Genomic DNA, 450,000 nt, shown 5'->3' with positions numbered 1-450,000 from the left:
TAACAGTCTATATATAGAGAGAGAATATAGTAACAGTCTATATATAGAGAGAGAATATAGTAACAGTCTATATATATAGAGAGAGGATATAGTAACAGTCTATATATAGAGAGAGGATATAGTAACAGTCTATATATAGAGAGAGGATATAGCAACAGTCTATATATAGAGAGAGAATATAGTAACAGTCTGTATATAGAGAGAGGATATAGTAGCAGTCTGTATATAGAGAGAGGATATAGTAACAGTCTATATATAGAGAGAGGATATAGTAACAGTCTGTATATAGAGAGAGGATATAGTAACAGTCTATATATAGAGAGAGTTGATATAGTGACAGTCTATATATAGAGAGAGGATATAGTAACAGTCTATATATAGAAAGAGGATATAGTAACAGTCTATATATAGAGGATATAGTAACAGTCTATATATATATATATATATATATAGAGAGAGAGAGGATACAGTAACAGTCTATATAGAAATAGAGGATATAGTAACAGTCTATATATATATAGAGAGAGAGAGGATATAGTAACAGTCTATATATAGATAGAGGATATAGTAACAGTCTATGTATAGAGAGAGGATATAGTAACATTCTATATATAGAGAGAGGATATAGTAACAGTCTATATATAGAGAGAGGATATAGTAACAGTCTATATATAGAGAGAGGATATAGCAACAGTCTATATATAGAGAGAGAATATAGTAACAGTCTGTATATAGAGAGAGGATATAGTAACAGTCTGTATATAGAGAGAGGATATAGTAACAGTCTATATATAGAGAGAGGATATAGTAACAGTCTGTATATAGAGAGAGGATATAGTAACAGTCTATATATAGAGAGAGTTGATATAGTGACAGTCTATATATAGAGAGAGGATATAGTAACAGTCTATATATAGAAAGAGGATATAGTAACAGTCTATATATAGAGGATATAGTAACAGTCTATATATATATATAGAGAGAGAGAGAGAGGATACAGTAACAGTCTATATATAGAGAGAGGATGTAGTAAGTCTATATATATAGAGGATATAGTAACAGTCTATATATATATAGAGAGAGAGAGAGAGAGAGGATACAGTAACAGTCTATATATAGAGAGAGGATATAGTAACAGTCTATATAGAAATAGAGGATATAGTAACAGTCTATATATAGAGAGAGGATATAGTAACAGTCTATATAGAGAGAGGATATAGTAACAGTCTATATGTAGAGAGAGGATATAGTAACAGTCTATATATATATAGAGAGAGAGAGGATATAGTAACAGTCTATATATAGATAGAGGATATAGTAACAGTCTATGTATAGAGAGAGGATATAGTAACATTCTATATATAGAGAGAGGATATAGTAACAGTCTGTATATAGAGAGAGGATATAGTAACAGTCTATATATAGAGAGAGGATATAGTAACAGTCTATATATAGATAGAGGATATAGTAACAGTCTGTATATAGAGAGAGGATATAGTAACAGTCTATATATAGAGAGAGGATATAGTAACAGTCTATATATAGAGAGAGTTGATATAGTAACAGTCTATATATATATATATAGAGAGGATATAGTAACAGTCTATATATAGAGAGAGGATATAGTAACAGTCTGTATATAAATAGAGGATATAGTAACAGTCTATATATATATAGAGAGGATATAGTAACAGTCTATATATAGAGAGAGTTGATATAGTGACAGTCTATATATAGAGAGAGGATATAGTAACAGTCTATATATAGAAAGAGGATATAGTAACAGTCTATATATAGAGGATATAGTAACAGTCTATATATATATATATATAGAGAGAGAGAGAGGATACAGTAACAGTCTATATATAGAGAGAGGATATAGTAAGTCTATATATATAGAGGATATAGTAACAGTCTATATATATATAGAGAGAGAGAGAGATAGAGAGAGGATACAGTAACAGTCTATATAGAAATAGAGGATATAGTAACAGTCTATATATAGAGAGAGGATATAGTAACAGTCTATATAGAAATAGAGGATATAGTAACAGTCTATATATAGAGAGAGGATATAGTAACAGTCTATATAGAGAGAGGATATAGTAACAGTCTATATGTAGAGAGAGGATATAGTAACAGTCTATATATATAGAGAGAGAGAGAGGATATAGTAACAGTCTATATATAGATAGAGGATATAGTAACAGTCTATGTATAGAGAGAGGATATAGTAACATTCTATATATAGAGAGAGGATATAGTAACAGTCTGTATATAGAGAGAGGATATAGTAACAGTCTATATATAGAGAGAGGATATAGTAACAGTCTATATATAGAGAGAGGATATAGTAACAGTCTATATATAGAGAGAGGATATAGTAACAGTCTATATATAGAGAGAGGATATAGTAACAGTCTATATATAGAGAGAGGATATAGTAACAGTCTGTATATAGAGAGAGGATATAGTAACAGTCTATATATAGATAGAGGATATAGTAACATTCTATATATAGAGAGAGGATATAGTAACAGTCTGTATATAGAGAGAGGATATAGTAACAGTCTGTATATAGAGAGAGGATATAGTAACAGTCTATATATAGAGAGAGGATATAGTAACAGTCTATATATAGAGAGGATATAGTAACAGTCTATATATAGAGAGGATATAGTAACAGTCTATATATAGAGAGAGGATATAGTAACAGTCTATATAGAGAGGATATAGTAACAGTCTATATATAGAGAGAGGATATAGTAATAGTCTATATATAGAGAGGATATAGTAACATTCTATATATAGAGAGGATATAGTAACAGTTTATATATAAATAGAGCATATAGTAACAGTCTATATATAGAGAGAGGATATTGTAACAGTCTATATATAGAGAGAGGATATAGTAACAGTCTATATATAGAGAGAGGATATAGTAACAGTCTATATAGAGAGGATATAGTAACAGTCTATATATAGAGAGAAGATATAGTAACAGTCTATATATATAGAGAGAGAGAGAGAGGATATAGTAACAGTCTATATATAAATAGAGCATATAGTAACAGTCTATATATAGAGAGAGGATATAGTAACAGTCTATATATAGAGAGAGGATATAGTAACAGCCTGTATATAGAGAGAGGATATAGTAACAGTCTATATATAGAGAGAGGATATAGTAACAGTCTGTATATAAATAGAGGATATAGTAACAGTCTATATATAGAGAGAGTTGATATAGTAACAGTCTATATATATATAGAGAGAGGATATAGTAACAGTCTATATATAGAGAGAGGATATAGTAACAGTCTGTATATAATTAGAGGATATAGTAACAGTCTATATATATAGAGAGAGGATATAGTAACAGTCTATATATAGAGAGAGTTGATATAGTAACAGTCTATATATAGAGAGAGGATATAGTAACAGTCTATATATAGAGAGAGAGGAAATAGTAACAGTCTATATATAGAGAGAGGATATAGTAACAGTCTATATATAGAGAGAGGATATAGTAACATTCTATATATAGAGAGAGGATATAGTAACAGTCTATATATAGAGAGAGGATATAGTAACAGTCTATATATAGAGAGAGGATATAGTAACAGTCTATATATAGAGAGAGGATATAGTAACAGTCTATGTATAGAGAGAGGATATAGTAACATTCTATATATAGAGAGAGGATATAGTAACAGTCTGTATATAGAGAGAGGATATAGTAACAGTCTGTATATAGAGAGAGGATATAGTAACAGTCTATATATAGATAGAGGATATAGTAACAGTCTGTATATAAATAGAGGATATAGTAACAGTCTATATATAGAGAGAGTTGATATAGTAACAGTCTATATATATATAGAGAGAGGATATAGTAACAGTCTATATATATATAGAGAGGATATAGTAACAGTCTATATATAGAGAGAGAATATAGTAACAGTCTATATATATAGAGAGAGGATATAGTAACAGTCTATATAGAGAGGATATAGTAACAGTCTATATATAGAGATAGAGGATATAGTAACAGTCTATATATATAGAGAGAGGATATAGTAACAGTCTATATATAGAGAGAGAGGATATAGTAACAGTCTATATATATAGAGAGAGGATATAGTAACAGTCTATATATAGAGAGAGGATATAGTAACAGTCTATATATAGAGAGAGAGGATATAGTAACAGTCTATATATATAGAGAGAGGATATAGTAACAGTCTATATATAGAGAGAGGATATAGTAACAGGCTATATATAGAGAGAGGATATAGTAATAGTCTGTATATAGAGAGAGGATATAGTAACAGTCTATATATAGAGAGAGAGGATATAGTAACAGTCTATATATAGAGAGAGGATATAGTAACAGTCTATATATAGAGAGAGGATATAGTAACAGTCTATATATAGAGGATATAGTAACAGTCTGTATATAGAGAGAGGATATAGTAACAGTCTATATATAGAGAGAGAGGATATAGTAACAATCTATATATAGAGGATATAGTAACAGTCTGTATATAGAGAGAGGATATAGTAACAGTCTATATATAGAGAGAGAGGATATAGTAACAATCTATATATAGAGAGAGGATATAGTAACAGTCTATATATAGAGAGAGGATATAGTAACAGTCTATATATAGAGAGAGGATATAGGGGGCGGGATGTACTAAGGTTGGGGTGACCATTCCGCCAGTCACCGCAATCTTACTAATCGCATATTATGTACTAACATTTGCCATTAGTATCACAAAGGACAGCTGTTTCGATAAGAGCTGCCCTTTACGAAGCAGCCAACGCCGAGTGACGGGGTCTCCGTGGTACCCCACCGCCTCCGAGCCCCGGGTGCTTCCTGCTGGTCACATGTGCAGGAAGCCCCGGGCCCAGGAGGAGCTCGGCCGGCGACCATGGAGAGTCACGTGAGTGGGGGCTAGTGCTGGGCGTCTGCGCGGCGGCGAAGCATCGGGTGCAGGGAACGGTAAGAAGCCCATAGGCTTCTAAAGGGTAATGCAAGGTTTTTCTGGCGTTACCCGCCGCACCGATAATTGGGTGGCCGGGGCTTAGTACATACGAAAATTCTGTAAAAACCCTGAAAACTGGGTTTTTACAGCATTTTTTCTTTAGTACATCCCGCCCATAGTAACAGTCTATAGTGTTCACTCTAGCTCCGGCGGCAGGCAGGGCGCCGGAGCTAGAGAGGGCAACCTTGTGCGCGTGCCGAAGGCGTGTGCGCGCTCAAAAAGGGGGCTTGGTCATGAAAAGGGGTGTGTTTATAAGATGCGTCCCCTTTTCGTCATACTTGGGGACGTACCCGGCACTTACGGACACGCCGGGCAGCCCCCAAGCGCTGCAGACAGGGAGAATAGATGCTGGGCGCATGCGCCCGGCGTCTATTCTCCGGCGGTGACCGGGTCACCACACATTTCTCCACCCCCGGGACACTGCGTCCCGCTGGTGAAGACGGCACCCGCAGGCTGTGAGGGCAGGGTGCTTTTTGCCCTCTAGAAGGAGGGCAGGGCGCCGCGCCCCGCTAAAACAGCCTAGTGGGAACGCTAAGTCTATATATAGAGAGAGGATATAGGGGTCTATTTACTAAGCAGTGTTAGGAGACAGAGTGAAAAGTGATAAGGTATCAGCCAAACAGCTCCCAACTGTTATTTTTCAAACACAGCCTGTGAGATGACAGTTGGGAGCTGATTGGCTGGTACCTTATCACTTTTCACTCTGTCTCCTAACACTGCTTAGTAACTAGACCCCTAAGTTACAGCAGGGGCGTATTTATAATGAGTGCAGGGCCTGCATCCATAAAACTTACCTCTGCGGAGTCCCACGTCAGCTCCGGTGTCTGCGCCTGTAAAAAAACGGTGGGAAAATGGTTGCCGCGAAAATGTACAGTCTATAGAGATAGATTTATTAGTATATTTTCTATGCAATATATATTTATTCAGACTAGAATATGACTAGCCATAATGTAAATATAATATTTAGACATATAGCATACATAAATAACAACAAATACCGCATATAAAATACATACAACCAATAAAACAACTATAATGATCACAATAACTCTATGGAGATCTCCAAGTCTAATATGTGAATGACACTGCGCTTTTAAAAGGACTCAGGGCCTGATTCAGAGCCGCTTGCTGCTGGCGCGCGCCCGCTCTGAATCAGCAGGCGTTCCTAAGGGAACGCCTGCATTTGTGCAGCCACCCCCCCCCCTCCCCGCCTACAAAACGGGGTGAGGTTTTCTCACCTTCGACAGCTGTCCCGTCTTGTAGCGAGTCCCGGAGCGACTGAACTTCAATCCATATATGCATAAGATATCGCTCCTGGTTTTAAGCCACAGAAGAAAATACAAATGGAAACATGAAAACTTGTGTAATATATATATTTGAAAAAGCTCCCTCTATAGAGGAGCGAAACCGGTTAGAGGATCCAAAGCCCTATGCGAATGCAGGACTGGACAATCGTTATCTTAGTGCATTCGCCCCTTTGCCATCGCTGGGACTGGTTGCCATACACTTTCCATTGTTGTTGCCGTCCACTTGGGGAATCCTCCATAACATCCGGAATATAGAGACTACTGACGACCACTTCCAGCGTCAGCATCTGTGGCCCAGGCGGCCTCCCGCAGGTGGATATACGGGCGGCGTGCAACCGCTGCACCTCTCTATACAGCACAGGAGATATTCAAGACTGCCTATTACCGCACAGCACGGGGGAGTCAGGACTGCCTATTACCGCACAGCACGGGGGAGTCAGGACTGCCTATTCCCGCACAGCACGGGGGGAGTCAGGACTGCCTAATCCCGCACAGCACGAGGGGGGTCAGGACTGCCTAATCCCGCACAGCACAGGGAGAGTCAGGACTGCCTAATCCCGCACAGCACGGGGGGAGTCAGGACTGCCTATTCCCGCACAGCACGGGGGGGAGTCAGGACTGCCTATTCCCGCACAGCACGGGGGGAGTCAGGACTGCCTATTCCCGCACAGCACGGGGGAGTCAGGACTGCCTATTACCTCACAGCACGGGGGGGGGTCAGGACTGCCTAATCCCGCACAGCACGGGGGGAGTCAGGACTGCCTAATCCCGCACAGCACGGGGGGAGTCAGGACTGCCTATTCCCGCACAGCACGGGGGGGGGTCAGGACTGCCTATTCCCGCACAGCACGGGGGGAGTCAGGACTGCCCAATCCCGCACAGCACGGGGGGAGTCAGTACTGCCTATTCCCGCACAGCACGGGGGGAGTCAGTGCTGCCTATTCCCGCACAGCACGGGGGGAGTCAGGACTGCCTATTGCCGCACAGCATGGGGGAAGTCAGGACTGCCTATTCCCGCACAGCACGGTGGGAGTCAGGGCTGCCTATTCCCGCACAGCACGGGGGGGGGGTCAGGACTGCCTATTCCCGCACAGCACGGGGGGAGTCAGGACTGCACAGCACGGGGGGAGTCAGGACTGCCTATTCCCGCACAGCACGGGGGGAGTCAGGACTGCCTATTCCCGCACAGCATACTGAGTGCTGACTACTAACATTAGTGGAGAGTGGTGACTATACAAGTTTTCATGTTTCCATTTGTATTTTCATGTGTGGCTTAAAACTGGGAGCGACATCTTATGCATATATGGACTGAGGCCCTGATTGAGAGCCGGTCGCTATTTGCGGTCGTTCGTTCTTGAAAAAGGGGTGGCTATTCAAATGAACCGTTCGCTCTTTGCGGTCTGTTCACGCCTCTAAGTCTGAACGAGCGAGCAAAACTTGCGGTCGTAATTTTGAAAAAGATGCCCCCTGGCCGCTCGCACCATACGTCATGTCCGCTATTTATTAGATTAATCGAGTACATCGATCAGCGTATGAACTGCTCGCTATTCTTGTGGTTGGTTTTTCCTACCACTATATTGCGAGCAGTTCTGACTATAAAATAACCAAGTGTCGTGGTCAATGACGCTGTTGTTTTAATTATGCACACCCTTAAAACGCCCGTTTTGACCTTTTAAGCACGCCTGCGTTCTGAATTCCACTCCCCGTTTTCAAGCACCTTCCCCTGTTACCACCCACATACGCCTCCTTCTGTCACTCAAAATAGCAGGCATTCGCTATATAGCGAACAAACGATTTTCGGCCGAACAGACTGGTTCGCGCATGCGTTTTACAACCCGTATGCATGCGCAGATGTGCGAACATCGGTCAGAACGAACGAGCGGCCGCTTACGAGCGGCTCTGAATCAGGCCCTGAGTCCTTTTAAAAGCGCAGTGTTATTCACATATTAGACTTGGAGATCTCCACAGAGTTATTGTGATCATTATAGTTGTATGTATTTTTATATGCAGAATTTGTTGGTATTTATGTATGTGTTATATGTCTAAATATAAATGTTTACATTACAGCTAGTCATATCCTAGTCTGAATATATATACATTACATAGAAAATATGCTAATATATATATATATATATTTTAGTGAACATCAGACCCCCTGATTATTTTTATTTAATAATAAATGGTGTCTTATTAGCGCACCTAGACCTTTCTCTTTTTATGTCTCTGTTACACCATAGTATGTGAGAGTGTTTAGGTGTGTATTCACAAGCACACATGTCATTTTGCTGCTATTAATTAAAACATTTTTTGTCATTTGACTGCAAAAATATAGTTATATACATATATATTTATTATTAGCACCTAATCTCTTGTTTTTGTAACCTACAGAGATAGATGACAGTAATTCCTGTATTATGTATATAATTTATTCCATTTTTCGTCTCAGGTTACGCCACAAAGATGAAAAGTAACGGTACAGAGAGCGGCCCCCGGGCAGCCCCTAAGGGAGAGCAGGGAAGGTGGGTGACGGCAGAACAGGCCGCTCTCCGGCATCTATTCACTGTACAGGCTGTGTTTGAAAAATGACAGTTAGGAGCTGATTGGCTGGGACTTCTCTTTCTCCACTTTATCGCTCTCCAAGGCTTAGTGAATAGACCATTTGTTGCCGTATTGTGGAGACAAGTAACGTCGGACAGTCTTTGCGGCAAGTGGTGCGGTGTCTCTTGTGCCTATTGTGCACTGACTGGGATTATAAAACAACACAATGTGTATCTGTCACTAACGGAGGCCATTTTGTGGGCTGATCCAATATTTAGCCGATCAATTCCCTAGGAACGACTAACATTACTGAAGCATGAGGCCCGAGGTATCCCATACCTCACTGGTGTCACTGGTTCCTGGTAAATTGACAGGCTGCATTTTCATGAATAGCGGCTCTGCAAACAAAATGGCTGCCTTCTATTCTATGGGGACCAGACACTGTTACTTATTTTTACCACCGCTAACCAGCAGTCCTGGTGACTCTGGCTCGGTGATGATCACTTAGTGCATCCCCTGAATGGTTTCCGTTGTTGTGAGAATCATGTAGCAGTGGAACTGAGAGCCAATATGTGATCTGGTGGTGGATATAATGTATAAGCCCCTCGCCAGTTCATTCTACAGCAAACACAGTTATTTATTTCAAGTTTTATGCTGAGATGGCGTTATCACAACAGGGATCTGCTAGCATACAGTATGCTTCTAGCCATTACCCTTACCCCATCCTTACAGTGTAATACACAGCAGTACCAGTTACATTCACACTACTGATACCCTGTGTCCCCTCCTCAGCAAGCCCCAGCATGGTTACTCTCAGGCTGCCAATGCTGATACCAGTCTCCGCATACAACTGGCAGAGAAAGAACAGGCACTGATGGCATCCCAAGAAGCCAACCAGGTGAGGAGAACTCCCAGAGGCCTCTGGGCCACCTCTTTTAGTCACATGATCTTAGTATTCTATAGGGGCTCTATCTATATATTCTATTTACTGTACGTCTTTGTATTGGCATAATGCAGATATTAAGAGATAATGTATACAGCTAGAATTGTGATAGGACTCACTATTTAGTATTCAGTCATTGAGGCCGATTCAGTTCAGTGCGACATGGTGGGAATTTGGCTGCGCAAAATGAAATTACGGGTAAAAGTAATCTGTGCGTTTTTTATGTAATTCAATCCCAAACTCCCCGATAATTGTCAGAGCAAAATTGTATTTGTTTTCTTGCTCCCCCCTGAGCAGGGGAAAGTTCTTATTTTAAGGTACAAATGTAGGTACAGAGCCGCTCGCTCTGAATCAGGGCCGGGCTTTTTTTTTTTTCGGGAGCGGCCTCTTGGTCGCTCGCATAGCTGTGGGTGATTACCCACAGCTATAGCGAGCGGCCATGATGATGGTCGCGATGGTCAAGACCATCGCGACCATCGGGCTTGCCACGAGACCCTTGTGGTAGGGTCTCGTGGCCGCAAGCCCCAGAGAGATTTCGCCTCGAACAGAGCCGGAATCTCTCCACAGACATCACTTGTGATGTCAGTGGGGCCGCCTCCAAACGGAGGCGTTCACATGGGAACGCCTCCGTTTGGGCAGCCACTCCCCCGGCCCGCCCACCAGAGGGGGCGTGCTGTTACTCAACATCGACAGCACACCCCTTTTGGTGTGAGACCCGGAGCGAAGGTTTGCCCATCGCTATCCGGGTCTCGCGCATGCGCACGACGGAGCCGGCTCCGTCGTGCGCATGCGCTCTGGGCCACCATCAACCCGGTTGCGAGCGCTCAGCGCTTGCGACCGGGTCTGAATCAGGCCCAGAGTGCAGAACCTGTGGTGCACCCCTTCCAATGACTGATCCTGCACTCGGAGGGGCATAAATAGCACAAAATACCAATAATGAAATGTCCGTTTTTAGGTCATTTTCTGTAAAAAGCTCAATAATGGGTTACGTGATGTAGGACATGCAAGCTGAGGTGTATATGACGTGGGACATGTATGTGGAGTTGTTGTATTGACGGGAAATTGTTTTTGACCTACAGATGGAAGGTCAGGGACCTATTTTGAGATGTGCGCTAATGCTGGTGCTGCAACTTTCTACGCAGCAGCTGTGTGAAAATATGTAAAAAAAACCTCCCCCGTTACCTCCCATAGGCTCTCCGTCACACTGTGCGTAAAAAGATGCTGCAAGTGACGACTCTAATGTACCATGACCAGAGGTGTAGCTAGGAGCCATGGTGCCCGGAGCAATGGTGTATTTCGGCGCCCCCCTCACCTGTACTGAATTGGGGGCGTGGCCAACATATGAGCATTTGAAAGAAAAAAAAATCCTAAATCTATGACAGAGCCTGTTCTGCTGTATAATTTGTAAATACAATACATATAGTTAATGAGATGTTGTAGTCATAATGAAAAAAGCTAAAAAACTAAAATAAAAATATATATATATAAACCCCGCCTCCCGGCGACATCACCCATCAGTCTCTGTGAAGACAGGGAGAGTGCTGTATAGCTGGAGAGGCACAGCGTCACTCCAAGGGGGCATGGCTCACGGCGGGCGCGATAGCATCCTGTCCTCAGATGTATTGAAAACAAATCCGTCGGGACCTGAGTACACTGAGTCAGACTTTCACCCTCTGAACTTCCGCCGGAGCCACCCTCACTATACCTCTGACCATGACGCATGCACAGTGCGTCTTACTTGCCGATAAGCGCCGAACTGCGTAAATATCGGCATAGCGTACAGCTCTGATTCCAGCCCCAAAAGTGTTTTCCCGTCATTTTACAGTCTTGTATAAAATCTGAAAAAGCACTTTAGAGACATTTTCCGTACCCTTACTATACCGGACAGACTTCCATGTGCTGACTGATGGCTATAACTATTCTACCATTTATACATAGAGAAAATGTAACCATTGACACCTGCTAAATACGCTGAATACTTTGCTTGTAGCCCCTGTCAGCCTAATGCTGTTCTGCCATTGCTGGGGGTACAGGGTGATTATCGCACTCTTCCATGCACTTCTCCCAGGTCGCACACTATAGATTTAACGTGCGACATCGCCAAAAGCCACGTGAATTGCTGGTAACAAAGAGTCGCGAGATCGTGTTTCGTGGTATTTAGTCGCATTGTGAACTTTTTTTAAGGTGCCAATTTGCGCATCCAAACTCCCGCAGAATTGAATTGGCCCCATTATTTCCCCATAAACCCTTTACACCTTCCCCTGAGCCCCCCTTATAATATCCTGGGGCCTGGCCAATCAGCAAAGTGTTTGTGTGACATCATCGGGGGCAGGGTATGGATTTTTTTCATATTTATACCTATTTCATACTCAGCTGGCCCAACAATATGTTATACATAAATTGCCTTATTGCCGCAAATGAATAGGCCCAAATATAATCTAACCAATGGCTCCCTATGGGCCTGACTACACGTGTTGCAAAGCCAGTGGTAAGACAGTGTAATACAGGGGGCCGGCCCGTAGGGGCAGCGTTGCACAATATTCAGCTGATCGGAATCACCAGTTACTGAGGTGAATAATGTTCTTAATTATATAATATATACCAAGAATTTGTTCTCGGCCAGGAGAAGGTTCAGTCATTTCCACATTACAGGTGACCTTAGCCCTTTCCTGTGCTTAACTGCAGCTAGCCCAGGGGACTGTATACCCCACAGACAGTACCCCCTGGCATCACTCACCAGCGGTCACACGTGGCCCGTGTAACCACAGCCTTACTCAGAACAGCAGAGGCACCTACATGTAACAAACATGAATACACCGTTCACACCTTTTCTTGGAGAGTGCAGGCAATGGCACCATCAGGGGGGTACAGCCGGGCCAGGGCTCAGTGGCTGTGGGCCCCCCTGTCACGCCTGACGTCTTGCGGGATGCGGGCAGCCAGGCGTACTCCCGCGTGTACTGGACGATATGTGCACCTGCAGTTACATCCTCCTTTATTGAAAGCAATGAGATTCCCGGTACTTGAACCCACAACTTTACACATTGCAGTCAGGCACCTAACTCATGGACTCTAGGAGCTATTTGCTCCTGCGTAGGAAGCCTGGCAATTCTAACTAATATATGAAGCTTCTTGTAATTGTCATGATACAACCATTGCAGATAAGTAGGTTTATGTAGTGTGCATCCACACACGACATAGATCCGCTCAGCTGCAATGGTTCATACTGACAATTACAAGTAGCTTTAAATAGTTTGGGGTATATTTACTAAAGGTCGATTGTTATTCAATAAAAATCGATCAACATCGATGTTGTGTTTCTGGGGCTGAATCACACGTATACTAATACTTTAGGAAATTTGTGAGCCCCAGAAACGCAACATCCATTAATTTTTATCGATTTTAATATAAATATAAGTATATATATATATATATATATATATAAAAGCATGTGCTGGCTCTAGGTGCCAGGCCTTGATAGAACTCTGCGTCCAACGGGCAAGTAATTGTGGGCATTGTCTGCCTCATCTGTACTGGGCCCCACAATGTCTGATGGCAGCGCTGGGTGTATATATACATCACAGATCTCCTCTATGATAGTACACAGGAATTGGTGGGCTAATATGGGAGTTCCGGGATGGGTAATCACCAGATTCAGTCATGGAGACCCCACTTCTCCCATGACGCTGGTCACAGGGGTGCTCTGTGCATAAAGAATGAGGTTAATGTATAATCACAGGATGACGGACTAATTATCAGCATGTCAGATTTTACAGGCAAAGATGAAGCGTATGGAGCATCTGCTTCACCTGAAGAACGTCCGGATAGACGACCTGACCCGGCGCCTGCAGGAGGCCGAGACCAAATGATCCCTCCGGTCTACGACCCAGATCCCTACAGTCACAGCTGGCAACCAAATGTGTCCCGATCTGCATTCCTCCCCCGTGCCCCTCTCTGCATTCCTCCCCTGTGCCCCTCTGTGCAGTCCTCCCCTGTGGCCCTCTCTGCAATCCTCCCCTGTGTCCCGATCTGCAGTCCTCCCCTGTGTCCCTCTCTGCAATCCTCCCCTGTATCCCGATCTGCAGTCCTCCCCTGTGATCCTCTGTGCAGTCCTCCCCTGTGACCCTCTGTGAAGTCCTCCCCTGTGACCCTCTGTGCATTCCTCCCCTGTGACCCTCTCTGCAATCCTCCCCTGTGACCCTCTGTGCATTCCTCCCCTGTGACCCTCTGTGCATTCCTCCCGTGTCCCGATCTGCATTCCTCCCCTGTGACCCTCTCTGCAGTCCTCCCCTGTGACCCTCTGTGCAGTCCTCCCGTGTCCCTCTGTGCAGTCCTCCCCTGTGTCTCTCTCTGTAATCCTCCCCTGTGTCCCTCTGTGCAGTCCTCCCCTGTGTCCCTCTGTGTAATCCTCCCCTGTGACCCTCTCTGCAGTCCTCCCCTGTGACCCTCTCTGCAGTCCTCCCCTGTGTCCCTCTGTGCAGTCCTCCCGTGACCCTCTGTGCAGTCCTCCCCTGTGACCCTCTGTGCAATCCTCCCCTGTGACCCTCTGTGCAGTCCTCCCCTGTGTCCCTCTCTGCAGTCCTCCCCTGTGACCCTCTGTGCATTCCTCCCCTGTGACCCTCTCTGCAGTCCTCCCCTGTGTCCCTCTGTGCAGTCCTCCCCTGTGACCCTCTGTGCATTCCTCCCCTGTGTCCCTCTGTGCAGTCCTCCCCTGTGTCCCTCTGTGCAGTCCTCCCATGTCCCGATCTGCATTCCTCCCCTGTGACCCTCTCTGCAGTCCTCCCCTGTGACCCTCTGTGCATTCCTCACGTGTCCCGATCTGCAGTCCTCCCCTGTGACCCTCTCTGCAGTCCTCCCCTGTGACCCTCTCTGCAGTCCTCCCCTGTGTCCCTCTGTGCAGTCCTCCCCTGTGTCCCTCTGTGCAGTCCTCCCATGTCCCGATCTGCATTCCTCCCCTGTGACCCTCTCTGCAGTCCTCCCCTGTGACCCTCTGTGCATTCCTCACGTGTCCCGATCTGCATTCCTCCCCTGTGTCCCTCTCTGCAGTCCTCCCCTGTGACCCTCTCTGCAATCCTCCCCTGTGTCCCGATCTGCATTCCTCCCCTGTGTCCCGATCTGCATTCCTCCCCTGTGTCCCGATCTGCATTCCTCCCGTGTCCCGATCTGCATTCCTCCCCTGTGTCCCGATCTGCATTCCTCCCGTGTCCCGATCTGCATTCCTCCCCTGTGACCCTCTGTGCAGTCCTCCCCTGTGACCCTCTCTGCAATCCTCCCATGTCCCTCTGTGCAGTCCTCCCCTGTGTCTCTCTCTGTAATCCTCCCGTGTCCCTCTGTGCAGTCCTCCCCTGTGTCCCTCTGTATAATCCTCCCCTGTGACCCTCTCTGCAGTCCTCCCCTGTGACCCTCTCTGCAGTCCTCCCCTGTGTCCCTCTGTGCAGTCCTCCCCTGTGACCCTCTGTACAATCCTCCCCTGTGACCCTCTGTGCAGTCCTCCCCTGTGTCCCTCTCTGCAGTCCTCCCCTGTGTCCCTCTGTGCAGTCCTCCCCTGTGTCCCTCTGTGCAGTCCTCCCCTGTGACCCTCTCTGCAGTCCTCCCCTGTGACCCTCTGTGCATTCCTCCCCTGTGACCCTCTCTGCAGTCCTCCCCTGTGACCCTCTCTGCAGTCCTCCCCTGTGTCCCTCTGTGCACTCCTCCCCTGTGCCCCTCTGTACAATCCTCCCGTGACCCTCTGTGCAGTCCTCCCCTGTGACCCTCTCTGCAGTCCTCCCCTGTGTCCCTCTCTGCAGTCCTCCCCTGTGCCCCTCTGTACAATCCTCCCCTGTGCCCCTCTGTGCAGTCCTCCCCTGTGCCCCTCTGTGCAGTCCTCCCCTGTGACCCTCTGTACAATCCTCGCCTGTGACCCTCTCTGCAGTCCTCCCCTGTGACCCTCTCTGCAGTCCTCCCCTGTGTCCCTCTGTGCAGTCCTCCCCTGTGACCCTCTGTACAATCCTCCCCTGTGACCCTCTGTGCAGTCCTCCCCTGTGTCCCTCTCTGCAGTCCTCCCCTGTGTCCCTCTCTGCAGTCCTCCCCTGTGTCCCTCTCTGCAGTCCTCCCGTGTGTCCCTCTGTGCAGTCCTCCCCTGTGTCCCTCTGTGCATTCCTCCCCTGTGTCCCGATCTGCAGTCCTCCCGTGTCCCTCTGTGCAGTCCTCCCCTGTGACCCTCTCTGCAGTCCTCCCCTGTGCCCCTCTGTGCAGTCCTCCCCTGTGTCCCTCTGTGCATTCCTCCCCTGGGTCCCTCTGTGCAGTCCTCCCCTGTGTCCCTCTGTGCAGTCCTCCCCTGTGTCCCTCTGTGCAGTCCTCCCCTGTGTCCCTCTCTGCAGTCCTCCCCTGTGTCCCTCTCTGCAGTCCTCCCCTGTGTCCCTCTGTGCAGTCCTCCCCTGTGTCCCTCTGTGCATTCCTCCCCTGGGTCCCTCTGTGCAGTCCTCCCCTGTGTCCCTCTGTGCAGTCCTCCCCTGTGTCCCTCTGTGCAGTCCTCCCCTGTGTCCCTCTCTGCAGTCCTCCCCTGTGTCCCTCTCTGCAGTCCTCCCCTGTGTCCCTCTGTGCAGTCCTCCCCTGTGTCCCTCTGTGCATTCCTCCCCTGTGTCCCTCTGTGCAGTCCTCCCCTGTGTCCCTCTGTGCATTCCTCCCCTGTGTCCCGATCTGCATTTCTAGCTACAATATTATATTGATGACATTTATACATTTGCCAAAACTCTCTCTTATTTACACAACCTGAGCTCACTCTCTGGGACAACAAGACATTGCTTATGGCGTGGCTAATATTAACAAGAGGAATATGTCTCCCACATTATTTATTCCAATCTGCCTGGAAGTGACCTCGCCACAAAGATCCTCCGAATATAAATCCAGAGATCAGGTGAATGATTTGTACACACAATATGGTCATAGAGAGAGCGATGGGGAAGGGAGAGGAAGGATGGAGGTGTGCGGAGGAGATGAGGTCAGCATGTTCATGGGCAGTATAATGACGACAGTTATGGTGTCGACATTGTGGGAATTTCAACAGCTAACACGTCGACATTTGCAAAAGGTCGACATGTTCACAATATCAACATTGTAAATATCCATAAGTGAAATCCTGACATTTTGCAAAATGCCGACATTAGTTGAAGGCTTAGGGACATACTCACCGCCACAACCTGTGACTAAAGCCGCCAGCGCTGGAATATTAGACACAGCCACGAGCTATGGCTCAGGGTACTTCCCTCTGCAACCGCCGGAACAGCCACATGACCGATTGCCAACATGTCGACATTTCATACATACAGACCCCCGGGGTGAGGAGGAGAGCGTGGCTAGAGAGGGACAGAAATGTAGAGAGAGAGAGGGACAGTAATTATGGAGAGAGGGAGATAAAAGGGAGAGTGACAGAGCGAGGGAGGAAAGTAATAAAACTGCTGCGTGTATTTATATATTTTGATTTATTTGCAAATTTACTCATAAGATTATTTTCAAACGAGCGCAAATTACATTAGATCCATTAAACCCTAACAATAAAATGTTGCTGAACATGAATCTACAATAAAAGCTATTTGGTTTGTTATGCTCTTGTACCGCGTCTTTCTGATTGCAGAGCGAAACGCGTTTCTTATTCTCTCCTGGCATCAGACGCTTCGTTCTGCCCACTAACACACGGTAACAGGAATTATCACAAAGGTAGCAGGCGTTTGGTCATCTTACATATTATTGTATGTGGTAAGTATGCCTGGTGGCACGGAGCAATGTAAGGGTTTCTACCTCGTAAGCTAGCAGTGACTCCTTGAGCAATAGTCCTCTTTGTGTCTAAGCACCGGGACTCGTTGGGCGATAGCCATGTGTGTGTATAAGTGAACACCCGAGCGGGTGGACTCGGATTCCATCGCTCGGAGCGGTTCCACAGAATCCGAGCCGCTCATCCCTACTTATTATTATTATCCCTTATTTATATAACACCACAAGGGCTTCACAGTGACTTACAAAGTACATAAAGGGGATCAGTATAAGAACACACACAAACAAAAAAAGACTTACAGCACAGGACATTGGAGAACATGGACATGGTATATAAACATTGCTGCATCAGCTGTCATAATACCCAAATAAGCAGCGGGGCACAGAACTCAAAGGTTTGATACCGTAGTGAGAAAGAGATGATAGTATAAGTGAGGAATGATAAAGTACATGAGGGAAGAGGGCCCTGCTCGTGAGAGCCCACATTTTAACTAGGGATGTGCAGGCTCGGATAGGTTCGAGTTTGCACGTGGAGTTCGGATTTTTCCCTCCAAAAAAACGGAACTCAGAACGAGGCAAAACATCATCTTACATGGACGAACATCATCATTCCTTGTCTTTTGTCCAGGAATGATGATGTTCGTCCATGTAAGATGACGTTTTGCCTCGTTCTGAGTTCCGTTTTTTTGGAGGGAAAAATCCGAACTCCACGTGCAAACTCGAACCTATCCGAGCCTGCACATCCCTAATTTTAACCTGGGTGGTCTCAGGCACAGAGGAGTGACCGTTTTTCATTAGGGAAACTGTTAAATGTGTGCAGGCACAGCTTGATGGGTTAAGGGACCCAGGGCGGGCTTATTCTTTGTGGTACTGTGTGTTATCCCGATGCCTATCTTTATCCCGACGACGAAATCCCGACAGCCAGCATCCCAAACGAAGGTAAGCGGGGCTCGTTAGGTCTTAGCCGCTTTTGATTAGGAACCCTCGGGGGGAGATTAGAGTTAGTCACCCCCCGGGGAGGGTTAGGCTATGGGGAGGGAGGGTTAGGCGCCACCGGGGGGGTTAGGCACCCCCAGGGAGGGTTAGATTTAGGTTGCGGGAAAGGAGGGTCAGGGTTAGGCACCACCAGGGGGAGGTTAGGGTCAGCCGCCGGTATTTCATACCCAACCCCTATCTAACTAGCACTTTCTAAAATCGACATAACTATAATGTATCAAACACTCTGAAGAAGCAGCCCTTCCTGGGAGGCTTGTACGTTGGCAACCCGGGTTGCATTTGGGTTTTTGTGTGCACAAGTTGGGGTCGAGGCTTTGCAGGGCTGTTAAACACTATTCTCAAAGGCTGCAAAACTGGTAACTTGTAATAATGGGAACAAAATGGTTTTATCTCACCCAGAGCAGGACTTGGCACAGGTGAAGCTTCTCCTCTCTTCCTGCAATCACTGGAACACTTGGGATGGTTTGTGGCTCCAAAAGTCTCAGGCCTGCTGGCCTTCTCCAGCTTGTGTTACCAGGCTGGCAGCAGCATGTATATGTCACAGAATAAGGCAGCGCTTGTAGCATAAGAAAATTTTTATTAAATATATTGAATATAAATCTTTATAAAAGACTGAATGAGCAATAATCACAATAAAATGTATATATATAAATACAAAAAAATACAAGATAATTCAAAACCAATTTAAAATAATAAATACCTAGAAAAATTCATAACAAAATTAGGTAGGTAACTGGAGGGTATATAAATATATACCAGATCATATATAAACTGGTTGTAATCCAGAAGTATTCCAGTGTGCTATAACGTTTCCTGTGTTATCCACCAATCAATAAGACTAATTGTTGTAAAGTCAAAAAAATGAAATATGCTTCAAAGAGTCTTATGTAATACATTAACAAGCATCAGCGCCGTAAAAATCCCCTGTGTAGTACGGGCTGAGCAGTCCCATATGTATATACTGTGGTATGACGAAGCTGTGTTTTACCGGGAAATGCGTTAGCCATTCCTTACTGGAGGTCACTCTTACAAAGGAATTAACTGCATCTACTGTGTTCCACCTTGGAATCCTGTGCTATATTTGTTCAGTGGCTCGTGTCAGTCGGGCAGCCCCATCACGGCGCCCGATATCGCCTAACTTCACCTACAGGAGATCGGCGGTCTGGATCTAGGAGAGTCGCTATTACCTTCCATCAGGGCGTTCATTATCCGCAGACTGCAGCTGCCGATAACCGCCGTGCACCTGTCGCTTGCCTGTGTGCCCCTAGGACGTATTCATCTGGTTGGAGTGAGCATTACCTCTCCACGGGGACACAGAGCTTACCTACGGGGTTTGTCTCAAACCAACAGAGACCCATCCATTCACCTATACGATTACACAGGATTCCTACTGCAATTTCCCCGTAAAATACCAAAGGAATTAAGGTACTGTCATACCACAGTATATACATATGGGACTGCTCAGCCCGTACTACACAGGGGATTTTTACGGCGCTGATGCTTGTTAATGTATTACATAAGACTCTTTGAAGCATATTTCATTTTTTTGACTTTACAACAATTAGTCTTATTGATTGGTGGATAACACAGGAAACGTTATAACACACTGGAATACTTCTGGATTACAACCAGTTTATATGTGTTCTGGTATATATTTATATACCCTCCAGTTACCTACCTAATTTTGTTATGAATTTTTCTAGGTATTTATTATTTTAAATTGGTTTTGAATTATCTTGTCTTATTTGTATTTATATATATACATTTTATTGTGATTATTGCTCATTCAGTCTTTTATAAAGATTTATATTCAATATATTTAATAAAAATTTTCTTATGCTACAAGCGCTGCCTTATTCTGTGACATATACCGTTGTATTACACCAGGACACTACCTGGCTCTTTTTACCGCAGCAGCTGTAACATTTATTGATAAGGAATATTTGTTCCTATATAAAGAGGACTCTATATAGCGCTACATACCTTTGTCTTTATTTACTCTTGGCAGCAGCATGTCTCTGGGAGGCTGAGATTGTCTTGTCTCTGGAGGGTTGTGCTTGTCTTCAAAGGGTTCTTCGCTGCCCGCAGGCTGGCATCTAAGTGGTCTAAACAGGTTACAGGTGCTATTAACACCTTGGCATTACAAGTGGCAATACTCTGTCACCCTCAGGCTGCTGAACAGCTAGAATGTGGCTTGAGCTTCCTCCGCTCTGCCAGCTGGTCCATTCTTCCCCCTTGCATGGCGTCTCTGCCCTCACCAACTATGTCCTCACTCGCAGTATTGGGCTCTCTCTTTGTCTATTGCAGTCAAACTCCATCGCTCCTCTCCAAAGGTCCTCTCTCACCAGAAGTGTGCCTCCCTCCTTTTCTCCGGCTCCCAGGTTGGGACAAAGACTTTGGGCCATATTCAATTAGGCTGCGAAAAGTTGCCGATGATGTCATTTTTGCAGGTTTGACTTATCCCCGTATCACCTATGAAAAGGTGGTGAAAAAAAAGGGCAGAATTTCGGTTTTGGGGTGCAGACTTCCCAAAAACACCCTGCACCCCTTGGACAGTCCCCCAAAGGTTATCTGTGTCAAAAAATTTGTAAAAAAAGTACCACAGGACACCCCAAAAAAGGTACTTTCATTTTGGGGGCGAATAAGAAAGTTTGGGGACAAACTTTTAAACTAGCGAAATAGACTCTAGGGGGTCCCCAGGTATTCCCCAGGTGTTTTTTTTATTGCAGCTGCTTGGGGCAGGTGGATTTTTCACTATTTTGAAATCTTCACGTTAGCAAGTTTAATATATGCTAGTACCCATTTTCATGTACCCCAAATTTGATGGGAATACTCACCTTTAAAAAAAAAGATGCTAAATGCAATTCTTCACCACTTTACCAAAGACGCTAAATAGCACCTATTGAGACCATTTAAAGACCCCAAATACCTTTAGCAGGGCTATACGGGGGTGCCCATAGTTAACCCCCATGTCAGAGCATCTTTTGGGGGGTGTCAGGCTGATTTCCCCAAAAATAACAGGACTTTTCGCTGATTTCCTTTTCGCCGGGTCCCGTTTTAGCCGATTTGAAATTGAAGATGGGGAATCGCGGGGACGAGCGCAATACTTTATCGCAGCCAAAACCTCCGATGACGGCGAAAAGTCCGGCAATGGACTTTTCGCTAGAAATTGAATATGCCCCCATGAGGCAGAACCCAGTGACCAGTGTGGGGCAATTACTGGCTGAGTCTGGGGTCAGGCAGATGTGACTGGGGGTAGTAGCTAATGCAGGGAGTTGGGGACAGGGTTAGGGGCACTAGCCCAGGCTGATGGGGTTATGTTAGGTCACTGGGCGGTGCCCTCCTGTCTCTAGCAATGGATAGACTGATGGCTGGTGCAGCCCAAAAAATGGCGGCCCCCAATACAGGCGACACAATATTGAGCGGACTCCTCCGACACCCACACGCCAATCACCTAATGGCGTCGGTAACGTCACTCGCGCAAGTCGAAAAGGGCGTGGCTCAGGAAATTAGTGTGGCGGGGACCAATAGCAGCTGCCAGAGAAGTGTTGGCAAAGACAAGGCGCGGATTGGCAATGGCCAATGAGCAGGCGCAGTTCTGTCAGAGGGCGTGGTCAGGGAGACGGTTGCAGACTGTAGTGAGAGAGATGCAGCTGGCGGGCTCAGTCCGTGGTAGGAGACGGACAGTGCGAGAGGCCGAGTGCGGCTTCCCGGGGATCCCACTTCCTGAGCCAGGTACGGGGAGGAAGCGACTGTGGGTCCTCTTATCCGCGTTATCGTCACTATGGGCTATATATTATATGGGGCTGTGTGAGGGGTTATTTATTATATGCGGGCTGCGTGAGGGGCTATGTATTATATGGGGCTGCGTGAGGGGCTATGTATTGTGAGGGGGATATCTATTATATGGGGCTGTGTGAGGGGGATATCTATTATATGGGGCTGCGCGAGGGGGATATCTATTATATGGGGCTGCGCGAGGGGGATATCTATTATATGGGGCTGCGCGAGGGGGATATCTATTATATGGGGCTGCGTGAGGGGGATATCTATTATATGGGGCTGCGCGAGGGGAGGCACATATTATATGGGGCTGCGCGAGGGGAGGCACATATTATATGGGGCTGCGCGAGGGGAGGCACATATTATATGGGGCTGCGCGAGGGGAGGCACATTATATGGGGCTGCGCGAGGGGAGGCACTATATATAGCCCTGTATAAAATATATCATTTTCCCTCACACAACCCCATATAAGATATAATCTCAGCATATGGGGTGGTATGTGTCAGATGGCGGTGTTAGTGTATGGGGCTGTGTGATGTATGAGAAGGTGGAAGTTAGCATATGGCTATGTACAATGCCTGATACATTGTTGCATATAAGCTAGGTACATACTGGTACAATTGCACTGAAGATTTAATTTATGTTCAGAAGTCCCGATCACAAAGCCGATATGTTCTCTTACACCTACACCAGTGGTTCCCAAACTGTTTTTGAATCACGGCGCCCTAGAGTGTCAGCATTGTGTTCACGGCGCCCCCTAAGCCAAAATTGCGCTGCCTGTCATCCATAGGGGCAGTTATGTGGTGGGGACAGGATTGAGCTCCTGTACATTACATTGACCGTAAATATTTTTATTTGGTGCTGGAGCGCTATCCTGAGGCACCCCTGCAAGTGTCCCAAGGCACCCCAGGGTGCTACCGCGGACAGCTTGGGAACCACTGACCTACACAATATAACCTGCTAACTTCGACCACTATCTGTGTAAAACATCGGATGGAAAGGCAGCAGAGGCAGACCGCTGGGCGGCAGCAGAGGCAGACCGCTGGGCGGCAGCAGAGGCAGACCGCTGGGCGGCAGCAGAGGCAGACCGCTGGGCGGCAGCAGAGGCAGACCGCTGGGCGGCAGCAGAGGCAGACCGCTGGGCGGCAGCAGAGGCAGACCGCTGGGCGGCAGCAGAGGCAGACCGCTGGGCGGCAGCAGAGGCAGACCGCTGGGCGGCAGCAGAGGCAGACCGTTCCGCAGGGCGTACACGCTTCATTTTGCTCTGATATCAAACTATCAAATAGGATGAAAATTAAACTGCACATAAAACCTGATCTTTTGATGCTACCTGTTTTTTTTTTTTTCATACAAAACATGGTCGGAGGTGAGTAACAATCTTAAGTTATTGCAGGAACGGGTCAGGAATCAAAAAGAACGTCCCGGCCATTGTACACGTGTGTACCCAGCCTTACAGTGGTGATGGTCTCTCCGCTGTTACTCTCATCTTCCTCTCTCTATAGGCCTTGCTGTCCTTTCTCTAGATCAGTGGTTCTCAAACGTTTTTGAATCACGGTGCCCTAGAGCAGTGGTTCTCAAACTGGGTCCTCAGGACCCCACACAGGTCATGTTTTCCAGGTCACCCAGCAGGTGCACAGGTGTAGTCATTACTCACGGACACGTTTTTAAAGATCCACAGGTGCAGCTAATTATTTCACTAGTAATTATGTGAGGAGACCTGTAAAACATGCATTGTTTGGGGTCCTGAGAACCTGTGCCCTAGAGTATCAACATTGTTTTCACGGTACCCCTTAGCCAAAAGTTTTTTTTTTAGTTGTTTTTTTATTAAGAAATTAAAATAAATGCTGAAGTAATTAGTACTTACCTGTCTTGCTGAGGTTATGTGGTGGTAGATGCGCACACCTGTCCATTTGTCCACATATATACATTACATTGACCATAACAAAAAAAAATTGGATTTGGTGCTGCACCCCTGCAGTGTCCTGAGGCACCCCTGCAGTGTCCTGAGGCACCCCTGCAGTGTCCTGAGGCACCCCTGCAGTGTCCTGAGGCACCCCTGCAGTGTCCTGAGGCACCCCTGCAGTGTCCTGAGGCACCCCTGCAGTGTCCTGAGGCACCCCTGCAGTGTCCTGAGGCACCCCTGCAGTGTCCTGAGGCACCCCTGCAGTGTCCTGAGGCACCCCTGCAGTGTCCTGAGGCACCCCTGCAGTGTCCTGAGGCACCCCTGCAGTGTCCTGAGGCACCACTGGGTGCCACGGCATACACTTTGGGAACCATTACTCCAGAGTGTTATTAACCTCTCTATATAAACTGTTGGTATCTCTCTGTGTGTCAAAAGTTTTAGAACCTCCCCATTTTTTATAGTGTTATTGAAATGTAAGCCATTACATTCCTATGTACCTGCAGTGGTACAAAGGTAAGTAGTAATCTGCTAGAGGCTAAAAGGTTGCAAAAACTGTAAAAATGTTCTAGAAAAAAAGGCTGCAAGTAATGGGTCCAGGGCTTGCAGCAGTGATAGAGACTTGTCTGGGCTATGAAGTACCGCTAGTGGGCTACTGAGTCAGTCTTGTTGACTGATGATTGAAAACAGTCGGCGATCGCACTACAGGCAGTGAGGGACTCGGGTTTTAGAAATGAGCGGGTCCTGCAGGATGCGCTGTCACTGACTTGTGTACACTGCCGCAGCCAATAGCTGTCCTCAGCGTCTCCCCAACAAATCGCATCCTGCAGCTCCTCCTCATCCAATCGCCGCCCAGCCACACGGAGCCTCGGCAGGGACGAACGCAGGGTTTTCTGGGGGGTTCTAATAAATAAAAAGCATATATATTATACACACACACCTGTACAGTGTATACACATAAACACATACATATACAATAACACAGTATACACACACTAACACATATACGAATTAACACTTACGTGCACATATATACATACCAACACATCCACAGCATGCACACTAACACCTACACATACAGCAGTGTTCACTCTAGCTCTGGCGGCAGGCAGGGCGCCGGAGCTAGAGAGGGCAACGTTGTGCGCGCGCCCAAAAAGGTGGCGTGGCCATGAAAAGGGGGCATGTCTATAAGACGAGTCCCCTGTTCGTCATACTTGGGGGGGTGCCCGGCACTTACGGACACGCCGGGCAGCCCCCAAGCGCTGCAGATAGGGAGAATAGATGCCGGGTGCATGCGCCCGGCGTCTATTCTCCGGCAGTGACCGGGTCACCGCACATTTCTCCACCCGCAGGACACTGCGTCCCGCGGGTGAAGACGGCACCCGCAGGCTGTGAGGGCAGGGTGCTTTTTGCCCTCCAGAAGGAGGGCAGGCCGCCGCGCCCCGCTAAAACAGCCTAGCGGGAACGCTATACAGTATATACACACACACGCATACATATTCATATATACACCAATACACAACACTTACATTTTTATACAACAGCTCAGCGCGATTACTGAAAACTTGAAGTATTTGGTTCATCACGCAGGGTGTTTGCACAGTAGCATGTGAAACGCTGGTTCCTCAGTTTGTGGGGTTTATTTACTAAGCAGTGGCCTGTAAGAGCCTCCGTTTCCTGGAGCACCCGGAGCTATTCAATTCAGTGCGCTGTTAGGTCGGAGAATGCTCGTTCTCGTGCCTTAAACAGGGTGCATAGTCGCGATAACGGCGTTCTCCAACTAAACTTTCTGGCGCGATGCTGTTTACTCAGCGCTAAGGGCCCGTACTCTTGTCGGATTGCTGCTCACATCCCAGGAGGGATGCGAGAAGTGATCCTTAGTCGGGCTTAGCAGCGCGCTGAATTGAATAGCTCCGGGAGCTCCTTCCCGTATTGATTTGAGCTCAATGTATACTAAGCACAGCTAGATAATGACACAAAACATGTGGGATGAACCCTGCCTGTGCCTCCAGGGTATGTCAGAACTACTTTTGAGGAAAATAATGCTGGGCACACACTGGACAACATATTGGGCGGTCAATTTATCGGCAAATATATATGCCTGCCGTCGGCCAGTGTGTACAGATGATATGTCTGTGAACCGCGTCGTTCAGACATATCGCATTGCCTGTGCTGCACAGCTGATGGACAGATATGTCTGCAGACATATGTGTCCATCTGCAAGTGTGTACGGACACACACACACACACACACACGGAGGGGGGCTGACATGCCCTCGACCTGCCCCACTGCCAGTGGGACCCGCAGCTGCCGGCTAGATGATGGCCGTTCAGTGTGTATGAACGACCATCCTCTAAAGATATATCTGCAGATCACTCGCTCTGCAGATATCTTTCAGGTGTGTTCCCACCTGAGGACTGTAGCCTCAAATCATGGAATGGACACAGTCTGCAGATTTATACCCCATCCAGCTGGTTTGGGAAGAACTGGATAGAACGGTGACAGCAAAGCAACCAAGCGATACACGTTTATAACTTCTGCATCGGTGCTGGGAAGAACGTCACACACAATATCTAGTTTCCATTGTAGGAGGAATGACACCTGTGTGTTTAGTTACATTTCCCATCGGTGGCTAAACATTTAGATAACATTTTGTTACACTACATAATCCCATGGTTTGTTTTTTTTTATCTCTCCAATTATTTGTTTTATGCTTTATTTTCAGATTACATTGATGCATGAAACTGAGTGCATATAATTAAACTGGAGGTGGAGATTTTTTTAAAACTTTTGCTATGTAAGGTGTGTGTGTGTGTGTGTGTGTGTTATAGCATGAAAAGATTTGGAGAGTCAGTAGGGGGGTGAGTTCAATAGGTGGGGAGCTGTGTTGGAGACTTGAGATGGGAGGGGGAGAAGGCTTTTAGAGGGGAACAGAGGCAAGGTCAAGGGCAGAGTGGAGTAGGTTAAGCTGGGAAGTATCTGATGATGGTGACAGAAGTGGAGGAGGGGGCGCATTGTTATGGAGCACCTTTAAATAGATATCTGGAAGCAATTGAGTCAGAGAAGCGAGTTATGGAGCTGGGCACTGGTGTGGAGAAAGGGAATATTGTGACCGTGGCATTTAGGTGAGCGAGGCGGAAGCCAGTGCCGAGAGATTATAGTTGCCAATGTGGGAAATAATGAGCAATGGTCCAGGCTTATTTGCTGAGTGAGGAACGGTGCTTTTTGGCAATGTTGCAGATGTGGAGGCTGTAGGACAATGAGGGGGGATGGATGGGAGGAAGGACTAAAGAATGATGCTAAGGCGGGGGTAGGTGTGAGGAGGGGAGAGGCAGATAAAGGAAGGATAGATGGAGTGGGGGAAGTGACGCTCTGGTTTGGGCATGGTAAGTGGGTGGCGCGCAAGAGTCAGAAGTAGAGAAACTAACAGATTGTCATGAGAGGCAGGAGGAGAACCAGGAGAATAGAGGCGCAGGTAAATGGAGTGAGGTGTATCAGGGAAATTGGTGATCTGCAGTGTAGATGGTGGTGTCATGGTGTATGAGACGGGAGAAGCTGCCCTGTCACTTAGCTAAGAGTGGGCTGATTGGATGTGCCATGTCCAGTCATGAGTTAGCTCTGTCCCTGCTCTGGTGCCCGTGTACAGTGTCTAACCTCTGTGTATGTCGGTATGGGTGACGTCTGCATTGTGCTAGTGGCGGTGGTCCCCCTACCAATGTATTGGCTCTGTGAGGGAGAGGAGGTACGGCTGTGTGTGACAGTACTTACATTTGCTGTAACTGACCCCATACACCACGCGCAGTACTCTGCGGATATGAGCGTGGCGCGCTGAGTGCGTTCATAAGAGGCAGCCATTTTGGGGATTAGTAGAAATGATAAAGCAGCCTATTTCCATATCTTTTATGTACCTCTGACATTACCAGTGTTCGCAAATACGTGCTATAGCGCATATTTTACCCGCTATCGGGCACTGGGGACCCACTTTTTTAAAGTAGCCGGGTCCCCGGGGACGCGCTGTGCTGTGGCCAATCCCTGACAGCTGGCTGCAGCACAGCGCGTCCCTCTGCAGAGACAGACCCAACGCCGTCTGTTAGAGCAGCCAATGAGAGTCAGATAGACTCTCATTGGCTGCTGCTGTGGAAAGCCGTGCTGGGATCAAGTGTCTGATCCCAGCATCTGCACAGCGTCCGTGCCCGGCGCTGGGACAGTTTGTTCCCAGCATCGGGTAAGCCACGGCGGCGAGTACCTGGTGAAGGGACCGCCTGGTCCCTTCCACCAGTGGCGGCGAGAGAAGCTTGGCTCTGGGCGCGAGCTAAGCGGAGCTCGCTGCCCGGAAGCCAAGTAGCGGCAGCGGTTGTTTGGCACTGGCCGCTAGCCTTTGGCTCGCGGTCCAGCAGCCAATAGGAGGCAGATGCGACGAGCCGAACGCAGCTCGCCGCATCATAGCTTGCCCATTCGCGGTGTCGTGAATAGACGCCGCTGAGTGGTAACGTTCAGTCCATCGGTGGAGGGGATGAGTGAAGACCCCACGAAGAGAAGAGCGACGCGGCAACAGTTCCGGCGGCCGCGCAAGAGGCCAGAAGACGGCGTGATCAAGAAGGAAGAGGCGGTGCTGCTGGCCAGGACGGGCCAGCGGCAGAAGACTGAAGCTGAGGACCGAAGAGGACTGCGGGGGAGGAAAGCAAAAGAGCTAACGAAGCTCCCCCCCGCAGCCTCTTCCACCGTACCGGTAGGCGGCCTTGGGCCACCGGTATTTTACTCCTTCCTAGACCACCAGGGTTGTCGGGCACTAGGCCCGTGGGATAAATTCAGGCAATAGGCCTGTGCGTCTATAGGAGGGCACAAGGCCCGGGCAACATAGGGGGCATTAGGCCCAATTGAAGGTATATGCCCCCAAATAGGTGTGTGACTTGGGCATTAGGCCCAGGTCACTAGAGGGCCCACCTATTTGCCTAATGCCCAGGTCACTCACACCTATCAGGGGGGCAGATACCTTAATTGGACTGCATAGGTGGTCTGACAGGCATATGGGGGGCACTGCACAGGGGGACTGCTGCTGCTGGGGGCACTGCACAGGGGGACTGCTGCTGCTGCTGGGGGCACTGCACAGGGGGACTGCTGCTGGGGGCACTGCACAGGGGTACTACTGCTGCTGCTGCTGGCACTGCACAGGGGGCACTGCACATGAGTGGCGCCCATTGCCGGAGGAGGGATCTGGGAGATCCCTCCGCCGGCTGACATGCGGGAAGTCCCTATAGGCTACAGCGGCTAACGCTATCTTCAGTTGGCGTTAGCTGCTGAGGCTAATATCGGGAATGCGAAGCATTCCCGATATTGATACATTTGGCAGCATCGCATCCCCCATAGAAACCTATGGGGGAGGCGGCTGCCAGCAGTAATGGAGGGATCGCAGCCGGTATCAGAGATAGGTGTTTTCGGGGAATTTACCTCAAATTCCCTTTGATAAATGGGCCCCTATATATTTTTCTGGGAATGAAGGGAGATCGGAATGTCCTTTGCAAATAGTCTAGGGCAGTGGTAGCCAACCCTGGTCCTCAAGAGCTACCAACGGTGCATGTTTTGCAGGTCTCCTCACAGAATCACAAGTGATATAATTAGCTCCACCTGCGGATCTTTTCAAATGTGTTAGTTAGTAATGAATACACCTGTGCACCTGCTGGGTGGTCTGGAAAACATGAACTGTTGGTAGCTCACGAGGACTGAGGTTGGCTACCCCTGGTCTAGTGTGTACCCAGTTTAAGCCTCTGTCACTGGATTATCCTCTCACCAAACCTCTAGAACATTATAATAAACCTAATAGCAGCCATTATTCTGGATTTGTTCCTGACTTGTGTACTAAGAAACCTCCTCCCCTGTACTTGTTTTGTACCAGTGCTTCTGTGCTGTGAATACGTGTGCGTGGACCAGGCACCATACATGTCTGTGCAGGGTAGTCTGGCTGTATTGGATGTAGGGGGTGATGGTTGTTGCTGGGGGAGCGTCCTGTCTGGAGCGTTGGCCATGGATTGGTAGAGTGATTCGGTGACTGTCAGACTGGCTCCTGGGATTTTTACAGCCCGATGTTATTTTTTTTCCATTACTTATTTTACTATTTGCTATTCTGTTATACAGCAGGGTAAACATTTCCCAACATAATCAAGATTTTCTTATAGAGGATCTGTCCTATTGTCTTAAGAAACTAATGTAAAGTTTTGTTTAGTGTATGGGTTAATAAAATGGGTTGTGAGAGTAATATTGTGATCCACAATGAGACAGCCGGACACGATCCTTTTATTTGGCGGTCTCACCGCCACGGGCATTAGGGGGGAGCTGTCCAGTCAGGAGATGGATGAGAGATCAATAAAACATTCTGTTCAGTGGGATTGGAAAGTGCTGATGCTGGTGCGTCCCTCCTTCATTTTCATGCCTCTGGTTATTGGATCAATATTGACGCTGAGGAAGGAGCTAGATAGAGAATATTACCCGGCTTTGCCTTAGATGGGTCCTCTCAATGCTTCTGGCTGAGGTACAGGCTCTGGGATGTGTAACCGTTCTGTCTGCATGGTGGCTGCTCGCCCGGCTGTTTCTGCCCCTGGCAATCACAGCTGGGCACTGCGTTCAGCTGATCCATTCTCCCAGCTTTTCACACCATTGGGATAATGTTCTCTATTAACCCTTTTTCTGCTGTCATCAGTGTAGAGGCGTATCTATGGCACTACCACTGACGAGGGCGTCCACACCCTCACTCCCCTGACAAGCAGAGTGCTCTTCATCCCATTTTGTGGTAAACACCTTGACTGTAATATTGTGCTCCAGGTCAATGATATGGGGGGGGGGGGATAAAAGGGACAAAACTAGGGGCTGTCGGATCTTGCATATTGTTTTACTGCGCATAGCTAGTGTATGAGAGTATGCAACCGTGGGAGTTCCCTAGTCGTACACCTCTGGCGACCGAATGTGCGTAACCAGGGTGGTATCTTGAGTCCCCTCCCTGAAACTGTATCGAAGATTGGGGATGTATTAATCCTGGTCGGCAAACATGACCTGATGGGACCTGTAAGTGCTCTTTTTCCTACGATATCTCCGGTGATTTGCTTATTTACGTGATGTTGGCAGTAAAGTCCCTGGAAACGTTAGCAGGGTCGCACCCAGCATGCCCAGTTACACGGGTGATCCGCTGTGGTACCAAGCATCACCTGTATGCCTTATCCATAGTCACCTGGTGGGGGAGAGAGTCTCCATACAAATTTTCTACTTCAGGGTCCATAGGGTATCCACAGGATACCTTGGGGTATAGGTGTGACGTCAGTCGCAGGGCACCAAAGAGTTAAGCTTTCAGCCTCCCAGGATGCACTAGGTCCCCCTCCTATACCCCGCCCCCGGGCCAAGGCACCTCAGTTTAGTTTGGTGCCCGGCCGGAGTCGGGTGCACCTGTTGGAGTGGGGGCTAGAAGAGCCCCTGAAGCTTATTCTTCATGCAGCTGTGGCTGCACAACTGGATGAACAGCATGGACAGTCAGTCCTGACGTCCATGCTGTCTTCCCTACACCCCGCCGGTACCAGAACGCCGGTACTGATCCGGGGATGCTGGTGGGCGTCTGGGGTCACAGCTAGCGGTGACCCCAGATGCTCCGGACCATGGCCGGATTCAAGGGGGACAGAGGTAAGCAGCGGGGTCCCGCGGTGGGTCCCCGCTGATCACATGGTCCTAAGTCCCCAGGCAGGGGGCTCCCTGGGGACTGGCTGCAGCGTGGAGCCAGGCGACCAACCTGCGCTTCCACTACCCCCTGGGACAGCGGACCGCAGCAGAGCGGTAGCGCTGCGGCGTCCCAGGGGTTAAATGCATGCCAGGGGAGCGCGCCTTCCCTGTCTCACAGCCGGCGCCTCCCCCGCTGCACACAGCCCTCTCTGCATGCTGCCGACTGGTCCTGTGGCAGCGCTCCTCCCCCAGGCCAGCCTCCTCTCTGCTCCTCGGCGGCCATCTTCTCCAGAACGCATGGTGAACGCTGCTGGAAGCGCTGGACGGAAGCATCGTGGTCTGGGTCCCCCCGCATACCTCTCCTCCGCTGTGGTCAGGTCTGTGTATGCAGCGCTGTGTCCTACCAGGCCCTGTGTCTGTGTAGTTGAGTGATCAGCACTGTTAGTGCAGGAATTGTTATTTTTCTGCATTGTATGTGACTGTGCTAGCGCTGCTGCCTGTAATCTTTTCTTCTCTAAACTGTCAGCTTTATTACTGTCCCTGTTCTTTCTGCTAAAGCCCTTGCGGTGCGGTGCTGCAGGGTGGTCTCTCGCCTATTTAATACTTAATTGGTGAGAGAGGTCACATACGTGGTGCCATCATGTCTGAAAGTGATTTTCCCCTCCGGCTACAGTGTACCACGTGCAAAGTACCGTTAGCGGAGGGGGAGGGTAGCGCGGAGGGCCTTTGCCGGCAGTGTTTGTCCATGGCGCGGCCTATTACGGTTACAGCACCGGTACAGGAGCCGCCCTGGGCTTGTTTCGCTCAGGCGTTAACAGCTTTAGTGGGCCAGTTAGCTCCGCAGCCCGCGTTTACTCAGATGGGTTTGTCCCAGCAGTCTGTGGTGTCGTCACCCATGCAGGGGTTCCCACGACAATTGGTGGTACCCCACAGTCTCCCTATTTCCCCGCTCCCGGGTTCTCAGGAGCCAGCGTGGGTTAACTCCCTGACGAGTTCTGTACAGCACTTGTCGGATGTGTTGCAAGGGGAGTCTGTGATGTGGTCTCATAAAAGGCCGGTGGCGTCTCTGTCCGCTCCTTATGAGGATGACGAAGGGACGTCTGATGATGGGGAGATTCTAGATCCTTACGATCAGGAACCTCTCCATACTAAGGACGCTGATGCTAAGTCCAAAGTATATATTCCTGGACTTATTCGGGCGGTCCGCACAGCCTTGGTGATTGAGGACGAAGTTCCCCCAGCGGCTAAATCTAAGTATGCCTTTTTCAAAGATGTGAAGGGCGATGCCACAGTCTTTCCTCTTTCGGGTCAGTTGGTGGACCATTTAGAGGAGGCGTGGGAACAACCTGGCAAAAGATACCAGCCGCAGAGACGCCTGGCGGTGGCTTATCCGTTCGCGGATAATTATTTTGCGAAGTGGGAATCCCCTCCACAGGTGGATTCTCACGTGACCCGTCTTGTCCGTAGTGCCACATTGCCGATGCCATCCATGTCCTCCCTTAAGGATGCTACGGACCGCAAGGTAGAAATCTGCCTGAAGTCCGCTTATTCCCTTGCAGGGGGGGCAGCACGGCCGGCTATGGCCATTTGCTGGGTTGCCAGAGCGATGGAGCGCTGGGCGGATTCATTAGAGGCTTCTTTTGAATCCGACTGTCCGGCCGATCAGGCAGAGTTGATTGGAAATCTCCGTGATTCGGCCACCTACATCAACGAGGCGGCTCTAGACATTAGTACTCTGGTGTCTAGAATTTCTTCAGCAGCGGTAGCTGCTCGTCGCACCTTGTGGCTGCGATCCTGGAAGGCGGACGCAGATTCCAAGAAAGGTCTGGAAGCGTTGCCGTTTACCGGAGAAGTTCTCTTCGGTCCGGATCTGGATAAGATTGTGGCCACGCTGGCGGCAGCCAAATCTGCCTGTCTCCCGTCGGCCGCTGCTCCTTCTGGTTCGGGACCATCGTCCTTTCGGTCATCTAGGGCCCAGGGCAGGCCCAAACCACAGTCGTTTCCTCGACAGGCTGGCCCTAAGAAATCGGTCAAGCCCCGGAAGCAGGCATGGAGTACCAGACGTCCGGCCCCCAAGCCAGATGACAAGCCTGCGGCCTGACGGTCCGGGCCTCCCTTTGGGGGATCCCAGGGTGGGAGGCCGCCTGCTACAGTTCGCCCAGTGTTGGTCGACCACTACGACAGACACTTGGGTTCTGGAGGTGGTTTCCCACGGATACGCCCTCTCCTTCCGGCACAGACCCCCGGCTCGCTTCTTCACCACGGGTCTCCCATCAGACCGGAACAAGGCTAGGGAGCTGCGGAAGGTATTGCACACTATGCTCCAGGCTGGAGTTATAGTGGCGGTTCCATTCTCCCAGAGGGGCCAGGGTTTCTATTCAAATCTATTTTTGGTACAGAAACCCAATGGGTCATATCGTCCGATTCTCAACCTCAAAGCACTCAACAAGTCTTTGCGGGTCCCGAAGTTTCGGATGGAGACCATACGGTCCATCATTCTGGCGCTGGAACCTGGGGACTACTTGGTGTCATTGGACATACAGGACGCTTACCTGCATGTCCCTATTCTTTGGCGCCATCAACAGTTCCTCAGGTTTGCAATCAGCAGCGACCACTTCCAGTTTCGGGCGTTACCTTTTGGCCTGGCAACAGCACCACGTGTTTTCACCAAGGTGATGGCGGTCATGGCGGCTTCTCTGCGGCTGCAGGGAGTCCGCATGTTGCCGTATTTGGACGACCTGTTATTGGTGGCAGGATCTCCAGAGCTCCTGTTACGCCACTTGGACCTGACCATTGCACTGCTGCAACGGCACGGCTGGCTAATCAACTGGCAGAAGTCCACTCTAATCCCGTCTCGGAGGATTCTGCATCTTGGAGCCTTATTGGACTCGGGACAGCAAAGGATCTTCGTGACGGAGGACAAGATCTCTGCTTTACAGTCAAGGGTGCGCAGTTGTCTGCACAGCCGCCGGGTGTCCTTACACTCGGCGATGAGGTTACTGGGCTCCATGGTGTCGGTGTTCGACATGGTGGAATACGCCCAGTTTCACTCCAGACCTCTGCAGCACCTGATCCTGTCCAAGTGGAACGGGCTGACTCAGTCTCTGAAGTCCCAGACGATTGTGCTCACCCAGGAGGTTCGCCTGTCCCTTACGTGGTGGTTACAGACGACCCACCTCAACAAGGGACGTCCGTTCTGGGTTCCAAATTGGGTCCTGTTGACAACGGACGCCAGTCTTCGGGGCTGGGGAGCAGTTTCGGGTCCACACTTGTTCCAGGGCAGGTGGACGCCGACAGAAGCGGAGCTTCCAATAAATATCTTGGAACTCCGTGCGGTCTTCAATGCTCTCCAGCAGGCACAGCGGTTTCTCCAGGGTCGCCCGGTGCAGGTCCAGTCGGACAATGCTACCACCGTGGCCTACATAAACAGGCAAGGAGGAACTCGCAGTCGGGCGGCTCTCGTAGAGGTCTCTCGGATCCTGGTTTGGGCGGAGCGCAATCTTCCGGCCATATCAGCGGTCTTCATCCCGGGAGTGCTCAATTGGGAGGCGGACTTTCTAAGTCGCCAGGACGTTCATCCGGGGGAATGGTCCCTGCACCCGGACGTTTTTCAACTACTGGTGGACAGGTGGGGTCTTCCAGAAATCGACCTCATGGCGTCCCGGCACAACAACAAGTTGCCGGTGTACGGGTCTCGCACAAGAGACGAAGGGGCGTCTCTGGTGGATGCTCTGTCCGTCCGGTGGACGTTCCGGTTCGCATACCTGTTCCCTCCGGTCTCCCTTCCACGGGTAATCCGGAAATTCAAACAGGAAGGAGGGACGCTCCTGTTGATAGCTCCCGCGTGGCCCAGACGGCACTGGTTCTCAGACCTTCAGGGTCTGTCCGTGGACATTCCTCTGCGGTTGCCGCTACGACCGGACCTTCTGTCTCAGGGTCCTTGCCTTCACCCGGACCTGACTCGGCTGTCTTTGACGGCGTGGCTGTTGAGACGGCCATGCTGAGGTCCTGGGGGTTTTCCAGCTCTGTGGTGCGTACCATGTTACGAGCTCGGAAACCGTCTTCCGCGAGGATATACCATCGCGTGTGGCATACGTTCTTCCAGTGGTGTCGACCGAGAGGTTATGCACCGCGGGAGTTTCGTCTGTCTCGGATTCTCGCCTTCCTGCAAGCGGGACTAGATCATGGGCTTCGCCTTGCTTCTTTGAAGGTACAGGTTTCGGCCCTATCTGTCTGGTTTCACCGTAGGATTGCTACAATCCCGGATGTGCGCACCTTTATGCAGGGTGTTCTCCGCATTCAGCCGCCCTTTGTTCCACCTGTGGCGCCTTGGGATTTGGCTGTGGTCCTGAGGGCTCTCCAAGGACCGCCGTTTGAACCACTGGGCTCAGTGGATCTTAAATGGCTAACAGCTAAGACTGTTTTCCTTCTGGCCATTGCTTCGGCCAGACGTGTTTCTGAGTTAGGGGCTCTTTCTTGTAGACCCCCTTTCTTGGTTTTTTATGGGAACAGGGCAGTGCTCCGCACTCGGCCCGAGTTTCTTCCCAAAGTTGTTTCCCAGTTTCATATTAACGAGGAAATAGTTGTTCCGGCCTTTAACTCACCGGGTCTTTCCGTGGGTGAGGCCTCTTTGGATGTTGTGCGGGCCTTAAGGACTTATGTTGACCGCACTTCTTCGTTTAGGAAGTCGGACGCTTTGTTTGTCCTCTTTGGCTTCCGTAAAAAGGGTTGGCCTGCTTCAAAGCAAACTTTGGCAGCCTGGATCCGTATGGCTATTTCTGAAGCTTATCTTCATGAAGGCCTACCGGTCCCTCCTTCTCTGAAGGCTCATTCCACTAGGTCTGTGGGTCCTTCGTGGGCAGCTCGACGTGGTGCCTCGGCAGTTCAGATCTGCAAGGCTGCTACGTGGTCTTCTGTCCATACCTTTGTGAGGTATTACAGGTTTGACACCTTCGCCTCTCAGGATGCTTCCTTCGGGCGGCGGATTCTCCTTTCTGCACAGGAGCGTCCCCACCCTTAAAGGATACTGCTTTGGGACATCCCCAAGGTATCCTGTGGATACCCTATGGACCCTGAAGTAGAAAATAAGAGATATGGTAAGAACTTACCCTTGTTATCTCTATTTCTACGAAGTCCATAGGGTTCCACAGGACTCCCGCCCTGTCGCACCTGTGCTGCAGATGGGCTTTGCTCTGGTCACCGGTTTTCCGTCTCCCTCTGGTGAGAATGTGATTCTTGTATGTGTCCAGATCTTTGTTCTCTCTCTTCCTTCTCCTCCTCCGGCCTATGGCTTGGTAACTAACTGAGGTGCCTTGGCCCGGGGGCGGGGTATAGGAGGGGGACCTAGTGCATCCTGGGAGGCTGAAAGCTTAACTCTTTGGTGCCCTGCGACTGACGTCACACCTATACCCCAAGGTATCCTGTGGAACCCTATGGACTTCGTAGAAATAGAGATAACAAGGGTAAGTTCTTACCATATCTCATATTATATATACGTCAGGGCACGACAAATCCCAGGGGCCAGGTCGCCATGGCTACCAGATTTTGAAGTGAGGGAGGGAGCAGATCCTAATCAGCTCTGGCGGAGATTCGTGCCTATAGCAGAGGTGGACCAAAGTCCGCCATTACAGTCCACGTTTTAGGGATATCCAAGCTTGAGTCCAGATGGTTAAATCAAATGAATTGAGATACTAATTAAGTCACCTGTGCTCAAGCATGGATATCCCTAAAACGTGGACTGTAATGGCGGACTTTGGGAACCTCTGGCCTATAGCATTGCGGTGTTCATATCGTGCATGTGCTGAGTGTCTCCTGCGGTGACTGCTGTGCCTCTGTCCGTCCCGGTCTGCTCTGACCCATGCTGTCTGTCCCAGTCTATGCTGATCCTACTGTACGTCCCGGCTGTCTGTCTCCTATCTGCTGCATAGAGTTCTCGGGTAGTAGGGTCTATGCGTGGCCAGGGATTGCGGAGCGGCTTCAGAGGGATAGTGGTGTGACCACGAGGGGAGGGGGGGGGTGTTGTTGTACTTTCTGGCACTTATTTTATGTGAAATGTGGTCCATTATTACTGGAGGGTGGGGGGAGGAGCAGGGGAGCTGTGCAGAGCAGTGAGGGGGCTGTCATGTTACTATATCCAGTGATCTGTGACCATGTTGTGGACTAGTATAGTGTGTGTAACACACAGAGCTGCACTCCTCACTCCTGTCATTTGTTTTGGGGGGACGGTGGTCTGTCTTGTACACTTTCATCCTGGCTCCTAGATTTTAGAATAATTTGTCCAGCCCTGATATACGTACAGTAATGTATACACCCGGCTGCAGTACATGGATTCTATGTGTGTAAACCATGCATCAGTGTTATGGGTATTGTCTGGCTTGTGTCTAAGGCCGTCTCTATGCAGCAATGACCTTTCTCTGACCAATGTTTGAGCTTACAATCTAGGTGTCAATGACTGAAACTGGACCTGGTCCTCTAATAAGTTTCTGTCCTTGTCACCTTAAAGGGGTCCTACCACCAAAACCTAAGCTGCTATGTGATTATTATAGGCCTGTATAACACACGTGCGCACAGGTTAGACCTCCTAGTGCTGCGTCCCTTGTATAGACCTGTGCATGTCCCAGCTAGTTGTGGCCGTCTCTCGCCTCATGTTTTCAGTCTCTCGTGCCCTGGAGCAAAGTTTTCACTTCCAGGCCTCCGGAGATCAGTCACAGAAAGTCCAGGAATAATGTTGTTCACTTGTAGATGTGAGTTTTTCAGTGATAAAGGACAGGGGACCGATCAGAGAACTGGCCAAGATCTGCGATTATACAATCTGATACAGCAGAGGAGAAGATTGTGAAACCCTGCCATGCCCTATGGTGGTTATTATTACTCCCTATGGGGACTGATGTGAGTGACAAGTATTCTCTTTAGGGCTCTGCATAATTGTTGGTGTTGTATAACATAATAGCGGTAATATAATACTACAAATACACACTACGGTACATTACACTCAGCAGTTTCTAAGCTTCTACTGTGAGTGTGGGAGGAAATCTGAGTACACGGAGGAAACACACGCAGAGTCGGGGGAATATAGAAACTCCAGACAGGGCCCTTGTGGGGATCGGACTCATGACCCCAGCGCTATGAGGCACTGGCAGCGAGCTGGTATTGGGAAGACTACAGACATGTGGGGAGAGATGACGTAGCTTTCAAATAGACAGTCGCTGACCTGTAGCATCGCCCGTAAGATTGGATCACTTCTTGGCGAAGAGGGTTTTTGTTTTTTTTAATCAGGAACAATTTTCATGAAACCGGAAAGCGCTGATCGTCCAATTTGCTGGAATTAATGCTGCGCTTGTAATAAAGACTCCTGAGCTGGTCACGTACTGGCGGAGATTATTAGGGAATATTAATGCCAGCCTTCCTCTGAGACTGATACATACTGGCGGAGATTATTAGGGAATATTAATGCCAGCCTTCCTCTGAGACTGATACATACTGGCGGAGATTATTAGGGAATATTAATGCCAGCCTTCCTCTGAGACTGATACTCTGACTGAGCTTAAAGGATTAGTGCTGAACAGGGGAATGTTGTGCAAGAAAACCTGCGTGGTTCTGTCACCGTTCAGGTCCTGATAACACTGTGTGAGGAGTTGCCTGTGAGTAGTGAGTATCTCTGCATTCAGTGTTACTAGTCATTATACAGAGCGCACTGCACATTATTGCAGAGCTCATTTCAGAGGGCTGGAGCGTTAGTTGGGCATTGTACGTTAATCCATGTGAGCGGAGTGTGGCGGTCAATCCTGGGATACCTGAGATTTGCCTGGTTTCAAATTTCTTTTTAAAGTCCCCCTGTCCAGCCCCCACAGTGACTTACTGCAGGGCCATGTAGAGGGGTGCATACTCCAGCCGGGGCAGGGCTGCGCAGCGTGACCTCTGTACTCGCGTAAAGCTGCGCAGTGCGCACAACCGGGGGAAGCGGGGGGCCGGGCAGCGTCTGAGCACTCTGCTGAAGGTGCTCAGTGCTGCCCGGCATTAAAAAAAAATAAATAATAATTTATGGCCAATGTTGGGATTGGAGGCGTCCAATCCCGGGGTTCAATCCCAGGAACCTGCCGATACCTATGCCGGGATTGGCCTCCCTACTGGCAACGTGGAACTGGTATGCTGTTCTCAATGCCAAAGCCTGTATAATCCCATAGCAGAGTGCACCCTCTGGTGGACATTTGCAGTACTTTATTCTGCATTCATCAGGCTGTACCCAGGAGCCTTTTCAGCAATTTGTTTTGTGGGCAAAATATTATTCTGTGTAGTGATTAATTAGATATAGCACTAACTGCTACACTGGCTTTACGGCAGGGGGGGCTGGTTGTAGGTTTGAGACACTGGGATGGGAGACTCCACTAAGGCTTCGGCCAACCTATTGAATAACTGTAATAATCTGTAAAATAATGTGGTGATAACCAATACGATGATCTGAGGTTGCCTCAAATAACATAGTTTCTCCTTCATCCACTAGGGGACACTGGAGTTCAAGACAGTGGGGTATAGACGGTGGTAGAGTAGAGCCTGGCACTTTAAAAAAAATCTAGAAGTCTGACTGGCTCCTCCCCCTCTATGCCCCATCAGCCCCAGTTTTTAGAATGTGCCCGAGAGAGCCGGTAGCACATCAGGCTGTCTCCAGCCTTTTTAATATACATTTTTTTTTTTTTTTTTTTAGAGCATTTTATTTAAAGCATTGAGGACAGGCAGACTGTTTACTGTGGCAGTCTGTCTGCTACGTGGGAGCCGCCGGGAGGGCACCGCCACGGCTACTGCAGCCTGTCTGGTGACCCTGAGGGGGACTGTAAACAGAGTCATCGGACTTCATGAGGACCCGCCACAACTGAAACCGGTTCGTGTCCGGGTTTCCTCATTTGCCCCCCAGCCCAGCAACTCGGCCGCAGCAGTTTGTAAGTATATCCCACCACTCCTGGCTAGCTGGAGCGGTGGGCCAAAACGCTGGGCTTAGGGACAGCGTGTGCTGCGCGGCTGTAACACACAGCTCCTTCCAACCTGCCACGTGGTGGTGTAGGAGCTGCTGACGAGACCCGCCGCTGCACTCGGCAGTCAGGGTCTCTGGCTTATTCCTAGCTATCCCCCTCCTAATTTAAGGAGGGGATGGAGCGTGGCCCCTGCAACAGGTTGGTGTTAGTAGCTCACACAGTAATGACAGACGCCGCACTGCTGCTCATTAAACGGTACAGCGCTGACAGGCGAGGTCCCGCCATCTGCCATAAGCAGTGTAAGGTGCCGGCTTCAGGAAGCCAGACGAGTCCCTTTACATGAGGCAGTGCAGCGCTGACAAGCAGCGCGGTCCTTGGCCCCTACGCAGAGTAGGCTGCTCTTGTTGAGAACAAGGGCTCAGCCTTATAAATGTGTTATGCTGGTGGGGGCTTATGCCGATGACTCCCCGTACCCTGCTCAGAAGGGCCGGGGGGGGGGGGGGGGGGGGAAGGTTGTCCAGGTCTACCTTACATACGCCCAGCTCACTTTTTACTATAAGTGGGCAGTGGTGAGCCTTACAGTGCGCACGCGCGTGTATATAAGCTGGTATTATGAAAGGGGCGCGTCATGCATGTTAGCAGCGCCATCTATAGTCGGGCTCGTGCTCTCCCTAATCTGAGAGCAGCGCGGTTCTACCAGTGCTGGTGTCAGCAGATAGGTTAGCTCTATAGCAAAAGGGCTTTAATGTTATAAATATTAGGGCTCCCCAAAGCCATTACTAGCAGCTCTCCTCTAATCTGTTCTCTTCAGCGTCTGGGCTGACAAACGGAGCTGTGTCACCCCACAGCCCCGGACGGGCACTTAGTACTTCAGCAGCGGCGTGGCTTCCTCCACTAACGTGTAGCAGCCTGTCTTTGGGGGTGTTTTCCTGTTAGCACAGACATTCTCTGCATTAGTCCCCCCGCGAAGGGGCCCCCGGACGGAGTGCTGTGCGGATAAGCCGACTGCATGAGGGAAAGCACAGACAGTGTAGTGGTTATCATTACTGTCTCACAGCACTGAGGTTATGGGTTCCGTTCCCACTATGGCCCTAACTGTGTGGAGTTTGTATATTCTCCCTGTACTTGCGTGGGTTTCCTCCGGGTACTCCGGTTTCCTCCCACACTCCAGCGGCTGCCTCCCGTTTTCCCTCTTTCGGGCTGCCCTAACAGCAGGGATTATTAGCGTGGGTCTCCTACGCGCCACCCTCCCCCTCCTACGCTGGGAATGCTGAAGCGCAAAAGGTCCCAGGGGATGCCTGTCACTATGTCAGTAGATAGCTGGTTGCTGGCAGTATGGGAACTAGCCCAATCCCCTTTTTGCACTATAACACCGCATTATGCGGTTATGAAAGTAAATGACTGGTATTACCCCCTGTCAGGCTTCCCCTTGGCTCTATACAAAGGGTGCATAGCTTAATCTAATTGCTTGTGAAGGCTACCTCAGGGTGCACTAGCTACCCTGCCTAAATGGGGTTATAGTCACTGTTCTGGTGTTGCTGCCAGAATTTATGGTTCTAGCATACCCTTAACCCAGGGTAAGCAGATTATTGCGTCCCATCCCCAGGTTTATGCCTCACATTGGCTCACCTTATAGAGGGGCAGTACTCTACCCATGCATATATGTGGCAGCACATATACTAACTTATAGGCTGGTTTTTAAAAAAAACTTCTAGTTCTCACCAGCCTTCTGTGTTTATCTTAGAAGGTATGTATTTGTGCATCTATATAGATTATATTTTAGGTGCTCCCTTCGGCAACACATACAAGAGGAAGTTAATTACTGCCGGTGGGGGGGTTGGCATTGCTGCCTCACAGCACGGAGGTTGTCTTTTTGATTCCCGCTTTAAAAAAGCGGGTGCATCTGGAGCTCCAATGGCACACCTGATCAGGCGAGTACGCCAGTAACAGAAGGGTCCCAGGATAGTCTGCGACAGCACGCTGCTAAAATATCCTGCTTCCTATGCCATAGCAGAATGACGACCACATGCGGCACATGAGCAGTCCCCTTGCGTGGAGCTAAGCCACATGTATGTATGTATGTGTATTTTATACTAAGCCCTGCTTTAGAATATATACATGTCTGGAGTGAATTTTGTCCTGGGGCTCAATTCCTTCCATAGCTCTACTATTGCTCATGTTCTATTTTCAAAATATTATCATTACCTACTAATCTTGTATGTAGGTATGCATGCTTGGGTGTGTGTATATATGTGTGTATATGTATATGATATATATATATATAATATATATATATATATTCGCTTCTTATCCTTACCATAAAGGCAGAGGTAGGAACTGTTATTAGTTTTATGTCTGGTACCTAGCATATTTTAAAAGAAAGGTTCTGCGATTGGAGGCTGGGCGCTTCTGATGCGGTAGTTAATACAATAACTCCACTTTACACCATCTGTCCCTACCATGTCCTTGTCCTATTTTTTTTACTGTAAGTCAGTTGTCAAATTATTTGTTTATGTACTGTGTAAGGCTCTGCGGAACACTTGTGGCGCCATATAAATAAAGGATAATAATAATAAGGATGTATGTGGTATGCTGATCTCCTGGGGAAGGACATATATAGATATAGCATGCTGATCTCCGGTGCAGGAGTCTGACAAGTAAACTTGCTGTGTAGGCACTACTCTCCCTTTCAAAGAGATTGCCTTCTCATGCAACTATGTTGTCTGTGTGTATATATACTGATATATTCCCATTCCTTGTATGAATATTTTCTAATAATTGGAAAAACCTGGTTTTTAACCCTATTGGGGTTATCACTACAAATATATCCCTTCTTTTCGGGGGATAACTAACGCACTCTATGTACAGGTACCCTTCTCAGTATAGATTCCGGTACTCCATATTATTGTCTTGTCACATACAGTATCTCAATAACATGAGTCTCTAAGGGCCCCTAGGTACACTCTATCTGTACATAGAGCATCCAGGTTCTATTCCGTCCTCAGGGCTTAATTTGTTAAATTACATGAAGGCCTAGGGCCATCCGCCGATATAGGCAGGGTCAGGCCTGGATTGTATTAGATTTGTGGGCGTAATACACACTTCACCATTATAAGTGTTAATGTACTGATACACGAGCAGACTGTTTTGTGTTATATGTAAAGTTTCTATATGGATACACATCCCTAATATAGTGTTAACTCTAGCTCCGGCGGCAGGCAGGGCGCCGGAGCTAGAGAGGGCAACCTTATGCGCCCGAAAAGGGGGCGTGGTCATGAAAAGGGGGCGTGTCTATAAGACTCGTCCCCTTTTCGTCATACTTGGGGGCGTGCCCGGCGCTTACGGACATGCCGGGCAGCCCCCAAGCGCTGCAGAAAGGGAGAATAGATGCCGGGCGGTGACAGCGTCGTCGCCGCGACACCGCATGTTTCTCCACCCGCGGGACACTGCGTCCCGCAGGTGAGAACGGCACCCACAGGCTGTGAGGGCAGGGCGCTTTTTGCCCTCCTCCTGGAGGGCAGGGCGCTTTTTGCCCTCCTCCTGGAGGGCAGGGCGCTTTTTGCCCTCCTCCTGGAGGGCAGGGCGCTTTTTGCCCTCCTCCTGGAGGGCAGGGCGCTTTTTGCCCTCCTCCTGGAGGGCAGGGCGCTTTTTGCCCTCCTCCTGGAGGGCAGGGCGCTTTTTGCCCTCCTCCTGGAGGGCAGGGCGCTTTTTGCCCTCCTCCTGGAGGGCAGGGCGCTTTTTGCCCTCCTCCTGGAGGGCAGGGCGCTTTTTGCCCTCCTCCTGGAGGGCAGGGCGCTTTTTGCCCTCCTCCTGGAGGGCAGGGCGCTTTTTGCCCTCCTCCTGGAGGGCAGGGCGCCTTTTGCCCTCCTCCTGGAGGGCAGGGCGCTTTTTGCCCTCCTCCTGGAGGGCAGGGCGCCTTTTGCCCTCCTCCTGGAGGGCAGGGCGCCTTTTGCCCTCCTCCTGGAGGGCAGGGCGCCTTTTGCCCTCCTCCTGGAGGGCAGGGCGCCTTTTGCCCTCCTCCTGGAGGGCAGGGCGCCTTTTGCCCTCCTCCTGGAGGGCAGGGCGCCTTTTGCCCTCCTCCTGGAGGGCAGGGCGCCTTTTGCCCTCCTCCTGGAGGGCAGGGCGCCTTTTGCCCTCCTCCTGGAGGGCAGGGCGCCTTTTGCCCTCCTCCTGGAGGGCAGGGCGCCTTTTGCCCTCCTCCTGGAGGGCAGGGCGCCTTTTGCCCTCCTCCTGGAGGGCAGGGCGCCTTTTGCCCTCCTCCTGGAGGGCAGGGCGCCTTTTGCCCTCCTCCTGGAGGGCAGGGCGCCTTTTGCCCTCCTCCTGGAGGGCAGGGCGCCTTTTGCCCTCCTCCTGGAGGGCAGGGCGCCTTTTGCCCCGCTAAAACAGCCTAGCGGGAACGCTACTAATATAACAAGCTCAGGTACAGAGTACTGTTGTACGACCTTCTTGTCTCCACTAACATTTTGCTAGTTTATACAGTGTTTTCTACGGCAACATCTCCGGACTGAAGTCCGTGCTGTAGAGCATTGGGGCTTAGCCCACTGAAGCTACTCCCTATACCTGATGGGGCAGGTTGCAGTGAGATGGAAAAGGTCAGTGACTTTCTACATAGCGTCCAAAGGGCTTCTGGACGCTCACAGGTAAGCGGGCTTACCCCACTAATGCCCAGCCTGACATTGCATAGCCGTTATTCTCCCTTATGCACCCTAGTGGTGGTCCTAGCAGCCATCCGCTCTGTTAATCAGTTGGCTCTGCACTTTAGAGCTTCCCTGTTGCATAGTTTCAACATTGAGATTAGTGACACTATCCTACTAGAATATGTTGACTGGTACCTGACTGGTACTTTCATGGTTGTCCTAGTGCTGCCTCGGTCTTATTCCCAATGTGTTCTCCACTCGTGGGAGACTTCTATGGTCTCTTCCTTCTGCTGGTTTACAACTTTGTAGTAGTTGGACCTCCAGAATGGTTCATGGTGACTGTTCGGCCTTGACTTTTACCTCCTTGCATACTCTGTTAGGAGTCTGTGGACAGGATCAGCTCTGTTTCTGTAGATTGGGATCGTTATACTTATATCTATATGATTATGTCCAACAGTGCTGGTTTTCTACTAGCTGCGACTGTTGCAGTTTCCTGTTTCCGAATCTGGTACGGTTTTCGCTAAGTTTGTTCTCGGGTTACTGCCCTTCTCATATGGATTCGGGTTGGAGTTCTCTGCTCCCAACAGTCCGGCTTGGTCTGTTTTTAGCTGAGTTTATAGTGTTCTGATGCTTCTCACCTGAGGGTGTTTACTCGCAGCCGCTTATTCCATTCTATTTACGCTGTAAGTTGTGGAATTTCTGTGTCTGTTCCGCATGGAGTCCTGATTGTCTCCTGTCTCACGACACTTGATCCTCCGCTCTTGCCTTCCGTTGAACCTCCTGGTTCTTGGCTTTCCCTGTTTCGGTTGGCCAATGGGTCGGCATGTTCTCCGCGCTTCCCACCCGGGAGGTTTGCTTTGGGACGTCCCCACTGTCTTGAAGTCCAGTGTCCCCTAGTGGATGAAGGAGAAAACAGGATTTTGGTACTTACCGATAAATCCCTTTCTCCGATTCCACAGGGGACACTGGATGCCCGCCCAGCGCTGCGTACCTGCCAGTAGTTTGGTTCCTTCTATGGTTGTGTGACTGCATGATTCCCTGCAGTGGTTTCCTCTGTTCTCCTTCAGTCGGTCTTGTTCCGTTCTGCGATCTTCTCCTTCTCTTTGTTTTCCTGTTGTCCTCCGTCTCCTCTCGGGCTCAGTTCTTAAACTGGGGCTGATGGGGCATAGAGGGGGAGGAGCCAGTCACACTTCTAGATTTTTTTAAAGTGCCAGGCTCTACTCTACCACGGTCTATACCCCACTGTCTTGAACTCCAGTGTCCCCTGTGGAATCGGAGAAAGGGATTTATCGGTAAGTACCAAAATCCTGTTTTTCATCATATGACGGGTTCATGTATTTTAATGTATGCTTCTGAGGCCTGTTTTGTCACCTGCCTTTATTTGTTTATGCTGAGAAACCTTGTGGTACAGAAAAGTATGTGTTTTTTTTTTTTTTCTGCTTTACTAATGGCTTTTTATTTTATATTTCCTTTTATCAATTTATCCCCATTTATATTCGATAAACTTCATTTTGTCATTTAAAGTAGATTTAATAAGCTGTCTTTGTGTTCTTAAATAGTTCAAGCATTGGGCTTGCTCAATATAAAGCTACATTTATCCAAGGAATTGTTTTGTTTTACTATAACTGATTTAGGTTGTGATTTGCATTTTGGGATAAGTAAAGGCTCCTACACACTATACGATATATTTAATTATTTATTCTGACACATCTGAACGACAAATCGTTAAAAATGTGTAGTGTTTATGCACTACATCGTGTAGTGCGCGCTCCCGTGGGGTCGTCAGCCTCATCGCCTGATCTTATGTACTGACCATTCCATGCAGCTCTATGCAGGGGGGGACGCATGTCGGGCACTAGATCGCCCAGTGTGTACGGACCGTCCGATATGTCGGTGCTGGGATCGTTGGTGACATCGCTGCGTACACACTTCTCTTAGTGTGTACCCAGCTTAAAATGTCATGAAGACTTCGAGTGACAAATCTCAGTGGTGGCGGAACGTGCACAGCCTGAGTGTGTAATCTGATGGAATCTGTATTTTTATTATTTACTGCAGTGAACGTCTTCCTTTATTATATAGATGGATAAAGATGTTTCCAGAGCCGTAAGTCTCCGGGAACAACAGGTTCAGAAAAGAGCCTATAGATGTGGCTTATTGACCAGATGTGTGATCTGTGTATCACTGCACGGTATACAGTATATTCATTGTGTCTCCCTCTAGCCAAGCAACATTGTTTATATTGAAGCGGGTTACTTCCCTAGTAGTATCCTCCGTGTATGTAACTGATGCAGTTACTCTTGTTTCTCTTGTACCGGATTTAGGGACCTATTAAGTGTTTTTTTTTTTTTTTTCAGAATTATGTAGAAACTGCACTTTCTGCTTAATTTATTGAATTGTGTACTAATAACCTAATGCAGTAAATTTCACAGAAATCTCATTAACGCTGCTTTTCATAGTCTGGCCCCATTAGTATATACCATCTTTAAGCTTATGGAGGAGACAGAGCCTCCAATCCCTCTGCTGCAGCCTCCGGCCGGCTCTGGGTACTGACGCTGTGCGTATGCGTAGTGTCTGATTCCCCCGGAGGCGTCTTTCACAAATCTGAAGACAACTCCTCCTATATGTCAGGGATGTTACTTGCAGGGAGAGCGGTTATCGCTGCCGCTGTCACTCCTATGTACAGTTTAGTACATAGTGGGGATATTTCCATTCAAAATAAGACTATCTGCTGCGATTATTAATACATAGGCCCCTTAGTTTGGTATTGTCCACAAGTAAAATGTAGACCTATAATGGATTAATGTTACCTCTTCCTGTGCGGTCTGGTTTCTGACCGTAGGACTTGTGACTGGAAGGTGGAAAAATTAGGGGGTGAGTAAATTGTATGTGATCTTAGTTCCCATCTATAGTGCCCGGGAGCCATCCACTTGTTTGTGCGACCAGCCCCCCGAGTCTGTACTAATTGGTTTTTATGCTTGCACCCACCTGAGGACACTGCAATGCGCCCGGCACCTAGCAGGAGAGAACCGGCGTAATGTGGCTAATACCGTGCTTTCCCACGCGAGAATCCCGACCAACAATTGAATCACCCCCTTAGGGCGTATACGGAGACACCACGTATTGTTCAGTGTTACCCATCTTTCCTACTCTGCGACACATCCGCTGCCACCTCCTTGGAGGGATTCAGTGCGGGATCCAGACGGTCGGGATGCTGGCGGTCACAATACAGACGGCAGTATCCCCACACCATTATGTAAGTACGCTAACCTCTGTGCCTAACCCTCCCCCTGATGCTTACCTTCTGGATGCCGACTGTCAGGAGCTGGTAATTTGACCGCTGGCATCTCGTCTGCCGACTACATCCCCCTTGGGGCACCGTCCTAAAAGACTCTGATACAGGTATTTTCCAGTAACCAGCCGAGTGGCATACATATACACTATAGCAAGGCGACTCACACCGTGTTATTTGCCCCCCAAAAATATCCATTTTCGGCCATATACACACAGGATCCATGATAAGTTCACGGATCCTATATGTTAGCGCCAACGCCTGCCTAAAACAGAGTTCTCTGGCATTTTTATTTTTTTATTTGGAGCCTGCTGAGCTCCTGTAAGTAAATGCTGGATAGGCAGCGGCGCTGGAGGGGGGAGGAGGAATTTCCCGGGCTTGTCGGAGGCGCCCGGGACCGTCGCTGCCGTCTGCCGCACGTAGTGGGACTGTATTCAGATCTCTTACCTGGTATTTGGACTTTAGTTAGTAGGGGACCTCACAGACAAGCTAAGAACGTCTGAAGTGAATGCCTCATTGGCTTTTTCATACATAGCTGTGCTCTGAAGCTGGGACTCCTATTCTATGTTGTCCGTTCCTTTTATAGAACATGTAGAATAGCTGAGCGCTGATGACATTTGTACAGGTGGAGTTTCCCATATACAGATATTCCGAAATACGTAATATATTGAGCATGACTGAGATAGTGACACCTTTTTTTTCTGATGGTTCAATGTACACAAACTTTGTTTAAAGCACAAAATTATTAAAAATATAGTATAGAATAACATTCAGGCTGTCTGTATAAGGTGTATATATAACATAAATGCATTCTGTGTTTAGATTTGGGTCCCATTCCCAAGAAATTTCATTATTGTATGCAATTATTCCAAAATACCGAATATTCCGGTATCCAAAAGCATTTTGGATATGGGAGACTCAACCTATATAGTGAGGGCTTTTTGTGGGGAGTCACAGGTAGGTTCTATAGGGGGGAGATACCTCAGTCTGGTGAATGGTGTCTTGTCTAAACCCGTTACATATTTAATAATGATGAAAGCCCCTCACCATAGCTGCTGCTAAACGAACACTTTAAAAAAATTAAAAAAAGTTTAATTCTTCCACTTTATTAATAGGCTTCTGAGTAACCTCTGCGCCCGGGAACGCCATGCAAGTGACGTGTTCCCTTACTACTTGTGTAATGTAGCTTGCAGGTCAGTGTCACACTAGATCTGTGCGGAGGTACGGCTGACCGATCGTTATCTGCAAATAAAATAACAATGTGTTTTGAGACAAGTTGACAGCTGTATTATGTCCCATTGATTGTCTCAGGGCCTTTTACCCTTTCCAAAAAACACTAATTGTCTTCTCTGTATGTATTGTAGTCTTTCCTCTCTGGCTACACTTCTCCCACCCCAGGGGACTGTCTGTCTGCAGTGAAACGCTCCCCCTGGTAGACTGCTGGACATATTGGGGGGGGGGGGAGCGCAATGTTGAATAGTGCCGGGAATTAGTTCAGAGCTATTCAGTTGTCCCCATCGTGCAAATGCAGATTACGACAATTTAAGCTGTGTGTTTAGTCACGGTAACCTGCGTTGTCGGCCGCGATGCTGTTAGCGCATGCGCTAACCTGTAAACCAGAGTTGTGGCACTAAATTAACAGGATCTTTGCTCATACCTCCGGCGGTTGCGAGGGTTAGCAGCTTGACCAATTGAATAGCTCCAGGAACTCATTCCTGGTGCTATTCAACATCGTATGTAATTGAATTCCCCCATTGATAACACTCCCTCCCCCTGTATCTGCTGATATAATGTGCAGTGTTTTTTAGAGCAAAATTCGAGACCTGCAGTCAGGCTTTGTCCTGCAATTGTGAAGGCTGCATTCTAAAGATATAACTTGGAATCCTTTTAATGATAATTTGTGTTCAAACTTGATTTGGATAGGCGCTTGCCCCACTCTAATATCACATCTACATCAAGTTCTCGAGCATTACGGCTATTTCACACACAGCGGACCAGAATGTTTTTTTCCGTTTCATTTTAGTGTAAGTTACAAATACATTAGGGCTTTCACACTTCACAAACCCTGCGCGGTTGCCGTGTAACAGCCGTGATAACCACAGACTAGGGCGGCTGCCATCCACTGTCTTCAGTTTTAAAGATTGAAAATGCATGGCATTAACATGTGCCATGGTTACACCAGGAGAGGACAGTAGTGTATGTGCCTGGGTTACACCAGGAGAGAACAGTAGTATATGTGCCTGGGTTACACCAGGAGAGAATAGTAGTGTATGTGCCTGGGTTACACCAGGAGAGAACAGTAATGTATGTGCCTGGGTTACACGAGGAGAAAACAGTAGTGTATGTGCCTGGGTTACACCAGGAGAGAACAGTAGTGTATGTGCCTGGGTAACACCAGGAGAGAACAGTAGTGTATGTGCCTGGGTAACACCAGGAGATAACAGTAGTGTATGTGCCTGGGTAACACCAGGAGAGAATAGTAGTGTATGTGCCTGGGTAACACCAGGAGAGAATAGTAGTGTATGTGCCTGGGTAACGCCAGGAGAGAATAGTAGTGTATGTGCCTGGGTTACACCAGGAGAGAACAGTAGTGTATGTGCCTGGGTTACACCAGGAGAGAACAGTAGTGTATGTGCCTGGGTTACACCAGGAGAGAACAGTAGTGTATGCGCCTGGGTTACACCAGGAGAGAACAGTAGTGTATGCGCCTGGGTTACACCAGGAGAGAACAGTAGTGTATGTGCCTGGGTTACACCAGGAGAGAACAGTAGTGTATGCGCCTGGGTTACACCAGGAGAGAACAGTAGTATACAGTATGTGCCTGGGTTACACCAGGAGAGAACAGTAGTGTATGTGCCTGGGTTACACCAGGAGAGAACAGTAGTATACAGTATGTGCCTGGGTTACACCAGGAGAGAGCAGTAGTGTATGTGCCTGGGTTACACCAGGAGAGAACAGTAGTATATGTGCCTGGGTTACACCAGGAGAGAATAGTAGTGTATGTGCCTGGGTTACACCAGGAGAGGACAGTAGTGTATGTGCCTGGGTTACACCAGGAGAGAACAGTAGTATACAGTATGTGCCTGGGTAACACCAGGAGATAACAGTAGTGTATGTGCCTGGGTAACACCAGGAGATAACAGTAGTGTATGTGCCTGGGTAACACCAGGAGAGAACAGTAGTGTATGTGCCTGGGTAACACCAGGAGAGAATAGTAGTGTATGTGCCTGGGTAACACCAGGAGAGAATAGTAGTGTATGTGCCTGGGTTACACCAGGAGAGAATAGTAGTGTATGTGCCTGGGTTACACCAGGAGAGAACAGTAGTGTATGTGCCTGGGTTACACCAGGAGAGAACAGTAGTATATGCGCCTGGGTTACACCAGGAGAGAACAGTAGTATACAGTATGTGCCTGGGTTACACCAGGAGAGAACAGTAGTGTATGTGCCTGGGTTACACCAGGAGAGAACAGTAGTATACAGTATGTGCCTGGGTTACACCAGGAGAGAACAGTAGTGTATGTGCCTGGGTTACACCAGGAGAGAACAGTAGTATATGTGCCTGGGTTACACCAGGAGAGAATAGTAGTGTATGTGCCTGGGTTACACCAGGAGAGAACAGTAATGTATGTGCCTGGGTTACACCAGGAGAGGACAGTAGTGTATGTGCCTGGGTTACACCAGGAGAGAACAGTAGTGTATGTGCCTGGGTAACACCAGGAGAGAACAGTAGTGTATGTGCCTGGGTTACACCAGGAGAGAACAGTAGTGTATGTGCCTGGGTTACACCAGGAGAGAACAGTAGTGTATGCGCCTGGGTAACACCAGGAGAGAACAGTAGTGTATGTGCCTGGGTAACACCAGGAGAGAACAGTAGTGTATGTGCCTGGGTTACATCAGGAGAGAACAGTAGTGTATGTGCCTGGGTTACACCAGGAGAGAACAGTAGTGTATGCGCCTGGGTTACACCAGGAGAGAACAGTAGTATACAGTATGTGCCTGGGTTACACCAGGAGAGAACAGTAGTATACAGTATGTGCCTGGGTTACACCAGGAGAGAACAGTAGTGTATGTGCCTGGGTTACACCAGGAGAGAACAGTAGTATATGCGCCTGGGTTACACCAGGAGAGAACAGTAGTATACAGTATGTGCCTGGGTTACACCAGGAGAGAACAGTAGTGTATGTGCCTGGGTTACACCAGGAGAGAACAGTAGTATACAGTATGTGCCTGGGTTACACCAGGAGAGAGCAGTAGTGTATGTGCCTGGGTTACACCAGGAGAGAACAGTAGTATATGTGCCTGGGTTACACCAGGAGAGAATAGTAGTGTATGTGCCTGGGTTACACCAGGAGAGAACAGTAATGTATGTGCCTGGGTTACACGAGGAGAAAACAGTAGTGTATGTGCCTGGGTTACACCAGGAGAGGACAGTAGTGTATGTGCCTGGGTAACACCAGGAGATAACAGTAGTGTATGTGCCTGGGTAACACCAGGAGAGAACAGTAGTGTATGTGCCTGGGTAACACCAGGAGAGAACAGTAGTGTATGTGCCTGGGTTACACCAGGAGAGAACAGTAGTGTATGTGCCTGGGTTACACCAGGAGAGAACAGTAGTGTATGCGCCTGGGTAACACCAGGAGAGAACAGTAGTGTATGTGCCTGGGTTACATCAGGAGAGAACAGTAGTGTATGTGCCTGGGTTACACCAGGAGAGAACAGTAGTGTATGCGCCTGGGTTACACCAGGAGAGAACAGTAGTGTATGTGCCTGGGTTACACCAGGAGAGAACAGTAGTATACAGTATGTGCCTGGGTTACACCAGGAGAGAACAGTAGTATATGCACCTGGGTTACACCAGGAGAGAACAGTAGTATACAGTATGTGCCTGGGTTACACCAGGAGAGAACAGTAGTGTATGTGCCTGGGTTACACCAGGAGAGAACAGTAGTATATACGCCTGGGTTACACCAGGAGAGAACAGTAGTATATACACCTGGGTTACACCAGGAGAGAACAGTAGTGTATACGCCTGGGTTACACCAGGAGAGAACAGTAGTGTATGTGCCTGGGTTACACCAGGAGAGAACAGTAGTATAGGTACCTGGGTTACACCAGGAGAGAACAGTAGTATAGGTACCTGGGTTACACCAGGAGAGAACAGTAGTGTATGTGCCTGGGTTACACCAGGAGAGAACAGTAGTGTATGTGCCTGGGTTACACCAGGAGAGAACAGTAATGTATGTGCCTGGGTTACACCAGGAGAGAACAGTAGTATATACACCTGGGTTACACCAGGAGAGAACAGTAGTATATGAGCCTGGGTTACACCTGGAGAGAACAGTAGTATATGTGCCTGGGTTACACTAGGAGAGAACAGTAGTATATACGCCTGGGTTACACCAGGAGAGAACAGTAATGTATGTGCCTGGGTTACACCAGGAGAGAACAGTAGTATATACACCTGGGTTACACCAGGAGAGAACAGTAGTGTATGTGCCTGGGTTACACCAGGAGAGAACAGTAGTGTATGTGCCTGGGTTACACCAGGAGAGAACAGTAGTGTATGCGCCTGGGTAACACCAGGAGAGAACAGTAGTGTATGTGCCTGGGTTACATCAGGAGAGAACAGTAGTGTATGTGCCTGGGTTACACCAGGAGAGAACAGTAGTGTATGCGCCTGGGTTACACCAGGAGAGAACAGTAGTGTATGTGCCTGGGTTACACCAGGAGAGAACAGTAGTATATACGCCTGGGTTACACCAGGAGAGAACAGTAATGTATGTGCCTGGGTTACACCAGGAGAGAACAGTAGTGTATGTGCCTGGGTTACACCAGGAGAGAACAGTAGTGTATGTGCCTGGGTTACACCAGGAGAGAACAGTAGTGTATGTGCCTGGGTTACACCAGGAGAGAACAGTAGTATACAGTATGTGCCTGGGTTACACCAGGAGAGAGCAGTAGTGTATGTGCCTGGGTTACATCAGGAGAGAACAGTAGTGTATGTGCCTGGGTTACACCAGGAGAGAACAGTAGTATACAGTATGTGCCTGGGTTACACCAGGAGAGAGCAGTAGTGTATGTGCCTGGGTTACATCAGGAGAGAACAGTAGTATATACACCTGGGTTACACCAGGAGAGAACAGTAGTATATACACCTGGGTTACACCAGGAGAGAACAGTAGTGTATACGCCTGGGTTACACCAGGAGAGAACAGTAGTGTATGTGCCTGGGTTACACCAGGAGAGAACAGTAGTATAGGTACCTGGGTTACACCAGGAGAGAACAGTAGTATAGGTACCTGGGTTACACCAGGAGAGAACAGTAGTGTATGTGCCTGGGTTACACCAGGAGAGAACAGTAGTGTATGTGCCTGGGTTACACCAGGAGAGAACAGTAATGTATGTGCCTGGGTTACACCAGGAGAGAACAGTAGTATATACACCTGGGTTACACCAGGAGAGAACAGTAGTATATGAGCCTGGGTTACACCTGGAGAGAACAGTAGTATATGTGCCTGGGTTACACTAGGAGAGAACAGTAGTATATACGCCTGGGTTACACTAGGAGAGAACAGTAGTGTATGTGCCTTTACAGATCATGTAAAAAATTGACAAATTGTGAGTTTCTACTCTTGATCACGATGCCGATGCGTGTCCCCGCTCGTCGTACATCGCATCTGCAGATCTGCCGTGCTGTAGGGCAGATTAGCCAATCTGGAATACAATGCACTGGCTGCAAGATAGATCTTATGTCAGATTGGACATTTTTAACTCCAAATCGTGACCAAGACTGCCTGGGGAGCTGCCTGGGGAGAGTTCAGGGGAAATCGTGTACATCGGCTGATTGGGAGCGAGTCGGTATGTGCGTGGGCACCTTAAGAGCGAAGAAAAGACCACAGTGAGAAGTGTGGTTACATCAGGACCGTGAGTGCCTTCACATGAAGCATGCATAAATGTTGCACATATCTTTTCTGCTCTGATACATTGTGACAGAGACTATTAACCGCTGTGCGGTCTTTACTAAATTAGGAGTGGCTGAAACATTAAAACAGCCTATGCTCCGGATAAGTAAGAACTAAGCCCTGATCTAAGGGGGTTTTCACACATCTTTATGTGAATGGAATTGGACACAAGCAGTCCTTACTTATAACCAAGAACGTGTTACTTATTACAGGCAAAAAGGATATATACCGTGCTATATCAACAGCATTCCCTTGGAACTATATGAGATGTAATAATTATCATGTTTTATGGACTATTCAAGAGAAGCGTCTTTTAATAGTATATTTGGTATTGTGCATATGTTAAGCCATTGCAACATTAAGTACTGATGTACTGTTAACCACTCGTTTATTTTTAGGTATTTGGATGTATTTTTAAGGGTCGTACTGTGCAACATTAGTCCTTTATTCATATGTTGCTTTATGTGCATTGATTGATATTCCACATCCCCTTTAGTCCCATATTGGTTCATCACATCATTTTTTCATTGTATTAGGTTTTTAGTATCATTGCTCTTTATTACCCATTCATTTTAATTTCAACATTCTATTTTTATGTTGTTTCTATTAAACATTTGTTATTAGCGCCTGTCATTGTGTCTAACACAGCCTTGATGACTGACCTGGCAAGCAGCTGCCCTGTGCTCTGATTAAGCGGCCAGCGCTGTCGCCATAGAGGGTATGTTGCTTCTATCTATGACCACAAATGTTGGCTTTCATTTATTGTGGAGACAGATGAAAATATCGATGACGTGTAGGTGACATTCCTCCACCCAGCTGGTCCATCACCATCTTTTTTCATGCCAAGGGAAGCCGGATGTTTTTTGAGTTCCTATGGTAGGTTCTGTGCGAGGTGAATCCGCTATCTCCGGCAGGTGCAATGTGCGCCCTTTCTGAAAAGGAAATACTAAATTAAATGAAGCCTTTAGCCAGTTCCTAACCATCCAGTATTACCATCCACCCAGAGCAGCAGCAAATGGTAATGATCTGTAGTAAGCTTTCTTACAGTATGTGAGACCTAAAATTATCACAAGTCTCTTAAATATTTTAGTATTATCATACTGTGGGGCCTATTCATTAAACCTAAAAATTCTCTAGAGATAATTAGGTTTAGAACTCTCATGGAGTTCTAGCTAATTATAGGTGGGATTCATCATTCCACCTCTCCATAAGTATCTATTCCGGTACCTGTCATTTTTGCGATGACAGCTTTTCGGGAAATAGATACTTTTCCTGCCTACACTACCTTATCGCATCTGGAAACAGTGCTGCGCATGCGCTGTTACATCTGTAAAACCAGCACATGCGCAGCACTGCCTACAGAGGCGTTAAGTATGTGTACCCTCCCTCCGCTCACCTACCCCCCCCCCCCCCGACTTACCTGTCCGCGCAGCAGCCTCCGGCTCCGTCCTGCTGGTCTGTCATGTGGTTTCCCAGCAGACCACATGACAGATTAGAAAAAAAAAAAAGAAAAACTTTTTTTTTTCTTTTTCTAAACTTTCTTGTGCTCTGCTGGGGAGCACACATGACCGACCAGCCTCCGGAGCCTGAGGACGGAGCAGAGCGCCGGATGGACTCGTCGGGGGACCTGCACACGCGGATACAGGTAAGTCGATTCTGCTATTCGCCACCTCACAGTGGCGAATAGTAACTGCATCAAATTCCGAAAATTGATAATTTTCGGAATTTGATGAATACCACAATTTCCACATCCCCATACTAATGTATGGGGAGTGTGGAAATTAACGCAGGGGAACTTAGCAAGGAGAGATCTGTGATATCTCCTGTGCTAAGTGGCTACATGAATACCAAAATAACGTTATTTAAGGAAAATGTCCTTAAAAACGTTATTTTAGTGTTGATGAATAGGCCCCTGTGTCTGTACATAATATACATCAAAGGGATTGTTTAAGGAGATAGATTTAAAAGTAATGAACAGGCCTAGATAGTTCTCATTTTCATTATTTTAACTAACAGTCCAAAGTGAAACCTGTAGCAGATGATCCCATCATGATCACAAAATAAAACTTTGGGGATTTATTAAGAGTATGAACAGATTTATTATTTATTTATTTGTTTAAATATTTGAATAAACGGCTTTTTGAGAATCTAAATTTTTATTTTGAAAATGTACAATTTTTCTGTTTAATTTATACATACTACTGTGATATCATATGAAAGATCATTACATGAGGTTTAAAATGAAAACTTGAACTACTCGATCTCAATTAGGTGAGCTGCAAAAGCAATTTAATAAACTGTTAATAGCAAACTTTTTTTTCATTAAAACATTGCACCTCTAAAGGCAACTTCAAAACCAGTGTACTTATCAGGCTAAGATTTTGAATTTATCTTCATACCCAATGCATCAATTCATATGCCAAATATTTAATTACAATCAGAAATGGTCAGGTTGAAACCCTGTGTCTATTTGGTGTGGAAAAACCCTTACCCCAGTATCTCTGCCCACTTTCCCCTACTGTACCATCCCACCCCTTTCCCAATCCCACTTACCCAGTATCTCTGCCCACTTTCCCCTACTGTACCATCCCACCCCTTTCCCAATCCCACTTACCCAGTATCTCTGCCCACTTTTCCCTACTGTACCAACCCACCCCTTTCCCAATCCCATTTACTCAGTATCTCCGCCCACTTTCCCCTACTGTACCATCCCTCCCCTTCCCCCAATCCCACTTACCAAGTATCTCCGCCCACTTTCCCCTACTGTACCATCCCATCCCAATCCCATTTACCCAGTATCTCCGCCCACTTTCCCCTACTGTACCATCCCATCCCAATCCCACTTACCCAGTATCTCCGCCCACTTTCCCCTACTGTACCATCCCACCCCTTTCCCAATCCCACTTACCAAGTATCTCCGCCCACTTTCCCCTACTGTACCATCCCTTCCCAATCCCATTTACCCAGTATCTCCGCCCACTTTCCCCTACTGTACCATCCCACCCCTTTCCCAATCCCACTTACCCAGTATCTCCGCCCACTTTCCCCTACTGTACCATCCCTTCCCAATCCCACTTACCCAGTATCTCCGCCCACTTTCCCCTACTGTACCATCCCTCCCCTTCCCCAATCCCACTTACCCAGTATCTCTGCCCACTTTCCTCTACTACACTTTTTTTCTCTGTACTTCCACACCCTCCAACTATACCGTTTTAGCCTGTACAGTACTATATCTATATTATATTATAATATATATATATATATATATATATATGGGCTGTACCGTTTTGTATCGGGCGGGTACAATCTCCTGACTTCTTTAGCAGCGCTGCTGGCACACAGGACTCCCGCAGCGCTGCTGAGTGACTGACTGGTGGCTCCGTGCTTCTCTGCAGTCTGCACTGATGCTGTCATAATGACATCACGCTAGCGCCAGTGTACAGATGGGCAAGGCAGTGTACAGTACCCGAGGACACTCCTTTATCGATGGCCACACCCCTGTACTGTTTTTTTTTTTTTTTTAACTGAGAAATGCTGGAGGATACGTACTCAAACCCCCCCGGCTGCACCAGGTATATTTTTAAAAGTAAACTTTTATGACACACAAATATATGTGCACCCATATTATTGTACCCTAATTTTACTGCAGCATTTATTTATCTAAAAAAAATTGATAATTTTACCACTATTACACAAAACTGCATATAATAGCCATTTGACACAATTTAAGAACCCAAAAGACTTTTATTAGATCCACTAGTACACTTCTAAAGTGATTTCCTATGTCCGTTAGCCTTTTCGAGGGTACAGACAGATTTCCCCCAAATCTGCTGTACTTTTCACAGGTTACACAATGGACCGTTTTCAGGCGAATGCTGCGTAGTTTCTTTTGTAGTCTGTTCGGGTGGAAAACGGAAGCGAGCTTAGACAAGACGCAAACATTTTGCACCAAAAGCTCTGAGGTATGCGCAAAGTTCAGACGTTAAAGCGAAAAGTTATCTGTCTAATTGTAGAAGACCCTTAGTTGGGTACAGATTAGCTGGCTTTGACGATATGACGGCCCGATCCGTCGGATCGGGAGAAATATTGTCTAAAGTGTACCCAGTGTTAGGGTGGTGTAATCATGAAGCAGCTGTGACTGGTAACCACAGGAAGGAGATGTAGATAAAGACCAGTTATATATGTACATCATGTAACGGCTGTGGCTGTTGTGGTTTATGTGCTGGAAGGGCGGCTTCTCTCTCTGAATGAGGAGCTGACCCCCCCGATGCCCTGCTGGGTGAGAAGATATAATGTGACACTTATAGTATAGGGAAGTGTGTTCTGCATGGAGGGAATCCTCACTATATTGGGGGCAGATGGGTCTCCTTGTACCAGAGTTGGTTCCCTGGGTCTCACTGTGCGTTCTGTGTTGTGAAGGGCTCTGCGCAGACCAGGATGGGCGACCATTTCTGACGGAGGAGAAGACTCTGGCTGGTGCGATAAATGGCTGCGGCTAAGAAAGGTAAAATCCTATTCTCTGTCAGGTGTTATATATGTGTGTGATGTAATAAACAGTAACCAGTGAGTATATTTCTCATATCAGCCCTTTGAGACAATGGGCTCTATTCAGAGGCGGCCATACGGTCTACGACCGCACGGTCGCCTCGATGTTTGTCTAGTGCGCATGTGCACGAGGGAGCCGGCTCCCTCGTGCGTGAGACCCGCTACGACCGACAGCACCGGTCGTAGCGGGTCTCTTTCCAAAGGGGGCGAGCTGTCGATGTTGATTGACAGCTCGCCCCGTTTGGAAGGCGGGCCGGGGGGGTGGCAGCCCAAATGGAGGCGTTCCCATGGGAACGCCTACCGTTTGGGGGAGGCCCCACTGACATCACTAGTGATGTCAGTGGAGAGCTTCCGGCTCAGACAGAGCCAGAAGCTCTCCGGGGCTTACGACAAGTCAGACCCTACCCTAGGGTCTCGTCGTAAGCCCCGATGGTCTCTGACCATCGCGACCATCACCCGAGCGGTCGTTAGAGCTGTGGGTGTTAACCCACAGCCTAACGACCGCAACAGAGGCGGGCGGTCAGGATGCAAGTGGCCGCCCAGTTTCTGAGTGACCGCTTGCATCCTCCGACCGCCTCTGAATGAGGCCCAATGTTTCAGCCAAAGAGGCATACAGAGGGTGACAAGTGCTGAGATAGATCTTTCTCGCTCTGTGCGCGCAGCATCCATTGCACTCGTCCATTTGATACATGAACGCAACTGTTGTCTGTGCCTTTACTGAGCACTTCATATTTGTATTATCTAGCACAATTAAAACCAGTCCACGTTTTGTCCAAAAAAAATAACCCTCTAGGACCCTCCTATCTTACATTACTTACACTGGCACACGTGCCCTTGCCCAGGATGCCAGTCTGTTGTCAGCCAAAGTATAGTCTCCATGCGCCTGCTTGTTATTTTGCCAGGAGACTTTTCATACTACAGATGTGTCCACATACATCTATTCTCGGTGCGCTACAAGTTGCGCCAGACAATGCGGGAGCTCCGTGTAACTTGGAGAACAGATGGCACAAGCAGCTTCTGCTGAGTAAAATGATATGCAGCATGCCTATGTTCTGTGTGCATGTGTTAGTGTTGCTGCCGCTGACACTGTAACTCAGCGTTTCGCATGCACCCGCTCACAGACAATGGGCATGCTGCATATCATTTTACTCAGCAGAAGCGGCTTCTGCTATCTGTTCGCAATGCTTTGCAAATAAGACGCACTTGAAGGCAAAAAGTCACACAATACGCCCGGCGCAACCGAGTCACGGCACAGCATGGCGCGACTAGAATGGCTGTTTAACGCGCAAGTCAGCTAGATGTATAAGGATCCACCTGTATACTACTACACACGCCAGAATCTGTGTGCTGTGCATTATTGTTTATATAATCCTCTTCTGATCAGCGTCTGCACATTTACAATGTATCTGTATTTTCCCCCCGAGAAGCAGTAATGTGTTCCAGTTCTAGCCTCTGTTTATATGTCCCGTGTGGTCTGCACGCTGCCTTGCGCACCAATGTTCTGCGTCCCGTTCCTGCAGGCTCTGCCTTTTAGTGACCACGATTACGTTAGTCACTTAGGCGGTGGCTATGCGAGCAGACAATAACCTAATTATCTTCAGCCTCTGTAATGTGAGCGTGGCGAGACCCCCGAGGAGGCGTCTGACCTTACACACTAAACCACAGCTAAAGAGTGCAGAGACCTGGGCACCTGCTGTAATGTGCGGCGAACGCTGCGGCTCACACTGGCTTCACATCAGCTGGCAGCATGACTGAGCCTTGGACCGGTCTAACCAGTCTGCCTCTATCTCTGTGTTATCATTTTAGGCTTGTACTCTCTCCCTTGTGCACGTCTTCAGGTAGGTGACATTACAAGTCCCCCAAGCGTGGCATGCCTGCAGCGTGTGTGATGTATGTTCTGGACTAAATGACATCTATGCCTGTTGCTGACCTATGTACGCGTAATAAAGTAACAGTATGGGAGCGGCACCCGTCGGCGTAACAGTATGGGAGCGGCACCCGTCGGCGTAACAGTATGGGAGCGGCACCCGTCGGCGTAACAGTATGGGAGCGGCACCCGTCGGCGTAACAGTATGGGAGCTGCACCCGCCGGTGTAACAGTATGGGAGCGGCACCCACCGGCGTAACAGTATGGAAGCCGCAATCGCCGGCGTAACAGTATGGGAGCAGCACCCGCCGGTGTAACAGTATGGGAGCAGCACTTGCTCAGTCTGTGTAGCCAGTCACAGTCCTGTCTTCACCTGATGTGATCGGCAATGTATACTGATTAAAGGTCTTGGTTGGTTTATTCCCCTGTTTTATATTTGGAATCACAATCCAAGCAGATATTTTAGGAAGGGGTGTACTAAGAAAGATCTACACCTGCTATAATGCCGTGTAGTGTTCCTACGTCAGCCAACGGAGATCCTAGCCTCTCCACGCCCCCCTCAACTGCGGCCACACGTCTCCGTTTTGGGAAACTGAGGCAGTCTGTCTGCTCCCCACCCAGAAACTGCAATCACTGACAGTGTGCCGCCTGACTGTGTGCGGGATCCCAGATCCGTGCTGCACATGTGCAGTACAGGTCAGGCGCACGCGAAGATTCCTGATCGGGAATTTGTGTGATCCCTGTCACTGCATCCCGCAGCTGAATCACCCCCTGAAATCACTGCAGACCAATATTGAAGACCATGTCTAGCAGGGCTGCCATCGGGGGGGGTAATGCCGGGACTGGAGTCCCATTCCTGGACAGAAGGGTGCCCGCCCGTAGTGACACTGTGTGGCTGTGATCAATCTCACCTGCTGTTTGTAATCTCCATATGCTAAGCTTTGCCAGGATTGTGGAATGATTATGCTGTCTGCCACAGTCTGAATGTATCAAGTGCTGAGCTGCTCATGAGCCTGCCAGAGTGTGACTCTGTATGAAGCTAGCACCTCAGCCCCAGAACCTGTGTAATTTAAGTGTCCTGGATTTCTGGGATTTTGTGACAGTGTGTGACCCTGACTAAATACAAGCCAAGGACAAACACCGATGCACGCACGCACTCACTCACTCTCTCACACGCTTTCTCGCTTATTATATACAGTCAGGTGCATAAATATTGGGACAGTGACAGAATTTTCATATTTGGCCTCTATTCACCACCACAATGGCTTTGAAATGAATTAAACAAGATGTGCTTTACCTGCAGACTTTCAGATTTAATTTGAGGGTAATTACATCCAAATCAGGTGAACGGTGTAGGAATCTACAGTGCTATAGCTCCTTCCGGTGTATGATCGGTAATGGTGCCAATGAGGGGTAGTAGTCTGTGATGTACTGGCAGACAGTGGGGAGCGTTAGGCTGCCATTACACCACCATGAGATACCAGATTCCCATTCGGTTCCTGGTCTCTCTATCGTGCACATTGTCACATTATTCCCCTCCTTTGTAACTTGTCGTTTTTCCTCTGCAGGTACAAAGCCGAAAGTGGCCGGCGTCCGATTCGCTGCTGGCTTCCCCGAGGAGGGCGCTCACAGCCATGTGCACTTTGATGAGAAGCTACATGACTCGGTGGTTATGGTCTCTCAGGAAGAAGATGGACTATTTTTAGTGAAGGTAAATGCATTAGTGTGGTTATTGAGAGAAATGGAATATTGTAGTGTCCAGTCTGCAGAGTATTAACCCTCAATAATGATCTCTGTGTGCTGGGCCTCCGCCATAGTCAGGGAGAAGGTGCTGGGTGTGTGATGTATAGATTAGCTGGCCTTCCTCCATAACCCCTCAGCCAGGGAGAAGGTGCTGGGTGTGTGATGTATAGATTAGCTGGCCTTCCTCCATAACCCATCAGCCAGGGAGAAGGTGCTGGGTGTGTGATGTATAGATTAGCTGGCTTCCTCCATAACCCCTCAGCCAGGGAGAAGGCGCTGGGTGTGCGATGTATAGATTAGCTGGGCTGGCTTCCGCCATAACCCCTCAGCCAGGGAGAAGGTGCTGGGTGTGCGATGTATAGATTAGCTGGGCTGGCTCCATAACCCATCAGCCAGGGAGAAGGTGCTGGGTGTCCGATGTATAGATTAGCTGGCCTTCCTCCATAACCCCTCAGCCAGGGAGAAGGTGCTGGGTGTGTGATGTATAGATTAGGTGGGCTGGCTCCATAACCCCTCAGCCAGGGAGAAGGTGCTGGGTGTGCGATGTATAGATTAGGTGGGCTGGCTCCATAACCCCTCAGCCAGGGAGAAGGTGCTGGGTGTGTGATGTATAGATTAGCTGGCCTTCCACCATAACCCCTCAGCCAGGGAGAAGGTGCTGGGTGTGTGATGTATAGATTAGCTGGCTTCCTCCATAACCCCTCAGCCAGGGAGAAGGCGCTGGGTGTGCGATGTATAGATTAGCTGGGCTGGCTTCCGCCATAACCCCTCAGCCAGGGAGAAGGTGCTGGGTGTGCGATGTATAGATTAGCTGGGCTGGCTCCATAACCCCTCAGCCAGGGAGAAGGTGCTGGGTGTGTGATGTATAGATTAGCTGGGCTGGCCTTCCTCCATAACCCCTCAGCCAGGGAGAAGGTGCTGGGTGTGTGATGTATAGATTAGCTTGGCTGGCCTTCCTCCATAACCCCTCAGCCAGGGAGAAGGTGCTGGGTGTCCGATGTATAGATTAGCTGGCCTTCCTCCATAACCCCTCAGCCAGGGAGAAGGTGCTGGGTGTGTGATGTTTAGATTAGCTGGCCTTCCTCCATAACCCCTCAGCCAGGGAGAAGGTGCTGGGTGTGTGATGTATAGATTAGCTGGTCTTCCTCCATAACCCCTCAGCCAGGGAGAAGGTGCTGGGTGTGTGATGTTTAGATTAGCTGGCCTTCCACCATAACCCCTCAGCCAGGGAGAAGGTGCTGGGTGTGTGATGTATAGATTAGCTGGCCTTCCACCATAACCCCTCAGCCAGGGAGAAGGTGCTGGGTGTGTGATGTATAGATTAGCTGGCTTCCTCCATAACCCCTCAGCCAGGGAGAAGGTGCTGGGTGTGTGATGTATAGATTAGCTGGCCTTCCTCCATAACCCCTCAGCCAGGGAGAAGGTGCTGGGTGTGTGATGTATAGATTAGCTGGCTTCCTCCATAACCCCTCAGCCAGGGAGAAGGTGCTGGGTGTGTGATGTATAGATTAGCTGGCCTTCCTCCATAACCCCTCAGCCAGGGAGAAGGTGCTGGGTGTGTGATGTATAGATTAGCTGGGCTGGCTTCCTCCATAACCCCTCAGCCAGGGAGAAGGTGCTGGGTGTGTGATGTTTAGATTAGCTGGCCTTCCTCCATAACCCCTCAGCCAGGGAGAAGGTGCTGGGTGTGTGATGTTTAGATTAGCTGGCCTTCCACCATAACCCCTCAGCCAGGGAGAAGGTGCTGGGTGTGTGATGTATAGATTAGCTGGCCTTCCACCATAACCCCTCAGCCAGGGAGAAGGTGCTGGGTGTGTGATGTATAGATTAGCTGGCTTCCTCCATAACCCCTCAGCCAGGGAGAAGGTGCTGGGTGTGTGATGTATAGATTAGCTGGCCTTCCTCCATAACCCCTCAGCCAGGGAGAAGGTGCTGGGTGTGTGATGTATAGATTAGCTGGCTTCCTCCATAACCCCTCAGCCAGGGAGAAGGTGCTGGGTGTGTGATGTATAGATTAGCTGGCCTTCCTCCATAACCCCTCAGCCAGGGAGAAGGTGCTGGGTGTGTGATGTATAGATTAGCTGGGCTGGCTTCCTCCATAACCCCTCAGCCAGGGAGAAGGTGCTGGGTGTGTGATGTTTAGATTAGCTGGCCTTCCTCCATAACCCCTCAGCCAGGGAGAAGGTGCTGGGTGTGTGATGTATAGATTAGCTGGGCTGGCTTCCTCCATAACCCCTCAGCCAGGGAGAAGGTGCTGGGTGTGTGATGTATAGATTAGCTGGCCTTCCACCATAAACCCTCAGCCAGGGAGAAGGTGCTGGGTGTGTGATGTATAGATTAGCTGGGCTCGCTTCCTCCATAACCCCTCAGCCAGGGAGAAGGTGCTGGGTGTGTGATGTTTAGATTAGCTGTCCTTCCTCCATAACCCCTCAGCCAGGGAGAAGGTGCTGGGTGTGTGATGTATAGATTAGCTGGCCTTCCTCCATAACCCCTCAGCCAGGGAGAAGGTGCTGGGTGTGTGATGTATAGATTAGCTGGCCTTCCTCCATAACCCCTCAGCCAGGGAGAAGGTGCTGGGTGTGTGATGTATAGATTAGCTGGGCTGGCTTCCACCATAACCCCTCAGCCAGGGAGAAGGTGCTGGGTGTGATGTATAGATTACGGAGGAGTTAGGTTGCATTTGCATGAATATTGGGGCAGCCCACGAATGGCTGTCAGCTCTTGCTGCGTCAGATGTCGCTAGCTCTTCATGAATAGATGGGAATAATGTTCTGTGGGCATCCCAAGTAAACTATTGGAGAAAATTCAACCCTGAACAGATGCTGCTGCTCCTGGACATGTTTGTTCTGTAGTGTGGCATGGGTGCCTGTATAGTTGCCCCCATCCGGCGGTATATGTTACGCCTGTGTGGAATATTTGTTGTCCTCGCAGACACCTTGCACCATTTAGTTCTTGTACTTCTGCTTGTCTCCCGTATTAATTTCCTGTAAAGGGCACATTTTATGTTGCGTGTGATGTCCTGTGCGCTCTGTAGTTGCTATGGCCACAGAGAGGAGACGGCTGAACCTTGATTTTGATAACTAGAAAACACTTTCTACTTCTAAGCTCCCACATGAAGTCTGACATCTCTACATGTTAGGGGTTTTTTCTTATTTTTTTTGTTAGCCGCAGATAATTTAGTCTCCCTTGTAGTGGGCAAAGCAAATCTCCAGCATTGTGTAACAGGATACAATGGGCTGAGGCAGCGTGCGCACTACGCCAGCTCGTGTGACTTATCTTGCGTAATTTCACACTGTGATTGATCAGACTGTGAATGCTCACCTACGTCTATGCAGATCCGCACAGATCAGTCTGACGATGGGAGCGGGTATACGTGTAGGAAGGGGATTCCGCAGCAAGCCCAGCTCATCTAGACCAGCAATTGTGCTGCCAACGCTGCACGATACAGTATATCTGTGTCTGTGTTGGCAGGTCTATGTATGTAGGGTGGAATATGGGAGCAGGCTCATGGTGGGATGAGGGTGATATATGGGGGAGAGTGGTGGATAGAATATGGGAGCAGGCTCATGGTGGGATGAGGGTGGTATATGGGGGAGAGTTGTGGATAGAATATAGGAGCAGGCTCATGTTGGGATGAGGGTGGTATATGGGGGAGAGTGGTGGATAGAATATAGGAGCAGGTACATGGTGGGATGAGGGTGGTATATGGGGGAGAGTGGTGGATAGAATATGGGAGCAGGCTTATGGTGGGATGAGGGTGCTATATGGGGGAGTGGTGGATAGAATATGGGAGCAGGCTCATGGTGGGATGAGGGTGGTATATGGGGGAGAGTGGTGGATAGAATATGGGAGCAGGTACATGGTGGGATGAGGGTGGTATATGGGGGAGAGTGGTGGATAGAATATGGGAGCAGGTGCATGGTGGGATGAGGGTGGTATATGGGGGAGAGTGGTGGATAGAATATGGGAGCAGGCTTATGGTGGGATGAGGGTGCTATATGGGGGAGTGGTGGATAGAATATGGGAGCAGGCTCATGGTGGGATGAGGGTGGTATATGGGGGAGAGTGGTGGATAAGAATATGGGAGCAGGTACATGGGGGGATGAGGGTGGTATATGGGGGAGAGTGGTGGATAGAATATGGGAGCAGGCTCATGGTGGGATGAGGGTGGTATATGGGGGAGAGAGGTGGATAGAATATGGGAGCAGGCTCATGTTGGGATGAGGGTGGTATATGGGAGCAGGCTCATGGTGGGATGAGGGTGGTATATGGGGGAGAGTGGTGGATAGAATATGGGAGCAGGCTTATGGTGGGATGATGGTGGTATATGGGGGAGAGTGGTGGATAGAATATGGGAGCAGGCTTATGGTGGGATGAGGGTGCTATATGGGGGAGTGGTGGATAGAATATGGGAGCAGGCTCATGGTGGGATGAGGGTGGTATATGAGGGAGAGTGGTGGATAGAATATGGGAGCAGGTACATGGGGGGATGAGGGTGGTATATGGGGGAGAGTGGTGGATAAGAATATGGGAGCAGGTACATGGGGGGATGAGGGTGGTATATGGGGGAGAGTGGTGGATAGAATATGGGAGCAGGCTCATGGTGGGATGAGGGTGGTATATGGGGGAGAGAGGTGGATAGAATATGGGAGCAGGCTCATGTTGGGATGAGGGTGGTATATGGGAGCAGGCTCATGGTGGGATGAGGGTGGTATATGGGGGAGAGTGGTGGATAGAATATGGGAGCAGGCTTATGGTGGGATGATGGTGGTATATGGGGAAAGTGGTGGATAGAATATGGGAGCAGGCTCATGGTGGGATGAGGCTGGGATTTGGGGGAGAGTGGTGGATAGAATATAGGAGCAGGCTCTGGTGGGATGAGGGTGGTATATGGGGGAGAGTGGTGGATAGAATATGGGAGCAGGCTTATGGTGGGATGATGGTGGTATATGGGGGAGAGTGGTGGATAGAATATGGGAGCAGGCTCATGGTGGGATGAGGGTGGTATATGGGGGAGAGTGGTGGATAGAATATGGGAGCAGGCTCATGGGGGGGTTGAGAGGTGTATATGGGGGAAGGGGGTTGGATGGATTATGGTTTCAGGCGCATACTGAGATAAGTGTTATATAGGGGTGGGGGTGGTGTATGGGCAGGGGGGGGGGGTTGCAGATATATGCCATGTCTTCTCTTGTCCTAAATTTCTTTAGCAGGAAATATTATTCTGTGACAAGCAGGGACATTAGTCAGCACTGTGCATTAAGGGGCTCATGGCACAAATTACAATGACCTAAAACGAAGGTTAATGATGCACGTTAGTCACATTATACATGATACAACCACTATATTTAGACCACAGCCGCCAAAGGACCCCCCACATCGGAATCGGCCTCACTGAGAGGCCCAGCACTGGTGCGCTGATGCTGGAAGTGTTGGATGGGGACCAGGAGGTCCATTAGTGTAGTATTGGAGCTGAGCTCACCTGGAAGGAATCCTCTCCTCTCTGCCTGCTGTAATGATCTCTTGTACTGGAAGGATGAGTGACTGGTGCTCTACATTATACATTGGGGCTACTGCGGCAAGGAGCCGGCAATCCATTGTGATCAGCGAAGTTAAGGCTCCAGCGCAGGTGACAGTGGTTGGTGTTGCTGGCTGGCAGCTCTAGAGCCTTGAGTTTAATGCTGGCCAGGGTGCTATCTACGTGCAGTTTGTATGTACAATGTCACGTGGTTGTCCTCACACAGCTGGCGTAATTGTTCATGCTAAGCTGCCCCTAATACGTGTGTCACTGTAATAGGGATGTGGATGAATAAACTGTCTGTGCAGCGCTATGGTATATGGTAGTGCTGCATAGGGGGAGAATAGACCCTATTAGGAGGAGCCTTCCCTGTGAGGAACGTAGAGTGCGTCCGCTCCGAGGCTGCGTCAGAACATCCTTATATCACCTATATAATACAGCATGGCTTCTGCTGGGTGATATTGTGTTAGTTGCACTCAGGAACCTTATAAGGGTCCTTCTGACTAACTTATCCAGCTAATGTAATGCACTCACATTGTCTGACGGCTCTGGGGAATGAGGACATTGCTCTCTGTGTATCCCCTGCTTTTAGCTGGACATTTGTAAATGATAATGTCTTGGCCTGGCTTGCACTGATGCGTAGACATACATGGACCTGCCGAGCAGTGTTGTATACTGTGCCCCTACAAGTCTATAGCTGCATACACACAACGATTTTATGAACGATTTACGATTTTTGCATATTCCCTTAATGAAAATCGTTCAGTTGACAAGTCTTGTATTGGTAAACACTTGTATTGGTTTATATCCCTGGAACTCTCCCTGAATATTTATTATTATTAATTATCCTTATATGGCGCCACAAGGGTTCCGCAGCGCCTTACAAAGTACAGAAACAAATGAGCACACAAGACAACAGTTAATAGTACAGACAATGCAGGACAAGTACATGATTTATAAACAATGCTGTATAACGCCTAAATAATTCATCCTCTTCTCCTCGCGCTGTATATGGCAGCGCAGGTTTACACGCTGGTCACTCTCCGTGTGCTCTAAGCCACCTCCCTGTCATTGCCCAGGAACTCCCACATTTTCCATACTCTTCTGTGCATTCTTCTGACAGTAGAAAACAATTGCTCCACTACTTAGGCAGTGCGTCCACCGATGGATCCGTCCCTTAGTGATGCAGGGCAGAGAAGCAATCAGATGTATAAAGGTGATGGGCCGTGATCTCTGTAGCCACGCCGGATTATATTGTGTAACCTGCATGATGGGGGGAGAGGGGGTATTGGTCAGTGCATGGCGTGGCCTTCTGATTATACTGTGTGACCTGCCTGATGGGGGAGAGGGGGTATTGGTCAGTGCATGGCGTGGCCTCCTGATTATACCGTGTGACCTGCCTGATGGGGGAGAGGGGGTATTGGTCAGTGCATGGCGTGGCCTTCTGATTATACCGTGTGACCTGCCTGATATGGGGGGGGGGGGGGGTGGTATTGGTCAGTGCATGGCGTGGCCTCCTGATTATACTGTGTGACCTGACCTGCCTGATGGGGGGGAGTATTGGTCAGTGCATGGCGTGGCCTCCTGATTATACTGTGTGACCTGCCTGATGGGGGAGAGACGGTATTGGTCAGTGCATGGCGTGGCCTCCTGATTATACTGTGTGACCTGCCTGATGGGGGGGGGGGGTGTATTGGTCAGTGCATGGTGTGGCCTCCTGATTATACTGTGTGACCTGCCTGATGGGGGAGAGGGGGTATTGGTCAGTGCATGGCGTGGCCTCCTGATTATACTGTGTGACCTGCCTGATGGGGGAGAGGGGGTATTGGTCAGTGCATGGCGTGGTTTCCTGATTATACTGTGTGACCTGCCTGATGGGGGAGAGGGGGAATTGGTCAGTGCATGGCGTGGCCTCCTGATTATACTGTGTGACCTGCCTGATGGGTGAGAGGGGGAATTGGTCAGTGCATGGCGTGGCCTCCTGATTGTTGTGGCACTTTAATGTTTCCCAATATTATTTTTATGTATTACTATTTATTTAGTTTTTTTGATCAGGAATAAGGATGTTATAAGACCTGTGTAAACACTGCAGGTATTCATGTAGGTGCAGCTCAGGATCGTTCAGTCTCTGATCTATCTCTGACTTATGGGGCTCGTACATCTGCGTCTTTTCTTTCACCCCCTGATTTAACAATTCTTCCATTGCACCAATATGCGCCCATACATTGCCGATATGTACCAGCGATTTACACCTCATTTTCACCAAAGAACGGATCTGCCTATTGTGAAAGGCTCGTCTTACTAGTAACGGTCTGTAATATGGCTGATCGGTACCATACACTGGTAATCTACAGCCCCGATTGGTCCACGAAACATGTTGGACCACTTAATTCAAAGATTTTGGTCACTTTCTTTTTGGTGGGATTTGGCAATCTGAACCCCATACATTGGTCTTTTTTTTTTTTTTTTTTGCCCTACACAACTGCAAAACGCAGAATTGCCCCAATTGTTTGCTGTATAGGCCCAATTTACTCTGCAATAAAGACTTATTGGGAGTAGTATACATAGTGTGTTCTGTCTGGAGCCTCTCCTCTAGGGGGCGCTGCGTGTCTGTTGCGCTGTAATGTTCATTCTCTGTCATCCTAATAAAGACACAATGCAGCCATTTATCACCATTCTGTATTTACAGGTCGGGTTCCTGAAGATCTTGCACAAGTATGAAATTTCCTTTACTTTGCCTTCAATGCAGCGACTTGGAAAGAACATTTCCGTGGTTCCTCTGCCTAACCTGAACCTTAGAACAACCAAGATCACGGCACTGCCAGAAGGTGAGGCTGGCCTCCTTTTGCAGCGTTCATGTGACCACAACCAAACAGTGCGTTCACCTTCTGACACCCTCCTGTCTCACTGTGGCTGGGGACTCTGCCCGTTGTGTGCTGCTGTACGGGATGTGACTGCCGGTAGAAAGTGATTCCTCGGGAAACTTGTCAGATGGGCGCCCTCTTGCTGTGGGCATCTCACAGCTTGGTGATAGGGAATGGGCTGTGTAAGCTGTGCTATGTTAAATTGTTTTGTTTTTTTTTTCATCTGTTTCGAGCTCTGGCAACAACCCCATCAGTCTGGCATCGCCTGGCCTAAGTGCTGGACCTCCCGGGGTAAGGCAGGATGCGAGGATCCTCGTAGGGCAGGCCAGATAAATATATATAAGCAGAAGTATATGAGCAGCTTCTGGTGATAATTTATTACTTGGATTTGTGTCCTCCTGCATCCAATAATCATTTAACCATATGGATCACATTAATCCCTCACCCTATGTAGAGCCAATGCAGGGCGCGCCAAGGCGGTCTACCAAATCTGTCTCCGTCCTGTTGTGCTGGGCAGTTGTTTAGTAACTAATTTCATCTTCTGAATGAGTTACCATCTACTCCAGGCTGGGAGACTCTGTGTCTCTGTGTCGACTACAAGTCCCTGACTCTTAATGTTTGGAGGAATTGTGGTGTTTGTTCCTGATGGGATTGTGACACACAGAACTGAAGGTGCATGGGTCTGTTTTCCCACATCTGGCTGCCGGCATTGCAGGAATGCAGTGATATGCTAGGCTGCCTTCCCTACAACTGTAATATTCCCCCCGGGGGAGCTCCCGATAACCTTTCCTGATCTGCACTGATCCCTACTCCCAGGTTCCTGCTATGTCCCCCAGGGGGAGCTCCAGACCATTCCTGATCTGTACTGATCCCTACTCCCAGGTTCCCGCTATATCCTGCAGAGGGAGCTCCAGATAACCATTCCTGGTCTGTACTGATCCCTACTCCCAGGTTACTGCTATGTCCCCCAGGCGGAGCTTGGGGGTACCCATTCCTGATACGCACTGATCCCTACTCAATGTAAAAGGGCATGTTACCGCCTGCTTGTCTTGTCTGCATGGGACATAACAACCGTAAAATAATTTGGTGCAATTTTGGCAAGAAATGAAATAAAACACGATCTCCCAACACCAGACTTTTTTCTTTTTTTTTAATATATATATATATAATTATTTACGTCAGGGGCCACTATCCTCCACTTCCAGTCCTCCAAAAATGTTACTGTCCATTCAAGTTGAGGATTCTACCACCGACCTAACATTTACTTGTTTCCTGGTAAATGAGAGGGAAGAAGGCAACATGGGGCCGCTGGTTGTGTGGGGGGCCGCTGGTTGTGTGGGGGGCAGCTGTACTTGGGGCATTAAGAACAGGCCCCGAGGTGGTAAAAGCCAGGGATAAGACCTCTATAGTGGGATGATCAGTACAATAGGGTCTTCTATATTGCTGGACAAGTGGCTCAGGGGTTCACTCTGGGATCATGTGTTCATTTCCCACCTGGGCCCTATGTGTGTGGAGTAATGTGTGATATAATGTATGCTGCGAGTCATTACATGTGAGTGGAGTAATGTGTGATATAATGTATGCTGGGAGTCATTACATGTGACTGGAGTAATTGTGATATAATGTATGCTGGGAGTGGAGTACTGTGTGATATAATGTATGCTGGGAGTCATTACATGTGAATGGAGTAATGTGTGATAAAATGTATGCTGGGAGTAATTACATGTGAGTGGAGTAATTGTGATATAATGTATGCTAGGAGTCATTACATGTGACTGGAGTAATGTGTGATATAGTGTATGCTGGGAGTCATTACATGTGTGTGGAGTACTGTGTGATATAATGTATGCTGGGAGTCATTACATGTGAATGGAGTAATGTGTGATATAATGTATGCTGGGAGTCATTACATGTGTGTGGAGTAATGTGTGATATAATGTATGCTGGGAGTCATTACATGTGTGTGGAGTAATGTGTGATATAATGTATGCTGGGAGTCATTACATGTGTGTGGAGTAATGTGTGATATAATGTATGCTGGGAGTCATTACATGTGAATGGAGTACTGTGTGATATAATGTATGCTGGGAGTCATTACATGTGAGTGGAGTAATGTGTGATATAATGTATGCTGCGAGTCATTACATGTGAGTGGAGTAATGTGTGATATAATGTATGCTGGGAGTGGAGTAATGTGTGATATAATGTATGCTGGGAGTCATTACATGTGAATGGAGTACTGTGTGATATAATGTATGCTGGGAGTCATTACATGTGAATGGAGTACTGTGTGATATAATGTATGCTGGGAGTCATTACATGTGACTGGAGTAATGTGTGATATAATGTATGCTGGGAGTCATTACATGTGACTGGAGTAATGTGTGATATAATGTATGCTGGGAGTCATTACATGTGACTGGAGTAATGTGTGATATAATGTATGCTGGGAGTCATTACATGTGACTGGAGTAATGTGTGATATAATGTATGCTGGGAGTCATTACATGTGAGTGGAGTAATGTGTGATATAATGTATGCTGGGAGTCAGTACGTGTGAATGGAGTACTGTGTGATATAATGTGTGCTGGGAGTCAGTACGTGTGAATGGAGTACTGTGTGATATAATGTATGCTGGGAGTCATTACATGTGACTGGAGTACTGTGTGATATAATGTATGCTGGGAGTCATTACGTGTGTGTGTGTGTGTGTGGAGTAATGTGTGATATAATGTATGCTGGGAGTCATTACATGTGAATGGAGTAATGTGTGATATAATGTATGCTGGGAGTCATTACATGTGACTGGAGTAATGTGTGATATAATGTATGCTGGGAGTGGAGTAATGTGTGATATAATGTATGCTGGGAGTCATTACATGTGAATGGAGTAATGTGTGATATAATGTATGCTTGGAGTCATTACATGTGACTGGAGTAATGTGTGATATAATGTATGCTGGGAGTCATTACATGTGAGTGGAGTAATGTGTGATATAATGTATGCTGGGAGTAATGACATGTGAGTGGAGTAATGTGTGATATAATGTATGCTGGGAGTCATTACATGTGAAGGGAGTAATGTGTGATATAATGTATGCTGGGAGTCATTACATGTGACTGGAGTAATGTGTGATATAATGTATGCTGGGAGTCATTACATGTGACTGGAGTAATGTGTGATATAATGTATGCTGGGAGTCAGTACATGTGACTGGAGTAATGTGTGATATAATGTATGCTGGGAGTCATTACATGTGACTAGAGTAATGTGTGCTGGGAGTCATTACATGTGAACGGAGTAATGTGTTATATAATGTATACTGGGAGTGGAGTTATGTGTGATATGTTTGCTGGGAGTCATTACATGTGACTGGAGTGGAGTAATGTGTGATATAGTGGATACTGGGAGTGGAGTAATGTGCGCTGCGAGTTATTACATGACAGCATTGTTACTCTATGGAGATACATAAGGCGGCTCTGACATTCTCCACAAACAGGAATCCCTGCTGGGAAATGTGATCTGTGGTGGGAATACAGAATATAGCAGCAGATGGGATCAGTCTATATTAGGGGATGAGGCTTCTCCAGCCTTTGCCCTGTGTGGTTTAGCCGTCTGTTGTGTGTTTACATTACATTACATTGTTTTTGGCTATAAAGTGGAAGCAAAACATTTTATATTAGAGAATGGTGCACAGTATATTGTCACAGTATATTGTCTTTTCCCAAATGCCCAGCGTATAACTCGGAGGTTGCTTAATTATTGCTGCCATATTAGTGCGAGAACCTGGTGAGCTATAAGCTCCCCTCTGGTCACTATCCCATATCTGGTTATATTAGGGATTTGTTCTTGTAAACGTGACGTTTTAACCTATTTATGACCTGACCCTGTAATGACAAGACTGCAGTCTTTTTATAAATATGGTGCACGGAGCGGTAGCCGTTGTGATGCGGTCAGACACCGCCCAGGCATGGTGATATGTTGTCTGTATACTGCACAGTGTGAGTCTGTAAGCTGAGGTAGGGGCAGTAGTGTGGTATGTAAGAGGGATTGGGGCGGCAGTGTGAGTCTGTAAGCTGAGGTAGGGGCAGTAGTGTGGTATGTAAGAGGGATTGGGGAGGCAGTGTGAGTCTGTGTAATATGAGGTAGGGGCAGTAGTGTGGTATGTAAGAGGGATTGGGGAGGCAGTGTGAGTCTGTAATATGAGGTAGGGGCAGTAGTGTGGTATGTAAGAGGGATTGGGGAGGCAGTGTGAGTCTGTAATATGAGGTAGGGGCAGTAGTGTGGTATGTAAGAGGGGTTGGGGTGGCAATGTGAGTCTGTAATATGAGGTAGGGGCAGTAGTGTAGTATGTAAGAGGGATTGGGGAGGCAGTGTGAGTCTGTAATATGAGGTAGGGTCAGTAGTGTGGTATGTAAGAGGGATTGGGGCAGTGGTAGGGACAGTAGTGTGTTATGTAAGAGGGATTGGGGTGGCCGTGTGAGTCTGTAATATGAGGTAGGGACAGTAGTGTGTTATGTAAGAGGGATTGGGGTGGCAGTGTGAGTCTGTAATATGAGGTAGGGGCGGTAGTGTGGTATGTAAGAGGGATTGGGGCAGTGGTAGGGGCAGTAGTGTGGTATGTAAGAGGGATTGGGGCAGTGGTAGGGGCAGTAGTGTGGTATGTAAGAGGGATTGGGGCGGCAGTGTGAGTCTGTAATATGAGGTAGGGGCAGTAGTGTGGTATGTAAGAGGGATTGGGGCAGTGGTAGGGGCAGTAGTGTGGTATGTAAGAGTGATTGGGGCGGCAGTGTGAGTCTGTAATATGAGGTAGGGTCAGTAGTGTGGTATGTAAGAGGGATTGGGGCAGTGGTAGGGGCAGTAGTGTGGTATGTAAGAGGGATTGGGGTGGCAGTGTGAGTCTCAGTGTAAAATGAGGTAGGGGCAGTAGTGTGTTATGTAAGAGGTATTGGGGCGGCAGTGTGAGTCTGTAATATGAGGTAGGGGCAGTAGTGTGGTATGGAAGAGGGATTGGGGCAGTAGTGTGGTATGTAAGAGGGATTGGGGCAGTGGTAGGGGCAGTAGTGTGGTATGTAAGAGGGATTGGGGCTGCAGTGTGAGTCTGTGTAATATGAGGTAGGGGCAGTAGTGTGGTATGTAAGAGGGATTGGGGAGGCAGTGTGAGTCTGTAATATGAGGTAGGGGCAGTAGTGTGATATGTAAGAGGTATTGGGGCGGCAGTGTGAGTCTGTAATATGAGGTAGGGGCAGTAGTGTGGTATGGAAGAGGGATTGGGGCAGTAGTGTGGTATGGAAGAGGGATTGGGGCAGTGGTAGGGGCAGTAGTGTGGTATGTAAGAGGGATTGGGGCGGCAGTGTGAGTCTGTAATATGAGGTAGGGGCAGTAGTGTGGTATGTAAGAGTGATTGGGGCAGTGGTAGGGGCAGTAGTGTGGTATGTAAGAGGGATTGGGGCAGTGGTAGGGGCAGTAGTGTGGTATGTAAGAGGGATTGGGGCGGCAGGGTGAGTCTAATATGATGTAGGGGCAGCAGTGTGGTATGTAAGGGATTGGGGCAGTGGTAGGGGCAGTAGTGTGGTATGTAAGAGGGATTGGGGCGGCAGTGTGAGTCTGTGTAATATGAGGTAGGGGCGGTAGTGTGGTATATAAGAGGGATTGGGGAGGCAGTGTGAGTCTGTAAGCTGAGGTAGGGGCAGTAGTGTGGTATGTAAGAGGGATTGGGGCGCCAGTGTGAGTCTTAGTGGTAGGGGCAGTAGTGTGGTATGTAAGAGGGATTGGGGTGGCAGTGTGAGTCTGTAAGCTGAGGTAGGGGCAGTAGTGTGGTATGGAAGAGGGATTGGTGCAGTGGTAGGGGCAGTAGTGTGGTATGGAAGAGGGATTCTGGAGGCAGTGTGAGTCTGTAATATGAGGTAGGGGCAGTAGTGTGGTATGTAAGAGGGATTGGGGCGGCAGTGTGAGTCTATAAAATGAGGTAGGGACAGTAGTGTGGTATGGAAGAGGGATAGGGGCAGTAGTTTGGTATGTAAGAGTGTTGGTGTGTGTGGATGGCTGTCTGTGGTGTTGGGGGGTGTGTGTGGTATGTAAGAGGGATTGGGGCAGTGGTAGGGGCAGTAGTGTGGTATGTAAGAGTGATTGGGGCGGCAGTGTGAGTCTGTAATATGAGGTAGGGTCAGTAGTGTGGTATGTAAGAGGGATTGGGGCAGTGGTAGGGGCAGTAGTGTGGTATGTAAGAGGGATTGGGGTGGCAGTGTGAGTCTCAGTGTAAAATGAGGTAGGGGCAGTAGTGTGTTATGTAAGAGGTATTGGGGCGGCAGTGTGAGTCTGTAATATGAGGTAGGGGCAGTAGTGTGGTATGGAAGAGGGATTGGGGCAGTAGTGTGGTATGTAAGAGGGATTGGGGCAGTGGTAGGGGCAGTAGTGTGGTATGTAAGAGGGATTGGGGCTGCAGTGTGAGTCTGTGTAATATGAGGTAGGGGCAGTAGTGTGGTATGTAAGAGGGATTGGGGAGGCAGTGTGAGTCTGTAATATGAGGTAGGGGCAGTAGTGTGATATGTAAGAGGTATTGGGGCGGCAGTGTGAGTCTGTAATATGAGGTAGGGGCAGTAGTGTGGTATGGAAGAGGGATAGGGGCAGTAGTTTGGTATGTAAGAGGGATTGGGGTGGCAGTGTGAGTCTGTAAGCTGAGGTAGGGGCAGTAGTGTGGTATGGAAGAGGGATTGGTGCAGTGGTAGGGGCAGTAGTGTGGTATGGAAGAGGGATTCTGGAGGCAGTGTGAGTCTGTAATATGAGGTAGGGGCAGTAGTGTGGTATGTAAGAGGGATTGGGGCGGCAGTGTGAGTCTATAAAATGAGGTAGGGACAGTAGTGTGGTATGGAAGAGGGATAGGGGCAGTAGTTTGGTATGTAAGAGTGTTGGTGTGTGTGGATGTATGTCTGGTGTTGGGGGGTGTGTGGATGGATGTCTGTGGTGTTGGGGTGTGTGGATGGATGTCTGTGTTGGGGGATGTGTGTGGATGGCTGTCTGTTGGGGGATGTGTGTGGATGGCTGTCTGTGGTGTTGGGGGGGGTGTGTGGATGGATGTCTGTGGTGTTGGGGGATGTGTGTGGATGGATGTCTGTGGTGTTGGGGGATGTGTGTGGATGGATGTCTGTGGTGGGGGTGTGTGGATGCATGTCTGTGGTGGTGGGGGGGTGTGGATGCATGTCTGTCGTGTTGGGGGATGTGTGTGGATGGCTGTCTGTGGTGTTGGGGGGTGTGTGTGGATGGCTGTCTGTGGTGTTGGGGGGTGTGTGTGGATGGCTGTCTGTGGTGTTGGGGGGTGTGTGGATGGCTGTCTGTGGTGTTGGGGGGTGTGTGGATGGCTGTCTGTGGTGTTGGGGGGTGTGTGTGGATGGCTGTCTGTGGTGTTGGGGGATGTGTGTGGATGGCTGTCTGTGGTGTTGGGGTGTGTGTGTGGATGGCTGTGGTGTTGGGGGGTGTGTGTGGATGGCTGTCTGTGGTGTTGGGGGGTGTGTGGATGGCTGTCTGTGGTGTTGGGGGATGTGTGTGGATGGATGTCTGTGGTGTTGGGGGATGTGTGTGGATGGATGTCTGTGGTGTTGGGGGATGTGTGTGGATGGATGTCTGTGGTGTTGGGGGATGTGTGTGGATGGATGTCTGTGGTGTTGGGGGATGTGTGTGGATGGATGTCTGTGGTGTTGGGGGATGTGTGTGGATGGATGTCTGTGGTGTTGGGGGATGTGTGTGGATGGATGTCTGTGGTGTTGGGGGATGTGTGTGGATGGATGTCTGTGGTGTTGGGGGATGTGTGTGGATGGATGTCTGTGGTGTTGGGGGATGTGTGTGGATGGATGTCTGTGGTGTTGGGGGATGTGTGTGGATGGACGGATGTCTGTGGTGTTGGGGGATGTGTGTGGATGGACGGATGTCTGTGGTGTTGGGGGGGGGGGGGGGGGTGTGCATGGATGTCTGGTGTTGGGGGGTGTGTGGATGGATGTATGTCTGTGGTGTTGGGGGGGGGGTGTGGATGGATGTCTGGTGTTGGGGGGTGTGTGTGGATGGCTGTCTGTGTTGGGGGGTGTGTGTGGATGGCTGTCTGTGGTGTTGGGGGGTGGGTGTGGATGGCTGTCTGTGGTGTTGGGGGGTGGGTGTGGATGGATGTCTGTGGTGTTGGGGGGTGTGTGTGGATGGATGTCTGTGGTGTTGGGGGGTGTGTGTGGATGGATGTCTGTGGTGTTGGGGGGTGTGTGTGGATGGATGTCTGTGGTGTTGGGGGATGTGTGTGGATGGATGTCTGTGGTGTTGGGGTGTGTGGATGTATGTAATGCCCCCAGAGCATGGTGTAGCTGGAGGGTGGGGATTGGAGTATATAACTGATATATAAATATTGATCATATGATAAAATTGCTGCCTTTCCCTCCCTATAGATACAGAACCTTCTCCCTGCAGTCTGTGTAACGTTATAGCGGATATATAAATGCTGTGATTACAGCCTCCGCCTCCCGTAGTGTTAGACAGCTATTACTCTGTAATACGAGCAGTGAATCATACAGATGTTCTATCTTAATAAGTAAGAGCGCACTAATAGATACCTGCCCTCTGAGGCACGATCGCCCATTACTGAAATTATCCTGGGCCCAGGGAAAATTGGTTTAAGATTTGCAAACTGATTAGGAGAATTAAAGCTTTCTACAAATAGCAATGTAATGTCATTTCCTCGGCAGCAGAGCTGAGAGCTTGGAGGCTGGGAATGGCCACTGACGTCTGCATGCAGGCACCAGGTTTTCAGAACAGACGGTCTCCAGTTTAATGTGGTTCCTGTGCCTGCCTTCAGACCCCCACTAACCTGACATCCCCCTTATGTTATCTGCGTCCGAGCACTCTGGGAGCGGCCACGGCTGTGATGTTATAGGATAAAACTATTAACATGCCAGCGTGACCTCTGTCAGGCCCCATATATAGGTGACTGCAGAGGAGCAGCTATCCCCTATATCACAGCCCATGTATCGAGGTGTCTGGCAGAGGAGCAACTGTCCCCTATATCACAGCCCATGTATAGAGGTGTCTGGCAGAGGAGCAGCTGTCCCCTATATCACAGCCCGTATATAGAGGTGACGGGCAGAGGAGCAGCTGTCCCCTATATCACAGCCCATATATAGAGGTGTCGGGCAGAGGAGCAGCTGTCCCCTATATCACGGCCCGTATATAGAGGTGTCGGGGAGGAGCAACTGTCCCCTATATCACAGCCCATATATAGAGGTGTCGGGCGCAGGAGCAGCTGTCCCCTATAGCACATATATAGAGGTGTCGGGCAGGGGAGCAGCTGTCCCCTATATCACAGCCCATATATAGAATTGATAGGCAGAGGAGCAGCTGTCCCCTATATCACGGCCCGTATATATAGAGGTGTCGGGGAGGAGCAGCTGTCCCCTATATCACGGTCCGTATATAGAGGTGGCAGGCAGAGGAGCAGCTGTCCCCTAAAGCACGGCCCCTATATAGAATTGACGGGCAGAGGAGCAGCTGTCCCCTATATCACGGCCCGTATATAGAGGTGTCTGGCAGAGGAGCAACTGTCCCCTATACCACAGCCCATATATTGAGGTGTCTGGCAGAGGAGCAGCTGTCCCCTATATCACGGCCTGTATATAGAGGTGTCTGGCAGAGGAGCAACTGTCCCCTATATCACGGTCCCTATATAGAATTGACGGGCAGAGGAGCAGCTGTCCCTTATATCACAGCCCGTATATAGAGGTGTCTGGCAGAGGAGCAACTGTCCCCTATATCACGGCCCATATATAGAGGTGTCTGGCAGAGGAGCAGCTGTCCCCTATATCACGGCCCGTATATAGAGGTGTCGGGGAGGAGCAGCTGTCCCCTATATCACGGCCCGTATATTGAGGCGGCGGGCAGAGGAGCAACTGTCCCCTATATCACAGCCCATATATAGAGGTGTCTGGCAGAGGAGCAGCTGTCCCCTATATCACGGCCCGTATATAGAGGTGGCGGGCAGAAGAGCAGCTGTCCCCTATATCACAGCCGTATATAGAGGTGTCTGAGAGAGGAGCAGCTTTCCCCTATATCACAGCCCGTATATAGAGGTGTCTGGCAGAGGAGCAGCTGTCCTCTATATCACAGCCCGTATATAGAGGTGGCGGGCAGAAGAGCAGCTGTCCCCTATATCCTGGCCCGTATATAGAGGTGTCTGGCAGAGGAGCAACTGTCCCCTATATCACAGCCCATATATAGAGGTGTCGGGCAGAGGAGCAGCTGTCCCCTATATCACGGCCGTATATAGAGGTGACGGGCAGAGGAGTCGCTGTCCCCTATATCACAGCTGTATATAGAGGTGTCGGGCAGAGGAGTAGCTGTCCTCTATATCACAGCCCATATATAGAGTTGTCGGGCAGAGGTGCAGCTGTCCCCTATATCACGGCCGTATATAGAGGTGACGGGCAGAGGAGTCGCTGTCCCCTATATCACAGCCGTATATAGAGGTGTCTGGCAGAGGAGCAACTGTCCCCTATATCACAGCCCATATATAGAGGTGTCGGGCAGAGGAGCAGCTGTCCCCTATATCACGGCCGTATATAGAGGTGACGGGCAGAGGAGTCGCTGTCCCCTATATCACAGCTGTATATAGAGGTGTCGGGCAGAGGAGTAGCTGTCCTCTATATCACAGCCCATATATAGAGGTGTCGGGCAGAGGAGCAGCTGTCCCCTATATCACGGCCGTATATAGAGGTGACGGGCAGAGGAGTCGCTGTCCCCTATATCACAGCCGTATATAGAGGTGTCGGGCAGAGGAGTAGCTGTCCTCTATATCACAGCCCGTATATAGAGGTGTCTGGCAGAGGAGCAGCTGTCCCCTATATCACGGCCCGTATATAGAGGTGTCGGGGAGGAGCAGCTGTCCCCTATATCACGGCCCATATATAGAGGTGTCTGGAGAGGAGCAGCTGTCCCCTATATCACGGCCCGTATATAGAGGTGGCGGGCAGAGGAGCAGCTGTCCCTTATATCACATCCCGTATATAGAGGTGGCGGGCAGAGGAGCAGCTGTCCCCTATATCACGTCCCATATATAGAGGTGGCGGGCAGAGGAGCAGCTGTCCCCTATATCACGTCCCGTATATAGAGGTCGCGGGGAGACAAGTTAATTACAGAATGGGGAGAGCAGGATGGAGAACCTGTAGGGAGGGGGCAGCTTTTTATTCAGACCCTCTGTGGGGGACTGAGGGAGGGTGTGCGCCCTGTGTAGTTATTGGGTATCATTATGAGACAGCCGCTGCGTTATCCAGCTATGTAACCAGGTGACCCACAGACAGATCCTCTCGCCTGTGTATGAGTGATCACATGTAAGGTTAGATGTTTATATGCTTGCGTGTTCTCTCTCTGCAGGACATGGCATCACCTGCGAGTACACGGCACATAAGGAAGGCGTGCTAAAGGAAGAGATGATCCTGGCCAGTGAGGCGAATGACAAGACTTTCATCAAGGTGATGGTGCAGGCGCGAGTTCTGGGTAAGGGATTATATATCTGTGTAGCGTAACGTCTGGAGCTCTCCTGTCATTGGTCCCACAGTCCGGGGGAGGTTCTGTTTATCTTCCGCGGCATCTCCAGGATTCATCCTTTCCTCACCCCAGATGCAGTGGAGACCTCATCTTGACATTTATAACCTTCTCCTGTCTGTCCTCCCTCTACGCTGCCTCTCATCTTGCTAATGTATCCTTACCGCTGCTGCTCTCCTCGTTCCCTTCTCTCGCTGCACAGCATCTGCGTCCCCCCTTCAGCCTGTTTCACTGGCTACCTCTCCCCCCTCAGTCACTCCTCTTCTAGGTCCACACTCCCTCCTGCCCTCTCCTCCTCACCCCTACTCTTGTCACTGGCTGCCTCTCCCCCCTCAGTCACTCCTCTTCAAGGTCCTCACTCCCTCCTGCCCTCTCCTCTCCTCCTCACCCCTACTCTTGTCACTGGCTGCCTCTCCCCCCTCAGTCACTCCTCTTCTAGGTCCACACTCCCTCCTGCCCTCTCCTCCTCACCCCTACTCTTGTCACTTCCTGCCATCTCCACCTCCGCAATTTCTCCCGGTGCGCCCCCTGCCCCTTTCCCTGGCACACCCTCCCTGGCTTTCTTCCTCTCTCCCAAGCTTCCCTGGAGAGACACCTGTTCACTAAAGCCTACCAGCCGACCTCTTACCTCCTCACACTGTCTTTCCTAGTTCACCCTCCAGCAGTTACCCTCCCCAACCTTCTCTTACATCCACCTTCCCTTGTAGGCTCCCAGGCAGGGCCCTCTCACCTCTTGCTCCTATTCCTGCACTGTCCTTCTCACCAGTGCTCCTTGTCCGTCTGCTTTTCCACCTCTGCTACTCTGACACTGCTCGCCCATGGGATGGGTAGAGGATCAGGGAGTCCCCTGCAACTCTCTACAGCGGTATCTGTGGCTTTACTGCACTGTTTGTATTTATGCCTTGTACTCACTGTTATGTCCTTGTTGTTAGATGCTGGACTATAGATCTACATGAAAAAGCTCGACAATGTCTAGATAGGCACCAGATGTTAGACAATAGGTCGATACTTTTATTTTTTTTTGTTTTGTTAGGGTTAGGCACTTACCGGAGCGTTAGGTTTAGGCACCAGAAGGCACCTACCCTGACGGTTAGGGTTAGGCACCAGGTGGGAGGGTTAGGGTGAAGATTAGGGTTACAAACCAGAAAAAACATGTCGACCATTCTCACGTCGAACTGTTGACCATTTGTACCCGTGGACCATCTTCCATGTCGACCTTTAGTGTGTCAACTTTTTGTCCCTGTTGACCTTTTCTGTCTAACATCTGGGGCCAAATGTAATAGGGTGAGAGTTTAGCGGCAGCCTCTCACATTGCTCCAGTTTTATCTTCAAAATGGGAAAAAAAAATCTCTGGATGAGAGTTTAAATCATGAGGTTTTTTTTTTTTTTGTAGTCTAAAAACAGGTGAGTTTGCACATTGGGCGACTTTAAAAAGTCAGAGTTTACTGCTGAACTCTCTCTCTATTACATTTGGCCTCTGGTGTCTATCTGGTCATTGTCGACCTTTTTCATGTAGATCTATTATACCACACCCGGCACAGAGTAAAGCAATATAGTCATTTCCATCTATTATATATATATATATATATATATAAAAAAACCACCAATGTCCCGGCACTCACTTGTAAATAACAAATGCTTGCGCTGGTGCCCTCCTAGGAACAAGGCTGTTCCAATACAAAGACTGATAGGCGGCACTCAACGTCTTTTAAAAAAGAGTAACTTTTAATCCAACGGCGTCACACACACACACACCCCCCCCGCCCCCCTTTCTTATCAATGAACTAGTTCAACACAGGTGACGGCTATCAAACATTACCAGTGAAATCCAGGAACAGAGCATTGTGTCCCTCCTGGAGAGGGTCATGTTGGGAGGTATGGTGTATGATTATTATGTACAGTAGCTGTGTGTACAGTGTTAGAGGCCTTTGTGGTAGTGGCACTTTGTGCTGTAACATTCGTCAGAGCTGTGAGTCGGATCCAGTATTCGTCCCCAGTGTGTGTCTGTTACCCTCAGCCCGTTTTGTTATTCCGGGGGTGTACCGAGACGCGATCTCCGCTGGTTACAGATGGAAGCATTTCATAAACAGCTCAGCATTTTAAATGGAAATGTTCAGCGTTGGCTTAAAAGGTTTTATAAAGTGCCTGCGGTATAATTATACATTTCCTTTTCCCCGCTACAGCTGTAATGCTGGATTTCCTGTCGTTCTTCAGATCCAGCCTGAATTGGGAGACTTTAATCTCTCGTCATTTTGTATTTATGTAAAGTAATCAGCCATAACTGACAGTAATATGGACATTTCACAAAAAGCCCAAACCTAGATCCTATTGACGTATGTCTGTGTGGGTGGATAGGGCTTATTTCATCCAGTATATGGGAGCGTGGGGCCGGTCTGCCTAGGGGCAAAGCAGAGTCCAATGGAGTTACCTGCATCCTCTCCAGGATGGGCTGGGTATGGGATGCCACCAGTCAATATACAGACAGCAGCATCCTGACAGTCAGGACCCCCAACACTACCAGGTAAGTACCCTTACCCCTAACCCTTCCTCCCCTAGTGCCTAACCCTTCCTCCCCTAGTGCCTAACCCTTCCTCCCCTAGTGCCTAACCCTTCCTCCCCTAGTGCCTAACCCTTCCTCCCCTAGTGCCTAACCCTTCCTCCCCTAGTGCCTAACCCTTCCTCCCCTTAGTGCCTAACCCTTCCTCCCCTTAGTGCCTAACCCTTCCTCCCCTTAGTGCCTAACCCTTCCTCCCCTTAGTGCCTAACCCTTCCTCCCCTTAGTGCCTAACCCTTCCTCCCCTTAGTGCCTAACCCTTCCTCCCCTTAGTGCCTAACCCTTCCTCCCCTTAGTGCCTAACCCTTCCTCCCCTTAGTGCCTAACCCTTCCTCCCCTTAGTGCCTAACCCTTCCTCCCCTTAGTGCCTAACCCTTCCTCCCCTTAGTGCCTAACCCTTCCTCCCCTTAGTGCCTAACCCTTCCCCCCCCTCCCCCCTTAGTGCCTAACCCTTCCCCCCCCTCCCCCCTTAGTGCCTAACCCTTCCCCCCCCTCCCCCCTTAGTGCCTAACCCTTCCCCCCCCTCCCCCCTTAGTGCCTAAACCCTCCCCCTCAATACTTGCGTTCATGATGGCGGCGGTTGGGATACTGGAGCCGGGAATTCCGGTGCTGGTATTTTGACCTTTGGCATCCCGCACACCGGCATGCTGACTACATCCCCTCCAGACTTTCTATACTGACTTTATTGTGTTTCAGTGACGGCGGATGATCGGAGGTCTGTGAGATTGTGTGAATGGAAACCAGAATGGGTTACCCGGGCCCTTGGGGAATGTTTAGGTGATAGTTAATGGTGTAGTTTGGCTCGTGCACCCATGTGATCAATTGCACTCGTACCATGTGATCAGTGATGGGAGATGGGGCAGAAAGACCCATCCAAAATGTGCTGAGCTCGTCATACAGGTACATTTGTTGTATACGTTTTTTTTTTCACTTTAATAAAAATAGCGCCCCCCCCCCCCCCCCCCCCCCCCCAACCATCTCCTTTCCTCACCCCGTCCCATGCCAAGGACAGCCAGCTTTTGGGTGATATCACCCCGGTGATTGGCCAGAGGGAGTTGCCCTGCTGGTGATGCATCTACGCTGCTCATTACAGCTGGCTGTTGGGACGTCACCCGTGGACTGACGGGGGCCATGGCATAGTGCTTGCGTTACCCTGTTGGTTGGGAGAAGGGTGCACAGCACAGATTAGATGTACAGATCGCTGCCGGCCATTCTGAGATCTCTATACCGTGCTGTATGTGTAGGAAGATTGGATAGAGGATAACGGGTGGTACTGTGCCTGCAGCATCCTCTTCCTAACCAGGTCCTGGGAGGGAGTTTGTGACATCGTAGCTTCATCCTATGTACCGAGAGCCCTTCATTTAGTGACTCTTCTATAATAGCTGGATGTTTCTGTGATAATGAGCCGCTGTCCTTTCTCTCCTATTACACGTCACGCGGTCTGGTGCGGAATCTGCCTTCTGTGGGGCATGCTCCTAGATGTGACCGGCGCTGGGTCCATTAGCTGCGCTCGTGTCACATCACACTAGTATGTACAGCTTGTTCAGGGTAGCGGGTGGGGGGAGCGGGGGCTTTGGGGTGTAGATGCTGCAGCTATTAGGGGATGAAAACCATTTCTGGATATTGACATACTTTATCCTGTCACGGTCTCTTCCTGTCCTGTGTGCACATCTTTCATTCAGGGAAACATTATACTGATGATCATTAGAACTGAATGATCCACTAAATACTGTGATACTTCCACTATGAGACCAGTCGTTCAACAAAAACTGCGCTGCCCGTGTCCTTGATAACCATTATAAGTGTCATTTTCTCAGGCGTCCCCTGTGCGGAGTATCTGGGCCCTTGTGCGGTGCGAGGCACCCAATGCCTCACACAAGCCTTTGTCCACCTTTATGATGGCAATAGCATGGGGGAGGGGGGAAAAGTAAATGTGGTCCTCACCTGGATGCCTGGCTGGGGCTGATAGAGATGGGATGTGGGGACGTGCAGAGAGCGAGTAGATGGATAATGAGAGGGGCTTATTGGCAGTATAAGTTAGCATGGTTATTTCAGAGCGTCCTCAGATCGCGTTAAGCACACGGTGACGCTACTGGCCTGAACCCTAATGTAGGACCTGGATGCAGTCACTTTGCTGTGTGGGATTTTCCTCGTCTCCTATGTTGCGTGTTATAGATACAGCAGCGTTCTATGGCGATGCTGACCTAGCGCCGGTCGTTGTGTGTCTGGCAGTCGTCGTGTATTGAGCGTACACCATTATATTGGATTCCTGTAGTTAATCCAGGAGAAACCTTCCGCAGCAGTGACACGAGGGTCTGCCCTGGCCGATGCAGAGGGGGTGTCTGGTCATTGGAGTGATTATTCAGGTAGTGCTGATCTCCCTCTCATTTATGTTAGTACGTGTTGGACCATATTGGGTGCTGAAGGGAAGTAATTGTATGGTTCCCTCTCCCTCCCATAGAAAATGTCTATGTGCAAACTTCGGGACGGAAGATATCCGAGGGTGTGCGGATTGTGGGGGAATCTCTCTAATGCTCATACACACGGAAAGATTTTCTAGCCAACTAGTTGATTGGTTGGAATGAGAATCTGGTAACGTATGGGAGTAACTGATGATCAGCAATTTGCTCCTAAATGCCAGAAAACAGATGAAAATGGCGTCAGACAAGTTTGAACAAATTGTTCAGATCAAACATTTAACAAACAGATTTTGTCCATTTTCCGGTGTTTGGGAGCAAATTGCTGAATGTCATTTGCTTTCATATTATACCAGATTTTCATTCCAACCAATCAACTAGTTGGACAGAAAATCTTTGTATGTACCCAGCCTTAGACTGGACTTGGCTGCATAGTAAATGGAAAGTCTAATACCTCAGCTCTGTCACGGTGGGGAGACTTCTCCATGTATATATTTTATATAAAGTGACTTTTGATGTAGGCTCAGTGGCCCTCTCTGTGTGGCAGGTAGTATACGCCTAAATCCACACTATGGGCCCCTCGGCTCCCATATCACGTCCCTGCGCTGGTAGCGGGAGCTGAGCGCGCCGTCTCTGCCCCTTTACTGACAGCTGAACGAAGGCATTATAATACTGAGTAGTGCAAATTCCCAGCACACAGAGCTCCTGCAGCAGAGACTGAGGCGCTGAACTCTAATTGGCCGTTATCAGAAGCGTCCATCGCCAGAACAAGCTGGTAATGGTGACAAGGCGCAGTGATGTACAACTTGTTCAGTACTTTCAGTGAGATCATATATTATATGTATATATGTTTATGTATGGCTGTACAGATTTCTTTATGTCCAACTCATTCGTAAACCAAACCGAGAAATATTCTGCATATCGCCTTGTAATGAGCTCGTTAATGTGACGCTGATGAGGAATTGTATAGAACGTTGTGGCCGTCTCAGGTGTTCTGTCATAAATATTTATTCCTCTCTTGCAGACCGCCACCATGGTACGCCGATGCTGCTGGACGGAGTGCGGTGTATCGGCGCAGAGCTGGAGTACGACTCGGAGCAGAGTGACTGGCACGGCTTCGACTGACGGACGTTCACCTTATGGCGCAGCTCTTCTTCAGGCGTAAACCTAAGAAATAACCATGAGAACTGTAGGGATTGCAAGGGAGCGGTGGGGTCTCCGTACGTTTCAGTGCTGGTAGGGGGGCACTTTGGCTGAGCGTTCTCAGCCTGTGTCTTGAGTATATGCAGGGTGTGAGCTCTTCAGCCCGTGCTCTGTGTAACTGTATCCCCATATATCAGCCTCTGCCTATACCCCAGTGTTGTGTCTGCACCCTGCTTCCATGTACATCCTGCATTATACAACTGCCAGCAGGAGACGTTCCCAGTGCCCCCCATAACCTCCACCCAGTGATGCCCGCTTTATCTATTCCAGTACTCCGTCAGATGCAGTGATACATGACAGCTGGGGGACTGCACCCATGAGGAGACTGCGCAGTGTCCACACCCGTGTGACATTAACTGGCATAAAGAATAAATCTTGTAGTGAAGTTGGCCGCATATAGCAATGTACATTCTTGGCCACTGCTTGTCTGTCTTGTTATGGAGATAATTATTGTGTTCCGGTATGAAGTTTATATTTCCCATCAGATGAATCTCTGTATCCTCTCTTCCTGTATCTGTATTGTGATGGACGGCTGGGTTACTCCATCCGTGTTACCGCTCCGCCCCGAGCTCTCCTGTGAAGGATAATAATGATGTGTAATGAGGACGTGCGCACCAGTGTCAGGGGAACTGTCCGCATACTTCTCACTGCATTGTGGGAAATTAATCTTTATCTGTCGCTGCTTCCTAAACTTTGGCCTTTCGTGTACAACTCCCCAGAGAGGGGTCAGCAATCACATGAATATAATCTGTACTTCTGAACGCAAATTGATTGGTCGAAACTCTGAAGCTGAAGTTTTCACGACGGTTCCCTGGTGTAGGGAGACTATGCATGAGCTAAAGTGTCCTGGAAGACGCTGATGTGCTCTGGGGAAGGCTGCTGCTACATTCATCATGGAGAATATAAAGTCACACGCTACATGTGAATCTTGTCTGGTTGACCTGTGTGGCTGCACTGGAAACATACATTCTCATAATGTCTAATATACACCCAGTTATATGGCTCATTCATGATTTCTGACATGTTACCTGGTGCATCCTAGTACCGGTCTCCTACTATGAATGTCAGACATATTAGGTGGATGGATACATCCTGTGCTATACCCAGTGCTGGTATCTCTGGATTTAGGAAGTGAATTACCATTGGTCAATATACAAACAAATTGTGTGTGTTTATGCCCTAAATGTTCGTTTGGTACAGCATTAAACCTAAACACAAGGGAAGGTGGCCATTTTGTTGAAGACATAGTGTTACATCCATCATTGGGCTTTAGCTGCACAGTATCTAGGAGGGAGAGGGGGCTATTTACAAAGTGTCACAATGTGCAGCGACTTCTAGCAATGAGGCAGCAGTTAGCTTCCCCGGCTGGTGTGTGATTGCTGCCTAGTGGTCATTGTGTTAGGGAATGACCCCCCCCCCCCCCAGCGCGCGATCGTGCGCACAGACGCTGAGGGGAGAGTGGTCTGGTTCCTGCAGTGCTGTTATCAGTGAGAATGTGCCGCCATCTGTGTCCTGTTGTCAGCACATGGTTCTACTGTGAAATAGATTATATATATATATATTTCGTACACATTACACACAATGTACAGAGCAGCTGCAGGATCTCATGTCCCAAATTGTCATCTCAAGCAGGTAGAGCCTCTGTACTATCTGTCATTTCCCCAATTATCTACTATCCATGATGTGTAACGTATATAGACCTAACTGCAGTGTACAATCCAGAGCCTCTGCACTACCTGTCCTTTCCCCAGTGATACCCTGATATCCGGTGTGTGTAATGTATAACGTCACGACTGCAGTGTACAATCCAGAGCCTCTGCACTACCTGTCATTTCCCCAGTGATACCCTGATATCCGGTGTGTGTAATGTATAACGTCACGACGGCTGTGTACAATCCAGAGCCTCTGCACTACCTGTCCTTTCCCCAGTGATACCCTGATATCCGGTGTGTGTAATGTATAACGTCACGACTGCAGTGTACAATCCAGAGCCTCTGCACTACCTGTCATTTCCCCAGTGATACCCTGATATCCGGTGTGTGTAATGTATAACGTCACGACTGCAGTGTACAATCCAGAGCCTCTGCACTACCTGTCATTTCCCCAGTGATACCCTGATATCCGGGGTGTGTAATGTATGACGTCACGATGGCCGTGTACAATCCAGAGCTTCTGCACCGTCTCACACTTTCCTGTTCCCCGACTTCATTTTCCATATTTTATTACTACCTTGTGTCACCAGAATGTTTGGACTATAGAAAGTGAGGCAGGCACGGTGCCTCGTGCCTCTCTATAGTGTTATTATTTCCTATTGTAGTGTATGGTCAATCATAATCCAAAGACTCAACGTGCTACGAGAGGTGGACGCCCTCATTAGTGGCAGCTGGAAACAATCTCTATACTGTATACCCCTCCCGTAGTCCTCATCCAGGAGACGTTATTACATACCCTCTGCTGTTTTACAGCCGGTACAGCATCTTTATATAATAGCAAGTGGCTACAGTGTGGCGTGACCCCGTGTCTAAAGAGTAACTGTACTGCGCTAAGATGGCCTGCTGTAATGGGCCTATAAGGTGGCCTGCTGTAATGGGCCTATAAGGTGGCCTGCTGTAATGGGCCTATAAATATAGTTTGCACAACAATCTACTTTAAAAACTGGTTCATGGATGGTTGTTGAGCCGCCAGGTACACATTTCCCCGACCATTGGCAATCTTGCCGATGGTCGGGGAAATTACTCTTCACCCTGGACCATGTACTGGGACACGCTAGATGATTTAATGAAAGATGGAATGATCACTCCTTCCATCCTTCATTAATATGCACCGCATGCGATATCGTGTGATGGGGTGTGCTGCACGCCTCATCGCGTGACTTCCCTGACAACATGCGGCAGTGCGCAATAGTGAGTACACACTAAACGATGTGGAGGATTTGTTGTTCCAATTAATCTAAAAACTTCAAATTGTCCATTTTATAGTCTAGTGTGTACCCGGCTTCAGTCAATCTGATTCTGCCATGTTTTCGGGAATACTAGAAAAATGACAAACATCCGGCACCTGTGTAATTATAAGTTATAAAGCAGTGCAGCCTCCCTCACCCTTCCTTACAGGCCTTTGCTTTGCCCACAGTATATGCTGTAGAGACTCTATACCACCAGCTCTCTGTGTACAGGGCGCCCGGAGGCCATGCTGGGACTTGGGACCCGATTCAGAGCCGTTTGCTAAGGCGCGATTGCTCGCAGCTGCTTCGAGCGAGTAAATGCAAAACGAGCGATTGCTTGCAACGCACAGATTTATCTTTACCCAACTTTGTATGTTCAATTATATATTCTATCTATTAAAATGAAAATATATATATGAGAGAGAGAGAGACACTTTATTACTATTTAACTAATTGAATATCTTAACATATAATAAAAACACAACACTTTTTTTATTTATTTAAAGTGCATTTTGAATGCAGGTAATGGCCTCCAGGATTTGCGGCACATCTGTGCCAATGAGCGTAAGCTCCCTCCTTAGCAAGTTCTGCACTGGCTCCTCTTTCTTCAACTGAAATATAAATTTAAAAAAAATAAAAAAATTATGAAGTATTTGTTAGTAAATCATAAGTTTAAATAAAAAACACCCACCTGTAATCAATAATATTTAATAACAAAGTTGACATGAATTAGTATACATTTCTGAATCTTGTGGAAATATATTTGTCTCTGTGTTTTTGTGTTTGTTTAACCCCATCTAAAGCCTGACTCGGGGTGTGCAGAATTCCACATGCTTTTTGCCACATCATATCCAAATCTCCCAGGTTTAGCAGAGCAAAGGCATGAGCAAGGTCCAGGTTTTTTTGTTTTGTTTTTCTCTCTCCCTCTCCCCTTCCCCCTCCCCCTCTCCATGTCTACAACAGTTAAGCTACTTTTTAAATCACAGTAGTTTATTTAGGACTTCAAAATTGTTTGCAGCCATTTTAAAAGACAAAACAAAATGGCTGCAGACCTTAATATGAAATCAACAAACAGGCCATTAAAAACAAAAAATGTTACACACACACACAAAGCATACACCACGCAATGAATATAAAACGCATTACTTTAGCGGTTTCCCGCACGCAGTTGATCTAGGAGGACCGTGGTCCGCCTCCGGAGATCCGACCATCTCCCTTCTAGCTGGACAATCGTCCTGTGGAATCCCATGCAGTGAAGCCACCTCCGCATATGCCTGCATTTTTATGCGGTTAGGCACATGCGGGCCCCAGGCGACGGTCCATGACATCCGTGAGGACGCACAGCTCAGCCTGCAAAAGCTGGAGGATCTCATGATGGCAATGACAAAAATTACAGTGTGCAAACTTTATATCGCCTATGGCGCAGTCTGATTTGTTGGCCATTCAGTAAGTGGCGGATAGACCCAGGACATTTGTTGATTTACTACATCTATATCAACACACTACTTATCATACAGCATGTGACTCACCTCATCCCACAGCTAGGATATGCCTGTGCGGCCAGTATTACACTCCCAACACTCTGCAGCTCCTTGTGTAAGTGATTTGAAGTTGGAGGGACAGTTTTAAAGGGTGTGTTGGCCGCTTGTGCATTGCGTAGTGCACTGCGTGGGAGTGGCGCACAGTAGCAGCCGCGTACGCATATGGCTATAAATAGCAAGGCCTGGGTTTTGGAAATTTGCAGGCCTGGATTGTGAGGTGGCCAGTGTAGAGGACTGCATGATTGGCATACACTATTTTCTGGACGAATTTGGATTGGGAATAGCATCAGAAATTGAAGTTGTGGGGACACAGATGTGGGTGAGGAACGTGTGGCTGTGCCGCCACCAGAAGATCTTCCTCCAAACACATCACCTCCAAATGTGGCTGGCCCGTCAGATGGCACGATACAAGGTCAAGATATTCCTTGTAGGGTTACGGATACCCTCATCCAGGAGGCACTAGGCAGATTCACTTATTTGAATACAACATTCCACTTTAACATCGAAAAAAAATCTGGGTGAAGATTTCCAAGAACATCAATCGAAAGCACCCCACTCATCTTGATGCTTATTTTTGTGCGTAAAAAGTAAGTTATTTAAATATTTTTGCAAAAAAAAAAAAAAACATTTCAAAGTCCAATGGTCAATATATACACTGCTCAAAAAAATACAGGGAACACTTAAACAACACAATGTAACTCCAAGTCATTCACACTTCTGTGAAATCAAACTGTCCACTTAGGAGGCACCATTGATTGACAATCAATTTCACATGCTGTTGTGCAAATGGAATAGACAACAGGTGGAGATTATAGGCAATTAGCAAGACACCCCCAATAAAGGAGTGGTTCTGCAGGTGGTGACCACAGACCACTTCTCAGTTCTTATGCTTTTTGGCTGATGTTTTGGTCACTTGAATGCTGGCGGTGCTTTCACTCTAGTGGTAGCATGAGACGGAGTCTACAACCCACACAAGTGGCTCAGGTAGTGCAACTCATCCAGGATGGCACATCAATGGGAGCTGTGGCAAGAAGGTTTGCTGTGTCTGTCAGCGTAGTGTCCAGAGCATGGAGGCGCTACCAAGAGACAGGCCAGTACATCAGGAGACGTGGATGAGGCCGTAGGAGGGCAACAACCCAGCAGCAGGACCTCTGCCTCTGTGCAAGGAAGAGCACTGCCAGAGCCCTGCAAAATGACCTCCAGCAGGCCACAAATGTGCATGTGTCTGCTCAAACAGTCAGAAACAGACTCCATGAGGGTGGTATGAGGGCCTGACGTCCACTGGTGGGGGTTGTGCTTACAGCCCAACACCGTGAGGACGTTTGGCATTTGCCAGAGAACACCAAGATTGGCAAATTCGCCACTGGCACCCTGTGCTCTTCACAAATGACACTGAGCACGTGACAGTCTGGAGACGTCAAGGAGAACATTCTGCCTGCAACATCCTCCAGCATGACCGGTTTGGCAGTGGGTCAGTAATGGTGTGGGGTGGCATTTCTTTGGGGGGCCGCACAGCCCTCCATGTGCTCGCTAGAGGTAGCCTGACTGCCATTAGGTACCAAGATGAGATCCTCAGACCCCTTGTGAGACCATATGCTGGTGCGGTTGGCCCTGGGTTCCTCCTAATGCAAGACAATGCTAGACCTCATGTGGCTCGAGTGTGTGAGCAGTTCCTGCAAGACGAAGGCACTGATGCTATGGACTGGCCCGCCCGTTCACCAGACCTGAATCTAATTGAGCTCATCTGGGACGTCATGTCTCGCTCCATCCACCAATGCCACGTTGCACCACAGACTGTCCAGGAGTTGGCAGATGCTTTTGTCCAGGTCTGGGAGGAGATCCCTCAGGAGTCCATCCGCCACCTCATCAGGAGCATGCCCAGGCTTTGTAGGGAGGTCATACAGGCACGTGGAGGCCACACACACTACTGAGCCTCAGTTTGACTTGTTTTAAGGACATTACATCAAAGTTGGAGCAGCCTGTAGTGTGTTTTTCCACTTTAATTTTGAGTGTGGCTCCAAAACCAGACCTCCATGGGTTAATAAATTTGATTTCCAATCATAATTTTTGTGTGATTTTGGTGTCAGCACATTGAACTATGTAAAGAACAAAGTATTTAATAAGAATATTTCATTCATTCAGATCTAGGATGTGTTATTTTAGTCTTCCCTTTATTTTTTTGAGCAGTGTATTTTGTGTCATATCAAGACATTTTGGTTATAAAATAATTGAAGCTAAATTTTTCAATAGGTGGGGTGACCTTTGCAGCCGACTCAAGACAAAGCTGAATTTGCGGATCAAACACCTTAATGGTCCAGGGGGTCCCCTCCCTGACAGCTTGGCTTTGACCCAAAGGTAACAACAGATGTTTGGGGCCTTAGATTGGAGGTTAGTGTAGGAGGCCCAATTAGTCCATCAGGAGCCTCCACAAGATGACCAACATGCTGAGTCTGGTAATTATTTGTATAAACCTGTCTCTGTATCTATTTTTGTGTATTATAAAAAAAAAAAAAAATTTATTTTTTATTTCTTCTATTTTAAAGGACCTTCCATGGATGAAAGGCTGCCGATGGATGGGGTGACGGCACAATCTACATCAATTCTGCCTCCCCCATCCAATGGCACCCTTGCCTAAGTCCGGGATGGGCTTAGGGTGGCAGTGTTATGGCAAACAGCTGCCATTGAGGCAGTCCAGGCCAGCATGGGTGGAGCAAAACTCCTTTCTAAGGTCCATAAGCCAAGATGACAGGGAGATGAAACAACAACTGACTGGCCCAAGAGAAGGTGAGGTGGACCAGTGCCTTGCTGTAGCTGGACCGAGCTCCCAGCAGGGTCCACTACTGTCCACCCGAATCCGTAAATTCAGCTTTCCGGAGTTTTCTGCAAAGAAAAATAAAAGATTGATCTTGGATTATTTCCACCCAGAACTTTCGGAATGTTTATGTCCAAAAATGTAATCTGGTTAGTGCCCCTGGAAACCCCACAAGGAATATCTTGACATTGTATCGTGCCATCTGATGATCTAGCCACATTTGGAGGTGATTTGTCTGTGGGAGGTGGAGGAGGATCATCTGGTGGCGGAACAGGCACACTTTCCTCACCCACGTCTGTAAGTGTGTCCACCTCTTCATTTTCTAATGCTATTCCCAAACCAAATTCGCCCAGAAAATCGTGTATTTTTTTGTTATAACATTTTTTTGTAGTTTTGAAAAATTACTTATTTTTCAATAAGGAAAAAAAAAATGTTATGCCAAAAATGTTTTGGATTATGAAATAAAAACACCCAAAAATTAAAGTCTGTCATTTGTCTTTTTAAAATGCTCTTTTATCCTTCTTCAAAAAAATACAAACCACTAGCTATACTATGGAACTACAAATCCTGGTCTGGCACAGTATTTCTAATAAGGCATGTATTTACTCTGGAATGGCATGCTGGGATGTGCAGTTCCACACCAGTTTGAAAGGAGTTTCCAAAAAAAACCTATTACACTTTAAATGCTACAAAAATCAATTTCATGTATTTGTTTATAAAAAAAAATATAGGGGCAATTGTTAGGGAAGTAAAAGGTTTTTGGTATCTGTAAAAAATATCACAATCAAACAGAGTAACCAGAAATAAAAAAAAAAAAAAATATTGTAAATAACGCATCTACCACTCCCCCGTTCATAAGCACCTTCCCCTGTTACCACCTACAAACGTCACTATCTGTCACTCAAAGTAGCGGGAAGTCTGTACTACGAGCGCACAATTCCCCATCGCTGTGACAGGCTTGTGCACTGCGAATTATACGCATGCGCACTGATCAACAATCGCCCGGCAGCGAGCGATCGCACCTTAGCGATCGCCTCTGAATCAGGTCCTTAGTCCCTAATATCGCTCATCATTCTAATGTTTTTTACATTTGGTTGTTGGTTTGTATTGTATTAAATGTTATTTTTATCTTCACCTGTAACTTGTTCTGTACATAACCCTTTATTTTGATTTGGGGAGGGATTTGGGGGATGTGTGCGGGGCTGCCATTTGTGACTATTTTTCCTATAATAAAATATAATTTCCAAGCTGATGTGTTGCTGTCCTCTGTGTAGCGCACGTCCCCTGTGTATACAGCTGATTATAAATCACCAGGGTTACTCCCAGCTCAGAGGGGCACTTTCTCCATAAGAAAGGTGTCAGCGCCCTGCTGCCCTCCTGTGTCCCTATCTCTGTCCCTCAGTCCATCTCCAGTGTATGGAACAGAGGTCCTCCAGCTATTACAGAGAGAATAATTGGGCAGATGTCTCACTGCCCGTATAGTACAGATTTTACCCAGCTGTAAGTAAAAAAATCTATATTCAATGTTTTAAAAGAAACTGATTTTCCCTCCGCAGTGAAGACAGAGAGGACGCCAGTGTTCCTGGTGAGTGTTGGTAAGCTTCTCTTCCCCTGGCACTTCCTAGATGGAGCAGGTGCCCGATGTGTCCTAGATGGGCAACAGTTGGGATTCCGCCCATCGGCTTCCCGACTGTATAATCCCGGCAAGGGTTAAATGACAGGCGTCGAAATCCTGACTCCTGTTATTTTACCTACACCGGGAGCGCGACACCTGGCTTACCGGTCGAATGTAAGCCGAGTGCGGACAGCCGCGGGTTGGGTTTAGGCACTCCCCCCCCCCCCCCCCCCTGCCTAACCTCCCTCCTAAGGGCCTAAACCTAAGGGAGGGTTAGGGGGTAGAATAGGTTAGTGAGTACTTACCTTTCGACGTTCTGGATTTTCACTGCTGCCGGGATAAACGTCACCTTATTATCCCGCCCAGATGATTACTTCTACTGTAGGTGCTGCGCTAGCCAAACCTGTGGTTTCCAACACCAGTCCTCCAGTATCCCCAACAGGGCATGTTTTGTGGATTTCTTCAATCATAACCAAGGAAATAATCTATTTTACTGGGTGAGTAATTATCCCACCTGCTTCCACAGACAAATCCTGAGACATGACCCGTTGGGAAGAGTTGAGGTTGAGATACACAGCTCTATTGTATTGTGCGTCTCTCACTACAGACAGACGACTCCGCCGGTGGCATGGGGCGAGATTGTGTGGCTGAGCCAGCAGTAATTGGGTCTGTGGGCAGCTCCGATGATAAACTGCTCCAATCTTCTCAGCTTACTGCACCCCTGGGCCCTATTGCTCTGCGGGGTCACATTCAGCGCTGGAGATGATCTCATGTAACGCGCAGTTTCCAGCCTGAACTGACCAATTTCTCAATAATGCGTCTGTAGATGCAGCGTGAGCCTGGGGGAGATGTGTGACGTCCTGTATTAGTTCTGTTATCACTTCAGTATGTTACAGGAGCGCTGTGTATACCTGGCCACACATCTAACAATAATCTTTCCAGCCAACGGCAGTAGTTCTGCTCATGTGTGGGAGCAACATCACAATTAGCCATTAGCTGACACAGGCCGGAAAACGAACCTAAACCGTCCGTGTTACAGAACTTGTGGGCAAATGGTAGATTGTAATTTGCTCCCGTACATGGCCAGATGTTAGATGTGTGGCCGGCGTAACAATGCATACACAATTCTCAGTGCAGAAAAGAGTAATTGCTAATGATTGCTATTAATTGACCTGTTACGTTGTAATTAAGCACCTGCTACGGACGTTTTTCACAGCTGAAGCCAGATGTGAATGACCCTCACACCTGCCCCAATCTGCACTGTTGCCCTTATTCTGAGTCGCACGCTATGTCGATGTCAAACGTAGTTATGCAAATTTTTAACTGCACCTGCGTCTGTAAACCTGGCCACACACCTAAAGATTATCTGGCCAACCAGCCAACTAGTTGATTGGTTGGAATGAAAATCTGGTTTGGTATGAAAGCAAATGACAATCAGCAATTTGCTCCCAAACGCTGGAAAATGGATAAAAATTGTTGTTTGAACAAATTGTTTAGATCAAACATTTAACAAACTTGTCTGACGCCATTTTCATCTGTTTTCTGGCATTTAGGAGCAAATTGCTGATCATCAGTTACTCCCATACGTTACCAGATTTTCATTCCAACCAATCAACTAGTTGGCTGGTTGGACAGATAATCTTTAGGTGTGTGGCCAGCTTTAGTCACTGCAATATGGTTACCGATTTGTGTTCGTATAGAGTCGCAGTTGCAATTTCAGATGCATACACGGAGAAGTACATTCAGCCGGGCACACATCAGCTTTCATTAACTGGGTCCTCCCTACCTATTGTTTTCATGTCTGTATGTCATGTGTATCTGATAACTTCTGTGGCTCATTTATTACAACAGGAACGGGCTGATGGTGATGATAGTGGGGAATCACTAGGACTTTGGGACTGAGTGTGATGATAATGGGGAATCACCAGGACTTTGGGACTGAATGGAATGTGGGGACTGAGTGTGATGATAGAGGGGAATCACTAGGACTTTGGGACTGAATTGAATGTGGGGACTGAGTGTGATGATAGAGGGGAATCACTAGGACTTTGGGACTGAATGGAATGTAGGGACTGAGTGTGATGATAGTGGGGAATCACTAGGACTTTGGGACTGAGTGTGATGATAATGGGGAATCACTAGGACTTTGGGACTGAATGGAATGTGGGGACTGAGTGTGATGATAGAGGGGAATCACTAGGACTTTGGGACTGAATGGAATGTAGGGACTGAGTGTGATGATAGAGGGGAATCACTAGGACTTTGGGACTGAATGGAATGTAGGGACTGAATGTGATGATAGTGGGGAATCACTAGGACTTTGGGACTGAATGGAATGTGGGGACTGAGTGTGATGATAGAGGGGAATCATTAGGACTTTGGGACTGAATGGAATGTGGGGACTGAGTGTGATGATAGAGGGGAATCACTAGGACTTTGGGACTGAATGGAATGTAGGGACTGAGTGTGATGATAGAGGGGAATCACTAGGACTTTGGGACTGAATGGAATGTAGGGACTGAATGTGATGATAGTGGGGAATCATTAGGACTTTGGGACTGAATGGAATGTGGGGACTGAGTGTGATGATAGAGGGGAATCACTAGGACTTTGGGACTGAATGGAATGTAGGGACTGAGTGTGATGATAGTGGGGAATCACTAGGACTTTGGGACTGAATGGAATGTAGGGACTGAGTGTGATGATAGTGGGGAATCACTAGGACTTTGGGACTGAGTGTGATGATAATGGGGATTCACTAGGACTTTGGGACTGAGTGTGATGCTAATGGGGAATCACTAGGACTTTGGGACTGAATGGAATGTGGGGACTGAGTGTGATGATAGAGGGGAATCACTAGGACTTTGGGACTGAAAGGAATGTAGGGACTGAGTGTGATGATAGAGGGGAATCACTAGGACTTTGGGACTGAATGGAATGTGGGGACTGAATGTGATGATAGTGGGGAATCACTAGGACTTTGGGACTGAATGGAATGTGGGGACTGAGTGTGATGATAGTGGGGAATCACTAGGACTTTGGGACTGAATGGAATGTAGGGACTGAGTGTGATGATAGTGGGGAATCACTAGGACTTTGGGACTGAGTGTGATGATAATGGGGATTCACTAGGACTTTGGGACTGAGTGTGATGCTAATGGGGAATCACTAGGACTTTGGGACTGAATGGAATGTGGGGACTGAGTGTGATGATAGAGGGGAATCACTAGGACTTTGGGACTGAATGGAATGTAGGGACTGAGTGTGATGATAGAGGGGAATCACTAGGACTTTGGGACTGAATGGAAAGTAGGGACTGAATGTGATGATAGTGGGGAATCACTAGGACTTTGGGACTGAATGGAATGTGGGGACTGAGTGTGATAGAGGGGAATCACTAGGACTTTGGGACTGAATGGAATGTAGGGACTGAGTGTGATGATAGTGGGGAATCACTAGGACTTTGGGACTGAGTGTGATGATAATGGGGATTCACTAGGACTTTGGGACTGAGTGTGATGCTAATGGGGAATCACTAGGACTTTGGGACTGAATGGAATGTGGGGACTGAGTGTGATGATAGAGGGGAATCACTAGGACTTTGGGACTGAATGGAATGTAGGGACTGAGTGTGATGATAGAGGGGAATCACTAGGACTTTGGGACTGAATGGAAAGTAGGGACTGAATGTGATGATAGTGGGGAATCACTAGGACTTTGGGACTGAATGGAATGTGGGGACTGAGTGTGATGAGAGAGGGGAATCACTAGGATTTGGGAAGTGAGTGTGATGATAAATGGGGACTGAATGGGATGATTGTAGGCACTGCAGGTTGATAGTGGGCACTGACTAGAATGGGGGATTCAGTTTTATGGTAATAGGGGCTGACTCTGATTTAAGGACAGAGTGGGGTGATAGTGGGGACTCTTGGATGGGAGGGAAATGACTGCGCCAGCTGGAGATATTTATGTAATCATTACATAAATTATTAGTTATCTTCAGAATATTATTTGTACATAATTCCTATAGTGACTGAATGGTTATCTGGACCAAAATACAAACCTCTCAATAACAGAAAGAGGAGACCGAGAGGCTACAACTAGTGGTTGCCAACGTTAATGGGGGTGTGAACTACTTGAGAAAAATGAAACCTTCTGAAAAGCTGCTAAAATTGTAGAAAAATATAATCTGGCTAATAACTGAGCACTTAAAGTTCATTTAATGAAAATGACAAATATTTCATAGTAAACGACATTGCATTTAATTATTACAGTGAGATTGTTGTAGTTGGTAAATACAGTTTAAGCACAGGCACATTTCACTGTTACTTACCGGATCCATACAGGGACGTGCAGTAGAGGGGCAAAAGATATCGGTAGGGCTGGGGGAGAGTCCCTCGCTCCGCCGTGGCGTAGATGTCATGGCTGGAACCATGAGGAAGCACAGTCTGCGGTAAATGCCTTAAGTGCATGCCTGTGGTTCCACGTTGACGCCATGGGGGAAGCGAGCGTCGGAGGTCTCTTCCTCCCAGTTGATTCTGCAGTACTGCAGCTAGGTGAGCTACCAAAATGAAGGCCGGGAGCTACGGGTTGGAGACCACTGTCCTAACCCTAAGTAATACGGACCTTTTGTTTGTACTATTACAATAGTAATTCATGTTTTTCCTCTGGCTATAATGATAAACTGAGCGGATGAGATTCCTAAACTTAGGGCCTGATTGGGGGATGGACGATATTCTCGTCGCTGCTCCATATTTCGACCCAGAAATTATGCAAAAATATTCTAATGCTGCAGGAGGCGTCTCTGGACAAAAGGCGCCCCCTGACCGCATCGCCGATCTGAGCGCTGCATCTGGAGACCCAGCATTGGATCACTGTTGCGACAGTCACAGCCATCGGCTTAGACTTACTCAGTATGAACGCTGGGGTCAGGAAATCTGTCGTAAGACGCAGATCCTGGCCTCGCCATTCCCAAAGAGGAGGGGGGCACATGCTCACGTTATGGGAAACGGCCGGCCTCGGCCATTTCCCGCCCCCAGACGGCAGCAGCATGTCAATCACTGGAGGAAACCTCAACATTCACTGTTAATCATCTGATATCCGCTTTACCCAACCTGAGAGCCACTACAGAAGCCAGGGGCACGGGGAATAGGTCCTCACAGACGGCCGCAGCAGTTACACTTTTCCTGCAAAATCAGTGAGCGCACTCGCAGATCTCTAACAATCGGACAGGGTTTGCATACAAGTTTGAATATGGCTCATAATAATGGTAATGATGCAGGGCGACTGCATTGCCCAGATTTGCCGTAGGTGCTTGCCTCTATCCAACAAGTGTTTATACTGTACACTGTAAACCAGCCTGGACCAGCTTCCTGGTACCTTTGGAATTTCGTTTGGGAATTATCCTGTGTATACACTTTGGACCTAACCATCCAATCCACACCATGAACTTCTGAGGGCTCCGAGTGCAGCGTATGGACAATATGCCAATAGGATCATCCCTCTATTGGTGACAGGACTTGGTAAATATCGCAGGAATTACTATACCTACAATATATTTTTTCCAACTGAGACTGCCAATATCTGGTATCTACCATCCGAAGGCGTATACAGGAACAGGCACTTATTATATTAATTGTTGGAAGAGGCTTAATGCTTATTCATTGCTCACCTAATTCAATATATTTTTTATTGCTCATATTTGGTGTATATCTATGTGATTTGTAATAATAATCATGTTTAAATGTATGTCTATTAAATAGTTTTAATTAATATACACAAGTTTCAGCGCTACTATCTTGTTATATGTTTATATTGCCGTAGATAAACCATGTTATTCATCCCACAAACTCTCCAGTTACTTTTGATGTTACTATGCTGATGGAAATTTGCAATTGACCTAAAAGTCACCATACAATCCGTGTAAATGACTACAAATTAGGGTTGACCATTAACTTCAACTTTTACCTTGGTTGGTGCTTCTGGTGCACACAACAATACATGAGGGTATTGCCAGGGAAGTCTCCTGCCTGCCAGGCATCTAACTGGGATCCCCTGTGGTGGTAATACCTGCAGCTGATGGGTGGGACATTATTACAGATTACTGTAACTGCTGTCTCATTGTATGGTCCCATCACCAGAGGAAACCTCAACATTCATCAGCTGATACCAGCTTTCCCCAACCCGAGAGCGACCCACAGAAGCCGGGTCCACAGGTGACAGGTTCCTGCAGATGACCGCAGAAGTCACACTTGTTTTTAGCTATACTATGTTTTTCTTTTACTCTGGGACCATATTATAATATTTCTGCATTATGCTGGGATGAGCGGCTTTATGTTACCTTGTACGTGCTCTAATCATAAGATATATATTTTTACAGTTCCAGAATCCAAACTTCACATTGCAGGCAATTCAATATAACCAGCATATTAAAGGCTGACAGCAGCTGCCATTAGCTCACGGCTGAGGAAGACCCCCGGGGTGTTGCAGGTTTTTGAAGATGTGTTGGGCTGAAGATCAATAAATATGTGACAATAAAAGTCTCCTCTACGTCTCTCTCGCACCTCACGTCTGACATTTGCCGGCACTCTCCTGGGAAAAGCTCTTGTAAGTTGCTTTTAATAAGTGCGAATATTGTTGGGAAAAACATCTGTACAGCAGGAAAATGGAATGAAATAGAAGAGATTAAAGACGCTGCTGTCCTCATTCTTTGTATACTGTACTATGGAGCTGTACAGAAAGACCCTAATTATAATGAGCACCTAACTGTAATGTTTCCAACACAGTCTGTAACGTGACAGGAGAGGATTGGTTGGTAATTTATTGCCAAGGCTTAGTACATAGAACCCTCATAGTCACTATCCATTACATAGCGCTCACATATCGCACAGCGCTGTATAGGGAACATTTACCTGCTCACATCAGTCCCCGCTACACACAGGTGGTTTTTTTTGCCAGTTGTCCTGCCAGTATGTTTTTGGATTGTGAAGAGAACATACAAACTCTGCTTAGAATGAACCCATGACCCCGGCGCTGTGAGTACATCGGAAGCCCGGCATCGAATGTGTCTGGTTGCGGCCTAGGATAGGCCTTTACTCACCTCAGCACTAGCTTCCCCTGACCTCTCGAGTGATTAGATGCCAGGTGCGGCGGCGAGCGATGCGCTGAGGATTATGCCTGCGGTCTGCTAGGACATCCATGTGTTGCTCCGTGATTTGGTTCCTGCGGTTACCATCATGGACGCAGCCATGACAGTCTACATCACCTGATTAGCCCTTCACCCAATGGTAGCATTGGTTGCTGTAAGCTGACACTATCCTCCGATGGACTACTACCTTAGGATATTTAGCTGGGCTCTAGATAACAGGAAGTTCATGTACAACGTCACTACTTCCAGTGAATACTTTCTGTTGCAACGTTCCAGGTTCCACACTCCTTTCTGATATATTCCTAGTGTTAATCCACAGTGTGTGTACTCCGTACATCATCTGAGTACAATCTCCTAAGTGTCATCATCCTGTTCCAGTGCTGCGTCTGAAGCCACAGTGTGTGTACTCAGTACGTCATCCGAGTACTGACTCCTAGTGCTTTTCTTCTGTGCTTTCCCTGCAATTGTGTTCCTCTGTTTCCCACTTGTGCCGGGTACCTGACCAAAGGGCCGCTACCTGCTTGCTGGGTGATCCCAATTGGAGGGATCACTGGTGAACACCTCCCAGTAGGTTAGACTCCACGCCTTTGGTCAGGTCTAGTCAACATCCTGTACTTGTGGATGAGGAGGACATATATCCAGGCCCCTGGCCTCCAATTCTTTTCCCAACCTGGGACCCCGACTTCCAATCCTTCAGCACAAGATCTCCTTCGCCCAAATGTGACAGTTTGTACAGGCCCAATGGAAACCGCAGGATCTCAGGGTACAGGGGCGTTACAAGATCTCGATTCTCGCATGGAGAATCAGGAGGCAGCAGAACACCAGGTGGCTCAGTATCTCCAGGAACTCCCCAGTCAATTACTCTCCATCCAGTCGACTCTGGCCATTATACATCCTGCTCCCTCCATATCTGCTAGTATAAACACTCCAGTAGCGGTCACACAAGTCTCATCTGCAGTTGGCCTCTCCTGAGCGTTTTGATGGAAACCCCACGCGCTGCTGGGGATTTGTGAACCAGTGCAAGATACAGATTGAGTATCTGCCCCAGAATTTCCCCACATCGAGGTCAAAAGTGGCATACATTATCTCCTTGCTTTCAGGAACCGCCTTAGATTGGGTCTCACCGTTATGGGAGCGGGCTGACCCTCTAGTCTCTAATTACAAGAATTTTATTAGTTCTTTCAAGAGAATTTTTGATGAGCCAGGCTGGTCTGCTTCGGCCTCTTCAGACCTCCTTTAGAGTTTGACAAGGGACCCGTACTGTGGGTCAGTACGTGGTTCAATTTCAAACAATTGCTTCTAAATTAAAATGGAACAACGAGGCGCTTAAGGCAGCATTTCTTCATGGGTTATCCGAGAAAATAAAGGCTGAAGTAGCCTCTCGAGATGTTCCTGAGTCTCTTCCTGAAGTAATTTCTTTTGTGTATCAAGATTGATCTGCCCCACAGAGAACGGCTGGCTAGTAGGGGGCGTGAAGAACGCTTTAAGGACCGATTTTCGACAGCTGCACTTTCTTCCTCTCTTGTGCCAGTTAAAGAGGACCCCATGCAGGTTAACCATTCACGCTTAACCTCGGCTGAGCGGACTCGCCGATTCCAGAACAAGCTCTACAGCACCCCTTTTAGGACTACAGCCTTTTTGGGACAACAGCACTGCACAACACAGCCCAGACAGCCAGCCCCTATGGACTTTGGACACAGCCCCTATGGGCAACAGCACAGCAAACCCCACCCTCTTCACTTTCCACAGCCGGAGTGAAAAATGGCGCCGATGCGGAGACCTTTTATAGAATCCAAAACCCGCGAGAATCCGACAGCGGGATGATTATTTCAGATCCAAGCCAGCCGGGAAAACCCGAGCCGGACTCTGTTCCCGGCTCGGATGGGGGGGGGGGGGGTTCGGTTTTCAGAAATGCGAACCTGCTCATCCCTAACCGTATCGCTTTCTTAAAGTTATCAATCTGGTGGTGTATAAACTGGAGCTACCTCCTCAGTTGATAATTTCCAACACATTCATGTTTCTCTTCTACCACCTCAAATTCACACTCAACTGGGAGTCGAATTTGAAATAGAGAAGATACTTGAGACTCGACACCAGTTGAATCATCTTCAGTATCTCATTGATTGGAAGGGGGACGGACCTGAAGAACGGCATGGATAAAGGCATCTGATGTCCATGCTCCACAGCTTGTTTGAGCTTTTTGCAAGAAATTTCCTGATAAACCTTGTAGGTGTCTGGAGTCCACCCCGAAAGGGGAAGGGGGGGGTACTGTCAGGTTGCGGCCTAGGATTAGCCGTTACTCACCTCAGCGCCAGCTTCCCCTGGCCACTCGAGTGGTCAGATGCCAAATGCGGCGGCAAGTGACGCGCTGAGGATTATGCCTGGGGTCTGCTAGGACATCCATGTGTTGCTCCGTGATTTTGTTTCCTGCGGTTACCATCATGGACGCAGCCATGACGGTCTCCATCACCTGATTAGCACTTTACCCAATGGTAGCATTGGTTGCTGTCAGCTGACACTATCCTCCAATGGACTGCTACCTTAGGGTATTTGGTCGGGCTCTGGAAAACAGGAAGTTGCCTGTACAACCTCGCTACTTCCAGTGAATATTTGTTGTTGCAGCATTCCAGGTTCCACGCTCCTTTCTTCTAGTGATTTATTCCTAGTGTTAATCCACGGTGTGTGTACTCCGTACGTCATCCGAGTACTGACTCCTAGTGTCATCCTCCTGTGCTTTCCCTGTGATTGGTCAGGTATCCGGAAACAGGAACACAAAGGGCCGCGACCTGCTTGCTGGGTGCAGCTAAATCCAAAATCCCAATTGGAGGGGTCACTGGTGAACTGGTGCAAGAAACAATTTTTACCATACTTGCCTTTTCTCTTGGAATGACCGGGAGACTCCTGAATCTCAGAAGGCTCTCCCAGAAGAGCTGGCTAGTCTCTCGGGGGCTGCCCGCCGCCAACTTCCTAAGTGAAGTTGGCAGTCCGAATGGCCAATGATGGGTAATTGGGACACTCTTTAAAGGGGCCTGCTTACATTTATTCTGTAGTAATATTGTTATTATAGGTAGATTGTTCATAACATTGTTTATAAATCATTTACAGTTATAGCTGGGATACTCCAATAGATTTATAGCCTCACTATATCAAACTATTGCTATTTACTAAGTTTCATTTTTTTTAATGATCCTATTATAGTGATAAAGGTGCTGATATCCCCCAATAGTAACCAGCCTTATAATAAGAGAGCAGACTATAAATGACATTCCCCAGCAAGCTATAACACATCTATCGTGGCTCATTAACTCATTGCGGGCGGCTCATTAGTAATTACATTTGTCTTTAATATAACTCATTAGTTGTAGATTCAAGAATTAGAGGATGGATCATGTAATCAGTGAATCGTTAGTTATAACTTGGAAAGTACATTGTAGATTTATAATTACTGTGTGTGGGAAGAGCTGATTGAGAGGGGGAGGGGTGTGTGATTATTTAATTAAATGTGCCAGCTTGGTAGATAATTGATTTATACTGTGTCACTTGGTGGCTGTGGTGCAATGAACTGAATTAATTCTCTGTATAGTTCTATGTAATATGCAGGATAAATAATGGTTATTTACTAAATAAAGTGCAGGGAGGCTGCAAACCCAGTTTTTCCAAGACCGTCACAGGTCACCCAGCAGTAGCCATCACATTGTTCAAACTGTGTGCCCTGATTGTCCTAGTTTTACATCAGGGACTATGAATATGGCTATTAATGTAACCCCAGCTTTCCTCTAGTAGTAGTAATAATGTCATCCTCAGTCTGATATACATGGGAGACGATCCTCATGCTGATATACATGGGAGACGATCCTCAGTCTGATATACATGGGAGACGATCCTCAGGCTGATATACATGGGTGGGCAACCTCAGGCTGATATACATGGGTGGGCAACCTCAGGCTGATATACATGGGTGGGCACCATCAGATTGTTATACATGGAATAGGATCCTCAGGCTGATATACAGTACATGGGAGAGGATCCTCAGGCTGATATACTTGAGTGGCCATCCTCTATCTGATACACATGGGTGACGATCCTCTGGCTGATATACATGGGAGAGGATTCTCAGGCTGATATACATGGGTGGGTACCCTCAGGCTGATATACCTGGTTATCATCCTTAGGCTGATATACATGGGTAATAATAATCCTCAGGACGTATATATAAATGGGTGACCATCCTCAGGCTGAGATACGTTGGTCATCATCTTCAGGCTGATATACATGGGTGATCATCCTCAGGCTGATATACATGGGTGATCACCCTCAGGCTGATATACATGGGTGATCATCCTCAGGCTGATATACATGGGTGATCATCCTCAGGCTGATATACATGGGTGAGGATCCTCAGGCTGATATACATGGGTGATCATCCTCAGGCTGATATACATGGGTGATCATCCTCAGGCTGATATACATGGGTGATCACCCTTCGGTGGATATACATGGGTGATCATCCTCAGTCTGATATACATGGGAGATGATCCTCAGGCTGATATACATGGGAGACGATCCTCAGGCTGATATACATGGGTGGGCAACCTCAGGCTGATATACATGGGTGGGCACCATCAGATTTTTATACATGGAATAGGATCCTCAGGCTGATATACAGTATATGGGAGAGGATCCTCAGGCTGATATACATGAGTGACCATCCTCTGGATGATACACATGGGTGACGATCCTCTGGCTGATATACATGGGTGATCATCCTCAGGCTGATATACATGGGTGAGGATCCTCAGGCTGATATACATGGGTGAGGATCCTCAGGCTGATATACATGGGTGAGGATCCTCAGGCTGATATACATGGGTGATCATCCTCAGGCTGATATACATGGGTGATCATCCTCAGGCTGATATACATGGGTGATCATCCTCAGGCTGATATACATGAGTACTAATCCTCAGGCTGATATACATGAGTACTAATCCTCAGGCTGATATACATGGGTGATCATCCTCAGGCTGATATACATATGTGATCATCTTCAGGCTGATATACGTGGGTGATCATCCTCAGGCTGATATACGTGGGTGATCATCCTCAGGCATATATATATACGTGGGTAATCATCCTCAGGCTGATATACATGGGTGAGGATTCTCAGGCTGATATACATGGGTGAGGATTCTCAGGCTGATATACATGGGTGAGGATTCTCAGGCTGATATACATGGGTGAGGATCCTCAGGCTGATATACATGGGTGATCATCCTCAGGCTGATATACGTGGGTGATCATCCTCAGGCTGATATACGTGGGTGATCATCCTCAGGCATATATATATACATGGGTGATCATCCTCAGGCTGATATACATGGGTGATCATCCTCAGGCTGATATACATGGGTGAGGATTCTCAGGCTGATATACATGGATGATCATCCTCAAACTGAGGCAACAACCGTCTATGGTCGATGTGACATCCCAAGCAAGCATACCTCCAGATCAGTCATCCTGTACAGACGGGGTGGGGGAGGGTTTGAGTAATTTTCTGCAGACTGTACATTAATCAGATGTGGATGTTCTAATATATGATACAGAGTAATTAGACACAACACAAATAGAGATGTGAAGGTGGGGACAGAATGTTCTCTGCAGAGCTGTCAGTGTGAGGGAATTATTTATCACTTGTGCAAGCTCTTTCCTCAAATTAAAGGTATAACCAAGTTTCCTTTGCAGCAAATAGTCTGTCATTTATAATTTTAATTTATTTTCATTTTAAATTTAAATTTAATTGTAACTGAACTTTCTAATGTTTGATTAGATTTGTAAAATCACCTTATATTTGCTATTATGTAGTGATTCAATAAGGGCCACACCAAGGCACATAGGGGAGATGACTTGTATACAGGTCACCATGCAATGCACTATGTATTATATACTGGTCACCATGCAATGCACTATGTATTATATACTGGTCACCATGCACTGCACTATGTATTATATACTGGTCACCATGCAATGCACTATGTATTATATACTGGTCACTATGCAATGCACTATGTATTATATACTGGTCACCATGCACTGCACTATGTATTATATACTGGTCACCATGCAATGCACTATGTATTATATACTGGTCACCATGCAATGCACTATGTATTATATACTGGTCACCATGCACTGCACTATGTATTATATACTGGTCACCATGCAATGCACTATGTATTATATACTGGTCACCATGCACTGCACTATGTATTATATACTGGTCACCATGCAATGCACTATGTATTATATACTGGTCACCATGCAATGCACTATGTATTATATACTGGTCACCATGCAATGCACTATGTATTATATACTGGTCACCATGCACTGCACTATGTATTATATACTGGTCACTATGCAATGCACTATGTATTATATACTGGTCACCATGCACTGCACTATGTATTATATACTGGTCACCATGCAATGCACTATGTATTATATACTGGTCACCATGCAATGCACTATGTATTATATACTGGTCACCATGCACTGCACTATGTATTATATACTGGTCACCAAGCACTGCACTATGTATTATATACAGGTTACCATGCAATGCACTATGTATTATATACTGGTCACCATGCAATGCACTATGTATTATATACTGGTCACCATGCAATGCACTATGTATTATATACTGGTCACCATGCACTGCACTATGTATTATATACTGGTCACCATGCAATGCACTATGTATTATATACTGGTCACCATGCACTGCACTATGTATTATATACTGGTCACCATGCAATGCACTATGTATTATATACTGGTCACCATGCAATGCACTATGTATTATATACTGGTCACTATGCAATGCACTATGTATTATATACTGGTCACCATGCACTGCACTATGTATTATATACTGGTCACCATGCACTGCACTATGTATTATATACTGGTCACCATGCAATGCACTATGTATTATATACTGGTCACCATGCAATGCACTATGTATTATATACTGGTCACCATGCAATGCACTATGTATTATATACTGGTCACCAAGCACTGCACTATGTATTATATACTGGTCACCATGCAATGCACTTTGTATTATATACTGGTCACCATGCAATGCACTATGTATTATATACTGGTCACCATGCAATGCACTACGTAATATATACTGGTCACCATGCAATGCACTATGGCCCTCATTCAGAGCCGCTCGCTATTTGCGGTCGTTCGTTCTAAAACAAGGGGTGGCTATTCAAATGAACCGTTCGCTCATTGCGGTCTGTTCACGCCTCTAAGTCTGAACGAGCGAGCAAAACTTGCGGTTGTAATTTTGAAAAATACGCCCCCTTGCCGCTCGCACCATACGTCATGTTCGCTATTTATTTGATTAATCGAATACATCGAACAGCGTATGAACTACTCGCTATTCTTGTGGCTGGTTTTTTCAACCGCTATTTTGCGAGCAGTTCTGAGTAAAAAAAAAACAAGTGACGTGGTCAATGACGCTGCTGTATTAATTATGCACTCCCTTAAAACGCCCGTTTTGACCTTTAAGCACGCCTGCGTTCTAATTCCACTCCCCGTTTTCAAGCACCTTCCCCTGTTACCACCCACAAACGTTTCCTCCTGTCACTCAAAATAGCAGGCATTCGCTATATTGCGAACAAACGATTTTCGGCCGCACTGACTGGTTCGCGCATGCGTATTACAATCCGTACGCATGCACAGATGAGCAAACATCGGTCAGAACGAACGAGCGGCCGCTTACGAGCGGCTCTGAATCAGGCCCTATGTATTATATACTGGTCACCATGCAATGCACTATGTATTATATACTGGTCACCATGCAATACACTATGTATTATATACTGGTCACCATGCACTGCACTATGTATTATATACTGGTCACCATGCAATGCACTATGTATTATATACTGGTCACCATGCAATGCACTACGTAATATATACTGGTCACCATGCACTGCACTATGTATTATATACTGGTCACCAGTAATATGCTGTCAATTATACACTAGTCACTATGCAAAGCACTCTGTATTACGTTTGCCACTAGCAATATATGCTCTGTATTATATGCAGAGGTGTATCTATAATGGGTGCAGGCTGTGCGGGGCATACGGGCCCCTGGGTCCAGGGGGACCCGCACCGCACACCCTGCACTCATAGTTCTACTTACCTCTCCGGAGTCCCACGTCAGCCCGGGGTCCGGCGCTGTAAAAACGATTGGAAAATGGCTGCCGTGACCATTTTCACGTCATTTGCGCATGCGCAGTACAGGGAACATGGCCGCCGTGGTCATTTTCCCGGTGACCTGCGCATACTTTATAGACTCTAGGCACACTGTAGAGCCCAGAGTCTATAACCCTGGCGCTGGCCGCGCTCAGCTCAGTGCGCTGCCGGCCGCCGGATAGAGAGGAGGGGGCCCGTGTTGGAGACTGCACACGGGCCCCCTCCTCTCTAGAAACGCCCCTGATTATATGTACTGTATATTAGTCACCAGCAATGTGCTCTGTATTATATACTACTCACCTGCAAATGCGCTCTGTATTATATACTACTCTCCTGACAATGCGGTCTATATTATAAACTACTCACCCGACAATGCGTTCTGTATTATCTACTACTCACCCGACAATGCGCTCTGTATTATATACTACTCACCCGACAATGCGCTCTGTATTATGTGCTACTCAGCTGACAATGCGCTCTGTATTATGTGCTACTCACCCGACAATGCGCTCTGTATTATATACTACTCACCCGACAATGCGCTCTGTATTATGTACTACTCACCCGACAATGCGCTCTGTATTATATACTACTCACCCGACAATGCGCTCTGTATTATGTGCTACTCACCCGACAATGCGCTCTGTATTATGTGCTACTCACCCGACAATGCGCTCTGTATTATGTGCTACTCACCCGACAATGCGCTCTGTATTATGTGCTACTCACCGGACAATGCGCTCTATATTATGTGCTACTCACCGGACAATGCGCTCTGTATTATGTACTACTCACCCGACAATGCGCTCTGTATTATGTGCTACTCACCCGACAATGCGCTCTGTATTATGTACTACTCACCGGACAATGCATTCTGTATTATGTACTACTCACCCGACAATGCGTTCTGTATTATGCGCTACTCACCCGACAATGCGCTCTGTATTATGCGCTACTCACCGGAAAATGCGCTCTGTATTATGTGCTACTCACCCAACAATGCGCTCTGTATTATGTGCTACTCACCCGACAATGCGCTCTGTATTATGTGCTACTCACCCGACAATGCGCTCTGTATTATGTGCTACTCACCCGACAATGCGCTCTGTATTATGTGCTACTCATCGGACAATGCGCTCGGTATTATGTGCTACTCACCCAACAATGCGCTCTGTAGTATGTGCTACTCACCCGACAATGCGCTCTGTAGTATGTGCTACTCACCCGACAATGCGCTCTGTAGTATGTGCTACTCACCCGACAATGCGCTCTGTAGTATGTGCTACTCACCCGACAATGCGCTCTGTATTATGTGCTACTCACCCGACAGTGCGCTCTGTATTATGTGCTACTCACCCGACAATGCGCTCTGTATTATGTGCTACTCATCGGACAATGCGCTCTGTATTATGTGCTACTCACCGGACAATGCGCTCTGTATTATGTACTACTCACCGGACAATGTATATAATACATAAATACATTCTGTGTGTAAGGTGTATGTGAAATATAAATGCACCCGGCAATGTGCTCTGTATTATATACTAGTCACTCGGCAGTGTGCTCTGTATTATATACTAGTCGCCCGGCAGTGTGCTCAGTATTATATACTAGTCACCCGCCAGTGTGCTCTGTATTATATACTAGTTACCCGCCAGTGTGCTCTGTATTATATACTAGTTACCCGCAGAGATTACCTTGAATCCGGACCGCTCTAAGGCCTTCATTCAGAGCCGTACGCTCTGAGCAGAGCGCACGCTCTGAATGAGGGCCGGGCTCCATTTTCATGGAGCGTCCTCCTGGACGCTCGTATAGCTGTGGGTCACCACCCACAGGCTATACGAGCGTGCATTGTGATGGTCGCGATGGTCGAGACCATCGCGACCATCGAATTTGCGAGCCGGAGCCTGCGGTTGAGGTTTTCAACCGCAAGCTCCGGAGTGATTTTGGCTCTATCAGAGCCAAAATCACTCCCACTGACATCACTAGTGATGTCAGTGGGCCGGCTTCTGACGGGAGGCGTTCCCGTGGGAACGCCCCCGTCAGGGAGGCATGCCCCCGGCATGCCCACCAAAGGGGGTGTGCTGTCAATCAACATTGACAGCACGCCCCCTTTGATCGGACACAACGAGCGAAGGACTTTCCTTCGCTCGTCGCGTCTGGTGCATGCGCACGACGGAGCTCCCTCCGTCGTGCGCATGCTCAGTCCATAACATCGACCCACTTGCGAGCGGACAGCCGCTCGCGAGTGGGTCTGAATCAGGCCCTAAATTTCTTAATACAAGTCACATCTGAGTCCTGGCTCAGGGTTTTCTGCCAGGCTCGGATGTCACATTGAAGCCGAATGTCATCCTCTGGGCGTCGGATTCTCGCGGGTTTTGGATTCCATATAAGGAGCCGTGGCCGGGACTTGGTGCAATTCACTCCAGTCCAGTCCAGTCACACTGCATGCTGCGCTCTGCTCTGCCATGTCCTAGTGGGGCTGTGTCCATCTCTAAGGGGCTGTGCTGTTGTGTGTCCATCTCTAAGGGGCTGTGTCCATCTCTAAGGAACTGTGCTGTTGGGGCTGTGTCCATGTCTAAGGGGCTGTGCTGTTGGGGCTGTGTCCATGTCTAAGGGGCTGTGCGTCCATCTCTAAGGGGCTGTGCTGTTGGGGCTGTGTCCATCTCTAAGGGGCTGTACTGCTGTGTGTCCATCTCTAAGGGGCTGTGTCCATCTCTAAGGGGCTGTGCTGCTGTGTGTCCATTTCTAAGGGTCTGTGCTGCTGTGTGTCCATCTCTAAGGGCCTGTGCTGCTGTGTGTCCATCTCTAAGGGTCTGTGCTGCTGGGGCTGTGTCCATCTCTAAGGGTCTGTGCTGCTGGGGCTGTGTCCATCTCTAAGGGGCCGTACTGCTGGGGCTGTGTCCATCTCTAAGGGGCCGTACTGCTGGGGCTGTGTCCATCTCTAAGGTGCTGTGCTGCTGGGGCTGTGTCCATCTCTAAGAAGCCGTGTTGTTGGGGCTGTGTCCATCTCTAAGGGGCTGTGCGTCCATGTCTAAGGGGCTGTGCTGCTGGGGCTGTGTCCATCTCTAAGGGGCCGTGTTGTTGGGGCTGTGTCCATCTCTAAGGGGCTGTGCGTCCATGTCTAAGGGGCTGTGTCCATCTCTAAGGGGCTGTACTGCTGTGTGTCTATTTCTGAGGGTCTGTGCTGCTGTGTGTCCATCTCTAAGGGGCTGTGCTGCTGTGTGTCCATCTCTAAGGGGCTGTGCTGCTGGGGCTGTGTCCAGTCCCCTTAGTATAATTAAATCACAGTGTTGCTGCACTGAGGGCCTGATTCAGAGCTGAACGCTCTGAGCAGAGCGCTCGCTCTGAATCAGGGCCCTCCTACCTGTTTTTGGAGCGTCCTCATGGACGCTCACATAGCTGTGGGTCACCACCTACAGCTCAGTCGTGCGAGCGGGTCTGAATGACCCCCTGACTCCGCAGGCTCCACCCACTGCGTTCATAATGTGGCTTTATATATGTCGGCTAAAAAAACTGAAATAGTAAAGAAAGGTAAAAAATAAAATAAAAATTGTTGTATTTGTACTGTTCTGTGCACTGCACCCCAGTACGGTGTATTACCCCAGAGTGTGTGCATAAAAGCGTTCTGACCCTACACAGTGTGAGCCAAACTGCCCCCACTTGGACTCTCAAATATTATGGAAAGCATTACAGCTGAGTGAATTCCAACACATCCCCTGCCTTGCTCACACGATCAACTTGGTGGTACAGGGTTTTTATTTTAAATGACAGGGGCGGGCAGGAGATGCTGTCTGTGGCCCTAAAAATGTCAGGACAATTTCGCCTTTCAGACACAGTATGCAGGAGATTGCAGCAGCTGCAAAAACAGTTGAATTTGCCACCAACTTAGCAAGAAGTGATAACCAGGTGGAAATCCACCCCTTTATATGCTTAAACTGATGGGTGAACAGCAAAACGCCATGCACAGCTATACAACAAGCCATGACATTGGGAGAGGAGGGGGAGTGTTACTTAGTCCAGCATAGTGGAGAATGCTTTCCGTCTTGTGCAAGGTGCTCAAAAGCTTCGATGTAGCCACCTGTGAAGTGAGTTCAGACACTGCTAGCTTGAGTCAGGTGATTCCCCTAATTAGGCTTTTGAAAAATCAGCTTGTGAACTTGAAGGAGAAGATTAAACAAAGCGATTCTGCTAAATATGTCGGACTTGTAGATCAAGTCCTTTGTTTGCTTCGCCAGGATCTTGAAATCAGATCACTACATTCTGGTAACCATGCTTGATGCTAGGTTTAAGTCATATGTTGTGTCTTTCTTTCCAACTGACCCAGATCTTAAGAGATGCAAAGAGCTCCTGGTGAGCAAGTTGGCAGCTCAAGTGGTACACGACATGATGACATCTCCTCCTTCAGTTTCTCCAGCAGCTGCAAGGAAAAAACGTAGCTTTCCCAAAAGACCCAATGGTGATGCAGAGGAGTCAATTTGTGACATCTGGTCGGGTCTAAAAGAATTGCTGAAAATTCATTACACAGCTACCGCATCTCCATCTGATAGGGTTACCATCCAAAGAATGGTGGAGTACTCTTTCATGACACCACACAAATAGGCATGTCACAGAGTCCCTTTGACTAATGGAAAGACAAAAAGGCAATTTGGAGGACCTTGTACAGACTGGCTTTGCATTACGCTAGTTGCTCACCCTCCAGTGTGAGTTTTAGCACAGCCGGGAACCTTATCAGCGATTGGCGTAGGAGGCTACTTCCTCAAAATGTGGAAAAGATGATGTTGATAAATTTCCACAAGACAGACCTTTACCGCCATTATGTAAAAAAAATACAGAGGTCCTTGTAATGGTGGATTCCAGTGGGAATTAATTAAGATTGTGTGAGGATGATGTACACACTGATGAGGATGGCAAATGACGATGACATCTTGCCACAGTAAAGCTGTTAGCTTTGCTGCCTTAAGCCCATTGGTAGTTTGTTTTGTGGGGGCCCAAACAAACCATGCACTTCAGCCACAAAAGTGGCAGACCGTGTTGCTGAAGTGCTTGGTTTGTCAAACTGTGCATGTCCTTTTTAATATCCAACATAAAGGTGATTCGGAGGGCCCAAGGACAATTCCATGTTGCACCACTTTTCTTTTCTGCTGTGTGGCAATGTTTCATAGATACTGTATGTATAAACTGCCATGTGTTTGTTCTGCTGCTCTATCCCTTAGTAACCAGCCAGCTCGCTGCAGCCTTTGGCCAATATTTGATAAAAACAATATTGTGAGGTGGTCAAAATTGACTGGAAATGACTGGAAATTAATGTTATTGAGGTTAATAATACTCTAGGAACAAAAAAAGGCCCAAATTATGAGATTTTTAGCTTTTTTTTGTAAATTTTTTTTAAAAAAAATGCAAATCCAAATCCAATATTAGTGGTTTGGCAAATCCAAATCCAAAACCAGATGACGAATCAGAGCCAAATACAAATCCAGCACAAATGGTCCGGTGCACGCCTCTAGTTATAAGCAATATTCTCTGTATTATATACTAGTCATCCTGCAATGCCTATCTTAATCCTAACGCCGGAATCCAGGAGGACGCATGACTGAACGAAGTTAATCCATGGTGCCTATAGTGTTAGCCGCAGGGGAGGGGAATGGGGGGGATATAGGTTTAGGTCAGTTAGCGGGGTTAGCATTAGATTTTGGGGGGGAGGTTAGGGTTAAGCATCCCTAGGGGGGAAAGGTAGGGTCAGGCAGTACTGGGGGGGGGGTTAGGTTTAGGCACTAAGGGGGAGGGTTAGGCACGAAGGGGGGAGACTAAAGGCCCCCATACATGGTGCGATATAGCAGCCGATCCATTGGATTGGTATGATATCGCTGCTCTATCGTACCATGTGTGGGCATGATAACGGCCTGTGGGCCTAATTCAGACCCGCTCGTGAGTGCTGAGTGCTCGCAAGCGGGTCGATGTTGGGCCAGTGTGCATGCATGAGACCCGAATAACGCCGACCAAGCCGACGTTATGGGTCTCGCACCAAAGGGGGCGTGCTGTCGATGTTTGAGTGACAGCACGCACCCTTTGGTGGGCGTGCCGGGTGCGTTGCTGCCCAGACGGAGGCGTTCCCATGGGAACGCCTACCGTCTGGGGCCGGTCCCACTGACATCACTAGTGATGTCAGTGGGAGTGCTTTTGGCTCTGATAGAGCCAAAAGCACTCCAGGGCTTGCGGCAATGAGACCCTACCGCAAGGGTCTCGTTGCAAGCCCGATGGTCGCGCTGGTCTCACTATGCGAGCGTCCAAGAGGCCGCTACCAAAAAACAAACAAAAAAGCCCTGATTCAGAGCGGGCACTCGTTCAGAGCGTCCGGCTCTGAATCAGGCCCTGTGCGCGCTCCCGTGAGGTGGCACATCGCACCTCCAGATCTTACTGCATGTTCACTTGATCTGGGGATGCGATGTACGGTCCCATGTAGCGCTATGTGGGTGGGGGAGGAGGGTGCCGGCATATCGGGCTGTCGTCCACCCGATCGCTCCATGTGTGGGGACCACCCGATATTTCGGCCTTCAGATCGCAAGTCACATCGCAAGGTGCATATCACATCTTTAGGTTTAGGAACTAACAAAGAGGGTAATAGGCTACAAGACGGGAGGGTTAGGGGGAGGGTAAATATACTTGGCCGCCCCCTGTCGGGATACCAACCATCGGTATGCCGCTGTCGGTACTGTGAGAGGAGGCACCCCGCCAGCCGGCATTACATACCCATTCCTGACGTTACAGATGACACCACAGTGTGTACCATGAACCCTCCTTTGTAGACAACATGAAGTATAATAGAGGTTTATTTCATTCAGGGAATACATTCCGTACATAGTACAAAGAACCAATAATACAAAACATCTGACAGGTAAATATTTGGTTACAAGTAAAAAAATAAACTTTGAGTACATTTTCCTATTAGATATCCCCAGTAATACACTGGCATGGGCAGGGGTTGGTTAGGGATGGTTATACGCAGACTGAATGTGCCTGGGGTTAGGTAGAAGAGAGTAACGAATGAGCGGTTACAGGGGGCGACAAGCGCGAATCTTGGACGTTTGTGAGATGTGCACGGACCTCAGTAGTTTATATAACCATTGTAGAAAGTTATTTCTACATTATAAGTGATACGGGTACAGTGTGTGGAATCCTAGAAAGCGGAGAACGTGTGAAGTGTACAGAAACATTTCCGAGGATAAAAAGTGGCAAATTGGAGGTATCAAATATTTACACCAAATAATTCACAGAAAATTGTGCTTGTGAATTTGCCTTCGTTGGTCTAATATATGGAATGTATATAAAAGTACAAAGGGGCTGTGCATGGGAATGGTCATTAATTGCAGGACAACCGGCGTCCTTCAGCCGATATTAACCAGTTATTGAGGCCACTTGTTAAGAAACACGATTCATTTTGGGGTCTTGTGCAAGTTACGAGCTGAGTCCAGGTAGGACACAAGCCAATCAAGTGGCACACGTAGCCATGGACCGTTCACCCCCATGGGACGCAAGTTGAGTATTAATGTACTGGCAGGGGGTGAAGAATGGATTCAGCTCAACGCATTTTACACTCTCTAGGTATGCCCTATTCTGTAAATTAAAGTTAATAAAGACACTAAAATATAACAGTGACAAAGCAATAAAGACTCTTCCTCAATCCCTCGCTTTCATGTCTCACGGTTCCAATGTGCAGAAATATTTGGAAAGAATTAAAAAAAAAAAATAGACGTTGGAGTTTGAGTGAAAGTTTTCTATTTTCCCATCAATGCACACCGCTTCCATCTACACTGAGAATCCCACAAATCATTGCACAGTGCCATGAACCTTGCGAGGCAGGAAAGCAGGCGCCATTCTCCAAACTGAAATGCGTTGTGCGCAGTTGTGTGCTCAGGTTAGTCAAAGAACCGCGCCATTTTTATCTCATAAGACAAACTACTGACTTCTATACTGAAGTAACACACAAGGTCAGCAATATAGTCCTGAGAAACATTTTTGATGCCCGACTTGAGGATTAAAGCTATATTACCATTGCACACGTATTGTCTCCACCTTGTAAAAACGTGCAAAACTTCATTTATTGTAACAGCGTTTACTACACGTGTGTTGAGGTGGGGTTGCGGGAATTGAGCAATATATTAGGGTGACAGTAATAGCTATGTGTCGCCTTGGATGGGTTAGTAATATTAATATTACTTAATGAGATGTAAGTCTGTGTGTCAGACGCACTGCCGGATTCCAGCAGCCAGCGATATGTCAGTTGTCCTCAAGTGCTGCAAGTTCCGTCTCAGGTGAGATTGGCCGTCAGTTGGAAAGGAAATCAATGGCAGCTCGGACAGTCTTTGAGGTTTTGACATCCATGGCGGTTACTTTGATCTCCGTGTCTCCAAACTGCATGCTGGCCTTAATCTCTCGGCGAAGCGTCTTCCCGTTGGTCTCGTTGATGTCGGGCAAGTCCAGGTTTATGGTCCCACACTTTCTGACCCCGGGATCGGTAATGTGCACCACGTCATCTGTAGAAGAACAGTAAATGTTGATGATGATTTTGCGTTGCCCAAGTCGGGCTGGGCAGTAGCTTCGCTGGACGATGTCTCCGAGGGCCACCGACTGGTCCACAGACACAAACTTGTCGAAGATATCTGTGCACCAGTTCTTTCCCTCCTTTACAAGGAGTTTTTCTTTCGGGTGCTTTCCTTCCACAAACTTGTTAAGGACGCCGACACCGTAGGTCAGGGGTGAGCGCCTCACTCTCACGATAGTGGGGTCCAGGCCAAACAGAACCGCTCCTTTGAGTATAGTTAAACCAACATCTTGAGGGATGATGACCCGGCAGACCTCACTGAAAGCTGACTGGACGGCATTCTGCAACACCGGAGACTCGGCAAACCCACCCACCAAGAACAGGTACTTGATGCCTTTCACCTCGGGTTTATTCATGAGGTCCTCTACAAACAGGAAGATAAAACCAGTGCTGCCGTTAGTCACAAATGCAAGCTACTCAATACATACAAACAAGTAGACTTTTTCCAAGACTCGTCCTCCCTTAGTTCACTATTTATCAAAAATAGTGGTGTAGCCTCAAAAACAAACTTTCCATATCGCCTCATATCACTGTGATTTGGGATTTTATCTGTGGCTATTTATTAAGAGGCAGTCACCAGGACGCAGGCACAGAAGAGGGCCCATCTCAGGGATAAGTAAATACTGAGATGGGCATCACGAACAGCTCCAGCTTAGGGAGAAGGGAGGGGGGGGGGGGAGAAACTATGATTTCCGTATTTTTGATGTCAATCTCCTAATCAGCAATGGGATAATGGAGGAGATAAGGCAATTATCTCCTCCATTAATTCCCATCTGGCAGAGTACAGCACTGTAGGGATCAGCCATTGATCCCTACAGTGCTTTAACGCTTTTCGCTGTTCAGCAAAAGAAAAACTGTAAAATTACTCAAAAAATCATTACTTTATATAACGTCATCTCAGAATAGCGTCATATGAAGAAATTACATTAAATTCCCCGAAAAGTGCAGGGACAGAGGGAAGTTTTCCCATAAGTCCCTGCAGCATCGTGTAACTCCGCCCAGTCTCTGTCCCTGCTTCCCGGTGACCGCCGCCAGGTAAGTCCAATTACAGCATGTCACACCTGCCTAAATAGATTGACATGTGTATCCAGGCTTTATATTAGTATATACAGTATTTATATTTATGTGCTTTTATATTTAACATGTATATATACATTTTAAATATAAGAGCACATAAATATACAAGTATACAGACTAGTATAAAGCCTGTATACATGTCAATCTATTTGGACAGGCTGGAGTTGCACTTACCCGTCCGCGGTCACCGCAAAGCAGGGACGGAGACTGATCCCGAGCGCATTACTGAGCACGTGCAGGAGCAGAGACAGAAGGGATTGTTTTTGGAAACAGATAACAATGGCTTCTGGGACATCGCAGGGACGGCGTGTTACCGCGACCGCAGTCTCTGTAGGAAGTATTGCTGAATAGCAGCCATAAGTTTTAACAATTGATAAAAAATCGTGATGATGTTGCCTGGTAATATTCTGGGTAACATCATCACTATTGACCAGAGCGCTCGCTCTGAATCAGTGCCCTCCTACCTTAAAATGGAGCGTCCTCCTGGCCGCTCGCATAGCTGTGGGTGACCACCCACAGCATATGCGAGCGGCCAAAAAGATGGTCGCGATGGTCAAGACCATCGCGACCATGGGGCTTGCGACGAGACCCTTGTGGTAGGGTCTCGTTGCCGCAAGCCCTGGAGTGATTTTGGCTCTAGTGATGTCAGTGGGGCCGGACTCAGACGGTAGGCGTTCCCATGGGAACCCCTCCGTCTGGCAACCACGCCCCCGGCACGCCCACCATCGACAGCACGCCCCCTTTAGTGCGAGACCCATAATGACGGCTTGGCCGTCGTTATTCGGGTCTCGCGCATGCGCATGACGGAGCTCCGTCATGCGCATTGGGGGAACATCGACCCGCTTGCGAGCATCCTGCGCTCGCGAGCGGGTCTGAATGACCCCCAGAGCCCTTAGGGGTCTATTCAACATCAATTAATGTGTACAAAAGCAGGCGCAAACTAACATATTCACCTACATTTGTAGAAATTAAGTATCAAGGCCACTCATTATAAAGGTAACATTACTGATATCTCCTGCTTACTTTCCATGCCCGACGTGACCCAGTGTCCCCATACACTGGTATGGGAACCAAATTCATCAAGCTGCGAAAATACAATTTTTTCGGAACTTGAATGCGGGAGCATTCGCCAACTTTAGATGGCGTTTGTTCCTGCACCCCAGAGTAGCGAAGATCTGCCCCGCCTGCGTGAAGCCCACTCTAAAGGTGCCCATCCACTAGAAGACAGGCAGTAGACTGCACAATTATGACATTGTAATCGTGCAGACGTTTGTCAGTCTGTGATGAGCCTACGAGCAGTCACTCAGTGCTGGCACAATCAAACATCTCCTAACATGCTCAGCCTGATGTTATCGTCAGGTTGTCCAGCATGTTTGCCCAATGAGAGATGTCTAAATGAACAGTGGGAGTGCGCATCGCTGGTCGTTTCAGACATTTTTGCAAATGATTTAAAAACTATTTATGAACGATTACATTATCGTACAATCGCTCAACTTAATCGTCTAGTGCAGGGGTGGGGAACCTTTTTTCTGCCGAGGGCCAATTTGATATATATATAATATTATTTGTGGGCCCGGTGCAGGCCACACCCCCTCCGTGTGACATCACACGGGGCAGGGCCACAATCACCGGTGATTACAGCAATGCCTGGATCATCCTGAGGATGCTCCGGGGAGCTGTAAGGGCAGCGGTGTGACCATCACCTCTACATAGATTCTGGCTGCAGGGCACCATTCTAGGCACCCTGTTAGCCAGATGAGGCTAGCAAAAAAAAAAGCTCAGAGGGCCAGACCAAATGATTCCGCGGGCCTGATACGGCCCCCGGGCCTGAGGTTCCCCATCCCTGGTCTAGTGGACAGACCTTAACTTTTACTGCTATTGAAGTATCAGTGAAGGGTCATGGACAGAGATGATTTTGGGATCGGCTGTTTCTGCAGCGAGTTTGTTACTTATTTCTCCATGCTGGCCTCAGCCATTGGCACCGCTGTTACCGCCCAGCCTGTCTGCAAAAGTCAGACTGCGGGAAGCCGACCTGGAGATTTATCTAACTTGGTGAGAGATAAAGTGGAGAAGTTGCTCATAGCAACTGATCAGCTTCTAACTGTCATGGAGAAGTTGTTTATAGCAACTGATCAGCTTCATAACTGTCATTCCATAGACTGTGCTAGATAACTGTCATTCCATAGACTGTGCTAAATAACTGTCATTCCATAGACTGTGCTAGATAACTGTCATTCCATAGACTGTGCTAGATAACTGTCATTCCATGGACTGTGCTAGATAACTGTTCATTCCATAGACTGTGCTAGATAACTGTTCATTCCATAGACTGTGCTAGATAACTGTCATTCCATAGACTGTGCTAGATAACTGTCATTCCATAGACTGTGCTAGATAACTGTCATTCCATAGACTGTGCTAGATAACTGTCATTCCATGGACTGTGCTAGATAACTGTTCATTCCATAGACTGTGCTAGATAACTGTTCATTCCATAGACTGCGCTATATAACTGTCATTCCATAGACTGTGCTAGATAACTGACCGTGAGAAGCTGACTGGTAGCTCTGGGCAACTTTTCCACTTTATCTCTCACCAAGGCTTGGTACATCTCCCCCAGAGAATTGTCAGTTGGCTGATTAAAGTACATTGGGCCTGATTCACTACCAGGGCCGGCACCAGGGGTAGCCGCGCCCTGTGCAGCATGGGTAGTTGTCGCCCCCTAGCCGCGTGCGACCGAAAATGGGGGCATGACCTCATTAGCATAGGCTACGCCTCCTACATGACATTATTTGGGGGCGTGCCCGCATGTCACGCCTCCCGTGTAACGTCAGGCTGGGGGCAAGCCCAGCACTCTGTCACTAGCTGGGCTTCCCCCAGTCCTCTCCCGGCACTGAATCGATGCTGCGCACATGCACGCAGCATACATTCAGCTACTCCGGGGTCCGGCACCGCCACACAGCTGCGGTGGTGGGGGTGCCCAACCTCCCGACTAAACCACCCGCGGGACACTTCGGCCCAATCGAGATGTTGTGAGGGGTGCGCCTTCTACAGGGTGGCGCCCCTGTTCGACTGCACTGGTCGAAAATGCTTCGAGCCTGCCCTGTTCACTACAGATTGCAACTGCGATCACAGGATTACGCACGCAGTCTGGCTGCGAAGATATGCTAATCCATTGCGATCACTATATCATCGCAGCACTACATGAGGACGCCCACCGTACCTTACACACATCCGTAATGTTTAGCAAGACTGCAAAACCATTGGTAACAGTGAGTACCATCGCAGCCTCACCCACACCGGCTCTGACCTCAGGAATTAGTAACCTCAGCGCACGCAGTGAGCACTCGGGCTGCGTACCACATCGCAGAGGATAATTCACCTCCCACAAACGGCATTTCCTGTCAATAACTCTGCGATGGGTCTGCATAGTCTCCGCCATCGCGCTCCCGATCGCAGTAACCAGGTCACGCACTGCTATGCATGCGCAGAACACAACAATCGCCTGATCCGTAACGAATCAGGCCCATTATTAATAACGTGCCAGCCTGCATAAGGTCGCCGGCCTATAATTACATAAAGCGGTGACTGTAGCAGCTGCTGTCTCACTGCTCTGGGATATAAAAGCGCACCTGGGTGGTGGAGGTATATCGGGGGTTTGTACGGTATATTTCCTCCTCTGCACACGGGGAGCAAACTGCACAGACCACATAAGAGACACAGATATTCGTTTCTCCTTCCAGGTAACATGTACGTGGCCTCCAGTCTGGAACCTTCTGACCCGGCCGTCAGTGTATATTTATGTGTGGAAGTTATTGCTTTGAATAAACTTAGAGCCTCTCAGTTCTGTAAATGTTCCAATTACTTTGTCTTATTACCTGTAAATCCTCTCTAAATCTTTACACGCCCCTCGCCCAGCGCCCTGGCACAGAAAACCCATTTACGTCTCACCCGCCTGCCCAGCGGGCACTACAGGGAAATCATTCGGCATAAATTCCTATTGTAGCTCTGTGTATAATTCCTGCAGCCTCACTGCTGGGGCCCCGGATTTATTATTAATGATGCAGAGCCCGCTGGAAGAAGTGGCTGTACTGGAGCCTTCAATTATCTGTATCTGATACATCTCCTATGGGGACAGAAGGCTGAGCGAGGAATCACTCTGCGATCTCACCGGGGGCTCCGCAGCAAAATACAGTTCACCTTCCCCACAGTCGGCTTATTCACGAAGAGTCGGGAGTAGGGAGAACTGAAGTCATTTATTTATTTAATATCCCCAATTAATAATCTACTGATTTATGGGTTCAATTCAGAGCTCACGAGTGCTGTTTTGTTGCTGCTTCTCTTTGCATGAAGCAGGATCCACTGTCAACATTTAATTAGAAACTAGTCTGAGCTTTTATACCCTCCACTTATGCTGGGTGCACACTGGCTGACATATCAGCCATTCAATTGAATATACCGTGTGTGTCGGCCAGGGTGTACTAGTGATATGTCTGTGAACGACGTGGATCACAGACATATCGCGTGGGCTGTGTTGCAGATATATTGGTGCCTAATTCAGACCCATTCGCTAGGATGCGTTCGCACGCAGCCGTCACCAGCCAAAGTATACAAATCCCGCGATCGCTTGAAAGACATAAGCACGCCCACTATGTCTTGCCGTGCGATCACGGTGTGTATTTAGACGCCCACCAGCCTGTCACAAGACACCCACTTTCCCTTAGTGACACACGTCATCTCCAGGAAGTGTATGAAACAATTGGTAACATCGAGTAACATCGGAGCCATACGTAGCACTTGTGGCTGACCACACACTACCGCAAGCACTGCGAGCGCTGCTGTGTGTAATTCAGCCATGTGACGTGTATGCTGACGCTGCGTCTTAATTATGGACGCCCCTGAAACGGCGTTAAGATACACAGACACGCCTGCGTTCGCACCACCACACACCTCCGTTTCCATCGACCACCCCGTTACCACCCACAAACGGCTCGTCCGGTCACTCATTCTAGCGGAGGGGCGGTGTACAGGGTGCGAGTGCTTCGCGATCGCATGGACTGGTTCGCGCACGCGCACTGCGTCTTATATGCAAGCGCAGATTGCAAACATCAGCAGGCTATGTGCGAACGCAGCCTAGCGAGCGGGTCTGAATCAGGCCCTGTGTACGGGCGATCAGCCAACCGCCCATACACTAGCCCTGCACGGGCCGGCATTGATTGACAGCTCAACTGGGCGGGCGCCTGTCAATGCCCACCAAGTTCCGACGTCAATCATGATGGATATTGCAAAACATATGCTCCCCACAGTCTGCAGCCATATCTACCCGGCGTGTACCCACCTTTACACTCTGTCCTTACCACTGTGCAGCCAGGCGAGACTCTCACCTCAGGCAGCGCAAATGAAATGGCGGCAAATACGAAGATTTAATCTCCTCTCTTTAGATTGTAAACTCACACGAGCAGGACCCTCTACGTGATAATGTTGATGACACACTAAAATTATGTATATATGGGAAACAGCTTGTTTGTATTAGTCTGCACCTATGTAACATATTGTCGGTGGTTTTCCCCTTGTTTGGCGCTACGGAACCCTTGTTGCGCTGTATAAACATTAATGATAATCTCCTCACTCCTCCTCGCCCTCCTCCCTCCATAGTAGGCCCTGGGTCCTGCTCCTGAAGTCACTGTTTTAGCAGCAGGATGGGGAGAGCTGCAGTCACTGTACTAGCAGCAGGATGGGGAGAGCTGCAGTCACTGTATTAGACGGAGGATGGGGAGAGCTGTAGTCACTATATTAGCAGCAGGATGGGGAGAGCTGCAGTCACTATATTAGCAGCAGGATGGGGAGAGCTGCAGTCACTGTATTAGCCGGAGGATGGGGAGAGCTGTAGTCACTGTATTAGCCGGAGGATGGGGAGAGCTGTAGTCACTATATTAGCAGCAGGATGGGGAGAGCTGTAGTCACTGCATTAGCAGCAGGATGGGGAGAGCTGCAGTCACTGTATTAGCAGCAGGATGGGGAGAGCAGTAGTCACTGTATTAGCAGCAGAATGGGGAGAGCTGCAGTCACTGTATTAGCAGCAGGAAGGGAAGAACTGTAGTCACTGTATTAGCCGGAGGATGGGGAGAGCTGTAGTCACTGTAATAGCCGGAGGATGGGGAGAGCTGTAGTCACTGTATTAGCCGGAGGATGGGGAGAGCTGTAGTCACTGTATTAGCAGCAGGATGGGGAGAGCTGCAGTCACTGTATTAGCAGCAGGATGGGGAGAGCTGCAGTCACTGCATTAGCAGCAGGATGGGGAGAGCTGCAGTCACTGTATTAGCAGCAGGATGGGGAGAGCTGTAGTCACTGCATTAGCAGCAGGATGGGGAGAGCTGCAGTCACTGCATTAGCAGCAAGATGGGGAGAGCTGTAGTCACTGTATTAGCTGGAGGATGGGGAGAGCTGCAGTCACTGTATTAGCAGCAGGATGGAGAGAGCTGTAGTCACTGTATTAGCAGCAGGATGGAGAGAGCTGCAGTCACTGTATTAGCAGCAGGATGGGGAGAGCTGTAGTCACTGTATTAGCAGCAGGATGGGGAGAGCTGCAGTCACTGCATTAGCAGCAGGATGGGGAGAGCTGCAGTCACTGTATTAGCAGCAGGATGGGGAGAGCTGCAGTCACTGCATTAGCAGCAGGACGAGGAGAGCTGCAGTCACTGCATTAGCAGCAGGACAGGGAGAGCTGCAGTCACTGTATTAGCAGCAGGATGGGGAGAGCTGCAGTCACTGTATTAGCCGGAGGATGGGGAGAGCTGCAGTCACTGTATTAGCAGCAGGAAGGGGAGAGCTGCAGTCACTGTATTAGCAGCAGGATGGGGAGAGCTGCAGTCACTGCATTAGCAGCAGGATGGGGAGAGCTGCAGTCACTGTATTAGCAGCAGGATGGGGAGAGCTGTAGTCACTGCATTAGCAGCAGGATGGGGAGAGCTGCAGTCACTGCATTAGCAGCAAGATGGGGAGAGCTGTAGTCACTGTATTAGCTGGAGGATGGGGAGAGCTGCAGTCACTGTATTAGCAGCAGGATGGAGAGAGCTGTAGTCACTGTATTAGCAGCAGGATGGAGAGAGCTGCAGTCACTGTATTAGCAGCAGGATGGGGAGAGCTGTAGTCACTGTATTAGCAGCAGGATGGGGAGAGCTGCAGTCACTGCATTAGCAGCAGGATGGGGAGAGCTGCAGTCACTGTATTAGCAGCAGGATGGGGAGAGCTGCAGTCACTGCATTAGCAGCAGGACGAGGAGAGCTGCAGTCACTGCATTAGCAGCAGGACAGGGAGAGCTGCAGTCACTGTATTAGCCGCAGGATGGGGAGAGCTGCAGTCACTGTATTAGCCGGAGGATGGGGAGAGCTGCAGTCACTGTATTAGCAGCTGGAAGGGAAGAACTGTAGTCACTGTATTAGCCGGAGGATGGGGAGAGCTGTAGTCACTGTATTAGCCGGAGGATGGGGAGAGCTGTAGTCACTGTATTAGCCGGAGGATGGGGAGAGCTGTAGTCACTGTATTAGCAGCAGGATGGGGAGAGCTGCAGTCACTGTATTAGCAGCAGGATGGGGAGAGCTGCAGTCACTGCATTAGCAGCAGGATGGGGAGAGCTGCAGTCACTGTATTAGCAGCAGGATGGGGAGAGCTGCAGTCACTGTATTAGCAGCAGGATGGGGAGAGCTGCAGTCACTGTATTAGCAGCAGGATGGAGAGAGCTGTAGTCACTGCATTAGCAGCAGGATGGGGAGAGCTGCAGTCACTGCATTAGCAGCAAGATGGGGAGAGCTGTAGTCACTGTATTAGCTGGAGGATGGGGAGAGCTGCAGTCACTGTATTAGCAGCAGGATGGAGAGAGCTGTAGTCACTGTATTAGCAGCAGGATGGAGAGAGCTGCAGTCACTGTATTAGCAGCAGGATGGAGAGAGCTGTAGTCACTGTATTAGCAGCAGGATGGGGAGAGCTGCAGTCACTGCATTAGCAGCAGGATGGGGAGAGCTGCAGTCACTGCATTAGCAGGAGGATGGGGAGAGCTGCAGTCACTGCATTAGCAGCAGGACGGGGAGAGCTGCAGTCACTGTATTAGCAGCAGGATGGGGAGAGCTCCAGTCACTGTATTAGCCGGAGGATGGGGATAGCTGCAGTCACTGTATTAGCAGCAGGATGGGGAGAGCTGCAGTCACTGCATTAGCAGCAGGATGGGGAGAGCTGCAGTCACTGTATTAGCAGCAGGATGGGGAGAGCTGCAGTCACTGTATTAGCAGCAGGATGGGGAGAGCTGCAGTCACTGCATTAGCAGCAGGATGGGGAGAGCTGTAGTCACTGTATTACCCGGAGAATGGGGAGAGCTGCAGTCACTGTATTAGCAGCAGGATGGGGAGAGCTGCAGTCACTGTATTAGCAGCAGGATGGGGAGAGATGTAGTCACTGTATTAGCAGCAGGATGGGAAGAGCTGTAGTCACTGTATTAGCAGCAGGATGGGGAGAGCTGCAGTCACTGTATTAGCAGCAGGATGGTGAGAGCTGCAGTCACTGTATTAGCAGCAGGATGGGGAGAACTGTAGTCACTGTATTAGCCGGAGGATGGGGAGAGCTGCAGTCACTGAATTAGCAGCAGGATGGGGAGAGCTGCAGTCACTGTATTAGCAGCAGGATGGGGAGAGCTGCAGTCACTGTATTAGCCGGAGGATGGTGAGAGCTGCAGTCACTGTATTGGCAGCAGGATGGGGAGAGCTGCAGTCACTGTATTAGCAGCAGGTCAGTGAGATCTGTAGTCACTGTATTAGCAGCAGGATGGGGAGAGCTGTAGTCACTGTATTAGCAGCAGGATGGGGATAGCTGTAGTCACTGTATTAGCAGCAGGATGGGGAGAGCTGTAGTCACTGTATTAGCAGCAGGATGGGGAGAGCTGTAGTCACTGTATTAGCAGCAGGATGGGGAGAGCTGTAGTCACTATATTACCAGCAGGATGGGGAGAGCTGCAGTCACTGTATTAGCAGCAGGATGGGGAGAGCTGTAGTCACTGTATTAGCTGGAGGATGGGGAGAGCTGCAGTCACTGTATTAGCAGCAGGATGGAGAGAGGTGTAGTCACTGTATTAGCAGCAGGATGGAGAGAGCTGCAGTCACTGTATTAGCAGCAGGATGGGGAGAGCTGTAGTCACTGTATTAGCAGCAGGATGGGGAGAGCTGCAGTCACTGCAGTAGCAGCAGGATGGGGAGAGCTGCAGTCACTGTATTAGCAGCAGGATGGGGAGAGCTGCAGTCACTGCATTAGCAGCAGGATGGGGAGAGCTGCAGTCACTGCATTAGCAGCAGGATGAGGAGAGCTGCAGTCACTGCATTAGCAGCAGGACAGGGAGAACTGCAGTCACTGTATTAGCAGCAGGATGGGGAGAGCTGCAGTCACTGTATTAGCCGGAGGATGGGGAGAGCTGCAGTCACTGTATTAGCAGCAGGAAGGGAAGAACTGTAGTCACTGTATTAGCCGGAGGATGGGGAGAGCTGTAGTCACTGTATTAGCCGGAGGATGGGGAGAGCTGTAGTCACTGTATTAGCCGGAGGATGGGGAGAGCTGCAGTCACTGTATTAGCAGCAGGATGGGGAGAGCTGCAGTCACTGTATTAGCAGCAGGATGGGGAGAGCTGCAGTCACTGCATTAGCAGCAGGATGGGGAGAGCTGCAGTCACTGTATTAGCAGCAGGATGGGGAGAGCTGCAGTCACTGTATTAGCCGGAGGATGGTGAGAGCTGCAGTCACTGTATTGGCAGCAGGATGGGGAGAGCTGCAGTCACTGTATTAGCAGCAGGTCAGTGAGATCTGTAGTCACTGTATTAGCAGCAGGATGGGGAGAGCTGTAGTCACTGTATTAGCAGCAGGATGGGGATAGCTGTAGTCACTGTATTAGCAGCAGGATGGGGAGAGCTGTAGTCACTGTATTAGCAGCAGGATGGGGAGAGCTGTAGTCACTGTATTAGCAGCAGGATGGGGAGAGCTGTAGTCACTATATTACCAGCAGGATGGGGAGAGCTGCAGTCACTGTATTAGCAGCAGGATGGGGAGAGCTGCATTCACTGTATTAGCCAGAGGATGGGGAGAGCTGCAGTCACTATATTAGCAGCAGGATGGGGAGAGCTGCAGTCACTGTATTAGCAGCAGGATGGAGAGAGCTGCAGTCACTGTATTAGCAGCAGGATGGGGAGAGCTGTAGTCACTGTATTAGCAGCAGGATGGGGAGAGCTGCAGTCACTTTATTAGCAGCAGGATGGTGAGAGCTGCAGTCACTGTATTAGCAGCAGGATGGGGAGAACTGTAGTCACTGTATTAGCCGGAGGATGGGGAGAGCTGCAGTCACTGTATTAGCAGCAGGATGGGGAGAGCTGCAGTCACTGTATTAGCAGCAGGATGGGGAGAGCTGCAGTCACTGTATTAGCCGGAGGATGGGGAGAGCTGCAGTCACTGTATTGGCAGCAGGATGGGGAGAGCTGCAGTCACTGTATTGGCAGCAGGTCGGTGAGATCTGTAGTCACTGTATTAGCAGCAGGATGGGGAGAGCAGTAGTCACTGTATTAGCAGCAGGATGGGGAGAGCTGTAGTCACTGTATTAGCAGCAGGATGGGGAGAGCTGTAGTCACTGTATTAGCAGCAGGATGGGGAGAGCTGTAGTCACTATATTACCAGCAGGATGGGGAGAGCTGCAGTCACTGTATTAGCAGCAGGATGGGGAGAGCTGCATTCACTGTATTAGCCAGAGGATGGGGAGAGCTGCAGTTACTATATTAGCAGCAGGATGGGGAGAGCTGCAGTCACTGTATTAGCAGCAGGATGGAGAGAGCTGCAGTCACTGTTTTAGCAGCAGGATGGGGAGAGCTGCATTCACTGTATTAGCCAGAGGATGGGGAGAGCTGCAGTTACTATATTAGCAGCAGGATGGGGAGAGCTGCAGTCACTGCATTAGCAGCAAGATGGGGAGAGCTGTAGTCACTGTATTAGCTGGAGGATGGGGAGAGCTGCAGTCACTGTATTAGCAGCAGGATGGAGAGAGCTGTAGTCACTGTATTAGCAGCAGGATGGAGAGAGCTGCAGTCACTGTATTAGCAGCAGGATGGGGAGAGCTGTAGTCACTGTATTAGCAGCAGGATGGGGAGAGCTGCAGTCACTGCATTAGCAGCAGGATGGGGAGAGCTGCAGTCACTGTATTAGCAGCAGGATGGGGAGAGCTGCAGTCACTGCATTAGCAGCAGGATGAGGAGAGCTGCAGTCACTGCATTAGCAGCAGGACAGGGAGAACTGCAGTCACTGTATTAGCAGCAGGATGGGGAGAGCTGCAGTCACTGTATTAGCCGGAGGATGGGGAGAGCTGCAGTCACTGTATTAGCAGCAGGAAGGGAAGAACTGTAGTCACTGTATTAGCCGGAGGATGGGGAGAGCTGTAGTCACTGTATTAGCCGGAGGATGGGGAGAGCTGCAGTCACTGTATTAGCAGCAGGATGGGGAGAGCTGCAGTCACTGTATTAGCAGCAGGATGGGGAGAGCTGCAGTCACTGCATTAGCAGCAGGATGGGGAGAGCTGCAGTCACTGTATTAGCTGCAGGATGGGGAGAGCTGCAGTCACTGTATTAGCAGCAGGATGGGGAGAGCTGCAGTCACTGTATTAGCAGCAGCATGGAGAGAGCTGTAGTCACTGCATTAGCAGCAGGATGGGGAGAGCTGCAGTCACTGCATTAGCAGCAAGATGGGGAGAGCTGTAGTCACTGTATTAGCTGGAGGATGGGGAGAGCTGCAGTCACTGTATTAGCAGCAGGATGGAGAGAGCTGTAGTCACTGTATTAGCAGCAGGATGGAGGGAGCTGCAGTCACTGTATTAGCAGCAGGATGGAGAGAGCTGTAGTCACTGTATTAGCAGCAGGATGGGGAGAGCTGCAGTCACTGCATTAGCAGCAGGATGGGGAGAGCTGCAGTCACTGCATTAGCAGCAGGATGGGGAGAGCTGCAGTCACTGCATTAGCAGCAGGACGGGGAGAGCTGCAGTCACTGCATTAGCAGCAGGACAGGGAGAGCTGCAGTCACTGTATTAGCAGCAGGATGGGGAGAGCTGCAGTCACTGTATTAGCTGGAGGATGGGGATAGCTGCAGTCACTGTATTAGCAGCAGGATGGGGAGAGCTGCAGTCACTGCATTAGCAGCAGGATGGGGATAGCTGCAGTCACTGTATTAGCAGCAGGATGGGGAGAGCTGCAGTCACTGCATTAGCAGCAGGATGGGGAGAGCTGCAGTCACTGCATTAGCAGCAGGATGGGGAGAGCTGTAGTCACTGTATTAGCCGGAGAATGGGGAGAGCTGCAGTCACTGTATTAGCAGCAGGATGGGGAGAGCTGCAGTCACTGTATTAGCAGCAGGATGGGGAGAGCTGTAGTCACTGTATTAGCAGCAGGATGGGAAGAGCTGTAGTCACTGTATTAGCAGCAGGATGGGGAGAGCTGCAGTCACTGTATTAGCAGCAGGATGGTGAGAGCTGCAGTCACTGTATTAGCAGCAGGATGGGGAGAACTGTAGTCACTGTATTAGCCGGAGGATGGGGAGAGCTGCAGTCACTGTATTAGCAGCAGGATGGGGAGAGCTGCAGTCACTGTATTAGCAGCAGGATGGGGAGAGCTGCAGTCACTGTATTAGCCGGAGGATGGTGAGAGCTGCAGTCACTGTATTGGCAGCAGGATGGGGAGAGCTGCAGTCACTGTATTGGCAGCAGGATGGGGAGAGCTGCAGTCACTGCATTAGCAGCAGGATGGGGATAGCTGCAGTCACTGTATTAGCAGCAGGATGGGGAGAGCTGCAGTCACTGCATTAGCAGCAGGATGGGGAGAGCTGCAGTCACTGCATTAGCAGCAGGATGGGGAGAGCTGTAGTCACTGTATTAGCCGGAGAATGGGGAGAGCTGCAGTCACTGTATTAGCAGCAGGATGGGGAGAGCTGCAGTCACTGTATTAGCAGCAGGATGGGGAGAACTGTAGTCACTGTATTAGCAGCAGGATGGGAAGAGCTGTAGTCACTGTATTAGCAGCAGGATGGGGAGAGCTGCAGTCACTGTATTAGCAGCAGGATGGTGAGAGCTGCAGTCACTGTATTAGCAGCAGGATGGGGAGAACTGCAGTCACTGTATTAGCCGGAGGATGGGGAGAGCTGCAGTCACTGTATTGGCAGCAGCATGGGGAGAGCTGCAGTCACTGCATTAGCAGCAGGATGGGGATAGCTGCAGTCACTGTATTAGCAGCAGGATGGGGAGAGCTGCAGTCACTGTATTAGCAGCAGGATGGGGAGAGCTGCAGTCACTGCATTAGCAGCAGGATGGGGAGAGCTGCAGTCACTGTATTAGCTGCAGGATGGGGAGAGCTGCAGTCACTGTATTAGCAGCAGGATGGGGAGAGCTGCAGTCACTGTATTAGCAGCAGGATGGAGAGAGCTGTAGTCACTGCATTAGCAGCAGGATGGGGAGAGCTGCAGTCACTGCATTAGCAGCAAGATGGGGAGAGCTGTAGTCACTGTATTAGCTGGAGGATGGGGAGAGCTGCAGTCACTGTATTAGCAGCAGGATGGAGAGAGCTGTAGTCACTGTATTAGCAGCAGGATGGAGGGAGCTGCAGTCACTGTATTAGCAGCAGGATGGAGAGAGCTGTAGTCACTGTATTAGCAGCAGGATGGGGAGAACTGTAGTCACTGTATTAGCCGGAGGATGGGGAGAGCTGCAGTCACTGAATTAGCAGCAGGATGGGGAGAGCTGCAGTCACTGTATTAGCAGCAGGATGGGGAGAGCTGCAGTCACTGTATTAGCCGGAGGATGGTGAGAGCTGCAGTCACTGTATTGGCAGCAGGATGGGGAGAGCTGCAGTCACTGTATTAGCAGCAGGTCAGTGAGATCTGTAGTCACTGTATTAGCAGCAGGATGGGGAGAGCTGTAGTCACTGTATTAGCAGCAGGATGGGGATAGCTGTAGTCACTGTATTAGCAGCAGGATGGGGAGAGCTGTAGTCACTGTATTAGCAGCAGGATGGGGAGAGCTGTAGTCACTGTATTAGCAGCAGGATGGGGAGAGCTGTAGTCACTATATTACCAGCAGGATGGGGAGAGCTGCAGTCACTGTATTAGCAGCAGGATGGGGAGAGCTGTAGTCACTGTATTAGCTGGAGGATGGGGAGAGCTGCAGTCACTGTATTAGCAGCAGGATGGAGAGAGGTGTAGTCACTGTATTAGCAGCAGGATGGAGAGAGCTGCAGTCACTGTATTAGCAGCAGGATGGGGAGAGCTGTAGTCACTGTATTAGCAGCAGGATGGGGAGAGCTGCAGTCACTGCAGTAGCAGCAGGATGGGGAGAGCTGCAGTCACTGTATTAGCAGCAGGATGGGGAGAGCTGCAGTCACTGCATTAGCAGCAGGATGGGGAGAGCTGCAGTCACTGCATTAGCAGCAGGATGAGGAGAGCTGCAGTCACTGCATTAGCAGCAGGACAGGGAGAACTGCAGTCACTGTATTAGCAGCAGGATGGGGAGAGCTGCAGTCACTGTATTAGCCGGAGGATGGGGAGAGCTGCAGTCACTGTATTAGCAGCAGGAAGGGAAGAACTGTAGTCACTGTATTAGCCGGAGGATGGGGAGAGCTGTAGTCACTGTATTAGCCGGAGGATGGGGAGAGCTGTAGTCACTGTATTAGCCGGAGGATGGGGAGAGCTGCAGTCACTGTATTAGCAGCAGGATGGGGAGAGCTGCAGTCACTGTATTAGCAGCAGGATGGGGAGAGCTGCAGTCACTGCATTAGCAGCAGGATGGGGAGAGCTGCAGTCACTGTATTAGCAGCAGGATGGGGAGAGCTGCAGTCACTGTATTAGCCGGAGGATGGTGAGAGCTGCAGTCACTGTATTGGCAGCAGGATGGGGAGAGCTGCAGTCACTGTATTAGCAGCAGGTCAGTGAGATCTGTAGTCACTGTATTAGCAGCAGGATGGGGAGAGCTGTAGTCACTGTATTAGCAGCAGGATGGGGATAGCTGTAGTCACTGTATTAGCAGCAGGATGGGGAGAGCTGTAGTCACTGTATTAGCAGCAGGATGGGGAGAGCTGTAGTCACTGTATTAGCAGCAGGATGGGGAGAGCTGTAGTCACTATATTACCAGCAGGATGGGGAGAGCTGCAGTCACTGTATTAGCAGCAGGATGGGGAGAGCTGCATTCACTGTATTAGCCAGAGGATGGGGAGAGCTGCAGTCACTATATTAGCAGCAGGATGGGGAGAGCTGCAGTCACTGTATTAGCAGCAGGATGGAGAGAGCTGCAGTCACTGTATTAGCAGCAGGATGGGGAGAGCTGTAGTCACTGTATTAGCAGCAGGATGGGGAGAGCTGCAGTCACTTTATTAGCAGCAGGATGGTGAGAGCTGCAGTCACTGTATTAGCAGCAGGATGGGGAGAACTGTAGTCACTGTATTAGCCGGAGGATGGGGAGAGCTGCAGTCACTGTATTAGCAGCAGGATGGGGAGAGCTGCAGTCACTGTATTAGCAGCAGGATGGGGAGAGCTGCAGTCACTGTATTAGCCGGAGGATGGGGAGAGCTGCAGTCACTGTATTGGCAGCAGGATGGGGAGAGCTGCAGTCACTGTATTGGCAGCAGGTCGGTGAGATCTGTAGTCACTGTATTAGCAGCAGGATGGGGAGAGCTGTAGTCACTGTATTAGCAGCAGGATGGGGAGAGCTGTAGTCACTGTATTAGCAGCAGGATGGGGAGAGCTGTAGTCACTATATTACCAGCAGGATGGGGAGAGCTGCAGTCACTGTATTAGCAGCAGGATGGGGAGAGCTGCATTCACTGTATTAGCCAGAGGATGGGGAGAGCTGCAGTTACTATATTAGCAGCAGGATGGGGAGAGCTGCAGTCACTGTATTAGCAGCAGGATGGAGAGAGCTGCAGTCACTGTTTTAGCAGCAGGATGGGGAGAGCTGCATTCACTGTATTAGCCAGAGGATGGGGAGAGCTGCAGTTACTATATTAGCAGCAGGATGGGGAGAGCTGCAGTCACTGCATTAGCAGCAAGATGGGGAGAGCTGTAGTCACTGTATTAGCTGGAGGATGGGGAGAGCTGCAGTCACTGTATTAGCAGCAGGATGGAGAGAGCTGTAGTCACTGTATTAGCAGCAGGATGGAGAGAGCTGCAGTCACTGTATTAGCAGCAGGATGGGGAGAGCTGTAGTCACTGTATTAGCAGCAGGATGGGGAGAGCTGCAGTCACTGCATTAGCAGCAGGATGGGGAGAGCTGCAGTCACTGTATTAGCAGCAGGATGGGGAGAGCTGCAGTCACTGCATTAGCAGCAGGATGAGGAGAGCTGCAGTCACTGCATTAGCAGCAGGACAGGGAGAACTGCAGTCACTGTATTAGCAGCAGGATGGGGAGAGCTGCAGTCACTGTATTAGCCGGAGGATGGGGAGAGCTGCAGTCACTGTATTAGCAGCAGGAAGGGAAGAACTGTAGTCACTGTATTAGCCGGAGGATGGGGAGAGCTGTAGTCACTGTATTAGCCGGAGGATGGGGAGAGCTGCAGTCACTGTATTAGCAGCAGGATGGGGAGAGCTGCAGTCACTGTATTAGCAGCAGGATGGGGAGAGCTGCAGTCACTGCATTAGCAGCAGGATGGGGAGAGCTGCAGTCACTGTATTAGCTGCAGGATGGGGAGAGCTGCAGTCACTGTATTAGCAGCAGGATGGGGAGAGCTGCAGTCACTGTATTAGCAGCAGGATGGAGAGAGCTGTAGTCACTGCATTAGCAGCAGGATGGGGAGAGCTGCAGTCACTGCATTAGCAGCAAGATGGGGAGAGCTGTAGTCACTGTATTAGCTGGAGGATGGGGAGAGCTGCAGTCACTGTATTAGCAGCAGGATGGAGAGAGCTGTAGTCACTGTATTAGCAGCAGGATGGAGGGAGCTGCAGTCACTGTATTAGCAGCAGGATGGAGAGAGCTGTAGTCACTGTATTAGCAGCAGGATGGGGAGAGCTGCAGTCACTGCATTAGCAGCAGGATGGGGAGAGCTGCAGTCACTGCATTAGCAGCAGGATGGGGAGAGCTGCAGTCACTGCATTAGCAGCAGGACGGGGAGAGCTGCAGTCACTGCATTAGCAGCAGGACAGGGAGAGCTGCAGTCACTGTATTAGCAGCAGGATGGGGAGAGCTGCAGTCACTGTATTAGCTGGAGGATGGGGATAGCTGCAGTCACTGTATTAGCAGCAGGATGGGGAGAGCTGCAGTCACTGCATTAGCAGCAGGATGGGGATAGCTGCAGTCACTGTATTAGCAGCAGGATGGGGAGAGCTGCAGTCACTGCATTAGCAGCAGGATGGGGAGAGCTGCAGTCACTGCATTAGCAGCAGGATGGGGAGAGCTGTAGTCACTGTATTAGCCGGAGAATGGGGAGAGCTGCAGTCACTGTATTAGCAGCAGGATGGGGAGAGCTGCAGTCACTGTATTAGCAGCAGGATGGGGAGAGCTGTAGTCACTGTATTAGCAGCAGGATGGGAAGAGCTGTAGTCACTGTATTAGCAGCAGGATGGGGAGAGCTGCAGTCACTGTATTAGCAGCAGGATGGTGAGAGCTGCAGTCACTGTATTAGCAGCAGGATGGGGAGAACTGTAGTCACTGTATTAGCCGGAGGATGGGGAGAGCTGCAGTCACTGTATTAGCAGCAGGATGGGGAGAGCTGCAGTCACTGTATTAGCAGCAGGATGGGGAGAGCTGCAGTCACTGTATTAGCCGGAGGATGGTGAGAGCTGCAGTCACTGTATTGGCAGCAGGATGGGGAGAGCTGCAGTCACTGTATTGGCAGCAGGATGGGGAGAGCTGCAGTCACTGCATTAGCAGCAGGATGGGGATAGCTGCAGTCACTGTATTAGCAGCAGGATGGGGAGAGCTGCAGTCACTGCATTAGCAGCAGGATGGGGAGAGCTGCAGTCACTGCATTAGCAGCAGGATGGGGAGAGCTGTAGTCACTGTATTAGCCGGAGAATGGGGAGAGCTGCAGTCACTGTATTAGCAGCAGGATGGGGAGAGCTGCAGTCACTGTATTAGCAGCAGGATGGGGAGAGCTGTAGTCACTGTATTAGCAGCAGGATGGGAAGAGCTGTAGTCACTGTATTAGCAGCAGGATGGGGAGAGCTGCAGTCACTGTATTAGCAGCAGGATGGTGAGAGCTGCAGTCACTGTATTAGCAGCAGGATGGGGAGAACTGCAGTCACTGTATTAGCCGGAGGATGGGGAGAGCTGCAGTCACTGTATTGGCAGCAGCATGGGGAGAGCTGCAGTCACTGCATTAGCAGCAGGATGGGGATAGCTGCAGTCACTGTATTATCAGCAGGATGGGGAGAGCTGCAGTCACTGTATTAGCAGCAGGATGGGGAGAGCTGCAGTCACTGCATTAGCAGCAGGATGGGGAGAGCTGCAGTCACTGTATTAGCTGCAGGATGGGGAGAGCTGCAGTCACTGTATTAGCAGCAGGATGGGGAGAGCTGCAGTCACTGTATTAGCAGCAGGATGGAGAGAGCTGTAGTCACTGCATTAGCAGCAGGATGGGGAGAGCTGCAGTCACTGCATTAGCAGCAAGATGGGGAGAGCTGTAGTCACTGTATTAGCTGGAGGATGGGGAGAGCTGCAGTCACTGTATTAGCAGCAGGATGGAGAGAGCTGTAGTCACTGTATTAGCAGCAGGATGGAGGGAGCTGCAGTCACTGTATTAGCAGCAGGATGGAGAGAGCTGTAGTCACTGTATTAGCAGCAGGATGGGGAGAGCTGCAGTCACTGCATTAGCAGCAGGATGGGGAGAGCTGCAGTCACTGCATTAGCAGCAGGACGGGGAGAGCTGCAGTCACTGCATTAGCAGCAGGACGGGGAGAGCTGCAGTCACTGCATTAGCAGCAGGACGGGGAGAGCTGCAGTCACTGTATTAGCAGCAGGATGGGGAGCGCTGCAGTCACTGTATTAGCCGGAGAATGGGGATAGCTGCAGTCACTGTATTAGCAGCAGGATGGGGAGAGCTGCAGTCACTGCATTAGCAGCAGGATGGGGATAGCTGCAGTCACTGTATTAGCAGCAGGATGGGGAGAGCTGCAGTCACTGCATTAGCAGCAGGATGGGGAGAGCTGCAGTCACTGCATTAGCAGCAGGATGGGGAGAGCTGTAGTCACTGTATTAGCCGGAGAATGGGGAGAGCTGCAGTCACTGTATTAGCAGCAGGATGGGGAGAGCTGCAGTCACTGTATTAGCAGCAGGATGGGGAGAGCTGTAGTCACTGTATTAGCAGCAGGATGGGAAGAGCTGTAGTCACTGTATTAGCAGCAGGATGGGGAGAGCTGCAGTCACTGTATTAGCAGCAGGATGGTGAGAGCTGCAGTCACTGTATTAGCAGCAGGATGGGGAGAACTGTAGTCACTGTATTAGCCGGAGGATGGGGAGAGCTGCAGTCACTGTATTAGCAGCAGGATGGGGAGAGCTGCAGTCACTGTATTAGCAGCAGGATGGGGAGAGCTGCAGTCACTGTATTAGCCGGAGGATGGTGAGAGCTGCAGTCACTGTATTGGCAGCAGGATGGGGAGAGCTGCAGTCCCTGTATTGGCAGCAGGATGGGGAGAGCTGCAGTCACTGCATTAGCAGCAGGATGGGGATAGCTGCAGTCACTGTATTAGCAGCAGGATGGGGAGAGCTGCAGTCACTGCATTAGCAGCAGGATGGGGAGAGCTGCAGTCACTGCATTAGCAGCAGGATGGGGAGAGCTGTAGTCACTGTATTAGCCGGAGAATGGGGAGAGCTGCAGTCACTGTATTAGCAGCAGGATGGGGAGAGCTGCAGTCACTGTATTAGCAGCAGGATGGTGAGAGCTGTAGTCACTGTATTAGCAGCAGGATGGGAAGAGCTGTAGTCACTGTATTAGCAGCAGGATGGGGAGAGCTGCAGTCACTGTATTAGCAGCAGGATGGTGAGAGCTGCAGTCACTGTATTAGCAGCAGGATGGGGAGAACTGCAGTCACTGTATTAGCCGGAGGATGGGGAGAGCTGCAGTCACTGTATTAGCAGCAGGATGGGGAGAGCTGCAGTCACTGTATTAGCAGCAGGATGGGGAGAGCTGCAGTCACTGTATTAGCCGGAGGATGGTGAGAGCTGCAGTCACTGTATTGGCAGCAGGATGGGGAGAGCTGCAGTCACTGTATTAGCAGCAGGTCAGTGAGATCTGTAGTCACTGTATTAGCAGCAGGATGGGGAGAGCTGTAGTCACTGTATTAGCAGCAGGATGGGGAGAGCTGCAGTCACTGTATTAGCAGCAGGATGGGGAGAGCTGCAGTCACTGTATTAGCCGGAGGATGGTGAGAGCTGCAGTCACTGTATTGGCAGCAGGATGGGGAGAGCTGCAGTCACTGTATTAGCAGCAGGTCAGTGAGATCTGTAGTCACTGTATTAGCAGCAGGATGGGGAGAGCTGTAGTCACTATATTACCAGCAGGATGGGGAGAGCTGCAGTCACTGTATTAGCAGCAGGATGGGGAGAGCTGCATTCACTGTATTAGCCAGAGGATGGGGAGAGCTGCAGTCACTATATTAGCAGCAGGATGGGGAGAGCTGCAGTCACTGCATTAGCAGCAGGATGGGGAGAACTGCAGTCACTGTATTAGCCGGAGGATGGGGAGAGCTGCAGTCACTGTATTAGCAGCAGGATGGGGAGAGCTGCAGTCACTGTATTAGCAGCAGGATGGGGAGAGCTGCAGTCACTGTATTAGCCGGAGGATGGTGAGAGCTGCAGTCACTGTATTGGCAGCAGGATGGGGAGAGCTGCAGTCACTGTATTAGCAGCAGGTCAGTGAGATCTGTAGTCACTGTATTAGCAGCAGGATGGGGAGAGCTGTAGTCACTGTATTAGCAGCAGGATGGGGAGAGCTGCAGTCACTGTATTAGCAGCAGGATGGGGAGAGCTGCAGTCACTGTATTAGCCGGAGCATGGTGAGAGCTGCAGTCACTGTATTGGCAGCAGGATGGGGAGAGCTGCAGTCACTGTATTAGCAGCAGGTCAGTGAGATCTGTAGTCACTGTATTAGCAGCAGGATGGGGAGAGCTGTAGTCACTATATTACCAGCAGGATGGGGAGAGCTGCAGTCACTGTATTAGCAGCAGGATGGGGAGAGCTGCATTCACTGTATTAGCCAGAGGATGGGGAGAGCTGCAGTCACTATATTAGCAGCAGGATGGGGAGAGCTGCAGTCACTGTATTAGCAGCAGGATGGAGAGAGCTGCAGTCACTGTATTAGCAGCAGGATGGGGAGAGCTGTAGTCACTGTATTAGCAGCAGGATGGGGAGAGCTGCAGTCACTTTATTAGCAGCAGGATGGTGAGAGCTGCAGTCACTGTATTAGCAGCAGGATGGGGAGAACTGTAGTCACTGTATTAGCCGGAGGATGGGGAGAGCTGCAGTCACTGTATTAGCAGCAGGATGGGGAGAGCTGCAGTCACTGTATTAGCAGCAGGATGGGGAGAGCTGCAGTCACTGTATTAGCCGGAGGATGGTGAGAGCTGCAGTCACTGTATTGGCAGCAGGATGGGGAGAGCTGCAGTCACTGTATTAGCAGCAGGTCGGTGAGATCTGTAGTCACTGTATTAGCAGCAGGATGGGGAGAGCTGTAGTCACTGTATTAGCAGCAGGATGGGGAGAGCTGTAGTCACTGTATTAGCAGCAGGATGGGGAGAGCTGTAGTCACTATATTACCAGCAGGATGGGGAGAGCTGCAGTCACTGTATTAGCAGCAGGATGGGGAGAGCTGCATTCACTGTATTAGCCAGAGGATGGGGAGAGCTGCATTCACTGTATTAGCCAGAGGATGGGGAGAGCTGCAGTTACTATATTAGCAGAAGGATGGGGAGAGCTGCAGTCTCTGCATTAGCAGCAAGATGGGGAGAGCTGTAGTCACTGTATTAGCTGGAGGATGGGGAGAGCTGCAGTCACTGTATTAGCAGCAGGATGGAGAGAGCTGTAGTCACTGTATTAGCAGCAGGATGGAGAGAGCTGCAGTCACTGTATTAGCAGCAGGATGGGGAGAGCTGTAGTCACTGTATTAGCAGCAGGATGGGGAGAGCTGCAGTCACTGCATTAGCAGCAGGATGGGGAGAGCTGCAGTCACTGTATTAGCAGCAGGATGGGGAGAGCTGCAGTCACTGCATTAGCAGCAGGATGAGGAGAGCTGCAGTCACTGCATTAGCAGCAGGACAGGGAGAACTGCAGTCACTGTATTAGCAGCAGGATGGGGAGAGCTGCAGTCACTGTATTAGCCGGAGGATGGGGAGAGCTGCAGTCACTGTATTAGCAGCAGGAAGGGAAGAACTGTAGTCACTGTATTAGCCGGAGGATGGGGAGAGCTGTAGTCACTGTATTAGCCGGAGGATGGGGAGAGCTGTAGTCACTGTATTAGCCGGAGGATGGGGAGAGCTGCAGTCACTGTATTAGCAGCAGGATGGGGAGAGCTGCAGTCACTGTATTAGCAGCAGGATGGGGAGAGCTGCAGTCACTGCATTAGCAGCAGGATGGGGAGAGCTGCAGTCACTGTATTAGCTGCAGGATGGGGAGAGCTGCAGTCACTGTATTAGCAGCAGGATGGGGAGAGCTGCAGTCACTGTATTAGCAGCAGGATGGAGAGAGCTGTAGTCACTGCATTAGCAGCAGGATGGGGAGAGCTGCAGTCACTGCATTAGCAGCAAGATGGGGAGAGCTGTAGTCACTGTATTAGCTGGAGGATGGGGAGAGCTGCAGTCACTGTATTAGCAGCAGGATGGAGAGAGCTGTAGTCACTGTATTAGCAGCAGGATGGAGGGAGCTGCAGTCACTGTATTAGCAGCAGGATGGAGAGAGCTGTAGTCACTGTATTAGCAGCAGGATGGGGAGAGCTGCAGTCACTGCATTAGCAGCAGGATGGGGAGAGCTGCAGTCACTGCATTAGCAGCAGGATGGGGAGAGCTGCAGTCACTGCATTAGCAGCAGGACGGGGAGAGCTGCAGTCACTGCATTAGCAGCAGGACAGGGAGAGCTGCAGTCACTGTATTAGCAGCAGGATGGGGAGAGCTGCAGTCACTGTATTAGCCGGAGGATGGGGATAGCTGCAGTCACTGTATTAGCAGCAGGATGGGGAGAGCTGCAGTCACTGCATTAGCAGCAGGATGGGGATAGCTGCAGTCACTGTATTAGTAGCAGGATGGGGAGAGCTGCAGTCACTGCATTAGCAGCAGGATGGGGAGAGCTGCAGTCACTGCATTAGCAGCAGGATGGGGAGAGCTGTAGTCACTGTATTAGCCGGAGAATGGGGAGAGCTGCAGTCACTGTATTAGCAGCAGGATGGGGAGAGCTGCAGTCACTGTATTAGCAGCAGGATGGGGAGAGCTGTAGTCACTGTATTAGCAGCAGGATGGGAAGAGCTGTAGTCACTGTATTAGCAGCAGGATGGGGAGAGCTGCAGTCACTGTATTAGCAGCAGGATGGGGAGAGCTGCAGTCACTGCATTAGCAGCAGGATGGGGATAGCTGCAGTCACTGTATTAGCAGCAGGATGGGGAGAGCTGCAGTCACTGCATTAGCAGCAGGATGGGGAGAGCTGCAGTCACTGCATTAGCAGCAGGATGGGGAGAGCTGTAGTCACTGTATTAGCCGGAGAATGGGGAGAGCTGCAGTCACTGTATTAGCAGCAGGATGGGGAGAGCTGCAGTCACTGTATTAGCAGCAGGATGGGGAGAGCTGTAGTCACTGTATTAGCAGCAGGATGGGAAGAGCTGTAGTCACTGTATTAGCAGCAGGATGGGGAGAGCTGCAGTCACTGTATTAGCAGCAGGATGGTGAGAGCTGCAGTCACTGTATTAGCAGCAGGATGGGGAGAACTGTAGTCACTGTATTAGCCAGAGGATGGGGAGAGCTGCAGTCACTGTATTAGCAGCAGGATGGGGAGAGCTGCAGTCACTGTATTAGCAGCAGGATGGGGAGAGCTGCAGTCACTGTATTAGCCGGAGGATGGTGAGAGCTGCAGTCACTGTATTGGCAGCAGGATGGGGAGAGCTGCAGTCACTGTATTAGCAGCAGGTCAGTGAGATCTGTAGTCACTGTATTAGCAGCAGGATGGGGAGAGCTGTAGTCACTGTATTAGCAGCAGGATGGGGAGAGCTGCAGTCACTGTATTAGCAGCAGGATGGGGAGAGCTGCAGTCACTGTATTAGCCGGAGGATGGTGAGAGCTGCAGTCACTGTATTGGCAGCAGGATGGGGAGAGCTGCAGTCACTGTATTAGCAGCAGGTCAGTGAGATCTGTAGTCACTGTATTAGCAGCAGGATGGGGAGAGCTGTAGTCACTATATTACCAGCAGGATGGGGAGAGCTGCAGTCACTGTATTAGCAGCAGGATGGGGAGAGCTGCAGTCACTGTATTAGCCAGAGGATGGGGAGAGCTGTAGTCACTATATTAGCAGCAGGATGGGGAGAGCTGCAGTCACTGTATTAGCAGCAGGATGGAGAGAGCTGCAGTCACTGTATTAGCAGCAGGATGGGGAGAGCTGTAGTCACTGTATTAGCAGCAGGATGGGGAGAGCTGCAGTCACTTTATTAGCAGCAGGATGGTGAGAGCTGCAGTCACTGTATTAGCAGCAGGATGGGGAGAACTGTAGTCACTGTATTAGCCGGAGGATGGGGAGAGCTGCAGTCACTGTATTAGCAGCAGGATGGTGAGAGCTGCAGTCACTGTATTAGCAGCAGGATGGGGAGAACTGTAGTCACTGTATTAGCCGGAGGATGGGGAGAGCTGCAGTCACTGTATTAGCAGCAGGATGGGGAGAGCTGCAGTCACTGTATTAGCAGCAGGATGGGGAGAGCTGCAGTCACTGTATTAGCCGGAGGATGGTGAGAGCTGCAGTCACTGTATTGGCAGCAGGATGGGGAGAGCTGCAGTCACTGTATTAGCAGCAGGTCGGTGAGATCTGTAGTCACTGTATTAGCAGCAGGATGGGGAGAGCTGTAGTCACTGTATTAGCAGCAGGATGGGGAGAGCTGTAGTCACTGTATTAGCAGCAGGATGGGGAGAGCTGTAGTCACTATATTACCAGCAGGATGGGGAGAGCTGCAGTCACTGTAATAGCAGCAGGATGGGGAGAGCTGCATTCACTGTATTAGCCAGAGGATGGGGAGAGCTGCAGTTACTATATTAGCAGCAGGATGGGGAGAGCTGCAGTCACTGTATTAGCAGCAGGATGGAGAGAGCTGCAGTCACTGTATTAGCAGCAGGATGGGGAGAGCTGTAGTCACTGTATTAGCAGCAGGATGGGAAGAGCTGCAGTCACTGTATTAGCAGCAGGATGAGGAGAGCTGCAGTCACTGTATTAGCAGCAGGATGGTGAGAGCTGTAGTCACTGTATTAGCAGCAGGATGGGGAGAGCTGTAGTCACTGTATTAGCAGCAGGATGGGGAGAGCTGTAGTCACTGTATTAGCAGCAGGATGAGGAGAGCTGCAGTCACTGTATTAGCAGCAGGATGGTGAGAGCTGTAGTCACTGTATTAGCAGCAGGATGGGGAGAGCTGTAGTCACTGTATTAGCAGCAGGATGGGGAGAGCTGTAGTCACTGTATTAGCAGCAGGATGGGGAAAGCTGCAGTCACTGTATTAGCAGCAGGATGGGGAGAGCTGTAGTCACTGTATTAGCAGCAGGATGGGGAGAGCTGTAGTCACTGTATTAGCAGCAGGATGGGGAGAGCTGCAGTCACTGTATTAGCAGCAGGATGGGGAGAGCTGTAGTCACTGTATTAGCAGGAGGTTGGGGAGAGCTGCAGTCACTGCTGAGATGCTCCAAATGGGCCTCAGATTAATGCTCAAATTAATTGTTGAGCTTCTGTGCAAGCAGCTCGGCCATGTTCATGCTGCTGTGACCATATGTGTTCCAGCACTGGTCTGTATTATACTATACTGTAATCTGGCATCACCGTACGGCACATTATAATGAGCTATAGGTGTCAGCGATTACTGCTGGGTAAGGGGACTACAGGCAATAATAAAGTGAGGAAGACGCGGAGGAGGACAGAAGACAGGCAGCAGTAATGTCAGGCGGTACTTTTCACAAAGGCTTTTATACCATCAGCGGCAGTACGAGGCATTGTACCTATGTGCTGGATGATGTGCTGGACGGTGGGCTGGAAGAGCTCATTCATGGCCTCAGACGACATCCTCAGCATCCCCTGGGAGGACCACTTCACAAAGTTCACACTGTGAGGATGAAACAAATAATCAGCCAGGATCACTTGCCATGGCATTCCCTGCAATCAGGTGTTTATCACTATGTAATATATGTCATATTATATGCTGCAATGCCGGCCGTATGCTGGGAAATGCAGTACGATATCAGCCACGTTTGTGCGATCACTCATATAGTCCACAAATCATCAAGAGGAGACTGGCTCAGTGGTTAAAGCCTCAGGGTATGGAGAGGGCTGAGGACACTGACTTGTCGGTACCCGGTTACTGTAACAGGACCACTGATGCTACAGTATTTACTATAGGACTAGGGAGATTGGGAGAGGTTTATTTTGTTCCCATGATGTGGGATGGGGTGAGACAGGTCCAATGACTGACCAGGGCTGGGAGCAGATTGGAAAGCAGATTGGCCTCTATGTGGCCAAATCTGAAGGATGGCAGTGGCAGTGCCCAGTGGCCAGATGCAGGGTAAGGTGCTGTTATTGTCCTACTACTGTATGTTTACCAGCCTCCCCGATTACACCTGCCCCGGACACTCTGCAATTAGTGGCCACTAGGTCTGTAACAAGTACAACCAAATTCAATTACAATAACTGTGGCATGTTCTGGGAACTTTATCATATCTCTTATACTGATCCAGCTGGCAGGGCTGGAAATAACGTCATCAGCTGATTAGTAGTCACTGCTTACGACATGGTGATAAATGACAGAGAGGTTACTTTGCATCTGGAACAAACCATGCTACAAAGCAAGGGGGGCAAACACATTTATTATTTTGCATACAGGGTACATAGCTGCTGCTCTTGCATGGAGCCCACAAATGTTGGACAGCTTTTGTCAAGCCTCCCAACATTTGTGGGTTAAAGATCGGGACCCGCATGTGCCACGGAATGTGGGTGGCCTTGTGAGACGTCCCCTTTCCCTTCACTCTTAGAACGTTCCCAGTGCACCCCGAGCAGCTGGGCTGCCCACAGGATGACCCCCTGCACTGTTTAGAAGCCGAGCATATGTGCACAGCATCTATTCAGTATTAACCTGATGCTCTGCTGTGCAGAACAGTAGTGATTGAGTGCTCCCCCCCCCTTCCCATGGGACACTACGGCCCACGAAAAGCGTGACTGCACATGTGAGATCTGGACGGTTGGAAGGTATGTTTTAGCCTTAAACTACGGTTTAGATGTGAGCTTGGACATGCACATGTCACAACTGACCCATCTACAAACCATACTTACCTACTCTCCCGAAAAGTTGCGGGAGGCTCCTGATTTTCCTGGTAACCCCCCGCACCACAAGGGCGGGGCTAACTGATGCGAGGGGCCTAATTATGTATACAGTCCGGCCCCACCCCCTGAAGATGTCAGCAGTATCTCCTCTCCAGGCTTCTCCTGGGGAGGACAGTTATAAAGTTGGCAAGTATGCTGCAAACACCTGCACCTCCAACAATAAAATAGGAGAAATATTGTCTTTTTGAGCAAAACTTAATAAAAAATTAAAAATTCTCTAGTATATGTGTTACCGTATATATATATATATATATATATGTATCATTTTTTATGATGGAATCCATTTTAAAAGTTTTTACAAGCAATTTCATTAGAATGGTGGAAAAATCATTTAAACAACAGTGACACCTGCAGGACTAAGATGGTAATGCAGAGGAGAACACAAGCACAAGGAAGCTCATTCAGACCCGCTCGCTTTGATGCATTGTGCGCATACCTTAGCGAAAGTTCACAATGCATTCGCTCGAAGCGCATAGACAGCCCAGCAGAGGGAGTGACAGGAGAAGCCGTTTGCAGGTGCTAACATGAGCTGGCCATTAAAAACGGGGGAGTGGAGGTGCAAACGCAGGCGTGCCTGAGCATCTCAACGGCGTGTTAGAGGTGTGTATAATTATAAGGCAGCATCATAGTACACGTTGTTTTTACACTGAAGTGCTCGCAGTGCTTGAGGCAGAGTATGGTCAACCTCAAGCGCTGCGATCGCATCCGATGTAACCCGATGTACCGATGGTTGCATACACTTCCTAGACATGACGTGCACAAGTGGGCGTCTGAAGACAGGCTGGTGGGTGTCTGCATGCACTATGTGATTGCGCTCTAAGAAATATTGGGCGTGCTAATGCATTGCTGTGTGATAGCACTACCTACGCAATTTGCATACACATCGTGCGAGCGGCTCTGAATCAGGCCCCAGGTACACTTATATGAAAGGCTTACAGTGCAAATCTTCACTGAATGTAATTTTCTTATCGTGCAGGTGATTTTCCCTGTAACTGAATTCTGTGCTCTGGTTTTTGGATAATCATTGCGGATTGCCCGCCTATACGGGATATATGTAACAGAGAGGGGCTCTTTTTACGTAGAGTATCACTTAAGTCTTTACATGAATAGATGTCAATGATGGACAAGCAACAGCGGATCAATAGTAACTCATCCAGTCACATAAGTCTCAGTGATCATTCACCGTGGACTCATTGATAGCTGTGAGGGCAGGGAGGAGGAATTCATTACACATTGATAAGTACAGTAATTGCTTTAGTAACGGTGCTGGATAATAATTGCTGTGTCTGATTGATACCTGGCTCTGCTGCTGTCAGGGAGTCCTGGAACATGTTATACCCAGCAGCGCCTGGCACTGTGTGTGTCTGTGATTCCTGTGTGCTCTGCTTTCTAGGATATTACAGCAGTTTAGTTATTATTCTGGTCACACACAGGCTGATCCTGCTGCCCTGACTGGTGCCCGCTGCGCTGCTGGGTACAGAACACACCTGTACAATCACACTTTAGTTGCGATTTTACTTTTAATTTCAATTACGATCGGAAGTCCCTACCACAGAGCCAAATTGCGAGTGCACACTGCAGTGGCGTAACTAAGGCAGGTACGCTGGGCTCATGCCCTGTGCGTCGTGGGACCCCCCCGCGCCGCCTGCCACGGTACCGGCCCGTCCTAGTTAGCCTGTGTAGTGCAGACCGCAGTGGGAGCGGTCGCACTACACATTTAAACACATATCGCCGCCAGTGCGACGGTGATGTGCGTGTTTCAGCAGCCAATGAGAGTCAGACAGACTCTCATTGGCTGCTGCTGTGCCCACTGCAAGAGCCGGGCTGGAGCTCAATCACAAGCTCCGCCTTCCGACTCCTGCAGTGGATGATGGGAGAGACGGTTTAGGGTACAGGAAGGGGGGTTAGGGTAAGGCACCCCCCGGGGAGATAGGGCTAGGCACCACCAAGGGTGGGTTAGGGGGGGAGAGGGGGAGTGTTAGGGTACTTACCGCCCCTGTCGGGATCCTGGACGATCGGGCTATTCAGACGCTGGGATATTATACCGATTCCCCCGAAGAATACAGTGAATAATGGTGGCCAAAGGGCATAGTTGAAGCCTCATTTAACACACGATCTACCAACATGCCTGCTTATGGAGCCACATATGTTGTCAAACCAGGCCGATTGCCCAACATCGCACCACGTGTGGTCTGCATTACCCTTGCTGAATATAGGCAGGATTCACGTTAATATAACAGCACCTGGTATGAGAGCGACATTAATTGTGATAGATCCTGAAATATTCAGTTACCCCCTCCCTCAGTCTGGGAGCTGCTATATTAGATTTATGCTGGTCTATGCATACAGTGCCAAAATCCCCATCTGAGACATTCCCACCTATGCTGTTACATTGTTCACTTGAACGTCGTGCAACATTCTCACACAATACATTACATGACGCGTTTCTCCATCATCACCTGCTCTTCCTCAGGGCAGTCTCCACATTCTGCCCCTTGTGTCTCCTGTAGAAGTCAATGAAGGAGAAGGGAAGGGAGATGTTGAGGTGGTTGGACCTCTGTGGGGCTGCTGTCCTCTTTCGGGCTTCAAATGCAATCATCAGGTCCACCCAGGCTGCGGGGCGCTTGACTTTAAACGTTTCGATGAAGTCTTCGCTAAATATTTTGCACAACATCTTCTCAAAGGCGAGGTCCACTCCGACAGCTCCATAAGGGCCACCTATCCAACCAGAAGACATCCTCATGTCAGTCTCTCACTGACTCTAGAGTTATATGTCACAATGCGTTTAGTACTATAGGGAGGGAGACTGACGCCACACATGACAGTGGTCTTCTGGCTGTGTGATACGCTCTTCTCTGGTTTTCTATCATCACTAACTGTGTATGGCTAGACATGGCTGATGGTGGACACAGAAACGGATGGCTTGTTGTATCCAATGGAATAAAAGGGCTCAAACGTATAATACCCACTTTCTGGAAGGTTTACTTTGGAAAAGCCACATGGTTACAATAGGAAGCAAAAGTGTCATTCACTAAGTACTTTGTGGGGTTGAAATGACCATCGTTCCCATAGACCAGGCATATTCAACATACGGCCCTCCAGCAATTGTGGAACTACACATCCCAGCATGCCCTGTCACAGTTTTAGCATGCAACAAGGGATGATATGACATGTAGTTCCACACCAGCGGGAGGGCCGCATGTTGAATACCCCGTCCATTGACTCATAACATCATGCACAATATAAGCGCTTCCTGCAGAGCTTATTGTATTTGCAGCATGTGTACTTTCCCTAATGAGCTTATAGGTAAGTGCATGAATGCAGGGTGTAGCGCTCAGCTTGTGGCACAGACTCTGAGAATAAGACCGTCCCAATGTCCTGGCACTGCCACCCAAACCTGAACTTACACTGAGCAATATTTTTCTGCTTTTGTATATATTTAATCGCTTAATCCCCTACCCCCATTCTGTGTTTCCTGTCCCCAAATCTCAGGTTCTGTACATTTATCTATTTATGAAACCTTGTGAAGAATGTACGACTGGGCCTGGTGTACACTCATTGGGGGATATGTAATGGGCATACAGGGGGACATAAGACCCGGCCTGGTGTACACTCATTGGGGGTTATGTAATGGGCATATGGGGGGACATAAGACCAGGCTGGTGTACTCTCATTGGAGGATATGTAATGGGCATATGGGGGGACATAAGACCCGGGCTGGTGTACTCTCATTGGAGGATATGTAATGGGCATACGGGGGGACATAAGACTGGGCTGGTGTACACTCATTGAGGGTTATGTAATGGGCATACAGGGGGACATAAGACCCGGGCTGGTGTACACTCATTGGAGGATATCTAATGGGCATACAGGGGGACATAAGACTGGGCCTGTGTACACTCATTGGGGGTTATGTAATGGGCATATGGGGGGACATAAGACTGGGCTGGAGTACTCTCATTGGGGGTTATGTAATGGGCATATGGGGGGACATAAGACCGGGCTGGTGTACTGTCATTGGAGGATATGTTATGGGCATACGGGGGGACATAAGACTGGGCTGGTGTACACTCATTGAGGGTTATGTAATGGGCATACAGGGGGACATAAGACCCGGGCTGGTGTACACTCATTGGAGGATATGTAATGGGCATATGGGGGACATAAGACCGGGCTGGTGTACACTCATTGGAGGATATGTAATGGGCATATGCGGGGACATAAGACCGGGCTGGTGTACACTCATTGGAGGATATGTAATGGGCATACAGTGGGACATAAGACTGGGCTGGTGTACACTCATTGGGGGTTATGTAATGGACATACGGGGGACATAAGACTGGGCTGGTGTACACTCATTGGAGGATATGTAATGGGCATACGGGGAGACATAAGACTGGGCTGGTGTATTCTCATTGGAGGATATGTAATGGGCATACGGGGAGACATAAGACTGGGCTGGTGTATTCTCATTGGAGGATATGTAATGGGCATACAGGGGGACATAAGACTGGGCTGGTGTACACTCATTGGAGGATATGTAATGGGCATATGGGGGACATAAGACCGGGCCGGTGTACACTCATTGGAGGATATGTAATGAGCATATAGGGGGGACATAAGACCGGGCCGGTGTACTCTCATTGTAGGATATGTAATGGGCATACAGGGGGGACATAAGACGGGGGCCATTGTACACTCATTGGAGGATACGTAATGGGCATACAGGGGAGACATAAGACCGGGCTGTTGTACACTTATTGGAGGATATGTAATGGGCATACTGGGTACATACTGTTAGATTGGGCTGGTGTACACTTGGAGGTTAAGCAATATGCATATGGGGGTACATAAGACCAGGCTTGTGCACAATCATTGGAGGTTACGCTTAGGGCCATAATTGGGGGAGGGGGTAATAATTACCCAGGCCAGGGAGGCTGCCAGCCTCTCTCTGCTTGCTGTGCGGGGGTCAGGCGTTCATGCTGATCGCCCCATCGTACCCTTGACATGGGATGCTCAACGACACCCCCAAGTCCCCCCTTCCCTGTGCAGCTCGCGGACCCTGGTTATGTTCACAAATGTTGGTTGTTAAAACAATAATAAAAAAAAAACAGTTTTAAGAAAATGATTTCATTTAATGCACTTTCCTGATGACTATAGACAGAACATTCCCTTCTATATAGTCTAAAACAGTTTTATCTTTTACTCTCACTATTTTATTTTAAAGCCTTCTCTACATTACAATAATTTTCTTTTTCTAAATAACTTTTAATTGAGGCAAAGACCGTCTACATTCTGAAACTCGGTATAATATAATCTCATGACAATGTGGGATAAATACATCATCCAGGCGATTACTCCAGTTATCATTATGTTACAATATTGTTTTTTATATCACACCCACTTGTACATAGAACTAATACTTCCTGGTGTTCACAGCTGTTTTTTTTTAATGATTTTCTGTTGTTTTGTTAATGGAAAATGTGGAGATTAAAAAACAAAGCTTCCCCGTGTACACTGCTTATTATACAGTACAATAATAAAGTGTCCATGGACTTTTCCTAATGATTTAGGGGACTATTTACTATCCCCTGCAAATTTGCCCTGATAACTCTAATTTTGGGGGATTTACAACAAAAGAAGTTTAATAAATAGTCCTCTGAGCTCAGAGGGGACGTTTCAGTGAAGTGCGTTTCACAATTTCCGTTACCTCACCTGAAGCTTTGTAGAGCTCTTTGAGGGTCCCCTGGGGCTGTTCAATCTGATGGACGGTGAGATCCACTGTTCCCCCGCCACAGTCTGCCACAATGTATCGGTCACCTACAACACAAAGATGGAGGCACATTCATACCTCTGGCCAGAGAGTAAATAGGAAACACAGAGATTTGGCTAAAATATCAGGAGCAGCTCTCTGTGAGATAAGGCTGGAGCCTCCATATACAGCAATCTGATCATATTACAGCACATTACAGGAGGCCAGGAGACCTCTGATCCTGCTCACAGCTCAGTGTATGGGATGTAAGCACAGCCTGTAATACTATACTATGACAGGACCCAGTTTATGGGCCGCTGATATACCTCCCCAGTCCGTGGTCCATGACCTATCAGATCCCCATACTACATAGGTCAGAGAAGTGAAACGGAGACTTAACCTACTAAAAGGTAGTTGTACAGACCAGCACAGGGAGATGCCAGGGCTTTATCAAATGGTTTTGGGTGACAGCATCACTGAAGGAGGATCGCCCACTAGGGGGCGCTCACATACACTAGAGATCAGTTCGTTAAAGAGCACCTGTCACACACACAGGAGACAAACATTTGTGCCTGGACCATTGTTTACAACTATGAAGCCAAATAATTCACAAGTAAACAATGACCTCACTGAGGGACTAATATTCATGAGGCACTGGTCCCTGCTGCATACACTGGATTATCATCATCATCATCATCATCATCAGTAGTAATGGCTTAATTCACTAAATGGTCAGTCGCACTTTGTGTAGGTGCATGGCTTTTAAAAATATATTTCAATTCACTTCAACATTTTTTGCATCTGTACAGTATGACCTAAGAGCAGCCTCCTTGCTTCATGCGTCACAGAAGGGGTAAAATGGGCTTATTTTGGTCAGATCAGGGACTGGACCAGTTTGATAGTTGATTGGATCAGGGGCGTGGCCTATTTTGTCTTAAATCTCCAATTAGTAGTGTTTGCAAACATGCCCTGTAATTTGGAATTCATGTACTTATTTTGCATTATGTGTTGACGTATGTGATATGTCATATGTGATGTCATGTGTAGAATGAGGAGTCTTGTATGATGTATACAGTATGTGCATATAACAGGCTTTTTCTCAGTTCACAGTACTGTGTGTGTATATAAGTCAGGCCTTCTCTTAGCTCTCAGTGATGTGTGTATATAGGCCATGCTGCCTCTCAGTGATGTGTGTATATAGGCCATGCTGCCTCTTAGTTCTCAGTGCTGTGTGTGTGTATATAGGCCATGCTGCCTCTTAGCTCTCAGTGCTGTGTGTGTATATAGGCCATGCTGCCTCTTAGCTCTCAGTGCTGTGTGTATATAGGCCATGCTGCCTCTTAGCTCTCAGTGCTGTGTGTATATAGGCCATGCTGCCTCTTAGCTCTCAGTGCTGTGTGTGTATATAGGCCATGCTGCCTCTTAGCTCTCAGTGCTGTGTGTGTATATAGGCCATGCTGCCTCTTAGCTCTCAGTGCTGTGTGTATATAGGCCATGCTGCCTCTTAGCTCTCAGTGCTGTGTGTGTATATAGGCCATGCTGCCTCTCAGTGCTGTGTGTATATAGGCCATGCTGCCTCTTAGCTCTCAGTGCTGTGTGTATATAGGGGCCATGCTGCCTCTTAGCTCTCAGTGCTGTGTGTGTATATAGGCCATGCTGCCTCTTAGCTCTCAGTACTGTGTGTGTATATAGGCCATGCTGCCTATCTCCTCAGTGCTGTGTGTGTATATAGGCCATGCTGCCTCTTAGCTCTCAGTGCTGTGTGTGTATATAGGCCATGCTGCCTCTTAGCTCTCAGTGCTGTGTGTATATAGGCCATGCTGCCTCTTAGCTCTCAGTGCTGTGTGTATATAGGCCATGCTGCCTCTCAGCTGTGTGTGTATATAGGCCATGCTGCCTCTCAGTGATGTGTGTATATAGGCCATGCTGCCTCTCAGTGATGTGTGTATATAGGTCATGCTGCGTCTCAGTGATGTGTGTATATAGGCCATGCTGCTTCTCAGTGATGTGTGTATATAGGCCTTGCTGCCTCTCAGTGATGTGTGTATATAGGCCGTGATGTGTGTATATAGGCCATGCTGCCTCTCAGTGCTGTGTGTGTATATAGGCCATGCTGCGTCTTAGCTCTCAGTGCTGTATGTGTATATAGGCCATGCTGCCTCTTAGCTCTCAGTGCTGTGTGTGTATATAGGCCATGCTGCCTCTTAGCTCTCAGTGCTGTGTGTGTATATAGGCAATGCTGCCTCATAGCTCTCAGTGCTGTGTGTGTATATAGGCCATGCTGCCTCTTAGCTCTCAGTGCTGTGTGTATATAGGCCATGCTGCCTCTTAGCTCTCAGTGCTGTGTGTATATAGGTCATGCTGCCTCTTAGCTCTGTGCTGTGTGTGTATATAGGCCATGCTGCCTCTCAGTGATGTGTGTATATAGGTCATGCTGCCTCTCAGTGATGTGTGTATATAGGCCATGCTGCCTCTCAGTGATGTGTGTATATAGGCCGTGATGTGTGTATATAGGCCATGCTGCCTCTCAGTGATGTGTGTTTATATAGGCCATGCTGCCTCTCAGTGATGTGTGTATATAGGCCATGCTGCCTCTTAGCTCTCAGTGCTGTGTGTATATAGGCCATGCTGCCTCATAGCTCTCAGTGCTGTGTGTGTATATAGGCCATGCTGCCTCTTAGCTCTCAGTGCTGTGTGTGTATATAGGCCATGCTGCCTCTTAGCTCTCAGTGCTGTGTGTATATAGGCCATGCTGCCTCATAGCTCTCAGTGCTGTGTGTGTTTATAGGCCATGCTGCCTCTTAGCTCTCAGTGCTGTGTGTGTATATAGGCCATGCTGCCTCTTAGCTCTGTGCTGTATATGTATATAGGCCATGCTGCCTCTTAGCTCTCAGTGCTGTGTGTGTATATAGGCCATGCTGCCTCTTAGCTCTCAGTGCTGTGTGTATATAGGCCATGCTGCCTCTTAGCTCTCAGTGCTGTGTGTGTATATAGGCCATGCTGCCTCTTAGCTCTCAGTGCTGTGTGTGTATATAGGCCATGCTGCCTCTTAGCTCTCAGTGCTGTGTGTATATAGGCCATGCTGCCTCTCAGTGATGTGTGTATATAGGCCATGCTGCCTCTCAGTGATGTGTGTATATAGGTCATGCTGCCTCTCAGTGATGTGTGTATATAGGCCATGCTGCCTCTCAGTGATGTGTGTATATCATACTTGCCAACTCTCCCTCATTGTCAGGGAGACTCCCTGAAATAGTAGCAATCTCCCTGTCTCCCTGAAGAGTCTAGCAATCTCCCTCATTTCATCCTTACCTCCATTATGAAGCTGTTATATTAAAAAACAGAGATACATACATTCAAATGGGATCATTAGTGTAATTTCCTTGCATTGGTTATTATAAGGCACAATGATCCCTATGAATTGCTGAAAAGTATTAGTGTGTTTTCATCAACAAACAGATCTTACTGACTGCTTTTGGGCTGGATTTACATTTGGATGTAAGTCAGGTTTAGGACACGCCTCTCAGATTTATCAGTACACGCCCACTGTAACGCGCTCATAGGTGCTGCTTTCACAATCTCCCTGAAATGCTTTTTCAAAAGTAGGCAAGTATGGTGTATATAGGCCATGCTGCCTCTCAGTGATGTGTGTATATAGGCCATGCTGCCTCTCAGTGATGTGTGTATATAGGCCATGCTGCCTCTTAGCTCTCAGTGATGTGTGTATATAGGCCATGCTGCCTCATAGCTCTCAGTGCTGTGTGTGTATATAGGCCATGCTGCCTCTTAGCTCTCAGTGCTGTGTGTATATAGGTCATGCTGCCTCTTAGCTCTGTGCTGTGTGTGTATATAGGCTATGCTGCCTCTTAGCTCTCAGTGCTATGTGTGTATATAGGCCATGCTGCCTCTTAGCTCTCAGTACTGTGTGTGTATATAGGCCATGCTGCCTATCTCCTCAGTGCTGTGTGTATATATAGGCCATGCTGCCTCATAGCTCTCAGTGCTGTGTGTATATAGGCCATGCTGCCTCTTAGCTCTCAGTGCTGTGTGTATATAGGCCATGTTGCCTCTTAGCTCTCAGTCCTGTGTGCATATAGGCCATGCTGCCTCTTACCTCTCAGTGCTGTGTGTATATAGGTCATGCTGCCTCTTAGCTCTCAGTGCTGTGTGTATATAGGTCATGCTGCCTCTTAGCTCTGTGCTGTATGTGTATATAGGCCATGCTGCCTCTTAGCTCTGTGCTGTATGTGTATATAGGCCATGCTGCCTCTTAGTTCTCAGTGCTGTGTGTGTATATAGGCCATGCTGCCTCTTAGCTCTGTGCTGTATGTGTATATAGGTCATGCTGCCTCTTAGCTCTGTGCTGTATGTGTATATAGGCCATGCTGCCTCTTAGTTCTCAGTGCTGTATGTGTATATAGGCCATGCTGCCTCTTAGCTCTCAGTGCTGTGTGTATATAGGCCATGCTGCCTCTTAGCTCTGTGCTGTATGTGTATATAGGCCATGCTGCCTCTTAGTTCTCAGTGCTGTATGTGTATATAGGCCAAGCTGCCTCTTAGCTCTCAGTGCTGTGTGTATATAGGTCATGCTGCCTCTTAGCTCTGTGCTGTGTGTGTATATAGGCTATGCTGCCTCTTAGCTCTCAGTGCTATGTGTGTATATAGGCCATGCTGCCTCTTAGCTCTCAGTACTGTGTGTGTATATAGGCCATGCTGCCTATCTCCTCAGTGCTGTGTGTATATATAGGCCATGCTGCCTCATAGCTCTCAGTGCTGTGTGTATATAGGCCATGCTGCCTCTTAGCTCTCAGTGCTGTGTGTATATAGGCCATGTTGCCTCTTAGCTCTCAGTCCTGTGTGCATATAGGCCATGCTGCCTCTTACCTCTCAGTGCTGTGTGTATATAGGTCATGCTGCCTCTTAGCTCTCAGTGCTGTGTGTATATAGGTCATGCTGCCTCTTAGCTCTGTGCTGTATGTGTATATAGGCCATGCTGCCTCTTAGCTCTGTGCTGTATGTGTATATAGGCCATGCTGCCTCTTAGTTCTCAGTGCTGTGTGTGTATATAGGCCATGCTGCCTCTTAGCTCTGTGCTGTATGTGTATATAGGTCATGCTGCCTCTTAGCTCTGTGCTGTATGTGTATATATATAGGCCATGCTGCCTCTTAGTTCTCAGTGCTGTATGTGTATATAGGCCATGCTGCCTCTTAGCTCTCAGTGCTGTGTGTATATAGGCCATGCTGCCTCTTAGCTCTGTGCTGTATGTGTATATAGGCCATGCTGCCTCTTAGTTCTCAGTGCTGTATGTGTATATAGGCCAAGCTGCCTCTTAGCTCTCAGTGCTGTGTGTATATAGGTCATGCTGCCTCTTAGCTCTGTGCTGTATGTGTATATAGGCCATGCTGCCTCTTAGCTCTCAGTGCTGTGTGTGTATATAGGCCATGCTGCCTCTTAGCTCTCAGTGCTGTGTGTGTATATAGGCTATGCTGCCTCTTAGCTCTCAGTGCTGTGTATACTGTATATAGGCCATGCTGCCTCTTAGCTCTCAGTGCTGTGTATATATAGACCATGCTGCCTCTTAGCTCCAATGCTTTGTGTGTATATAGGCCATGCTGCCTCTTAGCTGTCAGTGCTGTGTGTATATAGGCCATGCTGCCTCTTAGATCTCAGTGCTATGTGTGTATATAGGCCATGCTGCCTCTTAGCTCTCAGTACTGTGTGTGTATATAGGCCATGCTGCCTATCTCCTCAGTGCTGTGTGTTATATAGGCCATGCTGCCTATTAGCTCTCAGTGCTGTGTGTGTATATAGACCATGCTGCCTCTTAGCTCTCAGGACTTAATTCTGAGTCGGTCGTTGCGGCCGCACGGTTGTACTGGAAAAGGGGCCGGATATGCAAATGATGCACTCGCATGTTGCGTCCCTAATGTCGGATCGTTAGCTGGCCGACCAAGGGGAGGGAGAGGTCGGAACGCAAAAAATACGCCCCCTTCTCGTACGCATTACACGTCATCTCCGGCCATATAAGGATTAATCGCGAGCATCGGTAACCATCGAAAATGGTCGTAGAGCTTAAGGTTGACCATACCCTCTCTTAAGCTCTACGATCATGTCAGTGTAAAACCTCCCATGTCACGTGTGCCATGACACTACTTTGTAATTTATGCACTCCCATAAAACGCTGTTCGCATAATTTGGCACGCCTGCGTTCGGATCTCCACTCCCCCGTTTTCAAGCAGCTTCCCCTGTTACCACCCACAAACGCCTCATCCTGTCACTCACACTAACTACCTGGCAGTGTTCAAGGAGAGAGAAATTTCTGATCGTAGCGGCTAGTTTGCACACGCGCATTGTGAACTTTACGCACGCGCAGTTTAGCGAACATCGGTGGCGTACGACCGTGCGGCCGCAACAACCGACTCTGAATGAGGTCCTTAGTGCTGTGTGTGTATAGGTTAGACATTCTCATTATGCAGGATACCATTTATGTATCTGTTATTAATCTGTATGCCCTGTAATGATATCGGTGTCTCTGTACTGAATTGTATTACTATCTGTGTGTAGTTATATTTCCTGCAGACTTCAGGCTCTCTCAGTTGCTGCGAGTCGGCTTCGTCCCTCTCTGAGTAATTGGCTGTAAAAGGTTTAGAGGTCGCCTGGATTGTTCTACGTTCTCCTCTCAGGGGAAACATAACATTTTATTTTTAGGTCCATGTCCAAGACATGCTGCACACCATCCTGCTCCTCCTGCTGATCCAGAAACACTTCAGCACTGACCTCATCATGTTAATACACACGTGTGTCATAAAAAAAGGGTTTTACTGCACATTATACAGGACTGCTGCCTATCTCCTCAGTACTGTGTGTGTATATAGGCCATGCTGCCTATCTCCTCAGTGCTGTGTGTATATAGGCTATGCTGCCTCTTAGCTCTCAGTGTTGTGTGTATATATAGGCCATGCTGCCTCTTAGCGCTCAGTGTTGTGTGTATATATAGGCCATGCTGTCTATCTCCTCAGTGCTGTGTGTGTATATAGGCCATGCTGCCTTTTAGCTCTCAGTGCTGTGTGTGTATATAGGCCATGCTGCCTCTTAGCTCTCAGTGCTGTGTGTATATAGGCCATGTTGCCTCTTAGTTCTCAGTGCTGTGTGTGTATATAGGCCAGGCCTTCTCTTGGCTCTCAGTGCTGTGTGTGTATAGGCCATGCTGCCTCTTAGCTCTCGGGAGCTCATTCAGAGTCGGTCGTGACTGCTGAGCGCTCACGACTGACTCGATGTTGCCCCACAGCGCATGCGCACGACGGAGCCGGCTCTGTCGTGCGCATTCGCGAGACCCGGCTAACGACGGGTGCTCCGTCGTTAGGGGTCTCGTTGCAGCTGGGGCGAGCTGTCGATGTTGAGTGACAGCTCACCCCGTTTGCTGGGCGGGCTGGGGGCATGCCTGGCCAAACGGAGGCGTTCCAGTAGGAATGCTTGCCGTTTGGGGGCGGCCCCACTGACATCATCAGTGATGTCAGTGGGGAGCTTCCTGCTCGATCAGAGCAGGAAGCTCCCTGGGGCTTAAGGTAGACGAAACCCTACCTTAGGGTCTCGTCGTAAGCCCCAATGGTCGCAATGGTCTTGACCATCGCGACCATCACCCTTGTCGGTCGTTAGGCTGTGGGTAAACACCCACAGCTCTAACGACTGACATGGAGGCGGCCGTTCAGGATGCAAGCGGCCGTCCTGATTCAGAACGACTGCTTGCATCTAACGACCGCCTCTGAATGAGGCCCTCAGTGCTGTGTGTGTATATAGGTCATGCTGCCTCTTAGCTCTCAGTGCTGTGTGTATATATAGGCCAGGCCTTCTCTTAGCTCTCAGTGCTGTGTGTGTATATAGGTCATGCTGCCTCTTAGCTCTCAGTGCTGTGTGTATATATAGGCCATGCTGCCTCTTAGCTCTCAGTGCTGTGTGTGTATATAGGCCATGCTGCCTCTTAGCTCTCAGTGCTGTGTGTATATAGGCCATGCTGCCTCTTAGCTCTCGGTGCTGTGTGTCTATATAGGCCATGCTGCCTCTTAGCTCTCAGTGCTGTGTGTATATATAGGCCATGCTGCCTCTTAGCTCTCAGTGCTGTGTGTGTATATAGGCCAGGCCTTCTCTTAGCTCTCAGTGCTGTGTGTGTATATAGGCCATGCTGCCTCTCAGTGATGTGTGTATATAGGCCATGCTACCTCTTAGCTCTCAGTGCTGTGTGTGTATATAGGCCATGCTGCATCTTAGCTCTCATTGCTGTGTGTGTATATAGGCCATGCTGCGTCTTAGCTCTCAGTGATGTGTATATATAGGCCATGCTGCCTCTTAGCTCTCAGTGCTGTGTGTGTATATAGGCCATGGTGCCTCTTAGCTCTCAGTGCTGTGTGCATATATAGGCCATGCTGCCTCTTAGCTCTCAGTGCTATGTGTGTATATAGGCCATGCTACCTCTTAGCTCTCAGTGCTGTGTGTGTATATAGGCCATGCTGCGTCTTAGCTCTCAGTGCTGTGTGTGTATATAGGCCATGCTGCGTCTTAGCTCTCAGTGCTGTGTGTGTAAATAGGCCATGCTGCCTCTTAGCTCTCAGTGCTATGTGTGTCTATAGGCCATGCTACCTCTTAGCTCTCAGTGCTGTGTGTGTAAATAGGCCATGCTGCGTCTTAGCTCTCAGTGCTGTGTGTATATAGGCCATGCTGCCTCTTAGCTCTCAGTGCTGTGTGTGTATATATAGGCCATGCTGCCTCTTAGCTCTCAGTGCTGTGTGTGTGTATATAGGCCATGCTGCCTCTTAGCTCTCAGTGCTGTGTGTGTATATAGGCCATGCTGCCTCTTAGCTCTCAGTGCTGTGTGTATATAGGCCATGCTGCCTCTTAGCTCTCAGTGCTGTGTGTGTGTATATAGGCCATGCTGCCTCTTAGCTCTCAGTGCTGTGTGTGTATATAGGCCATGCTGCGTCTTAGCTCTCAGTGCTGTGTGTATATAGGCCATGCTGCCTCTTAGCTCTCAGTGCTGTGTGTGTATATATAGGCCATGCTGCCTCTTAGCTCTCAGTGCTGTGTGTGTGTATATAGGCCATGCTGCCTCTTAGCTCTCAGTGCTGTGTGTGTATATAGGCCATGCTGCCTCTTAGCTCTCAGTGCTGTGTGTATATAGGCCATGCTGCCTCTTAGCTCTCAGTGCTGTGTGTGTGTATATAGGCCATGCTGCCTCTTAGCTCTCAGTGCTGTGTGTATATAGGCCATGCTGCCTCTTAGCTCTCGGTGCTGTGTGTCTATATAGGCCATGCTGCCTCTTAGCTCTCAGTGCTGTGTGTATATATAGGCCATGCTGCCTCTTAGCTCTCAGTGCTGTGTGTGTATATAGGCCAGGCCTTCTCTTAGCTCTCAGTGCTGTGTGTGTATATAGGCCATGCTGCCTCTCAGTGATGTGTGTATATAGGCCATGCTACCTCTTAGCTCTCAGTGCTGTGTGTGTATATAGGCCATGCTGCATCTTAGCTCTCATTGCTGTGTGTGTATATAGGCCATGCTGCGTCTTAGCTCTCGGTGATGTGTATATATAGGCCATGCTGCCTCTTAGCTCTCAGTGCTGTGTGTGTATATAGGCCATGGTGCCTCTTAGCTCTCAGTGCTGTGTGCATATATAGGCCATGCTGCCTCTTAGCTCTCAGTGCTATGTGTGTATATAGGCCATGCTACCTCTTAGCTCTCAGTGCTGTGTGTGTATATAGGCCATGCTGCGTCTTAGCTCTCAGTGCTGTGTGTGTATATAGGCCATGCTGCGTCTTAGCTCTCAGTGCTGTGTGTGTAAATAGGCCATGCTGCCTCTTAGCTCTCAGTGCTATGTGTGTATATAGACCATGCTACCTCTTAGCTCTCAGTGCTGTGTGTGTAAATAGGCCATGCTGCGTCTTAGCTCTCAGTGCTGTGTGTATATAGGCCATGCTGCCTCTTAGCTCTCAGTGCTGTGTGTGTATATATAGGCCATGCTGCCTCTTAGCTCTCAGTGCTGTGTGTGTGTATATAGGCCATGCTGCCTCTTAGCTCTCAGTGCTGTGTGTGTATATAGGCCATGCTGCCTCTTAGCTCTCAGTGCTGTGTGTATATAGGCCATGCTGCCTCTTAGCTCTCAGTGCTGTGTGTGTGTATATAGGCCATGCTGCCTCTTAGCTCTCAGTGCTGTGTGTGTATATAGGCCATGCTGCGTCTTAGCTCTCAGTGCTGTGTGTATATAGGCCATGCTGCCTCTTAGCTCTCAGTGCTGTGTGTGTATATATAGGCCATGCTGCCTCTTAGCTCTCAGTGCTGTGTGTGTGTATATAGGCCATGCTGCCTCTTAGCTCTCAGTGCTGTGTGTGTATATAGGCCATGCTGCCTCTTAGCTCTCAGTGCTGTGTGTATATAGGCCATGCTGCCTCTTAGCTCTCAGTGCTGTGTGTGTGTATATAGGCCATGCTGCCTCTTAGCTCTCAGTGCTGTGTGTGTATATAGGCCATGCTGCCTCTTAGCTCTCAGTGCTGTGTGTATATAGGCCATGCTGCCTCTTAGCTCTCAGTGCTGTGTGTGTGTATATAGGCCATGCTGCCTCTTAGCTCTCAGTGCTGTGTGTGTATATAGGCCATGCTGCGTCTTAGCTCTCAGTGCTGTGTGTATATAGGCCATGCTGCCTCTTAGCTCTCAGTGCTGTGTGTGTATATATAGGCCATGCTGCCTCTTAGCTCTCAGTGCTGTGTGTGTGTATATAGGCCATGCTGCCTCTTAGCTCTCAGTGCTGTGTGTGTATATAGGCCATGCTGCCTCTTAGCTCTCAGTGCTGTGTGTATATAGGCCATGCTGCCTCTTAGCTCTCAGTGCTGTGTGTGTGTATATAGGCCATGCTGCCTCTTAGCTCTCAGTGCTGTGTGTGTATATAGGCCATGCTGCCTCTTAGCTCTCAGTGCTGTGTGTGTATATAGGCCATGCTGCCTCTTAGCTCTCAGTGCTGTGTGTGTATATAGGCCATGCTGCCTCTTAGCTCTCAGTGCTGTGTGTGTGTATATAGGCCATGCTGCCTCTTAGCTCTCAGTGCTGTGTGTGTGTATATAGGCCATGCTGCCTCTTAGCTCTCAGTGCTGTGTGTGTATATAGGCCATGCTGCCTCTTAGCTCTTAGTGCTGTGTGTATATAGGCCATGCTGCCTCTTAGCTCTCAGTGCTGTGTGTGTGTATATAGGCCATGCTGCCTCTTAGCTCTCAGTGCTGTGTGTATATAGGCCATGCTGCCTCTTGGCTCTCAGTGCTGTGTGTATATAGGCCATGCTGCCTCTTAGCTTTCAGTGCTGTGTGTGTATATAGGCCAGGCCTTCTCTTAGCTCTCAGTGCTGTGTGTGTATAGGTTAGACCATCTCATTATGCAGGATACCATTTATGTATCTGTTATTAATCTGTATGCCCTGTAATGATATCGGTGTCTCTGTACTGAATTGTATTACTATCTGTGTGTAGTTATATTTCCTGCAGACTTCAGGCTCTCTCAGTTGCTGCGAGTCGGCTTCGTCCCTCTCTGAGTAATTGGCTGTAAAAGGTTTAGAGGTCGCCTGGATTGTTCTACGTTCTCCTCTCAGAGGAAACTAAACATTTTATTTTTAGGTCCATGTCCAAGACACGTTGCACACCATCCTGCTCCTCCTGCTGATCCAGAAACACTTCAGCACTGACCTCATCATGTTAATACACACGTGTGTCATAAATAAAGGGTTTTACTGCACATTATACAGGACTGCTGCCAATACACAGACACAAATAGCTCCTGGCTGGGAAATATAAATGTAATACGGGCAGGAGGCCGGGCGGGTGAGTGTCGGGCGAGGTCACACACAGCGGGCAAAGTCTTGGTGGGCAATGTGGTCTTGTGTCTATTTATGACTTATGTAACCCTCACATTATACGATGTTGTTGTGTGTAGCGGCTGGAAGGGACACAAATATCATCTGAGGGTGGAACCGAATCATAGAATTACAGACACTGAACCTCAGTTCCCTAATGCAAGACAGAGGCTCATACATGCAGGTTACTTGTGTCTCTGTGAAATAACCTCTGTACAGACATGGGGGTCACCCACAGAACATTTCCGCCTCAGTGGCCCTTTGACTAAACATATATTGTTTGAGAAGAGTAACATAAATTTAATTTCAGGTGGATCCTGGGAATTTGGGGACACAGGAAGCTTCACGGGATTACCATGGGACTGATACAGCAGATAGGGACCTGCGGACAGCCGGATTTCTCAGTCTGTCCCAGCTACGTACAGTGTAAGTTGTGTCCCAGCTACGTACAGTGTAAGGTGTGTCCCGGTGTGTTTGCCAGATCAGTGTGGCACACTTGGGATGGCCATTGCTACATTTGCGTTATCATGAGCACAATTATCAATACTTAGGGGCATATCCAATTGGGCGCGAGGTTTATCGAGGTAAAAAGCTCGTGCTCAATTGAGAAATACCACGGGTATGCGTGCTCCCGATACCCGCGGTATTCAATTCCAAAAATACTGCCCGCGGGGTTTTCAGTTATGAAAACCCTGCGGCGCGTATTTTTTACTGGAAAAAAAAAACACTTACCTTACCGGGGGTCTCCAGTAGTCTCCGTGGCTCCTGGCGGCCGCCCCTCTCTCTTCTTACTGGGGAGGGGGCTGCTGGGAGTCCCAGGTGCTGGTGTGAGGAGCAAGGGCTGCTGGGAGATGTAGTTCTCCCAGCGCCCATTCCGGGGGGCCACACTAGCTCTGCAGTTGCACAGTGACAGTGGGACACACACACACACACACACCACTGCTGCAGAAGAGCCGGCTTGTGACGCAGGATGAAGAAGACAGCGCTGCTGGAGGTAAGTGATTAAGGACTAATTAAGCTAATTGGATACTTTATATTGGATATTGGCCCTGATTCAGAGCCGGACGCACTGACCAGAGCGCTCGCTCTGAATCAGGGCCCACCTCCGTGAAAATGGAGCGGCCTCCTGGCCGCTCGCATAGCTGTGGGTCATCACCCACAGCATATACGAGCGTCCAACAAGATGGTCGCGATGGTCTTGACCATCGCGACCATCGGACTTGCGAGTGAAACCCTGTGGTCGGGTTTCTCAACCACAAGCCCTGGAGTGATTTTGGCTCTATCAGAGCCAAAATCACTCCCACTGACATCACTAGTGATGTCAGTGGGGCCGGCTTCAGACGGTAGGCGTTCCCATAGGAACGCCTCCGTCTGGCAGGCACGCCCCCGGAACGCCCACCAAAGGGGGCGTGCTGTCAATCAACATCAACAGCACGCCCCCTTTGATGCGAGACTCAGAGCGAAGGAAAGTCCTTCGCTCGCCGGGTCTCGCGCATGTGCACGACGGAGCTCCCTCCGTCGTGCGCATGCGCAGTGGGGAACATCAACCCACTTGCGAGCGTACTGCCGCTCGCGAGTGGGTCTGAATGACCCCAATTGTGTGGCAGCATCATCATATTTGTGACAATTCAGGGGATGTAGAGGGGAGCCCTGCAGATTTGGGGCCATAATATGCATACGGTCTCTGCAGAGGGGGATCATCATACTGGGTAACACCCATCACCTGTCATTAGGGAGATTGTCAGACTCTCTTACCACGATCGGCCAGTCCGGCTCACACCCCTCTACATTCTTCCCTGTACTTTCCTTTCCCATATCCCTCCACATTCTGTCTGTCTCCCCACCAAACCCCTCTACATTCCCATTTATTTATCATTGTGAGCCGTATGGCCCCTGATGATTAAGTAATCACCTTGCTGCGGGGGATACTTATCACCGGAGTAATTCGTCATTGCTCCGGTGTGGGGACAGCTGCTCCGAAAAAGCAGCTGTACCTGCAATTAGTAGCGGCGTTACTTACTTGTCCCTGTCACCGGCTTGTTCGCATGCATGACCTGAGGTCACTTATGCGCAAAGGAGGAGTCTGTGAGGAGGCGTCGGACGTGTCCTGGAATTCTGGGCCTGATTCAGACCCGGTCGCGAGCGCTGTGCGCTCGCAACCGGGTCGATGGTGGGCCAGTGCGCATGCACACGACGGAGTCGGCTCCGTCGTGCGCATGCGCGAGACCCGGATAGCGACGGGCACTCCGTCGCTCCGGGTCTCGCAACAAAGGGGGCGAGCTGTCGATGTTGAGTGACAGCTCGCCCCCTTTGGTGGGCGGGCCGGGGGAGTGGCTGCCCAAACGGAGGCGTTCCCATGTGGACGCCTCCGTTTGGGGGCGGCCCCACTGACATCACGAGTGATGTCAGTGGGAGAGATATCTGCTCTGTGAGAGCCGAAATCTCTGTGGGGCTTGCGGCCACGAGACCCTACCACAAGGGTCTCGTCTTGACCATCGCGACCATCTTCCTGGCCGCTCGCTATAGCTGTGGGTGGTCACCCAGAGCTATGCGAGCGGCCAGGAGGCCGTTCTAAAAAACAAGAAGGCCGGCCCTGATTCAGAGCGAGCGCTCTGTCAGAGCGTCCGGCTCTGAATCAGGGCCTCTGTCCAATAGGAAGGAGCAGCGCTTATTCTCGCAGGCAAACTCCAAAAGCTTTACGTTTTCGGAATTTGCTGAATATTAGGTGGCCCTATCGGACCCCTGATGATGTGCCACAGCCCTCCTTGAAGACCCCAGAGTCAGACCCCATTACTGGCCCACGCCGTCTTCCGGCTCCCACACTGTGCTGCTGTGGCTCCGTCCTCTCTGCCGGGTCCCGCTGGTCTCCTCTCTCCTCACAGGCGTCTGCGCTCTCCCCACTGTAGTGGGCCGGGCGTCCCATGTGGTCCAGCTGCTGCTCTCCGGGGAAGATGGGCGCAGCCATCTTGGACAAGCCCATGTGACACCACTTCCACCAATGGAGCAGCTTCCCCTCACTCCTCAGCCAATCAGCATGCTGCAGTACCTATAAAGAGACTTCCTGCAGCAGTATCAAGTTGCCAGAACAACAGGACTCATAGCCTTGTCAGTGAGCTTCCGTACTGTGCTCCTCAGAGTGATTTCTCTATACCTTCCGTGTGTTGTCCCTGTGAGATTCAGTTCGTCTTCCAGTACCTGCCCAGAGTCCAGTTACTTTCCAGTGCTAACTTTGAGGCCAGTTCATCCTCCGGTACCAGCCCAGAGTCCAGTTACTTTCCAGTGCTAACTTGGAGTCCGGTTCATCCAATATTCTTCCAGTACATGACTATGGTATTGCAGCCAACCTGCTAGTGCTACATCTCCTCTTCGGATTGTATCCTGTAATTCTACTCTATGCGCAGGAACTTCATTAATCCCAGTGGTTTCCAGCGTGCAGCTGATCCTAACAAACCAGACCCAACTCCCAGCCCGGGAACACAGCCACAAATCCCTACGTCTGTGACATGATGAATGGCCCGGTAACTAAAATATGCATTTCCACATAGTTAACCGGCCATTTAGTGATGATGCACTGTACCACTTCTATGTAATTCATCATTACATAATTATCACTTGTAATAATTATGTTTTAAACTCACTGCAAGTTCAAAGAACCGTTCGGAGGTATTCATCATGCCTCATTCATCATGCCTCACTGCCTAAAGTATCACTTGCGAGTCAGTTTCTCAGGAATTGTGATACTTTTCTCCTTAGCTGCACTGCCTCAGCTTCCAGCCCACAGCACCTGCCCTGTGTCTCCCCTCTCCCAACCCGCAGCCACTGCCCATGTCTCGCCTCTCCCAGCCCATAGCCCCTGCCCGTGTCTCCTCTCCCAACCCGCAGCCACTGCCCGTCTCCCCTCTCCCAACCCGCAGCACCTGCCCGTGTCTCCCCTCTCCAGACACGTAGCACCTGCCCGTGTCTCCCCTCACCCAACCCGCAGCCACTGCCCGTGTCTCCCCTCTCCCAGCCCATAGCCCCTGCCCTGTGTCTCCCCTCTCCCAGCCCGCAGCCACTGCCCCATTTCTTCCCTCTCTCAGACTACCCCTGCGGCCGCCAATGCCGCTGTATGTAAAGCCTCCCCCGGTGCCTGTCCACTCCTGCGGCCGCCCTTCCTCTGCCAGCGGCCAGTGCCACTCACCTATCTCCCGGCCGGTCTCCGTCCCAGCGCCCATCCCCCGCCAGCCACCAGTGCCACTCACCTCTCTCCCGGCCGGTCTCCGGCCCAGCGCCCATCCCCCGCTGGCCACCAGTGTCACTCACCACTCTCCCGGCTGGTCTCCGTCCCAGCGCCCTTCCCCCGCCGGCCATCAATACCTCTCACCTATCTTCCAGGCCCGTCTCCATCTGAGCGCCCTTTCCCCGCCAGCCGCCAGTGTCACTCACCTCTCTCCCGGCCGGTCTCTGTCCCAGCACAACATCGGCGACACCCCTTACCCCACGGCCGCCAGTGCCGCTGATGTGAAGCAACACATGAGGACCTGCATGGAGCCCAGAGCCGCCGGAGGTACGCAAGGAAGGAGACACAGCTAAAGGGATCTGAATAGAAGCCTCTGCTGTGGCGGCCATGTAGATCTTCACAGGCAGCCGTGTAAACAGCAGTCTGTGAAGGTTAGTTATCGGGGGCTGAACGCCATCTGAAAGTGACGTTCAGTAACACCATCAAGTTCCAAATAAAAATGCTTTTTTGTAACTTGATGAATGGCCCGGACACTTATTTTTCACAAAAGTATGTGACAATGTTAATTATTACATGCTTTTGTGAAAAATAAGTGATGATGAATAGGCCCCTCAGTCTCTATGCTCGATGTCATTCTCTGTATCTGTTCTTATGCTGTGTGTAGGATATGGAGGATAGCTGCACAGTACCACTTCTCTCGGTCTCTATGCTGGATGTCATTCTCTGTATCTGCTCTTATGCTGTGTGTAGGATATGGAGGATAGCTGCACAGTACCACTTCTCCTGGTCTCTATGCTGGATGTCATTCTCTGTATCTGCTCTTATGCTGTGTGTAGGATATGGATAGCTGCACAGTACCACTTCTCTTGGTCTCTATGCTGGATGTCATTCTCTGCATCTGCTCTTATGCTGTGTGTAGGATATGGAGGATAGCTGCACAGTACCACTTCTCCTGGTCTCTATGCTGGATGTCATTCTCTGCATCTGCTCTTATGCTGTATGTAGGATATGGAGGATAGCTGCACAGTACCACTTCTCTTGGTCTCTATGCTCGAAGTCATTCTCTGTATCTGCTCTTATGCTGTGTGTAGGATATGGAGGATAGCTGCACAGTACCACTTCTCCTGGTCTCTATGCTGGATGTCATTCTCTGCATCTGCTCTTAGGCTGTGTGTAGGATATGGAGGATAGCTGCACAGTACCACTTCTCCTAGTCTCTATGCTGGATGTCATTCTCTGCATCTGCTCTTATGCTGTGTGTAGGATATGGAGGATAGCTGCACAGTACCACTTCTCTTGGTCTCTATGCTGGATGTCATTCTCTGTATCTGCTCTTATGCTGTGTGTAGGATATGGAGGATAGCTGCACAGTACCACTTCTCTTGGTCTCTATGCTGGAAGTCATTCTCTGCATCTGCTCTTATGCTGTGTGTAGGATATGGAGGATAGCTGCACAGTACCACTTCTCCTGGTCTCTATGCTGGATGTCATTCTCTACATCTGCTCTTATGCTGTGTGTAGGATATGGAGGATTGCTGCACAGTACCACTTCTCTTGGTCTCTATGCTGGATGTCATTCTCTGTGTGTAGGATATGGAGGATAGCTGCACAGTACCACTTCTCTTGGTCTCTATGCTGGATGTCATTCTCTGTATCTGCTCTTATGCTGTGTGTAGGATATGGAGGATAGCTGCACAGTACCACTTCTCTTAGTAGCATATTTATCAAAAAATATTTGCGGTTTTCTGGGATGATCTGAAACAGTAAGTACCACCCGGATGTGTGTACAAGGGACCGGAGCAGATATTGGGGATAACCGCTGTAGTCCCCCGATTTTGATGGCAGAAGCAGCCCCTATGCTGTAGATTTGTATGGGGGCCGCTAAATTGCCGAAGTTACCAAGCTTGGCCCCGGTAGTTACAGTAACTCCCATCTTCATAAGTGGCCTGTGAGCTGCACTTTGCTAAATCTACTGGGAGCGGGGTCCGTAGGATGATGACCAATCAGGTGCAATAGTGCAGCCGGGTTCCAAACCAGACGTGCAAGTGGTCGCATTAGGGATCACATTTATGCCCCTTATGTTGCGATAAGAAATTATAATCATCGGGACCAAGTCTGGATAATGAATAAATAGGTCTCTAAGCCAAATGCTATTATTATATCTGTAAAATAGCTTTTACTGTATCACAATGTAACAGTGTCTGGCTGGCTTCATATCACATTAATGTTCTGTTCCTGATAATTACTTGGCAGATGTCTCATTAATGGCTGAGATTCCCCATCAGATACACTTCCGCTATTACTTACATTCCAGCACTCCGTCTGCCTCTCTGTATAAGCCCAGATTTAATCCCTTATACACTGTACACGTCGGCAGTACTTGAGCCTCACGCAATCCTTTATGGGCTAAGTTATCGCTAGTCACATGCGCTCCGGAGAGTCCTAATGACGTGGCGCTCATATAACTGGCCACAACGCGCGATTGCGGAACATGCTGCACGTTTCTGACGCTTTCAGCCTTTGCACTTCTCTCTTTACATCTGTCTTCACACAAAGGGGTCTATTCACTAAGCCTTGGAGAGGAGAGAGAGATAAAGTACCTACCAATCAGATCCTAAATGTCATGTTACAGACTGTGTTTGTAAAATGACAGTTAGGAGCTGATTGGTTGGTACTTTATATCTCTCTCCAAGGCTTAGGGGTCTATTTATTAAGCAGTGTTAGGAGACAGAGTGAAAAGTGATAAGGTACCAGCCAATCAGCTCCCAACTGTCATCTCATAGGCTGTGTTTGAAAAATGACAGGAGCTGATTGGCTGACACCTTATCACTTTTCACTCTGTCTCCTAACACTGCTTAGTAAATAGACTCCTTAGTGAATAGACCCCACACAGCCGGCATCCATGCGCTATAGCTATGGTTACTCATGTCATAAATGCGTCGTACCCAAAATATAGACATGCAAGTGCTCAGATGCACGTTAGCCTAGAGGGGGAATTCCAAATGCTTGGTTACAGTATGGCCAGCCTATGAAGGGTGCATATTAGCCCGTAACAAGCTATAAGCTGCCTCATACAAAGTGCAGTGTATGTAATACTACAGACATAGGTATAAAGAGCCAGTGATCACTTCAGTTGTTTTTATCCTGATGTGGGCACCATTCCGCAATTCATGTATCTGATATGCGGAGCATTGCAGCAAGTCTGGAGGAGCATCCGGAGAACCTAGCAGCGGCCCTGGACATACATATATATGCAGCTGAACTGTGTCATTTCCCCATGGTGTACCTGGACCAGCTATATGCTAAAGCTTGCACAAAGGACCTAATCTACACCGAATTGGATTCCCTGCATTATTTTCTGAGACTTTTACTTTGCATATGAATCAGTTGAATCAGTTGTGATCTTATTGGCTAAGGCCTGTATAAAGGATCTAGTCCCCATTGATCTGTGAGGCATTTTTTACAAGATCCAGTGTGACCACATATGAAGTGATTGTGATCCTATTTCGATTACCCTGATGAAGTTCCCAAAGGGACGAAACGCGTAGGGATTTATTCCAAAGCTATTGGCTACGTTTTAAAAATTGTCAAGTCCAAAGAATCCCAAATTTCAATAATCTACAAAGTGACATTAGGCTTGACATCATTTTATGTAAGAACAATTATTGTTATATTAAAAATATTTTACACTGAAAGTTTTATATGCGTTTATTAATATTTGGCCTCATTTTTTGGGTGAATTATTTTTGGTGAGTGGGTACAATTACAGATGCCCGTGAAGTAATAAAGCTCATTCTTCTGGAGTTGAATGATGGTATCAAGAGAATTAAGCAACCTATACTGTGATGTTATTCTGGACTAAACATTGTGTACAAACAAAAATATAATATCTTCAATACTCATCTAGCGCACTCTGAGATTATGGGTTGTACATAGTTTTGTGGGGTTCGGCTAACAGAGGATCCTCTTAGAGGTGCAGCATTATAAATTTTTGGAGAAAGATAGGGGTTCTCTTTTTGTAATGTATAATATATATATATATATATATATATGTATATATATATATATATATACATACACAGTTAGGTGCATAAATATTGGGACATTGACAGAATTTTCATATTTTGGCCTCTATTCACCGCCACAATGGCTTTGAAATTAAACAAACAAGATGTGCTTTAACTGCAGACTTTCAAATTTAATTTGAGGGTGATTACATCCAAATCAGGTGAACAGTGTAGGAATTACAACGGTTTCTATATGTGCCTCCCACTTTTTAAGGGGCCAAAAGTAATGGGACTATCAACACAAAAGCTATTTCATGGACAGGTGTGGGCTATTCCCTCGTTATTTCATTATCAATTAAGCAGGTAAAAGGTCTGGAGTTGATTCTAGGTGTGACATTTGCATTTGGAATCAGTTGCTGTCGACTCTCAATATGAGATCCAAAGAGCTGTCACTATCAGTGAAGCAAGCCACCAATAGGCTGAAAAATCAAAACAAACCCATCAGAGAGATAGCAAAAACATTAGGTGTGGCCAAATCAACTGTATGGAACATTCTTAAAAAGAAAGAACGCACCGGAGAGCTCAGCAACCCCGGAAGACCACCGAAAACAACTGTGGTGGATGACAGACAAATTATTTCCCTGGTGAAGAAAAACCCCTTCACAACAGTTGGCCAAATCAAGAACACTCTCCAGGAGGTAGGTGTATATGTGTCAAAGTCAACAATCAAGAGAAGACTTCACAAGAGTGAATATAGAGGGTTCACCACAAGATGTAAACCATTGGTGAGCCACAAAAACAGGAAGACCAGATTAGAGTTTGCCAAACAACATCTAAAAAAGCCATTACAGTTCTGGAACAACATCCTATGGACAGATGAGACAAAGATCAACTTGTGCCAGAGTGATGGGAAGAGAAGAGTATGGAGAAGGAAAGGAACTGCTCATGATCCAAAACATGCCACCTCATCAGTGAAGCATGGTGGTGGTAGTGTCATGGCGTGGGCATGTATGGCTGCCAATGGAACTGGTTCCCTTGTATTTATTGATGATGTGACTGCTGACAAAGGCAGCAGAATGAATTCTGAAGTGTTTCGGGCAATATTGTATGCTCATATTCAGTCAAATGCTTCAGAACTCATTGGACGGCACTTCACAGTGCAGATGGACAATGACCTGAAGCATACTGCAAAAGCAACCAAAGAGTTTTTTAAGGCTAAAAAGTGGAATGTTATGCAATGGCCAAGTCAATCCCCTGACCTGAATCCGATTGAGCATGCATTTCACTTGATGAAGACAAAACTGAAGGGAAAATGCCCCAAGAACAAGCAGGAACTGAAGACATTTGCAGTAGAGGCCTGGCAGAGCATCACCAGGGATGAAACCCAGCGTCTGGTGATGCCTATGCGTTCCAGACTTCAGGCTGTAATTGCCTGCAAAGGATTTGCAACAAAGTATTAAAAAGTTAAAGTTAGATTTAGGATTGTTTAGTTTGTCCCATTACTTTTGGCCCCTTAAAAAGTGGGAGGCACATATAGAAACCGTTGTAATTCCTACACCGTTCACCTGATTTGGATGTAATTACCCTCAAATTAAATCTGAAAGTCTGCAGTTAAAGCACATCTTGTTTGTTTCATTTCAAAGCCATTGTGGTGGTGAATAGAGGCCAAAATATGAAAATTCTGTCAATGTCCCAATATTTATGCACCTGACTGTATATATATACATAAACGACAGGCTCAATCCACGGCACTCGGCCATCTGGGGTGCCCTTGGTATGTGACCACACCATCTACACAAAAAATATCATACAAACTCGGCACTCACATGCTTTTCAAACTGCAACTCCTTTGAACATAGGGTCGAGTGCCGTGGATTGAGCCTGTCGTTTATTTAAATTTTGTGGTCACACTTGCTAGGGCACCCTGTTTTTCAAATGTAAGACAAACTTTTTTCTTATTAACTGATAGCCCTGGGTGCGGTCCTGTCTCTTTAAGGCAGGACCCAGTTTCATGTTTAAAATGTATGCAAGCTTGAGCCCAAGATGGCAGATCAAGTTCATGTATCTGAGAATCAGTGTAGGGACTGGCTAGATGGGAATGACCGTGAAGCGGTGGCCAGCTTAACTAATTATTGCAATATTTTGGAACCAACATTCCCTATGTTCAAAGGAGTTGCAGTTTGAAAAGCATGTGAGTGCCGAGTGTGTATGATATTTTTTATATATATATATATATATACATATATATATATAATTATATATACATACATACACACACTGGATAGTATATGTAATACACTATTAATACTTAACAGTAAAGAAGGTCTATAGCAGGTGATCTCAACTCCTGTAATCCAGTGCAACAACATGTAATTTTTTGTGGATTTCTTTAATCATGCCCAGGCTGTTTTAATTTTTTGATTTTAATCGATTTTTAAGAAATTCTATGCAGCAGCTGACAAGGGTCACAGTGCAGGAGCTGGGAGACCAGCTGACCAGGGTCACAGTGCAGGAGATGGGAAACCAGCTGACCAGGGTCACAGTGCAGGAGCTGGGAGACCTGCTGACCAGAGTCACAGTGCAGGAGATGGGAGATCAGATGACCTGGGTCACAGTGCAGGAGCTGGGAGACCAGCTGACCAGGGTCACAGTGCAGGAGATGGGAGACCAGCTGACCAGGGTCTCAGTGCAGGAGCTGGTAGACCAGCTGACCAGGGTCACAGTGCAGGAGATGGGAGATCAGATGACCAGAGTCACAGTTCAGGAGATGGGAGACCAGCTGACCAGGGTCACAGTTCAGGAGATGGGAGACCTGCTGACCAGGGTCACAGTGCAGGAGCTGGGAGACCAGCTGACCAGGGTCACAGTGCAGGAGAAGGGAGACCAGCTGACCAGAGTCACAGTGCAGGAGATGGGAGATCAGATGACCAGAATCACAGTTCAGGAGATGCGAGACCAGCTGACCAGAGCCCCAGAGGACATCACCGGAGCACCGATCACCCTGGATGCAGGTAATTTTTTTTTTTTTTCTCATTTAAAATTCCGAGATTCCTGGGATTGAATTGTATTTAAATTTAACCCACCTCCGCTCCCCCCCTCCCCCGTTCAGAATTTACAAAAAAATAAAACAAATCAGCGCTTGATGTCTAGCGTTTGGCTCCGACTGCCCGGTTGTATGCAGCATGCCCTCGCTGACATCACGCTGCAAACACTATGCAAAGCTTAATCCCGCTAATCCTGGGATTTGAGGCTCCAATCCCGGGATTAAAATCCTGGCAATTCTGTCCTCAAATCCCGGGATCCTGCCGATCCCAATCCAGGATTGGCATCCCTAATATAGACCACACAGCTGATCACTGGGGCCCAACTCTGCTCTGCCTATTAGAGCAGTTCAGAAGTCTGGGAACTGGGGGAGACCCTGGATAATGCCATCTCCAGGTGGCGTCATTATCACAGGGCTTCCCCCGGTATTTTATCACATTTTATTTTTAGTAAATGTGGGCAGAATACATTTTCCATTACAATGATGGGAAATGCGATATGCTTACTAAAAGTATGTTATAATAAGAGTTTGGAGTAGAATTTTATGAATTCTACTCCAATTGCCCTGTAGTAGCTTTATGTGAAACTAAAATAAAGTGAAAACTTAAAACAGCCCTTTTCACTTTATTTTAATTAAAATAATGTTAATAAATAGAGCCCTCAGCCCTACACACCGCACAATATACGACATGTTGTGGCCCCAGCTCTAGTAACATCCCATTATACTATCATATTATATATCAGCTTGGGGCAGGGAGGTTTCTGGGCAACTGAAAACCCTCCCATGTCTGTCTATGCACAAGCTGGCTAAATCGTGGCTGCACTAACTGGTGTGAGTGGGTGACAGTGGGCAGTGCAGGGTGAGGCAGTGCACTCTGGGCACTCGCTGCTGTCCCCAAAGTATCATTCGTCTATATGACCGCATATTACTTGTCCCTTACCTGCCTGCATCTCCGACCACAGCTCTCCCATCCCAGTCTCTACTAGAAATGTCCGACTGTGCCGAGACCTCCGAAGTTGCTCTCTTGCTGGTAAGGAAGGACACGTTGGTTAGAGCAGATTCTCTCCATAGTGTGTTACATTGTGGCACCAGGGGGAACGTAACCTAGATCCTGAGGATCCTCTCCCAGCTGCACCAGGCAGGAGAATGAGCTGACTCTATTCCTGTGCAATATCAATGTGGCGTCACACACAGTATACACAATATACACAAAGATCCGCAGTAATATCACTCACCTGCAGCTACAAACATTACTGTGTGCTTTATTACCACCAGGGGGCAGCAGAGGCATGTATAACTCCATCATCACCCTCCTATTAAATGGCAGCAACTACGGATTACAGCAAAAGTTTCGGTAGTTCCCCGTTTAGCCTTCTCATTGGCACGTGCCGGAGTTTCTCACCATTGTAAGAGATGTGTTCAGCTTCGTTCATTTTTTTTTAATAGGGGGTTAATGATATGCACAATAGACGCAAAGGTCCTGATGCAGAGTCAAGTGCACATGGGGCTCCCACATTGCGTGCACAGAACAGTAATGCGTCTAATCACAGAGTCGTGCGCATCTCGCGGCCGCCGTCAGCTTTTCCCGGATATAAGCGTACTACACTTACATCCATGGCACAGCCCGTAGTCCTGTCATTACGCCTGCTGACGTGGGAACGCCCCGTTATGCCTCTTTGGACAGAAGTGTAAATGTATTTGCCATGGGTACCCTCCTGCAATGCCCGCACGTGCCAGCACTCAGGGCGGGATGCAGCAATGGTAGAAACGCGGTGAATCCCTGAAAATGCAGGTCTGACCGCATTTCTCATATGCACCAAGCACCGGAATGTGATGCACTCCGGGGGGGGCCTTGGTTGCAGTGGGTGACGCCATAATCCTGATGGCATTACCCTATGGAAGCCAAAGGGATACCTCGCAGCACCCCCCATGGCACGTGTGGCATTCTGCGCCTGCGCTGAAGGACGCCAGAGGGGATTCTGGGTCATAGACCTGGAAGTCCCTCCATTGCAAAAGGCCGCTCTTACCGAGAGAGCTGTCCTTTGCGGTGTTCGTCATGCATACCGGCATTACCAATGCAGACATGCATGCGGAGAGTGTCGGGATCCCGAATGCGATGCGTCAAGCGTCCAGCCCTGAGTTCGGGAGTATGCGCAGTGCACGTTTCTGCAAGATACGTTCAGCAACCCGGCGTACGCTCCACTCTACATCCGCCCCGAGCGTCTGCTATGAGGGTGTAACCCAAGTCCTAGGTCTGGTCACTCTCCTGGAGAGTACATGTAGCACCCGCCCACCTGGTGGGTCGGGCGTACTGAGCCCTCTGCGGGCAGCGGCAGTAACAGCGTGACGCATAGAGAGGTGTGTGGGGTGTACGCACCTTGCCTGAAGCTGGAGTCTATAGGCTGATCTGAGGGGAAGCCGTTGAAGAAAGCCTTGCAGCTCAGATCGATCAGCTGGTGGAGCCGGAGCTTCCTGCAGTAGATAGAAGCGGCCTCTGGCTCCAGCGCAATCAGGAGCTGATCCGGGTTTTCCGGAGACACCAAACCGGCCTGGGAATGACGACGGAGATGATAGAGAGAGAGATTATTACATGGATACATGATCATCTACCAATATTTCATCATATCTATATATCTACAGTATCTATCTCTCTCCTATCTATCTATCTATCTATCTATCTATCTATCTATCTATCTATCTATCTATCTATCTATCTATCCCATATCTATCTGTCTGTCTATCTATTTATCTAATATCTAGCTATCTCATATCTATCTCATAGCTATCTATCTATCTATCTATCTATCTATCTATCTATCTATCTATCTATCTATCTAATATATATCTATCTCATATCTATCTATCTAATATCTATCTATCTCATCCATCTAATATCTATCTATCTATCTATCTATCTATCTATCTATCTATCTATCTATCTATCTCATATATATATATCTATCTAATATCTATCTATCTATCTCATATCTATCTATCTATCTATCTATCTATCTATCTATCTATCTATCTATCTATCTATCTATCTATCTATCTATCTATCTATCTATCTATCTATCTATCTATCTAATATATATCTAATATCTATCTATCTAATATCTATCTATCTAATAGCTATCTATCTATCTATCTATCTATCTCATATCTATCTATCTATCTATCTATCTATCTATCTATCTATCTATCTATCTATCTATCTATCTCAGTCATAGTGTCAGTGTTAGATGTAAAGTTTTACCAAGTAAGCGGCTTCTCTCATGAACTGCTTGGCTGGCTGCTTCCATATAGCAGGAACTGTTATCACCCAGCGGATGGCTTCGTTCTCATCCAGGGACGGGCACTGGTCCCTGAGTTCCTGTGCAGGAGACACAGCTCTCCATTAATCAGCTCTACATTACAGGCAATTGCATTATACATACACTTACAATAAAGACTTTTGTGTGAGGTACACTCATGGGGAATTAACACATGCCCACAATCCCCTTCTATAGCAGCAGTGGTGTTTATTATATGAATAAATGTTGTAACGCTGCTACTTCTAGCACTCGTATGATATGTAGACTTTTCAGAGCAGCTCATTTGCAAGTTCCATACAGTAACTGTCCTGTATGTAGTATTTATAGCAGATGTACAAGTGCCAGCAGTCATGGGATAGATACCTAGTATCATGTAGGACCCCCTCTAGTCCAGTGAAGTGCAGCAACTTGACGTGGCATCAATTCCACAAGTGGACAGAAGACCTCTGGAGAGATGGTGACCCATGCCATCTGGATAGCTTCTCACAGACTTCTGAGATTTGTAGGTGCAGAATCTTGGGTGCAAATGGACCTCCCCACCACATCCCCTAAATGCTCAATTGGGTTCATGTCGGACGAACGTGGCAGCCACACCATTCTTCGGAATTCTCCAGATTGCTCCTCGAACCAATTCTGGACAACTTGGGACCATTGACACAGTGCATTATCCTGCTGGAATATTATATCTTTGTAAGGGTTTTTGAAGTCCATAAAGTGTTACAAATGGTCCCCAAGCAATGCAACGTAGCGTTTACCGGTCAATGATGTGTTTAAGTGGACCAGCGGACCGAACCCATGCCACGTGAACACACCATTATGGAACCACCACCAGTCTGCATGGTGCCTTGTTGACAACTGAGGTCCATCATGGCCTTATGCAGTCTTCACCACACCCGAAAACTACCTTCAGACCAAAATAACTGGAACTGTGACTCCTCGGACCACGCCACCTGTTGCCAGTCCTTCAGTTAGCAAAGTCACGAGCCCAGGTGAGGCGCTGTGTCCATTGTCGTAGTGCTAAAAGGGGCACTCTGGTGGGTATTCTGCTCCCATATCCCATGGAAGCTAAAGAACACTGCAATGACCTGTTACCTCCTGCGTTGAATGTGGATGTGATTTGAACCAGTGTCACTTGTCTGTTACCATGAACAATTCTGGCCAGATGCTGCTAGTCATGATCGTTAAGCCGTGGTCAGCCAGTGCGCTATCAAATATGGGTGGTAATGCCTTCCATCGGGTATTCCAAGTACACAAGTGGCACCGTAGATCGAGGGATGTTGAATGTCCACACAACTTCAGAAATGGAATATCCCATCCATCGAGCACCCACTATCATGCCCTGTTCTAACTCCGATAATTCACGTCGCCTTGCCATGTGCACACTAGCCAGTGTTCAAACTAACACATGAGGTGGCAGATTACAACTGATGCAGGTCTGGGCATTTCCAAGACATCACAGTAAGTTGACGCCACTTACCATTACCTTTACATACTGCTATCCCATGACTTTTGGAACCTCAATATATATAGATTTATACACACATACACACACACTACACACCACACACACACACACACACACTACACACCACACACTACACACCGCAAACACACACATGCACACACACTACACACCATACACACACACTAGTGACAACTTTGTGTGTGGTGTGTAGTGTGTCTGCATGACACTCACCTGTACCGCGTGTTCCTTGAAGAACCTGAGTGCGTGAGCGAAGACCACCAGAGCCTGCACCTTCTTCCCATTAACAGCTTCCAGCTCCGTCTTCATGGTGAGGTCCTGAGAGACAGAACATTACTACAGACTCATATACCAGCCACTTTTATAATGAGATCATCTTCTGGTTATAGTGACCCATGTAACAATGTACAGGTCTCCAGTGCTGGGTATAGTGACCCATGTAACAATGTACAGGTCTCCAGTGCTGGGTATAGTGACCCATGTAACAATGTACAGGTCTCCAGTGCTGGGTATAGTGATCCATGTAACAATGTACAGGTCTCCAGTGCTGGGTATAGTGACCAATGTAACCATGTACAGGTCTCCAGTGCTGGGTATAGTGATCCATGTAACAATGTACAGGTCTCCAGTGCTGGGTATAGTGACCCATGTAACAATGTACAGGTCTCCAGTGCTGGGTATAGTGATCCATGTAACAATGTACAGGTCTCCAGTGCTGGGTATAGTGATCCATGTAACAATGTACAGGTCTTTAGTGCTGGGTATAGTGATCCATGTAACAATGTACAGGTCTCCAGTGCTGGGTATAGTGACCCATGTAACAATGTACAGGTCTCCAGTGCTGGGTATAGTGATCCATGTAACAATGTACAGGTCTCCAGTGCTGGGTATAGTGACCCATGTAACAATGTACAGGTCTCCAGTGCTGGGTATAGTGACCCATGTAACAATGTACAGGTCTATAGTGCTGGGTATAGTGACCCGTGTAACAATGTACAGGTCTCCAGTGCTGGGTATAGTGACCCATGTAACAATGTACAGGTCTCCAGTGCTGGGTATAGTGATCCATGTAACAATGTACAGGTCTCCATTGCTGGGTATAGTGACCCGTGTAACAATGTACAGGTCTCCAATGCTGGGTATAGTGATCCATGTAACAATGTACAGGTCTCCAGTGCTGGGTACAGTGACCCATGTAACAATGTACAGGTCTCCAGTGCTGGGTATAGTGACCCATGTAACAATGTACAGGTCTCCAGTGCTGGGTATAGTGACCCGTGTAACAATGTACAGGTCTCCATTGCTGGGTATAGTGACCCGTGTAACAATGTACAGGTCTCCAATGCTGGGTATAGTGATCCATGTAACAATGTACTGGTCTCCAGTGCTGGGTATAGTGACCCATGTAACAATATACAGGTTTCCAGTGCTGGGTATAGTGACCCATGTAACAATGTACAGGTCTCCAGTGCTGGGTATAGTGACCCATGTAACAATATACAGGTCTCCAGTGCTGGGTATAGTGACCCATGTAACAATATACAGGTTTCCAGTGCTGGGTATAGTGACCCATGTAACAATGTACAGGTCTCCAGTGCTGGGTATAGTGACCCATGTAACAATATACAGGTCTCCAGTGCTGGGTATAGTGACCCGTGTAACAATGTACAGGTCTCCAGTGCTGGGTATAGTGACCCGTTTAACAATGTACAGGTCTCCAGTGCTGGGTATAGTGACCCGTGTAACAATGTACAGGTCTCCAGTTCTGGGTATAGTGACCCGTGTAACAATGTACAGGTCTCCAGTGCTGGGTATAGTGACCTGTGTAACAATGTACTGGTCTCCAGTGCTGGGTATAGTGACCCGTGTAACAATGTACAGGTCTCCAGTGCTGGGTATAGTGACCTGTGTAACAATGTACAGGTCTCCAGTGCTGGGTATAGTGACCCGTGTAACAATGTACAGGTCTCCAGTGCTGGGTATAGTGACAATGTTCTAACATGGATGGAATATAACAAACTGAAAATATTTGTCCCCCGGAGCCTCATAGTTTGACTTGTATTTACTAGTAATTTACAGACTGTTAGTAATAATCTCTGTAGGGATCTGTGGAAGGTATAGGATGATTTATATAAGGGTAAAGTTCCCAATTATCTGATGAAATGGGATGATGCAGACACGGCCTTGCCCTACACATGACAGGGTTACCTCTGGTGATGATAACTCTGGTGTTGCTGGCGGTTGCTCTTGCTGGCGCTAAGGATCATTGGCCGTCGCCAGTGGTGACTTTCATGTGTCTGAACATGGATAAGCCTATATAACAAGTATCACAATGGCGCTTGTACCCCACATTGGCCCCGGTTCTGAGCTGGGAGAAAAGCGCCAGTCACTTTGCCCCTTGGTAACACCTTGCTGCGTTACAGAGGGTGCAGATGTAACCTGTGCAGAGAGTTAAATTTGGGAGCGTCGTGTCCAAGCTCAAATCTAAATTGCAGTGTAAATATAAAATTGTCCAGCATTTGTGGGCTACATTCAAAATCTAATTTTTTTATTACAAAATTTTTGTGGAGATCTTGGGTCTGTTGCTCGGGAAGCTACGGTCATATACATCCGCATGAGACAAACTCGGGATGTTGTGAATGACCCCTTACTGCTCAGCGCCCCCATGGTCGCTCAGCTGCTCTGGTCTAACGAACATTGCCTAGATACTAAGTGATTTGTTTCATCACTGTCATAAGAAATTATATAAATCATCATTACCGATGCAGATTGCTAAATACCCTCATACTGTTGTTACAGATACTATGCAACCTGTGACTATACAGCTACCTGTACTGTGGAACTACATTTCCTAGCACACCCGGAGAAATGCTGGGACATATAGTTCCACATCAGCTTAAAAAAACCACAGGTTAAATATGTCTGTTTTATAGACATATAATATGTATTTTATGGGACATTGCCAGTAAAACATGGGTTATTTAACCCTTTAGGGGCATCTGTAACATGTCAGCCCACCCTGTGTGATGTCACACCTAGGACCTGGCCCACCCTGTGTGATGTCACACCTAGGACCTGGCCCACCCTGTGTGATGTCACACCTAGGACCTGGCCCGCCCTGTGTGATGTCACACCTAGGACCTGGCCCACCCTGCGTGATGTCACACCTAGGACCTGGCATACCCTGCGTGAGGTCACATCTAGGACCTGGCATACCCTGCATGAGGTCACATCTAGCACCTGGCCCACCCTGCGTGATGTCACACCTAGGACCTGGCCCACCCTGCATGATGTCACACCTAGGACCTGGCCCACCCCGCATGATGTCACACCTAGGACCAGGCCCACCCCGCGTGATGCCACACCTAGGACCTGGCCCACCTCGCGTGATGTCACACCTAGGACCTGGCCCACCCTGCGTGATGTCACACCTAGGACCTGGCCCACCCTGCCTGATGTCACACCTAGGACCTGGCCCACCCCGCATGATGTCACACCTAGGACCTGGCCCACCCCGCATGATGTCACACCTAGGACCTGGCCCACCCCGCATGATGTCACACCTAGGACCTGGCCCACCCCGCATGATGTCACACCTAAGACCACGGCTCTTACACTTGTACTGTGAATTTTCATCTTGAATTTCTCGAAGTAGAGCCAGTCTCGCGCCTCCTCGGGGTCCAGGTCGTGGTAGAAGTCTCTGGCTGTGTACCCAAAGCTGTGGAAGGCTTTTTCTGGAGTCAACAGCAAACTTGTGGGAGTTTTCTGGTGCGCCACTCCTGGGTCCCCTCCTTCCCATTTCCTATAGAGGAATATCAGAGAGCTCCGTCACTGTCACACTGCTATTGGGAGGTATCTTCCAATCCTAACACATTAGCAGAGCTGCCTGGGACTGCACCCGGGGCCCATAAACTGTTCACAGACTTTAGCAGAGTGTGACCCATAATAGTGCTCTGAGTCTGGGGGTAAAAGTACTAAGAATCAAATCTAATCAAGTTTTACTTTAAACTCAATTTGCATCGCCGACACTCGGGTGGTTTTCCCGTTTTTAAACTTGCAAATTTACAAAGAAGTGAGTTTAGCTGAGAGTGATTTTTCCGATGGTGAATCAGATCGAGATTTCTCCCCCGAGAAGCAAGTTTAGAATCAGAGAGTACTCACCCGAGATTACAGCGTCTTCTCTCTGCAAAACTCTCCCCAGCATGCAGCCTGCACATATCAGTGAGATACAGTATGACTGCTGCTGCTGTATTACAGAGGGATGACTGTGGCTGCTGTATTACAGAGGGGTGACTGCGGCCGCTGTATTACAGAGCGGTGACTGCTGCCGCTGTATTACAGAGGGGTGACTGCGGCCGCTGTATTACAGAGGGATGACTGTGGCCGCTGTATTACAGAGGGATGACTGCGGCCGCTGTATTACAGAGGGATGACTGCAGCTGATGTATTACAGAGGGATGACTGCGGCCGCTGTATTACAGAGGGGTGACTGCGGCCGCTGTATTACAGAGGGGTGACTGCGGCTGCTGTATTACAGAGGGGTGACTGCTGCTGCTGTATTACAGATGGATGACTGTGGCTGCTGTATTACAGAGGTGTGACTGCGGCTGCTGTATTACAGAGGGGTGACTGTGGGCGCTGTATTACAGAGGGGTGACTGCGGCTGCTGTATTACAGAGGGGTGACTGTGGGCGCTGTATTACAGAGGGATGACTGCGGCTGCTGTATTACAGAGGGGTGACTGCGGCTGCTGTATTACAGAGGGATGACTGCGGTCGCTGTATTACAGAGGGGCGACTGCGGCCGCTGTATTACAGAGGGATGACTGCGGCCGCTGTATTACAGAGGGGTGACTGCTGCCGCTGTATTACAGAGGGGTGACTGCGGCTGCTGTATTACAGAGGGATGACTGCGGCCGCTGTATTACAGAGGGATGACTGCGGCCGCTGTATTACAGAGGGGTGACTGCGGCCGCTGTATTACAGAGGGGTGACTGCGGCCGCTGTATTACAGAGGGAGGACTACTGCTGTATTACAGAGGGGTGACTGCGGCCGCTGTATTACAGAGGGGTGACTGCGGCCGCTGTATTACAGAGGGACGACTGCGGCTGCTGTATTACAGAGGGGCGACTGCGGCTGCTGTATTACAGAGGGATGACTGCGGCTGCTGTATTACAGAGGGGTGACTGTGGGCGCTGTATTACAGAGGGATGACTGCAGCTGATGTATTACAGAGGGATGACTGCGGCCGCTGTTTACAGAGAGGTGACTGCGGCTGCTGTATTACAGAGGGATGACTGCGGCTGCTGTATTACAGAGAGGTGACTGCGGCCGCTGTATTACAGAGGGGTGACTGCGGCTGCTGTATTACAGAGGGGTGACTGCGGCTGCTGTATTACAGAGGGATGACTGCGGCTGCTGTATTACAGAGAGGTGACTGCGGCCGCTGTATTACAGAGGGGTGACTGCGGCTGCTGTATTACAGAGGGATGACTGCGGCCGCTGTATTACAGAGGGGTGACTGCGGCCGCTGTATTACAGAGGGGTGACTGCGACTGCTGTATTACACAGGGATGACTGCGGCTGCTGTATTACAGAGGGATGACTGCGGCTGCTGTATTACAGAGGGGTGACTGCGGCTGCTGTATTACAGAGGGGTGACTGCGGCTGCTGTTTTACAGAGGGGTGACTGCGGCTGCTGTATTACAGAGGGATGACTGCGGCTGCTGTATTACAGAGGGGTGACTGTGGCTGCTGTATTACAGAGGGGTGACTGTGGCTGCTGTATTACAGAGGGGTGACTGCGGCTGCTGTATTACAGAGGGGTGACTGCACATTTGTGCCGGGACTGCCTTCTCCCCATGTTCCAGCATTTCATAGAACACTTTCAGAATCTGGGGGAGATGTACTAAGTCTTGTAGAGAAATAGAGTGGAGAGAGCTAAAGTACCAACCAATCAGCTCCTGACTGTCACTTTATAGGCTCTGTTTGAAAAATAACAGTTAGGAGCTAATTGGTGGGTACTTTATCTCTCTCCACTTTATATCTCTCCAAATGGCTTAGTACATCTGCCCCTCTGACTGAAGTATTCTTTCTCTAGTCTGTACTAATCTTATTCTTTCATGCTTTTAATGAAGTCTGTCTGGAATATCTGGGTAATGGGAGCAGCGCGGCCTCTGACAGGAGACAGGACTCGCTGTATGTATCAGCTATTGCTACTCTATAACAGCCGGGATGTTTATAGATAAGGCCCAGCCCTTGCTTGGCCCGGGGAATCTATAAATAACTGGAAACAGTCTGTGGCTGGTAGGAACCTCATTCCTCATACAGAAACGCTGTAACTGATACCTCCCCGGGGTCCCTAGTTCGTGCACATGATTAGCGTGGCCCCTCATGCCTGGCTGCGAGATGAACATCCTGTGGTACAATGCGGGGGAAAAGGGGAGAAGCCAAAACGCATTCCAAAATTCCCGGGTTGCTAAGAGACCGTCTGAACCAGAATTTTACTACTGGAGACTGCGCTAGCGAGATCCCTGGATGTACCACATCTGTGGCAATGCTACCATTGTCCTGCCTCCCTACATGTACGCTCCAGCCTCACCATCAGGATGGTCTATATAGAGCGCGTGTTCTGGAAAGCTGCAGATAGGGCGGCGACAAAACAAAGCACACAAAGGATTTATAATCTTAGCTCAGAGAGCCTGATTCACTACGGATCTCAAATACTGCGATGGCGGCTGTGTTACGCGCACAGTCTGACAGCGATGATACGGTATACTAATCCATTGCAATCGCTATCCCATCGCAGCACTACATGAGGACGCCCACCTTACTTTACACACATCAGTAATGTTTAGTAGACTATGAAACCATCAGTAACATGGAGAACCATCGCAGCCTCACACACACTTACACAGGCTCTTACCTTACTCAGGAATTACTAACCTCATCACACACAGTGACTACACAAGACTGAGAAACCATCAGTAACATGGAGTACCATCACAGCCTCACACACACTTACACAGGCTCTGACCTTACTCAGGAATTACTAACCTCATCACACACAGTGACTACACAAGACTGAGAAACCATCAGTAACATGGAGTACCATCACATCCTCACACACACTTACACAGGCTCTGACCTTACTCAGGAATTACTAACCTCATCACACACAGTGATTACACAAGACTGAGAGACCATCAGTAACATGGAGTACCATCACATCCTCACACACACTTACACAGGCTCTGACCTTACTCAGGGAATTACTAACCTCATCACACGCAGTGACTACAGAAGACTGAGAGACCATCAGTAGCATGGAGTACCATCACATGCTCACACACACTTACACAGGCTCTGACCTTACTCAGGGATTACTATCCTCATCACACGCAGTGATTACACAAGAATGATATACCATACGAAACACGGAGTACCATCACAGCCTCACACACACTTACACAGGCTCTGACCTTACTCAGAAATTACTAACCTCATCACACGCAGTGATTACACAAGATTGAGAAACCATCAGTAACATGGAGTACCATCACAGCCTCACACACACTTACACAGGCACTGACCTTACTCAGGAATTACTAACCTCATCACACACAGTGACTACACAAGACTGAGAAACCATCAGTAACATGGAGTACCATCACAGCCTCACACACACTTACACAGGCACTGACCTTACTCAGGAATTACTAACCTCATCACACACAGTGATTACACAAGACTGAGAAACCATGAGTAACATGGAGTACCATCACAGCCTCATACACTTACACAGGCTCTGACCTTACTCAGGAATTACTAGCCTCATCACACACAGTGATTACACAAGACTGAGAGACCATCAGTAACATGGAGTACCATCACATCCTCACACACACTTACACAGGCTCTGACCTTACTCAGGGAATTACTAACCTCATCACACGCAGTGACTACAGAAGACTGAGAGACCATCAGTAGCATGGAGTACCATCACATGCTCACACACACTTACACAGGCTCTGACCTTACTCAGGGATTACTAACCTCATCACACGCAGTGATTACACAAGAATGATATACCATACGAAACACGGAGTACCATCACAGCCTCACACACACTTACACAGGCTCTGACCTTACTCAGAAATTACTAACCTCATCACACGCAGTGATTACACAAGATTGAGAAACCATCAGTAACATGGAGTACCATCACAGCCTCACACACACTTACACAGGCACTGACCTTACTCAGGAATTACTAACCTCATCACACACAGTGACTACACAAGACTGAGAAACCATCAGTAACATGGAGTACCATCACAGCCTCACACACACTTACACAGGCACTGACCTTACTCAGGAATTACTAACCTCATCACACGCAGTGATTACACAAGACTGAGATACCATCAGTAACATGGAGTACCATCACAGCCTCACACACACTTACACAGGCACTGACCTTACTCAGGAATTACTAACCTCATCACACACAGTGATTACACAAGACTGAGAAACCATCAGTAACATGGAGTACCATCACAGCCTCACACACTTACACAGGCTCTGACCTTACTCAGGAATTACTAACCTCATCACACACAGTGATTACACAAGACTGAGAAACCATCAGTAACATGGAGTACCATCACAGCCTCACACACACTTACACAGGCTCTGATCTTACTCAGGAATTACTAACCTCATCACACGCAGTGATTACACAAGACTGAGAGACCATCAGTAACATGGAGTACCATCACAGCCTCACACACACTTACACAGGCTCTGGCCTTACACAGGAATTACTAACCTCATCACATGCAGTGATTACACAAGACTGAGAAACCATCAGTAACATGGAGTACCATCACAGCCTCACACAAACTTACACAGGCTCTGACTTTACTCAGGAATTACTAACCTCATCACACACAGTGATTACACAAGACTGAGAAACCATCAGTAACATGGAGTACCATCACAGCCTCACACACTTACACAGGCTCTGACCTTACTCAGGAATTACTAACCTCATCACACACAGTGATTACACAAGACTGAGAAACCATCAGTAACATGGAGTACCATCACAGCCTCACACACACTTACAAAGGCTCTGATCTTACTCAGGAATTACTAACCTCATCACACACAGTGATTACACAAGACTGAGAGACCATCAGTAACATGGAGTACAATCACAGCCTCACACACACTTACACAGGCTCTGACCTTACACAGGAATTACTAACCTCATCACACGCAGTGATTACACAAGACTGAGAAACCATCAGTAACATGGAGTACCACCACAGCCTCACACACACTTACACAGGCTCTGACCTTACTCAGGAATAAGTAATCTTATCACACGCAGTGACTACACAAGACTGAGAAACCATCAGTAAAATGGAGTACCATAACATCCACACACACACTTACACAGGCTCTGACCTTACTCAGGAATTACTAACCTCATCACATGCAGTGATTACACAAGACTGAGATACCATCAGTAACATGGAGTACCATCACAGCCACACACACACTTACACAGGCTCTGACCTTACTCAGGAATTACTAACATCATCACACACAGTGATTACACAAGACTGAGATACCATCAGTAACATGGAGTACCATCACAGCCTCACATACACTTACACAGGCTCAGACCTTACTCAGAAATTACTAACCTCATCACACGCAGTGACTACACAAGACTGAGAAACCATCAGTAACATGGAGTACCACCACAGCCTCACACACACTTACACAGGCTCTGACCTTACTCAGGAATTATTAACCTCATCACACACAGTGATTACACAAGACTGAGACACCATCAGTAACATGGAGTACCATCACAGCCTCACACACACTTACACAGGCTCTGAACTTACTCAGGAATTACTAACCTCATCAGACGCAGTGACTACACAAGACTGAGACACCATCAGTAACATGGAATACCATCACAGCCTCACACACACTTACACAGGCACTGACCTTACTCTGGAATTACTAACCTCATCACACACAGTGATTACACAAGACTGAGACACCATCAGTAACATGGAGTACCATCACAGCCTCACACACACTTACACAGGCTCTGAACTTACTCAGGAATTACTAACCTCATCAGACGCAGTGACTACACAAGACTGAGACACCATCAGTAACATGGAATACCATCACAGCCTCACACACACTTACACAGGCACTGACCTTACTCTGGAATTACTAACCTCATCACACACAGTGATTACACAAGACTGAGAAACCATCAGTAACATGGAGTACCATCACAGCCTCACACACTTACACAGGCTCTGACCTTACTCAGGAATTACTAACCTCATCACACGCAGTGATTACACAAGACTGAGATACCATCAGTAACATGGAGTACCATCACAGCCTCACACACACTTACACAGGCTCTGACCTTACTCAGGAATAAGTAACCTTATCACACGCAGCGATTACACAAGACTGAGAAACCATCAGTAACATGGAGTACCATCACATCCTCACACACACTTACACAGGCTCTGACCTTACTCAGGAATTACTAACCTCATCACACGCAGTGATTACACAAGACTGAGAAACGATCAGTAACATGGAGTACCATCACAGCCTCACACACACTTACACAGGCTCTGACCTTACTCAGAAATTACTAACCTCATCACACGCAGTGACTACACAAGACTGAGAAACCATCAGTAACATGGAGTACCACCACAGCCTCACACACACTTACACAGGCTCTGACCTTACTCAGGAATTACTAACCTCATCACACACAGTGATTACACAAGACTGAGAAACCATCAGTAACATGGAGTACCATCACAGCCTCACACACTTACACAGGCTCTGACCTTACTCAGGAATTACTAACCTCATCACACACAGTGATTACACAAGACTGAAAGACCATCAGTAACATGGAGTACCATCACAGCCTCACACACACTTACACAGGCTCTGACCTTACTCAGGAATTACTAATCTCATCACACACAGTGATTACACAAGACTGAGATACCATCAGTAACATGGAGTACCATCACAGCCTCACACACACTTACACAGGCTCTGATCTTACTCAGGAATTACTAACCTCATCACACGCAGTGATTGCACAAGACTGAGATACCATCAGTAACATGGAGTACCATCACAGCCTCACACACACTTACACAGGCTCTGACCTTACTCAGGAATAAGTAATCTTATCACACGCAGTGACTACACAAGACTGAGAAACCATCAGTAAAATGGAGTACCATAACATCCACACACACACTTACACAGGCTCTGACCTTACTCAGGAATTACTAACCTCATCACATGCAGTGATTACACAAGACTGAGATACCATCAGTAACATGGAGTACCATCACAGCCACACACACAATTACACAGGCTCTGACCTTACTCAGGAATTACTAACATCATCACACACAGTGATTACACAAGACTGAGATACCATCAGTAACATGGAGTACCATCACAGCCTCACATACACTTACACAGGCTCAGACCTTACTCAGAAATTACTAACCTCATCACACGCAGTGACTACACAAGACTGAGAAACCATCAGTAACATGGAGTACCACCACAGCCTCACACACACTTACACAGGCTCTGACCTTACTCAGGAATTACTAACCTCATCACACACAGTGATTACACAAGACTGAGATACCATCAGTAACATGGAGTACCATCACAGCCTCACACACACTTACACAGGATCTGACCTTACTAAGGAATTACTAACCTCATCACACGCAGTGACTACACAAGACTGAGACACCATCAGTAACATGGAGTACCATCACAGCCTCACACACACTTACACAGGCTCTGAACTTACTCAGGAATTACTAACCTCATCACACGCAGTGATTACACAAGACTGAGATACCATCAGTAACATGGAGTACCATCACAGCCTCACACACACTTACACAGGCACTGACCTTACTCTGGAATTACTAACCTCATCACACACAGTGATTACACAAGACTGAGAAACCATCAGTAACATGGAGTACCATCACAGCCTCACACACTTACACAGGCTCTGACCTTACTCAGGAATTACTAACCTCATCACACGCAGTGATTACACAAGACTGAGATACCATCAGTAACATGGAGTACCATCACAGCCTCACACACACTTACACAGGCTCTGACCTTACTCAGGAATAAGTAACCTTATCACACGCAGCGATTACACAAGACTGAGAAACCATCAGTAACATGGAGTACCATCACATCCTCACACACACTTACACAGGCTCTGACCTTACTCAGGAATTACTAACCTCATCACACGCAGTGATTACACAAGACTGAGAAACGATCAGTAACATGGAGTACCATCACAGCCTCACACACACTTACACAGGCTCTGACCTTTCTCAGAAATTACTAACCTCATCACACGCAGTGACTACACAAGACTGAGAAACCATCAGTAACATGGAGTACCACCACAGCCTCACACACACTTACACAGGCTCTGACCTTACTCAGGAATTACTAACCTCATCACACACAGTGATTACACAAGACTGAGAAACCATCAGTAACATGGAGTACCATCACAGCCTCACACACACTTACACAGGCTCTGACCTTGCTCAGGAATTACTAACCTCATCACACACAGTGACTACACAAGACTGAGATACCATCAGTAACATGGAGTACCATCACAGCCTCACACACACTTACACAGGCTCTGACCTTACTCAGGAATTACTAACCTCATCACACGCAGTGACTACACAAGACTGAGACACCATCAGTAACATGGAGTACCATCACAGCCTCACACACACTTACACAGGCTCTGAACTTACTCAGGAATTACTAACCTCATCACACGCAGTGACTACACAAGACTGAGACACCATCAGTAACATGGAATACCATCACAGCCTCACACACACTTACACAGGCACTGACCTTACTCTGGAATTACTAACCTCATCACACACAGTGATTACACAAGACTGAGACACCATCAGTAACATGGAGTACCATCACAGCCTCACACACACTTACACAGGCTCTGAACTTACTCAGGAATTACTAACCTCATCAGACGCAGTGACTACACAAGACTGAGACACCATCAGTAACATGGAATACCATCACAGCCTCACACACACTTACACAGGCACTGACCTTACTCTGGAATTACTAACCTCATCACACACAGTGATTACACAAGACTGAGAAACCATCAGTAACATGGAGTACCATCACAGCCTCACACACTTACACAGGCTCTGACCTTACTCAGGAATTACTAACCTCATCACACGCAGTGATTACACAAGACTGAGATACCATCAGTAACATGGAGTACCATCACAGCCTCACACACACTTACACAGGCTCTGACCTTACTCAGGAATAAGTAACCTTATCACACGCAGCGATTACACAAGACTGAGAAACCATCAGTAACATGGAGTACCATCACATCCTCACACACACTTACACAGGCTCTGACCTTACTCAGGAATTACTAACCTCATCACACGCAGTGATTACACAAGACTGAGAAACGATCAGTAACATGGAGTACCATCACAGCCTCACACACACTTACACAGGCTCTGACCTTACTCAGAAATTACTAACCTCATCACACGCAGTGACTACACAAGACTGAGAAACCATCAGTAACATGGAGTACCACCACAGCCTCACACACACTTACACAGGCTCTGACCTTACTCAGGAATTACTAACCTCATCACACACAGTGATTACACAAGACTGAGAAACCATCAGTAACATGGAGTACCATAACAGCCTCACACACTTACACAGGCTCTGACCTTACTCAGGAATTACTAACCTCATCACACACAGTGATTACACAAGACTGAAAGACCATCAGTAACATGGAGTACCATCACAGCCTCACACACACTTACACAGGCTCTGACCTTACTCAGGAATTACTAATCTCATCACACACAGTGATTACACAAGACTGAGATACCATCAGTAACATGGAGTACCATCACAGCCTCACACACACTTACACAGGCTCTGATCTTACTCAGGAATTACTAACCTCATCACACGCAGTGATTGCACAAGACTGAGATACCATCAGTAACATGGAGTACCATCACAGCCTCACACACACTTACACAGGCTCTGACCTTACTCAGGAATAAGTAATCTTATCACACGCAGTGACTACACAAGACTGAGAAACCATCAGTAAAATGGAGTACCATAACATCCACACACACACTTACACAGGCTCTGACCTTACTCAGGAATTACTAACCTCATCACATGCAGTGATTACACAAGACTGAGATACCATCAGTAACATGGAGTACCATCACAGCCACACACACAATTACACAGGCTCTGACCTTACTCAGGAATTACTAACATCATCACACACAGTGATTACACAAGACTGAGATACCATCAGTAACATGGAGTACCATCACAGCCTCACATACACTTACACAGGCTCAGACCTTACTCAGAAATTACTAACCTCATCACACGCAGTGACTACACAAGACTGAGAAACCATCAGTAACATGGAGTACCACCACAGCCTCACACACACTTACACAGGCTCTGACCTTACTCAGGAATTACTAACCTCATCACACACAGTGATTACACAAGACTGAGATACCATCAGTAACATGGAGTACCATCACAGCCTCACACACACTTACACAGGATCTGACCTTACTAAGGAATTACTAACCTCATCACACGCAGTGACTACACAAGACTGAGACACCATCAGTAACATGGAGTACCATCACAGCCTCACACACACTTACACAGGCTCTGAACTTACTCAGGAATTACTAACCTCATCACACGCAGTGATTACACAAGACTGAGATACCATCAGTAACATGGAGTACCATCACAGCCTCACACACACTTACACAGGCACTGACCTTACTCTGGAATTACTAACCTCATCACACACAGTGATTACACAAGACTGAGAAACCATCAGTAACATGGAGTACCATCACAGCCTCACACACTTACACAGGCTCTGACCTTACTCAGGAATTACTAACCTCATCACACGCAGTGATTACACAAGACTGAGATACCATCAGTAACATGGAGTACCATCACAGCCTCACACACACTTACACAGGCTCTGACCTTACTCAGGAATAAGTAACCTTATCACACGCAGCGATTACACAAGACTGAGAAACCATCAGTAACATGGAGTACCATCACATCCTCACACACACTTACACAGGCTCTGACCTTACTCAGGAATTACTAACCTCATCACACGCAGTGATTACACAAGACTGAGAAACGATCAGTAACATGGAGTACCATCACAGCCTCACACACACTTACACAGGCTCTGACCTTACTCAGAAATTACTAACCTCATCACACGCAGTGACTACACAAGACTGAGAAACCATCAGTAACATGGAGTACCACCACAGCCTCACACACACTTACACAGGCTCTGACCTTACTCAGGAATTACTAACCTCATCACACACAGTGATTACACAAGACTGAGAAACCATCAGTAACATGGAGTACCATCACAGCCTCACACACACTTACACAGGCTCTGACCTTGCTCAGGAATTACTAACCTCATCACACACAGTGACTACACAAGACTGAGATACCATCAGTAACATGGAGTACCATCACAGCCTCACACACACTTACACAGGCTCTGACCTTACTCAGGAATTACTAACCTCATCACACGCAGTGACTACACAAGACTGAGACACCATCAGTAACATGGAGTACCATCACAGCCTCACACACACTTACACAGGCTCTGAACTTACTCAGGAATTACTAACCTCATCACACGCAGTGACTACACAAGACTGAGACACCATCAGTAACATGGAATACCATCACAGCCTCACACACACTTATACAGGCACTGACAATACTCAGGAATTACTAACCTCATCACACACAGTGATTACACAAGACTGAGAAACCATCAGTAACATGGAGTACCATCACAGCCTCACACACTTACACAGGCTCTGACCTTACTCAGGAATTACTAACCTCATCACACGCAGTGATTACACAAGACTGAGATACCATCAGTAACATGGAGTACCATCACAGCTTCACACACACTTACACAGGCTCTGACCTTACTCAGGAATTGCTAACCTCATCACACACAGTGATTACACAAGACTGAGAAACCATCAGTAACATGGAGTACCATCACAGCCTCACACACTTACACAGGCTGTGACCTTACTCAGGAATTACTAACCTCATCACACACAGTGATTACACAAGACTGAGAAACCATCAGTAACATGGAGTACCATCACAGCCTCACACACTTACACAGGCTCTGACCTTACTCAGGAATAAGTAATCTTATCACACGCAGTGACTACACAAGACTGAGAAACCATCAGTAAAATGGAGTACCATCACATCCACACACACACTTACACAGGCTCTGACCTTACTCAGGAATTACTAACCTCATCACATGCAGTGATTACACAAGACTGAGATACCATCAGTAACATGGAGTACCATCACAGCCACACACACACTTACACAGGCTCTGACCTTACTCAGGAATTACTAACATCATCACACACAGTGATTACACAAGACTGAGATACCATCAGTAACATGGAGTACCATCACAGCCTCACATACACTTACATAGGCTCAGACCTTACTCAGAAATTACTAACCTCATCACACGCAGTGACTACACAAGACTGAGAAACCATCAGTAACATGGAGTACCACCACAGCCTCACACACACTTACACAGGCTCTGACCTTACTCAGGAATTACTAACCTCATCACACACAGTGATTACACAAGACTGAGATACCATCAGTAACATGGAGTACCATCACAGCCTCACACACACTTACACAGGCTCTGACCTTGCTCAGGAATTACTAACCTCATCACACACAGTGACTACACAAGACTGAGATACCATCAGTAACATGGAGTACCATCACAGCCTCACACACACTTACACAGGCTCTGACCTTACTCAGGAATTACTAACCTCATCACACGCAGTGACTACACAAGACTGAGACACCATCAGTAACATGGAGTACCATCACAGCCTCACACACACTTACACAGGCTCTGAACTTACTCAGGAATTACTAACCTCATCACACGCAGTGACTACACAAGACTGAGACACCATCAGTAACATGGAATACCATCACAGCCTCACACACACTTATACAGGCACTGACAATACTCAGGAATTACTAACCTCATCACACACAGTGATTACACAAGACTGAGAAACCATCAGTAACATGGAGTACCATCACAGCCTCACACACTTACACAGGCTCTGACCTTACTCAGGAATTACTAACCTCATCACACGCAGTGATTACACAAGACTGAGATACCATCAGTAACATGGAGTACCATCACAGCCTCACACACACTTACACAGGCTCTGACCTTACTCAGGAATTACTAACCTCATCACACACAGTGATTACACAAGACTGAGAAACCATCAGTAACATGGAGTACCATCACAGCCTCACACACTTACACAGGCTCTGACCTTACTCAGGAATTACTAACCTCATCACACACAGTGATTACACAAGACTGAAAGACCATCAGTAACATGGAGTACCATCATAGCCTCACACACACTTACATAGGCTCTGACCTTACTCAGGAATTACTAACCTCATCACATGCAGTGATTACACAAAACTGAGAAACCAACAGTAACATGGAGTACCATCACAGCCTCACACACACTTACACAGGCTCTGACCTTACTCAGGAATTACTAACCTCATCACACGCAGTGATTACACAAGACTGAGAAACCATCAGTAACATGGAGTACCATCACATCCTCACACACACTTACACAGGCTCTGACCTTACTCAGGAATTACTAACCTCATCACATGCAGTGATTACACAAGACTGAGATACCATCAGTAACATGGAGTACCATCACAGCCTCACACACACTTACACAGGCTCTGACCTTACTCAGGAATAAGTAACCTAATCACACGCAGTGATTACACAAGACTGAGAAACCATCAGTAACATGGAGTACCATCACAGCCTCACACACACTTACACAGGCTCTGACCTTACTCAGGAATTACTAACCTCATCACACACAGTGATTACACAAGACTGAGATACCATCAGTAACATGGAGTACCATCACAGCCTCACACACACTTACACAGGCTCTGATCTTACTCAGGAATTACTAACCTCATCACACGCAGTGATTACACAAGACTGAGATACCATCAGTAACATGGAGTACCATCACAGCCTCACACACACTTACACAGGCTCTGACCTTACTCAGGAATAAGTAACCTTATCACACGCAGTGAATACACAAGACTGAGAAACCATCAGTAACATGGAGTACCATCATATCCTCACACACACTTACACAGGCTCTGACCTTACTCAGGAATTACTAACCACATCACATGCAGTGATTACACAAGACTGAGATACCATCAGTAACATGGAGTACCATTACAGCCTCACACACACTTACACAGGCTCTGACCTTACTCAGGAATTACTAACCTCATCACACACAGTGATTACACAAGACTGAGAAACCATCAGTAACATGGAGTACCATCACATCCTCACACACACTTACACAGCTCTGACCTTTCTCAGGAATTACTAACCTCATCACACACAGTGACTATACAAGACTGAGAAACCATCAGTAACATGGAGTACCATCACATCCTCACACACACTTACACAGCTCTGACCTTTCTCAGGAATTACTAACCTTATCACACACAGTGACTACACAAGACTGAGAAACCATCAGTAACATGGAGTACCACCACAGCCTCACACACACTTACACAGGCTCTGACCTTACTCAGGAATTACTAACCTCATCACACACAGTGAATACACAAGACTGAGAAACCATCAGTAACATGGAGTACCATCACAGCCTCACACACACTTACACAGGCTCTGACCTTACTCAGGAATTACTAACCTCATCACACACAGTGATTACACAAGACTGAGAGACCATCAGTAACATGGAGTACCATCACGTCCTCACACACACTTACACAGGCTCTGACCTTACTCAGGGAATTACTAACCTCATCACACGCAGTGACTACTGAAGACTGAGAGACCATCAGTAGCATGGAGTACCATCACATGCTCACACACACTTACACAGGCTCTGACCTTACTCAGGGATTACTAACCTCATCACACGCAGTGATTACACAAGACTGATATACCATACGAAACATGGAGTACCATCACAGCCTCACACACACTTACACAGGCTCTGACCTTACTCAGAAATTACTAACCTCATCACACGCAGTGATTACACAAGACTGAGAAACCATCAGTAACATGGAGTACCATCACAGCCTCACACACACTTACACAGGCACTGACCTTACTCAGGAATTACTAACCTCATCACACACAGTGACTACACAAGACTGAGAAACCATCAGTAACATGGAGTACCATCACAGCCTCACACACACTTACACAGGCACTGACCTTACTCAGGAATTACTAACCTCATCACACACAGTGATTACACAAGACTGAGAAACCATGAGTAACATGTAGTACCATCACAGCCTCACACACTTACACAGGCTCTGACCTTACTCAGGAATTACTAACCTCATCACACGCAGTGATTACACAAGACTGAGATACCATCAGTAACATGGAGTACCTTCACAGCCTCACACACACTTACACAGGCACTGACCTTACTCAGGAATTACTAACCTCATCACACACAGTGATTACACAAGACTGAGAAACCATCAGTAACATGGAGTACCATCACAGCCTCACACACTTACACAGGCTCTGACCTTACTCAGGAATTACTAACCTCATCACACACAGTGATTACACAAGACTGAGAAACCATCAGTAACATGGAGTACCATCAGAGCCTCACACACTTACACAGGCTCTGACCTTACTCAGGAATTACTAACCTCATCACACACAGTGATTACACAAGACTGAGAAACCATCAGTAACATGGTTTACCATCACAGCCTCACACACACTTACACAGGCTCTGACCTTACTCAGGAATAAGTAATCTTATCACACGCAGTGACTACACAAGACTGAGAAACCATCAGTAAAATGGAGTACCATCACATCCACACACACACTTACACAGGCTCTGACCTTACTCAGGAATTACTAACCTCATCACATGCAGTGATTACACAAGACTGAGATACCATCAGTAACATGGAGTACCATCACAGCCACACACACACTTACACAGGCTCTGACCTTACTCAGGAATTACTAACATCATCACACACAGTGATTACACAAGACTGAGATACCATCAGTAACATGGAGTACCATCACAGCCTCACATACACTTACACAGGCTCAGACCTTACTCAGAAATTACTAACCTCATCACACGCAGTGACTACACAAGACTGAGAAACCATCAGTAACATGGAGTACCACCACAGCCTCACACACACTTACACAGGCTCTGACCTTACTCAGGAATTACTAACCTCATCACACACAGTGATTACACAAGACTGAGATACCATCAGTAACATGGAGTACCATCACAGCCTCACACACACTTACACAGGCTCTGACCTTGCTCAGGAATTACTAACCTCATCACACACAGTGACAACACAAGACTGAGATACCATCAGTAACATGGAGTACCATCACAGCCTCACACACACTTACACAGGATCTGACCTTACTAAGGAATTACTAACCTCATCACACGCAGTGACTACACAAGACTGAGACACCATCAGTAACATGGAGTACCATCACAGCCTCACACACACTTACACAGGCTCTGAACTTACTCAGGAATTACTAACCTCATCACACGCAGTGACTACACAAGACTGAGACACCATCAGTAACATGGAATACCATCACAGCCTCACACACACTTACACAGGCTCTGACCTTACTCAGGAATTACTAACCTCATCACACACAGTGATTACACTAGACTGAGATACCATCAGTAACATGGAGTACCATCACAGCCTCACACACACTTACACAGGCTCTGACCTTACTCAGGAATTACTAACCTCATCACACACAGTGATTACACTAGACTGAGATACCATCAGTAACATGGAGTACCATCACAGCCTCACACACACTTAAACAGGCTCTGATCTTACTCAGGAATTACTAACCTCATCACACACAGTGATTACACAAGACTGAGAAACCATCAGTAACATGGAGTACCATCACATCCTCACACACACTTACACAGCTCTGACCTTTCTCAGGAATTACTAACCTCATCACACACAGTGACTACACAAGACTGAGAAACCATCAGTAACATGGAGTACCACCACAGCCTCACACACACTTACACAGGCTTTGACCTTACTCAGGAATTACTAACCTCATCACACACAGTGAATACACAAGACTGAGAAACCATCAGTAACATGGAGTACCATCACAGCCTCACACACACTTACACAGGCTCTGACCTTACTCAGGAATTACTAACCTCATCACACACAGTGATTACACAAGACTGAGAGACCATCAGTAACATGGAGTACCATCACGTCCTCACACACACTTACACAGGCTCTGACCTTACTCAGGGAATTACTAACCTCATCACACGCAGTGACTACAGAAGACTGAGAGACCATCAGTAGCATGGAGTACCATCACATGCTCACACACACTTACACAGGCTCTGACCTTACTCAGGGATTACTAACCTCATCACACGCAGTGATTACACAAGACTGATATACCATACGAAACATGGAGTACCATCACAGCCTCACACACACTTACACAGGCTCTGACCTTACTCAGAAATTACTAACCTCATCACACGCAGTGATTACACAAGACTGAGAAACCATCAGTAACATGGAGTACCATCACAGCCTCACACACACTTACACAGGCACTGACCTTACTCAGGAATTACTAACCTCATCACACACAGTGACTACACAAGACTGAGAAACCATCAGTAACATGGAGTACCATCACAGCCTCACACACACTTACACAGGCTCTGACCTTACTCAGGAATTACTAACCTCATCACACGCAGTGACTACACAAGACTGAGACACCATCAGTAACATGGAGTACCATCACAGCCTCACACACACTTACACAGGCTCTGAACTTACTCAGGAATTACTAACCTCATCACACGCAGTGACTACACAAGACTGAGACACCATCAGTAACATGGAATACCATCACAGCCTCACACACACTTATACAGGCACTGACAATACTCAGGAATTACTAACCTCATCACACACAGTGATTACACAAGACTGAGAAACCATCAGTAACATGGAGTACCATCACAGCCTCACACACTTACACAGGCTCTGACCTTACTCAGGAATTACTAACCTCATCACACGCAGTGATTACACAAGACTGAGATACCATCAGTAACATGGAGTACCATCACAGCTTCACACACACTTACACAGGCTCTGACCTTACTCAGGAATTACTAACCTCATCACACACAGTGATTACACAAGACTGAGAAACCATCAGTAACATGGAGTACCATCACAACCTCACACACTTACACAGGCTGTGACCTTACTCAGGAATTACTAACCTCATCACACACAGTGATTACACAAGACTGAGAAACCATCAGTAACATGGAGTACCATCACAGCCTCACACACTTACACAGGCTCTGACCTTACTCAGGAATAAGTAATCTTATCACACGCAGTGACTACACAAGACTGAGAAACCATCAGTAAAATGGAGTACCATCACATCCACACACACACTTACACAGGCTCTGACCTTACTCAGGAATTACTAACCTCATCACATGCAGTGATTACACAAGACTGAGATACCATCAGTAACATGGAGTACCATCACAGCCACACACACACTTACACAGGCTCTGACCTTACTCAGGAATTACTAACATCATCACACACAGTGATTACACAAGACTGAGATACCATCAGTAACATGGAGTACCATCACAGCCTCACATACACTTACACAGGCTCAGACCTTACTCAGAAATTACTAACCTCATCACACGCAGTGACTACACAAGACTGAGAAACCATCAGTAACATGGAGTACCACCACAGCCTCACACACACTTACACAGGCTCTGACCTTACTCAGGAATTACTAACCTCATCACACACAGTGATTACACAAGACTGAGATACCATCAGTAACATGGAGTACCATCACAGCCTCACACACACTTACACAGGCTCTGACCTTGCTCAGGAATTACTAACCTCATCACACACAGTGACAACACAAGACTGAGATACCATCAGTAACATGGAGTACCATCACAGCCTCACACACACTTACACAGGATCTGACCTTACTAAGGAATTACTAACCTCATCACACGCAGTGACTACACAAGACTGAGACACCATCAGTAACATGGAGTACCATCACAGCCTCACACACACTTACACAGGCTCTGAACTTACTCAGGAATTACTAACCTCATCACACGCAGTGACTACACAAGACTGAGACACCATCAGTAACATGGAGTACCATCACAGCCTCACACACTTACACAGGCTCTGACCTTACTCAGGAATTACTAACCTCATCATACGCAGTGATTACACAAGACTGAGATACCATCAGTAACATGGAGTACCATCACAGCCTCACACACACTTACACAGGCTCTGACCTTACTCAGGAATAAGTAACCTTATCACACGCAGCGATTACACAAGACTGAGAAACCATCAGTAACATGGAGTACCATCACATCCTCACACACACTTACACAGGCTCTGACCTTACTCAGGAATTACTAACCTCATCACACGCAGTGATTACACAAGACTGAGAAACGATCAGTAACATGGAGTACCATCACAGCCTCACACACACTTACAAAGGCTCTGACCTTACTCAGAAATTACTAACCTCATCACACGCAGTGACTACACAAGACTGAGAAACCATCAGTAACATGGAGTACCACCACAGCCTCACACACACTTACACAGGCTCTGACCTTACTCAGGAATTACTAACCTCATCACACACAGTGATTACACAAGACTGAGATACCATCAGTAACATGGAGTACCATCACAGCCTCACACACACTTACACAGGCTCTGACCTTGCTCAGGAATTACTAACCTCATCACACACAGTGACTACACAAGACTGAGATACCATCAGTAACATGGAGTACCATCACAGCCTCACACACACTTACACAGGCTCTGACCTTACTCAGGAATTACTAACCTCATCACACGCAGTGACTACACAAGACTGAGACACCATCAGTAACATGGAGTACCATCACAGCCTCACACACACTTACACAGGCTCTGAACTTACTCAGGAATTACTAACCTCATCACACGCAGTGACTACACAAGACTGAGACACCATCAGTAACATGGAATACCATCACAGCCTCACACACACTTATACAGGCACTGACAATACTCAGGAATTACTAACCTCATCACACACAGTGATTACACAAGACTGAGAAACCATCAGTAACATGGAGTACCATCACAGCCTCACACACTTACACAGGCTCTGACCTTACTCAGGAATTACTAAACTCATCACACGCAGTGATTACACAAGACTGAGATACCATCAGTAACATGGAGTACCATCACAGCCTCACACACACTTACACAGGCTCTGACCTTACTCAGGAATTACTAACCTCATCACACACAGTGATTACACAAGACTGAGAAACCATCAGTAACATGGAGTACCATCACAGCCTCACACACTTACACAGGCTGTGACCTTACTCAGGAATTACTAACCTCATCACACACAGTGATTACACAAGACTGAGAAACCATCAGTAACATGGAGTACCATCACAGCCTCACACACTTACACAGGCTCTGACCTTACTCAGGAATTACTAACCTCATCACACACAGTGATTACACAAGACTGAAAGACCATCAGTAACATGGAGTACCATCATAGCCTCACACACACTTACATAGGCTCTGACCTTACTCAGGAATTACTAACCTCATCACATGCAGTGATTACACAAAACTGAGAAACCAACAGTAACATGGAGTACCATCACATCCTCACACACACTTACACAGGCTCTGACCTTACTCAGGAATTACTAACCTCATCACACGCAGTGATTACACAAGACTGAGAAACCATCAGTAACATGGAGTACCATCACATCCTCACACACACTTACACAGGCTCTGACCTTACTCAGGAATTACTAACCTCATCACATGCAGTGATTACACAAGACTGAGATACCATCAGTAACATGGAGTACCATCACAGCCTCACACACACTTACACAGGCTCTGACCTTACTCAGGAATAAGTAACCTAATCACACGCAGTGATTACACAAGACTGAGAAACCATCAGTAACATGGAGTACCATCACAGCCTCACACACACTTACACAGGCTCTGACCTTACTCAGGAATTACTAACCTCATCACACACAGTGATTACACAAGACTGAGATACCATCAGTAACATGGAGTACCATCACAGCCTCACACACACTTACACAGGCTCTGATCTTACTCAGGAATTACTAACCTCATCACACGCAGTGATTACACAAGACTGAGATACCATCAGTAACATGGAGTACCATCACAGCCTCACACACACTTACACAGGCTCTGACCTTACTCAGGAATAAGTAACCTTATCACACGCAGTGATTACACAAGACTGAGAAACCATCAGTAACATGGAGTACCATCATATCCTCACACACACTTACACAGGCTCTGACCTTACTCAGGAATTACTAACCTCATCACACACAGTGATTACACTAGACTGAGATACCATCAGTAACATAGAGTACCATCACAGCCTCACACACACTTAAACAGGCTCTGATCTTACTCAGGAATTACTAACCTCATCACACACAGTGATTACACAAGACTGAGAAACCATCAGTAACATGGAGTACCATCACATCCTCACACACACTTACACAGCTCTGACCTTTCTCAGGAATTACTAACCTCATCACACACAGTGACTACACAAGACTGAGAAACCATCAGTAACATGGAGTACCACCATAGCCTCACACACACTTACACAGGCTCTGACCTTACTCAGGAATTACTAACCTCATCACACACAGTGACTACACAAGACTGAGAAACCATCAGTAACATGGAGTACCATCACAGCCTCACACACACTTACACAGGCTCTGACCTTACTCAGGAATTACTAACCTCATCACACACAGTGATTACACAAGACTGAGAGACCATCAGTAACATGGAGTACCATCACAGCCTCACACACACTTACACAGGCTCTGACCTTACTCAGGAATTACTAACCTCATCACACACAGTGATTACACAAGACTGAGAGACCATCAGTAACATGGAGTACCATCACAGCCTCACATACACTTACACAGGCTCAGACCTTACTCAGAAATTACTAACCTCATCACACGCAGTGACTACACAAGACTGAGAAACCATCAGTAACATGGAGTACCACCACAGCCTCACACACACTTACACAGGCTCTGACCTTACTCAGGAATTACTAACCTCATCACACACAGTGATTACACAAGACTGAGATACCATCAGTAACATGGAGTACCATCACAGCCTCACACACACTTACACAGGCTCTGACCTTGCTCAGGAATTACTAACCTCATCACACACAGTGACAACACAAGACTGAGATACCATCAGTAACATGGAGTACCATCACAGCCTTACACACACTTACACAGGATCTGACCTTACTAAGGAATTACTAACCTCATCACACGCAGTGACTACACAAGACTGAGACACCATCAGTAACATGGAGTACCATCACAGCCTCACACACACTTACACAGGCTCTGAACTTACTCAGGAATTACTAACCTCATCACACGCAGTGACTACACAAGACTGAGACACCATCAGTAACATGGAATACCATCACAGCCTCACACACACTTACACAGGCACTGACCTTACTCTGGAATTACTAACCTCATCACACACAGTGATTACACAAGACTGAGAAACCATCAGTAACATGGAGTACCATCACAGCCTCACACACTTACACAGGCTCTGACCTTACTCAGGAATTACTAACCTCATCACACGCAGTGATTACACAAGACTGAGATACCATCAGTAACATGGAGTACCATCACAGCCTCACACACACTTACACAGGCTCTGACCTTACTCAGGAATAAGTAACCTTATCACACACAGCGATTACACAAGACTGAGAAACCATCAGTAACATGGAGTACCATCACATCCTCACACACACTTACACAGGCTCTGACCTTACTCAGGAATTACTAACCTCATCACACGCAGTGATTACACAAGACTGAGAAACGATCAGTAACATGGAGTACCATCACAGCCTCACACACACTTACACAGGCTCTGACCTTACTCAGAAATTACTAACCTCATCACACGCAGTGACTACACAAGACTGAGAAACCATCAGTAACATGGAGTACCACCACAGCCTCACACACACTTACACAGGCTCTGACCTTACTCAGGAATTACTAACCTCATCACACACAGTGATTACACAAGACTGAGATACCATCAGTAACATGGAGTACCATCACAGCCTCACACACACTTACACAGGCTCTGACCTTGCTCAGGAATTACTAACCTCATCACACACAGTGACTACACAAGACTGAGATACCATCAGTAACATGGAGTACCATCACAGCCTCACACACACTTACACAGGCTCTGACCTTACTCAGGAATTACTAACCTCATCACACGCAGTGACTACACAAGACTGAGACACCATCAGTAACATGGAGTACCATCACAGCCTCACACACACTTACACAGGCTCTGAACTTACTCAGGAATTACTAACCTCATCACACGCAGTGACTACACAAGACTGAGACACCATCAGTAACATGGAATACCATCACAGCCTCACACACACTTATACAGGCACTGACAATACTCAGGAATTACTAACCTCATCACACACAGTGATTACACAAGACTGAGAAACCATCAGTAACATGGAGTACCATCACAGCCTCACACACTTACACAGGCTCTGACCTTACTCAGGAATTACTAAACTCATCACACGCAGTGATTACACAAGACTGAGATACCATCAGTAACATGGAGTACCATCACAGCCTCACACACACTTACACAGGCTCTGACCTTACTCAGGAATTACTAACCTCATCACACACAGTGATTACACAAGACTGAGAAACCATCAGTAACATGGAGTACCATCACAGCCTCACACACTTACACAGGCTGTGACCTTACTCAGGAATTACTAACCTCATCACACACAGTGATTACACAAGACTGAGAAACCATCAGTAACCTGGAGTACCATCACAGCCTCACACACTTACACAGGCTCTGACCTTACTCAGGAATTACTAACCTCATCACACACAGTGATTACACAAGACTGAAAGACCATCAGTAACATGGAGTACCATCATAGCCTCACACACACTTACATAGGCTCTGACCTTACTCAGGAATTACTAACCTCATCACATGCAGTGATTACACAAAACTGAGAAACCAACAGTAACATGGAGTACCATCACATCCTCACACACACTTACACAGGCTCTGACCTTACTCAGGAATTACTAACCTCATCACACGCAGTGATTACACAAGACTGAGAAACCATCAGTAACATGGAGTACCATCACATCCTCACACACACTTACACAGGCTCTGACCTTACTCAGGAATTACTAACCTCATCACATGCAGTGATTACACAAGACTGAGATACCATCAGTAACATGGAGTACCATCACAGCCTCACACACACTTACACAGGCTCTGACCTTACTCAGGAATAAGTAACCTAATCACACGCAGTGATTACACAAGACTGAGAAACCATCAGTAACATGGAGTACCATCACAGCCTCACACACACTTACACAGGCTCTGACCTTACTCAGGAATTACTAACCTCATCACACACAGTGATTACACAAGACTGAGATACCATCAGTAACATGGAGTACCATCACAGCCTCACACACACTTACACAGGCTCTGATCTTACTCAGGAATTACTAACCTCATCACACGCAGTGATTACACAAGACTGAGATACCATCAGTAACATGGAGTACCATCACAGCCTCACACACACTTACACAGGCTCTGACCTTACTCAGGAATAAGTAACCTTATCACACGCAGTGATTACACAAGACTGAGAAACCATCAGTAACATGGAGTACCATCATATCCTCACACACACTTACACAGGCTCTGACCTTACTCAGGAATTACTAACCTCATCACACACAGTGATTACACTAGACTGAGATACCATCAGTAACATAGAGTACCATCACAGCCTCACACACACTTAAACAGGCTCTGATCTTACTCAGGAATTACTAACCTCATCACACACAGTGATTACACAAGACTGAGAAACCATCAGTAACATGGAGTACCATCACATCCTCACACACACTTACACAGCTCTGACCTTTCTCAGGAATTACTAACCTCATCACACACAGTGACTACACAAGACTGAGAAACCATCAGTAACATGGAGTACCACCATAGCCTCACACACACTTACACAGGCTCTGACCTTACTCAGGAATTACTAACCTCATCACACACAGTGACTACACAAGACTGAGAAACCATCAGTAACATGGAGTACCATCACAGCCTCACACACACTTACACAGGCTCTGACCTTACTCAGGAATTACTAACCTCATCACACACAGTGATTACACAAGACTGAGAGACCATCAGTAACATGGAGTACCATCACAGCCTCACACACACTTACACAGGCTCTGACCTTACTCAGGAATTACTAACCTCATCACACACAGTGATTACACAAGACTGAGAGACCATCAGTAACATGGAGTACCATCACAGCCTCACATACACTTACACAGAAATTACTAACCTCATCACACGCAGTGACTACACAAGACTGAGAAACCATCAGTAACATGGAGTACCACCACAGCCTCACACACACTTACACAGGCTCTGACCTTACTCAGGAATTACTAACCTCATCACACACAGTGATTACACAAGACTGAGATACCATCAGTAACATGGAGTACCATCACAGCCTCACACACACTTACACAGGCTCTGACCTTGCTCAGGAATTACTAACCTCATCACACACAGTGACAACACAAGACTGAGATACCATCAGTAACATGGAGTACCATCACAGCCTTACACACACTTACACAGGATCTGACCTTACTAAGGAATTACTAACCTCATCACACGCAGTGACTACACAAGACTGAGACACCATCAGTAACATGGAGTACCATCACAGCCTCACACACACTTACACAGGCTCTGAACTTACTCAGGAATTACTAACCTCATCACACGCAGTGACTACACAAGACTGAGACACCATCAGTAACATGGAATACCATCACAGCCTCACACACACTTACACAGGCACTGACCTTACTCTGGAATTACTAACCTCATCACACACAGTGATTACACAAGACTGAGAAACCATCAGTAACATGGAGTACCATCACAGCCTCACACACTTACACAGGCTCTGACCTTACTCAGGAATTACTAACCTCATCACACGCAGTGATTACACAAGACTGAGATACCATCAGTAACATGGAGTACCATCACAGCCTCACACACACTTACACAGGCTCTGACCTTACTCAGGAATAAGTAACCTTATCACACACAGCGATTACACAAGACTGAGAAACCATCAGTAACATGGAGTACCATCACATCCTCACACACACTTACACAGGCTCTGACCTTACTCAGGAATTACTAACCTCATCACACGCAGTGATTACACAAGACTGAGAAACGATCAGTAACATGGAGTACCATCACAGCCTCACACACACTTACACAGGCTCTGACCTTACTCAGAAATTACTAACCTCATCACACGCAGTGACTACACAAGACTGAGAAACCATCAGTAACATGGAGTACCACCACAGCCTCACACACACTTACACAGGCTCTGACCTTACTCAGGAATTACTAACCTCATCACACACAGTGATTACACAAGACTGAGAAACCATCAGTAACATGGAGTACCATCACAGCCTCACACACTTACACAGGCTGTGACCTTACTCAGGAATTACTAACCTCATCACACACAGTGATTACACAAGACTGAGAAACCATCAGTAACATGGAGTACCATCACAGCCTCACACACTTACACAGGCTCTGACCTTACTCAGGAATTACTAACCTCATCACACACAGTGATTACACAAGACTGAAAGACCATCAGTAACATGGAGTACCATCATAGCCTCACACACACTTACATAGGCTCTGACCTTACTCAGGAATTACTAACCTCATCACATGCAGTGATTACACAAAACTGAGAAACCAACAGTAACATGGAGTAACATCACATCCTCACACACACTTACACAGGCTCTGACCTTACTCAGGAATTACTAACCTCATCACACGCAGTGATTACACAAGACTGAGAAACCATCAGTAACATGGAGTACCATCACATCCTCACACACACTTACACAGGCTCTGACCTTACTCAGGAATTACTAACCTCATCACATGCAGTGATTACACAAGACTGAGATACCATCAGTAACATGGAGTACCATCACAGCCTCACACACACTTACACAGCCTCTGACCTTACTCAGGAATAAGTAACCTAATCACACGCAGTGATTACACAAGACTGAGAAACCATCAGTAACATGGAGTACCATCACAGCCTCACACACACTTACACAGGCTCTGACCTTACTCAGGAATTACTAACCTCATCACACACAGTGATTACACAAGACTGAGATACCATCAGTAACATGGAGTACCATCACAGCCTCACACACACTTACACAGGCTCTGATCTTACTCAGGAATTACTAACCTCATCACACGCAGTGATTACACAAGACTGAGATACCATCAGTAACATGGAGTACCATCACAGCCTCACACACACTTACACAGGCTCTGACCTTACTCAGGAATAAGTAACCTTATCACACGCAGTGATTACACAAGACTGAGAAACCATCAGTAACATGGAGTACCATCATATCCTCACACACACTTACACAGGCTCTGACCTTACTCAGGAATTACTAACCTCATCACACACAGTGATTACACTAGACTGAGATACCATCAGTAACATAGAGTACCATCACAGCCTCACACACACTTAAACAGGCTCTGATCTTACTCAGGAATTACTAACCTCATCACACACAGTGATTACACAAGACTGAGAAACCATCAGTAACATGGAGTACCATCACATCCTCACACACACTTACACAGCTCTGACCTTTCTCAGGAATTACTAACCTCATCACACACAGTGACTACACAAGACTGAGAAACCATCAGTAACATGGAGTACCACCATAGCCTCACACACACTTACACAGGCTCTGACCTTACTCAGGAATTACTAACCTCATCACACACAGTGACTACACAAGACTGAGAAACCATCAGTAACATGGAGTACCATCACAGCCTCACACACACTTACACAGGCTCTGACCTTACTCAGGAATTACTAACCTCATCACACACAGTGATTACACAAGACTGAGAGACCATCAGTAACATGGAGTACCATCACGTCCTCACACACACTTACACAGGCTCTGACCTTACTCAGGGAATTACTAACCTCATCACACGCAGTGACTACAGAAGACTGAGAGACCATCAGTAGCATGGAGTACCATCACATGCTCACACACACTTACACAGGCTCTGACCTTACTCAGGGATTACTAACCTCATCACACGCAGTGATTACACAAGACTGATATACCATACGAAACATGGAGTACCATCACAGCCTCACACACACTTACACAGGCTCTGACCTTACTCAGAAATTACTAACCTCATCACACGCAGTGATTACACAAGACTGAGAAACCATCAGTAACATGGAGTACCATCACAGCCTCACACACACTTACACAGGCACTGACCTTACTCAGGAATTACTAACCTCATCACACACAGTGACTACACAAGACTGAGAAACCATCAGTAACATGGAGTACCATCACAGCCTCACACACACTTACACAGGCACTGACCTTACTCAGGAATTACTAACCTCATCACACACAGTGATTACACAAGACTGAGAAACCATGAGTAACATGTATTACCATCACAGCCTCACACACTTACACAGGCTCTGACCTTACTCAGGAATTACTAACCTCATCACACGCAGTGATTACACAAGACTGAGATACCATCAGTAACATGGAGTACCTTCACAGCCTCACACACACTTACACAGGCACTGACCTTACTCAGGAATTACTAACCTCATCACACACAGTGATTACACAAGACTGAGAAACCATCAGTAACATGGAGTACCATCACAGCCTCACACACTTAAACAGGCTCTGACCTTACTCAGGAATTACTAACCTCATCACACACAGTGATTACACAAGACTGAGAAACCATCAGTAACATGGAGTACCATCACAGCCTCACACACTTACACAGACTCTGACCTTACTCAGGAATTACTAACCTCATCACACACAGTGATTACACAAGACTGAGAAACCATCAGTAACATGGTTTACCATCAAAGCCTCACACACACTTACACAGGCTCTGATCTTACTCAGGAATTACTAACCTCATCACACACAGTGATTACACAAGACTGAGAGACCATCAGTAACATGGAGTACCATCACAGCCTCACACACACTTACACAGGCTCTGACCTTACACAGGAATTACTAACCTCATCAAACGCAGTGATTACACAAGACTGAGAAACCATCAGTAACATGGAGTACCATCACAGCCTCACACACACTTACACAGGCTCTGACCTTACTCAGGAATTACTAACCTCATCACACACAGTGATAACACAAGACTGAGAAACCATCAGTAACATGGAGTACCATCACAGCCTCACACACTTACACAGGCTCTGACCTTACTCAGCAATTACTAACCTCATCACACACAGTGATTACACAAGACTGAGAAACCATCAGTAACATGGAGCACCATCACAGCCTCACACACTTACACAGGCTCTGACCTTACTCAGGAATTACTAACCTCATCACACACAGTGATTACACAAGACTCAGAAACCATCAGTAACATGGAGTACCATCACAGCCTCACACACTTACACAGGCTCTGACCTTACTGAGGAATTACTAACCTCATCACACACAGTGATTACACAAGACTGAGAGACCATCAGTAACATGGAGTACCATCACAGCCTCACACACACTTACACAGGATCTGACCTTACACAGGAATTACTAACCTCATCACACGCAGTGATTACACAAGACTGAGAAACCATCAGTAACATGGAGTACCATCACAGCCTCAAACACACTTACACAGGCTCTGACCTTACTCAGGAATAAGTAATCTTATCACACGCAGTGACTACACAAGACTGAGAAACCATCAGTAAAATGTAGTACCATCACATCCACACACACACTTACACAGGCTCTGACCTTACTCAGGAATTACTAACCTCATCACATGCAGTGATTACACAAGACTGAGATACCATCAGTAACATGGAGTACCATCACAGCCTCACACACACTTACACAGGCTCTGACCTTTCTCAGGAATTACTAACATCATCACACACAGTGATTACACAAGACTGAGATACCATCAGTAACATGGAGTACCATCACAGCCTCACACACACTTACACAGGCTCTGATCCTACTCAGGAATTACTAACCTCACCACACGCAGTGATTACACAAGACTGAGATACCATCAGTAACATGGAGTACCATCACAGCCTCACACACACTTACACAGGCTCTGACCTTACTCAGGAATAAGTAACCTTATCACACGCAGTGATTACACAAGACTGAGAAACCATCAGTAACATGGAGTACCATCGCATCGTAACACACACTTTCACAGGCTCTGACCTTACTCAGGAATTTCTAACCTCATCACACGCAGTGATTACACAAGATTGAGATACCATCAGTAACATGGAGTACCATCACAGCCTCACACACACTTACACAGGCACTGACATTACTCAGGAATTACTAACCTCATCACACGCAGTGATTACACAAGACTGAGATACCATCAGTAACATGGAGTACCATCACAGCCTCACATACACTTACACAGGCTCTGACCTTACTCATAAATTACTAACCTCATCACACACAGTGACTACACAAGACTGAGAAACCATCAGTAACTTGGAGTACCACCACAGCCTCACACACACTTACACAGGCTCTGACCTTACTCAGGAATTACTAACCTCATCACACACAGTGATTACACCAGACTGAGATACCATCAGTAACATGGAGTACCATCACAGCCTCACACACACTTACACAGGCTCTGACCTTGCTCAGGAATTACTAACCTCATCACACACAGTGACTACACAAGACTGAGATACCATCAGTAACATTGAGTACCATCACAGCCTCACACACACTTACACAGGCTCTGACCTTACTAAGGAATTACTAACCTCATCACACGCAGTGACTACACAAGACTGAGACACCATCAGTAACATGGAGTACCATCACAGCCTCACACACACTTACACAGGCTCTGAACTTACTCAGGAATTACTAACCTCATCACACACAGTGATTACACAAGACTGAGAAACCATCAGTAACATGGAGTACCATCACAGCCTCACACACTTACACAGGCTCTGACCTTACTCAGGAATTACTAACCTCATCACACGCAGTGATTACACAAGACTGAGATACCATCAGTAACATGGAGTACCATCACAGCCTCACACACTTACACAGGCTCTGACCTTACTCAGGAATTACTAACCTCATCACACGCAGTGATTACACAAGACTGAGATACCATCAGTAACATGGAGTACCATCACAGCCTCACACACACTTACACAGGCTCTGACCTTACTCAGGAATAAGTAACCTTATCACACGCAGCGATTACACAAGACTGAGAAACCATCAGTAACATGGAGTACCATCACATCCTCACACACACTTACACAGGCTCTGACCTTACTCAGGAATTACTATCCTCATCACACGCAGTGATTACACAAGACTGAGAAACGATCAGTAACATGGAGTACCATCACAGCCTCACACACACTTACACAGGCTCTGACCTTACTCAGAAATTACTAACCTCATCACACGCAGTGACTACACAAGACTGAGAAACCATCAGTAACATGGAGTACCACCACAGCCTCACACACACTTACACAGGCTCTGACCTTACTCAGGAATTACTAACCTCATCACACACAGTGATTACACAGGACTGAGATACCATCAGTAACATGGAGTACCATCACAGCCTCACACACACTTACACAGGCTCTGACCTTGCTCAGGAATTACTAACCTCATCACACACAGTGACTACACAAGACTGAGATACCATCAGTAACATGGAGTACCATCACAGCCTCACACACACTTACACAGGCTCTGACCTTACTCAGGAATTACTAACCTCATCACACGCAGTGATTACACAAGACTGAGATACCATCAGTAACATGGAGTACCATCACAGCCTCACACACACTTACACAGGCTCTGACCTTACTCAGGAATTACTAACCACATCACACACAGTGATTACACAAGACTGAGAAACCATGAGTAACATGGAGTACCATCACAGCCTCACACACTTACACAGGCTCTGACCTTACTCAGGAATTACTAACCTCATCATACACAGTGATTACACAAGACTGAGAAACCATCAGTAACATGGAGTACCATCACAGCCTCACACACTTACACAGGCTCTGACCTTACTCAGGAATTACTAACCTCATCACACACAGTGATTACACAAGACTGAGAAACGATCAGTAACATGGAGTACCATCACAGCCTCACACACACTTACACAGGCTCTGACCTTACTCAGGAATTACTAACCTCATCACACACAGTGATTACACAAGACTGAAAGACCATCAGTAACATGGAGTACCATCACAGCCTCACACACACTTACACAGGCTCTGACCTTACTCAGGAATTACTAACCTCATCACATGCAGAGATTACACAAAACTGAGAAACCAACAGTAACATGGAGTACCATCACATCCTCACACACACTTACACAGGCTCTGACCTTACTCAGGAATTACTAACCTCATCACACGCAGTGATTACACAAGACTGAGAAACCATCAGTAACATGGAGTACCATCACATCCTCACACACACTTACACAGGCTCTGACCTTACTCAGGAATTACTAACCTCATCACATGCAGTGATTACACAAGACTGAGATACCATCAGTAACATGGAGTACCATCACAGCCTCACACACACTTACACAGGCTCTGACCTTACTCAGGAATAAGTAACCTAATCACACGCAGTGATTACACAAGACTGAGAAACCATCAGTAACATGGAGTACCATCACAGCCTCACACACACTTACACAGGCTCTGACCTTACTCAGGAATTACTAACCTCATCACACACAGTGATTACACAAGATTGCGATACCATCAGTAACATGGAGTACCATCACAGCCTCACACACACTTACACAGGCTCTGATCTTACTCAGGAATTACTAACCTCATCACACGCAGTGATTACACAAGACTGAGATACCATCAGTAACATGGAGTACCATCACATCCTCACACACACTTACACAGGCTCTGACCTTGCTCAGGAATAAGTAACCTTATCACACGCAGTGATTACACAAGACTGAGAAACCATCAGTAACATGGAGTACCATCATATTCTCACACACACTTACATGGGCTCTGACCTTACTCAGGAATTACTAACCACATCACACGCAGTGATTACACAAGACTGAGATACCATCAGTAACATGGAGTACCATCACAGCCTCACACACACTTACACAGGCTCTGACCTTACTCTGGAATTACTAACCTCATCACACACAGTGATTACACAAGACTGAGATACCATCAGTAACATGGAGTACCATCACATCCTCACACACACTTACACAGGCTCTGACCTTACTCAGGAATTACTAACCTCATCACACACAGTGATTACACAAGACTGAGATACCATCAGTAACATGGAGTACCATCACATCCTCACACACACTTACACAGGCTCTGACCTTACTCAGGAATTACTAACCTCATCACACGCAGTGATTACACAAGACTGAGAGACCATCAGTAACATGGAGTACTATCACATCCTCACACACACTTACACAGGCTCTGACCTTACTCAGGAATTACTAACCTCATCACACACAGTGATTACACAAGACTGAGATACCATCAGTAACATGGAGTACCATCAGAGCCTCACACACACTTACACAGGCTCTGACCTTACTCAGGAATTACTAACCTCATCACACGCAGTGATTACACAAGACTGAGAGACCATTAGTAACATGGAGTACTATCACAGCCTCACACACACTTACACAGGCTCTGACCTTACTCAGGAAATGCTAACTTCATCGCATGGTATGAGGCTTCAGGCTGCGTAAGGCATTGCAGTGGCTAATTTATGCACGCCCCTGTAACGGCGTTCACACGCACTGGCACACCTGCGTTTCACCGACCAACCCCCATCTCCACCCAGAAATGGCACTTCCTGTCAATCACTCTGCGATGGGTCTGGTTTGCGCACACCCGCTACTATACATATGCATGCACAGAACGCAACAATCGGCCTATTGCGTTCGTAATCGCAGATGCGATCCGAAGTGAATCAGGCCCAGAGCCCAGCTGTAGATGGAATGTTTGTAGTTCAGGTGTATGATAAATTATTATTATTAATATTATTAGAGATGAGCGGTTTGGATTCTGTGGAATCCGAACCGCTCCGAACATTGGGGATCCGAGTCCACCCTAACCCAATTCGGGTGTTCACCGCCTGACTCGGATCCCCGTTCGGGGCCGAACGGCGGCCGCCTGATGTCGGATTCTCACTAGAGAATCCGACATCAGGGCTCCTATTGTGTAGGGCAGACCGCTGTGATAGCGGTCTGCCCTACACAGACACAAACACACAGCCGCCAGCGGCAGCTGTGTGTTTGTTACAGCAAAACAGGTAAGTTTTTATTTTTATTTTTTTTACTTGTGTAAGGGCCGGGGGCGCTACTGGGGGGGTCTGCTACTGGGGGTGCGGGGGGGCCATACTACTGGTAGGGGCCTGCTACTGGGGGGGGGCTATACGGCTGGGGGGGGGGTCTGCTACTGGGGGGGCCATACTACTGAGGGGCCTACTACTGGGGGGGCCATACTACTGTGGGGGCATACTACTGGGGGGGGCCTGCTACTGGGGGGGCCTACTACTGGGGGTGCCTACTACTGGGGGGGGCTGCTACTGGGGCAGCCTACTACTGGGGGGGCCTGCTACTGGGGGGCCTACTACTGGGGGGGCCATACTACTGAGGGGCCTGCTACTGGGGGGGCCTACTACTGGGGGGGCTGCTACTGGGGCAGCCTACTACTGGGGGGGCCTGCTACTGGGGGGGCTACTACTGGGGGGGCCATACTAATGATGGGCCTGCTACTGGGGGGGGCATACTACTGGGGGGGGCCTGCTACTGGGGGGGCCTGCTACTGGGGGGGGTGGGGGGGGCTACTACTGGGGGGGGCTGCTACTGGGGCAGCCTAATACTGGGGGGGCTACTACTGGGGGGGGGGCTACTACTGGGGGGGCCATACTACTGGGGGGGCATACTACTGGGGGGGGGCATACTACAGGGGGGATACTACTGGGGCAGCCTACTACTGGGGGGGCCATACTACAGGGGGGGCTACTACTGGGGCAGCCTACTACTGGGTTGGCCATACTACTGGGGGGGCCATACTACTGGGGGGCCTGCTAATGGGGGGCATATACTGGGGGGCATGCTAATGGAGGGCATACTACTGGGGGGGCCTGCTAATGGGGGGCATTCTACTGGGGACACTGCATAGGGGACCCTACTACTAAGGGGACTGCATAGGGGGCACCACTGCTGGGGGCATTGTGTAAGGGACACCACTACTGTGGGCATTGTGTAAAAGGGTCACTACTGTGGGCATTGTGTAAAAGGGGCACTACTGTGTGTGGTAACATAAATAAGAGACACTACTTTATGGTGTAATGTGAATCAGGGGCACTATGTGTGGTGTAATGTGAATAAGATTGTGCACTGTGACTCCTTGGGCCGTAGCCCACTATGTAAACAAGTACTGTGACTCTGCTGGCCGTACCCCACTGGGTGGGTGCACTACTTTTCATTTCTGCCACTGCTGTGTGGCAATGTGTCATAGATGTGCTTTATACTGTGGTGTCTGTGTCGTTGTGCCGCTGCTCTGTCGCTTAGTAACCAGTCAGCTCACTGCAACCTTTGGCCAATAATGTTGAAAACTATAATTTAAGCTGTGAGGTGGTCTAAATTGACTGTAAATGACTGGAAATTAATGTTATTGAGGTTAATAATACTCTAGGAAGAAAAAAAAAGACCAATTTATGTGATTTTAGCTTTTTTTGTCAATTTTTGTAAAAAAATCCAAATCCAAAGCCAGACGACGAATTAGAGCCAAATCCAAATCCGGCAAAAATGGTCCGGCGCACATCCCTAATTATTATATTCACATAGTGCTGACATATTACACAATGCTGTACATAACGGTATCATAACATGACGCACATTACATACAGTGACATGACACACATTACATACAGTGACATGACACACATTACATACAGTGACATGAACCAGAAGTTAAAGGTGGCCCTGCCCAAATCTAAGAGGTGCAGGGATCACTTGATGTGACAGAATAACTATTACATTAGTTGATCAGGGAAAGTGATATTTAAATTATGTTCAGATTATTTCTTTTTGTAGATGAAACAGAATTTCACATTTTTTAGTGACTGTAAGTAAATTTACTGACCATTAGTAGCCCAGGCTGGCAGTACAGGGGAGCAATCTTTGCTCTCTTGCTTTTTGGGAACTGCAGGTCCCAGCATGATCTATTAGCCTCTGGCATGCTGAGATCTGTAGTTCCACAGCAGCTGCAGAGTTTCAACTTGAATTAAGATACTTTTGGCTATCCTGATCCACAGCCAGCGCTGTCTTCCTCTCCCTCCCTTCCCCATTACTGCTCTGCCAGCTCAGTCTTCCTCTCCCTCCCTTCCCTATTACTGCTCTGCCAGCTCAGTCTTCCTCTCCCTCCCTTCCCTATTACTGCTCTGCCAGCTCAGTCCTGTCCTCTCCCTCCCTTCCCCATTGCTGCTCTGCCAGCTCAGTCTTCCTCTCCCTCCCTTCCCCATTACTGCTCTGCCAGCTCAGTCCTGTCCTCTCCCTCCCTTCCCCATTACTACTCTGCCAGCTCAGTCTTCCTGTCCCCCCTTCCCCATTACTGCTCTGCCAGCTCAGTCTTCCTATCCCTCCCTTCCCCATTACTGCTCTGCCAGCTCAGTCTTCCTCTCCCTCCCTTCCCCATTACTGCTCTGCCAGCTCAGTCTTCCTCTCCCTCCCTTCCCTATTACTGCTCTGCCAGCTCAGTCCTGTCCTCTCCCTCCCTTCCCCATTGCTGCTCTGCCAGCTCAGTCTTCCTTCCTCTCCCTCCCTTCCCCATTACTGCTCTGCCAGCTCAGTCCTGTCCTCTCCCTCCCTTCCCCATTACTGCTCTGCCAGCTCAGTCTTCCTCTCCCCCCTTCCCCATTACTGCTCTGCCAGCTCAGTCTTCCTATCCCTCCCTTCCCCACCACTGCTCTGCCAGCTCAGTCTTCCTCTCCCTCCCTTCCCCATTACTGTTCTGCCAGCTCAGTCTTCCTATCTCTCCTTTCCCCATTACTGCTCTGCCAGCTCAGTCTTCCTATCTCTCCTTTCCCCATTACTGCTCTGCCAGCTCAGTCTTCCTCTCTTTCCCTTCCCCATTACTGCTCTGCCAGCTCAGTCTTCCTCTCCTTTCCCCCAATGCTGCTCTGCCAGCTCAGTCTTACTCTCCCTTCCCCCACCACTGCTCTGCCAGCTCAGTCTTCCTATCCCTCCCTTCCCCATTACTGCTCTGCCAGCTCAGTCTTCCTCTCCCTCCCTTCCCCATTACTGCTCTGCCAGCTCAGTCTTACTCTCCCTTTCCCCAGTGCTGCTCTGTCAGCTTGATCTTCCTCTCATCTCTCCTGCTCAACTGTGTACTTAATCGACATTGAATCAGGTCCTATGGCAGATACTATGCAGCACTTTATAGGAAGGGATCAGTGAAAGTCTAGTCTATTATATGACTGCTGTAAGTATTGGTAGCCGGTGGGCCAGTAGCCTGTCAGCCAGTAGCCTTTGGGCCTGTGTAACCCTGGGCTATAGGCCATAGCTTCTTCATGCAGTGAAAGTTTAGCCCTGACACTGAGCTGGTGCAGAGGGGTGCAGGTATTTTCTCCCATGTCACTGTTAGTGGGTCACTGTCACACTAGTTACTAAGCCAGGATGGGTGTGCTGGAGAAAGGACGCTCATTGGGAAATGGGCCTCGGATTAGGAGAATGATTAAAGAGACCACATCACAGCTGTTATAATCCTTTGTACAACTCACCTCATCATGTGAATAGCTTCTGGGTCCTTCGCAAAACTGAAGGCATAGCCGCTGGAGGTGGTGCCAAAGTCGATTGCCACAACCACAAAGAACCGAGAGGTCCTGGTCTGCCGGTGCACGCTTCTCTGTAACCAATGGCAACCAATGTAAATATATCTTACTGACAACAACCAGGAATATCCCTGACAACTGGTGTCTAATGGAGAGTGTCCTCGCTTACTTTTTAATATTATTAGTATTATTTTTTTTCACTTTTGTTCTTTACCTACTTCCTGTTCCTAGTGATAGACAACATCGTGTCTGTACATGGACCTTCCTCATTTGGGGGACATGGGGGCACTTGAGGGGGCGATATTTATTCTTTAGCAGCACAGACCTGAACGCATGTGGTGGTACGATGAGATTACGTGGTGGGTTTTCCGTAAGGTACATATGGTCGCATTATGTATTTGTAACGTGATGGGGCTATATAGCCAGGCTATGTATAATAGCATGGGGCGGTTACGTTGGCCGTGTAATGTATACATTGGGAACGTAGGAATTGACCTTTCGGCATGTGCTGTCAATCGTATAGGGTTATGTCACTTCAACAAAATAAAAAAAGAGAATACATTAACAATAAATTTAAATATAAAAAGTAAATAAAATAAAAATACTGCCTTCTTAACAAGTAGAATATCCATGGCCCCTGGGCCCAGACTGGCAATTTGGCGTTTGCCATAAGGGCAGAAATCCCTGAGGGTATGTACGCTGCTTAGCTGAGGTGCCCTGTACTGTCAGCGTACCAGGCTTGCCTGTGTGCTCCCTCTGCACCACTAACATTGCATTATTACATTATATAATATATCACTACAAGGCACACAATCACAAGCTATCTAACTACTGATAGACGTCTCTGTGACACCATTACGCTGAGTCCCTAATATGGACGATTCTTTCTATTTTACCCTTAAGTAGTTTTATTATATAAACAGAACAAAATCAATAATAATAATAATCCAGACTTAATACATAAGATCAGTGCCCAGTTGTGTGTGCGCATATACTATACTGTCATTAACCCCTGGCGTGAGCTTGGCACATATATATCATCATTATCTCCTGGTGTGAGCCTGGCGCATATACTGTCATTATCTCCTGGTGTGAGCCTGGCGCATATACTGTCATTATCTCCTGGTGTGAGCCTGATGCATATACTGTCATTATCTCCTGGTGTGAGCCTGGCGCATATACTGTCATTATCTCCTGGTGTGAGCCTGGCGCATATACTGTCATTATCTCCTGGTGTGAGCCTGGCGCATATACTGTCATTATCTCCTGATGTGAGCCTGGCGCATATACTGTCATTATCTCCTGGTGTGAGCCTGATGTATATACTGTCATTATCTCCTGGTGTGAGCCTGGCGCATATACTGTCATTATGTCCTGGTGTGAGCCTGATGCATATACTGTCATTTTCTCCTGGCGTGAGCCTGGCGCATATACTGTCATTATCTCCTGGTGTCAGCCTGATGCATATACTGTCATTATCTCCTGGTGTGAGCCTGATGTATATACTGTCATTATCTCCTGGTGTGAGCCTGATGAATATACTGTCATTATCTCCTGGTGTGAGCCTGATGCATATACTGTCATTATCTCCTGGTGTGAGCCTGGCGCATATACTGTCATTATCTCCTGGTGTGAGCCTGATGCATATACTGTCATTATCTCCTGGTGTAAGCCTGATGCATATACTGTCATTATCTCCTGGTGTGAGCCTGATGCATATACTGTCATTATCTCCTGGTGTGAGCCTGGCGCATATACTGTCATTATCTCCTGGTGTGAGCCTGGCGCATATACTGTCATTATCTCCTGGTGTGAGCCTGATGCATATACTGTCATTATCTCCTGGTGTGAGCCTGACGCATATACTGTCATTATCTCCTGGTGTGAGCCTGATGCATATAGTGTCATTATCTCCTGGTGTGAGCCTGGCGCATATACTGTCATTATCTCCTGGTGTGAGCCTGATGCATATACTGTCATTATCTCCTGGCGTGAGCCTGGCGCATATACTGTCATTATATCCTGGTGTGAGCCTGATGCATATACTGTCATTATCTCCTGGTGTGAGCCTGATGTATATACTGTCATTATCTCCTGGTGTGAGCCTGATGAATATACTGTCATTATCTCCTGGTGTGAGCCTGATGCATATACTGTCATTATCTCCTGGTGTGAGCCTGATGCATATACTGTCATTATCTCCTGGTGTGAGCCTGATACATATACTGTCATTATCTCCTGGTGTGAGCCTGATACATATACTGTCATTATCTCCTGGTGTGAGCCTGATGCATATTCTGTCATTATCTCCCGGTGTGATCCTGGCGCATATACTGTACTGTAATTATCTCCTGGTGTGAGCCTGGCGCATATACTGTCATTATCTCCTGATGTGAGCCTGGCGCATATACTGTCATTATCTCCTGGTGTGAGCCTGATGCATATACTGTCATTATCTCCTGGTGTGAGCGTGATGCATATACTGTCATTATCTCCTGGTGTGAGCCTGGCGCATATACTGTCATTATCTCCTGGTGTGAGCCTGGCGCATATACTGTCATTATCTCCTGGTGTGAGCCTGGTCATATACTGTCATTATCTCCTGGTGTGAGCCTGGCGCATATACTGTCATTATCTCCTGGTGTGAGCCTGGCGCATATACTGTCATTATCTCCTGGTGTGAGCCTGGCGCATATACTGTCATTATCTCCTGGTGTGAGCCTGGTGCATATACTATCATTATACTATCATTATCTCCTGGCATGAGCCTGGCGCACATACTGTCATTATCTCCTGGCGTGAGCCTGGCGCATATACTGTCATTATCTCCTGGTGTGAGCCTGGCGCATATACTGTCATTATCTCCTGGCGTGAGCCTGATGTATATACTGTCATTATCTCCTGGCGTGAGCCTGGCGCATATACTGTCATTATCTCCTGGCGTGAGCCTGGCGGATATACTGTCATTATCTCCTGGTGTGAGCCTGATGCATATACTGTCATTATCTCCTGGCGTGAGCCTGGTGCATATACTGTCATTATCTCCTGGCGTGAGCCTGGTGCATATACTGTCATTATCTCCTGGCGTGAGATGGCGCATATACTGTCATTATCTCCTGGCGTGAGCCTGGTGCAAATACTGTCATTATCTCCTGGTGTGAGCCTGATGCATATACTGTACTGTCATTATCTCCTGGTGTGAGCCTGACGCATATACTATCATTATCTCCTGGTGTGAGCCTGGCGCATATACTGTCATTATCTCCTGGTGTGAGCCTGGTGCATATACTGTCATTATCTCCTGGTGTGAGCCTGATGCATATACTGTCATTATCTCCTGGTGTGAGCCTGATGTATATACTATCATTATCTCCTGGTGTGAGCCTGATGTATATACTGTCATTATCTCCTGGTGTGAGCCTGATGTATATACTGTCATTATCTCCTGGTGTGAGCCTGGCGCATATACTGTCATTATCTCCTGGTGTGAGCCTGGCGCATATACTGTCATTATCTCCTGGTGTGAGCCTGGCGCATATACTGTCATTATCTCCTGGTGTGGACCTGATGTATATACTGTCAATATCTCCTGGTGTGAGCCTGGCGCATATACTGTCATTATCTCCTGGTGTGAGCCTGGCGCATATACTATACTGTCATTATCTCCTGGTGTGAGCCTGGTGCATATACTGTCATTATCTCCTGGTGTGAGCCTGATGCATATACTGTCATTATCTCCTGGCGTGAGCCTGGCGCATATACTATCATTATCTCCTGGTGTGAGATGGCGCATATACTGTCATTATCTCCTGGTGTGGACCTGATGTATATACTGTCATTATCTCCTGGTGTGAGCCTGGCGCATATACTGTCATTATCTCCTGGTGTGAGCCTGGCGCATATACTATACTGTCATTATCTCCTGGTGTGAGCCTGGTGCATATACTGTCAATATCTCCTGGTGTGAGATGGCGCATATACTGTCATTATCTCCTGGCGTGAGCCTGGTGCATATACTGTCATTATCTCCTGGCGTGAGCCTGGTGTATATACTATCATTATCTCCTGGTGTGAGCCTGATGTATATACTGTCATTATCTCCTGGTGTGAGCCTGATGTATATACTGTCATTATCTCCTGGTGTGAGATGGCGCATATACTGTCATTATCTCCTGGCGTGAGCCTGGCGCATATACTGTCATTATCTCCTGGTGTGAGCCTGATGTATATACTGTCATTATCTCCTGTTGTGAGCCTGGCGCATATACTGTCATTATCTCCTGGCGTGAGCCTGGCGCATATAATGTCATTATCTCCTGGCGTGAGCCTGGCGCATATACTGTCATTATCTCCTGGCGTGAGCCTGGCGCATATACTGTCATTATCTCCTGGCGTGAGCCTGGCGCATATACTGTCATTATCTCCTGGCGTGAGCCTGGCGCATATACTGTCATTATCTCCTGGCGTGAGCCTGGCGCATATACTGTCATTATCTCCTGGTGTGAGCCTGGCGCATATACTGTCATTATCTCCTGGTGTGAGCCTGGCGCATATACTGTCATTATCTCCTGGTGTGAGCCTGGCGCATATACTGTCATTATCTCCTGGTGTGAGCCTGATGTATATACTGTCATTATCTCCTGGTGTGAGCCTGATGTATATACTGTCATTATCTCCTGGTGTGAGCCTGGCGCATATACTGTCATTATCTCCTGGTGTGAGCCTGGCGCATATACTGTCATTATCTCCTGGCGTGAGCCTGATGCATATACTGTCATTATCTCCTGGCGTGAGCCTGATGCATATACTGTCATTATCTCCTGGCGTGAGCCTGGTGCATATACTGTCATTATCTCCTGGCGTGAGCCTGGTGCATATACTATCATTATGTCCTGGCGTGAGATGGCGCATATACTGTCATTATCTCCTGGCATGAGCCTGGTGCAAATACTGTCATTATCTCCTGGTGTGAGCCTGATGCATATACTGTACTGTCATTATCTCCTGGTGTGAGCCTGACGCATATACTATCATTATCTCCTGGTGTGAGCCTGGCGCATATACTGTCATTATCTCCTGGTGTGAGCCTGGCGCATATACTGTCATTATCTCCTGGTGTGGACCGGATGTATATACTGTCATTATCTCCTGGTGTGAGCCTGGCGCATATACTGTCATTATCTCCTGGTGTGAGCCTGGCGCATATACTATACTGTCATTATCTCTTGGTGTGAGCCTGGGGCATATACTGTCATTATCTCCTGGTGTGAGCCTGATGCATATACTGTCATTATCTGCTGGCGTGAGCCTGGTGCATATACTATCATTATCTCCTGGTGTGAGCCTGGCGCATATACTATCATTATCTCCTGGTGTGAGCCTGGTGCATATACTGTCATTATCTCCTGGTGTGAGATGGCGCATATACTGTCATTATCTCCTGGCGTGAGCCTGGTGCATATACTGTCATTATCTCCTGGCGTGAGCCTGATGTATATACTGTCATTATCTCTTGGTGTGAGCCTGGCACATATACTATCATTATCTCCTGGTGTGAGCCTGGCGCATATACTGTCATTATCTCCTGGTGTGGACCTGATGTATATACTGTCATTATCTCCTGGTGTGAGCCTGGCGCATATACTGTCATTATCTCCTGGTGTGAGCCTGGCGCATATACTATACTGTCATTATCTCCTGGTGTGAGCCTGGTGCATATACTGTCATTATCTCCTGGTGTGAGATGGCGCATATACTGTCATTATCTCCTGGCGTGAGCCTGGTGTATATACTATCATTATCTCTTGGTGTGAGCCTGATGTATATACTGTCATTATCTCCTGGTGTGAGCCTGATGTATATACTGTCATTATCTCCTGGTGTGAGCCTGGCGCATATACTGTCATTATCTCCTGGTGTGAGCCTGGCGCATATACTGTCAATATCTCCTGGTGTGAGCCTGGTCATATACTGTCATTATCTCCTGGTGTGGGCCTGATGTATATACCGTCATTATCTCCTGGTGTGAGCCTGGCGCATATACTGTCATTATCTCCTGGTGTGAGCCTGGCGCATATACTGTCATTATCTCCTGGTGTGAGCCTGATGCATATACTGTCATTATCTCCTGGCGTGAGCCTGATGCATATACTGTCATTATCTCCTGGCGTGAGCCTGGTGCATATACTGTCATTATCTCCTGGCGTGAGCCTGGTGCATATACTATCATTATATCCTGGCTTGAGATGGCGCATATACTGTGATTATGTCCTGGCATGAGCCTGGTGCAAATACTGTCATTATCTCCTGGTGTGAGCCTGATGCATATACTGTACTGTCATTATCTCCTGGTGTGAGCCTGACGCATATACTATCATTATCTCCTGGTGTGAGCCTGGCGCATATACTGTCATTATCTCCTGGTGTGAGCCTGGCGCATATACTGTCATTATCTCCTGGTGTGGACCGGATGTATATACTGTCATTATCTCCTGGTGTGAGCCTGGCGCATATACTGTCATTATCTCCTGGTGTGAGCCTGGCGCATATACTATACTGTCATTATCTCCTGGTGTGAGCCTGGCGCATATACTGTCATTATCTCCTGGTGTGAGCCTGATGCATATACTGTCATTATCTGCTGGCTTGAGCCTGGTGCATATACTATCATTATCTCCTGGTGTGAGCCTGGCGCATATACTATCATTATCTCCTGGTGTGAGCCTGGTGCATATACTGTCATTATCTCCTGGTGTGAGATGGCGCATATACTGTCATTATCTCCTGGCGTGAGCCTGGTGCATATACTGTCATTATCTCCTGGCGTGAGCCTCGTGTATATACTATCATTATCTCCTGGTGTGAGCCTGATGTATATACTGTCATTATCTCCTGGTGTGAGCCTGATGTATATACTGTCATTATCTCTTGGTGTGAGCCTGGCGCATATACTATCATTATCTCCTGGTGTGAGCCTGGCGCATATACTGTCATTATCTCCTGGTGTGGACCTGATGTATATACTGTCATTATCTCCTGGTGTGAGCCTGGCGCATATACTGTCATTATCTCCTGGTATGAGCCTGGCGCATATACTATACTGTCATTATGTCCTGGCATGAGCCTGGTGCATATACTGTCATTATCTCCTGGCGTGAGCCTGGTGTATATACTATCATTATCTCCTGGTGTGAGCCTGATGTATATACTGTCATTATCTCCTGGTGTGAGCCTGATGTATATACTGTCATTATCTCCTGGTGTGAGCCTGGCGCATATACTGTCATTATCTCCTGGTGTGAGCCTGGCGCATATACTGTCATTATATCCTGGTGTGAGCCTGATGTATATACTGTCATTATCTCCTGGCGTGAGCCTGGCGCATATACTGTCATTATCTCCTGGCGTGAGCCAGGCGCATATACTGTCATTATCTCCTGGCGTGAGCCTGGCGCATATACTGTCATTATCTCCTGGCGTGAGCCTGGCGCATATACTGTCATTATCTCCTGGCGTGAGCCTGGCGCATATACTGTCATTATCTCCTGGCGTGAGCCTGGCGCATATACTGTCATTATCTCCTGGCGTGAGCCTGGCGCATATACTGTCATTATCTCCTGGTGTGAGCCTGGCGCATATACTGTCATTATCTCCTGGTGTGAGCCTGGCGCATATACTGTCATTATCTCCTGGTGTGAGCCTGGCGCATATACTGTCATTATCTCCTGGTGTGAGCCTGGCGCATATACTGTCATTATCTCCTGGTGTGAGCCTGGCGCATATACTGTCATTATCTCCTGGTGTGAGCCTGATGTATATACTGTCATTATCTCCTGGCGTGAGCCTGGCGCATATACTGTCATTATCTCCTGGTGTGAGCCTGGCGCATATACTGTCATTATCTCCTGGTGTGAGCCTGATGCATATACTGTCATTATCTCCTGGCGTGAGCCTGGTGCTTATACTGTCATTATCTCCTGGTGTGAGCCTGATGTATATACTGTCATTATCTCCTGGTGTGAGCCTGGCGCATATACTGTCATTATTTCCTGGTGTGAGCCTGGCGCATATACTGTCATTATCTCCTGGTGTGAGCCTGATGTATATACTGTCATTATCTCCTGGTGTGAGCCTGATGCATATACTGTCATTATCTCCTGGTGTGAGCCTGATGTATATACTGTCATTATCTCCTGGTGTGAACCTGGCGCATATACTATACTGTCATTATCTCCTGGTGTGAGCCTGGTGCATATACTGTCATTATCCCTGGTGTGAGATGGCGCATATACTGTCATTATGTCCTGGCGTGAGCCTGGTGCATATACTGTCATTATCTCCTGGCGTGAGCCTGGTGTATATACTATCATTATCTCCTGGTGTGAGCCTGGTGTATATACTATCATTATCTCCTGGTGTGAGCCTGATGTATATACTGTCATTATCTCCTGGTGTGAGCCTGATGTATATACTGTCATTATCTCCTGGTGTGAGCCTGGCGCATATACTGTCATTATCTCCTGGGGTGAGCCTGGCGCATATACTGTCATTATCTCCTGGCGTGAGCCTGGCGCATATACTGTCATTATCTCCTGGCGTGAGCCTGGCGCATATACTGTCATTATCTCCTGGCGTGAGCCTGGCGCATATACTGTCATTATCTCCTGGCGTGAGCCTGGCGCATATACTGTCATTATCTCCTGGCGTGAGCCTGGCGCATATACTGTCATAATCTCCTGGCGTGAGCCTGGCGCATATACTGTCATTATCTCCTGGCGTGAGCCTGGCGCATATACTGTCATTATCTCCTGGTGTGAGCCTGGCGCATATACTGTCATTATCTCCTGGTGTGAGCCTGGCGCATATACTGTCATTATCTCCTGGTGTGAGCCTGGCGCATATACTGTCATTATCTCCTGGTGTGAGCCTGATGTATATACTGTCATTATCTCCTGGTGTGAGCCTGGCGCATATACTGTCATTATCTCCTGGTGTGAGCCTGGCGCATATACTGTCATTATCTCCTGGTGTGAGCCTGGCGCATATACTGTCATTATCTCCTGGTGTGAGCCTGATGCATATACTGTCATTATCTCCTGGCGTGAGCCTGGCGCTTATACTGTCATTATTTCCTGGTGTGAGCCTGGCGCATATACTGTCATTATCTCCTGGTGTGAGCCTGATGTATATACTGTCATTATCTCCTGGTGTGAGCCTGATGCATATACTGTCATTATCTCCTGGTGTGAGCCTGATGTATATACTGTCATTATCTCCTGGCGTGAGCCTGATGCATATACTGTCATTATCTCCTGGCGTGAGCCTGATGCATATACTGTCATTAGCTCCTGGTGTGAGCCTGATGTATATACTGTCATTAGCTCCTGGTGTGAGCCTGGCGCATATAGTGTCATTATCTCCTGGCGTGAGCCTGATGCATATACTGTCATTATCTCCTGGTGTGAGCCTGATGTATATACTGTCATTATCTCCTGGCGTGAGCCTGATATATATACTGTCATTATCTCCTGGCGTGAGCCTGATATATATACTGTCATTATCTCCTGGTGTGAGCCTGATGTATATACTGTCATTATCTCCTGGTGTGAGCCTGATGTATATACTGTCATTATCTCCTGGTGTGAGCCTGGCGCATATACTGTCATTATCTCCTGGTGTGAGCCTGATGCATATACTGTCATTATCTCCTGGCGTGAGCCTGGTGCTTATACTGTCATTATCTCCTGGTGTGAGCCTGATGTATATACTGTCATTATCTCCTGGTGTGAGCCTGGCGCATATACTGTCATTATTTCCTGGTGTGAGCCTGGCGCATATACTGTCATTATCTCCTGGTGTGAGCCTGATGTATATACTGTCATTATCTCCTGGTGTGAGCCTGATGCATATACTGTCATTATCTCCTGGTGTGAGCCTGATGTATATACTGTCATTATCTCCTGGTGTGAGCCTGATACATATACTGTCATTATCTCCTGGTGTGAGCCTGATGCATATACTGTCATTATCTCCTGGCGTGAGCCTGATGCATATACTGTCATTATCTCCTGGCGTGAGCCTGATGCATATACTGTCATTAGCTCCTGGTGTGAGCCTGATGTATATACTGTCATTAGCTCCTGGTGTGAGCCTGGCGCATATAGTGTCATTATCTCCTGGCGTGAGCCTGATGCATATACTGTCATTATCTCCTGGCGTGAGCCTGATGTATATACTGTCATTATCTCCTGGCGTGAGCCTGATATATATACTGTCATTATCTCCTGGCGTGAGCCTGATATATATACTGTCATTATCTCCTGGTGTGAGCCTGATGTATATACTGTCATTATCTCCTGGTGTGAGCCTGATGTATATACTGTCATTATCTCCTGGTGTGAGCCTGATGTATATACTGTCATTATCTCCTGGTGTGAGCCTGGCGCATATACTGTCATTATTTCCTGGTGTGAGCCTGGCGCATATACTGTCATTATCTCCTGGCGTGAGCCTGGCGCATATACTGTCATTATCTCCTGGCGTGAGCCTGGCGCATATACTGTCATTATCTCCTGGCGTGAGCCTGGCGCATATACTGTCATTATCTCCTGGTGTGAGCCTGGCGCATATACTGTCATTATCTCCTGGTGTGAGCCTGGCGCATATACTGTCATTATCTCCTGGTGTGAGCCTGGCGCATATACTGTCATTATCTCCTGGTGTGAGCCTGGCGCATATACTGTCATTATCTCCTGGTGTGAGCCTGGCGCATATACTGTCATTATCTCCTGGTGTGAGCCTGATGTATATACTGTCATTATCTCCTGGCGCGAGCCTGGCGCATATACTGTCATTATCTCCTGGTGTGAGCCTGGCGCATATACTGTCATTATCTCCTGGTGTGAGCCTGATGCATATACTGTCATTATCTCCTGGCGTGAGCCTGGTGCTTATACTGTCATTATCTCCTGGTGTGAGCCTGATGTATATACTGTCATTATCTCCTGGTGTGAGCCTGGCGCATATACTGTCATTATTTCCTGGTGTGAGCCTGGGGCATATACTGTCATTATCTCCTGGTGTGAGCCTGATATATATACTGTCATTATCTCCTGGTGTGAGCCTGATGCATATACTGTCATTATCTCCTGGTGTGAGCCTGATGTATATACTGTCATTATCTCCTGGTGTGAGCCTGGTGCATATACTATACTGTCATTATCTCCTGGTGTGAGCCTGGTGCATATACTGTCATTATCTCCTGGTGTGAGATGGCGCATATACTGTCATTATGTCCTGGCGTGAGCCTGGTGCATATACTGTCATTATCTCCTGGCGTGAGCCTGGTGTATATACTATCATTATCTCCTGGTGTGAGCCTGGTGTATATACTATCATTATCTCCTGGTGTGAGCCTGATGTATATACTGTCATTATCTCCTGGTGTGAGCCTGATGTATATACTGTCATTATCTCCTGGTGTGAGCCTGGCGCATATACTGTCATTATCTCCTGGGGTGAGCCTGGCGCATATACTGTCATTATCTCCTGGCGTGAGCCTGGCGCATATACTGTCATTATCTCCTGGCGTGAGCCTGGCGCATATACTGTCATTATCTCCTGGCGTGAGCCTGGCGCATATACTGTCATTATCTCCTGGCGTGAGCCTGGCGCATATACTGTCATTATCTCCTGGCGTGAGCCTGGCGCATATACTGTCATTATCTCCTGGCGTGAGCCTGGCGCATATACTGTCATTATCTCCTGGCGTGAGCCTGGCGCATATACTGTCATAATCTCCTGGCGTGAGCCTGGCGCATATACTGTCATTATCTCCTGGCGTGAGCCTGGCGCATATACTGTCATTATCTCCTGGTGTGAGCCTGGCGCATATACTGTCATTATCTCCTGGTGTGAGCCTGGCGCATATACTGTCATTATCTCCTGGTGTGAGCCTGGCGCATATACTGTCATTATCTCCTGGTGTGAGCCTGATGTATATACTGTCATTATCTCCTGGTGTGAGCCTGGCGCATATACTGTCATTATCTCCTGGTGTGAGCCTGGCGCATATACTGTCATTATCTCCTGGTGTGAGCCTGGCGCATATACTGTCATTATCTCCTGGTGTGAGCCTGATGCATATACTGTCATTATCTCCTGGCGTGAGCCTGGTGCTTATACTGTCATTATCTCCTGGTGTGAGCCTGATGTATATACTGTCATTATCTCCTGGTGTGAGCCTGGCGCATATACTGTCATTATTTCCTGGTGTGAGCCTGGCGCATATACTGTCATTATCTCCTGGTGTGAGCCTGATGCATATACTGTCATTATCTCCTGGTGTGAGCCTGATGCATATACTGTCATTATCTCCTGGTGTGAGCCTGATGTATATACTGTCATTATCTCCTGGTGTGAGCCTGATGCATATACTGTCATTATCTCCTGGCGTGAGCCTGATGCATATACTGTCATTAGCTCCTGGTGTGAGCCTGATGTATATACTGTCATTAGCTCCTGGTGTGAGCCTGGCGCATATAGTGTCATTATCTCCTGGCGTGAGCCTGATGCATATACTGTCATTATCTCCTGGTGTGAGCCTGATGTATATACTGTCATTATCTCCTGGCGTGAGCCTGATATATATACTGTCATTATCTCCTGGCGTGAGCCTGATATATATACTGTCATTATCTCCTGGTGTGAGCCTGATGTATATACTGTCATTATCTCCTGGTGTGAGCCTGATGTATATACTGTCATTATCTCCTGGTGTGAGCCTGGCGCATATACTGTCATTATTTCCTGGTGTGAGCCTGGCGCATATACTGTCATGATCTCCTGGCGTGAGCCTGGCGCATATACTGTCATTATCTCCTGGCGTGAGCCTGGCGCATATACTGTCATTATCTCCGGTTGTGAGCCTGGCGCATATACTGTCATTATCTCCTGGTGTGAGCCTGGCGCATATACTGTCATTATCTCCTGGTGTGAGCCTGGCGCATATACTGTCATTATCTCCTGGTGTGAGCCTGGCGCATATACTGTCATTATCTCCTGGCGTGAGCCTGGCGCATATACTGTCATTATCTCCTGGCGTGAGCCTGGCGCATATACTGTCATAATCTCCTGGCGTGAGCCTGGCGCATATACTGTCATTATCTCCTGGCGTGAGCCTGGCGCATATACTGTCATTATCTCCTGGTGTGAGCCTGGCGCATATACTGTCATTATCTCCTGGTGTGAGCCTGGCGCATATACTGTCATTATCTCCTGGTGTGAGCCTGGCGCATATACTGTCATTATCTCCTGGTGTGAGCCTGATGTATATACTGTCATTATCTCCTGGTGTGAGCCTGGCGCATATACTGTCATTATCTCCTGGTGTGAGCCTGGCGCATATACTGTCATTATCTCCTGGTGTGAGCCTGGCGCATATACTGTCATTATCTCCTGGTGTGAGCCTGATGCATATACTGTCATTATCTCCTGGCGTGAGCCTGGTGCTTATACTGTCATTATCTCCTGGTGTGAGCCTGATGTATATACTGTCATTATCTCCTGGTGTGAGCCTGGCGCATATACTGTCATTATTTCCTGGTGTGAGCCTGGCGCATATACTGTCATTATCTCCTGGTGTGAGCCTGATGCATATACTGTCATTATCTCCTGGTGTGAGCCTGATGCATATACTGTCATTATCTCCTGGTGTGAGCCTGATGTATATACTGTCATTATCTCCTGGTGTGAGCCTGATGCATATACTGTCATTATCTCCTGGCGTGAGCCTGATGCATATACTGTCATTAGCTCCTGGTGTGAGCCTGATGTATATACTGTCATTAGCTCCTGGTGTGAGCCTGGCGCATATAGTGTCATTATCTCCTGGCGTGAGCCTGATGCATATACTGTCATTATCTCCTGGTGTGAGCCTGATGTATATACTGTCATTATCTCCTGGCGTGAGCCTGATATATATACTGTCATTATCTCCTGGCGTGAGCCTGATATATATACTGTCATTATCTCCTGGTGTGAGCCTGATGTATATACTGTCATTATCTCCTGGTGTGAGCCTGATGTATATACTGTCATTATCTCCTGGTGTGAGCCTGGCGCATATACTGTCATTATTTCCTGGTGTGAGCCTGGCGCATATACTGTCATGATCTCCTGGCGTGAGCCTGGCGCATATACTGTCATTATCTCCTGGCGTGAGCCTGGCGCATATACTGTCATTATCTCCGGTTGTGAGCCTGGCGCATATACTGTCATTATCTCCTGGTGTGAGCCTGATACATATACTGTCATTATCTCCTGGTGTGAGCCTGATGCATATACTGTCATTATCTCCTGGCGTGAGCCTGATGCATATACTGTCATTAGCTCCTGGTGTGAGCCTGATGTATATACTGTCATTAGCTCCTGGTGTGAGCCTGACGCATATAGTGTCATTATCTCCTGGCGTGAGCCTGATGCATATACTGTCATTATCTCCTGGTGTGGGCCTGATGTATATACCGTCATTATCTCCTGGTGTGAGCCTGGCGCATATACTGTCATTATCTCCTGGTGTGAGCCTGGCGCATATACTGTCATTATCTCCTGGTGTGAGCCTGATGCATATACTGTCATTATCTCCTGGCGTGAGCCTGATGCATATACTGTCATTATCTCCTGGCGTGAGCCTGGTGCATATACTGTCATTATCTCCTGGCGTGAGCCTGGTGCATATACTATCATTATATCCTGGCTTGAGATGGCGCATATACTGTGATTATGTCCTGGCATGAGCCTGGTGCAAATACTGTCATTATCTCCTGGTGTGAGCCTGATGCATATACTGTACTGTCATTATCTCCTGGTGTGAGCCTGACGCATATACTATCATTATCTCCTGGTGTGAGCCTGGCGCATATACTGTCATTATCTCCTGGTGTGAGCCTGGCGCATATACTGTCATTATCTCCTGGTGTGGACCGGATGTATATACTGTCATTATCTCCTGGTGTGAGCCTGGCGCATATACTGTCATTATCTCCTGGTGTGAGCCTGGCGCATATACTATACTGTCATTATCTCCTGGTGTGAGCCTGGCGCATATACTGTCATTATCTCCTGGTGTGAGCCTGATGCATATACTGTCATTATCTGCTGGCTTGAGCCTGGTGCATATACTATCATTATCTCCTGGTGTGAGCCTGGCGCATATACTATCATTATCTCCTGGTGTGAGCCTGGTGCATATACTGTCATTATCTCCTGGTGTGAGATGGCGCATATACTGTCATTATCTCCTGGCGTGAGCCTGGTGCATATACTGTCATTATCTCCTGGCGTGAGCCTCGTGTATATACTATCATTATCTCCTGGTGTGAGCCTGATGTATATACTGTCATTATCTCCTGGTGTGAGCCTGATGTATATACTGTCATTATCTCTTGGTGTGAGCCTGGCGCATATACTATCATTATCTCCTGGTGTGAGCCTGGCGCATATACTGTCATTATCTCCTGGTGTGGACCTGATGTATATACTGTCATTATCTCCTGGTGTGAGCCTGGCGCATATACTGTCATTATCTCCTGGTATGAGCCTGGCGCATATACTATACTGTCATTATGTCCTGGCATGAGCCTGGTGCATATACTGTCATTATCTCCTGGCGTGAGCCTGGTGTATATACTATCATTATCTCCTGGTGTGAGCCTGATGTATATACTGTCATTATCTCCTGGTGTGAGCCTGATGTATATACTGTCATTATCTCCTGGTGTGAGCCTGGCGCATATACTGTCATTATCTCCTGGTGTGAGCCTGGCGCATATACTGTCATTATATCCTGGTGTGAGCCTGATGTATATACTGTCATTATCTCCTGGCGTGAGCCTGGCGCATATACTGTCATTATCTCCTGGCGTGAGCCAGGCGCATATACTGTCATTATCTCCTGGCGTGAGCCTGGCGCATATACTGTCATTATCTCCTGGCGTGAGCCTGGCGCATATACTGTCATTATCTCCTGGCGTGAGCCTGGCGCATATACTGTCATTATCTCCTGGCGTGAGCCTGGCGCATATACTGTCATTATCTCCTGGCGTGAGCCTGGCGCATATACTGTCATTATCTCCTGGTGTGAGCCTGGCGCATATACTGTCATTATCTCCTGGTGTGAGCCTGGCGCATATACTGTCATTATCTCCTGGTGTGAGCCTGGCGCATATACTGTCATTATCTCCTGGTGTGAGCCTGGCGCATATACTGTCATTATCTCCTGGTGTGAGCCTGGCGCATATACTGTCATTATCTCCTGGTGTGAGCCTGATGTATATACTGTCATTATCTCCTGGCGTGAGCCTGGCGCATATACTGTCATTATCTCCTGGTGTGAGCCTGGCGCATATACTGTCATTATCTCCTGGTGTGAGCCTGATGCATATACTGTCATTATCTCCTGGCGTGAGCCTGGTGCTTATACTGTCATTATCTCCTGGTGTGAGCCTGATGTATATACTGTCATTATCTCCTGGTGTGAGCCTGGCGCATATACTGTCATTATTTCCTGGTGTGAGCCTGGCGCATATACTGTCATTATCTCCTGGTGTGAGCCTGATGTATATACTGTCATTATCTCCTGGTGTGAGCCTGATGCATATACTGTCATTATCTCCTGGTGTGAGCCTGATGTATATACTGTCATTATCTCCTGGTGTGAACCTGGCGCATATACTATACTGTCATTATCTCCTGGTGTGAGCCTGGTGCATATACTGTCATTATCCCTGGTGTGAGATGGCGCATATACTGTCATTATGTCCTGGCGTGAGCCTGGTGCATATACTGTCATTATCTCCTGGCGTGAGCCTGGTGTATATACTATCATTATCTCCTGGTGTGAGCCTGGTGTATATACTATCATTATCTCCTGGTGTGAGCCTGATGTATATACTGTCATTATCTCCTGGTGTGAGCCTGATGTATATACTGTCATTATCTCCTGGTGTGAGCCTGGCGCATATACTGTCATTATCTCCTGGGGTGAGCCTGGCGCATATACTGTCATTATCTCCTGGCGTGAGCCTGGCGCATATACTGTCATTATCTCCTGGCGTGAGCCTGGCGCATATACTGTCATTATCTCCTGGCGTGAGCCTGGCGCATATACTGTCATTATCTCCTGGCGTGAGCCTGGCGCATATACTGTCATTATCTCCTGGCGTGAGCCTGGCGCATATACTGTCATAATCTCCTGGCGTGAGCCTGGCGCATATACTGTCATTATCTCCTGGCGTGAGCCTGGCGCATATACTGTCATTATCTCCTGGTGTGAGCCTGGCGCATATACTGTCATTATCTCCTGGTGTGAGCCTGGCGCATATACTGTCATTATCTCCTGGTGTGAGCCTGGCGCATATACTGTCATTATCTCCTGGTGTGAGCCTGATGTATATACTGTCATTATCTCCTGGTGTGAGCCTGGCGCATATACTGTCATTATCTCCTGGTGTGAGCCTGGCGCATATACTGTCATTATCTCCTGGTGTGAGCCTGGCGCATATACTGTCATTATCTCCTGGTGTGAGCCTGATGCATATACTGTCATTATCTCCTGGCGTGAGCCTGGCGCTTATACTGTCATTATTTCCTGGTGTGAGCCTGGCGCATATACTGTCATTATCTCCTGGTGTGAGCCTGATGTATATACTGTCATTATCTCCTGGTGTGAGCCTGATGCATATACTGTCATTATCTCCTGGTGTGAGCCTGATGTATATACTGTCATTATCTCCTGGCGTGAGCCTGATGCATATACTGTCATTATCTCCTGGCGTGAGCCTGATGCATATACTGTCATTAGCTCCTGGTGTGAGCCTGATGTATATACTGTCATTAGCTCCTGGTGTGAGCCTGGCGCATATAGTGTCATTATCTCCTGGCGTGAGCCTGATGCATATACTGTCATTATCTCCTGGTGTGAGCCTGATGTATATACTGTCATTATCTCCTGGCGTGAGCCTGATATATATACTGTCATTATCTCCTGGCGTGAGCCTGATATATATACTGTCATTATCTCCTGGTGTGAGCCTGATGTATATACTGTCATTATCTCCTGGTGTGAGCCTGATGTATATACTGTCATTATCTCCTGGTGTGAGCCTGGCGCATATACTGTCATTATCTCCTGGTGTGAGCCTGATGCATATACTGTCATTATCTCCTGGCGTGAGCCTGGTGCTTATACTGTCATTATCTCCTGGTGTGAGCCTGATGTATATACTGTCATTATCTCCTGGTGTGAGCCTGGCGCATATACTGTCATTATTTCCTGGTGTGAGCCTGGCGCATATACTGTCATTATCTCCTGGTGTGAGCCTGATGTATATACTGTCATTATCTCCTGGTGTGAGCCTGATGCATATACTGTCATTATCTCCTGGTGTGAGCCTGATGTATATACTGTCATTATCTCCTGGTGTGAGCCTGATACATATACTGTCATTATCTCCTGGTGTGAGCCTGATGCATATACTGTCATTATCTCCTGGCGTGAGCCTGATGCATATACTGTCATTATCTCCTGGCGTGAGCCTGATGCATATACTGTCATTAGCTCCTGGTGTGAGCCTGATGTATATACTGTCATTAGCTCCTGGTGTGAGCCTGGCGCATATAGTGTCATTATCTCCTGGCGTGAGCCTGATGCATATACTGTCATTATCTCCTGGCGTGAGCCTGATGTATATACTGTCATTATCTCCTGGCGTGAGCCTGATATATATACTGTCATTATCTCCTGGCGTGAGCCTGATATATATACTGTCATTATCTCCTGGTGTGAGCCTGATGTATATACTGTCATTATCTCCTGGTGTGAGCCTGATGTATATACTGTCATTATCTCCTGGTGTGAGCCTGATGTATATACTGTCATTATCTCCTGGTGTGAGCCTGGCGCATATACTGTCATTATTTCCTGGTGTGAGCCTGGCGCATATACTGTCATTATCTCCTGGCGTGAGCCTGGCGCATATACTGTCATTATCTCCTGGCGTGAGCCTGGCGCATATACTGTCATTATCTCCTGGCGTGAGCCTGGCGCATATACTGTCATTATCTCCTGGTGTGAGCCTGGCGCATATACTGTCATTATCTCCTGGTGTGAGCCTGGCGCATATACTGTCATTATCTCCTGGTGTGAGCCTGGCGCATATACTGTCATTATCTCCTGGTGTGAGCCTGGCGCATATACTGTCATTATCTCCTGGTGTGAGCCTGGCGCATATACTGTCATTATCTCCTGGTGTGAGCCTGATGTATATACTGTCATTATCTCCTGGCGCGAGCCTGGCGCATATACTGTCATTATCTCCTGGTGTGAGCCTGGCGCATATACTGTCATTATCTCCTGGTGTGAGCCTGATGCATATACTGTCATTATCTCCTGGCGTGAGCCTGGTGCTTATACTGTCATTATCTCCTGGTGTGAGCCTGATGTATATACTGTCATTATCTCCTGGTGTGAGCCTGGCGCATATACTGTCATTATTTCCTGGTGTGAGCCTGGGGCATATACTGTCATTATCTCCTGGTGTGAGCCTGATATATATACTGTCATTATCTCCTGGTGTGAGCCTGATGCATATACTGTCATTATCTCCTGGTGTGAGCCTGATGTATATACTGTCATTATCTCCTGGTGTGAGCCTGGTGCATATACTATACTGTCATTATCTCCTGGTGTGAGCCTGGTGCATATACTGTCATTATCTCCTGGTGTGAGATGGCGCATATACTGTCATTATGTCCTGGCGTGAGCCTGGTGCATATACTGTCATTATCTCCTGGCGTGAGCCTGGTGTATATACTATCATTATCTCCTGGTGTGAGCCTGGTGTATATACTATCATTATCTCCTGGTGTGAGCCTGATGTATATACTGTCATTATCTCCTGGTGTGAGCCTGATGTATATACTGTCATTATCTCCTGGTGTGAGCCTGGCGCATATACTGTCATTATCTCCTGGGGTGAGCCTGGCGCATATACTGTCATTATCTCCTGGCGTGAGCCTGGCGCATATACTGTCATTATCTCCTGGCGTGAGCCTGGCGCATATACTGTCATTATCTCCTGGCGTGAGCCTGGCGCATATACTGTCATTATCTCCTGGCGTGAGCCTGGCGCATATACTGTCATTATCTCCTGGCGTGAGCCTGGCGCATATACTGTCATTATCTCCTGGCGTGAGCCTGGCGCATATACTGTCATTATCTCCTGGCGTGAGCCTGGCGCATATACTGTCATAATCTCCTGGCGTGAGCCTGGCGCATATACTGTCATTATCTCCTGGCGTGAGCCTGGCGCATATACTGTCATTATCTCCTGGTGTGAGCCTGGCGCATATACTGTCATTATCTCCTGGTGTGAGCCTGGCGCATATACTGTCATTATCTCCTGGTGTGAGCCTGGCGCATATACTGTCATTATCTCCTGGTGTGAGCCTGATGTATATACTGTCATTATCTCCTGGTGTGAGCCTGGCGCATATACTGTCATTATCTCCTGGTGTGAGCCTGGCGCATATACTGTCATTATCTCCTGGTGTGAGCCTGGCGCATATACTGTCATTATCTCCTGGTGTGAGCCTGATGCATATACTGTCATTATCTCCTGGCGTGAGCCTGGTGCTTATACTGTCATTATCTCCTGGTGTGAGCCTGATGTATATACTGTCATTATCTCCTGGTGTGAGCCTGGCGCATATACTGTCATTATTTCCTGGTGTGAGCCTGGCGCATATACTGTCATTATCTCCTGGTGTGAGCCTGATGCATATACTGTCATTATCTCCTGGTGTGAGCCTGATGCATATACTGTCATTATCTCCTGGTGTGAGCCTGATGTATATACTGTCATTATCTCCTGGTGTGAGCCTGATGCATATACTGTCATTATCTCCTGGCGTGAGCCTGATGCATATACTGTCATTAGCTCCTGGTGTGAGCCTGATGTATATACTGTCATTAGCTCCTGGTGTGAGCCTGGCGCATATAGTGTCATTATCTCCTGGCGTGAGCCTGATGCATATACTGTCATTATCTCCTGGTGTGAGCCTGATGTATATACTGTCATTATCTCCTGGCGTGAGCCTGATATATATACTGTCATTATCTCCTGGCGTGAGCCTGATATATATACTGTCATTATCTCCTGGTGTGAGCCTGATGTATATACTGTCATTATCTCCTGGTGTGAGCCTGATGTATATACTGTCATTATCTCCTGGTGTGAGCCTGGCGCATATACTGTCATTATTTCCTGGTGTGAGCCTGGCGCATATACTGTCATGATCTCCTGGCGTGAGCCTGGCGCATATACTGTCATTATCTCCTGGCGTGAGCCTGGCGCATATACTGTCATTATCTCCGGTTGTGAGCCTGGCGCATATACTGTCATTATCTCCTGGTGTGAGCCTGGCGCATATACTGTCATTATCTCCTGGTGTGAGCCTGGCGCATATACTGTCATTATCTCCTGGTGTGAGCCTGGCGCATATACTGTCATTATCTCCTGGTGTGAGCCTGGCGCATATACTGTCATTATCTCCTGGTGTGAGCCTGATGCATATACTGTCATTATCTCCTGGCGTGAGCCTGGTGCTTATACTGTCATTATCTCCTGGTGTGAGCCTGATGTATATACTGTCATTATCTCCTGGTGTGAGCCTGGCGCATATACTGTCATTATTTCCTGGTGTGAGCCTGGCGCATATACTGTCATTATCTCCTGGTGTGAGCCTGATGTATATACTGTCATTATCTCCTGGTGTGAGCCTGATGCATATACTGTCATTATCTCCTGGTGTGAGCCTGATGTATATACTGTCATTATCTCCTGGTGTGAGCCTGATACATATACTGTCATTATCTCCTGGTGTGAGCCTGATGCATATACTGTCATTATCTCCTGGCGTGAGCCTGATGCATATACTGTCATTAGCTCCTGGTGTGAGCCTGATGTATATACTGTCATTAGCTCCTGGTGTGAGCCTGACGCATATAGTGTCATTATCTCCTGGCGTGAGCCTGATGCATATACTGTCATTATCTCCTGGTGTGAGCCTGATGTATATACTGTCATTATCTCCTGGCGTGAGCCTGATATATATACTGTCATTATCTCCTGGCGTGAGCCTGATATATATACTGTCATTATCTCCTGGTGTGAGCCTGATGTATATACTGTCATTATCTCCTGGTGTGAGCCTGATGTATATACTGTCATTATCTCCTGGTGTGAGCCTGGCGCATATACTGTCATTATCTCCTGGTGTGAGCCTGATGCATATACTGTCATTATCTCCTGGCGTGAGCCTGGTGCTTATACTGTCATTATCTCCTGGTGTGAGCCTGATGTATATACTGTCATTATCTCCTGGTGTGAGCCTGATGTATATAATGTCATTATCTCCTGGTGTTAGCCTGATGCATATACTGTCATTATTTCTTGGCGTGAGCCTGATGCATATACTGTCATTATCTCCTGGCGTGAGCCCGGCGCATACACTGTCATTATCTCCAGCATCGCCTGTAACAGCAAATTGAAAGTGAAATGATTAGATGAGCAGAACTTTGCGCTGCTGCTATAATGCCTGCTCCAGGCTGTAACTCGATTCTAGTCTGGTAGACGTATACTATAATTAGACAATCACGGTATGTTACTGTACTTACCGGGGACTGTGACGGTGTCAGAGGGGCAATATTACAGCTTTCGTTCTGGAGGCTCGGTGAGTTTGGTGGGGATGGTGTACAGAAACGATCCATGTCATTATCTACAAAAGAACAAATAACGACTTTATTGAGATTCTACATTTTTTTACATTTCCTTTCGCTTATTGGCCCACATTCAGAGCCACTCGCTAGCGGCAGTACGCTCGTTCCGAGCGATGTTCGCACATCTGCGCATGCGTACGGATCGTTATACGCATGCGCGAACCAGTCAGTGCGGCCGAAATTCATGTGCTCGCAATATAGCGAATGCCTGCTATTTTGAGTGACAGAATGAGGTGTATGTGGGTGGTAACAGGGGAAGGTGCTTGAAAATGGGGAGTGGAGATCCGAACGCAGGCGTGCTTAAAGGTCAAAACGGGCGTTTTATGGGTGTGCATAATTAATACAGCAGCGTCATTGACCACGTCACTGGGTTATTTTATAGCCAGAACTGCTCGCAAGATTGTGGTAGCAAAAACCAACCACAAGAATAGCGAGCAGTTCATACGCTGTTCGATGTACTTGATTAATCTAATAAATAGCGGACATGATGTATGGTGCGTGCGGCCAGGGGGCGTTTTTAACAAATAAACGAGCGTATGTTTTGCTCGCTCATTCAGACTTAGAGGTGTGAACAGACTGCAATTTGCGAACTGATCATTTGAATAGCCACCCCTTGTTTTTGAACGAACGACCGCAAATAGCGAACGGCTCTGAATCAGGCCCATTGTCTACCTGATAGGACAGATAATTGTCCTAGGGGAGGGGGATGTCTGTCAATGCTCAGTCACAGGGTATTATGACAAATAAAAGTCAAATGGACTATCAGACTTGTCAGTAGTGCAATGTACATGCTGATCTAGGGGCAAAACAAGACAAACCACTAACATTTCTACTACAGATGATGGACAAAAGACAGATGGGGCTGGATGTGACCAATGAGAGACACGGTGGGCTAGATGTGACCAATGAGAGACGCATGGGGCTGGAAGTGACCGATGAAAGACACAGGGGGCTGGATGTGACCGATGAGAGACACGGAGGGCTGGATGTGACCGATGAAAGACCTGGGGGGCTGGATGTGACCGATGAAAGACACAGGGGGCTGGATGTGACCGATGAAAGACATGGGGGGCTGGATGTGACCGATGAAAGACACAGGGGGCTGGAAGTGACCGATGAAAGACACGGCGGGCTGGATGTGACCGATGAGAGACACGGAGGGCTGGATGTGACCGATGAAAGACATGGGGGGCTGGATGTGACCGATGAAAGACACAGGGGGCTGGATGTGACCGATGAAAGACATGGGGGCCTGGATGTGACCGATGAAAGACACAGGGGGCTGGAAGTGACCGATGAAAGACACGGCGGGCTGGATGTGACCAATGAGAGACACAGGGGGCTGATGTGACCGATGAAGGACACAGGAGACTGGATGTGACCGATGAAAGACACAGGGAGCTGGATGTGACTGATTAGAGACATGGCGGGCTGGATGTGACCGATGAAAGACACAGGGGGCTGGATGTGACCGATGAGAGACACAGGGGGCTGAATGTGACCGATGAGAAACACAGGGGGCTGGATGTGACCGATGAAAGACACAGGGGTCTGGATGTGACCGATGAAAGACACAGGGGCCTGGATGTGACCGATGAAAGACACAGGGGGCTGGATGTGACCGATGAAAGACACAGGGGCCTGGATGTGACCGATGAAAGACACAGGGGGCTGGATGTGACTGATGAGAGACATAGGGGGCTGGATGTGACCGATGAGAGACATGGGGGGCTGGATGTGACTAATGGGAAACACAGGGGGCTGGATGTGACCGATGAGAAACACGGGGGGCTGGATGTGACTGATGAGAGACACAGGGGGCTGGATGTGACAGATGAGAGACACAGGGGGCTGGATGTGACAGTTGAGAGACGCAGGGGGCCAGATGTGACCGATGAAAGACACAGGGAGCTGGATGTGACCAATGAAAGACACAGGTGGCAGGATGTGACCAATGAAAGACACGGGGCTGGATGTGACCAAAGAAGACACAGGGGGCTGGATGTGACCAATGAAAGACACGGCGCTGGATGTGACCAATGAAAGAAACGGGGCTGGATGTGACGATGAGAAACACAGGGGGCTGGATGTGACCGATGAAAGACACCAGGAGGTGGATGTGACTGATGAGAAACACAGGAGGCTGGATGGGACCGATGAAAGACACTAGAAGGTGGATGTGACCGAGGAGAGACACAGGGGGTGGATGTGACCGATGAGAGACACAGGGGGCTGGATGTGACCGATGAGAGACACAGGGGGCTAGATGTGACCGATGAGAGACACAGAGGCTGGATGTGACCGTTGAGAAACACGGGGGGCTGGATGTGACTGATGAGAGACACGGGGGGCTGGATGTTACCAATGGGAAACACAGGGGGCTGGATGTGACCAATGAGAAACACGGGGGGCTGGATGTGACCAAAGAGAAACATGGGGGTCGGATGTGACCAATGAAGACACCAGGGGCTGGAAGTGACCGATGAGAAACACGGGGGAGCTGCAGTGTGGGAGGTATAGAATACAATATACTTTGCAAAGACAGGTCCCTCTGATGAAGGCGGATTTCGCATTTGGCTGGAGGATACCCAATACCCGGTGAAGAAGTCAGTGGGTGGGTAGATCAGGGGGGGCTGCACTGTGAGGGCACCTACTGTACACTCTCCCAATCATGTACAGGACCCAGTTAGTGCACAATGATGATGTAATCAGTTCACAATATGTAGCCCAAGCATGAACCATTGCACACGAGCCTGTCTCCACTCTCCACAGACTCAACAGCGGGTCCTCACCCCCTCCAGACTGCTCCCCCAAGTTCCACCACTGACCATTGCCCTGAAATGGCAATCTGCTACCCTAGTACCAGTTTCAGAACAGAACAGGAATAGTTCTGGTACATTTACTCTGCCTACAAGGAGAGGGTTGTGGTATCTATCGATGTGGAAACTGAACGCCAGCAATAGCAGTGTTATCGCACATGGGGCCTAATTCAGCAAGGAACGCACGGACGCAGACGCACGCACCAGTCCGCTGCGAGAATATGCTAATCAATGCACACGCATGGAGACCACGGCACAAGATGCAGACGCCCAGCACCATATTAAGCCGCCCATCTCCCTTTACTCACAGCCTGATCAGCACGCAAGATAACGTAAACATCGGTAACATCGAGAACCATCGGACCCATATGCACAATAGTGGTTGACCTGACCAGCCGCAGGATTTTGCCCGCTACCTGTGTACAGCTTACGGTATGGCTGCATATGCCGCCGCACTGCCTTAATTATGCATGCTCCTATAATGGCATTGTAACGCCTGCTTTCTCCCGACCACCCCCATCACCACCCGCAAACGGCACTTCCTGTCAATCAATATCAGAGGGGTCTGCGTACACACTGCGTGTAGTCTACGTACCATAACCCGATAGCACTGACTAGTCCGCACATGCGCAGTGCATATACATGCGCAGTGCAAAAACATTGGCCGAGTGCGTGCGTTCTCTCCGGTGCGTTCCTTGCTGAATCAGGCCCAGGGTAATCTATGTATAGGATGAAGAGAGGGAAGAACCAGCAATAGGCGATTTCCCCGCACAGTAGTTATATCACCCCCTGAAGGACACTGGACCTGCTTCATGTTTGTGCGCGAATGCTGATATTTACACAGAATGATCGATTATTAGTCATTGCGCATGTGTGTAAGTCTCACTGCGCAGCACCTGTTTTGCGATTACGCATGCACAAGGGATTCATTCGCAAAGTGAGTGACAAATAGTCAGCATTTGGGGGTGGTAACGGGAGGGGCTATGGTTAGAGAAATGCAGGCGTGCTGGTAGCATTTAAACACTGTTTTCTGACCGTCTCCTTGCTGGCAGAAAGAGGGGCCTCTGTGTGTCTGGGGACCGGATGTGCCTGCGGCAGCAGGAGAGCCCTCTGTGTGTCTGGTGACCGGCTGTGTCTGTGGCAGAAAGAGAGGCCTCTGTGTGTCTGGGGACCGGCTGTGCCTGCGGCAGCAGGAGAGCCCTCTGTGTGTCTGGTGACCGGCTGTGTCTGTGGCAGAAAGAGAGGCCTCTGTGTGTCTGGTGACCGGCTGTGTGTGGCAGCAGGAGAGCCCTCTGTGAGTCTGGTGACCGGCTGTGTGTGTGGCAGCAGGAGAGCCCTCTGTGTGTCTGGGGACCGGCTGTGTGTGCGGCAGCAGAAGAGCCCTCTGTGTGTCTGGGGACCGGCTGTGTGTGTGGCAGCAGGAGACCCCTCTGTTTCTGGTGACCGGCTGTGTGTGCGGCAGCAGGAGAGCCCTCTGTGTGTCTAGTGACCGGCTGTGTGTGCGGCAGCAGGAGACCCTCTGTGTGTCTGGTGACCGACTGTGTGTGCGGCAGCAGGAGAGCCCTCTGTGTGTCTGGGGACCGGCTGTGTGTGTGGCAGCAGGAGAGGCCTCTGTGTGTCAGGGGACCGACTGTGTGTGCGGCAGCAGGAGAGCCCTCTGTGTGTCTGGGGACCGGCTGTGTGTGTGGCAGCAGGAGAGACCTCTGTGTGTCTGGTGACCGGCTGTGTGTGCGGCAGCAGGAGAGCCCTCTGTGTGTCTGGTGACCGGCTGTGTGTGCGGCAGCAGGAGAGCCCTCTGTGTGTCTGGTGACTGGCTGTGTCTGTGGCAGTAGGAGAGCCCTCTTTGCATCTGGTGTCCTGCTGTGTGTGCGGCAGCAGGAGACCCTCTGTGTGTCTAATGACCGGCTGTGTGTGCGGCAGCAGGAGACCCTCTGTGTGTCTAATGACCGGCTGTGTGTGTGGCAGCAGGAGAGCCCTCTGTGTGTCTGGTGACCGGCTGTGTGTGTGGCAGCAGGAGACCCCTCTGTGTGTCGGGTGACCGGCTGTGTGTGTGGCAGCAGGAGAGCCCTCTGTGTGTCTGGTGACCGGCTGTGTGTGTGGCAGCAGGAGAGCCCTCTGTGTGTCTGGGGACCAGCTGTGTGTGCGGCAGCAGGAGACCCTCTGTGTGTCTGGTGACCGGCTGTGTGTGCGACAGCAGGAGAGCCCTCTGTGTGTCTGGTGACCGGCTGTGTGTGCAGCAGCAGGAGAGCCCTCTGTGTGTCTGGGGACCGGCTGTGTGTGCGGCAGCAGGAGAGTCCTCTGTGTGTCTGGGGACCGGCTGGGTGTGGGGCAGCAGGAGAGGCCTCTGTGTGTCTGGTGACTGGCTGTGTGTGCGGCAGCATGAGAACCCTCTGTGTGGCTGGTGACCGGCTGTGTGTGCGGCAGCAGGAGTGGCCTCTGTGTGTCTGGGAACCGGCTGTGAGTGTGGCAGCAGGAGACCCTCTGTGTGTCTAGTGACCGGCTGTGTGTGTGGCAGCAGGAGAGCCTCCTGTGTGTCTGGTGACCGGCTGTGTGTGGCAGCAGGAGAGCCCTCTGTGTGTCTGGTGACCGGATGTGTGTGGCAGCAGGAGAGCCCTCTGTGTGTCTGGTGTCCGGCTGTGTCTGTGGCAGCAGGAGACTCTCTGGGTGTCTAGTGACCGGCTGTGTGTGGCAGCAGGAGAGCCCTCTGTGTGTCTGGTGACCGGCTGTGTGTGTGGCAGCAGGAGAGGCCTCTGTGTGTCTGGTGAAGGGCTGTGTGTGGCAGCAGGAGAGCCCTCTGTGTGTCTGGTGACCGCTGTGTGTGTGGCAGCAGGAGAGCCCTCTGTGTGTCTGGTGACCGGCTGTGTCTGTGGCAGCAGGAGAGCCCTCTGTGTTACAGGTGACCGGCTGTGTGTGGCAGCAGGAGAGTCCTCTGTGTGTCTGGTGACCGGCTGGGTGTGTGGCAGCAGGAGAGCCCTCTGTGTGTCTGGTGACCGCTGTGTGTGCGGAAGCAGGAGAGCACTCTGTGTGTCTGGGGACTGGCTGTGTGTGTGGCAGCAGGAGAGCCCTCTGTGTGTCTTGGGATCGGCTGTGTGTGCGGCAGCAGGAGCGCCCTCTGTGTGTCTGGTGAAAGGCTGTGTCTGTGGCAGCAGGAGAGCCCTCTGTGTGTCTGGGGACTGGCTGTGTGTGCGGCAGCAGTAGAGCCCTCTGTGTGTCTGGTGACTGCTGTGTGTGTGGCAGCAGGAGAGCCCTCTGTGTGTCTGGTGACCGGCTGTGTATGTGGCAGCAGGAGAGCCCTCTGTGTGTCTGGTGACCGGCTGTGTGTGCGGCAGCAGGAGAGCCGTCTGTGTGTCTGGTGACGGGCTGTGTCTGTGGCAGCAGGAGAGCCCTCTGTGCATCTGGTGACCGGCTGTGTGTGGCAGCAGGAGAGCCCTCTGTGTGTCTAGTGACCGGCTGTGTGTGTAGCAGCAGGAGAGGCCTCTGAGTGTCTGGGGACCGGCTGTGTGTGTGGCAGCAGGAGAGCCCTCTGTGTGTCTGGTGACCGGCTGTGTGTGCAGCAGCAGGAGAGCCCTCTGTGTGTCTGGTGACTGGCTGTGTCTGTGGCAGCAGGAGAGCCCTCTTTGCATCTGGTGTCCGGCTGTGTGTGCGGCAGCAGGAGACCCTCTGTGTGTCTAATGACTGGCTGTGTGTGTGGCAGCAGGAGAGGCCTCTGTGTGTCTGGGGACCGGCTGTGTGTGGCAGCAGGAGAGCCCTCTGTGCATCTGGTGTCCGGCTTTGTGTGCGGGAGCAGGAGACCCTCTGTGTGTCTAGTGACCGGCTGTGTGTGTGGCAGCAGGAGAGCCCTCTGTGTGTCTGGTGACTGGCTGTGTGTGCGGCAGCAGGAGAGCCCTCTGTGTGTCTGGTGACCGCTGTGTGTGTGGCAGCAGGAGAGCCCTCTGTGTGTCTGGTGACCGGCTGTGTCTGTGGGAGCAGGAGAGCCCTCTGTGTGTCTGGTGACCGGCTGTGTGTGCGGCAGCAGGAGAGCCCTCTGTGTGTCTGGTGACTGCTGTGTGTGTGGCAGCAGGAGAGCCCTCTGTGTGTCTGGTGACCGGGTGTGTGTGGCAGCAGGAGACCCCTCTGTGTGTCGGGTGACCGGCTGTGTGTGTGCCAGCAGGAGAGCCCTCTGTGTGTCGGGTGACCGGCTGTGTCTGTGGCAGCAGGAGAGCCCTCTGTGTGTCTGGGGACCAGCTGTGTGTGCGGCAGCAGGAGACCCTCTGTGTGTCTGGTGACAGGCTGTGTGTGCGACAGCAGGAGAGCCCTCTGTGTGTCTGGTGACCGGCTGTGTGTGCAGCAGCAGGAGAGCCCTCTGTGTGTCTGGGGACTGGCTGTGTGTGCGGCAGCAGGAGAGTGCTCTGTGTGTCTGGGGACCGGCTGTGTGTGTGGCAGCAGGAGAGGCCTCTGTGTGTCTGGTGACTGGCTGTGTGTGCGGCAGCAGGAGAACCCACTGTGCAGCTGGTGACCGGCTGTGTGTGCGGCAGCAGGAGTGGCCTCTGTGTGTCTGAGGACTGGCTGTGTGTGTGGCAGCAGGAGACCCTCTGTGTGTCTAGTGACCGGCTGTGTGTGTGGCAGCAGGAGAGCCTCCTGTGTGTCTGGTGACTGGCTGTGTGTGTGGCAGCAGGAGAGCCCTCTGTGTGTCTGGTGACCGGATGTGTGTGGCAGCAGGAGAGCCCTCTGTGTGTCTGGTGTCCGGCTGTGCCTGTGGCAGCAGGAGACTCTCTGTGTGTCTAGTGACCGGCTGTGTGTGTGGCAGCAGGAGAGGCCTCTGTGTGTCTGGTGACCGGCTGTGTGTGGCAGCAGGAGAGCCCTCTGTGTGTCTGGTGACCGCTGTGTGTGTGGCAGCAGGAGAGCCATTTGTGTGTCTGGTGACCGGCTGTGTCTGTGGCAGCAGGAGAGCCCTCTGTGTTACTGGCGACCGGCTGTGTGTGTGGCAGCAGGAGAGTCCTCTGTGTGTCTGGTGACCGGCTGGGTGTGTGGCAGCAGGAGAGCCCTCTGTGTGTCTGGTGACCGCTGTGTGTGCGGCAGCAGGAGAGCACTCTGTGTGTCTGGGGACTGGCTGTGTGTGCGGCAGCAGGAGAGCCCTGTGTGTGTCTGGGGATCGGCTGTGTGTGCGGCAGCAGGAGCGCCCTCTGTGTGTCTGGTGAAAGGATGTGTCTGTGGCAGCAGGAGAGCCCTCTGTGTGTCTGGGGACTGGCTGTGTGTGCAGCAGCAGGAGAGCCCTCTGTGTGTCTGGTGACCGCTGTGTGTGTGGCAGCAGGAGAGCCCTCTGTGTGTCTGGTGACCGGCTGTGTATGTGGCAGCAGGAGAGCCCTCTATGTGTCTGGTGACCAGCTGTGTGTGCGGCAGCAGGAGAGCCCTCTGTGCATCTGGTGACCGGCTGTGTGTGGCAGCAGGAGAGCCCTCTGTGTGTCTGGTGACCGGCTTTGTGTGCGGCAGCAGGAGAGCCCTCTGTGTGTCTGGTGACGGGCTGTGTCTGTGGCAGCAGGAGAGCCCTCTGTGCATCTGGTGACCGGCTGTGTGTGGCAGCAGGAGAGCCCTCTGTGTGTCTAGTGACCGGCTGTGTGTGTAGCAGCAGGAGAGGCCTCTGTGTGTCTGGGGACCGGCTGTGTGTGTGGCAGCAGGAGAGCCCTTTGTGTGTCTGGTGACCGGCTGTGTGTGTGGCAGCAGGAGAGCCCTCTGTGTGTCTGGTGACCGGCTGTGTCTGTGGGAGCAGGAGAGCCCTCTGTGTGTCTGGTGACCGGCTGTGTGTGCGGCAGCAGGAGAGCCCTCTGTGTGTCTGGTGACTGCTGTGTGTGTGGCAGCAGGAGAGCCCTCTGTGTGTCTGGTGACCGGGTGTGTGTGGCAGCAGGAGACCCCTCTGTGTGTCGGGTGACCGGCTGTGTGTGTGCCAGCAGGAGAGCCCTCTGTGTGTCGGGTGACCGGCTGTGTCTGTGGCAGCAGGAGAGCCCTCTGTGTGTCTGGGGACCAGCTGTGTGTGCGGCAGCAGGAGACCCTCTGTGTGTCTGGTGACAGGCTGTGTGTGCGACAGCAGGAGAGCCCTCTGTGTGTCTGGTGACCGGCTGTGTGTGCAGCAGCAGGAGAGCCCTCTGTGTGTCTGGGGACTGGCTGTGTGTGCGGCAGCAGGAGAGTGCTCTGTGTGTCTGGGGACCGGCTGTGTGTGTGGCAGCAGGAGAGGCCTCTGTGTGTCTGGTGACTGGCTGTGTGTGCGGCAGCAGGAGAACCCACTGTGCAGCTGGTGACCGGCTGTGTGTGCGGCAGCAGGAGTGGCCTCTGTGTGTCTGAGGACTGGCTGTGTGTGTGGCAGCAGGAGACCCTCTGTGTGTCTAGTGACCGGCTGTGTGTGTGGCAGCAGGAGAGCCTCCTGTGTGTCTGGTGACTGGCTGTGTGTGTGGCAGCAGGAGAGCCCTCTGTGTGTCTGGTGACCGGATGTGTGTGGCAGCAGGAGAGCCCTCTGTGTGTCTGGTGTCCGGCTGTGCCTGTGGCAGCAGGAGACTCTCTGTGTGTCTAGTGACCGGCTGTGTGTGTGGCAGCAGGAGAGGCCTCTGTGTGTCTGGTGACCGGCTGTGTGTGGCAGCAGGAGAGCCCTCTGTGTGTCTGGTGACCGCTGTGTGTGTGGCAGCAGGAGAGCCATTTGTGTGTCTGGTGACCGGCTGTGTCTGTGGCAGCAGGAGAGCCCTCTGTGTTACTGGCGACCGGCTGTGTGTGTGGCAGCAGGAGAGTCCTCTGTGTGTCTGGTGACCGGCTGGGTGTGTGGCAGCAGGAGAGCCCTCTGTGTGTCTGGTGACCGCTGTGTGTGCGGCAGCAGGAGAGCACTCTGTGTGTCTGGGGACTGGCTGTGTGTGCGGCAGCAGGAGAGCCCTGTGTGTGTCTGGGGATCGGCTGTGTGTGCGGCAGCAGGAGCGCCCTCTGTGTGTCTGGTGAAAGGCTGTGTCTGTGGCAGCAGGAGAGCCCTCTGTGTGTCTGGGGACTGGCTGTGTGTGCAGCAGCAGGAGAGCCCTCTGTGTGTCTGGTGACCGCTGTGTGTGTGGCAGCAGGAGAGCCCTCTGTGTGTCTGGTGACCGGCTGTGTATGTGGCAGCAGGAGAGCCCTCTATGTGTCTGGTGACCAGCTGTGTGTGCGGCAGCAGGAGAGCCCTCTGTGTGTCTGGTGATGGGCTGTGTCTGTGGCAGCAGGAGAGCCCTCTGTGCATCTGGTGACCGGCTGTGTGTGGCAGCAGGAGAGCCCTCTGTGTGTCTGGTGACCGGCTTTGTGTGCGGCAGCAGGAGAGCCCTCTGTGTGTCTGGTGACGGGCTGTGTCTGTGGCAGCAGGAGAGCCCTCTGTGCATCTGGTGACCGGCTGTGTGTGGCAGCAGGAGAGCCCTCTGTGTGTCTAGTGACCGGCTGTGTGTGTAGCAGCAGGAGAGGCCTCTGTGTGTCTGGGGACCGGCTGTGTGTGTGTCAGCAGGAGAGCCCTTTGTGTGTCTGGTGACCGGCTGTGTCTGTGGCAGCAGGAGAGCCCTCTGTGTTACTGGTGACCGGCTGTGTGTGTGGCAGCAGGAGAGTCCTCTGTGTGTCTGGTGACCGGCTGGGTGTGTGGCAGCAGGAGAGCCCTCTGTGTGTCTGGTGACCGCTGTGTGTGCGGCAGCAGGAGAGCACTCTGTGTGTCTGGGGACTGGCTGTGTGTGCGGCTGCAGGAGAGCCCTCTGTGTGTCTGGGGATCGGCTGTGTGTGCGGCAGCAGGAGCGCCCTCTGTGTGTCTGGTGAAAGGCTGTGTCTGTGGCAGCAGGAGAGCCCTCTGTGTGTCTGGGGACTGGCTGTGTGTGCGGCAGCAGGAGAGCCCTCTGTGTGTCTGGTGACAGCTGTGTGTGTGGCAGCAGGAGAGCCCTCTGTGTGTCTGGTGACCGGCTGTGTATGTGGCAGCAGGAGAGCCCTCTATGTGTCTGGTGACCGGCTGTGTGTGCGGCAGCAGGAGAGCCCTCTGTGTGTCTGGTGACGGGCTGTGTCTGTGGCAGCAGGAGAGCCCTCTGTGCATCTGGTGACCGGCTGTGTGTGGCAGCAGGAGAGCCCTCTGTGTGTCTGGTGACCGGCTTTGTGTGCGGCAGCAGGAGAGCCCTCTGTGTGTCTGGTGACGGGCTGTGTCTGTGGCAGCAGGAGAGCCCTCTGTGCATCTGGTGACCGGCTGTGTGTGGCAGCAGGAGAGCCCTCTGTGTGTCTAGTGACCGGCTGTGTGTGTAGCAGCAGGAGAGGCCTCTGTGTGTCTGGGGACCGGCTGTGTGTGTGGCAGCAGGAGAGCCCTTTGTGTGTCTGGTGACTGGCTGTGTGTGTGGCAGCAGGAGAGCCCTCTGTGTGTCTGGTGACCGGCTGTGTCTGTGGGAGCAGGAGAGCCCTCTGTGTGTCTGGTGACCGGCTGTGTGTGCGGCAGCAGGAGAGCCCTCTGTGTGTCTGGTGACTGCTGTGTGTGTGGCAGCAGGAGAGCCCTCTGTGTGTCTGGTGACCGGGTGTGTGTGGCAGCAGGAGACCCCTCTGTGTGTCGGGTGACCGGCTGTGTGTGTGCCAGCAGGAGAGCCCTCTGTGTGTCGGGTGACCGGCTGTGTCTGTGGCAGCAGGAGAGCCCTCTGTGTGTCTGGGGACCAGCTGTGTGTGCGGCAGCAGGAGACCCTCTGTGTGTCTGGTGACAGGCTGTGTGTGCGACAGCAGGAGAGCCCTCTGTGTGTCTGGTGACCGGCTGTGTGTGCAGCAGCAGGAGAGCCCTCTGTGTGTCTGGGGACTGGCTGTGTGTGCGGCAGCAGGAGAGTGCTCTGTGTGTCTGGGGACCGGCTGTGTGTGTGGCAGCAGGAGAGGCCTCTGTGTGTCTGGTGACTGGCTGTGTGTGCGGCAGCAGGAGAACCCACTGTGCAGCTGGTGACCGGCTGTGTGTGCGGCAGCAGGAGTGGCCTCTGTGTGTCTGAGGACTGGCTGTGTGTGTGGCAGCAGGAGACCCTCTGTGTGTCTAGTGACCGGCTGTGTGTGTGGCAGCAGGAGAGCCTCCTGTGTGTCTGGTGACTGGCTGTGTGTGTGGCAGCAGGAGAGCCCTCTGTGTGTCTGGTGACCGGATGTGTGTGGCAGCAGGAGAGCCCTCTGTGTGTCTGGTGTCCGGCTGTGCCTGTGGCAGCAGGAGACTCTCTGTGTGTCTAGTTACCGGCTGTGTGTGTGGCAGCAGGAGAGGCCTCTGTGTGTCTGGTGACCGGCTGTGTGTGGCAGCAGGAGAGCCCTCTGTGTGTCTGGTGACCGCTGTGTGTGTGGCAGCAGGAGAGCCATTTGTGTGTCTGGTGACTGGCTGTGTCTGTGGCAGCAGGAGAGCCCTCTGTGTTACTGGCGACCGGCTGTGTGTGTGGCAGCAGGAGAGTCCTCTGTGTGTCTGGTGACCGGCTGGGTGTGTGGCAGCAGGAGAGCCCTCTGTGTGTCTGGTGACCGCTGTGTGTGCGGCAGCAGGAGAGCACTCTGTGTGTCTGGGGACTGGCTGTGTGTGCGGCAGCAGGAGAGCCCTGTGTGTGTCTGGGGATCGGCTGTGTGTGCGGCAGCAGGAGCGCCCTCTGTGTGTCTGGTGAAAGGCTGTGTCTGTGGCAGCAGGAGAGCCCTCTGTGTGTCTGGGGACTGGCTGTGTGTGCAGCAGCAGGAGAGCCCTCTGTGTGTCTGGTGACCGCTGTGTGTGTGGCAGCAGGAGAGCCCTCTGTGTGTCTGGTGACCGGCTGTGTATGTGGCAGCAGGAGAGCCCTCTATGTGTCTGGTGACCAGCTGTGTGTGCGGCAGCAGGAGAGCCCTCTGTGTGTCTGGTGACGGGCTGTGTCTGTGGCAGCAGGAGAGCCCTCTGTGCATCTGGTGACCGGCTGTGTGTGGCAGCAGGAGAGCCCTCTGTGTGTCTGGTGACCGGCTTTGTGTGCGGCAGCAGGAGAGCCCTCTGTGTGTCTGGTGACGGGCTGTGTCTGTGGCAGCAGGAGAGCCCTCTGTGCATCTGGTGACCGGCTGTGTGTGGCAGCAGGAGAGCCCTCTGTGTGTCTAGTGACCGGCTGTGTGTGTAGCAGCAGGAGAGGCCTCTGTGTGTCTGGGGACCGGCTGTGTGTGTGGCAGCAGGAGAGCCCTTTGTGTGTCTGGTGACCGGCTGTGTCTGTGGCAGCAGGAGAGCCCTCTGTGTTACTGGTGACCGGCTGTGTGTGTGGCAGCAGGAGAGTCCTCTGTGTGTCTGGTGACCGGCTGGGTGTGTGGCAGCAGGAGAGCCCTCTGTGTGTCTGGTGACTGCTGTGTGTGCGGCAGCAGGAGAGCACTCTGTGTGTCTGGGGACTGGCTGTGTGTGCGGCTGCAGGAGAGCCCTCTGTGTGTCTGGGGATCGGCTGTGTGTGCGGCAGCAGGAGCGCCCTCTGTGTGTCTGGTGAAAGGCTGTGTCTGTGGCAGCAGGAGAGCCCTCTGTGTGTCTGGGGACTGGCTGTGTGTGCGGCAGCAGGAGAGCCCTCTGTGTGTCTGGTGACAGCTGTGTGTGTGGCAGCAGGAGAGCCCTCTGTGTGTCTGGTGACCGGCTGTGTATGTGGCAGCAGGAGAGCCCTCTATGTGTCTGGTGACCGGCTGTGTGTGCGGCAGCAGGAGAGCCCTCTGTGTGTCTGGTGACGGGCTGTGTCTGTGGCAGCAGGAGAGCCCTCTGTGCATCTGGTGACCGGCTGTGTGTGGCAGCAGGAGAGCCCTCTGTGTGTCTGGTGACCGGCTGTGTGTGCGGCAGCAGGAGAGCCCTCTGTGTGTCTGGTGACGGGCTGTGTCTGTGGCAGCAGGAGAGCACTCTGTGCATCTGGTGACCGGCTGTGTGTGGCAGTAGGAGAGCCCTCTGTGTGTCTGGTGACCGGCTGTGTGTGCGGCAGCAGGAGACCCTCTGTGTGTCTAGTGACCGGCTGTGTGTGTGGCAGCAGGAGAGCCTCCTGTGTGTCTGGTGACCGGCTGTGTGTGTGGCAGCAGGAGAGCCCTCTGTGTATCTGGTGACTGGATGTGTGTGGCAGCAGGAGAGCCCTCTGTGTGTCTGGTGTCCGGCTGTGTCTGTGGCAGCAGGAGACTCTCTGGGTGTCTAGTGACCGGCTGTGTGTGGCAGCAGGAGAGCCCTCTGTGTGTATGGTGACCGGCTGTGTGTGTGGGAGCAGGAGAGCCCTCTGTGTGTCTGGTGACCGGCTGTGTCTGTGGCAGCAGGAGAGCCCTCTGTGTTACAGGTGACCGGCTGTGTGTGGCAGCAGGAGAGTCCTCTGTGTGTCTGGTGACCGGCTGGGTGTGTGGCAGTAGGAGAGCCCTCTGTGTGTCTGGTGACCGCTGTGTGTGCGGAAGCAGGAGAGCACTCTGTGTGTCTGGGGACTGGCTGTGTGTGTGGCAGCAGGAGAGCTCTCTGTGTGTCTGGGGATCGGCTGTGTGTGCGGCAGCAGGAGCGCCCTCTGTGTGTCTGGTGAAAGGCTGTGTCTGTGGCAGCAGTAGAGCCCTCTGTGTGTCTGGGGACTGGCTGTGTGTGCGGCAGCAGGTGTGCCCTCTGTGTGTCTGGTGACTGCTGTGTGTGTGGCAGCAGGAGAGCCCTCTGTGTGTCTGGTGACCGGCTGTGTATGTGGCAGCAGGAGGGCCCTCTGTGTGTCTGGTGACCGGCTGTGTGTGCGGCAGCAGGAGAGCCGTCTGTGTGTCTGGTGATGGGCTGTGTCTGTGGCAGCAGGAGAGCCCTCTGTGCATCTGGTGACCGGCTGTGTGTGGCAGCAGGAGAGCCCTCTGTGTGTCTAGTGACCGGCTGTGTGTGTAGCAGCAGGAGAGGCCTCTGTGTGTCTGGGGACCGGCTGTGTGTGTGGCAGTAGGAGAGCCCTCTGTGTGTCTGGTGACCGGCTGTGTGTGCGGCAGCAGGAGAGCCCTCTGTGTGTCTGGTGACTGGCTGTGTCTGTGGCAGCAGGAGAGCCCTCTTTGCATCTGGTGTCCGGCTGTGTGTGCGGCAGCAGGAGACCCTCTGTGTGTCTAATGACTGGCTGTGTGTGTGGCAACAGGAGAGGCCTCTGTGTGTCTGGGGACCGGCTGTGTGTGGCAGCAGGAGAGCCCTCTGTGCATCTGGTGTCCGGCTTTGTGTGCGGGAGCAGGAGACCCTCTGTGTGTCTAGTGACCGGCTGTGTGTGTGGCAGCAGGAGAGCCCTCTGTGTGTCTGGTGACTGGCTGTGTGTGCGGCAGCAGAGAGCCCTCTGTGTGTCTGGTGACCGCTGTGTGTGTGGCAGCAGGAGAGCCCTCTGTGTGTCTGGTGGCCGGCTGTGTCTGTGGGAGCAGGAGAGCCCTCTGTGTGTCTGGTGACCAGCTGTGTGTGCGGCAGCAGGAGAGCCCTCTGTGTGTCTGGTGACTGCTGTGTGTGTGGCAGCAGGAGTGCCCTCTGTGTGTCTCGTGACCGGGTGTGTGTGGCAGCAGGAGACCCCTCTGTGTGTCGGGTGACCGGCTGTGTGTGTGCCAGCAGGAGAGCCCTCTGTGTGTCTGGTGACCGGCTGTGTCTGTGGCAGCAGGAGAGCCCTCTGTGTGTCTGGGGACCAGCTGTGTGTGCGGCAGCAGGAGACCCTCTGTGTGTCTGGTGACAGGCTGTGTGTGCGACAGCAGGAGAGCCCTCTGTGTGTCTGGTGACCGGCTGTGTGTGCAGCAGCAGGAGAGCCCTCTGTGTGTCTGGGGACTGGCTGTGTGTGCGGCAGCAGGAGAGTGCTCTGTGTGTCTGGGGACCGGCTGTGTGTGTGGCAGCAGGAGAGGCCTCTGTGTGTCTGGTGACTGGCTGTGTGTGTGGCAGCAGGAGAACCCACTGTGCAGCTGGTGACCGGCTGTGTGTGCGGCAGCAGGAGTGGCCTCTGTGTGTCTGAGGACCGGCTGTGTGTGTGGCAGCAGGAGACCCTCTGTGTGTCTAGTGACCGGCTGTGTGTGTGGCAGCAGGAGAGCCTCCTGTGTGTCTGGTGACCGGCTGTGTGTGTGGCAGCAGGAGAGCCCTCTGTGTGTCTGGTGACCGGATGTGTGTGGCAGCAGGAGAGCCCTCTGTGTGTCTGGTGTCCGGCTGTGCCTGTTGCAGCAGGAGACTCTCTGTGTGTCTAGTGACCGGCTGTGTGTGTGGCAGCAGGAGAGGCCTCTGTGTGTCTGGTGACCGGCTGTGTGTGGCAGCAGGAGAGCCCTCTGTGTGTCTGGTGACCCCTGTGTGTGTGGCAGCAGGAGAGCCATTTGTGTGTCTGGTGACCGGCTGTGTCTGTGGCAGCAGGAGAGCCCTCTGTGTTACTGGTGACCGGCTGTGTGTGTGGCAGCAGGAGAGTCCTCTGTGTGTCTGGTGACCGGCTGGGTGTGTGGCAGCAGGAGAGCCCTCTGTGTGTCTGGTGACCGCTGTGTGTGCGGCAGCAGGAGAGCACTCTGTGTGTCTGGGGACTGGCTGTGTGTGCGGCAGCAGGAGAGCCCTCTGTGTGTCTGGGGATCGGCTGTGTGTGCGACAGCAGGAGCGCCCTCTGTGTGTCTGGTGAAAGGCTGTGTCTGTGGCAGCAGGAGAGCCCTCTGTGTGTCTGGGGACTGGCTGTGTGTGCAGCAGCAGGAGAGCCCTCTGTGTGTCTGGTGACCGCTGTGTGTGTGGCAGCAGGAGAGCCCTCTGTGTGTCTGGTGACCGGCTGTGTATGTGGCAGCAGGAGAGCCCTCTATGTGTCTGGTGACCAGCTGTGTGTGCGGCAGCAGGAGAGCCCTCTGTGTGTCTGGTGACGGGCTGTGTCTGTGGCAGCAGGAGAGCCCTCTGTGCATCTGGTGACCGGCTGTGTGTGGCAGCAGGAGAGCCCTCTGTGTGTCTGGTGACCGGCTTTGTGTGCGGCAGCAGGAGAGCCCTCTGTGTGTCTGGTGACGGGCTGTGTCTGTGGCAGCAGGAGAGCCCTCTGTGCATCTGGTGACCGGCTGTGTGTGGCAGCAGGAGAGCCCTCTGTGTGTCTAGTGACCGGCTGTGTGTGTAGCAGCAGGAGAGGCCTCTGTGTGTCTGGGGACCGGCTGTGTGTGTGGCAGCAGGAGAGCCCTTTGTGTGTCTGGTGACCGGCTGTGTCTGTGGCAGCAGGAGAGCCCTCTGTGTTACTGGTGACCGGCTGTGTGTGTGGCAGCAGGAGAGTCCTCTGTGTGTCTGGTGACCGGCTGGGTGTGTGGCAGCAGGAGAGCCCTCTGTGTGTCTGGTGACCGCTGTGTGTGCGGCAGCAGGAGAGCACTCTGTGTGTCTGGGGACTGGCTGTGTGTGCGGCAGCAGGAGAGCCCTCTGTGTGTCTGGGGATCGGCTGTGTGTGCGGCAGCAGGAGCGCCCTCTGTGTGTCTGGTGAAAGGCTGTGTCTGTGGCAGCAGGAGAGCCCTCTGTGTGTCTGGGGACTGGCTGGGTGTGTGGCAGTAGGAGAGCCCTCTGTGAGTCTGGTGACCACTGTGTGTGCGGAAGCAGGAGAGCACTCTGTGTGTCTGGGGACTGGCTGTGTGTGTGGCAGCAGGAGAGCTCTCTGTGTGTCTGGGGATCGGCTGTGTGTGCGGCAGCAGGAGCGCCCTCTGTGTGTCTGGTGAAAGGCTGTGTCTGTGGCAGCAGGAGAGCCCTCTGTGTGTCTGGTGACCGGCTGTGTATGTGGCAGCAGGAGGGCCCTCTGTGTGTCTGGTGACCGGCTGTGTGTGCGGCAGCAGGAGAGCCGTCTGTGTGTCTGGTGATGGGCTGTGTCTGTGGCAGCAGGAGAGCCCTCTGTGCATCTGGTGACCGGCTGTGTGTGGCAGCAGGAGAGCCCTCTGTGTGTCAAGTGACCGGCTGTGTGTGTAGCAGCAGGAGAGGCCTCTGTGTGTCTGGGGACCGGCTGTGTGTGTGGCAGCAGGAGAGCTCTCTGTGTGTCTGGTGACCGGCTGTGTGTGCGGCAGCAGGAGAGCCCTCTGTGTGTCTGGTGACTGGCTGTGTCTGTGGCAGCAGGAGAGCCCTCTTTGCATCTGGTGTCCGGCTGTGTGTGCGGCAGCAGGAGACCCTCTGTGTGTCTAATGACTGGCTGTGTGTGTGGCAACAGGAGAGGCCTCTGTGTGTCTGGGGACCGGCTGTGTGTGGCAGCAGGAGAGCCCTCTGTGCATCTGGTGTCCGGCTTTGTGTGCGGGAGCAGGAGACCCTCTGTGTGTCTAGTGACCGGCTGTGTGTGTGGCAGCAGGAGAGCCCTCTGTGTGTCTGGTGACTGGCTGTGTGTGCGGCAGCAGAGAGCCCTCTGTGTGTCTGGTGACCACTGTGTGTGTGGCAGCAGGAGAGCCCTCTGTGTGTCTGGTGGCCGGCTGTGTCTGTGGGAGCAGGAGAGCCCTCTGTGTGTCTGGTGACCAGCTGTGTGTGCGGCAGCAGGAGAGCCCTCTGTGTGTCTGGTGACTGCTGTGTGTGGCAGCAGGAGTGCCCTCTGTGTGTCTCGTGACCGGGTGTGTGTGGCAGCAGGAGACCCCTCTGTGTGTCGGGTGACCGGCTGTGTGTGTGCCAGCAGGAGAGCCCGCTGTGTGTCTGGTGACCGGCTGTGTCTGTGGCAGCAGGAGAGCCCTCTGTGTGTCTGGGGACCAGCTGTGTGTGCGGCAGCAGGAGACCCTCTGTGTGTCTGGTGACAGGCTGTGTGTGCGACAGCAGGAGAGCCCTCTGTGTGTCTGGTGACCGGCTGTGTGTGCAGCAGCAGGAGAGCCCTCTGTGTGTCTGGGGACTGGCTGTGTGTGCGGCAGCAGGAGAGTGCTCTGTGTGTCTGGGGACCGGCTGTGTGTGTGGCAGCAGGAGAGGCCTCTGTGTGTCTGGTGACTGGCTGTGTGTGTGGCAGCAGGAGAACCCACTGTGCAGCTGGTGACCGGCTGTGTGTGCGGCAGCAGGAGTGGCCTCTGTGTGTCTGAGGACCGGCTGTGTGTGTGGCAGCAGGAGACCCTCTGTGTGTCTAGTGACCGGCTGTGTGTGTGGCAGCAGGAGAGCCTCCTGTGTGTCTGGTGACCGGCTGTGTGTGTGGCAGCAGGAGAGCCCTCTGTGTGTCTGGTGACCGGATGTGTGTGGCAGCAGGAGAGCCCTCTGTGTGTCTGGTGTCTGGCTGTGCCTGTTGCAGCAGGAGACTCTCTGTGTGTCTAGTGACCGGCTGTGTGTGTGGCAGCAGGAGAGGCCTCTGTGTGTCTAGTGACCGGCTGTGTGTGGCAGCAGGAGAGCCCTCTGTGTGTCTGGTGACCGTTGTGTGTGTGGCAGCAGGAGAGCCATTTGTGTGTCTGGTGACCGGCTGTGTCTGTGGCAGCAGGAGAGCCCTCTGTGTTACTGGTGACCGGCTGTGTGTGTGGCAGCAGGAGAGTCCTCTGTGTGTCTGGTGACCGGCTGGGTGTGTGGCAGCAGGAGAGCCCTCTGTGTGTCTGGTGACCGCTGTGTGTGCGGCAGCAGGAGAGCACTCTGTGTGTCTGGGGACTGGCTGTGTGTGCGGCAGCAGGAGAGCCCTCTGTGTGTCTGGGGATCGGCTGTGTGTGCGGCAGCAGGAGCGCCCTCTGTGTGTCTGGTGAAAGGCTGTGTCTGTGGCAGCAGGAGAGCCCTCTGTGTGTCTGGGGACTGGCTGTGTGTGCAGCAGCAGGAGAGCCCTCTGTGTGTCTGGTGACCACTGTGTGTGTGGCAGCAGGAGAGCCCTCTGTGTGTCTAGTGACCGGCTGTGTATGTGGCAGCAGGAGAGCCCTCTATGTGTCTGGTGACCAGCTGTGTGTGCGGCAGCAGGAGAGCCCTCTGTGTGTCTGGTGACGGGCTGTGTCTGTGGCAGCAGGAGAGCCCTCTGTGCATCTGGTGACCGGCTGTGTGTGGCAGCAGGAGAGCCCTCTGTGTGTCTGGTGACCGGCTTTGTGTGCGGCAGCAGGAGAGCCCTCTGTGTGTCTGGTGACGGGCTGTGTCTGTGGCAGCAGGAGAGCCCTCTGTGCATCTGGTGACCGGCTGTGTGTGGCAGCAGGAGAGCCCTCTGTGTGTCTAGTGACCGGCTGTGTGTGTAGCAGCAGGAGAGGCCTCTGTGTGTCTGGGGACCGGCTGTGTGTGTGGCAGCAGGAGAGCCCTTTGTGTGTCTGGTGACCGGCTGTGTCTGTGGCAGCAGGAGAGCCCTCTGTGTTACTGGTGACCGGCTGTGTGTGTGGCAGCAGGAGAGTCCTCTGTGTGTCTGGTGACCGGCTGGGTGTGTGGCAGCAGGAGAGCCCTCTGTGTGTCTGGTGACCGCTGTGTGTGCGGCAGCAGGAGAGCACTCTGTGTGTCTGGGGACTGGCTGTGTGTGCGGCAGCAGGAGAGCCCTCTGTGTGTCTGGGGATCGGCTGTGTGTGCGGCAGCAGGAGCGCCCTCTGTGTGTCTGGTGAACGGCTGTGTCTGTGGCAGCAGGAGAGCCCTCTGTGTGTCTGGGGACTGGCTGGGTGTGTGGCAGTAGGAGAGCCCTCTGTGTGTCTGGTGACCGCTGTGTGTGCGGAAGCAGGAGAGCACTCTGTGTGTCTGGGGACTGGCTGTGTGTGTGGCAGCAGGAGAGCTCTCTGTGTGTCTGGGGATCGGCTGTGTGTGCGGCAGCAGGAGCGCCCTCTGTGTGTCTGGTGAAAGGCTGTGTCTGTGGCAGCAGGAGAGCCCTCTGTGTGTCTGGGGACTGGCTGTGTGTGCGGCAGCAGGAGAGCCCTCTGTGTGTCTGGTGACTGCTGTGTGTGTGGCAGCAGGAGAGCCCTCTGTGTGTCTGGTGACCGGCTGTGTATGTGGCAGCAGGAGGGCCCTCTGTGTGTCTGGTGACCGGCTGTGTGTGCGGCAGCAGGAGAGCCGTCTGTGTGTCTGGTGATGGGCTGTGTCTGTGGCAGCAGGAGAGCCCTCTGTGCATCTGGTGACCGGCTGTGTGTGGCAGCAGGAGAGCCCTCTGTGTGTCTAGTGACCGGCTGTGTGTGTAGCAGCAGGAGAGGCCTCTGTGTGTCTGGGGACCGGCTGTGTGTGTGGCAGCAGGAGAGCCCTCTGTGTGTCTGGTGACCGGCTGTGTGTGCGGCAGCAGGAGAGCCCTCTGTGTGTCTGGTGACTGGCTGTGTCTGTGGCAGCAGGAGAGCCCTCTTTGCATCTGGTGTCCGGCTGTGTGTGCGGCAGCAGGAGACCCTCTGTGTGTCTAATGACTGGCTGTGTGTGTGGCAACAGGAGAGGCCTCTGTGTGTCTGGGGACCGGCTGTGTGTGGCAGCAGGAGAGCCCTCTGTGCATCTGGTGTCCGGCTTTGTGTGCGGGAGCAGGAGACCCTCTGTGTGTCTAGTGACCGGCTGTGTGTGTGGCAGCAGGAGAGCCCTCTGTGTGTCTGGTGACTGGCTGTGTGTGCGGCAGCAGAGAGCCCTCTGTGTGTCTGGTGACCGCTGTGTGTGTGGCAGCAGGAGAGCCCTCTGTGTGTCTGGTGGCCGGCTGTGTCTGTGGGAGCAGGAGAGCCCTCTGTGTGTCTGGTGACCAGCTGTGTGTGCGGCAGCAGGAGAGCCCTCTGTGTGTCTGGTGACTGCTGTGTGTGTGGCAGCAGGAGTGCCCTCTGTGTGTCTCGTGACCGGGTGTGTGTGGCAGCAGGAGACCCCTCTGTGTGTCGGGTGACCGGCTGTGTGTGTGCCAGCAGGAGAGCCCTCTGTGTGTCTGGTGACCGGCTGTGTCTGTGGCAGCAGGAGAGCCCTCTGTGTGTCTGGGGACCAGCTGTGTGTGCGGCAGCAGGAGACCCTCTGTGTGTCTGGTGACAGGCTGTGTGTGCGACAGCAGGAGAGCCCTCTGTGTGTCTGGTGACCGGCTGTGTGTGCAGCAGCAGGAGAGCCCTCTGTGTGTCTGGGGACTGGCTGTGTGTGTGGCAGCAGGAGAGCCCTCTGTGTGTCTGGTGACCGGCTGTGTGTGCGGCAGCAGGAGAGCCCTCTGTGTGTCTGGTGACCGGCTGTGTGTGGCAGCAGGAGAGCCCTCTGTGTGTCTGGTGACCGGCTGTGTGTGCGGCAGCAGGAGAGCCCTCTGTGTGTCTGGTGACTGGCTGTGTCTGTGGCAGCAGGAGAGCCCTCTTTGCATCTGGTGTCCGGCTGTGTGTGCGGCAGCAGGAGACCCTCTGTGTGTCTAATGACCGGCTGTGTGTGTGGCAGCAGGAGAGGCCTCTGTGTGTCTGGGGACCGGCTGTGTGTGTGGCAGCAGGAGAGGCCTCTTTGTGTCTGGTGACCGGCTGTGTGTGGCAGCAGGAGAGCCCTCTGTGTGTCTGGTGACCGGCGGTGTGTTTGGCAGCAGGAGAGCCCTCTGTGTGTCTGTTGACCGGCTGTGTGTGGCATCAGGAGAGCCCTCTGTGTGTCTGGGGACCGGGTGTGTCTGTGGCAGTAGGAGGGCCCTCTGTGTGTCTGGTGACTGGCTGTGTGTGCGGCAGCAGGAGAGCCCTCTGTGTGTCTGGTGACCGGTTGTGACAGCGGCATGAGGAGAGCCCTCTGTGTGTCTGGTGACCGTTGTGTGTGTGGCAGCAGGAGAGCCCTCTGTGTGTCTGGTGATCGGCTGTGTCTGTGGCAGCTGGAGAGCCCTCTGTGTGTCTGGTGACCGGCTGTGTGTGCGGCAGCAGGAGAGCCCTCTGTGTATCTGGTGACCGGCTGTGTGTGGCAGCAGGAGAGCCCTCTGTGTGTCTGGTGACTTCTGTGTGTGCGGCAGGAGGAGAACCCTCTGTGTGTCTGGGGATCGGCTGTGTGTGCGGCAGTAGGAGCACCCTCTGTGTGTCTGGTGAAAGGCTGTGTGTGTGGCAGCATGAGAGCTCTCTGTGTGTCTGGTGACCGCTGTGTGTGCGGCAGCAGGAGAGCCATCTGTGTGTCTGGGGATCGGCTGTGGGTGCGGCAGAAGGAGCGCCCTCTGTGTGTCTGGTGACCGGATGTGTGTGGCAGCAGGAGAGCCCTCTGTGTGTCTGGTGTCCGGCTGTGCCTGTTGCAGCAGGAGACTCTCTGTGTGTCTAGTGACCGGCTGTGTGTGTGGCAGCAGGAGAGGCCTCTGTGTGTCTGGTGACCGGCTGTGTGTGGCAGCAGGAGAGCCCTCTGTGTGTCTGGTGACCGCTGTGTGTGTGGCAGCAGGAGAGCCATTTGTGTGTCTGGTGACCGGCTGTGTCTGTGGCAGCAGGAGAGCCCTCTGTGTTACTGGTGACCGGCTGTGTGTGTGGCAGCAGGAGAGTCCTCTGTGTGTCTGGTGACCGGCTGGGTGTGTGGCAGCAGGAGAGCCCTCTGTGTGTCTGGTGACCGCTGTGTGTGCGGCAGCAGGAGAGCACTCTGTGTGTCTGGGGACTGGCTGTGTGTGTGGCAGCAGGAGAGCCCTCTGTGTGTCTGGGGATCGGCTGTGTGTGCGGCAGCAGGAGCGCCCTCTGTGTGTCTGGTGAAAGGCTGTGTCTGTGGCAGCAGGAGAGCCCTCTGTGTGTCTGGGGACTGGCTGTGTGTGCAGCAGCAGGAGAGCCCTCTGTGTGTCTGGTGACCGCTGTGTGTGTGGCAGCAGGAGAGCCCTCTGTGTGTCTGGTGACCGGCTGTGTATGTGGCAGCAGGAGAGCCCTCTATGTGTCTGGTGACCAGCTGTGTGTGCGGCAGCAGGAGAGCCCTCTGTGTGTCTGGTGACGGGCTGTGTCTGTGGCAGCAGGAGAGCCCTCTGTGCATCTGGTGACCGGCTGTGTGTGGCAGCAGGAGAGCCCTCTGTGTGTCTGGTGACCGGCTTTGTGTGCGGCAGCAGGAGAGCCCTCTGTGTGTCTGGTGACGGGCTGTGTCTGTGGCAGCAGGAGAGCCCTCTGTGCATCTGGTGACCGGCTGTGTGTGGCAGCAGGAGAGCCCTCTGTGTGTCTAGTGACCGGCTGTGTGTGTAGCAGCAGGAGAGGCCTCTGTGTGTCTGGGGACCGGCTGTGTGTGTGGCAGCAGGAGAGCCCTTTGTGTGTCTGGTGACCGGCTGTGTCTGTGGCAGCAGGAGAGCCCTCTGTGTTACTGGTGACCGGCTGTGTGTGTGGCAGCAGGAGAGTCCTCTGTGTGTCTGGTGACCGGCTGGGTGTGTGGCAGCAGGAGAGCCCTCTGTGTGTCTGGTGACCGCTGTGTGTGCGGCAGCAGGAGAGCACTCTGTGTGTCTGGGGACTGGCTGTGTGTGCGGCAGCAGGAGAGCCCTCTGTGTGTCTGGGGATCGGCTGTGTGTGCGGCAGCAGGAGCGCCCTCTGTGTGTCTGGTGAAAGGCTGTGTCTGTGGCAGCAGGAGAGCCCTCTGTGTGTCTGGGGACTGGCTGTGTGTGCGGCAGCAGGAGAGCCCTCTGTGTGTCTGGTGACCACTGTGTGTGGCAGCAGGAGAGCCCTTTGTGTGTCTGGTGACCGGCTGTGTATGTGGCAGCAGGAGAGCCCTCTATGTGTCTGGTGACCGGCTGTGTGTGCGGCAGCAGGAGAGCCCTCTGTGTGTCTGGTGACGGGCTGTGTCTGTGGCAGCAGGAGAGCCCTCTGTGCATCTGGAGACCGGCTGTGTGTGGCAGCAGGAGAGCCCTCTGTGTGTCTGGTGACCGGCTGTGTGTGCGGCAGCAGGAGAGCCCTCTGTGTGTCTGGTGACGGGCTGTGTCTGTGGCAGCAGGAGAGCCCTCTGTGCATCTGGTGACCGGCTGTGTGTGGCAGTAGGAGAGCCCTCTGTGTGTCTGGTGACCGGCTGTGTGTGCGGCAGCAGGAGAGCCCTCTGTGTGTCTGGTGACCGGTTGTGACAGCGGCATCAGGAGAGCCCTCTGTGTGTCTGGTGACCATTGTGTGTGTGGCAGCAGGAGAGCCCTCTGTGTGTCTGGTGACCGGCTGTGTCTGTGGCAGCAGGAGAGCCCTCTGTGTGTCTGGTGACCGGCTGTGTGTGCGGCAGCAGGAGAGCCCTCTGTGTATCTGGTGACTGGCTGTGTGTGTGGCAGCAGGAGAGCCCTCTGTGTGTCTGGTGACTTCTGTGTGTGCGGCAGGAGGAGAACCCTCTGTGTGTCTGGGGATCGGCTGTGTGTGCGGCAGCAGGAGCGCCCTCTGTGTGTCTGGTGAAAGGCTGTGTGTGTGGCAGCATGAGAGCTCTCTGTGTGTCTGGGGACCGCTGTGTGTGCGGCAGCAGGAGAGCCATCTGTGTGTCTGGGGATCGGCTGTGGGTGCGGCAGAAGGAGCGGCCTCTGTGTGTCTGGTGAAAGGCTGTGTATGTGGCAGCAGGAGAGCCCTCTGTGTGTCTGGGGACCGGCTGTATGTGTGGCAGCAGGAGAGGCCTCTGTGTGTCTGGTGACCGGCTGTGTGTGGCAGCAGGAGAGCCCTCTGTGTGTCTGGTGACCGGCTGTGTGTGCGGCAGCAGGAGAGCCCTCTGTGTGTCTGGTGACCGGCTGTGTGTGGCAGCAGGAGAGCCCTCTGTGTGTCTGGTGACCGGCTGTGTGTGCGGCAGCAGGAGAGCCCTCTGTGTGTCTGGTGACTGGCTGTGTCTGTGGCAGCAGGAGAGCCCTCTTTGCATCTGGTGTCCGGCTGTGTGTGCGGCAGCAGGAGACCCTCTGTGTGTCTAATGACCGGCTGTGTGTGTGGCAGCAGGAGAGGCCTCTGTGTGTCTGGGACCGGCTGTGTGTGTGGCAGCAGGAGAGGCCTCTTTGTGTCTGGTGACCGGCTGTGTGTGGCAGCAGGAGAGCCCTCTGTGTGTCTGGTGACCGGCGGTGTGTTTGGCAGCAAGAGAGCCCTCTGTGTGTCTGGTGACCGGCTGTGTGTGGCATCAGGAGAGCCCTCTGTGTGTCTGGGGACCGGCTGTGTCTGTGGCAGTAGGAGGGCCCTCTGTGTGTCTGGTGACTGGCTGTGTGTGCGGCAGCAGGAGAGCCCTCTGTGTGTCTGGTGACCGGTTGTGACAGCGGCATGAGGAGAGCCCTCTGTGTGTCTGGTGACCGTTGTGTGTGTGGCAGCAGGAGAGCCCTCTGTGTGTCTGGTGATCGGCTGTGTCTGTGGCAGCTGGAGAGCCCTCTGTGTGTCTGGTGACCGGCTGTGTGTGCGGCAGCAGGAGAGCCCTCTGTGTATCTGGTGACCGGCTGTGTGTGTGGCAGCAGGAGAGCCCTCTGTGTGTCTGGTGACTTCTGTGTGTGCGGCAGGAGGAGAACCCTCTGTGTGTCTGGGGATCGGCTGTGTGTGCGGCAGTAGGAGCGCCCTCTGTGTGTCTGGTGAAAGGCTGTGTGTGTGGCAGCATGAGAGCTCTCTGTGTGTCTGGTGACCGCTGTGTGTGCGGCAGCAGGAGAGCCATCTGTGTGTCTGGGGATCGGCTGTGGGTGCGGCAGAAGGAGCGCCCTCTGTGTGTCTGGTGAAAGGCTGTGTATGTGGCAGCAGGAGAGCCCTCTGTGTGTCTGGGGACCGGCTGTGTGTGTGGCAGCAGGAGAGGTCTCTGTGTGTCTGGTGACCGGCTGTGTGTGGCAGCAGGAGAGCCCTCTGTGTGTCTGGTGACCGGCTGTGTGTGCGGCAGCAGGAGAGCCCTCTGTGTGTCTGGTGACCGGCTGTGTGTGGCATCAGGAGAGCCCTCTGTGTGTCTGGGGACCAGCTGTGTCTGTGGCAGCAGGAGAGCCTTCTGTGTGTCTGGTGACCAGCTGTGTGTGCGGCAGCAGGAGAGCCCTCTGTGTGTCTGGTGACCGGTTGTGACAGCGGCATCAGGAGAGCCCTCTGTGTGTCTGGTGACCGTTGTGTGTGTGGCAGCAGGAGAGCCCTCTGTGTGTCTGGTGATCGGCTGTGTCTATGGCAGCAGGAGAGCCCTCTGTGTGTCTGGTGACCGGCTGTGTGTGCGGCAGCAGGAGAGCCCTCTGTGTATCTGGTAACCGGCTGTGTGTGTGGCAGCAGGAGAGCCCTCTGTGTGTCTGGTGACTTCTGTGTGTGCGGCAGGAGGAGAACCCTCTGTGTGTCTGGGGATCGGCTGTGTGTGCAGCAGCAGGAGCGCCCTCTGTGTGTCCGGTGAAAGGCTGTGTGTGTGGCAGCATGAGAGCTCTCTGTGTGTCTGGTGACCGCTGTGTGTGCGGCAGCAGGAGAGCCATCTGTGTGTCTGGGGATCGGCTGTGGTTGCGGCAGAAGGAGCGCCCTCTGTGTGTCTGGTGAAAGGCTGTGTCTGTGGCAGCAGGAGAGCCGTCTGTGTGTCTGGTGACCGGCTGTGTGTGCAGCAGCAAGAGAGCTCTCTGTGTGTCTGGTGACCGCTGTGTGTGTGGCAGCAGGAGAGCCCTTTGTGTGTCTGGGGATCGACTGTGGGTGCGGCAGCAGGAGAGCCCTCTGTGTGTCTGGTGACCGGCTGTGTGTGTGGCAGCAGGAGAGCCCTCTGTGTGTCTGGTGACAGCTGTGTGTGCGGCAGGAAGAGAATCCTCTGTGTGTCTGGGGATCGGCTGTGTGTGTGGCAGCATGAGAGCTCTCTGTGTGTCTGGTGACCGCTGTGTGTGCGGCAGCAGGAGAGCCCTCTGTGTGTCTGGGGATCGGCTGTGGGTGCGGCAGCAGGAGCGCCCTCTGTGTGTCTGGTGAAAGGCTGTGTCTGTGGCTACAGGAGAGCCGTCTGTGTGTCTGGTGACCGGCTGTGTGTGCGGCAGCATGAGAGCTCTCTGTGTGTCTGGGGACCGCTGTGTGTGTGGCAGCAGGAGAGCCCTCTGTGTGTCTGGGGATTGGCTGTTGGTGCGGCAGCAGGAGCGCCCTCTGTGTGTCTGGTGAAAGGCTGTGTCTGTGGCAGCAGGAGACCCCTCTGTTTCTCTGGTGACCGGCTGTGTGTGTGGCAGCAGGAGAGGCCTCTGTGTGTCTGGGGACTGGCTGTGTGTGCGGCAGCAGGAGAGCCCTCTGTGTGTCTGGTGACCAGCTGTGTGTGCCGCAGCAGGAGAGCCTCTGTGTGTCTAGTGACCGGCTGTATGTGTGGCAGCAGGAGAGGACTCTGTGTGTCTGGTGATCAGCTGTGTGTGTGGCAGCAGGAGAGCACTCTGTGTGTCTGGTGACCGGCTGTGTGTACAGCAGCAGGAGAGGCCTCTGTGTGTCTGGGGACGGGCTGTGTGTGCGGCACCAGGAGAGCCCTCTGTGTGTCTGGTGAATGGCTGTGTTTGCGGCAGCAGGAGAGCCCTCTGTGTGTCTGGTGACCGGCTGTGTGTGCGGCAGCAGGAGAGTCCTCTGTGTGTCTGGGGACCAGCTGTGTGTGCGGCAGCAGGAGACCCTCTGTGTGTCTGGTGACCGGCTGTGTGTGTGACAGCAGGAGAGCCCTCTGTGTGTCTGGTGACCGGCTGTGTGTGCAGCAGCAGGAGAGCCCTCTGTGTGTCTGGTGACTGGCTGTGTGTGCGGCAGCAGGAGAGGCCTCTGTGTGTCTGGTGACTGGCTGTGTGTGCGGCAGCAGGAGAACCCTCTGTGCGGCTGGTGACCGGCTGTGTGTGCGGCAGCAGGAGTGGCCTCTGTGTGTCTGGGGACCGGGTGTGTGTGTGGCAGCAGGAGACCCTCTGTGTGTCTAGTGACCGGCTGTGTGTGTGGCAGCAGGAGAGCCTCCTGTGTGTCTGGTGACCGGCTGTGTGTGTGGCAGCAGGAGAGCCCTCTGTGTGTCTGGTGACCGGATGTGTGTGGCAGCAGGAGAGCCCTCTGTGTGTCTGGTGTCCGGCTGTGTCTGTGGCAGCAGGAGACTCTCTGTGTGTCTAGTGACCGGCTGTGTGTGTGGCAGCAGGAGAGCCATCTGTGTGTCTGGTGACCGGCTGTGTGTGTGGCAGCAGGAGAGGCCTCTGTGTGTCTGGTGACCGGCTGTGTGTGGCAGCAGGAGAGGCCTCTGTGTGTCTGTTGACCGCTGTGTGTGTGGCAGCAGGAGAGCCCTCTGTGTGTCTGGTGACCGGCTGTGTCTGTGGCAGCAGGAGAGCCCTCTGTGTTACTGGTGACCGGCTGTGTGTGCGGCAGCAGGAGAGCCCTCTGTGTGTCTGGTGACCGCTGTGTGTGCAGCAGCAGGAGAGCACTCTGTGTGTCTGGGGACTGGCTGTGTGTGCGGCAGCAGGAGAGCCCTCTGTGTGTCTGGGGATCGGCTGTGTGTGTGGCAGCAGGAGCGCCCTCTGTGTGTCTGGTGACCGATGTGTGTGTGGCAGCAGGAGAGCCCTCTGTGTGTCTGGTGACCAGCTGTGTATGTGGCAGCAGGAGAGCCCTCTGTGTGTCGTGTTACCGGCTGTGTGTGCGGCAGCAGGAGAGCCCTCTGTGTGTCTGGTGACGGGCTGTGTCTGTGGCAGCAGGAGAGCCCTCTGTGCATCTGGTGACCGGCTGTGTGTGCCAGCAGGAGAGCCCTCCGTGTGGCTAGTGACCGGCTGTGTGTGTAGCAGCAGGAGAGGCCTCTGTGTGTCTGGGGACCGGCTGTGTGTGTGGCAGCAGGAGAGCCCTCTGTGTGTCTGGTGACCGGCTGTGTGTGCGGCAGCAGGAGAGCCCTCTGTGTGTCTGGTGACTGGCTGTGTCTGTGGCAGCAGGAGAGCCCTCTTTGCATCTGGTGTCCGGCTGTGTGTGCGGCAGCAGGAGACCCTCTGTGTGTCTAATGACCGGCTGTGTGTGTGGCAGCAGGAGACCCTCTGTGTGTCTAATGACCGGCTGTGTGTGTGGCAGCAGGAGAGCCCTCTGTGTGTCTGGTGACCGGCTGTGTGTGTGGCAGCAGGAGACCCCTCTGTGTGTCGGGTGACCGGCTGTGTGTGTGGCAGCAGGAGAGCTTTCTGTGTGTCTGGTGACCGGCTGTGTGTGGCAGCAGGAGAGCCCTCTGTGTGTCTGGTGACCGCTGTGTGTGCGGAAGCAGGAGAGCACTCTGTGTGTCTGGGGACTGGGTGTGTGTGCGGCAGCAGGAGAGCCCTCTGTGTGTCTGGGGACCGGCTGTGAGTGTGGCAGCAGGAGACCCTCTGTGTGTCTAGTGACTGGCTGTGTGTGTGGCAGCAGGAGAGCCTCCTGTGTGTCTGGTGACCGGCTGTGTGTGTGGCAGCAGGAGAGCCCTCTGTGTGTCTGGTGACCGGATGTGTGTGGCAGCAGGAGAGCCCTCTGTGTGTCTGGTGTCCGGCTGTGTCTGTGGCGGCAGGAGACTCTCTGTGTGTCTAGTGACCGGCTGTGTGTGGCAGCAGGAGAGCCCTCTGTGTGTCTGGTGACCGGCTGTGTGTGTGGCAGCAGGAGAGGCCTCTGTGTGTCTGGTGACCGGCTGTGTGTGGCAGCAGGAGAGCCCTCTGTGTGTCTGGTGACCGCTGTGTGTGTGGCAGCAGGAGAGCCCTCTGTGTGTCTGGTGACCGGCTGTGTCTGTGGCAGCAGGAGAGCCCTCTGTGTTACTGGTGACCGGCTGTGTGTGGCAGCAGGAGAGTCCTCTGTGTGTCTGGTGACCAGCTGGGTGTGTGGCAGCAGGAGAGCCCTCTGTGTGTCTGGTGACCGCTGTGTGTGCGGAAGCAGGAGAGCACTCTGTGTGTCTGGGGACTGGCTGTGTGTGCGGCAGCAGGAGAGCCCTCTGTGTGTCTGGGGATCGGCTGTGTGTGCGGCAGCAGGAGCGCCCTCTGTGTGTCTGGTGAAAGGCTGTGTCTGTGGCAGCAGGAGAGCCCTCTGTGTGTCTGGTGACTGGCTGTGTCTGTGGCAGCAGGAGAGCCCTCTTTGCATCTGGTGTCCGGCTGTGTGTGCGGCAGCAGGAGACCCTCTGTGTGTCTAATGACCGGCTGTGTGTGCGGCAGCAGGAGACCCTCTGTGTGTCTAATGACCGGCTGTGTGTGTGGCAGCAGGAGAGCCCTCTGTGTGTCTGGTGACCGGCTGTGTGTGTGGCAGCAGGAGACCCCTCTGTGTGTCGGGTGACCGGCTGTGTGTGTGGCAGCAGGAAAGCCCTCTGTGTGTCTGGTGACCGGCTGTGTGTGGCAGCAGGAGAGCCCTCTGTGTGTCTGGTGACCGCTGTGTGTGCGGAAGCAGGAGAGCACTCTGTGTGTCTGGGGACTGGGTGTGTGTGCGGCAGCAGGAGAGCCCTCTGTGTGTCTGGGGACCGGCTGTGAGTGTGGCAGCAGGAGACCCTCTGTGTGTCTAGTGACCGGCTGTGTGTGTGGCAGCAGGAGAGCCTCCTGTGTGTCTGGTGACCGGCTGTGTGTGTGGCAGCAGGAGAGCCCTCTGTGTGTCTGGTGACCGGATGTGTGTGGCAGCAGGAGAGCCCTCTGTGTGTCTGGTGTCCGGCTGTGTCTGTGGCAGCAGGAGACTCTCTGTGTGTCTAGTGACCGGCTGTGTGTGGCAGCAGGAGAGCCCTCTGTGTGTCTGGTGACCGGCTGTGTGTGTGGCAGCAGGAGAGGCCTCTGTGTGTCTGGTGACCGGCTGTGTGTGGCAGCAGGAGAGCCCTCTGTGTGTCTGGTGACCGCTGTGTGTGTGGCAGCAGGAGAGCCCTCTGTGTGTCTGGTGACCGGCTGTGTCTGTGGCAGCAGGAGAGCCCTCTGTGTTACTGGTGACCGGCTGTGTGTGGCAGTAGGAGAGTCCTCTGTGTGTCTGGTGACCAGCTGGGTGTGTGGCAGCAGGAGAGCCCTCTGTGTGTCTGGTGACCGCTGTGTGTGCGGAAGCAGGAGAGCACTCTGTGTGTCTGGGGACTGGCTGTGTGTGCGGCAGCAGGAGAGCTCTCTGTGTGTCTGGGGATCGGCTGTGTGTGCGGCAGCAGGAGCGCCCTCTGTGTGTCTGGTGAAAGGCTGTGTCTGTGGCAGCAGGAGAGCCCTCTGTGTGTCTGGGGACTGGCTGTGTGTGCGTCAGCAGGAGAGCCCTCTGTGTGTCTGGTGACCGCTGTGTGTGTGGTAGCAGGAGAGCCCTCTGTGTGTCTGGTGACCGGCTGTGTACGTGGCAGCAGGAGAGCCCTCTGTGTGTCTGGTGACCGGCTGTGTGTGCGGCAGCAGGAGAGCCCTCTGTGTGACTGGTGACGGGCTGTGTCTGTGGCAGCAGGAGAGCCCTCTGTGCATCTGGTGACCGGCTGTGTGTGGCAGCAGGAGAGCCCTCTGTGTGTCTAGTGACCGGCTGTGTGTGTAGCAGCAGGAGAGGCCTCTGTGTGTCTGGGGACCGGCTGTGTGTGTGGCAGCAGGAGAGCCCTCTGTGTGTCTGGTGACCGGCTGTGTGTGCGGCAGCAGGAGAGCCCTCTGTGTGTCTGGTGACTGGCTGTGTCTGTGGCAGCAGGAGAGCCCTCTTTGCATCTGGTGTCCGGCTGTGTGTGCGGCAGCAGGAGACCCTCTGTGTGTCTAATGACCGGCTGTGTGTGTGGCAGCAGGAGAGGCCTCTGTGTGTCTGGGGACCAGCTGTGTGTGGCAGCAGGAGAGCCCTCTGTGCATCTGGTGTCCGGCTTTGTGTGCGGGAGCAGGAGACCCTCTGTGTGTCTAGTGACCGGCTGTGTGTGTGGCAGCAGGAGAGCCCTCTGTGTGTCTGGTGACTGGCTGTGTGTGCGGCAGCACAGAGCCCTCTGTGTGTCTGGTGACCGCTGTGTGTGTGGCAGCAGGAGAGCCCTCTGTGTGTCTGGTGACCGGCTGTGTCTGTGGCAGCAGGAGAGCCCTCTGTGTGTCTGGTGACCGGCTGTGTGTGCGGCAGCAGGAGAGCCCTCTGTGTGTCTGGTGACCGGCTGTGTGTCTGGCAGCAGGAGACCCCTCTGTGTGTCGGGTGACTGGCTGTGTGTGTGCCAGCAGGAGAGCCCTCTGTGTGTCTTGTGACCGGCTGTGTCTGTGGCAGCAGGAGAGCCCTCTGTGTATCTGGGGACCAGCTGTGTGTGCGGCAGCAGGAGACCCTATGTGTGTCTGGTGACCGGCTGTGTGTGCGACAGCAGGAGAGCCCTCTGTGTTTCTGGTGACCGGCTGTGTGTGCAGCAGCAGGAGAGCCCTCTGTGTGTCTGGGGACCGGCTGTGTGTGCGGCAGCAGGAGAGTCCTCTGTGTGTCTGGGGACCGGCTGTGTGTGTGGCAGCAGGAGAGGCCTCTGTGTGTCTCGTGACTGGCTGTGTGTGCGGCAGCAGGAGAACCCACTGTGCTGCTGTTGATCGGCTGTGTGTGCGGCAGCAGGAGTGGCCTCTGTGTGTCTGGGGACCGGCTGTGTGTGTGGCAGCAGGAGACCCTCTGTGTGTCTAGTGACCGGCTGTGTGTGTGGCAGCAGGAGAGCCTCCTGTGTGTCTGTTGACCGGCTGTGTGTGTGGCAGCAGGAGAGCCCTCTGTGTGTCTGGTGACCGGATGTGTGTGGCAGCAGGAGAGCCCTCTGTGTGTCTGGTGTCCGGCTGTGTCTGTGGCAGCAGGAGACTCTCTGTGTGTCTAGTGACCGGCTGTGTGTGGCAGCAGGAGAGCCCTCTGTGTGTCTGGTGACCGGCTGTGTGTGTGGCAGCAGGAGAGGCCTCTGTGTGTCTGGTGACCGGCTGTGTGTGGCAGCAGGAGAGCCCTCTGTGTGTCTGGTGACCGCTGTGTGTGTGGCAGCAGGAGAGCCCTCTGTGTGTCTGGTGACCGGCTGTGTCTGTGGCAGCAGGAGCGCCCTCTGTGTTACTGGTGACCGGCTGTGTGTGTGGCAGCAGGAGAGTCCTCTGTGTGTCTGGTGACCGGCTAGGTGTGTGGCAGCAGGAGAGCCCTCTGTGTGTCTGGTGACCGCTGTGTGTGCGGCAGCAGGAGAGCACTCTGTGTGTCTGGGGACTGGCTGTGTGTGCGGCAGCAGGAGAGCCCTCTGTGTGTCTGGGGATCGGCTGTGTGTGCGGCAGCAGGAGCGCCCTCTGTGTGTCTGGTGAAAGGCTGTGTCTGTGGCAGCAGGAGAGCCCTCTGTGTGTCTGGGGACTGGCTGTGTGTGCGGCAGCAGGAGAGCCCTCTGTGTGTCTGGTGACCGCTGTGTGTGTGGCAGCAGGAGAGCCCTCTGTGTGTCTGGGGACGGGCTGTGTGTGCGGCACCAGGAGAGCCCTCTGTGTGTCTGGTGAATGGCTGTGTTTGCGGCAGCAGGAGAGCCCTCTGTGTGTCTGGTGACCGGCTGTGTGTGCGGCAGCAGGAGAGTCCTCTGTGTGTCTGGGGACCAGCTGTGTGTGCGGCAGCAGGAGACCCTCTGTGATTCTGGTGACCGGCTGTGTGTGCGACAGCAGGAGAGCCCTCTGTGTGTCTGGTGACCGGCTGTGTGTGCAGCAGCAGGAGAGCCCTCTGTGTGTCTGGTGACTGGCTGTGTGTGCGGCAGCAGGAGAGGCCTCTGTGTGTCTGGTGACTGGCTGTGTGTGCGGCAGCAGGAGAACCCTCTGTGCGGCTGGTGACCGGCTGTGTGTGCGGCAGCAGGAGTGGCCTCTGTGTGTCTGGGGACTGGCTGTGTGTGTGGCAGCAGGAGACCCTCTGTGTGTCTAGTGACCGGCTGTGTGTGTGGCAGCAGGAGAGCCTCCTGTGTGTCTGGTGACCGGCTGTGTGTGTGGCAGCAGGAGAGCCCTCTGTGTGTCTGGTGACCGGATGTGTGTGGCAGCAGGAGAGCCCTCTGTGTGTCTGGTGTCCGGCTGTGTCTGTGGCAGCAGGAGAGCCCTCTTTGCATCTGGTGTCCGGCTGTGTGTGCGGCAGCAGGAGACCCTCTGTGTGTCTAATGACCGGCTGTGTGTGTGGCAGCAGGAGAGGCCTCTGTGTGTCTGGGGACCGGCTGTGTGTGTGGCAGCAGGAGAGGCCTCTTTGTGTCTGGTGACCGGCTGTGTGTGGCAGCAGGAGAGCCCTCTGTGTGTCTGGTGACCGGCGGTGTGTTTGGCAGCAGGAGAGCCCTCTGTGTGTCTGGTGACCGGCTGTGTGTGGCATCAGGAGAGCCCTCTGTGTGTCTGGGGACCGGCTGTGTCTGTGGCAGTAGGAGGGCCCTCTGTGTGTCTGGTGACTGGCTGTGTGTGCGGCAGCAGGAGAGCCCTCTGTGTGTCTGGTGACCGGTTGTGACAGCGGCATGAGGAGAGCCCTCTGTGTGTCTGGTGACCGTTGTGTGTGTGGCAGCAGGAGAGCCCTCTGTGTGTCTGGTGATCGGCTGTGTCTGTGGCAGCTGGAGAGCCCTCTGTGTGTCTGGTGACCGGCTGTGTGTGCGGCAGCAGGAGAGCCCTCTGTGTATCTGGTGACCGGCTGTGTGTGTGGCAGCAGGAGAGCCCTCTGTGTGTCTGGTGACTTCTGTGTGTGCGGCAGGAGGAGAACCCTCTGTGTGTCTGGGGATCGGCTGTGTGTGCGGCAGTAGGAGCGCCCTCTGTGTGTCTGGTGAAAGGCTGTGTGTGTGGCAGCATGAGAGCTCTCTGTGTGTCTGGTGACCGCTGTGTGTGCGGCAGCAGGAGAGCCATCTGTGTGTCTGGGGATCGGCTGTGGGTGCGGCAGAAGGAGCGCCCTCTGTGTGTCTGGTGAAAGGCTGTGTATGTGGCAGCAGGAGAGCCCTCTGTGTGTCTGGGGACCGGCTGTGTGTGTGGCAGCAGGAGAGGTCTCTGTGTGTCTGGTGACCGGCTGTGTGTGGCAGCAGGAGAGCCCTCTGTGTGTCTGGTGACCGGCTGTGTGTGCGGCAGCAGGAGAGCCCTCTGTGTGTCTGGTGACCGGCTGTGTGTGGCATCAGGAGAGCCCTCTGTGTGTCTGGGGACCAGCTGTGTCTGTGGCAGCAGGAGAGCCTTCTGTGTGTCTGGTGACCAGCTGTGTGTGCGGCAGCAGGAGAGCCCTCTGTGTGTCTGGTGACCGGTTGTGACAGCGGCATCAGGAGAGCCCTCTGTGTGTCTGGTGACCGTTGTGTGTGTGGCAGCAGGAGAGCCCTCTGTGTGTCTGGTGATCGGCTGTGTCTATGGCAGCAGGAGAGCCCTCTGTGTGTCTGGTGACCGGCTGTGTGTGCGGCAGCAGGAGAGCCCTCTGTGTATCTGGTAACCGGCTGTGTGTGTGGCAGCAGGAGAGCCCTCTGTGTGTCTGGTGACTTCTGTGTGTGCGGCAGGAGGAGAACCCTCTGTGTGTCTGGGGATCGGCTGTGTGTGCAGCAGCAGGAGCGCCCTCTGTGTGTCCGGTGAAAGGCTGTGTGTGTGGCAGCATGAGAGCTCTCTGTGTGTCTGGTGACCGCTGTGTGTGCGGCAGCAGGAGAGCCATCTGTGTGTCTGGGGATCGGCTGTGGTTGCGGCAGAAGGAGCGCCCTCTGTGTGTCTGGTGAAAGGCTGTGTCTGTGGCAGCAGGAGAGCCGTCTGTGTGTCTGGTGACCGGCTGTGTGTGCAGCAGCAAGAGAGCTCTCTGTGTGTCTGGTGACCGCTGTGTGTGTGGCAGCAGGAGAGCCCTTTGTGTGTCTGGGGATCGACTGTGGGTGCGGCAGCAGGAGAGCCCTCTGTGTGTCTGGTGACCGGCTGTGTGTGTGGCAGCAGGAGAGCCCTCTGTGTGTCTGGTGACAGCTGTGTGTGCGGCAGGAAGAGAACCCTCTGTGTGTCTGGGGATCGGCTGTGTGTGTGGCAGCATGAGAGCTCTCTGTGTGTCTGGTGACCGCTGTGTGTGCGGCAGCAGGAGAGCCCTCTGTGTGTCTGGGGATCGGCTGTGGGTGCGGCAGCAGGAGCGCCCTCTGTGTGTCTGGTGAAAGGCTGTGTCTGTGGCTACAGGAGAGCCGTCTGTGTGTCTGGTGACCGGCTGTGTGTGCGGCAGCATGAGAGCTCTCTGTGTGTCTGGGGACCGCTGTGTGTGTGGCAGCAGGAGAGCCCTCTGTGTGTCTGGGGATTGGCTGTTGGTGCGGCAGCAGGAGCGCCCTCTGTGTGTCTGGTGAAAGGCTGTGTCTGTGGCAGCAGGAGACCCCTCTGTTTCTCTGGTGACCGGCTGTGTGTGTGGCAGCAGGAGAGGCCTCTGTGTGTCTGGGGACTGGCTGTGTGTGCGGCAGCAGGAGAGCCCTCTGTGTGTCTGGTGACCAGCTGTGTGTGCCGCAGCAGGAGAGCCTCTGTGTGTCTAGTGACCGGCTGTATGTGTGGCAGCAGGAGAGGACTCTGTGTGTCTGGTGATCAGCTGTGTGTGTGGCAGCAGGAGAGCACTCTGTGTGTCTGGTGACCGGCTGTGTGTACAGCAGCAGGAGAGGCCTCTGTGTGTCTGGGGACGGGCTGTGTGTGCGGCACCAGGAGAGCCCTCTGTGTGTCTGGTGAATGGCTGTGTTTGCGGCAGCAGGAGAGCCCTCTGTGTGTCTGGTGACCGGCTGTGTGTGCGGCAGCAGGAGAGTCCTCTGTGTGTCTGGGGACCAGCTGTGTGTGCGGCAGCAGGAGACCCTCTGTGTGTCTGGTGACCGGCTGTGTGTGTGACAGCAGGAGAGCCCTCTGTGTGTCTGGTGACCGGCTGTGTGTGCAGCAGCAGGAGAGCCCTCTGTGTGTCTGGTGACTGGCTGTGTGTGCGGCAGCAGGAGAGGCCTCTGTGTGTCTGGTGACTGGCTGTGTGTGCGGCAGCAGGAGAACCCTCTGTGCGGCTGGTGACCGGCTGTGTGTGCGGCAGCAGGAGTGGCCTCTGTGTGTCTGGGGACCGGCTGTGTGTGTGGCAGCAGGAGACCCTCTGTGTGTCTAGTGACCGGCTGTGTGTGTGGCAGCAGGAGAGCCTCCTGTGTGTCTGGTGACCGGCTGTGTGTGTGGCAGCAGGAGAGCCCTCTGTGTGTCTGGTGACCGGATGTGTGTGGCAGCAGGAGAGCCCTCTGTGTGTCTGGTGTCCGGCTGTGTCTGTGGCAGCAGGAGACTCTCTGTGTGTCTAGTGACCGGCTGTGTGTGTGGCAGCAGGAGAGCCATCTGTGTGTCTGGTGACCGGCTGTGTGTGTGGCAGCAGGAGAGGCCTCTGTGTGTCTGGTGACCGGCTGTGTGTGGCAGCAGGAGAGGCCTCTGTGTGTCTGTTGACCGCTGTGTGTGTGGCAGCAGGAGAGCCCTCTGTGTGTCTGGTGACCGGCTGTGTCTGTGGCAGCAGGAGAGCCCTCTGTGTTACTGGTGACCGGCTGTGTGTGCGGCAGCAGGAGAGCCCTCTGTGTGTCTGGTGACCGCTGTGTGTGCAGCAGCAGGAGAGCACTCTGTGTGTCTGGGGACTGGCGGTGTGTGCGGCAGCAGGAGAGCCCTCTGTGTGTCTGGGGATCGGCTGTGTGTGTGGCAGCAGGAGCGCCCTCTGTGTGTCTGGTGACCGATGTGTGTGTGGCAGCAGGAGAGCCCTCTGTGTGTCTGGTGACCAGCTGTGTATGTGGCAGCAGGAGAGCCCTCTGTGTGTCGTGTTACCGGCTGTGTGTGCGGCAGCAGGAGAGCCCTCTGTGTGTCTGGTGACGGGCTGTGTCTGTGGCAGCAGGAGAGCCCTCTGTGCATCTGGTGACCGGCTGTGTGTGCCAGCAGGAGAGCCCTCCGTGTGGCTAGTGACCGGCTGTGTGTGTAGCAGCAGGAGAGGCCTCTGTGTGTCTGGGGACCGGCTGTGTGTGTGGCAGCAGGAGAGCCCTCTGTGTGTCTGGTGACCGGCTGTGTGTGCGGCAGCAGGAGAGCCCTCTGTGTGTCTGGTGACTGGCTGTGTCTGTGGCAGCAGGAGAGCCCTCTTTGCATCTGGTGTCCGGCTGTGTGTGCGGCAGCAGGAGACCCTCTGTGTGTCTAATGACCGGCTGTGTGTGTGGCAGCAGGAGAGGCCTCTGTGTGTCTGGGGACCAGCTGTGTGTGGCAGCAGGAGAGCCCTCTGTGCATCTGGTGTCCGGCTTTGTGTGCGGGAGCAGGAGACCCTCTGTGTGTCTAGTGACCGGCTGTGTGTGTGGCAGCAGGAGAGCCCTCTGTGTGTCTGGTGACTGGCTGTGTGTGCGGCAGCACAGAGCCCTCTGTGTGTCTGGTGACCGCTGTGTGTGTGGCAGCAGGAGAGCCCTCTGTGTGTCTGGTGACCGGCTGTGTCTGTGGCAGCAGGAGAGCCCTCTGTGTGTCTGGTGACCGGCTGTGTGTGCGGCAGCAGGAGAGCCCTCTGTGTGTCTGGTGACCGGCTGTGTGTCTGGCAGCAGGAGACCCCTCTGTGTGTCGGGTGACTGGCTGTGTGTGTGCCAGCAGGAGAGCCCTCTGTGTGTCTTGTGACCGGCTGTGTCTGTGGCAGCAGGAGAGCCCTCTGTGTATCTGGGGACCAGCTGTGTGTGCGGCAGCAGGAGACCCTCTGTGTGTCTGGTGACCGGCTGTGTGTGCGACAGCAGGAGAGCCCTCTGTGTTTCTGGTGACCGGCTGTGTGTGCAGCAGCAGCAGAGCCCTCTGTGTGTCTGGGGACCGGCTGTGTGTGCGGCAGCAGGAGAGTCCTCTGTGTGTCTGGGGACCGGCTGTGTGTGTGGCAGCAGGAGAGGCCTCTGTGTGTCTCGTTACTGGCTGTGTGTGCGGCAGCAGGAGAACCCACTGTGCTGCTGTTGATCGGCTGTGTGTGCGGCAGCAGGAGTGGCCTCTGTGTGTCTGGGGACCGGCTGTGTGTGTGGCAGCAGGAGACCCTCTGTGTGTCTAGTGACCGGCTGTGTGTGTGGCAGCAGGAGAGCCTCCTGTGTGTCTGTTGACCGGCTGTGTGTGTGGCAGCAGGAGAGCCCTCTGTGTGTCTGGTGACCGGATGTGTGTGGCAGCAGGAGAGCCCTCTGTGTGTCTGGTGTCCGGCTGTGTCTGTGGCAGCAGGAGACTCTCTGTGTGTCTAGTGACCGGCTGTGTGTGGCAGCAGGAGAGCCCTCTGTGTGTCTGGTGACCGGCTGTGTGTGTGGCAGCAGGAGAGGCCTCTGTGTGTCTGGTGACCGGCTGTGTGTGGCAGCAGGAGAGCCCTCTGTGTGTCTGGTGACCGCTGTGTGTGTGGCAGCAGGAGAGCCCTCTGTGTGTCTGGTGACCGGCTGTGTCTGTGGCAGCAGGAGCGCCCTCTGTGTTACTGGTGACCGGCTGTGTGTGTGGCAGCAGGAGAGTCCTCTGTGTGTCTGGTGACCGGCTAGGTGTGTGGCAGCAGGAGAGCCCTCTGTGTGTCTGGTGACCGCTGTGTGTGCGGCAGCAGGAGAGCACTCTGTGTGTCTGGGGACTGGCTGTGTGTGCGGCAGCAGGAGAGCCCTCTGTGTGTCTGGGGATCGGCTGTGTGTGCGGCAGCAGGAGCGCCCTCTGTGTGTCTGGTGAAAGGCTGTGTCTGTGGCAGCAGGAGAGCCCTCTGTGTGTCTGGGGACTGGCTGTGTGTGCGGCAGCAGGAGAGCCCTCTGTGTGTCTGGTGACCGCTGTGTGTGTGGCAGCAGGAGAGCCCTCTGTGTGTCTGGGGACGGGCTGTGTGTGCGGCACCAGGAGAGCCCTCTGTGTGTCTGGTGAATGGCTGTGTTTGCGGCAGCAGGAGAGCCCTCTGTGTGTCTGGTGACCGGCTGTGTGTGCGGCAGCAGGAGAGTCCTCTGTGTGTCTGGGGACCAGCTGTGTGTGCGGCAGCAGGAGACCCTCTGTGATTCTGGTGACCGGCTGTGTGTGCGACAGCAGGAGAGCCCTCTGTGTGTCTGGTGACCGGCTGTGTGTGCAGCAGCAGGAGAGCCCTCTGTGTGTCTGGTGACTGGCTGTGTGTGCGGCAGCAGGAGAGGCCTCTGTGTGTCTGGTGACTGGCTGTGTGTGCGGCAGCAGGAGAACCCTCTGTGCGGCTGGTGACCGGCTGTGTGTGCGGCAGCAGGAGTGGCCTCTGTGTGTCTGGGGACTGGCTGTGTGTGTGGCAGCAGGAGACCCTCTGTGTGTCTAGTGACCGGCTGTGTGTGTGGCAGCAGGAGAGCCTCCTGTGTGTCTGGTGACCGGCTGTGTGTGTGGCAGCAGGAGAGCCCTCTGTGTGTCTGGTGACCGGATGTGTGTGGCAGCAGGAGAGCCCTCTGTGTGTCTGGTGTCCGGCTGTGTCTGTGGCAGCAGGAGACTCTCTGTGTGTCTAGTGACCGGCTGTGTGTGTGGCAGCAGGAGAGCCCTCTGTGTGTCTGGTGACCGGCTGTGTGTGTGGCAGCAGGAGAGGCCTCTGTGTGTCTGGTGACCGGCTGTGTGTGGCAGCAGGAGAGGCCTCTGTGTGTCTGTTGACCGCTGTGTGTGTGGCAGCAGGAGAGCCCTCTGTGTGTCTGGTGACCGGCTGTGTCTGTGGCAGCAGGAGAGCCCTCTGTGTTACTGGTGACCGGCTGTGTGTGTGGCAGCAGGAGAGTCCTCTGTGTGTCTGGTGACCGGCTGGGTGTGGTGCAGCAGGAGAGCCCTCTGTGTGTCTGGTGACCGCTGTGTGTGCAGCAGCAGGAGAGCACTCTGTGTGTCTGGGGACTGGCTGTGTGTGCGGCAGCAGGAGAGCCCTCTGTGTGTCTGGGGATCGGCTGTGTGTGTGGCAGCAGGAGCGCCCTCTGTGTGTCTGGTGACCGCTGTGTGTGTGGCAGCAGGAGAGCCCTCTGTGTGTCTGGTGACCAGCTGTGTATGTGGCAGCAGGAGAGCCCTCTGTGTGTCTTGTTACCGGCTGTGTGTGCGGCAGCAGGAGAGCCCTCTGTGTGTCTGGTGACGGGCTGTGTCTGTGGCAGCAGGAGAGCCCTCTGTGCATCTGGTGACCGGCTGTGTGTGGCAGCAGCAGGAGAGCCCTCTGTGTGTCTGGTGACCGCTGTGTGTGTGGCAGCAGGAGAGCCCTCTGTGTGTCTGGTGACCGGCTGTGTATGTGGCAGCAGGAGAGCCCTCTATGTGTCTGGTGACCAGCTGTGTGTGCGGCAGCAGGAGAGCCCTCTGTGTGTCTGGTGACGGGCTGTGTCTGTGGCAGCAGGAGAGCCCTCTGTGCATCTGGTGACCGGCTGTGTGTGGCAGCAGGAGAGCCCTCTGTGTGTCTGGTGACCGGCTTTGTGTGCGGCAGCAGGAGAGCCCTCTGTGTGTCTGGTGACGGGCTGTGTCTGTGGCAGCAGGAGAGCCCTCTGTGCATCTGGTGACCGGCTGTGTGTGGCAGCAGGAGAGCCCTCTGTGTGTCTAGTGACCGGCTGTGTGTGTAGCAGCAGGAGAGGCCTCTGTGTGTCTGGGGACCGGCTGTGTGTGTGGCAGCAGGAGAGCCCTTTGTGTGTCTGGTGACCGGCTGTGTCTGTGGCAGCAGGAGAGCCCTCTGTGTTACTGGTGACCGGCTGTGTGTGTGGCAGCAGGAGAGTCCTCTGTGTGTCTGGTGACCGGCTGGGTGTGTGGCAGCAGGAGAGCCCTCTGTGTGTCTGGTGACCGCTGTGTGTGCGGCAGCAGGAGAGCACTCTGTGTGTCTGGGGACTGGCTGTGTGTGCGGCAGCAGGAGAGCCCTCTGTGTGTCTGGGGATCGGCTGTGTGTGCGGCAGCAGGAGCGCCCTCTGTGTGTCTGGTGAAAGGCTGTGTCTGTGGCAGCAGGAGAGCCCTCTGTGTGTCTGGGGACTGGCTGGGTGTGTGGCAGTAGGAGAGCCCTCTGTGTGTCTGGTGACCACTGTGTGTGCGGAAGCAGGAGAGCACTCTGTGTGTCTGGGGACTGGCTGTGTGTGTGGCAGCAGGAGAGCTCTCTGTGTGTCTGGGGATCGGCTGTGTGTGCGGCAGCAGGAGCGCCCTCTGTGTGTCTGGTGAAAGGCTGTGTCTGTGGCAGCAGGAGAGCCCTCTGTGTGTCTGGGGACTGGCTGTGTGTGCGGCAGCAGGAGAGCCCTCTGTGTGTCTGGTGACTGCTGTGTGTGTGGCAGCAGGAGAGCCCTCTGTGTGTCTGGTGACCGGCTGTGTATGTGGCAGCAGGAGGGCCCTCTGTGTGTCTGGTGACCGGCTGTGTGTGCGGCAGCAGGAGAGCCGTCTGTGTGTCTGGTGATGGGCTGTGTCTGTGGCAGCAGGAGAGCCCTCTGTGCATCTGGTGACCGGCTGTGTGTGGCAGCAGGAGAGCCCTCTGTGTGTCTAGTGACCGGCTGTGTGTGTAGCAGCAGGAGAGGCCTCTGTGTGTCTGGGGACCGGCTGTGTGTGTGGCAGCAGGAGAGCTCTCTGTGTGTCTGGTGACCGGCTGTGTGTGCGGCAGCAGGAGAGCCCTCTGTGTGTCTGGTGACTGGCTGTGTCTGTGGCAGCAGGAGAGCCCTCTTTGCATCTGGTGTCCGGCTGTGTGTGCGGCAGCAGGAGACCCTCTGTGTGTCTAATGACTGGCTGTGTGTGTGGCAACAGGAGAGGCCTCTGTGTGTCTGGGGACCGGCTGTGTGTGGCAGCAGGAGAGCCCTCTGTGCATCTGGTGTCCGGCTTTGTGTGCGGGAGCAGGAGACCCTCTGTGTGTCTAGTGACCGGCTGTGTGTGTGGCAGCAGGAGAGCCCTCTGTGTGTCTGGTGACTGGCTGTGTGTGCGGCAGCAGAGAGCCCTCTGTGTGTCTGGTGACCACTGTGTGTGTGGCAGCAGGAGAGCCCTCTGTGTGTCTGGTGGCCGGCTGTGTCTGTGGGAGCAGGAGAGCCCTCTGTGTGTCTGGTGACCAGCTGTGTGTGCGGCAGCAGGAGAGCCCTCTGTGTGTCTGGTGACTGCTGTGTGTGTGGCAGCAGGAGTGCCCTCTGTGTGTCTCGTGACCGGGTGTGTGTGGCAGCAGGAGACCCCTCTGTGTGTCGGGTGACCGGCTGTGTGTGTGCCAGCAGGAGAGCCCGCTGTGTGTCTGGTGACCGGCTGTGTCTGTGGCAGCAGGAGAGCCCTCTGTGTGTCTGGGGACCAGCTGTGTGTGCGGCAGCAGGAGACCCTCTGTGTGTCTGGTGACAGGCTGTGTGTGCGACAGCAGGAGAGCCCTCTGTGTGTCTGGTGACCGGCTGTGTGTGCAGCAGCAGGAGAGCCCTCTGTGTGTCTGGGGACTGGCTGTGTGTGCGGCAGCAGGAGAGTGCTCTGTGTGTCTGGGGACCGGCTGTGTGTGTGGCAGCAGGAGAGGCCTCTGTGTGTCTGGTGACTGGCTGTGTGTGTGGCAGCAGGAGAACCCACTGTGCAGCTGGTGACCGGCTGTGTGTGCGGCAGCAGGAGTGGCCTCTGTGTGTCTGAGGACCGGCTGTGTGTGTGGCAGCAGGAGACCCTCTGTGTGTCTAGTGACCGGCTGTGTGTGTGGCAGCAGGAGAGCCTCCTGTGTGTCTGGTGACCGGCTGTGTGTGTGGCAGCAGGAGAGCCCTCTGTGTGTCTGGTGACCGGATGTGTGTGGCAGCAGGAGAGCCCTCTGTGTGTCTGGTGTCCGGCTGTGCCTGTTGCAGCAGGAGACTCTCTGTGTGTCTAGTGACCGGCTGTGTGTGTGGCAGCAGGAGAGGCCTCTGTGTGTCTAGTGACCGGCTGTGTGTGGCAGCAGGAGAGCCCTCTGTGTGTCTGGTGACCGTTGTGTGTGTGGCAGCAGGAGAGCCATTTGTGTGTCTGGTGACCGGCTGTGTCTGTGGCAGCAGGAGAGCCCTCTGTGTTACTGGTGACCGGCTGTGTGTGTGGCAGCAGGAGAGTCCTCTGTGTGTCTGGTGACCGGCTGGGTGTGTGGCAGCAGGAGAGCCCTCTGTGTGTCTGGTGACCGCTGTGTGTGCGGCAGCAGGAGAGCACTCTGTGTGTCTGGGGACTGGCTGTGTGTGCGGCAGCAGGAGAGCCCTCTGTGTGTCTGGGGATCGGCTGTGTGTGCGGCAGCAGGAGCGCCCTCTGTGTGTCTGGTGAAAGGCTGTGTCTGTGGCAGCAGGAGAGCCCTCTGTGTGTCTGGGGACTGGCTGTGTGTGCAGCAGCGGGAGAGCCCTCTGTGTGTCTGGTGACCACTGTGTGTGTGGCAGCAGGAGAGCCCTCTGTGTGTCTGGTGACCGGCTGTGTATGTGGCAGCAGGAGAGCCCTCTATGTGTCTGGTGACCAGCTGTGTGTGCGGCAGCAGGAGAGCCCTCTGTGTGTCTGGTGACGGGCTGTGTCTGTGGCAGCAGGAGAGCCCTCTGTGCATCTGGTGACCGGCTGTGTGTGGCAGCAGGAGAGCCCTCTGTGTGTCTGGTGACCGGCTTTGTGTGCGGCAGCAGGAGAGCCCTCTGTGTGTCTGGTGACGGGCTGTGTCTGTGGCAGCAGGAGAGCCCTCTGTGCATCTGGTGACCGGCTGTGTGTGGCAGCAGGAGAGCCCTCTGTGTGTCTAGTGACCGGCTGTGTGTGTAGCAGCAGGAGAGGCCTCTGTGTGTCTGGGGACCGGCTGTGTGTGTGGCAGCAGGAGAGCCCTTTGTGTGTCTGGTGACCGGCTGTGTCTGTGGCAGCAGGAGAGCCCTCTGTGTTACTGGTGACCGGCTGTGTGTGTGGCAGCAGGAGAGTCCTCTGTGTGTCTGGTGACCGGCTGGGTGTGTGGCAGCAGGAGAGCCCTCTGTGTGTCTGGTGACCGCTGTGTGTGCGGCAGCAGGAGAGCACTCTGTGTGTCTGGGGACTGGCTGTGTGTGCGGCAGCAGGAGAGCCCTCTGTGTGTCTGGGGATCGGCTGTGTGTGCGGCAGCAGGAGCGCCCTCTGTGTGTCTGGTGAACGGCTGTGTCTGTGGCAGCAGGAGAGCCCTCTGTGTGTCTGGGGACTGGCTGGGTGTGTGGCAGTAGGAGAGCCCTCTGTGTGTCTGGTGACCGCTGTGTGTGCGGAAGCAGGAGAGCACTCTGTGTGTCTGGGGACTGGCTGTGTGTGTGGCAGCAGGAGAGCTCTCTGTGTGTCTGGGGATCGGCTGTGTGTGTGGCAGCAGGAGCGCCCTCTGTGTGTCTGGTGAAAGGCTGTGTCTGTGGCAGCAGGAGAGCCCTCTGTGTGTCTGGGGACTGGCTGTGTGTGCGGCAGCAGGAGAGCCCTCTGTGTGTCTGGTGACCGGCTGTGTGTGTGGCAGCAGGAGAGCCCTCTGTGTGTCTGGTGACCGGATGTGTGTGGCAGCAGGAGAGCCCTCTGTGTGTCTGGTGTCCGGCTGTGTCTGTGGCAGCAGGAGACTCTCTGTGTGTCTAGTGACCGGCTGTGTGTGTGGCAGCAGGAGAGCCCTCTGTGTGTCTGGTGACCGGCTGTGTGTGTGGCAGCAGGAGAGGCCTCTGTGTGTCTGGTGACCGGCTGTGTGTGGCAGCAGGAGAGGCCTCTGTGTGTCTGTTGACCGCTGTGTGTGTGGCAGCAGGAGAGCCCTCTGTGTGTCTGGTGACCGGCTGTGTCTGTGGCAGCAGGAGAGCCCTCTGTGTTACTGGTGACCGGCTGTGTGTGTGGCAGCAGGAGAGTCCTCTGTGTGTCTGGTGACCGGCTGGGTGTGGTGCAGCAGGAGAGCCCTCTGTGTGTCTGGTGACCGCTGTGTGTGCAGCAGCAGGAGAGCACTCTGTGTGTCTGGGGACTGGCTGTGTGTGCGGCAGCAGGAGAGCCCTCTGTGTGTCTGGGGATCGGCTGTGTGTGTGGCAGCAGGAGCGCCCTCTGTGTGTCTGGTGACCGCTGTGTGTGTGGCAGCAGGAGAGCCCTCTGTGTGTCTGGTGACCAGCTGTGTATGTGGCAGCAGGAGAGCCCTCTGTGTGTCTTGTTACCGGCTGTGTGTGCGGCAGCAGGAGAGCCCTCTGTGTGTCTGGTGACGGGCTGTGTCTGTGGCAGCAGGAGAGCCCTCTGTGCATCTGGTGACCGGCTGTGTGTGGCAGCAGCAGGAGAGCCCTCTGTGTGTCTGGTGACCGCTGTGTGTGTGGCAGCAGGAGAGCCCTCTGTGTGTCTGGTGACCGGCTGTGTATGTGGCAGCAGGAGAGCCCTCTATGTGTCTGGTGACCAGCTGTGTGTGCGGCAGCAGGAGAGCCCTCTGTGTGTCTGGTGACGGGCTGTGTCTGTGGCAGCAGGAGAGCCCTCTGTGCATCTGGTGACCGGCTGTGTGTGGCAGCAGGAGAGCCCTCTGTGTGTCTGGTGACCGGCTTTGTGTGCGGCAGCAGGAGAGCCCTCTGTGTGTCTGGTGACGGGCTGTGTCTGTGGCAGCAGGAGAGCCCTCTGTGCATCTGGTGACCGGCTGTGTGTGGCAGCAGGAGAGCCCTCTGTGTGTCTAGTGACCGGCTGTGTGTGTAGCAGCAGGAGAGGCCTCTGTGTGTCTGGGGACCGGCTGTGTGTGTGGCAGCAGGAGAGCCCTTTGTGTGTCTGGTGACCGGCTGTGTCTGTGGCAGCAGGAGAGCCCTCTGTGTTACTGGTGACCGGCTGTGTGTGTGGCAGCAGGAGAGTCCTCTGTGTGTCTGGTGACCGGCTGGGTGTGTGGCAGCAGGAGAGCCCTCTGTGTGTCTGGTGACCGCTGTGTGTGCGGCAGCAGGAGAGCACTCTGTGTGTCTGGGGACTGGCTGTGTGTGCGGCAGCAGGAGAGCCCTCTGTGTGTCTGGGGATCGGCTGTGTGTGCGGCAGCAGGAGCGCCCTCTGTGTGTCTGGTGAAAGGCTGTGTCTGTGGCAGCAGGAGAGCCCTCTGTGTGTCTGGGGACTGGCTGGGTGTGTGGCAGTAGGAGAGCCCTCTGTGTGTCTGGTGACCACTGTGTGTGCGGAAGCAGGAGAGCACTCTGTGTGTCTGGGGACTGGCTGTGTGTGTGGCAGCAGGAGAGCTCTCTGTGTGTCTGGGGATCGGCTGTGTGTGCGGCAGCAGGAGCGCCCTCTGTGTGTCTGGTGAAAGGCTGTGTCTGTGGCAGCAGGAGAGCCCTCTGTGTGTCTGGGGACTGGCTGTGTGTGCGGCAGCAGGAGAGCCCTCTGTGTGTCTGGTGACTGCTGTGTGTGTGGCAGCAGGAGAGCCCTCTGTGTGTCTGGTGACCGGCTGTGTATGTGGCAGCAGGAGGGCCCTCTGTGTGTCTGGTGACCGGCTGTGTGTGCGGCAGCAGGAGAGCCGTCTGTGTGTCTGGTGATGGGCTGTGTCTGTGGCAGCAGGAGAGCCCTCTGTGCATCTGGTGACCGGCTGTGTGTGGCAGCAGGAGAGCCCTCTGTGTGTCTAGTGACCGGCTGTGTGTGTAGCAGCAGGAGAGGCCTCTGTGTGTCTGGGGACCGGCTGTGTGTGTGGCAGCAGGAGAGCTCTCTGTGTGTCTGGTGACCGGCTGTGTGTGCGGCAGCAGGAGAGCCCTCTGTGTGTCTGGTGACTGGCTGTGTCTGTGGCAGCAGGAGAGCCCTCTTTGCATCTGGTGTCCGGCTGTGTGTGCGGCAGCAGGAGACCCTCTGTGTGTCTAATGACTGGCTGTGTGTGTGGCAACAGGAGAGGCCTCTGTGTGTCTGGGGACCGGCTGTGTGTGGCAGCAGGAGAGCCCTCTGTGCATCTGGTGTCCGGCTTTGTGTGCGGGAGCAGGAGACCCTCTGTGTGTCTAGTGACCGGCTGTGTGTGTGGCAGCAGGAGAGCCCTCTGTGTGTCTGGTGACTGGCTGTGTGTGCGGCAGCAGAGAGCCCTCTGTGTGTCTGGTGACCACTGTGTGTGTGGCAGCAGGAGAGCCCTCTGTGTGTCTGGTGGCCGGCTGTGTCTGTGGGAGCAGGAGAGCCCTCTGTGTGTCTGGTGACCAGCTGTGTGTGCGGCAGCAGGAGAGCCCTCTGTGTGTCTGGTGACTGCTGTGTGTGTGGCAGCAGGAGTGCCCTCTGTGTGTCTCGTGACCGGGTGTGTGTGGCAGCAGGAGACCCCTCTGTGTGTCGGGTGACCGGCTGTGTGTGTGCCAGCAGGAGAGCCCGCTGTGTGTCTGGTGACCGGCTGTGTCTGTGGCAGCAGGAGAGCCCTCTGTGTGTCTGGGGACCAGCTGTGTGTGCGGCAGCAGGAGACCCTCTGTGTGTCTGGTGACAGGCTGTGTGTGCGACAGCAGGAGAGCCCTCTGTGTGTCTGGTGACCGGCTGTGTGTGCAGCAGCAGGAGAGCCCTCTGTGTGTCTGGGGACTGGCTGTGTGTGCGGCAGCAGGAGAGTGCTCTGTGTGTCTGGGGACCGGCTGTGTGTGTGCAGCAGGAGAGGCCTCTGTGTGTCTGGTGACTGGCTGTGTGTGTGGCAGCAGGAGAACCCACTGTGCAGCTGGTGACCGGCTGTGTGTGCGGCAGCAGGAGTGGCCTCTGTGTGTCTGAGGACCGGCTGTGTGTGTGGCAGCAGGAGACCCTCTGTGTGTCTAGTGACCGGCTGTGTGTGTGGCAGCAGGAGAGCCTCCTGTGTGTCTGGTGACCGGCTGTGTGTGTGGCAGCAGGAGAGCCCTCTGTGTGTCTGGTGACCGGATGTGTGTGGCAGCAGGAGAGCCCTCTGTGTGTCTGGTGTCCGGCTGTGCCTGTTGCAGCAGGAGACTCTCTGTGTGTCTAGTGACCGGCTGTGTGTGTGGCAGCAGGAGAGGCCTCTGTGTGTCTAGTGACCGGCTGTGTGTGGCAGCAGGAGAGCCCTCTGTGTGTCTGGTGACCGTTGTGTGTGTGGCAGCAGGAGAGCCATTTGTGTGTCTGGTGACCGGCTGTGTCTGTGGCAGCAGGAGAGCCCTCTGTGTTACTGGTGACCGGCTGTGTGTGTGGCAGCAGGAGAGTCCTCTGTGTGTCTGGTGACCGGCTGGGTGTGTGGCAGCAGGAGAGCCCTCTGTGTGTCTGGTGACCGCTGTGTGTGCGGCAGCAGGAGAGCACTCTGTGTGTCTGGGGACTGGCTGTGTGTGCGGCAGCAGGAGAGCCCTCTGTGTGTCTGGGGATCGGCTGTGTGTGCGGCAGCAGGAGCGCCCTCTGTGTGTCTGGTGAAAGGCTGTGTCTGTGGCAGCAGGAGAGCCCTCTGTGTGTCTGGGGACTGGCTGTGTGTGCAGCAGCAGGAGAGCCCTCTGTGTGTCTGGTGACCACTGTGTGTGTGGCAGCAGGAGAGCCCTCTGTGTGTCTGGTGACCGGCTGTGTATGTGGCAGCAGGAGAGCCCTCTATGTGTCTGGTGACCAGCTGTGTGTGCGGCAGCAGGAGAGCCCTCTGTGTGTCTGGTGACGGGCTGTGTCTGTGGCAGCAGGAGAGCCCTCTGTGCATCTGGTGACCGGCTGTGTGTGGCAGCAGGAGAGCCCTCTGTGTGTCTGGTGACCGGCTTTGTGTGCGGCAGCAGGAGAGCCCTCTGTGTGTCTGGTGACGGGCTGTGTCTGTGGCAGCAGGAGAGCCCTCTGTGCATCTGGTGACCGGCTGTGTGTGGCAGCAGGAGAGCCCTCTGTGTGTCTAGTGACCGGCTGTGTGTGTAGCAGCAGGAGAGGCCTCTGTGTGTCTGGGGACCGGCTGTGTGTGTGGCAGCAGGAGAGCCCTTTGTGTGTCTGGTGACCGGCTGTGTCTGTGGCAGCAGGAGAGCCCTCTGTGTTACTGGTGACCGGCTGTGTGTGTGGCAGCAGGAGAGTCCTCTGTGTGTCTGGTGACCGGCTGGGTGTGTGGCAGCAGGAGAGCCCTCTGTGTGTCTGGTGACCGCTGTGTGTGCGGCAGCAGGAGAGCACTCTGTGTGTCTGGGGACTGGCTGTGTGTGCGGCAGCAGGAGAGCCCTCTGTGTGTCTGGGGATCGGCTGTGTGTGCGGCAGCAGGAGCGCCCTCTGTGTGTCTGGTGAACGGCTGTGTCTGTGGCAGCAGGAGAGCCCTCTGTGTGTCTGGGGACTGGCTGGGTGTGTGGCAGTAGGAGAGCCCTCTGTGTGTCTGGTGACCGCTGTGTGTGCGGAAGCAGGAGAGCACTCTGTGTGTCTGGGGACTGGCTGTGTGTGTGGCAGCAGGAGAGCTCTCTGTGTGTCTGGGGATCGGCTGTGTGTGCGGCAGCAGGAGCGCCCTCTGTGTGTCTGGTGAAAGGCTGTGTCTGTGGCAGCAGGAGAGCCCTCTGTGTGTCTGGGGACTGGCTGTGTGTGCGGCAGCAGGAGAGCCCTCTGTGTGTCTGGTGACTGCTGTGTGTGTGGCAGCAGGAGAGCCCTCTGTGTGTCTGGTGACCGGCTGTGTATGTGGCAGCAGGAGGGCCCTCTGTGTGTCTGGTGACCGGCTGTGTGTGCGGCAGCAGGAGAGCCGTCTGTGTGTCTGGTGATGGGCTGTGTCTGTGGCAGCAGGAGAGCCCTCTGTGCATCTGGTGACCGGCTGTGTGTGGCAGCAGGAGAGCCCTCTGTGTGTCTAGTGACCGGCTGTGTGTGTAGCAGCAGGAGAGGCCTCTGTGTGTCTGGGGACCGGCTGTGTGTGTGGCAGCAGGAGAGCCCTCTGTGTGTCTGGTGACCGGCTGTGTGTGCGGCAGCAGGAGAGCCCTCTGTGTGTCTGGTGACTGGCTGTGTCTGTGGCAGCAGGAGAGCCCTCTTTGCATCTGGTGTCCGGCTGTGTGTGCGGCAGCAGGAGACCCTCTGTGTGTCTAATGACTGGCTGTGTGTGTGGCAACAGGAGAGGCCTCTGTGTGTCTGGGGACCGGCTGTGTGTGGCAGCAGGAGAGCCCTCTGTGCATCTGGTGTCCGGCTTTGTGTGCGGGAGCAGGAGACCCTCTGTGTGTCTAGTGACCGGCTGTGTGTGTGGCAGCAGGAGAGCCCTCTGTGTGTCTGGTGACTGGCTGTGTGTGCGGCAGCAGAGAGCCCTCTGTGTGTCTGGTGACCGCTGTGTATGTGGCAGCAGGAGAGCCCTCTGTGTGTCTGGTGGCCGGCTGTGTCTGTGGGAGCAGGAGAGCCCTCTGTGTGTCTGGTGACCAGCTGTGTGTGCGGCAGCAGGAGAGCCCTCTGTGTGTCTGGTGACTGCTGTGTGTGTGGCAGCAGGAGTGCCCTCTGTGTGTCTCGTGACCGGGTGTGTGTGGCAGCAGGAGACCCCTCTGTGTGTCGGGTGACCGGCTGTGTGTGTGCCAGCAGGAGAGCCCTCTGTGTGTCTGGTGACCGGCTGTGTCTGTGGCAGCAGGAGAGCCCTCTGTGTGTCTGGGGACCAGCTGTGTGTGCGGCAGCAGGAGACCCTCTGTGTGTCTGGTGACAGGCTGTGTGTGCGACAGCAGGAGAGCCCTCTGTGTGTCTGGTGACCGGCTGTGTGTGCAGCAGCAGGAGAGCCCTCTGTGTGTCTGGGGACTGGCTGTGTGTGTGGCAGCAGGAGAGCCCTCTGTGTGTCTGGTGACCGGCTGTGTGTGCGGCAGCAGGAGAGCCCTCTGTGTGTCTGGTGACCGGCTGTGTGTGGCAGCAGGAGAGCCCTCTGTGTGTCTGGTGACCGGCTGTGTGTGCGGCAGCAGGAGAGCCCTCTGTGTGTCTGGTGACTGGCTGTGTCTGTGGCAGCAGGAGAGCCCTCTTTGCATCTGGTGTCCGGCTGTGTGTGCGGCAGCAGGAGACCCTCTGTGTGTCTAATGACCGGCTGTGTGTGTGGCAGCAGGAGAGGCCTCTGTGTGTCTGGGGACCGGCTGTGTGTGTGGCAGCAGGAGAGGCCTCTTTGTGTCTGGTGACCGGCTGTGTGTGGCAGCAGGAGAGCCCTCTGTGTGTCTGGTGACCGGCGGTGTGTTTGGCAGCAGTAGAGCCCTCTGTGTGTCTGGTGACCGGCTGTGTGTGGCATCAGGAGAGCCCTCTGTGTGTCTGGGGACCGGGTGTGTCTGTGGCAGTAGGAGGGCCCTCTGTGTGTCTGGTGACTGGCTGTGTGTGCGGCAGCAGGAGAGCCCTCTGTGTGTCTGGTGACCGGTTGTGACAGCGGCATGAGGAGAGCCCTCTGTGTGTCTGGTGACCGTTGTGTGTGTGGCAGCAGGAGAGCCCTCTGTGTGTCTGGTGATCGGCTGTGTCTGTGGCAGCTGGAGAGCCCTCTGTGTGTCTGGTGACCGGCTGTGTGTGCGGCAGCAGGAGAGCCCTCTGTGTATCTGGTGACCGGCTGTGTGTGGCAGCAGGAGAGCCCTCTGTGTGTCTGGTGACTTCTGTGTGTGCGGCAGGAGGAGAACCCTCTGTGTGTCTGGGGATCGGCTGTGTGTGCGGCAGTAGGAGCGCCCTCTGTGTGTCTGGTGAAAGGCTGTGTGTGTGGCAGCATGAGAGCTCTCTGTGTGTCTGGTGACCGCTGTGTGTGCGGCAGCAGGAGCGCCCTCTGTGTGTCTGGTGACCGGATGTGTGTGGCAGCAGGAGAGCCCTCTGTGTGTCTGGTGTCCGGCTGTGCCTGTTGCAGCAGGAGACTCTCTGTGTGTCTAGTGACCGGCTGTGTGTGTGGCAGCAGGAGAGGCCACTGTGTGTCTGGTGACCGGCTGTGTGTGGCAGCAGGAGAGCCCTCTGTGTGTCTGGTGACCGCTGTGTGTGTGGCAGCAGGAGAGCCATTTGTGTGTCTGGTGACCGGCTGTGTCTGTGGCAGCAGGAGAGCCCTCTGTGTTACTGGTGACCGGCTGTGTGTGTGGCAGCAGGAGAGTCCTCTGTGTGTCTGGTGACCGGCTGGGTGTGTGGCAGCAGGAGAGCCCTCTGTGTGTCTGGTGACCGCTGTGTGTGCGGCAGCAGGAGAGCACTCTGTGTGTCTGGGGACTGGCTGTGTGTGTGGCAGCAGGAGAGCCCTCTGTGTGTCTGGGGATCGGCTGTGTGTGCGGCAGCAGGAGCGCCCTCTGTGTGTCTGGTGAAAGGCTGTGGCAGCAGGAGAGCCCTCTGTGTGTCTGGGGACTGGCTGTGTGTGCAGCAGCAGGAGAGCCCTCTGTGTGTCTGGTGACCGCTGTGTGTGTGGCAGCAGGAGAGCCCTCTGTGTGTCTGGTGACCGGCTGTGTATGTGGCAGCAGGAGAGCCCTCTATGTGTCTGGTGACCAGCTGTGTGTGCGGCAGCAGGAGAGCCCTCTGTGTGTCTGGTGACGGGCTGTGTCTGTGGCAGCAGGAGAGCCCTCTGTGCATCTGGTGACCGGCTGTGTGTGGCAGCAGGAGAGCCCTCTGTGTGTCTGGTGACCGGCTGTGTGTGCGGCAGCAGGAGAGCCCTCTGTGTGTCTGGTGACGGGCTGTGTCTGTGGCAGCAGGAGAGCCCTCTGTGCATCTGGTGACCGGCTGTGTGTGGCAGTAGGAGAGCCCTCTGTGTGTCTGGTGACCGGCTGTGTGTGCGGCAGCAGGAGAGCCCTCTGTGTGTCTGGTGACCGGTTGTGACAGCGGCATCAGGAGAGCCCTCTGTGTGTCTGGTGACCATTGTGTGTGTGGCAGCAGGAGAGCCCTCTGTGTGTCTGGTGACCGGCTGTGTCTGTGGCAGCAGGAGAGCCCTCTGTGTGTCTGGTGACCGGCTGTGTGTGCGGCAGCAGGAGAGCCCTCTGTGTATCTGGTGACTGGCTGTGTGTGTGGCAGCAGGAGAGCCCTCTGTGTGTCTGGTGACTTCTGTGTGTGCGGCAGGAGGAGAACCCTCTGTGTGTCTGGGGATCGGCTGTGTGTGCGGCAGCAGGAGCGCCCTCTGTGTGTCTGGTGAAAGGCTGTGTGTGTGGCAGCATGAGAGCTCTCTGTGTGTCTGGGGACCGCTGTGTGTGCGGCAGCAGGAGAGCCATCTGTGTGTCTGGGGATCGGCTGTGGGTGCGGCAGAAGGAGCGGCCTCTGTGTGTCTGGTGAAAGGCTGTGTATGTGGCAGCAGGAGAGCCCTCTGTGTGTCTGGGGACCGGCTGTATGTGTGGCAGCAGGAGAGGCCTCTGTGTGTCTGGTGACCGGCTGTGTGTGGCAGCAGGAGAGCCCTCTGTGTGTCTGGTGACCGGCTGTGTGTGCGGCAGCAGGAGAGCCCTCTGTGTGTCTGGTGACCGGCTGTGTGTGGCAGCAGGAGAGCCCTCTGTGTGTCTGGTGACCGGCTGTGTGTGCGGCAGCAGGAGAGCCCTCTGTGTGTCTGGTGACTGGCTGTGTCTGTGGCAGCAGGAGAGCCCTCTTTGCATCTGGTGTCCGGCTGTGTGTGCGGCAGCAGGAGACCCTCTGTGTGTCTAATGACCGGCTGTGTGTGTGGCAGCAGGAGAGGCCTCTGTGTGTCTGGGACCGGCTGTGTGTGTGGCAGCAGGAGAGGCCTCTTTGTGTCTGGTGACCGGCTGTGTGTGGCAGCAGGAGAGCCCTCTGTGTGTCTGGTGACCGGCGGTGTGTTTGGCAGCAAGAGAGCCCTCTGTGTGTCTGGTGACCGGCTGTGTGTGGCATCAGGAGAGCCCTCTGTGTGTCTGGGGACCGGCTGTGTCTGTGGCAGTAGGAGGGCCCTCTGTGTGTCTGGTGACTGGCTGTGTGTGCGGCAGCAGGAGAGCCCTCTGTGTGTCTGGTGACCGGTTGTGACAGCGGCATGAGGAGAGCCCTCTGTGTGTCTGGTGACCGTTGTGTGTGTGGCAGCAGGAGAGCCCTCTGTGTGTCTGGTGATCGGCTGTGTCTGTGGCAGCTGGAGAGCCCTCTGTGTGTCTGGTGACCGGCTGTGTGTGCGGCAGCAGGAGAGCCCTCTGTGTATCTGGTGACCGGCTGTGTGTGTGGCAGCAGGAGAGCCCTCTGTGTGTCTGGTGACTTCTGTGTGTGCGGCAGGAGGAGAACCCTCTGTGTGTCTGGGGATCGGCTGTGTGTGCGGCAGTAGGAGCGCCCTCTGTGTGTCTGGTGAAAGGCTGTGTGTGTGGCAGCATGAGAGCTCTCTGTGTGTCTGGTGACCACTGTGTGTGCGGCAGCAGGAGAGCCATCTGTGTGTCTGGGGATCGGCTGTGGGTGCGGCAGAAGGAGCGCCCTCTGTGTGTCTGGTGAAAGGCTGTGTATGTGGCAGCAGGAGAGCCCTCTGTGTGTCTGGGGACCGGCTGTGTGTGTGGCAGCAGGAGAGGTCTCTGTGTGTCTGGTGACCGGCTGTGTGTGGCAGCAGGAGAGCCCTCTGTGTGTCTGGTGACCGGCTGTGTGTGCGGCAGCAGGAGAGCCCTCTGTGTGTCTGGTGACCGGCTGTGTGTGGCATCAGGAGAGCCCTCTGTGTGTCTGGGGACCAGCTGTGTCTGTGGCAGCAGGAGAGCCTTCTGTGTGTCTGGTGACCAGCTGTGTGTGCGGCAGCAGGAGAGCCCTCTGTGTGTCTGGTGACCGGTTGTGACAGCGGCATCAGGAGAGCCCTCTGTGTGTCTGGTGACCGTTGTGTGTGTGGCAGCAGGAGAGCCCTCTGTGTGTCTGGTGATCGGCTGTGTCTATGGCAGCAGGAGAGCCCTCTGTGTGTCTGGTGACCGGCTGTGTGTGCGGCAGCAGGAGAGCCCTCTGTGTATCTGGTAACCGGCTGTGTGTGTGGCAGCAGGAGAGCCCTCTGTGTGTCTGGTGACTTCTGTGTGTGCGGCAGGAGGAGAACCCTCTGTGTGTCTGGGGATCGGCTGTGTGTGCAGCAGCAGGAGCGCCCTCTGTGTGTCCGGTGAAAGGCTGTGTGTGTGGCAGCATGAGAGCTCTCTGTGTGTCTGGTGACCGCTGTGTGTGCGGCAGCAGGAGAGCCATCTGTGTGTCTGGGGATCGGCTGTGGTTGCGGCAGAAGGAGCGCCCTCTGTGTGTCTGGTGAAAGGCTGTGTCTGTGGCAGCAGGAGAGCCGTCTGTGTGTCTGGTGACCGGCTGTGTGTGCAGCAGCAAGAGAGCTCTCTGTGTGTCTGGTGACCGCTGTGTGTGTGGCAGCAGGAGAGCCCTTTGTGTGTCTGGGGATCGACTGTGGGTGCGGCAGCAGGAGAGCCCTCTGTGTGTCTGGTGACCGGCTGTGTGTGTGGCAGCAGGAGAGCCCTCTGTGTGTCTGGTGACAGCTGTGTGTGCGGCAGGAAGAGAATCCTCTGTGTGTCTGGGGATCGGCTGTGTGTGTGGCAGCATGAGAGCTCTCTGTGTGTCTGGTGACCGCTGTGTGTGCGGCAGCAGGAGAGCCCTCTGTGTGTCTGGGGATCGGCTGTGGGTGCGGCAGCAGGAGCGCCCTCTGTGTGTCTGGTGAAAGGCTGTGTCTGTGGCTACAGGAGAGCCGTCTGTGTGTCTGGTGACCGGCTGTGTGTGCGGCAGCATGAGAGCTCTCTGTGTGTCTGGGGACCGCTGTGTGTGTGGCAGCAGGAGAGCCCTCTGTGTGTCTGGGGATTGGCTGTTGGTGCGGCAGCAGGAGCGCCCTCTGTGTGTCTGGTGAAAGGCTGTGTCTGTGGCAGCAGGAGACCCCTCTGTTTCTCTGGTGACCGGCTGTGTGTGTGGCAGCAGGAGAGGCCTCTGTGTGTCTGGGGACTGGCTGTGTGTGCGGCAGCAGGAGAGCCCTCTGTGTGTCTGGTGACCAGCTGTGTGTGCCGCAGCAGGAGAGCCTCTGTGTGTCTAGTGACCGGCTGTATGTGTGGCAGCAGGAGAGGACTCTGTGTGTCTGGTGATCAGCTGTGTGTGTGGCAGCAGGAGAGCACTCTGTGTGTCTGGTGACCGGCTGTGTGTACAGCAGCAGGAGAGGCCTCTGTGTGTCTGGGGACGGGCTGTGTGTGCGGCACCAGGAGAGCCCTCTGTGTGTCTGGTGAATGGCTGTGTTTGCGGCAGCAGGAGAGCCCTCTGTGTGTCTGGTGACCGGCTGTGTGTGCGGCAGCAGGAGAGTCCTCTGTGTGTCTGGGGACCAGCTGTGTGTGCGGCAGCAGGAGACCCTCTGTGTGTCTGGTGACCGGCTGTGTGTGTGACAGCAGGAGAGCCCTCTGTGTGTCTGGTGACCGGCTGTGTGTGCAGCAGCAGGAGAGCCCTCTGTGTGTCTGGTGACTGGCTGTGTGTGCGGCAGCAGGAGAGGCCTCTGTGTGTCTGGTGACTGGCTGTGTGTGCGGCAGCAGGAGAACCCTCTGTGCGGCTGGTGACCGGCTGTGTGTGCGGCAGCAGGAGTGGCCTCTGTGTGTCTGGGGACCGGGTGTGTGTGTGGCAGCAGGAGACCCTCTGTGTGTCTAGTGACCGGCTGTGTGTGTGGCAGCAGGAGAGCCTCCTGTGTGTCTGGTGACCGGCTGTGTGTGTGGCAGCAGGAGAGCCCTCTGTGTGTCTGGTGACCGGATGTGTGTGGCAGCAGGAGAGCCCTCTGTGTGTCTGGTGTCCGGCTGTGTCTGTGGCAGCAGGAGACTCTCTGTGTGTCTAGTGACCGGCTGTGTGTGTGGCAGCAGGAGAGCCATCTGTGTGTCTGGTGACCGGCTGTGTGTGTGGCAGCAGGAGAGGCCTCTGTGTGTCTGGTGACCGGCTGTGTGTGGCAGCAGGAGAGGCCTCTGTGTGTCTGTTGACCGCTGTGTGTGTGGCAGCAGGAGAGCCCTCTGTGTGTCTGGTGACCGGCTGTGTCTGTGGCAGCAGGAGAGCCCTCTGTGTTACTGGTGACCGGCTGTGTGTGCGGCAGCAGGAGAGCCCTCTGTGTGTCTGGTGACCGCTGTGTGTGCAGCAGCAGGAGAGCACTCTGTGTGTCTGGGGACTGGCTGTGTGTGCGGCAGCAGGAGAGCCCTCTGTGTGTCTGGGGATCGGCTGTGTGTGTGGCAGCAGGAGCGCCCTCTGTGTGTCTGGTGACCGATGTGTGTGTGGCAGCAGGAGAGCCCTCTGTGTGTCTGGTGACCAGCTGTGTATGTGGCAGCAGGAGAGCCCTCTGTGTGTCGTGTTACCGGCTGTGTGTGCGGCAGCAGGAGAGCCCTCTGTGTGTCTGGTGACGGGCTGTGTCTGTGGCAGCAGGAGAGCCCTCTGTGCATCTGGTGACCGGCTGTGTGTGCCAGCAGGAGAGCCCTCCGTGTGGCTAGTGACCGGCTGTGTGTGTAGCAGCAGGAGAGGCCTCTGTGTGTCTGGGGACCGGCTGTGTGTGTGGCAGCAGGAGAGCCCTCTGTGTGTCTGGTGACCGGCTGTGTGTGCGGCAGCAGGAGAGCCCTCTGTGTGTCTGGTGACTGGCTGTGTCTGTGGCAGCAGGAGAGCCCTCTTTGCATCTGGTGTCCGGCTGTGTGTGCGGCAGCAGGAGACCCTCTGTGTGTCTAATGACCGGCTGTGTGTGTGGCAGCAGGAGACCCTCTGTGTGTCTAATGACCGGCTGTGTGTGTGGCAGCAGGAGAGCCCTCTGTGTGTCTGGTGACCGGCTGTGTGTGTGGCAGCAGGAGACCCCTCTGTGTGTCGGGTGACCGGCTGTGTGTGTGGCAGCAGGAGAGCTTTCTGTGTGTCTGGTGACCGGCTGTGTGTGGCAGCAGGAGAGCCCTCTGTGTGTCTGGTGACCACTGTGTGTGCGGAAGCAGGAGAGCACTCTGTGTGTCTGGGGACTGGGTGTGTGTGCGGCAGCAGGAGAGCCCTCTGTGTGTCTGGGGACCGGCTGTGAGTGTGGCAGCAGGAGACCCTCTGTGTGTCTAGTGACTGGCTGTGTGTGTGGCAGCAGGAGAGCCTCCTGTGTGTCTGGTGACCGGCTGTGTGTGTGGCAGCAGGAGAGCCCTCTGTGTGTCTGGTGACCGGATGTGTGTGGCAGCAGGAGAGCCCTCTGTGTGTCTGGTGTCCGGCTGTGTCTGTGGCGGCAGGAGACTCTCTGTGTGTCTAGTGACCGGCTGTGTGTGGCAGCAGGAGAGCCCTCTGTGTGTCTGGTGACCGGCTGTGTGTGTGGCAGCAGGAGAGGCCTCTGTGTGTCTGGTGACCGGCTGTGTGTGGCAGCAGGAGAGCCCTCTGTGTGTCTGGTGACCGCTGTGTGTGTGGCAGCAGGAGAGCCCTCTGTGTGTCTGGTGACCGGCTGTGTCTGTGGCAGCAGGAGAGCCCTCTGTGTTACTGGTGACCGGCTGTGTGTGGCAGCAGGAGAGTCCTCTGTGTGTCTGGTGACCAGCTGGGTGTGTGGCAGCAGGAGAGCCCTCTGTGTGTCTGGTGACCGCTGTGTGTGCGGAAGCAGGAGAGCACTCTGTGTGTCTGGGGACTGGCTGTGTGTGCGGCAGCAGGAGAGCCCTCTGTGTGTCTGGGGATCGGCTGTGTGTGCGGCAGCAGGAGCGCCCTCTGTGTGTCTGGTGAAAGGCTGTGTCTGTGGCAGCAGGAGAGCCCTCTGTGTGTCTGGTGACTGGCTGTGTCTGTGGCAGCAGGAGAGCCCTCTTTGCATCTGGTGTCCGGCTGTGTGTGCGGCAGCAGGAGACCCTCTGTGTGTCTAATGACCGGCTGTGTGTGCGGCAGCAGGAGACCCTCTGTGTGTCTAATGACCGGCTGTGTGTGTGGCAGCAGGAGAGCCCTCTGTGTGTCTGGTGACCGGCTGTGTGTGTGGCAGCAGGAGACCCCTCTGTGTGTCGGGTGACCGGCTGTGTGTGTGGCAGCAGGAAAGCCCTCTGTGTGTCTGGTGACCGGCTGTGTGTGGCAGCAGGAGAGCCCTCTGTGTGTCTGGTGACCGCTGTGTGTGCGGAAGCAGGAGAGCACTCTGTGTGTCTGGGGACTGGGTGTGTGTGCGGCAGCAGGAGAGCCCTCTGTGTGTCTGGGGACCGGCTGTGAGTGTGGCAGCAGGAGACCCTCTGTGTGTCTAGTGACCGGCTGTGTGTGTGGCAGCAGGAGAGCCTCCTGTGTGTCTGGTGACCGGCTGTGTGTGTGGCAGCAGGAGAGCCCTCTGTGTGTCTGGTGACCGGATGTGTGTGGCAGCAGGAGAGCCCTCTGTGTGTCTGGTGTCCGGCTGTGTCTGTGGCAGCAGGAGACTCTCTGTGTGTCTAGTGACCGGCTGTGTGTGGCAGCAGGAGAGCCCTCTGTGTGTCTGGTGACCGGCTGTGTGTGTGGCAGCAGGAGAGGCCTCTGTGTGTCTGGTGACCGGCTGTGTGTGGCAGCAGGAGAGCCCTCTGTGTGTCTGGTGACCGCTGTGTGTGTGGCAGCAGGAGAGCCCTCTGTGTGTCTGGTGACCGGCTGTGTCTGTGGCAGCAGGAGAGCCCTCTGTGTTACTGGTGACCGGCTGTGTGTGGCAGTAGGAGAGTCCTCTGTGTGTCTGGTGACCAGCTGGGTGTGTGGCAGCAGGAGAGCCCTCTGTGTGTCTGGTGACCGCTGTGTGTGCGGAAGCAGGAGAGCACTCTGTGTGTCTGGGGACTGGCTGTGTGTGCGGCAGCAGGAGAGCTCTCTGTGTGTCTGGGGATCGGCTGTGTGTGCGGCAGCAGGAGCGCCCTCTGTGTGTCTGGTGAAAGGCTGTGTCTGTGGCAGCAGGAGAGCCCTCTGTGTGTCTGGGGACTGGCTGTGTGTGCGTCAGCAGGAGAGCCCTCTGTGTGTCTGGTGACCGCTGTGTGTGTGGTAGCAGGAGAGCCCTCTGTGTGTCTGGTGACCGGCTGTGTACGTGGCAGCAGGAGAGCCCTCTGTGTGTCTGGTGACCGGCTGTGTGTGCGGCAGCAGGAGAGCCCTCTGTGTGACTGGTGACGGGCTGTGTCTGTGGCAGCAGGAGAGCCCTCTGTGCATCTGGTGACCGGCTGTGTGTGGCAGCAGGAGAGCCCTCTGTGTGTCTAGTGACCGGCTGTGTGTGTAGCAGCAGGAGAGGCCTCTGTGTGTCTGGGGACCGGCTGTGTGTGTGGCAGCAGGAGAGCCCTCTGTGTGTCTGGTGACCGGCTGTGTGTGCGGCAGCAGGAGAGCCCTCTGTGTGTCTGGTGACTGGCTGTGTCTGTGGCAGCAGGAGAGCCCTCTTTGCATCTGGTGTCCGGCTGTGTGTGCGGCAGCAGGAGACCCTCTGTGTGTCTAATGACCGGCTGTGTGTGTGGCAGCAGGAGAGGCCTCTGTGTGTCTGGGGACCAGCTGTGTGTGGCAGCAGGAGAGCCCTCTGTGCATCTGGTGTCCGGCTTTGTGTGCGGGAGCAGGAGACCCTCTGTGTGTCTAGTGACCGGCTGTGTGTGTGGCAGCAGGAGAGCCCTCTGTGTGTCTGGTGACTGGCTGTGTGTGCGGCAGCACAGAGCCCTCTGTGTGTCTGGTGACCGCTGTGTGTGTGGCAGCAGGAGAGCCCTCTGTGTGTCTGGTGACCGGCTGTGTCTGTGGCAGCAGGAGAGCCCTCTGTGTGTCTGGTGACCGGCTGTGTGTGCGGCAGCAGGAGAGCCCTCTGTGTGTCTGGTGACCGGCTGTGTGTCTGGCAGCAGGAGACCCCTCTGTGTGTCGGGTGACTGGCTGTGTGTGTGCCAGCAGGAGAGCCCTCTGTGTGTCTTGTGACCGGCTGTGTCTGTGGCAGCAGGAGAGCCCTCTGTGTATCTGGGGACCAGCTGTGTGTGCGGCAGCAGGAGACCCTATGTGTGTCTGGTGACCGGCTGTGTGTGCGACAGCAGGAGAGCCCTCTGTGTTTCTGGTGACCGGCTGTGTGTGCAGCAGCAGGAGAGCCCTCTGTGTGTCTGGGGACCGGCTGTGTGTGCGGCAGCAGGAGAGTCCTCTGTGTGTCTGGGGACCGGCTGTGTGTGTGGCAGCAGGAGAGGCCTCTGTGTGTCTCGTGACTGGCTGTGTGTGCGGCAGCAGGAGAACCCACTGTGCTGCTGTTGATCGGCTGTGTGTGCGGCAGCAGGAGTGGCCTCTGTGTGTCTGGGGACCGGCTGTGTGTGTGGCAGCAGGAGACCCTCTGTGTGTCTAGTGACCGGCTGTGTGTGTGGCAGCAGGAGAGCCTCCTGTGTGTCTGTTGACCGGCTGTGTGTGTGGCAGCAGGAGAGCCCTCTGTGTGTCTGGTGACCGGATGTGTGTGGCAGCAGGAGAGCCCTCTGTGTGTCTGGTGTCCGGCTGTGTCTGTGGCAGCAGGAGACTCTCTGTGTGTCTAGTGACCGGCTGTGTGTGGCAGCAGGAGAGCCCTCTGTGTGTCTGGTGACCGGCTGTGTGTGTGGCAGCAGGAGAGGCCTCTGTGTGTCTGGTGACCGGCTGTGTGTGGCAGCAGGAGAGCCCTCTGTGTGTCTGGTGACCGCTGTGTGTGTGGCAGCAGGAGAGCCCTCTGTGTGTCTGGTGACCGGCTGTGTCTGTGGCAGCAGGAGCGCCCTCTGTGTTACTGGTGACCGGCTGTGTGTGTGGCAGCAGGAGAGTCCTCTGTGTGTCTGGTGACCGGCTAGGTGTGTGGCAGCAGGAGAGCCCTCTGTGTGTCTGGTGACCGCTGTGTGTGCGGCAGCAGGAGAGCACTCTGTGTGTCTGGGGACTGGCTGTGTGTGCGGCAGCAGGAGAGCCCTCTGTGTGTCTGCGGATCGGCTGTGTCTGCGGCAGCAGGAGCGCCCTCTGTGTGTCTGGTGAAAGGCTGTGTCTGTGGCAGCAGGAGAGCCCTCTGTGTGTCTGGGGACTGGCTGTGTGTGCGGCAGCAGGAGAGCCCTCTGTGTGTCTGGTGACCGCTGTGTGTGTGGCAGCAGGAGAGCCCTCTGTGTGTCTGGGGACGGGCTGTGTGTGCGGCACCAGGAGAGCCCTCTGTGTGTCTGGTGAATGGCTGTGTTTGCGGCAGCAGGAGAGCCCTCTGTGTGTCTGGTGACCGGCTGTGTGTGCGGCAGCAGGAGAGTCCTCTGTGTGTCTGGGGACCAGCTGTGTGTGCGGCAGCAGGAGACCCTCTGTGATTCTGGTGACCGGCTGTGTGTGCGACAGCAGGAGAGCCCTCTGTGTGTCTGGTGACCGGCTGTGTGTGCAGCAGCAGGAGAGCCCTCTGTGTGTCTGGTGACTGGCTGTGTGTGCGGCAGCAGGAGAGGCCTCTGTGTGTCTGGTGACTGGCTGTGTGTGCGGCAGCAGGAGAACCCTCTGTGCGGCTGGTGACCGGCTGTGTGTGCGGCAGCAGGAGTGGCCTCTGTGTGTCTGGGGACTGGCTGTGTGTGTGGCAGCAGGAGACCCTCTGTGTGTCTAGTGACCGGCTGTGTGTGTGGCAGCAGGAGAGCCTCCTGTGTGTCTGGTGACCGGCTGTGTGTGTGGCAGCAGGAGAGCCCTCTGTGTGTCTGGTGACCGGATGTGTGTGGCAGCAGGAGAGCCCTCTGTGTGTCTGGTGTCCGGCTGTGTCTGTGGCAGCAGGAGAGCCCTCTTTGCATCTGGTGTCCGGCTGTGTGTGCGGCAGCAGGAGACCCTCTGTGTGTCTAATGACCGGCTGTGTGTGTGGCAGCAGGAGAGGCCTCTGTGTGTCTGGGGACCGGCTGTGTGTGTGGCAGCAGGAGAGGCCTCTTTGTGTCTGGTGACCGGCTGTGTGTGGCAGCAGGAGAGCCCTCTGTGTGTCTGGTGACCGGCGGTGTGTTTGGCAGCAGGAGAGCCCTCTGTGTGTCTGGTGACCGGCTGTGTGTGGCATCAGGAGAGCCCTCTGTGTGTCTGGGGACCGGCTGTGTCTGTGGCAGTAGGAGGGCCCTCTGTGTGTCTGGTGACTGGCTGTGTGTGCGGCAGCAGGAGAGCCCTCTGTGTGTCTGGTGACCGGTTGTGACAGCGGCATGAGGAGAGCCCTCTGTGTGTCTGGTGACCGTTGTGTGTGTGGCAGCAGGAGAGCCCTCTGTGTGTCTGGTGATCGGCTGTGTCTGTGGCAGCTGGAGAGCCCTCTGTGTGTCTGGTGACCGGCTGTGTGTGCGGCAGCAGGAGAGCCCTCTGTGTATCTGGTGACCGGCTGTGTGTGTGGCAGCAGGAGAGCCCTCTGTGTGTCTGGTGACTTCTGTGTGTGCGGCAGGAGGAGAACCCTCTGTGTGTCTGGGGATCGGCTGTGTGTGCGGCAGTAGGAGCGCCCTCTGTGTGTCTGGTGAAAGGCTGTGTGTGTGGCAGCATGAGAGCTCTCTGTGTGTCTGGTGACCGCTGTGTGTGCGGCAGCAGGAGAGCCATCTGTGTGTCTGGGGATCGGCTGTGGGTGCGGCAGAAGGAGCGCCCTCTGTGTGTCTGGTGAAAGGCTGTGTATGTGGCAGCAGGAGAGCCCTCTGTGTGTCTGGGGACCGGCTGTGTGTGTGGCAGCAGGAGAGGTCTCTGTGTGTCTGGTGACCGGCTGTGTGTGGCAGCAGGAGAGCCCTCTGTGTGTCTGGTGACCGGCTGTGTGTGCGGCAGCAGGAGAGCCCTCTGTGTGTCTGGTGACCGGCTGTGTGTGGCATCAGGAGAGCCCTCTGTGTGTCTGGGGACCAGCTGTGTCTGTGGCAGCAGGAGAGCCTTCTGTGTGTCTGGTGACCAGCTGTGTGTGCGGCAGCAGGAGAGCCCTCTGTGTGTCTGGTGACCGGTTGTGACAGCGGCATCAGGAGAGCCCTCTGTGTGTCTGGTGACCGTTGTGTGTGTGGCAGCAGGAGAGCCCTCTGTGTGTCTGGTGATCGGCTGTGTCTATGGCAGCAGGAGAGCCCTCTGTGTGTCTGGTGACCGGCTGTGTGTGCGGCAGCAGGAGAGCCCTCTGTGTATCTGGTAACCGGCTGTGTGTGTGGCAGCAGGAGAGCCCTCTGTGTGTCTGGTGACTTCTGTGTGTGCGGCAGGAGGAGAACCCTCTGTGTGTCTGGGGATCGGCTGTGTGTGCAGCAGCAGGAGCGCCCTCTGTGTGTCCGGTGAAAGGCTGTGTGTGTGGCAGCATGAGAGCTCTCTGTGTGTCTGGTGACCGCTGTGTGTGCGGCAGCAGGAGAGCCATCTGTGTGTCTGGGGATCGGCTGTGGTTGCGGCAGAAGGAGCGCCCTCTGTGTGTCTGGTGAAAGGCTGTGTCTGTGGCAGCAGGAGAGCCGTCTGTGTGTCTGGTGACCGGCTGTGTGTGCAGCAGCAAGAGAGCTCTCTGTGTGTCTGGTGACCGCTGTGTGTGTGGCAGCAGGAGAGCCCTTTGTGTGTCTGGGGATCGACTGTGGGTGCGGCAGCAGGAGAGCCCTCTGTGTGTCTGGTGACCGGCTGTGTGTGTGGCAGCAGGAGAGCCCTCTGTGTGTCTGGTGACAGCTGTGTGTGCGGCAGGAAGAGAACCCTCTGTGTGTCTGGGGATCGGCTGTGTGTGTGGCAGCATGAGAGCTCTCTGTGTGTCTGGTGACCGCTGTGTGTGCGGCAGCAGGAGAGCCCTCTGTGTGTCTGGGGATCGGCTGTGGGTGCGGCAGCAGGAGCGCCCTCTGTGTGTCTGGTGAAAGGCTGTGTCTGTGGCTACAGGAGAGCCGTCTGTGTGTCTGGTGACCGGCTGTGTGTGCGGCAGCATGAGAGCTCTCTGTGTGTCTGGGGACCGCTGTGTGTGTGGCAGCAGGAGAGCCCTCTGTGTGTCTGGGGATTGGCTGTTGGTGCGGCAGCAGGAGCGCCCTCTGTGTGTCTGGTGAAAGGCTGTGTCTGTGGCAGCAGGAGACCCCTCTGTTTCTCTGGTGACCGGCTGTGTGTGTGGCAGCAGGAGAGGCCTCTGTGTGTCTGGGGACTGGCTGTGTGTGCGGCAGCAGGAGAGCCCTCTGTGTGTCTGGTGACCAGCTGTGTGTGCCGCAGCAGGAGAGCCTCTGTGTGTCTAGTGACCGGCTGTATGTGTGGCAGCAGGAGAGGACTCTGTGTGTCTGGTGATCAGCTGTGTGTGTGGCAGCAGGAGAGCACTCTGTGTGTCTGGTGACCGGCTGTGTGTACAGCAGCAGGAGAGGCCTCTGTGTGTCTGGGGACGGGCTGTGTGTGCGGCACCAGGAGAGCCCTCTGTGTGTCTGGTGAATGGCTGTGTTTGCGGCAGCAGGAGAGCCCTCTGTGTGTCTGGTGACCGGCTGTGTGTGCGGCAGCAGGAGAGTCCTCTGTGTGTCTGGGGACCAGCTGTGTGTGCGGCAGCAGGAGACCCTCTGTGTGTCTGGTGACCGGCTGTGTGTGTGACAGCAGGAGAGCCCTCTGTGTGTCTGGTGACCGGCTGTGTGTGCAGCAGCAGGAGAGCCCTCTGTGTGTCTGGTGACTGGCTGTGTGTGCGGCAGCAGGAGAGGCCTCTGTGTGTCTGGTGACAGGCTGTGTGTGCGGCAGCAGGAGAACCCTCTGTGCGGCTGGTGACCGGCTGTGTGTGCGGCAGCAGGAGTGGCCTCTGTGTGTCTGGGGACCGGCTGTGTGTGTGGCAGCAGGAGACCCTCTGTGTGTCTAGTGACCGGCTGTGTGTGTGGCAGCAGGAGAGCCTCCTGTGTGTCTGGTGACCGGCTGTGTGTGTGGCAGCAGGAGAGCCCTCTGTGTGTCTGGTGACCGGATGTGTGTGGCAGCAGGAGAGCCCTCTGTGTGTCTGGTGTCCGGCTGTGTCTGTGGCAGCAGGAGACTCTCTGTGTGTCTAGTGACCGGCTGTGTGTGTGGCAGCAGGAGAGCCATCTGTGTGTCTGGTGACCGGCTGTGTGTGTGGCAGCAGGAGAGGCCTCTGTGTGTCTGGTGACCGGCTGTGTGTGGCAGCAGGAGAGGCCTCTGTGTGTCTGTTGACCGCTGTGTGTGTGGCAGCAGGAGAGCCCTCTGTGTGTCTGGTGACCGGCTGTGTCTGTGGCAGCAGGAGAGCCCTCTGTGTTACTGGTGACCGGCTGTGTGTGCGGCAGCAGGAGAGCCCTCTGTGTGTCTGGTGACCGCTGTGTGTGCAGCAGCAGGAGAGCACTCTGTGTGTCTGGGGACTGGCGGTGTGTGCGGCAGCAGGAGAGCCCTCTGTGTGTCTGGGGATCGGCTGTGTGTGTGGCAGCAGGAGCGCCCTCTGTGTGTCTGGTGACCGATGTGTGTGTGGCAGCAGGAGAGCCCTCTGTGTGTCTGGTGACGGGCTGTGTCTGTGGCAGCAGGAGAGCCCTCTGTGCATCTGGTGACCGGCTGTGTGTGCCAGCAGGAGAGCCGTCCGTGTGGCTAGTGACCGGCTGTGTGTGTAGCAGCAGGAGAGGCCTCTGTGTGTCTGGGGACCGGCTGTGTGTGTGGCAGCAGGAGAGCCCTCTGTGTGTCTGGTGACCGGCTGTGTGTGCGGCAGCAGGAGAGCCCTCTGTGTGTCTGGTGACTGGCTGTGTCTGTGGCAGCAGGAGAGCCCTCTTTGCATCTGGTGTCCGGCTGTGTGTGCGGCAGCAGGAGACCCTCTGTGTGTCTAATGACCGGCTGTGTGTGTGGCAGCAGGAGAGGCCTCTGTGTGTCTGGGGACCAGCTGTGTGTGGCAGCAGGAGAGCCCTCTGTGCATCTGGTGTCCGGCTTTGTGTGCGGGAGCAGGAGACCCTCTGTGTGTCTAGTGACCGGCTGTGTGTGTGGCAGCAGGAGAGCCCTCTGTGTGTCTGGTGACTGGCTGTGTGTGCGGCAGCACAGAGCCCTCTGTGTGTCTGGTGACCGCTGTGTGTGTGGCAGCAGGAGAGCCCTCTGTGTGTCTGGTGACCGGCTGTGTCTGTGGCAGCAGGAGAGCCCTCTGTGTGTCTGGTGACCGGCTGTGTGTGCGGCAGCAGGAGAGCCCTCTGTGTGTCTGGTGACCGGCTGTGTGTCTGGCAGCAGGAGACCCCTCTGTGTGTCGGGTGACTGGCTGTGTGTGTGCCAGCAGGAGAGCCCTCTGTGTGTCTTGTGACCGGCTGTGTCTGTGGCAGCAGGAGAGCCCTCTGTGTATCTGGGGACCAGCTGTGTGTGCGGCAGCAGGAGACCCTCTGTGTGTCTGGTGACCGGCTGTGTGTGCGACAGCAGGAGAGCCCTCTGTGTTTCTGGTGACCGGCTGTGTGTGCAGCAGCAGCAGAGCCCTCTGTGTGTCTGGGGACCGGCTGTGTGTGCGGCAGCAGGAGAGTCCTCTGTGTGTCTGGGGACCGGCTGTGTGTGTGGCAGCAGGAGAGGCCTCTGTGTGTCTCGTTACTGGCTGTGTGTGCGGCAGCAGGAGAACCCACTGTGCTGCTGTTGATCGGCTGTGTGTGCGGCAGCAGGAGTGGCCTCTGTGTGTCTGGGGACCGGCTGTGTGTGTGGCAGCAGGAGACCCTCTGTGTGTCTAGTGACCGGCTGTGTGTGTGGCAGCAGGAGAGCCTCCTGTGTGTCTGTTGACCGGCTGTGTGTGTGGCAGCAGGAGAGCCCTCTGTGTGTCTGGTGACCGGATGTGTGTGGCAGCAGGAGAGCCCTCTGTGTGTCTGGTGTCCGGCTGTGTCTGTGGCAGCAGGAGACTCTCTGTGTGTCTAGTGACCGGCTGTGTGTGGCAGCAGGAGAGCCCTCTGTGTGTCTGGTGACCGGCTGTGTGTGTGGCAGCAGGAGAGGCCTCTGTGTGTCTGGTGACCGGCTGTGTGTGGCAGCAGGAGAGCCCTCTGTGTGTCTGGTGACCGCTGTGTGTGTGGCAGCAGGAGAGCCCTCTGTGTGTCTGGTGACCGGCTGTGTCTGTGGCAGCAGGAGCGCCCTCTGTGTTACTGGTGACCGGCTGTGTGTGTGGCAGCAGGAGAGTCCTCTGTGTGTCTGGTGACCGGCTAGGTGTGTGGCAGCAGGAGAGCCCTCTGTGTGTCTGGTGACCGCTGTGTGTGCGGCAGCAGGAGAGCACTCTGTGTGTCTGGGGACTGGCTGTGTGTGCGGCAGCAGGAGAGCCCTCTGTGTGTCTGGGGATCGGCTGTGTGTGCGGCAGCAGGAGCGCCCTCTGTGTGTCTGGTGAAAGGATGTGTCTGTGGCAGCAGGAGAGCCCTCTGTGTGTCTGGGGACTGGCTGTGTGTGCGGCAGCAGGAGAGCCCTCTGTGTGTCTGGTGACCGCTGTGTGTGTGGCAGCAGGAGAGCCCTCTGTGTGTCTGGGGACGGGCTGTGTGTGCGGCACCAGGAGAGCCCTCTGTGTGTCTGGTGAATGGCTGTGTTTGCGGCAGCAGGAGAGCCCTCTGTGTGTCTGGTGACCGGCTGTGTGTGCGGCAGCAGGAGAGTCCTCTGTGTGTCTGGGGACCAGCTGTGTGTGCGGCAGCAGGAGACCCTCTGTGATTCTGGTGACCGGCTGTGTGTGCGACAGCAGGAGAGCCCTCTGTGTGTCTGGTGACCGGCTGTGTGTGCAGCAGCAGGAGAGCCCTCTGTGTGTCTGGTGACTGGCTGTGTGTGCGGCAGCAGGAGAGGCCTCTGTGTGTCTGGTGACTGGCTGTGTGTGCGGCAGAAGGAGAACCCTCTGTGCGGCTGGTGACCGGCTGTGTGTGCGGCAGCAGGAGTGGCCTCTGTGTGTCTGGGGACTGGCTGTGTGTGTGGCAGCAGGAGACCCTCTGTGTGTCTAGTGACCGGCTGTGTGTGTGGCAGCAGGAGAGCCTCCTGTGTGTCTGGTGACCGGCTGTGTGTGTGGCAGCAGGAGAGCCCTCTGTGTGTCTGGTGACCGGATGTGTGTGGCAGCAGGAGAGCCCTCTGTGTGTCTGGTGTCCGGCTGTGTCTGTGGCAGCAGGAGACTCTCTGTGTGTCTAGTGACCGGCTGTGTGTGTGGCAGCAGGAGAGCCCTCTGTGTGTCTGGTGACCGGCTGTGTGTGTGGCAGCAGGAGAGGCCTCTGTGTGTCTGGTGACCGGCTGTGTGTGGCAGCAGGAGAGGCCTCTGTGTGTCTGTTGACCGCTGTGTGTGTGGCAGCAGGAGAGCCCTCTGTGTGTCTGGTGACCGGCTGTGTCTGTGGCAGCAGGAGAGCCCTCTGTGTTACTGGTGACCAGCTGTGTGTGTGGCAGCAGGAGAGTCCTCTGTGTGTCTGGTGACCGGCTGGGTGTGGTGCAGCAGGAGAGCCCTCTGTGTGTCTGGTGACCGCTGTGTGTGCAGCAGCAGGAGAGCACTCTGTGTGTCTGGGGACTGGCTGTGTGTGCGGCAGCAGGAGAGCCCTCTGTGTGTCTGGGGATCGGCTGTGTGTGTGGCAGCAGGAGCGCCCTCTGTGTGTCTGGTGACCGCTGTGTGTGTGGCAGCAGGAGAGCCCTCTGTGTGTCTGGTGACCAGCTGTGTATGTGGCAGCAGGAGAGCCCTCTGTGTGTCTTGTTACCGGCTGTGTGTGCGGCAGCAGGAGAGCCCTCTGTGTGTCTGGTGACGGGCTGTGTCTGTGGCAGCAGGAGAGCCCTCTGTGCATCTGGTGACCGGCTGTGTGTGGCAGCAGGAGAGCCCTCTGTGTGTCTAGTGACCGGCTGTGTGTGTAGCAGCAGGAGAGGCCTCTGTGTGTCTGGGGACCGGCTGTGTGTGTGGCAGCAGGAGAGCCCTCTGTGTGTCTGGTGACCGGCTGTGTGTGCGGCAGCAGGAGAGCCCTCTGTGTGTCTGGTGACTGGCTGTGTCTGTGGCAGCAGGAGAGCCCTCTTTGCATTTGGTGTCCGGCTGTGTGTGCGGCAGCAGGAGACCCTCTGTGTGTCTAATGACCGGCTGTGTGTGCGGCAGCAGGAGACCCTCTGTGTGTCTAATGACCGGCTGTGTGTGTGGCAGCAGGAGAGCCCTCTGTGTGTCTGGTGACCGGCTGTGTGTGTGGCAGCAGGAGACCCCTCTGTGTGTCGGGTGACCGGCTGTGTGTGTGGCAGCAGGAGAGCCCTCTGTGTGTCTGGTGACCGGCTGTGTGTGGCAGCAGGAGAGCCCTCTGTGTGTCTGGTGACCGCTGTGTGTGCGGAAGCAGGAGAGCACTCTGTGTGTCTGGGGACTGGGTGTGTGTGCGGCAGCAGGAGAGCCCTCTGTGTGTCTGGGGACCGGCTGTGAATGTGGCAGCAGGAGACCCTCTGTGTGTCTAGTGACTGGCTGTGTGTGTGGCAGCAGGAGAGCCTCCTGTGTGTCTGGTGACCGGCTGTGTGTGTGGCAGCAGGAGAGCCCTCTGTGTGTCTGGTGACCGGATGTGTGTGGCAGCAGGAGAGCCCTCTGTGTGTCTGGTGTCCGGCTGTGTCTGTGGCAGCAGGAGACTCTCTGTGTGTCTAGTGACCGGCTGTGTGTGGCAGCAGGAGAGCCCTCTGTGTGTCTGGTGACCGGCTGTGTGTGTGGCAGCAGGAGAGGCCTCTGTGTGTCTGGTGACCGGCTGTGTGTGGCAGCAGGAGAGCCCTCTGTGTGTCTGGTGACCGCTGTGTGTGTGGCAGCAGGAGAGCCCTCTGTGTGTCTGGTGACCGGCTGTGTCTGTGGCAGCAGGAGAGCCCTCTGTGTTACTGGTGACCGGGTGTGTGTGGCAGCAGGAGAGTCCTCTGTGTGTCTGGTGACCAGCTGGGTGTGTGGCAGCAGGAGAGCCCTCTGTGTGTCTGGTGACCGCTGTGTGTGCGGAAGCAGGAGAGCACTCTGTGTGTTTGGGGACTGGCTGTGTGTGCGGCAGCAGGAGAGCCCTCTGTGTGTCTGGGGATCGGCTGTGTGTGCGGCAGCAGGAGCGCCCTCTGTGTGTCTGGTGAAAGGCTGTGTCTGTGGCAGCAGGAGAGCCCTCTGTGTGTCTGGTGACTGGCTGTGTCTGTGGCAGCAGGAGAGCCCTCTTTGCATCTGGTGTCCGGCTGTGTGTGCGGCAGCAGGAGACCCTCTGTGTGTCTAATGACCGGCTGTGTGTGCGGCAGCAGGAGACCCTCTGTGTGTCTAATGACCGGCTGTGTGTGTGGCAGCAGGAGAGCCCTCTGTGTGTCTGGTGACCGGCTGTGTGTGTGGCAGCAGGAGACCCCTCTGTGTGTCGGGTGACCGGCTGTGTGTGTGGCAGCAGGAGAGCCCTCTGTGTGTCTGGTGACCGGCTGTGTGTGGCAGCAGGAGAGCCCTCTGTGTGTCTGGTGACCGCTGTGTGTGCGGCAGCAGGAGAGCCCTCTGTGTGTCTGGGGACCGGCTGTGAGTGTGGCAGCAGGAGAGCCTCCTTTGTGTCTGGTGACCGGCTGTGTGTGTGGCAGCAGGAGAGCCCTCTGTGTGTCTGGTGACCGGATGTGTGTGGCAGCAGGAGAGCCCTCTGTGTGTCTGGTGACCGGCTGTGTGTGTGGCAGCAGGAGAGGCCTCTGTGTGTCTGGTGACCGGCTGTGTGTGGCAGCAGGAGAGCAGTCTGTGTGTCTGGTGACCGGCTGTGTGTGTGGCAGCAGGAGAGCCCTCTGTGTGTCTGGTGACCGGCTGTGTCTGTGGCAGCAGGAGAGCCCTCTGTGTTACTGGTGACCGGCTGTGTGTGGCAGCAGGAGAGTCCTCTGTGTGTCTGGTGACCGCTGTGTGTGCGGAAGCAGGAGAGCACTCTGTGTGTCTGGGGACTGGCTGTGTGTGCGGCAGCAGGAGAGCCCTCTGTGTGTCTGGGGACTGGCTGTGTGTGCGTCAGCAGGAGAGCCCTCTGTGTGTCTGGTGACCGCTGTGTGTGTGGTAGCAGGAGAGCCCTCTGTGTGTCTGGTGACCGGCTGTGTATGTGGCAGCAGGAGAGCCCTCTGTGTGTCTGGTGACCGGCTGTGTGTGCGGCAGCAGGAGAGCCCTCTGTGTGACTGGTGACGGGCTGTGTCTGTGGCAGCAGGAGAGCCCTCTGTGCATCTGGTGACCGGCTGTGTGTGGCAGCAGGAGAGCCCTCTGTGTGTCTAGTGACCGGCTGTGTGTGTAGCAGCAGGAGAGGCCTCTGTGTGTCTGGGGACCGGCTGTGTGTGTGGCAGCAGGAGAGCCCTCTGTGTGTCTGGTGACCGGCTGTGTGTGCGGCAGCAGGAGAGCCCTCTGTGTGTCTGGTGACTGGCTTTGTCTGTGGCAGCAGGAGAGCCCTCTTTGCATCTGGTGTCCGGCTGTGTGTGCGGCAGCAGGAGACCCTCTGTGTGTCTAATGACCGGCTGTGTGTGTGGCAGCAGGAGAGGCCTCTGTGTGTCTGGGGACCAGCTGTGTGTGGCAGCAGGAGAGCCCTCTGTGCATCTGGTGTCCGGCTTTGTGTGCGGGAGCAGGAGACCCTCTGTGTGTCTAGTGACCGGCTGTGTGTGTGGCAGCAGGAGAGCCCTCTGTGTGTCTGGTGACTGGCTGTGTGTGCGGCAGCACAGAGCCCTCTGTGTGTCTGGTGACCGCTGTGTGTGTGGCAGCAGGAGAGCCCTTTGTGTGTCTGGTGACCGGCTGTGTCTGTTACAGCAGGAGAGCCCTCTGTGTGTCTGGTGACCGGCTGTGTGTGCGGCAGCAGGAGAGCCCTCTGTGTGTCTGGTGACCGGCTGTGTGTCTGGCAGCAGGAGACCCCTCTGTGTGTCGGGTGACCGGCTGTGTGTGTGCCAGCAGGAGAGCCCTCTGTGTGTCTTGTGACCGGCTGTGTCTGTGGCAGCAGGAGAGCCCTCTGTGTGTCTGGGGACCAGCTGTGTGTGCGGCAGCAGGAGACCCTCTGTGTGTCTGGTGACCGGCTGTGTGTGCGACAGCAGGAGAGCCCTCTGTGTTTCTGGTGACCGGCTGTGTGTGCAGCAGCAGGAGAGCCCTCTGTGTGTCTGGGGACCGGCTGTGTGTGCGGCAGCAGGAGAGTCCTCTGTGTGTCTGGGGACCGGCTGTGTGTGTGGCAGCAGGAGAGGCCTCTGTGTGTCTCGTGACTGGCTGTGTGTGCGGCAGCAGGAGAACCCACTGTGCGGCTGGTGACCGGCTGTGTGTGCGGCAGCAGGAGTGGCCTCTGTGTGTCTGGGGACCGGCTGTGTGTGTGGCAGCAGGAGACCCTCTGTGTGTCTAGTGACCGGCTGTGTGTGTGGCAGCAGGAGAGCCTCCTGTGTGTCTGGTGACCGGCTGTGTGTGTGGCAGCAGGAGAGCCCTCTGTTTGTCTGGTGACCGGATGTGTGTGGCAGCAGGAGAGCCCTCTGTGTGTCTGGTGTCCGGCTGTGTCTGTGGCAGCAGGAGACTCTCTGTGTGTCTAGTGACCGGCTGTGTGTGGCAGCAGGAGAGCCCTCTGTGTGTCTGGTGACCGGCTGTGTGTGTGGCAGCAGGAGAGGCCTCTGTGTGTCTGGTGACCGGCTGTGTGTGGCAGCAGGAGAGCCCTCTGTGTGTCTGGTGACCGCTGTGTGTGTGGCAGCAGGAGAGCCCTCTGTGTGTCTGGTGACCGGCTGTGTCTGTGGCAGCAGGAGCGCCCTCTGTGTTACTGGTGACCGGCTGTGTGTGTGGCAGCAGGAGAGTCCTCTGTGTGTCTGGTGACCGGCTAGGTGTGTGGCAGCAGGAGAGCCCTCTGTGTGTCTGGTGATCGCTGTGTGTGCGGCAGCAGGAGAGCACTCTGTGTGTCTGGGGACTGGCTGTGTGTGCGGCAGCAGGAGAGCCCTCTGTGTGTCTGGGGATCGGCTGTGTGTGCGGCAGCAGGAGCGCCCTCTGTGTGTCTGGTGAAAGGCTGTGTCTGTGGCAGCAGGAGAGCCCTCTGTGTGTCTGGGGACTGGCTGTGTGTGCGGCAGCAGGAGAGCCCTCTGTGTGTCTGGTGACCGCTGTGTGTGTGGCAGCAGGAGAGCCGTCTGTGTGTCTGGTGACCGGCTGTGTATGTGGCAGCAGGAGAGCCCTCTATGTGTCTGGTGACTGGCTGTGTGTGCGGCAGCAGGAGAGCCCTCTGTGTGTCTGGTGACGGGCTGTGTCTGTGGCAGCAGGAGAGCCCTCTGTGCATCTGGTGACCGGCTGTGTGTGGCAGCAGGAGAGCCCTCTGTGTGTCTGGTGACCGGCTGTGTGTGCGGCAGCAGGAGAGCCCTCTGTGTGTCTGGTGACCGGCTGTGTGTGGCATCAGGAGAGCCCTCTGTGTGTCTGGGGACCGGCTGTGTCTGTGGCAGTAGGAGTGCCCTCTGTGTGTCTGGTGACCGGCTGTGTGTGCGGCAGCAGGAGAGCCCTCTGTGTGTCTGGTGACCGGTTGTGACAGCGGCATCAGGAGAGCCCTCTGTGTGTCTGGTAACCATTTTGTGTGTCGCAGCAGGAGAGCCCTCTGTGTGTCTGGTGACCGGCTGTGTCTGTGGCAGCAGGAGAGCCCTCTTCGTGTCTGGTGACCGGCTGTGTGTGCAGCAGCAGGAGAGCCCTCTGTGTATCTGGTGACCAGCTGTGTGTGTGGCAGCAGGAGAGCACTCTGTGTGTCTGGTGACTTCTGTGTGTGCGGCAGGAGGAGAACCCTCTGTGTGTCTGGGGATCGGCTGTGTGTGCGGCAGCAGGAGCGCCCTCTGTGTGTCTGGGGACCGGCTGTGACTGCAGCAGCAGGAGAGCCCTCTGTGTATCTGGGGACCGGCTGTGTCTGTGGCAGCAGGAGAGCCCTCTGTGTGTCTGGGGACCGGCTGTGTGTGTGGCAGCAGGAGAGCCCTCTGTGTATCTGGGGACTGTCTGTGTGTGTGGCAGCAGGAGAGCCCTCTGTGTGCCTGGTGACCGGCTGTGTGTGTGGCAGCAGGAGAGCCCTCTGTGTGTCTGGTGACCGGCTGTGTGTGTGGCAGCAGGAGAGCCCTCTGTGTGTCTGGTAACCGGCTGTGTGTGTGGCAGCAGGAGAGCCCTCTGTGTGTCTGGTGACCGGCTTTGTGTGTGGCAGTAGTAGAGGCCTCTGTGTGTCTGGTGACCGGCTGTGTGTGGCATCAATAGAGCCCTCTGTGTGTCTGGGGACCAGCTGTGTCTGTGGCAGCAGGAGAGCCCTCTGTGTGTCTGGTGACCGGCTGTGTGTGCGGCAGCAGGAGAGCCCTCTGTGTGTCTGGTGACCGGTTGTGACAGCGGCATCAGGAGAGCCCTCTGTGTGTCTGGTGACCGTTGTGTGTGTGGCAGCAGGAGAGCCCTCTGTGTGTCTGGTGACCGGCTGTGTCTGTGGCAGCAGGAGAGCCCTCTGTGTGTCTGGTGATCGGCTGTGTGTGCGGCAGCAGGAGAGCCCTCTGTGTGTCTGGTGACCGGCTGTGTGTGTTGCAGCAGGAGAGCCCTCTGTGTGTCTGGTGACTTCTGTGTGTGCGGCAGGAGGAGAACCCTCTGTGTGTCTGGGGATCGGCTGTGTGTGCGGCAGCAGGAGCGCCCTCTGTGTGTCCGGTGAAAGGCTGTGTGTGTGGCAGCATGAGAGCTCTCTGTGTGTCTGGTGACCGCTGTGTGTGCGGCAGCAGGAGAGCCATCTGTGTGTCTGGGGAACGGCTGTGGGTTCGGCAGAAGGAGCGCCCTCTGTGTGTCTGGTGAAAGGCTGTGTCTGTGGCAGCAGGAGAGCCGTCTGTGTGTCTGGTGACCGGCTGTGTGTGCGGCAGCAAGAGAGCTCTCTGTGTGTCTGGTGACCGCTGTGTGTGCGGCAGCAGGAGAGCCCTCTGTGTGTCTGGGGATCGACTGTGGGTGCGGCAGCAGGAGAGCCCTCTGTGTGTCTGGTGACCGGCTGTGTGTGTGGCAGCAGGAGAGCCCTCTGTGTGTCTGGTGACTGCTGTGTGTGCGGCAGGAAGAGAACCCTCTGTGTGTCTGGGGATCGGCTGTGTGTGCGGCAGCAGGAGCGCAATCTGTGTGTCTGGTGAAAGGCTGTGTGTGTGGCAGCATGAGAGCTCTCTGTGTGTCTGGTGACCGCTGTGTGTGCGGCAGCAGGAGAGCCCTCTGTGTGTCTGGGGATCGGCTGTGGGTGCGGCAGCAGGAGCGCCCTCTGTGTGTCTGGTGAAAGGCTGTGTCTGTGGCTGCAGGAGAGCCATCTGTGTGTCTGGTGACCGGCTGTGTGTGCGGCAGCATGAGAGCTCTCTGTGTGTCTGGGGACTGCTGTGTGTGCGGCAGCAGGAGAGCCCTCTGTGTGTCTGGGGATCGGCTGTGGGTGCGGCAGCAGGAGCGCCCTCTGTGTGTCTGGTGAAAGGCTGTGTGTGTGGCAGCAGGAGAGGCCTCTGTGTGTCTGGGGACCGGCTGTGTGTGTGGCAGCAGGAGAGGCCTCTGTGTGTCTGGTGACCGGCTGTGTGCGGCAGCAGTAGAGCCCTCTGTGTGTCTGGTGACCGGCTGTGTGTGCGGCATCAGGAGAGCCCTCTGTGTGTCTGGTAACCGTTTTGTGTGTCGCAGCAGGAGAGCCCTCTGTGTGTCTGGTGACCGGCTGTGTCTGTGGCAGCAGGAGAGCCCTCTTCGTGTCTGGTGACCGGCTGTGTGTGCAGCAGCAGGAGAGCCCTCTGTGTATCTGGTGACCAGCTGTGTGTGTGGCAGCAGGAGAGCACTCTGTGTGTCTGGTGACTTCTGTGTGTGCGGCAGGAGGAGAACCCTCTGTGTGTCTGGGGATCGGCTGTGTGTGCGGCAGCAGGAGCGCCCTCTGTGTGTCTGGGGACCGGCTGTGACTGCAGCAGCAGGAGAGCCCTCTGTGTATCTGGGGACTGGCTGTGTCTGTGGCAGCAGGAGAGCCCTCTGTGTGTCTGGGGACTGGCTGTGTGTGTGGCAGCAGGAGAGCCCTCTGTGTATCTGGGGACCGGCTGTGTGTGTGGCAGCAGGAGAGCCCTCTGTGTGCCTGGTGACCGGCTGTGTGTGGCAGCGGGAGAGCCCTCTGTGTGTCTAGTGACCGGCTGTGTGTGTAGCAGCAGGAGAGGCCTCTGTGTGTCTGGGGACTGGCTGTGTGTGTGGCAGCAGGAGAGCCCTCTGTGTATCTGGGGACCGGCTGTGTCTGTGGCAGCAGGAGAGCCCTCTGTGCATCTGGTGACCGGCTGTGTGTGGCAGCAGGAGAGCCCTCTGTGTGTCTAGTGACCGGCTGTGTGTGTAGCAGCAGGAGAGGCCTCTGTGTGTCTGGGGACTAGCTGTGTGTGTGGCAGCAGGAGAGCCCTCTGTGTGTCTGGTGACCGGCTGTGTGTGCGGCAGCAGGAGAGCCGTCTGTGTGTCTGGTGACTGGCTGTGTCTGTGGCAGCAGGAGAGCCCTCTTTGCATCTGGTGTTCGGCTGTGTGTGCGGCATCTGGAGACCCACTGTGTGTCTAATGACCGGCTGTGTGTGTGGCAGCAGGAGAGGCCTCTGTGTGTCTGGGGACCGGCTGTGTGTGTGGCAGCAGGAGAGGCTTCTGTGTGTCTGGTGACCGGCTGTGTGTGGCAGCAGGAGAGCCCTCTGTGTGTCTGGTGACCGGCTGTGTGTGCGGCAGCAAGAGAGCCCTCTGTGTGTCTGGGGATCGGCTGTGGGTGCGGCAGCAGGAGCGCCCTCTGTGTGTCTGGTGAAAGGCTGTGTCTGTGGCTGCAGGAGAGCCCTCTGTGTGTCTGGTGACCGGCTGTGTGTGCGGCAGCAAGAGAGCCCTCTGTGTGTCTGGGGACCGGCTGTGTCTGTGGCAGCAGGAGAGCCATCTGTGTGTCTGGTGACCGGCTGTGTGTGCGGCAGCAGGAGAGCCCTCTGTGTGTCTGGTGACCGGTTGTGACAGCGGCATCAGGAGAGCCCTCTGTGTGTCTGGTGACCGTTGTGTGTGTGGCAGCAGGAGAGCCCTCTGTGTGTCTGGTGACCGGCTGTGTCTGTGGCAGCAGGAGAGCCCTCTGTGTGTCTGGTGACCGGCTGTGTGTGCGGCAGCAGTAGAGCCCTCTGTGTATCTGGTGACCGGCTGTGTGTGTGGCAGCAGGAGAGCCCTCTGTGTGTCTGGTGACTTCTGTGTGTGCGGCAAGAGGAGAACCCTCTGTGTGTCTGGGGATCGGCTGTGTGTGCGGCAGCAGGAGCGCCCTCTGTGTGTCTGGTGACCGGCTGTGTGTGCGGCAGCAAGAGAGCTCTCTGTGTGTCTGGTGACCGCTGTGTGTGCGGCAGCAGGAGAGCCCTCTGTGTGTCTGGGGATCGACTGTGGGTGCGGCAGCAGGAGAGCCCTCTGTGTGTCTTGTGACCGGCTGTGTGTGTGGCAGCAGGAGAGCCCTCTGTGTGTCTGGTGACTGCTGTGTGTGCGACAGGAAGAGAACCCTCTGTGTGTCTGGGGATCGGCTGTGTGTGCGGCAGCAGGAGCGCCGTCTGTGTGTCTGGTGACCGGCTGTGTGTGCGGCAGCATGAGAGCTCTCTGTGTGTCTGGGGACCGCTGTGTGTGTGGCAGCAGGAGAGCCATCTGTCTGTCTGGGGATCGGCTGTGGGTGCGGCAGCAGGAGCGCCCTTTGTGTGTCTGGTGAAAGGCTGTGTCTGTGGCAGCAGGAGACCCCTCTGTTTGTCTGGTGACCGGCTGTGTGTGTGGCAGCAGGAGAGGCCTCTGTGTGTCTGGGGACTGGCTGTGTGTGCGGCTGCAGGAGAGCCCTCTGTGTGTCTGGTGACCGGCTGTGTGTGCGGCAGCAGGAGAGCCCTCTGTGTGTCTGGTGACCAGCTGTGTGTGCGGCAGCAGGAGTGGCCTCTGTGTGTCTGGGGACCGGCTGTGTGTGTGGCAGCAGGAGACCCTTTGTGTGTCTAGTGACCGGCTGTGTGTGTGGCAGCAGGAGAGCCTCCTGTGTGTCTGGTGACCGGCTGTGTGTGTGGCAGCAGGAGAGCCCTCTGTGTGTCTGGTGACCGGATGTGTGTGGCAGCAGGAGAGCCCTCTGTGTGTCTGGTGTCCGGCTGTGTCTGTGGCAGCAGGAGACTCTCTGTGTGTCTAGTGACCGGCTGTGTGTGTGGCAGCAGGAGAGCCCTCTGTGTGTCTGGTGACTGCTGTGTGTGCGGCAGGAAGAGAACCCTCTGTGTGTCTGGGGATCGGCTGTGTGTGCGGCAGCAGGAGCGCCCTCTGTGTGTCTGGTGAAAGGCTGTGTGTGTGGCAGCATGAGAGCTCTCTGTGTCTGGTGACCGCTGTGTGTGCAGCAGCAGGAGAGCCCTCTGTGTGTCTGGGGATCGGCTGTGGGTGCGGCAGCAGGAGCGACCTCTGTGTGTCTGGTGAAAGGCTGTGTCTGTGGCTGCAGGGGAGCCGTCTGTGTGTCTGGTGACCGGCTGTGTGTGCGGCAGCATGAGAGCTCTCTGTGTGTCTGGGGACCACTGTGTGTGTGGCAGCCGGAGAGCCCTCTGTGTGTCTGGGGATCGGCTGTGGGTGCGGCAGCAGGAGCGCCCTCTGTGTGTCTGGTGAAAGGCTGTGTCTGTGGCAGCAGGAGACCCCTCTGTTTGTCTGGTGACCGGCTGTGTGTGTGGCAGCAGGATAGGCCTCTGTGTGTCTGGGGACTGGCTGTGTGTGCGGCAGCAGGAGAGGCCTCTGTGTGTCTGGTGACTGTTGTGTGTGTGTGGCAGCAGGAGAGCCCTCTGTGTGTCTGGTGACCGGCTGTGTGTGCGGCAGCAGGAGAGCCCTCTGTGTGTCTGGTGACCGGCTGTGTCTGTGGTAGCAGGAGAGCCCTCTGTGTGTCTGGTGACTGGCTGTGTGTGAGGCAGCAGGAGAGCCCTCTGTGTGTCTGGTGACCGGCTGTGTGTGTGGCAGCAGGAGAGCCCTCTGTGTGTCTGGTGACCGGCTGTGTGTGCGGCAGCAGGAGAGTCCTCTGTGTGTCTGGTGACCGGCTGTGTGTGTGGCAGCAGGAGAGCCCTCTGTGTGACTGGTGACCGCTGTGTGTGTGGCAGGAGGAGAACCCTCTGTGTGTCTGGGGATCGGCTGTGTGTGCTGCAGCAGGAGTGCCCTCTGTGTGTCTGGTGACGGGCCGTGTGTGCCGCAGCAGGAGAGCCCTCTGTGTGTCTGGTGACTGGCCGTGTGTGCGGCAGCAGGAGAGCCCTCTGTGTGTCTGGTGACCGGCCGTGTGTGTGGCAGCAGGAGACCCTCTGTGTGTCTGGGGACCGGCTGTGTGTGTGGCAGCAGGAGACCCTCTGTGTGTCTGGGAACCGGCTGTGTGTGTGGCAGCAGGAGACCCTCTGTGTGTCTGGGGACCGGCTGTGTGTGTGGCAGCAGGAGAGGCCTCTGTGTGTCTGGGGACCGGCTGTGTGTGTGGCAGCAGGAGAGGCCTTGTGTGTCTGGGGACTGGCTGTGTGTGTGGCAGCAGGAGAGCCCTCTGTGTGTCTGGGGACCGGCTGTGTGTGTGGCAGCAGGAGAGCCCTCTGTGTGTCTGGTGACCGGCTGTGTGTACGGCAGCAGGAGAGGCCTCTGTGTGTCTGGGGACCGGCTGTGTGTGCGGCAGCAGGAGAGCCCTCTGTGTGTCTGGTGACAGGCTGTGTGTGCGGCAGCAGGAGAGTCCTCTGTGTGTCTGGGGACCAGCTGTGTGTGCGGCAGCAGGAGACCCTCTGTGTGACTGGTGACCGGCTGTGAGTGCGACAGCAGGAGAGCCCTCTGTGTGTCTGGTGACCGGCTGTGTGTGCAGTAGCAGGAGAGCCCTCTGTGTGTCTGGGGACCAGCTGTGTGTGCAGCAGCAGGAGAGTCCTCTGTGTGTCTGGGGACCGGCTGTGTGTGTGGCAGCAGGAGAGGCCTCTGTGTGTCTGGGGACCAGCTGTGTCTGTGGCAGCAGGAGAGCCCTCTGTGTGTCTGGTGACCGCCTGTGTGAGTGCGGCAGCAGGAGAGCCCTCTGTGTGTCTGGGGACCAGCTGTGTGTGCGGCAGCAGGACACCCTCTGTGTGTCTGGTGACCGGCTGTGAGTGCGACAGCAGGAGAGCCCTCTGTGTGTCTGGTGACCGGCTGTGTGTGCAGCAGCAGGAGAGCCCTCTGTGTGTCTGGGGACCGGCTGTGTGTGCGGCAGCAGGAGAGGCCTCTGTGTGTCTGGTGACCGGCTGTGTGTGGCATCAGGAGAGCCCTCTGTGTGTCTGGGGACCAGCTGTGTCTGTGGCAGCAGGAGAGCCCTCTGTGTGTCTGGTGACCGGCTGTGTGTGCGGCAGCAGGAAAGCCCTCTGTGTGTCTGGTGACCGGTTGTGACAGCGGCATCAGTAGAGCCCTCTGTGTGTCTGGTGACCGTTGTGTGTGTGGCAGCAGGAGAGCCCTCTGTGTGTCTGGTGACCGGCTGTGTCTGTGGCAGCGGGAGAGCCCTCTGTGTGTCTGGTGATCGGCTGTGTGTGCGGCAGCAGGAGAGCCCTCTGTGTATCTGGTGACCGGCTGTGTGTGTTGCAGCAGGAGAGCCCTCTGTGTGTCTGGTGACTTCTGTGTGTGCGGAAGGAGGAGAACCCTCTGTGTGTCTGGGGATCGGCTGTGTGTGCGGCAGCAGGAGCGCCCTCTGTGTGTCCGGTGAAAGGCTGTGTGTGTGGCAGCATGAGAGCTCTCTGTGTGTCTGGTGACCGCTGTGTGTGCGGCAGCAGGAGAGCCATCTGTGTGTCTGGGGAACGGCTGTGGGTGCGGCAGAAGGAGCGCCCTCTGTGTGTCTGGTGAAAGGCTGTGTCTGTGGCAGCAGGAGAGCCATCTGTGTGTCTGGTGACCGGCTGTGTGTGCGGCAGCAAGAGAGCTCTCTGTGTGTCTGGTGACCGCTGTGTGTGCGGCAGCAGGAGAGCCCTCTGTGTGTCTGGGGATCGACTGTGGGTGGGGCAGCAGGAGAGCCCTCTGTGTGTCTGGTGACCGGCTGTGTGTGTGGCAGCAGGAGAGCCCTCTGTGTGTCTGGTGACTGCTGTGTGTGCGGCAGGAAGAGAACCCTCTGCGTGTCTGGGGATCGGCTGTGTGTGCGGCAGCAGGAGCGCCCTCTGTGTGTCTGGTGAAAGGCTGTGTGTGTGGCAGCATGAGAGCTCTCTGTGTGTCTGGTGACCGCTGTGTGTGCGGCAGCAGGAGAGCCCTCTGTGTGTCTGGGGACTGGCTGTGTGTGCGGCAGCAGGAGAGGCCTCTGTGTGTCTGGTGACTGCTGTGTGTGTGTGGCAGCAGAAGAGCCCTCTGTGTGTCTGGTGACCAGCTGTGTGTGCGGCAGCAGGAGAGCCCTCTGTGTGTCTGGTGACCGGCTGTGTCTGTGGTAGCAGGAGAGCCCTCTGTGTGTCTGGTGACTGGCTGTGTGTGAGGCAGCAGGAGAGCCCTCTGTGTGTCTGGTGACCGGCTGTGTGTGTGGCAGCAGGAGAGCCCTCTGTGTGTCTGGTGACCGGCTGTGTGTGCGGCAGCAGGAGAGTCCTCTGTGTGTCTGGTGACCGGCTGTGTGTGTGGCAGCAGGAGAGCCCTCTGTGTGACTGGTGACCGCTGTGTGTGTGGCAGGAGGAGAACCCTCTGTGTGTCTGGGGATCAGCTGTGTGTGCTGCAGCAGGAGCGCCCTCTGTGTGTCTGGTGACGGGCCGTGTGTGCCGCAGCAGGAGAGCCCTCTGTGTGTCTGGTGACTGGCCGTGTGTGCGGCAGCAGGAGAGCCCTCTGTGTGTCTGGTGACCGGCCGTGTGTGTGGCAGCAGGAGACCCTCTGTGTGTCTGGGGACCGGCTGTGTGTGTGGCAGCAGGAGACCCTCTGTGTGTCTGGGAACCGGCTGTGTGTGTGGCAGCAGGAGACCCTCTGTGTGTCTGGGGACCGGCTGTGTGTGTGGCAGCAGGAGAGGCCTCTGTGTGTCTGGGGACCGGCTGTGTGTGTGGCAGCAGGAGAGTCCTTGTGTGTCTGGGGACTGGCTGTGTGTGTGGCAGCAGGAGAGCCCTCTGTGTGTCTGGGGACCGGCTGTGTGTGTGGCAGCAGGAGAGCCCTCTGTGTGTCTGGTGACCGGCTGTGTGTGTGGCAGCAGGAGAGCCCTCTGTGTGTCTGGGGACCGGCTGTGTGTGTGGAAGCAGGAGAGCCCTCTGTGTGTCTGGGGACCGGCTGTGTGTGAGGCAGTAGGAGAGCCCTCTGTGTGTCTGGGGAGTGGCTGTGACTGCGGCAGTAGGAGAGCCCTCTGTGTGTCTGGGGACCGGCTGTGTGTGTGGCAGCAGGAGAGCCCTCTGTGTGTCTGGTGACCGGCTGTGTGTACGGCAGCAGGAGAGGCCTCTGTGTGTCTGGGGACCGGCTGTGTGTGCGGCAGCAGGAGAGCCCTCTGTGTGTCTGGTGACAGGCTGTGTGTGCGGCAGCAGGAGAGTCCTCTGTGTGTCTGGGGACCAGCTGTGTGTGCGGCAGCAGGAGACCCTCTGTGTGACTGGTGACAGGCTTTGAGTGCGACAGCAGGAGAGCCCTCTGTGTGTCTGGTGACCGGCTGTGTGTGCAGTAGCAGGAGAGCCCTCTGTGTGTCTGGGGACCGGCTGTGTGTGCAGCAGCAGGAGAGTCCTCTGTGTGTCTGGGGACCGGCTGTGTGTGTGGCAGCAGGAGAGGCCTCTGTGTGTCTGGGGACCAGCTGTGTCTGTGGCAGCAGGAGAGCCCTCTGTGTGTCTGGTGACCGCCTGTGTGAGTGCGGCAGCAGGAGAGCCCTCTGTGTGTCTGGGGACCAGCTGTGTGTGCGGCAGCAGGACACCCTCTGTGTGTCTGGTGACCGGCTGTGAGTGCGACAGCAGGAGAGCCCTCTGTGTGTCTGGTGACCGGCTGTGTGTGCAGCAGCAGGAGAGCCCTCTGTGTGTCTGGGGACCGGCTGTGTGTGCGGCAGCAGGAGAGGCCTCTGTGTGTCTGGTGACCGGCTGTGTGTGGCATCAGGAGAGCCCTCTGTGTGTCTGGGGACCAGCTGTGTCTGTGGCAGCAGGAGAGCCCTCTGTGTGTCTGGTGACCGGCTGTGTGTGCGGCAGCAGGAAAGCCCTCTGTGTGTCTGGTGACCGGTTGTGACAGCGGCATCAGTAGAGCCCTCTGTGTGTCTGGTGACCGTTGTGTGTGTGGCAGCAGGAGAGCCCTCTGTGTGTCTGGTGACCGGCTGTGTCTGTGGCAGCGGGAGAGCCCTCTGTGTGTCTGGTGATCGGCTGTGTGTGTGGCAGCAGGAGAGCCCTCTGTGTGTCTGGTGACTGCTGTGTGTGCGGCAGGAAGAGAACCCTCTGTGTGTCTGGGGATCGGCTGTGTGTGCGGCAGCAGGAGCGCCCTCTGTGTGTCTGGTGAAAGGCTGTGTGTGTGGCAGCATGAGAGCTCTCTGTGTGTCTGGTGACCGCTGTGTGTGCGGCAGCAGGAGAGCCCTCTGTGTGTCTGGGGACTGGCTGTGTGTGCGGCAGCAGGAGAGGCCTCTGTGTGTCTGGTGACTACTGTGTGTGTGTGGCAGCAGAAGAGCCCTCTGTGTGTCTGGTGACCGGCTGTGTGTGCGGCAGCAGGAGAGCCCTCTGTGTGTCTGGTGACCGGCTGTGTCTGTGGTAGCAGGAGAGCCCTCTGTGTGTCTGGTGACTGGCTGTGTGTGAGGCAGCAGGAGAGCCCTCTGTGTGTCTGGTGACCGGCTGTGTGTGTGGCAGCAGGAGAGCCCTCTGTGTGTCTGGTGACCGGCTGTGTGTGCGGCAGCAGGAGAGTCCTCTGTGTGTCTGGTGACCGGCTGTGTGTGTGGCAGCAGGAGAGCCCTCTGTGTGACTGGTGACCGCTGTGTGTGTGGCAGGAGGAGAACCCTCTGTGTGTCTGGGGATCAGCTGTGTGTGCTGCAGCAGGAGCGCCCTCTGTGTGTCTGGTGACGGGCCGTGTGTGCCGCAGCAGGAGAGCCCTCTGTGTGTCTGGTGACTGGCCGTGTGTGCGGCAGCAGGAGAGCCCTCTGTGTGTCTGGTGACCGGCCGTGTGTGTGGCAGCAGGAGACCCTCTGTGTGTCTGGGGACCGGCTGTGTGTGTGGCAGCAGGAGACCCTCTGTGTGTCTGGGAACCGGCTGTGTGTGTGGCAGCAGGAGACCCTCTGTGTGTCTGGGGACTGGCTGTGTGTGTGGCAGCAGGAGAGGCCTCTGTGTGTCTGGGGACCGGCTGTGTGTGTGGCAGCAGGAGAGTCCTTGTGTGTCTGGGGACTGGCTGTGTGTGTGGCAGCAGGAGAGCCCTCTGTGTGTCTGGGGACCGGCTGTGTGTGTGGCAGCAGGAGAGCCCTCTGTGTGTCTGGTGACCGGCTGTGTGTGTGGCAGCAGGAGAGCCCTCTGTGTGTCTGGGGATCGGCTGTGTGTGTGGAAGCAGGAGAGCCCTCTGTGTGTCTGGGGACCGGCTGTGTGTGTGGCAGTAGGAGAGCCCTCTGTGTGTCTGGGGAGTGGCTGTGACTGCGGCAGTAGGAGAGCCCTCTGTGTGTCTGGGGACCGGCTGTGTGTGTGGCAGCAGGAGAGCCCTCTGTGTGTCTGGTGACCGGCTGTGTGTACGGCAGCAGGAGAGGCCTCTGTGTGTCTGGGGACCGGCTGTGTGTGCGGCAGCAGGAGAGCCCTCTGTGTGTCTGGTGACAGGCTGTGTGTGCGGCAGCAGGAGAGTCCTCTGTGTGTCTGGGGACCAGCTGTGTGTGCGGCAGCAGGAGACCCTCTGTGTAACTGGTGACAGGCTTTGAGTGCGACAGCAGGAGAGCCCTCTGTGTGTCTGGTGACCGGCTGTGTGTGCAGTAGCAGGAGAGCCCTCTGTGTGTCTGGGGACCGGCTGTGTGTGCAGCAGCAGGAGAGTCCTCTGTGTGTCTGGGGACCGGCTGTGTGTGTGGCAGCAGGAGAGGCCTCTGTGTGTCTGGGGACCAGCTGTGTCTGTGGCAGCAGGAGAGCCCTCTGTGTGTCTGGTGACCGCCTGTGTGAGTGCGGCAGCAGGAGAGCCCTCTGTGTGTCTGGGGACCAGCTGTGTGTGCGGCAGCAGGACACCCTCTGTGTGTCTGGTGACCGGCTGTGAGTGCGACAGCAGGAGAGCCCTCTGTGTGTCTGGTGACCGGCTGTGTGTGCAGCAGCAGGAGAGCCCTCTGTGTGTCTGGGGACCGGCTGTGTGTGCGGCAGCAGGAGAGGCCTCTGTGTGTCTGGTGACCGGCTGTGTGTGGCATCAGGAGAGCCCTCTGTGTGTCTGGGGACCAGCTGTGTCTGTGGCAGCAGGAGAGCCCTCTGTGTGTCTGGTGACCGGCTGTGTGTGCGGCAGCAGGAAAGCCCTCTGTGTGTCTGGTGACCGGTTGTGACAGCGGCATCAGTAGAGCCCTCTGTGTGTCTGGTGACCGTTGTGTGTGTGGCAGCAGGAGAGCCCTCTGTGTGTCTGGTGACCGGCTGTGTCTGTGGCAGCGGGAGAGCCCTCTGTGTGTCTGGTGATCGGCTGTGTGTGCGGCAGCAGGAGAGCCCTCTGTGTATCTGGTGACCGGCTGTGTGTGTTGCAGCAGGAGAGCCCTCTGTGTGTCTGGTGACTTCTGTGTGTGCGGCAGGAGGAGAACCCTCTGTGTGTCTGGGGATCGGCTGTGTGTGCGGCAGCAGGAGCGCCCTCTGTGTGTCCGGTGAAAGGCTGTGTGTGTGGCAGCATGAGAGCTCTCTGTGTGTCTGGTGACCGCTGTGTGTGCGGCAGCAGGAGAGCCATCTGTGTGTCTGGGGAACGGCTGTGGGTGCGGCAGAAGGAGCGCCCTCTGTGTGTCTGGTGAAAGGCTGTGTCTGTGGCAGCAGGAGAGCCATCTGTGTGTCTGGTGACCGGCTGTGTGTGCGGCAGCAAGAGAGCTCTCTGTGTGTCTGGTGACCGCTGTGTGTGCGGCAGCAGGAGAGCCCTCTGTGTGTCTGGGGATCGACTGTGGGTGGGGCAGCAGGATAGCCCTCTGTGTGTCTGGTGACCGGCTGTGTGTGTGGCAGCAGGAGAGCCCTCTGTGTGTCTGGTGACTGCTGTGTGTGCGGCAGGAAGAGAACCCTCTGTGTGTCTGGGGATCGGCTGTGTGTGCGGCAGCAGGAGCGCCCTCTGTGTGTCTGGTGAAAGGCTGTGTGTGTGGCAGTATGAGAGCTCTCTGTGTGTCTGGTGACCGCTGTGTGTGCGGCAGCAGGAGAGCCCTCTGTGTGTCTGGGGACTGGCTGTGTGTGCGGCAGCAGGAGAGGCCTCTGTGTGTCTGGTGACTGCTGTGTGTGTGTGGCAGCAGAAGAGCCCTCTGTGTGTCTGGTGACCGGCTGTGTGTGTGGCAGCAGGAGAGCCCTCTGTGTGTCTGGTGACCGGCTGTGTCTGTGGTAGCAGGAGAGCCCTCTGTGTGTCTGGTGACTGGCTGTGTGTGAGGCAGCAGGAGAGCCCTCTGTGTGTCTGGTGACCGGCTGTGTGTGTGGCAGCAGGAGAGCCCTCTGTGTGTCTGGTGACCGGCTGTGTGTGCGGCAGCAGGAGAGTCCTCTGTGTGTCTGGTGACCGGCTGTGTGTGTGGCAGCAGGAGAGCCCTCTGTGTGACTGGTGACCGCTGTGTGTGTGGCAGGAGGAGAACCCTCTGTGTGTCTGGGGATCGGCTGTGTGTGCTGCAGCAGGAGCGCCCTCTGTGTGTCTGATGACGGGCCGTGTGTGCCGCAGCAGGAGAGCCCTCTGTGTGTCTGGTGACTGGCCGTGTGTGCGGCAGCAGGAGAGCCCTCTGTGTGTCTGGTGACCGGCCGTGTGTGTGGCAGCAGGAGACCCTCTGTGTGTCTGGGGACCGGCTGTGTGTGTGGCAGCAGGAGACCCTCTGTGTGTCTGGGAACCGGCTGTGTGTGTGGCAGCAGGAGACCCTCTGTGTGTCTGGGGACCGGCTGTGTGTGTGGCAGCAGGAGAGGCCTCTGTGTGTCTGGGGACCGGCTGTGTGTGTGGCAGTAGGAGAGGCCTTGTGTGTCTGGGGACTGGCTGTGTGTGTGGCAGCAGGAGAGCCCTCTGTGTGTCTGGGGACCGGCTGTGTGTGTGGCAGCAGGAGAGCCCTCTGTGTGTCTGGTGACCGGCTGTGTGTGTGGCAGCAGGAGAGCCCTCTGTGTGTCTGGGGACCGGCTGTGTGTGTGGAAGCAGGAGAGCCCTCTGTGTGTCTGGGGACCGGCTGTGTGTGTGGCAGTAGGAGAGCCCTCTGTGTGTCTGGGGAGTGGCTGTGACTGCGGCAGTAGGAGAGCCCTCTGTGTGTCTGGGGACCGGCTGTGTGTGTGGCAGCAGGAGAGCCCTCTGTGTGTCTGGGGACTGGCTGTGTCTGTGGCAGCAGGAGAGCCCTCTTTGCATCTGGTGTCCGGCTGTGTGTGCGGCAGCAGGAGACCCTCTGTGTGTCTAATGACCGGCTGTGTGTGCGGCAGCAGGAGACCCTCTGTGTGTCTAATGACCGGCTGTGTGTGGCAGCAGGAGAGGCCTCTGTGTGTCTGGGGACCGGCTGTGTGAGTGGCAGAATGAGAGCCCTCTGTGTGTCTGGGGACCGGCTGTGTGTGCGGCAGCAGGACACCCTCTGTGTGTCTAGTGACCGGCTGTGTATGTGGCAGCAGGAGAGCCCTCTGTGTATCTGGGGACCGGCTGTGTGAGCGGCAGCAGGAGAGCCCTCTGTGTGTCTGGTGACCGGCTGTGTGTGCGGCAGCAGGAGAGCCTTCTGTGTGTCTGGTGACCGGCTGTGTGTGGCAGCAGGAGAGCCCTCTGTGCATCTGGTGTCCGGCTTTGTGTGCGGCAGGAGACCCTCCGTGTGTCTAGTGACCGGCTGTGTGTGTGGCAGCAGAAGAGCCCTCTGTGTGTCTGGTGACCGGCTGTGTGTGTGGCAGCAGGAGAGCCCTCTGTGTGTCTAGTGACCGGCTGTGTGTGCGGCAGCAGGAGAGTCCTCTGTGTGTCTGGTGACCGGCTGTGTGTGTGGCAGCAGGAGAGCCCTCTGTGTGACTGGTGACCGCTGTGTGTGTGGCAGGAGGAGAATCCTCTGTGTGTCTGGGGATCGGCTGTGTGTGCAGCAGCAGGAGCACCCTCTGTGTGTCTGGTGACTGGCCGTGTGTGCGGCAGCAGGAGAGCCCTCTGTGTGTCTGGTGACTGGCCGTGTGTGCGGCAACAGGAGAGCCCTCTGTGTGTCTGGTGACCGGCCGTGTGTGTGGCAGCAGGAGACCCTCTGTGTGTCTGGGGACCGGCTGTGTGTGTGGCAGCAGGAGACCCTCTGTGTGTCTGGGAACCGGCTGTGTGTGTGGCAGCAGGAGACCCTCTGTGTGTCTGGGGACCGGCTGTGTGTGTGGCAGCAGGAGAGGCCTCTGTGTGTCTGGGGACCGGCTATGTGTAAGGCAGCAGGAGAGGCCTTGTGTGTCTGGGGACCGGCTGTGTGTGTGGCAGCAGGAGAGCCCTCTGTGTGTCTGGGGACCGGCTGTGTGTGTGGCAGCAGGAGAGCCCTCTGTGTGTCTGGGGTCTGGCTGTGTGTGTGGCAGCAGTAGAGCCCTCTGTGTGTCTGGGGACCGGCTGTGTGTGTGGAAGCAGGAGAGCCCTCTGTGTGTCTGGGGACCGGCTGTGTGTGTGGCAGTAGGAGAGCCCTCTGTGTGTGTCTGGGGACCGGCTGTGACTGCAGCAGCAGGAGAGCCCTCTGTGTATCTGGGGACCGGCTGTGTCTGTGGCAGCAGGAGAGCCCTCTGTGTGTCTGGGGACCGGCTGTGTGTGTGGCAGCAGGAGAGCCCTCTGTGTATCTGGGGACTGGCTGTGTGTGTGGCAGCAGGAGAGCCCTCTGTGTGCCTGTTGACCGGCTGTGTGTGTGGCAGCAGGAGAGCCCTCTGTGTGTCTGGTGACCGGCTGTGTGTGTGGCAGCAGGAGAGCCCTCTGTGTGTCTGGTGACCAGCTGTGTGTGTGGCAGTAGTAGAGGCCTCTGTGTGTCTGGTGACCGGCTGTGTGTGGGGCAGCAGGAGAGCCCTCTGTGTGTCTGGTGACCGGCTGCGTGTGCGGGAGCAGGAGAGCCCTCTGTGTGCCTGGTGACCGGCTGTGTGTGCGGCATCAGGAGAGCCCTCTGTGTGTCTGGTGACCTGATGTGTGTGTGGCAGTAGGAGAGGCCTCTGTGTGTCTGGAGTCCGGCTGTGACTGCAGCAGCAGGAGAGCCCTCTGTGTGTGTCTGGGGACCGGCTGTGACTGCAGCAGCAGGAAAGCCCTCTGTGTATCTGGGGACCGGCTGTGTCTGTGGCAGCAGGAGAGCCCTCTGTGTATCTGGGGACTGGCTGTGTGTGTGGCAGCAGGAGAGCCCTCTGTGTGCCTGGTGACCGGCTGTGTGTGTGGCAGCAGGAGAGCCCTCTGTGTGTCTGGTGACCGGCTGTGTGTGTGGCAGCAGGAGAGCCCTCTGTGTGTCTGGGGACCGGCTGTGTTTGTATCAAAGCTTAGAGAGAGATAAAGTACCAATCAACCAGCTCCTAACTGCCTTTGTAGAGCCTGTATTTGAAAAATGACAGTTAGGATCTGATTGGTTGGTACTTTATTTTTCTGCACTTTCTCTCTCTCTCTCTCTATGTCATTCAGTGTAGGCACCCTCCCTTATCCCTGAACATGGCCAATCTGTCGTTATCGGCCAATTGACGGCCATGTCCAGGCGATGATTGATGTAAAAAACGACCAGCTGGAGTGCGCATCGCTGGTCATTTCCGACATTAAAGTACCTGATTTATGCCCAATTAATGAGCGATTGAATGATGACATGCCGTTATCGTTCAATCGCTCATTTATATCTGCAAGTAGATACGCCGCTTAAGGCAGGCGTTCTCAACCTCGGCCCTCAGGACCCCACACAGGTCACGTTTTCCAGGTCACCCAGCAGGTGCACAGGTGTACTCATTACTCACTGACACATTTTAAAAGATCCACAGGTGGAGCTAATTATTTCACTTTTGATTCTGTGAGGAGACCTGAATATACACGTAATGCCCACAGTAGTAGTGCCCCTTTATGCAATGCACCCACAGCAGTAGTGCCCCATATGCAATGTACACAGTAGTAGTGCCCCTTTATGCAATGCACCCACAGCAGTAGTGCCCCTTTATGCAATGCACCCACAGTAGTAGTGCCCCATATGCAATGCGAAAACAGTAGTAGTGCCCCATATGCAATGCGCCCACAGTAGTAGTGCCCCATATGCAGTGACCCTTATGTAGTGCCCCCAGTAGCAGTGCCCCCAGTATTAATGCCCCTTACGTAGTGCCCCTAGTAGTAGTGCCCAATATGCAGTGTCCCTTATGTAGTGCCCCCAGTAGTAGTGCCCCTTATGCAGTGCCCCCAGTAGTAGTGCCCCTTATGTAGTGCCCCTTATGTAGTGCCCCCAATAGTAGAGCCCCTTATGTAGTGCCCCCAGTAGTAGTGCCCCCAGTAGTAGTGCCCCTTATGTAGTGCCCCCAGTAGTAGTGTCCCTTATGTAGTGCCCCCAGTAGTAGTGCCCCTTATGTAGTGCCCCTAGAAGTAGTGCCCATTATGCAGTGCCCCCAGTAGTAGTGCCCCTTATGCAGTGCCCCAGTAGTAGTGCCCCCAGTAGTAGTGCCCCCAGTAGTAGTGCCCCCAGGAGTAGTGCCCCTTATTTAGTGCCACTTATGTAGTGCCCCCAGTAGTAGTGTCCCTTATGTAGTGTCCCCAGTAGTAGTGTCCCTTATGTAGAGCCCCCAGTAGTAGTACCCCTTATCTAGTGCCCCTTATGTAGTGCCCCCAGTAGTAGTGTCCCTTATGTAGTGCCCGTTATGTAGTGCCCCCAGTAGTAGTGTCCCTTATGTAGTGCCCCCAGTAGTAGTGCCCCTTATGTAGTGCCCCTTATGTAGTGCCCCCAGTAGTAGTGCCCCTTATGTAGTGCCCCTAATAGTAGTGCCTCATATGCAGTGCCCCCAGTAGTAGTGCCCCTATGTAGTGCTCCCAGTAGTAGTGTCCCTTATGTAGTGCCCCCAGTAGTAATGCCCCTTATGTAGTGCTCCTTGTAGTAGTGCCCCTACTAGTAGTGCCCCTTATGCAGTGCCCCCAGTAGTAGTGCCCCTTATGTAGTGCCCCTTATGTAGTGCCCCTTATGTAGTGCCCCTTATGCAGTGCCCCCAGTAGTAGTGCCCCTTATGTAGTGTCCCCAGTAGTAGTGTCCCTTATGTAGTGCACCTAGTAGTACTGCCCCTAGTAGTAGTGCCCCTTATGTAGTGCCCCTTATGTAGTGCCCCCTATGTAGTGTCCCCAGTAGTAGTGCCCCTTATGTAGTGCCCCTTATGTAGTGCCCCCAGTAGTAGTGCCCCCAGTAGTAGTGCCCCTTATGAAGTGCCCCTTATGTAGTGCCCCAGTAGTAGTGTCCCTTATGTAGTGCCCCCAGTAGTAGTGTCCCTTATGTAGTGCCCCCAGTAGTAGTGCCCCTTATGTAGTGCCCCCAGTAGTAGTGCCCCTTATGCAGTGTCCCCAGTAGTAGTGCCCCTTATGCAGTGCCCCTAGTAGTAGTGCCCCTTATGCAGTGTCCCCAGTAGTAGTGCCCCTTATGTAGTGCCCCTAGTAGTAGTGCCCCTTACGCAGTGCCCCTAGTAGTAGTGCCCCTTATGCAGTGTCCCCAGTAGTAGTGCCCCTTATGTAGTGCCCCTAGTAGTAGTGCCCCTTATGTAGTGCCCCAGTAGTAGTGCCCCTTATGCAGTGTCCCCAGTAGTAGTGCCCCTTATGTAGTGCCCCTAGTAGTAGTGCCCAATATGCAGTGTCCCCAGTAGTAGTGCCCCTTATGTAGTGCCCCTAGTAGTAGTGTCCCTTATGTAGTGCCCCAGTAGTAGTGCCCCTTATGTAGTGCCCCTAGTAGTAGTGTCCCTTATGCAGTGCCCCCAGTAGTAGTGCCCCTTATGCAGTGTCCCCAGTAGTAGTGCCCCTTATGTAGTGCCCCTAGTAGTAGTGCCCCTTATGTAGTGCCCCTTATGTAGTTTCCCCAGTAGTAGTGCCCCTTATGTAGTGCCCCTAGTAGTAGTGCCCCTTATGTAGTGCCCCTAGTAGTAGTGCCCCTTATGCAGTGTCCCCAGTAGTAGTGCCCCTTATGTAGTGCCCGTAGTAGTAGTGCCCCTTATGCAGTGCCCCCAGTAGTAGTGCCCCTTATGTAGTGCCCCTAGTAGTAGTGCCCCTTATGTAGTGTCCACAGTAGTAGTGCCCCTTATGTAGTGCCCCTAGTAGTAGTGCCCCTTATGCAGTGTCCCCAGTAGTAGTGCACCTTATGTAGTGCCCCTAGTAGTAGTGCCCCTTATGCAGTGCCCCCAGTAGTAGTGCCCCTTATGTAGTGCCCCTAGTAGTACTGCCCCTTATGTAGTGCCCCCAGTAGTAGTGCCCCTTATGTAGTGCCCCTAGTAGTACTGCCCCTAGTAGTAGTGCCCCTTATGTAGTTCCCCTTATGTAGTGCCCCTAGTAGTAGTGTCCCCAGTAGTAGTGCCCCTTATGTAGTTCCCCTTATGTAGTGCCCCCAGTAGTAGTGTCCCTTATGTAGTGCCCCCAGTAGTAGTGTCCCTTATGTAGTGCCCCCAGTAGTAGTGCCCCTTATGTAGTGCCCCCAGTAGTAGTGCCCGTTATGCAATGCCCCCAGTAGTAGTGCCCCTTATGCAGTGCCCCCAGTAGTAGTGCCCCTTATGTAGTGCCCCCAGTAGTAGTATCCCTTATGTAGTGCCCCCAGTAGTAGTGTCCCTTATGTAGTGCCCCCAGTAGTAGTGCCCCTTATGTAGTGCCCCCAGTAGTAGTGCCCCTTATGTAGTGCCCCTAGTAGTAGTGTCCCTTATGTAGTGCCTCCAGTAGTAGTGCCCCTTATGCAGTGCCCCTAGTAGTAGTGCCTCTTATGCAGTGCCCCCAGTAGTAGTGCCCCTATGTAGTGTCCCCAGTAGTAGTGCCCCTTATGCAGTGCCCCTAGTAGTAGTGCCCCTTATGCAGTGCCCCTAGTAGTAGTGCCCCTTATGCAGTGTCCCCAGTAGTAGTGCCCCTTATGTAGTGCCCCTAGTAGTAGTGACCCTTTTGCAGTTTCCCCAGTAGTAGTGCCCCTTATGTAGTGCCCCTAGTAGTAGTGCCCCTTATGCAGTGTCCCCAGTAGTAGTGCCCCTTATGTAGTGCCCCTAGTAGTAGTGCCCCTTATGCAGTGCCCCTAGTAGTAGTGCCCCTTATGCAGTGCCCCCAGTAGTAGTGCCCCTTATGTAGTGCCCCTAGTAGTAGTGCCCCTTATGTAGTGTCCCAGTAGTAGTGCCCCTTATGTAGTGCCCCTAGTAGTAGTGCCCCTTATGCAGTGTCCCCAGTAGTAGTGCCCCTTATGTAGTGCCCGTAGTAGTAGTGCCCCTTATGTAGTGCCCCTAGTAGTAGTGCCCCTTATGCAGTGCCCCCAGTAGTAGTGCCCCTTATGTAGTGCCCCTAGTAGTACTGCCCCTTATGTAGTGCCCCTAGTAGTAGTGCCCCTTATGTAGTGCCCCCTATGTAGTGTCCCCAGTAGTAGTGCCCCTTATGTAGTGCCCCTTATGTAGTGCCCTAAGTAGTAGTGCCCCCAGTAGTAGTGCCCCTTATGTAGTGCCCCTTATGTAGTGCCCAAGTAGTAGTGTCCCTTATGTAGTGCCCCCAGTAGTAGTGTCCCTTATGTAGTGCCCCCAGTAGTAGTGCCCCTTATGTAGTGCCCCCAGTAGTAGTGCCCCTTATGTAGTGCCCCCAGTAGTAGTGCCCCTTATGCAATGCCCCCAGTAGTAGTGCCCCTTATGCAGTGCCCCCAGTAGTAGTGCCCCTTATGTAGTGCCCCCTGTAGTAGTGCCCCTTATGCAGTGCCCCTAGTAGTAGTGCCCCTTATGCAGTGCCCCCAGTAGTAGTGCCCCTTATGTAGTGCCCCCAGTAGTAGTGTCCCTTATGTAGTGCCCCCAGTAGTAGTGTCCCTTATGTAGTGCCCCCAGTAGTAGTGCCCCTTATGTAGTGCCCCCAGTAGTAGTGCCCCTTATGTAGTGCCCCTTGTAGTAGTGTCACTTATGTAGTGCCTCCAGTAGTAGTGCCTCTTATGCAGTGCCCCTAGTAGTAGTGCCTCTTATGCAGTGCCCCCAGTAGTAGTGCCCCTATGTAGTTCCCCCAGTAGTAGTGCCCCTTATGTAGTGCCCCCAGTAGTAATGCCCCTTATGTAGTGCCCCTAGTAGTAGTGTCCCTTATGTAGTGCCCCCAGTAGTAGTGCCCTTATGTAGTGCCCCCAGTAGTAGTGCCCCTTATGTAGTGCCCCTAGTTGTAGTGCCCCTTATGCAGTGTCCCCAGTAGTAGTCCCCCTTATGTAGTGCCCCTAGTAGTAGTGCCCCTTATTCAGTGCCCCTAGTAGTAGTGCCCCTTATGCAGTGTCCCCAGTAGTAGTGCCCCTTATGCAGTGCCCCTAGTAGTAGTGCCCCTTATGCAGTGCCCCTAGTAGTAGTGCCCCTTATGCAGTGTCCCCAGTAGTAGTGCCCCTTATGTAGTGCCCCTAGTAGTAGTGCCCCTTATGTAGTGCCCCTAGTAGTAGTGCCCCTTATGCAGTGTCCCCAGTAGTAGTGCCCCTTTCGTAGTGTCCCCAGTAGTAGTGCCCCTTATGCAATGCCTCTAGTAGTAGTGCCCCTTATGCAGTGCCCCCAGTAGTAGTGCCCCTTATGTAGTGCCCCTAGTAGTACTGCCCCTTATGTAGTGCCCCGAGTAGTAGTGCCCCTTATGTAGTGCCCCTAGTAGTAGTGCCCCTTATGTAGTGCCCCTAGTAGTAGTGCCCCTTATGTAGTGCCCCTAGTAGTAGTGCCCCTTATGTAGTGTCCCCAGTAGTAGTGCCCCTTATGTAGTGCCCCCAGTAGTAGTGCCCCTTATGTAGTGCCCCTAGTAGTAGTGCCCCTTATGCAGTGTCCCCAGTAGTAGTGCCCCTTATGTAGTGCCCCTAGTAGTAGTGCCCCTTATGTAGTGCCCCTAGTAATAGTGCCCCTTATGCAGTGGCCCCAGTAGTAGTGCCGCTTATGTAGTGCCCCTTATGTAGTGCCCCCAGTAGTAGTGCCCCTTATGTAGTGCCCCTAGTTGTAGTGCCCCTTATGTAGTGCCCCTTATGTAGTGCTCCATCTCCAGGGCACCTCAGGCTTGGGCTGATAGCCCTGGGCTATCCCCGGCAGCCCAGGGTGGTGGGTGCCGGGTTGATTGTGTCAAAAATAGATTAAATAATATTGTCTTTTACAGTAGAACTAGAGGTTCCAGCAAGTCTTCCCTGCATGCTGGTAATTGGAGAACCACAAGTACCGGCATGCTGGGCATTATGGGTCGGCTGGTATCTCTAGTTCACCTGCAAAAGATATATTAAAATAAACATGACACACATACACTCACACATACTCACCATGTCCGTCCCTAGTATAGATTGTGTCCCATTGTCCAGTAGAAGCCATATTGATACCTGTAAAAATAAAATCCATACTCACCTACCCCTTGGTTCCAGTCCTCTTCTGTCCATGTAGGCATCCTCGAGACAACCCGAGCCACGGACATAGTACCGTCCTCTATGGACTGTACTGTACTTCCCGAATGATGGATCAGCAGCAGCATTTCACATAGAAATGCATTGGCTGTGCTTTCATTGTCTGAGATAGGCAATCCTAGGCCTCTCTCAGCCAATGAGTGGTTCCCACCATTGACTTCTATGGTGGGAACTGCTAGGTTACACAAGGTTACCCAGCGGTTACTATTACATAGGCTTTCCATGCTATCCCTTTAAACTGAGGCTCTCATGAATTACACAGTTCACAGGGAACAGTGACATAACTGAGTGCAGCCTATCCATTCACTAGGGACCAATGACATCACCGAGAAGGCAGCCTATCCATTTACTGAGAGCCAGTTACATCATTGAGAGTGCATTCTATCCAGTCACTAGGAACCAGTGACATCACTGAGAGTGCAGCCTATCCAGTCACTGGCAACCAGTGATATCACTGAGAGAACAGCCTATTCGTTCCCTAGGAACCAGTGACATCACTGAGAATGCAGCCTATCCAGTCACTAGAAACCAGTGACATCACTGAGAATGCAGCCTATCCAGTCACTAGAAACCAGTGACATCACTGAGAGTGCAGCCTATCCATTCACTAGGGACCAATGACATCACCGAGAAGGCAGCCTATCCATTTACTGAGAGCCAGTTACATCATTGAGAGTGCATTCTATCCAGTCACTAGAAACCAGTGATATCACTGAGAGTACAGCCTATTCGTTCCCTAGGAACCAGTGACATCACTGAGAATGCAGCCTATCCAGTCACTGGGAACCAGTGACATCACTGAGAGTGCAGCCTATCCATTCACAAGGAGTCTGTGCCATCACTGAGAATGCAGCCTATCCAGTCACTGGGAACCAGTGACATCACTGAGAGTGCAGCCTATCCATTCACAAGGAGCCTGTGCCATCACTGGGAATGCAGCATTTTCAACACAATATTCCTAATGAATTGTATTCACTGTAATCTACAAGTGCTTTCATTAAGCTGGTGGTGTCGGGGAATGGGGGGTTGTTAAGTCCTCTCTCAGTGAATGAAGGTTACACTTTCTGTGGCCTTAAACCTCAAACCTTCTAAGACAAGTCCAATTTATGTCAAATGAGGGCTGTTTGCATTTGCCACACAAAGGAATTTGATATTGGGAGACAATCTCCAGACGGGTACCATTATTCCATCTGAAAAAAAAACGACGTGGGATTTCAGAAAAGTCACGTTAATTAACACCAGATGTGCTGAGGGATTCTGCTCTGGATTTCTGGCTGATAGAGGAAAGGGGGAGACTGAGCACATTCCCTCACTCCGAGCCCTGGCCCCGTGAGACATACGCTGGGGGATTCCAGCCCACCCTGGAAGCTGCCCCAATATCTGGCATCATCAGGGCCAATAAACAGTCTGGCTCCTCTGTACATCAGACACTCAGCGTCACCGTGAGAGGCGGCAGACGGAACGTGGCGCAGAGAGGGTCACCCGTGTCCCGCAGGAAGATTACTTTCACAGATTAGGCTGTTTTCTTGGACAGACTTAAAAGCTGCACAATTTATTTACACAGTCACAACAGAAAAGAGGGATTATTATTATTCAGTGCAAAGCTGAATGTACAGAGTATAATAAGATCTGTTCAAACCATTTATCATTATTATTAGTGCACAGAAAATGAGAATACTTGCTTTATTTTATTACCAGTTATATTTATAGTGTACATATAGGCCTGATTCAGTAAGGATCGCATTTGCGTACCCAGCTACGAATTCGCACAGAAGGTAGCTGCGAAAACATACTAATGTCAGCCACAGCTCAGCCAGCATAGAGAGGCCCACTGCAGCTTTCTCACATCTGTAATACCTCACAGTCCTGTGTATACATCTGTACCATCAGCCACAGCTCAGCCAGCATAGAGACGCCCACTACTGCTATCTCACATACATAATACCTCACAGTCCTGTGTATACATCTGTAACATCAGCCACAGCTCAGCCAGCATAGAGACGCCCACTGCTGCTATCTCACATCTGTAATACCTCACAGTCCTGTGTATACATCTGTAACATCAGCCACAGCACAGCCAGCATAGAGACACCCACTACTGCTATCTCACATCTGTAATACCTCACAGTCCTGTGTATACATCTGTAACATCAGCCACAGCACAGCCAGCATAGAGACACCCACTACTGCTATCTCACATCTGTAATACCTCACAGTCCTGTGTATACATCTGTAACATCAGCCACAGCTCAGCCAGCATAGAGACACCCACTACTGCTCTCTCACATCTGTAATACCTCACAGTCCTGTGTATACATCTGTAACATCAGCCACAGCACAGCCAGCATAGAGACACCCACTACTGCTATCTCACATCTGTAATACCTCACAGTCCTGTGTATACATCTGTAACATCAGCCACAGCTCAGCCAGCATAGAGACGCCTACTACTGCTATCTCACATCTGTAATACCTCACAGTCCTGTGTATACATCTGTAACATCAGCCACAGCTCAGCCAGCATAGAGACGCCCACTACTGCTTTCTCACATCTGTAATACCTCACAGTCCTGTGTATACATCTGTAACATCAGCCACAGCTCAGCCAGCATAAAGACGCCCACTATTACTATCTCACATCTGTAATATCTCACAGTCCTGTGTATACATCTGTAACATCAGCCACAGCTCAGCCAGCATAGAGACACCCACTGCTGCTATCTCACATCTGTAATACCTCACAGTCCTGTGTATACATCAGTAACATCAGCCACAGCACAGCCAGTATAGAGACGCCCACTGCTGCTATCTCACATCTGTAATACCTCACAGTCCTGTGTATACATCTGTAACATCAGCCACAGCTCAGCCAGCATAGAGACACCCACTACTGCTATCTCACATCTGTAGTACCTCACAGTCCTGTGTATACATCAGTAACATCAGCCACAGCTCAGCCAGCATAGAGACACCCAATGCTGCTATCTCACATCTGTAATATCTCACAGTCCTGTGTATACATCTGTAACATAAGCCACAGCTCAGCCAGCATAGAGACACCCACTACTGCTATCTCACATCTGTAATACCTCACAGTCCTCTGTATACATCTGTAATATCAGCCACAGCTCAGCCAGCATAGATACGCCCACTGCTGCTTTCTCACGTCTGTAGTACCTCACAGTCCTGTGCATATATCTGTAACATCAGCCACAGCTCAGCCAGCTTAAAAACGCCCACTATTACTATCTCACATCTGTAATATCTCACAGTCCTGTGTATACATCTGTAACATCAGCCACAGCTCAGCCAGCATAGAGACACCACTGCTGCTATCTCACATCTGTAATACCTCACAGTCCTGTGTATACATCTGTAACATCAGCCACAGCGCAGCCAGTATAGAGACGCCCACTGCTGCTATCTCACATCTGTAATACCTCACAGTCCTGTGTATACATCTGTAACATCAGCCACAGCTCAGCCAGCATAGAGACACCACTGCTGCTATCTCACATCTGTAATACCTCACAGTCCTGTGTATACATCTGTAACATCAGCCACAGCACAGCCAGCATAGAGACACCCACTACTGCTTTCTCACATCTGTAATACCTAACAGTCCTGTGTATACATCTGTACCATCAGCCACAGCTCAGCCAGCATAGAGACACCCACTACTGCTTTCTCACATCTATAATACCTCACAGTCCTGTGTATACATCAGCAACATCAGCCACAGCTCAGCCAGCATAGAGACACCACTGCTGCTATCTCACATCTGTAATACCTCACAGTCCTGTGTATACATCTGTAACATCAGCCACAGCTCAGCCAGCATAGAGACAACCACTGCCGCTTTCTCACATCTGTAATACCTCACAGTCCTATGTATACATCTGTAACATCAGCCACAGCTCAGCCAGCATAGAGACACCCACTACTGCTATCTCACATCTGTAATACCTCACAGTAATGTATATACATCTGTAACATCAGCCACCGCTCAGCCAGCATAGAGACACCCACTACTGCTTTCTCACATCTGTAATACCTCACATGCCTGTGTATACATCTGTAACATCAGCAACAGCTCAGCCATCAAAAAGACGCCCACTATTACTATCTCACATCTGTAATATCTCACAGTCCTGTGTATACATCTGTAACATCAGCCACAGCTCAGCCAGCACAGAGACGCCCACTACTGCTATCTCACATCTGTAATACCTCACAGTCCTGTGTATACATCTGTAACATCAGCCACAGCTCAGCCAGCACAGAGACACCCACTACTCCTTTCTCACATCTGTAATACCTCACAGTCCTGTGTATACATCTGTAACATCAGCCACAGCACAGCCAACATAGAGACACCCGCTACTGCTTTCTCACATCTGTAATACCTCACAGTCCTGTGTATACATCTGTAACCTCAGCCACAGCACAGCCAGCATAGAGACACCCACTGCTGCTTTCTCACATCTGTAATACCTCACAGTCCTGTGTATACATCTGTAACATCAGCCACAGATCAGACAGCATAGAGTAGCCCACTACTGTTATCTCACATCTGTAATACCTGTACCTCACAGTCCTGTGAATACATCTGTAACATCAGCCACAGCTCAGCCAGCATAGACACCCATTACTGCTTTCTCACATCTGTAATACCTCACAGTCCTGTATATACATCTGTAACATCAGCCACAGCGCAGCCAGCATAGAGACACCCACTACTGCTATCTCACATCTGAAATACCTCACAGTCCTGTGTATACATCTGTAACATCAGCCACAGCTCAGCCAGCATAGAGTAGCCCACTACTGCTATCTCACATCTGTAATACCTCACAGTCCTCTGTATAGATCTATAACATCAGCCACAGCTCAGCCAGCATACAGAAGCCCACTACTGCTATCTAACATCTGTAATACCTCACAGCCCTGTGTATACATCTGTAACATCAGCCACAGCTCAGCCAGCATAGAGAAGCCCTCTACTGTTATCTCACATCTGTAATACCTCACAGTCCTGTGAATATGTCTGTAACATCAGCCACAACTCAGCCAGCATAGACACCCATTACTGCTTTCTCACATGTGTAACACCTCACAGTCCTGTATATACATCTGTAACATCAGCCACAGCTCAGCCAGCATAGAGACACCCACTACTGCTATCTCACATCTGTAATACCTCACAGTCCTGTGTATACATCTGTAAGATCAGCCACAGCACAGCCAACATAGAGACACCCACTACTGCTTTCTCACATCTGTAATACCTCACAGTCCTGTGTATACATCTCTAACATCAGCCACAGCTCAGCCAGCAGAGACACCCACTACTGCTTTCTCACATCTGTAATACCTCACAGTCCTGTGTATACATCTGTAACATCAGCCACAGCTCAGTCAGCATAGAGACACCCACTACTAGTATCTCACATCTGTAATACCTCACAGTCCTGTGTATACATCTGTAACATCAGCCACAGCTCAGCCAGCATAAAGACGTCCACTGCTGCTTTCTCACATGTGTAATACCTCACAGTCCTGTGTATACATCTGTAACATCAGCCACAGCACAGCCATCATAGAGATGCCCACTACCGCTATCTCACATCTGTAATACCCCACAGTCCTGCTTACACACCGGTAACATCAGCCACAGCTCAGACAGCATAGAGATGCCCACTACCGCTATCTCACATCTGTAATACCTCACAGTCCTGTGTATACATCTGTAACATCAGCCACAGCTCAGACAGCATAGAGGCTCCCACTACCGCTATCTCACATCTATAATACCCCACAGTCCTGTGTATACATCTGTAACATCAGCCACAGCAAAGCCAGTATAGAGACGCCCACTACTGCTATCTCACATCTGTAATACCTCACAGTCTGTGTATACATCTGTAACATCAGCCACGTCACAGCCAGCATAGAGACACCCACTACTGCTATCTCACATCTGTAATACCTCACAGCCCTGTGTATACATCTGTAACATCAGCCACAGCACAGCCAGCATAGGGACACCAACTACTGCTTTCTCACATATGTAATACCTCACAGTCCTGTGTATACATCTGTAACATCAGCCACAGCTCAGCCAGCATAGAGACACCCACTACTACTATCTCACATATGTAATACCTCACAGTCTTGTGTATACATCTGTAACATCAGCCACAGCTCAACCAGCATAGAGTAGCCCACTACTGTTATCTCACATCTGTAATACCTCACAGTCCTGTGAATACGTCTATAACATCAGCCACAGCTCAGCCAGCATAGACACCCATTACTGCTTTCTCACATCTGTAATACCTCACAGTGCTGTATATACATCTGTAACATCAGCCACAGCTCAGCCAGCATAGAGACACCCACTACTGCTATCTCACATCTGTAATACCTCACAGTCCTGTGTATACATCTGTAACATCAGCCACAGCTCAGCAAGCATAGAGACACCCACTGCTGCTATCTCACATCTATAATACCTCACAGTCCTGTGTATACATCTGTAACATCAGCCACAGCTCAACCAGCATAGAGTAGCCCACTACTGTTATCTCACATCTGTAAGACCAGTACCTCACAGTCCTGTGAATACATCTGTAACATCAGCCACAGCTCAGCCAGCATAGACACCCATTACTGCTTTCTCACATCTGTAATACCTCACAGTCCTGTATATACATCTGTAACATCAGCCACAGCGCAGCCAGAATAGAGACACCCAGTACTGCTATCTCACATCTGTAATACCTCACAGTCCTGTGTATACATCTGTAACATCAGCCACAGCTCAGCCAGCATAGAGTAGCCCACTACTGCTATCTCACATCTGTAATACCTCACAGTCCTGTGTATAGATCTATAACATCAGCCACAGCTCAGCCAGCATAGGGACACCCACTACTACTATCTCACATATGTAATACCTCACAGTCTTGTGTATACATCTGTAACATCAGCCACAGCTCAACCAGCATAGAGTAGCCCACTACTGTTATCTCACATCTGTAATACCTCACAGTCCTGTGAATACGTCTGTAACATCAGCCACAGCTCAGCCAGCATAGACACCCATTACTGCTTTCTCACATCTGTAATACCTCACAGTCCTGTATATACATCTGAAACATCAGCCACAGCTCAGCCAGCATAGAGACACCCACTACTGCTATCTCACATCTGTAATACCTCACAGTCCTGTGAATACGTCTGTAACATCAGCCACAGCTCAGACAGCATAGACACCCATTACTGCTTTCTCACATCTATAATACCTCACAGTCCTGTGTATACATCTGTAACATCAGCCACAGCTCAACCAGCATAGAGTAGCCCACTACTGTTATCTCACATCTGTAATACCTGTACCTCACAGTCATGTGAATACATCTGTAACATCAGCCACAGCTCAGCCAGCATAGACACCCATTACTGCTTTCTCACATCTGTAATACCTCACAGTCCTGTATATACATCTGTAACATCAGCCACAGCTCAGCCAGCATAGAGACACCCACTACTGCTATCTCACATCTGTAATACCTCACAGTCCTGTGTATACATCTGTAACATCAGCCACAGCTCAGCCAGCATAGAGTAGCCCACTACTGCTATCTCACATCTGTAATACCTCACAGTCCTGTGTATAGATCTATAACATCAGCCACAGCTCAGCCAGCATACAGAAGCCCACTACTGCTATCTCACATCTGTAATACCTCACAGCCCTGTGTATACATCTGTAACATCAGCCACAGCTCAGCCAGCATAGAGAAGCCCACTACTGCTATCTCACATCTGTAATACCTCACAGTCCTGTGTATACATCTGTAACATCAGCCACAGCTCAGCCAGCATAGAGACACCCACTACTACTATCTCACATATGTAATACCTCACAGTCTTGTGTATACATCTGTAACATCAGCCACAGCTCAGCCAGCATAGACACCCACTACTGCTTTCTCACATCTGTAATACCTCACAGTCCTGTGTATACATCTGTAACATCAGCCACAGCTCAGCCAGCATAAAGACGTCCACTGCTGCTTTCTCACATCCGTAATACCTCACAGTCCTGTGTATACATCTGTAACATCAGCCACAGCTCAGCCAGCATAGAGACGCCCACTGCTGCTTTCTCACATCTGTAATACCTCACAGTCCTGTGTATACATCTGTAACATCAGCCACAGCACAGCCATAATAGAGATGCCCACTACCGCTATCTCACATCTGTAATACCCCACAGTCCTGCGTACACACCGGTAACATCAGCCACAGCTCAGACAGCATAGAGATGCCCACTACCGCTATCTCACATCTGTAATACCTCACAGTCCTGTGTATACATCTGTAACATCAGCCACAGCTCAGACAGCATAGAGGCTCCCACTACCGCTATCTCACATCTGTAATACCCCACAGTCCTGTGTATACATCTGTAACATCAGCCACAGCAAAGCCAGTATAGAGACGCCCACTACTGCTATCTCACATCTGTAATACCTCACAGTCTGTGTATACATCTGTAACATCAGCCACGGCACAGCCAGCATAGAGACACCCACTACTGCTATCTCACATATGTAATACCTCACAGTCCTGTGTATACATCTGTAACATCAGCCACAGCACAGCCAGCATAGGGACACCCACTACTGCTTTCTCACATATGTAATACCTCACAGTCCTGTGTATACATCTGTAACATCAGCCACAGCTCAGCCAGCATAGAGACACCCACTACTACTATCTCACATATGTAATACCTCACAGTCTTGTGTATACATCTGTAACATCAGCCACAGCTCAACCAGCATAGAGTAGCCCACTACTGTTATCTCACATCTGTAATACCTCACAGTCCTCTGAATACGTCTGTAACATCAGCCACAGCTCAGCCAGCATAGACACCCATTACTGCTTTCTCACATCTGTAATACCTCACAGTGCTGTATATACATCTGTAACATCAGCCACAGCTCAGCCAGCATAGAGACACCCACTACTGCTATCTCACATCTGTAATACCTCACAGTCCTGTGTATACATCTGTAACATCAGCCACAGCTCAGCCAGCATAGAGACACCTACTGCTGCTATCTCACATCTATAATACCTCACAGTCCTGTGTATACATCTGTAACATCAGCCACAGCTCAACCAGCATAGAGTAGCCCACTACTGTTATCTCACATCTGTAATACCAGTACTTCACAGTCCTGTGAATACATCTGTAACATCAGCCACAGCTCAGCCAGCATAGACACCCATTACTGCTTTCTCACATCTGTAATACCTCACAGTCCTGTATATACATCTGTAACATCAGCCACAGCGCAGCCAGAATAGAGACACCCACTACTGCTATCTCACATCTGTAATACCTCACAGTCCTGTGTATACATCTGTAACATCAGCCACAGCTCAGCCAGCATAGAGTAGCCCACTACTGCTATCTCACATCTGTAATACCTCACAGTCCTGTGTATAGATCTATAACATCAGCCACAGCTCAGCCAGCATAGGGACACCCACTACTACTATCTCACATATGTAATACCTCACAGTCTTGTGTATACATCTGTAACATCAGCCACAGCTCAACCAGCATAGAGTAGCCCACTACTGTTATCTCACATCTGTAATACCTCACAGTCCTGTGAATACGTCTGTAACATCAGCCACAGCTCAGCCAGCATAGACACCCATTACTGCTTTCTCACATCTGTAATACCTCACAGTCCTGTATATACATCTGTAACATCAGCCACAGCTCAGCCAGCATAGAGACACCCACTACTGCTATCTCACATCTGTAATACCTTACAGTCCTGTGTATACATCTGTAACATCAGCCACAGCTCAGACAGCATAGAGATGCCCACTGCTGCTTTCTCACATCTATAATACCTCACAGTCCTGTGTATACATCTGTAACATCAGCCACAGCTCAACCAGCATAGAGTAGCCCACTACTGTTATCTCACATCTGTAATACCTGTACCTCACAGTCATGTGAATACATCTGTAACATCAGCCACAGCTCAGCCAGCATAGACACCCATTACTGCTTTCTCACATCTGTAATACCTCACAGTCCTGTATATACATCTGTAACATCAGCCACAGCTCAGCCAGCATAGAGACACCCACTACTGCTATCTCACATCTGTAATACCTCACAGTCCTGTGTATACATCTGTAACATCAGCCACAGCTCAGCCAGCATAGAGTAGCCCACTACTGCTATCTCACATCTGTAATACCTCACAGTCCTGTGTATAGATCTATAACATCAGCCACAGCTCAGCCAGCATACAGAAGCCCACTACTGCTATCTCACATCTGTAATACCTCACAGTCCTGTGTATACATCTGTAACATCAGCCACAGCTCAGCCAGCATAGAGACACCCACTACTACTATCTCACATATGTAATACCTCACAGTCTTGTGTATACATCTGTAACATCAGCCACAGCTCAACCAGCATAGAGTAGCCCACTACTGTTATCTCACATCTGTAATACCTCACAGTCCTGTGAATACGTCTGTAACATCAGCCACAGCTCAGCCAGCATAGACACCCACTACTGCTTTCTCACATCTGTAATACCTCACAGTCCTGTAAATACATCTGTAACATCAGCCACAGCTCAGACAGCATAGAGATGCCCACTGCTGCTATCTCACATCTATAATACCTCACAGTCCTGTGTATACATCTGTAACATCAGCCACAGCTCAACCAGCATAGAGTAGCCCACTACTGTTATCTCACATCTGTAATACCTGTACCTCACAGTCCTGTGAATACATCTGTAACATCAGCCACAGCTCAGCCAGCATAGACACCCATTACTGCTTTCTCACATCTGTAATACCTCACAGTCCTGTATATACATCTGTAACATCAGCCACAGCGCAGCCAGCATAGAGACACCCACTACTGCTATCTCACATCTGTAATACCTCACAGTCCTGTGTATACATCTGTAACATCAGCCACAGCTCAGCCAGCATAGAGTAGCCCACTACTGCTATCTCACATCTGTAATACCTCACAGTCCTGTGTATACATCTGTAACATCAGCCACAGCTCAGCCAGCATAGAGACACCCACTACTGCTATATCACATCTGTAATACCTCACAGTCCTGTGTATACATCAGTAACATCAGCCACAGCACAGCCACCATAGAGACGCCCACTACTGCTATCTCACATCTGTAATACCTCACAGTCCTGTGTATACATCTGTAACATCAGCCACAGCACAGCCAGCATAGACACCCACTACTGCTATCTCACATCTGTAATACCTCACAGTCCTGTGTATACATCTGTAACATCAGCCACAGCACAGCCAGCATAGAGACACCCACTACTGCTATCTCACATCTGTAATACCTCACAGTCCTGTGTATACATCTGTAACATCAGTCACAGCACAGCCAGCATAGAGACACACACTACTGCTATCTCACATCTGTAATACCTCACAGTCCTGTGTATACATCTGTAACATCAGCCACAGCACAGCCAGCATAGAGACACACACTACTGCTATCTCACATCTGTAATACCTCACAGTCCTGTGTATACATCTGTACCTACTGCGTATACATTGGAGATATGGTATATTATAATAGATATACATGAAAAAGGTCAACAATGTCTACATAGACACCAGATGTTAGACAGACAATAGGTTGACAGGGACAAAAGGTCGATATGGAAGAAGGTTGACAGAATCAAAAGGTCGACATGAAAATAGTCGACACAAATGGTCGACACATGGTTTTCTTTTTCTAATCCTAATCGTTACCCTAACCCTCCCTCCTTTTGCCTAACACTAATCGTCGGGGTACTGTAGGTGCCTAACCCTAACCCACGGTAAGTGCCTAACACTACAAAAAAAAAAAAAGGTGTCGACCATTTGTGTGTCGACCATTTTCATGCCAACATTTTTTGACCACGTTGACCATTTGTACTCGACGACATTCTGCCATATCGACCTTTAGTGTGTCGATCTTTTGTCCCTGACAACCTTTTGTACTTGTCGACCTATTGTCTGTATAAAATCTGGTGTCTATCTACACATTGCCATGCAGATCTATAGTCCGGATACCATACATTGGTACCATCGATGCACATCGGTCCGTCACGCAGTAATTACACCAGGTCTGACCAGCCGCAGATACTGCAAGTCTCCTCGCACGCAGTGAATACTGAAGCTGCGTATGCAATTACAGTGGCTAATTTCTGCACGCCCCTGCAACGGCGTCCAAAGCGGAGGTTTCTCTGACCACTCCCCCGTCACCACCCCCAGACGCTCACAGCCTGTCACTGACGCCGCAATGGATTCCTCTGTGCGTGCGTAATCGCAGCACACATCCAGTGCGGCTTATATGCATGTGCAATGGCGAACAATCCAGCTGATCTGCGTACATAGTTCCATTTGCGAATGCTGCTGAATCAGGCCCATATTCCGCAGCACTTTACAGAGAGTATTTGGCCATTCACATCAGCCCCTGCCCCAGCAGAGCTTACACTCTATATTCCCTACCACATGTACAAACACACACTACAAAGTAGGGTTTATTTATTCATTTTTCCCAGATTCCCATAAACCCACGAGAGTATTTTTGGATTGTGGGAGAAAAGTGGAGCTCACGGAAAAGGAACCGGTCACATGGTCCACAGTTGTCATGTCGACATCCTCAGAATGTCGATATCTAAAATGCTACCGTGTGAAATGTGTTCGTGTTAGGCGCTGTCAGGAGGGTTAGGGTTAAGCGTTGGGGGGAGGTTAGAATTAGGAGGGGGGAGGGGGAGGCACTGGTGGGAGGGTTAATGGGAGGGATTATAGGGAGATTACTCACTGTAACGCCGCTCCCCAGATGTCTGCGCCAGAACTGCTCCTCACGTGACCACTGGGACCCGGAAGGAGACGCTGGAGACGCCGCTGCTGGCAGGAGCAGGTAAGTTGCCACTAGACCACCAGGGAGGGTTTGTCGACATGTCATCCCTGTAGACATGATGAATGCCGACATGGTCATTGATTACATGTTAAGCATGTCGACATGATACATGTTGACATTTCGACCATGTCGATATTCTCATGTTGACTTTATGCATGTTGACATGGTAACTATCGACCTAACATACCAGAGCCCATAGAAGTAACCCATGGATATACAGGGAGAACGTATAAACTACCCACACATAGGGCCTTGCTCTGGAATTGACCTCAGCACTCCGAGGAACTCATGCTAACCACTACACCACCATGCTGCACATGTAGCACATGCTGACCTTTACTGTTTATCCCCTTCACCACTGTGGTGTTCTGACACCTGTGCTGAGCCTATTTCGGCAGCTTTTGGGCTGGTCACAGCCTAATATCAGTATCAGTGATTTGTTCATGCACACATTGGGCCTGATTCAGAGCCGGACGCTCTGAAAGGCCTCTTGGCCGCTCGCATAGCTGTGGGTTACCACCCACAGCTTATGCGAGCGGCCATGATGATGGTCGCGATGGTCAAGACCATCGCGACCATCGGGCTTGCAACGAGACCCTTGCGGTAGGGTCTCGTTGCCACAAGCCCCAGAGTGCTTTTGGCTCTAACAGAGCCGAAAGCACTCCCACTGACATCACTTGTGATGTCAGTGGGGCCGGCCCCAGACGGTAGGCGTTCCCATGGGAACGCCTCAGTCTGGGCAACCATGCCCCCGGACCGCCCACCAAAGGGGGCGTGCTGTCACTCAACATCGACAGCACGCCCCCTTTGGTGCGAGACCCATAACGACGGCTTGCCCATCGCTATCCGTGTCTTGCGCATGCGCACGACGGAGCCGGCTCCATCGTGCGCATGCGCACTGGGCCACCATCGACCCGCTTGCGAGCACATAGCACTCGCGAGCGGGTCTGAATCAGGCCCATTGTACCATGATACTACAAACACCCTCTGACACAGGGACAAGAATCTGCCCAATAGTTCCAAAAAAAATTAGCTTTTTTACTTTCTAATAGTTTGCAAGAAAGTGAATGACCAGGAAATGTGTGTAAGAAATACTTTGGGGTTCCTGCTTCGGCATTACTCCACCTTTTGAAAACATGAAACACCTGCAGTCATACAATACTTGAGTACTCTCCTAGAATGTCTGAACAGACAGGAAAGTCTCCCAGAGAACCCTCCCTCTGCGCGGCTGAATGCGGCCTCCCATCGCAGAGTGAAGTGGGCGGTCCGGCTGGCTTAATGATGCAAATTGCCTTATCGTGATTCTGTCTCCCGCTTTTCAATGCCGGTAATCGTGGAATTATATAGCTGGGATGGGACCCAGATAACGAGATCGCACAATGCCACCTGCATCGCCGACTTGGCTGACCCCTCCCAGAGGGGGCAGCCAGAAAGGTCGGTAAGTATGACATACAATGTGTAGAGATAATTTAGTTGCCTAACAAAACATACCATTCTAAAAACTAGAAAATATATTGCCTTAAATGAGGGAGAACAGTTTTTATTTGAAGGAGGAGGCTCAATGCAGAGTAAGATGTGCACCTCAGATTTCTTTTCCTGTAGTGTAGTGTAAGTCCCATAGCTTCTGTAATGTCAGTGCAGCCGGCACCAGGAGACACCCACTCTTCTGGGCGGCCAGGAACACCGCCCGGTTTTCTGGAGCCTCCTGACCGTTCTGCCCACACACTGACTGCTGCCCATGCCTTCCTCACACTGACTGCTCCTGCTGCCCATGCCTTCCACACCCTGACTGCTGCTGCCCATGCCTTCCTCACACTGACTGCTCCTGCTGCCCATGCCTTCCTCACACTGACTGCTCCTGCTGCCCATGCCTTCCTCACACTGACTGCTGCTCCTGCTGCCCATGCCTTACTAAAACAGACTGCTGTTCCTGCTGCCCATGCCTTCCTCACACTGCCTCCTGCTGCTGCCCATGCCTTACTCACACTGCCTGCTGCTGCTGCCCATGCCTTCCTCACACTGACTGCTCCTGCTGCACATGCCTTCCTCACACTGACTGCTCCTGCTGCCCATGCCTTCCTCACACTGACTGCTGCTACTGCCCATGCCTTCCTCACACTGACTGCTGCTGCTGCCCATGCCTTCCTCACACTGACTGCTCCTGCTGCCCATGCCTTCCTCACACTGACTGCTGCTGCCGCCCATGCCTTCCTCACACTGACTGCTGCTGCTGCCCATGCCTTCCTCACACTGCCTCCTGCTGCTGCCCATGCCTTCCTCACACTGACTGCTCCTGCTGCCCAAGCCTTCCTCACACTGACTGCTCCTGCTGCCCATGCCTTATTCACACTGACTGCTCCTGCTGCCCATGCCTTCCTCACACTGACTGCTGCTGCTGCCCATGCCTTCCTCACACTGACTGCTGCTGCTGCCCATGCCTTCCTCACACTGACTGCTGCTGCGGCCCATGCCTTCCTCACACTGACTGCTGCTGCAGCCCATGCCTTCCTCACACTGACAGCTGCTGCCCATGCCTTCCTCACACTGCTTCCTGCTGCTGCCCATGCCTTCCTCACACTGAATGCTGCTCCTGCTGCCCATGCCTTCCTCGCACTGACTGCTCCTGCTGCCCATGCCTTCCTCGCACTGACTGCTGCTGCTGCCCATGCCTTCCTCACACTGACTGCTGCTGCTGCCCATGCCTTCCTCACACTGACTGCTGCTGCTGCCCATGCCTTCCTCACACTGACTGCTGCTGCTGCACATGCCTTCCTCACACTGACTGCTCCTGCTGCCCATGCCTTCAAAACACTGACTGCTCCTGCTGCCCATGCCTTCCTCACACTGACTGCTGCTGCTGCCCATGCCTTCCTCACACTGACTGCTGCTGCTGCCCATGCCTTCCTCATACTGACTGCTGCTGCCCATGCCTTCCTCACACTGACTGCTGCTGCTGCCCATGCCTTCCTCACACTGACTGCTGCTGCTGCCCCTGCCTTCCTCACACTGACTGCTGCTGCTGCCCATGCCTTCCTCACACTGACTGCTCCTGCTGCTCCTGCCTTCCTCACACTGACTGCTCCTGCTGCTCCTGCCTTCCTCACACGGACTGCTCCTGCTGCCCATGCCTTCCTCACACTGACTGCTGCTGCCCATGCCTTCCTCACACGGACTGCTGCTCCTGCTGCCCATGCCTTCCTCACACTGACTGCTGCTCCTGCTGCCCATGCCTTCCTCACACTGACTGCTGCTCCTGCTGCCCGTGCCTTCCTCACACTGACTGCTGCTGCCTATGCCTTCCTCACACTGACTGCTGCTCCTGCTGCCCATGCCTTCCTCACACTGACTGCTCCTGCTGCCCATGTTTTCCTCACACTAACTGTTCTGGCTGCCCATGCCTTCCTCACACTGAATGCTCCTGCTGCCCATGCCTTCCTCACACTGACTGCTGCTGCTGCCCATGCCTTCCTCACACTGACTGCTGCTGCCCATACGTTCCTCACACCGACTGCTCCTGCTGCCCATGCCTTCCTCACACTGACTGCTGCTGCTGCCCATGCCTTCCTCACACTGACTGCTGCTGCTGCCCCTGCCTTCCTCACACTGACTGCTGCTGCTGCCCATGCCTTCCTCACACTGACTGCTCCTGCTGCTCCTGCCTTCCTCACACTGACTGCTCCTGCTGCTCCTGCCTTCCTCACACGGACTGCTCCTGCTGCCCATGCCTTCCTCACACTGACTGCTGCTGCCCATGCCTTCCTCACACGGACTGCTGCTCCTGCTGCCCATGCCTTCCTCACACGGACTGCTGCTCCTGCTGCCCATGCCTTCCTCACACTGACTGCTGCTCCTGCTGCCCATGCCTTCCTCACACTGACTGCTGCTGCCTATGCCTTCCTCACACTGACTGCTGCTCCTGCTGCCCATGCCTTCCTCACACTGACTGCTCCTGCTGCCCATGTTTTCCTCACACTAACTGTTCTGGCTGCCCATGCCTTCCTCACACTGAATGCTCCTGCTGCCCATGCCTTCCTCACACTGACTGCTGCTGCTGCCCATGCCTTCCTCACACTGACTGCTGCTGCCCATACGTTCCTCACACCGACTGCTCCTGCTGCTCATGCCTTACTCACACTGACTGCTCCTGCTGCCCATGCCTTCCTCACACTGACTGCTGCTCCTGCTGCCCATGCCTTCCTCACACTGACTGCTCCAGCCGCCCATGCCTTCCTCACACTGACTGCTGCTGCCCATGCCTTCCTCACACTGACTGCTCCTGCTGCCCATGCCTTCGTCACACTGACTGCTGCTGCCCATGCCTTCCTCACACTGACTGCTGCTGCCCATGCCTTCCTCACACTGACTGCAGCTCCTGCTGCCTATGCCTTCCTCACACTGACTGCTGCTGCTGCCTATGCCTTCCTCACACTGACAGCTCCTGCTGTCCATGCCTTCCTCACACTGACTGCTGCTGCTGCCAATGCCTTCCTCACAATGACTGCTGCTGCTGCCCATGACTTCCACACACTAACTGCTCCTGCTGCCCATGCCTTCCTCACACTGACTGCTCCTGCTTCCCATGCCTTCCTCACACTGACTGCTGATCCTGCTGCCCATGCCTTCCTCACACTGCCTCCTGCTGCTACCCATGCCTTAGTCACACTGACTGCTGCTGCTGCCCATGCCTTCCTCACACTGACAGCTCCTGCTGCCCATGCCTTCCTCACACTGACTGCTGCTGCTGCCCATGCCTTCCTCACACTGACTGCTGCAGCTGCCCATGCCTTCCTCACACTGACTGCTCCTGCTGCCCATGCCTTCCTCACACTGACTGCTGCTCCTGCCGCCCATGCCTTCCTCACACTGACTGCTCCTGCTGCCCATGCCTTCCTCACACTGACTGCTGCTGCTGCCTATGCCTTCCTCACACTGACTGCTGCTACCCATGCCTTCCTCACACTGACTGCTGCTCCTGCTGCCCATGCCTTCCTCACACTGACTGCTCCTGCTGCCCATGTTTTCCTCACACTAACTGTTCTGGCTGCCCATGCCTTCCTCACACTGAATGCTCCTGCTGCCCATGCCTTCCTCACACTGACTGCTGCTGCTGCCCATGCCTTCCTCACACTGACTGCTGCTGCCCATACGTTCCTCACACCGACTGCTCCTGCTGCTCATGCCTTCCTCACACTGACTGCTGCTGCTGCCCATGCCTTCCTCACACTGACTGCTGCTGCTGCCCATGCCTTCCTCACACTGACTGCTCCTGCTGCCCATGCCTTCCTCACACTGACTGCTGCTCCTGCTGCCCATGCCTTCCTCACACTGACTGCTGCTCCTGCCGCCCATGCCTTCCTCACACTGACTGCTCCTGCTGCCCATGTCTTCCTCACACTGACTGCTGCTGCTGCCTATGCCTTCCTCACACTGACTGCTGCTGCCCATGCCTTCCTCACACTGACTGCTGCTCCTGCTGCCCATGCCTTCCTCACACTGACTGCTGCTGCTGCCTATGCCTTCCTCACACTGACTGCTCCTGCTGCCCATGCCTTCCTCACACTGACTGCTGCTTTTGCTGCCCATGCCTTCCTCACACTGACTGCTCCTGCTGCCCATGCCTTCCTCACACTGACTGCTGCTGCCCATGCCTTCCTCACACTGACTGCTGCTGCTGCCCATGATGTCCTCACTCTGACTGCTCCTGCTGCCCATGCCTTCCTCACACTGACTGCTCATGCTGCCCATGCCTTCCTCACACTGACTGCTGCTGCCTATGCCTTGCTCACACTGACTGCTGCTGCCCATGCCTTCTTCACACTGACTGCTGCTGCTGCCCATGCCTTTCTCACACTGACTGCTGCTCCTGCTGCCCATGCCTTCCTCACACTGACTGCTGCTGCCCATGTCTTCTTCACACTGACTGCTGCCCATGCCTTCCTCACACTGACTGCTGCTACTGCTGCCCATGCCTTCCTCACACTGACTGCTGATCCTGCTGCCCATGCCTTCCTCACACTGACTGCTGCTACTGCCCATGCCTTCCTCACACTGACTGCTGCTGCTGCCCATGCCATCCTCACACTGACTGCTGCTCCTGCTGCCCATGCCTTCCTCACACTGACTGCTGCTCCTGCTGCCCATGCCTTCCTCACACTGACTGCTCCTGCTGCCCATGTTTTCCTCACACTGACTGTTCTGGCTGCCCATGCCTACCTCACACTGAATGCTCCTGCTGCCCATGCCTTCCTCACACTGACTGCTGCTGCTGCCCATGCCTTCCTCACACTGACTGCTGCTGCTGCCCATGCCTTCCTCACACTGACTGCTGCTGCTGCCCATGAGTTCCTCACACTGACAGCTCCTGCTGCCCATGTCTTCCTCACACTGACTGCTGCTCCTGCTGCCCTTGCCTTCCTCACACTGACTGCTGCTCCTGCTGCCCATGCCTTCCTCGCACTGACTGCTCCTGCTGCCCATGCCTTCCTCGCACTGACTGCTGCTGCTGCCCATGCCTTCCTCGCATTGACTGCTGCTGCTGCCCATGCCTTCCTCACACTGACTGCTGCTGCTGCCCATGCCTTCCTCACACTGACTGCTGCTGCTGCACATGCCTTCCTCACACTGACTGCTCCTGCTGCCCATGTTTTCATCACACTGACTGTTCTGGCTGCCCATGCCTAACTCACACTGAATGCTCCTGCTGCCCATGCCTTCCTCACACTGACTGCTGCTGCTGCCCATGCCTTCCTCACACTGACTGCTGCTGCTGCCCATGCCTTCCTCACACTGACTGCTCCTGCTGCCCATGCCTTCCTCACTCTGACTGCTGCTGCCCATGCCTTCCTCACACTGACTGCTGCTGCTGCCCATGACGTCCTCACACTGACTGCTCCTGCTGCCCATGCCTTCCTCAGACTGACTGCTCATGCTGCCCATGCCTTCCTCACACTGACTGCTGCTGCCTATGCCTTCCTCACACTGACTGCTGCTGCCCATGCCTTCTTCACACTGACTGCTGCTGCTGCCGATGCCTTCCTCACACTGACTGCTGCTCCTGCTGCCCATGCCTTCCTCACACTGACTGCTGCTGCCCATGTCTTCTTCACACTGACTGCTGCCCATGCCTTCCTCACACTGAATGCTGCTACTGCTGCCCATGCCTTCCTCACACTGACTGCTGATCCTGCTGCCCATGCCTTCCTCACACTGACTGCTGCTACTGCCCATGCCTTCCTCACACTGACTGCTGCTGCTGCCCATGCCTTCCTCACACTGACTGCTGCTCCTGCTGCCCATGCCTTCCTCACACTGACTGCTGCTCCTGCTGCCCATGCCTTCCTCACACTGACTGCACCTGCTGCCCATGTTTTCCTCACACTGACTGTTCTGGCTGCCCATGCCTAACTCACACTGAATGCTCCTGCTGCCCATGCCTTCCTCACACTGACTGCTGCTGCTGCCCATGCCTTCCTCACACTGACTGCTGCTGCTGCCCATGCCTTCCTCACACTGACTGCTGCTGCTGCCCATGAGTTCCTCACACTGACAGCTCCTGCTGCCCATGCCTTCCTCACACTGACTGCTGCTCCTGCTGCCCATGCCTTCCTCACACTGACTGCTGCTGTCCCATGCCTTCCTCACACTGACTGCTGCTGCTGCCCATGCCTTCCTCACACTGCTGATGCTGCCCATGCCTTCCTCACACTGACTGCTGCTGCCCATGCCTTCCTCACACTGACTGCTCCTGCTGCCCATGCCTTCCTCACACTGACTGCTGCTGCCCATGCCTTCCTCACACTGACTGCTGCTGCTGCTGCCCATGCCTTCCTCACAGTGACTGCTGCTGCCCATGTCTTCCTCACACTGACTGCTGCTGCCCATGCCTTCCTCACACTGACTGCTGCTGCTGCCCATGCCTTCCTCACACTGACTGCTCCTGCTGCCCATGCCTTCCTCACACTGACTGCTGCTGCCGCCCATGCCTTCCTCACACTGACTGCTGCTGCTGCCCATGCCTTCCTCACACTGACTGCTGCTGCTGCCTATGCCTTCCTCACACTGACTGCTGCTGCCCATGCCTTCCTCACACTGACTGCTGCTCCTGCTGCCCATGCCTTCCTCACACTGACTGCTGCTGCTGCCTATGCCTTCCTCACACTGTGCTCCTGCTGCCCATGCCTTCCTCACACTGACTGCTGCTCCTGCTGCCCATGCCTTCCTCACACTGACTGCTCCTGCTGCCCATGCCTTCCTCACACTGACTGCTGCTGCCCATGCCTTCCTCACACTGACTGCTGCTGCTGCCCATGACGTCCTCACACTGACTGCTCCTGCTGCCCATGCCTTCCTCACACTGACTGCTCATGCTGCCCATGCTTTCCTCACACTGACTGCTGCTGCCTATGCCTTCCTCACACTGACTGCTGCTGCCCATGCCTTCTTCACACTGACTGCTGCTGCTGCCCATGCCTTCCTCACACTGACTGCTGCTCCTGCTGCCCATGCCTTCCTCACACTGACTGCTGCTGCCCATGTCTTCTTCACACTGACTGCTGCCCATGCCTTCCTCACACTGACTGCTGCTCCTGCTGCCCATGCCTTCCTCACACTGACTGCTGATCCTGCTGCCCATGCCTTCCTCACACTGACTGCTGCTACTGCCCATGCCTTCCTCACACTGACTGCTGCTGCTGCCCATGCCTTCCTCACACTGACTGCTGATCCTGCTGCCCATGCCTTCCTCACACTGACTGCTGCTCCTGCTGCCCATGCTTTCCTCACACTGACTGCTCCTGCTGCCCATGTTTTCCTCACACTGACTGTTCTGGCTGCCCATGCCTACCTCACACTGAATGCTCCTGCTGCCCATGCCTTCCTCACACTGACTGCTGCTGCTGCCCATGCCTTCCTCACACTGACTGCTGCCCATGCCTTCCTCACACTGACTGCTGCTGCTGCTCCTGCTGCCCATGAGTTCCTCACACTGACAGCTCCTGCTGCCCATGCCTTCCTCACACTGACTGCTGCTCCTGCTGCCCATGCCTTCCTCACACTGACTGCTGCTGCCCATGCCTTCCTCACACTGACTGCTGCTGCTGCCCATGCCTTTCTCACACTGCTGATGCTGCCCATGCCTTCCTCACACTGACTGCTGCTGCCCATGCCTTCCTCACACTGACTGGTCCTGCTGCCCATGCCTTCCTCACACTGACTGCTGCTGCTCATGCCTTCCTCATACTGACTGCTGCTGCTGCCCATGCCTTCCTCACACTGACTGCTGCTGCCCATCCCTTCCTCACACTGACTGCTGCTGCCCATGCCTTCCTCACACTGACTGCTGCTGCTGCCCATGCCTTCCTCACACTGACTGCTGCTGCTGCCCATGCCTTCCTCACACTGACTGCTGCTCCTGCTGCCCATGCCTTCCTCACACTGACTGCTGCTGCTGCCCATGTCTTCCTCACACTGACTGCTGCTGCCCATGCCTTCCTCACACTGACTGCTGCTGCCCATGAGTTCCTCACACTGACAGCTCCTGCTGCCCATGCCTTCCTCACACTGACTGCTGCTCCTGCTGCCCATGCCTTCCTCACACTGACTGCTGCTGCCCATGCCTTCCTCACACTGACTGCTGCTGCTGCCCATGCCTTCCTCACACTGCTGATGCTGCCCATGCCTTCCTCACACTGACTGCTGCTGCCCATGCCTTCCTCACACTGACTGCTCCTGCTGCCCATGCCTTCCTCACACTGACTGCTCCTGCTGCCCATGCCTTCCTCACACTGACTGCTGCTGCCCATGCCTTCCTCACACTGACTGCTGCTGCCCATGCCTTCCTCACACTGACTGCTGCTGCCCATGCCTTCCTCACACTGACTGCTGCTGCTGCCCATGCCTTCCACACACTGACTGCTCCTGCCGCCCATGCCTTCCTCACACTGACTGCTGCTGCCGCCCATGCCTTCCTCACACTGACTGCTGCTGCTGCCCATGCCTTCCTCACACTGACTGCTGCTGCCTATGCCTTCCTCACACTGACTGCTGCTGCCCATGCCTTCCTCACACTGACTGCTGCTCCTGCTGCCCATGCCTTCCTCACACTGACTGCTGCTGCTGCCTATGCCTTCCTCACACTGACTGCTCCTGCTGCCCATGCCTTCCTCACACTGACTGCTGCTCCTGCTGCCCATGCCTTCCTCACACTGACTGCTCCTGCTGCCCATGCCTTCCTCACACTGACTGCTGCTGCCCATGCCTTCCTCACACTGACTGCTGCTGCTGCCCATGACGTCCTCACACTGACTGCTCCTGCTGCCCATGCCTTCCTCACACTGACTGCTCATGCTGCCCATGCTTTCCTCACACTGACTGCTGCTGCCTATGCCTTCCTCACACTGACTGCTGCTGCCCATGCCTTCTTCACACTGACTGCTGCTGCTGCCCATGCCTTCCTCACACTGACTGCTGCTCCTGCTGCCCATGCCTTCCTCACACTGACTGCTGCTGCCCATGCCTTCCTCACACTGACTGCTCCTGCTGCCTATGCCTTCCGCACACTGACTGCTGCTGCCCATGCCTTCCTCACACTGACTGCTGCTGCTGCTGCCCATGCCTTCCTCACAGTGACTGCTGCTGCCCATGTCTTCCTCACACTGACTGCTGCTGCCCATGCCTTCCTCACACTGACTGCTGCTGCTGCCCATGCCTTCCTCACACTGACTGCTCCTGCTGCCCATGCCTTCCTCACACTGACTGCTGCTGCCGCCCATGCCTTCCTCACACTGACTGCTGCTGCTGCCCATGCCTTCCTCACACTGACTGCTGCTGCTGCCTATGCCTTCCTCACACTGACTGCTGCTGCCCATGCCTTCCTCACACTGACTGCTGCTCCTGCTGCCCATGCCTTCCTCACACTGACTGCTGCTGCTGCCTATGCCTTCCTCACACTGACTGCTCCTGCTGCCCATGCCTTCCTCACACTGACTGCTGCTCCTGCTGCCCATGCCTTCCTCACACTGACTGCTCCTGCTGCCCATGCCTTCCTCACACTGACTGCTGCTGCCCATGCCTTCCTCACACTGACTGCTGCTGCTGCCCATGACGTCCTCACACTGACTGCTCCTGCTGCCCATGCCTTCGTCACACTGACTGCTCATGCTGCCCATGCTTTCCTCACACTGACTGCTGCTGCCTATGCCTTCCTCACACTGACTGCTGCTGCCCATGCCTTCTTCACACTGACTGCTGCTGCTGCCCATGCCTTCCTCACACTGACTGCTGCTCCTGCTGCCCATGCCTTCCTCACACTGACTGCTGCTGCCCATGTCTTCTTCACACTGACTGCTGCCCATGCCTTCCTCACACTGACTGCTGCTCCTGCTGCCCATGCCTTCCTCACACTGACTGCTGATCCTGCTGCCCATGCCTTCCTCACACTGACTGCTGCTACTGCCCATGCCTTCCTCACACTGACTGCTGCTGCTGCCCATGCCTTCCTCACACTGACTGCTGATCCTGCTGCCCATGCCTTCCTCACACTGACTGCTGCTCCTGCTGCCCATGCTTTCCTCACACTGACTGCTCCTGCTGCCCATGTTTTCCTCACACTGACTGTTCTGGCTGCCCATGCCTACCTCACACTGAATGCTCCTGCTGCCCATGCCTTCCTCACACTGACTGCTGCTGCTGCCCATGCCTTCCTCACACTGACTGCTGCCCATGCCTTCCTCACACTGACTGCTGCTGCTGCTCCTGCTGCCCATGAGTTCCTCACACTGACAGCTCCTGCTGCCCATGCCTTCCTCACACTGACTGCTGCTCCTGCTGCCCATGCCTTCCTCACACTGACTGCTGCTGCCCATGCCTTCCTCACACTGACTGCTGCTGCTGCCCATGCCTTTCTCACACTGCTGATGCTGCCCATGCCTTCCTCACACTGACTGCTGCTGCCCATGCCTTCCTCACACTGACTGGTCCTGCTGCCCATGCCTTCCTCACACTGACTGCTGCTGCTCATGCCTTCCTCACACTGACTGCTGCTGCTGCCCATGCCTTCCTCACACTGACTGCTGCTGCCCATCCCTTCCTCACACTGACTGCTGCTGCCCATGCCTTCCTCACACTGACTGCTGCTGCTGCCCATGCCTTCCTCACACTGACTGCTGCTGCTGCCCATGCCTTCCTCACACTGACTGCTGCTGCTGCCCATGCCTTCCTCACACTGACTGCTGCTCCTGCTGCCCATGCCTTCCTCACACTGACTGCTGCTGCTGCCCATGTCTTCCTCACACTGACTGCTGCTGCCCATGCCTTCCTCACACTGACTGCTGCTGCCCATGAGTTCCTCACACTGACAGCTCCTGCTGCCCATGCCTTCCTCACACTGACTGCTGCTCCTGCTGCCCATGCCTTCCTCACACTGACTGCTGCTGCCCATGCCTTCCTCACACTGACTGCTGCTGCTGCCCATGCCTTCCTCACACTGCTGATGCTGCCCATGCCTTCCTCACACTGACTGCTGCTGCCCATGCCTTCCTCACACTGACTGCTCCTGCTGCCCATGCCTTCCTCACACTGACTGCTCCTGCTGCCCATGCCTTCCTCACACTGACTGCTGCTGCCCATGCCTTCCTCACACTGACTGCTGCTGCCCATGCCTTCCTCACACTGACTGCTGCTGCCCATGCCTTCCTCACACTGACTGCTGCTGCTGCCCATGCCTTCCACACACTGACTGCTCCTGCCGCCCATTCCTTCCTCACACTGACTGCTGCTGCCGCCCATGCCTTCCTCACACTGACTGCTGCTGCTGCCCATGCCTTCCTCACACTGACTGCTGCTGCTGCCTATGCCTTCCTCACACTGACTGCTGCTGCCCATGCCTTCCTCACACTGACTGCTGCTCCTGCTGCCCATGCCTTCCTCACACTGACTGCTGCTGCTGCCTATGCCTTCCTCACACTGACTGCTCCTGCTGCCCATGCCTTCCTCACACTGACTGCTGCTCCTGCTGCCCATGCCTTCCTCACACTGACTGCTCCTGCTGCCCATGCCTTCCTCACACTGACTGCTGCTGCCCATGCCTTCCTCACACTGACTGCTGCTGCTGCCCATGACGTCCTCACACTGACTGCTCCTGCTGCCCATGCCTTCCTCACACTGACTGCTCATGCTGCCCATGCTTTCCTCACACTGACTGCTGCTGCCTATGCCTTCCTCACACTGACTGCTGCTGCCCATGCCTTCTTCACACTGACTGCTGCTGCTGCCCATGCCTTCCTCACACTGACTGCTGCTCCTGCTGCCCATGCCTTCCTCACACTGACTGCTGCTGCCCATGCCTTCCTCACACTGACTGCTCCTGCTGCCTATGCCTTCCGCACACTGACTGCTGCTGCTGCTGCCCAAGCCTTCCTCACACTGACTGCTGCTGCCCATGCCTTCCTCACACTGACTGCTGCTGCCCATGCCTTCCTCACACTGACTGCTGCTCCTGCTGCCCATGCCTTCCTCACACTGACTGCTGCTGCCCATGCCTTCCTCACACTGACTGCTGCTGCCCATGCCTTCCTCACACTGCTGCTGCTGCCCATGCCTTCCTCACACTGACTGCTGCCCATGCCCATGTCTTCCTCACACTGACTGCTGCTGCCCATGCCTTCCTCACACTGACTGCTCCTGCTGCCTATGCCTTCCGCACACTGACTGCTGCTGTTGCTCAAGCCTTCCTCACACTGACTGCTGCTGCCCATGCCTTCCTCACACTGACTGCTGCTGCTGCTGCCCATGCCTTCCTCACACTGACTGCTGCTGCCCATGCCTTCCTCACACTCACTGCTGCTCCTGCTGCCCATGCCTTCCTGTGAACCACCCTCAGCTATAGCGAGCGGCCATGATGATGGTCGCAATGGTCAAGACCATCACGACCATCGGGCTTGCAACGAGACCCTTGTGGTAGGGTCTCGTTCATCGCAAGCCCCAGAGAGCTTTCGGCTCTAACAGAGCCGGAATCTCTCCACTGACTTCACTCGTGATGTCAGTGGGGCCGCCCCCAAACGGCAAGCGATCCCTCAGGAACGCCTCCGTTTGGGCAGCCACCCTCCCGGCCCGCCCACCAAAGGGGGCGAGCTGTCATTCAACATCAACAGCTCGCCCCCTTTGGTGCGAGACCCGGAGCGACGGATTGCCCATCGCTAGCCGAGGCTCTTGCATGCGCACGACGGAGCCGGCTCCATCGTGCGCATGCGCTGTGGGCCACCATTGACCCGGTTGCGAGCGCTCAGCGCTTGCGACCGGGTCTGAATCAGGCCCTCGGTCCTCAGGACTCCCATACAGTTCATGTTTTCCAGGTCTCCTCAGAATCACGAGTGAAATATTTAACCGCACCTGTGGATCCTTTAAAATGTGTCAGTGAGTAATGAATACACCTGTGCACCTGCTAGGTGACATGGAAAACGAGACATGGATAACGGGAACTGTTTGGGGGGGTTGGGTAAGGGATCCGGGTGGTCAGAATCCTGAGTCTGGCAGGGTTAGGATACCTGTAAGAATCCTCCTGTCATCACAATATAAATGGTTACGTGCTCCGGTCACTCTATTTGCACAGATAATAATATAGCACATTGCTCAGCACACAGTGACAGATGGGATGTGTTATAGGGATCTGTGTAAAGTTGTCAGGTCTGATCACTAATGGTTTCCTCCTGCTAGTCACCAACGCTGCAATTGCTAAAAGCAATCAACATGTCAGAACTATCTCGCTATAAAGACCGGGACCCCAGCGAGTGGTAAATCATTACATGAAATGTGGTCTCTTGTGTTTGTATCACTACGTTTATCAGTAAACATGACATGGTGCAGAAGGCTGGGTGTCAGTAAATGGAGGCTGGGTGTCAGTAAATGGGGGCTATTAGTTTGTAGAAAGCTGTGTGTTAGATGGACTATAGTTTCCGTCCCTGGACAGCTGCTATTCCTCCATATCCCCCAACCTCATACCTGTCCTCCAGTATAAACATCCCCCCAGCCGCCTGGCTCTGACTGGGGACTGGCAGCTCTGCAGGGTGTAATGTGCAGGGTGAGATCTTCCATGCGCTGCCAGAAAACACACTGACACAAGATGGGATCTCTCAGGTTATAAGACACAATAAAGATTAAAGCCCACGATAGAAGAATGCCATTATGTCCACATTTCCTGTGCCTCAGGAAGCACACGCCCGGCCCGGGGAAGAATCCCCTCACTATAGATGATTCATTACTACAGACCTATATGAGGCACCAACATGACATAATCCTCTACAGCAGGAGGCCAGGCCAGTACTATCAGGGGGCAGCACTATCAGGGACAGGGGGCAGCACTATCAGGGGGCAGCACTATCAGGGACAGGGGGGGTGGCACTATCAGGGGTCAGCACTATCAGGGACAGGGGGGCGGCACTATCAGGGACAGGGGGGCAGCACTATCAGGGGTCAGCACTATCAGGGACAGGGGGGCGGCACTATCAGGGGTCAGCACTATCAACTATCAGGGACAGGGGGGCGGCACTATCAGGGACAGGGGGCAGCACTATCAGGGGCAGCACTATCAGGGACAGGGGGACGGCACTATCAGGGGGGCAGCACTATCAGGGACAGGGGGGCAGCACTATCAGGGACAAGGGGCAGCACTATCAGATGCAGCACTATCAGGGACAGGGGGGCGGCACTATCAGGGGGGCAGCACTATCAGGGGGCAGCACTATCAGGGACAGGGGGGCGGCACTATCAGGGGTCAGCACTATCAGGGACAGGGGGGCAGCACTATCAGGGGGGCAGCACTATCAGGGGGCAGCACCATCAGGGACGGGGGGCGGCACTATCAGGGGTCAGCACTATCAGGGACAGGGGGGCGGCACTATCAGGGGGGCAGCACTATCAGGGGGCAGCACTATCAGGGACAGGGGGGCGGCACTATCAGGGGGAAGCACTCTCAGGGACAGGGGGGCGGCACTATCAGGGGGAAGCACTCTCAGGGACAGGGGGGCGGCACTATCAGGGGGAAGCACTCTCAGGGACAGGGGGGCAGCACTATCAGGGGGAAGCACTCTCAGGGACAGGGGGGCAGCACTATCAGGGGGCAGCACTATCAGGGGGAAGCACTCTCAGGGACAGGGGGGCAGCACTATCAGGGACAGGGGGGCGGCACTATCAGGGACAGGGGGGCGGCACTATCAGGGACAGGGGGGCGGCACTACCAGGGACAGGGGGGCGGCACTATCAGGGGGCAGCAGTATCAAGGGGCAGCACTGTCAGGGACAGGGGGGCGGCACTATCAGGGGGCAGCACTGTCAGGGACAGGGGGGCGGCACTATCAGGGGGGCAGCACTATCAGGGGAGCACTATCAGGGGGCAGCACTGTCAGGGACAGGGGGGCGGCACTATCAGGGGGGCAGCACTCTCAGGGGACAGCAGTATCAGGGGGCAGCACTCTCAGGGACAGGGGGGCAGCACTATCAGGGGGCAGCACTCTCAGGGACAGGGGGGCAGGTCTCTCAGGGGGCAGCACTCTCAGGGGGCAGCACTCTCAGGAGGCAGCATTCTCAGGGGGGCAGCTCTCTAGGGTTCCATACAAAAGGTCAACAATGATTTGGTGTAACACCAGAAAGTCAGCATGATAAAAGGTCGACATGTACAAAAGGTCATGGACATGGAAATGGTCAACAGAAATTATTGACATACTTTTTTTATTTTAAATTTCTTTGTTAGGGTTAGGCAGTAGGAGATAGGGTAAGTGTTAGGCTCCATGGGGAGGGTTAGGGTGAAGATTAGGGTTAGAACAAAATGTGTTGACCAATTCTGTGTCGGCCATTTCCATGTCGACCTTTTGAATCTTTAGACCTTTTGTACCTGTTGACCTTCTGTACTGTCTAACTTTTTCCATGTTGACCTTTTGTATCACACCTGCACTCTCAGGGGGGAGGATGCTGAAGGGGCAGCACTCACAGCGGGCAGCAGTCACAGGGGGCAGTATGCTGAAGGGGCAGCACTCACAGCGGGCAGCAGTCACAGGGGGCAGTATGCCGAAGGGGCAGCACTCACAGCGGGCAGCACTCACAGGGGGCAGTATGCTGAAGGGGCAGCACTCACAGCGGGCAGCAGTCACAGGGGGCAGTATGCCGAAGGGGTAGGACTCACAGCGAGCAGCAGTCACAGGGGGCAGTATGCTGAAGGGGCAGCACTCACAGCGGGCAGCACTCATAGGGGGCAGTATGCTGAAGGGGCAGCACTCACAGAGGGCAGCAGTCACAGATAGGGTTGGCCGTCGACCATCGATGTTTAGCAAACATTTATGGTTTCCTACAGTACCAATGGTTATGCCATTGATGCTAAAGGACCAATATTTCTACTCCATTGATGGCAGAAATCCAAAAGGTAATGCAGCATGGTTTCCCATTGATGCTTTTCTACCATCGATAGAAAACTTTTGAAGGTGGCATCGATGGGGATAATTGATGGTTAGCCATTTGATGAACCCTAGGATGTCAGCAGTCCCAGGGGAACAACAGGGGGATGACCTCCTGTATGGCAGTGACAGATGTATTGGGATGCTTCAAGGGAAAATCTTTACTGTTCCGAATACATAAAGCTCCTGCCTCAGGGAGATGAAATGACCACAAATTGCCATCGTTACAGTAAATTAGTACAAACAACATAACATTGATGACACCTCTGCCTAATGACCCATCCACACAGCAGCCAGCAGCAGTGTCAGCCCCACAAGAAGCCCCCACAGCCCTATTGCCCCTAAGGCGAAGGCTCTGCCCATAGGCTGGGGCTGGATTATAGCGTCTGTCCCCTCCTATTATACCTACAGTATTGTGGTTATACATACTCTCAGAAAACAAGGCACTTTATGGAAATGTTCTCAGGGTGGACTTGTAAGGGGGGAACCAATGGCCCTGGACCTGTCTGCATAGAGTCTCAGACTTACGGCTGCTAATAGACGCTTCTGTGTCCACCTCTGAGCCAGGTACCAAATCTCGCATTGCCTTCTGCTGCAAGAACATGCTGGGATTTGCAGTTCCACAACAGCTGTGGGGTGGCGAGTTGCCCCCAGTGACTGCATTAGATTCTTGGTCCCGTGTAGTCTGCACCGTGATGCTGTAAGTATGAGGGGCTGGCTCTATACATATAATAATGCATGTAACTGGCTCTATACATATAATAATGCATGTAACTGGCTCTATACATATAATAATGCATGTAACTGGCTCTATACATATAATAATGCATGTAACTGGCTCTATACATATAATAATGCATGTAACTGGCTCTATACATATAATAATGCATGTAACTGGCTCTATACCTATAATAATGCATGTAAATGGGGTTCTCTCTCCACGGCCTGATCTGCCCAATATATATGTGCCATAACTGTAACCAGATCCTGTCTCTGTGAGCTCCATACAACCATTATACAGTATAGATATAACACGTCTGTCTGGGTCATGATATATGTGGGGTTAGCGCCATGGTGCCTCCATGCTGCCTGCGGTGATTTATGGTTGGTTAGGTTACTATTATTATTACAGTAATATAATGCAACTCACTCACCAATCTGCAGAGCTCCCATTCTGCTGTCTAGTAATGTTGTCATGTCCTGAAAGCAGAAATATAAACAGCACATTACAAAGATAAATGCTTACAGAGTACAGAGTGACAAGTAATCCCTGTGCCTCGCAGAGTGACAAGTAATCCCTGTGCCTCGCAGAGTGACAAGTAATCTCTGTGCCTCGCAGAGTGATAAGTAATCCCTGTGCCTCGCAGAGTGACAAGTAATCCCTGTGCCTCGCAGAGTGACAAGTAATCCCTGTGCCTCGCTGAGTGACAAGTAATCCCTGTGCCTTGCAGAGTGACAAGTAATCCCTGTGCCTCGCAGAGTGACAAGCAATCCCTGTGTCTCACAGAGTAACAAGTAATCCCTGTGCCTCGCAGAGTAACAAGTAATCCCTGTGTCTCGCTGAGTGACAAGAAATTGCTGTGCCTCGCAGTCATAAGTAGTACCTGTGGCTCAAAGCGTTAAGTAATCCCAGTGCCTCACAGAGTGACAAATAGTCCCTGTGCCTCTCAGTGATAAGTTATCTCAGTGCCTCACTACTGATCATAGATAAGCATTCTGTAACAGTTGTGGAACTGCAAGTACCAGCATCTGGAGGGACACAGGTCGCCTATGTCTGTGTTATGTGGTTGCTTCCAGGGTCTCTGAGAACCCAAGCAATTTGCATCCTATAACTCACACCCTACAATACACACATTGCAACGTACACCCTGCAACGCAATCCTTACACTACACATCAAACAACCCGCACTCTATAACGCACACCCTACAATACACACATTGCAATGTACACCCTGCAGCGCAATCCTTACACTACACATCAAACAACTCACACCCTATAACGCACACCCTACAATACACACATTGTAACATACACCCTGCAACGCAATCCTTACACTACACATCAAACAACCCGCACTCTATAACGCACACCCTACAATACACACATTGCAACGTACACCCTGCAGCGCAATCCTTACACTACACATCAAACAACCCGCACTCTATAACGCACACCCTACAATACACACATTGCAACGTACACCCTGCAACGCAATCCTTACACTACACATCAAGCAACTCACACCCTATAACGCACACCCTACAATACACACATTGCAACGGAAACCCTGCAGCGCAATCTTTACACTACACATCAAGCAACTCACACCCTATAACGCACACCCTACAATACACACATTGCAACGTACACCCTGCAGCGCAATCCTTACACTACACATCAAACAACCCTCACTCTATAATGCACACCCTACAATACACACATTGCAACGTACACCCTGCAGCGCAATCCTTACACTACACATCAAACAACCCGCACCCTATAACGCACACCCTGCAATACACACATTGCAATGTACACCCTGCAGCGCAATCCTTACACTACACATCAAACAATGCACACCCTACAACACACGTGTGGTACCCCACTAGTTTGTTGGGTAGTCTTGGGCTGCCCACATTATGTGATAAGCAGCTATAGGGTCTAGTTACTAATCAGTGTTAGGAGGCAGAGTGAAAAGTGATAAGGGACCAGCCAATCAGCTCCCAACTGTCATCTCACAGGCTGTGTTTGAAAAATGACAGTTGGGAGCGGATTGGCTGGTCCCTTATCACCCAGTGGAATGTCTGGGGGGGGGGCACTGACAGACAGAGGGGAATGTCTGGGGGGGGGGGATTCAGAGGGGAATGTCTGGGGGGGGATTCAGAGGGGAATGTCTGGGGGGGGATTCAGAGGGGAATGTCTGGGGGGGCACTGATACATAGGGGAATGTCTGGGGGGGCACTGATACAGAGGGGAATGTCTGGGGGGGCACTGATACAGAGGGGAATGTCTGGGGGGGCACTGATTCAGAGGTGAATGTCTGGGGGCACTGATACAGAGGGGAATGTCTGGGGGGCACTGATACAGAGGGGAATGTCTGGGGGGGCACTAATACAGAGGGGAATGTCTGGGGGGCACTGATACAGAGGGGAATGTCTGGGGGGGCACTGATACAGATGGGAATGTCTGGGGGGCACTGATACAGAGGGGAATGTCTGGGGGGGCACTGATACAGAGGGGAATGTCTGAGGGGCACTGATACAGAGGGGAATGTCTGGGGTAGAGCACTGACAGACAGAGGGGAATGTGCGTGTGTGGGGGTGCACTGACAGACAGAGGGGAATGTGTGTGTGGGGGGGAACTGAGAGACAGAGGGGAATGTGTGTGTGTATGTGGGGGGGGGCACTGACAGAGGGGAATGTGTGTGTGTGGGGAGGGCACTGACAGACAGAGGGGAATGTGTGTGTGTGGGGGGGCACTGAGAGACAGAGGGGAATGTGTGTGGAGGGGTACTGAGAGACAGGGGAATGTGTGTGTGTGTGTGGGGGGGGCACTGACAGACAGGGGAATGTGTGTGTGTGGGGCACTGAGAGACAGGGGAATGTGTGTGTGTGTGTGGCACTGACAGACAGAGGGGAATGTGTGTGTGTGGGGGGGCACTGAGAGACAGGGGAATGTGTGTGTGTGTGTGTGGGGCACTGAGAGACAGGGGAATGTGTGTGTGTGTGTGGGGCACTGAGAGACAGAGGGGAATGTGTGTGGGGGGGCACTGACAGACAGGGGAATGTGTGTGTGTGTGGGGCACTGACAGACAGAGGGGAATGTGTGTGTGTGGGGGGCACTGAGAGACAGAGGGGAATGTGTGTGGTGGGGCACTGACAGACAGAGGGGAATGTGTGTGTGTGGGGGCACTGACAGACAGAGGGGAATGTGTGTGTGTGGGGTGCACTGAGAGACAGAGGGGAATGTGTGTGTGTGTGGGGGGCACTGAGAGACAGAGGGGAATGTGTGTGGAGGGGCACTGAGAGACAGGGGAATGTGTGTGTGTGTGTGGGGGGGGCACTGACAGACAGGGGAATGTGTGTGTGTGGGGCACTGAGAGACAGGGGAATGTGTGTGTGTGTGTGGCACTGAGAGACAGAGGGGAATGTGTGTGTGGGGGGGGGGCACTGACAGACAGAGGGGAATGTGTGTGTGTGGGGGGGCACTGAGAGACAGGGGAATGTGTGTGTGTGTGTGTGGGGCACTGAGAGACAGGGGAATGTGTGTGTGTGTGTGTGGCACTGAGAGACAGAGGGGAATGTGTGTGGGGGGGCACTGACAGACAGGGGAATGTGTGTGTGTGTGTGGCACTGACAGACAGAGGGGAATGTGTGTGTGTGGGGGGCACTGAGAGACAGAGGGGAATGTGTGTGGTGGGGCACTGACAGACAGAGGGGAATGTGTGTGTGTGGGGGCACTGACAGACAGAGGGGAATGTGTGTGTGTGGGGTGCACTGAGAGACAGAGGGGAATGTGTGTGTGTGTGGGGGGCACTGAGAGACAGAGGGGAATGTGTGTGGAGGGGCACTGAGAGACAGGGGAATGTGTGTGTGTGTGTGGGGGGGGCACTGACAGACAGGGGAATGTGTGTGTGTGGGGCACTGAGAGACAGGGGAATGTGTGTGTGTGTGTGGCACTGAGAGACAGAGGGGAATGTGTGTGTGGGGGGGGGCACTGACAGACAGAGGGGAATGTGTGTGTGTGGGGGGGCACTGAGAGACAGGGGAATGTGTGTGTGTGTGTGTGTGGGGCACTGAGAGACAGGGGAATGTGTGTGTGTGTGTGGGGCACTGAGAGACAGAGGGGAATGTGTGTGGGGGGGCACTGACAGACAGGGGAATGTGTGTGTGTGGGGCACTGACAGAGGGTGAATGCTGCTGCTAGGAGGGCAGGTAGACGTCACTCAGAGGGTGAATGCTGCTGCTAGGAGGGCAGGTAGACGTCACTCAGAGGGTGAATGCTGCTGCTAGGAGGGCAGGTAGCTGTCACTCAGAGGGTGAATGCTGCTGCTAGGAGGGCAGGTAGACCTCACTCAGAGGGTGAATGCTGCTGCTAGGAGGGCAGGTAGACGTCACTCAGAGGGTGAATGCTGCTGCTAGGAGGGCAGGTAGATGTCACTCAGAGGGTGAATGCTGCTTCTAGGAGGGCAGGTAGATGTCACTCAGAGGGTGAATGCTGCTGCTAGGAGGGCAGGTAGATGTCACTCAGAGGGTGAATGCTGCTGCTAGGAGGGCAGGTAGATGTCACTCAGAGGGTGAATGCTGCTGCTAGGAGGGCAGGTAGATGTCACTCAGAGGGTGAATGCTGCTGCTAGGAGGGCAGGTAGACATCACTCAGAAGGTGAATGCTGCTGCTAGGAGGGCAGGTAGATGTCACTCAGAGGGTGAATGCTGCTGCTAGGAGGGCAGGTAGACGTCACTCAGAGGGTGAATGCTGCTGCTAGGAGGGCAGGTAGACGTCACTCAGAGGGTGAATGCTGCTGCTAGGAGGGCAGGTAGACGTCACTCAGAGGGTGAATGCTGCTGCTAGGAGGGCAGGTAGATGTCACTCAGAGGGTGAATGCTGCTGCTAGGAGGGCAGGTAGATGTCACTCAGAGGGTGAGTGCTGCTGCTAGGAGGGCAGGTAGACCTCACTCAGAGGGTGAATGCTGCTGCTAGGAGGGCAGGTAGACCTCACTCAGAGGGTGAATGCTGCTGCTAGGAGGGCAGGTAGACGTCACTCAGAGGGTGAATGCTGCTGCTAGGAGGGCAGGTAGACGTCACTCAGAGGGTGAATGCTGCTGCTAGGAGGGCAGGGAGACGTCACTCAGGGTGAATGCTGCTGCTAGGAGGGCAGGGAGACGTCACTCAGAGGGTGAATGCTGCTGCTAGGAGGGCAGGTAGACCTCACTCAGAGGGTGAATGCTGCTGCTAGGAGGGCAGGTAGACCTCACTCAGAGGGTGAATGCTGCTGCTAGGAGGGCAGGTAGATGTCACTCAGAGGGTGAATGCTGCTGCTAGGAGGGCAAGTAGATGTCACTCAGAGGGTGAATGCTGCTGCTAGGAGGGCAGGTAGATGTCACTCAGAGGGTGAATGCTGCTGCTAGGAGGGCAGGTAGACGTCACTCAGAGGGTGAATGCTGCTGCTAGGAGGGCAGGTAGACGTCACTCAGAGGGTGAATGCTGCTGCTAGGAGGGCAAGGAGACATCACACAGAGGGTGAATGCTGCTGCTAGGAGCACAGGTAGACGTCACTCAGCTATAAGAAGGGTTCTAGATAACACAATAGTTTTGTCCTCCAGTACAGGAGTACTGTATATCACAATGCTCGTTACCAGCACCAGCCAGTTCTACTGTAATGAATGGTTAACGCTGTAAGTTCCAGCTCAGTGTAAGAGTTACCACCCCTGGTTATTAGAGTACAGATGAGAACCCGATTACTGTACCTTGTTATCTGGGGGCTCTGATGGATAAATGCAGCTTCTTGCAGAGTAGATGGAGCAGTCCCAGCACCACAGCTGCTTCCCAGTGAGATGCCTTCAGGAGGTCTCCTTTCCTCTCTCTCAGCCTATGCTCCTCTCTCTCTGGCTGCCTGAGCCTTCCTTCCCTGTTTCCTCTGGGCAGCCCAGTCACTCCCAGCCCAGCAATGGTTTTAATTGCCATCCCAGATGGATGAGGGGGGGGGGGGGGGGAGGCAGGGTCAGGACTCCCATGGGAGGGGAAAACTAGCAGCTAGCGGGGTCTGTGCTGGAATTCCTGGCTTTCCTTAGACCGGCTCTTATTTAGTTTTCACTTTGTTTTGTTTTTTGATTTTTATTATTATAGTAGTTTAACTTCTATCAGTCTATTTGGCGTTGTGTTTCTATCATTACTTCCTGCCTCGGCTTCCTCACTCCTCTGTATGTTTCCTCTAGTTTTATTCTCTCGCAGTCGCCTTTCATTCCCAGCTTCCTTCTCCTTCTTTCCTCTTTATCTCTCTCTTCTCCCCTCATTCACTCCTCTATTTCTTCCTTTTATTCATCAGTTTCTCTCTCTTCATTTATCCCTCCTTTCCTATTATCCTAATAAAGAGAGATTGGCGCCTGTTACACGGGGAATGTAATAGTGCAGTGGGCCTGAGTTAGCGATGGACGCTATAATGCCAAAGCTTTCACCACTGAGTGATCGGTAATCTGCACCTGCGTCTAATTGGCACGGTGCATGCGCCAGGGCACATTACCGTAGACTCTGGCAGCAACTTTTTAATCGCAGTGTGATTGGTAGTCAGGGAGAGTTTGAAGGAGGTGACGGGGAGTATCGGCAAAGAGCGCAGGCGCGTTATGACCGTTTCAGGGGGAGTGTCACATCATGCGACTGCGATCATGTACTCAAGAAATATGGCTCTGGCGTTTCAATTCCCCATGGCCATTCTGCACGACCATAGGCTCAATAAGGGCTGCGACAATCTAATGATCTATGTCCGATGCTGCGTCCTTGAATGCAGATGCTGCGGCATTCTACACAGATGCTTGGAGTAGCAAATCTGCAGGTGGGCGTCTCCGTACATCTCCTAGCGCCAGCGTCATTTGCATATTTTCTCTCCGCTGCTACATACACATTTACGGTGGCGGCGGCGTTAACGTACAACTCAATCAGGCCCAATGCCCAGATGAATATGGCTCCATTCTATCTGCCTCCTAGTATAGTTCTTCCCTTACCCTATTGCCTTGCTGGTCAGGCAGCCTAAGCAGAAGGGGAGCCTAAGGACCTGATTCAGACCCCTCCCTAAGGCGCGATTGCTCGCTCTGAGCGATTTTCGCCCATCTGCACATGCGTATAATTCGCAGTGCACGTGCACAAGCCATTCGTTGCGATCTGATTTTGGTTGCTCGTAAGACACTATCAGGTCGCTGCTTTGAGTGACAGATAGCGCTGTTTGTGGGTGGTAACAAGGGAAGGTGCTTGTGAACGGGGGAGTAGTGTTGCGAACGCAGGTGCGTCAGGCCGCCAAAACACTGTTTAAAGGGCGTGCATAATTAGCAAAGTAGCGTCATTGCACACGTCACCTGCATGTATTGCAGCCCGCACTGATCGCTGTGCTTGCGGCTGGCTAAGGCAACCCCAAGGGCTGCGAGCAGCTCCGATGGCTCACGATGGTCCCGATTAATCCTACATTTCCCGGAGATGACGTGTGTTGCGAGTGGCAAGTGGGCGTCTTTAGACACTTGCGAGCGCACTTTGCCGTAGCTCGCTAAAACATAGTGGGCGTCTACGCGACGCAGTGCGAGCACTTCATTTAAATATCCAGCCCCTTTTTGCAAGCGAGAGACCGCAACTTGCGAGCGGGTCTGAATGAGCTCCTAAGTCTTACTACTCAAAGTGGTGAGAGGACCAATCTGAGTAACCCGGTGCACAGTGAGTCAGAGGGCGAAGACCAGAGAGAGGAGAGTACGCTGGTCAGGAGGGCCACACGGGACCCCTTATAAGGGCCAGCTGTTCCCTCCACTGATCTGAGATCATAAATGGGGGGGTGCTCATTGGAGCCAGCAGTTGCTGCATGTGACTGACATCTTTGCCTCTACATGTCCCTGACAATAGGGTGCAGTGTGAGAGGTTCACAAACACGGTGCTGGTGTCTGCGGCTAAATGATGATTGGGGGGCATTCCTCACCGATGCGCCTGGGAAGGGTTAGAGGTTAGACGCCCATAGAGGTAACCCTGACCTTATGGCATAGACCAGGGCTGGAATCTGTATTTTCCCTATAATGTCTGTAACCCATTTCGATGCATACATACGCCAGATTCAGTGACGTACACTATACACAGGGAGGCGTCTGACGGAATAAAACTCAGGCTCAACAGACTCAGCATGGCCACCTCCTTCCCACATGTAAGGCCAGTAAGTCTGCATCGCTAGGTGCCGGCCTCAGCACTCCCAGAGAACGGGGCAGGGACTCCATTGTCTTCTTGGAATGCAGAGAGTGCGGCTCCACTCCTGCCCCAAACGGCCGCAGCAAGTCAGTCATGGGGAGGCTTAGAGGAGACTGCAACCGCCATCGCAGTCAGTGATTGGCACAGGTGCAGTACAGATCCAGCGCATGCGCCGATCATTGCGTACAACTCGGAAACAGGCCCAACGCACTTTAATTAGTGCATGTGAAATAACAGCTAAAGAAATAACGCTGTGTGTCCTCCAGGGGCGTTTCTAGAGAGGAGGGGGCCCGTGTGCAGTCTCCTACACGGGCCCCCTCCTCTTTGCCCGGCGGCCGGCAGTGCACTAAGCTGTCTGTGGCCAGCGCTGGGGTTATAGACTCTGGGCACTAGATACGCCCCTGGTGTCCCCCCGCTGTGGCATTACCGCTCCGGTTGGTTCATCCTGGTGCTGGTAAATGGAAAATAGGGGGGACCCCATGCCAGTTTTTCCCAAATTGCAAAATCGAATAATAATCGACTGCAAATACACCAAAAACCCAAAATTGACCTAAATATACCCCTTTATTTTGTTGTATCTGTTATATATGTTGTACCACTTCTCTGTAGGGGTCATATTTATTAATGGATGAAAAGCAATTGAAAGTAGGGATGTGCGCCGGACCATTTTTGCCGGATTTGGATTTGGATTTGGTTCTAATTCGTCGTCCGGCTTTGGATTTGGATTTGCCAAACTGCGGTGACTGGCTTTGGATTTGGATTTGGATTTGGATTTGGATTTTTTTTACAAAAATTGACAAAAAAAGCTAAAATCACATAAATTGGTCTTTTTTTTCTTCCTAGAGTATTATTAACCTCAATAACATTAATTTCCAGTCAATTTAGACCATATCACAGCTTATAATATTGTTTTCAACATTATTGGCCAAAGGTTGCAGTGAGCTGACTGGTTATTAAGCGACAGAGCAGCGGCACAACGACACAGACACCACAGTATAAAGCACATCTATGACACATTGCCACACAGCAGTGGCAGAAATGAAAAGTAGTGCACCCACCCAGTGGGTACGGCCAGCAGAGTCACAGTACTTGTTTATATAGTGGGCTACGGCCCAAAGAGTCACAGTGCACAATCTTATTCACATTACACCGCACATAGTGATTCTCTAGTGAGAATCCGACATCAGGCGGGGAACACCCGAACAGGGTTCGGGTTGACTCGGATCCCCAATGTTCGGAGCGGTTCGGATTCCACAGAATCCGAACTGCTCATCTCTAATTGAAAGTGAATGTCTCTGCATGTACCACAGCCATACTTCTTCTCTTACCATCACTTATAGAGGTCTATTCCATACTGGCCAACTCTCCCTCATTGTCAGGGAGACTCCCTGAAATAGCAGCAATCTCCCTGTCTCCCTGAAGAGTCCAGCAATCTCCCTGATTGCACCTTACCCCCATTATGAAGTTATATTAACCCCCCCCCAGATATATACATTCATATGGGATCATTATTATCATTTCCCTGCATTGGGTATAAGCAGCAGTGGCTCCTGCTCTCTTACCTGACGGGGGGCAGCCGCTGCTTATGGTCCCGGTGCCGGCACAATGAATGACAGGCACCGGGACTTGCGCAACCAACTGGATTGGTAGCAGCCCCAAGAAGTCCTGTAGGCATACTTGCCTACCCTCCCGATTCGGCCGGGAGCCTCCCGAAAATTGGGTGCCGCTCCCGCCCCCCCGGAAAGGTAGGCAAGTCTCCCAGCCCCAGCGACCCACCTGCATAAACCCCGGCAGCGGGGGGGGGGGGCAATGACGCGATTTGCGCTGAATCGCGTCATCGTAGTCCCGCCCCCTGCATCACAATGCCGATATTAATGGCATTGTGATGCAGGGGGCGGAGCTACGATGACGCGATCGCGCTGTCATGCCCATGCCCCGCCCCCAATGGTGTGTCATCATCATAGCCACACCCCTTTTCTCCCGCGACACGCCCCCTTTTTGCCGAGAGACTTTCCCCTGTGATTGCCCGACAGCTCCCTCCCGGAAGGAGGGAGTTAAATGTCGGCAACCCTGCCTGTAGGGCTGCCCGAAAGGCAGAGCAGCGGCTGGGTGTGCCTGTCCTGTGCGAGACTGGCAGGTGGCACTTCCAATAGGAAGCCATCCCCAGTCACAGTGTAGCCGGTGCAGTCACGGACTGGCTCACTGAAGTGGAGGATGTTACTGGGGGGACTGCAGCCTCGTAGCCCCTAGGTAAAATCTGCTACTGGTTATAAGGCACAATGGCTACATGCATTATCTAAAAAGTATCATTGTGTTTTCATCACCAAGCAGATCTTAGTAACAGCTTTGGGGCTCATTTACATTTGTATGTAAATCAATTGCATGACACGCCTGTCGGATGTAGCAGTACTGTCCACGTTACCACCGCGCTCATAGGTGTTACTTTCACAATCTCCCTGAAATGCTTTTTCAAAAGCAGCCAAGTATGGACTATTCATTACGTTAATAATCAGGGTCTGAGTGGACTATGATAATTAACATTCTTACTCGCCACAAGCACCGAAGTAATTCATCATTGCTCTGGCGCAGAGATGCTGGTCCAAAAATCATCTGTCTCCCTGAACGGCTTCATTGATCCTTTTGGAGCCCTCCCGAGTCTGACTCAGCAGTACTAGTGTGCCCTAGAGTTCACGCAGACGCGCAATGCCCCGACAGAAGACGGACAGGGGCAAAGGGATACAAAAGGGTGTGCGCTGTGAGCGGGAGCAAACGCCATCTGAAGATGGCGAATGCTCCCGCAGTATTAGTATTTTCGCAGCTTGATGAATTTCTGTCCGGGCCACTCTTTGATGAATAGCCGGGATACTTCATTTCTACAAAAGCAGGTGAGAATGTTCATGTTCATCACCTGCTTTTATAGAGATGAAGTGATAATGAATAGACCCCATAGTGGTGCGAGCATATAAATATATATAATTGGAAATGTGTTTTAGTGTTTGTTTGTTTTTCTATAAATACTGGTCGGTCTATTTTCATTCCTCGTCCTATTTATTGTGTGTTTATTATAGAACGTTTTACACTGGAAGGAATGATTTTCAGATGCTGAGTATTTACACGTTCCAGTACACAAATCCTACAGCAGGGCTGGTACACAGATTGCGGGCAGGAGTGCGCTCCCACCACAATCCTGTTATATACAATGAGCCGGAGCTCAGTCAGAAGCGGTCTGACCTATTATTAGCGCCGCAGCGCATGTGCGGCGTCTGTGTGCGTCTTAACTTAATTGCGTCCATGAGAACAGGACGGCATCTGAGACTCTCACCACAGCCAGAGTCATTTCAGTGCCCAAACATAATCACAAGTACCCTACACCACCACCAATATAATATATAATAGGATACCAGGACAGGTGCATTCGCCCAACTCACACCCTGTGCACTACAATGCCCAGCATTACCCTAAGCTCCAGGCTGCTATATTCCATGCAGATTGCTGACCACTGTTACACCTGCGATATCCCCGTGTCCTATGTTACTTTCTCTTCAGCCAGATTACAATGAATCTGAGAACTGGATACTGTAAGATGTACAACGTGTGGTCTAACCGCCACCAGCACCAACACCTGCGTTACACCCACAGCGCCATCAGTACCTGAGCCAATACACGTGTACCTGGGCATAGCTTCTTATCTACTACTGCTCTAAGCACATTACACTACCATATCAATGACAGCTACTACTATCTGCTGTCACCGTACTACTATGCTATTACTATCTCCTATCACCATACTACTCTGCTACTACTATCTGCTGTCACCGTACTACTCTGCTACTACTATCTGCTATCACCATACTACTCTGTTACTACTATCTGCTGTCACCCTACTACTCTGCTACTACTATCTGCTATCACTGTACTACTCTGCTACTACCACCTGCTATCACCGTACTACTCTGCTGCTACTATTTGCTGTCACCATACTACTCTGCTACTACTATCTGCTATCACCATAGTACTCTGCTACTACTATCTGCTGTCACCGTACTACTCTGCTGCTACTATCTGCTATCACCGTACTACTCTGCTACTACCATCTGCTATCACCATACTACTCTGCTACTACTATCTGCTATCACCGTACTACTCTGCTACTACCATCTGCTGTCACCGTACTACTCTGTTACTACTATCTGCTATCACCGTACTACTCTGCTACTACCATCTGCTGTCACCGTACTACTCTGCTACTACTATCTGCTATCACCGCACTACTCTGCTACTACCATCTGCTGTCACCGTACTACTCTGTTACTACTATCTGCTGTCACCGTACTACTCTGTTACTACTATCTGCTGTCACCATACTACTCTGCTACTACTATCTGCTATCACCGTACTACTCTGTTACTACCATCTGCTGTCACCGTACTACTCTGTTACTACTATCTACTGTCACCGTACTACTCTGTTACTACTATCTGCTGTCACCATACTTCTCTGCTACTATCTGCTATCACCATACTTCTCTGTTACTACCAGTGCTCGAAGTGTGCCGGTATGAAACGGTATGTCATACCGGCACTTCACTTCGGCGCTGAGACTGTCACTGTCCCGGACCCAGAGCTAGTTAACAAGTGGGCGGCTGCGCTGCCTGTTTACACTTGGCTCCGGCCACGAGCCAATCATGGCTCGCGGACCGGTGGCCAATCAGCAGCGACCTGCGGCATATTGAATTTGGCGCCAGCCACAGGCAAATCAGGGACCGCTACATAGCCGCCCCTAATTGGCTGCCGGTCTGCGGCTGGAGCTAAATTCAATATGTCGTACTGACGAGTGAGGAGAAGAGGCAGGAGCAGCGCCGGTGAACTTGAAGAGTGCAGAGCGGCACTTGTTAGCGGGGTGCAGCTCCGGTCAGCCGAGTACATCGCGGCATTGATCAGCGGAGTGGTGTGTGCTGGAAGATGACCTGCGAGGCACTTGGAGGTGAGCTGTTAGTTGTGGCGTGAGGGCAGGTGAGCGGGTAGCTGTAATGGGAGGGCAGGGGAGCTGTAATTGGAGGTATGAGGGTAGGTGAGATGTGAGGGCTGGGAGCTGTGCTGTGAGGTGGGAGGGTAGGTGAACTGTGAGGTGGGAGGGCAGATGAGCTGGGAGCTGGGTTGGGAGGTGAGAGGGCAGATGAGCTGAAAACTGTTATGTGAGCTGGGAGGGCAGGTGAGCTGGGAGCTGTGCTGTGAGGGAGCAGGTGAGCTGGGAGCTGTGGTGTGAGGGTAGGTGAGCTGTACTGGGAGGTGGGAGGTGTGCTGTGATCTGGGAGGGCAGATGAGCTGGGAGCTGTGCCGTGAGGTGGGAGGGAAGGTGAGCTGTGCTGTGAGGTCAGAGGGTAGGTGAGCTTGGAGCTCTGCTGGGAAATGTGAGGGCAGGTGAGCTGGGAAGCGTGAGGGCTGGGAGCTGTGCTGTGAGACGTGAGTTCAGGTGAGCTGTGATTGGAGGAAGTGGGGGTATGGAAATATAAGGGCCTCAGGATTGGGCTTGCCTAAGTAAAGCCCCCCTGATATCTCCATAACCCCACTTCAAAATTTCCACTTCGACCACTGGTTACTACTATCTGCTGTCACTGTACTACTCTGCTACTACTATCTGCTGTCACCCTATTACTCTAATACTACTACTACTACTACTACTGTCTGCTGTCACTATACTACTCTGCTAATACTATCTGCTGTCACTGTACTACTCTGCTACTACTATCTGCTATCACCATACTACTCTGTTACTACTATCTGCTGTCACCCTATTACTCTAATACTACTACTACTACTACTACTGTCTGCTGTCACTATACTACTCTGCTACTACTATCTGCTGTCACCCTATTACTCTACTACTACTACTACTATCTGCTGTCACTATACTACTTTAATACTACTATCTACTGTCACCATACTACTTTTCTACTACTATCTGCTGTCACCAGACTACTCTGCTACTACTATCTGTCATCACCCTATTACTCTGCTACTATTATCTACTGCCACCATTCTACTCTACTATTACTATCTACTGACACCATACTACTCAACTACTATCTGCTGTCACCATACTACTCTGCTACTACTGTCTGCTGTCATCATAGTACTCTACTACTACTATCTGCTGTCACCATACTACTACTATCTGCTGTCACCATACTACTCCCCTACTAGTGTCTGCTGTCACCATATTACTCTGTTACTACTATCTGCTGTCACTGTAGTGCTCTGCTACTATAATCTCCTGTCACCATATTACTCAGCTACTACTATCTGCTGTTACCTTACTGCTCTGCTACTACTATCTGCCATCACAGTATTACTCTGCTACTACTATCTGCTATCACCCTATTATTACTATCTGCTATCACCCTACTTCTTTGCTACTACTGTTTGCTGTCACCATACTACTCTGTTACTACTATCACCATACTACTCTGCTACTACTATCTGCTGTCACCATACTACTCTGCTACTACTATCTGCTGTCACCATATTACTTTGCTACTACTATCTGCTGTCACCCTATTACTCTACTACTACTACTGTCTGCTGTCACTATACTACTTTGCTACTATTATCTGCTGTCACCATACTACTCCCCTACTAGTGTCTGCTGTCACCCTATTACTCTGCTACTACTATGCTACTGCCACCATACTACTCTACTACTACTATCTGCTGTCACCATATTACTCTGCTACCACTATCTGCTGTCACCATACTACTCTGCTACTACTATCTGCTATCACCATATTACTTTGCTACTACTATCTGCTGTCACCCTATTACTCTACTACTACTACTGTCTGCTGTCACTATACTACTTTGCTACTATTATCTGCTGTCACCATACTACTCCCCTACTAGTGTCTGCTGTCACCCTATTACTCTGCTACTACTATGCTACTGCCACCATACTACTCTACTACTACTATCTGCTGTCACCATACTACTTTTCTACTACTATCTGCTGTCACCATACTACTCTGCTACCACTATCTGCTGTCACCATACTACTCCCCTACTAGTATCTTCTGTCACCCTATTACTCTGCTACTACTATCTGCTGTCACCCTATTACTCTACTACTACTACTGTCTGCTGTCACCATACTACTTTGCTACTACTATCTACTGTCACCATACTACTCTGCTACTACTATCTACAACCACCATATTACTCTGCTACTATTATCTGCTGTCACCATACTGCTCCCCTACTAGTGTCTGCTGTCACCCTATTACTCTACTACTACTATCTTCTGTCACCATACTACTCTGCTAAAACTATCTTCTGTCACCATACTACTCTGCTAAAACTATCTTCTGTCACCATACTACTCTGCTAAAACTATCTGTTGTCACCATATTACTCTGCTAATACTATCTGTTGTCACCATATTACTCTGCTAATACTATCTGTGCTGTCACCATACTACTACTATCTGCTGTTACCATACTACTCTGCTAAAACTATCTACTGCCACCATACTACTCTACTACTACTATCTGTTGTCACCATATTACTCTGCTAATACTATCTGTGCTCATCATATTACTCTGCTACTACTCTCTGCTGTTTATTTATTTACTTATTTATTGCCAGTTATTTATACAGCGCACACATAGTCCGCAGCACTTTACAGAGAATATCTTACCATTCACATCTGTCCCTGCCCCAGTGGAGCTTACAATCTATATTCCCTATGACATTCACAAACACATACACAGTATGGTCAATTTTTTGTGGGGAGCCAATTAACCTACCAGTATATTTTTGGAGTGTGGGAGGAAACCAGATTACCCGGAGGATACCAACGCATGCACAGGGAGAATATACAAACTCTGCACAGTTAGATCCATAGTGGGAATCGAACCCATGACCTCAATGCTGTGAGGGCAGTAATGCTAACCATTACACCATCTGTACTACTTTGCTACTACTATCTGTCATCACCCTATTACTCTGCTACTACTATCTAGTGCCACCATACTACTCTGCTACTATTATCTGCTGTCACCATACTACTCTGCTACTACAATCTGTCATTACCCTATTACCTCTGCTACTACTATCTACTGCCACCATAGTACTCTACTACTACTATCTGCTGTCACCGTACTACTATCTGCGGTCACCATACTACTCTGTTACTACTATCTGCTGTCACCACACTACTCTACTACTACCATCTGCTATCACCGTACTACTATCTACTGTCACCATACTACTCTGCTACTACTATCTGCTGTCACCATACTACTCGGTTACTACTATCTGCTGTCACCATGCTACTCTACTTCTACTATCCGCTGTCACCATACTACTCTGCTACTCCTATCTGTTGTTACTCTGCTATTACTATCTACTGCCACCATACTACTCTGCCACTACTATCTGCTGTCACCATGCTACTCTGCTACTACAATCCGCTGTCACCATACTACTCTGCTACTCCTATCTGTTGTTACTGTGTTATGACTATCTGCTGACACCACACTACTCTGCTACTACTATCTGCTGTCACTATACTACTCTGTTACTACTATCTACTTTCACCATACTACTTGGCTGCTACTATCTGCTATCACCCTTCTACTCTGCTGTTACTAACTGCTGCCACCCCACTACTCTGTTACTACTATCTGCTGTCACCCTACTACTCTGTTGCTACTATCTGCTGTCACCATACTACTCTGCTGCTACTATCTGCTGTCACTATGCTACTTTTTTACTACTATCTGTTGTCACCATATTACGCTGCTACTACTATCTGCTGTCACTGTATTACTCTGCTACTACTATATTCTGTCACCATACTACTCTTCTAATACTATCTGCTGTCATCATACTACTCTGCTACTACTATCTGCTGTCACCCTATTACTCTACTACTACTACTACTACTACTACTACTCTGCTGCTACTATCTGCTGTCACTATGCTACTTTTTTACTACTATCTGTTGTCACCATATTACTCTGCTGCTACTATCTGCTGTCACTATGCTACTTTTTTACTACTATCTGTTGTCACCATATTACGCTGCAACTACTATCTGCTGTCACTGTATTACTCTGCTACTACTATATTCTGTCACCATACTACTCTTCTAATACTATCTGCTGTCATCATACTACTCTGCTACTACTATCTGCTGTCACCCTATTACTCTACTACTACTACTACTACTACTACTACTACTCTGTTGCTACTATCTGCTGTCACCATACTACTCTGCTGCTACTATCTGCTGTCACTATGCTACTTTTTTACTACTATCTGTTGTCACCATATTACGCTGCTACTACTATCTGCTGTCACTGTATTACTCTGCTACTACTATATTCTGTCACCATACTACTCTTCTAATACTATCTGCTGTCATCATACTACTCTGCTACTACTATCTGCTGTCACCCTATTACTCTACTACTACTACTACTACTACTATCTGCTGTCACTATACTACTTTTGCTACTATCTACTGTCACCATACTAATCTGCTACTACTATCTGCTGTCATCCTGTTACTCTACTACTACTATCTGCTGTCACCACACTACTCTGCTACTACTATCTGCTGTCACCGTACTACTGTCTGCTGTCACCATACTACTCTGCTACTATTATCTACTGTCACCATACTACTTGGCTACTACTATCTGCTGTCAACCACACTACTCTGCTACACCTATCTGTCATCACCCTATTACTCTACTACTACTATCTGCTGTCACTATATTACTTTTGCTACTACTATCTACTGTCACCATACTACTCTGCTACTACTATATGCTGTCATCCTATTACTCTACTACTACTATCTGCTGTCACTATACTACTCTGCTACTACTATCTGCTGTCACCCTTTTACTCTACTACTATCTACTGTCACCATACTACTCTGCTACTACTATCTGCTGTCACCATATTACTCTGCTAATACTCTCTACTGTCACCATACTGCTCTGCTACTCCTCTCTCCTGCACCATACTACTCTACTGCTACTACTCTACTACTACTACTACTACTATCTGCTGTCACTATACTACTCTGTTACTACTATCTGCTTTCACCATACTACTTGGCTGCTACTATCTGCTATCACCCTTCTACTCTGTTACTACTATCTGCTGTCACCCTACTACTCTGTTGCTACTATCTGCTGTCACCATACTACTCTTCTGCTACTATCTGCTGTCACCATACTACTCTGCTGCTACTATCTGCTGTCACCCTATTACTCTACTACTACTACTACTACTATCTGCTGTCACTATACTATTTTTGCTACTACTATCTGCTGTCACCGTACTACTGTCTGCTGTCACCATACTACTCGGTTACTACTATCTGCTGTCAACCACACTACTCTGCTACTACTATCTGCCATCACCATACTACTCTGCTACACCTATCTGTCATCACCATATTACTTTACTACTATCTGGTGTCACTATATTACTTTTGCTACTACTATCTCCTTTCACCATACTACTCAGCTGCTACTATCTGCTATCACCCTTCTACTCTGTTACTACTATCTACTGTCACCATACTACTCTGCTGCTACTATCTGCTGTCACCCTATTACTTTACTACTACTACTACTACTATCTGCTGTCACTATACTACTCTGCTACTACTATCTGCTGTCATTATACTACTCCCCTACTAGTATCTGCTGTCACCCTATTACTCTGCTACTACAATCTGCTGTCACTATACAACTTTGCTACTACTATCTCCTTTCACCATACTACTCGGCTGCTACTATCTGCTATCACCCTTCTACTCTGTTACTACTATCTACTGTCACCATACTACTCTGCTGCTACTATCTGCTGTCACCCTATTACTTTACTACTACTACTACTACTATCTGCTGTCACTATACTACTTTTGCTACTACTATCTACTGTCACCATGCTACTCTGCTACAACTATCTGCTGTCATCCTATTACTCTACTACTACTATCTGCTGTCACCATATTACTCTGCTACTACTATCTACTGCCACCATACTACTCTACCACTATTATCTGCTGTCACCGTACTACTCTTATACTTCTATCTGCTGTCACCATACTACTCTGTTACTACTGTCTGCTGTCACTATACTACTCTGTTACTACTATCTACTTTCACCATACTACTTGGCTGCTACTATCTGCTATCACCCTTCTACTCTGCTACTACTATCTGCTGTCACCTCACTACTCTGCTACTACTATCTGCTGTCACCATACTACTCTGCTACACCTATCTGTCATCACCCTATTACTCTACTACTACTATCTACTGCCACCATACTACTCTACTACTACTATCTGCTGTCACCGTACTACTGTCTGCTGTCACCATACTACTCTTCTACTACTATCTGCTGTCACCATACTACTCTGCTACTCCTATCTGTTGTTACTGTGTTATGACTATCTGCTGACACCACACTACTCTGCTACTACTATCTGCTGTCACTATACTACTCTGTTACTACTATCTACTTTCACCATACTACTTGGCTGCTACTATCTGCTATCACCCATCTACTCTGCTGTTACTATCTGCTGTCACCCTACTACTCTACTACTATCTACTGTCACCATACTACTCTGCTACTACTATCTGCTGTCACCATATTACTCTGCTAATACTCTCTACTGTCACCATACTGCTCTGCTACTCCTCTCTCCTGCACCATACTACTCTACTGCTACTACTCTACTACTACTACTACTATCTGCTGTCACTATACTACTCTGTTACTACTATCTGCTTTCACCATACTACTTTGCTGCTACTATCTGCTATCACCCTTCTACTCTGTTACTACTATCTGCTGTCACCCTACTACTCTGTTGCTATTATCTGCTGTCACCATACTACTCTTCTGCTACTATCTGCTGTCACCATACTACTCTGCTGCTACTATCTGCTGTCACCCTATTTCTCTACTACTACTACTACTATCTGCTGTCACTATACTACTTTTGCTACTACTATCTGCTGTCACCATACTACTCTGCTACACCTATCTGTCATCACCCTATTACTCTACTACTACTATCTGCTGTCACTATATTACTTTTGCTACTACTATCTACTGTCACCATACTACTCTGCTACTACTATATGCTGTCATCCTATTACTCTACTACTACTATCTGCTGTCACTATACTACTCTGCTACTACTATCTGCTGTCACCCTATTACTCTACTACTATCTACTGTCACCATACTACTCTGCTACTACTATCTGCTGTCACCATATTACTCTGCTAATACTCTCTACTGTCACCATACTGCTCTGCTACTCCTCTCTCCTGCACCATACTACTCTACTGCTACTACTCTACTACTACTACTACTATCTGCTGTCACTATACTACTCTGTTACTACTATCTGCTTTCACCATACTACTTTGCTGCTACTATCTGCTATCACCCTTCTACTCTGTTACTACTATCTGCTGTCACCCTACTACTCTGTTGCTATTATCTGCTGTCACCATACTACTCTTCTGCTACTATCTGCTGTCACCATACTACTCTGCTGCTACTATCTGCTGTCACCCTATTTCTCTACTACTACTACTACTATCTGCTGTCACTATACTACTTTTGCTACTACTATCTGCTGTCACCATACTACTCTGCTACACCTATCTGTCATCACCCTATTACTCTACTACTACTATCTGCTGTCACTATATTACTTTTGCTACTACTATCTACTGTCACCATACTACTCTGCTACTACTATATGCTGTCATCCTATTACTCTACTACTACTATCTGCTGTCACTATACTACTCTGCTACTACTATCTGCTGTCACCCTATTACTCTACTACTATCTACTGTCACCATACTACTCTGCTACTACTATCTGCTGTCACCATATTACTCTGCTAATACTCTCTCCTGCACCATACTACTCTACTGCTACTACTCTACTACTACTACTACTATCTGCTGTCACTATACTACTCTGTTACTACTATCTGCTTTCACCATACTACTTGGCTGCTACTATCTGCTGTCACCATACTACTCTTCTGCTACTATCTGCTGTCACCATACTACTCTGCTGCTACTATCTGCTGTCACCCTATTACTCTACTACTACTACTACTACTATCTGCTGTCACTATACTACTTTTGCTACTACTATCTGCTGTCACCGTACTACTGTCTGCTGTCACCATACTACTCGGTTACTACTATCTACTGTCATCTTGTTACTCTACTACTACTATCTGCTGTCATTATACTACTCCCCTACTAGTATCTGCTGTCATCCTGTTACTCTACTACTACTATCTGCTGTCATTATACTACTCCCCTACTAGTATCTGCTGTCACCCTATTACTCTGCTACTACAATCTGCTGTCACTCTATTACTCTACTACTACTATCTGCTGTCACTATACAACTTTGCTACTACTATCTCCTTTCACCATACTACTCAGCTGCTACTATCTGCTATCACCCTATTACTTTACTACTACTACTACTACTACTACTATCTGCTGTCACTATACTACTTTTGCTACTACTATCTACTGTCACCATGCTACTCTGCTACAACTATCTGCTGTCATCCTATTACTCTACTACTACTATCTGCTGTCACCACACTACTCTGCTACTACTATCTGCTGTCACCATATTACTCTACTACTACTATCTGCTGTCACCATACTACTCTGCTACAACTATCTGCTGTCACCGTACTACTCTGCTACTACTATCTGCTATCACCATATTACTCTGCTACTACTATCTACTGCCACCATACTACTCTACTACTACTATCTGCTGTCACCGTACTACTATCTGCTGTCACCATACTACTCTACCACTATTATCTGCTGTCACCGTACTACTCTTATACTTCTATCTGCTGTCACCATACTACTCTGCTACTACTGTCTGCTGTCACTATACTACTCTGTTACTACTATCTACTTTCACCATACTACTCGGCTGCTACTATCTGCTATCACCCTTCTACTCTGCTACTACTATCTGCTGTCACCTCACTACTCTGCTACTACTATCTGCTGTCACCATACTACTCTGCTACACCTATCTGTCATCACCCTATTACTCTACTACTACTATCTACTGCCACCATACTACTCTACTACTACTATCTGCTGTCACCGTACTACTGTCTGCTGTCACCATACTACTCTTCTACTACTATCTGCTGTCACCATACTACTCTGCTACTACTATCTGTCGTCACCCTATTACTTTGCTACTACTATTTACTGTCACCATACTACTCTACTACTACTATCTGCTGTCACCGTACTACTGTCTGCTGTCACCATACTACTCTACTACTATTATCTGCTGTCACCATGCTACTCAGTTACTACTATCTGCTGTCAACCACTCTACTCTGCTACTACTATCTGCTGTCACCATACTACTCTGCTACACCTATCTGTCGTCACCCTATTACTCTACTACTACTATCTGCTGTCACTATATTACTTTAGCTACTACTATCTACTGTCACCATACTACTCTGCTACTACTATCTGCTGTCATCCTATTACTCTACTACTACTATCTGCTGTCACTATATTACTTTTGCTACTACTATCTACTGTCACCATACTACTCTGCTACTACTATCTGCTGTCACCCTATTACTCTACTACTATTATCTGCTGTCACTATACAACTTTGCTACTACTATCTACTGTCACCATACTACTCTGCTACTACTATCTACTATCAGCACACTACTCTGCTACTACTATCTGCTGTCATCATACTACTCTGCTACTACTATCTACTATCACCATACTTCTTTGCTACTACACTCTACTGTCACCATACTACTCTGCTACTACTATCTGCTGTCACCATACTACTCTGCTACTACTATCTGCTGTCACCATACTACTCTGCTACTATTATCCGCTGCAACCACGCCACTACGATACTAATATTTGCTATCACCACGCTACTCTGCTACTGCTACCTGCTGTCACCATACTAATATGCTTCTACTCTCTGCTTTCACCACACTACTCTGCTACTACTTTCTGCTGTCACCATACTGCTCTGCTACTAATATCTGCTGTCACTGTACTACTATGTAACTGCTTACTGGCGTAACTTCATCCGAGGTGCCCAGAGGCAAGATAAATGTTGCTGCACCCCCCAAATTAAAACTCCCGGCACCTATACCAGCCCCAGCTGCCGTCACCCCCTATGCAGTTCGTCTTATACAGTGCCCCCAGTAGTGGGTCCCCCCTATGCAGTGCCCCCTACAGATATAACACATAACACAAACAGATTACTTACCTGAATCCCGTTTCTGCACCCGCCACAGTCCGCTCCCTTGTCCTCCTGCTCGGCACTATGGGAGAAACGTCATGAAGTCTCTCCCGTCACCACTGCGGGAGCCAGAAGGTGGAGCTCATGTGTGAGCTCCGCCTGGCTCCCTCCGTGGATAAAGCAGCTAATGAGAGTCTATCTGTCTCTCATTGGCTGCTAAAACAAACACATTGCCGGCGGCACCGCTGCCTGATTGGCGGGCAGGGGTTTTCTGTTTACTCAGAAACCCCCCCTGCATGCGCATCGGGTGCTCAGGCAGGTCGCGGTGGTCACACGCTATGTGATGTCTGCGACCATAGAGCACTCCAGCAGCAGCAGGTCATGGAGGTGGAGCGCCGATCAGCAGCGCTTCTCCTCCATGCAGCTCCTCAGCAGTGCAACAGGTGCTGGTCCTCAGCAGTGCCCGGAACGGCCGGCTGACAATGGAGCCGGGTGCCCCCTTCAGTAGTCCCCATAATATAGTACTATATACTCCCCATACTATAGTACTATATAGTCCCCATAATATAGTACTATATACTCCCCATACTATAGTACTATATTATAGTCCCCATAATATAGTACTATATACTCCCCATACTATAGTACTATATAGTCCCCATAATATAGTACTATATGCTCCCCATACTATAGTACTATATAGTCCCCATAATATAGTACTATATGCTCCCCATACTATAGTACTATATAGTCCCCATAATATAGTACTATATGCTCCCCATACTATAGTACTATATAGTCCCCATAATATAGTACTATATGCTCCCCATACTATAGTACTATATAGTCCCCATAATATAGTACTATATACTCCCCATACTATAGTACTATATTATAGTCCCCATAATATAGTACTATATACTCCCCATACTATAGTACTATATAGCCCCCATAATATAGTACTATATACTCCCCATACTATAGTACTATATAGTCCCCATAATATAGTACTATATACTCCCCATACTATAGTACTATATTATAGTCCCCATAATATAGTATGGGGATGTGTAAATGAAATTAATTCAAAGCATCTTTCTTGGGAACTTGACAGTGATACTGTACATCATCCTGAGATGCCGTACAGCCACGGCTGCCATCAGAAATTGTGGGGCCCGGGACTGACAAAATAGCCATGTTCTGGCAACTCCAGCCCCCCTTCTGTCTCTCCAGCCCCCCTTCTGTCTCCCCAGCCAGCCCCTCTTCTCTCTCTTTGTTATTTTTAACACTCCACAACCCCACTCTTTCCTTTATATATTTTAGGATTTTGTGTTCCAAGCCCCACCCCATGGCTTATATATTTATTTCATTTGTGCCTTCCCCCACACACTCCTTACAGTATATATATATATATATATATATATATATATATATATAACATATATTTAAAACCAAAATTCCCCCAAGGCCACCTCCACCCTTTCCCTTATGTAGTATGTGTGCAGGCTGATCAGGGAGGAACGTGTTCGCTCCTCTCTTGCAGATTGTTCTTCTAACCGCAGGGTGTAAGATGTTAGGATGTCACAATGTCCTAATGACTCCCTCCCTTCTCAGCATCAGAGTGCACCGCGCCAACATAGGAGAAGGGACTCAGGGAGGCAGAGAGCCGGGCACACTGCTCAGCCTCACAAATCCATCGCGGCACCTGTCCTCAACTTCTCACCTAGCAGTGTAGCACAGCAGTGACCAAGCAGCCGGGGGGTGGAGCCTTTAGTTTCTGTCGGCCTTTACAGTAACAAAATAGTACCAGCCCGGGAGGCAGATGTCATCTTGGCCCACAGCAGTTCCCCCCTGGTGGCGGCCCTGCATACAACACCCAATACAGCAGAGGTGTCTGAAAAGATCCCTTCCTACTGTGTCCTCTTACCTCAATATAGCTCCCTCCAGGCTCCCCAAGCTCTCCTCCTGTGAGCTGGGAGCAAGGGAGAGGGCACAGCAGCGGTGGTGGGGGACTGGCACTGCGGGGCTACACTGTCTCTACAGGGGTCACAGACTCCTGCGTCGGCAGGGGGGGGGGTCATGGGACAGGCAGCAGGGGTAAGTGAGGAGGTGCGCCGGAGCGAGCAGACGAGTGAGGGGGAGGTGGGGGGGTCAGTGAAGCACGTGAGAAAAGTCCCCTTATTCCAAAAAGCTGTCTCCGCAAAAGGAGCAGCTTTTCGGAAGTAATAATTAAGTATAGGAGGCATGATGAATGCCATAACTGTGTTCTGAATTTTTCACGCATGCACAGTTTCAAATAATCGCTCAACTACTCAACTACTGTACGTGACCATCGGCGCTGTGTGCGGATTGCGTTTGCCTCTAAATCAGGCCCATAGTGTGGCAGCTAAAATATAAAATATGAATCTACTGAACCTTGGAAAGATGGACAATAAAATAAATGTATTTCCCCAACTAGCTCACCGGCCACAGAAGACACCCGGGCTAAATAGATTTACCATCTGCAGAGAATGGTCATTTCATAGGTAACTCATCTCCTGCCACATTATGATATATTTACAAACTATTATATTGGCCATGGGTCACAGGGTCACATACATGGGTGCTCCTGAGTGAGATGGTGAGGGCAGATCCTGCCAATATTCCCAGTTGGTAATGACAGAGAAACTGTTGATAGGGCACACGTGCCGTGGCCAAAAAGCAAAGATTATTTTGAAATGCGGCCAATACAAAACTTATTCCATGATGCCCACCGTACAGTACAGAATACATTTCTGAATTACTAGTATACAATACAAAGCCCAATCCATGAAGCCCAGCATACAATACAGAGCCCATTCCATGATGCCCAGTGTACAATACAGAGTACATATCCTGATCACCAGTATATAATATGGCTTGTATACAATACAGAGCCCATTCCATGATGCCCAGTGTACAATACAGAGTACATATCCTGATCACCAGTATTTAATATGGCTTGTATACAATACAGAGCCCATTCCATGATGCCCAGTGTACAATACAGAGTACATATCCTGATCACCAGTATATAATATGGCTTGTATAAAATACAGAGCCCATTCCATGATGCCCAGTGTACAATACAGAGTACATATCCTGACCACCAGTATACAATATGACTTGTATACAATACAGAGCCCATTCCATGAAGCCCAGTGTACAATACAGAGTACATATCCTAATTACCAGTATACAATATGACTTGTATAAAATACAGAGCCCATTCCATGATGCCCAGTGTACAATACAGAGTACATATCCTGACCACCAGTTTACAATATGACTTGTATACAATACAGAGCCCATTCCATGATGCCCAGTGTACAATACAGAGTACATATCCTGATCACCAGTATACCATGGAGTCTTGTGCTATGAAGTTATCAACAGAGACTGTATGGGTCAAGCTACTATAGTTTCAAGAGTGCATTACATGTAGAGACTAATTATGCTGAGAACTGCTGTCAAAGGGCATTAATCCTAAAAAGCCTAAGTACAAATGCTTGAAGTGTCACAAGTTGGGACATAAGACCTCTTGATACAGAGTGACTGAACCAAGTGGTACCTCATCACACAAGCATGATTGAAGGAATGAGTCAGCGTTAAATGTAGCAGACCATAACTACAAAGACTGCTGGTACATGGACTCAGGATCCACAAGACACTTTAACTGTAACAAAAGTTGATTCAAGTCACTAAAGCCATGTAAACGTCACGTGAATAGGAGACAAAAGTCCTAAATGCCACGGAATAATGTATGCTAAAGAATTAAAGGCGCCACAGGGTGCTACAGACTTAGAAAATGTGTTATTTGTGCCTGATCTTGGAACCAGTCTGCCATCAGTGTACTGGAGACGAAGGGATAAAAAGTCCAATTTGCAAGAGGGTCAGTGTGTTGTGTGCAACAAAAGATTGACTGTAATTGTGGCAGCAATCCGTCACCTATATATCCCGGACAGCGCCGTATCTGGATGGCAGTGCACCCTGTGCAGCACTGCCACCCCTCTTGCTCCCTCTCTGCCCCCCTCCTCCCCCTGAGCGCTTACCTTTCCTTCAAGCGGGTGGAGGGTGGGTGGGATCCTGCGCCAATGTTCTTCGTGCACCGCGCACCACTGTTGGAGGTCCCTTCTTGCAGACCTCTGGCACCAGGAAGTGTGTAGCCTGTGCCGCTGGAGGATTCCACCCTGTGCTGAGGCACCGGCTGCACCACCCTCCCTACAGCACTGATACTGGACACTGAGGAGTGTTGTGCAATGGCGGCTTCTGACTCCAACCAGTCTATCGCATAGGAGACTAAGTCACCTAGGGTACGATAATGTACAGAAGCTTCTAGATGGCATGACGAAGGGGATGTCTGTGAACCATTCTGAAATACCAGAGTGTCAAAGTTGCTTTAAGTGCAAGTAAACGTGTTGCACCTTTCTCAAGACAGCATCCAGAGCTACAGCCCCATTGCGATTAGTGTCTACGGATGTGCGTGGACCAATGGAAGGGGATGCTATGGGCAACACTACCACTTTTAATTTTTAGAAGCTTTAGTAAATCTGCCTCTTACGGTAGTGTCTGGCTTCTGTAGGAATGTGACTGCAATCTCAGGCTCACTTTCACAATGCAGCATTCCTGGGTCCTTTGGGAAATTTGAATTGAGGACCAGCCCTCACCCCCCTGATATACTGAGCGTCAGTCACAGAAACCTCCCACTGTCAGGTCTCCCCCTCGTTTCCTCTCCAGGTGTGTTTGGCTGCTCCTGACTCTGAGACGTGCAGCCAGCGTGTACTGTTACACGGATTCACATTACATGTTCTCTGGCTCCAGAGCCACGGACCAAATAATTACATAATCTGCCAAAAATCTCTTGTGAAATTGCTTTCAGCTGAAGTGGTTTTCCTTTCTTTCTAAACATAGAGGAGAGAGGCTGGAGACGATGGGGGCAGAAATAGGAGAGTATTATTGTATTGTGCTCGCACACTGGCACGGCCTCAGCTCCACAAAGCTCCATGTTACCTTCTATTTGTGCCTATAAAGCATGGAGTGTACAGTTATCTAGATGACTAAGCAGATGGAAAGTGTTATATTTGTCTCTACGCTCGCAGGTCTTCTTATGCTACTAGACTGTGCGCCGAATCTGTCCACTGACTCTCATATCTACTAGGTCTGGGCGGATCCCGATAATGAACATTTCTACTCACGGCGAGTGTTGGAGCAATTCATCATTGCTCTGGCACAAAAATCAGCTCCCCGAATGTTTTCACTGTTTCTTTCGGAGCAGTGAAACTTAGTGCTGCTGAGTCTGACCCGCAGTGCTAGTGCCCCTGTGTGAAGTAGAGTTCACGCAGGCGTACAAAGCCCTGGCGTCCAGCGGAAGGTGCCGGACAGGCGTCTTCACAATCCAGGACTCCTTCCCATATCTGAAGATGGTGAATTCTCCCGCAGTCAAGCTCCAAAAATATTGTATAAATTGATTTATTTAGGACCCCGTACTAGTGTATAGCTGTATACACACACAACGATTTTGTTACCAACGATTTTCTGAACAATTTAATGAACGATTTTCTGTCAGATTATCTGTCAGATTTTTTAAAGTGTAATGAACGATTTTTTGAACTACAAACGATTTTTGTAACATCCCTTAATGAAAATTGTTCAGTTGGTCAGTCAGAATGAACTACAAGCTACAAACGGGAACGCGCATGAACGATAATCGCTCATCGTTATAACTCAGAACCTGAACGATTTTTTCAACGATTGAACGATAACGACATTGTTATAGTTAAATCGTTCAAGAAATCGTTACGTGTGTATGCACCTTATGGGGACAGTGGGCCACATCAGGTAAGAAAGGAAAGCTGGAGATATCTGTAATGTCTCCTACATTACCTTTATAATTTTCACCTGCTTTTGTAGAAATTAAGTGATAATGAATAGAGCCCTAAGTGAGTTGATCCTTCTTAGCTTCATTAAGTGCCCGTCACCTCCGCATTAAGGTTACACTGCTCATTTCATTAAACAATTGATGGAATGTGGCCTTTCTGCAGCGATACCTGCACTCCTGCCCTGTCTCTCCCTGTCCGAACAAACAATCCTCACTGCAAACCAGGTGCAAAGTGATATATGCAGGTCACCCGTTATATATCCATAAATCTGTTGTGTTATTGCCTACACAGAGGACTGACGAGAGACCCTGTACATGGCACTGAGCTCCCATACTGTACAGCACTGAGACAGAGCAGCCAGGTTCCCCCTGCTCATGTTGTTCCTGGAGTAAGTTACAGGCTCCCTGAGACAATTGCTGGCTGGGTGCGCCCAGCGCGGCTTCCTGGAAAGCTATGATTTTATATACAAGCTATTCAGGCAGGAGCAAAACAGCTGCTCGTGGCCTTATCTGCTATTGTTAATGGCTGCCTTTCGCAGTGTACATAGTATACATACACCATCACCTGCTACCAGCCTTTGGGGTCCTGACTTGTGACAGAGAGTCTGATGCAGCTGTGGACACAAATCCGGTCACCGCTGTGATCCCGTACCCAGCACGTGTGTGACAATATGCAAACATCGCAGCCGCTGGGTTTTGCATTGACAAGTCCACTAGCGGCATCTCGAGTTCGCAGCTTGCTTACACAGATGCGCCATCGGTTGCAGCATCGATGCTCTGAGCTACCCTGTGGTCATTAGTAGTAGTAACCTGCCAGAGCCTTCATCACTGCGTATGGATTCTCACTTGCAGGCTTATACATACCCCCAACACGTCTGCGTTTCTCCACCTTGTCCGTTACCTCCCACAAACACTCCCTGTCTGACAATAACCCTGCGGCCACCACTGTTGGTAATGAAACTTGGCGGATGTGCAGTGCGACTTATACACATGCGCAGTACAAAAATAATTGCTCAACACCGCAAACATGGGAATTGCGGCCACCTCTGAATCAGGCCCAGAATTGTGACACCTAGGGCCCATGGGTACCTAAGGGATGTGCTGGGAAGGGCAGGAGGATCACGGATGAGAGATTTGTGTTGCAGCTACTGTACCATAAGCATTATCAGCAGCATGTCCCCGGGGCTGGGGTACCTGTGCATATTTCCGCAGCCTCCATGCGCACCCCTCCCCTGACGGCGGAACACGGTGATGAGCACAATGTACCCTGTATTTCTTGGGCTTCCTGTTGAGTTTCCTCGCCATGGTGCCCCTGTCTGAGAACAGCGCTGACTTCTATGGGAGGTGCCACCTGATCACGGTGGGTATGTGGCTGAGTGGGAACATCACGCTGGAGAGAGAGCACATCACGATGGTGGAGTGGTGGCCGAAGTCCGCCTGCAGGTTCAGCCTAGGGATGGACACCAGAATTCAATGGTTACTAACCATCCATGTTTTTGTTCTGATGGTAGCATTTTTACCATTTGATGACAGCGGTCCGATGTTTACCACCATCAAATGGAAATCATTTGATTGTGTTCTGACATTTTTTTTTAAATTCCTGAAAGCTATGCCTCCCCTGGCTCCTTCCTGGCTATGGTCTCTGCATCAGGGCATCTTCATGGGTATGTTGAAGGCTGTCTCTCACTCTCTGTCTGCCACAGACATGACACTGCTCAGTCCCTGACTCACTCCCCTCTAGGTGGCTGCCAAGCAACAGGGCACATTGCTAGCTCTGATTGGCTCTCACTGTCTCAGGCAGAGTGCAGCCCTTGCAGCAGCAGTCAGTCACTCACACAGCACAACAATTTTTATTTCTGTGACTTGCTTCATTCCAAGCCTTTCAGATGCTCTCTTGATGTTTCTGCACCCTGGCTAGCTCCTGTACAGCAGCTTGGTGCAAGATTCTTTTCTGTCACTTGCTTCATTAAAATCATCACTGCTCAGTTCCCTTTTGTAACATGGATGGTTCATACACCTAAAGCTTCCTCGACCAATGCTGTATAGAATAGTGAAAACTCCATCAAAATCCATCCAGTGGTTCAAAAGATTAGCCCAAACAAACACACAGACCCTTAAACCGGGGACGTTTATATAGATAAAAAATGAACAAGTTGAACTGAAATCACAAATGTGATCTGCAAAGACTGGCCCTGCAAAGTGGTGCGTTACCTTTTATTGTACCAGGCCTGTAGCGCTACTTCAGCAATATTTTATTTTACAAATCCTTATGATAAATCATGTGTAGGGACCCTGATAATAAATAGACCCCCAAATGTTTGTCCTAAAGAATCACAATGAGGAATCACAACTAGGCCCAATCATACCATCAGCGTTATTGTGGTGAGTGTCACAGTGCTGCACGGCTGAGACCGATTACATGCTGTTTATTACCTGCATTACTACTGATGTAGCCACTGCTGTTATCACGGTTCTGTACAACTGCCACCACTGTGTGTGTTACCACTGTTACCAATAAACTTGCAAGCCTGGTTAAGGACCCACTGTGTGGATTAACCTCCATTTCACATTCCTCTAGTAATCACCCAGTTTTTGCACTAATAGGTTAACGGCCCAGTACCCTGCATGTGAAGAATGCAGTGAAGTCCTGTATGTTGGGATTAGCACAGAAAGGTGCACAGTGCAGCAGCCAGCATAAACCTCATAAAATAGCTTTTAGAGAATTACGCCATGTGGAAATTCACTATGAAGATGCAGCTGAAGTGGGAGACGCAGTGGAAAATTACAAATGATCCAGGTGACAATCCAGATCCTGATAAAGTGGATAGGACCATAGGGACCATAGGCCTAGCTGTGGAAGAGCATGTGTATTCCATAATTCAGGGTAAAATGTCAGCACATGACATGTGGATAGCCCTGCAGGCATCATGTGAAGGTCTGTGGATGCACCTGAGGTGTACCCTGTATAGTACCAGACAGAGTGCATGCAGAGACATGAATGAGTACATTGACTAAATGTTGTCTATATCTCAGCAATTGATTTCTGTAGGAGTCCAGATGGAAGATGAGTGTCACAATGGTGCAGAATCTAACACCTGATTTCTTGATGGCGGCTATCGAATCCTGTGTGAAATCAATGGAGATCATGAAGGCTAAACTGCAGCAGTTTGAGAAACTCATACTAGCTGAGACAAATGCTGAGAGTTCTACTTTACTCACAAAGGTCACTAAGCCCAAAATGTCTAAGAACAAGTATTTTATATATGACACAATGTGGGACACAAAGCCTGTGAATGGAGAATGAGAGACTCAAGTGGGGCACAGAAGAAGCATAAAAAGAACGTATCAGCTTAAAATGTCACAGACAGTCACAGGAAGGATTGCTGGCACATGGACTCGGGAGCCACAAGGCTTTTCAGTTGCAATCAAGAATGGTTTACATCATTGAGCACGTGTGATCCTACAACAGTCAGACTGAATAGAGACAAAGAGCCTGATTCAGCAAGGAATGCATGCTAGCAGACGCACACACCCGTCCGTTGCGATAATATGCTAATCAATGCACATGCACGGAAACCACAACACAAGATGCAGACGCTCAGCCCCACATTATGCCGCCCATCTCCCTTTACTCACAGCCTGATCAGCATAAACATCGAGAACCATTGGACCCATTAGCACAATAGTGGTTGACCTGACCTGCCGCAGGATTTTGCCCACTTCCTGTGTACAGCTTACGGTATGGCTGCATATGCCGCCGCACTGCCTTAATTATGCATGCCCCTATAATGGTGTTATAACGCCTGCGTTCGCCTGACCAGCTCCCGTCACCACCCACAAACAGCACTTACTGTCAATCAATATTGGAAGGGTCTGCGTACACACTGCGTGTAGTCTGCATACCCTAACCCGATCGCACTGGCTAGTTTGCGCACGTGCAGTACAATGTATAGGCAGAGCAAAAACATTGGCCAAATGCGTGCGTTCTCTCCTTTGCGATCCTTGCTGAATCAGGTCCAAAGTCCTTGCAGCCACAAAAGTCGGGACAATCATGGTGTGACTGAGAATTAAAGGTGAAACTATTGTCACAGACATCCAGAATGTGTTATTCATACCAGATTTGGGGACCACCCTCAATGCCATAAGTGTCTCAGAAGAGAAAAGTTTTAGGTCCGCAATAGGCAAGTGTGTTGTGCACAATAAAAGAGGGACTGTGATAGCAACAGCAACCTGGTATCAGCAACTATACATCCTAGACACAGAGAAGTGTTAGGTGATGGTGTCCTTTGAAGCCAATCTATGGAGCTGTAGCAGAGGCAGCTATGCCACCTGGGGTATGATGATGTCCAGATACGCATTGATGGGATGTGACAGGAAGAGCTGTGAATAATACAGGAGACCAGTGTGTCAGAGCTGTATAATGGATAAACAAACCTGCTGTCCCCTCCCCAAAGTCAGCAACCAGGGCTGAATCACCGCTAGCATTGGTGCATACGGAGATGTGTGTTGAAATCAATCCTGACACACAAGAGAGTAGTAAACAGAATTGCAGACTACAACAATGTGGTGGGGACTCAAAAAGGTCAGAAGCTGAAAATATTGAGATCTGACAAAGGCGACGATTATGAAAATGAAAATGTAGCCGTTTTCCTAATAAATATGGCATTGAGCACCAGCTAACCAGTGCATACATGTAAGAAGAGTATGGTATCAGTGAATTTGCTAACCGCACAAATGTAGAAAAAGTGCAGACTATGCTGAGTGACGCGGCTTAGAAAACTGTTTTGGGGCTACAGCAATATTTACTGCATTATACCCAGAGAACTGTGCACCCACAATAGATGTAAAATGCAAAATACAGCTAAAAGCGTGTTCTGGAAGTAAGCCAAATGTCAATTATCTAAGTGTTTTTGGGTGCAGAGCGTATGCACACATATCCAAGGTGAAGAGACATAAGCTGAATCCCAAATCACTGGAGTATATCTTGCTTGGATACTGCCAAGAAAATAAAGGATACAAACTATGGGACCTTATAAACAAAAAGCTGAAGCACAGGTTTCTTCCCTGCACCACTGGTGGTGGTGGGTGCAGGGGTATTGGGTTGAATATAGTAATAATATTGTTCTTTACAGTGGGACTACAGGTCCCAGCAAACCTGCCCTGGGGCACTTGTAGAACCACAAGTGCCAGCCGGCCACTGGAATCTGTACCCCCACTGTGAAAAAAGCCAGGACAAGGGCAATGCATGATTTGACACTTTATTACGTGACTTACGTGCTGGCAGGGGCATCTCCATATTCCATCCAAGGGTTTGGGAGATGGAAATCTTCAGCTTATGTCTTGTGTGCGGGGCAATAGGTTGTAGCTTGCACCTCGGGCTAACCCAAAAAGTTTGTTTACCATCCAGATATTGAATGACTAGTATCCAATAGGTGGAGTTGTGAAAGGATTTTTAATTTAATTCCCGGGGATCGCAATTCAGTCTATCTGAGTTTACAGGAGGTTTTTCCTTCACATGGGTTTACCCGGCTAGGTTAGGTTTGCGGTTGTGTTGTATATGTTATTGCTTTGTTCTTTATGTTTGGTTTTTGATGCAGTGACTCACAGTTAAGGTTTGGTTTAATTTATAGCTGAAGGGGATCCGGTTATGTAGGTTTGGTTGGTTGGTCATGCCTACAGTTTATTGAGCTGGATAGATGTTCATGGTGTCCATTGTGTTGAAGGCGCAGCTGGTGTATTCTAGAGCTGTTGGTCCTGCATGTTGGGCACAATGATACTGGTCATTTGAAAGAACTAGAATTGATTATGCATTTGGAGACAGTGTTGGCTATGGTCAGGACTCGGCGGTCTGGTGTGTCTGGTCGGAGTCTGGTGTGAGTCTGATGCCTGGTCGGAGGTGGCGCCTCATTTTGGTGTGGCGGGTTTCCAGGAATCAGCAGGCTTTAGATATTGCTAGAAAGAACATTAATTTATTCTTTTATCCTTTGGGGGCACGGCAATTCACCATGGTTTTATATGTTTTCCAACTTGCTCGGTATTTAAGGAGTGATGGGTGCACCTTAATTCTTTGGGTTTGGGTTGTTCCTTAAGTATTTGTTGTCTATTTTGGATTAGCCTATTTTGGTGCAGTGGCCTGCCGGGCCTGTGGTGCCTGGTTTTGATGGAAGGCACTGTAGGGCACTTAAGGCCGGTACACACTAGATGATGTCTTGTGTGTATCAACCTTGTTAGTGATGGGACCCAGGCTTGGCGACATTCTGGCAGCTCCGGGAGGGGGCAGCCAGGTCGGACAAGCAGGAAGGAGCGATGCGATAGAGGGGGCGTGGCCGGGGATTCCGCCCTGCAATGGGGGCGGTGCAGGGGGACGTGGCCACAAAATCGCGTCATTTTGGACCCGCCCCCACTTCACAATGCTGAGGTTCTCTGCATTGTAAAGCAGGGGGCAGGGTCAGGATGATGCTATTCAGCACGAATCGCATCCTCGCCCCCCCTCCCGCTACTGAGGGGATTCGAGGGGGGGGGGTCTGGTGGAGCAGAGGCTGGCCGGGAGGCTTACCTTCTTTTCCAGGGGTCGGGAGCGGCACCTGATTTTTGGGAGGCTCCCGACCAAATCAGGAGAGTAGGTAAGTATGATGGGACCTGACGGGGTGCTGGCAGCGACGAAGAGACAGCAGGGGGCCATGCTGCATTCAGCAGCATACCCCTTGCTAACAATGTTGCCCGTCGGACCCGCATGCATGTCCGATGTAGCTGATGACACGCGGGAGCGCGCATCCTCAGTGACATAGCGGGTACACATTGGCCGATGTACTGATCAGACGACATATTTCTTAGTGTGTGCCCAGCATTACCACCTGATATGAAGAGTTTGTACTGCCTTGTGCTGGGGGACCTGGGCGCTTCTAGTGCCCAGGTGAGGGGTGGTGAGTCTCCTGCAGCTCAGGTGCATCAGCAGGGGGCATGTTTTAGTCGACCCCTAATTTTCTTACATCTACAGAGGCTAGATCTGAGGGCCTGATTCAGAGCCGGACGCTATTTGCGCTCGCTCGTCCTGAAAAAGAGGCTGGCTATTTAAATTAACCGTTCGCTCTTTGCGGTCTATTCACGCCTCTATGTCTGAACGAGCGAACAAAACATGCGAACGTAATTTTGAAAAAAACGCCCCCTGGCCGCTCGCATCATACGTCATGTCCGCTATTTATTAGATTAATCGAGTACATCGGACGGCGTATGAACTGCTCGCTATTCTTGTGGTTGGTTTTTCCTACCACAATCATGCGAGCAGTTCTAACTATAAAACAACCAAGTGACGTGGTCGATGACGCTGCTTTGTTAATTATGCACACCCTTAAAACGCCCGTTTTGACCGTTTGGCACGCCTGCGTTCTGATCTCCACTCCCCGTTTTCAAGCACCTTCCCCTGTTACCACCCACAAACGCCTCCTCCTGTCACTCAAAATAGCAGGTATTCGCTATTTAGCGAGCACACGATTTTCGGCCGCACTGACTGGTTCACGCATGCGTATTAAAATCCGTACGCATGCGCAGTTGTGCGAACATCGGTCGGAACGAACGAGCGGCCGCTTACGAGCAGCTCTGAATCAGGCCCTGAGACCGAGCACCTCCTGGCCACCTTCTTTTATGTTAATTAATTTATAAAAGCTGTGACGTATTAGCCAAGCTGTGGTGTCCTTGGCTTTATTTCATTTAGTTATTGGTGTTTAAGGTGGTTAATTAACAATATATTCTCTAAAATCACAGAACTTCGGGTGATATCCAAAAATTTCAAGTGTCCCCTGGATGTATATAGCAGGGGAACGGCAGCACAAACTATTTGGGAGAATTATCAAACTCCGGAATGCAAAACCCGTTAGCTTTAGATGTCGTTATCCATTGTACCCTGTGAGCTACTTTACAATTTAGGGACGAATTCAATTAGAGGCGAAAAGCGTTCACTGATGCAATGTTTTTGTCCACATTCTTGCGCATTCCATGACATTTTCCATAGGCAAAAAAGTTTCGCCACCCAAAGGCAGGAGAGAAGATGTGCAAAATCCCTATTGTTGTGGGGACTTAGGGCATGATTCAGCAAGGATTGCGCGGCCGCATTCGCAAGCACCCGCTAGCTGCAAAAATATGCTAATGAATGCAACCGCAGCTCCATATAGAGACGCTCACCACTGTATAAAGCCGCCCACTTCCCATGACAGGCATCCGCAAGTCAGCGAGAACATCGGTAACATCGGAACCATCCGCACAGTTGTGGGTGACCTGACCCTATCGCACAAACTGCTAAACTTCCTGTCGCCATCTGTGATACCCCCTGGACCGGGTGAAAGGTGAGTAAATAATTTACGTTGAGTATAGGGTGGCCTTATTCCTCCATTACCCTTTCAGGTATTTCTTCAAAGCACTGTTGGATAAACTCTTAACACATCCAAATACTTGGTATAAAGGGAACTGGTATTTATTCACACTGTAACTCAAATATCAATATTAACAAGACATTTAGATTTGTTCAGCGTATGCAGTACATTTCATAACAATTTTCACACAAGAAAATACACGTATCCCGGTGGGTATTTTATTATACGTTAACCGCCTGAGGGCCTGATTCAGAGCCGCTCGTAAGCGGACGCTCGTTCGCTCTGAGCGATGTTCGCACAACTGTGCATGCGTATGGGTCGTAATGCGTATGCGCAAAACAGTCATTGCGGTCGGAAATCGTGCGCTCGTAAAACAGCGAGGGGCTGCTAATTTAATTGACAGATTGTACCATTTGTGGGTGGTAACAGGGGAAGGTGCTTGAAAACGGGGAGTGGAGATCCGAACGCAGGCGTGCCTAACGATCAAAAGGGCGTTTAATGGGAGTGCATAATTAGTAAAGGAGCGTCATCGACCACGTCACTTGGTTGTCTTTTAGCCTGAACTGCTCGCAGTGATAGCGGTAAGAAAAACCTACCACAAGCACTGCGAGCAGTTCAGATGCCTTTCGATGTACCCGATTAATCTAATAACTATCAGAGATGACGTGTGATGCGAACGGCAAAGGGGCGTCTTTACAAAATAGCGAGCACATTTTTCGAATGCTCACTCAGACATAGAGGCGTCAACACACCGCAAAGAGCGAGCGCTCAATTTAAATATCCGGCCCCTTTTTTAGAATGACCGTCCGCAAATAGCATCCGGCTCTGAATCAGGTCCTGACTTCAATGCTGTTCCACTGTAAAGGAATGATTAGAGCAAGATAATGCACAAGAACACAACATTGCACAAAAGCACAACAATCCACAATATATGTTCTATAACTAGTAACATCTCCTAAGCAGCTGCTTTTACTACAAGTCTATTACCTTGGTATAGTCTATAAAGGGCTAGCCATCTATATCTGTATGGTGGTGCACTTTAAATGTCTTATTGGAGGGTTGCTTTGCCGACAGGCTTGAATTCCATGAACTGAATAGGGTGATCAGAACCTGCTAGTTCCCTGCTGCACTTTTCCTGCTCCTCGTTAATTGAAGTCCTGCTCTATTAAGGTGAGAATTCGTTTATTCAGCAGTTGCAACGCAGCTCCTAGTTTTAACCCTGCTGATGGATATCAACAGAACTATAAGCTCGTTTCTGATGCCAACACATAGTACTAATGCTGGTATAGTAATAAGCCTAGGGCAACATAAGTCTATATGTTTGCAAGACTTGTGGTAATCCCAGTCCTGTGCCTTCCTGCAATCGCTGATGCTCCACAATAGGATTATCTTTAGCTAGCAGAAGAGGTGGATGACTATTTACAGTGTAGAGTGATAAGTCAATACTGATAACTGTAGTTAGTCCCTCCTTGAAACATTAGTGGCTTTTATTAGAAAGATGCTACTTTATAATTCTCCTCCAGGCTCATAATTTATGTACTGCTGGAAAGGATGAATAATCTTAACAGGGGTGATGCTGAGCTCCGCTTCCACCAGCTGCCAGAAGGAAGCAAGGGGTTACTGTCGCAGCTCCTGCTCCTATACTTTAGTATATAACTGCCTGGTTTAATTGCTTATTAAAGTCTGCTATGCTGGGTTAACAATTTCTGTCCCCTATTTTAAGCTAATTGCTCAATTGTGTCCTGGCAGTGAGGCGGTGGTACTATAATGCAGGGTGATTTCTTGTATTTTACTACAGACCTCTCCGGCAGCTTGGCTTGCGATGGGAGGTAACCTCTTGGAAGCCACCACATCCGGCACCCTCCTCCCGACTCCTGACCAGTCTCCTACACCTTGACGCCTCCCACTGGGGAAGTCCGGACCTCGCGCCCCTCTTTACCAGCAGACTAAGGCCGGGGAATAGTCTATAGTCCCAGAAGGGGTAATGGGGGCAGTTCAAGCTGTTAGAGAATAAGGCATAAGGATGTCAGTTCACAGTGCAATCAGTGCATCAAAAATGCAGTCTAGGCATGCCAACCATACATAGGTATAGGATAACAGATATTTTCATACAAGCAAAGAGCATTTTATATTATAGGCACCCAACAGTGGTATCTGACCACTAGGGGTATCATACATCTAGACCTCTGCCAGCATATACAATCGCAGGGGCTTAATTATGCACGTCCCTGTAATGGTGTTCAAACCAGGGTTGCCTACCTTTAACATTCTCTTCCCGGGAGAAGCCCGGGTAAGAGATGCAGCAGGGGGCCGACGGGGGCGGGGCTTGACGATTCGCGTCATTAAGCCCCGCCCCCTCGTGGTAAAATTGCAGCGATTGGTCACAATTTACATAGGGGCGGGGCCAAATGCTGTGATTCATGCAGAATCACAGCTTAAGCTCCGCCCCCTTCACGGAGACCCGCGATTGCCGCGGGTATTCTCCTAATTCTGCCCACTTCACTAGGAAGTGGGCAGAATGCGGGAGAAATGCCTACCCTTCCAGGGGTGCGGGGGGTTACCCGAAAAATCGTGAGCCTCCCGCGAAAACCGGGAGGGTAGGCATGTATGGTTCAAACTAGGGGTGAGCGGGTTCGGATTTCTGAAATCCGAACCCCCCCGAGCCCCCCCGATCCGAGTCCGATCCGAATCAGGCTCGACTTTTCCCGCCTGACTCGGATCTGAAATCGAGGGAAAACGTCATCATCCCGCCTTCCGAGTCTCACGGGTTTTGGATCCTATATAAGGTACCCACGTCGGCGCCATTTTCTCACTCGGCTGTGGACAGTGAAGAGGGAGGGTGGGAGTTAGGGCTGTGTAGTGTAGTGTAGTGTAGTGCTGCTGTTGTCCACTACTTCAAAGTCCATAGGGGCTGGCTGTGTTGTGCTGTGCTGCTGTTGTTAATAGGGGCTGTGTCCACTACTTCAAAGTCCATAGGGGCTGGCTGGACTGTGTTGTGCAGTCAGTTCTCCATAGGGGCTGTGTCCACTCCAAAGTCCTGTGCAGTGTCCCAGTCCTAAAGGAGTGCTGCAGTGTTGTCCAGGGGGTGCTCTGTCCATCAGGGGTGCTCCCCCCAAGTGCTAAAAAAATAATATATTTTCTGTGTTTGTGAATTGTGTGCGCAGTAGCCGCACGTGCATCAACAAAGTAGTGCCAAGCGTGCGCCTGTGTCATAAGTAAAGGGCCGGCTGGCTTGACCGTTAAGGGTGCTGTAACCCCCGAAAGTACACTCCAGTCCAAACCAAAAAAAAAATTATTTTCTGTGTTTGTGAATTGTGTGCGCAGTAGCCGCACGTGCATCAACAAAGTAGTGCCAAGCGTGCGCCTGTGTCATAAGTAAAGGGCCGGCTGGCTTGACCGTTAAGGGTGCTGTAACCCCCGAAAGTACACTCCAGTCCAAACCAAAAAAAAAATTATTTTCTGTGTTTGTGAATTGTGTGCGCAGTAGCCGCACGTGCATCAACAAAGTAGTGCCAAGCGTGCGCCTGTGTCATAAGTAAAGGGCCGGCTGGCTTGACCGTTAAGGGTGCTGTAACCCCCGAAAGTACACTCCAGTCCAAACCAAAAAAAAAATTATTTTCTGTGTTTGTGAATTGTGTGCGCAGTAGCCGCACGTGCATCAACAAAGTAGTGCCAAGCGTGCGCCTGTGTCATAAGTAAAGGGCCGGCTGGCTTGACCGTTAAGGGTGCTGTAACCCCCGAAAGTACACTCCAGTCCAAACCAAAAAAAAAATTATTTTCTGTGTTTGTGAATTGTGTGCGCAGTAGCCGCACGTGCATCAACAAAGTAGTGCCAAGCGTGCGCCTGTGTCATAAGTAAAGGGCCGGCTGGCTTGACCGTTAAGGGTGCTGTAACCCCCGAAAGTACACTCCAGTCCAAACCAAAAAAAAAATTATTTTCTGTGTTTGTGAATTGTGTGCGCAGTAGCCGCACGTGCATCAACAAAGTAGTGCCAAGCGTGCGCCTGTGTCATAAGTAAAGGGCCGGCTGGCTTGACCGTTAAAGGGTGCTGTAACCCCCGAAAGTACACTCCAGTCCAAACCTAAAAAAAAATATTTTCTGTGTTTGTGAATTGTGTGCGCAGTAGCCGCACGTGCATCAACAAAGTAGTGCCAAGCGTGCGCCTGTGTCATAAGTAAAGGGCCGGCTGGCTTGACCGTTAAGGGTGCTGTAACCCCCGAAAGTACACTCCAGTCCAAACCAAAAAAAAAATTATTTTCTGTGTTTGTGAATTGTGTGCGCAGTAGCCGCACGTGCATCAACAAAGTAGTGCCAAGCGTGCGCCTGTGTCATAAGTAAAGGGCCGGCTGGCTTGACCGTTAAGGGTGCTGTAACCCCCGAAAGTACACTCCAGTCCAAACCAAAAAAAAAATTATTTTCTGTGTTTGTGAATTGTGTGCGCAGTAGCCGCACGTGCATCAACAAAGTAGTGCCAAGCGTGCGCCTGTGTCATAAGTAAAGGGCCGGCTGGCTTGACCGTTAAGGGTGCTGTAACCCCCGAAAGTACACTCCAGTCCAAACCAAAAAAAAAATTATTTTCTGTGTTTGTGAATTGTGTGCACTGTGGCTGCACGTGCATCAACAAAGGAGCAGCGCCAAGCGTGCGCCTGTGTCCCATAAGTAAAGAGCCGGCTGGCTCATTTCTTAAAGGGTGGTGTAACCCACAAAGTGCACTACTCTCCAGCAAAAATAAAATAATATTTTCTGTGTTTGTGTGCGCTTTAGCCGCACGTATATATATCAATATAACATAAATGGAGGACCAAACTTTCTCCGATAAAAATAAAATAGGGAAAGATCAAGAACCTCTTCCTCCTAGTGCTGTTGCTGCTGCTGGGAGTTGTTCATCATCCCAGAGAGGAAGTAGGAACATCACTACTTTTACTAAACAATTGACCCTCCAACAGTCCCTAGCGATGAGGATGAAGTACGACAGCAGTCATCCTGAAGCAAAACGTATAACTGAGGCCTTGACTGCTATGTTGGTGTTAGACGTGCGTCCGGTATCCGACATTAGTGCAGTGGGATTTAGACAATTGATGGAGTTAGTGTGTCCTCGGTTCCAAATCCCGTCTAGATTCCACCTGCATCCTCAAAGCAGCAGTGACAAGCATGCGTCTGTCTGTTAAAGGGTGGTGACACCCTCAAAGTGTGCTACACAAACAATTAAAATATTGTTCTTTTTTTTTCTGTCTTTGTGAATTGTGTGGGCTGTAGCCGCTCCTGCATCCTTAAAGCAGCAGCGACAAGCGTGCGTCTGTCTGTTAAAGGGTGGTGACACCCTCAAAGTGTGCTACACAAACAATTAAAATATTGTTCTTTTTTCTGTCTTTGTGAATTGTGTGGGCTGTAGCCGCACCTGCATCCTTAAAGCAGCAGCGACAAGCGTGCGTCTGTCTGTTAAAGGGTGGTGACACCCTCAAAGTGTGCTACACAAACAATTAAAATATTGTTCTTTTTTCTGTCTTTGTGAATTGTGTGGGCTGTAGCCGCACCTGCATCCTTAAAGCAGCAGCGACAAGCGTGCGTCTGTCTGTTAAAGGGTGGTGACACCCTCAAAGTGTGCTACACAAACAATTAAAATATTGTTCTTTTATTTTTGGTCTTTGTGAAATGTGTGGGCTGTAGCCGCACCTGCATCCTTAAAGCAGCAGCGACAAGCGTGCGTCTGTCTGTTAAAGGGTGGTGACACCCTCAAAGTGTTCTACACAAACAATTAAAATATTGTTCTTTTTTTTTCGGTCTTTGTGAAATGTGTGGGCTGTAGCCGCACCTGCATCCTTAAAGCAGCAGCGACAAGCGTGCGTCTGTCTGTTAAAGGGTGGTGTAACTCTCAAAGTGTTCCAAAAAATAAAAAACTATTTTTTTAATGTGTTTGTGACTTGTGTGCGATGTAGCCACACTTGCATCCTCAAAGCAGCAGCGACAAGCGTGCGTCTGTCTGTTAAAGGGTGGTGACACCCTCAAAGTGTTCTACACAAACAATTAAAATATTGTTCTTTTTTTTTCGGTCTTTGTGAAATGTGTGGGCTGTAGCCGCACCTGCATCCTTAAAGCAGCAGCGACAAGCGTGCGTCTGTCTGTTAAAGGGTGGTGTAACTCTCAAAGTGTTCCAAAAAATAAAAAACTATTTTTTAATGTGTTTGTGACTTGTGTGCGATGTAGCCACACTTGCATCCTCAAAGCAGCAGCGACAAGCGTGCGTCTGTCTGTTAAAGGGTGGTGACACCCTCAAAGTGTGCTACAGAAACAATTAAAATATTGTTCTTTTTTTTTCTGTCTATGTGAATTGTGTGGGCTGTAGCCGCACCTGCATCCTTAAAGCAGCAGCGACAAGCGTGCGTCTGTCTGTTAAAGGGTGATGACACCTCAAAGTGTTCTACACAAACAATTAAAATATTGTTCTTTTTTTTTTCGGTCTTTGTGAAATGTGTGGGCTGTAGCCGCACCTGCATCCTTAAAGCAGCAGCGACAAGCGTGCGTCTGTCTGTTAAAGGGTGGTGACACCTCAAAGTGTTCTACACAAACAATTAAAATATTCTTCTTCTTTTTTCTGTCTTTGTGAATTGTGTGGGCTGTAGCCGCACTTGCATCCTCAAAGCAGCAGCGACAAGCGTGCGTCTGTCTGTTAAAGGGTGGTGTAACCCTCAAAGTGTGCTCCACAAACAATAAAAATATTCTTTTTTTTTTTCTGTCTTTGTGAATTGTGTGGGCTGTAGCCGCACTTGAATCCTCAAAGCAGCAGCGACAAGCGTGCGTCTGTCTGTTAAAGGATTACATCGGTGACAGCATCCAAGTAGGCATGTCAGACAGTCCGTACCTGTACTGGCAGGAAAAAGAAGCAATTTGGAGGTCCCTGTACAAACTGGCTCTATTTTACCTGAGTTGCCCCCCCTCCAGTGTGTACTCCGAAAGAGTGTTTAGTGCAGCCGGGAACCTTGTCAGCGAAAGGCGTAGGAGGTTGCTTCCACAAAATGTGGAGAAGATGATGTTCATAAAATGAATTATCAACTCTTCCAGGGAGACCAGCCTCCAGAACGTACAGAGGGACCTGTGGTTCCAGCAGGGACGAATTAATACTCTGTGAGGATGAGGATGTACACACTGAAGAGGGTGAGGAATCGGTGGATGAGGAGGATGAGGATGACATCTTGCCTCCGTAGAGCCAGTTTGTGCAGGGACACATTAATTGCCAGCTTGTTTTGTGGGGGCCCAAACGAACCAATCATTTCAGCCACAGTTGTGTGGCAGACCCTGGCGCTGAAATGATTGATTTGTTAAAGTGTGCATGTCCTGTTTATACAACATAAGGGTGGGTGGGAGGGCCCAAGGACAATTCCATCTTGCACTTCTTTTTTTTCTTTGCATTATGTACAGTTTGGGGCCTAGTTTTTCTAACTGCCATCCTGTCTGCCACTGCAGTGTCACTCCTAGATGGGTCACGTGTTTGTGCCGCCCACTCGTGTCGCTTAGCATAGTCATCCAGCTACCTCGGTGCAACCTTTTGGACATGAAAACACTATTGTGAGGTGTGAGGTGTTCAGAATAGACTGGAAATGAGTGGAAATTAAGGTTATTGGGGTTAATAATAGCATAGGAGCAGAGAAACCAACAAATTCTGTGATTTTAGCTGTTTTTATGCTTTTTTAAAAAAAAATACAGATCCAAAACACAAAACCCAGAACCCAAAACACGGAAGGGTGGTTTTGGCAAAACCAATCCAGATCCAAAACACGAAGAAAGATCCAGATCCAAAACCAAAACACAAAACACGAAAAGTGGCCGGTGCACACCCCTAGTTCAAACGCACAGGCACGCCTGCAATCCGCCGACCACCCTTTTCTCCACCCCTAAAAGGTCACCTCATGTCAATCATTGTGCTGTTGGACTGCATGCTCACATCGATCGCTTCCCGATAGCAGTGGCCGGTTTGCGCACTGCGATCCATACGCATGCACAAGGTACAAACATCGAACGGCTGCGTACGAATACATCCGTGTGATCCAACCTGTATAAGGCCCTTGGTACAGAACCGTTTGGACAACCCCCTAATGACTAATTAGGCTAAAAAAATATTTTTTGGAGGTGAAAATGTAAAAAGTGTTTGATAATGAGTATAAAGTACTGGGGGTGCTGTATGGATGGGACGGGCATTTTTAGGATTGCAGGAGGCTGCAGCAAGTGTTTTTTTTAAAGTTTTTTATAATTCACTTTACAGACAAAAAAATAAACTAGTACAAATTTACATGTACCCCTAATTTAACTACAGCAAAACATTTTCCAAAAGAAATGGCTTTTATCATTTACCACACTTATGTAAATATACAAATAACAGCCCTTTAAACCAATTTAAGAACCCAAAATACTTTTATTAGGTCTATTAATAAACTTCTATACTGATTTCCTTGGTCACTTAGGCTTTTTATGGGGTACAGACTGATTTCCCCCAAATTACCTGTCCTTTTCGCTATTTTCTGCACTCGCTGAATTCGTACATCTGCGTTTTCACCTGTTTTGCAATTGAATAGTGCGAAAAGCGGGAATACGCTTTGCGAAAGTACATGATAACTTTGTGTACACACAGGCGAATGAGGCAAAAAGATTGCAGCGGCGAATGCATTTCGTCGACTGCAACTTTTCGCCTCTAATTGAATCCGCCCCTAAATGTAGGGCCCTTTCCTCCCAATGACTGGTGGCACATACGTATTCTGATGACCACATAAATGCAGTAACGTTGCCAGGTCCCAAACCCCATCGGTGCCCCTTTCCCTGCATGTGTTTTCTAATACATTCCAGCGATCCTTAATTTCTGATTGATACGGTAAGCAGCAGTAAGAAATGATCATTATCGGGTGTAAAATGTATAACAAAGGAAGCACAGTACCGCATCTCATCACTGGACGCAGGGACGCTCTGCTGTACCCACGTTATACAGAGTGTGATTGGTGTGGTAGAATATTATACAGTGTAAGGGACTATCAGCCTTTAATAAATCTCATACTACTGGGGGATATGAAATAAACAGATCAGTCTCGGCGTAGAGAGAGCAAACGGCGCACAGCTGGCATCTTGTCACCTTTGACCTTCACATGTGATTTTCATAATAAATGCGCAGAGTTTTCAGTCACACAGATTAAATTTCATTCATTACAGAATTAGGTTATTATAAGTAAATAAAGTACTTTTGCTTTGTCAGTCTGAACAATCAGCCGCGGTCTGTAAGCGATTAGTATCTCCCTCCCCTCTAATTCCCACGCAGGAGGTAAATTAATGACATGAGGTCACAGACATGAAAGACTGAGAGGCGTCCTCCTTGGCATTCACTGTGCCAACGATGACCGTTGAATATACTAATGTATCTGGCAATAATTATCTGTCTGTATTTGTAGGAGTGAAATAAAAATCAAATAAATAAGTGGAGATTGTATGTTATTTTCTTAGAGCCTAATCACACATACATCTGTCCTGTACTACAACTCTCATCAGGTACCAGTCCTATTACTCCCCAAATCTCACAGCCTAATCACACATATGTCTGTCCTGTACTACAACTCTCATCAGGTACCAGTCATATTACACCCCAAACCTCCCAGCCTAATCACACATACATCTGTCCTGTACTACAACTCTCATCAGGTGCCAGTCATATTACACCCCAAATCTCTCAGCCTAATCACACATATGTCTGTCCTGTACTACAACTCTCATCAGGTACCAGTCATATTACTCCCAAATCTCACAGGCTAATCACACATACATCTGTCCTGTACTACAGCTCTCATCAGGTACCAGTCATAATACTCCCAAATCTCATAGCCTAATCACACATATGTCTGTCCTGTACTACAACTCTCATCAGGTACCAGTCATATTACTCCCCAAATCTCACAGCCTAATCACACATATGTCTGTCCTGTACTACAACTCTCATCAGGTACCAGTCATATTACTCCCAAATCTCACAGCCTAATCACACATATGTCTGTCCTGTACTACAACTCTCATCAGGTACCAGTCATATTACTCCCCAAATCTCACAGCCTAATCACACATATGTCTGTCCTGTACTACAACTCTCATCAGGTACCAGTCATATTACTCCCAAACCTCCCAGCTAATCACACATATGTCTGTCCTCTACTACAACTCTCATCAGGTACCAGTCATATTACACCCCAAACCTCCCAGCTAATCACACATACATCTGTCCTGTACTACAACTCACATCAGGTACCAGTCATATTACTCCCAAATCTCCCAGCCTAATCACACATACGTCTGTCCTGTACTACAACTCTCATCAGGTACCAGTCATATTACTCCCAAATCTCACAGCCTAATCACAGAAAAGTCTGTCCTGTACTACAACTCTCATCAGGTACCAGTCATGTGACCCAGCAAATCTCACAGCCTAATCACACATATGTCTATCCTGTACTACAACTCTCATCAGGTACCAGTCATATTACACCCCAAACCTCCCAGCTAATCACACATACATCTGTCCTGTACTACAACTCACATCAGGTACCTGTGATATTACTCCCCAAATCTCACAGCCTAATCACACATATGTCTGTCCTGTACTACAGCTCTCATCAGGTACAAGTCATATTACTCCCCAAATCTCACAGCCTAATCACAGAAAAGTCTGTCCTGTACTACAACTCTCATCAGGTACCAGTCATGTGACCCAGCAAATCTCACAGCCTAATCACACATATGTCTGTCCTGTACTACAACTCTCATCAGGTACCTGTCATATTATTCCCCAAATCTAACAGCCTAATCACACAGTATTGTCCTGTACTACAACTATCATCAGGTACAAGTCATGTGACTCCCCAAATCTCACAGCCTAATCACACAGATGTCTGACCTGTACTACAACTCTTTGTATGTCTCAAAACCCCATCATGCTATACATATACCACAAAGCCCGATCATGCTCCCTTATATACCTCAGAGCCCAATCATGTTCCCTTAAATGTCTCAGAGTCCCTTATGCCCCTGTGTATGCCTCAGAGCACCTTATGCCCTTTTCATATGCCTCATAGCCTTATCATGCTCCCTTATATGCCTCAGAGCCCCTCAAGCTCCTTTATATGCCTCAAAGCCCCATTATGTTCCCTTATATGCCTCAGAGCCCCATCATATTCTCTTATATGCCTCAGAGCTCTATCATGCTCCCTTATATGCCTCAGAGCCCTATCATGTTCCCTTATATGCCTCAGAGCCCCTTATGCCCCTTTATGTGCCTCAGAGCCCCTTATGCCCCTTTATATGCCTCAGAGCCCCTATCATGTTCCCTTATATGCCTCAGAGCCCCTTATGCCCCTTTACATGCCTCAGAGCCCTATAATGTTCCCTTATATGCCTCAGAGCCCTTTATGCTACTTTATATGACTCTGACTCTCTTCATGCCCCTTTATATGCCAGGCATGTGGCAACCCTAGTGAGGACATATTCCGTTCCATTACTAGATAAATGGGACTGCTGGCAGCTTTAGGCACAGCACCAAAGTGGTAGCAAAATAGATGTATTTGAGCATAAAAAGTGCTCTGCAAGTCCACAGGTTTTGCAGGTTTGTATCTAACCAACAAAGTGTATTCTGTATGGCTTTTATCATTGAGTAAAACAAAGTTACTCCAACAGATGTGCATTGCTTCATTCATAGGTTAATATTTGTTATTTCAAATGAACCTTCTATAATTTTCATATTAATGCTGTGTTTTTACAACATTAACTATGGAGTCTCTGTATATAAACCCGGTCTTGCAAATTAAAATTTACAAAAAATGAAAAACAGTATTGTCTGTAGCAGAATTATGTTGTGCTACCTGGAACAGTGAAAGGTTTATAGTTACTGTAGCGTGATGCACAAAACAAGACGCTAATGTAATGCAATGTACAGTAAGTTTTAGGCAGGTGTGGAAAAAATGCTGCAAAGTAAGAATGTTTTTAAAAATAGAAGTGTTAGTTTATTTTTATCAATTAACAAAATGCAAAGTCAATAAACAAAAAAGAAATCTAAATCAATTCACTATTTGGCGATACAACCCTTTGCCTTCAAAACAGCATCAATACACTTGCACACAGGTTTTGAAGGAACTGGACAGGGAGGTTGTTCCAAACATCTCGGAGAACTGACCATAGATATTCTGTGGATTTAGTTTTGCTCATATCCTTTTGTCTCTTCCTGTAATCCCAGACAGACTGGATGATGGTGAGATCAGGGCTCTGTGGTGGCCAAATTATCACTTCCAGGACTCCTTGTTCTTCTTTACGCTGAAGATAGTTCCTAATGACATTGGCTGTATGTTTGGGGGTCGTTGTCCTGCTGCAGAATAAATTTGGAGCCAATCAGATGCCTCCCCGATGGTACTTGTCTGTATTTCACAGCATTGAGGACACCATTAATCCTGACCAAATCCCCAACTCCATTTGCGGAAATGCAGCCCCCAAACCTGCAAGGAACCTCCACAATGCTTCACTGTTGCCCTTAGACACTCATTATTGTACCGCTCTCCAGCCCTTCCGCTTCAGAACCGGCAGAAAACAGTGGGACCCAGGTACACCCGTCTACTGTTTCGAAAAAGTCTGGCCAGAACTTCATAGAAGAATTGCAGCCAAAAGCCATACCTTCAACGTGAGAACAACGCCAAGCGACTTAAATATGCACGAAAACATAAGAACTGGGGTACAAAAAATGTCAGCAGGTGCTCTGGACTGATGAGCAGGGGCGCCGAGAGTGGTGGGAATGGGTACTAATTGCCCGGGCATGCTAGAGGGGCCCGCGTCCGGTACCGCCGCCCCCCTCTTATCTCACATCAGTTCAGCACATGCTGTTGTGTGCTGGGCTGTAGTGGAAGACTGCTCACGGCTGCTCAGCAGCAGCCGCGGCAGTCTCCTATCATCCTATGCCTCTGGGTTGGGGGGCCATCACACTGATCGCGCCCATCCCTTGCGCCAGGCTGAGGGGCTGAAAGCCCCCCCCCTCCCCAGTGCTTTTTTTTCCAGTTTTTCCCTAAGGGGGGTTGCCACGCCTCCCGCGATTAGGCCACGCCCCCTTCCACTGGATCCGGTGCGGCTCTTGATGTCCCTGCTATTGAGTCAAAATTTAAAATACTTGACTGTAACAGAAGCCAGTTTGTTCGCAAAAGGGTTGGAGAGCAGTCCCCTTACCATACATTACTAATGACAAGCCCCGAACCCTGCTGGTCTAGGGGGAAGGGGAAAGCAGGACAGGCACTTACCAGTCCTCTGGCGTAACCACATTCGGCTAAGCCCCACCTACTGCTGGGTCTTCACTGGGGGTTGAGGTCCTACTGCACCTTTCGGGCTTCCTGTTGTCTTCGCCTGAAGTGGTTCGACTCCCACCACCTCAGGGGTTCTGGACACTTGAAGACTGGCGGGCAGCAGCTGTCTGCTTTTTGCATTGGCCGTAGATAGCGCAGGCCTTCTGATTCTTCTGCCACTGCTCCCGCCATCTTCTTTCTTCGAGAAGTCTTCACTCCTCTCTCTGTGCCGACAAATTCTCTTCTCATCCCTTGCGCTGGCTCTTATAACCCAGCGCAAGAGGGTGGGGAGATGACGTGGACAGCAAGCTGTAATTGGCTCATGGCTGGCACTAATTTCAAAAGGTGGCATGGGGATGGGCAGCCACAAGAGGCAATGGTGGCAGGGAGCCACCGTCGCAGCCCCAACACCCTTCGCCTCCCGTGGCTGGCCGCTGCTTGGGTGGGGCTTGGCGGGGATGGCACTGCAGTGGATGCTGGCTCACCACCTTCTGCCACAGGGTGGGACATCACAGCCCCGGCCATTGTTAGGGCCGACATCTCAGCAGATGCCGGGCTGCCACCAGGGGCAGCAATGGCAGGGGGTCACCGTAGCTGTCCAAAGGTCCAGCGCCATCCTAAGCTTGGCAGGCTGGCGGGGATTGCATCCCCATGGACAGTGGATCCAGTTCCTCTGCCGTGCCCCCCTGCCGCTACGGACCCTGCTGCGGTGGCAAGAGGCCAGTTCGGCCTCAGTAATACAGGGTAAGAGGACCAGCTCTGGGCTTGTTATTAGTAATGCAGGGTAAGGGGACCAGCTCTGGGCTTGTCATTAGTAATGCAGGCAACAGGGACCAGCTCTGGGCTTGTTATTAGTAATGCAGGGTAAGGGGACCAGCTCCGGGCTTGTCATTAGTAATGCAGGGTACAGGGACCAGCTCTGGGATTGTTATTAGTAATGCAGGGTAAGAGGACCAGCTCTGGGCTTGTTATTAGTAATGCAGGGTAAGAGGACCAGCTCTGGGCTTGTTATTAGTAATGCAGGGTAGGGGACCAGCTCTGGGCTTGTCATTAGTAATACAGGGTAAGAGGACCAGCTCCAGGCTTGTTATTAGTAATACAGGGTAAGGGGACCAGCTCCGGGCTTGTCATTAGTAATGCAGGGTACGGGGACCAGCTCCGGGCTTGTCATTAGTAATGCAGGGTACGGGGACCAGCTCCGGGCTTGTCTTTAGTAATACAGGGTAAGAGGACCAGCTCCAGGCTTGTTATTAGTAATACAGGGTAAGGGGACCAGCTCCGGGTTTGTCATTAGTAATGCAGGGTACGGGGACCAGCTCCGGGCTTGTCATTAGTAATACAGGGTACGGGGACCAGCTCTGGGCTTGTCATTAGTAATGCAGGGTAAGGGGACTAGCTCTGGGCTTGTCATTAGTAAAGCAGGGTAAGGGGACCAGCTCTGGGCTTGGTATCAGTAATGCAGGGTAAGGGGACCAGCTCCGGGCTTATCATTAGTGATACAGGGTAAGGGGACCAGCTCCGGGCTTGTTATTAGTAATTCAGGGTACAGGGACCAGCTCTGGGCTTGTCATTAGTAATGCAGGGTAAGGGGACCAGCTCCGGGCTTGTCATTAGTAATGCAGGGTAAGAGGACCAGCTCTGGGCTTGGTATCAGTAATGCAGGGTATGGGGACCAGCTCCGGACTTATCATTAGTGATACAGGGTAAGGGGACCAGCTCCGGGCTTGTTATTAGTAATGCAGGGTAAGGGGACCAGCTCTGCACATGTCATTAGTAATGCAGGGTAAGGGGACTAGCTCCGGGCTTGTTATTAGTAATGCAGGGTTAGGGGACCAGCTCTGGGCTTGTTATTAGTAATGCAGGGTAAGGGGACCAGCTCTGGGCTTGTTATTAGTAATGCAGGGTAAGAGGACCAGCTCTGGGCTTGGTATTAGTAACCCAGGGTAAGGGGACCAGCTCTGGGCTTGTTATTAGTAATGCAGGGTAAGGGGACCAGCTGCGGGCTTGTTATTAGTAATGCAGGGTAAGGGGACCAGCTCCGGGCTTGTCATTAGTAATGCAGGGTAAGAGGACCAGCTCTGGGCTTGGTATTAGTAACCCAGGGTAAGGGGACCAGCTCTGGGCTTGTTATTAGTAATGCAGGGTAAGGGGACCAGCTCCGGGCTTGTTATTAGTAATGCAGGGTAAGGGGACCAGCTCCGGGCTTGTCATTAGTAATGCAGGGTAAGAGGACCAGCTCTGGGCTTGGTATTAGTAATGCAGGGTAAGGGGACCAGCTCTGGGCTAGTTATTAGTAATGCAGGGTAAGGGGACCAGCTCTGGGCTTGTTATTAGTAATACAGGGTAAGGGGACCAGCTCTGGGCTTGTCATTAGTGATACAGGGTAAGGGGACCAGCTCTGGGCTTGTTATTAGTGATACAGGGTAAGGGGACCAGCTCTGGGCTTGTCATTAGTAATGCAGGGTAAGGGGACCAGCTCCGGGCTTGTCATTAGTAATACAGGGTAAGGGGCCAGCTCCAGGCTTGTCATTAGTAATACAGAGTAAGGGGACCAGCTCCGGGCTTGTTATTAGTAATACAGGGTAAGGGGACCAGCTCTGGGCTTGTCATTAGTAATACAGGGTAAGAGGACCAGCTCTGGGCTTGTTATTAGTAATGCAGGGTAAGGGGACCAGCTCTGGGCTTGTTATTAGTAATACAGGGTAAGAGGACCAGCTCCGGGCTTATCATTAGTGATACAGGGCAAGGGTAACAGCTCCGTGCTTGTTATTAGTAATGCAGGGTACGGGGACCAGCTCCGGACTTGTTATTAGTAATGCTGGGTAAGGGGACCAGCTCTGCACATGTCATTAGTAATGCAGGGTAAGGGGACCAGCTCCGGGCTTGTTATTAGTAATGCAGGGTAAGAGGACCAGCTCTGGGCTTGATATTAGTAATACAGGGTAAGGGGACCAGCTCTGGGCTTGGTATAAGTAATGCAGGGAAAGGGGACCAGCTCTGGGCTTGTTATTAGTAATGCAGGGTAAGGGGACCTGCTCTGGGCTTGGTATTAGTAATGCAGGGTAAGTGGACCAGCTCCGGGCTTGTCATTAGTAATGCAGGGTAAGGGGACCAGCTCCGGGCTTGTGATTAGTAATGCAGGGTAAGAGGACCAGCCCTGGCCTTGGTATAAGTAATGCAGGGTAAGGGGACCAGCTCTGGGCTTGTTATTAGTAATGCAGGGTAAGGGGACCTGCTCTGGGCTTGTTATTAGTAATACAGGGTAAGGGGACCAGCTCTGGGCTTGTCATTAGTGATACAGGGTAAGGGGACCAGCTCTGGGCTTGTTATTAGTAATACAGGGTAAGGGGACCAGCTCTGGGCTTGTCATTAGTAATGCAGGGTAAGGGGACCAGCTCCGGGCTTGTTATTAGTAATACAGGGTAAGGGGCTAGCTCCAGGCTTGTCATTAGTAATACAGAGTAAGGGGACCAGCTCCGGGCTTGTTATTAGTAATACAGGGCAAGAGGACCAGCTCTGGGCTTGATATTAGTAATACAGGGTAAGGGGACCAGCTCTGGGCTTGGTATTAGTAATGCAGGGTAAGGGGACCTGCTCTGGGCTTGGTATTAGTAATGCAGGGTAAGTGGACCAGCTCCGGGCTTGTCATTAGTAATGCAGGGTAAGGGGACCAGCTCCGGGCTTGTCATTAGTAATGCAGGGTAAGAGGACCAGCCCTGGCCTTGGTATAAGTAATGCAGGGTAAGGGGACCAGCTCTGGGGTTGTTATTAGTAATGCAGGGTAAGGGGACCTGCTCTGGGCTTGTTATTAGTAATACAGGGTAAGGGGACCAGCTCTGGGCTTGTCATTAGTGATACAGGGTAAGGGGACCAGCTCTGGGCTTGTTATTAGTAATACAGGGTAAGGGGACCAGCTCTGGGCTTGTCATTAGTAATGCAGGGTAAGGGGACCAGCTCCGGGCTTGTTATTAGTAATACAGGGTAAGGGGCTAGCTCCAGGCTTGTCATTAGTAATACAGAGTAAGGGGACCAGCTCCGGGCTTGTTATTAGTAATACAGGGTAAGGGGACCAGCTCTGGGCTTGTTATTAGTAATACAGGGTAAGGGGACCATCTCCGGGCTTGTTATTAGTAATACAGGGTAAGGGGCCAGCTCCAGGCTTGTCATTAGTAATACAGAGTAAGGGGACCAGCTCCGGGCTTGTTATTAGTAATACAGGGTAAGGGGACCAGCTCTGGGCTTGTTATTAGTAATAGAGGGTAAGAGGACCAGCTCCGGGCTTGTCATTAGTGATACAGGGTAAGGGGACCAGCTCCGGGCTTGTTATTAGTAATGCAGGGTACGGGGACCAGCTCCGGGCTTGTTATTAGTAATGCAGGGTAAGGGGACCAGCTCTGCACATGTCATTAGTAATGCAGGGTAAGGGGACCAGCTCCGGGCTTGTTATTAGTAATGCAGGGTAAGGGGACCAGATCTGGGCTTATCATTAGTGATATAGGGTAAGGGGACCAGCTCTGGGCTTGTTATTAGTAATACAGGGTAAGGGGACCAGCTCTGCACGTGTCATTAGTAATGCAGGGTAAGGGGACCAGCTCTGGGCTTGTTATTAGTAATACAGGGTAAGGGGACCAGCTCTGCACGTGTCATTAGTAATGCAGGGTAAGGGGACCAGATCTGGGCTGATCATTAGTGATACAGGGTAAGGGGACCAGCTCCGGGCTTGTCATTAGTAATGCAGGGTAAGGGGACCAGCTTCGGGCTTGTTATTAGTAATGCAGGGTAAGGGGAACAGCTTCGGGCTTGTTATTAGTAATACAGGGTAAGGGGACCAGCTCCGGGCTTGTTATTAGTAATACAGGGTAAGGGGACCAGCTCTGGGCATGTCATTAGTAATGCAGGGTAAGGGGGCCAGCTCTGGGCTTATCATTAGTAATGCAGGGTAAGGGGGCCAGCTCTGGGCTTGTCATTAGCAATGCAGGGTAAGGGGACCAGCTCCGGGCTTGTCATTAGTAATGCAGGGTAAGGGGACCAGCTCCGGGCTTGTTATTAGTAATACAGGGTAAGGGGACCAGCTCTGGGCTTGTTATTAGTAATACAGGGTAAGGGGACCAGCTGTGGGCTTGTCATTAGTAATACAGGGTAAGGGGACCAGCTCTGGGCTTGTCATTTGTAATGCAGAGTAAGGGGACCAGCTTCGGGCTTGTCATTAGTAATGCAGGGTAAGGGGGCCAGCTCTGGGCTTGTCATTAGTAATGCAGGGAAAGGGGGCCAGCTTCGGACTTGTCATTAGTATTGCAGGGTAAGGGGGCCAGCTCTGGGCTTGTCATTAGTAATGCAGGGTAAGGGGACCAGCTTCGGGCTTGTTATTAGTAATGCAGGGTATGGGGACCAGCTCCGGGCTTGTTATTAGTAATGCAGGGTAAGGGGAACAGCTTCGGGCTTGTTATTAGTAATGCAGGGTAAGGGGACCAGCTCCGGGCTTGTTATTAGTAATGCAGGGTAAGGGGACCAGCTCCGGGCTTGTTATTAGTAATGCAGGATAAGGGGACCAGCTCTGGGATTGTTATTAGTAATACAGAGTAAGGGGACCAGCTCCGGGCTTGTTATTAGTAATACAGGGTAAGGGGACCAGCTCTGGGCTTGTCATTAGTAATACAGGGTAAGAGGACCAGCTCTGGGCTTGTTATTAGTAATGCAGGGTAAGGGGACCAGCTCTGGGCTTGTTATTAGTAATACAGGGTAAGAGGACCAGCTCCGGGCTTATCATTAGTGATACAGGGCAAGGGTAACAGCTCCGTGCTTGTTATTAGTAATGCAGGGTACGGGGACCAGCTCCGGACTTGTTATTAGTAATGCTGGGTAAGGGGACCAGCTCTGCACATGTCATTAGTAATGCAGGGTAAGGGGACCAGCTCCGGGCTTGTTATTAGTAATGCAGGGTAAGAGGACCAGCTCTGGGCTTGATATTAGTAATACAGGGTAAGGGGACCAGCTCTGGGCTTGGTATAAGTAATGCAGGGAAAGGGGACCAGCTCTGGGCTTGTTATTAGTAATGCAGGGTAAGGGGACCTGCTCTGGGCTTGGTATTAGTAATGCAGGGTAAGTGGACCAGCTCCGGGCTTGTCATTAGTAATGCAGGGTAAGGGGACCAGCTCCGGGCTTGTGATTAGTAATGCAGGGTAAGAGGACCAGCCCTGGCCTTGGTATAAGTAATGCAGGGTAAGGGGACCAGCTCTGGGCTTGTTATTAGTAATGCAGGGTAAGGGGACCTGCTCTGGGCTTGTTATTAGTAATACAGGGTAAGGGGACCAGCTCTGGGCTTGTCATTAGTGATACAGGGTAAGGGGACCAGCTCTGGGCTTGTTATTAGTAATACAGGGTAAGGGGACCAGCTCTGGGCTTGTCATTAGTAATGCAGGGTAAGGGGACCAGCTCCGGGCTTGTTATTAGTAATACAGGGTAAGGGGCTAGCTCCAGGCTTGTCATTAGTAATACAGAGTAAGGGGACCAGCTCCGGGCTTGTTATTAGTAATACAGGGCAAGAGGACCAGCTCTGGGCTTGATATTAGTAATACAGGGTAAGGGGACCAGCTCTGGGCTTGGTATTAGTAATGCAGGGTAAGGGGACCTGCTCTGGGCTTGGTATTAGTAATGCAGGGTAAGTGGACCAGCTCCGGGCTTGTCATTAGTAATGCAGGGTAAGGGGACCAGCTCCGGGCTTGTCATTAGTAATGCAGGGTAAGAGGACCAGCCCTGGCCTTGGTATAAGTAATGCAGGGTAAGGGGACCAGCTCTGGGGTTGTTATTAGTAATGCAGGGTAAGGGGACCTGCTCTGGGCTTGTTATTAGTAATACAGGGTAAGGGGACCAGCTCTGGGCTTGTCATTAGTGATACAGGGTAAGGGGACCAGCTCTGGGCTTGTTATTAGTAATACAGGGTAAGGGGACCAGCTCTGGGCTTGTCATTAGTAATGCAGGGTAAGGGGACCAGCTCCGGGCTTGTTATTAGTAATACAGGGTAAGGGGCTAGCTCCAGGCTTGTCATTAGTAATACAGAGTAAGGGGACCAGCTCCGGGCTTGTTATTAGTAATACAGGGTAAGGGGACCAGCTCTGGGCTTGTTATTAGTAATACAGGGTAAGGGGACCATCTCCGGGCTTGTTATTAGTAATACAGGGTAAGGGGCCAGCTCCAGGCTTGTCATTAGTAATACAGAGTAAGGGGACCAGCTCCGGGCTTGTTATTAGTAATACAGGGTAAGGGGACCAGCTCTGGGCTTGTTATTAGTAATAGAGGGTAAGAGGACCAGCTCCGGGCTTGTCATTAGTGATACAGGGTAAGGGGACCAGCTCCGGGCTTGTTATTAGTAATGCAGGGTACGGGGACCAGCTCCGGGCTTGTTATTAGTAATGCAGGGTAAGGGGACCAGCTCTGCACATGTCATTAGTAATGCAGGGTAAGGGGACCAGCTCCGGGCTTGTTATTAGTAATGCAGGGTAAGGGGACCAGATCTGGGCTTATCATTAGTGATATAGGGTAAGGGGACCAGCTCTGGGCTTGTTATTAGTAATACAGGGTAAGGGGACCAGCTCTGCACGTGTCATTAGTAATGCAGGGTAAGGGGACCAGCTCTGGGCTTGTTATTAGTAATACAGGGTAAGGGGACCAGCTCTGCACGTGTCATTAGTAATGCAGGGTAAGGGGACCAGATCTGGGCTGATCATTAGTGATACAGGGTAAGGGGACCAGCTCCGGGCTTGTCATTAGTAATGCAGGGTAAGGGGACCAGCTTCGGGCTTGTTATTAGTAATGCAGGGTAAGGGGAACAGCTTCGGGCTTGTTATTAGTAATACAGGGTAAGGGGACCAGCTCCGGGCTTGTTATTAGTAATACAGGGTAAGGGGACCAGCTCTGGGCATGTCATTAGTAATGCAGGGTAAGGGGGCCAGCTCTGGGCTTATCATTAGTAATGCAGGGTAAGGGGGCCAGCTCTGGGCTTGTCATTAGCAATGCAGGGTAAGGGGACCAGCTCCGGGCTTGTCATTAGTAATGCAGGGTAAGGGGACCAGCTCCGGGCTTGTTATTAGTAATACAGGGTAAGGGGACCAGCTCTGGGCTTGTTATTAGTAATACAGGGTAAGGGGACCAGCTGTGGGCTTGTCATTAGTAATACAGGGTAAGGGGACCAGCTCTGGGCTTGTCATTTGTAATGCAGAGTAAGGGGACCAGCTTCGGGCTTGTCATTAGTAATGCAGGGTAAGGGGGCCAGCTCTGGGCTTGTCATTAGTAATGCAGGGAAAGGGGGCCAGCTTCGGACTTGTCATTAGTATTGCAGGGTAAGGGGGCCAGCTCTGGGCTTGTCATTAGTAATGCAGGGTAAGGGGACCAGCTTCGGGCTTGTTATTAGTAATGCAGGGTATGGGGACCAGCTCCGGGCTTGTTATTAGTAATGCAGGGTAAGGGGAACAGCTTCGGGCTTGTTATTAGTAATGCAGGGTAAGGGGACCAGCTCCGGGCTTGTTATTAGTAATGCAGGGTAAGGGGACCAGCTCCGGGCTTGTTATTAGTAATGCAGGATAAGGGGACCAGCTCTGGGATTGTTATTAGTAATACAGGGTAAGGCTAAGGGGAACAGCTTCGGGCTTGTTATTAGTAATGCAGGGTAAGGGGACCAGCTTCGGCTTGTTATTAGTAATACAGGGTAAGGGAACCAGCTCTGGGCTTGTTATTAGTAATACAGGGTAAGGGGACCAGCTCTGCACATGTCATTAGTAATGCAGGGTAAGGGGACCAGCTCTGAGCTTGTCATTAGTGATGCATGGTAAGGGGACCAGCTCCGGGCTTGTCATTTGGAATGCAGGGTAAGGGGACCAGCTCCGGGCTTGTTATTAGTAATACAGGGTAAGAGGACCAGCTCTGGGCTTGTCATTAGTAATGCAGGGTAAGGGGACCAGCTCCGTGCTTGTTATTAGTAATGCAGGGTAAGGGGACCAGCTCCGGGCTTGTCATTAGTAATACAGGGTAAGGGGACCAGCTCCGGGCTTGTCATTAGTAATGCAGGGTAAGGGGACCAGATCTGGGCTTATCATTAGTGATACAGGGTAAGGGGACCAGCTCTGGGCTTGTTATTAGTAATACAGGGTAAGGGGACCAGCTCTGCACGTGTCATTAGTAATGCAGGGTAAGGGGACCAGATCTGGGCTGATCATTAGTGATACAGGGTAAGGGGACCAGCTCCGGGCTTGTCATTAGTAATGCAGGGTAAGGGGACCAGCTTCGGGCTTGTTATTAGTAATGCAGGGTAAGGGGAACAGCTTCGGGCTTGTTATTAGTAATACAGGGTAAGGGGACCAGCTCCGGGCTTGTTATTAGTAATACAGGGTAAGGGGACCAGCTCTGGGCATGTCATTAGTAATGCAGGGTAAGGGGGCCAGCTCTGGGCTTATCATTAGTAATGCAGGGTAAGGGGGCCAGCTCTGGGCTTGTCATTAGCAATGCAGGGTAAGGGGACCAGCTCCGGGCTTGTCATTAGTAATGCAGGGTAAGGGGACCAGCTCCGGGCTTGTTATTAGTAATACAGGGTAAGGGGACCAGCTCTGGGCTTGTTATTAGTAATACAGGGTAAGGGGACCAGCTGTGGGCTTGTCATTAGTAATACAGGGTAAGGGGACCAGCTCTGGGCTTGTCATTTGTAATGCAGAGTAAGGGGACCAGCTTCGGGCTTGTCATTAGTAATGCAGGGTAAGGGGGCCAGCTCTGGGCTTGTCATTAGTAATGCAGGGAAAGGGGGCCAGCTTCGGGCTTGTCATTAGTATTGCAGGGTAAGGGGGCCAGCTCTGGGCTTGTCATTAGTAATGCAGGGTAAGGGGACCAGCTTCGGGCTTGTTATTAGTAATGCAGGGTATGGGGACCAGCTTCGGGCTTGTTATTAGTAATGCAGGGTAAGGGGAACAGCTTCGGGCTTGTTATTAGTAATGCAGGGTAAGGGGACCAGCTCCGGGCTTGTTATTAGTAATGCAGGGTAAGGGGACCAGCTCCGGGCTTGTTATTAGTAATGCAGGATAAGGGGACCAGCTCTGGGCTTGTTATTAGTAATACAGGGTAAGGCTAAGGGGAACAGCTTCGGGCTTGTTATTAGTAATGCAGGGTAAGGGGACCAGCTTCGGCTTGTTATTAGTAATACAGGGTAAGGGGACCAGCTCTGGGCTTGTTATTAGTAATACAGGGTAAGGGGACCAGCTCTGGGCTTGTCATTAGTAATACAGGGTAAGGGGACCAGCTCTGGGCTTGTCATTAGTAATAAAGGGTAAGGGGACCAGCTCTGGGCTTGTCATTAGTAATACAGGGTAAGGGGACCTGCTCTGGGCTTGTCATTAGTAATGCAGGGTAAGGGGACCAGCTTCGGTCTTGTCATTAGTAATGCAGGGTAAGGGGCCAGCTCTGGGCTTGTCATTAGTAATGCAGGGTAAGGGGACCAGCTTCGGGCTTGTCATTAGTAATGCAGGGTAAGGGGGCCAGCTCTGGGCTTGTCATTAGAAATGTAGGGTAAGGGGACCAGCTTCGGGCTTGTTATTAGTAATGCAGGGTAAGGGGACCAGCTCCGGGCTTGTTATTAGTAATACACGGTAAGGGGACCAGCTCCGGGCTTGTTATTAGTAATACAGGGTAAGTGGACCAGCTCTGGGCTTGTTATTAGAAATACAGGGTAAGGGGACCAGCTCTGGGCTTGTTATTAGTAATACAGGGCAAGGGGACGAGCTCTGAGCTTGTTATTAGTAATACAGGGTACGGGGACCAGCTTTGGGCTTGTTATTAGTAATGCAGGGTACAGGGACCAGCTCCGGGCTTGTTATTAGTAATGCAGGGTACGGGGACCAGCTCCGGGCTTGTTATTAGTAATGCAGGGTAAGGGGACCAGCTCCGGGCTTGTCATTAGTAATGCAGGGTAAGGGGACCAGCTCCGGGCTTGTCATTAGTAATGCAGGGTAAGGGGACCAGCTCCGGGCTTGTTATTAGTAATGCAGGGTAAGGGGACCAGCTCTTGGCTTGGTATTAGTAATGCAGGGTAAGGGGACCAGCTCCGGGCTTGTTATTAGTAATACAGGGTAAGGGGACCAGCTCCGGGCTTGTTATTAGTAATGCAGGGTAAGGGGACCAGCTCCGGGCTTGTTATTAGTAAAACAGGGTAAGGGGACCAGCTCCGGGCTTGTTATTAGTAATACAGGGTAAGGCAACCAGCTCTGCACATGTCATTAGTAATACAGGGTATGGGGACCAGCTTCGGGCTTGTTATTTGTAATGCAGGGTAAGGGGACCAGCTCCGGGCTTGTTATTAGTAATGCAGGGTAAGGGGACCAGCTCTGGTCTTGTTATTAGTAATGCAGGGTAAGAGGACCAGCTCCGGGGTTGTTATTAGTAATGCAGGGTAAGGGGACCAGCTTTTGGCTTGGTATTAGTAATGCAGGGTAAGGGGACCAGCTCAGGGCTTGGTATTAGTAATGCAGGGTAAGGGGACCAGCTCCGGGTTTGTTATTAGTAATACAGGGTAAGGGGACCAGCTCTGCACGTGTCATTAGTAATGCAGGGTAAGGGGACCAGCTCCGGCTTGTTATTAGTAATACAGGGTAAGGGGACCAGCTCAGTGCTTGTTATTAGTAATATAGGGTAAGGGGAACAGCTCTGCACGTGTCATTAGTAATGCAGGGTAAGGGGACCAGCTCCGGGCTTGTTATTAGTAATACAGGGTACGGGGACCATCTCAGGGCTTGTCATTAGTAATACAGGAAAAGGGGACCAGCTCTGGGCTTGTCATTAGTAATACAGGGTAAGGGGACCAGCTCTGGGCTTGTCATTAGTAATACAGGGTAAGGGGACCAGCTCTGGGCTTGTCATTAGTAATACAGGGTAAGGGGACCAGCTCTGGGCTTGTCATTAGTAATACAGGGTAAGGGGACCAGCTCTGGGCTTGTCATTAGTAATACATGGTAAGGGGACCAGCTCTGGGCTTGTTGTTAGTAATACAGGGTAAGGGGACCAGCTCTGGGCTTGTCATTAGTAATACAGGGTAAGGGGACCAGCTCTGAGTTTGTCATTAGTAATACAGGGGAAGGGGACCAGCTCCTGGCTTGTTATTAGTAATACAGGGTACGGGGACCAGCTCTGCACTTGTCATTAGTAATACAGGGTATGGGGACCAGCTCCGGGCTTGTTATTAGTAATGCAGGGTAAGGGGACCAGCTCCGGGCTTGTTATTAGTAATGCAGGGTAAGGGGACCAGCTCTGGGCTTGTTATTAGTAATGCAGGGTAAGAGGAGCAGCTCCCGAGTTGTTATTAGTAATGCAGGGTAAGGGGACCAGCTTTTTGCTTGGTATTAGTAATGCAGGGTAAGGGGAACAGCTCCGGGCTTGTTATTAGTAATATAGGGTAAGGGGACCAGCTCCGGCTTGTTATTAGTAATACAGGGTAAGGGGACCAGCTCCGGGCTTGTTATTAGTAATATAGGGTAAGGGGAACAGCTCTGCACGTGTCATTAGTAATGCAGGGTAAGGGGACCAGCTCCGGGCTTGTCATTAGTAATACAGGGTAAGGGGACCAGCTCTGGGCTTGTCATTAGTAATACAGGGTAAGGGGACCAGCTCTGGGCTTGTCATTAGTAATACAGGGTAAGGGGACCAGCTCTGGGCTTGTCGTTAGTAATACAGGGTAAGGGGACCAGCTCTGGGCTTGTCATTAGTAATACAGGGTAAGGGGACCACCTCTGAGTTTGTCATTAGTAATACAGGGTAAGAGGACCAGCTCCGGGATTGTTATTAGTAATACAGGGTACGGGGACCAGCTCTGCACGTGTCATTAGTAATACAGGGTAAGGGGACCAGCTCTGGGCTTGTCGTTAGTAATACAGGGTAAGAGGACCAGCTCCGGGCTTGTTGTTAGTAATACAGGGTAAGGGGACCAGCTCTGTGCTTGCCATTAGTAATGCAGGGTAAGGGGACCAGCACTGGGCTTGTTATTAGTAATATAGGGTAAGGGGACCAGCTCCAGGCTTGTTATTAGTAATACAGGGTAAGAGGAACAGCTCTGGGCTTGTTATTAGTATTACAGGGTACGGGGACCAGCTCAGGGCTTGTCATTAGTAATACAGGGTAAGGGGACCAGCTCTGGGCTTGTCATTAGTAATACAGGGTAAGGGGACCAGCTCTGGGCTTGTCATTAGTAATACAGGGTAAGGGGACCAGCTCTGGGCTTGTTATTAGTAATATAGGGTAAGGGGACCAGCTCCGGTCTTGTTAATAGTAATACAGGGTACGGGGACCAGCTCTACACGTGTCATTAGTAATACAGGGTAAGGGGACCAGCTCTGGGCTTGTTATTAGTAATTTAGGGTAAGGGGACCAGCTCCGGGCTTGTTATTAGTAATGCAGGGTACGGGGACCAGCTCTGGGCTTGTCATTAGTAATACAGGGTAAGGGGACCAGCTCTGGGCTTGTCATTAGTAATACAGGGTAAGGGGACCAGCTCTGGGCTTGTCGTTAGTAATACAGGGTAAGAGGACCAGCTCCGGGCTTGTGATTTGTAATACAGGGTAAGGGGACCAGCTCTGGGCTTGTCATTAGTAATACAGGGTAAGGGGACCAGCTCCGGGCTTGTTATTAGTAATACAGGGTAAGGGGACCAGCCCTGGGATTGTTATTAGTAATACAGGGTACGGGGACCAGCTCTGCACGTGTCATTAGTAATACAGGGTATGGGGACCAGCTCCGGGCTTGTTAATAGTAATGCAGGGTAAGGGGACCAGCTCCGGGCTTGTTATTAGTAATGCAGGGTAAGGGGACCAGCTGTGGGCTTGTTATTAGTAATGCAGGGTAAGGGGACCAGCTTTTGGCTTGGTATTAGTAATGCAGGGTAAGGGGAACAGCTCCGGGCTTGTTATTAGTAATATAGGGTAAGGGGACCAGCTCCGGGTTTGTTATTAGTAATACAGGGTAAGGGGACCAGCTCTGCACGTGTCATTAGTAATGCAGGGTAAGGGGACCAGCTCCGGCTTGTTATTAGAAATACAGGGTAAGGGGACCAGCTCCGGGCTTGTTATTAGTAATATAGGGTAAGGGGAACAGCTCTGCACGTGTCATTAGTAATGCAGGGTAAGGGGACCAGCTCCGGGCTTGTTATTAGTAATACAGGGTACGGGGACCAGCTATGGGCTTGTCATTAGTAATACAGGAAAAGGGGACCAGCTCTGGGCTTGTCATTAGTAATACAGGGTAAGGGGACCAGCTCTGGGCTTGTCATTAGTAATACAGGGTAAGGGGACCAGCTCTGGGCTTGTCATTAGTAATACAGGGTAAGGGGACCAGCTCTGGGCTTGTCATTAGTAATACATGGTAAGGGGACCAGCTCTGGGCTTGTTGTTAGTAATACAGGGTAAGGGGACTAGCTCTGGGCTTGTCATTAGTAATACAGGGTAAGGGGACCAGCTCTGAGTTTGTCATTAGTAATACAGGGTAAGAGGACCAGCTCCGGGCTTGTTATTAGTAATACAGGGTTCGGGGACCAGCTCTGCACGTGTCATTAGTAATACAGGGTAAGGGGACCAGCTCTGGGCTTGTCGTTAGTAATACAGGGTAAGAGGACCAGCTCCGGGCTTGTTGTTAGTAATACAGGGTAAGGGGACCAGCTCTGGGCTTGTCATTAGTAACACAGGGTAAGAGGACCAGCTTCGGGCTTGTTATAAGTAATACAGGGTACGGGGACCAGCTCAGGGCTTGTTATTAGTAATACAGAGTAAGGGGACCAGCTCTGGGCTTGTCATTAGTAATGCAGGGTAAGGGGACCAGCACTGGGCTTGTTATTAGTAATATAGGGTAAGGGGACCAGCTCCAGGCTTGTTATTAGTAATACAGGGTAAGAGGAACAGCTCTGGGCTTGTTATTAGTAATACAGGGTACGGGGACCAGCTCAGGGCTTGTCATTAGTAATACAGGGTAAGGGGACCAGCTCTGGGCTTGTCATTAGTAATACAGGGTAAGGGGACCAGCTCTGGGCTTGTCATTAGTAATACAGGGTAAGGGGACCAGCTCTGGGCTTGTTATTAGTAATATAGGGGAAGGGGACCAGCTCCGGTCTTGTTATTAGTAATACACGGTACGGGGACCAGCTCTACACGTGTCATTAGTAATACAGGGTAAGGGGACCAGCTCTGGGCTTGTTATTAGAAATTTAGGGTAAAGGGACCAGCTCCGGGCTTGTTATTAGTAATGCAGGGTACGGGGACCAGCTCTGGGCTTGTCATTAGTAATACATTGTAAGGGGACCAGCTCTGGGCTTGTCATTAGTAATACAGGGTAAGGGGACCAGCTCTGGGCTTGTCGTTAGTAATACAGGGTAAGAGGACCAGCTCCGGGCTTGTTATTTGTAATACAGGGTAAGGGGACCAGCTCTGGGCTTGTCATTAGTAATACAGGGTAAGGGGACCAGCTCCGGGCTTGTTATTAGTAATACAGGGTAAGGGGACCAGCCCTGGGATTGTTATTAGTAATACAGGGTAAGGTGACCAGCTCAAGGCTTGTTATTAGTAATACAGGGTAAGGGGACCAGCTCCGGGCTTGTTATTAGTAATACAGGGTAAGGGGACCAGCTCGGGCTTGTTATTAGTAATGTAGGGTAAGAGGAACAGCTCTGGGCTTGTTATTAGTAATGCAGGGTATGGGGACCAGCTCTGGGTTTGTTATTAGTAATACAGGGTAAGGGGACCAGCTCCGGGCTTGTTATTTGTAATACAGGGTAAGGGGACCAGATCCGGGCTTGTTATTAGTAATGCAGGGTAAGAGGAACAGCTCTGGGCTTGTTATTAGTAATGCAGGGTATGGGGACCAGCTCTGGGCTTGTTATTAGTAATACAGGGTAAGGGGAGCAGCTCCGGGCTTGTCATTAGTAATGCAGGGTAAGGGGACCAGCTTCGGGCTTGTTATTAGTAATACAGGGTACGGGGACCAGCTCTGCACGTGTCATTAGTAATGCAGGGTAAGGGGACCAGCTCTGGGCTTGTCGTTAGTAATACAGGGTAAGAGGACCAGCTCCGGGCTTGTTATTAGTAATACAGGGTACGGAGACCAGCTCTGCACGTGTCATTAGTAATACAGGGTAAGGGGACCAGCTCTGGGCTTGTCATTAGTAATACAGGGTAAGAGGACCAGCTCTGGGCTTGTCGTTAGTAATACAGGGTAAGAGGACCAGCTCCGGGCTTGTTATTAGTAATACAGGGTAAGGGGACCAGCTCCTGGCTTGTTATTAGTAATACACGGTAAGGGGACCAGCTCTGGGCTTGTTATTAGTAATGCAGGGTAAGAGGAACAGCTCTGGGCTTGTTATTAGTAATGCAGGGTATGGGGACCAGCTCTGGGCTTGTTATTAGTAATACAGGATAAGGGGACCAGCTCCGGGCTTGTTATTAGTAATACAGGGTAAGGGGACCAGCTCCGGGCTTGTTATTAGTAATACAGGGTAAAAGGAGCAGCTCCGGGCTTGTTATTAGTAATACAGGGTACGGGGACCAGCTCAGGGCTTGTCATTAGTAATACATGGTAAGGGGACCGGCTCTGGGCTTGTCATTAGTAATACAGGGTAAGGGGGCCAGCTCTGGGCTTGTCATTAGTAATACAGGGTAAGGGGACCAGCTCTGGGCTTGTTATTAGTAATATAGGGTAAGGGGACCAGCTCCGGGCTTCCTATTAGTAATACAGGGTACGGGGACCAGCTCTGCACGTGTCATTAGTAATACAGGGTAAGGGGACCAGCTCTGGGCTTGTTATTAGTAATATAGGGTAAGGGGACCAGCTCCGGGCTTGTTATTAGTAATGCAGGGTACGGGGACCAGCTCTGGGCTTGTCATTAGTAATACAGGGTAAGGGGACCAGCTCTGGGCTTGTCGTTAGTAATACAGGGTAAGAGGACCAGCTCCGGGCTTGTTGTTAGTAATACAGGGTAAGGGGACCAGCTCCGGGCTTGTTATTAGTAATGCAGGGTAAGGGGACCAGCTCCGGGCTTGTTATTAGTAATGCAGGGTAAGGGGACCAGCTCGGGCTTGTTATTAGTAATGCAGGGTAAGAGGAACAGCTCTGGGCTTGTTATTAGTAATGCAGGGTATGGGGACCAGCTCTGGGTTTGTTATTAGTAATACAGGGTAAGGGGACCAGCTCCGGGCTTGTTATTTGTAATACAGGGTAAGGGGACCAGCTCCGGGCTTGTTATTAGTAATGCAGGGTAAGAGGAACAGCTCTGGGCTTGTTATTAGTAATGCAGGGTATGGGGACCAGATCTGGGCTTGTTATTAGTAATACATGGTAAGGGGACCAGCTCCGGGCTTGTTATTAGTAATACAGGGTAAGGGGAGCAGCTCCGGGCTTGTCATTAGTAATGCAGGTTAAGGGGACCAGCTCCGGGCTTGTTATTAGTAATACAGGGTACGGGGACCAGCTCTGCACGTGTCATTAGTAATGCAGGGTAAGGGGACCAGCTCTGGGCTTGTCGTTAGTAATACAGGGTAAGAGGACCAGCTCCGGGCTTGTTATTAGTAATACAGGGTACGGAGACCAGCTCTGCACGTGTCATTAGTAATACAGGGTAAGGGGACCAGCTCTGGGCTTGTCATTAGTAATACAGGGTAAGAGGACAAGCTTTGGGCTTGTTATTAGTAATACAGGGTAAGGGGACCAGCTCCGGGCTTGTTATTAGTAATACAGGGTAAGTGGACCAGCTCTGGGATTGGTTTTAGTAATACAGGGTAAGGGGACGAGCTCAGGGCTTGTTATTAGTAATACAGGGTAAGGGGACCAGCTCTGGGCTTGTTATTAGTAATGCAGGGTAAGAGGAACAGCTCTGGGCTTGATATTAGTAATGCAGGGTATGGGGACCAGCTCTGGGCTTGTTATTAGTAATACAGGATAAGGGGACCAGCTCCGGGCTTGTTATTAGTAATACAGGGTAAGGGGACCAGCTCCGGGCTTGTTATTAGTAATACAGGGTAAAAGAAGCAGCACCGGGCTTGTTATTAGTAATACAGGGTACGGGGACCAGCTCAGGGCTTGTCATTAGTAATACATGGTAAGGGGACCGGCTCTGGGCTTGTCATTAGTAATACAGGGTAAGGGGGCCAGCTCTGGGCTTGTCATTAGTAATACAGGGTAAGGGGACCAGCTCTGGGCTTGTTATTAGTAATATAGGGTAAGGGGACCAGCTCCGGGCTTGCTATTAGTAATACAGGGTACGGGGACCAGCTCTGCACGTGTCATTAGTAATACAGGGTAAGGGGACCAGCTCTGGGCTTGTTATTAGTAATATAGGGTAAGGGGACCAGCTCCGGGCTTGTTATTAGTAATGCAGGGTACGGGGACCAGCTCTGGGCTTGTCATTAGTAATACAGGGTAAGGGGACCAGCTCTGGGCTTGTCGTTAGTAATACAGGGTAAGAGGACCAGCTCCGGGCTTGTTGTTAGTAATACAGGGTAAGGGGACAAGCTCCGGGCTTGTTATTAGTAATGCAGGGTAAGGGGACCAGCTCCGGGCTTGTTATTAGTAATGCAGGGTAAGGGGACCAGCTCGGGCTTGTTATTAGTAATGCAGGGTAAGAGGAACAGCTCTGGGCTTGTTATTAGTAATACAGGGTAAGGGGACCAGCTCCGGGCTTGTTATTTGTAATACAGGGTAAGGGGACCAGCTCCGGGCTTGTTATTAGTAATGCAGGGTAAGAGGAACAGCTCTGGGCTTGTTATTAGTAATGCAGGGTATGGGGACCAGCTCTGGGCTTGTTATTAGTAATACAGGGTAAGGGGACCAGCTCCGGGCTTGTTATTAGTAATACAGGGTAAGGGGAGCAGCTCCGGGCTTGTCATTAGTAATGCAGGGTAAGGGGAGCAGCTCCGGGCTTGTCATTAGTAATGCAGGGTAAGGGGACCAGCTCCGGGCTTGTTATTAGTAATACAGGGTAAGGGGAGCAGCTCCGGGCTTGTCATTAGTAATGCAGGGTAAGGGGACCAGCTCCGGGCTTGTTATTAGTAATACAGGGTACGCGGACCAGCTCTGCACGTGTCATTAGTAATGCAGGGTAAGGGGACCAGCTCTGGGCTTGTCGTTAGTAATACAGGGTAAGAGGACCAGCTCCGGGCTTGTTATTAGTAATACAGGGTACGGAGACCAGCTCTGCACGTGTCATTAGTAATACAGGGTAAGGGGACCAGCTCTGAGCTTGTCATTAGTAATGCAGGGTAAGAGGACAAGCTTTGGGCTTGTCGTTAGTAATACAGGGTAAGAGGACCAGCTCCGGGCTTGTTATTAGTAATACAGGGTAAGGGGACCAGCTCCGGGCTTGTTATTAGTAATACAGGGTAAGTGGACCAGCTCTGGGATTGGTTTTAGTAATACAGGGTAAGGGGACGAGCTCAGGGCTTGTTATTAGTAATACAGGGTAAGGGGAGACCAGCTCTGGGCTTGTTATTAGTAATGCAGGGTAAGAGGAACAGCTCTGGGCTTGATATTAGTAATGCAGGGTATGGGGACCAGCTCTGGGCTTGTTATTAGTAATACAGGATAAGGGGACCAGCTCTGGGCTTGTTATTAGTAATACAGGGTAAGGGGACCAGCTCCGGGCTTGTTATTAGTAATACAGGGTAAAAGGAGCAGCACCGGGCTTGTTATTAGTAATACAGGGTACGGGGACCGGCTCTGGGCTTGTCATTAGTAATACAGGGTAAGGGGGCCAGCTCTGGGCTTGTTATTAGTAATACAGGGTAAGGGGACCAGCTCTGGGCTTGTCATTAGTAATGCAGGGTAAGGGGACCAGCTCCGGGCTTGTTAT

The 450,000-nt window shown here is 51.1% G+C and overlaps 3 protein-coding genes across 7 annotated transcripts in view; 2 read left to right on the top strand and 1 right to left on the bottom strand.

The window, feature by feature from the left end:
* The window catches only part of SPEF1 (sperm flagellar and cilia associated 1), a 48,652-nt gene extending 31,275 nt beyond the window's left edge, over nt 1-17,377 (top strand). Inside the window, exons 5-7 of the mRNA XM_088458861.1 lie at nt 8,805-8,877; nt 9,689-9,794; nt 13,604-17,377. Of these exons, the coding sequence (XP_088314987.1) occupies nt 8,805-8,877; nt 9,689-9,794; nt 13,604-13,705 (281 nt within the window). The 3' untranslated portion in view covers nt 13,706-17,377. The remainder of the gene's footprint in view (nt 1-8,804; nt 8,878-9,688; nt 9,795-13,603) is intronic.
* A 4,772-nt stretch (nt 17,378-22,149) lies between these two features.
* Nucleotides 22,150-91,771, top strand: ADISSP (adipose secreted signaling protein). 2 transcript variants are annotated; one of them, XM_088458855.1, is made up of 6 exons: nt 22,228-22,316; nt 60,239-60,323; nt 63,800-63,942; nt 72,179-72,317; nt 83,752-83,874; nt 89,918-91,771. In XM_088458855.1, exons 2-6 carry the CDS (start codon nt 60,305-60,307, stop codon nt 90,016-90,018), a joined length of 525 nt encoding a protein of 174 aa, XP_088314981.1. In that variant the 5' UTR covers nt 22,228-22,316; nt 60,239-60,304; the 3' UTR covers nt 90,019-91,771. The 2 variants fall into 2 exon arrangements, with proteins under 2 accessions (XP_088314980.1, XP_088314981.1); XM_088458854.1 differs by lacking the exon at nt 60,239-60,323 and having other exon boundaries at nt 22,150-22,316.
* Nucleotides 91,772-121,231: 29,460 nt separating this feature from the next.
* On the bottom strand, nt 121,232-384,901 carry HSPA12B (heat shock protein family A (Hsp70) member 12B). Of its 4 annotated transcripts, XM_088458888.1 has the most exons (13): nt 384,744-384,901; nt 379,430-379,475; nt 251,061-251,161; nt 228,275-228,399; nt 189,000-189,186; nt 185,598-185,702; nt 183,844-183,960; nt 182,965-183,136; nt 181,528-181,614; nt 157,403-157,507; nt 154,147-154,405; nt 150,313-150,416; nt 121,232-123,398 (listed from the first exon to the last, which is right to left on the bottom strand). In XM_088458888.1, exons 2-13 carry the CDS (start codon nt 379,470-379,472, stop codon nt 122,758-122,760), a joined length of 2,046 nt encoding a protein of 681 aa, XP_088315014.1. In that variant the 5' UTR covers nt 379,473-379,475; nt 384,744-384,901; the 3' UTR covers nt 121,232-122,757. The 4 variants fall into 4 exon arrangements, with proteins under 4 accessions (XP_088315014.1, XP_088315017.1, XP_088315015.1 ...); XM_088458891.1 differs by lacking the exon at nt 181,528-181,614; XM_088458889.1 differs by lacking the exons at nt 379,430-379,475; nt 384,744-384,901 and adding an exon at nt 375,833-376,049.
* Between the last annotated feature and the right edge of the window lie 65,099 nt (nt 384,902-450,000).

The sequence above is a fragment of the Taudactylus pleione genome, unplaced genomic scaffold, assembly GCF_031769625.1.
Source record: "Taudactylus pleione unplaced genomic scaffold, aTauple2 ptg000861l, whole genome shotgun sequence".
In the NCBI taxonomy this organism is placed as follows: Eukaryota; Metazoa; Chordata; class Amphibia; order Anura; family Myobatrachidae; genus Taudactylus; species Taudactylus pleione.
The sequence above is the reverse complement of the archived record's forward strand: the minus strand, read 5'-3'. Positions and strand labels throughout refer to the sequence as shown.

Bases quoted from the DNA above. Each gene is read 5' to 3' on its own strand.
- HSPA12B (XM_088458888.1), bottom strand. From the start codon at position 379,472: ATGACAACATTACTAGACAGCAGAATGGGAGCTCTGCAGATTG. The intron at 181,615-182,964 runs GTGCGTACACCC...CTTCCTTACCAG, and splicing joins AGACTCCAGCTTCAGGCAAG to CAAGAGAGCAACTTCGGAGG. The intron at 157,508-181,527 runs GTAAGGGACAAG...TTTGTGTTGTAG, and splicing joins GTGGTCGGAGATGCAGGCAG to GTGACCGATACATTGTGGCA.
- ADISSP (XM_088458854.1), top strand. From the start codon at position 22,157: ATGGCCAATGAGCAGGCGCAGTTCTGTCAGAGGGCGTGGTCAGGGAGA. The intron at 72,318-83,751 runs GTGAGGCTGGCC...CTCTCTCTGCAG, and splicing joins GATCACGGCACTGCCAGAAG to GACATGGCATCACCTGCGAG. The intron at 83,875-89,917 runs GTAAGGGATTAT...CCTCTCTTGCAG, and splicing joins GGTGCAGGCGCGAGTTCTGG to ACCGCCACCATGGTACGCCG.